Here is a 535,311-nt window from a genome sequence, read left to right as displayed (position 1 = left end):
ATTCACGCACCCATCCATCGGTTCATATACTTACTCATCTCTCCACTTATTCAACAATCCTTCCCCTCATATGTGCCCATCCTTCGACTCACTCACTCACCAGTTCCTCCATTCCCTTGTTCATTACTCTCTCATCACTTTGCTGTCCTAAACTAATCCATTCACCCTTCCTCTCACTCACTCCTATGGACTTAGTGGTATGTTCCACGTTCCCTCCAGATAGTGACAACATCATTCTCAAGTTGAAATCTTAAGAATCAATTTATTCTCTGGGACATGTGAACAGAAAGATGAGCAAGCAACCCTGCAAAATTAACTTTGCACAGTAACTCTCTTACCATGGAGTATGTTTCAAGCAAAAACAAAATGCTCTCTTAAGCAACACGAAGCTGATCTGAAATTAAAGGTAACACTGCTCCAGCCACATCAGCAAATAGTGCAATGGGAGAATACTGAAGAGATGATTATTTTGTTTCTTCCCTCAGTAATGAAAATGCTACAAATTAAAAAATCAATTAAGATTCCCTTTATCAACTGCATAAGCGACAGTGCGGGTTCATTGTGTGTCTAGCAAAAGGAGAATTATGTATTTATCAAGTAAAAAGAGTGATGATTCTCTGGTGGCCATCATGAACATGCTCCTAGCAATCTGCAAGAAGGTCACATGAGACAGACCCAGATTCTAGAAGGATTTTCAAGGATGTTGGCTTTTTAATTGTCTTTTAGATCTTCAGGGTCTTTAAAGTTGCCTTGATCCTTGATACATCAGTCATCTATGCACCTGTTCTTGTTGTTTCTCCCATCTTCCTCCTTGCTACAATTTTTCCATAAGGAATTCTTTGAGTTAAAGTGTTTAGATTAAGGGAAGATTGACATGGATGTCAAGCAAGTTGGATGGTTTGAAGAGCATCTTGTCACTCCCAGCCAGTATACACATATCTTTGGTGAGGGAATAAATGAATCAATTGTATTCAAACTTTCTCCACAGGTGTTCCAATCATAGCATGTAGTAAATCACAAAAATCTGTAGACACCATGATTGAAGTAAAAACACAAAATGCTGGGGAAGCTCAGCTGGTCAAACAGTGTCCTTTATGAAGCAACAGGCAAGCATGTCATGTGTCGACTGGACTTGAAACTTCCTTTTATAGAAAATACATCAACCAGATTGCAACACAGCAAGTTTCAGCAAATATCAATGCAATAACAAGACAAACTTTTTGAATGATGTTAGGTGAGGCTTAAATGCATGACACTGAAAGCATTCAGTTGGTTGTAGTGGTGCCAGAGGCAGAGGGCAAAATGTACGGAAGATCACATGCCAGGATGATTAAAAGCCAGCTTGCAAATTTAGCCACATTTGCCAAGACTACCTAATGCCCATGCAAGCCTGGCAAGGCTACTTGGGTAAACCCACTGGGTCCTTTTATGATACATCATGGATATTTAGAAGAGCAAATACCAAGTTGTGCCATCTCCTGTGAATCAACTGCTGCAGGTTCAAACAGGAAAGCTGCAATTGACAGTGGATTGACAGGAAGGACAGTTTTTCAGCACCCATGAACAGGATTGGTCATGGGTTACACCATTCCCTTTTGTAGAATTAAGGCTGCAGCTTGCTTCTTTCCTCTTTTCTTGATCTGCATCTTTTTCATCTATTGTCCTTCACTATCCAAATGGTGGCTGATTGAGTTCAGATCTTGTACATGGCATGACCCAAAAAAAGGTTGATTTTGGTTTCCTATTTCTTACTTTAATGGTCCCAGGTCCTTCCAATGATATCATTCATGAACCATGTTCTCCTAATAGTGACATTATCTTTTAATGCTCATTTAGTTTCGCATCTGGCCTTTCTAAGTAAACAAGCAAATTCAGATCAGTCATAACCAAAGTCAAAATGACCAATAACTAGAAAATAAATCTGTTGCTTTCTCTTTGGTATACAATGTGACAACTCAAAAAGTTTGATCAATCTTTCAGCATTACCCAGATCATTCAACTCATACACTGCTTATATATCTGTTCTGTTTTATAAAGCGTTAGGTTTTACAGAGATGATGCTAAATTATGGTATTTATTTTTTTTTAATTGAGCATTGTTGGGCAAGCTAACTTTGAATGCCCATCACTAATTTGAGACACGTTATAAGCAATTACAACAACTTAAGTCTGAACCACATTGCAAAAGGTTGAGGGTTACCTAGAAGCAAGACCAAGAATGGTAGATTTCCTTCCACGCAGAACAGCTGAGTTAAGTTTTTTTCAATATAATAATCCTACTTTTCTTATTACTATTATTGATGCAAGCTTTTAATTCCATATTTGTTGAATTACTTGAGTTTAAGTTCCCCAACTGCCATGAAACCTTTGATGAGAAAGTAGATCTGAGTTTAATAGTCAGACTTTTCTAGTTCAATGATAATAAGTAGACTACCATATCCTATCATTTTTCACATCCCTCCCCTATTTTGGAACACTGATGTGGCATTTGCAACCTGGATATCTATTTTTGAATGATGTGCCAATTGAGCTGTCCTCTACTCAGATTACCCCAGACTTATGCTCAGCCAAGAGACTGAGATCTACTGGGCCTTGGATTCCAGTCAGAGGTGAGCTTAAGTCAGGGTTGACTGGGCACACAGGAAGGAGCTCCCTTCATTTGAATGGGGTTCCCAGCACTCTTGGGAGGAGAGCAGGTGGAGGAGGTCGAGGTAAGTGTTTGAATAATTATACTGTATTTCAAGTTTTTTAATATGAGCATTTTTGAGTGCTTTGCATTTTTAAATAATTTAAAAGAGACTATCAGAGATATTTAAAAACACTTCCAAAAATATTTGAGAATCATGTAGCAGCAAAAAGCTCTCATGGCATTCTGGAGATGGAGCAGCAGAGGTACCTATCCTGAGGCTTTTTGACTCTACACAGAGATACCTCCTGGTGGCAGAGAGTCATTTTGTGCAGCCTCTTGTGTGCAGGCAAGCTTACAGCAAGTTCAAGTTAACCTGTGAATATCGCCTCTGCTGTTTCATTTCCCCCTCCCCCACCCCATGCAACTCCGCACTATTCTGTACAGGTATTCCTCAATTTATGACCTATGCAAGTTATGTCCACCCACACATATGACCAATTTTTTTCTAAAAATACTGGACATATGCTGAAAATCTTCATTAAAGGTTCATTTATTTATTTTTTTAAAATTGCTTAAAAAAATTAAAACATACAAATCTGACTTACGACCAATCCGAGTTATAACCAATCCTTCAGTCCCAATTACGGTCATAAGATGAGGACTACCTGTACAGGAAAGGGGCAGGATGTTGGGTGGTTGTGGGGAATAACTGTCGAGTGAGCAATGAACACCAAGTTCATAGTCAACTGTGGTGCCAGTCGATGTACTTCCCATAAGGAAAACCTTTTATTGATGCATCATTCAAATTCTTTCTTTTTAAAATATTTTTATTGAGTTTAACAAAAACCCTTTACACAAGGTAAACTAATGATAACATAAATCATGTACATACCACAAATCAATTGTAAATTAGAGGTATAACCATAATTATTACATTAATTTATTTCATTCAGGGCATCAAATTCTATAATTATAATTAAACAATTAAATGATAACTCATACTATGTCCAAAATAATATTGAATATCAAAATTATACAAATACACATGAAATTCCCTTACATAAGATTTTATACTTCTCTGATCTGATCATGTTCTGTGATATGATTCGTAATCTGTAGTTAACCCCCCCCCCCCTTTACTTATTTGTCGATAATAAAAAGGAAGAATATATTTTCCCTACACCCTCCCTCTAAACAAGATTATCTGTATATATTGTAAATATTAATTGAATAATGGCCCCCAGACACCTGACAGGGAATCCCCGGAGCGTCCACACCACTTAAATCTTCAGATTATGATAATAATCCATGAATGTGTCCCACATCTTATCAAATTCAGACTTTGCATCTAATATTTTTTTTCCAAATTTAAATATGATATCATGTAACCATTGAATCTGAGTAGGTGAAACATTATCTTTCCACTTCATCAAAATTGCTCATCTAGCAAAAGACTAAAAGGAATGGGGGATTATTACTACCAAAAAAAAATAGGACTCTTCTGGGTTGAGGAGAAAAACCAAATAAAGCAATCAAAGGGCATAGTTCAAATTTAGTCTTTAAAATCGTTAATAAAGTTTGGAAAATCTCTTTCCAAAAATGCTCTAATTTCAGGCACTCCCAAAACATGAATCGTTAAAGCTTCAAAACTTTTATACTTATCACATAATTGATCCATATCAGGATTAAAAATGAGATAATTTAACTTTAGACATATGTATCCTGTGCACTACCTTTAATTGCAACAAACAATGTTGTACACAAAATGAAGTCTCATTGATCAAATTAAGAGTTGTGTCCTAATCCTCATCTGAAAATGCTACGTTACTTAAAACCTGTACCTAACAAAGAGGGTTGGAAAAAATGATTATTTACAATAGGAATGGCAAGAGAAAAAGTATGATAACCAAAATATTTCCTAAATTGTGTCCATAACCTCAATCTATGCCTTGTTATTGGGTTCTTGGTCAAGTTAGAGAAACATAAAAGGTAAAACTGAACTTAAATAGCTATTGTAGATGTCTTTTTTAGAAAATTTCAATTCCATTTCTACCCATGAAGGGCCATTAACTAACATAAAAATGTAATGATAACAGTAAATTACATACATTGGCTGCCCAATAATAGAATCTAAGGTTTGGTAGTAATAATCCCCCCCATTCCTTTTAGTCTTTTGAAGATGGGCCCTATTTAAACAAGGTTGTTTTCTTTGGCATATATACGACAAGATAATCGAATCCAGTGAATCAAAGAAGGATTTAGGATTAAAATTTGGTAACAATTCAAAAAGATACAAAAGTTTAGGTTAAAAAAAATTATTTTAGTTGAATTGATGCATCTGATCATTGTAATAGATAAAGGTGACCATTTCCAATAATAATACTTTGATATGATTAAGTAATAACCAAAAAAATTTTCAATATATTTTTGTAACTCTTAGCAATTGTAATCCCCAAATATATAAATTGGTCTTTCACTATCTTGAAAGGATAATTAGAGTATCTTGAAAATGACCCCTTCAGGGGTAATAGTTCACTCTTATGCAAATTTAATTTATAGCTTGAGAACTGACTAAATTGAGAAAATAAAGTTAATATATTTTGTGTAGAAACCTCAGGATTTAATGCATTTTTCAAATTCTAATAGCCATAGCCATGTTGTGCTCCATGAGCATCAAATTGTGTCAGGACCAGTTTAAGTGGTGCACAACCTGTGCTAACTTGTATGCAGATTTTTCAGGCATCATTTGTTTACCCAAGGATTCTGACGCTATGAGTAAATATTTAAAGTTACTCATTAACTGAGACTTTCTGGAGTTTGATTGTGTTTGGTGTTTTAAATGCAAGAGACTACCAAATAGCCGTTTGATGAAAAGTATTGCATCTGGATTTGTGGACAAATTACATTTTAAGGTACAGCTCAATTCAATTGTCCAGCTTTGTTTTCAATTTCTATTTTTCAAAAGCAGTGTTTCTTTTGTTGATGTTTACCCCTGGTCTCCGTGTTTGGTCAGTGCTGATACTAGCCTCTGGAGGGGGGTCAGTGCTGACCCCTGGCTTCTGGAGGGGTTACTGCTGATCTCTACCTTCAGCGGTGGGTCCGTTTTTCCTCAATTGGACAGTGGATTGGCTCTGATTTCTAAGTTCTATATTGATCTGTGTTGGTTTCCAGGTTCTGCAGTGAGGCAGTGTTGGTCTCTGAGTTCTACAGTGGGTCTGCGCTGGTTCTTGGGTTCTGCAGTGGATGTTCAGTGCCCATTCCCATATTCTGTTGATGGTCAATACCTGTTCCCATGTTCTGTTGATGCCCGGTGCCAACTCCCACGTTCTGTTGAAGCTCACTGCATGTTAACGACCTCTGTTGATGCTCAATGCCTGTTCCTGTACTCTGTTGATGCTCAGTGCCTATTCCCTCATTCTGTTGATGCTCAGTGCCCATTCCCTCATTCTGTCGTTGCTCAGTGCCCGTTCCCTCATTCTGTTGATGCTCAGTGCCCATTCCCTCATTCTGTTGTTGCTCAGTGCCCGTTCCCTCATTCTGTTGATGCTCAGTGCCCATTCCCTCGATCTGTTGATGCTTAGTGCCCGTTCACACCTTCTGTTGATGCTCAGTGCCTGTTCCCTCATTCTGTTGTTGCTCAGTGCCCGTTCCCTCATTCTGTTGATGCTCAGTGCCCGTTCACACCTTCTGTTGATGCTCAGTACCCATTCCCTCATTCTGTTGATGCTCAGTGCCCATTCCCTCGTTCTGTTGATGCTCAGTGCCCGTTCCCTCATTCTGTTGAAGCTCAGTGCCCGTTCCCTCCATCTGATGATGCTCAGTTCCCGTTCCTTCATTCTGTTGATGCTCAGTGCCCGTTCCCTCGTTCTGTTGATGCTCAGTGCCCGTTCCCTCATTCTGTTGATGCTCTGCCCATTCCCTCGTTCTGTTGATGCTCAGTGCCCATTCCCTCCTTCTGTTGATGCTCAGTGCCCATTCCCTCCTTCTGTTGATGCTCAGTGCCCGTTCCATCCTTCTGATGATGCTCAGTGCCCGATCCCTCATTCTGTTGATGCTCAGTGCCCGTTCACACATTCTGTTGATGCTCAGTGCCCATTCCCTCGTTCTGTTGATGCTCAGTGCCCATTCCCTCGTTCTGTTGATGCTCAGTGCCCATTCCCTCGTTCTGTTGATGCTCAGTGCCCATTTGCTCATTCTATTGATGCTCAGTGCCCATTCCCTTCTTCTGATGATGCTCAGTGCCTGTTCCCTCGTTCTGTTGATGCTCAGTGCCCGTTCCCTCCTTCTGTGATGCTCAGTGCCCATTCCCTCCTTCTGTTGATGCTCAGTGCCCTTTCCCTCATTCTGTTGATGCTCAGTGCCCGTTCCCTCATTCTGTTGATGCTCAGTGCCCGTTCACACCTTCAGTTGATGCTCAGTACCCATTCCCTCATTCTGTTGATGCTCAGTGCCCATTCCCTCGTTCTGTTGATGCTCAGTGCCCGTTCACACATTCTGTTGATGCTCAGTGCCCGTTCCCTCATTCTGTTGATGCTCAGTGCCCGTTCCCTCCATCTGATGATGCTCAGTTCCCGTTCCCTCATTCTGTTGATGCTCAGTGCCCGTTCCCTCGTTCTGTTGATGCTCAGTGCCCGTTCCCTCATTCTGTTGATGCTCTGCCCATTCCCTCGTTCTGTTGATGCTCAGTGCCCATTCCCTCCTTCTGTTGATGCTCAGTGCCCATTCCCTCCTTCTGTTGATGCTCAGTGCCCGTTCCCTCCTTCTGATGATGCTCAGTGCCCGTTCCCTCATTCTGTTGATGCTCAGTGCCCGTTCACACATTCTGTTGATGCTCAGTGCCCATTCCCTCGTTCTGTTGATGCTCAGTGCCCATTCCCTCGTTCTGTTGATGCTCAGTGCCCGTTCCATCCTTCTGATGATGCTCAGTGCCCGTTCCCTCATTCTGTTGATGCTCAGTGCCCGTTCACACATTCTGTTGATGCTCAGTGCCCATTCCCTCGTTCTGTTGATGCTCAGTGCCCATTCCCTCGTTCTGTTGATGCTCAGTGCCCATTTGCTCATTCTATTGATGCTCAGTGCCCATTCCCTTCTTCTGATGATGCTCAGTGCTCGTTCCCTCGTTCTGTTGATGCTCAGTGCCCGTTCCCTCCTTCTGTGATGCTCAGTGCCCATTCCCTCCTTCTGTGGATGCTCAGTGCCCTTTCCCTCATTCTGTTGATGCTCAGTGCCCGTTCCCTCATTCTGTTGATGCTCAGTTCCCGTTCACACCTTCTGTTGATGCTCAGTGCCCGTTCACACCTTCTGTTGATGCTCAGTGCCCGTTCACACCTTCTGTTGATGCTCAGTACCCATTCCCTCATTCTGTTGATGCTCAGTGCCCATTCCCTCGTTCTGTTGATGCTCAGTGCCCGTTCCCTCATTCTGTTGAAGCTCAGTGCCCGTTCCCTCCATCTGATGATGCTCAGTTCCCGTTCCTTCATTCTGTTGATGCTCAGTGCCCGTTTCCTCGTTCTGTTGATGCTCAGTGCCCGTTCCCTCATTCTGTTGATGCTCTGCCCATTCCCTCGTTCTGTTGATGCTCAGTGCCCATTCCCTCCTTCTGTTGATGCTCAGTGCCCATTCCCTCCTTCTGTTGATGCTCAGTGCCCGTTCCATCCTTCTGATGATGCTCAGTGCCCGATCCCTCATTCTGTTGATGCTCAGTGCCCGTTCACACATTCTGTTGATGCTCAGTGCCCATTCCCTCGTTCTGTTGATGCTCAGTGCCCATTCTCTCGTTCTGTTGATGCTCAGTGCCCATTTGTTCATTCTATTGATGCTCAGTGCCCATTCCCTTCTTCTGATGATGCTCAGTGCCCGTTCCCTCGTTCTGTTGATGCTCAGTGCCCGTTCCCTCCTTCTGTGATGCTCAGTGCCCATTCCCTCCTTCTGTTGATGCTCAGTGCCCTTTCCCTCGTTCTGTTGATGCTCAGAGCCCATTCCCTCGTTCTGTTGATGCTCAGTGCCCATTCCCTCGTTCTATTGATGCTCAGTGCCCATTCCATCGTTCTGTTGATGCTCAGTGCCAATTCCCTCGTTCTGTTGATGCTCAGTGCCAATTCCCTCGTTCTGTTGATGCTCAGTGCCTGTTCCCTCGTTCTGTTGATGCTCAGTGCCCGTTTCCTCATTCTGTTGATGCTCAGTGCCCATTCCCTCATTCTGTTGATGCTCAGTGCCCATTCCCTCGTTCTTTTGATGCTCAGTGCCCATTCCCTCGTTCCGCTGATGCTCAGTGCCCATTCCCTCGTTCCGTTGATGCTCAGTGCCCAATCCCTCGTTCGGTTGATGCTCAGTGTCCATTCCCTCGTTCTGATGATGCTCAGTGCCCTCCCTCCTTCTGATGATGCTCAGTTCCCATTGCCTCGTTCTGTTGATGCTCAGTGCCCGTTCCCTCATTCTGTTGATCCCCAGTGCCCATTCCCTCATTCTGTTAATGCTCAGTGCCCATTCCCTCATTCTGTTGATGCTCAGTGCCCTTTCCCTCGTTCTTTTGATGCTCAATGCCCATTTCCTCGTTCTGTTGATGCACAGTGCCCATTCTCTCCTTCTGTCGATGCTCAGTGCCCATTCCCTCATTCTGTTGATGCTCAGTGTCCATTCCCTCGTTCTGTTGATGCTCAGTGTCCATTCCCTCGTTCTGTTGATGCTCAGTGCTCATTCCCTCGTTCTGTTGATGCTCAGTGCCCATCCCCTCTTTCTGTTGATGCTCAGGCCCGTTCCCACCTTCTGTTGATGCTCAGTGCCCATTCCCTCGTTCTGTTGATGCTCAGTGCCCGTTCCCTCGTTCTGTTGATGCTCAGTGCCCGTTCCCTCATTCTGTTGATGCTCAGTGCCCGTTCCCTCATTCTGTTGATGCTCAGTACCCGTTCCCTCATTCTGTTGATGCTCAGTACCCATTCACACCTTCTGATGATGCTCAGTGCCCATTCCCTCATTCTGTTGATGCTCAGTGCCCGTTCACACCTTCTGATGATGCTTAGTGCCCATTCCCTCATTCTGTTGATGCTCAGTGCCCATTCCCTCATTCTGTTGATGCTCAGTGCCCATTCCCTCGTTCTGTTGATGCTCAGTGCCCATTCCCTCGTTCTGTTGATGCTCAGTGCCCATTCCCTCGTTCTGTTGATGCTCAGTGCCCATTCCCTCGTTCTGTTGATGCTCAGTGCCCATTCCCTCGTTCTGTTGATGCTCAGTGCCCATTCCCTCGTTCTGTTGATGCTCAGTGCCCATTTGCTCATTCTATTGATGCTCAGTGCCCATTCCCTTCTTCTGATGATGCTCAGTGCCTGTTCCCTCGTTCTGTTGATGCTCAGTGCCCGTTCCCTCCTTCTGTGATGCTCAGTGCCCATTCCCTCCTTCTGTTGATGCTCAGTGCCCTTTCCCTCATTCTGTTGATGCTCAGTGCCCGTTCCCTCATTCTGTTGATGCTCAGTGCCCGTTCACACCTTCAGTTGATGCTCAGTACCCATTCCCTCATTCTGTTGATGCTCAGTGCCCATTCCCTCGTTCTGTTGATGCTCAGTGCCCGTTCACACATTCTGTTGATGCTCAGTGCCCGTTCCCTCATTCTGTTGATGCTCAGTGCCCGTTCCCTCCATCTGATGATGCTCAGTTCCCGTTCCCTCATTCTGTTGATGCTCAGTGCCCGTTCCCTCGTTCTGTTGATGCTCAGTGCCCGTTCCCTCATTCTGTTGATGCTCTGCCCATTCCCTCGTTCTGTTGATGCTCAGTGCCCATTCCCTCCTTCTGTTGATGCTCAGTGCCCATTCCCTCCTTCTGTTGATGCTCAGTGCCCGTTCCCTCCTTCTGATGATGCTCAGTGCCCGTTCCCTCATTCTGTTGATGCTCAGTGCCCGTTCACACATTCTGTTGATGCTCAGTGCCCATTCCCTCGTTCTGTTGATGCTCAGTGCCCATTCCCTCGTTCTGTTGATGCACAGTGCCCGTTCCATCCTTCTGATGATGCTCAGTGCCCGTTCCCTCATTCTGTTGATGCTCAGTGCCCGTTCACACATTCTGTTGATGCTCAGTGCCCATTCCCTCGTTCTGTTGATGCTCAGTGCCCATTCCCTCGTTCTGTTGATGCTCAGTGCCCATTTGCTCATTCTATTGATGCTCAGTGCCCATTCCCTTCTTCTGATGATGCTCAGTGCTCGTTCCCTCGTTCTGTTGATGCTCAGTGCCCGTTCCCTCCTTCTGTGATGCTCAGTGCCCATTCCCTCCTTCTGTGGATGCTCAGTGCCCTTTCCCTCATTCTGTTGATGCTCAGTGCCCGTTCCCTCATTCTGTTGATGCTCAGTTCCCGTTCACACCTTCTGTTGATGCTCAGTGCCCGTTCACACCTTCTGTTGATGCTCAGTGCCCGTTCACACCTTCTGTTGATGCTCAGTACCCATTCCCTCATTCTGTTGATGCTCAGTGCCCATTCCCTCGTTCTGTTGATGCTCAGTGCCCGTTCCCTCATTCTGTTGAAGCTCAGTGCCCGTTCCCTCCATCTGTTGATGCTCAGTTCCCGTTCCTTCATTCTGTTGATGCTCAGTGCCCGTTCCCTCGTTCTGTTGATGCTTAGTGCCCGTTCCCTCATTCTGTTGATGCTCTGCCCATTCCCTCGTTCTGTTGATGCTCAGTGCCCATTCCCTCCTTCTGTTGATGCTCAGTGCCCGTTGCATCCTTCTGATGATGCTCAGTGCCCGATCCCTCATTCTGTTGATGCTCAGTGCCCGTTCACACATTCTGTTGATGCTCAGTGCCCATTCCCTCGTTCTGTTGATGCTCAGTGCCCATTCCCTCGTTCTGTTGATGCTCAGTGCCCATTCCCTCGTTCTGTTGATGCTCAGTGCCCATTTGCTCATTCTATTGATGCTCAGTGCCCATTCCCTTCTTCTGATGATGCTCAGTGCCTGTTCCCTCGTTCTGTTGATGCTCAGTGCCCGTTCCCTCCTTCTGTGATGCTCAGTGCCCATTCCCTCCTTCTGTTGATTCTCAGTGCCCTTTCCCTCATTCTGTTGATGCTCAGTGCCCGTTCCCTCATTCTGTTGATGCTCAGTGCCCGTTCACACCTTCAGTTGATGCTCAGTACCCATTCCCTCATTCTGTTGATGCTCAGTGCCCATTCCCTCGTTCTGTTGATGCTCAGTGCCCGTTCACACATTCTGTTGATGCTCAGTGCCCGTTCCCTCATTCTGTTGATGCTCAGTGCCCGTTCCCTCCATCTGATGATGCTCAGTTCCCGTTCCCTCATTCTGTTGATGCTCAGTGCCCGTTCCCTCGTTCTGTTGATGCTCAGTGCCCGTTCCCTCATTCTGTTGATGCTCTGCCCATTCCCTCGTTCTGTTGATGCTCAGTGCCCATTCCCTCCTTCTGTTGATGCTCAGTGCCCATTCCCTCCTTCTGTTGATGCTCAGTGCCCGTTCCCTCCTTCTGATGATGCTCAGTGCCCGTTCCCTCATTCTGTTGATGCTCAGTGCCCGTTCACACATTCTGTTGATGCTCAGTGCCCATTCCCTCGTTCTGTTGATGCTCAGTGCCCATTCCCTCGTTCTGTTGATGCTCAGTGCCCGTTCCATCCTTCTGATGATGCTCAGTGCCCGTTCCCTCATTCTGTTGATGCTCAGTGCCCGTTCACACATTCTGTTGATGCTCAGTGCCCATTCCCTCGTTCTGTTGATGCTCAGTGCCCATTCCCTCGTTCTGTTGATGCTCAGTGCCCATTTGCTCATTCTATTGATGCTCAGTGCCCATTCCCTTCTTCTGATGATGCTCAGTGCTCGTTCCCTCGTTCTGTTGATGCTCAGTGCCCGTTCCCTCCTTCTGTGATGCTCAGTGCCCATTCCCTCCTTCTGTGGATGCTCAGTGCCCTTTCCCTCATTCTGTTGATGCTCAGTGCCCGTTCCCTCATTCTGTTGATGCTCAGTTCCCGTTCACACCTTCTGTTGATGCTCAGTGCCCGTTCACACCTTCTGTTGATGCTCAGTGCCCGTTCACACCTTCTGTTGATGCTCAGTACCCATTCCCTCATTCTGTTGATGCTCAGTGCCCATTCCCTCGTTCTGTTGATGCTCAGTGCCCGTTCCCTCATTCTGTTGAAGCTCAGTGCCCGTTCCCTCCATCTGATGATGCTCAGTTCCCGTTCCTTCATTCTGTTGATGCTCAGTGCCCGTTTCCTCGTTCTGTTGATGCTCAGTGCCCGTTCCCTCATTCTGTTGATGCTCTGCCCATTCCCTCGTTCTGTTGATGCTCAGTGCCCATTCCCTCCTTCTGTTGATGCTCAGTGCCCATTCCCTCCTTCTGTTGATGCTCAGTGCCCGTTCCATCCTTCTGATGATGCTCAGTGCCCGATCCCTCATTCTGTTGATGCTCAGTGCCCGTTCACACATTCTGTTGATGCTCAGTGCCCATTCCCTCGTTCTGTTGATGCTCAGTGCCCATTCTCTCGTTCTGTTGATGCTCAGTGCCCATTTGTTCATTCTATTGATGCTCAGTGCCCATTCCCTTCTTCTGATGATGCTCAGTGCCCGTTCCCTCGTTCTGTTGATGCTCAGTGCCCGTTCCCTCCTTCTGTGATGCTCAGTGCCCATTCCCTCCTTCTGTTGATGCTCAGTGCCCTTTCCCTCGTTCTGTTGATGCTCAGAGCCCATTCCCTCGTTCTGTTGATGCTCAGTGCCCATTCCCTCGTTCTATTGATGCTCAGTGCCCATTCCATCGTTCTGTTGATGCTCAGTGCCAATTCCCTCGTTCTGTTGATGCTCAGTGCCAATTCCCTCGTTCTGTTGATGCTCAGTGCCTGTTCCCTCGTTCTGTTGATGCTCAGTGCCCGTTTCCTCATTCTGTTGATGCTCAGTGCCCATTCCCTCATTCTGTTGATGCTCAGTGCCCATTCCCTCGTTCTTTTGATGCTCAGTGCCCATTCCCTCGTTCCGCTGATGCTCAGTGCCCATTCCCTCGTTCCGTTGATGCTCAGTGCCCAATCCCTCGTTCGGTTGATGCTCAGTGTCCATTCCCTCGTTCTGATGATGCTCAGTGCCCTCCCTCCTTCTGATGATGCTCAGTTCCCATTGCCTCGTTCTGTTGATGCTCAGTGCCCGTTCCCTCATTCTGTTGATCCACAGTGCCCATTCCCTCATTCTGTTAATGCTCAGTGCCCATTCCCTCATTCTGTTGATGCTCAGTGCCCTTTCCCTCGTTCTTTTGATGCTCAATGCCCATTTCCTCGTTCTGTTGATGCACAGTGCCCATTCTCTCCTTCTGTCGATGCTCAGTGCCCATTCCCTCATTCTGTTGATGCTCAGTGTCCATTCCCTCGTTCTGTTGATGCTCAGTGTCCATTCCCTCGTTCTGTTGATGCTCAGTGCTCATTCCCTCGTTCTGTTGATGCTCAGTGCCCATCCCCTCTTTCTGTTGATGCTCAGGCCCGTTCCCACCTTCTGTTGATGCTCAGTGCCCATTCCCTCGTTCTGTTGATGCTCAGTGCCCGTTCCCTCGTTCTGTTGATGCTCAGTGCCCGTTCCCTCATTCTGTTGATGCTCAGTGCCCGTTCCCTCATTCTGTTGATGCTCAGTACCCGTTCCCTCATTCTGTTGATGCTCAGTACCCATTCACACCTTCTGATGATGCTCAGTGCCCATTCCCTCATTCTGTTGATGCTCAGTGCCCGTTCACACCTTCTGATGATGCTTAGTGCCCATTCCCTCATTCTGTTGATGCTCAGTGCCCATTCCCTCATTCTGTTGATGCTCAGTGCCCATTCCCTCGTTCTGTTGATGCTCAGTTCCCATTCCCTCGTTCTGTTGATGCTCAGTGCCCATTCCCTCGTTCTGTTGATGCTCAGTGCCCATTCCCTCGTTCTATTGATGCTCAGTGCCCATTCCCTCGTTCTGTTGATGCTCAGTGCCCGTTCCCTCCTTCTGTGATGCTCAGTGCCCATTCCCTCCTGTGGATGCTCAGTGCCCTTTCCCTCATTCTGTTGATGCTCAGTGCCCGTTCCCTCATTCTGTTGATGCTCAGTGCCCTTTCCCTCATTCTGTTGATGCTCAGTGCCCATTCCCTCCTTCTGTTGATGCTCAGTGCCCGTTCCCTCGTTCTGTTGATGCTCAGTGCTCATTCCTACGTTCTTGTTAATGTTCAATGCTGATTCTCGCTTTCTGTTGATGCTTACTGCTTGAGCTTTGGCACTGCTGATGCTCAGTCCTGGTGTTTGAGTTCTGCTGTGGTTCATCACAGTCTATTCATGCCATGTATAATCATTTGATAGTGTAATACCTAGCAAATGCATGCAGATGGGATTGGTTCAGCAATATGTTCAGCGCAGAAATCACATGCTGAAGGTTCTGTTCCTGTGTTCTCTTGTTTTATGCTCTATTACTGTCTGGATACCATGCCATTATTGAATCGTACCTCATTGCAGTGGTGTAAAACACCATGCTCCATGCACAATAACATACAGTCAATTATAATGATTATTGTAGCTCACAGGAAACCAAGCTGACAATATAACATCTCACATAATATTGGGCTATAATGATGCCTATAACGTATTCTGCTTTGTCTTCGAGCATTGATCTCTTCTGGAATCTTACTGACCTTCAGTGTAAAACAAACTGCTAAAGGAATTCAGCGAGTCAGGTCTTATCTGTCGAGGAGAATGGAAATTTGGCATTTCTGGACTGTAAGAGTAGAGGGGAGATGGATAATACAACATGACGAGGGGGAGGGGTGGAACAACAGCTGGCGAACTACAGGTGGATCCTGGTGAGAAGGAATAGAAGGATCTAGAAAATCAGGCAAACACAAGTCAAGCTAAAGGTGAAGATTGATTAACGATAAATGAACAGGTGAGATTACAAGGTGTGCACACTGAGAAGTTAGTAAAGTAGTTTAATTTCTGACATAAATTATGTAAATATTTTTCTTCAGGGATAATTATTGAATGAAAATGAATACCAGACAGTAAGTACAACAGGTAAAAGTCTACTCGAGCAAGCAGGCTGCCTGGACAGATAAGGGTTTTCACATTTTAGTAATATTGAAGAAATTGTAAAGAGGTAAATTACTAACAACCACATAACATTCAAGAAACTGCAGACATTGGAATCAGGAACAAAAAAAAACACTACTGAAGGAGCCCAGTGGGTTGACCAGGTTCTGAAGAGGGAAATGAATTGTTGACACTTCAGGTTGAGAGCCTTCAGCGGGGCTGAGAGTGGAGAATGATGGTTGCTTGTATAAAGAGGAGATGGAAGAGGGACAGTGGGTGATGGACTGAGGAAGGGGGGTGAGGAATGATGAGCAGGTGAGAAAGGGAGCGAGGTGGTTGGGAAACAAGAGAGAGGGCAGTTGTATCTTGTTGGGTGGGTAAAAGTGGAGACAGATGCTGGAGGATGATGAACAAAGATAAAAAGGCAAAGTTGTGGAATCTAAGGAAAGGATGGTAATAATGGAAATAATATAAGGGAGAGATGAAGGGCTGATAAAACGAGATGGGAGAGGGGATTCAGTGGATATGGGTAGCAGGTGAACAGAATCAGGAGTGGGAGGATTTCAACAATAGGTGATAGGTGCTGGAGTGGGGTTACAGGAACGGGAATTAAATTGGTAGGTCTGGGGTGAATCATAGGGAGAAAGAGAAAGGTTATGTGACATTGAGGCCAAACTGAGAGAAGTTGTATTCCACCTGGGCAGGCTACAACCAAACGGTATGAAGGTTGAATTTTCCAATTCTTCATCTGCCCATCATTAATCATCCCTTCTCAGTCCACTTATTATCTGCTGACCCCTGTCTTGCCCTTCCTCTTTCTATATCTGCTATCTTTCCTCACCACTCTCAGTCTTGATGCAAGATCTCGACCTGAAATGTTGACAGTTCTTCTCCCTCCACAGTTGTTGCTCAAACTGCTGAGTTCTTCCAACAGTTTGTTTTTCTATTCAACATAATGTTCAACACTTACAGTCCTTATTTATTCAGAAATTGCAGTCTGTGCACAGTCTGTCGGCTAATCCATGTTCTCTAAACACTAGTTTTTTCACAGCCATTGATGACTTTCTTGTCGTATAGGGCAACATTTTGAGGAAAAAGACCATCCTTTGAAGAGTACTGACTACAAATCATAAGAAGGATCAGAGGAGAACTGTTCCTTGAGGTTGCTTCATATCTCATCCTCTTTATCCCGTCTGACTTCCCTCTCATCCCAAGATCTCAACATGACATTACGTTACTACTGACACCCACGTGTTTGCTTTCCCTTACCATACTCCAACCCTTCTCCCCTTCTAACTGCTCAAAATACTAATATATACTGAGTAAAACTCTGGGCAGCAAGCATTAAGGCGTGCCTCCATTGAATTTCTCACAAACAGCAACTGGGATTCTGAGATGTATCCTCAATGAGCAATTTTCACATGATTACTCACCAGGAACAAGATCACCTAAGCCAAGCCAGAAGAATGCCAATGCAGCCGAGTGTAAGACTACAAATCAGTTCTGCTGCAGTCCACTCAGATGCTGACTTATGAGGATTCCGTCTGCTGAAGAATGTTCAAAAGTGTCAACCACTTATTACATCGCAGACTATAGCAATAGAAATTCACCAAGAAATTGTTATTGTTTTTCTTTTAAAATAATATATTAATTAACAACTACTTTTGGCATCTGCAATTACCAACTGCAGGAGTCACAATAACTGAAGTCCACACAGTAAATGCCAGTAACAGAAAAAGTTTACTCAAAACACCCACTTAATATTTAACAGTCCCAACGCTCTTCCAGGTTCCCAAAACCCACCCCTTGAGCTCTGGCTGCCCATCACCACTCCCAGAGTCTTGATGGGCAGATCTCTGGAAGTCCCGCCTTCCACCTGCAGCCTGCATTCCTGCAGAGGTGTGCTTCTATGCAACGACGCTGACTCCCTAGCGCCATTACCCATCCCTGTCTATTCTGCCCACTAACTTGTGCAGAGTGATCCGCTACACCACCCACACCCCCTACCCCCTGCCAGAATTGGCACCGAGTTCATGAAGGGTGCCAAGCAGATCCGGAACTTTGGGTGTTTGGCCACAAGGCTTCTTGCTTGGCATGGGGTAATCACTGGTTATATCCACATGCACCTGTTTCAGACAGTCCATGGTGTAAAGGTCCTGTCGGCTTCCAACATCCAATGTGTAAACCATGCCTTCTCTTTTAATGACACAGAAAGGTCCTTCGTAGGGGCACTCCAAAGGTGTGCCAGGTGGTCCTCTCCGGATAAAAACATAATCAGTCATTTGTAGCACAGAAGGAACATGAGTAGGAGGATTACCATGTTGGGCTGGTTGAGGAGTGGGCACAGATGAGCACAGGCGTTTTATAAGGTCAAGCTGTTCCGCTGTCATGGCTGCCAGATCAAAATTTACATCCCCGTACGATCTCCGTTGAAGATGCTGCGAGATCCTCTTTTGGTGCAGTACGGATAACAAGCAGCACCCATGGTAGCTTGTTGAGCCATTTAGGACCCTGAAGACATGCTTTCAACACAGTCTTAAGATGCTGATGGAAATGCTCCACCAAGCCATTCTCCTGAGAATAGTAGGCAGTAGTATGGTGCAGCAGACCACAAGGTGGAAGTAACTTGCACACCCCTGTTGGAAGTAATATGCATTGGAACTCCAAACCGAGCAATCCAAGATGTAATGAAAGCCCACATGCAGGACTCTGTATCACAAAATTCTATGGACTGCCAACGCGTCAACCTATCCACCATTGTGAACAGATACCTCATGCTTTTACAAACTGGCAGAGGTCCCACAATATCCACATGTACATGTTGAGATTGTCAGTGAGCCATAGGGAACTGTTGCAAAGGAGGCTTGGTGTGGCATTGTACCTTGGCCAATTGGCACCAGAGACATGTCCTGGCCCACTGCAAAACCGTGTTGGAGGCTATGCCAAACGTAGTGAGCAGCAACAAACTTCACCGTAGTCCATTTTGATGGGTGTGACAACCCATGTATATCATAAAAAATTTTACAGCACCAACTTTTGGGAAGTACAGGTCAAGGCACTCTAGTAGAGATGTTTCAGAGTACTGCAGGGGAAACAAGCGTAAGCAAAAAGTCTTGGAAATTGAGACTGGTGACAACAGTTCTATAAGCCTGGATCGATGGGTCTTCAGCCTGATTCCAGGCTAGCTGTACAATGTCCAAACCTCCTGTTGGACAGGACAATACATCCACTAAGACATTGAGCTTGCCCGTCAAGTGATGGACATCAGTCTTATACTCAGATACATAAGACAATTGATGTTGTTCCCTGGCTGACCAAGGGTCGGATGACTTTGCCAGCACCTGTTACAAGGGCTTGTGGTCTGTAAAGAATGTAAAAGGACGTCCTTCCAGTGTATATTTGAAATGACCTATCACTAGGTACAGAGCCAACAACTCCCTATCAAACATGCTGTAATGAAGTTCAGGCTCCTTTTAACGGCAGCTAAAAAATGCTAGCGGAGACCAATTTCCATCTGTCCATTGTTCCAGGACCACTCCCATGGCAACACTCGATGCATCCATTGTGAGGGCAAGGGCCGCTGTAGGATTTGGATGAGTCAATAGCACAGCCTCTGCCAACGCATCCTTAGCCCTTTGTAAAGCCTGTTCCTTAATCGAGTCCCAACACGTCTTTTTCATCACCCGTTAACATATGGAAAAGTGGGTGCATAGTCTTGGCAGCTGTTGGAATAAATCAGCAGTAAAAATTTATCATGCCTAGGAGTTTTTGTAAGCCTTTGTCATGACTAGGCTTAAGGAAAGTTCATATCACCTCTACCTTATCTAGGAGGGGGCGCACCACTCTACTGTCAATACAGTGCCCTAAAAAGTCGATCACTTCCAGACTGAAATGGCATTTCTCCTGATTTACAGTTAGATCGACGTTCGAACAATTCCTCCAGGTGATTCCGGTGTGAATGCGAGTCAGGGCTGAAAATGAGAATGTCATCCAGATAGACAAAGGCAACGTTCATTCCCTGACTTATGATGTCCATTAAACGTTGGATCATCTGGGCCGCAATCTTAAGCCTGAATGCCATTCTTAGGAATTCCCACAAACCAAAGGGCATAATAATGGCCATCTTATACACGTCAGATGGTCGTACCGGAATCTGGTGGTAACCTTTTACCAAGTCCACCTCGGAAAATACTGTGCTGCCCTTTATCTGCGCCACTAAGTTCTGTACGTGTGGAACAGGTCTGGTACAGTGATGTTCTTCAAGGACCGATAGTCGCCACAGGGCGGCCAACTTCCATTGCTCTTAGGAACAACGTGAAGTGGCAATGCCCATGGACTATTGGAACGGCGAATAATACCCATGTCCTCCATGGCCTTAAACTTGGCTTTGGCTAGCTGCAGCTTTGCTTGTGGAAGACATTTGCCTTGGCATAGACCAGAGCACCAGTGGTGGTATGAAATGCTCCAGTCCTGTGCTATATGGAAGATAAGCATCAACAAGGAGAGGTATTGTGCCAGTACTGCATATTCACTGAGGTTGGCAGGATGCACACCTAAAGTGCTAAAGGAGCGCTGATGGAGTACTAAGGGGTGGGTCTGAAAAGACCCTGCATCAATTAGGGGGCTTCGTGCTAAGTCCACCTAAAGCCCATAAGCCTACAAGAAATCCACTCCCAGCAACGGCTGACCTACTGCAGCCATCGTACAACGCCATTGGAAGACGGCTTTGTCCATGTGAATTGTCACCCACCAGATACATAGTAGGCTATCATGGAACCATTGGCTGCTTCCGAGGGGTGGGTGGGGGGGTGGGGGGGAGGGACCATTTTCAATGTGACGTTTCTCAAAGTCATTTGGTTGAACCAGACTAAACTGGGCACCAGTGTCACTAAGAAAGTACCGCCGAGTGCGAACATACACAATTCATGGCAGGCCCTTTGGTATGCCAACCGCTGAGACCACTAACGACAGTCGGCCTGGTCATTTCCCGAGTTCTTTAAGATGACGCCTCCAGAAAATGAACACGGTGGAATGCAACAGTGGGCATCATTTCCCCAATGCTGATGATAAAAGCAGTACTACTTCTTAGTCTTTGTGTCCTTCTGCTGCACTCCAGCCATGGCTCCTTGCTTGGATGAAGAGGACGATTCAGGTGCCTCATTGTAAATAACAAATACTGGTTGCGGCTGTAATGACCCTGGCTGCAGAGGGTGGAATAACCGGTCAGCTTCCCTAGCCACCAAGTGAGGGGCAGAGAAATCCATGTGAGAGATGGCTGACGAAACATGCATTGACAATTTACAGAGAAAAAGGCCTCCAACAGAAAGCAATCTGTGTGACCATCTGCCAGAGCTATCATCTCATGCATTCAGTCTGATGGAATACGATTTCCAATGCCCGGCAGATTTAAAAGACGAATGGCTCACTCATGTTTACTGAGCTCTAATGACTCCAGAAGATGGCGACGAAACATGGTATACTTATGCTTCAAAGGTGGATTTTGAACAAAAGAACTGACCTTTGCAGCTGTCACCAGATCCAGAACACTGACCACATGCCAGAACTTGGTATCCTCCAAAGTAATACCTCTCAGACTAAACTGAGCTTCAGGCAGACTCAGCCAATTATGAAGTTGATTAGCCCAGAACGGTGGGAGGTGGATTCTAACTGCGTGGACAGACTCTGATCAACCAGCCACTGACCCAGAACTGGCAGTTGCTGACTGTTCCTCCATACTGCTGATGAAGAAAAAATAAATATGAGTCCTAAAAATGTTAGAACTCTGTCGGGGTCACCAATTTTGGCATCTGTAATTACCAACCACAGGAGCCACAATAACTGAAGTCCACACAGTAAATGCCAGTAACAGAAAAAGTTTACTCAAAATGCCCATGTGATATTTAAGAGTCCCAATGCTCTTCTGGGTTCCCAAAACCCACCCCTTGAGCTCTGGCTGCCCATCAGCATTCCCAGAATCTTGATGGGCAGATTCCCCGGAAGTCCCGCCTTCTGCCTGCCTTCCTGCAGGCACGTGCTTCTACGTAGTGATGCTGACACCCCAGCATTATTACTGCCCTGTCCCTGCCGATTTGCCCACTAACTTGTGCGGAGCGATCCGCTACATACTAGTAATATAACTTATCAAAACTTAACCCCCCCAACTACGTGTGAATTCTCAAACCATTGCAGCTTAGGCACAATTCTGGAAAGTCAGTTCACAGTTCAGTCTGAGAAATCCTTTGTTGAAACTTAGCCTGTTAAACTAATACCCAGAAGTAATTATGAAAGAATTGGGAGAGATTGACTGATCGGACAGCTGAAAACTCACAAATCCTGGTCGAGTTTCTTCTCGCGAAATGTCCTTTCATATGAATGGTCGTCACAACTTCCCTTTTCCTTGCGTAGGGGAAACTAAGCCTGTGACTTCCACTATGCTTCCAAAACCCAGACACGGGTCAGTCGAAGAGACTTTTCTTTTGGTCATGGTGTGGTCAATAATTCCCCTTCAGAATGACCTTTCCTTTTTCATGGTGTGGTTCAATAATTTTCCTTCAAAATAAGCTTTCCTTTGGTCACGGCGTGGTTCAATAATCCCCTGACAGGGAAAATCAGCCAAATTGTCCATTTCACACAGTCACTTCAGCACTGTGTTCATTATACGACTGGTGGTCAAATCTGCTCTTCCTTTAAGTGTCCCACTCATGTACCTCTCTCCCTACCTATTCCTGGATAAAGCAACAAACTGTTCTTTCTCTTCCTGACGAGTATCAACTTTTGGGCACAATCAGTACCTGATTGATGCTACTCAGTTCTCTCCACAGTTGTAAATGGTCACAGTCAATACTAGCCCTTAAAGTGACTCACTAAATGAAATGGGAACTTGTAATACCTCCCCCCAACAAAGAAAGTTTGGAGTTTGTAACAGCAAAATTTTAACTGCAGCCTACAATGTTTGAAATAATGTGTTCACTATTGTTACATGATCCAACCATTTTCAGCAATGTTGCAAACTTGCATCTTTGAAAGGCAATCAACATTATCCTTGCCTTTAATATGAGTTATCATAACATAATATTTCTGCAGAATTAGACTGCAGTTTAACAATTGTCTATTTTTGTTTTTCATTTTACTTATGAACACTAAAGGATTATGGTCCCTGAGCTGTGCCGATGTAAACATCGAAATGCTGCCAAGCCAGTACAAGTGACAATAATTCTTTCTCTGTAATAGAATAATTATTCTGCTGTTCATTGAATTTCTTGGGATAAGTAAGCCACTGGATGGTCAATATCATCACAAACATTCTTTTGTAACAGCACCACGCCCACAGTTTCATTCACTAGCATCTACTGCTAAAGAAAATGGCTTTTCAAAGTCAGGTGATTTAAACACCAGTAGGTGACATAAAATGACTTTCATTTTATTAAATGCTTCCTGACAAAGTTTTGTCCAAACAAGCTTTTCACTTTTCTTCAGGAAGTTAGCCAAAGCCAAAGGAAGGGTGAGATCAGCAAAGTTTTTACAGAACTTTCAATAATGCCCCACTATTCCCAAAAACCTGGAACGGGAAACTCAGAAATTGCCTGAACGAGTGCCAACTTGCCTTGACCAACAACTTAGTCAAGATAAGTCACAGTAGCATGGCCAAATGCACTTTTAGCAAAATTAACAGTAATGTTTGCTTTTGAAAGTTTGTCAAACAATTTCTCAAACGCAGATAGATGTGCTTCCTAGGTGTCATTCCCCATAACAAAATCATCAATATAAGCATCCGTATGCTCTAAACATGTAGTTGTCAAACTTTTTCTTACCACTCACATAGCACTTTAAGCCATCCCTTACTAATTACAGATCACTGATGGCATAGGGATGACTTAAAGTGGTATGTGAGTGGAAAGAAAAAGGTTGAGAACCACGGCTCTAAACCTTGAATCACAAAATTAACCATTCTTTGGAATGTCCCTGGAGTATTTTTCATTCTAAATGGTAAAACATTGTATTTATATAATCAGCGAGGTCAGAATTCCCTACCCCTTTCTGTTAAGGAAACACACCAGTAACCTTTTAATAAGTCATTTTTCATAAGAAACATAGCCTTTTAAACCTTGCCCACACAATCTTCCACCCTAGGGATAGTATAAGCATCTGTCTTTGTTAACGCATTAACTTTTCTATAATCAGTCCAAAATCTAACCGTCCCATCTGGTTTCGGCACTAGGACCCAAGGTGAAGGCCAATCTGAGGTAGAAAGTCTAATAATATCATTCCATTTCTTGATCTACCCGTCTGCACTTTGTTATGGATGTGGTTTGATAGGATCAACCTCATGACAAGCTATTGGGGTTCTATTAAGCACATCTAGAAACAAGTTCCTAAATTTTATAAGTGCCTGTTTCATTTGCTCCTTTTCATGGGGTTGAAGATGAGCCAAATTATCATTCAAATTATCATTCAAATTATGTAAAAAAAAATCAAATTAGACAGACAAACTGGGACAATGTTTTATTTGAAGTGACCCTCACAAGAGTTAGCTTGTATCATCTCATGGTCCCTCGACTCCTTAGTTATGTCTGCTGGTGAAAGCTGTTACTTGCTAAAAGAACAAGTTCTCCAAATAAGGTTTAAAATGTTGACGTGGCAATTCTCTATTTTATGTCTCCGATCAGGGGGTCTAACTACATAGCTGATTTCATCACCTTTGACTCTAACTCAGACAAGCTGGAAAATTTAGCCATAAGGGGATTGGAATTTGTTGGGAAATGGATTAACTCTTTATTCCCTGGTGTAATAGTTCTCATCCTAGCCTTTTTATCACATCAGACCTTCATTTTGCTTTGAGCAGTTTTCAAATTCTCGAACTAGTTTACAGACTTTCTAAAAACAATTTGTAAACTTTCAAACATAATCTAACAAATTCAACTGCACATCCCTATTAATCCATTGTTCCTTGAAATAATAGCTAATGGACAGTTTCTTAAGTTCATCATCAGAGAGAGCCTTGTATCTCACTTCAGTAAGAGCAGGTTCTCTGTTCTGACCCGCAATAAACACTTTTCAGGATAACGACAAATACTTACACTTGGGTTTAAAATTGAACTCTGGTCCAATAAAGAAGAGGTAAAGGCTTTGGCAGGTCATTACCACCTGAGTGCTGGTTTGTACTATCAAAGATTACAGTCTCTGTGAAATCAGTCTGCACAAGACCATCTGCACTGGCAAGCTTTTTAGCCATAGCTCGAGTCACTGCGCAGGCATATCCAAACCTGTCTTTGTCTCATCAGTGACTGGCTTAGCTGTCAGCCACACCACAAGGAAAACTTTACCCTCTGCAAGGTCATTTCATAATAATAACGAAACCCCCTCCACTGGCAAACTTAATCAGATCCCTATTGTAACAGGTCCATCAATTAATTCTGATTTCATCATTATCCCGTGCTGAGGTATCAACTCCACATCACCCCCACCAATCTCAAATTTATTTTCGCCTGTGGCAGTCTCATCGCCAAACTCCAAAATACTGTCCAACATGAGTGATTGGGCAGCCCAATATATCAAAGGATTTTCACTGTCACTTGTGCTGACCCTTCTTTTATTGATACTAAACCCTCTGACACAAAATATTTGAATTCATCCCTAATATTACTAGCAGGTTTGGATCCCTTTTGACTTCTATGTTTCCATCTCTTTGAATACAGGCATCTGGTGCTGCATCCTTTTCTCAGCACCAAACAATCTGCTATTATATGACTAGGTTTCTTCCAATAGTGGCAAAGGGGACCTGAAGATTTTTTTTGTTTCCCTTCATCTTTACCCGTAGTATTCCTTTATGATTTAGTTTCTAACTTACTTGGGTAATCAATATTTTTGGAAGGTTCTACTTAGAACCATAGAATGCTGCAGCACAGAAAACAGGCTATTCGGCCCTTAAAGACTGTGATGACCATTATTTCACTAGTCCCATTGACTTAACCCAATTTCCATAACCCTCCAGACATCTCCCATTTATTCTTAAAACTTAAGATCGAGTCCACATTTAACACAACAATTGGCAGCTCATCCCACACTCCTGCTCTTTGAATGAATAACTTTCACCTAATGTTCCCCAAAAACAGTTCCCCTTTCAGCTTAAAACTACACGGTACAAATTTAACATTGTGGTTTAAAGCATATTCATCCACTAATTTAGTAGATTCTGGCCAAGTTAATCAATCCATTTTCATCTAAATATGCATTTATGCCATTTGGAACACACCTTTTAATTTCCCCATCCAATGCCAGCTTTCTCAGTCTGTTATTATCATCATTTATATGTTTTGGTCAAAGTACACTGCTTTGTCATGTGGAAAATCCATATGAGACTGGTTCACTGATTTTCTTTGATTTTTTGCCTATAAGCTTCTGGAACCAATTCATAAGCCTCGAGCACAACTTGCTTTACAGTCTCATTATCAGCATCTTGTTGGATTGTAAGTTTGTTGGACTTTCCCTTGAATCATGCTCTGTGACATGAGGGACTAGTAATCTTTTGGCCACTTTAAGCTCTCAGCAAATTTCTTGAAATACTAGAAGTATTTATCAATCTCAGCCTCATCAGATGGAGGAACTAACCTAGCCTCCCTACTGTTCATAAACCTCTCACTAGGACCAGAAGGTGGAACACCTCTTTCTCAAACTGCCCTTGCTTCTCTGCTTTCTCCTTTGCTTCTGTGTTTTCTCCAATCTACATTTTTCTAACTCTAACTCAAGTACATGTAGTTCAAACTGCCTTTGCTTCTCCCCTATCTCAAATCTAAGTTTTTCTAATTCAATTTGTTCCACTGGTGACTGCTGTTCAAGGGATTTACTCTCGGTAAATTGTTTTAATTCCCTCTCTCCAAACTTCTCCACTGCTATATAGTGTTTAACTATAACTCTCTGGACTTCTGCCTTTAACATTGACAGTTTTCCTGCCATAAGTTTAAACTTTTGGGTGATAGCCCCACCACCTCATTCCTTTTTGCCTTCTGCAAACCTACAGAGTATGGCGATTCCAAAAACTCATCAATATCCATTGCTGCTGTTTTTCCACACACACAAGCCTTTTAATTGGCTTTCATAAAGGAATTTAACCAATCAAATCGAAATCGATCAATAAGCTCCGAATTTTGGTCAAATCTCAGATGACCGCCCAATTTGTTATGTCACAAACCAGCAGTAGTAGAAATTCACCAAGAGACTTACTGTTTTATTTTCTTTTAAAACAATATATTACTGATAATATAACAACTTACCAAACCTTAACCCCCAACTATGCGGGAATATACGTGTGTGTGTGTGGGGAATACCCAAACCATTACAGCTTAGACACCTGTTCCTGGATAAAGCAACAAACTCTTTTTTCACTTCCTGCCGAGTATCAACTTCGGGCACAGTCAGGACCTGATTGTTGCCACTCGGTTCTCTTCACAGTTTGTACTAACGCTTAAAGTGACAGTAACTAAATGAAACTTGAGCTCATAACACATTCCACACACTGCCAGAAAGTAATACCATGTGGGATGATGAAGATCTAGATATTGCTGAAGTTTCATCCAAGAAGCATAGCCTTGATTCCATGGGATACACTCCTTCAGATATCTCCCAGGACCAGTATATGCATAGTGTTGAGATGCTACATTCTGACAGCTTCGGATGAAATCTAACCAAGATCTTCCTGTATTCAATCTTTAAACTTTCAGTTAGCCACTGGGACAGGAGCATCAGGAATTTTTTTATAATCTTTAATTTTTTTTTAAATTTAGATAAACAGCACACTAATAGGCCCTTCCGGCCCATGAGCCTCTGTCACCCATAAAGCCCAATTGACCATCAACCCCTGCACGCCCTGAAGGGTGAGAGCAAACCTAAGTGCCCAAGGAAACCCAGGGAGACACGGGGAGAATGTACAAACTCCTTATATAGACGACACTTTCCTTATTCTAATATATCCTAATTTCGAAGTATCATCTTCCAAAAGTGTGAGCCTCAATATTCTGCATTTTGATCTCTTTAATCCAATAAATCAAACTCTGTGACTGCTGCTTTATATAGCTTTAATTCATTGATAAAACAGATAAACATTTAGCATAACTTTGCATTAAGACTTTCATAATAATGAATAACAAAGTTTTTACTGTATAATAGATATAAAATGCTTTTAAAAAGATACACAAATTTTTTAATGAGTCATAATTTATTTAAAGAGATTTAAAAAATTCTAAGAAATATTTCTCATGCTCACGCTTCCTTTACGTGTTGTTGAATAATAAGCAAGCCATTAGTCTGGGCGAATATTACAACATACTACATCATGGTCACTATGGTCATACTACAAACAATAGTTCTTCGTAAAGAGACAGGCACAAAATTAACAAAGAGCTAAAACACCTTAATATCGACTTGGCTGGTTTCTCCTCACCTCCTCTCCATCCTCTTTCCCTCAGGTCTCCAGTTACCACCCCCTTTCCTCTCTATTCGGAGAGCCCCACTCCTCCCCTTGTTTGCTGCTGTGCCCTGCCTCCCTTATCCACCTATTCGGCCTTTGAGACTGTGCTCCTCGCCTTGCCCCTCCCTCCCGTTTTGTTTGGACAACTGCAACCATTCTCCCATACCTTTTTGAAGGGCTCAGGTCCAAAACATCGGTTATGTATTTTTACCTTTGCTACATCAGGGACGCTGTTTGACCTGCTGAGTTTCTCCAGCATTGTGTTTTTACTTCAATCACAGTGTCTGCAAACTTTTGTGATTTACTACCTTACCGAGAGCGTCAGATTCAAACCCTGTAATAGCTTCCGCGAACCATCCCAATAACCATGTCTCATAATCATGAAAGGAAGCTCATGAAACTAGCTTTGTATAAGAGTAATTTATTTGATTGCTGCTGTCATTATATGTTTGGTGGATTTGACTTGATCTGAATTTGATGTTATTTGTCTTTGCAGTGAAGTGAGGGAAAAATCCATCAGGGTGAAGTGAAGAATCCTCAAGTAAGCTTGTCAAGATAATGATTACCTCATGTTGAGAATTTTTTCTTATGTAAAGTGTTGGAGGCCTAGAAAGTACTGGCTTCAAAAGTAATTAGGGATGGGGAATAAATGTACCCATATACAAGGAATTAATTTTAAAAAGCAAAGAATTAATTTGCCATAAGATTGAATAATAAGTATTGAAACCTTCTGGTTAGTTTCTATCTCAATGAAGATCGGGAGAGAATTAGAATTTCCTTTCCCTTTGCAGGTGAGGGCTGGAATAACGTGGCTGCACAATGGCGAAGGCTTGCTGTTGCTTCATGTTCCTCATGGTTGCTTTTATAGAGGTGAAAAGTTACTCAGGTCAGTAATTTTGCTGGGGTAATGTAGTGAAAGTACTTAACCCGGAGGTGGATGTCAACGTGGCCTATTATGCATCCCCCTGATACAGAAGCAGGCTTTCTTAGTGCAAATGGTTCGCCATTCTGGTACAAATTATCTACATTCCAGGATACAGGCTGTATCTTGTCCTGTTGCACATGAGTTTCCAGCCATCTATCTGCTTCATCACAAAAATCTGCTTCTTTTAGCTTTGTAAAATCTGCTCTGACTTTGTTTCATCTTGTTTTCTGTTGAAATCTCCTTTGTTAATTCTAAACTTGACTATTCTGACCCTATCCTGGCCAACTTCCCATCTTCTGCTGAAAACCCTGCTGCCCATATCTAAGCTTACACAGAGTAGTGTTCATCCATCTTCTGTTTATGTTGATTTACTGTCTGGTAATACCTGTATAGTAAAATTCTCAAACTTGTTTTCAAACCTTGCCAAGGGTTACTCCTTTATATCTTCACAGCCTTCTCCAGACCTCCAATATACTTGAGTTCTCTTGTGCGTTCCCAATTCTGTCATTTTCTAAATTGCCAGTTTTAATTGCTATTATTTGCAGGAGTGGCTTCATTTACTTTGAATCTACTGTCTGTCCTGGTGTAGATTGTACACTGTATTGAAGGTGCAACATTCCCTGGTGCAGATATTATATTGTCCTGGTAAAGATAACTCAGTTGCCTTGTACAGATCACTTTTTCTGGTGCAGATGGTATACCAATCATTGTGCGGACAATTTTTATGGTCCAAATCATATCCTTTGCTGGCATTGATCCATCATAACACTGGTTCAGAATGATGGATTGTTCTGAAATATAAGGTACACTTTTCTTGTTCAGGTAAAAAGCTATATTGCTATTAATATATACTGTCTTGGGACTGACTCCACACTTTATGGCATTCAAGATTATTTTATTGTCATGTAATAAAGCAGATGTAATATTACATGAAACTGCATTTAGTCTGCCGTAAGTTTGAAATTCTTGATTGGAAGAAAGCAAAATTCAAGGGGATGAGAAAAGATTTGGAGTGTGTGGACTGGGATGAGATATCTTCAGGAAAGAATGTAGCAAATAAATGGAGGATATTCAAAGGAGAAATTTTTGAGAGTACAGGATTGATATGTCCCCAAGAGGATTAAAGGAAAGGTTAGAAACTGTAGAGAGCCTTGGTTTTCAAAAGGTATTGGGAACTTGGTTCTGAGGAAGAGGGATGTGTACAAGAGGTATAAACAGCAGGGACTAGGTGAATTGCTTGAGGAATTTAACAAGTGTAAAAAAAATCTTAAGAAAGGAATTAGAAAAGCTAAAATGAGATATGAAGCTGCTTTGGCAGGCAAAGTAAAAATAAATCCAAAGGGTTTCTATTGCTACATTAAAAGTAAAAGAATAGTGAAGGATAATATTGGACCCCTTGAAGATCAGGGAGTAGATGGGAGAAATTTTAAATGATTTTTTTTCTTCAGAATTCACTAAGGAAAAGAATATTGAGCCAGAAGAAGTGAAGAAATATGGTAGGGAGGTCATGGATAATTTAAGGATTAACGAGGAGATAGTGTTGGCTATATTAAAAAAGATCAACGTGGATAAATCTCCAAGACCTGACAAAATATTCCCTAAGACCCTGAAGGTGGGGAGGGGGGGGGGAGATTAGTGAATAGTGGGGGGTTGATAGAAATATTTAAAATGTCACTGGCCACAGGGGAGGTGCCAGAGGACTGGAAGGTGGCTCATGGTGTTCTGCTGTTCAAAAAAAGTAAACCTGGTAATTATAGGCCTGTAAGTCTGATGTCAGTGGTAGGTAAATTAATGGAAATTGTTCTTCGAGATGGTATATACAACTATTTGGAAAGACAGGGATTGATTTGGAATGGTCAGCATGGTTTTGTACATGGTAGATCATGTCTAACAAATCTTATAATTTTTTGAGGAGGTTACTAAAAAGGTTGATGAGGGGAAGGGGGTGGATGTTGTCTATTTGGACTTCAGTAAGGCTTTTGACAAGGTTTCCCATAAGAGGTTAGTAAGAAAGGTGGAAACATTAGGTATTAACGAAGTAGTGAAATGGATTCAGCAATAGTTGGATGGGAGATGCCAGAGAGTAGTGGTGGAAAATTGTTTGTCAAATTGGAGGCTGGTGACAAGTGGAGTGCATCAGGGATCGGTATTGGGTCCACCGTTGTTTGTCATATATATTAACAATCTCGATGATAGGGTGGTGGCAAATTGGATTAGTAAATTTGCAGATGATACAAAGGTTGGCAGTGTTGCTTGCGGACAGCAAGAAAGATTATCAAAGCCTACAGGGTGATTTAGGACAGTTAAGAGTGGGCTGAAAGATGGCAAATGGAGTTTAATACTGATAAATGTGAGGTGCTACATTTTGGTTGGACTAAGCAAAACAGGTCATACATGTTAAATGGTAGACAATTGAGGAGTGCAGTGGAACAAAGGGATTTAGGAGTCATGGTACATAATTCCCTGAAAGTTGAATCACATGTGGATAGGGTGGTGAAGAAGGCATTTGGTATATTGGCTTTCATGTATTGAATGCAGGAGTTTTGAAATTGTATAAGGTACTGGTGAGGCCAAATTTGGAATACTGTGTGCAGTTTTGGTGGCTGAATTGCAGGAAGGATATAAACAGAATAGAGAGAGTGCAGAGGAGGTTTACAAGAATGTTGCCAAGGTTTCAGGGTTTGAGTTACAGGGAAAGGTTTAGCAGGCTGGGACTTTATTCCCTGGAGCGAAGAAGGTTAAGGGGAATTTGATAGAGGTATTCATAGTTATAAGGGGGAAAGATAGAGTCAATGTGGAAAGGCTTTTTCCATTGAGAGTGAGGGAGATTCAAACAAGAGGGCATGGATTGAGAGTAAAAGGGGAAAAGTTTAGGGGAAACTTGAAGGGGAATTTCTTCACGCAGAGGGTGGTGGGAGTGTGGAATGAACTTCCAGCAGAGGTGGTAGAAGCGAGATAGATGTTAATATTCAAGGAAAAGTTGGATAGATATATGGATGGGAAAAGTGTGGAAGGTTATAGGCCAAATACGTTTCAGGGGGACAAGGAGGGAGAAGATGTTCGGCATGGACTAGTAGGGCCAAAATGGCCTGTTTCTGTGTTGTAAATGGTTAAGTTTGTCAATGATGAGAAACTGTCCTGTAGAGAGCAATAATAATAATTATTCCATACTTTACATTTCAGTATTTCTACCAGAAAAAGAAGCTACCAAAGTCTTGAACATTAGGAAACGCGATAATTCCCTTTTTGAAGAATTCAAAGCTGGAAATTTAGAAAGAGAGTGCTATGAAGAAACTTGTGAATTTGAGGAGGTAAAGGAGATTTTCCCGTCAACAGATGTTGCTGTAAGTACCCTGCAGTCAATCAGATCAGCATGCTGTTTCCTTCAATACACCTATCATAATTTTATTAGCACAGTGGGAAAATTTCCAGATCTTAACTATCTTTGATCCCCATTTAATATGTACAGAATGATTGTGTAACACCAAAGCACTAAAAATAGATGGTGGTGTCATTGTGAGTGGTATTGCCAAGCCGAGCAGTGATATCTAAACTTGTAATGCACACCCCCTCTGTCCAGCCCACACCTCTGCTAGGTAAAAAGTTACATCATCTTAATTTCCCATAGCTGTGCCACAATTGGCCTCAGCTTCACAAGTTACCTGAGTTTCTGCTGTTGATCGTCTAGTGGCATCTGCTAGGAATTGTTTGGTTACTGGGGATCACCTTCAGTGTCTTATCTGTGGAACAGCCTTGCAACACATTCTCTTGGGCCGAAAATCCAAACCTTACTAAACTTGTGAGTTAAAGTAAGTGGGCACTTTGGAGACTGAGCATATATCATGGAGCCTGCATGTGGTGGTAAACCTTTGACATGCAAACCCTGTCACAATAAAATTTCTCATCATTTTGTTCTCAACTTAAAAATCCAGACAGCATCAGTTACAAGAGTCCTCACAGTTGCTTGAAAATAGTTTAAATTGTTCTAAGATTTAGACTAAATTTTGAGAAATATGGTTTTGGAAAATGGGTAAAAAGTGTTCTTGAGGATTCAATCAATACCTTCAACATTATGAGGTGAATAAAAAATGTCTTCAATATGGTGAGCAGTCCCAATTTTCTTGAACAGAATAATTGATAATCTTTTCAGCAGGCTTTTAAAACTCTATCACACTGGTATGGACTGCGAGTGGAGTCACATAGAGACCATTAAAGGATATCTGGTGACCCACTTAGGTTTCAACAATAATTCAAGAACTTTGTAATTATATTCACTACTTTGAGCCCTTGAATTCCATTTCATTAAAACTGAATCCTGACCTGCTTTCCAAACAAATGGGAACTCATGTTCTTTGTATATTACCTCGAAGAAACATCTGAGGGCTATTGAGAAAAGGTCAGCTTGATGACCTTGGCAATTGAATGGGTTAGTGGGAAGGAGCAATTTGCAGAGGAAGTGTGATTGAGAAAAACGATGATATATCCAGTGAGCAAGATGTAAAGGATGAATAATGTAAACAAATATTTGTGCTTCAGATGGGATTTTCTATCCACCATATATTCTCGTGTAATAGCTGATACCATGAAAAAGTCAAGCCCCCCAATTTTTAGCCCAAAAATCTAGTGTTTTCCATATATCGCGTGTAAAAGTCAATTTACCCCCATTTTTGGCCCTGGCCACCTGCCCACTGGAGCTCCTGCCACCTCGACCATGGACTCTCACATAGGCCCCACCTACCTGACCATCTGAGCTCCCGACATCCTGTACTAGTCCCAGCCAGCCACCCACACGTCGGAGCTCCCAACACCTCGAAGATAGTATGTGTGTAATAGGTGATCCCCTAAACTTTACCCTAAAAATTGGTCCACAAAATTTGACTATTACACGAGTATATTGTATACAGTAATTGTTTTGATCCATTATAAGGTATACAGTATAGAAATGTTCAATTTAATTGTTTAGCACAGGATCTGAAATGACAGTATTTCGTATTTTATGTAGGCATCTAATCAACTGTATACTTTTTTCACAGTTAATATTTTGGAACAAGCATATTGGTGAGTAAACTGTCATGAGTAGATGAAAAATTAAATTATAAACTAAACAGTAAGACATTATAACTAACAGTGGCTATTTTCTTTAAGATGGCTAAAAGATTTACTGTTGGCTTTATCATTAGATGTTCTTTCAAATTTCAGCCACAGTAATGTGTGTATCAGTAACAATTATAAATAGAATAGAATTCTTTTCTGACATGGAAACAATCTATTGCATATTTAATTTCCATGTCATTTCATGTGAGATACCTGCTACAATCCAATTTTTATGCCCACATACTATTTGGGTAGCATGGTATTGCAAAGATTAGCACAACACTATTACAGCACCAGTTCAAATCCAGTGCTGACTGAAAGGAGTTTGTATGTTCTCCCTGTGTACCGCATGGATTTCTTCAGGGTTCTCTGGTTTCCTCCTACATTCCAAAGATATAGGTTAATTTGTTAAATGGATGTAGCGGAAATTACATATTGCAGACTCGGGGGGTGGGGGGGGGGGGGGGTGGCCAGAAGGATGTGTAACCGTGCTGTATCTCTAAATTAAACTAAAAATGTGTTTTTTTAATTTTAATAATATTAAATTAAATCAATTTGTATACAAATGTTTAACAATGCATCAAAGACTTTCCACACCACATTGTTTCCAGCAGACGGTCCCCATTATGAAGAGCAGCGTCTATAAAACAAGTGGCCCAGTGTTAACGCTATATCCGTGTTGAAAACTTAATTGTCAGAGAATTTAATTATTTTATGTTTTTTAAAAATTACACTACCATTTGATGATGACATCGAATGTTAAGTCTTTTTGGATTAAAGTAAAAGAGTAATTTCAGTAATTGGTATCATAAATTATGTTATGAATTGTAAATGACATCAATTGAAAATATGTTAAAATAGCAAAGAGCTTTCTTAAAAGGTTTTACATTCATGTTTCTGCTTTGATTCAACTCCACCTTCCTCCAATATACCTAAAGCTATTGAGTCCCTCAGTATCCAAAAATGTACCAAACTCCATTGTGAATGTATTGATAAATCACCATCTATTTTCCTTTGATCAATTAATTTCAAAACTTTCAAATGTTTTAGTAAAATATTCTCTTCCCATTCCTTAACAGCCAATCCTTTACCGTGTTTTACCCCATTATTGATATTTCCCAGTATCTCCCTTGTCAAGCCCAGACCAAGTCAAACTCTGAAATAGTATAAGCTTAGCCCTCAACCGCTCTTCACAGAACAATCTCTTCATTGCAGAAATCACACTAATGGCCCTGGTATTATTCCAGGGAGCCAAGTGGATGGATGATCCCATTACAGCCTCTTCCTCACCATATTGGAAGCCTGTCTTGAGCCAAAACAATTCCTTCCATCAACTGACAAAGATCCAGCTCAGAGAACCCTCCTGGTTGTGACACTGAAGACCAGTGTGTTAGGTCCAGGCACTCCTCCAGTCCATCTGTTAAATTGTCACTGGCAGAGTGAAAGATTCCCACAATGTGTTTTGTCTGAAAAAGTAAGACAAATTCAATCCACCTGATTCCTGCCCTAATTGTCTACTCTCAGCAAACTGGGAGAAAATTTTGTCAACAGTGTTCTCAAGCAGAACATAATCATAAATTATCATGTTGATTTTACCTGGAGCACAGGGCTTCAAATTTGATTAGCCCATTGATCTAAAAGAGCTGAATTCTGGTAAGAGAGCTTGCCTGCCTTTGATGTGAAAGAAGCATTTATCCAAATCTAGCATTAATAACCCCTGGCAGAATAAAGGTTAATGAGATGTGTAAATTTCAGTACTGACTGGAGTCATGTCAGGCACGAATGCCAGATGGTTATGATTGAAGGTCAGTTACCTCAGCTCAAGAATGAGGCAGTACTGCAGAAGTTTCACAGGGCAGTCAGTTAGGCTCAACCATTTTCAACTGCTTCATCAGGATCTCTGTTCATGGTGATCTTAGAAGAGAGAATATTCACTAAAAGCCCCACAACATTTAATACCATTTGCAACCCAAGTAATGACAGCCATTTGCTTTTGGGATTTAATGGAACTACTTTTGCCAATTCACCGACTGACAACATTCTGGGATTCACAGTTGACGAGAATGAAAAAGCAGACACAATCCTGTACTTACCAATCAGTGATATTTTAATAATAGTATTAGCCAGTTTCGTGCTTGCGTTGAAGTTACAGTAAGACTTGTCAAAATGTTCAATCTCCCATTTTCTTTATTTCTCACCCATAAATATTGTTGCTTCACTTTTTTCTCTCTTCTTAAATCCGCTCTTCTATTTCTTCTACATGGCTAAAACTCCCTCAATTGATCAATTTCTCTTTTGTGCTGAATCTAAACTCTGCTCTTTTATTTTAAGGAAAATCTTGCACAGTACTACTCGCTTATCCAAAATCCTAATTTATCCCAAATATTTTTGGACCCGGACATGACGTCTTTTTGCCTCTGAAATTTTTTGGATAATTGAGGATATCCAAAACAATCAGAAATCCTCATTTATCCAAAATTTTTTCAGAGCTGAACTCACTTCACAGGTTGAATAAAAAAATTCACCTGTCATGAAAATGGAACAAGGATTGTCCTCATTTCAGGTAACTCCCTCCCCTCTCTTTTTCCATTTCTTCTTTACCTACCCCGATTTACCTTTCTCTCCAACTCTCCCTCTCAAACTGCGTGCCACTAACTCCCAGCTGCAAGCAGTCGGAAAAATCCCTTCTCCTGGCATCATCAAAGAGCAGGGACCTCGGGCTTCCGGGCAGGAGTGGGTCCTCGGTGGGGAGGCATTAGTGATTGGTGGCGGCAGTTGGAAGGGGGAGTGTGCAAGTGAAGACTGGGTCTCTATTGGGCTCTTACATCAAGAACCAGGACGCGAAGCCAGAAGAGCCCCTGCAGGATTGAGCCGACGGGGAGACAGGAGCCCGTTGTTACCTGAGAGTTAAGACTAATACTCTTTGGATTACTCCTTGACATTACCCTTTTCAAGTGAAACATAAAATCTCAGATCTAGATAAATATTGAGTGCTTTTCATCCCAAAGTCTTAATTTGGCTTTTTGTGGAGATAAGAGAGAAAATTGGAGTAATCAGTGCTAACACATCATCCCTAATGGTGCATTATTTTTCAGAATTGAGGTATTAGTTGAAAAATCTTTTTCAGTTTAACATTTAGTGCCAAAGTTGTACCTAAACATAGATTAATCTATATAATAATGTTTACACATTTTTATTACAAAAAATGTCAGCACATTCTATTATTATGGATTGTCCTTTATCAGTGTTGTATGTGAATTTAAGAGAGTGGCCCTTCTTATTTCATCAGATTTGTATATTTGTCCACTTATGAATCCAAATATCACCCCTGAGAAAGGACTTTCTGAGAATGGTTCATGAAGTCTATTAGAATGGAAATTCACATCTGTCAAGAGTCTTTGTGATTCATTCAATATGTCTATCTTAGATGGCGACCAGTGTGAGCCTAATCCATGTGCCAATAATGCAACTTGCCAGGATCTGATTGGAAGCTACTATTGTCACTGTCCTGAACACTTAGATGGACATCATTGTCAATATGGTAACTTTTTTTTAGTTGAAATAAAATCCTTGTTCAACATTTGCATGCAATATTATCTAAGGTTCTTGTGCTCAACAAAATTAAAGGGCTCTAATTCTAACCTGAATGAGACCATCAATGTAAGAACAGTCAGAATCTGGAATTACCAGCAGTGTTCTACCAGTTCACCTTGTATTTGATGTAATGAGGACTGGCTCTACAATGGAGCTATTACATTATCGAGAAAGGAGGTGGGAGAGGATCGAGTCTGTGAACATCAAGACTATGGAGGCATAAGAGAATGCAGATGCTGGTATAGTCAGGAAAAGATCTGTGATATCTTAATGAAGGGTTTCAACCCAAATATCAACAATTGTTTCTCCACAAATGCTGCCCAACCTTCTGGCTTCCTCCAGCAGGATTTTTTTTTGATCAAGAAAATGGGATTACGGGGATGGAAGGATATTTTCTTATTGCCTCATTGAGAAAGCATTCCTGCTCCGCTTGATCCATGAGTGTTGGTCTAAAGGCATTAAGTGACACACGAGAGACTGTAGATGCTAGAATTCTGAGCCAGAATCCCTTCTGATGATGAGCTCCAGCCTGAAATGTCAACAATTCTTTTTCTCCCAGTGATACTGCTCTCAACCCGCTAAGGTGCTCCAGAAATTTGTTTGTTGCAAAAGGCACCAAATGATGGATTCTTCCTTCTTGTCATCATTTCAATTACCTGACCGGGAAATCCACCTCATCTGTGTTCCATTTATGGAATGTTTTATGGCAGCATACTGTTAACCAAAAAGGGCAAAACATATTACTAAACTAATGTACAACAGAAAAAGTACATTTTCTCTTAAGTGAGTAGCTGGTTAAAAAGCAAAGCAAACACAACCTACAGAAACTTATCACAATAAAAAAGGGTTATTTTACCAGTAAAAATATAGTGACTTTTGAGATTGACAGCCTCATTGAACTAATTTAGTGATGGAAATCAAAAATTGTAGCCACTGGACCTCTGATATAAAATCAGAAAAGTCTGCAACACTCAGTCAGGCAGTATTTGTGGAAAAAAAAGGAGTTAACTTTTTGGGTCAAAGATCTTTTGTTAAAAATAAATCATTTAACAATGGAGTTCCCTCAAGCAGGATTGAGCCACACACTTATATAAACTAAAAGTAGGCATGCTTGTATGGGGATTCACATTCTTTTTAAATGTTTAACTCTTCTATCTGGGGTCATTTACATTTATTAAAATCATACACGAAAATGGTCTGAACACATTCATGATTGTCGGTTGCTCAAAAGTCTGGAGCAAGTTTGCCTTAACTTATTAATAATATTTGAAGTGTAAACCTCAGTTATGCGAAACTCCAGCATAATTCTGCAGTCCCAGAACCACCTGGTCATCCCAGTAAACCCAAATCCCCAATTTTCTCCTTGGGCTGCTAAATGTCAGAGCTTAGAAAACCCAACAGTGCCTTCCTACACCAATATGGTATGCCAATCACCGTGAATCCATCTCAAAATTTGAAGTAGCGTATAACATATAACAATTTACAGATGGAAACAGGCCATATCGGCTCTTCTAGTCCACGCCGATTTACGTGAAACTCCATTAGTTCCACCTACCCACTCCCATGCCCATAACCCTCCAACCCCCTCACATCCATGTACTCATCTGGCCTCCTCTTAAATCACAGAATTGACCCTGCCACAATGACTTCTTCCGGTAGATCATTCCACTCAGCCACCACTCTCTGAATGAAGTAGCATCCTCTTATATTACTCCTAAAGTTTTGCCCCCTAACCCTTAACTTATGACCCCTTGTACCAATCTCCCCTACTCTCATGGGAAAGAGCCTACTCAAATATATATTAAGCATGACCTCCTCCAGTACATTGCCCTATTGAGGCTCTTGTCCAATAAATCCAACAATATTTTTAATGATCCAGTCAAAGATATGAGATTGTGTACCCTACTCTTCTCTTACCAACAGATATACCTCACTTTACAAAACTAGAGTGTTCCTGCAGAACTTTTCATCCCAGAATGGTGTAAAGCAAAGAAGTGATTATCATTGAATTCTACTGGACAATTTTATGAGCATTCCCAGACCCAAAAAAGAACCCACCCAATCATGCCAAATAACATTAACATTTATTATAACCAGGAATGATATGATAAATACACAGCCTATAAATTAGAAATAATGTATGTACAGTATAGTTAGGCTGAGTCTTTAGAGGTTGGGGTGGTGGGAGGTACCAGAGACTGGGATGTAGGAGAAAGGAAGAGCTGCTCAGGGTACCTGTAATGGGTCCTTTGTATGAGGCTGCACTTTTTCTTCATGCTGGAATATTTGCTATTGGGAGTGAGGAATCCAATTTTTACTCAAAGAATTGATTTAAGCACCTCTTGTATTTCACAACTGTGGACATTCTTTCAGGTGGAAAAAAGGGAATTTTATAAAATTATTCATTTAAAACAGAGTTACTTGTAGCAGTATTCTTTGGAACTGGAATTAATAAAATATAGATAGATTCATAGTGCAGAGTTGTTTTTCATGTGTGTTTTTGTTGCTTAACTTAAAAACATATCTTTGCATTATATACTTGAAAGAAAAAAAGAGGGTTTTGTTAAAATAAAGTGCTCCAGTTTCACTCTGCAGTTTTTTGTAAACTCTTCAGAATAAGGCACATGATGCATGGTTTAACCTTGTCATATAATCGGAGTTTCCTTTGCTTAGACTGTTTTTCCGTTTGTTTGTCACCATTGTTATTTAGTCAAATGAATCCAGATCATCCATGGATGTTTAAAAAAAAATTAAACATTTTAATGGTTTCAGAGCTGGTAGCAACAAACTGCTCTGACAGTTATGGTCACTGTGCCCATTTCTGCAAAGAAATTCCAATGAGAAATAGACGCGAATGCTCATGTGCGAATGGCTACAAACTAAGTGACAATGGATACTCCTGCATTCCCAAAGGTGAGGTCATTTTTGATTTGTTTCTAGCTTCAGAGATAACATTAAGTTGTATCAATCAATAATGTAAAGTGTATGGTTCCTGGGTTGACTAATGTAAAGCACCCCTCATGTAGATGAGTTATTTATCTCTGTGTCCCTGTCATCTTCTCCAGCTCCACATCTTTGACAGCTCTGATTTTCCATTCATTTCCATTTGTGACGAAAGATGGGTTCAAGTATCACTCCGCTCTATAATCCAGGTTGATGCTCTAGTGTAAGACTGAGGGAGTTCTGACTTGGGATAAGAGCCCCAAGCCCCACATCTACTTTCTACTGTCGTGAAGCTCAGATACTGGCACCTTCAGGATTTTGGTGGTGCCAGACTGGCACATTTTCCAGTCTCTTGGATGCTATTTCTATTAGATCCTGAACACACTTTCTTAAAGTTGACAGCATAATAGATTTTCCAGTGAACCAAGGGAGTTTAAAGTGAGCATGGTAAAAAAGAACCTCTGAACCTCAGAGATGTTAGGGGCCTGATAAATTTAAGAGGAGTGCAGGAAACTAGGCCCCAGTGAATTTGAATTCAGCATGGAAAGCAGGGCACAGGTGAGTTTAAAGGGAATGCAGGGATTAGCTAGATTGCCAAGTCTTTGGGACCTCTGAACAATGGGATAGTGGATTATCAGAGAAAAACAGTGAATTCTTCCCAGTGTCTTGACCAAAGTTGCTTCAAACAGATTTCATGTTCATTAATAGATTTCATGTTCGTTATCAGCTAGAGATGCTTGTGGGAGTTGCTGTGCTTAAGCTGTACAAAAATACCTGCTGACTTTTGTGTCTACTCCGCACTTAAGTTGAAACCTGTTTCCTACATTGCAAGTGTTTATACTATAAGGTATTTATTGGCTTTGATGTGTTTTCAATTGCCCTGATAGGATCATATGAAACATTTTTTTTTGTGTTCTTACTGCTTGTAAATTCTTACTTTACATCCCTGCATTATAAGCATTAATCTTCCTGGGCCAGATGCTCTAGCATCTCCACCCTAAACCTCTCCAACTCTCTACCCTCCTCAATTATACTCCTTAAAGCTTGCCTCTTTGAGCAAGTTTCAGACACTCTCCTTAACTTCTCGTTTGGCTTGGTATCAATTTTTTAATGTTTGGTAACATTAGAACATAGAACATTACTGAATAGTACAAGCCCTTCGGCCCACAATGTTGTGCCAACCTATATCTACCTTCCCAAATGAACTAAACCCTCCCTACCTCAAAGCCCTTTATTTTACTTTCATCCATGTGCCTGTCTAAAAGTCTCTTAAATCCCCCTATTGTTCCAGCCTCCACCACCACTCCTGGCAATGCATTCAGGCACCCTCAATTCTGTGTATAAAAAAAACTGGCCTCTAATGTCTCCCCTAAATTTTCCTCCCTCCAATTTGTACAGATGTCCTCTGGTGTTCTCTGGGGAAAAAGGTGCTGACTGTCTACCTTATCTATGCCTCTCATAATCTGGTAGACCTGTACATATTTTTTGTTGTTATTAGGTTGTGTGTAGTTGCTGAATCTCTTGGATTATCTGTTGCTGGGTAGGTTAGTGAAATATCTTGTTTTTGTGGTGACTGAGATTTCCAAGATCTGAATGGCTTTCTGGAATTGTGCCTTAGTCTCTGAGTGCAAGAATAAAGACACATTCAAGGTGCAGTGTCTTTGATGTTAACGTCTTCGTAAATAAACATTTATATTTGCCGCTTTGAGAAAAGTGTGGAAATCAGTTTGACCCGCATTCTAGGGACTGGTGCTGGGCTCTATGATACCTTCCGACAGAATCCGCCTCACATCTGCCTTAATGAAGGCTCTCTCCGCCGTGCAATAGCGCCTGCTCTTGGCAACTATGGGCTTGCAGTCTGACGAAAAGTAGTTGAAGAGGGCGGAGGAGTTACCCATAGTGTGGAGAGGCCCCAGGTGGATTGGGGGCAGTCGCTGGGCTAGGTGCTGTGAAGTGTGAGCTGGGGGAGGGGCCCGCCGAGGGTAAGGCTTTGGAGGTGGCACTGGAAGTCCAGCCCTAAGAGGACTGGGGCACAGAGCTGAGGCATAATCAGGAGCCTGAACTCTTGGTATGATCCCCCCCTACTGTCAATTCCACCGAGCAGCGCCCGAGGGACATGATGGAGTGGTCCTGGGCAGTGAAGGTGATGGAAAAGTTCGTGGGATAGATTTTGAGTTTTAGTGTCCAGGCCACATTCGGGTGCAAAAAGCTCTCAGTACTACCGCTATCGAACAGGCATTTTGTTTCCTTCACATTGACAGCAATGTCCATCATTGAGCGCCCGAGTGCATGGGGAATGTCCCTTTTTAAGATGGTGGGTGCCAGGACCATCTTGGGGCCTGAATCACTGCTCCCCAATGGATCAGGCAAGTAGTGGCCAGTAGTTACCTTCTGGAGTGTGGAGTGTGGAGGGTGTCGGGTGAGCGATCGGGTATGCAGTCATGTTGACAATGTTGTCTTGTCGATGTGGTGCAGTCAGGGCCCAGCTGGCCCAAGATGGCGGCGCCCGGTGGACGCACATGGTGTCGGTGCGGTCAGGCGACCCAACTAGCAGTGAAGCTGGAGGTGATGTCATCTGAGCGAGCGGAAGTGACATCTTTGGTGCGGGTGGAAGTTGTCCGGAGGAAGATGGTGGCGTCTGGGGTGAGCACAGGTTGGTGGCTGGGCCGGAAGTGATGTTGGAGGTGAGGGCAGAAGTGGCGGAGCAAGTAATAGCGTAGCCTGGTCCTCGCACATGGAGGTGTTCGGGAGGGCTCCCATCTGCTCACAGAGGGCCACCGCACTCCCGACAGGCCTGGAAAGGCACACCTTAGCGGAGTGGCCTTTCTTCCCACATCAGGAGCAATGTGAGTTCTTCACCAGGCAGCCTTTGTGGAATCACCTGTCTGACCCACACTGAGACCTGCAATACTTACGGGGGCGAGCTGCGCTGGTGGCTGCGATCATCTCCTCCACATAGGGCCCTTCAGCAATGGCGGTCGTTTGCATCTGCCAGGCCGGGGTTTGGGGAGTCGGGCATCGAAGACCTCTGCATGATGAGCTGCAGTCTCCAGGGAGCAGACTGCCTCCATTGTCCTGTTAAGTGAGGCAATGTTTTCCTTCAGCAGTTTGTGTCGCTCCTTGAGCACAGCCCTCGCACACAGGCATCCCGGATCAATTGCTCCACTTTCCCTTCGGTCACCCCGGTCTCGTCCAGGCACGGGTGAGATAGCTCATGCAGGGCCCCCAGATAAACATCTGCTGTCTCACCTGACTGCTGGGACCTGATGGTGAGCAAGTACCGGCGTAGGCCAAGTTTGTTGGGGGCTTGTACGTGCTCTCCAGGACGGCCATTGTAGGTTCGTAGTCTGTGCAGTCCTTGATGGCCTGGAAAGCTCATGGGCCCAGCTTTGTGTGGAGCACCATGAGCCATTTCTGCTTGGTGTTGATCACCTCAGCCTGTGTTAGGATGATTGCCTCAATCACGTGCTTCCAGATCTTGAAGCTTGCTTGGGCGTCCAGGTGTTGGGGGTTGACCTCCAGGCTCCCAATTGTCAGAAACATCTCCAGGGTCTCTTTATAAAATTTTTACTGGAATAAATTGTGGTGCGCTGAGATAACAGCAAGCAAGCACAAAACTCAAAAGACTGTACAACAGACTTTATTCCAGTAAAAGTCTGAAGACCAGTTCAAGCCTTGGTGGCTCCCCGTGTGACTGGCACAGGAGGGGCCAGCACAGGTTCATATTCAGGTCAGCTGACCAGGTGGAATCAGCCCCTTAGGTGGTCTTCCTACAGGTTCAGAGATTTCCCCCTGCAGTAGGCTGGTGATCATATCAGCACAAAGTGCATCAAAGGTACCTCATCATTGTGTCAGGAAAAAGTATTCAGACTGCAAGCGTAAACTTTAATTCAGGGAAGTGCAGAGATGTGGAGTGGGTGAAATGTCAGGGAGACAGAGTTGTCAGAAGTTTCTGAGATACCACAGAAAGGGAAGAGGTGAGGTCACAGAGGGGTTTGAACATGAAAAACTGAAAACTGAGTGAATGTAAATCAAAAGCTATAATTAAACAAAATTGTGGGTTCAGATGATGCTATTTGTCACTATGTGCCCTATTGTATTAGGGGTAACTCCCCAAATCATGAGAAGAATGGTGGTTTATGCTTAGATCGAGATGAGGTGACAATCACTCTGCATTACATTAATGTGAATAATTACAATATACTGCACATTGCAGGAGACTATGGTTGCGGACAACTTAGAACAATGATCAGGTCACGGAACCCTCACGATAAGAAAGATCGTCAAGACCCTCGAATCAAAGGAGGGAAGGTCATGAAAAAAGGAAGCAGTCCCTGGCAGGTGAGCTGCTTTATTGTGACCGAAGAAGGTATTCTGCAGAGACCTAAATACTGGAGCTGCTTCTCTGTTTCAGCTAATATTTCTTTCACTGCAGTTTTCAGATCTTTATACAAGGTGCAAATATAATATTTGAAACTAAAGCAAGTGATTATTTCCTGTCAAGCCAAAACTACTGATTTACAAGTGATCAGAGTAACTTTGCTGTTTTTGTGAGATTATGTTGAAGTTGCTCAAGCCATGCAATCTTCCTCCATTTTTAAGTACTTCTCAACTTATCCTTGCTGACTTTAAAAGTTATGTAAATAGGACCGCAGGCTCCATATTCCTGAACATCTTTTAATACCAAAACAAAATATGTTATATGATGGAGAGGTAGTGAGCCAACATTGCTGAAGTAAAACATTGAAGATCAGCGATCCATAGGATTAACATTGAATCCTATAGCATGTAAGGAAGGCACTTAGTTTGTGCTGGTGCTTGGAAAGAACTACCCCTTTATCAAATAACAAGTGAATTGCCTTTTGAAAATTGCAATGAAATCTGTTTTCAACACTCTTCTGGGCTGTGAATTTCAGAATTTCAGATAACTCAAATTCCTCCTCCTCAATAAATTCCTGCAACCCTAAAATCCAGGATTTTAAATCATTATGCTCAGTATTGGTTGTAAGTGCATACCCGTGTGCAAGCAGTAATAATCATGAAGACTCAAGTCACCTCACTCCTCTTTGCCTTGCTCTGTCAGGGTGTATAATGTTGGGAAATGCAAGTTCATATACTTAGGAAGGAAAAATAGATCAGATTATTATTTAATGGTGAAAGATTGCAGCATGCTGTTGTGTAGAGTGACTTGAGAATGCTTGTGCATGCAAAACTAAAGGTTGATCTGTTAATGCAATCAGTATTCAAGAAGATAAATGAAATGTTGGTCAAGGGATTAAATCAAAAAGCAGGAAGATCTTGCTGCAACCATAAAGCATACTGGTGAGGCTGCACCTGGAATACTGCATGCAGTTCAGGTCTCCTTGATTTAGGAAGGCCAGATACCCTCCTGAATCTAGCAGCATGGTGAGGTTCAAGAAGGTTGAGGGAAGTTCTTTTTTCAGTGAACGGCCAGATCAAGCTTTAATGCAAGAGATGTCCTTTCCACACTTCACGGCACGTTTCACAGATGACCATTAACTCTGTGAGAGGGTTCGACCGCTCTTTGACATATCTTGTTTTTCATCCTGCAGGGTGTCTAGTCACCCTCCGCACCAGGCAAGCCTGTGGAGGAGCTAGTTTAGTCGCCGACTACCCGACCATGGCGGCAGGTCGTACTGGGTTACATAGTACCAAAAGCACTTAGATGGATGACCTGACAAGGTACCACCAAGTTAGACACAATGGAAAGGTGGTTGTTACTCCTTTTTCTCAATAGAAGAAACCAGAAGAAAAATAGTGTCTTAATAGTTTTGAAATTTATATTGAGTTGCTCTAGTTTATCTGTCCAACAGTTAAAAGCCTCATAGTCCTCTAGCTCACACACAGAACCAGCACATTCCAGTTATCAACCAGCGTGCTTGCCCCTATTCCTAGGTGCTATGATCACCAAAGGAGTTTTACCTATAGCTTGAAAATAAAACCCTGCTCACATCCCAAATGAAAACACAATGATTCTTAGACAACTTTAATATAAGTGGTGGAAAAGATCTATGACAATGAGCAAGAAGGGCAAAAAGAACATTAGTGAAACACAAAAGTCTGCAGCCACTGTGATTGTAGGAAAATGCACAGAAATGCTGGAGGAACTCAGCCAGTCTCACAACATCCATGGGAGGTAAAGATATCTTACCGTCAATTTGGGCCTGAGTCCTTCTTCAAGGTACAAACAAAAAAACAGGAAAGCATCTGGATAAACACTGGAGAGAGAGAAGGGGGAAGAACAGGAAGGGGAGGAGTCTAGACCAAAGGCTAAACAGGAAGGGGAGGAGTCTAGACCAAAGGCTAAAAGTGTTAATTGGATACAATAAGAGGAGAGATGAGAATTGATTTTGGCTCTGTGAAAGGAGACAGAGGGCAAAGGAAAGAGACAGAGAGATGGAGTTGGGGCAAGAGGATGGGAGAAGAAGCATTTAACGGAAACCTTGAGAAGTCGATATTAATGCCATCCAGTTAGAGGGTGCCAGGTGAAAGGTGAGGTGTTGTTTCTCTAATTTGCGAGTGGTCTCAGTCTGGCAGTGCATGAGACCATGGGCAGACATGTCAGGAAGGGAGGGAGACATGGAAATGAAATGGGTGGCCACTGGGAGATCCACACCAATGCAGCCAAGGTGCTCAATGAAGTGATCTCCTCATCTGCGATGTGGAGTAGATCAGAATGGGAGAACAATATTTATTTGTATTGATAAAATACTTGCCCAGCATATGTATTCTTTGTCTGTATGTGTGTTATGTCTGGTTGTGGATCTGCATGTTTTGCACCAAGGAGCGGAGAATGCTGTTTCGTCGAGTTGTTCTTGTACAATCAAGTGACAATAACTTGACTTGAAAAACTGAGATGAATTGGCCAGTTATGGCAAAGGCAAAACAAGCAAGTAATTTAAAGTTATGGAACTTGATTTTGAGGTGGTCATAGAGGGGATGGAGTGCTGTTCCTCATTAGATCTCATGATAACAGTGCAAAAAGCCACAGAGTGAAAGTGGAAAGGAGAATGAGGTGACAGGAAATTCAGGTTCACCTCTACAGGTGTTCCACAATGCAGAATTGATTAAGGCAGCCATTGTTGCAATAATGAGGGCCACGGAAGGTTCTTCAAATGAGACCAGAGATGAGATTAAAAATTTAAAAAGAAGCAATCATTTTGCTGGGGTATACCATAGCCTTCCAAACAATCAGCAGGAAATTGAGTAGATATCCAAGCAAATCAAAGAGATGTATGAGGAATTGCATTCTTGTAGCAGGGGAATTCATTTGATTTGTTGGTGAGCACAACATGATTGAGATTTTAAAAGAAATAACAAAATATATTGGTAAAGATCATGTGGTTAATTTAGTTTTTGACAGGGCCTTCATGGAAGCTGACTCAAAGGATTAGAGCCATGATTACAAATTTGATCCAAAACTATCTTGGTAATAGGAGACAGAGGGTGACATTGAGGGTTGCTTTTGTGATTGGAAGCTTATGACCAATGGTGTGCTATAGCAATTGATGCTGGGATCAAGGGTCAAGAATCCTTTCATCGTCATGTAATAATACTGTACTTAAAAATGTAATATACATGATATACCTCAACTTTTGTCTGCCATAAGGCAAAGGGTTGCCATGAGCATACCCTGGCATCCCTAACAGTAAGAGAAAGAGAAGCAAAAGAGAGTCCCCTCAGAGACACCTCCAGTGCTCCCGCAGCCCCTGCAGCCACACAGACCCCTTGTATGAACCATCGGCAACCTGGGCTCCAGATCCAAACTTCTAATTCAATCTGGAAGCCTTCAGCACCCGAGGCCCTTTGGGAGCCCTTCTTGCCCTTGGCACCTTCTCAAAACCTGGATCTTTGCTGTTTACGCATTAATAATATGGATATGAATTTATAAAGTATGATTAGTTAGTTTAAAAATGAAGCAAAAGTTGGCAGTGCCATAGATAGCTAGAATATTACAGGAGAATATTTATTGGTCATCTTGTAAATTGAACAGAGCAATGGCGAATGGAATAGAGTAAGATAATATATTTTAACTGGCCTTTTAAGTGGTTAGACATATACTATAAATGGCAGGGCCCAAGAAAGTACTGAGAAACATGGGGAACTTATTCTATAATCCATTGATCCCTAAAGGTAGTGGCATGGGTAAGTGTTGAAAAAGGCATATGGTCTGTTGTCCTTCATTGACTGGGGCATAGAATGTATGCACATGGAGGTCATGGTTAGACCACAGCTTGAAGTACTGCATGCCAAACCACAGGAAGTTGTCCTTGGAGTGGAGAAGCTGATGGGTGATCTGACAGAGGAATACAAAATAGGAGCATAATTAAAATATATTTGGCCAAGTATTTAAATCACCAAGGCAAATAAGATGCAGACTAATTGCTTGATAGTTGGCGTGAACATGGTTGGCTGAAAAGCTGCTCCTTTGCTGCATGACTCTAGTTTATCTGTCTGGCAACGGATGCAGATGGACAAAATCAGCCTTTTTATTTTCCCGAGATACACGAGAGGCTGCAGGTACTGGAATCTGGTGTAAAAACAGCCTGCTGGATGAACTCAACCGATTGTAGCATCAATGAGAGAAAATGAGTGGTCAACATTTTGTGTCAGAACCCATCATCAGTCTTAATGAATGGTTCCAATCTAAAGTACCAACCATTCTTTTTCTCCCCCTGATTCTGCTAATCTCTCCAGTAGATTGTTATTGGCTTTTTTTTTAATCCTTCCCTCTGACCTATAAACAAAATTTTGATATCACCAACATTCTTTACATCAGTGATAAGACCTTTAAAAATCAACCCATTCTTGGAATAGTCTTCTTTCACTTGACCCTACAGTTTTAGTAGCTTTTAGGGGGCTTGGAGTGAAGTGATCTTACTGTGTTGTGGGTGAAGATTTCATTTTATGAACCTTGTGAATGACTCTTGCTTGTGGAGTTGGATTTAATGTTCATGAGGCCACTAAATCTTTTGCTGACAGGTCCTTCTCATGAATATACGTGGACAGTTCATCTGTGGAGGGGTTCTAATTCATCGATTTTGGATCTTGACTGCTGCTCATTGCGTGGATGGAGGAGGACGATTTAAAGTCACACTTGGTATGGGAAACTTGATCGTGCTTGCTTGTACCTCACAGCTACTACAGCTTCCTGGACTCTAACGTGAAGTGTGCACCTCACTGAGTAAAGCTCACAATTTCTAGATCCAACAGGAAATTGCATCAAATAACTCTTTGGTGCCCAGAGTGGTCTTATTTGGATTCTATTCCTCTTCAACTTGTTCTTTGTAGTCAATATCATCCAAAGGCAAGGATGAGTTTTTACCTGTATGCCCATCAACACCACGTGGCATCACCTTCACCCTCGTGACAATGCTTTCAGTAGCTGAAGTGCACACACTGAACTACCTCTTCAATTCCCTCTTCTTGATTAAGTCCACTATTGAAACTATGACAACATCTTTAACAAACAAGTCATTATTTTCTCACTGAATAGGATTTTAAATTTTGGTTTCTGGAGGCATGTATTTTTTTTTTAACTGGTGAAATGCCAGACCTGATCTTTGATGGTGAGTGTTCAGTTTGATTCTTCTCCACGAAATACTTTTTTTTAATTTCAAGGCACACCTGAGAAGGAATGGGAGCACAGGCCCACTACCTCGGGTATGCCCTCCCCCCCCCCAAGTCATTTTTGGGCCTCCCTGGGCTCATGTCTCAGAATATAGGTCAAGCATATAAATGGACATTGGATTTTCCAAAGTCCCACTTCACTCACTTCATCATTCACCTATCAATATAGGAAGATTGGGACAGTCCATAAAATCTCTCCTTGGACTGCAGTGAGCCTCTCTGCAGGTTCCATTTCCTGACGGCATCCCAAAAGAAGTCAGGAAACACATCAGAACAGATAGTCATGCCTGAGAACCCTGGTGCCTTGGAACTGTTCCTAACCCAGCACAAGGTCTTGCTGATATTTCAGATAATGAATACACCAGGTTAGGTGAGGCAAAAGCATACTCCTCTTTTCAAACGATTGCTTGGTTGTGGGGATCAGTGGAGGGAATCAGTCCTACAGCAGAGTTGTTCTGTTCATTTCCATTGATAGTTCGTGAGAGATGCAGACTGACTCTTAAAGGATAATAACTGCTAAAATGATTATATCCATCTATGTTTCAGGTGAGCATAACAGAACAAACCATGAGAAAACCGAGGATACTATTCTAATCAGTGTCGTCCATATCCATCCCAACTTCAGTCGTGCCACCATGGATAGTGACATTGCACTCCTCCGATTAGCCGAGGCTGCCATCTTCACTGATTTCATCCTACCAGTATGCTTGCCCATTCAAATAATGGCAGAGGAAAAACTTCTTATTCCAGGAACTAAAGTTGTAGTTACTGGTTGGGGAGCTATGGATGAAAATAATGACAAAATCCGCCCCAGTACTCTTTTATTCATCAATATTGAATTGGTTTCCCAGATGGAGTGCAGGAATAAACTTGGCAACCGTATTACGGGTAACATGATCTGCGCAGGAGAACCGAGTTTCCGTAAGGATGCTTGTAAAGGTGATAGTGGTGGACCTATGGTCATAGTATCCAATGGCACGTGGTTTCTGGTGGGACTGGTCAGCTGGGGAGAAGGATGTGGCCGGTTCCAAAAATTTGGTGTTTACACAAAAGTGGCCAATTACCTTGAGTGGATATATTCAGTAACTAAAAGCTAATTATTTTCTGATCTATTCTGCTCAGATCTACAGGCTATAGTGATCTTTCTAATCTCTCAAATTCATCCACAATTGTGTTAAATAATAATGGACAAATATGTCAAGCTGTATTGATAGAAGTTGTTAAACATATAGTGCATTACTTTGGCCTCAATCTTCCACGGTGAAAAGTTAATGTGACCAATATTCAAATAACTATTTTGCATTATGAATTATGCTAATAGTTTAAATAGACTAGTAATTCAGCATCACCAAAAAAAATTAGTTAATACCAATCTCTCTCTTGTTTTGCTTCATAACCAACATTATAAATGTGTTCCATGAAGATTTGTTTGTCCCATGTTCCAAACTGGATATGTTGAATATGATGATTGAATCATTTTACATGGATTACACCTCCCAAGGTGGTCAATATGGTACATTTTTCATTTGTGCACAATATAATATTCAATTGGACAAAACGTTTATGTTTCTGATTATCCATTACTGAACTCTCAATTCTAAATCTGCCTTTGGTAGAATCTTCCAAATAGACAATTGGAGACCTGGGTTCAATCTTGACCCCTGTGCTGGTTCGATGGAGTTTGCTCATTCTCCCTGTGACAGCATGGTGCTACAGTTTCCTACCATGCTCCCAAGAGGTAGGTTCATTGGTCACTCTGGATTGTAGTGGTAGAACCTGAGGTGAGTTGATGGGAAGGCGGGATTGATGCTGACGGATAATTGAAGGTCAGTGCAGATGCAGTGAAGGGCTGAAGGGCCAGTTCCTTTCTGAATCTGCCTCTCACTGTATGACTAACTTTCTTCATGCATCCGATTTAGTAGTGAGCGAAAGATAAATTTACAAACAAATAATTTCCACACTTTCCGGTGGAATTTGCTGAATAGTAATCAAGAGCAAGAACTCTAGATATGTTCTCTCATGCCCAAGGTGAAATTCAGCTCTATAGTGTTCAGTATAGGATATGGGTTAGGGTGAAAGGGGGAATTTCTTCACCCAGAGAGTGGTGGGAGTGTGGAATGAGCTTCCAGCTGAAGTGGTGAATGCGGGCTCAATTTTAACATTTAAGAAGAATTTGGGTAGGTACCCAAGATGGGAGAGGTATGGAGGGCTATGAGCTGGGTGCAGGTCATTGGGACTAGGCAAAATAAATATGGTTCGGCACAGACTAGAGAGACCAAGGTGGCCTGTTTCAGTGCTGTAATTGTTCTATGGTTCTTCATCAAGGCTAGTGAGGTCTAAGACAATGGAAGGAAAGGCACAAACTCACAATTTGCCTCCTTCATCACACCACCAAGAAAAAAGTTGCTATATCAGGAAGAATGTGTATTTAAAGAGGAAAAAAAATTGTATAAAATGGAAAAGTAAAGAATCTGAAAATTATACAGAGTTGGATATAGAGATTAAACTGGGTTGAACATGTAATGATTAAACATTATATAAATGGACTGGGCTGTCATTTAGAGGAACTTCTGAAAACATCATGAAATATTAACTCTGATCCTATTTAAGTTCTACATAATAAAGGTTTCTTTCAAGATTCAGCATTGATTTGTTTGGTGCATTTTCAGTTTAGCCCACATTGCAATGTAATTCCTGAAGAGAATAAAATATTTTGAATGGACAGAGCCAAAAATGTTGAAAAGAGCAATGTTAAGGCAAAAAAAAAAAAATCTTTTCATATCTCTCACTGTAGGAAATTACACTTATTCACTCACCAATTGTTTCTGCAGAATTTACTTTATATTGAACCTATATGGCATTCAATAGCTATCTTACCCCAAAAAAATCTAATTAACAGGTATTTTATGTACAATTTGTATTATTTAGCCATTCTTCTGTAGAAATTATTTTGCCTTTTACAGGAGGATCTGAAGTAGATCTAGCTGTAAGCAATGGATGCTCCATTTAAGCATGATTGCTTGCTAGATAAATGGACTGCTATGTGACTTGGCCATCCTCAAACCTCTTAGCTGATGTGGCTATCTCAAAGTCATGTTTCATGAATCACTTAATTTTATAGTAAAGGACTTAATTCATCCAAAAACAAAAACAGTTGGATGCTGTGCTTTGCAAATATCTGCTGTGTTATGGGCCCAGAGGACCCCAAAATCCACCAGCAATAGAAATTCACCAAGACAAATGGTTACTTAAACAAAAGTTGCTTTTAATTATCTTTAAACATAAAAACAGGATCAAACTTTAACTTATTACTATTAACTTAACCCCCTCTTAATTCTAAGCACAGGTAAGTAATGTGTGTGTAAGTTCAGAAAAGTTCTTTGATTCACAGTTCAATCTCACCTCTCACTCCTCCAAGTTCATTGGTTGCAGGTAATTCTTATACTGTGCACAGAATTTAACATTTATGAATTTCACCAGGTTTTGGTGCTTGAAAGGTAAATGGTTATTGCTCAGAAAGGTTCTTGTTGGTTTTCAGAGAGAGATTTGTTACTCATTGGACACAAATTGATTCCTTCCGATCAGCCACGTCAGTGTCTTGCTGAAGAAACTTGCCCCATCAGGGTTTTCCAGATGATAATCTCTTTCTTTCAGGTTATCACAGAGTTCCTTTTCTGTTTCCCTTATTTCAAATGAAACATTATACAGCCAGCCATCTTCTCCAGTATGGACCACAAGGGCTTTGACCAGACTGAACTAAGAACACACAACCCATCTTCCAAATGGGGTTTTCCACAAGCTTTCCAGCTTGTCCTGTTCCAGTCCCAGATGCTGCTGCTGAACTGTATAACTGAATTCTCTCTCTCTCTCTCTCATAAAAATCACATGACCCTCTTAGAACAGCCAATTGCACTCAGACAGACTGTGGCTCTGGACCTAATCTTCTGAGTTTGTTCATCTGTTCCTTTCCAAAACAATAATCCATTTCTCCACAGCGTGTCCAATTAACAACTACTTGTGAAGTCCTTATAGGCATTCTTCAAAGTTTTTGCAAAGGCACCCAGAGCCTGGACTGTCTAGTTTGAGCAGAGCTCTGGCATTTTAAATGAGATCTGTTTTGAAGTGTTTGTAGCTGATCTACACTAAAAATAACCTGCCACAATTTATCTCCTTTAAAACATATCTATATACAATATAAAATATAACAATCTGTCACAGCAGCTTTTGATTAAAGATGGACTCTTCTGGTTTGAGTATTGTGGAGAAAGGCAACAATCTTTGGTTGCCCCTTGGTGTTACTTGATAAGGCATTTGACAAGATCCTCAATGGTAGATTAATTCAGAAAGATATGAGGCATGGGATCGATGAAACCTTGGCTGCATGGATTCAGAACTTACCTGCAGAAAGCAAAGGGTGGTAGTAGTAGATGGCATTTATTCTGACTGGATGTTGGCATTCCACAGGGATCTGTTCTGGGACCCCCTGCTCTTTGTGATTTGGATGAAATGAAAGGGTGGGTCAGTAAGTTTGCAGATAACAAAAAAGTTTAGAAGTGTTGTGGGTAGTGTAGAAGATTGTTATTACAGGATACAGACAGGAGGAAGAGTTAGGTGAAGAGATGAAAGATGGAGTTCAGTCTGGATAAGTGAGATGATGCACTTTGGAAGGTCAAATTTGAAGGCGGAGTACATGATTAATGGCAGGATTCCTATCAGTGTGGAGGAACAAAGGGATCTAGAAATTGAAAGGTATAGATCCTTTAAGTTGTTACGGGTGGTTGAGAAAGTGTATATTGTGTTGGCCTTCATTATTCAAAGGATTGAGTTCAACTAGATAATGTTGCAGCTCTGTAAAAATTTGGTTAGACTACATGGAGTATTGTGCGTAGATCTGATTGCCTCATTTCAGGAAGGATGTAGAAGCTTCAGAGAGGATGCCGAGGAGATTTGCCAGAATGTTGCATGGAATGGAGAACATGTCCTTAAGAAGCAATGTTGACCGAGCTGGGGCTTTTTACTTTGGAGTGACAAAGGATGAGAGTGTGGCAGCCCATCGCAGCTCCCCCAAGGGACCTCACAAAATGAAGGACGAACACGTCGATCTAGCAAGCTGCACGAGGCCCGCAGGGCTGCCTTCCAGTTGGCCACAACCAAAAGAGCTTAACTGGCTTATCAGGGAAAGCAGATCAGAAACACACCAATCAGTGCGGAGATGGTTTTGACCACACCCCTCAGCTTGAGAATAAAATCAGGGCTGTGAGCCCAATAAAGCTGAATGTGTTAACAACACCCAACTGGGGTTCATGTCGTTCTTTCTGGGAACAGCATGTTCTTTCTAATCTAACCTGCGTACAGCTATAACCTCTCCTGTGCTCTAGGCTCCGTAGAGCCATAGCTCGTAGCAGCTCACTACAAGAGGAGACTCATGGAGGTCTATAAGATTATGAGAGTGGAGGGCCAGCACCATTTTCCTGGGGCAACAATAGCAAGTACTAAAGGACATCTGTTTAAGAGAGTGGAGAAATATTTAGGGGAGACATCAAAGGTAAGCTTTTTTTTTACACATACAGTGTTAGGTGTCTGGAATGCATTGCCAGAGGTGGTAGTTGAGGCTGATACAAGAAGATCATTTGAAAGACCTTAGATAGGCACAAGATAAATAAAGGGTTGGGGGGTGTGTTTGAAAAAGTTGTTGTGGAGTCGATTTATATACAGTACCCTCCATAATGTTTTGGACAAAGACACTTGTTTTTCTTTATTTGCCCCTGTGCTCCACTGTTTTAAATTTGTAATCAAACAATTCACATGTCATTAAAGTGCACATTACTGATTTTATTCAACGTTATTTGTATACACTATGGTTTGACCATATAGAAATGACAACACTTTTTGTACATAGTCCCCTCATTTCAGGGCACCATAGCATTTGGGACATTTGGCTTTACAAGTGTTTGTGAGTACTCAGATATGTTTAATTAGTTCCTTGGTACAGGTATAAGAACTTTGCTTCTAAGTTTTGATTACCTTTGGAGTCTGTAGTTGCCATTTTTCAACATGGAAACCAGTGTGTCCATGAAAGTCAAAGGAGCCATTATGAGGCTGAAAAATAGAATAAAACAGTAAGAAATATTGCCCACACATTAAGATAACCAAAATCAGCAATTTGGGATATCATTAAGAAGAAAGAGTATAGTGGTAAACTCAAAAATCGCAAAGGGATTGGTGTACCATAGAAGATCTCGACTGCTGACGATGGAAGAATTCTCATCTTAATGAAGAAAAAAATCCCCAAACATATGTCAGAAACAATCTTCAGGAGGAAGATGACGACTGTCCGCAGAAGACATCATGAACAGAAATATAGAGGCAAACCATGAGTTGGCTGCAGAAACAGAATGACCAGATTACAGTTTGCGAAGAAGTTTTCTAAAAAGCCTGCAAGATGCAAACCATGGCAAAGGTGGTACATTTTGGATCTTAGGCAGTTCCCTTACACCTCCACACTTTGCTCTTGCCATCACTCAGACACAGATTAAGCTTGGTCTCATCTGTCCACAAGACCATATCCCAGAATTCTGCAGGCTCTTTTAAATACTTCTTGGCAAACTGTAACCTGGCTAGCCTTTCTGTGATTGACAAATGGTTTGCATCTTGCAGGGTAGCCTCTGTTTTTCTGTGCATGAAGTCTTCTATGGACAATGATCATTGATACATCCACAACTGCCTCCTGAAGAGTGTTTCTGATCTGTCAGACGTGCATTTGGGGATTTTTCTTCATTGTGATGAGAATTCTTCTGTCTTCAGCAGTGGAGATCTTCCTTGGAATATCAATCCCTTTGTGATTACTGAGCTCACTTGTACGCTCTTTCTTCTTAATTATGTTCTGAACTCCTGTTTTTGTCACCCTAAGGTTTGGGTAATCTCTCTTACTGTTTTATTCTTTTTTTTCAGCCTCATAATGGCTAATTTGACTTTCATTGGCACAACACTAGTCCCATGTTCAAAAATGGCAACGACTCCAAAGGTGATCAAAAACTTAGAAGCAATGAAGCTCACTTATGCCTGCTCCAATGAAGCAAATGAACACATCTGAGTTATCACAAACACCTGTGAAGCCAAATGTCCCACACATTATGGTGCCTGGAAATAAGGGGACTCTGCATAAAAAGTGCTGTAATTCCCACATGGCCAAACCAAAATGTATACAAATAACTTTGAATAAAATCAGGAATGTGCATTTTAATTTTATGTGAATTGTTTGATTATAAATTTTAAAATGTAGACCATTGAGGCACATAAAGGAAAAAAGTGTATTTGTCCCAAATGCTATGGAGGGCACTGGAGGTTGGCACAACATCGTGGGCCAAGAAGTGCTATAATGTTTTATGTTCTGCTTCAGGTCAAGGAAGAAATCTTTTCATGTAAGTATGGTTGCAATGGTAGCTATGTCTTTAAAGAATGAAAGAAAAGATACAAGCCATATTCAGTAATAACTTGAAACCCAAAACAAAGTGAACCACAGCTAAAATAACAAGACCAGCTTTGGCATCTTAAAACGTGGAGGACATCAAGATATTGGAAAGGACATGGAAGAAATTCACTAAAATATTGCCACCTGTGGAGAAGGCTTTGAATAACGCAGAGATGCAGGAAACTTAGGACCAAATTTGAAAAGGAAAAAGTATGTATCATGGTTAATGTGGTGTATGGTGTGAAAAATAAAAAAAATTTAAAAAATTTAAAAAAAGATAAAGGTTAGTAAGAGTTCAAAATTGCGGGTGGGCTTTAACCGTGTAAATGGAGAAACGATTTCCATTGGTTAGTAGACCAGTAATCAGAGGACAAAGTCTTCTCACTGAAAGGGAAAGGTTATGACAATTATTTTATGTAGAGTTCTGTTGAATAGGAAATGCCCTTAGATTTTCGAAGTGGCAAAAAAAGGAAGTTTAACTGAGGTACATAAAATTATAAGTTGAACAGAGGAGCATTTAAGAATGTAAATGTGCACGCAGCATTTCATTACAATATTTGAAAATAAATGATCTATTCATATTCTGCTTGCTGTTTACAGGAGATCTCCATTTACAAATTGACTAATACATTTCCTGCATTGCAATGGTGACTATATTTAATTGACTGTGAATTACCAAGAGCAATTTGTAAAGGAAATAAAAATGCCAGCGTAGTACACCTTTCCTCTGAATTAGATATTCATAGTCCACTATGGTAGCTGAGAGGCTTTGCACTGGAAATTGATTTTGGAGTTTTCTCCTGCGCCTTCTTCAAAACCATGTGAAACGGCAAGAACTAAACTCCAAATGAGTATGTGGTGGGATGAAATATTATGATCATCACAGAAGCAATGTTCTTTGTATATAAACTCAACGTCCTACTTGAAAAAGAAATGGTGGAGCTGCTGCAACAGCTGGAACCTGAGAGAGCGGGGAGTGGAGACACAGCGCTGTTCAGCCGGGACATACTGCCCAGTCCTGACACCCTCAGCTCAGTACAGGTTTTAAGTGGCCTGTTAAAGGAGCCGACGGTGTATTTTTTTGAAACCACGGAGGTCCGTGCCCAAGATGGTGGTGTTCAGCAGATCACGAGGGGTTTGCAGACTCTGCAGGGGGAGCAGCCGACCAGTGCAGGGCACTAGAAACAGGGAGAACACCCACCCCCCTCCACCACCATTAAGAAGGAACAGCATAGGAGATGACCCTAAAATGAAGATGACCACAGCAGTGGAGGAACGAAGGTTTCAGCAGCTGGAAGATCCACGCACATGCCGCGGGCTTCTGGAGACTGGCTCGTGGGAACCAGGATTTGAGATGCTGAGGACAAGAATGGCTCCCAAAGGGCCTTGGATGCTGAAGTCTTTCTGATCCTATCAGAGGTTTGGATCTGGAGTTCAGGTTGCTGATAGCTTGGACTGGAGTCTGTGCATGTACGGAGGCTGTGGAAGCACTGGAAGCGAATTCCTGAGCATGCACTGCCTCTAAAGAGACTTTCTTTTGCTTCTCTTTCTCTCCTATTAGGAGCGTCATGCAATGCTCATGGCAACATTTTGCCTTACGACAGATAAAAGTTGAAGTGTATAATGTATGTTGCATTTTTAATGTATTATTACGTAATTTCAAAGGTTCCTTTTAAAGATCAAAGGAATCTTTGAATCTTTGAAATAAAACTGGGAATACTCAACAGGTCAGACAGGATCTATGAAAAGGGAAAGTGAGTCAGTGCTTCGGTTCCGTAACCTTTTATTAGTACTAGATATTGTCAATAGTGTTATCGTGAGGTATTTACTCACCAGTACCCATTTCGAATTTCACTAGATTCCCTCAGATCCAGACCTTATCATATCTTTGGTCAAAATGCAAACACAAGAATCACATTGCAGAGGTGAAGTGGGAGTGATATCAACTGAGCATTTAGATAAAACCGAAATAAATTAACAGTGAATGGAAAGCATTCCTGTGATTCATTCTTATTTCACTCGAGGGGAGGGGGAGGTTATTGATCTGTGGAAATCAATCATTCTCATCGCAGGAAAACACTGCGGTCCCATACTATTTATTCACACTATAATTTTCTGCGACCCTAATGATCCTCTCCACATTTTACTTGTTTCCACAGAGCTCTCCCTAATGTTTGGCACAAAGACATTTTTTTCCTTTATTTAAACGATGCACTCCACAGTTTTAAATTTGTAATCAAAAAATTCACAGGTGATTAAAGTGCACATTCCAGACTTTATTCAAGGTTATTTTATACATTTTGGTTTCACCACATAGAAATTACAGAACTTTTTGTACATTGTTTCCCAATTTCAGGGCTTCATAATGTTGGGACATTTGGCTTCTCAGGTGTTTGTGATTACTCAGCTATGTTTAATTGCTTCATTGGTTCAGGGATAAAAGAACTGTGGTGCTATGACCACCAGCCTTCTGCTCTGTACCTGCAGTAAAACCACCTAAGGGGCTGACTCCACCTGGCCAGCTGTCAATCAGCCAATCTGAATATAGACCTGAACTGGCCCCTCCTGTCACACAGGGAGCCACCAAGGCAATGAAATGGTGTTCAGACTTTTACTGGAATAAAGCCTGTTGTACAGTCTTTCAAGTTTTGTGCTTGCTCGCTGCGACCTCAGTGCACCACAAGAACTAGGCTTACCTCTAATCATATGATCATCTTTGGAGTCTATAGTTGCTATCTTTCAACATGAGGATCAGGGCTGTGCCCATGAAAGGCAAAGAAGCCATTATGAGGCTGAAAAGCAAGAATAAAACAGTAAGAGATATCACACAAACCTTAGTATTACCAAAGAGTTTGGAATATCATTAAGAAGGAAGAGTGTACTGGTGACTCGTACAGCTAATCAAAAAGGGACTGGTAGGCCAAGGAAGGCCTCCATTGAATGACACAAGAATTCTCATCATAATGAAGAAAAATCCCCAAACGCTTGTCCAACAGATCAGAAACACTAGATGCGTCATTGACTTCTGTCCACAGAAGACTTTATGAACAGAAATACAGGCGCTGCACTGCAAGATGCAAACCACTAGTTAGTAATAGAAACAGGATGGCCAGATTACAGTTTGCCAAAAAGTATTTAAAAGAGCCTGGGAGAATTCTGGAAAAGGGTCTTATGGATAGATGAGACCAAAATTTACCAAGAGCAAAGTGTGGAGGCATAAAGGAACTGCCCAAGATCCAAAGACACCCACCCCATCTGTGAAACATGGTGGTGGGGGTTTTAGGGCCTGAGCATATACAGCCACCACAAGGTATTGGTGCAGTTATCTTCATTGATGATGTAACTGCTGATGGCAGGAGCAAAATGAATTCTAAAGTGTAAGAAAGATCTTATCTTTAGAAAAGATCAGGTGTTCCATATTGTACACTAATTTTCATAAAATTTGGAGTCCTTTTATGGACTCATTAATTCTGTTTGTTTTGCTCATTGAATGTATTTATGTACATGGTTTTTCCTTCACCTAGTGATGTTTTATCGATACAGCAGAACAGTACTCCCTTTAATTTTATGGCAAAACATCCCAGGTTTTCTTTTTCATTTGGGGATTAGAGTTCTTTTCTTTGTTTCCTTTTTAGTATGGGCAAGGGGTACATCGTTATGGTTTTATTTCTGGAAATGTACTTCTATTCTTCATATTTGATGACCTTTTCTCTACACAATGTGTGCTTGTTCTCGAAAACTGAAAGAGAATCATCTGCTCAACTTCGAGGAAACTCATTTGATTGCACTTCATCCCACAGCAAGACAATGATCCCAGACTTTCCTCTAAAGCAGTGATTCCCACCCTTTTACTTTCCACTCACATACCACTTTAAGTATTCCCTATGCCATAAGGGTTCAGTGATTAATAAGGGATTGCTTAAGGTGGTATGTGAGTGGAAAGAAAAAGGTTTTTATCCTTCCAAATTGACTCGTTACGTGCACGGTTTCATCACTCCAAAGGAAATGGGCCAATGACAATGTTTCTCAAGCAAAATATTTCAGTAATAATTGGGCCTAGAGCAGTGATTCTCAACCTACCCTTTCTACTCACGTCCCACCTTAAGCAATCCCTTACTAATCACAGAACACTTATGGCATAGGGAATACTTAAAGTGGTATGCGAGTGGAAAGTAAAAGATTGGGAACCACTGCTCTAAAGCAACAAAGGAGTTTTTCAAAGCTAAAAACTAGAAGGTTCTTGAATGGCCAAGTCAGTTTAAATCCAATTGAGCATGCCTTCCATATGCTGTAGAGAGAACATAAGAGGCCTGGCAGAGCATCACCAGAGAAGAGACTCAACACTTGGTCATGTCTACGAATCACTGACTCCAAGCAGTCATTGAATGCAAGGGATATGCAACAAAGTACTGATCATGATGACTTTCATATACTTTTATGCTACGGCCCCCTATGTATTAAAGTGCTATAATTTCAATGTGGTGAAACCAAAATGAATACAAATAATCTTGAATAAAATCTGAAATGTGCACTATAAATGCATGAGAATTGTTTGATTACAAATTTAAAACTATGGAACACAAAGGCAAGTAAAGGAAAAAAAATGTCTTTGTTATTGATGATGTAATTGCTGATGGTACCTTCATTTTCAAGATTTTACACCCAATGGGAATGAAAGTGCTGGCCGTAGCTTGCATGAAAGTTCTCTAATTTCTCAGAAGCTTGTTAGATATCACCCAGCACAGCCAGTTTATTTTCAAGTTCTTAACTCATCTGCTGCCATATAAGTAATTTGATTAAATAACTCTATCCGAGTGTATATTGCCAAGAATTGAAAACATGTCCAAAATATTTATTTCATATGTATCCTTTACTTGAACTTTCTTTCAGAAGCGAACACACGGCTTACCAAATACAAAGCAAGGAACTATTTTTCTTTCTTTATGGCTGTTTATATTTTTATTTCTTTTTATTTGAACAACGATATTGCTTCACTTGTCCTGTCAGTGAATTTGGAGGATTTTAGTGGGAGATGTTGATGCTATAGTTTCACCTCTCCTGGCAGAAGTTTGGTGGATGTTAAGTGCAGTAATATGGTCAGACAGGTTGAAAGAAAAAGTATTTGGGTGATGATGTAGTTTACCTGCATACCAGTATTTGCTAAGATTGAATTTGTTGTTTGAGTTCACAGCTTGGATGCCATCATGAAGCAGGTGTAAGGTGCAGACAAATTTCTGTGGGTTGGCAAAGTTCAGATTATTCATGGCTTTCTCTGGATAAATGGAAATAAAGAGACATACCCTGTGACAAGTTAAAATAGGCCATTGGTAATGCTCCCTGCATTTCTCTGTGTTGAAATGTGGTGAAGATTATGTCCAAAATGGAAATAAAGAGACATACCCTGTAACAAGTTAAAATAGGCCATTGGTAATGCTCCCTGCATTTCTCTTAGTGTTGAAATGTGGTGAAGGTTATGTCCATTATACCATTTAGAAAGATGGAATTTACCATAAGATTCTTGGAGCAGCCTTTCCAACACTGGGGAAGGTTTATGTAGGATCCTGACATTACTTGTTGCAGATAGCCTTTGTAGTTACTACAATCAGATTTACTTCATTTTTTTTAAAGGTGATCTTGCAACTAATGCTAAGTAAATATGCCTAAACATTGTGTTAAATGGTGAGTAAATGTGGGGCCTACAGTAAAGGTTGTTTTGTGGCGATTGCAAATTGCCTCCTCTAGTGGTATATGTTTCAATATAAAATCTCCAGTAACTTTTTTGACAAAAATATGGATTCACAGTTTTCCCTATCAGTGCCCACCAAAACCAAGTTCATAGACTGTTCAGTTATCTGATAAATTGTTGCTTAATCAAACAGGTCGCAAGATGATAATTAACTTATTACAAATATTGACTGATACTATCTAATATGTACAGACTGTTAGAATGTTTTCAATTAATGAATGTTACCTTTTTTTCCAGGACAAAAGTTTGCTGATATTTTACTAACTATTCCTTCTCCTCCAATTCCATCTCCTCTGCCCCTCCCCCCACCCCCCCAAAAACTAATCTGCAGACATCATTTCCTTTTGTTGAATCTCATACATGACACCATACCCAAAATTTCCTCACAAAATACCGTCATCAACATCTCCTTTCTACCAAAGTCCTTGAACATGATTTTGCTTTCTAATTCTGTGTGTGTCTGCAAGCAGTTTGCAGGCCCATCCAATCAGGTTTCCATCTGCCACGACACTGAACAGCCCCTGAACAAAGACATGAAGGACAATGGTGAATCATTTTCTTTATTATCCTTGACTTCACTGCAGTCTTTGATACTTTAGGCCGTACTATCCTTCATGATCCTTCAGCGCTACTCACTGTATAAGACTTCCTCAAGTATGGCACTTTCTGCTTAGAACTTATTGCCCCAATAGTCCTTTATCAATCATCCACTGACCAAGCAACACAGTCTTGGTTATTTAAAATTTAGCTAATTCATTTCAAGTAAAGGCAAAATACTGTCAATTACTGACCGTAATTGCATCAAAAGTTCCCAGCTGGTATAACGTAAACACTCATGACGTCACTTTGGTGTCAGTTCTTTTACAGGAACAAACATGGTGTCGAGAATAATTTTATGTTTGCTATGCTGTTATTTTAAGGTATGTTGGATAGGTTTATAACACATTTTTATTGTTTAACTATAGCATTGCTATTAATCCAATGACAATAGTTTCAGTAGAAAAATATTTAATGGCAGGACCGTAGGAGTTATGTGAGTTTTTTATCCTGTTCTCCATTCCCATGGGGGACACTATAAACCACAGGATATTAAGGTTCAGATTTTCTACTTGCCATACAAGATGACCGTTGGTTTTGGGGTGACATTTTTAAGGTTCAAATTCTGTGTTATATGCTGACATATCCGGTATTTTCATCTCTAAGCTTGTATGGAATGTTTCACCATTGCTTCCCATTCATGACCCCTGTAGTGGCCAAAGACCACTACAGATCGACAAAGATCGACGTCCAATTAAGTAATAATTTAAAAGTTCCAAATAAGAATGGGTCTTCATCAGCCAGTGGCAGACCCCATGTTTTCTGCAATATGTTTCACACGTTATTCCTGTCCAGGGCATCCAAACGCCAAAAGGCCTCAAGTTAGTATTTGTATTCTCTTCAGCTAGGTATCAAGTTAATGAATGCATGATGTTCTTATATTACCACTAACCATCATTCTCCCCATTCTTTCAACTGATTATATACTCATCTGACTTCACTGATTTTCTTGTACTCATTACCATTTTCGAAAATAAAAAAAATGATGGTGGGGGACTGTGCTAAAGAGTCATACATAGACTTACATCACTGAACAGACTTTTCAGCTCAACTTGTCTATGCCAACCATGATGTCGACCTTCGCCAATCCCATTTGCTTGCATTAGTTCTATAGTCTCTCTGAATGCCTTTCCTATCCATGAATGCCTTCTAAATTGTGTTGCATTTGCCTCCACCAGCTTCTCTGACTTGCCTTTCCAGATATGTAGCACCCTTAGTGTGAAAAACACCCCGCAGACATTTATCCCCTTAACCCTTAAGCTGTGCTCCTAGATTGAGAGTCTCCTCCTGCCCTCTGAAGAAGATTATGGCTACCTATGCTACCTTTTTGTGGTATATGCAAGTGATTTGGATCAATAGGCTAATTAATAAGTTTGTATATTTGGTAGAGTTGCGGACACCAAAGAAGATTGCCAAAGGATGCAGCAGGATTTAGATCAGTTGGAGATAGGGATAGAGAAATAGAATTTAATCCAGACCAGTGTGAGGTGCTGCACTTTGAGAGGCCAAATGTAAGAGGAAATTACACAGTAAATGGAATGACCCTTTGGCATGTTGATGCACAGAGGGATCTTGGGGTGCAAGTTCATAGCTTCCTGAAAGTGACAACTCGGTGGATAGAGTAGTAAAGAAGGTGTATGGTATATTTGCCCTCTTCGAATGGAGCATTGAATAAAAAGATCGGGATGTCATGTTATAGCTATATAAACCTTTGGCATCCATGTCTGCAGATTGAGGGATAGTTGAGGTTCTTAAGAACACATGAAGAAGCTGTTTATAACGCTTACCTTCAGGGAATAATGCACAGCAGCTGGGATGTCATCATTGATAAGTGTACATTTGGAGATGAAGGAACGTTACAAGAAAGATTTCATTAAAGCTGGGTTGGGTGCTGAAAAGATTCACATGATGTTATCAGGACTGGCAGCTTGGACCTCTCCCTACAGCATAGGATGCTGAGAGATAACCTTATAAAGAAATATGAAATCATGGAGAGCACAGAGAAGGTAAATAGTTGCCGTCTTAACACTGGAGGGCGTAGACTTAATGTGAGAAGGGTAAAAAAATTTAAAAATCTAAAAGGCAACTTTTTCATGCAAAGAGTGTGGGGGATGCCGGATGAAATAACTGATGTGGGTGCAATTGCAATTTTAAAAGATATTTAGATGCAAACATAGATATCAAATATTTTGAAGGAAATAGGCTAAATGCAGAAAAATGGTACCAGCCCAGATAGACACCAGATCATCATGAATGAGTTGGCCAAAGGGCCTGTTTCTGTGCTGTAAAACTCTGACTTGGGTTACATTTCCTGATTTACAAAGGCATAAAATAAAAGGCAATCTGGTCGCCATGTTACAGAATGAATACGGCTGCACGAGAGGGTGCAGACGATATTGGCAGGAATAGAAAATATTAGGCATGAGGAAAGACTGAATATGCTGAGAATGTTTTCTGAAGAACAAAAGAAGCTAAAGGTAATATATTTGAATGGTGTAATGTTATTAGAGGCTAAGAAATAGTTTATAAGGAAGACCTCTTTTCCTGAGTAGGTCAATCAATGTTGGGATGTCGATTTTTAAATTAACTGTAAATTGAGGTGAGTGAAAAATATGTTTTCAACAAAGTTGTCAATTAAGGATTTAGTACTTTTATGATTCTGAAATATCCCATAACCTACAAAGACCAGGAAGAGGAAACGGGTTCTTTCCACTATCCAAAAAGCAACAGCAGTGGCAGATTAACCATTAGGCTGAGTAGGCTTAAACCCAGGGGCTCAGAATGGAGGGGGCCCGGCAACAGCGGAGACGTCAGGCTCCCTGCTGCAGAGGGGATGTCTGGCTTCTGATAGGAGCAAGGACATCAGGCTCCCAGCATCAGCAGGGATGTCAGACTCCCAGCAGGGGTCGATGTTGACCACTTTGGAGACCCCAATAAAAGTTATTTAATGTAACTTAACATCACTTCATTCTATTCAAGTAAGGGTGGGCGGGGGAGGGGGGAATCAAGGTCAAGGGAGGCTTACTGAAGTTCAGCCTAAGGGTCCAGTGGTAGTTAATCCACCACTGAGCAATATCTCCTGTTCCACGACTATAGCTCTAATCTGTCACAGGAAATAAAACAGAAGGCATCTCAACCCATCAGTTAAATTAGTCATCAGCCATATCGTAGTTTCATGTCAGCTAGGATCTGCTGTCCAGTCACAGGGAAAAAACAGGAATTCCAAATGACTGATTAACTGAGTCAATATTTGGAATAAGTTAGTTAACAACCAGAGTAGCGTTTCGAAAAAACTGAAATTTAGCAAAAGGACAAGGATACGGTAAGTGAATAATATCTTAAACTTGAACAAACCAGCTACAATATTATTAATTGAAGAATTTGATTCTAATTTTATATGAATTATACATGACATTTTTTTTTTAAGCATACATTTTAACAATTTTTTTTACATCATGCAAGTGTATGAAGTAAACTTGGGGGATTTTTTTTCCTATTCTTTGAGTCACTTGACTATAGTTTGTGGCAAATAGGAAGCATTAAAAAAAATTCCCATTTTCCTAAGTGGTCAAAGGACACTTCAAATATGAATATTTATGGGTCTTAGTTCAGCATTTGACCAGTTACTGTCCCGATGGTGGTGTAACACAGGAATTAATCTCAGGAAATTGCCGGTGTCTTGTTTGATCCTTCTATTTAACAACAAATCCTACTCTTCAATGTCATGAAGTTTATGAAGATTAATTTCTTCCTTTATATTTTGCCTATCATTCCTTCAATTTTTAAATTGTTTTTTTCTCTCTCTCTGGGTGGCCACTCCCTCTGAGTTTAATTTCCTTGGAACAACAAGAGCAGAGCCTGGTGTACCATTTGCTGGTTGGTACCATGGGTTAATGGCCCAGTATGGGTGGGTGCAATTAGAAGGTTCCATTTTGTCAAGCGTTTGGGAAGTAGTGTGCATTTCCAGATACCAAGCGCTCTCTTTACTCATGAATAGTCTTGGTTTGTACTTTTAATGAAATTGAATAATATATTTGCTTCCTGACTCATGCCAATGCTTCTCAAAAGTGTACTCGGAGAGAAAAAAATAAAACATTTGGATGTTGGGCAGGTTTTATTATTTTGCAGCTGAGAAGTACGTTAATCATATTTTTAGATTGCCTTTCAGAAATACAATAAACAAGTGGAATAGATGGTACAAAATATCTGATAGGCCCGTGAAATGTTTAAAAAACAGCAGAAAGTCTCTGAGTGAATTGCCGGCATCTCTTTGAGAGCATTGCAGAATTCATTAAATCTAATTTTCCTTAGAACATAAAAGGACACTATTCAGTACATTACATGTTCATGCTTATCTCAGTACAATCACATTCATCACACTGCCCCTCCTATTTCTCTCTAATAATTCTCTCACATTAGCCCTAGCCCCTACTACTCAATATCTTTGGGGTACTTTATAGTGACCGATAAACTACCAACCAGCACATGTTTTGGATCTGAAAGGAAATAGGCATGCCCATATATTTAAATGGAGAACATGCATACTCACCACAGACAGCACAGTGAAGCTAGGTCACTAAAGCTGAGATAGCAACACCAACCATTACTGCTTATTGGTTTCTTTAGAATATACAATGGAGCTCTTCTTCTGAAAAGATGCCCAATTTACTGCAGATGACATGTTAGTCACTTCTGTCTAGATATCCTGAGTATTAAAGACTGTGTAATTTAACGTGTGATTTAACTTGCACAAAGTTTATCTAGAAATCTCCTAATAATGTTACCTTAACCAAACAGATGGCATACAGGAATTAATTTCCAGTCACATTACACCAGACCAAATTTAAATTCTGAACTCCAGAACTCCACATTAAATCGCCAACAATAAATGCCACAGTTTTACAACATTTAGATTTCATAAGCTGACTTTGGGTCAGGAAGGTTAGATGTTGTTGAAACACTGAGCTCCAAGATTTGTGACATATTAGTGTAATCCAGGAGTTTTATATGGTGTCAGAAGACTGAAAAGGTCATTTGAATTTTTCTTTCATATTCTAAATAGAGAAAACTTCAGATTGAAAATTATTTGTCAGGTCATATCAGTTAAAGCAAGTTAACTTGCAGATATGGGTAAAACTTGTCCAGCAAGTGCAATTTTGGAGGTTGAAATTTGTTCTTGAGTGTAGACACAGGCCAGTCTGATATCCACTAGGATGGGACAAATGTTAAACATGGGGGTGAGTCTTATGGGAGGATCTGGCCAGAATTTGGGGAACAGCCACCACTGGTCTAGAAAATAGTTTGAAAGCTGCATTTACTAAACAGATGGGGAAGGGGAGGGGAGAAATTTAAAGAGAGGATTCGACATTTAATAATAAAAAATTGTAATGTTATACTTGTGCTGGAACTGTTCCATATGCCAAGAGGTGGTATTAAAATATCAAAGATAATTTGTATGGAAAATTGGAATGCAAAAGACAGATTTCTTTCCAGGAACTAGTTCAATGTTTCTGTAGCCCTGCAAAATTTATCACAGAATTGAATCATCGGCTGATAAATGCATTGATCTTTTTTTTTACCTGTAGTATAAATGTCTTTGACTGTTTACCAGTTTATATTTTAAAGCATCAATGTAACTAAATATCAGAAAAAGGGTCATATTCTGCTCCAATGGAAAACAACAGGTGCTTCACAGTCACCATTTGCAGTTCAGAGAAATGAATCGGCATATGGGGGTTCATTAAAAACTTGATTCTGTTCCCTGACCATGTTTTCTATTAGCCAGACAGACCGGGTTTGCTTTCCATCAGTGAAAATGCGAGAATTTCATTGGAGTTTAGCATCACTAATACTGGTCAGCTGTGCTGAGCGGGTTGTGAGTTCAGGTGAGTGCCAAGATCATATTGACCATGCTTTAATATTCCATGTTAATATATTTTGTTGAGAAATAGAACTGACTGCACTGTTGCTTCAAGAAGGGAAAATTGCAAGGAATTGTTAATGAATCTTGCTTGTCACCCATGACCTGATACTGCCTGATCCTCATGCTCATTTTGTTGTGGTTTCTTGAAGGGTCCTTTGAACAAGAGTGATCTTACCCATAGAAGAACCCAATCATTAATCCTTCTAAATTAAGAGCTGTTTGCTTAGTTTTCAGCTGCTGGTGACCTAAAAATTAGCTGCCACCAAGACGGCTGGCAGTATCTTTCAAAGTTTCTGAAAAGATGTGAGATTTTTGAACCAAGCCTTTCACCTTATTTATTATCATCCTCTTGTTTTCCTTCATCTGCCTTTAACTAAAAATTAATATCCTTGTTATTCAACTTCATTCCAGTATATGTCTACTTTTCATTTGAATTTTCCACATTATCTACATTCCATTGCCTTCCAGGAAGCCCATTCTCACTGCAAAGGCTAAAACTAGGCTTGAAAAGCTCAAGAGAGTGGAAGGTGGGTTTCCAGACTGATGCAGTGAAACACACCGAAATGCTGGAAGAACTCAACCAGTCTTTCAGCGTTCATAAAAGACAAGGATATATTGCTGATGTTTCGGGCCTGAGGCCTGCTTCAAGGAATAAGCGAATGAGCCAGAAGCAGGAAATCTCAAAAGCCTCTCAGAATTTAGACAGTGCTGGCTGGGGGATGAATCCAGACCAAAAAAGGGTGTTGATTGGATATGATCAAGGGAGAGGTGAGAATTTTTTGAGTCTGTGCGAAAGGAGACATTTAAGGGAAAGATAGACCTCCTCCCTCACCACCATTTGGGGCCCCAAAAAGTCCTTCCAAGTGAAGCAACATTTCACTTGTGAATCTGCAGGGGTCATCAACTGCATCCAGTATTCCCATTGTAGTCTCCGCTACATTAGAAAGACTGGGCGCAGATTGAGAGATTGCTCTGTTGAGTAAAGGCTATGTGGAACATAGCCTACATAAGCAAGGCCTCTCAACTCTTCCTCCACTACATCGATGACTACTTTGATTCTGCCTCTTGCACCCATGATGAGCTCGTTGACTTCATCCGCTTTGCTGCCAAATTTACTTGGTCCATCTCTAGCAGGACTCACCCTTTTCTCGGTCTCTCTGTCTCCATCTCAGGAGACAAACTCTCGATATCTTCTACAAACCTACCAATTCCCACAGCTACCTCACCCACACCTCTGTCCCCTGTAAGGATTCCATTTTATTTTCTCAATTCCTCCATCACTGATGCATCTGCACCCAGGATGAGGACTTCCATGCCAGATCAACATCTTCAAACAAAATGCTTTCCCTCTACCACCACCAACTCGGTGCTTACCCGCATATCCTTCATTACTCACACATCTGCCCTGGCCCCCTCTGCCCCCACATGAAACAAGGACAGGATTTCTCTTGTCCTCACCTACCACCCTGGCAGCCTCCACATCCAACACATCCTCTGCCATTCCTGTCACCTACTATATGATCCCACCACTAAACATATATTCCCCTCTCCTTTTCTCTATGCCTTCTGCAGAGACAATTCCCTCCTTGACTTCCTTGTCCACTCCACTCTCCCCATCAATTGTCCCTTTGGTTCCTACCTCTGTGACCTCAAGAGATGCTCCACTTGCACCCACACCTTCTCTCTAAGCACCATTCAGGGCCCCAAACAGTCCTTCCAAGTGAAGCTACACTTTGCTTTTGAATCTACAGGGATCATCTACTGCATCCAGTGCTCCTGTTATGGTCTCCTCACCATCAGAATGACCGAGCGCAGACAAGGAGATCACTCTGTTGAGCACTTTGGCTCTGTCTGCTGCAATAGTGTGGATCTCCCCATGGGCCCCAATTTCAATTCCCCATCCCTTACTGATATGATTGTCCTGTCCATGGTCTAATGCACTGTCAGACTGAGACCACCGCAACTTGGAGGAACAACACCCAATCTTCTGACTGGGCACCCTCCAACCTGATGACATTAATATCAACTTCTCTGGCTTTCTTTGGCTTCCCCCCCCCCCCCGTCTCTGCCCCCATTTCTCTCCCCCCACCCCATTGCCTTTCCCCAGCTCTGTCTCTCCTTTCCCTATCTCCTTTCGCATAGACATGATAAATTCTCACCTCTCCCCTTAACACCTTTTGTTGGTCTGGATTCCTCCCCCAGCCAGCATTGAATGAATTCTGAGATTTCCTGCTTCTGGCTCATTCTGCCTATTTCATGAAGAAGGGGCTCAGACCCAAAATATCAGCAATATATCTTTGACTTTTATGGACGCTGAAAGACCAGCTGAGTTCCTCCAGCGTTTTGGTGTGTTTTTATTCCAGACAGAATCTGAGACATAACATCACCTTCTCACTGATAATGGAATTTACTTGAGAACCCTCCTCATGTTGGATGAACAGCAAGTCAAAAATTAAAATGAAAGATAATTTTTAAATCTTTTTTTGAGGCATCAGTCCTGGAGTTTTCCAGGCTGTTATTCTCCAAGCCCAATGCTCAGTGTATGTGCCTCCAGTGATGATGAAGTGAGAATGAAGCGAGCGACTGGCTTTCAGACACTGGATGTTAAAATTTCCATAAGCAAATATGGAGAAAGTTTCCACAGTAAACTCTGATTTTAGCAGAAAAATTCCATCAGCCCGATATAAAAAAAAAAAGCATAACTTACCTTAAGGACAACAGAGCTTAGAAACACATCCTCTTGGCCAGGAGCTGAGAGGCAGACAGACACAAATGAGATTAGTGACAATATGCTGGGCACATTGAAGAATAGTTTGAAACGAACAGAAGAAATATGGGGAGCTCTGTGAATTGTACGAACACTTCATGGGAAGGAGGCACTAGCGAGATTTTATTCTCCTCTGTTAGTTTTCGTCCTTCATTTGGAGATTGAGCACACTGGATACAACTTGCATCATACCGTGATCCTTGGTCTGTGTTTATTAAAGATTTTAATTCTGAGCAGTCCGGGAACCAGTCTGGATTTGTGATTGCAATCATAACCTTGCGATTTCAACTTCTCTCCACGCTCCACTCTAATCCCCATCATTTCCACTCTACTCTCCACAATCTCTGCAGTGTTTTTCCAGAAGAGTGAAGCAACAAGGGTGCTGAAAATTCAGAAACGTGCAAACTGGTTCTGGGAAGAGATTAAACCAGGATCTCTAGAGAGAGAATGCTATGAGGAATCCTGTTCATTTGAGGAAGCAGAAGAAATTTATAAATCCAGAGAGAGAACAGTAAGCATACATACTGTAATAGGCATTGATGGTGAGCACGTCCATGAACATATATGTCTGTGTGCTTGTGTTGGCCTACGTCATGAATGTCTAAATGTGCTAGCCTGATTTTAGCTTTAATTGTATTTCTGAAATGTGCCTGCAGAATAAAGTTATGCATTCCAAGTTCCTAAATAATTTCAATTAGTCTTTGCATACCAATCACCATTCTAAGTTCTGGCCACATCCACATGCTAACATTCCACAATTTCTAGTTGGAGACACTCATAGTCTTCTGAACACAATCATTTCCTAATTTCTCACCTTTTAATAGCTGGCTTGAACTTATAGAACACTACAGCCCAGTGCAGGCCCTTTGATGCATGATGTTCTGCTGTCCCACATAAACCCACTTCCTATCAATCCATCCTTCCCTACCTCACAGATCATGACCCTCTATTTTTTTTTCTTGCATTCATGTGCCTTGAGTTTTTTTAAGTGTCCCTTTTGTACCAGCTTCTATCACCACCCCCAGCAACGCATTCCAGGTACCCACCACTTTGTATAGAAAAAAAAAACCTACCTATGACAACTCACCTAAATTTTTCTTCACTCATTAAACAAGTGTCCTTTACTATTTGCAATCATCACTCTAAGGAAAAGATGCTGACTGTTTACCCCTCATGATCCTATATGCTGTATTAAGTCACCACTCATCCTTTGTCAAACAAAAGAGAAGACTTAGCTTTATCAACCTTGCTTCATATGAGATAAGACTTGATGGGCTGAAATACGCTATGACTCCCATGGCTACGCTGTTCAAACTTGTGATCTTGGTTTTAACTTTAAAACACTCTCAAAGTCAATATTCTATCCCATCACGTGAAGATACTCCTTCCAAAAATATTCTTTATTGCAAGGTTGTGCGATGCTAAATTTAAATCGCCTGCTGTCCCATTATTTCCTTGGAAAACTGATTTTAAAATCTACCTTAAATGCATTTCATAAGTCCATCTTCATAACAATTCTGCAACTTTGATTGGTTCAACAACTCTAAGAATGAAAGTCCACCCCTTTCCCTGTACATCTCTAATTTCCTGATATAGAGTCTTGATCCATTCTTTTACCTCCATGGATGCTGTCTGACCTGCTGAGTCCTCAATCAATTTTTTTTTTTGCTTTAGATTACAGTATATCTTGTGTCTCTAATATTCTCCACTCAAAAATCCAAATACAGCTATGGCACCTATGAACATATCCCTGAAACCATGGAAACATAGCAATTAATGCATTCAGCCTCCAATGCACCATCCACCACTCATCGTAGCTCCATCGGACTGATTCTACTTTGTGATTTTCTTGTCTATGATCCTTCTCTCTTTCCCATTATTATCAGGATCATTCCAACCCACCTTTCCTTCATATTTTTATTTATATTTTCTTGGTGTCTCCCTTTTCTCCATTGATGACATTCACCCGGAGCATTGATTAAATAGAACTCTAAGAATTATTGAGGATACCTACCCTCCAGCTCACAGTACCTTTGACCTACTGCTATCAGAAAGGAGGAACAGGAGGATCAAAATCTGGACTGTCCATCTGGGAAGTGGCTTTTCCTCCCACAGGCTGTGAAATCGAGTAATGATATTCCATAACTTTGGATCTGAGTAAATTATTCAAAATATTTATACACATTTATTTTTCAATATATTTAATGTGTATGGGTGCTCCGTGGTCCAGAGAAACTCTGTTTTGTCTGGTTTACACGAAAAGTCAGATGATGATAATAAAGTTGAATTTTGGAATATTTATCTCCCACCTCTGGACACGTGGTTGAATTTCAGAATTTCATCAGAAATGAATGAAGTTATGACTGGTTGATTAATCAATCAAATAATTCTCAATGTTTTTCTTTGTTTTAACAGATGGAGTTTTGGTTTTCCTACAAAAGTAAGTGATGTTATATCACTTGGAGTAAAGCGATTATGTTCTGTGAGAGTTAGGATCAATGATTTCAACAATTTGTGCTCTTGCTCAGTTTCCAAATTTATCAGACTTTGCTGGCAAACAAACCTCGCAACAGAACATTTCATTCCATGATGTTGTGCTGACTATATAAACCAATTCAACAAGCTAAACTTTCCCTACCTCACACCCATAACCCTCTATTTTTCTTGCATCTGTGTGCATGTCCAAGTGTCTCTTAAATGTACCAGCCTCCACCACCACACCTGATACTGCACTGAAGGCACCAACTACGCTGTGTAAAAACACTTAGACCTGACGTCTCACCTAAACTTTCCTCCCCTCATCTTGTCCAGATGTCCTCTGGTGTTGGCTATCTGCCCTATCTATGCCTCTCATAATCTTGAGGACATCTATTAAGTCACCTCTCATCCTTCTTCACTCCAAAGAGAAAAGCCGTTGCTCCATTAACCTTGCCTCGTAAGACACATTCTCCAATACAAATAAAATGTACTCTGCATGTTCCCCATAGCTTCTACATCTTTCCTGTAATGAGACAACCAAAACTGAACACATTCCAATTGTGGTCTAACCAAAGTTTTATTGGACCCACACAAGTAGTTTAGTTTATTTATATGGCACATTTAAAGCAATTCATGTTGACCAAAGTGCTGTACAGGTTAAAAAGACATTGCAATTAGGCAACTAAAGTACAGTATAAAACAAAATCCAGAGGTTAGAACACAAGGTAACAATCAGGTGCATGTGGAGGACTCAAAACGCTAGTGAATAAAAGTACATCTTCAATCTAGATGTAAAAAAGTTGATGGAAGGAGGAATGTCATTCCACAGTTTGAGGGGCTGCAGTAGTGAAGGCACGATCTCCTCTGAGTTTACAATTTGAGCGGGAAACAGCCAAGCACCCCAAGTTTAGTCCCCAAACATCCTCCACATTACTTTTGTGATTTTATTTGTGATCATATACTCTCCCCAGTACCTGCCTAATCCCATCGTAATGACTCCTTTCTCAGTTAAATACTTTACCATTTAAGTGACATGAGCCTCTTTGGCAGATCTGCAGGAACAGAAGCTAAATGCTATATCTTTCATCAATACAATACACTGGACAGTTAGAAATTTAACATATCGATCTTCACCTGTTAAAGAATCAATGCTTCAATCTATTTTGATTGCAGCTTTCATTGAATGTGAATGGATAGTTATTCAATGGGAAATCATTTGTTTGTTCAATGTTCAAAGTTCAGATTCATTGTCAGAGTACATGCATAACATCACATATAACCCTGAGATTCTTTTCCCTGCGAGCCAGTCAGAATTTCTACTTATTGGTAGCGCAAAAAAACCGAACGCAAGAAGATACATATGCAAAAGGGAGAAATGTAAACAAACTGAGTGTTCAATGCAGAAAAATATTGATATTCAATAATAAATAATGTGCAAAGTAAAAGTCCTTATAAATGAGTCAGATTTATGTGTCGGACCCAGGTAAAGTTCTCCGAGATAGTGACTCCCAAAAATTTAAATTTGTTCACCCTCTCCATCTCTGACCTCCAAATGATCAATGGATCATTCTGAACGTCCACCACCAGCTCCTTGTAGTGATATCATTGAGCGTGAGGTTGCTGTTATACACCATTCAGCGAAGTTTTCGATCTCCCTCCTGCATGTTTGTAAAGTGGCTGCATGCTACTTCTAGCAGTAGAAAATGAAAGCTAAGAATTAACATCGTGTGGCGGCTCACCACTAGGCAGACGAACCAGCCCCGCTTGTAAGCAATGCAGCGGGGCAGCTGGCCAAAATGGCGCCGTCGGGGGTTTTCCCTTCCTCCCAGCATGGGGCTCAGAAGCCCGCACTGGGGGAACCACATGACGCCCCAGTGATGTCAGCGCCCTCCACAGCCAGGTCCAGGCTGGGAGTATAAGTGCAGCCCAGTAGCTTGCAATAAACCAGTCTGCTCACTGAGCTCAACCCATCTGGTTGTGTGTGTTATTGCAGGAGCAGTGTAGCTGCCGCTACAATTGGTGACCCTGACTGGTTCAAACGTCTTTGAACCCATCATGAACGAGCCTGGGATCAATGCTATAGCTGTGAAACTGCCTGAATTCTGGGTTCAGGAGCCAGAGACCTGGTTCGGCCACATGGAGGCTCAGTTTCACCTCCTCCAGATTTTGTCCGACACAACCAAATTCTACCGTGTGGTCACTGCCCTGGACCAGGCCACTGCCAGACGCATGCTGCACCTTGTTCAGCACCCACCCGCCGAAGACAAATACAAGACCATCAAGCAAGTGCTTACCGGATCCTTCGGACTATCCAGACACTGGCGTGCTGCTCGGATGCTGCACCTCAACGCCCTGGCGGACAGGTCCCTGATGGAGCTGATGGACGAGATGCTCATGCTCATGGGTGAGCACACCAACTGCCCACTCTTCGAGCGCATCTTCCTCGACCGTATGCCCGGGGACATCCAACCGCTGCTTGTCCAGGAGAGCTTCACTGACCCAAGGAAGGTCGCCCACAAAGCCCAAGAGCTATGGCTCGCACAATTCCCAGAGGGATCAGCAGTCCAGCAGGTCATCAGGCACGGGCACGACCAAGCCAAGCCCGCCCCAGCGCTGCGGTAGAGCATCTGGCCCCTGCAGGGCCCCCAAGAGCATAACCAAGGCCACAGCATCCGCTTCAAGCTTCTGCTTCTACCACCAGCACTGGGGAGCCAAGGCTCTGAAGTGTTGTCAGCCTTGCTTGTTCCAGGGAAACGACCAGGCTGGCCACTCTTAAGTGACATAGGCTCCTCTACCTGCGGACTCAGTCAGAGGTCAGCGGTTCCTCATTGACACTGGAGCCCAGATCAGCATCATCCCAGCCACGGACTTCGAGTCCAGGAACCGATCTCATGGACCCCCCCCCCCCCCTCTGTGCGGCCAATGCAACAGAAATCCGGATGTATGGAGACAAGACAGTCCACTTCCAGATCGGCCAACAAAATTTTGCATGGTGGTTCACCGTCTTGTCCCTCCTGACCGCCATTCTGGGTGCAGACTTCCTCCTCGCACACGGGCTTCTGGTGGACATTCAAGGTAGCCACCTGGTGGATCCCATAACTTCCAGGCCATTTGCCTTGATGCCTCCCGCTCGGAGCAACCGCAGATGTCCATGATCAGCAAACCCAGAGATGAGTTCCAGTGTATCCTGGATGAGTTCCTGACACTCCTCAAGCCACAGTTCTCCGCTGCCTTGCCGCACCATGGGGTATTCCACCACATCCCCACCCAGGGCCCACCGGTTCACGCCAAGGCACACCAGCTCCCACCTGACAAGCTCCAGGTGGTGAAGGAGGAGTTTTTGCACCTGTTGGAACTGGGGATCATTCGGTAGTCAGACAGCCCATGGGCCTCACTGCTCCACCTGGTCCCAAAAGCCTCCGGAGGCTGGCAACCCTGTGGAGTCTATTGACGGCTCAATGAGGCAACAGTTCCTGACCGTTACCCCATCCCTCACATCCAAGACTTTACAGCCAAACTGCACGGTGTGAGGGTTTTCTTCAAGGTTGACCTGGTGCGAGGATATCACCAGAACCCAGTGCACCCTGAGGACATACCCAAGATGGCCATCATCACCCCCTTTGGCTTGTTCAAATTCCTGTGCATGGTGTTCGGGCTTAAGAACACCTCTCAGACCTTCCAGTGCCTCATGGACTCTGTGGGCAGGGACTTGGATTTTGTCTTTATTTATTTAGAAGACATCCTCGTCACCAGCAAGGACCGGGCGCAACACAAGGCCCACCTACGCGCCCTTTTCTCCCGGCTGGCCGATTTTGGCCTTACCATCAACCCAGCCAAGTGCCAGTTCAGGAAAGAGTCCATCCAATTCCTGGGTCATACCATCATGGCCGATTGAGCCATACCCACTACTGCGAAGGTCGCCGCTATCAGGGTGTTCCCACACCTGGACAGCCTCAAGGGGCTGCAGGAGTTCGTGGGTATGGTCAACTTTGATAACCGCCTCATCCCGGGAGTTGCACGCATCATGCAGCTGGTATTCACCCTCATCACAGCCAATCATAAAAAGGCTCGCTTAGAACCCAGAAGCCTGCACCACATTCGAGGCCACCAAGGATGCCCTACAAAGACCTCCATGCTTGCCCACCCACACACCGACCTGCATATGGCACTCTCGGTCGATGCCTCTGCCACAGGCGTCAGTGCCGTCCTGGAGCAGCAGGTGAATGGACATTGGAAGCCGCTGGCATTCTTCAACCGCCTGCTCCACCCCTTGGAACGCAAGTATAGTGCCTTCGATCGCGAGTTACTCGGCATGTACCTAGCGGTGCGGCATTTCCACTATTATTTGGAGGGGAGAACTTTTATCATCTTCACCGACCACAAACCCCTCACCCTGGCGCTCACGATGGCAAAGGATCCCTGATCAGCCTGCCAGCAGTGTCACCTCTCCTTCGTGTCGGAGTTTACCACCGACATTCAGCACAAGGCGGGGAAGGACAATATGGTTGCCGATGCACTCTTGTGACCGGCCATCTGCGCGGTGATGCCTGGCCTCGACTTTGACCAGCTCGCCCGGGACCAGAAGTCTGATGAGGAGATGTGGGTCTTCAAGACCACCATCACGGGCCTTTGGTTCCGAGACCTCCCAACCTTGAGCGATGAAGGCACCATCCTGTGCGATATCTCCATGGACACCCTGTGACTAGTGGTTCCCCAGCAGTGGCACAGGCAGGTCTTCCATCACATCCACTACCTTTCACATCCATCCATCAGGTCCACGGTCCGGATGGTGGCAAAACGGTTTGTATGGCATGCGCTGCAGAAGCAAATCGCGGGCTGTGCCAGAACATACACCCATTGCCAGTCGTTCAAGGTGCACAAGCACACCAGGGTGCCCATACAGGAGTTCGAGCACATCCGGGAATGGTTCAGCCATATTCATGTGGACATAATTGGGCCCTTATCCATTTCCCAGGGCAACCATTACCTGTTTACAATGGTGGACCGCACCACTCGCTGGCCCGAGGTGATCCCGATGACAGACGGCTCACCGACTCCTGCTTCCCTGCACTGTTGCATGGTTGGGTCACCTGGTTCGGCATCCCAGGTCACCTCACCAGCGATTGGGGCACCCAGTTCACATCTGCGCTCTGGGCACAGCTCGCCAACAGGTTGGGGATCCAGCTGCACTGCACCACAGCCTACCACCTGCAGGCTAAAGGACTGGTTGAATGTCTGCACCGCCACCTTAAGTCGGCACCCATGGCCCGCCTCACCGGTCCCAACTGGGCGGATGAACTGCCTTGGGTGCTCCTGGGCATCTGCTCCATGCCCAAGGAAGATCTGCAGGCATCATCTGCTGAGCTGGTCGATGGTACACCGCTGGCACTACCTAGTGAGTTCGTCAATGCACCTCACAATCCCCAGCAGTTGCCGCATGAACTACTTCCTCACCTCAGGGCACGCTTGAACTCGTTTGAACCCCCACCGCTGCCCAGGCATGGCACCTACCTGTCTCATGTTCCTGGGGAACTGCTTTCCGCAGAGTATGTTTTAGTACGGCAGGGCCCAACCACGGCCCAACCGCAGCACCTCTGCAGCGACCGTACAAGGGGCCGTACAGGGTTGTACAGCATTCCGGCTCCATGTTCATGCTGGACATTGGCGGCAGGTGGGAGCTGTTTACCGTGGACAGGCTGAAGCCAGCGCACCTTGATCCCACTGAGCCCATGGTTGTAGCCCAGCCCAAGAAGCGAGGCCGCCCGGTGAAAAAGGACATTGGCGCCAGTTCTGGGGGGGGGGGGGGGGGGAGCTGTGTGGTGGCTCATCACAAGGCAGGCGAACCAGTCCATCTTGTAAGCCATGTGGCGGGGCAGCCAACCAAAATGGCACCATTGGGGGTTTTCCCTTCCTCCCAGCACGGGGCTCAGAAGCCCACGCTGGGGGACCACGTGATGCCTGGGTGATGTCAACATCCTCCAGCGCGGTTCTCAGCCAGATCTGGGCTGGGAGCATAAGTGCAGCCCAGCAGCCTGCAATAAACCAGTCTCCTCACTGAGCTCAACCCGTCTGGTTGTGTGTGTTCTTTCAGGAACAGTGTCACTGCCACTACAATTGCAACATTATGAATTGGAGGGAGGAAATTAAATTTTTTGTAAGAATGAGAGGAATGAGTGAATGCAGATTTGAACTAAGGGACATTTATTTAATTCTTCCCATCAAATTCCATTATTGATTCCTGGGATGTTACTATTCTGAAAGAGGGCGTCACAGTGGTGCCAACTGGTGCAGCATCTCTTTCCAGAGATTCAGATTCAGTCCTAATATCAGGTGCTGTTTGCACATTCTCCCTGTGACCATGAGGGTTTCCTCTGGGTGTTTCAGTTTGCTCCCGTATCTCAAAGACCTGAGTAATTGCCCACTGTAATTTCCCCCTGGTGTGAGTGGTAGCATCTTGGGAGAGTTAATGACAAGGTGTGAGTATAAAAAATGGGATTCATCTCGGCTGCTCAGTTCGGATTGTGAGCCAAAGGGCCTGTTTCCATGCTATACGGATCTACAAGAGGCGGTGTCTCAAGAAATCTGCCGATATCCTCAAGGTCCCTCACCGCCCAGGCCATGCCCTTTGCTACCATCAGGAAAGGTACAGGAGCCTGAAGGTACAAAAACAGCTTCTTCCCCTTTGCCATCAGATTTCTGAATGGACAATGAACCACAGACACTACTTCACTTTTTCCCTTCTTTTGCATTAATTTATGTTTTATAATGTAAACAAAGAAAGAAATGTAAAAATAAAGCAATACAGAAACATATAAATGTTCAATAATCAAGAATGTACAAGTAATATTTGCACTTGTGGAACAAATCTCATCATACATTCTGATTCTACGGGATGTGTTTAGCTACATTGCAGATCTCTGGTGAAATGATTCTTCAACTGCTTTTCTCTCTCTCTCACACCCAGATTTGAATTCTTGCTCATCGAACCCTTGCCTAAATGGCGGTTTGTGCAAGTTCAACAACTACAGATATACGTGTCTCTGCCCACCCTTGTGGAAAGGAGAGCATTGTGAGATAGGTTGGTGGTTACGATACTTTTGATATGTTCCAATCCTAAGCATGAAGTGGGTTTCACTGGTTATGCATAGTATATGTGATCATACATGTGTTTGTTTGGCTTTATTGCTCTCTATTCTTTCATATGGGTTGTGGAAACTTTTTCTGGGCAAGGTGGTCAGCAGCGAATTGGTGAATATTGTAATACTACATTCAAAGGTTATGTGCTGAATTGTTTGTGCCAGATGACCACAGTCAAATACACCTACTGATCAATGTACAGTACTTTCTGTCAAGGTGATGGAATGCTGTTTTAAAGTTATAAGATCGAAATTGTACAGAACCACATGGCAGAGTACACTGAATTCAGCACGATGACTGCTAAAGCTGTTTATTTCAGCCTAAAGAAATATCAACGTTATAAAAATATGCAGTGACCTCCATAATGTTTGAGACAAAGACACATTTTCCCTTTATTTGCCCATTCCCTACAGATTTAAATTTGCACACAAACAACTTACATGTGATTAAAGGACACATTCCAGATTTTATTTTTTATTTGTTTACATTTTGGTTTGACCATGTAGTAATTGTAGCAATTTTTATGCATAGTTCCCCAATTCAGGGCACCATAATGTTTGGGGCATATGGCTTCACGGGTGTTTGTGAGGACTCAGGTATGCTTAACTACTTCATTGGTGCAGATTTGTGAGCTACGGTTGCTTCTAAGGTTTTAGAAGCTACTGACACGGGTGGGAGTGGGGTGGGTCTGACAGCCACGGGTGAATGGCGGGTGGTCGCAGCACCTTGTTTGGGGAGTAATGCCCGTGGATAACACCTCACCCCCCCCCCCCCTCCACCTTTGGCCCTGCCTGGCTAGATTAGTTTGCTGAGAATTATTGAAAAGAGCCTGCAAAATTCTTGATAAAGGTCTTGTGGACAGATGAGACCAAGATTAACCTCTGTCAGAGTGAAGGCAAGAGCAGAGTGTGGAGATGAAAAGGAACACCCAAAGCATACCACCTCATCTGTGAAACATAGTAGTGGGGGTGTAATGGACAGGTCACGCATGGCTGCCACAAATACTGGCGAACTTATCCTCATCGATGATGTAACTGCTGATGGCAGGAGCAAAATTAATTCTTAGGTGTATCCAAACATCTTATCTGCTCAAGTTCGAACAAATGCTTCCAAACCCATTGGACGACACTTCATCCTTCAGCAAGATAACAATCCCAAACATACTACGAAAGCAACAAAGGAGTTTTTCAAAGCTAAACACTGGAAGGTTCTTGAATGGCCAAGTCAGTCTAAATACAATTGAACATGCCTTCCATATGCTGTAGAGAGAACTTAAAGGGACAAACCCCCAAAAAAAGCAGGATCTGAAGATGGCTGCAGTAGGGGCCTATCAGAGCATCACCAGAGAAAATACTCAGCTCCTGGTGATGTCTATTAATCACAGATATCAAGCAGGCATTGCATGCAAGGGATATGCAACAAAGTGCTAAACAATATTATGGTGCCCTGAAATGTGTTAAAAAAGTGCTGTAATTTCTATAGAGTCAAACCAAAAAAGTATACAAATAACCTTGAATAAAATCTGGAATGTAATCATATGTAAATTGTTTAATTACAAATTTAAAACTGTGGAGCACGGGAAAAGAAAAGAAAAGTGTCTTTGCCTCAAACATCATGGAGGGCACTGCGTATATTTGCACAACAAGAATTAAAGAAAAGCCCTCATTATGCAATGTTTGCTCGTGCATCTGTGCCCTAACTTATAAAACAATGAAGTTCAGATTAATGATAATGCAGATACCAAATATCTCAATGACCAATGAGGTTCACAACTTGTGGTGAATCTGCAACATGACTTAACACATCCTTTAGAATGGAAACCACCCTCTTCACTCAAATCCATCCCAACCTGTGCACATTGGATCCCCTGCTCCCCAAGAACACCCAGCTATCAAGCAGTAGGCTGGGCAATACTTTTTGTCTCACTCAGATTCTTGGAACTTCCTGAACATCTCAATTCATCCTTGGAAGGACAGAGCAAGGATAGTTGCAATAGTTCTATAATGCAATATCTCACAGTTCTCATTCCTGCTGCCATTGCTCTGATTGAATGAGAGTAGGAGGATGAGTGGGAATGATTTTAACCAATGTCTCCACCTCTATCTGGTATCCCATTCCTTTTTTTTAAAAAAAGAGTAATGAATAGGTAATGAGGATTTCCAAATCATTGTACATGATATGGGATATCATTATCTCAAATCTGTATGTGGGGGTGTCTCAAGAACACAAGGGAGACACCAGTACAGTTCGCACACCTTATTCTGCTCCTTTCTCCACTGCCATGTTTCCTCTTATTTCAAGTTAATGCAGACTCTACTATTTATTTGAAAATAATCATTTTCATTTTAACAATTATTTATACGTACTGTGTATAGGTATCATGTGTCTGCATGTGGTTATGTGTGCTTGCGGTGTTTTGCACCAAGGACCCAAGAACGCTGTTTCTTTGGGTGGTACTGGGATGATAAATACATTTGAACTTGAAGGTATCGCATAAATCTGTTCTTATTATTGGACCATATTTCAGAAAGAATGAAGTTTGCTGACATTCCGTAAATGATCATTCTTCAAATCATGCAGATGCTCCAAATCTGAAATAAATACAAAATGTTTAAAAAAAAAACAGGTCAAGCAGCATCCATTAAATTGCCTCAAACTTTTCTGCTTCATATACAATAACCACAGCTTTATTTTCTACATATAATAAATTCCCATAGCCTTGGTACCATTCTACCTGCCATCCAACACCTTGGTAAGTTCCAGTATTTAAATGTTGGCATAATGGTTCATAATACTAGTCCAAGGAAGTTTAACACTATATTTTTGAGTTCTATGCTTTATGAAGCCTTCTTAACATATATTGCTGCTTTCATAGATGCACATACCGTCAAATCTGTTTCTGTGCCCTATTAAAATTATACCATTTTATCCCCTCTTCTTCCTTTTGAAATGTAGCATTTCACTCTAGACATTAAGTTTAATTTGCTTAACAGATTGTTTCATGAGTTAATCCATTTTCTTCTTGCACTTATAACTATCTTTTCAGTGTCTTCCATCTCCAAGTTGTGTTTAAGTACAAATATTGTAATTCTGTACTGTATGATAATGTTTTAAAAAGGAACAGGTGTTCTAAAATTATCTGGTCCGAGGGACAACTGCACGCTTCCTTTTAATCTGGAAAAGATAGCCATGGTTCTACATTCTCCCCCATTGTCAGCTTTGCCTAGTTAATTACTGGGCTTCTCTGACTCAGTCGTCACAGCAGAATCCCAGTAAGACAGAACATGTTTTGTTTTTATGTGTGTTGTTCTTTAATTCAGAGAACCTGGATTGTGAATATAAGAATGGCTACTGTCAGCAGTACTGCAGCCTCAACAGGACCACACAGATGGCAAAGTGCTCCTGCGCTGAAGGTTATCAATTAAATGAAGATCAACAGACCTGTTCTTCAAACAGTACGGATTAGACTCTATTTCATATTCATATTTTTAAAAATGATTTTATTTATTGTTGCTGGCAGGACCAATATAGTCATCTATTTCCAAATTCCCTTTGACTGACTGCTTGCTCAGCCATTTCAAAGCCAGTCAAATGAATTGGTGGATATAGAGTTTATATTGAGCAGTTGTATACCCTGAGTGACACTTACAATCCAAATGGACTAGATGGATGTTTGCATTACTTAATATGTTCCTTTCTACCTATCCTGGGCCACCTTAACAACAGCAGTTTACATTCCTTCTATGAATGAGGAGGAAAGCAACAAAAGAGTTTTACAGGGCCACCTGTGAAGCCAAAATGACATATGTGGATAGTTGTATGATCATTGATGGTGACTTTCACCACTCTAGCCTGAAAATAGTCCTGCCACAGTTCCAACAGTATGTCAACTTTCCAACCAGTGGAGAGAATGTCTTAGATAGGGTGTACACAAACATCCCTGGAGCACACTCCCCCCAGCTCAGAAATTCAGATCACATTTCCATTCTGCTGACAGACCAATGGTGAGAGAAGTCAAACCAGTTTTCAGGAAGATTAGAACTTGGCTGGGAGGCTGCCACCTACAATCAATATCAATGAGTATGCAAGCACAATTACCAGCTACATAGGCAACTGTTTAGAGGATGTCACTGTGACTAAAAACTACATAGCCAGGGCAAACCAGAAACTATTAGAAGCAGAAATAGGCTATTCAACCCATTGAGTCATGAGCTGATCCACTTTCCCCCTCAGCCCCACTGCCCAGCCTTCTCCCCCTAAGCTTTGATGCTCTTTGATCAAGAGCATATCTCTGTCTTAAAATCACTCAATTACCTGGCCTCCAGAACCACCTGTAGCAACAATTTCCAACCTCTGACTGAGGAAATTGCTACACATTTCAGATGCCCTTCAATCCTGAAGTTGTGGCCTCTTGTCCTAGACTTCCCCATCATGGGGAACAACCTTTTTACATCTACTCTCAATGCCTTTCAACATTCAAAATGTTTCAATGAGATCCCCCCTCATTTTCCTAAATTCCAGCAAAAACAGGCCAAGAGCTGTCAAACATTCCTTGCATAACCCTTTAATTCCTGGAATAATCTTAGTGAACCTCCCTTGAACCCTCTCCAAAGTCAGCATATCTTTTCTTAAATGAGGAGCCCCAAACTGCTCACAATACACCAAGTGAGGTCTCACTAGTGCCTTATAAAGCCTCCACATCACATCCCTGCTCTTATATTCTAATCATCTTGAAATGAACGCCAGCATTGGGTTTTCCGCCTTCATCACCATCTCAACCGCGTATCCTTGAGACTCGACTTTCAAAGAAGAGGCACGGCAGCATAAAAATGAGGACTGCCTGGCTAGAAAACAACTTCTTCCCACAGCCGGTGAGACTGTTGAACAATTCTAGAAACCTATTTTGTATTGCTGACTACATGTTGTTTTTGTGTAGGGTGTGTGTGCGCACTATGGTCTGGAACTAGCAGTTTCGTCAGGTTGTACATTCAGACGTTGAAAAATGTGAACTTGCCAGCAGCCAGCAGCATTTTAACTTAAAATTATTTGAATTCCATGGTGAAAGGATGTTTCCAGATCAATTGTTCGATCCTTTACTGTAGGACACAAGATTAGAACTGATTCAAGACCATGATCTGCACTTCAGTTAAATGTCATTTACAGAGCCAATGTTGAGATTTGGATGTGACCCTTTGTTTAAAAAACTCCAGCCTAACAACTTGATTATAATAAAACACATCTAAAAACATGCACAAATCATCCAGCAAACTAACATTTCAGTTTTCCAGCATTAGTCTCATTCAGTGGGAAATTGGATCAGGCTCTGCTTAATTCATCTAAGGATATATTCTATTGCCACATTGTATTTCATGCATGTTTATATAATTATCAACATGTGATGCAAAATTCTCTAATTTATGGTCAAAATGTATGTAAAAGATCATGACCATTCTTCACGCATAGTAAACAAAGAGTGAAATAGGAATCATAAAGGGTCCCATTGGAACATCAATTTTATTGTTAGTGAGTCCCCACATCGATTTCCCTGTGCTAGGCTTTACTAATTAAGTGTTCAGTGCTTGTGTGTCTGACTGCAGGCTCCCTGAATCGATGGCCTCAATGGCTTGATCGGAGACAAAATGGACTGCTACACAACACTGATTGCCCTTTCTGATTTTCCTTGCCACCATTTCCACCATCTTAATTTTCCCCCTTCTTCATTGTAACTGCCATCTGCAAATATATCCAAGTTGGGTTCCACTGGTAATAAATGGGAGAAGCCGCATTGACGATATTCCAATCTCTCTATTTTATTTCTGGCATCAAAGAAAACAACACAGGCACTTAGAGCAGCAAAATGTAAGTGAAATCTAAATTTTAGACACCCATAGACATGCCTAGGATAGAAACAGAATGGAATATATTAAAGTGCGGACCACATTGATGTGCAGTTCCAAAGGGTTGGAAGAACCAATTGCAATTTTCATGTTGGTGGGAAAGAGGATCTGATGAGGAAATTATTCTGATGGTCATCTCAATGCCAAACTTCCACTTTTAAAGCAGGGCGAGTACTGTGGTCCCCCATTATTTACTTTCTGAGGTTTCAGTTTCCCGCAGTCCCAAAATAATTGTGGAAAATTCCAGAAATAAATAATTTGTAAGTTTTAAATTGAGCACTGTTTCTGAGTAGTGTGATGAAATTGCACAATGTCCCACCTGGGATGTGAATCATCTCTTTGTCCAGCGTATCCATGCTGTATACGCTACCCACCTGTTAAGTCACTTAATAGCTGCCTTGGTTATCAGATCGACATAGTATACAGTATATAGGGTTCGTGGTTTCAGGCATCCGCTGGGGTCTTGGAACATATTTATATACGAAATGGGTTGTTCTAACCTTTATATATGATTAATCAAATGTGCTTCATGCAATATGAAAACTGGAAATAGCAAATTCAGAAAGCCTGTTGCTCTACCTATGCCTGTAGCTGCAAGTTTTTATTCACAGCCTGAGTGCTGCTGTAGTATTTCTTCCTTGTTTGCTTACTACTTCCAGGTGAATAGCCAAGAGATCTTAATATTCAGCCACTCGCAATTGATCGACTATGACCCATCTCTTCTCATTTATGTGGATTAACCTGGATAATACTTAACTAATGAGTTTCCTTGTGCATTCTTCCCATTGAATTTGTTACTTTCCTGTTAAAATCCAGAAAAATACCCATGTGGGAGGATACCTCTGTATGGATTACAAACTCGCTCAATGAGTGAGGAAGAACAACTTTCCCTCAATGATACATCTACAGACTTTGAGTACTTAGCAAACTTGAATTATAGTGAAGCAGCAGCTCGAATACGGATTGTTGGTGGACATCTTTGCAGACGAGGTCTTTGTCCTTGGCAGGTGTGCTTACACTTTTCTTACACAAGTCCTGGGGCTGTAGAAATGTGTTTAATAGCACCGGGTTGTTGAGCTGAAATTTCAATACATAAATTTTTAATGTTTTACAATACAGGTATACCCAACTTTACAAAACTAGAGCAAAATTAGTAAATTAGAGTAGGAAGTCTTTCATAAGCCAAAATGGTGCAAAGCGAATTCTCATTCACTACTAGTGGAGGCTATTTTTGTAAAAGCAAAAACCCATTCAAATCCTTTCGTAAAAGCAAATTTTCTTAACTTGAGTATTCATAAAGTAGGATATACCTGTATTTATGAAAGTGATATTATTTTCCTGAAATTGGCACTCAGAAGAACACTACAATTGCCTCTGTCATGGGCCTGTGGTGTGGCCAGATTTCAAAATGGTACAGGGAGGGGCTGGGGGACAAGTACAAAAACATTACTACACCAGAAGGTCTCTCATTTTGCATAGGTCATGGGTGAAATGTCCAGAGGTTTAAAAAAAAAGCTTATCCTACGGTACAATTCATTGGAAAAAGACAGACTGCACAACACTAATTGGAAATCAAATGGAAAATATTTCAAATCTCATTTTGTGGTTGCCTTCCCTAACTTTGTCTTGGGAGTTGTTATTCAAGGATGAGCCTATGTTGAGTGCCTGATAACAATATTTGATTACATCAAGTTAGGCCATTGAAAAACAGGTTCAGAAAGACTGCGCTGTGAGGGAAGAATTTGTGTAAAGCCCTCTTAGTCTAATCCTATACTCTGCTTACTTCAATATTCCTCCTCTTCAAAGCAGTTAACAAATTTTAATTTATATGAATATTTTTAAATGATGAGATTAAAAATTTGACATTTTATCCATCCCCCTATATATTCTCTGCAGTTATTTTTAACTTAGGACACCTCATTTGCATGTTGCTGTGCAATAGGAACATCATGTAAAATTGAACAAATCAGCCTTAACCTTCACAGGCGTAATGCAAATGTCCCTAAACTGGTAATTATATTTTACAGTAACATAGATATGAATTGTATTGCTCTTTCTGTCCTTAGGTATTGATACATAATAAGAATGGTTATGGATTCTGTGGTGGGACTTTGATTCACAGACGTTGGGTTGTGAGTGCTGCTCATTGCTTTGATGTAATTCGACCACATTCAGTTACAGTAGGTAAGATGCAGAAATCGTTTTAAAATGTAGCTTTATCCATCAAGAAAAAAAAAATTACTACAACTATTAGTCACACTTCCCCATTAAGAAATATTAATTTGTGGAAAACATCTTTCTTCAGGTTTAGAATAATTTGGTTTTCCTTTCCAAAACCTATAGGTCAATAATGGAATAAAATAATTTTGAAATCTTGTTTATGAACAAATATGCCTAGAAATTGTGCTACTCTTGCTTTGATGTGCTAAATGGTGAGGTTCGTAGAGCACGAGTTCAGTTGAAAAATCTGTAAAATTTGTTGAGACTGCATTCGAAGCAGTGTTAGAACTTGAGCTAAAATGAGATCTGTCTGGTTCCCATTGGTAACTGCTTAATCTCTACATAGAATGCAATGTGCCAATCCACACTCTCAACTTGCCTGCCTTTCCTACAATACTTCTTGCATTGAAATAGACGCAACTCAGATCATTATTCCCACTATGCACTACCTTTTGCTTCCTGTCTTTGTTATACAGGCTTTACATCTTTTTCCACTATCTTTTCTGGCACTCTGTAGTTTACATTCTCCTGTAAATCTAGTTTGAAGCCTTCCCCGAGAGCCATATGAGCAAACCTTCCTGCAAGGTGCAAATCATCCCACCAGTACAGGTCTTACCTTTCCTGGAAGAGAGCTCAAGCCAGAGATCTGAAGCTCTCCTTCCTGTACCATCTTTTTATCCCCATATTATACTGCATTATCCTCCCATTTCTAACCTCACTAGCATGTGGCATGGGTTAATCACAACTTTGGAGGCCTTGTCCTTTAACTTTGCACCCATTTCCCTGAACTCACTTTGCAGGATCTCAGCACCCTTCCTAACTATGTCATTGGTCCATACATGGACTATGACATCTGGTTACTCACACTGCCTCTTGAGAATGCTGTTGTCCCGATCCAAGAAGTTCTGGGCTGTGGAATCTGGGAGGTAACGCACCATCCAGGATTCTCAATTTCTTCCATAGATTCTCTCATCTGTCCCCGTTGAATTCCCCTGTCACTGCAGCTCACATCTTCTCCTTCCTTCCCTTCTGGGCCACAGGACTAGACTGTGGCAGAAATGTGACCACCATGTCATCCCCCTCAACAGTATCCAAAACAGGATATGTGTAATTGAACAGAATACTCACGGGGTACCCTGCACTGATTGCCTTTCCTTCATCTGACTTGTCACCCAGCTACCTTCCTCCTGCATCTTAGGTATAAGTTCCTCCCTGTAATTCCCTCAGCCACCTGAATGATCCGGAGTTCATCCTCCTCTGGCTCTAGTTCCCTAACATAGTCTGAAAGGAACTGCAGCTGGATGCACTTCTCTCAGATTAAATAATCAGGAACTCTGGTGATTTCCCTGCTTATCCCAATTTAATTATCTCCCTTTGCTTGAAAAGATATAGGAGGAGTTAAAGATAGAGAGACCTGTCTCTTACTTTAATTCGAAGGGTTAATTATATGAAAATGACTGCAATATCTCTTTCAATCATTGCTGATTTCTTTGGAATAACAAAGTGCCTAGGATTGCGAAGGAAAAATTGATGAGGGAATATAGTTTGGGAAGATTAAGATTACCAGATTTTTAAAACAATATTATTTAGCAGCCCAGGTGAGGTTCCTCTCATTCTTTTTTTGAAGAAGGGAACTCTCCCTTATGGATGCAAATGGGACTACATAGAATGAGAAAGAATACAGTGAAGGATTTCATTTATAAATGGAATGTCAAATTGATAACCAAAAAAAAAGCTAACCCCATTCTAATACATGTGATTAAAATGTGGTATGAGATTAATGAGTATTGGAAAAAAAAAGTGGGTAGGTCAATAAAAGCACCATTGTGCCAGAACAAACTATTGCCCATGAACTTGGGAAAAATAATTTTAGATATTTGGCATGAGAAAGGAATTAAACATATTGAAGGGCTACTCATGTCCTTTGAACAACTAAAACAGAAATACAATCCATCAAATGGAACCTTCTTCTGCTTTATTCAGTTGAGGTCCTTCTTGCGAGAGAGATGGGGTCCCACAATGACCATCCCTCAAGTAAGGAAGTGCTTCAACTGGGAAATGCACCTACATTTAAAACTAAGATGTATTCTGCTCTCCAAAGGTCAAGGGAGAGGTGGGAGTTGGATCTAGATGTTACAACACCAAAGGAATGCTGGTCTGATTGATGTTTGGACTGTGATGCGAGATTGGGATTGGTTCAATATAATTTTCTACATCAATTATATCTTATGCCACAAAAACCACATAAATCAAATTTTGAAATATTCTCTAGATGTGACATTGAAATTGGAACCTTAAATTAAGACCATTCTGGTATGATATCACTGAAACACCAACAAAAATAACAGGAGTAACCTTCGCATTCGACCCAAAGCTATACCTTCTAGGCAATCTTATGGACGTGAACATCAAACTGACTAAATTTCCTATTTAAGGTGGCCCTGGCTGTGGCCAAGAAGTGTATAGCAATCACTTGGATGTTTGCCTCTCCCCTACTTATTACTCAATGGGCCAGGGAGATGCATAGTTTTATACCCATGGAGAAAATCAGATAACTTAAAAAATAAATATGACACTTTCATTAAGATATGGCAACCATACTTAGATTATGTAGAGGTCCAATTGTAAGCCTTCAAGGTATGTAAAGATGAAAAAAAAAGAAAATTATGAAAGAAATGAGAGTTCTGATGGTTCAGTTATATTCTGATATTGGTGGGTTAGGAGAGGAACAAAAGGAGGGGTGGGTTTGACTTTTTCTAAACATTTAATATATATTTGAAATGTATAAAAGTTTAAAGATTTTATGAATATAATTATGGAATTTTTTTTTTTAAAAAAAGCACATCCCCGCCCTGACTGCTATTCCCACTGCTCTCATCAAACTAATTTTGTAAGAACCTTAACTGACCTCACCTGCTCATTCTTACCGAATCCTTTCATTGTCTCAATGGAGCTGTTGCCGCTAACTCCCTGTGCCTACACTGTATTTCCTCAGTCTCTGCTCACCAAAACGCCTCTACAATGGCCTCTCCACTTAAGCTCCCTTTCCTTTTATTGCCTACAGTTAATTAGCCAATCTCACTCCATGCACCTCCCTTTACTGGTGTTTTTAATCGCTCCATCTCTTACTGCTGCTTAAAAGAAAATCACTTAAAAAAAATTAATTCTATCATGTCTCACACAAATCCTACATACTGTAGAAATCCAAATGCCAGAAATCTGGACCACCTGAGAATCTGGGCTTGTCTAAGGGCTGCAGATGCACAGCGGCAACAAGCAGCCACTTTATTTTTCATTAAAGTTGCTCATTTTGATAAATGATGCATGCTGTATTTGCTTATGAAAATTTACCTGTTCATCTCTTCTTTATTCCTCCTTAAATTTGAATTTTAAAAGTATTGCCTGAGAATCCGGAAAATCCAAACTGACCCAATCTCTGAGCAGTCCAGATTTTCGGACTTCCACTGTATGTTGTAAAGCTGAAAATGGTCGACACATTCGACGGAGAGAGACAAAAACAGAGTAAATGTTCAACTCTACATCCTTTCATCAGTGTTTGGAAAAGTTAGAGAAAACAAAAACCTTCAATGTATTTTAAATATTCTCTCTCTCTCTCAGTAGGATGTTGCTTCTATTTCAGCATTTTCTGTTATCGGTTTCATTTTTAAGATAATGACTTGAATCATAATTTGTATTCTGGGGTTTTGCAAGATCTATCTAATTAGCCCTATTCATCTGGTCTTTCTTCTTGGTATATTTCAGAAAAGAATCATACCCGTTTTACTCTGTTTCTATTAACCATTCAGCGCATTGCAAATTATAAATGCAGAAATGAAAATGACAAGCTGGTTCTGACCTTGTTTTCTTCATCCTCGTAGGTGAATTTGATAAACTTAAAACAGAGCTCGAGGAGCAGAATGTTTTAGTGAAGAAGATTCTGGTACATCCTCAATATGACCCAATAATATATGACAATGACATCGCACTTTTGTATTTGAATCAATCTGTCAATTTTAGTGCTGCTGTTGCTCCAATTTGCCTTCCCAATCACAACCTTGGCCAGCTCCTACTGCAAAGTGGGAAAGTGGGAATGGTAAGTGGCTGGGGCTTAACCCAAGACAAAGGTAGGGCAGCCCGGTTCTTGAGAAGAGTCCAGCTTCCTTACATTGAACAGATGACATGCATAAAATCAACAAAACTGACAGTTACAGACAACATGTTTTGTGCTGGATACAGTGATGAGTACAAGGATTCCTGTAGAGGAGACAGTGGGGGACCATATGCAGTTTTGTACCGAAATACATGGTATCTGATTGGTGTGGTTAGTTGGGGTGAGGGCTGTGGCAAGTCTGGAAAATATGGAATATACACCAGGGTATCAGTTTACCTCCCATGGATATATGATTCATTTTTGGAGCACAGTGAATGAAACAATTTTTAACCACCACCATGAATGTGGTAGCATCAAAGCTGATACGTTGCAAGTTCTGGTTATGTAAAATAATTGGACAGCAGGTCTTTGAACCATAAGTTAATAAATTAGCAAATTCAGAAGTTTTGAACTGGAGCTAAACTAGCAGTTTCACTTGACAGAACCTTCAGTTGGTAATACACGAGTTTGGAACTTACTTCTCGTGTGTAGCAATGGAATTTTCTGATGATCAGTAGATTAAAACAACATGTAACCATTTAGTTGTTTAAAGATTAAAACAGTAATTATCAATCATCACCTTTGAACTGTTTTTAAAGGATAGTTATAGAGATTACATTCTGATTAAAAACTACCCTTTTAGGACAAGATAGTCTTCAGTGCCACTGTGAGTAAAAACCTGATTTAATCATGGATACAAAATTTATGTGGCAGTGCTCTAATATACATAATCACACAATTTTTTCCCCCCCCAATAATTTTGTGCAGTCTGGATATTTAACAAATAAATTTGTAAATGCTGTTTACTGAATTTTCCTGTATTAAAAATCCAGCATTTTCATTACACAAAAGTCATGAAATAGGCAAAAACTACCAAACATTGCCTCAAGTTAAGTAACTTATAAGTCGTGAATATTTTGGCTACCTGAGTTTTTGTGTGTTCTAACATTTTTTCAGCTTTATCAGTTGAATCTTCCCTAACCTACTGTTGACGGGGCAAGAACCAGGATGATACATATCAACAATTTTGCTTAGTCATGGGCTCAGCAATTAATTCAAATTGAGTCACAAAGCACATGTTGCAAGTGTCATATTTACTCTACTTGCTCTAAGATGGGATTGCTAGGCAGCTGCGCCTAAAATTTCTTGCATTGGATACCAGTACTTCACTTCTAAAGCATCTGTGAAATGGGCTTCACCTTGTTACAATAATTAACTTCCCAAACAAAACAAAATCTTGGAACTTTTTAAATCAGTGAGAGAATAAACTTGATTCCAGTACAAATTGTGTTTGTCATCTATTTATACATTTGAGATTTACTACTTTACCTTGACTATGAATCAACCTACCCGTATCCTTACATCTGCTCCATTAGCATTTGTTGCCTTTTGAATCAGTTGGGCACAAGTCCAGAGTCAATTCCTTCCCCTCTAATCCACTGCCTTCACACAATGTCTTTCAAAAATTAAAATGATTTCTTTTCCAATTTGACTTTTAGTTAGGCAAGAATTATTTTCTCCTCTTGCAGAATTTATTTCACATTATTCCTGCCCTAGTTTGCAACTTTCTACAAAGGACAGCATTCTCTGAGTGACACTAGAAAAGAATTAAAATTAGTTAACTGTAACAAACAATCAAGGATATTTCCACAATTCTCCAGCTTCTGCCCAAAGATAATGGGATCATTTGATAAGATGCCGTGAAGACAATTTTTTGATTAGGTCATTTTCAATGACTGTAAACAAAATGAGCAAGGATGTACAGGAAGTGATATCTACAACTAATCACTAACTCCTGTGAAGCACAAACCTTTAAAAAGAGGGGTTTATTTGTTTAAAAAATACAGCATGTATCTACAGTCACAATCTATTTTTGATCAAGGCAATCAGCCCAACCTTGAACAAAGATATCCACTTACAGACCTACCCAGTTAATGAGAGCTTACTGAAAGATTTAAAGACCAGAACAATGCGAGATGTGTGCTGATCTCGCAGACAGCACACGCTTCAAGCCATAAATCCAAACACACATCTATATTTAATGAAGTCCTTTTGACCCCTGCTTTTCACTTAACTGGACAACTTGGCTTAATACCAGACAGCTGAGTTCATCCTCTACTGGGTGCCAATGTAAACTTGCAAATGAAGTTTATTCAACCTCCATGTATGCAGTCTTCAGTGTAGCAAACTTCATCCGTTCAGTTTGTAGACTGGATTCATCCAATATGTCACAATTTTAGTTCACCATTTCAAGACTTAAGAAAAACACTTAAAAGAATGTTTGAAAACAGAAGAGAGCAGAGGAGGTATATCAATTCCACTGGGCCAGATGGTCGGAGCATACAAATGTGGATGCAAGATGTTGCTCAACATTCACCAGCTCCAGGTTACAGATAAACAAGCTTTACAGAGGCATGCGATTGCCTTCAATGCTGATTTTTACTGCCCGAGATGATTTGGTCATTTTCTTGATGTCTTGAAATCGACGCATTTGTTTGTCAAGACGATTCAATGTTTTCTTTACTGCTCCCTGAGAGGGAAAAGACAGAAGATTAGTATGAACTACACAAGTACGGTATCTGCCTATATAATCTGATAACTCCTTACCGGCTCTTCTCCCACAGCCTCAAGTTGTTTGCAGTGCCGCAACTGGAAATTTAACAGCATGGTAATAGGCCCTTCTGGCTTACAGGCTCATGCTTTCCAATCACACCTATGTGACTAATTAACTTTCTTACATCTTGGAACCTGGGAGCAAACCGGAGTACCCAAAAGAAACTCATGCAGACGCGGGGAGAATGTACAAACTCCTTACAGACAGCACCAGATATGAACCTGGGTCGCTGACACTCTAAAATTACATTAACTGCTGTACTAACTTTGCCACCCTGATATTCAGGGGAAAAAAAAAATCAGATCCAATGATAACACAACATTCCAATTCACACAAAGAAAAATGTCACTTGTATTGAAAAGTAGTGCATCAAAAGCAGATTTAAGAACTCGTAACAGAAAACAGTCTAGTTGGCCGCCAACCTCATAGAAGTGCCACAAGGATGCACTTATTATAATACCTCATACATCCTGCACATCCTCTGTATATCATGTAATAACCGATAAGAGGATAAGCCCAGATCAAAATTGCAGACACATTTTAGAGGAAAAGAATTCTGGGAATTTCTCCTTCCGCCAACTGCAATCAAAACCAGTTCCCATCATTCAAGCTCTGAATGCTCTGCCTCAACCAGAAATGAATTTAATTTCCATGAAGGAATCTTGCAATCTAGTGACAATATCTATTAGAGGTATATCATTCTCTGGGGACAGAAATCTCCCACGGGTCTTCTTGCCCAAATCCAGGCTCATGCAATTTATTCCCTCGATCATTTGGTTGGCTGAGTGAATGCATTGCTCAACATGGTATGGAACAATACAGAACTGTAAAGTTCTAAATTTAACTCCAAATTTGGATCGAGTTTCCTGATCTCATTTGCTAGAAACAGTAGGCTGCAGCCCATCCACACAAAGTTCATTCAGCCAAGTTGTCCCCTCACTAACTCGTCACATTTCAATAGCATGACAACACTCCCAAAATAAAAGAGAATGGTCATTGCAACAGCTTCAGTTCAATCAGTCGAAGAAATGACACAAATAGTCCATGTGAATTTGAGGCAGAAAGTTGTCTTCATTAAGGCCTGGAATTAAGTGGCAAGTACAGATGAACAAAAAGTTGGCCAAGTTATCTTTTTCTTCGTGCCTTTTCCACTCTGACTTGGTTTTACTGAATAGCCAATCAAAATCCCTACCCTCACCTTCATTCATATAAAGAACAGAAATGAATGTAGCTTCTTTTCATCCTGTTGAGAAGTTAAAAACCAAATTCATTGTTGATCCATTTTAGTTTGTATGGCATCAAAACTCCACTATCTGCTGGAAGTTTTTTTAATGAAAAATGTACCAAGCTCAATCTTCCTTACTCACCCTGCTTGTCTCTATTTCTACGTTCCACTTTGGTCTGACAACATAGTCCCGGTTTGATGGCAATGGCACTCTGGCTCTTGCACAGAATCCTGGATCACCAGGTCGAAGGGCTCTAATTTCAAAAAGTACAAGTGAGAGGTTCATGGAAGATTGTGAAGATCTGAGTATTTGAGAATGATTTGTATTGAATTCTGTAATTTTTAAAAATCTATGTTGTTTCCCCATCTTAAGGACAATTATTTAAAAAACAACAATGGAATGATAGGTTATGTGATAGCCCCTTATTTTGCATATTCTGCATAATTACTTAAGCTGCAATAGTTGGTTTCCTTCAATTTTCCCCTTAAATCTGTTTATCACTCACTTTTCCTCTCCTGTCAGCACCTTCTCCAGATCTCTGCGAGGTGTCTGTCCACCTGAACTACAAAAGGGCAAAAATAATTTAATTACTTTCAGTATGCCAAGTTATTTACAACCAAGTCATAGATTCATGTGCTGCATTCGGGAAAACCAACATAATTCAGCTGTTGTATCAAACCTCTGCCTACACCTATAGGATTTTGAGACTGCCATCTTATGTACTAGAAGTTATACCACATCAAAACAACAGTTTGGAATAATGTATGATACCTAGACATTTCCCAGGGACTGGAGTTGAAGGTTTGTGGAAAATGCCCATTTTAATAAGGAAACAAAGTAGATGCTTGCATTCCCATTCTCCAAGATTCTTAGTAGTTTTCTGTAGCATGGCTTCTCATTCAGCATCCCTATTCCAGTTGGTAGACTTGCACATACAATGACCTACATCATGTCATTAATATTTTCACAATTCTTTACTAAACACATTCCTTTTTCCTGGAGAAAGAAATGTGCAAAAACAATTGCTAGAGGAACTCAGCAGGTTAAGCAACATTTGTTAGGTGTGGGGGAAAAGGGATTGTCAGTCTTTTGGGTACAGATCTTGCATCAGAATTGAGAGTGAAGACAGTCAATATAAAGAGGAAAGAGGAGAGGCATTCAGCACCAAGGAGGGATTAGCAGATGGAAGGGGCAGAATCAGATAGATGGAGGATAGGTGGAAGCTAAAGGAAAATAATGGAGCTGGATAGAGCCAGGTTAAAGATGGGGAGGACTAAGGTGGGGTTTGATAAACAGAGTTACAAAGGCGACCAGTGCTGAAAAGTCACATCATATTATTTGATTAGCAAATAACAGTGGATGCGGGAATATCAAAGCTATTTTATTGCGATGGTTAGAGTTTGTTTGGAAAAATTAACTTGGAAGTTTGAATTAGGAGGCTTACAACTTGCACATTTTCAAATTTATTATAAAGCTGCTCAACTGAAATGCATTAATAGAATGTTTGATTTAGACAAATCTTTAACATGAGCTAAAATAGAATTAAGTAAAATAGATGAAAAATTTAAACAATATTTTATTTATAAATGGAATTTAAAATTATTAATTGGTACTTAAGATCCACCTATATTGAAACATTTAATTGAATTGTGGAATAAAAATATATTATGAGATAGGTGGGAAAGGTTTGATTTCACATAAAATGCCTTTATATCAAAATAAACTCTTTAACTATTAATAATCAAGTTTTGAAGATTTGGGATCAAATAGGGTTTAAAACAACAGAAGACGGTTTTGAAGCTGGTAAATTTATTTATTTTCAACAAATGAAGGAAAAATTTACTGTCCCAAATAATACTTTTTTTTGTTATCAGGTTAAAGCATTTTTAATTAATAAACTAGGTCAAAATTTAAGATTACCTGGACAGAATGAACTAGAAATATTGATTACTAAAGGAAATACAAATAAATATATTTCAGAAATGTATAAATTACTTCAAAGAAAAGCACCTAAATTAGATATTCATAAATCAAGATTGAGATGGGAAATTGATTTAGATAGGAAGTCAAAAATGATTGGAAAATGTTAAGTAAAGATAATATGACCAAAATTATTAATAATAGATTGGTACATTATAATTTTTTTACATCAATTATATTCAAATCCTCAAAAGTTAAAAAGATTTAATTTAATATTATCATATTCATGTTTTAGATGTGGTTGAGAGATGGGTTCATTTCTTCATTCTACTTATCTTTTTGGATAAAAGTCAAAATATTTTTGGAGAAAACATTAAAGGTAAAACTCTCACTGGATCCGGTTATTTTTATAATAATCTTTAAAAAAATTTTTTAAATACAATATATTAAAAAAAATATTTTATTGTGTTTCATAGCCAGGCCAATATTAGAGTGCAAATAGTTTCATGGTGAACTGAAGACAGGTTGACTTTGGGGCAGAAATTAGATTTGAGTGTTTAGTTACAAGAATACCTTGCACAACAAAGAGGAAGAAAGAAAGGGAACCTGATGTTGTTCAACGTTCATTTTAAAAAATATATTAGAGTAACTGTGAATAATCATTTTTGATAAAGCAGTAAACCCATAAAATTTTGAATTCATTAAATGAAATCATTAAATTGGAAAACTGGGTAGCATCATTGATCAAAGGTGAAGGCATTAGTTTCATTGTCTTCATACCTTGTATCTCTTTATAAATTAAATGAATGAAGCGTAGTTTAAGGGACAGAGTACACAGCCACACTGGAGAAAACAAACTCATTGTAAATGTTATGAAAATTCTGCAATATAGCTCTTGACATACTCTGGCAAGGGAGAGTGGAGAAAGACCAACCAGAATTAGGTAATAAGGCGATGGAAAGAAAGAGTGCAAGAATGAATACAAACTCTAAACATCACAGGATGCATTTAGTAAAATGACATGGAGTGGGATTTGACGTGAACCTGCATTCCTCATTACTCCTACTGCAGTTCAGTGAAACATGGAAGTCTGCAGATGCTGTGATTACAGTAAAAATAGAATTGCTGGAGGAACCTAGCAGCATCCATAGGAAGTAAAGATAAATATATATCAGGTCTGAGCCCTTCAAGGTACATTCCTCATTATTTCTACAGTAGTTCAGGGCTGTTTTACTCACTTCATCTGAGGTCTGGTTGTAATACAGTACATTTCCAATTATCCAGAAATCGATCTACTGAAATTCTTGAATATCTGAATTTTTTTTCAGCTGAGACATGACATCACAATTTGAAAAAAAGTTGAATTTTTAAAAAATTCACCATGCTTGTGGGGGTCCGATGCATGGTTTGCATCATTTTGAATTAACGGAGCTCTCGTGTACTGGTCAAAGATACAGCTGCAAGGACAAGATTTCACCCAACTGCTCAAGTGGGCCTCTGACCCCTTTGGAATCAATGGAGCTCTTGTGTACTGTTCAAAGATACAGCTCAGGTCTGTCGCGTGGTTAGCGCCATTGGAATCAACGGTGCTCTCGTGTACTGTTCAAAGTTTTAGCTGCAATGGCAAAATGGTGTGCAGATAACACTGCTAATGTTAGGGAGAAGAGGAGGAGGAAGCGTTTATGTCTATCTACAGAACTGAAGGTCAAGCTACTGTCAAAACTGGACAGTGGTGTAAGTGTGAAAAGTCTAATAGTGTTGGAATGACCAGCAAACAAGGATAAAATGTTGAAGTTCTATTCTAAAAGTGAAGAACAGAAGTTAATGAAAGATTGAAAAACACTGAGTAGAGGTAAAAATGAAGAGCTGCAGTGAGTATTTATGGAGTGGACCCGACTGTGTCGCAGTGAACACAAGCCACTTAATGGTTTATTGATCATGAGACAAGCAAAGCTTTATCATGATGAACTGAAATTGAAGGGAACTGTGAATATTCAGTAGGCTGGTTGAGCAGATTTAAGACATGCTATTAAAATGTTAAGGATGAGTGGCAAAAAAGCACCTGCTGATCATGAAGCAGCGGAGAGATTCATGACAAATTTGTCAAGATCATCACGGATGAAACCTGATGCTGTCAGAACAAGTCTATAATGCTGACGAAACATCTCTGTTTTGGCATTTTTGCCCCAGAACAACACTGGCAACAGCTGATAAAGACAACCCCTACAAGAATTAAGGATGCCAAGGATGGAATAACTGTGCTGGGATGTGTTAATGCAGTAGGCACGCATATGTGTGAACTGACTGTGATAGGCAAAAGCTTGCATCCTCAATGTTTTAAAGAAGTGAATTTCCTACCAGTCCATTACTATGCCAACAGAAAGGCATGGGACCCCAAGATATCTTTTCTGATTGGTTTAACAAACATTTTGTGCCAGCCGGTCGTGGTCCCTGCAGGGAAGCTGAAAGTCTCAACAAACAATGTTCATGTCATGTACCTTCCCCCAAATGTGACTTCCTTAATTCAGCCATGTGACCAAGGTATCCTTAGATCACTGAAAAGTGAATATAGAAACATTTTCTTGAACAACATGCTGTCAGCAGTGAACAGAGGCTTGGGTGTGGTGGGTTTCCAAAAGGAGTTTACCATAAAGGATGCCATTTATGCAGCTGCCAATGCTTGGAGCAAAGTGACTAAAGACACAGTGGTATATGCCTGGCACAATCTCTGGCTTGCAATTATGTTCCTTAATGATGAATAAGACCATAGCGATTTTGAAGGATAGTGTGTCAGGGGAGAAAAAAAATGATGTCTGATCTCCTTGAATATACAAAAAAATACCTTCAGAATCCATCAGTAAGCTGGAACAAAAGGATATTGAAGTTTTTAAACATTGATAATGATGTTCCAGTTCATTCACTGACCGATGGTGAAATAACTGAACTTGTTCTGCATCCCATATGAGTGCAATGAAGAGGACTTAGTTGACACTGCAGAAAAAGTGCCGATAGACGACATTGTGATGGACCTATTGATGCACTAGGGCAGCATGCATTCATAACAGAGCAAGAAATCAGTGTAGAGAATCAAAGACAGACTGCTAAGACAAAAATGATTGTTAATGAGGCAGATGACACTGGAGGAAACGTTGGAAAAAAATCAGTGCAGAATTTCTAGAGTTTGTTGCTGCATTTTGTAAGCAGAGATCACGTTTCTTTGGTAAGAATTAAACATTATTTCATTTTTGAAAAACCTATTGTTATTTGTTGTTGTTTAACTGCAGATACAAGTGCTACTGGTCAGTTTAAAGAAATTTCTCAATTATCTGAAAAATCCAGATAACTGAGGTCCCAAACATTTTGGATAATTGGAAACATAATGTAGCAAGTTAGTCTTCCTATTGTAACAACTGTATTGGTGGTCTTCTTCAGAATAAAATTGTAAGAAATTTGGTTCTTAAAAACATGAATCCATGATGATAATATGATATAGAAAAGCAGAAAGTGCTCACTATTCCCAACACTAGAATCTTGTGCAGTATGTATCCTTTAACTTGCTGTGAAGGTGAGTTAACCCACCTAACCACCAGTATTTCTACTGAAAATATAACCACAGTAGTGATGTTACCTACCAAGGTGAAATAATGCAAAACGTTGCAACTTCCTGCAGCAAAAATGTCTACAAGTGTTATACCAGGAAATACCAAGTTACATACACATGGTAGATACTTCTCCGTTCTTTAAAATATAATTTCTCCTCATATTAATTGGATTATTGAAACAGAGGAAGCAATGGAGATATAAAAGGTTCTGTGCTTTTAATGGGAGTAGGAAGACTGTTTGACCTGCTGAGTTTCTCCAGCAAGGTGTTTACTTCAACCACAGTGTCCACAGATTTTTGTGTTTTACTTATGCAAACCCTTTTCTTTTTGGCCATGATGCCTCAGATACGATGATAATTTTATAACATTTTCAAGATCCAAACTAACAATCACATTTTGACTTCTGGCTTATTGCTTGGCAAGGGTTGGAAGGCCAGTCAATCCAAAATGAGATTATAAATGAGAAGATTGATGAGGAACAATCTTCAGTTACGGAGAGAACCCATAACAAGATAGTCTTTGAACAATGAACCTTGTTTAACTGTAACATACTATGAGGAAATACTATACTTCAGTCCTGCTCTCTTAACTGTTTGCAAGAAGGAACAAACAGGGAAGGAAAAAAAGGCAGTGGGATTAGCATTGGTTTCATACTGACACTAACTGCTATATTAGTTTGTTAGTTTCAATGGGTTTATGATACCATAGAAGTGTAGTACATGCTGGTGTTTAGGTTTGGCATTTGAAGCATTTTAACTTGAAATGTTCACCTCTAAGCAGACAACTGAAGGTGGGGTTCTAAATTTGCTAAATAATAGGTTAATGAAAACTTACTGTTTATTGGAAAAAGAAAGATTAGTCAATTTGACAATAGGGTGTCACAAGATGACTGGGAAGGCCATAGCAGAAAAATCTTTTGATGAGATTTTGCTGGATAATTTCACCCGACCTTGTCAGCATTTCCTATTTTTTGAGGATCTTGAAAACGCAGAAGTTTAACATATAATATACCCAACTCTTAGTGCAATTGACACACTGACCAGGTCAGATAAATCAATGCAGCAGTTTCCCCCGACTCTGTCTTTGAATCCAGACAAGGTCCCTGAAAGTTGCCATCTCATCAATCTGTCCTGGAAACAAAATACTATGTTGGACCAGGGAATACCAAGTGCATTTGACTAAATATCACCTTGCAAACACAAGTCGAATTAGGCTTTATGTTCCTATTGCCATGTGATCCCTGCACCAGTCTGCAGCGCATCAAAGTTAATAAAAGTCATGTGTACTGATATGTAATCATACATTTTTAAAAAAGGTAAATTATCCAGCAGATAATTGAGAACAAGAACAGTTTCTGAAAATACACTATCGAGTCGACATCAAGACTTCAACTTTCATTTCCATTTTGGACAGCATCCTTTTTTTTTTGAAACCACTGAATGGGTAAATCCTGGAGAGTTCAAAGTTGATTCCAAAGGTAAAATACTTCTTTCACATTGACTCTAAACTCTTCCTGTCAACTCCACCAACTGTAATCAATTTTTTCCAGCACATTTTGACACAAGTCACTTTTGGATGATTAAACATTGTCTGGAGTGAGAACAGTGGAGGAAGCTCTCATCAGGAAAATATACAATTGATGCATGGTACATTTAAATTAGAATTCATGGTGAAGTACCTGCTCAGACGCCGTCGTGTTGGCATCTGATCAAGGTCTCTCTGCTCTCGTTCTTCCCGAGTCATCCCTTTATAATTTGACGTCAGACCAAAAATGGGTCGCGACCACTCATCTGCACAATTGTATAATAACAAAAATGGAAAAGTAAGAACTTGCTCAGTTTACAATAATCCTCAAAGTGATGCTTGCTGGAAAAAGTACAATAGTACTGAGCAAGCACACTTTATGCCTCAATGTTAATTCAACCTGGTGCCACCTCAGAAGGCGGATTCCTGATGGGAATTGAGCAGCAGCGGGAACAAAACAACAGTGAAACCTAGAGACACTAGAATCTGGACCAATAAACAACATGCAAGAGGAACTCCAGAGGAGGTTTTGTGGGGGAGGGGAGGAACGAAGAATTGAAGGAGAGCCTTGACGAAGGCTTTTGACCCGACACATTGACAATTCCTTCCCCACCAACGTTCCTCTGGCAGATATTTTAATTGCTCAGCAAAATCTAGACATTTTGGTGCAAGTAATAATCCTTGCAAATAAAACATGGGCTTCAGCATGGACAATAACACTGAATATTCAACCTGAAAGGACCCGAGATAACATCATTCGATAACATACGTGCAGAGTTCAGAGTCAATACCTTCAAAAGTACATATGGACTTTACTATGTGGCAGTACTTTCACCAGAAGAATTACAAAGGAACTTTGGATGAATAGTGTAGCCATTCAAACTTTTCTTTGAAAAACAGTATTGATTGAATACCAGTTCCCATGTATAAAATCTCCCAACAAATGTAGCTTAAAAAAGTAAAAAGAGTTAAGGCAAACGTACTGATGAGTTTTCCAGCAAGTTCCTTGTTGCTTCTATTTTCCTTGGGATGTTTGTACAAGTACATCACACAACGTCCAATCCCACTATGCTTCAGGGTCTCCTGGCTGACACTAGGCAACTGTAAGCAAAAATATAGTCCATTACTTTCAAAGTCACAAAAGCACATGAAGGAAGTAAATTGAGTTAAATCACAGAGAACTGTATTTAGTACTGGTCACCAAAATTCATGAGGAAAGGCTGGGAAGTTATGAGGAAAGATTGACGTGGTTCTGATTTCTTTATTTCAAAGAAGTTTGAACTATATCAGAGTAAGAGAGAAGTTAAGTGTGTTTAATTTATTTTTTATTATGTGATTATTGCTGGCAATGTAAGCATTTATTGAACATGGGAAGATGGTGATGAACCACTGAATTGAAATGCTGGTGTGTCTGATCTAGAGAGGACCTGCACGTGATGGCGTTCTCATGATCTTGCTGCTCTTTCCCTTGGTAGTAGCTGTTATGTGCATACAACCTTTGACTTGCTCTTGTGGTCACGATATTTATGTGGCTGATTCACTCAAATTTCTGATCAATGGTGCCCTCTAGGTTGTCGATGGTCAGCACTCAGTGATATTACCATTGAATATCACTGGTTGGGGTTAAATTTGCTCCTGCTGCAGATGATAATTACTTGCACAAAAGCTGTTTAACAGTCCACTAACCTTAACACTGTCTAGATCTTGCTGCTTTGACCTGTTTCTGTGCTGTAATTTTTATATGGTTATATTTAGAGGAGGGTACTTGGATCAGTGCGGACAAGAAGGGCCAAATTGGCCTGTTTCCGTGCTGTAATTGTTATATGTTTGTTATATGTTTAAGAGGAGAGAAAGGCACCAAAACATGAAACCTGCAACCAGAGAGAAAAACAGCTGCCACGAAGGCGGGGCTGTGCATCTGCATAAATAGGACAAGTATACTAATGTCTTCATAGTAAAAGCCCACTGCTCACTAGATATAGAGTTCGTAATAGTGAAGTTCAGGTCTTTCTACCTTCCGAGGGAATTCACGGCCAAGCTGCTCACAGTGATTTTATTCCTCCTCCTGCAAATGAGGTGGAAGCAAAGAAAGAGCTTTATGGGACTGCTGTGAAGCCCAAGATGGTGACTTCAATCACGAAAATCTGAAAAGAGTCCTGCCAAAGTTCCAAAACAGCATATCAACTTTCAAACTAGAGGAGAGGATATCTTAGGGTGAGCACAAATGTCCCTGAAGTGTACAAGGCTGTACCCCATCCCCAGATCGGAAACTCAGACCAAATTTACATTCTGCTAAGCACCTCATACAAACCTATGATAAGACGTGACAAACCAGTTTGCATTGAGATCAGAACTTGGCCAGGGGAAGCCCTAGCAGAGCTGCAGGACTGCTTTGGAACCCCATACTGGAGATTCAGGGAGGTGGCTGAAAAATAATGGTGGTGCTGCCAGACTAGCTGTGATGATAGCGCTGGTGCAGACACACAGAGAGCAGGGAGACACAGCTCTCCCCCGTGGGGTCCAACCACCGACGGCTCCATACAGGCATTGGATGGCCTCTTAAAGGATCTGACAGTGCTACATTTTTAAATTTAATTTTTAATTTAGACATTCGGCCCACGAGACAGAGCTGCCTAATTATACCCAAATGACCTACAACCCCCTAGTATACTTTTAATCAGTGGGAGGAAACTCAAGCCCCCAGGGAAAACCCATGCAGACACTGAGAGAATGTACAAACTCCTTACAGACAGTGCAGGATTCAAACCCCAATCATGATTGTTGGTGCTGTAACAACATTGAGCTAACTGCTACGCTAACCGTACCGCCCTGTGACCCCGGAGTCTGGGGCCAAGATGGCGGAGCCTATGTACGGCAGCAGCCACAAAGGTTGCAGACTCTGAGGAAGCAGAGGATTGGCACCGGGCACCAGAAAACAGGAAGACCACCCCTGTTTGAGAGGAGATGACCCATGGGACAGTGACCACAGCAGTGGAACAGCGAGGGGCACTGAGGCTGAAGAACACACAGGTGGGGATCTGTTGGGACTCAAGATGAGGAACACATGGTGGCTGTGGACTGCTGGTGACTATGGTCAAGGAACTTGCACCAGGCTGAGAACTATTGGAAACTGGCTGAAGAGATACCAGGTATTGGAACGGAGAGGAGAGAAGGTGCCAAGGGCATTGAAGGTTTCCTAATCGTTGGACATTTGAATCTAGAGCTCAGGTTGTCGATGATTTGGAGCCAAATCCAAGGACACTCAGTGACTCTGGGGTGGTGAGGGGGGAAATCTCTCTTTTGCTTCTCCTTCTCTGATTGCAAGGACCGCTGGGCAATTTCTGCTGATAACTGATTTTTGTCTACCTTATGATTGACTAAAGGAAATTTTGTGTGACATTACACTTTCTGTTTTATTATATGACAATAAAAGAATCTTGAACATACAATGACCACATCAACAGAAATGCATAAACAAGCACAGTGACAGCTACAGAGAGACAAATGTATAGAGGATGTCACTGATAAAGTACAGCCCACTGCTCTGCTCATTATACACCCACGAATATGTGGCCAGGCATAATTCCAATGCTATCTACAAGTTTGCCGATGACACCACAGTTGTCAGCAGAATTACAAATGGAGGGAGATAGACCAGTGTCACAGCAACAACCTTGAGTGCAATGTGTACAAAACCATGGAGGGAGTCAGGAGAACACGACCCAGTCCTCATCTAGGGCTCAATCGTGGAGAAGGTCAAGAACTTCAAATTCCTGGGTGTAAACATCTCCGTCCTGGAGCCTCCATGTTGCTACAATCAGGAAGAAGGCCTGTCAGCAGCTAGACTTGTGAGATGCATGAGGAGATTAGACTCTTGAAAGCTTCTGTAAGTGTACTGTAGAGAGAATACTGGCTGGTTGGATCACTATCTAGTATTGAGGTGCCAACTCTTAGGACAAGTAAAAATTCCAGAGGGTTGTTAACTCGGCCTGCGACATCACAGGCACCAGACTTCATTCCATCGAGGACATCTACATGAGGTGGTATCTTATAAAAGCAGCCTCTATCCTCAAAGACCCCCACCACCCAGGCCACACCCTCTTCACTGCTACCATCGGGAAAAAGGTGCAGGAGCCTAAAGACGAGCACTCAGCAGCACAAGGTCAGCTTCTTCCCCGCTGCCCTCAGATTCCTGGATAATCAATGAACAAAAGACACTGCGTCACTTTTTGAGCACTACTCTTTTATTTTTTATATTATTGTTTTAAGATGGGTGATAATATTTATATGTTTGCACAATGACACTGCCACAAAACACTGAATTTCCTGATTTGTTCATGACAATAAATTCTGTTTCTGATAGTACACAGTGGACCAAAGCCATGGCTAACTGCAGAGGATATTGCGCTACTCAAAGCTTAGGCCTCTGTTTTCAGGTTAGGCGACAAGATGGCACTAAGAACAGCAAGAGCTGAATTTTCCCAGACAAACCAGGGGTATGCATAGAAGATCCAAAGACAATGGTGCAACATTGGTGTCATGAGACACATGTGGTAAGGAATTAAAAACCATAATGGATCACAAGTTAACCTTGCGGGTCTGTAATAATGGCACCTCCTCTCCTGACAGGCTGAATACTTATTTTGAACACCTTTAATGCACGATTCAATGCGGAAAACAATACGTTACCAAAGGAAGCTCTATCCTTCCCGGAGGAACAGGAACCCTGCAAAACAACAGCTGAAGTGAGGAAGATCCTATCCAAGATGAATCCGCACAAAGCATCAGTCCCTGGTCAGGTGGCGATGATCATCTTCAATACCTCACTCCAGCAGTTCACTGACTTCACGATTCAAGGCAGCCACCATCATCCTGATGCCCAAGAGAGCAAAATGTAACTATACTAAATGACTTCCATCCAGTGGTACTGACCTCCATGATCAAGAAGTGCTTTGATTGACTGGTAGTGGAGCACATCAAAGCACACTTATCAGTGACAATGGACCCATTCCAGTTTCCCTATTGGCCAAGCCGACTCGCAAACGATGCAATAGCCCTGACTCTCCAGCCTCATACTCCAGGCTGTCGTTCATAGACTTCAGCTCAATGTTCAACACAATCATACCTCAGAGACTGGTGGATAAGCTGTTCTCACAGAGACTCAGTACTCCTCTTGCAACTGGATCCTGGACTTGAAGGAAAGAGCACAGTCTCTCTGGGCTGGCAGCAAAGCATCAAGCCCCACCACACTGAGCACTGACACACCTCAGGGCTGTGTGCTCAGCCCACTAACTCACAACTGTACTGCCAAGATGAGCTCCAACAGAATGAGCAAATTTGCACATGACACACGGCAGTTGGCCTCATCGGCAAATAATGACAAGACTGCTTACAAGATGGAGGTAGAAAGGCTTGTACAGTAGTGCAAGAGCAACAACTTGAGTTTCAACATGGACAAGGCATAGGAGATGATTGTAGACTTCAGGACAAATGACCACTCCCCATTGCATAGAAAGAGTCATAGAAAGAGTGGGGACCACAAAGTTCCTTGGCTAAAGGACAATCTATCCTGGACCCACAACACCTCCTCATTAGTCTTGAAGGTGCAGCAGTGCCTACACATCCCAAGGAGGTTGAGGAGGGCAAGGTTATCAGCCATCATCCAAACAAAGTTCTGCAGGACCACAACACAGTGTCCTGGCGGGCTGCATCATAGTGAGGTATGGTAGCTGCAAATCATGAGTTTGGAGGTCAGTACAGAGGGCGAAGAAAACAGCTGAAAAGATCACCGAGGACTCTGTTCTCTCTATCGAAGAGTTCTCCAGGGAGTGGTGCTTAAAGAGCGGTGAAAGAATTATTGAGGACCCTTCCCATCCAGCCTGCAGTATCTTTGAGAGACTACCTTCAAGGAAGAGGCACGGGAGCATAAATATCATGACTGCCAGGCTGGGAAACAGCTTCTTCCTGCAGGTGGTGAGACTGCTGGACAATTCTAGAAACCCGAAAATTGTTTTTACACATAATTTTATTGTGTGTGTGTGTGTGTGTGTGTGTGTGTGTGTGTGTGTGTGTGTGTGTGTGTGTGTGTGTGTGTGTGTGTGTGTGTGTGTGTGCGCACGCACTGTGGTCCAGAAATACACTGTTTGTTGGGTTGTATACGTACAATAGATGACAATAAATTTGAATCATACAATGCTATCAGAGAGGAATGATGGGGAAATTGTTCATGCATTTCATTTTTGCATATGGTTAAGAATGCAATTGGCACTATATTTCACAGTAGCAAAAGCATGTTGTCCACCTGATAAAATTTTGTTAAGTGCTTGGGCAAAGATCAGGCACTTTGAGGCCGTCGTCTACTTGACTTGGATTAATGGATTTCTTTACCAATAAGGAGAATTGAGGCTTACCACATGCTACACATTTTGTTCTGCAAGTTTGAGTAATTAAAACAAAAATATAAATGAACAAAGCTTTCAAGTTTAAATTTAGACATACAGCAAGTTAACAGGCCTTTTAGGCCCATGGTCCATGCCACCCAATTGACCAAAAACCCCTGGTTTTGGAGGGTGGGAAGAAACTGGAACACCTGGAGAAAACCCACAGACATGGGGAGAATGTACAAACTCCTTACAGACAGCATGGGACTAGAATCCCAGCCCCAGTTGCTGGCACTGTAACAGCATTGCGCTAACCGTGTTGCCCCAACATGTGCAATTTTTGATAAAAGCTATTTTCATAAAACTCCCTCAGTATATCTTAAAAGAACAAAAGTTATGAGTGGTGGAGGAAAAATAATGTTGAATTACAAATATTAAACCAGGCCATTACAATCCTATTCTCTTATTTAGGATTAGGCACTCATGCGTACCTCCTGTAGTATCTTTAACAACTCCTCGCGGATCTTGAGATGTGGCAAACTCTTGTCTGGCAATGGGGTGAGCCATTCCTTAATAGCAGACATCACTCCACTGTCAATAAAAGTGTCCTTCAAATCCTGTCTGCAAGGATCAATAGTAAAATCAGCATCAAAAAGAAACAAGACAATTTTGTCATGATCATCAACAATTATTCCTCTCAAACTATCTGAGTTCTTCTCAGTTAGGAGCTTTTCACAATCCTTTAAACCTGCTGCTATTTTATTCATGCCTTATTTGTCATAACTGAGCTCCAGCAATCATTTGTTTTAGCTCTGCACATCATTCATCAGTGATGCATGCAAGTTTTCCTTTTATTGGGCATTTTCTAAATCCTAAATGCAGGATTATAAGAAAACTCAGTAACCTGGAATTCAAACTGCTACAGTGACCTGGGCTCATTCTTGCCCTTGCGTGCTGGTATTTTTGAGTTTATGTCTTCTTCCCATCACTGTGAGGGTTTTACCGGATATTTAAGTCTCCTCACTCAAGCAAAAATCATGCTGGTTGATAGATTGTCTTTTCCAAAGTGGGGGAGGGGAAAAAAATGACAGGGGTGCGAGGGGAAATGGCTTTAGTACAGTTGGCTGCTTGATGATCAGGATTACGGTGGGCTGTTAGGGTTTGTTTCCGTGCTGTATGATTCATAATTATCATAAAATTGTGTTCTAAATTACAATCTCAGAGTAACATTTAAAAGATGTTCCTTAAAAGCTTTTTAAAGATATTTTTCATGTCAAATGGAATTTGGATTGACAAAGTACAGATGGATTCAGGATTTTCAAGCACACACAATTTTTTTTTACAGTTCAAGAAAATGGATCTGTAACTTTGGAGAACTTGTCTCCGGTCGACGTGACAAGAAGTATTAATTCCTTTCTACATTGATTATAAAATCTCCTCAATGCCATGGGTAGCCCTAAAATTAAGAATCTGTGGAACTCAAGTCACCGAGGAGAGGCAACTCATTTCAACACAATTTTCTCTGTTTTTCCTAAAAATGGTAAAATTCAACTCAGTTAACATTTTAGGTAGGCTGATATTAAGTATATGTAGATTAGGCATGCAGGTAAAATATTAGAATGCATCTATCCAATTTGCAGGGGTTGGATAGCAGTGGATTCACTACATGGGAATTAATACAAGAAAGTTAGCACTTTACTGAAATCTCAAAGAGGAACACGGGTGAATCACAACCTACTTTTTCAAATGCATTACGACTGTGGGAAGAAGGGTCAGTTTCTTCAAAGCTGGCTTCTTTTGGCCGTTGAGTTGTCTATCTTCCTACCAAGAAGAAAAAAAAATTACAGGGCCTGGAAAGATATTAATGCTTGGATCTGGTCCACAATGATCATGTCATAAAGTCCTACAGCAAAAAACATCCATGTAGCCACTTGCATCTATTTGCACTAAGTGCATTTACACACACTGAATCTGTAGACTTCTGTGCTTTGGCTAATCACGAACATGTCTTGATGTTTCTTAAATGTCCTGAGAGTTTCTGCTTCTAGCTCTTCTTCAGTCAGCACATTCCAGACTCCCATCTCCCTATCTGTTTGAAAGTTACCCTTCAGATCCTCGCTAAATTTCCGACCTCTCACCATAAACATATACCTTAATCTTATACATCCATACCATGGAAAAAAGACATTTTACTATTGACCTCCTTCATAGTTTTGTATATCTTTATCAGCTCACCCCTCTACTAGTTTTATTTAGTTAATTTTTGTTTTTGCACACCTGAAACCACTGAAGTGATTTTCAAGGTTTCTAATTTGCTTCATGTTCTTTTCTCAATTCAGACCTCTCCCTTCAAATGATGAAAATAAATCACAAAACAATAATCTATTAATTCCATCCACTATATTCTTTCGTTCTTCGGCACTGTTATTGGCAAATGATCCTGTAACAAAAACAGAAGATCCAGAAACGTTCCAACAAAGGATCATGGAACTGAAACATTAATGCTTCCCTTTCCCCAGATGCTGACCTGCTGAATGTTTCCAGTGTTTTCTGTATTTGTTTTAATTCTTCACCATTTGCAAACATTTTCATTTAGTATCATTCTGTTCCCCATTCTTCCTTCAGAAGCAGACTGTTTTGAGCATCAGATTTTGTGATATATTCAATTCACATTCCACCCACTCCAATTTGCCTTGTTCCTGCTGATCACTCCCGATCAACCAAGACATCCAAAATCCAATAATCTGCCCAAAACAATGGCCTGCCGATCAACTACTTAGCTCATGTAAATTAATTATATTGAAAAATCTAATCCTCAAAATATCTTATTCTTCTGAAGAATAGTGAACAGGATGACAGTGGTACCCTTATCTCCAATGATGGAATTCTAGTCACAATTTTTATTCCCAACCAGCTGGTCATTTGTATTCACATTAATTTTTACTCCCAGATTGTCCATTTTTCACAATCCAAAAGAGTGAAGGAAACAAACCCTACAGAAAATTTAGAAAGGGAATGAGAGAGAATCAACTGGACAGTTCTTTCATAGGGCAATAAGATAAATAGCTTCCTTTTGAAGCTAAGATTTCATAATTTTATGTTTTCAGGTGTCCTTGGGAGTTATTTTTTAACTAATATCCTTAGTCCCAATTTAATTTGACTCCTTCTTAACAGTAAAAGATAGGATTGGATCTCGTTCAGTGCCCAACCATAATGGACTTTTTTTTCACTACTGCAAATACTTCAACTCCTGCACTGAATGTGCTGTTCTTTAGAGGACTAAAGCATATTGGATTTTATTGAAAAGGGATTAGAGTTTAGAAATGAGGAAGTCAGTTTTGGGGACTGTTGGTGAGACCACACATGGCCTAGAACACACAGTTTTCCTTCCTTAATCTGAGAAAGCGAATAGTGGCATGGAAATCAGTTGAAAACAGGTTCATCGGGTTAATTTCTTGGATGAAGGGAAAGCTCAATCAGGATAGCTAAATAGGAAGTACTCTTTGGAGGAGATAAGAATAATGGATGATTTTAGTGAAATACACTAACAGGGCAATACATTATAGATGTCAATACATTTCCACAGCTAACAGGAGAATGCTGGAAGAGGGGACAAAGTTTCAAGATAAGAGGTAAGTCATTTAATACTGAGGTACTTGGAAATTTCTTCCAGCAGAAGGTAGGAATCTTTGGAATTTTCTCCCCCTGAAAGTTCAGAAATATTTAAAGTAGAAGTAAATGTATATTTGAAAGAACATGAACTGAGAGCTGACACAGAGAAGCTGATGTCTGAGGAAGAGCACCATTATTATGTTGAACTGCATGACAGACTTGAGGGGCCAGGTGGCCTACTTCTGTTCATATTTTCTTGTGATCATGACCGAATGCCCAAACTCCATCTTGCCTTACTATCAACAACCAGTTAACTCACCTCAGCTGCTTCATTCATCTTGGTAATCATGGCACTAACCACATCATCCGCATCACTGATGAAGGTGCCACCATCCCGATTTCGCCGCCGCTTCCGATTTTGATCTTTCTTTTTCTGTAGCATCATCTCAAAATCAGAAACAAAGTCTAAACTGCAACAGAAACAAAAACATCAGCACATAGGATATTATCTCACACAGGATAAATAGACAACACTTTTCAGCAACCAATTTCTATTCAGTTAAAATTCTAGTCATACGAAGATGGGCCAGTATATCACCTAACCACATGGAACTTCCCAAAGGAAGGTGCAGCTTGTAACCTTACATTTCTGTTCTTTGTGAAACCCCAAGCCAAGTGGTTCAGGCCATCTGAAACTTCTTGTAGGGAATTCACGGAATGTGATTTTTAACATCTGATTTTGTTGTTAATTTATGTTTTTTTTTTAAATTGTTTCACTGTCTGAGAATAATTCATTCATTCTGGAGTGCTGGCATTCTATTTGGTATTTTCTACTAATACTGCAAATTCTGGATCAACAACTGTTTTTTTTTCCAATAACTCCAACATTTGCATCCCAGTATAAGCTGATTGTGTACAAACGTAAATTTGAGACCATGCTTCTACTTACTCTAGCCCTTTTCGTCTGACTTCACTGTCTGAGTCCGATTCTTCAGCAACCATTTTCTTTCTCTCTGCTTCCTGTGCAGCTTTTTCACCATCAAGGTCCTCTTGGTTAAAACCCTGAGCAGAAGGATACAGTTCAGAATAATGGATAACATCTCCAAAATATAGCCTGAAGTGAAGCTTTCTAATACAGCTATACTCTTTCCAATAAACCCAACCTGATCTAAAGGCACGGTATTCCCAAGTGTATGACACTGTGTAACTAAAGAATTATGAGGCCATCGAAATGATCCTACAGACACAAGCAGAAAGCTTGCCCAATGAACAATTCAAGTTTGATCTTAAAATTTACTTGAGAAACACAGCTTAAAGTGCATGCCAACTTTGAATGGGAGTATAGTTAATATTTGATCTTCTCAGAGCCTCAACAAATCAAGATGGTCTACTAGTGGATCTATTTCAGTGTAAATATAGCACTGCCTGCATCAAAACTCCTGGTTTAAGTTTGTGTTACCAAGTATAGCCTGCCATACACCACCCATAAGATATTTCTAAGTCAGAGAAGGAACAGGGTATCAACTGCTGCCTTTCAACCATTTCATTACCATACCTGCCCAAAAAGTTTATACCACAGAGCTTCTTTTGGCCCAATAAGTTCATCATTAAACTACAAACAGAACTTGAACAACAATTCGATGGGACTTTATTTTCTCACTGTGGGTTAGACAAAAGAAAACTTTCCTTGGAGTGAACTGTAGTGGTTGAACACAAGTATAATAACTTGATTAAAAAGTTTTTTTTGAACATTGGTCAATGCACTGTAACAAATCTTGGAAAGTTTATTTATTTTCTTGGGTCCAGTAATGGTAATAAATCTTATATTATGATCCCTATGTGCTTTCCTTTGTCATGCATTGCCACCTAGCAATTTTGCAATGGTGTAACTCATGCATTTAAGCATTGATGCTATCCCCTTCAAAGAGAGCATTTTATATATGTCAAGACACATTTTTAACATTTTAAGAGATGAGGGTGGAAACTAAACAAAATGATCGTTTTACAATAAAATCCCTGGTATCCGGCACCTACAGGGATTGGTAGATGCCAGAGAAGCGAGTTTTCCAGTTGCTTGAGACTCATTCTTACAATGCCTAATACACCTATATTAAGAATAAACATTTGAAAAAAAAACAAAACTATGATACTGAACAAACTTTACTTACATGAATATATAAACCTTAAGGCATTTTACTTTATTTTCAGTCACATTCTTTGAAAACATCTAACTGTCACTGCATCTGCAGGTTCCTCCCCTCCATGGAACCACCCAAAAGACAAACAATAGCATCATAATTTAACTCTCCCCTTACCCAAATTTACAGATAAAGCCTTACTAATATACTTAATATACTAGTAAGGATAAAGACTCTCACTAAGCAAGGATAAGGAGACACTTTAAGAGTCACCCCAACGGCCAACAGCATCAACCAGCTGCTTGTCCTGGGTGATGCTCCATTTTATTCCAACAGCTTTATACAAACAGCTGCCTCATGGAACTCCGCAATATTTGCTCCCATCTTCAACAAAGGTTTGTATGTTACCTCAGAGAACATTTACCTTTACAATTTTAAACTTTTATTTTTTTTAATTTATTCTTATTTATTTCAATGTAATTATTTGTTGTTTTTCTCAATGTTTTGACAGTTGCTTGGGGTTGTGGTTATTTGAATTCCGGATAACATGGATTTTACTGTATTTAAATCTCACTTTAATCCAACTAGCTAGAATTATTTTATAATACAAAAAAATACACATTTTCTCTTTTGATAGACTTGCTTCATGTTTATCATTTTGCCTTATCAATAATACTGGCTTCCCTTCTGGATTTAACTGGCACACTTGAATCAGTGAGTCAAACTATTCCACCTCTCCATTACTACGTAAATATGTATTTCTCTGTTAATAATATCTACTCCTGTGCTGAGAGCAGAAAGGCAAGGGCATGGGGTTGGGGCAGGAATTCAGCAACTCCTTAATTGCTACCCAGTTATGAGATTCAGGTCAACAAAATAAACTGCACTCGTACGCTCCTCACTTCCCAAGAGTGGAATGTTGGCAGTTACCTCATGGCGAGCTTAAATGAATAGGGCCATCCCAATAATAGATGTAGATGCCTGTGGGAATTTTGAAAACTGATAATTAGCCATTGTCCGCAGTCATTGTGGAACACAACTCCAATGCCAGGCTTGTAATCGTTTAAAAAGTTCTGCCATGCGGCTGTGAAGAGAATTTTAAAGGTACTTGAATTTGCCATAGCTTACAAATACACCACAAAGAAATGTATTTCTAAATTCCCTCTGCCTGTAATAATCCTGATGTATGCAGGATTATTATTCATTTCCAATGCCATATTCATATTCCAGTTTGCATGGAATGAGGACTGACCTAGCGGAGTGGTCTTTATTGTTTTACTGAGATGGTGCTGCATGGTCAAGAGTGAAATCTATTTCTCTTTCAGACGGGGATCTCCCCCACTCTCCCAGACAACTTGTGTTTCTCAACCAACACTTTAAAATTCCCGATACTGCTTTTTCTAGAACACGGTGGGAAAAAATCACGTATATGCCCACAAAGCAGCAGCGGATTTAAAATGTGATTGTGAAGCACTGTGAGGGCAGTAAAAATGCTAGATTCAGTTTATTAGAGATTCAAGAGTAGGTCAATGGGATATGAGAACTTAATCTCAGGGTTGGAATGAAATCCTGAAAGGATTAAGAATATAACAACTCAAAATAAATTTGAACACAATAGAGTTATTGAATCTACAGGACAGAGAATTTATTTTAGATCTTTCTAGTTTAAAATTAACATAGGTAATGGGTCAAATGGCTTCCTGGTGCATTGTGAACATGCACAAACCTGATGAGAACAAAATAAAGTCTTCAACCAGAAAGACATGGTGATGTCTGAACTGAGAAACAATCAGTGAAGTACAAAATGAACACAAGTTGAATGTCAGATCATCCATATCTCCCAAAATGTGTAATTTGCAGCCCTGAAGTAATGGCTAACCATACTGAAATTCCTGATCATCTACTTTTGGTTGTACCAATGCCAAATTATTGGCACTGAGAACAGCAGACCTCTGCCCATTTGCTAGATTGGCAATATAATAAATATTACAAGGGTTAAGCAGATAAACTTACAGGTCCAGAAAAAGAATATATGCCAGGCAATTAAAAGAAGCAAGGGGATTAACAGTGGAAGCATTGATCTGGGTTGATTATATGTCTGGAGAACAGTCCAAAAGTCCTGAAAAAACACCGACTGTGGGACTTGTGTTCAAACAGGATCAGACAGTATGAGTATTTGCAGACTCATTTGCCCAATTCCCCAGGAAGAATGTTATTGGAAAAACTCTCAGGGATAGGATAAATAGTTAAACAGAAAGACACAGATTGATCAAAACAGTTGATATAGTTTTGTTTAGGGAAGAACAAATTGATTTTTTTGAGGAGTTATCAAGGAAGGATGTTGATGATAGTATTGAATTTGATGTAGTCCACATGATAAATGAAAGAATGATCAAAAACAAAGTTCATGGTATGCTAAGGATCAAATTAGGTTCTATGATGGGAAGCAGAAGTCAATAGTTCAAAATATTTAAACAAGGTGAATAGAATGATAAAATGCTTGAGAAAGGAAGTAAATAACAAATGCATTTCTTTGAATTATTGCTTGGAATTACAGGGAATAAACGGTAAATCGGTGGTAACCAACCAATACTATACGTACTGTAAACTCTTCCCCTTCATCATCCGATTCACCAAAAATGTCAGCTATCAAGTTTCCAACTCCAGTCCTGTGTAGAGGAATCAGAGGAAATTGTTACCAGGCACATAATGACTAGTCTTACATTCTAATGCAGTGCCGCTAAGGATGCAACATCACTAAAAATTGGCATCTAACCTGACTTGCCAATAGACATCTCTTAATACAGGGTAACTCCGATAGAAATTAATTTACCAGTATACAAAAATTTAAGACAATTGACAATTCAGCACTCAAATTTGGTCAAATAGGTGGAAACTTTTTTGCTCCTGATCCCTATATTTTCACATACAAAAGCTGCAATCAAGCAAGCTAGTACCAGAAACTAATATTGTCCACTAACATCTGGTGACAATAAATTGATCTTTTGAATCCCGTTGACTATGTTGGAGTTTAGGTGGCAACAAGGTCTGGGAAGCCTGGCTTAAACAGAGTTCCAGTGTGATTTTATGACCAGTCATTAAACAGCGAATGGATTTGGCAGTTCAGATTGACTGACAACCACCAAAGGCTCTGAAGAAAATTAATTGACCATTTACTCACTTTTGGTTGTAGTACCTGTTACTCAGATTACACAATAACACAAGAAATAGGAGGAAGTGTAACCAATCCGGCCTGTAGGACATGCGCTGCCATTCAGTGAGATCACGGCTGATCTGAATATCGGCCAATCTTCACCGATCTGCCTTTTCTCCATATGCCTTTATTCCCCTACTGTATAAGAATCTATCCAACCTTGTGTGAAATATATTTACTGAGGTAACCTCCTCCGCTTCAATGAGCAGCGAATTCCACAGATTCATCACTCTTTAATGAGTTCCTCCTCATCTCTGTCCTAAATTTACTACCGTGAATCTTGAGGCTATGTCCCCTAGTTCTAGTCTCCTCCACCAATGGAAACAACCTACCTAGCTCAATCTTATCTATGCCTTTCATAACTTTAGATGTTTCTTCAAGATCTACTCTCATTTTTCAAAATTCCAGCAAGTACAGTCCTAGACGACTCAATCTCTCCTCAAAGGCCAATCCTTTCATCCCTGGAATCAACCTGGCTAATCTTCTCTGCATCGCCTCCAAAGCCAGTATATCCTTCCTCAAGTAAGGAGACCAGAACTGCACAGTACTCCAAATGCAGCCTCACCAGTATCTTATACAGTTGCAGCATAACCTCCCAGCTCCTAAATTATTTCTCTCTAGCAATGAAGGTCAACATTCCATTTGTATTCTTTATAGCCTGCTGCACTGCAAACCAACCTTTTGCGATTCATGCACAAGCACTCCGAAGACCTTCTACACGGCAGCATGTTGCAATCGCTTGCTATTTAAATAATAATGTTACCTTCCATTTTTCCTTCCAATACTGTACTCCATTTGCCAGACCCTTGCCGACTCACATAACCTATCTATACATCTCTGCAGACACTCTATATCCTCTGCACAATTTGCTTTTCCACTCAATTTAGTGTCAACAGCAAACGTAGATACACTACAATGTCTATTTTTCCAGATCGTTAATGTACATCATAAACAGTTATGGGCCTAGCACAGACCCCTGCAGCATTCCACTCACCACTGATTGCCAACCAGAAAAATGCCCCTGTATCCCAACACTCTTCTTTCTATTGGGTAATAGAAATTCTCTATCCATGTTACTACATCACTTCCAACTCTATGCACCCTGACCTTCTGTACAAGCCTTTTATGTGGCACCTTATCGAGCGCCTCTGGAAATCCAAGTAAACAATGTCCATCTGCTCCCCTCGATCCTCAAAGAATTCCAATACGTTTGTCAAACAGAACTCGCCTTTGTTCAATCCATGCTGCATCTGCCTGATGGATCCATTTTACTCCAGATGCCTTGCTATTTTTTCTTTAATGATAGCTTCAAGCATTTTCCCCCCAACTACAGATGTTAAAATAACTGGTCTCTTGTTCTCTGCCTTTTTTGAATAGTAGTATGACAATCACTGTCTTCCAAACTGCCAGGACCTTCCCAGAGTCCAGAGAATTTTGGTAAACTTTGCCATTTCTTCCTGGGTTGTATTCCATCAGAACATAAGATATAAATCATTGTGAAAAGCTAGAACAGAAGTTCTCAATCCTTTTCTTTCTGCTCTGGATCCAATTGTTCTGGAAATATTTTGCTTAAGAAAAATTGTCATTGGCCCATTTCCTTTGAGTTATGAAACCATACACATAACGAGTCAATGAGGTACGATTAAAACAGTGGTTTTCAAACTTTTTCTTTCCACCCACATACCACCTTAAGCAATCTCTTACTGATGCTTTAAGATCTGGAGATTTCTTTTTCCTTATTGACAGTGAAGTAATTTTGACATCTAAACGTAAAATTCCTTCAATTATCTATTAAAAGACCCCTCAAAGTCCTCCCCCCACCATATCATTGTACACCATCATAAATCCTATTCCAAATTACAGTACGTTTCCCCATATCTGAAAAGCTTGGGACCAGATTTTTCGGTTAACTGGATTTTTTTGAAAACTGAATAATGATTTAAGCAGCCCTGTAGCATCAGTAGAATACTTGCATCAGTTAATGGAACAAAACAGAAGATTAGTCCCAACACTTCCCCACCAATGATTCCCAATACCTTCCCACTGAGGTTCCTGATCAGGAGCCCAAGGTCCTTGCTCCTGCCCGGGAGGCCGCTTTCTTTGATGACGACGGGACAGCAGAGAACCAAGTAGAGGATCAAGAAGAAATGGAAAGAGAGGGGAGGGAGTTACCTAAAACAAAGACAATCTCTCCATGCGATGCCTGACCTGCCAACTTCCTCCAGTTGCTCACTGATGGCTTGAGATTCCAGCCTGCTTCTCCTAGCCAGCATCCAGCCGTTCAGGATCTGTCTTCCCAGCTGGTTCTGAGCTCTGTTGTTACCAAACTGTCACTAACAGCACATCAGAGCTGTTAGGTGAAAAAATGTTTCCAACTTGTGACATCATGTCGGCGCCAAAAGAAGGTCGGCTAATTCAACTTTTCGGTTAACCGAATTTTCGGATACAGGGAAATGTACTGAATAGAAACTGGACATTTCCTGCCTATTTTCCAGACAAAGTTGGAAATTAATTGCCTCAGATAACACAGAGTATATAAGCTAATTCTACAAAGGGAGATCCACTGTCCACCATATTAGTTGGGTTCCTTCCTACACCTTATGATTGAGGACTTCAAAGTTCTACAGCCTCTCTGCACAGCAGGTATGCTTGAGCTCATAACCAAAATGGTACCAAGTACTTAAGTTCAGTCTAATGACTGGAAGAAATTGTTTGTGGTAGGTTTACAACCTCTGGATAAAACAGGCACTGTAGATCATTTAAGTAAAAAAACAATGCTGGAGAAAATCAGCAGGTCAAACAGTGTCCTTTATACACAGCAAAGATAAAGATACAGAACCAATGTTTTGGGCTTGAGCCCTTCATCAAGGTATGAGCAAAATGTGAGCAGGTGCAAAGAAATGCCAACCAATTAGCCATCAAAGAGCAACCAATGTCCTGTAAACATTACACAGATGTGAACTGAAGGGTGGCATGATGTAGTAAATTAAGGAAATGTGTGTGTGTATATATATATGGAATAATTCATATCTCAAATTGGTAGCATTATAATGTAAGGGTTCACACTGAATTATAAAAGCAGTATTCACACTAGTGTTTCAGATGATTTAGTACAGATAATGAGTTAATTTATAGAGATCAAGGAAACAAAATCCTGTTACAGACTAAACATCTTGGTGTATGATCTATTTCTCTGGTGATAGCTCACTTCAATTTCTCATTCTCTACACAGGTTTATCAATACAGAGAAGTACGTCTGGTGGTGTTATACAAATGGCTCTGCTACCTTATCATCGAGGCATACTGGAGTACACTCTAGCTGGGTGTTATTTCTCAATACTGTAGCCTAGTGTTATATGGCATAGCTTAAAAGGTCTGAGAACTGGATTAGTGCACTGAGTGCTCTTTGTGCTGGAACACAACATACAGTCAAATCCCCATTATCTGGCACTCAATTAACCGGAAACTGAAACAACCAGCAAAACAAAAAGAGGAATTAAATTTAGAAAATAAAATAAAGAATAAATAAAGTTTTAAATAAGTTTAAATAAAATGATTCAAATTGTAAAAGTAAATGTTCTCCGAAGCAACAGAGAACTCCCGGGTGCAAATATTCAGCCAATGAAGGTCCCCTGTCATGCCCCACCTGCAGCCACTGATCGAATAAAGTTGTTTTAAAATAAAATGGCAGCACCCAGGTTGATCCAGCTTGCCGCTGGGGTGACTTTCCCTGTCCCTGCCTGTTAAGTGTCTTTATCTTTATTAGTATATTAGACAAAAGAGTCTGGAAAAACAACCAACTGAAAAACCTCACAAAGATAAGCGTATACAGAGCCGTTGTCATACCCACACTCCTGTTCGGCTCCGAATCATGGGTCATCTACCGGCACCACCTACGGCTCCTAGAACGCTTCCACCAGCGTTGTCTCCGCTCCATCCTCAACATCCATTGGAGCGCTTACACCCCTAACGTCGAAGTACTCGAGATGGCAGAGGTCGACAGCATCGAGTCCACGCTGCTGAAGATCCAGCTGCGCTGGATGGGTCACGTCTCCAGAATGGAGGACCATCGCCTTCCCAAGATCCTGTTATATGGCGAGCTCACCACTGGCCACCGTAACAGAGGTGCACCAAAGAAAAGGTACAAGGACTGCCTAAAGAAATCTCTTGGTGCCTGCCACATTGACCACCGCCAGTGGGCTGATAACGCCTCAAACCGTGCATCTTGGTGCCTCACAGTTTGGCGGGCAGCAACCTCCTTTGAAGAAGACCGCAGAGCCCACCTCACTGACAAAAGGCAAAGGAGGAAAAACCCAACACCCAACCCCAACAAACCAATTTTCCCTTGCAACCGCTGCAATCGTGTCTGCCTGTCCCGCATCGGACTTGTCAGCCACAAACGAGCCTGCAGCTGACGTGGACTTTTTACCCCCTCCATAAATCTTCGTCCGCGAAGCCAAGCCAAAGAAAAAATATTATTAAGTATATTAGTAAGACTTTATCTGTAAACTTGGGGGAGGGAAGGGGTTAATTATGACGTGGGCACAGCGGCTAGAGGAACACTTACAGCACCAGCGACTGAGTTCAAATTTAAAGTTAAAATTTGTAAGTTACGGGAATTACTTAATTAAAGTGAACTTTAATACTTTAAGACAACAATACTGATTTTTTTTTTCAAATTACTTAATATTTTGCACTAACTCTCGTCTTTTAAACAGAGTATTCTTAATGCAGGTGTACCAGTGAGGCAATGGAACTATGAGCCTCAGTCAACCGGAAAATTTGCATTTCCAGCACCCTTGTAGGTGCCAGACAGTGGGAATTTTACTGTATTATGAAAAGACCATCAGAATTCACTGAAACAATCTAGGATTGGAAGTTGGGGAAATATGGCCATGCACCTAGAATACTCACACCCTGTCTTTAGGAGCACTGACTCTCGTCTTTTAAACAGAGTATTCTTAATGCAGGTGTACCAGTGAGGCATTGGAACTATGAGCCTCAGTCAACCGGAAAATTTGCATTTCCAGCACCCGTGTAGGTGCCAGACAGTGGGAATTTTACTGTATTATGAAAAGACCATCAGAATTCACTGAAACAATCTAGGATTGGAAGGTGGGGAAATATGGCCATGCACCTAGAATACTCACACCCTGTCTTTAGGAGCACTGACTCTCGTCTTTTAAACAGAGTATTCTTAATGCAGGTGTACCAGTGAGGCATTGGAACTATGAGCCTCAGTCAACCGGAAAATTTGCATTTCCAGCACCCGTGTAGGTGCCAGACAGTGGAAATTTTACTGTATTATGAAAAGACCATCAGAATTCACTGAAACAATCTAGGATTGGAAGTTGGGGAAATATGGCCATGCACCTAGAATACTCACACCCTGTCTTTAGGAGCACTGACTCTCGTCTTTTAAACAGAGTATTCTTAATGCAGGTGTACCAGTGAGGCATTGGAACAATGAGCCTCAGTCAACCGGAAAATTTGCATTTCCAGCACCCGTGTAGGTGCCAGACAGTGGGAATTTTACTGTATTATGAAAAGACCATCAGAATTCACTGAAACAATCTAGGATTGGAAGTTGGGGAAATATGGCCATGCACCTAGAATACTCACACCCTGTCTTTAGGAGCACTGACTCTCGTCTTTTAAACAGAGTATTCTTAATGCAGGTGTACCAGTGAGGCATTGGAACTATGAGCCTCAGTCAACCGGAAAATTTGCATTTCCAGCACCCGTGTAGGTGCCAGACAGTGGGAATTTTACTGTATTATGAAAAGACCATCAGAATTCACTGAAACAATCTAGGAGTGCAAGTTGGGGAAATATGGCCATGCACCTAGAATACTCACACCCTGTCTTTAGGAGCACTGACTCTCGTCTTTTAAACAGAGTATTCTTAATTCATCAGGTGTACCAATGAGGTATTGGAACTATGAGCCTCAGTCAACCGGAAAATTTGCATTTCCAGCACCCGTGTAGGTGCCAGACAGTGGGAATTTTACTGTATTATGAAAAGACCATCAGAATTCACTGAAACAATCTAGGATTGGAAGGTGGGGAAATATGGCCATGCACCTAGAATACTCACACCCTGTCTTCTGGAGCACTGACTCTCGTCTTTTAAACAGAGTATTCTTAATGCAGGTGTACCAGTGAGGCATTGGAACAATGAGCCTCAGTCAACCGGTAAATTTGCATTTCCAGCACCCGTGTAGGTGCCAGACAGTGGGAATTTTACTGTATTATGAAAAGACCATCAGAATTCACTGAAACAATCTAGGATTGGAAGTTGGGGAAATATGGCCATGCACCTAGAATACTCACACCCTGTCTTTAGGAGCACTGACTCTCGTCTTTTAAACAGAGTATTCTTAATGCAGGTGTACCAGTGAGGCATTGGAACTATGAGCCTCAGTCAACTGGAAAATTTGTATTTCCAGCACCCGTGTAGGTGCCAGACAGTGGGAATTTTACTGTATTATGAAAAGACCATCAGAATTCACTGAAACAATCTAGGATTGGTGTTGGGGAAATATGGCCATGCACCTAGAATACTCATACCCTGTCTTTAGGAGCACTGACTCTCGTCTTTTAAACAGAGTATTCTTAATGCAGGTGTACCAGTGAGGCATTGGAACTATGAGCCTCAGTCAACCGGAAAATTTGTATTTCCAGCACCCGTGTAGGTGCCAGACAGTGGGAATTTTACTGTATTATGAAAAGACCATCAGAATTCACTGAAACAATCTAGGATTGGAAGTTGGGGAAATATGGCCATGCACCTAGAATACTCACACCCTGTCTTTAGGAGCACTGACTCTCGTCTTTTAAACAGAGTATTCTTAATGCAGGTGTACCAGTGAGGCATTGGAACTATGAGCCTCAGTCAACCGGAAAATTTGCATTTCCAGCACCCGTGTAGGTGCCAGACAATGGGAATTTTACTGTATTATGAAAAGACCATCAGAATTCACTGAAACAATCTAGGATTGGAAGTTGGGGAAATATGACCATGCACCTAGAATACTCACACCCTGCCTTTAGGAGCACTGACTCTCGTCTTTGAAACAGAGTATTCTTAATGCAGGTGTACCAGTGAGGCATTGGAACTATGAGCCTCAGTCAACCGGAAAATTTGCATTTCCAGCACCCTTGTAGGTGCCAGACGGTGGGAATTTTACTGTATTATGAAAAGACCATCAGAATTCACTGAAACAATCTAGGATTGGAAGGTGGGGAAATATGGCCATGCACCTAGAATACTCACACCCTGTCATTAGGAGCACTGACTCTCGTCTTTTAAACAGAGTATTCTTAATGCAGGTGTACCAGTGAGGCATTGGAACTATGAGCCTCAGTCAACCGGAAAATTTGCATTTCCAGCACCCGTGTAGGTGCCAGACAGTGGGAATTTTACTGTATTATGAAAAGACCATCAGAATTCACTGAAACAATCTAGGATTGGAAGGTGGGGAAATATGGCCATGCACCTAGAATACTCACACCCTGTCTTTAGGAGCACTGACTCTCGTCTTTTAAACAGAGTATTCTTAATGCAGGTGTACCAGTGAGGCATTGGAACTATGAGCCTCAGTCAACCGGAAAATTTGCATTTCCAGCACCCGTGTAGGTGCCAGACAGTGGGAATTTTACTGTATTATGAAAAGACCATCAGAATTCAATGAAACAATCTAGGATTGGAAGTTGGGGAAATATGGCCATGCACCTAGAATACTCACACCCTGTCTTTAGGAGCACTGACTCTCGTCTTTTAAACAGAGTATTCTTAATGCAGGTGTACCAGTGAGGCATTGGAACTATGAGCCTCAGTCAACCGGAAAATTTGCATTTCCAGCACCCATGTAGGTGCCAGACAGTGGGAATTTTACTGTATTATGGAAAGACCATCAGAATTCACTGAAACAATCTAGGATTGGAAGTTGGGGAAATATGGCCATGCACCTAGAATACTCACACCCTGTCTTTAGGAGCACTGACTCTCGTCTTTTAAACAGAGTATTCTTAATGCAGGTGTACCAGTGAGGCATTGGAACTATGAGCCTCAGTCAACCGGAAAATTTGCATTTCCAGCACCCGTGTAGGTGCCAGACAGTGGGAATTTTACAGTATTATGAAAAGACCATCAGAATTCACTGAAACAATCTAGGAGTGCAAGTTGGGGAAATATGGCCATGCACCTAGAATACTCACACCCTGTCTTATGGAGCACTGACTCTCGTCTTTTAAACAGAGTATTCTTAATGCAGGTGTACCAGTGAGGCATTGGAACTATGAGCCTCAGTCAACCGGAAAATTTGCATTTCCAGCACCCGTGTAGGTGCCAGACAGTGGGAATTTTACTGTATTATGAAAAGACCATCAGAATTCACTGAAACAATCTAGGATTGGAAGTTGGGGAAATATGGCCATGCACCTTGAATACTCACACCCTGTCTTCTGGAGCACTGTCTCTCGTCTTTTAAACAGAGTATTCTTAATGCAGGTGTACCAGTGAGGCATTGGAACAATGAGCCTCAGTCAACCGGAAAATTTGCATTTCCAGCACCCGTGTCGGTGCCAGACAGTGGGAATTTTACTGTATTATGAAAAGACCATCAGAATTCACTGAAACAATCTAGGATTGGAAGGTGGGGAAATATGGCCATGCACCTAGAATACTCACACCCTGTCTTTAGGAGCACTGACTCTCGTCTTTTAAACAGAGTATTCTTAATGCAGGTGTACCAGTGAGGCATTGGAACTATGAGCCTCAGTCAACAGGAAAATTTGTATTTCCAGCACCCGTGTAGGTGCCAGACAGTGGGAATTTTACTGTATTATGAAAAGACCATCAGAATTCACTGAAACAATCTAGGATTGGAAGGTGGGGAAATATGGCCATGCACCTAGAATACTCACACCCTGTCTTTAGGAGCACTGACTCTCGTCTTTTAAACAGAGTATTCTTAATGCAGGTGTACCAGTGAGGCATTGGAACAATGAGCCTCAGTCAACCGGAAAATTTGCATTTCCAGCACCCGTGTAGGTGCCAGACAGTGGGAATTTTACTGTATTATGAAAAGACCATCAGAATTCAATGAAACAATCTAGGATTGGAAGTTGGGGAAATATGGCCATGCACCTAGAATACTCACACCCTGTCTTTAGGAGCACTGACTCTCGTCTTTTAAACAGAGTATTCTTAATGCAGGTGTACCAGTGAGGCATTGGAACTATGAGCCTCAGTCAACCAGAAAATTTGCATTTCCAGCACCCGTGTAGGTGCCAGACAGTGGGAATTTTACTGTATTATGAAAAGACCATCAGAATTCAATGAAACAATCTAGGATTGGAAGTTGGGGAAATATGGCCATGCACCTAGAATACTCACACCCTGTCTTTAGGAGCACTGACTCTCGTCTTTTAAACAGAGTATTCTAAATGCAGGTGTACCAGTGAGGCATTAGAACTATGAGCCTCAGTCAACCGGAAAATTTGCATTTCCAGCACCCGTGTAGGTGCCAGACAGTGGGAATTTTACTGTATTATGAAAAGACCATCAGAATTCACTGAAACAATCTAGGATTGGAAGGTGGGGAAATATGGCCATGCACCTAGAATACTCACACCCTGTCTTTATGAGCACTGACCCTCGTCTTTTAAACAGAGTATTCTTAATGCAGGTGTACCAGTGAGGCATTGGACCTCTGAGCCTCAGTCAACCGGAAAATTTGCATTCCCAGCACCCGTGTAGGTGCCAGACAGTGGGAATTTTACTGTATTATGAAAAGACCATCAGAATTCACTGAAACAATCTAGGATTGGAAGGTGGGGAAATATGGCCATGCACCTAGAATACTCACACCCTGTCTTTAGGAGCACTGTCTCTCGTCTTTTAAACAGAGTATTCTTAAGCAGGTGTACCAGTGAGGCATTGGAACAATGAGCCTCAGTCAACCGGCAAATTTGCATTTCCAGCACCCGTGTAGGTGCCAGACAGTGGGAATTTTACTGTATTATGAAAAGACCATCAGAATTCACTGAAACAATCTAGGATTGGAAGTTGGGGAAATATGGCCATGCACCTAGAATACTCACACCCTGTCTTTAGGAGCACTGACTCTCGTCTTTTAAACAGAGTATTCTTAATGCAGGTGTACCAGTGAGGCATTGGAACTATGTGCCTCAGTCAACCGGAAAATTTGTATTTCCAGCACCCGTGTAGGTGCCAGACAGTGGGAATTTTACTGTATTATGAAAAGACCATCAGAATTCACTGAAACAATCTAGGATTGGAAGGTGGGGAAATATGGCCATGCACCTAGAATACTCACACCCTGTCTTTAGGAGCACTGACTCTCGTCTTTTAAACAGAGTATTCTTAATGCAGGTGTACCAGTGAGGCATTGGAACTATGAGCCTCAGTCAACAGGAAAATTTGTATTTCCAGCACCCGTGTAGGTGCCAGACAGTGGGAATTTTACTGTATTATGAAAAGACCATCAGAATTCACTGAAACAATCTAGGATTGGAAGGTGGGGAAATATGGCCATGCACCTAGAATACTCACACCCTGTCTTTAGGAGCACTGACTCTCGTCTTTTAAACAGAGTATTCTTAATGCAGGTGTACCAGTGAGGCATTGGAACAATGAGCCTCAGTCAACCGGAAAATTTGCATTTCCAGCACCCGTGTAGGTGCCAGACAGTGGGAATTTTACTGTATTATGAAAAGACCATCAGAATTCAATGAAACAATCTAGGATTGGAAGTTGGGGAAATATGGCCATGCACCTAGAATACTCACACCCTGTCTTTAGGAGCACTGACTCTCGTCTTTTAAACAGAGTATTCTTAATGCAGGTGTACCAGTGAGGCATTGGAACTATGAGCCTCAGTCAACCAGAAAATTTGCATTTCCAGCACCCGTGTCGGTGCCAGACAGTGGGAATTTTACTGTATTGTGAAAAGACCATCAGAATTCAATGAAACAATCTAGGATTGGAAGTTGGGGAAATATGGCCATGCACCTAGAATACTCACACCCTGTCTTTAGGAGCACTGACTCTCGTCTTTTAAACAGAGTATTCTAAATGCAGGTGTACCAGTGAGGCATTAGAACTATGAGCCTCAGTCAACCGGAAAATTTGCATTTCCAGCACCCGTGTAGGTGCCAGACAGTGGGAATTTTACTGTATTATGAAAAGACCATCAGAATTCACTGAAACAATCTAGGATTGGAAGGTGGGGAAATATGGCCATGCACCTAGAATACTCACACCCTGTCTTTATGAGCACTGACCCTCGTCTTTTAAACAGAGTATTCTTAATGCAGGTGTACCAGTGAGGCATTGGACCTCTGAGCCTCAGTCAACCGGAAAATTTGCATTCCCAGCACCCGTGTAGGTGCCAGACAGTGGGAATTTTACTGTATTATGAAAAGACCATCAGAATTCACTGAAACAATCTAGGATTGGAAGGTGGGGAAATATGGCCATGCACCTAGAATACTCACACCCTGTCTTTAGGAGCACTGACTCTCGTCTTTTAAACAGAGTATTCTTAAGCAGGTGTACCAGTGAGGCATTGGAACAATGAGCCTCAGTCAACCGGAAAATTTGCATTTCCAGCACCCGTGTAGGTGCCAGACAGTGGGAATTTTACTGTATTATGAAAAGACCATCAGAATTCACTGAAACAATCTAGGATTGGAAATTGGGGAAATATGGCCATGCACCTAGAATACTCACACCCTGTCTTTAGGAGCACTGACTCTCGTCTTTTAAACAGAGTATTCTTAATGCAGGTGTACCAGTGAGGCATTGGAACTATGTGCCTCAGTCAACCGGAAAATTTGTATTTCCAGCACCCGTGTAGGTGCCAGACAGTGGGAATTTTACTGTATTATGAAAAGACCATCAGAATTCACTGAAACAATCTAGGATTGGAAGGTGGGGAAATATGGCCATGCACCTAGAATAGTCACACCCTGTCTTTAGGAGCACTGACTCTCGTCTTTTAAACAGAGTATTCTTAATGCAGGTGTACCAGTGAGGCATTGGAACTATGAGCCTCAGTCAACCGGAAAATTTGCATTTCCAGCACCCTTGTAGGTGCCAGACAGTGGGAATTTTACTGTATTATGAAAAGACCATCAGAATTCACTGAAACAATCTAGGATTGGAAGGTGGGGAAATATGGCCATGCACCTAGAATACTCGCACCCTGTCTTTAGGAGCAATGACTCTCGTCTTTTAAACAGAGTATTCTTAATGCAGGTGTAACAGTGAGGCATTGGAACTATGAGCCTCAGTCAACCGGAAAATTTGCATTTCGAGCACCCATGTAGGTGCCAGACAGTGGGAATTTTACTGTATTATGAAAAGACCATCAGAATTCACTGAAACAATCTAGGATTGGAAGGTGGGGAAATATGGCCATGCACCTAGAATACTCACACCCTGTCTTCAGGAGCACTGTCTCTCGTCTTTTAAACAGGGTATTCTTAATGCAGGTGTACCAGTGAGGCATTGGAACTATGAGCCTCAGTCAACCGGAAAATTTGCATTTCCAGCACCCGTGTAGGTGCCAGACAGTGGGAATTTTACTGTATTATGAAAAGACCATCAGAATTCACTGAAACAATCTAGGATTGGAAGGTGGGGAAATATGGCCATGCACCTAGAATACTCACACCCTGTCTTTAGGAGCACTGACTCTCGTCTTTTAAACAGAGTATTCTTAATGCAGGTGTACCAGTGAGGCATTGGAACTATGAGCCTCAGTCAACCGGAAAATTTGCATTTCCAGCACCCGTGTAGGTGCCAGACAGTGGGAATTTTACTGTATTATGAAAAGACCATCAGAATTCACTGAAACAATCTAGGATTGGAAGTTGGGGAAATATGGCCATGCACCTAGAATACTCACACCCTGTCTTTAGGAGCACTGACTCTCGTCTTTTAAACAGAGTATTCTTAATGCAGGTGTACCAGTGAGGCATTGGAACTATGAGCCTCAGTCAACCGGAAAATTTGCATTTCCAGCACCCGTGTAGGTGCCAGACAGTGGGAATTTTACTGTATTATGAAAAGACCATCAGAATTCACTGAAACAATCTAGGATTGGAAGGTGGGAAATATGGCCATGCACCTAGAATACTCACACCCTGTCTTTAGGAGCACTGACTCTCGTCTTTTAAACAGAGTATTCTTAATGCAGGTGTACCAGTGAGGCATTGGAACTATGAGCCTCAGTCAACCGGAAAATTTGCATTTCCAGCACCCGTGTAGGTGCCAGACAGTGGGAATTTTACTGTATTATGAAAAGACCATCAGAATTCACTGAAACAATCTAGGATTGGAAGTTGGGGAAATATGGCCATGCACCTAGAATACTCACACCCTGTCTTTAGGAGCACTGACTCTCGTCTTTTAAACAGAGTATTCTTAATGCAGGTGTACTAGTGAGGCATTGGAACTATGAGCCTCAGTCAACCGGAAAATTTGCATTTCCAGCACCCGTGTAGGTGCCAGACAGTGGGAATTTTACTGTATTATGAAAAGACCATCAGAATTCACTGAAACAATCTAGGATTGGAAGGTGGGGAAATATGGCCATGCACCTAGAATATTCACACCCTGTCTTTAGGAGCACTGTCTCTCGTCTTTTAAACAGAGTATTCTTAATGCAGGTGTACCAGTGAGGCATTGGAACTATGAGCCTCAGTCAACCGGAAAATTTGCATTTCCAGCACCCGTGTAGGTGCCAGACAGTGGGAATTTTACTGTATTATGAAAAGACCATCAGAATTCACTGAAACAATCTAGGATTGGAAGGTGGGGAAATATGGCCATGCACCTAGAATACTCACACCCTGTCTTTAGGAGCACTGACTCTCGTCTTTTAAACAGAGTATTCTTAATGCAGGTGTACCAGTGAGGCATTGGAACTATGACCCTCAGTCAACCGGAAAATTTGCATTTCCAGCACCCGTGTAGGTGCCAGACAGTGGGAATTTTACTGTATTATGAAAAGACCATCAGAATTCACTGAAACAATCTAGGAGTGCAAGTTGGGGAAATATGGCCATGCACCTAGAATACTCACACCCTGTCTTTAGGAGCACTGACTCTCGTCTTTTAAACAGAGTATTCTTAATTCATCAGGTGTACCAGTGAGGTATTGGAACTATGAGCCTCAGTCAACCGGAAAATTTGCATTTCCAGCACCCGTGTAGGTGCCAGACAGTGGGAATTTTACTGTATTATGAAAAGACCATCAGAATTCACTGAAACAATCTAGGATTGGAAGGTGGGGAAATATGGCCATGCACCTAGAATACTCACACCCTGTCTTCTGGAGCACTGACTCTCGTCTTTTAAACAGAGTATTCTTAATGCAGGTGTACCAGTGAGGCATTGGAACTATGAGCCTCAGTCAACCGGTAAATTTGCATTTCCAGCACCCGTGTAGGTGCCAGACAGTGGGAATTTTACTGTATTATGAAAAGACCATCAGAATTCACTGAAACAATCTAGGATTGGAAGTTGGGGAAATATGGCCATGCACCTAGAATACTCACACCCTGTCTTTAGGAGCACTGACTCTCGTCTTTTAAACAGAGTATTCTTAATGCAGGTGTACCAGTGAGGCATTGGAACTATGAGCCTCAGTCAACTGGAAAATTTGTATTTCCAGCACCCGTGTAGGTGCCAGACAGTGGGAATTTTACTGTATTATGAAAAGACCATCAGAATTCACTGAAACAATCTAGGATTGGTGTTGGGGAAATATGGCCATGCACCTAGAATACTCATACCCTGTCTTTAGGAGCACTGACTCTCGTCTTTTAAACAGAGTATTCTTAATGCAGGTGTACCAGTGAGGCATTGGAACTATGAGCCTCAGTCAACCGGAAAATTTGTATTTCCAGCACCCGTGTAGGTGCCAGACAGTGGGAATTTTACTGTATTATGAAAAGACCATCAGAATTCACTGAAACAATCTAGGATTGGAAGTTGGGGAAATATGGCCATGCACCTAGAATACTCACACCCTGTCTTTAGGAGCACTGACTCTCGTCTTTTAAACAGAGTATTCTTAATGCAGGTGTACCAGTGAGGCATTGGAACTATGAGCCTCAGTCAACCGGAAAATTTGTATTTCCAGCACCCGTGTAGGTGCCAGACAGTGGGAATTTTACTGTATTATGAAAAGACCATCAGAATTCACTGAAACAATCTAGGATTGGAAGTTGGGGAAATATGGCCATGCACCTAGAATACTCACACCCTGTCTTTAGGAGCACTGACTCTCGTCTTTTAAACAGAGTATTCTTAATGCAGGTGTACCAGTGAGGCATTGGAACTATGAGCCTCAGTCAACCGGAAAATTTGCATTTCCAGCACCCGTGTAGGTGCCAGACAATGGGAATTTTACTGTATTATGAAAAGACCATCAGAATTCACTGAAACAATTTAGGATTGGAAGTTGGGGAAATATGACCATGCACCTAGAATACTCACACCCTGCCTTTAGGAGCACTGACTCTCGTCTTTGAAACAGAGTATTCTTAATGCAGGTGTACCAGTGAGGCATTGGAACTATGAGCCTCAGTCAACCGGAAAATTTGCATTTCCAGCACCCTTGTAGGTGCCAGACGGTGGGAATTTTACTGTATTATGAAAAGACCATCAGAATTCACTGAAACAATCTAGGATTGGAAGGTGGGGAAATATGGCCATGCACCTAGAATACTCACACCCTGTCTTTAGGAGCACTGACTCTCGTCTTTTAAACAGAGTATTCTTAATGCAGGTGTACCAGTGAGGCATTGGAACTATGAGCCTCAGTCAACAGGAAAATTTGTATTTCCAGCACCCGTGTAGGTCCCAGACAGTGGGAATTTTACTGTATTATGAAAAGACCATCAGAATTCACTGAAACAATCTAGGATTGGAAGGTGGGGAAATATGGCCATGCACCTAGAATACTCACACCCTGTCTTTAGGAGCACTGACTCTCGTCTTTTAAACAGAGTATTCTTAATGCAGGTGTACCAGTGAGGCATTGGAACAATGAGCCTCAGTCAACCGGAAAATTTGCATTTCCAGCACCCGTGTAGGTGCCAGACAGTGGGAATTTTACTGTATTATGAAAAGACCATCAGAATTCAATGAAACAATCTAGGATTGGAAGTTGGGGAAATATGGCCATGTACCTAGAATACTCACACCCTGTCTTTAGGAGCACTGACTCTCGTCTTTTAAACAGAGTATTCTTAATGCAGGTGTACCAGTGAGGCATTGGAACTATGAGCCTCAGTCAACCAGAAAATTTGCATTTCCAGCACCCGTGTAGGTGCCAGACAGTGGGAATTTTACTGTATTATGAAAAGACCATCAGAATTCAATGAAACAATCTAGGATTGGAAGTTGGGGAAATATGGCCATGCACCTAGAATACTCACACCCTGTCTTTAGGAGCACTGACTCTCGTCTTTTAAACAGAGTATTCTAAATGCAGGTGTACCAGTGAGGCATTAGAACTATGAGCCTCAGTCAACCGGAAAATTTGCATTTCCAGCACCCGTGTAGGTGCCAGACAGTGGGAATTTTACTGTATTATGAAAAGACCATCAGAATTCACTGAAACAATCTAGGATTGGAAGGTGGGGAAATATGGCCATGCACCTAGAATACTCACACCCTGTCTTTATGAGCACTGACCCTCGTCTTTTAAACAGAGTATTCTTAATGCAGGTGTACCAGTGAGGCATTGGACCTCTGAGCCTCAGTCAACCGGAAAATTTGCATTCCCAGCACCCATGTAGGTGCCAGACAGTGGGAATTTTACTGTATTATGAAAAGACCATCAGAATTCACTGAAACAATCTAGGATTGGAAGGTGGGGAAATATGGCCATGCACCTAGAATACTCACACCCTGTCTTTAGGAGCACTGTCTCTCGTCTTTTAAACAGTGTATTCTTAAGCAGGTGTACCAGTGAGGCATTGGAACATTGAGCCTCAGTCAACCGGCAAATGTGCATTTCCAGCACCCGTGTAGGTGCCAGACAGTGGGAATTTTACTGTATTATGAAAAGACCATCAGAATTCACTGAAACAATCTAGGATTGGAAGTTGGGGAAATATGGCCATGCACCTAGAATACTCACACCCTGTCTTTAGGAGCACTGACTCTCGTCTTTTAAACAGAGTATTCTTAATGCAGGTGTACCAGTGAGGCATTGGAACTATGTGCCTCAGTCAACCGGAAAATTTGTATTTCCAGCACCCGTGTAGGTGCCAGACAGTGGGAATTTTACTGTATTATGAAAAGACCATCAGAATTCACTGAAACAATCTAGAATTGGAAGTTGGGGAAATATGGCCATGCACCTAGAATACTCACACCCTGTCTTTAGGAGCACTGACTCTCGTCTTTTAAACAGAGTATTCTTAATGCAGGTGTACCAGTGAGGCATTGGAACTATGAGCCTCAGTCAACCGGAAAATTTGCATTTCCAGCACCCGTGTAGGTGCCAGACAGTGGGAATTTTACTGTATTATGAAAAGACCATCAGAATTCACTGAAACAATCTAGGATTGGAAGGTGGGGAAATATGGCCATGCACCTAGAATAGTCACACCCTGTCTTTAGGAGCACTGACTCTCGTCTTTTAAACAGAGTATTCTTAATGCAGGTGTACCAGTGAGGCATTGGAACTATGACCCTCAGTCAACCGGAAAATTTGCATTTCCAGCACCCTTGTAGGTGCCAGACAGTGGGAATTTTACTGTATTATGAAAAGACCATCAGAATTCACTGAAACAATCTAGGATTGGAAGGTGGGGAAATATGGCCATGCACCTAGAATACTCACACCCTGTCTTTAGGAGCACTGACTCTCGTCTTTTAAACAGAGTATTCTTAATGCAGGTGTAACAGTGAGGCATTGGAACTATGAGCCTCAGTCAACCGGAAAATTTGCATTTCGAGCACCCATGTAGGTGCCAGACAGTGGGAATTTTACTGTATTATGAAAAGACCATCAGAATTCACTGAAACAATCTAGGATTGGAAGGTGGGGAAATATGGCCATGCACCTAGAATACTCACACCCTGTCTTTAGGAGCACTGACTCTCGTCTTTTAAACAGAGTATTCTTAATGCAGGTGTACCAGTGAGGCATTGGAACAATGAGCCTCAGTCAACCGGAAAATTTGCATTTCCAGCACCCGTGTAGGTGCCAGACAGTGGGAATTTTACTGTATTATGAAAAGACCATCAGAATTCAATGAAACAATCTAGGATTGGAAGTTGGGGAAATATGGCCATGCACCTAGAATACTCACACCCTGTCTTTAGGAGCACTGACTCTCGTCTTTTAAACAGAGTATTCTTAATGCAGGTGTACCAGTGAGGCATTGGAACTATGAGCCTCAGTCAACCAGAAAATTTGCATTTCCAGCACCCGTGTAGGTGCCAGACAGTGGGAATTTTACTGTATTGTGAAAAGACCATCAGAATTCAATGAAACAATCTAGGATTGGAAGTTGGGGAAATATGGCCATGCACCTAGAATACTCACACCCTGTCTTTAGGAGCACTGACTCTCGTCTTTTAAACAGAGTATTCTAAATGCAGGTGTACCAGTGAGGCATTAGAACTATGAGCCTCAGTCAACCGGAAAATTTGCATTTCCAGCACCCGTGTAGGTGCCAGACAGTGGGAATTTTACTGTATTATGAAAAGACCATCAGAATTCACTGAAACAATCTAGGATTGGAAGGTGGGGAAATATGGCCATGCACCTAGAATACTCACACCCTGTCTTTATGAGCACTGACCCTCGTCTTTTAAACAGAGTATTCTTAATGCAGGTGTACCAGTGAGGCATTGGACCTCTGAGCCTCAGTCAACCGGAAAATTTGCATTCCCAGCACCCGTGTAGGTGCCAGACAGTGGGAATTTTACTGTATTATGAAAAGACCATCAGAATTCACTGAAACAATCTAGGATTGGAAGGTGGGGAAATATGGCCATGCACCTAGAATACTCACACCCTGTCTTTAGGAGCACTGACTCTCGTCTTTTAAACAGAGTATTCTTAAGCAGGTGTACCAGTGAGGCATTGGAACAATGAGCCTCAGTCAACCGGAAAATTTGCATTTCCAGCACCCGTGTAGGTGCCAGACAGTGGGAATTTTACTGTATTATGAAAAGACCATCAGAATTCACTGAAACAATCTAGGATTGGAAATTGGGGAAATATGGCCATGCACCTAGAATACTCACACCCTGTCTTTAGGAGCACTGACTCTCGTCTTTTAAACAGAGTATTCTTAATGCAGGTGTACCAGTGAGGCATTGGAACTATGTGCCTCAGTCAACCGGAAAATTTGTATTTCCAGCACCCGTGTAGGTGCCAGACAGTGGGAATTTTACTGTATTATGAAAAGACCATCAGAATTCACTGAAACAATCTAGGATTGGAAGGTGGGGAAATATGGCCATGCACCTAGAATAGTCACACCCTGTCTTTAGGAGCACTGACTCTCGTCTTTTAAACAGAGTATTCTTAATGCAGGTGTACCAGTGAGGCATTGGAACTATGAGCCTCAGTCAACCGGAAAATTTGCATTTCCAGCACCCTTGTAGGTGCCAGACAGTGGGAATTTTACTGTATTATGAAAAGACCATCAGAATTCACTGAAACAATCTAGGATTGGAAGGTGGGGAAATATGGCCATGCACCTAGAATACTCGCACCCTGTCTTTAGGAGCAATGACTCTCGTCTTTTAAACAGAGTATTCTTAATGCAGGTGTAACAGTGAGGCATTGGAACTATGAGCCTCAGTCAACCGGAAAATTTGCATTTCGAGCACCCATGTAGGTGCCAGACAGTGGGAATTTTACTGTATTATGAAAAGACCATCAGAATTCACTGAAACAATCTAGGATTGGAAGGTGGGGAAATATGGCCATGCACCTAGAATACTCACACCCTGTCTTCAGGAGCACTGTCTCTCGTCTTTTAAACAGAGTATTCTTAATGCAGGTGTACCAGTGAGGCATTGGAACTATGAGCCTCAGTCAACCGGAAAATTTGCATTTCCAGCACCCGTGTAGGTGCCAGACAGTGGGAATTTTACTGTATTATGAAAAGACCATCAGAATTCACTGAAACAATCTAGGATTGGAAGGTGGGGAAATATGGCCATGCACCTAGAATACTCACACCCTGTCTTTAGGAGCACTGACTCTCGTCTTTTAAACAGAGTATTCTTAATGCAGGTGTACCAGTGAGGCATTGGAACTATGAGCCTCAGTCAACCGGAAAATTTGCATTTCCAGCACCCGTGTAGGTGCCAGACAGTGGGAATTTTACTGTATTATGAAAAGACCATCAGAATTCACTGAAACAATCTAGGATTGGAAGTTGGGGAAATATGGCCATGCACCTAGAATACTCACACCCTGTCTTTAGGAGCACTGACTCTCGTCTTTTAAACAGAGTATTCTTAATGCAGGTGTACCAGTGAGGCATTGGAACTATGAGCCTCAGTCAACCGGAAAATTTGCATTTCCAGCACCCGTGTAGGTGCCAGACAGTGGGAATTTTACTGTATTATGAAAAGACCATCAGAATTCACTGAAACAATCTAGGATTGGAAGGTGGGAAATATGGCCATGCACCTAGAATACTCACACCCTGTCTTTAGGAGCACTGACTCTCGTCTTTTAAACAGAGTATTCTTAATGCAGGTGTACCAGTGAGGCATTGGAACTATGAGCCTCAGTCAACCGGAAAATTTGCATTTCCAGCACCCGTGTAGGTGCCAGACAGTGGGAATTTTACTGTATTATGAAAAGACCATCAGAATTCACTGAAACAATCTAGGATTGGAAGTTGGGGAAATATGGCCATGCACCTAGAATACTCACACCCTGTCTTTAGGAGCACTGACTCTCGTCTTTTAAACAGAGTATTCTTAATGCAGGTGTACTAGTGAGGCATTGGAACTATGAGCCTCAGTCAACCGGAAAATTTGCATTTCCAGCACCCGTGTAGGTGCCAGACAGTGGGAATTTTACTGTATTATGAAAAGACCATCAGAATTCACTGAAACAATCTAGGATTGGAAGGTGGGGAAATATGGCCATGCACCTAGAATATTCACACCCTGTCTTTAGGAGCACTGTCTCTCGTCTTTTAAACAGAGTATTCTTAATGCAGGTGTACCAGTGAGGCATTGGAACTATGAGCCTCAGTCAACCGGAAAATTTGCATTTCCAGCACCCGTGTAGGTGCCAGACAGTGGGAATTTGACTGTATTATGAAAAGACCATCAGAATTCAATGAAACAATCTAGGATTGGAAGTTGGGGAAATATGGCCATGCACCTAGAATACTCACACCCTGTCTTTAGGAGCACTGACTCTCGTCTTTTAAACAGAGTATTCTTAATGCAGGTGTACCAGTGAGGCATTGGAACTATGAGCCTCAGTCAACCGGAAAATTTGCATTTCCAGCACCCGTGTAGGTGCCAGACAGTTGGAATTTTACTGTATTATGAAAAGACCATCAGAATTCCCTGAAACAATCTAGGATTGGAAGGTGGGGAAATATGGCCATGCACCTAGAATACTCACACCCTGTCTTTAGGAGCACTGACTCTCGTCTTTTAAACAGAGTATTCTTAATGCAGGTGTACCAGTGAGGCATTGGAACTATGACCCTCAGTCAACCGGAAAATTTGCATTTCCAGCACCCGTGTAGGTGCCAGACAGTGGGAATTTTACTGTATTATGAAAAGACCATCAGAATTCACTGAAACAATCTAGGATTGGAAGTTGGGGAAATATGGCCATGCACCTAGAATACTCACACCCTGTCTTTAGGAGCACTGACTCTCGTCTTTTAAACAGAGTATTCTTAATGCAGGTGTACCAGTGAGGCATTGGAACTATGAGCCTCAGTCAACCGGAAAATTTGCATTTCCAGCACCCGTGTAGGTGCCAGACAGTGGGAATTTTACTGTATTATGAAAAGACCATCAGAATTCACTGAAACAATCTAGGATTGGAAGGTGGGGAAATATGGCCATGCACCTAGAATACTCACACCCTGTCTTTAGGAGCACTGACTCTCGTCTTTTAAACAGAGTATTCTTAATGCAGGTGTACCAGTGAGGCATTGGAACTATGAGCCTCAGTCAACCGGAACGTTTGCATTTCCAGCACACGTGTAGGTGCCAGACAGTGCGAATTTTACTGTATTATGAAAAGACCATCAGAATTCACTGAAACAATCTAGGATTGGAAGTTGGGGAAATATGGCCATGCACCTAGAATACTCACACCCTGTCTTTAGGAGCACTGACTCTCGTCTTTTAAACAGAGTATTCTTAATGCAGGTGTACCAGTTAGGCATTGGAACTATGAGCCTCAGTCAACCGGAAAATTTGCATTTCCAGCACCCGTGTAGGTGCCAGACAGTGGGAATTTTACTGTATTATGAAAAGACCATCAGAATTCACTGAAACAATCTAGGATTGGAAGGTGGGGAAATATGGCCATGCACCTAGAATACTCACACCCTGTCTTTAGGAGCACTGACTCTCGTCTTTTAAACAGAGTATTCTTAATGCAGGTGTACCAGTGAGGCATTGGAACTATGAGCCTCAGTCAACCGGAACATTTGCATTTCCAGCACACGTGTAGGTGCCAGACAGTGCGAATTTTACTGTATTATGAAAAGACCATCAGAATTCACTGAAACAATCTAGGATTGGAAGTTGGGGAAATATGGCCATGCACCTAGAATACTCACACCCTGTCTTTAGGAGCACTTTTCACTTACTCATCCTCAGATTCACTGTCACTGCCGAATAGGCCAGATTCAGCCTTTTCAGAGGTCTGCTTATTCTCCTCCTCGCTGTCAGATAAAATGGCCTTAGACTCCTGTTTCCCTGGTGCAGCATCACTATCGGAATCCTCACCAGCGGAGAGAATGTGTTTTTTCTTCGCAACTGTATCGCTGTCTGAGGTGGAGTCCTCGTCCTCAGATTCAACAAGCTTTTCCTTCGGAACAGTGTCACTATCTGAACCATCAGAGAAGACCCGATTTTTCCTAATACCCATATTGCTATCAGAATCTTCAGCATCAGAAATAACCTGCTTTCTCGCATGAGTGTTTGAGTTACTGTCTGAGTCATCATCATCGGAGGCTGTGTGCTTGACTTTTGAGATGTCAACACTGCTATCAGAATCATCGTCCGAAACCACACGTTTCACTGGGGCGACATCAGCTTCACTGTCCGATTCCTGGCCTCCTGGGGCACACTGCTTTCTCTTCAATTCACCAGCTTCACTACCAGATTCCTCCCTATCAGAGTCAACAGCACTTTTTTTGGTGGGAGCAAAGTCACTGTCCGAATCCTCACTGTCCGACATCATGCGGGTCTTCTTGGCTGCTGTGAAAATAAAAAATCTCATTTGAACCCATCCTATCCATTGCATTAGTTTGTTAAGGCTTTTATTTATTTGTTTTAGGAATTAGGAATGCAATTTGGTGGCCAAACCACACATCCTTCACAATGACAGGCTAGTTTTTCATTTTTATTTGTAGCAGTTACCACCTTTTGATGAATGATTATTTAAAATAATTATAAATATCAATATTGCTGGTGTGGAGTTGAGAGGAGTAGAAAGCGGAGATGCGACTTAAGTGCTCCTCCACAGTGTCCTACTGCCTGGCCATTCCACTCAAAGGTCCTGTGCAGATTTAACCTGCCTGTACAATGGGTCTGGCAGTGCTTTATCTTACAATCGAAAGCTCACAAAGGTCCATGCCAAAAATGGCAGTGAACATGCTCATCAGCCCAGACCACTGGGTTGTGGACGCCATGAAGAAGCAGACTGGTACAGGGCACCAGAGTGGGAGAACACATCTCATTGAGGAGGAGGAGCCTGGAAGAGGACCAGCATGGGGCTTGGTGGCCAAAGGCTTCATAGCAGACCACAGGCAGCTGGGGAGTGGCCTGTGGGAGCCAGGTACTGGAATTGGGATTTGCAACAGTCCCAATTGTAAGCGGGGCACCTAAAGGGCCTTGGACTAGGCAACTTTCTAATCATCACAGGGATTCAAAAACCAACAATCAAGGAAGGTGAATTAGATGTCCAACACTCTGGTTCCCCACTTGACCAGACTGCAGGCTGTGCAGCTACAGAGGTAATGGGAACGCAGGAGGCGGCAGCATTGGAGGTGGTGGCGGGATCCACGGACAACTGATTTCTCTGAATTGACTCTCTTTTGTTTCTCTTGCTCATCTTTATCGAGGTGCTGAACATCTTTTTGCATGTCTTTACAGTGCAAAAAAAAGGAAACAAATTTGTATATTTGTTTACAGAACAATAAAGGAATCTGGAATCTTGAATGAAAGCTGCCCTGATTCACTGTTGGATACTTACATTTATTCTGTACTTCTTTCTCATCCTCACTGTCAGAAAGGACAGGCTTTTTCCTCTTCACTGAAATACAAGAGCACTGTATTAGGAATTAGATTCAGACATGGAATTGGTTTGTATTCAGACCATTCACACCAACACACCTTTGCCAACTTCTTGGATGCAAGTTGCAAAATCCGATTCCCTCTGTCCATCCTTCTAGTCTGCTATAAATCTCTTGGTTCAGGTTTCAATGATAACCTCACATAGGTGTGGGCAGCACCTACATTCACATAACAAGATTCTACTAATGTAATGGGAATCAGACAGTCACTGGAATCAGGAGTTTGCAGAGGTTTGGTATGACACTGGAAACCCCAGAAAATTTCTACAGAGGTGGAAAGTGTGCTGCTATGGCTGCATCATGGTCTGGTATGGGGACAGCAATAACCGAGTGTAAAGTTCTGCCAAAGGTTGTGGACACAACTCAGGACATTACAGGCAAAACCCTTCCCAGCATTGAGAGCATCTACAGGGAACAATGCCATCAGAGAACAGCAGCAATCATCAAGGATTCTCATCATCCAGGACACGCTCTGTTCCCACTGCTACCATCAGGAAAGAGGTCTAGGTGCCACAAGACTCGTACCACCTGGTTCAGGAACAGCTGCTATCCCTCCACCATCAGACTCCTCAACAACAAACTCAATCAGGGGCACATTTTGCACTTAATTGATTTTCTCCCCCCCCTCCTCTCTGTATTTCTTTATTTGTTTACATGTTTACATTGAGTAGGTTTTTTTGTACTACCAATAAGTGGTAATTTTGGCCTGTCAACAGGAAAAAAATTCTCAGGGTTGTATACGATTTTAAAATTTAAATTTGAAATTTAAATGTAGACATACAACATGGTAAAAGGCCATTTCAGCTCATGCTTTCCAATTTACACCCCATTAACCTATACCTTTGTTGGTACATTTTAAATGGTGGGAGGAAACCAGAGCTCCCAGAGAAAACCCAAGCAGACATGGGGGGAAAACATACAAACTCCTTACAAACAGCATAGGATTCGAACCCTGGTTCAGTCCCAATCGCTGGCGCTCTAAAGGTGTTGCATTAACTGCTACGCCAACCATGGTGTATGTACTCTGACAATAAATCTGAATCGAAGAGGAAAAATAAAACAGTTGAAAAGTGTTGACCTTAAGCATAATTCTATTGGGTAGTACAATAATGCAACTGGTAGACCTGCTGCCACTCAGTTCCTGAAATTGCAATTAATCCTAACATCCAGTGCTGTTATGTGGAGTTTCCACAATCTCTGTTACCAAGCGAGTTTCCCCATGGATTTTCCAGTTTTCTCCTGAATCCCAAAGATGTCTTGGTTGGTTACGGCAAATTACTCGGTGTAGTTTGCCACTCAGAGAATCAGGGTGCAGTTGATGGGCATGTGAAAGAGAGTACGTGACAGAAGAAAATGATGGAAGAAATGTGATAGATGTGAATTTTTGGAGAGCTTGCATGGACTTCATAGGCATAATGGTCTTTAACATCATTCAGAAGTATGAGAATACTTGCTAGAGCTTGCATATCAGTCATCTGACATCCACATATGTGCAATAGGATGCAAAGCAAAGTGATGAAGAACAAGAATGCCTGGACCCTTTAATAATTCTAATGTAATTATTCCTTTCCTATCTGAGATCTGCTAGCACAGAGTGAATATTGATTTAAGATTATTCTGGTCTGCAAACCCCAATGTTCATTTCAAAGAATAACCTGTACTCCTTACATTATTCTAGTTATTGATTGACCTGCCTAAAAATGGGAAAAAGCAAACTCCTTAGGGAAATGTGGCTCCAATACATGGGGTATGCAAGAGGAAATCAGGGGACAAATCAAATATAAATTATACCCTCCTTTGCACTTCAAACATTCAAGAGCAAACATCTCCAATTAACCAAGAACTTCAAACTCCAAAGTAACCGAGGGAGCTCATGAACCAAGAAACTAGAGGAAATATATATTCTCCCCAAAAGTTGAGTTAGACCACATCATGCCTAAAAATCACAGGTAACACTGCACCCAGACCTTCATCTGTGTTGCTATATTTCAAACTCAGCACCAAACTCCTGAACCATTGGCTAGACCACGGAACATGAGAGAACAAAAACAGGCCATTCGGCCATTCTAGTCTTTGCCAAGCTATTTTTCAGTCTAGCCCCTCTGACCTGCACCCAGACCATATCACTCCATTCCCCCTCCCACACCATACCTATCCAAATTTTTCTTAAATGTCAAAATTGAGCCTGAATTTACCAATTCAGCCGGCAGCTCATTCCACACTCCCACCACTCTCTGTGTGAGAAGCTCCTCCTAATGTTCCCTGTACATTTTTCTTTCACCCTTAACCCCATCCTCTTATTTTTAATCTCATCCAACCTCAGTAGAAAAAGTCTGCTTGCATTTATCCCATCTATTCCCAACATAATTTTGTATACCTCTATCAAATCTTTCCCGTTCTTCTGCACTCCAGGGAATAAAGACCTAACCAGTTTAAGGCAATTCTTCAAGTCTGGGCATCATCTTTTTAAAAATCTCCTCTATACTCTTTCAAATGAATTGATAGCTTTCCTGCACACATTACTCCAAATTTGGCCGCACCCATGTGCTGTACAACTTCATCATACCATCCAAACTCCTATACTCAAATGTTTTGAATTATGAAGGTCAATATGTCAAAAGCTCTCTTATGACCCTATCTACTTGTGACACCACTTTCAGGGAATTGTGAATCTGTATTCCCAGATCCCTCTGTTCTACTGCATTCCTCATTGCCCTACCTTTTACAGTGTATGACCTACTTGGTTTGTTCTTCCAAATTGCAACCATTCACATTTGTCTACATTAAGTTCCAGCTGCCATTTTGCAGTCCATTTTTCCAGCTGGTCCAGACCCCTCTGCAAGCTTTAAAAGCTTTCCTCACTGTCTACTACACCCCTAATCCTTGTGTCATCTGCAAACTTACTGATCCAATTTATATTATTATCCAGATCATTGATATAGATCAGCTATTCTCAACAGGGGTCTCAAGGTCCCCTGGAGACCACAGCACATTTAAGTGACAGCCTTCCTTTCTTTTCACTTGTCGTAAAAAAAACAATTGTGTTATGCAGTCAGTAGGTGAAAATGCGGAAGAAACCAAAACTTGACTGCATCACCATAAACTTTGATCAGAGTCCTAGCTGAAAAAAGGTTGAGAATGGCTGTTAAAGATGACACACAACAGTGGACCCAGCACCACTAATTACAGGCCTCCAGTCATAGAAGCAATTATCCACTATCACTCTCTGGCTTCTCCTGGAAAGCCAATGTCTAATCCAATTTACTACCTCACCTTCCTGACTAAACCCCCATACAAGACCTTGTCAAAGGCCTTACTAAAGTCCATGTAGATAGCATCCACAGCATTTCCTTCATCAACTTTTCAGGTAACCTCCTTGAAAAACTCTAATATCATGGCATGAACTCTTCCAAGCAGCATTTCATCCCGGCTAATTACAAGAAAGATCTTACCTTGAATTTCAAATTAGCTGTGAAAATGCTATCATGTTCCAAACTAAATAAGCTGAAAGCTACAGCAAAACTGCTGGTAATTAAAAATAAAAAGGCAAAAGACAGTTCCTCAGGTGGGGACAAATACTCAAGCATTGAGCATATCACAGTAGAGCTCAATACTAATCTCCACTGAACTAACATGAAGCCTTTAAGAAGATATCTATAGGATTGGTAATGAGCATTTTTATTCTTCACTAATGCAGAGGTGTAGATCAGTTATTATGCCTTATCAAAGCCACTCATCAGTGCACAACTACCTTAGCCACAGAGACCAAGGGACAAATAAAATATTCAAACATAACCTGTGATCACATGAATTCCCTTGAGATTTGTTGTAGTATGCCCTGCTTTTCCAAAGTGCATAAATATTCAAGATTCAGAGTTACTCGTCATATCAAATGATGATACTATTGGGGAGCGGGGGGGGGTGGGGGGGGGGGGGAATCAAGATGTAGAAATGAAGGAATCAGTTTTGTGCAGCATCAGCTGAGCACAGAAGTACAATACTGACAAATATTGGGGGCAAGGGGAAAAGCAGAACACACTGAGAGACACAGAGTAAAAATAAATTCTGCATGTGTTGCTTATGTGATAGATTTTGAGCATGACAACTGTATTCATTAATTTTACATGTTTTCTGTTAAAACAAGATGACAAATTTAATAGAATATTAAATAAAATCACTGATTCAGACAAGTTCCAACAATAAATGACTGGTGAACATGTTCAAATCTGCTCAGGATGCATGATATGATTTATCATGAAACAAAGGAAACATCCAGTTCTGAGGCTGCCTGCTGTCGAAATTAATTGTCCTCTTGTGTAAATTTTCAGCAATAATTTAAACAATGGCAACAAGTACCTGCTTTCTCATGCTCCTCCTGCGCATCATCACTGGGGGAAGACCTGCGAGGGCCTGGACTGTCATTGTCACTGGCTCTTCTGCTCTCATGATGTTCTGGTGACATTCTTGCATCTTTTTCACTGTCTGTATCATGGCTCCCTTCACGCTCTCCAGTACTTCCTTCATTGATGAAGTGATTTTCTTTATCACTACCTTCTTCTTCATCATCTGATGGTTCAACACTGCAAACTTTCTTGGTTTTTTCACTCTCAGAATCAGTGCTAATGTTATTTTCCTCTCCACTTTGTGGGCGGCCAGGACCATCACTGTCTTCTGCATCGCTTTGACCTTCCTTTTGGCTTTCATCCTAAAACATGAGCAAAATGAAAACATGACTCACTAGGGGTTCTTAAAATTCCAATAATGCTATCCGCAGGGTGAGGAAAAACAACAAATAGAAGTAGCTGTAGAGAGAGAAGAGAAATCAGAAGAAATATAAAGAACAATGTCAAAGCTTTATTGAATCAATTAACTTTGGAAAGGGTGTACAGTTAGAAACAGAGGGATTTGGTTATGGAGTTTCAGAGACTCATATGCTGCAAAATTGGTGAGGGAAAAAGAGAGATGGAAATTCACAAGAACAGAGCTGGGGGCTTATGGAATGTAGAAGGGCAAGGGTAAAAGGATGAAAGTAACCAAAGATGCAGTGGTGAACATCGTGAATAGGAATACAATAATTAGAAAAGAGAAACAGGCCATTCAGTCTTCAGGCTTGTTCTCTCACAGGACCAGGGCTAATTATCCGCCTTGCTCACTTTCCTCTCAAATACTTGGATTCCTCCAATGCTTAAAATTGTGTTAAGTATACTTAAAAACTCAACATATATTGTTCTCAGATATAGAAAATTCTAAGGATTTTATTCTCTAAAGGAAATTAATACTGTCTTAACAAGTCAACCCTCACACTGAGATAACATTCAGCTTAGTACCACAGCCCCACAAGGATGAAGCAGTCTCTCAGCATCGAACTTGTCAATGGCTTTCAGCATCTTGTATATTTTACGAAAGTCACTTTTTTCCCCATAAACAAAAAAATAACCCAATCAGTCCTATGCATACCATTCAAAGCAAGTATGTACTACCCTTCATACCAAACTGTAATCAGAAATGCAGGTTTAATTTCACTAAAACTCCAGAGAACTGTACCAATACTTTCTTCTTTAGTTTCATACGTCAAAATTGACAAAAAAAATCAGTAAAAGAGTGAGTTAAGCATGGTTAATACATCTAGCAATTCCATAACCAAAGAAAACTTATTCTAAATTTATACTTCTTATGCTTACAGCTTTATTTTGTAATTTTTAACCCAATTAATTGCAGAATAAATTCCTATTCAAAAGGATAGGCTTTCCAAAAAGTGGCAGTATAAACATCCTAATCGAGGATCTTCATTGAGTGCTCAGTAGTGGAGTGGCTATATGTTGTAAGCCTCTGAGGAGTTTTGGTATGTCACAGGAGAGTCTCGTCAACTTCTCCAAGTGTATCGTGGAGAGTATTCTGCTGGTTGCACCAGGTACGGAGGCGCCAACTCTCAGGTCAAGAATAAACTCCAAAGGATTGATAACGCATCCTACGAAATCACAGGCACCAGACTTCACTCCATCAAGGACATCGACATGAGGTAGTGTCTTAAAAAAAGAAGCCTCTATCCTCAAAGACTCCCTCAACCCAGGCCATGCCCTCTTCACTCTACCACCATTGAGAAAAAGGTACAGGAGCCTAAAGACAAGCACTCAATGGTGTAAGGACAGCTTCTTCCCTCTGCCATCAGATTCCTGAATAATCAATGAACCAAAGACACTGCCTTACTTTTTGTGCACTATTATTTTAATTTTTTATAGTAATTTTGTAAGTTAGTTATAATATGAATGTTTACACTGTCATGCTGTTGCAAAACACTGAATTTCAAGACTTGTTCATGACAATAAATTCTAATTCTGATTCCAAAGCAATGCTCAAATGTCTAATAAAACAAAAATAGATACAGTGCCTGGAAAGATAGTATTAGGAGACATAACCAAAACCTAGTCAAATCATTTTTAAGGTGTGCCCTTAAAAAAAAAAGAGGTAGCTCGAGAGTAGATAAGGGTTAGATTTCGAGAAGCTTAAGGATTACAATGAGAGGATGGAAAAATGAAAGTTCTTGAGATTAGACAGACAAGTAGAAAGAAATTCATTATCCAAAGCCATCAGCCTCTCAAAACTGATCTGTAAACTCCAAAGCCTGGGCCTCAATACCCCACTGTGTAATTGGATCCTGATTTCCTCACCTCCAGACCACAATCATTGAGGATTAGTAAGAACATCTCCACAATCTCTATCAGTACCTGAGCACCACAGGGCTGTATTCTTAACCTGTTACTGTACTCGCTTTTCACCTATTACAAAAACAACACCATCAAAAATTTACTGACGATATTATGGTAATAGGCTGTATAAAAATAGGTGATGAGTCAACATACAGGAAGGAGATTGAAAACTGCTGAAGAACTTCACACTCAATATTACCAAAAGCAAGGACCTGATTGTAGACATTAGGAAAGGAAAACCAGAGGTGTATGATCCACAGATCATTAGGAGATGAGAAGTGGAGATGGTGAACAAATTTAAATTTCTCAGAGTCACTATCTTGGAGGATCTTTCCTGGACCCAACAGACTAAATAGTGTCATGAAGAAAGCACATCAGCGACTCTACTTCCTCAGGAGTTTGTGGAGGTTTGGCAAACTTCTACAGACATGTAGAGGAAAGTGTGCTAATTGGCTGCATCATGGTCTGGTATGGGGGCATCAATACATCTGAGCAGAAAGCTCTGAAAAAGGTACTGGGCTGTGTCCACTACATCACAGGTAAAACTCTTTACACCTTCTACATGAAATGCTGCTGTTGGAGAGCAGCAGCAATTGTCAATGATTCACACCATCCAGGAGAGCCTCTGTTCCCACTGCCGCCATCAAGAAAGAGGAGTAGGTGCTAAAAGGCCCACACCACCATGTTCAGGAACAGCTGCTACCCCTCCACCATCAGACTCCTAAGTAACAAACTCAATCAGAGACTCCATATAACCACTTACAGCACAGAACAGGCCAGTTCGGCCCTACTAGTCCATGCCGTAGCAAATCCCCACCTTCCTAGTCCCACTGACCAGCACCCGGTCCATACCCCTCCAGTCCCCTCCTATCCATGTAACGATCCAGTCTTTCCTTAAAGACTGCCGGAAGCTCATTCCACATTCCCACCACCCTCTGCGTAAAGAAATTTCCCCTCATGTTCCCCTTATTTTCCCCCTTCAATCTTAAACCATGTCCTCTAGTTTGAATCTCCCCCTTTCTTAATTGAAAAAGCCTATCCACGTTTACTCTGTCTGACTCATTTAAGGACTCTTACTTTCTCATTAATTATCATTGTATGCTTTGTTTCCTCTTTATATTGCACAGTTTGTTTAAATTTCTTTCTTTTGGATATCTATCTTTTCTTTTTGCACAACCAAAAAGGAGAAATTCTGCCTGGCTCACAGGAAAAAGTAGCTAAGGGTTCGATAAATCTGAACTTAGAGGAGAATTTAAAATCAGGATGGCACTTGTGCAATGATAGGGATTTAAAGTGGCACTGTGATGGAGCTAGCAGAGTCATTGCCTCACAATGCCAGGGACCCTGGTTCAATCGTCATCTTAATTTCAGAGTAGAGTTTGCATGTTTTTTTACTGTGATTGTGGGTTTCACCTGGGAGCTCCAATTTCCTCCCACATCTTCAAGATGTACAGTTTGGCAGATTTATTGATCACTCTAAAATGTCCTAGTGTGTTGAATCTGGAGATTCTACCACTCTGTTTTGGGGGGGGTGGGGGGCGAGAGAATAAAAGAACATGTCAATGATTGGCATGGACTTGATGGGCAGAAGGACCAGTTTCCATGCTGTATTTCTCTATGACATGGCCAGGATGTGCAATAGAAATTGATGATATCAAAGTGTTTTTTTCAAATATTAAAAGTTTATGCTTGAACAGGAGATTGCCTAAAGATGGGCAATGCCATGAATGTGATAATAGATTCATCTGGATTAAATGAATATGAATAGCCTGAATGTGGGGCACGGTTTAAGATGATAGAATTAGAGACAATTAAGGCCACCCTTTCCAATGATTAACTGGAGAAAAATGTGGTTCATCCATTGCAAACAAACTCACATTGCTACACCAGTTTAACCCGCTTAAACACCAGTTTAACAGGAACAGGATGAGACTTGTGAGCAAGATCAATTAAAAATTATGTGGAGTTGAGAGAGAAAATGGAGAAAAATATAAATAGAAGGCTGGGGAAGTACCAGGAGAAGCTGGCTTGACATAATGCACAAGGAGGAGGCAGTGATACATATACAAAATATCTTTAGCTGCACACAAGTTCATGAGATCCCCTCATACATTTGTAAAAACGATTGGAAAATAAACCATGTTATCCTTATTCCTCAGAGGTATTGTTGAAGAAGTTGCATTAGATGTACTCAAATCTGTGTTCAGTGTAATCTCTGTGCCAGTTACCATGATCTTATTGAGTGACAGAACTGGCTTGAAGGGTCAAGTAGTCTTTACAAACAACTAATTCATGCTTTTATAAGTTCAAAGATAATGACAATGCTGGACCAGGAGTGATAGGGACCAGGAAGGGAAGTCGCTCACCTCAGTATGATGCCCTACACTGCTGCCTTCGGATGCTGCACAGTGTTCAGTTGAGTCTTCCTGATCATCTGAGCCTGAATTATGTTCATCCTGTACTGGCGTTGCTCCACCATCATCTAGTGAAAGTAAAACAGTTACTACTGCTATAGCACACTATCAGCCAACTGCATATTGCCAAAGGACTTTGTTGGCTGCATAGCTATTTTGGGATGCCCTGAGTTACAATCTTGCCTGTGATCTGTTGAACATGTGAAGGGATGAACCAACCCTTGCTAAACCTAATGTACCAATTGCCCATGAATTTACTGTAGTCATAGTTTACAAAACAAATAAAAAAATCCTTCCTGCCCTCTGAATAATGTCAGCATCATTTATGTAGACAAACGAGGATGGTTGTTTAATGGAGCATTGTTACCAGGATCTTGCTGGCAAGGGCCTAAGATTTTGAAGTAAACAGCACACTGCATCTCCTGCAACCTCCAAGATATTGATAAGCTCAGCGCTGTTTAGCAAGAAGCTCTACCCATGATTTTGCCCTTGCAATAATTAAGCACTTGCAGTACATTTCCAAATCAGAACACAACCATTCAATAAAAATAATGTTTACTGTGAACCTCGGCCTCAATCCCACTTCCCTGTCTGATTGCCAAAAGCATCAATTGCATGTAATCCAAAAAAAAAGTCAAACTTGAATATACTTAAATAACTCAGCATCCACATTCTTCTCATGATAAAATTTTTAGTTTCACAAAACTCAGAAAATATTCATCAACTTAGTTTTAAATGATTGGCCCCTTACTCTGAGACTTTGGCCTGACTAAATTCACCCACCAGGTAAAATGTCCTTATAACATCCAACAGGCCAAGTCATCTCAAGAGTCTGTCTTTCAGTGAGATTATTTTTTCATTGCTCTAAAATTCAGAGAATATTTCCAGTTTCCACAACCTAGTAAACCATCACTGCATTATTTTCAAGGCAAGTAGGCTCTTCTCTGAGTTAAGAAGCTTAAAAATGCATGCAATTATCCAAATATGGTCTTAATAAAATCCTGTAAAATTGCTTGTACTTGTACGCTAACCCAATATTACATTTGCCTTACTAATTAATCGCTTATATTTACAAGCTAATTTTGTACTACCCAGACAAGAAATCCCAGATAAATCTGAACACTTAAAACAAACTCTAAATGTTTGTTTTTCTATTGTACCAAAATAAATGTTTACCTTTATAATTCATTTGTCATAAGAGCAAAATATGGCAATTTAACCCATCAAGTCTGGTCCACCATTCCAATTATGGCAAATGTATTTTTCCTTTCAACCCCATTTTTCCTGCCTTCTTTCTATAAACTTTGACAGCCTATCTAATCAGGAACCTATCAACCACTGCTTTAAATATACCCAATGTCTTTGGCTCCATAGCCATTTGTGGCAATGGATTCCATTGAGTTACAACGCTTTGGCTAGAAAAAAACATCTCATCTCTGTTCTAAGGGGGACATCCTTTTATTCTAAGGGTGTGCCCTCTGGTCCTAGTCTACCACTACTGGAAAATCTTCTCCATGTCCAATTTATCTAGCCCATTCAATAGTCATATGTCTCAACAAGATTTCATGACCCTGCCCCCCCCTCCTCCACCAATGCTTTGAAACATAGTAAATACAGGCCAAAGTTATCAAACATTCCTCTTGACCAACAAGTATAGACTGAAACAACAAAAGACACGTGAGAAAGTGTATGAGAATGAGATGCAGAGGGATATGATCACTGTAATATTGAAACAAATAACCAAATTGGTGACTTACAGGATATCCATTTGCATTAACAAATAACCCTTTGGCTACCGATAACAAGAAACTGAATCACAATCATTCAAACTAGAGTTATTCATTTCAAAGGAAGTTAAAGTAATAATTCTCAGCAAAGATTTGGCAATACAACCAAAAGAGATTTCCCACAAGTGTATCCTCAGGTTGCATATACCCAACTCAAGGACACAGCACATGGAAATGAGCTGCTATAGCAAAGTATTCTATGCTGAGCTACTATAAACATCGGTGCACATGTTCTGGAATCACTGTACAAGTTGTCAAGTTGAATTATTCTGTGGAGTCTAGTGCAATACTGACACCTCCAGGCTTGCATGCTGGGCTTGTATACATCACTGCTTCTGTCACATGGGCAGGGAGTGATATGATCAGTGATATCAACATCTCAGATAACAACCTGTGATATCAACATCTCAGATAACCATCTGCAGATCAATTTCCTGCGTTTCCACAGCACATCCGCCATTTTGGGAGCTGGTTCACTTGCTGTTAAGTGGGTTGCCACGTTACCATCCCCTTCCACCTCGAGAACTGGCAATCCCACTGCAAACCCCCAAAGTCTGTTTTTTTTTGTTTGGGCAGCCTTCCTCTCCCCTGAGGCACCTAAGCCATGACTGGTCCATCCAGAAGCAGATGGGCAGGTTTGAGGTGGTCAATTGCAAAAGCTTCCTCTTTACCTCCGATGTCCAAAACCATTGTCAAACCATTGTGTCTTAGTACCTCGAAGGGACCCTCATATGGATGCTGGAATGGTGCTTGGCGTGCTCCTTTCTGTACGAAAAAATGCTTGCAGTCTTGTAAGTTCTGGGGCATATAGGACCTGATGACTGTGTTGAGATTTGGTATGGGTGCTAAAGAAACAAGGTTCTCTTGGAGCTTGCTTAGGACCTCTGCGGGCGTCTCCTTCCATCCTCGTGAGACTGATACAAATTCTCCTGGAACCGTCAGGCACCTCCCATCCTCGTGAGTCTGATACAAATTCACCTGGAACCATCAGGGGCGCGCTGTAAGTCAGCTCAAAAGATTGTAGTGGGTTTTTCGTGTGTTGCTGGACTTTGGATGTTTGTCAACGAATGAATGTCTTCACCTAATTGCTGACCTGTTTTTGAAAGTCATGCCACACAAATCTGTTGGCTACCTTCTGTACAGCCGTTCTGATCGATGGATGTGCCAACCTGTGTACCGCGGCCGCCTCCAGGCCACCAGAACAATTGGGCAAGGATGACCTGTAGATACTTCACACAGGAATTGAAGCTCCACCAGGCCTACTGGAATTTCTTCCATTTGCCTGTTGCGCTTTCGCGAGCACAACATAGTCCACCCCTTGGGCTAAGGTTGGCACAAATTGACTGGTCGGGTGAGATAGCACATTTGCCACAACGTTGGCCTTTCCTGAGAGGTGTTCAATGGTGTCACGAACTCAGAAATATATGATAAATCTCTTGCTGACAAGCCGACCATGGCTCTGATACCTCAGTGAAGGCAAATGTAAGCAGCTTGTAACCCGTAAAAGCCGTGAAATGCCTGCCTTCAGGAAAGAACCTGAAATGACTGATAGCTTGGTATAGTGACAACAATTCTCGATCAAAAACTGTACTTGAGTTCTGGTGGTCTTAGGTGCTTGCTAAAGAAAGCCAATGGTTTCCAATGCCCATTGACATACTGTTCAAGAACCCTCCTACTGCTGTACTGGATGCATCCACTGTCAGGGCTGTCAGGACATCCATTCTTGGGTGGACCAGCAATGCAGCAGTAGCCAGTGTTTCCTTGGCGTTCTTGAATGTTGCTGACAATTCTTGGTTCCCAAGTGACATCCCTTGCCTTGCCTGACACCAGGGCGAAGAGGGGGGCACATGATGTGAGCCACTGATGGTAGAAACCGACGATAAAAGTTCACCATTCCAACAAACTCCAAGAGGCCTTTAACAGTGCTGGGCTCAGCGAATCCCCAGATTGCCTCGACCTTTACCGGTAGTGGCTTTATTCCGTGTTTGTCAATTCTATGGCCCAGAAAGTTGATGGTCGCTAAACCGACTTGACACTTGGCCGACTTGATAGTCAGCCCAAACACATTCAAACAAGTGAAAAACTTGTGCAGGTGGGACAGAGGGTCCTGATGACAGCGGCTAGCAATAATCATGTCCTTTAGGTATATGAAAGTAAAGTTGAGATCGCATCCCACTCTGTCCATTAAATGTTGGAAAGTCTGCGCGGCATTCTTCAGCCCAAAAGACATCTTTCTGAACTCAAAGGCCAAAGGAATGTTAACCAGGTGGACTGGGATCTAATGATATCCCTGGACCACGTCCTCCATGGAAAAGATGAAGGTTCCCTGTAGGTTGGACGCAAAGTCCTGTAAATGCGGTACTGAGTAGCAATCGGATGCAGTAACCTCATTCAATCTGTGGTAATCATCACAGGGTCTCCATCCACCTGCAGCCTAGTGTACTATGTGGAACTATCGGACCGTTGTGCAATACCCACGTCCTCCATCCTTTCAAACTCCTCTTTGTCCAAACAAAGTTTATCTGGAGGGAACCTGCAAGCTCAGGCATGCAGCGGTGGCCCTGCCGTTGGTATGTGGTGCTGCACCCCATGTTTCGGCATCACCGAGTTGAATTGCGACGTAATTGTTGTGGGAAGTTCCGTGAGCTACCTGGCAAATTCATTATGCGAAGGAGTAACGGAGTCTAAATGCAGGGCTGGCAACTTGGCCTCACCTGGGGCAAAATCTGAAAAGTGTTGGTAGGAAGGAGTTTTCGTCCCTTTAGATCAACCAGCAGGCCACATGCTCTGAGAAAATCCCCTTCCAGTAGCAGTTGTTCAACCTCCACCAATGTGATGTCCATGTGAACTTAATATTCCCAAACTGAAGCAGGATCCTACGCGTGCCAAATGTCTGAAAGGTTCTGCAGTTTACTCTTTTCAATGATGGCCCAAGTTTTCTGTTATGTGTGTCACACCCCGAAGGGGGAAGCACTCTAATCTCAGCTCCTGTATCCACCAAGAAACGCCGGCCAAAATGCCTACTGCAGACATACAAAAGGCTGTCTCGATGGCCAACTGCCACAGCCATTAGTGATGGCTGACCCTGGCATTTTCCCTGAAAGGTACAAGAAGTTCAGCAGCGGTGAGCTTCTGCGCCCCCTCGTTGATGGTAGAAACACCAATGATTGCCATCTTTGACCCATTGTCTCCTGGCTGACTGGTGGTCTGACAACGGATTTGATTGATCCTGCTGCTGGTCTAATGTTGGAGTTGCACGATCCTGCTGCTGTGAGCGGGATCTGGTGACCGGTCCTACAGATTTTATTGCTTAGTCCACCACAGAATGTCAGCATGGACCGCAACTCTCCGTAGGTCACTGAAATCCTCATCAGCCAGTCGCACGTGGATATCTTCTGGCAACTGCTCCAAGAAAGCCTGCCCAAACATGAGGCAGGGCCCATGCCCTTCCACTAGTGCCAGCCTTTCATTCATGAGCGTGGAAGGGATCCTGTCTCCTCAGCCATCCAAGTGAAGTAAACATTGTGAGAGGCTAAAGGTAAGGATGAGCAGACTCTTATGTGCCAAGTACTTGCCCTACTCTGGAGGTTGCTGAAGAAAATTGAAAATTCGGCATCCCTTCTCTTAATCCAGGGCACTTACTACATAGTGGTGCTGCGTGGAATCCAATGTTATCTGCTCCCAACTGGAATTAGGCTTCTACTTGGTCAAACCATACACATTGGCAGTTTCAGAGCCATGGCATGCATCGAAGAAAAATTTTCCATGTTGGCCTATTGGGGTCACCAATATTGTGAAGTATTCTATTCTAAGCTATTATAGAAGTTGGTGTACACATTGTGGAGTCACTATAAACATTGTCAAGTGATGTATTCATTGTGGAGTCTAGTGCACGACTGACATCTCCAAGCTTGCAAGCTGGGCTTATATCCATCACTGCTTCTGTTACATGGATAGGAAGTGACAATATAATTGATGTCATCAGCTCAGATCAATTTCCCGCGTTTTGCACAGCACGTCCGCCACTTTGGGAGCCAGTTCGCTTGCTGGTAAGTGGGTTGCCACACCATTATTTATTAAAATCAAGACTGATGTATGTACATAGGTTTATTCCTACAAATGCCAAAACTCGTTCTCTTCTCCACGCATCCCCCCCCCCCCCCCCGCCCCCAAGTTCCCCATTGGTCTTAAGTGTTTTCAATGCAATTCGTGTACAGACAAAATTGACTGTAAAAAAATTGAACTCTTCAGTTATCCAGGGAAAGCCTATACATAATGATATTTTAAACTAGAAAGTCTGGTTAGTATATATTCTATTGCTTCAAGTTTCTCCTTAAAAGTTACCATGTCAGCAATAGGATTCAATATTGCTTTCAATGTTGGAATTCTAAAATAAAAACACAACATGCTGGAAATACTAAGTAGGCCAGGCAGTGGGAAGAGAAAGAGTCAACAGCAGAAGTTGAAAATAGATACATCAAAGGACATACAGCATTATTTCATTCTGATGAAGGATCTTCGACTTGAAACATTCACTCTGTTTCTCTTTCCATGATATGCTGGCCTAACCCACTGAATATTTTGAGCATTTTCCATTTTTATTTTTACATTGCATAATGACTCTACTACTCAAGTCTGATCAGAGTGTGTTTAGATGTCATATTATGTAAATATATATATCTTTCTCTCTTTCTCTTTGGCTTAGCTTCGCGGACGAAGATTAATGGAGGGGTAATGTCCACGTCAGCTGCAGGCTCGTTTGTGGCTGACAAGTCTATATATATATATATATATATATATATATATACATGTATATGTATAATTGCAAATTGTTTTGAATTTCATTAAATATTGGCAATCCAAACCTTTCTATCTACATCCTAAGTTACATCTAGTCCTGTTCATTCATTGTTTCACAAAGTCATCAAGGAGGACAAGACCCAATACTACACCAGGCTCAAGCCCCATGGAAACATTGTGAGCATCTGACGACGGTGGCAGGGCACGTATGTATTCTCGAAGTACAAAGCAAAGTCGGGCAGCATTACAGGTAACAATGCAAAAAGCTAAATGCATTCTAGGCTCACTTCGAACAAGCCTGCAGGAGGGTGACATCCACATCAACTACTATAGTGCTCCTGCACCCATAGTCTCTGTATCTAAAATCAGCTCAACTTTCCAGAGGGCGAACTCACGGAAAGCAACCGGGCCAGCCAGACTCCTACGATGTGTCCTGAAAGTCTGCTCAGAACAACTAGTGGGCTTATTTACAGACTGGCTGTAATTCCCACATTTCAAGAAGGTCATCATCATCCCAAAAGCAAATTAAAAAAGCCCAGTAATGGGCTTGAATGACATGGCTGCCATTGCCATGTAGCTCTTTGACAGGCTGCTAATGGCTCACATCAATTTTAACCTCCCAGCCAGCTTTGATTCAGTAATATTTGCCCATTGCCCAAACAGGTCTAAGGCAGAAGTCATCTCCCTAGCTCTCCACTTGGCCCTGAAAAACCTAGAGACCAAGAACACCCATGTTAGCCTATTTATCATCAATTACAACTCCACCTTCAATACTAGTCTCGAGCACACTCATTCCCAAACCGTGGGATCTTGACCTCAGCACCCCACTCCACACCTTTGCAGCCGGATCCTTGACTTCCAATCCAAGAGACCACAATCGGAGAAAGCAGGTAGCATCATCACCTCCATGATCACACTTAATACCAGAGCTCCTTAAGGATGTATACTCAGGCCACTAATATACTCACAAATTTCCAGAGATCGGTACTGGGCCTACTGCTGTTTGTCATATATATTAATGATCTAGATGGCAAATTGGATGAGTAAATTTGCAGATGATACAAAGGTCGGCAGTGTTGTGGGCAGTGAGGAAGATTATCAAAGCTTACAGGGTGTTGAGTATCAAGCGTGAGTTCTATCAGATCATTCATCTTTAATTTTGTCAATTTTGTTGGAAGAACAACAAAAGATAGGTTAAATACAACATTATTGAAGAAAAAAAGAATTTTGTGATTTCACGAGACAAGAGATAAAATTTTTTCTTGAAACTAATAATGATTCAGTAACGAGAAAGTTTACAATATGGGATTCTATGAAGGCATATTTAACAGGTCAAATAATGTTATTCTTCAAACGTAAAGAAAGAATATATGAAAGAGGTGGATCAGTTAGAAAAATAATGAAATTGGAAAAGGAAAAACAAATGCAAAAAATGAGGAGAAAAGAATATTGTTAGAATTTTAAAAAATAAGATTTAATACAATCTTATAGAATGGAGAGGGATATAATGAGATTGTGACAAAAATATGAATTAGGTGAAAAGGCTCAAAGTATTAGCAAGGCAATTAAAGACAGACAAGTTTCTGGAACAATAAATGCTACTAAAATATGTACAGGTCAGGTTACTTATAAAATTCAGGAGATAAATTATAATTTTAAGGAATTTTATGCTAATCTTTATCATTCAGAATCCTTGAGCGATGATAATAAAATAGAAGAGTATTTGAGACAAGTTAAAATTACCTGTGTTAAATGAAGATGAAAAGTTAAGATTGTCTAATATTTTTTTCTGAAATAGAAGTTTATGAGACCCTAATGCCATTATAGAATAATAACCACAAGGTGAAGATGGTTTTCCACTAGAATTTTATAAAGAGTTTAAGGAATTAGTAGACCAAATGAGAGAGGTACATGACCTAACAGTAATTCCAAAGAAAGGAAAAGATTATTTACAACCTTCCTCATGTAGACCTATATCATTATTGAATACAGATTAAAAAATTGTATCAAAATTATTAACTAATCGGTTAGTTAAATTTTTGCCAAAATTAATAAATATGGATCAAACTGGCTTTATTAAAAATAGAAGAGTGGCAGATAATAGTTAAATTTTTGTTTGATAAATATAGGGCATAATAAAGATTCCAGTGGTAGCGGTTGCGCAAGACACAGAGAAAGCATTTGATAGATTGAAATGGGAGTTTTAGCTTAAAACAATGTTTTTTGGGATTCCAAATACTTTTATAAATTGGATAAAAGCATTGTATGATCAGCCAAAAGCAAAAGTGATTATGAATAAATATCAAAATCTTTTTTTGTTAGAATGGTGTTCTAGACAAGGTTGCCCATTGTCACCATTTTTATTTGCATTAGCAATAAAGCCATTAGCAGAAATAATTAGAATTGATATGGTAGACAATTGAGGAGTTCAGTGAAACAAAAGGATTTGGGAGTCATGGTACATAATTCCCTTAAAGATGAATCACATGTAGATAGGGTGGTGAAGAAGGCATTTGTTATGTTGACTTTCATAAATCAGAGAAATGAATACAAGAGTTGGGATGTTATGTTGGCATTGGTGAGGCCAAATTTGGAATAATGTGTGCAGTTTTGGTCACTGAATTATAGAAAGGACATAAACAGATTAGAAAGAGTACAGAGGAGGTTTATGAGATTGTTGTCAGGTTTCAGGGTTTGAGTTACAGGGAAAGGTTGAGCAGTCTGGGACTTTATTCCCTGGAGTGTAGAAAATTGAGGGGTGATTTGATAGAGGTATTCAAAATTATAAGAGAGACAGACAGAGCCAATGTGGATAGGCTTTTTTCCCATTGAGAATGGGGGAGATTCAAACAAGAGGGCGTGGATTGAGTAAAAGGGGAAAAGTTTAGGGGAAACATGAGGGGGAATTTCTTCTCGCAGAGGGTGGTGGGGGTGTGCAATGAATTTCCAGCAGAGGTGGTAGAAGCTAGATACATGTTAATATTTAAGGAAAAGTTGGGATAGGTATATGGACGGGAGAGATATGGAGGGTTATGGGCTGAATGCGGGCCAGTGGGACTAGGTGGGAAAAGTTGTTTGGCATGGCCGGTTTCTAGCACTTCCTTTTGTATATACTAACCAGCCTCAGTATGAAGAAGGTGCCCATCAAGTCCATTCTATATTTTTCCCTGCTGATTTGAATCTATGTCTTCCTGTTTTAGGTGCTCCCACCCTGGGAAAGACAATGACTATTTATCTTGTCAATGCCCCTCATGATTTTAGAAACCTCTTTAAGATTCGCCTTGGTCTCCTTTGCTCCATGGAGAAAAATGTCTGTCTATACAGTCTCTCCTTACAATTCAAGCACATTAGTTCTGGCATCTTTGTGGTGAACCTTTTCTGTACCATTTCCAGCTTAATGATATCTTCTTAAACATAGGTAACTAAAACTGCACATAATACGTAAAGTGCTGTCTCACCAATGTCTTGTAATGTAGCATGAAATCTCTGCTCCTGCACTCAAAGCAAGCTTGCCAAACACCTTCTTCATCACCCTGTCCATCTGACTCATAGAACAATGCTCTTGTACCTCCAAGTCTCTTGTTCTATAACTCTCTCCACGGGCTTACCATTCACCGTGTTAGTCCTACCCTGGTTTAACCTACCAAAGTGCAACTCCTCTCACTTGTTTGAGTTAAATTTCAGCTGCAATTCTGTAGTCCACTTTTCCAATTCCTCTAGATCCTTAGATAACTATCTTACTGTCCACTATGCCACCAATTCTGGTGCAATCGCAAACATACTAACGATGTTAGCTATGTTGTCATCTATGTTGCTAATATTATAAATAAAAACAACAATGAACCAGGCACCGATTCCTTCCACGCAACATTGGTTACAGACAAACAATAGAAGTAACAACCCTCCACTACCATCCTCTCTATCTCACACTATCACTAACAATTCAGTACCAATTGGCCAGCTGACCCTGTTTCCAAGCAATCTGAGCTGCCAGACTAGACTGCAATGTGAAACCTTGTTAAAGTCCACGTAGACACCATCTGCTGCCCTGCCGCAATTCATCTGAAAGCCTAGTGGCATGGTGGCAAGATAACTTAAATCAGATGATCAGATACTTCATGAGAGATGGTAAAGAACAGAGAATGGGAGAGAAAAGAGATCAAAAGAATAGAAAATTGTTTTTCGGGAAATAAATTATTATCCTTTGAACAAATGAAGGATAAATATAACTCACGATACAATGTTTGCATACTACCAACTGAAAACCTATTTGAAGGACAAATTGGGAAACAGTCTGAGGTTACCAGAAGGAAGCAATTTTGAATATGTGATTACAGACACAATGATAATTAAAAAATTTGTAACAAACATGTACATCAAACTGCAAGAAAAGGAGAACGAGGAAACAAACAGTAAACCTAAACAAGAATGGGAACAAGATCTAAACATAAAGATAAAGAATGAAACATGGGAGAAGCTATGCTCTGGAACGATGAGAAATACAATAAACACGAGGTTACGCATGAAACAATATAATTGGTTACACAGGCTATACATCACACCCCAAAAGTTAAATAAATGGGACCCAACAGTATCAGACAGATGTTTTCGCTGTAAAAAGGAAACGAGAGATGGTAAAGAACATACTCCCGTTAACCACAAAAGAGCTGATTGTGGACTTTAGGAAGGGAAAACCAGAGATGAATGGTCCGGTGATCAATTGGGAATCAGAGCTGGAGAGGGTGAGCAAATTTAAATTCCTGGGAGTCACTATCTTGATAGGAGTTTTCCTGGACCCAACACACTAATCTCAGTGAAGAGAGCACATCACTGCTTCTACTCCTCAGGAGTTTGTGAAGGTTTGGTATGACATCGGAAAACAGCAAAATTCTGTAGCTGGCCTGGTATGGGGTCACCACCATCCAGTACATTTTCCCCTCCCCTCTTTCCATAGCGAGTGGTCCCTCTGAAACTTCCTTGTCCATTCAACCATTCCCAACAATTACCTTCCTGGTAACCAACTTGGTGACCACAAGAGGTGCTACACTTGCACTGACATCTCCTCCTCATGGCTAATGGAGCAACAAACAATTCTTCCAAGTGAAGCAACAATTCACTCGTGATTCTGTAGGAGTTATTTACTGCATCCTGTACTCATCTACATTGGGGAAACAGAATGCAGATTGGGAGATGGCTTCACTGAGCAGCTTTGCTGTAACTATACATGGCCAACCACTTCAATGAAACATTGATATTTATATAGTAAAACACTAAAGTCTGCAGATACTTTGGTTAAAGTAAAAACATAATGCTGGAGAAACTCAGCAGGTCAAAAGTGTACTTTATATAGCAAAAGATAAAGATACATAACCAACATTTCTGGCTTGAGCTCTTCATCAAGGTATGGAAAAATGTTGGCAGGCATCCAAACAAAATGGTGGGGGGGAGGGGTAGGGGAGGAGCATGATCCCAAAGGCAGGAGGCAATGGGGGGATAAGGGAGGGAGGGCACATCAGCAGGCAGGGGAAAGAGGAATGGCTCTGTGAATAGAGAGGGAAGTGGGTAGAGAGCTATGGGGGGAAAAAGACAAGGGGAAAGGGGATGGAGGAAGAATAAAGAGTAGGTTAGCAGAAACTGGAGGCTGATGTTAATGCCATCTAGTTGGAGAATGCGCAGATGAAAAATCAAATGGTGTTCCTCCAATTTATAGGTGGTCTTTGTGGAATAGTATATAAGGTCATGGAAAAACATATGAGTATGGGAGTGGTATACGGAAGTGAAATGGTTGGCCACTGATGAGGACAGAGCAAAGGAGCTCAGTGAAGCAAGCTCCAAGCCTGCACCCAGCTTCTCCAATGTAGAGAAGGACACAAAGGGAGCACTCCTGCGAATACACATGAAATATTGCTTCATTTGAAAGGCCTGTTTGGGGCCACAAATTGTGATGAGGGGGAGGTATGGGCGCAAGCATGGCACTTCCTGCAGCCACAGTGGAAGGTGCTGGGGTGGGGCAATTGCCATTTGGTTGGAGACTGCCAAGATGGAATATAAGGTGTTCCTCCAATAAGTGCATGAGTGAGTCACAGAGGGAACAGTCCCTATGGAAGGTAGGAGAGGGGAAGATGTATCTAGTTGTGGAATCATGTTGTAGGTGGTGGAAATTACGGAGATACAGCACCTAACAGCCCGAAAAGCCTGGGATTGTCTGATCTCAGAAGCTAAGCAGGCACAGGACTAGTCAATAGTTGGAGGGGAACCACATGGTGCTGTAGGCTTCTATGAGAGGCGATGGATAAAATGGCGACTCTCTGATGCCTTACGGTAGACAAAAGTTAAAGGATTTCATGCAGGTTACATTCAAAATGTAGTATTATATGACAATAATGAAACCATTACCTTTTTACCATTAATGTGTTGGATGCAGAAGCTGGTAGGGTGGTAGGGGAATCTGTGTTTGTTGTGTCGGGGCAGAGGGAGTCAGGGCAGATGAGCGGGAAATGGAGGAGATGCACACAAGGACTGAATTAATGGTGGTAGAGGAGAAGCCATGTTTGTAGAAGAAAGTGGACATTTCAGATGATCTGGACTAGAAGTGTAAATGTTCTTATTGTCCTGACCAGGTCACTGATATTTGTCAGATGAAAAATTCGTGGTGGAGACGGAGAAATTGTGAGAAGAGAATAGAATCCTTTCAGGGTAATGGGTGTGAGGAAGTGTAGTTGAGGTAGTTATAGGAGTTAGTAGGTTTGTAAAATATGATGGTAGAAAGCTGGTCTTCTGAGATGGAGACAGAGATCAAGAAAGGTGAGACTTCTGTTGGAGATGGACCAAGTGAATCTGAGATTGGGGTGGAAATTGGTAGCGAAGTGAATGAAGTTGACGAGCTCATCGCGGGTACACGTCCACAGCCTCATGTACTGCCAGGTTGAGGCCACCCATAAATTGAAGGAACACCTTATATTCCATCATGGCAGTCTCCAACCCAGACAGCATCAATGTCAACTTCTCCAATTTCTATTAACAAGTTCTATCTCTTTGCCCCATCCCACTGTGTCCATTTCTCCAGCACTCCTGAGGAAAGGCTCAGACTCAAAATGGCAAATGCCTTTTGCTTTCTATGGAGGCTGCATGATCTACTGAGTTTCTCTAATCCTTTTATGTATTGCTCTGCAAACCACTCACTGGCTACAATTGTTGTTCAGAATTTTTTGCATGTACCTCTTTTAGGATTTCTTGCCTGATTCTGTTTAAATAACATGATCTTGAATGATTCCTTAGTTCCAGATAATTTAATAAACATTGACTACACTAAACAAAGCTTAATCTCTTATTTTCTATAATTCCTTTTAAAGAGTTAATTTTGTACCATAAAATTACTTTAATTCAAACAAAGCACTGAGATCACTCAGGACAGTTTTCATCTTTTTAACCAAGCCATGATTTAGTCGGTCAAAACCAATTTGGAAGATGGGCCGTTTACCACTACAAAGTAAGTAAAGTCTTACACGAGAACTTGTCAGTGTTTAACAACAAATGCTCATTGCTGAATCAATTATCTTTTGAACACTGAACTAAAATGACATATCGTTGATGGATAAATTAAACTCAATTCCTCACTGATCTTCTATGCCTTTCTGCAGTTACTAACCCAGAATGACTGTCAAATGAAGAATATAGGAAATATGGGATTTCTCAATAAAGGGAATGCTTCAGTTCAGCCTCAAACTAATAGTTTGGTTCACATTGAAGTTTTTTTTAAAATGGACTAGAAGAAATAAAAATTATTTACAAAAAATCATTTTTCATGAATTTAGTACCACCGAGATCACCTCATTAACTACTTTTTTTAAGTTAAGAAACACAATAGACGAATTTTTCATCTGCCAAACATCAGTGACCTGGTCAAGACAATAAGAACGTTTACACTCAGCTTGTAAATTATGAAAATCTGTAAACAATGTGGTTGAAGTAAAAACACAAAATACTGGGGAAGCTCAGCAGGCCAAACAGTCTCCTCTATGTAGCAAAGGTAAAAATACATAACTGACATTTCAGGCTTGAGCCCTTCATCAAGGTATGGGAGAATCCCAGCAGGCATCCAAACAAAAGTGGGGGAGCGGGGGGGGGGGTGTTGGCAAAAGCAGGAAAGGATAGGCGGAGAGAGGAGGGAGGGGACATCATCAATGAGGGAGAGGAGAGATGGCTGCGTGGGTAAGGGGGAAGGGACGAGAGAAAACTGTAAAGACTAGATAAGGCTAGGGGAAAGAAAAGGCAAGCAAGTTTAGGAAAAAGCAGAGAAGTCAATATTAAGGCCATCTGGCTGGAGAGTGCCAGATGGAAAATTAGGCATTGTTCCTCCAATCTGTAGGTGGTCAGGGTGGGATAGTACATAAGGCCATGGGCAGACATGTGAGCTTGGGAGTGTGGCTCAGAATTTAAATGATTGGCTACTGGGAGGTTGCTGATGTTGCAGACAAAGTGACCTCTCAATCTGAGAATGGTTTCTCTGACGTAGAGAAGGCCTCAAAGGGAGCACCGGATGCAGTAAATAAGTCCTGTGGATATACAAATGAAGAGTAGCTTCACTTGAAAGGCCTGTTTGGGGCCCTGAACTGTGGTGAGGGAGGAGGTGTGGGCTCAAGTGTTGCACCTCTTACAGCCACAAACCAGTCCAGATCTTCCAAAATTTCTGCCTTCTTCCACAAACATGGCTTTCCCTCCACCACTATCAACTCAGCCCTCACCTCCTCTATTTCCCATTCATCTGCCCTGGCTCCCTATGCCCTCAGACACAACAAACATAGGATCTCCCTCATCCACACCTACTACCCTACCAGCCTGAGGATCCAACAAAAAAATCTGCTGGAATTTCTGGCACTTGCCACCAGACACATTTTTCCTTCTCCTCCCCTCTCAGCCTTCCGTAGAAACTGCTCCCTCCATGATTCCTTCATGCACTCATCCCTCCCCACCTATCGACCACTGACTTTCTACTGTGGCCGCAGGAGCTGCAATATTTACACCCACACCTCCTCCCTCATCATGGTCCGGGGCTCCAAACTGGCCTTTCAAGACAGACAACACTACATTTGTATATTCACAGGACTGATTTACTACATCTGGTGCTTCCTTTGCTGCCTTCTCCACATTGGAGAGACCAGTTGCAGATTGGGAGATCACTTCAGTCAGCACCTCCTCTCTGTCCGCAACATCAGTGACCTCCCAGTAGCCAATCATTTAAATTCTGAAACCCACTCCTGTGCTCTCATGTTTGTCCATAGCCTTATGTACTATCCCACCCTGACCACCTACAGATTGGACGAACACCTTATTTTCTGTCTGGGCACTCTCCAGCCAGATGGCATTAACATTGACCTCCGCTTTCCCCTAGCCTTATCCAGTCTTTCCAGTTCTCCCCTCCCTTCCCCCTTTCCCACCCAGCCATCCCTCCTCCCCCTCATTGCTGATGTTCCTTCCCTCCTCTCTCCACCTATCATCTCCTGCCTTTATAACACCCCCCCACCCCCCAATCTTTTTGTTTGGATGCCTGCTTGCATTCTCTCATTCCTTGATGAAGGGCTCAAGCCTGAAATGTCATTTAAGTATTTTTACTGTTTGACATGCTGAGCTCCTCCAGCATTTTATGTTTTTACTTTCCACTCAGTTTTGCACAGTACCACAAAATATTTTACATTCAGGTAGTTACTGATGACCTTCTGTTCCATAACACCATTTGCCTGTTGAGCAAATTTACTCATTTTTCTAACAACAGTTTAACATTTTCATTTATTTTAAACAGAAAGAAGATTTTGCAAATCTTAAACCACATCAGATCATTAATTTCCAAAGTTTCTAACTTTAGAACACTGTAAAGCAGCCCATTTAATGGAGATCAGGAAATCACTAACAGCTTCTTAATTTCTGTGCTTAACCTGCACCCTTGAAGTCGATGTTGCAACCTGGAAGATTTTCCAAGTTTGCATACTCTAACACTTTCAATAATCACCAAAATGTATTTGTATAGTCCTCCTCTTCCTGATATAACACCTGATGTTCTATCACTTGACATCAATCAATTAGAGTGTGCAACGAAAGGGCCAGTTCACTCAAATGCACATAAGCCCAAGTTTTCAACCAAGCAACTCATGTAAACTCATGTTTACAAAAAATGCAATTGTCAGGTCCCCATTGCCAGGCATTAATGGCAAACACTGACGTTTATTGTCAATCCAACTCCTTTAATCTAACATTTAGTTCTGACCGAAAGACATTAACCTAAAACCGAGAGAAACACAAAACTCTGCAGATGCTGTGATTGTAGTAAAAATACTGGATCAACTCAGCCGGTCGCATAGCATCCATAGGAGTTGATGAATGTGAGACCAGCTGAGTTCCCGCACCATTTCTGTGTCTTTTTACATTAACCTAAAACCTACTAGTTTTATTTGGTGCATTAACTCTATCGGGCCAACATGGTCAGAATTTCCAGGTTGCTTTTGTTTTAGAAACACATCCACTCTTTTGGTTTTGGCTTGTTGTTTTCTGCTAGGTAGTCAGACACAGCTACAACAAAGCAATTCATTTAAAAGACCTCATTCTACTCCAGTCTGGAATACATTAAGTGCCTAGATCAATCATTTTAACCTACAACCATCTGATCCTGAAGCAGGAGCCCTGACAACTTGATGATTACCTAGAGTTTGGGAGGGACGAGATCGTTAACGAGTTGAACTTCACCAGTGCACCCTTCAGCCTAGAAAATCCTTCCCATTCCTTAAATGGGGTAGTAAAACCGCACACTCCCAACAGTCAGTTCTGTATCTTTCACTTTGAAGTTCAGGGATATCTTTTCGGTAATCTGGATATCAGGCTCCAAGCCCATCCCCTAAATATCTTTTTTTTTCCTTATTCGACTCTTCTTAAAGCTAGGTACTTTAAATCATGGTTCATTTATGTGGCTTTGCTAATTTCAGTTATTAGTGCATTCTAACATCATAAATACACGTTGCTGAAGACTGAAGCACAAATTAAACTGCTGGAAGAACTCAGGAGGTGAAACAGCATCAGTTAGGTTGGCGAGTGGGGTCGAGTTCTTCCCGCAGGTGTTCTCTTTCTTTTGCTCCAGTTGCCAACATCTGCAGTCTCCTGTGTCTCCATTGCTGGTGACTTTGTTTGCGGCCTCGAGGGAACAGTGAGGACGCCATCGGGCCAACACCAACTGTGGTTGCGGGGATCTCAGAGAAGATCAAAAGTCCCAGGGCCCTGGAACCAGGTTCCGCGTCCCCCCAGTGATCCAGACTGGATCAAGGATATCTCCCCGAGCCCAACCAGCTCTTACCCTCTCCATCTGGATAGAACTCATCCTCCAAATCCATGACCACGGGCAGATGTCAGCCCACTGATCGGGATTCAATCCCGACCCAACACACCCTTAGCCCGGTGGATACTGTATTTGCAAAATGGTAACCGCTGCTCCGGCCTACAGACTCCGACATACTGCGCATGCGTGCAGCTTCCGCAGTCACGTGGTCAAGGCGGGTTGCAGGCATGCGCAGACCCCTAAACTGGAGAGTGCAGCTGGGAGTGTGGGGCTTCTCTTCTCCCATTTGGCCCTATTGTTCTTTCAGGTGAATTAGTAAAGTATAGAAGTTCTGCAGAAGGAAATATAGAAACCAATATAGGGGAAATACTCGGTGTGTTGGCAACGTCTCTGGGGAGAGAGAAATAGCATTGAAATAATGAGAAGAGAAGGAATAACAGGTTTTTGAACAAGGAGAGAAGAGGAACATTTTCAATGGAAGAGGGTTTAAGTGGCAAAAAGGATGGAGGTGACCAGATTTTCTTAGAGTACTAAGAGGCAAGATGCACAATAAATATGATTTGTAAACTTATGAGTTCAATCAGTGTTTCATCAGACCAGCAAAATTCTGTAGGCATGTAATATGTATAGCAATAAGAGTTCATTCTTGGGTTTAAAAAAAATTGAGCATGGTGTTAATCTGACATGGCTGAACCCAATTTCAGTGGCCACTCAATGGAATTAAACAGGTATTAAAGCAGATAGAATTTATACAAGTTGAATTATCTTCCCTTGGTTTGGAAAATTGAGGATGATCTTAATAAATGGGTAACTTTTCCAATAACTTTGAAAAGGTTGACTGTATTAAAATGAATGCACTGCCTAGAGGACAATTTTTAAAAAAAGTTTGCCTGTTCCTGTACCTCAGAGAATCTTTCAAAACCGTAATAAATCTGTCAGGATGTTTCTGTGGAAAGATATGCCTTCCAGAGTCTTTCTTGATAAATTCACTTGGATTTATGAATTGGGAGGATAAATACTCCTGGATATCAAAAAATATTTTTGGGCCACCCAACTGAAGCTTGTCACTTCCCTCTTGGATGGAGGAGTCAAGTTTCCATGGGGAAAATTGGAGTTGCATAAGGTTGGTGAGAGGATAGCAGAAAACTTAATATATATAAATGGAATTCTAAATTATTATCTGTACCTTTTTGTTTAAAAAATCCCCCTTATTAAAGCATAGAATTAAAATATGGAATAAAATTTGTGGTCAAATTGCGGACAACGGGAGGTGCTCTTTCACCTAAAATACTCTGGCTCAAATTATGTTAATTCCATTAATGATTGATAATAAAATCTTGGATCCTTGGTTCCAGAGAGGGGTCAAGTGTATTGTTATGAGCAGGGACAATTTATGATATTTGAGAAAATGAGGGTGCAGAATATTCTTAAGGAAGAGGGTTAGCAGCCAAATGTTGTAGTACATATTGGTATCAATAACATAGGCAGAAGTAGGGTTGAGGTCCTGCAAAGTAAGTTTAGGGAGTTAGGAAAGAGGCTGAAGAGCAGAATTCTCCAAGGAGGTCATCTCTGGACTACTCCCAGAGCCACGAGCTAGGTAAGATCAGTATAGGAAGATAGTACAGACAAATGTGTGACTGAAGAGATGGGATCGATGCCAGAATGAATGTTAGAGGGGGACGTTGGAATATAAGAGGTGGGCACATTTCAGTGCTCAAAAATTTTCTTGACAGGGTGGGGAGTCCTCGACTAAAATTGTGCCAAAAATGGATATGGGGTGGGGGAGGGAGCATGTTGTTGGATGCGTGGGACCTACCTTTGCTGACAGCCATGGGCGGGTGGAGAGTCGCTAGAATGTGTCAATCTAGATGCTAGTGACATTTGACGCACGCTAGTGTCACAGCCGGGGCCGGGGCTTACAGCACGCTATGGGCGCAAGTGGGGGGCACAGCACCTTATTAGGTGGGCTCATGCCTGTCAATGCCCCCAAGGCACCAACTCTGTTGGAACCTTTTCTGGGGAAGGGGTAGCCTGTACAAGTGGAGCAAGTTGGACCTGAACTGGAGGGGAATAAATATCCTGATAGGGAGGTTTGCCAATGCATTTTGTTTGGGGGGTGGTGGGGGGAAGGAACAGAGGAGAAGCAGAGGAAGAAGTGATTGCTGCAAAGAAGGGACACCTGGTAGGGAGTTTGTGTGGAAGGACAAGCAGATAGGGCAAAATTGCAGCCATTGTGATGTGTTGCAATGCAACAGGGACACCATCAAAAGTGACAAAGGGTTAAAGGTTTTGTATTCAAATGCAATGCACAGAGCATAAGAAATAAAGTGGATGATGCCATAGTACAGCTACACATTGGCAGGTGTAATGTTGTGGCCATACAGATGATATGGAGATATAGAATCATTGTGGGTTGAGTTAAGAAATGGCAAGGGTAGAAACAGACTGTTGGCAGTGGTATACTGAACAAATAACAACAGCAAATAGAAATGTTAGAAGGGCAAAGTTATGATAGTCATGTGGGTTTTAACATGCAAGTAGATTGGAAAAACCAGGTTGGGACTTGATTGCAAGAGAGAGAATTTGTAGAATTTTTTGAATATGCGACAAGCAGGCTAATTAAAAGAGAGCCAGTGGGTGTTGTGTACTTGAATTTTCAGAAGGCCTTTAACTGGGTGCCGTTCATGAGGCTACTTAACAAGATAAGAGCCCGTGGTATAACAGAAAATATACGTGTGGGTAGATCATTGGATAATTGGCAGGAAGCAGAGAGTTGGAAGATAGGGATCATATTCTGGTTGGCTGCCAGTTGCTAGTTGTGTTGGGGGCACTTCTTTTTATGTTGGTCTTCATAAAATTATTGAGATAATGGCTTTGTGACCAAGTTTGCAGATAGTCCAAAGGTAGGTGCAGGAGCAGGTAGTGTTGAGGAAACAGGGAGGTTGCAGAAGGACCTAGACAGGTTAAGAGACTGGGCAGAGAAGTGGCAGATGAGATACAATGTTGGAAGATGTGTGATCATGCACTTCAGTCGTAAAAAAAATAAACAGGCAGTCTTTTTCCAATGGGGAGAAAATTGAAAATACCCAGATGCAAAGGGACCTTGGAGTCCTCACGCAGGATAGATTGAAGGCAAACTTGAATGTTAAGTCTGTGGTAAAGAAGGCAAATGCAATGCTGACATTCATTTTAAGAGGAATGGAATATAAGAGCAGGGATTTGATGTTGAGGCTTTATAAGACTGTGGTGAAATCTCACTTGTAGTAGTGTGAGCAGTTCAGGGCTCCTCTTAAAAAATGGATGTGCTGACATTGAAGAAGGTTCAGAGAAGATTCACAAGGATGATTCTGGGAATAAAAGGATTATCATACGAGTTGTGTTTGACAGCCTGTACTCATTGGAATTTAAGAGAATGAGGGAAGGTCTCCTTGACATTTTGAGTGCTGAAAGGCATGGATAGAGTAGACGTAGAAAGGTTGTACCCCTGGTGGGAGAATCTAGAACAAGAGGACATAACTTCAGGGTTGAGAGGTGTCTGTTAGAACAGAGATGCAGAGGAATTTCTTCAGCCAGAGGGTGGTACATCTGTGGAATTTGTTGCCACAGGCATTTGTGGAGGCCAGGTCATGGGGTGGATTAAGGGAAAGATTGATAGGTTCTTAATTAGCCAGAGCATCAAAGGTTGGGCTGTGGGGCTAGTAGGAAAATGGATCAGCTCATGATTAAATGGCAGGGCAGACTCGATGGGCTGAATAGTCTATTTCTGCTCATCTGTCTTATGACACCAGTGGAGTTGGGAGGAATTCAACCATAACATCAGAAAAAGATATATAATGTTGGAACAAACAGTGAAATGTGATCTGTGCAAGTTTAATTGTTTTATTATGGGATACTGTAAAAGCTTTGTTTTGCACTCATTCCAGGCAAGTCAACTCATACAACAGGTTGTGCAATAATAAATAAATAAGATGTTTGTGTCGAGAATAGTTTTACAGTAAGTCAAGTAGTTCAAGGTTTATAGAAAAATATAGTAAAAAGCAGTGAATGTTTTTCATATTTTGCCAGTTGGAGATCTGGAAGATTCCTGTCACTGTTCTGGGAAATGGAAACCCCCATGAGAACAGGGTATGGTTGGGGGGGATAGTATAGCTTGAGTACCTTGTAAGTCGTGATGAAAAACAACCTTCAATTGAGGAAACAAGATCTTTTGGAAGCAGTAGAATGAAGGATGACATTGACTGGACCTTCTAATAGAAATGCAGGTCAATGCACAAAAATGCTGGAGAAACTCAGCAGATCACACTGTGTTCCTTATAGAGTAAAGATGTGTAAGAAATGATTTGGGCCTGAGCCCTTCATCAAGGTATGAGCAAAAACCAGGCAGGTACCTGAATAAAATGATGGGGATAGGGGCAGGGGAAGAAGCATAGGTAAGAGTAAATATGGGTAGGAGGGCAGAAGAGAAAAAAGCTGGGAAGAGATATGGGAGAGGGGATAGCTCTCTAAATGCAGGACCTGAAGAATGGGATAGATTTTTACAAGTTTGTTGCCAATGAGGTGAGGAGAAATGTAGCCAAGGTGTTTTTCGGAGTTGGTGGGTTTATACTGGACGTTAATTAAGCACATCCATGGGAATGGAAGTGCAGATGTCGAGGAATGGAAGGAAACAATTGGATGTAGACCTAATTAACTGGAATATTTGAAATCTAAAATTCATAAGTTTTCCATTTACACTGAAAAAATTGGAGGATGGAGAAGAGGAAGGCTAGAATAAACATTCAAATATATCCCCATTGTACTTGTAGAAATCCCCATACCTGCACCTGATAGTTGAGCAAAGTTGATGAATTTCTGCTGCGAGTTAGAATTTAGATTAGATGCTATTTATTCTCTTATAATAAAACAGAAATGTAATATTACACTAAAGAGCCTTTAGTCTGCCATAAGGCAGACCAAGATTTCCCATTGGCATTGCCTGGTGCCCCTTACGGTCAGAGAAAGAGAAGCAAAAGAGAGTCCCCACCCACAGTCACCAAGTGTCTGTGGATTCACCTCCAGTGCTCCCACACAAGACTCCAGTTCAGTTCCAGCCATGAGCAACCCAAGCCCAGATCCAAACTTTCAACACAATGAGGAAGCTGTCAGTTCCAGGGCCCTTTGGGAGCCATTCTTGCCCTCAGCACCCTCTCGAATCGCAGTTCCGAAACCTGGTTCTCATGAGCCACTCTCCAGCAGTCCACAGTCAGGTGCGTGTCCTTTGACCTCAATTAATCAGCAGCTCGGTGCCTGTCTGTGTCCTTCAGCCACCATTGTCACTGTCCTTGGGGTTGGTTCTTCTACTTCTTCTCAGCAAGATGTCTTCTTCACATTACTGTTGCCCTGCACCATTCTGCTGCTTCCCTGGAGTCTGCAATTCCCCTTGACTGCTGCTATATATTCACAGGTACTGTAATCTTGAGCTTAAACACTGGTTGCAGGATTTAAAATAAAACACCATCAACCTTTAACAGGCAGTTTAAAGCCTGCATGGAGCCGTCAGCAGGACTAGGCTGTAGGACTCCATGATGGACCATCTCGCGCTCTCCCAGCTCTACACCAGTGATGGCACTGCCATTATGACAGTTCTGGCAGTGCTGCCATTTTTTTCTTATAGTAATGCTATCAATTATCTTTAGTTCTAATTTAATACAGCAATGACAGAACTGAAGCTTTCATAATGTGTGTAAAAAGGTTATGTAGTCATTGGAAGACTACTGTCAGTATGATTTGGAAACGACGTCTCGTCCTCATTGATTATCAACACAGGTGCACCCCAAGGATGCGTGCTTAGCTCACTGTTCAACTCAATATACACCCATGACTGTGTGGACACACACAATTCCAAAACTATCTACAAATTTGCTGACGACACCACAGTTGTCAACAGAATCACAAATGACAATGAGGAATTGTATAGTTAGGAGATAGATCAGCTCGTTGAGTGGTATCATGGCCAATAATCTTGCGCTCAATGTTAGCAAAACTAAGGAGATGATGGTGGACTTCAGGAAGACCTCGAGGAACATAACCCATTCCTCATCGAGGGCTCAGTAGTGGAGAGGGTCAAGAACTGCAAATTCCTGGATGCTAACATCTTCAAAGATCTGTCCTGGAGCCTCCATGTTGATGCAACCACGAAGAAGGATCCCCAGCGGCTAGACTTTGTGAGGTGCTTGAGGAGATTCAGTATGTCACCGAGACTCTCGAAAGCTTCTACAGGTGTACGATGGAGAACATTCTGGCTGGTTGCATCACTGTCTGGGATCGAGGTGCCAACTCTCAGGTTAAGAAAAAACTCCAGAGGGTTGTTAACTCAGCCTGGAATATCACAGGCACCAGAGCACTCCATCGAGGAGATCTACAATAGGCAGTGTCTTAATAAAGCAACCTTTATCCTCAAAGACCCCCACCACCCAGGCCATGCCCTCTTCACTCTGCTACCATCGGGAAAAAGGTACAGGAGCCTAAAGACGAGCACTCAGCGGCGTAAGGACAGCTTCTTCCCCGCTGCCATCAGATCCTGAGTAATCAATGAACCAAATACACTGCTTTACTTTTCATGCTCTATTTTGTTTTTCTTTAATTTATTTTTGCAAAAATGGTTATAGGAATGTGACGCTGCTGCAAAACACCAAATTTCGTGACTTATTCATGACAATAAATTCTGATTCTATGGTCACGTTGCCAAAGTTTGAACTATATCAGAGCAAGAGAGAAGTTAAGTGTGTTTAATTTATTTTTTATTATGTGATTATTGCTGGCATTGTAAGCATTTATTGAACATGGGAAGATGGTGATGAACCACTGAATTGAAATGCTGGTGTGTCTGATCTAGAGAGGACCTGCACGTGATGGCGTTCTCATGATCTTGCTGCTCTTTCCCTTGGTGGTAGCTGTTATGTGCATACAACCTTTGACTTGCTCTTGTGGTCACGATATTTATGTGGCTGATTCACTCAAATTTCTGATCAATGGTGCCCTCCAGGTTGTCGATGGTCAGCACTCAGTGATATTACCATTGAATATCACTGGTTGGGGTTAAATTTGCTCTTGCTGAAGATGATAATTACTTGCACAAAAGCTGTTTAACAGTCACTAACCTTAACACTGTCTAGATCTTGCTGCTTTGACCTGTTTCTGTGCTGTAATTTTTATATGGTTATATTTAGAGGAGGGTACTTGGATCAGTGCGGACTAGAAGGGCCAAATTGGCTTGTTTCCGTGTTGTAATTGTTATATGGTTATATGGAAAAGACTGCTTTATTTGTTGACCTAAACTTTACAGTTGTTGGTTTCTTAATTCTTAATGCACAGAATGTAATTGATGAAACAGGTGAAGGTGGTTGGGCCAAGCATTCTTCCCAATGGCCTCCTACATTATATTACTAGGGTTGAGATTGACTTCGTGGAACAACCATCTTTCATTTGTATAAAATATCAACCTCATAACATTCAGCTTCTTGTTGCCAACTTCATGAAATGCTGCTTTTCTGTCAAAAGCAATCAATTTTGCATAATCCAGAGAATGTAGTTCCTCGAACTGTGTTTGATAGTGCTATTGACATTGAGACTGGACTGTTTGGGTGATAATCAGTTGGATTGGTTTGTCCTAATTTCTGTAAACAGGAGATAGCCAGCCAAACTTTCATTTAGTTGGGTAAATGCCAGTTTTGTAACTATCTGGTTCAAGTGTTCACCGCACCAGATGGGATGTTCTGGAGACCCACAGTGAGAAGGAAAGGGATCTGAATGGTACTTTTATCGTATAGAGCAGTGGTTCTCAACCTTTTACTTTTCACTCACATACCACTTTTAGTATTCCCTATGTCATAGGTGCTCTGTGATTAGTAAGGGATTTGCTTAAGATGCGATGTGGGTGGAAAGAGAAAGGTTGAAAACCACTGTTTTAATTGTACCCAATTGACTCATTATGCACATGGTTTCATCACTCCAAAGGAAATGGGCCAATGACAATATACCTTCACTTATTCTTGCTGCAGATTGTGTGCCTGCCATTAAATTAAACTATGGAAATATAAAGCTTTTCTTCTTACTCTCTACATTAACTGCCATTTTCTTGGCAATACTGGGCTGTCTGAAAGGAGTTTGTACATTCTCCTTCTGCCTGCTTGGGTTTCCTCCAGGGACTCCGGTTTCTTCCCACCGTTCCAAACATATCGGGGTTGTACATTAATTGGGTGTAATTGGGAGGCATGGGCTCATGGGTCAAAATAGTTTGTTACCATGCTGTATGTCCAAATTTAATTTAAATTTAAATTCAATTTAAATTTACCTCCATTTCTTCTGCTATTTGTTCAGTTTGAGCTCACAAAATCGATATAGAAATTTGTTGTTTACATCAACAAGATGACTTCCTTGCAACATCACCAATCTTTCTCACTAGTACAGGTGCATATCCATCCTTTCTACTGAAGCTTTAGAGCCATTAACACCCAAACAAAGATCATGGCAGAATTAAAACCACAAAGACCCCTCCCTGAATTTATAGGGACAGGATTAATGAAATTAAGCCTCATTGTCTCATTTTCAAGTCCTGAAATTTCTTTAAATATTTTCTGTGCTAAAAATGAATGTTTGATTAATAAGGGGAATTATTTTTCCTTGGTAATAGTAAAGTATAATGAATAATGTAGATATTAATGTTAATTGACCAAAGATTAATGATGTCTGTGTCTTCTCAGGGTTCCTCTGACCCTAGCATTTCAGAATTGTCAGGAACAATATCAGCTGTTTGCTTCAAACATGAGCCCAGTGTAGCTTCCCTTTTTAAGGACTGTTAAGAGATAGTAAACTGGAAATACAGTGCAATTATAGCTTTTTGTCTTCGATCAAGAGCTGGATTAATTTCCCACACCAGTTGAACGATTTTGTTTTGTTCCATTTCAATATAGATACACCTATGCCAGGCCAAAGAAAAAGGTGAAAGTTAGAATATAACTTTCTCAAGTTACAATCGCAATTTTAATTCAAGCTAATTAAGGAAATGAGAGAGACTAAAAAAAATTTTCTGACCTATGCATTTTCATTATTTTCTATTTTATTCTATATTTTTGCATCTTTGCAGTATTTTGCTTCTGAAATTTTCAAGCAGTCAATCAAAATACTATCCCTTCACATATTAAGATTGGATGGTACAGAGGGTCAAGCTCCATCCTTTAACACCATGGCACTGGCTGCCACAGATTATCCCACTCCAAAAATGGATAGAAGAGCAGGATAGATAACTATCCTATTCAGGAAGGACTCAAATTATATTTAAATCAAATACCAAACTAATGTATAAATCTCACCTCTGCTTCAATTTACCTGCAACTGAAACCTTCATCAAATTTATTCTTGGCTATTCTTTTGCATCAGTGGCTGTCCACTTTTGCTCTGCTCTCCCTAATTTTGTATCCATAAGCCCATTGCTCATGGTTTAAATGTTCAGTCCTCTGTGCCAGTTCTGCCATTAAGCTTACAGCTGAACTTTGACCTCAATTCCACATTCTTGCATTGACCCAATACACTTGATTTCTTTAATATCCCAGTTCAACAAGGCCCCAGTTCAACAAGGCCTCAGTTCTGAAATGTGCGTTCAAATCATTTCATGATTTCATAATCTGCTCATTCACTGGCCATTTTTACCTATGAACACTATCTGATCTGCTGAATTCTTCCAACGAATCTTTAACATCTAAGTTTGATTGTGTCTGTATTCTCTGTTGAAAGATGGTAAGTAAGATGGAAGTCAGGGAAATTTGATCTTACCATCTTTAGTATCTTTTGCAATGTCAGTGTTCAGAGGTTTGGGGGGCTCTATTTTTTTGCTGGTTTGTGACACAATATCAGATCCACTACCTGCTATGCTTAACTATTGTTAAACCTGCGAGATTTTGTACACCGCACCTTTCTGCTTGAGTTAGATCAGCTTCTCTACGGAAGAAGGCCTCCATTAATGATTAAGGCCAGGGCTCTCAGACAAGGGCTGGGGGATATTTTGCAGAGCCCACTGCAAGATGCCATCAATCGAGCCCTGTGACAAAATCAAAGAACAAGGTTACAAATATAAATTTGGGAGTTGACACACTGATCCATGTGATGATGACAGGTCAGCATTAGGGAAAAGCCAGCCCAGTGTCCAAACAAGGAAAAGACAAATGCTTGGGCAAGATGGTGGCAGGAGGACATGTACAAGATAAAATTCCAACAGACAGCATTGGGTACAATCAACGCTGCTCAAAATATGGTCTTGTGCCAGGCAGGTAAATTTTGAGGGGTGAAACATATTCTCTGTTGTAAATGTTTTTTGAGACATCTTCCAGTTTGCTCAAACCAAGATGGCAGTTATGAGAAGAATACATAGAATAAAAATGTATCATGCTACTGAGGGATATTACTGATCGTGTGACTGCATAGAAAATCCTCAGTAGAAATGGAGGTGCTTCATGAAAGAGAATACAAATTTTTTTTTAAATTGAAAAGAACCTCCGTGCACTGAATTTGTGCCCATATCTCTCCAATGACAATTGACATTAGTCACAGACCCAACCTTCCTGTCCCTGTCATTTGCTTTGAGCAACACCACTTTGAAAACCTCATTCCCATATTATTCACCCTCTCTATCAATTAGTATCCAATGAGATATTATTTGTACTGTTGTTCCCACAAAGAGGGCCCTCTAATTAAACAAAATTCACTTTCAAATTCAATCTTAGAATGTGAAAGGATAGTGTTTATCCATCCAGTCCTACAATGTGAAGGGATAGATTGTTATACTATCATCCAGTCTCAGAATGTGAAAGCCTTGGTCCATCATATGACCCTGACCAAAATTGTAAATACACATTGCGGAATTACCTGCCTGTCTTGCATAATTTGCATTTGTTGAGGAATTACTTTTGTTGCTCTTGGAGTTGTTTCTAAGCTCACCTCTCTGAGAATTGAGTCCAATTCATCCTTGTTGAGAAGGTGCTCATTGACAAATGAATCCATTTCTGGCTCATGCTCAACAACCATCTGAATTTAAAAAAATAGAAATTATGAGACTGAATGTTAAACAATGGCCAAAAATACCTGTTTCAGTGTGTGCAATTGCAGCACTGACCTGGGCACAAGTAGAGGTCAAAATTATGCTTCTCTCAACATTTTGATTATATCAGATATAAAATATTAAAAGAGCCAATGCAATTCAACAGCACTTCAGATTCTAAATACTTTAATAAAATGTTTGAAGTAATTAAAAATGGAAATGGTACAGTTTAATTAAACTAGCAGAAAGTGAGTTCATTGCAAAAATAAACTTTTTAATCAGAATGTGTGTTCACTATGTTTGAATAAACTGATTTTTGAAAACTGAAAATTACTTGTTCAAAGAATCATTTACTGGATTGTTGATCTTTGTTAATTTAAATATTTAAAAGGATGTCTTATGACATCCATGTATCTCTTAATTTAAATTTTTATTGCTGATTTTTCAATCATGATTCCAGATTGTGCTGGAAAATGCTTTTGACCCTCTTTGCACTTGTTTGGTCGATTTCATGTGAATTATTTTATAAAACCTGTGCAGCCAAATTGAAATGTTGAATTAATAGTTTGGTAATAAAATGTTACTGACTTACTGTTGAGGTTCTTGCATCTTGTGGGAGTGAGAACCAATCTACAGATATTGATTAGCTGACCCAATGTTTTGATACCCAAGGGCTCTCAGGTGTGACCTAGTTACGTTATCAGGATAAGTCCATGCTGTTCATTTATTGTTTTGAAACGAGTACATCTCCCAGACAGTCATTATTCAAACAACTCGAAATAACCATTTCCTTCTCTCTTATCAATTTGGGATGCAGACATTGAAAATTGGCTTCTTTAATCTTTGTTAAATAATTATTGTGAGATCTTTGAAATTGTAACTTGCTAGTGAGGTAGCTAAGGTTCTATTGGTGGTCAATTGATTTGCTACCTCTTTGGTTTTTTTAAATGTTCTAAATTTTTTCCCCTCTCACTTAAAGATGGTGCTGACTCTTGCCAATTAATTCTACAGCTATAGACAACTACCCCATTCAACAGGTTATTCTTCAGCTTTGGATATAGACAGTGAGTATCAATGCAATATGTATCTGTTGGATCTTCAGAGCTACTCCAATATTGTTGCTACCCATCAAATGCATTCCTGAATCCCTCATTGGACAGGTAACAAAACAATCATATTTTATCTCCTTATTGATGACATCAATTTCTAACCTGCCATTAGCCAAAGCGACATCAGCAAATTCAACACAAACAACTGCATTCCTGTCAAGAATAGTTCTGATGTAACTGATACCTCAACATGTCTGTAAATGTGTGATATCTGTACATGGTTTGAAAGTGGCTACAAGTGCTTTTTATGTCTGAAAATCGGCCTGATGTGAAGCAGGAAAACACTTATACCACAATCAAAAAACATCTATTACAATGTTTCTCATCGTCCCTTTGTAAGGAAAATTACGTTCTAGTTAGGCATTATTGCAATGTAAGATATAACTCAATTAAAAAAACTAACAGTAACAAGTAAAACACGAAAACCTTCCCTCTTTGCCTTCCATAGGGACTGCACCTTTCGTGACTCCCTCACACTCATCCCTCCCCACCAAATTGTCCCCCGACACCTTCCCCTATGGCTGCAGGAGGTGCCACATTTGTAACCATACCTCCTCCCTCACCACATGTGGGGCCCCAAACAGGCTGATGCACCATCAATAACTCCAAAAGACTAGAAGTTTTGTAAAACTTGTAGGTTTTTATTCGCAATAGAATGGAGCCATGTCCAAGCTAGTCAACTGTCCTGATCTGTGGAGGGGGCTGTACAACAGTCACCTTTATTCAGGAGTCTGTGGGAGGAGCCAAAGGTACAGTCGGCCAATGGGCATGACCAGACACTGTCCAGCCAGATGACATCAACATTGACTTTTCCAGTTTCTGGTAACCTGCTCTTCTCTCCCCTCCTCCTTCCTCCCTTCACTTTCCCCTTCCAGCTCTCGACCCCCTCCTTCTTCTCTATTCACCCTGCCATCCCTCCTCCCCTTGCTGCTGTCCCCTCCCTCTTCTCTACCTATTACCTCCTGCCTTTGCAACCACACTTCCCTCCCACTCTTTTATTTGAACGCCTGCTGATATTTTTCCGTACCTTGATAAAGGGCTCAAGCGTGAAATGTGTTAGGTCTGCTTTGTTCATGAATGAGTGAGACAAACACCAGGCTGAGTCGAAATCAGGGTTCTTTGTTCTTTATTACCGGATTGTAACACTTGCGACTAACAAAGTTAGTCGGAGAATGCATTCTGCCGTTATCAGCAAAATGGTGATTTTTTATACCCTTGGATACATGCTTAGAACATCATCATATCATTACTTGTCCAATGACTAAAACTGTTGCTATCCTTTCCCTGCTAGCTTCCTGCCTCTCAATCCATCAATGTCTCTCTTATCTTGTAAGTACAAGGATGCATTCTGTTACTCCTTAGTACTGGGTGACTCCTTCTCCGGTCCCATCTCATGATGTTTTACCTAACAGGAGTACAAGGACACCTCCCCTTCTTGTTACTGCCCTGTACAGGGTAACTCCCTACACATTCCCATCTCATGATGTTTTACCTTACAAATGTCAGTTATGTATTTTTACCTTTGCTATATAAAGGACACTGTTTGACCTGATGAGTTTCTCCAGAATTATATTTTTACTAACAGCAACAGTTTGTGTCACTTATGATGCAACAACCTGAGTTAATTTATTAAGAGATATAACTGCAGATACCTGTAATAATGGTTCATAAAGTATCAACTCACCAAGGATGTTTGTGTCATTGGATGTTTTGGTTGCACTTCAGGCTCAGTTGATACGTTTAGTACCGCCATGTTTGCGCATGAGTTACATCTGCCTGACCTGCAACAGAATTAAAAGTTAAAGATTTGGTAAAGGTCTCAATTTTTTTTTAATTGAATGTCAGATTGTATGGTAAATTTAGTGCTTGACCTTCTCCCTTTCATTCCACCAATCTAAATTTGTATCACATTGGCTATCTCATCCTGGAACCCTTCTGGTGACCTTGTCAAACACTCTGCTGAAGTTAGCATAGACAATGTCTACCACCCTGCCTTTGTCAATTGTCTTTTCAAAAAAACAAATCAAATTTGTGAGAAATTATTTCTGATGCACAAAGCCATATTGGCTATCCCTAATTACTCTTTGCCTTTTGAAATGCAGATAAACCTGTCAGAAACTCCTTGTGTAAGACACCAGCCTGTAATTCCCTGGCTTGTCCTTGCAGCCCTTCTTTAAAAAGCACAATTTTAGCCATCTTCTGATCTTCTGGTTCCTCACCTGTGGCTAAGGAATGTGAAAATTCTCTGCCAGTGTCCTTGAAATTTCTTTCCTTGCTTTCCACAAAGTTCCAGAATACACTTGGTCAGGATGCATCTATCTTTAGACACCAAAGCCATCAGCAATTCTTCTTTTGTAGTGTTGAGATATTTCAAGACATCACTGTCCTCTTTCCTGAATACCATAACTTCCATGACCACCTCCACAATCAATATGTTTAGGATCTTGCCAATCTCCTGCGGTCCTTTTCTCTCCCCAGTTACCCTCTTGCTCTAGATATACTGTACTGAGAGAATCTGTTAGGTTTTTCCTTTGCATTATGTCCCCTTTTTGCCTACTGATTTCTTTCTGAAGTGTATTCCCACATTGCCATGTTTATCAAAGGACTTGACAGTTTGCCACTGCCCAAACCTGACATATACCTCTTTCTTTTTCTTGACAAGAACCTCAATATCCCTTGACAGCCAGAGTTCCCTAATCCTGCCAAGCTTGCCCTTTAATAGGAATGTGTTGGCCTTGAACTCTCTTGATCTCACTGATAAACATCTCCCACTTGCTTGGTGTCCTATTACCTGCTAACAGTCTCCCCTTTTTTGTCTAAGGCCATCTAAATTATCCATGGATTTTTAAAGAATTTGTGGTACTTTGTAGGTGGCACACATTTCAGCCACAGTACACTGGTGTAGAAGGTTTAAGATGGTAGATAAGATGCCAATCACGCAGGCTGCATCTTTCTGATTAGTGATGAGCTTCTTGACTGTCATTGGACCTGAAATCCTCCAAACAAGTGGAATGTTTTCTATCATACTCTATTAATCTCATCTATGATCGCCCTGCAACCCCCTCCAGCCCCCATTTCACCCCCCCCCCACTTCCAAGATGCTAATGGTTAGTGCTGCCGACCCATCCTTGATGCTATACACTGAAGTCCTCCCCTGAAGTACATTCTTCAGCCCTACTACTTTAAGTGCTTCTTGTCAATGTCCTCCAAAGTGGAGGATTCATCCACTGAATGAAGATTGCAGGTGGGATCCTGTGAAATATTATGGGTTCTAAAGTCAATGTTAAGGACTGCCAGGGCTTCTCCCTATCAGTGGGACAAAATGTGACGGACAGATTCAGGTACATTGTCAACAAGATATGATTCTGTGAGCAAGACCAGAACAAACTATTGATGAGTCTGTGGAGGATCTCTTCCAATTTAGACACCTGCCCCCAGATATTATTGAGGAGCACTTACCTTGTATTCTCTGGGGTAGGGGAGAAATGACAGTAGGAGTGGAACGTTCCTTGGCACTGACTACAGCGTTTGAGATCTCCGCTAGCTTTGCACACCCCACAACTCGGGTTGGATGTCTCATTTTCAGTAGACTGGAGCAACACCTGAGAGTATGAGGAGAAAACATGCAGAGAAGCCAACACATTCCTATTACAGGGGTAGTTACAGGAATGAGTATAATATGGAGAAATTGGACTACGTTGGGGAAGATGATCAAGAAAGGAGAGGGAGAGAGAATAGGAGGAAGAATAGCTGCAATAAATAGAAAGAGAGGAGGGAAAAGAATAGCAATGTTGAGTTGAATAAAGAAGGGAACAGTCAAGACAAAGGGATAAAACAGAGCAGAAATTAAAGGACCCGCTACCTGTGGTATGAAGGAGAAGAAAAAAGCTGAGATGATAACTGGGAAGAGGGAGGATGGAGAATGCTACTTCACTGCAGAAGTGGAGATAGAAAGGCAGCAAAAAAAAGGAGGGAGATCATGACCATGGTAATCTGATTCCGTGAACAGGAACAAATTCTGATGATGGCAGGGTATACAAGGGGGAAAGGAGGAATCATATAACATATAACAATTACAGCATGGAAACAGGCCAATTTGGCCCTTCTAGTCTGCACTGATCCAAGTACCCTCTAAATATAACCATATAACAATTACAGCACAGAAACAGGTCAAAGCAGCAAGATCTAGACAGTGTTAAGGTTAGTGACTGTTAAACAGCTTCAAAATTTTAAATTCCATTATAATGAGAGTGTGAATGGGTTCTCAAATTGATGTTGCTGGACAAGATGTGGAGTCGATGGATGAAACATAGTCCCTGGATAATGATGGTAGTAGAGAGTCAACAGCTGAGGCATGGAGGTGAGAGACTTTCTCAAGGTGAGTGAGGAAAGTGGATAATTCTTGTATTGGACCATGATTTTATGTAGAACAGATTCCAGGCTGTGACCAAGAGCTGTTTATACACAGAGAATGAAGAGCTGTGTCCAGGATGACTGGAAGGGTAGGAAATGCTGACCAGATGATCTAACATTCATAATGTGTTACCTGCTGCTTCTTGTTGCCACTAAAAAGGGTTGAAGTGGAAGATGAGGCTGAGGAGGATGTTGAAGATGGTGGCGTGGTTATTGCTGTAGAGGGGATTCCAGAGCTAGAAGGATGCTGCTCCCTGTTAGCAAATGATGTTGATTTCAGCAACTGCTCCAACTCTCCCACCAGTCTCTGCTGGTACAAAACCACCTAGTGCATAAAAAACAGTCACTGAATTGAAAAGTGAGGGAATTGGGATCTGGTATCGATAAAGTGAGCTGCCATCAACAAGTAAGTAAGAGCAGGGTAAAAATAAATATTGCAAAAGTCAGATGCTATTTGGGATTGGTATGAATGGTACTACAAGAAATGATTGCTAATAGGATTCAGCTGCGAGCTCGTGAAGAATATAGATGTAACTAAAAAGGGATTTTCCCCCACCTCTTTTTCACAGCAGAGTACACAGCTTACAGTAGAGGCATATATTTGGGTGACCTTAGGTGTTTTGTGTTTTCCACAAATTAATTTTGTATACAAGAGCAAACATTTTTTTTGCTCTTGAGTCACAAGTGATTGATGCGACGTACTTTGAATCTCCATCATGTAAAACAGATGACAACAATCTGCCAGGTGACTTACTTGGACACCAGCTGCGCTTTGTGATTGCTGACTCTTCTCAGACACACTGGTTAACGTGGCTTGAGATTCACCATCTTTATTTGTGCAGGACAAACATCTCCAGGTACCACTGAATAGATAAAGAAACAAAAACCAATAGGAGGCGATATGAAAGACTGTAGATGCTGTCATCAAAAGCAAAAAAAAAACAAACTGCAGAAGGAATTCAGCAGGTCAAGAAACATTGATGAAGGCAAAGTGACGGCTGATATTTCAACCCTGCATCAGGGAATACAATAGGTGATATTTTAGATCAGGCAAAATGTAGAGAGATGGTGAAGTAAGAAGATTTGTTCAAATCTATTCCAAATCCATCATTATTAACCTATGGCAGTTTTAAGATGCAAGTATAAGAATCTTGTACAATGGGCAAACTGTTCAACATTGAAAATTATAATGAGTATTTTATGATGAGGTGTCTTCAGGACATGATCTGTAACTGAGGATATTTTAACTGAGAATGCTCATTAGCTAAAATTTAATACAATTGCTGTAAAACCCATGGTATCCAGAATTCAAGCAGCTGGTAGCCTTAAGCAACCGGCAAAAAAATTCGAGAGGAAAAAAGAAAAATATATAATAGGCAAAATATATGTGTTTATAATTATAAAAATAAATGTTCTCTGAAGTAACACATAAAGCTTTGGTGAAGATGGTAGAAAATATTCAACCAGCGGAGTGCCTTGTTTGTGCTTTGCTCATAGCAGCTGTTTGAATAAAGTTGTGCTGTGCTGTTCATTTTCCTTGTTTGGGCTGATGACAAACAAATAGAATTGACCTTTAATCCAGACCAGGGAGAATAAACAAGTCAGAACTCCTGCTGCTGATCTCAATCCATTTGAAATACTTGTGGGGATATTAAATGGGGATTGGGTTCTGAATGTTCTTAACTTTTCAATCCAAGCTGAAAGTACTTCTGCTTTAATCACAACTGAAGCTGAAGGTTGGGTGAGATACTGGAACTATCTAGTACTTGTGAGAGATGAGTAAAACTAATATGAAAATATGAAAGATGAAGAAAACTAGTATAGATATATGTGTTATGAATAAAGCCAGTATAAATAGGATAAGGATAGATAATAGAATGTAGGAAGTAAAGTTAGTCTGAATAAGATAAAGGTCTTCTAGCCTTTTAAACAGAATTAGCAAGTTCTGCATATCTTCTTTGGCTTGGCTTCGCGGACGAAGATTTATGGAGGTGTAATGTCCACGTCAGCTGCAGCCTCGTTTGTGGCTGACAAGTCCGTTGCGGGACAGGCAGACATAGTTGCAGCGGTTGCAGGGGAAAATTGGTTGGTTGGGGTTGGGTATTGGGTTTTTCCTCCTTTGCCTTTTGTCAGTGAGGTGGGCTCTGCGGTCTTCTTCAAAGGAGGTTGCTGCCCGCCGAACTGTGAGGCGCCAAGATGCACAGATTGAGGTGATATCAGCCCACTGGCGGTGGTCAATGTGGCAGGCACCAAGAGATTTCTTTAGGCAGTCCTTGTACCTCTTCTTTGGTGCACCTCTGTCTCGGTGGCCAGTGGAGAGCTTGCCATATAACACGATCTTGGGAAGGCGATGGACCTCCATTCTGGAGACGCGACCTGCCCAGCGCAGTTGGATCTTCAGCAGCGTGGATTCGATGCTGTCGGCCTCTGCCATCTCGAGTACTTCGATGTTAGGGATGAAGTCGCTCCAATGAATGTTGAGGATGGAGCGGAGACAACGCTGGTGGAAGCGTTCTAGGAGCCGTAGGTGATGCCAGTAGGGGACCCATGATTCGGAGCCGAACAGGAGTGTGGGTATGACAACGGCTCTGTATACGCTAATCTTTGTGAGGTTTTTCAGTTGGTTGTTTTTCCAGACTCTTTTGTGTAGTCTTCCAAAGGCCTTGGCGAGTCTGTTGCCTATCTCGTTGTCGATTCTTGCATCCGATGAAATGGTGCAGCCGAGATAGGTAAATTGGTTGACCGTTTTGAATTTTGTGTGCCCGATGGAGATGTGGGGGGGCTGGTAGTCATGGTGGGGAGCTGGCTGATGGAGGCTGCATATAAGAAGTTAGTAAGTCCTGAGAGTCGGGAAGGTGTGAATAAGGACAATGACATGATGGGACACCGACAGGATACCCCCTGGTCCTCCAAGTTCACAGAAACAGCACGTAGGCAGACAGGATTGCCTAATGCCAAACTCATCCAGGAGGCAGAAGAATGTAAGGGGGAGGGTAATTCTTTCCTGAAATAAACTGTATAAAAGTTGGGTGAGCCCCAGTGTATGTGTGTATTCCCAGGGTAAGGGGAAGCACCCAACTTTGCATTGTTGTATAATTAATGTTCTTTGTTCTCAATTTTTGTCTCGAGCAAATTCTGTGAAGGTACTTCTGTTTCTCACATACTGAAACGCTAGAACTTCAAAAATTATTTAAGCTGGCACTTATTCCCGATTCTCTCTTGAGTCCCATCTTTTGAATGAGACAAAAGTGAGATCTTGCCTGCCTCACAAATGGATGTAGATGATATCAGTGCACAGCTCAGATTAGAGGAGAGGAGTTCTCACAAGAACCTAACCACTAATTATATTTCATGCCAAATGGACATAAATAGTCAAACTGAGTCCTTTGCATTATTTATGTTTATGAGATCTAACAGAAAGAACATCTCATTCAGAGGTGCTGATGATCAGAGCCTTGGCACCAATTGAAGCAAGTGATTTATTTGTTTGCCCTCACTGGAATGAGCACAATTGGCAGAGTGGCCTTGACTGTTGCTTTATTACTTTGCAAGTCTATAGTGATGCTTCTTCCAAAATCCTACCACTTACGTGGGTATTTCTGTAAGAGGAGGGACGAGGCAACTTAAGTGAAAGGCTCTTGGACAGCCATCACAGCAGATCAGTTCACCTCCATCTCTGCATATCGCACACTCATCGTCGTTCTTTGGCTTGGAGGGAAAACAATGATCATACTTCATTAAGTCACAAAATTAGACTGAGCTGAAGACAAACAAAAATCTTTCTCAGGCATTAAAGTTTGTGAAATATGCCCCTGCCCAGTATCCATTCCATCACGTGTAACGTCCCAACAACTTTATGTATCATACAATCACAATACACTTGAATTACATGCAAACTATATGAAGAAAGAAAGGCATGGAGGGGAACCATATGATCACATAAATTCCCTTAGATTCTCAACCCTGAGATATAATGCTTTTGCCTTTCTCAAGATATTTATCTACTTAATTGTCTGGGAAAGATTAAAAGCCAGGTTAACATCCATTTGGGGAGAATGTGGAAAATTCTCTTTGGAACTCTCCAAGAAAAATTAGGCAGAAATATATTTGTTATTGGCTTATGCTATGTTGATGCATCTAGCATAACACAAGTTCTACCCTGTCTACAATTTTTTGAAAAGATGTAACGTTTTTCCAGAAATCTACTTATTTTTGGGAAAAGAAAAACTATTCCAGATCAGATTAATTTCTAACCTTGCATTATTCTTCAGTGTGGTCTGTTTCAATAAACCTGATTAATTAATATGGGTAAAATCTATTCTCTTCACTAATTAATTGACCAAATTGCTTTTGATCTATATCTTTAAAGTTTACACTCAAAGCTTTTTCAGCCTTCATGCATACCTATAATCCTTTAATTTTTTTTACATTCTTAATAGTTAACAACACCATCCAGTATTAGTTATGATTAGCTTTGTCTTCAAATATCCTGGAAAAGAAAGGCAGAATTTGTTGAACCAATAACCCTTTTGGTAATACAATGGGTTTGTGTCATTTAATATCTTACTGTGACACCTCCATAGAATCGTTCTTTGCAATATACCATCAATCCTCAATGTACCCTCAGTTGATGCCATAATTTTGTTGGCCTCAAAGCCGTCACAAATAGTATGACTGAGACTCTGGTATGCTTTCGTTCCTCACCATCCTACATCATATTAATTGTCTCATTTCTCTCTGGTCTACTCGCACCACCCTCTGATTCCTGTATTTTGTAACACCATTTGTGGCTATATTCACTCCCATTCCTCCAAAGGACTTGAGCTTGCCCACCTCTTTCTCTTCACTTTAGATGTAAGGTTATCATTTTGAAACCTTAACTCTGTTTCTCTCTCCACAAGTGGTGCACCCATGCTGAACATTTACAGTATTCTCTGTTCTTATTTCTAATGCCTTTTTGTCTCAACATCCATTTTTGCCTGTTTGGTGCCTTGTGATGGTTTTTGCAATATTAAAGATTAAATAAATGTACCTAGTTGTCACAATCTTTCTGCAATACTTGACTCACCCCAATGAGTTGTGCCAAAGGTATTCCTTTGTAGCGTGCTGTCATCTTCAAGGTTTTGCTTTTACTTTTCCCTCCAAAGTCCTCGGGTTTATTGTGCACGTATGCCTCCCCACCAATTTTAATTCCTTTTTTTGACATTCCTGAATGAAATATAATTTACTACATTATCTTTGAAGGTAATCAGGTTCATTGTGATTATCCTGGTTCTTTAAAATAGCTATCAAGTAATCATGGCACAGTAGTGCATCAGTTAAGGTTGCTGCCTCACAGCTTCATTGACCCCCATTTAATCCTGACCTTAAGTTCTACCTGTATGGAGTTTGTATATTCTCTCGTTGTCCTCGCGTGCTCCGGTTTCATTCCACATCGCAAAATTGCACTGGTAGATTAATTCATGACTGCAAATACTCCGAGTGCAATTAAGTGGCAAAAGGTTAAAGGTGGGTTGATGGGCATGTGAGATAGAATAAGTTGCAGGACTTATGAGAATTAAGGATAGGAATATAATTGATGGGATTGCTCTACTGGGTTGAGTAATGTTTTTTTTCTCTCTCTATTTCATACACCATTCCATAATCTGCCCTACCCAATGGCCTTGGAAATGATTTTCTCTTAAAATTGATGTCCATATGTTTTGTAAACATGAGTAAAGTATTGTCTTCCATTATATGTTAAGGCATTTCTAATGATAAATATTCTTTCTCTTGCCTTCATTAATCACCTTAAGTCTGTGATCCCTGGTTACCTATTGCACCTGCAAATTATTTTGCCCAACTATTAATGGTTTAAGAGAGAACAATCCTGCTTTTCATTTCAAAGGTTTAAAGGTTCCTATATTGTCACGTAATAATACATCAAAGATGTAATATACATGATACATTTCAATGTGTCTGCCATAAGGCAGACAAAGAGTTGCCATGGGAATTATATGGTACCCCTAACAATAGAAGAAAGAGAAAAAGAGAGTCTCTTCAGAGACAATAAACTCCACATAATTGTACTAATACATTTGTGATAACTTTCCAATAAATCTCTTCTGTTCTCTAAGTCTTTGATATCTTACCTAAAGCAAGGTATGTAGGATTGGATAGAACATTGTGACTGAAGCTTAAACAATGATTTTTAAATTTTTTTGTGTGATATTCTTGCTCTTTGATTCATTGGCTTTATTAAGAAACCAACCAAAATTCCATATTTTTCTCAGTTTTCTTGCCTTGCCACTTTTAAACATTTTTGAAAATTGCAGAGTTTACTTTTTAAATTTTATAATTTTTTTTCAACCAAACTGTATTATTTGTCACTTCTTTGTGTTCAATTTCATCATCTATGTTTTCTAATCCATCAATATAAATCTCAAGTCTTTTACTCTCCTTGCTTCTTTCTACATTTCTCTTTTGTACAATTTGCAAACTATTGGAGGTTTTGAAGTTTTGGATAAAGGGCAAGGTAAATTTATTATTTTCATGCTTTCTGCCTGCATTTACATGCCCAAGGATCCCATCTGCTTTTTAATCATCCGCCTTCAACATGTTCTGTAATTCTCAGATCTTAGAATACTTGAAGACCAGGTCTCTCTGTTTCTCAATCCACCAAGATTTTACCAATTAATTTGTATTACATCTCCAAATTCTTCCCTTCAAGATTTATAATTTCATACTCTTCATTGAATTCTTTCCTGTTTCTGTCCATGTAACAAAATATTTGCATATTTCATTCAGAGTATTACATGCCTTCTCATTACTTGATACATTTTCAAGGTTCATCCCACCACAAAGCTTTGAAGTCGTATCCCATCCAGATCATTAATGTCCAATATAAGAGAACTTTCCTCATATTTTTTCAGATTTTCTCACATTATACACCTTTATCCAGATCTTTGACCAATTATTTAACCTATCTTTATTACTTGCTAGTCTTCTTTGTGTAGTGATAGAGTGCTACCACCAGGGAGAGCCTGAGATGGAGTGTGAGGCATCTGGGGAATGTTGCAGCTTGGGAATGCTGTTGCATCTTGGTTAGATTCAAGGTGGAAGTCTTCACATGAGGTCTAGTCTGTGTGCTCGTTGTCTTTGTGCTGTTTGCTTTAGTTAATAAATCTAGTTGTTTAAAAAGAACACTTTTTTGTATGGTAGCAGGAGTGGAAGAAACAATCACGTGTGGGGAAAAAAATACAAGGAGTGTGCTGCTGTGCAGAGGAGTGAAATAAACACCACAGTGTGCCTAGTGAGTATCAGTTGATATCAGCAGAGAAAATATGAAGAATTTAGAAGTTCCTGATGCTGTAAAATGGACTGGAAATGTCAATTATGAGTGGAGGCCATTTAAACAAAGATTTATGTTGTACCTGCAAAGTGATTGGAATTGATAGTGAACCGGATACAAGGAAAATTGCAGTGCTACTTACCATGGTGGGACCTTAGCTCTAGAGGTTTTCAACACATTAATTTTTGCGAAGGCAGAAGACCAGAGCAAATTTGATAAAGTTATTGAAATGTTTGAACACTGTTCACCAAAGAAAAATGAAACCTTCGAGTTTCGTCTTTCACTTGTGCACATAGCTGTAGGGAGAGAGCTTTAATACTTTTTAAAGAGACTTAAAATTAAATGCAAGAAAATGGAATGTTGGATCGCTGCAAGATTCATTAATATGTGATCAAACTGTGTTTGGAAGTAATGATAAGAAAGTGAGAAAGAGGTTTCTGTGAGAAGGACAGTTTACCTTAACTGGAGCTGTGAAGTTACGCCACACCAGAGAAATAGCTCTGCAGCACACGAAAAAGTTCAGTGAGAGTATAAAAGCCAGTGAAATCGTAAGCATAGCCATAACCACAGTGCCTGGACCCTCACACAAACAAAATATGAGACATAGGAAACAACAAAAAGATGGAGAGACATTCATTTGTAAATGATGTGGTGCTAAACATACATCCAAACAATCCTCAGCCTGTGGAAAAGTCTGTAATAAGTGCAAAGGGCAGAATCACTATATAAGAGAGCAATGTTTTTCCAAAAAGAAACAAGACAAAAGTAAGTGTACCGTAGAAAAAGCTGCTCTCAGTGATACACTTTAGTGCCTGAAGTGAACAGTGTCATTGCATACAAATGGAATAAATATTTCTTTCAAGCTGGACACAGGGGCAAAGGTCAATTTGATCTGTGAGTGTGACATCAGGGCAATGAAGATAAAGCCATACATCCATGGAAATCCTGTACTGCTCAAAGCCTACAATAGACAGAGCATCGACACAAAAGGTACCTGTAAACTCAAGGTGAAAGTTAAAGATAAAGAGCACTACCTCAGGTTCACAATAGTTCAAGATGAACATTATTCACTGCTTGGTGACAGAACGTGAAAACTTAAAGCCTAGTCAAAAGGGTGTACCACATTAACAATGACCATGCACAGAACAGTGTAGAGGAAATACTGGATCAATTTCCAGACATCTTCAAGGGAAGGGTTGTAGTCTGCCAGATCAGTGCTCTGACATCTCTTTATTTTAAAAAAAAAAGGCAAAATAAATAAGTGGGAATTTAAACTACTCAGAATTAACAGTGGCTGCATATTAAATACAGAAGCGATTTTATGGAAATGGGTGTTGGGGTGGGAGATGGGGAGTTTAATGGGAAAGTGCATGTGCGAGTCATGTGTGCAGGATGTCAGATACATGGAGTTACATTCTACAGTGAGTGTGACATCATCTTGAAATGAATTCTTCTGAGTCTTGAGAGACCAACAGTGATATTTCCAAAGGGGACAACGTGGCAACGAAGATTTTTAAAAAAATCCACACTCTGGATGACAGGATCCACAGGATTTCTAAAAAAAGAAGGACGTTGGAGGTGAAAATTTGGTGAAAAACGAACGACAAAAGGAACGATGTCAGGCGAAAAAAGCACATGCTCGACAGAGGGAAAAAGAAAAGGAAAAAACCTGAGAGGAAAACAGCAAAAAAAGTGAGTAAGAAAAACAGTAAAGTGAAAGCCAGAAAGTGAGATGCCAAACTCAAGAACTGGGGTCCGAACAGCTGGAGAAACTGGGGCTGGGACAAACTCAAGAACCACGACCAGAAAAGTTGGGGAAAACGGGGACAGGATTTGTGGAAGTGTTGAACCAACAGTGCTTTAAGTTCTTACAAAATAAGAATTAGGTGGGATGGGAGAGTAAACAAAGTCCTAAGAAACAAAGGAACAGTTCATTTGCTTCATTTCATGAAGAGTGGAAATCAGCAAGGTGGAACTGTCAATGGAAGATAGAGAAACCATTCTGAATACATTGATATATGATGGGAAGGTAGAGATGGCTATTACAGCTGCAAAAGAAGGCCCTGTTGGTGGGGTGCATGGGCAAATGAAGCTGTATAGAGCAGTCAGTCCAATCATCCAACCCACTGGCCAAATGAGGACACTGTGTGGGATGTGCCCAGTATTTGACAATTTCTCAAAGGTGGACACATTTCTCCAGCAACTTGTCAATACACGACAGAGTGACTAAAACTTCCGGAGAAGTTGAGGGGTCATGCTCGGGTTCAGTGTTCTTCATCTCTGACGGGATACAGGAAAGGGGGGCACATTCCAGTACATTTAGAAGACTAGGTGCAGTGACTTGCAGACTTTATTCAGTCCACCTGAAAGACTATGGTCTGCTTACTTAAAGACGTGGTATGTGTCCAGTTAATACATTTTAAGTTAATATATAGTTTCTGTGATTAGTGGAAGTTATAGTCAAATTCTCTGTAGTGCTAAAATCGAATGAATGCACCTGTGCAATACTTCAACATCATATAATTAAATTATACAACGCCAGATACAACAAGGTGGCCACCAAGGCCACATCTTGCAAGACCTCCTTGTTGCTGTTTTTGGTGAGCTCCGGCACCTAAAATATTAGCACTGCACCCCTGTTCAAGGGATTTGGAGTTCTACCATTCACCTATAAGATACAGTTAAAGGAGGACACACAGCCAGTAGTGCATTCCCTGAGGTGGGTTCCAGCACCACTAAAAGAAAAGTTCAAGCAGTAATTCAATTAAATGATGGCACTAGGGGTCATAAAGGAAGTGGAGGAGCCCACAGAATGTGTGTGACAAAAAGAACGGGGCATGTGCATGGACACAAAAGACCTGAATCCCAATATAAAGAGGGAATATTATCAGATTCCAACCAGGGATGAAATTGCAAGTGAAATGGCTGGTGTAAAGTTTTAAAGGCATCCCAGGGCTTCTTGCAAATAAAACTGCATGATAATAGCACAAGTGCACATTTAATACACTGCTTGGCTGATACTCCTGTTTGAGGATGCCTTTTGGAATTTCCTCAGCTCTGGATGTGTTCCACAGGACAATGGAGCACATCATAAATGTGTACATGGATGACATGATCCTATGGGGATTCACACAAAAGCAACACAATGAGAGGCTCATTAAAGTGCTACAATGCATCCAGAAGTATGGATTAAAGTTAAACAGAAAATAAATGTCAGCTTGGTGTGAGAGAAATCACCTTTTTTGGAGATAAACTGTCAGAGGCAGGTGTGAAGCCAGACAGGAGCAAAGTGAAAGTAATTTGAGAGATGCTCAGACCCACTGACAAAAAAGGCACATTGAGAGTGCTGGGAATTATCAATTTCATTGGTAAATTCATACCAAGCCTGTCTTCCAAAACAATGTACATAACGAAGTTGTTACAGGATAAATGTACATAACAAAATTGTTAAGGGACAAGTGTGAATTCAGGTGGACAGACAACCAGAAGAATGTGGATGACTGAAGACCATTCTAACCACAGAGCTAGTGCTTTTGACACTCTTTGATGCATCCAGAAGGACAAAAATATCTACAAATGCTTCAGAAAGATGGAATAGCTGCTGTACTACTTCAGCCTATAGAAGATTGGAGGCAGTAGTATACGCATCAAGGTTGATCACAATATCTGAATGTCGATATGCACAGATCGAGAAAGAGTGTCTAGGTCTGGTCTATGGATTTGAGAAATTCCATATTTATGTGTATAATCTACTAACATTCATGGCAGAGACAGACCACAAGCTATTAATAGCGATAATCAAGAAAAATCTCAGTGAAATGTCGCCGCGAATCCAAAGACTGATGATGAAACTACAACTTGAAATTACTTCGAATTGGTGTACACACCAGGGAAACTTATTGTGTTAGCTGATGCATTACCCAAGACATAAAATGAAGCACACATTGAGAGCTCCACAGAGGCAGATGTGAATCTCCACATGAATTTGATCACTGAATCTGACATGAAATCCAAGTAGATCGCTACTGAAATAGAAAAGGACACAGTTCTACAGAAGGTCATAAAGAATCTGAATGAAGCATGGGCTAGAGCTGTGCTGAGTGTTGTCGATGGGCTTCTCCTCAGACAGAGCAGTATTATCATTCCTCAATCACAGCAACAAGAGATGCTGAAAAGGGTGCATGAGGGCCAAAACTGCTGTTTATTGGCCAGGGATAAATGCTGACATTGACAGGATGGTTTCAGGCTGTGAGACCTGTTTGAAACATTGCACAAAGCCGGCAAATAACCCATGATAATAACTGTCATACCAGCAGAACCATGGCAGAAAGTTGGGATTGATCTGTTCCACATGGATGGAAATAATTACTTGCCGGTTATTGATTATCTATCAGACTATCTGGAGATTGCACTGCTTCCTAGCATGTCTGCTGTTTGTGCGATCAAATACATGAAATCGATCTTTGCAAGACATGGAATTCCTCAAATTATCTTCAGTGACAATGGACCATGCTACAGTTGCAGAGAATTCCAGAATTTTGCAGAAGAGTATGATTTTCGGCGTGCGACTTCAAGTCCTCTGCATCCACCGTCAAATGGCAAAGCAGAGAAAAGAGTTCACATAGTTAAACAGTTGCCCAAGAAAACACTAGAGAGTGACTCAGATCTGGTCTATTGAATTACAGAGCTTCCCCACATGAACATGGCATGTCACACGCTGAGCTTTTGATGGGACGTAGACTACGCACCACACTTTCCTACTCTGCAGACCCAAACAAGAATTGAGACGTTGAACAGAAAGGGAGACAAAAAGCAAACTATGAGAAGTCAGCAAGAAGCTTAGGGTCACTGGCACAACATGACCCAGTGAGACTCAAAGATTCCAACACTTGGGGCAAAAAGACCACTATTCTGGAAGAGATAAATCCAAGATTCTACACTGTCAGAATAGAGGAGGGTCAAACACTGAGGGGGAATGAAAGAAGCCTGCTGAAAATTCCAGAGATAGTACAGGAACAGACAGATGCAGAGGATTCAGTCCACACAGCCATAGAGGAGTTGACCAGTTGCTTGGCACCGCTGCAATTGTGTTGCAGCCACTGTACTCATGGTAACAGTTGCACATGTGGGAGCTCCGGTTTAGTGGGCTGGAGTTCAGTGGAGTCCACCCGCATGGTACGGCCACTACGTACAGAGCTCCCACTTAGCTGTAGATAGTAGTAAATAGTGATTGTTATAACCTCTCCTCTGGAGTCGTATCGTTACTACCACTTCGACAAACATGGTGTCAGAAGTCGGGTGGTAAGTGTCCCAAGGTTGAGGCTTCCTGGTTCACTTGCAAGTGATGAATCAGCACCACGTTAAACTACAGGGGAATCACGTTGCTCTCCATTGCAGGCAAAATCTTCGCTAGGATTCTACTAAATAGAATAATACCTAGTGTCGCCGAGAATATTCTCCCAGAATCACAGTGCGGCTTTCGCGCAAACAGAGGAACCACTGACATGGTCTTTGCCCTCAGACAGCTCCAAGAAAAGTGCAGAGAACAAAACAAAGGACTCTACATCACCTTTGTTGACCTCACCAAAGCCTTCGACACCGTGAGCAGGAAAGGGCTTTGGCAAATACTAGAGCGCATCGGATGTCCCCCAAAGTTCCTCAACATGATTATCCAACTGCACGAAAACCAACAAGGTCGGGTCAGATACAGCAATGAGCTCTCTGAACCCTTCTCCATTAACAATGGCGTGAAGCAAGGCTGTGTTCTGGCACCAACCCTCTTTTCAATCTTCTTCAGCATGATGCTGAACCAAGCCATGAAAGACCCCAACAATGAAGACGCTGTTTACATCCGGTACCGCACGGATGGCAGTCTCTTCAATCTGAGGCGCCTGCAAGCTCACACCAAGACACAAGAGAAACTTGTCCGTGAACTACTCTTTGCAGACGATGCCGCTTTAGTTGCCCATTCAGAGCCAGCTCTTCAGCGCTTGACGTCCTGCTTTGCGGAAACTGCCAAAATGTTTGGCCTGGAAGTCAGCCTGAAGAAAACTGAGGTCCTCCATCAGCCAGCTCCCCACCATGACTACCAGCCCCCCCACATCTCCATCGGGCACACAAAACTCAAAACGGTCAACCAGTTTACCTATCTCGGCTGCACCATTTCATCAGATGCAAGGATCGACAATGAGATAGACAACAGACTCGCCAAGGCAAATAGCGCCTTTGGAAGACTACACAAAAGAGTCTGGAAAAACAACCAACTGAAAAACCTCACAAAGATAAGCGTATACAGAGCCGTTGTCATACCCACACTCCTGTTCGGCTCCGAATCATGGGTCCTCTACCGGCACCACCTACGGCTCCTAGAACGCTTCCACCAGCGTTGTCTCCGCTCCATCCTCAACATCCATTGGAGCGCTTTCATCCCTAACGTCGAAGTACTCGAGATGGCAGAGGTCGACAGCATCGAGTCCACGCTGCTGAAGATCCAGCTGCGCTGGGTGGGTCACGTCTCCAGAATGGAGGACCATCGCCTTCCCAAGATCGTGTTATATGGCGAGCTCTCCACTGGCCACCGTGACAGAGGTGCACCAAAGAAAAGGTACAAGGACTGCCTAAAGAAATCTCTTGGTGCCTGCCACATTGACCACCGCCAGTGGGCTGATAACGCCTCAAACCGTGCATCTTGGCGCCTCACAGTTTGGCGGGCAGCAACCTCCTTTGAAGAAGACCGCAGAGCCCACCTCACTGACAAAAGGCAAAGGAGGAAAAACCCAACACCCAACCCCAACCAACCAATTTTCCCTTGCAACCGCTGCAATCGTGTCTGCCTGTCCCGCATCGGACTTGTCAGCCACAAACGAGCCTGCAGCTGACGTGGACTTTTTACCCCCTCCATAAATCTTCGTCCGCGAAGCCAAGCCAAAGAAGACAGTAGTCACCATGGCAGATGGATTCAGACCCACTCATCCTTGAGAGTAATGTTGTCGAGAACTGGCATATTTTCGAATGAGAGTATGATATATTTATCATGGTGGCACATAGTGACAAGCCTGCCCATACTAGAGCGAACATTTTATTAATGTTGGCGGGTCTGGAAGCCATAGAGAGGGAGAAATCATTCATTTATGCAAGTGAAGTGCGTGAAGGGGAGCTGATTCTCAGTTTGGCAGAATCAAGAGAGGACCCTAAATACTTGGAAAATAAATTTAGAGTAATATGCAATCTACAGAGGAATATCGCAATGCAAAGGGACAAATTTGATGCAAGAGATCAAAAGCCTGGCAAATTGATCAGTTCATACATCAACGATTTAAAGATAAGAGCAAAGACCTGCAACTTTGGAACGCTCTGCGAGGAACTAAAGAGAGTCAGGCTGGTCTGTGGCATTTATAATAACAGCATGAGGAAGATGCTTTGGCACGACAGTGACTTAATGCTAGCAAAGGCCATCTCTACCTGTATGATTTATGAAATTATTGAGGAGAATAACAAGAAGTTAGCCTCTCCTCAGAAGCCTACCATGAACGTTGATGCAATCCAGGTGGGATCTGCAAAGTAACAATGGCTGGAGACCAGGAGGAAGAGCTAGCCATACCAAACCACATCATTATCCATTATAAAGTGCAACAACTGCGGAGGTGACTATGTAGTGATAAAGGAAATGTGTCCAACTTTTGGACAGCAGTGTCGAGCCTGCAGAAAATGGAACAATTTCAAAAGATGCTGTAGATCCAGACAGCAGATCAATACTAGGTCCAGATCTAGATTGACCAACTAGAGCCTGAACAGCATGAAAGAAACATAGAAGAAACATTTTGTAGATTGGCTTAAATTACGGATGGCAGTGGACTTAACAGATTAGGGGAAACATTGAAGCTTTCGTAACCATAAAGGGCAATGGCAAGGCAGCAGAAATGAAGGTCGACACAGGAGCCAAATGCAATGTCATGTCGTAGAAGACATGCAGTTGACTAAAAGGGGAACAGATTAAGCCATGCATCAAGTCAACAAGTATAGTGGCATACTGGGGTAGCAAGATCAAAACCATTGGCATGGCGAAGCTGCGGTGCTACCTACAAGGACAGTTACATTTACAGATGTTCTTCATTATCCACAAAGATGTTCTGCCTCTGTTTGGCCTAAGTGCATGTATGGACATGAGACTCATCTCGTTTAGTAGAGGTGTTCACCAAGTATGCCCCCTCGAAGATGATTTGTCACAGAAATCTTCTCAGAATACAGGGATCTCTTCTCAGATGACCTTGGAGGCTGCCAGTAACATATTCCATGAGGTTCGACCCGGAAGTAAAACGTGGTTCATCTGGCACATCGCATACCAGTGGCCATTCAAGGATGGCTGGATAGAATGCGGGAGTTGGGTGTAATTACTCCGGTTTTGGAGCCGAGCAAATGGGTGTCCTGTATGGTAGCTGCCAACAAGAAGGACGAGCAAGACATCTGAAATCCCACGGGATTCAACACTGCCCTGAAGAGACCTCACCATCTGATGTGCACTGTGGAAGAGGTTGCTGCACAAATGGCTGGCACAACTCTATTGTCAGTCCTAGATACCAAGAACTCTTTTTGGCAGATCACACTCGACCACAAATCATCATTACTGATCACATTCAGCATTTGTTTCGGTCAGTACAGTTATCTGCAAATGTCATTTGGAATTAATTCACCCAGTGAAGTGTTCCAGAAATCATGGAACAGATATTTTGTCAGGTACCCCTGCGCCATCGTAGTTGATGACCTACTCGTGGGTGACAAGAACGTAGAGGAACACAATGTCAATTTAAAGAAAGTGTTCAGTCATGCCAGAAAGGTGAACCTGAGGCTCAAACCCCCCCCACCAAGTGCAGGTTCTGGCTGAACCAGGTCAGCTACATTGACCACATTTTTACCAGTGAAGGCCTGAAAGCAGACCACTCGAAAATGAAGGCAATCAGCAAGATGCTGGTACCAGTGGACAATGCAGTCCTACAGAAGTTTCTCAGTATGGTTAACTACCTGGGCAAGTTCATCCTGACCTCAAGTGAACTCACAGACCCATTGAGAAAGCTTACACATGAGGACATGGAATGGACTTGGCACAAGCAGCAACAGAATGCTTATGTCACTAAAGAAGCACATGTCATGTCCACCAGTTTTGTTGTATTACGACGTCCAAAAGCCAGTAATGCTAACCTGTGGAACCATGCTGTATGGGCTTGGTGTGGCATGCTTGGAAGATGGAAAGCCAGTGGCTTATGCTTTGAGGTCACTCACCGATATGGAGACCAGGTACACACAAATCGAAAAAGAAAAAGGTTTTTGCCTGTTCCAAGTTTAATGACTGTATCTATGGTAAGTCAGTGACCATAGAGACTGATCACCGATGCCAGACACAATATTGAAGAAAGCCATACATGCAGCATCAGCGAGGTTACAGAGGATGATGCTCAGACTTCAGAAATACAATATCACCCTGGTATACAAGTGCAGAAAAGAGATGCACCTAGCTGACATGCTGTCTCGTGCCCCCAGAGTCTCCACTGTCCAACAGGTTGAGGAAGAGGACAATTTTGACATAATGATAGTCACTCACATATCCTCGTCTCGCCTGGAGGAGCTAAGGAAACACACGGCAGAGGACACTACTTTAAAAATCCTTGGCACTTTCATCAAGGATAGTTGGCTGAACAAGCAGTCCAGTCTGTCCCCAGCAGGGCACCCCTAGCTCCCATTCTGTGATGAACTGCTCATTGAGGAAGGGATCATAATGAAAGGCCAGAGAGCTGTTATTCCCAACTCCTTGCAGAAGATCTGTCAACATGCTGCACAGAGGGCATCCCAGTGCAGAAGCAACAAAACGGACATTGTTTTTTGGCCTGGAATGACCGAGAACATCAACCAGGAGGTGCAAGCTTGCTCAGTGTGCAACAGCACTAAGCTACACCAGCAGAAGAAACCATTACAGCTTTATCCGGTTCCAGAATTACCTTGGTCAACTGTGGCAACTGACATTTTCAAGTGGCGATGTCAGCAATACCTAGTGTTGGTTGATTCGTATTCAGGGATGGTACAAAATAGATCTGTTACATGATGCTACTTCCACAAGAGTCATCACCAAGTTGAAAAGAAACTTCTCAGTGCATGGAGCACCACACATCCTGTTATCAGAAAATGGCAGACAGTTTATGAGCCAAAAATGGAAGTACTTCACAGCAGAGTGGGACTTCACGCACATTACTAGCAACCTGGAATATCCACTATCTAATGGGTTGGCTGAGAGAGCTGTAAGAAGTGCGAAACAGCTCATGGAAAAGGCCTACAAGGAGAAAATGGATGTATTCCTCATTCTGCTTAACATGAGGAACATCCCTCGTGAGGGCACGCTTGGGTCTCTGGCGCAGATATTGATGTCAAGATAGATGCGCATGACCTTACCTGTAGCAAGGAAGTTTCTGGACCCGCAGGTGGTAAATCCACAGGGGAATAAGGCCCAACTGTTGAGCAAAAGACTGTCGCAGAAGGAGTGTTATGACAAGGTGAGCCAACCGCTTGAGCCTTTGACAGAGGGACAAGTTGTCAGGATGCAAACTCCACAGGGCTATGACTGGACTAGCATTCTAGAAGAAAGCTGCCAGGAACTGAGGTCATACCTGGTCCAATTGGAATCAAAAGTGCGCAGGAGAAACCAACAACACACCCTTCCTGTAAGGGAGTCGGTCCCAGTTCAACGCGATCCTGACAAGATTGTGTACCAGAACATGGGACTTGAGCCTAAAGATGGTGGTATTCCCTCAGTAGCCACACCTGAGATAATGGACAGTGCACATTCTCAGGTTGAGATACCACAGTCCTCTACCTCCACAGAGGGCTATTACAAGATGTGCTCTGGGTGCATACGTAAACCAAACCCCAAGTACAAAGACTGTTGTACAAAGTCAGTTGTATTTGTTGTGTAATGTTAACTTGCAAATTGTGTTACGTTGGGGTTTACTAAAGAAAGGGAATGTAGACCAGGCTCTCGGTACCCCTGCAATCACACTACAGCCACTGTACTTGCAGTAGCGGTATGCGCATGCAGGACCTCTGGATTGGCGGCCTGGAGTTCAGCGGAGTCAAGGCACAGTACACCCACCATGTACAGAGCTTCCACTTACCTGTAGATATTAGTAAATAGTTATTATAACCTCTCCTCTAGAGTTGTGTCATTACTACCACATCAACAAATAAAAGGAAATACCAACAGTGCAAGACAGTAGTGGACCAGCAGAATTGACACAAACACCTGTGTTAAGAAAATCCACATGAGCTGTCAAAGCACCTGACAGACTGAATCTCTAAAAGAAAAAGAACTGCATACTTAAATGTTTGCGCTGCTGATGTTCATATTGTTTGTGTTTAACTTTAAATTGAAAGAATACTGTATTAATGTGTCATGTTAGATGAAACATTTCAAGGAAAGGGGATGTAGTGATAGAGTGCTACCACCAGGAGGAGTCGGAGTGTGTCGCCTCTGGGGAATGTCGCATCCTAAGATGAAAGCCTCCACATGAGGTCTGGTCTATGTGTGATCTGTCTTAGTGCTGTTTGCTTTAATTAATACATCTAGTTGTTTAAAAAGAATCCAAGTTTCTTTTTTTCAAAAAAATAAATATCACACTTGGGCTTTATTTTCAACTTGTTTTCTTACTTATCTTTGTGCCATTAGTAAATTTAGAAAATTTGCTATGTTTTGATCCAAGTAATTCATGTGCATTGTAAAGTGAGGTTTCAGCTCCTAATCCTTGTCGCTCACCACTTGTTGCTTGACACCAAATGGACTCGTATATTCTAATTCCTGTTAAATATTATATTCTACACAAAAAGTATTCATTTTCCCAATAACTCTTGATGCAGGGCCTTCTTAAATGCCATCTGGAAATCTTGGTAAAGTATATTCATTATTCTGCTCCAGCCTTGGCATATGTTGCCTTTTCAGATTAATATATTGGTTGGATGTGATTTCTTTTTCACAATATGCCACCTTGGCTTAATACATTGTATTTTATTAAGACTCCTGAATAATTGTTTTTAACAACTTTCTTATAACAGATATTGAGCTAAGTAGACTGTAGCTTCCTGCTTTCTGTCTTCCCTTTTGAATAAAGGTGTTAAAAATTCATTGTATTTCAAGAGTAATTCAGTCAAAGGAAGATGCACCACAGAAACAGGCCCTTTGACCCACAAAATCCACACAGTCCGTCAACTATTTAGGTATCACAGGACCGTCGCTGTGCAAAAAGAGTAAAGAAGCTAAATTGTTTCAGAGCAGAGAAGGTTAAGTGAAGATTTGGTAGTGTTTAAAATATTGAAGAAGTTTATTGGAATTAATAAAGAAAAACTTTATATTTGTAGGAGCATCAGTCACCCAAGGTCATAATTGAAAAAGAAACTAAGACAAGATAAAGGAATCATCTTTTACCCCACAAGTTCTTATAATCTGAATTTCAGTGTGTCTTAAGATATTAACTTGCAAAAGGGAACTTGATAATTATTGGAAACAAAATTATGTAGCTAAGGGAAAACTTTGGACTGTGAGGAAGTAGCAGGGAAATGATTGTTAGAATTCCTTTGGAATTCCTCCTCATTCTCTGCTGAATAATTCTTTGATTCCATGAATTGAAAGTTTGCAGTTCCTCCTCACCCCAAGATATGCTTCTTTCAACAAACTACTTAAGTTGCAAATTTGTCAAGTTTGATTAGTTTATAACCTGACTCAAAGACTTGCTTGATGAGAATCCCTTTGGCACTGGAGGCAGGAGGATCATTTGTTGAAAGGTTGTTTTCTTTCTGAACTGATGCTGTGATTGACTGTGCTCCTTATAAAAATGCAAAATACAATTAAAAAAACATGCATGTATCAAAAGGCCTCATTCACAATACACTGTAAAAAGTCAGATCAATCTTACACTGATACAAGCAAATAACCTTTCACTGATGTTGAGAAAAATATCTCAGTAATGCACAGAGTACCAACTTGCTAATACTGTCTAATATTTTTGTTGATCAAGAGTAGTATTTTACTACTAGAAGAGTAGATATGAAATTAAGACACAAGATCAAGAGCAACTTGTATGGTCCAACAAGCTTGCTCAGAAATTCAAAGCAGCATTTAACAATCACCTTGAGGCTTATCTTAAAGGCTAAAGGCACTGTCTCACTGGCAAAGTAATGTTTTTTTTAAACTCTTAAAATCTTGCTGACGATGCATGCCTTCATAGTTAGGGGCATATATAAAGTTTGAGAACTCACTAAATTCTAATTATCCAATTTTCCTGTATCCCTCTTTCTCCATATGGTTGTGTTGGAAATCGGTCTCTTACCACTTCGTTGTGGCTGTCTATGAATGTTTGTGTTTTCTCCTTTTCTTGCTATTCTTCCTTTTGCTGGAATCCCTGAAAAACAAATTTAATGTGATACTACTGGAAAGGGTTACACTCAACATCCAGATTATTCTTAGATGCTCTCCTTGTAGCACTATCAATTAGACCTGACAGACCAGAAGTTGAAATTAACAGGCTTTAATTACTATAAATTCACAGATATCTCTTACATGCTGTTGGTCAATTTGAAGGCAGAACTGAGAGAGGGGATTGGGCGTTACTGCCTTTATTAGGAATCCTGAGGGTGAAGAGAGGTGGGTGAATTAGTACAATGCATATATTACAGTGTTCCACATGGGTTCGCATGAAGGAGATGGACCTTCTCAACCAGTGGGTCTGCATTATGGCTTCTGGTGTGGCTCCATGGTAGCACAGCCCCTGGGGTCATCAGCTAGACTGGTAGCATGATTCCAGAAGGAAAATAACTTTTCATGCGGGGCTGCATTTGTTGCAACATAGAGGAAGGACCTGGTGGCGTGGAGTGCCTCTAGTACTTTTGACTTGAGGCCCAGGAGGACTGCCCTCTAAATGGTGCTATTCTCCCTTGGGGTTGTAGCTGGTAGTCCTGCTCATGGTTATGCCTTTGGCCAGCAGGTATTGGTGCAACTCCTCACTCATGAATGAGGACCCCATCACTGTGGATGTAACTGAGGTATCTGAAGTGCGTGAAGAGGTTACGCAGGAACTTAATAACTGTGGCTGTGGTCATATCTGGGCAGGGGATGGAGAACAGGAATTGAGAGTATTCATCAACAATGTTGAGAAAATACATGTTCTGGTTTGTGGAGGGAAGGGGGCCCTTTAGACGTTCAAAGGTACAGGTGGCCTTGATCAGGTGAGCTTTCTCCGGTTGGTAGAAGTGTGGCTTGCAATCTGTGGAGTCTGGGCAGTTGTGGGTCAGCTCCCTGATATCCTCAACCGAGTATGGGAGGTTGCAGGCTCTCATAAAGTGATAGAGCCTGGTGACCCCGAGGTGGCAGAGGCTGTTGTGAAGGGGTTGAAGCCAGCCTGGTTGCGCTTTGGCACAGGTCCCCTGGGACAGGGCATCAGGAGGCTCATTGAGCTTCTCAGGCTGGAACAAGATCTCATAGTTGTAGGAGGACGGTTCCATTCTCCATCTTAGGATTATGTCATTCGTAATTTTTCCCTGCTGTTTGTTGTTAAACATGAATGCGGCTGCACGTTGGTCAGTTAGCAGGGTGAACGGTTTTCCAGCCAGATAATGCCTTCAGTGGCGCATAGCTTCCACTATGGCCTAGCATTCTTTTTCAATGGCTGAGTGCCGGAGTTTGGGACCCTGAAGGGTACAGGAGAAAAATGCCACCGGCCAGGGCAAAGTCAGACTCAACACTCTCCACCTGTATGGGATGGACTTGTCTATGACATGCATTTCTGCCTTGGCAATGGTGCCTTTGATGTCAGTGAAGGTCGCTTGGGCTTGAGCTGACGGGGGATAGATGGTAGTTTTTACCAGAGGGTTGGCTTTGTCCACATAATTAGGCACCCATTATGCATAATATGAAAAAGATCCCGGGCACCTTTTCAGATTCTTGAAGCTATGGGGGAGTGGGAGCTCCAGCAGGGGCTACATACACTCAGGGTAGGGTCCATTGGCTCATTCTCCACCACACACCCTAGTATAGCAAGTGTGAAGTGTAGAATGCTCATTTCTTTTGGTTAGATGTGAGGTTTAGGGCTTTAGCTGCCTGGAGGAATTTTTGCAGGTTAGCATCGTGATCCTACAGATAGTAACATTGTCCAGGTAAGGAAACGTATCTTTCAGTTGGTGGTTGCCAACCTCCCTTTGGAAGACCGAAACCCTATTCATGACTCCAAAGGGGACCCTGAGGCAGCCATCTGCTTTGAACGCCATGTATGGGCTGTTCGGATCGCTGATTGGGAGCTGGTGGTAGGCCAACTTGAGGTCGATAGTGTTGAAGATCTGGTACTGGGGAATCTCGTTCACCATGTAGTCTATGCGGGGAGTGGGAAGGTGTCTAAGAGGGTGAACCGGTTGATGGTCTGGCTGTAGTCTGTGACCATCCTGTGCTTCTCTCTGCACTTTACTACCACCACCTGCACTCTCCAAGAGGGGTGCTGGGATCTATGATGCCCTCGGCCAGGAGTTGTTTAACTTCAGCCTTGATAAAGGCTTTGACCCTGAGGCTGTTTTGCCTGTATTGCCACAGGCTTACAGTTGGGAGCGAGGTTTTTGAACAGAGTGGGGAGAGTCGGTGGGATCTGGAGGGTGGACAGACTGCAGGTTGTGAGCAGTGGGTGGTGTTCGGATCGCTGATTGGCTCTGTTCGGGGAGACGGGTAGGGGGCTTAAAAGTTGGTTATTACGGACAGTGAGGGAGGGATGGGGGGGCCGTCATATTCCTTCAGAACACTTTTAAGTTGGAACTGAAAGTCCAGCCCCAATATGACTGGTGTACAGGGTGAGGCATAATGAGCAATTTAAAATTCTTGCACTTGGTGCCACCCACGGTTAGCATTACTGTGCAGCTACCTTGGATTTCAGTTGAATGGGACATGGAGACCAACAAGATTTTACACAGGACTGGGGTCACTGTGAAGGAGCAGTGCTGAATAGTGCCCAGGTATATAAAACTTTCGGTGCTTCTCGTGTTAAACAAGCAGTTTGTAATGCAGCCATTTACCTTGATGTCCATGGTGGACCTTACTTATTGATGTTGGTTGCTCTGGTCCAGAACAATAGATGCCAGTGTCAGCTCATTGTCCAACTCATGGCTACTGTATGTGTGCATTGGCAACCTCCAAGATATCCGCCCCAAAGATGGCTACCCCCATGGTTCTTACACGGTCACCGCCAGAAGTGAAGTGATTCCAAGGCAGTACTGAGGAGGGGATTGGGCATTATCATCTTCATTAGGAATCATGAGGAGGAGGATTTACAATATCAGTAGCGGGCCAACTTGTACAATGCAAGTATTACAGTGTTCCATCACACTCCTGTTCCCTTTCCTTTCTAGTTCACATTTCCTATAGTGTCTGATTAAAAGCTCCATCTGCTTCAACAATATGTTAGGCTACATAATTTGGGTTGACCTTTCAGTTCAACGGTTCATTGTTGGGGAAACTATATTTAAGATATGAAATTTACTGACCATCTACTCAAGTCAATTAAAGAAAATCATTATATTTTTCAAATATCAGTGGGTATCACAATAATTTAATTATCACAGCTACATCCTCTAAACCAAGATTTTGGAGCAAATTTCATTTGCTGTTTTGAGTAATTGGTGTGGTACAACATCACAGACTGCACTTCAAAAGTCCTTTATTGGGCATCAGGTTCTTTGTTACATCCAGATTTGGGAGGTATGGGGGTTGAGGAGAGACGAAGTGATGCATAAATGCAGCATTATTGTAGTATATGGATGTGGCCCAATGCCTAGGTGGCCAGTCTTCATGTGAATACATGGAGGCAGGCTTGGCTGATATCTCAGTTGTACAGGTCAGAGCTAAGAGAATGTTTTTCAATACTTGGTGTGTGAGCGACTCAACACCTATAATGTATTTCAGTTTCTGGAGTTTAGGACTATGTAAGTTTAATTTGACCCAGACATCTTTTAAACTGTGTAGTCTGTTTATTCCCGACTGTCCCTCTTGTACATTCTCTTACCTGCTGTCATCTTATTGCTGGAATACTTTGCATTTGTAATTATTGCATTCTCTGTGAGCTCCTCAGGCGACTTTCGCTTTAGTAGTGGTCTTGCTGTTACCTGATCAGCAGGCACTTTGAGGTTCTTCCTTCCTCGTCTCAGTTTGCTTAGCTCTAAATCTGTAAATTCCAATTAATGAAGCTTTTATTTTTTAATAAAAAGGGGAGGGGTTGGAGGAAGGGTTGGGTGGGGCCACTTAATAAGGATACTGGACAAAAGAAAATAGAGTTTGTTTATTTGTTATCTGATTGTACCAGTACAACCTGACGAAACACCTTTCCCTGGTCCAAGGTGCAGAACAGTGAAAAACACTTGTACAGGCATAATACACATACAGACAAATGATACATATACAGAATACATATGTATATATATTAAACTAAAAATTATTAATGTAGTAAAGTCACGGTGAGTTGTTTTAGCAGGTATTCAGCATTCTCACTGCCCTTTGGAAGAAGTTTTCCTCACCCTAGTGGTTCTTATGTCTTTTTCCCACTGAAATTAGGTGAAAGATTCTGGGTGGTAAGGGTCCTCACTGATTTCGCAAGCCCTTTTTAAACAATGATCCCGGCTAATTACATTGATTTTGAGGGGTGGGGGTGGGTGCAGAAGTCCCCAGGGATCCTCTCTGCTTCTTTTATAGTCTGATGTATTGATCTCTGATCTGCTGCACTACAGCAACTTTATCACACTGTGATGGAACCAGCCAGGATGCACTTAATAGAGCTCCTGTAGAAAGGCAACAGAATGGTGACCTGTAACCATGCCCATCTCAGTCTTGTCAGGAAGTGCAGTTGCTGTTGTGTCTTTTGTGAGGAGGTGTTGCGTGTCCAGGATAGGTCACTTTTTAAATGGACTCCCAGAAACTTGATGCTCTCTATTCTCTGCACTAGCGAGCTAGCTGGCCATCCCTGATCCTTCTGAAGTCCACAGTCATCTCCTTTTTTTCTGTCCACATTGTGACTCAGGTTGTTATTCTCAAGATTACAAGATTTTCCACCCCTTCCCTGTATTTTGACTCATCGTTTTTGCTGATGAGGCCAACTTCTGTCATATCATCTGCAAACTTGATGGCTCTGTTTGAGCTGGATTTGGCTTTGCAGTCGTGGGTCAGAAGAGGGAACAGGAGCAGATTAAGCACATAACCCTGAGGTGCGCCAGTTCTCAGTGTAATGTGCTTGACATTCTGCTGCCAATCTGGACAGACTGCTGTCTTTCCACCATCATGTGCAGGATCTCTAACAATGATGTGTCAGACTACAGAGGGAGATAAAGGTATTAGTGGTTTGGTGTCAGGACAACACCCTTTCTCCTAATGCAACTAAGACCAAGGAGTTAGAAACAGACTTCCAGAAGAGGAAGCTCATTCTCCAGCCCACATTAATAATGCTGAGGTGGAAATAGGAGACAGCTTTAAGTTATTCAGAGACTTGACCTGGTCCATCCACTTTGACCCAATGGCCAAGAAAGTGCACCAGCATCTTCACTTTCTCAGAAGTTTGAGGAGATTTAGCATGTCACCTGCATCCCTTAATAACTTTTACAGATGCACTATAGAATCCTATCAAGGTGCATCACTGCGTCATACAGGAACTGCTCCTCCCAAGACCACAAGAAACTGCAGTGCATAGTGAACACACCTCAACCCATCACACAAACCTTCCTCCTCGTTATCAACTCTAACTGCTTTGGAAAAGCAAACAATATCTCAAAAAGCTCTTCCCTCCGTGACCACACTCTAATTCAACTTCACCCCTACCCCAAAATGGGAAAAAGATTCACCAGTATGAACATACACCACCAAATTCAAACAATTTCCTTCTTGTGGTCATCAGACTTCTGAATGAAAAGTAAAATTCTATTTATCACTGCATCTTGGTACATGTGATAGTAAACTTGAAATTTCAGCTTCATGAGATCCAGAAATTAATCATGGAGATATGAGTAGTTAAGAAAATGGTGGTTAAAAAATGGTTACGTTTGAGGCTATCATTGGTAGAATTGAAAAATAAAGAAATCTTGCTGAAAGTACAAGTTTTAGTGAGACCTCATTTGGAGTTCTCTGTGAAGCTCTGGACTCCCTTCCTGAATGAGGGTTCAGTATATTTTATTTAGGAGTCAATAGAATTGAGGTTGATTCCTGATGTGAATCAGTTGTCTTATGAGAAGACATTAAAAGAGGATGGCCTTTGCTCATTGGAATTTGGAGGATTAAAATGACCTCGGCAGCAGAGGAGGTGGATGGATCCATAGGCAACTCAATGTCTCTGAAGGGACTCTGTTTTGCTTCTACTTTTAATCATGATAGAGATGTTTTTGTGTGAATTTACAGAGTAAACAAATGAAAGTTTTTGTGTATTTTGCATACATGAAAATAAATTGAATCCTGAATCTTGAGGATCGGAGTTGTTTAGAGTTGTGATGAATAGAAATTTCATTGTGCATGGTGTCTTACATCTTTGGAATTCTTGACCACAAAGTGTTCTGGATGCTTAGTCATTAATTAGGTCTATTCAGTGCGTCAGAGCATGATTCAGATGAACTTGGAGTGTCTAGGAGAGAGTACAGGAAGTAACAATTGGGTCTGACGAAGAGATGAGACCATATCTTAAAGTGGAGACACTTCTCAGGAATTGACATGCAAAGTGAAGTTAACTGATTTGTGAAAATCAACCAGATAGATATTTTCTATCATTGTTTCTTTCAAGGAATTTAGATTGTAGTAGTTTGCATTTAAAATAAAATAAAATATTTATTTTAACCAAGTACAGTACTCAAAGGGGTTAATTAAATATGGAATTCAAAGGTCCGGCAGGAAAAATTCTGAATTGTAGAATGCTCTTTCTGCAAAATGTGGGACATCGAGGAAACTTCCAGTGTCTCCAGTAATCACACATGTAGGAAGTGAGTCCAGGTTCCTCTCCTGTCCATGTGCAGTAGGACCCACTAGGGAGCATTAGCAATGCTGATAACAATGTGGAGAGCACATTTAATGAATTGATCTCACCACCAGCAATGGCTCTCTCAGCAGAAAAGCAGTGTGCAATTAGCAAGAGGAGTTATCAGTTTAGGCAAGTGGTTCATGAGTCCTCTATAGCCATCTCCCACCTACAAATCTACTCATGGCCTCTCAGGGAAAAGCAGCAAGAGCCTACTTTGTGGCATCAGGGTTGGCTTAGGTTCATAGGTTAGAGGAAAAAATACTTAGAATGCTATAGTGATGTGGGTTTTGATCTGTGGCTGAGAACGAATTTTGAATGGTAAATTTCCATCCTGGTGTCGAAGTCAGAGTTGTTGTAGGGTATTCTAAAGGGGCAGAGTTTTCATGGTACATTTGGAAGGAAAGTGAGCTCCTGCAACACGAATTCAGGAACATGTGTATCAGATTAAAAAGCAAGGCTTCCAAGGTTATAATCTCTGGGTAGAAATCAAAATAAGGGCTTTAGAAATGATCTTATAGTCTGTATTCAATAATGATATGGGGCTATGAGATGACAGTTTCAATGGGTCCATATCTTTTTTGGGAATCACTATAATAATTGCTACTCAGAAGGACTCCAAGAGAGTATAGATTGCCACTGCTTGATCTAGTACCTCCATAAATGGATGTATCAATAAATCTTTAAATTCTTTATAACATTCATCTGGGAATCTGTCTTCTCCCAGGGATTTATTAACTTGCAAGGATAACAATGCTTCCCCTTTCTCAACTTGATTAAATAGAGCGTTTTAAACTACCCACCCCTCCCCCATTCTTCTAGATTCAAATTTGAAAGGTCCAATTGTGACAGAAAACACTATTTTATTCAAATCCCCCGCAGATTGAAATTCATATAAATTCATATAAATTTTTTTAAAAAGCTTCATTTATGTCATTTGGTTTATATGAGATCCTAATTTAATTGGATTTATAATTCTTGAGGCTTGCTCTAATTTCGATTGCCAGAAGAGGACCTTGTGGGTTCTTTCCCCTAGTTTACAGTACCTTTTCTTAGATTTGTTATATTTTTTCAATTCTCTATGTATTTATTGTATCATACTTGAGCTTCTTACTCATTAGTCCTCTATGTTTATCCATAGAGCCTCTTTGTTGAAGGTCCTTTTATAAAATTGTGATCTCCTTTTCCAATTTGTCCACCTTCCTCATACATTCTTTTTAAATCCCAGAGGCATAATTGATCATTTGACCCCTTAAATTAGTAAATGTAGATCAGACAGGTTTTGTACAGAAGAGGCAGTCTGCAGACAATGTTAGCAGGCTTCTCAGTATTATCCATCTGGCACAAACGAGATGAATTGAGTGTCGTTCTGACCCTAGATGTGGAGAAAGCTTTTGACAGACTGGAATGGACTATTTATTAAAAGTTTTTGAAAAATTAGACTAGGAGAGATATTTATTAATTTGGTTAAAGCTCTATATTATAAGCTTAAAGTGAAACTAATCATTAATGGCCAAATCTCATCAGTGAGATTTATCCAAATCTACTAGACAAGGTTGTCCATTATCTCCAGCCTTTTCAGTTAGCAGAATTTCTCTGCCAACATTCAGACATAAAAGGCTTCAGGGTTAACTGGGAAGGACATAAAATCAGTCTATTTGCAGACAATGTTCTGATATATCTGACAGATCTAGAGAGTTTGTTCCAAAAATTACAGTCTAAATTAAATTTTTTTGGAACTTTCTTGGGCCTTAAAGTTAATTGGGATAAAAGTGAAGATATGCCACTTACAAGTAACATAACATAATAACATAACAATTACAGCACGGAAACAGGCCATTAGGCCCTTCTAGTCCGCACCGAACCAAACACCCCTTTTTAGTCCCACCTCCCTGCACAATGCCCATAACCCTCCATCTTCTTCTCATCCATATACCTGTCCAACCTTTTCTTAAAGAATACAATTGACTCCGCCGCCACTATTTCTCCCGGAAGATCATTCCACACGGCTACCACTCTCTGAGTAAAGAAGTTCCCCCTCATGTTACCTCTAAACCTCTGCCCCTTAATTCTTAACTCATGTCCTCTTGTTTTAATCTTTCCTCCTCTTAACGGAAATAGTCTATTCACATCCACTCTGTCTATCCCTTTCATAATCTTAAATACTTCTATCAAATCCCCTCTCAACCTTCTACGCTCCAAAGAATAAAGACCTAATCTGTCCAATCTCTCCCTATACTCTAGATGCTTAAACCCAGGTAACATTCTGGTAAATCTTCTCTGCACTCTCTCCATTCTGTTTATATCCTTCCTATAATTAGGCGACCAGAACTGCACACAGAACTCCAAATTAGGCCGCACCAACGTCTTATACAATCTCAACATCACCTCCCAACTCCTATATTCCATGCAATGATTGATAAAGGCCAGCATACTAAAAGCCTTCTTCACCACCCTATTCACGTGAGTTTCTACCTTCAGGGAACGATGTACCGTTACTCCTAAATCTTTCTGCTCTTCTGTATTCCTCAGTGCTCTCCCATTTACCACGTATGTCCTATTCTGATTCTTCTTACCAAAATGAAGCACCTCACACTTATCAGCATTAAATTCCATCTGCCATTTTTCAGCCCACTTTTCTAAGCAGCCCAAATCCCTCTGCAATCCTTGAAAACCTTCTTCATTATCCACTATTCCACCTATCTTAGTATCGTCTGCATATTTACTAATCCAATTCACCACCCCATCATCTAGATCATTAATGTATATAACAAACAACAATGGGCCCAATACAGATCCTTGAGGCACACCACTGGTCACCGGCCTCCAACCTGACAGACAATTATCCACTACCACTCTCTGGCCTCTCCCTTTCAGCCAATGTTCAATCCATTTGACTATCTCAAAATTTATACCTAAAGACTGCACCTTCCAAACTAACCTTCCATGTGGTACCTTATCGAAGGCCTTACTGAAGTCCATATAGACAACATCCACTGCGCTACCCTCATCCACATTCCTAGTCACCTCTTCAAAAAATTCAATCAGATTGGTCAAACATGACCTTCCTCCCACAAATCCATGTTGAGTGCTCCTGATCAGACCCTGTGTATCCAGATGTTTATAAGTACTATCTCTAAGAATTTTCTCCATTAATTTACCTACCACAGACGTCAAACTTACAGGCCGATAGTTGCCAGGCTTCCTCCTTGAACCCTTTTTAAATAACGGAACCACATGCGCAATGCGCCAATCCTCCGGCACTATCCCCATATCTAATTATGATCATGTTAAAAGAGATTCTTAATTTAAGTGGGATAAAATATTTAGGTATTAAGAAAGATAATAACTTTGAGTATTTATATAAGTTGAATTATCTTCCCTTGCTTCGGAAAATTGAGGAAGATTTAAATGAATGGATAATTCTTCCAATTACTTTGATTGGAAGGGTCAATTGTATTAAAATGAATATATTGCCTAAATTACAATATCTTTTCCAAAACTTACGTATTTTACTACCAGAGGTAAAACACAGAATTCCGTTGAAACCGTGGTTAAGTGAAAAAACACACAAATGTTGGAGAACTCAGCAGGTCAAACAGTGCCTTTATGAAGCAAAGCTGAAGATAGATCACCATCATTTTAGGCTTGACACTTTGATGAACGGCTCAAGCCCAAAAAGTTGGTGATGTATCTTCACCTTTGCTACATGAAGGCACTGTTTGACTTGCTGAGTTTCTCCAGCATGTGTGTATTTTAGTACCACAATACTTTCAGAATTTAAATAAATATATTATGAAGTTTCTGTGGAAGGGTAAGTTTCCCAGAGACTGTATCAATAAATTAACCTATAATTTGAAGCTCCCAGAAAAAAATATTATTGTGCAACCCTAATGAAGTTCATCACTTCCCTCTTTGATGGAGGAGACAAGTCATCTTGCGTAAAATTGGAACTGCTTTAGTATGGTGAGAAGATAGCAGAAAATTTTATATCTAAATGGATTTTTAAAGTACTATTTGGTTCTAAGGAAGCCCCATTACTAAAACATATTTTAACAATTTGGAATAAGCTCAATGGTCAAATTAATATTAGGGAGGCCTCTCATCCAAAAAATACCTTGGCTCAAAATAAATTAATTCCATTAACAGTTGATAATAAAATTCTAGAAACTTGGTCTCAGAGTGTGATCATATATATCAAAGATGTTGCCTTTACTCCATTTGAACTTGTCTTTCACTGGAACTCAACTTTCTGTATTGTGTTTTATTCTGTTGTTCTATTAGACTTGTTGGATAGCGGGCAAAAAAAACCCCAACTCTTCATTGTGCCTCAGCTCACATGACAAATGAAAACTTGAACTTGAATGTAAAAGAATGGGAAGGTGTTACATTATTAATCAAGGAGGCCATTTCTGCAAGGCTCTTTACAAGGGTAGAAATTAAAAGGAACATTCACCTTAATGGGATTATCATTCCGGCCTCTGTAGAATGTGGATTGTGGAGGAACACATAGTCTCTCTGTCTGGAAGATTGTGGAGGGTCACATGACCTCCCGATCTGAAATTTGGACTACGGCCACCTATTAGTGCACACCTTATCGCTGGCTCATCGAAATTACTCGATGTCATCATTTCAATATCATCTGAAGAACTGGAAAATGTAGTCCAGGAGAAGATATATCCAGGTAACTCTACATCAGGAAGGAGGAGTATTTTGAAAGTAGTGAGAGTTGAAGGTCAATTTCTTCCCATAAGGGTGAAATGTAAGGTGGGCCATTGACGTCATGCACGTGGACCCTTCCTGCTTGTTATGTATATTAACAAATTAGATGTGAATGACAAATTTGCAGCTAGCACAAGAATCCATGGTTTTGTTGAGAGTGAAGAGGGTCATTTTGTGTTGGGGTGATCAGTATTATTCTGTATGTTGGACAAAGCAATGGCAGATAGGATTTAATCCTGCTCAGTGTGAGGCAATGTATTTGGGGCAGAGTAGGGGGTATCTGATAAGAGTAGGATGTATACCATGAAGGGTAAAGCCCCAGGGATTAGTGAGCAAAAAAGGGAGCTTGGTATACAATTCCAAAGATTCCTAAAGGTGGCAAGATAGATAAGTGGAAGGTGAAAAATGTAAGAGCAGGGGGATCTTGGTAAGAGTTTATAAAACATTGATTAAGCTTCATTTAGAATAATGTGTGGTGTTCTGATTCAGAGGGTCAGGTTAGTGGAATCATCAGAATTGCCTGAAATGGGTTGTTCTGTTCGTGAGGAGAGACAAAATACAATAGGATTGTTTTCTTTGTAGTTGAGGGGGATCTGATAAAGGTATACAAAATTATGAGAGGCATAGCTAGTAAGGTAGAGATGTCCAAGACTAGTGTGCCCAGGTTTAAGCGGAGGAGTAAAAAATTTAGATGGAATTTCAGGAAGATTTTTTCAGCCAGAGTATAGTTGAAACTTGTAGTTGAAACTTGTAATCTCTGCCTGAGATGATTGAGAGGGCAAGTACTCTCATTTTTTTAAGTAAAATTTTGATGAGCATTTATATCACCAAGGCGTAGTAGTCTATGAGCAAGTGCTACTAAATGGGGTCAGTAAAGCCTCTCCAGAATTATGTACATGTTACATTAGCAGAAGCAGCATGTCAAAACCAGAGCCAAACTATCACATAACCAACAGATCAGGTCAAAGTCTTGCAGTCCTTTCATGTCCAAGCTTGGATGGTCGCACACAACCAAATTAGTAACTGGAGGAAGATACTCCACATGTATTGTTATCGGTGACAATACTTTGTACATGAGTGAGGAAGACATGGATTAAATATTTGCAGCCATGTTCATTTCAACATTGAATGATCCATCTCAGCCACTTCTGTTCATTCCTACTTCTTAGACAGTTCTTCCGGATCAAAGACAACTTGTTTCTATTTCTGTTCAAAGTTAATGCCAGTTGAGAACAAAATTGGGACAGTGTTCAGATCTCCAATGACGAGTGGGTACATAATCCATGCCAGACATTCAGTAAGATCAAGAAAATAAGGACTTTCAATGAATAAGGACTTTCAATAAGGACTTTGAACGAATTCATCACCATTAAAATGCTGATGGTCACCAGGACAGAAATTTAAATACTACAATTGTAAGAGTAGGTCAGAGTTATGATGCTCTGCAGTGAGACACACTGAATTCTATCAACAAGGTACAGTTCAGGAGTGTAATGGGATACCCTCCATATTCTCGGATGTGCAGTTCCGACATTGCCCAGAGAGCATGGCCATCCCAGACAACTTTTTAAATTATTTCTTCCCCCAATCGTTGGCACACCATCCCAGTAATGTACTCCATCAATATGAAGGCTTTTTCAACAAATACATGACTTCTACTATTTGGTAAGAGAAAGGTCATAAACACATGAGACACCATCATGACATCCGACCCTGTAATCTCTGAATATGTGATATTGGATTACCACAAATAATTATCACATTCCCTTTGGAATAATGTTTTAGTCTCTGCCTCAGTAGTGTGTATAATGTAAGATCCCAAGGTCTGTTTCTCCAGCAAACTTTCCTCCTTCCTCCCCTCTTATTTCTTCCAATGAGAATGTCTAGTTTCAGTAAGCAATCTTTTACTGTTTAACATGCACGCTTTTTTTGGCCTTGTTTTGCGCTTTGATTGTGCTTCTGGGTTTGGAGGGGACACCAATGCTCACTTGTACCCATTTCTCATAAAACATTAGTCCATTCGAGTATTTCACTTATTCCTCAACATCTCATCAGTCTCCCTATCCCTCTCCTTGACTTTATTGTTCACTCTTCCCTCATATCGCACTCTACTATCATCTGGAATCCCATTCTCCCAGTCTGTACTTTGAGTTTCCACTTTGCAATCTTTCTCTCTCACTCCAATTCCTCAGTTTCTCTGAACCCAGATTCTCAACTCCACCCTAATCCCCAATTTCCATTTCCTGATTACCATAATCCAGTCACTTGTTCTCACATTTTTTTCTCCTCATCACCATCAATACAAAGCCGCCTATCTTGAACTCTCATTCCTCACCACCTTGCCTCTTTCAACATGACTCCCACATCATATTGAACATCTTTCCTGGTTTCAGCTCTGAGCAGACAAGCTTCATGATAAAGGTTAGTAAAGATTCTATTTAAATGAGCATGTTTTAATGTTCCACCACCTCCCAATGTCAGTCTAACAACTGCTCATCATTTACAGTGCTTGTTCATCTTGACTGATGCTGTTGGGAAATTTAAATTGTTCATCTGCCAACTTGCTGGAAAAGTACTCTGGATACAAACCTCTCCCTGCGGAAATAATGAGACATTCTGTGAGATCTGGAGCTCTCAGTGGGGAGCCAGAGCAACAAAGTGAAACGCAAAATTCTGCTCCTAGTAAGAGCAACAAATCAACAGGCAACCACAACGGGGGCAGCAGAGTTACTGATTTCCCAGCATACTCATTTGGTGGGAAATGGGCTAATAAAAAATCCTGCTCAAAAACCTTTGTGGGAAAGGCAGACTGACCTGAATGAACCAAACATTGACTGTAATAAACAGAGTCAAATCCAAATGTGGTAAAGACTGAGCCCCAGACTGTAGTGTTTACAGTCTAAGCATTCCCTTAAGAACATAAATGTATTATATTGAGAGTTTCTGTCTTCAGTCCAAATGTTCCATTGGACATGTGCCTCTGTTTCTTGCCTTTGCAAGCAGCCACATTAAAAAACAGCACAAACACTACACTGCTGTTTGAGAACTGGCAAAAAGAAAATAGAGGACTGGGTTTTCTAAGTTGAGCAATAACGATGGCAGAAAATGAGCCTGGCAGAATGCCAGAGAACTTGAGTTATAATTAGACTGGGCTATTTTCCCTGCATATGAAATGTGGAAGCATTTCTGAGAATGAATGATATACTTGAAGTTGAGGGGGAAGGACATAGTACCCATATAGTAATAGAAAGAGGGGCATTATTGCTAGTGATGGAGACAGACATGTAAGCAACTGTTACTGCTGAAATTTACAGAAAAGGTCTTGTAAGAAGATGTAATAAAAACTTCGAAGGAATATTTTACTCTCGTGCTATCAGAGATTCCTGGTTAAAGATAGGCAAACAGTCGCTTGCATTATTGCTTGGTGTATTTGTTAGAAAACACTAGCAAAGGGGGAATTTCTAGTCTTTTCTTCAACCAGGTATGTGTGCAGAGATTTCAAGAAGAGAAAATCCTGTAGGGCTATTTTATATGCAAGACTTTAGATTTGAAGGAGCAAGCAGAATAGAACCAGTATGGCAAGATGGCAAAGAAGAAGGACGTGTATTCCACCTTTCCCCAGCTGGATTACTAAATACCCGGTTTTAAAAAAGCATAAAAGTGGTTAAAAACAATATTTACAGTTGTTTAAATAACAGTGACTTATTATGGCAACTAATGTGAAAAAATCTGAAACTCAACTTCAGAAAAAATTACCATACAAAAGTGTGGAAGAACTGAGGCCGACCTGTAGAGCTGAATCCATGGAATCGTCGTTGGGAGCCTCCAAGCCTCAGAGGATTCCAGCCCGTTCGAGTTTGAACTTGGCGCCGATCCTGCCTCCGCAAGATGGCGCTGATACTTTGGTGAGTTCGGCCGTTGCCGACCCGTGTTCACGTGAAGCCATGTGCGTGGGCGGCACGGCCGACGAGGGAACCTGTGATGTTGCTGGGCATCCCAGGGACGCACAGTGTAGCGTCAGAGGATGCTCCTGCACGTCCGGCGGCTTTGCCTGGCTTACATGGGGCATTCCCAGGTCCGAGAATTGCTGGACAAAGTATGGGCTGTGGGGGAGCCCGAACGCCGGCGTCCCGAAGCAGTCGGGGTGCCAGTGTTGAGTGTCCAGACCCGCAGCCATTCAGCTAAATGATTTACGATGACTGAGGAAGAAGAGGAACTTACCTTATTGGAATTTGTCCAGGAGGAGGAGTCCGTAGTTAAAGAAAATAGACCTCAAAAAGTGGTGGTGGATTCTGGAATTGATTCAGTGTTCACTGTTTTGGAAGGGATTGCTTGTCAAATGGACAATATGTCAAAACAAATATCAATTCAGATGAACCAAGGATTTAAGGAGATTAAAATAAAAATGAATACCTTGTGTGATGAAATGTTAACTATGAAACAGGAAATGATTGTAGTTAAGAGTGATATTAATAGATGTATAAGATCAATTGATACTGTGCAAGATAATTTTAAGAAAATTGAAAGAGACATTTCTGAGTGTCAAAATCAGGAGAAATGTTATAGAGAAAAAGTGGAAGGTTCTTTTGTAAATTGGGGGATTCAAAGAAGAGACTTATTGAAGAAGATTGATTCGTTTGAAAATCAAAGCCGAAGGAATAATGTGAAAATAGTTGGTCTTCCAGAAGACATTGAAGGTTCCGATCCTATAAAAATTTTTAAGCATTGGATCCCAGAGGTGCTGGGTAAAGAGCTTTTTCCTGAAGGCTTGGAATTGGATCGAGAAGAAAACCACTTCCAGGACAAACACCGAGGGCAGTCTTGGTTTGTTGTTTAAAATACCAAGACAGAGAAATGATTCTACGTATGGCGAAACAGAAAGCATGGCAAAGTCAGTCTCCATTAATGGTTCAAAATGACAGAGTGTTTTTTATGCCAATTTGAGCAAGAGGTTATTAGAAGATGACGAGAATTTAATACGGCTAAAGATGTTTTGTGGCAAAAGGGCTACAAGTTTACTTTTCATTATCCTGCAATTTTGAAGATTTTTTTATGGAAATTTTCAATCTCGACCACGTCTGTTGGAAGCTCATTCCACATCCCTACCAAAACCTTGAAATTCTGTCAACATTCTCGTGAACCTTCTCTGTACTCTCTCTATTTTGTTTATATCTTTCCTATAATTTGGTGACCAAAACTGTACACAGTACTCCAAATTTGGCCTCACCAATGCCTTGTACAATTTCATCATAACCTCCCTACTCTTGAATTCAAAACTCCGATTTATGAAGGCCAACATTCCAAATGCCTTCTTCACCACACCATCTACCTGAGTATCAGCCTTGAGGGTACTATTTACCACAACTCCTAAATCCCTTTGTTGCTCTGCACATCTCAATAGCCTACCATTTAATGCATATGACCTATTTAGATTTGCCTTTCCAAAATGTAACACCTCACACTTATCTGTATTAAATTCCATCAGCCATTTCTCAGCCCACACCTCCAGTCTTCCTAAATCACCTTTTAATCTATGGTAATCTTCCTCACTGTCCACAACACCACCAATCTTTGTATCATCCGCAAACTTGCTTATCCAATTCTCCACCCCTACTTCCAGATCGTTAATATATATAACAAACAATAGTGGACCAAGGACCAATCCCTGAGGAACTCCACTAGTCACCGGCCTCCAATTGGACAAACAATTTTCTACCACTACTCTCTGACACCTTCTATCCACCCATTGCTGTATCCATTTCACTACCTCCTCATTTATACCTAATGCCTCCACCTTCTTTCCTAACCTCTTGTGGGGAACTTTGTCAAAAGCTTTACTAAAGTCTAAATAGACAACATCCACAGCTTTCCCTTCATCAACCATTTTTGTAACCCCCTCGAAAAACTCAATCAGGTTTGTCAAGCATGATCTACCCCTGACAAAACCATGCTGATTACTTCCTAGCAATCCCTGTGCCTCCAAATATTTGTAAATACCATCCCTCAGAACACTTTCCATCAACTTGCCCACCACAGTTGTCGAACTCACGGGCCTATAATTCCCAGGTTTACATTTAGACCCTTTCTTAAACAGCGGAACCACATGCGCCACCCTCCAATCCTTTGGTACTGCCCCCGGGGCCAGTGACATCCTAAATATCTCTGTTAATGATCATGATGCTTTGGGTTTTGCTAATTCTTTGCTGGAACTGTGAAGAAATGGGTGTTCTCCTCTGTTGTCTCCCAAGAGGAGGATAAATGAAAATGGAAATGGACATGGGTATGGAAAGAATGGAAAGTATGGAAAGAAAGAAGAGTTGGCACAAAGTCTTCTTGATGTTGAAGATCCGGAGCAGTCGTTGGGTTTGGAATCATTGAGTTGAATATATGGACTATATTTGATTGTGTTTAATTAAATAATAAATATGTATCTGGCTGAGGCGGGGTGGGGGGGGGGTGGATGACACTGAAAACTTTGATAGACATCTGCCGCTAGTTGGCTTACCACACCCAGATTTTTAGGGTATTACTACCTTTGGGTGTTTTTTTTTAATGTTTTTGTGTTTTTTTAATTGTGTTTTTTTTAAGGGTTTTTTTTCTTTTCCCTTGTTTTGAAGAATTTTAAAGGGGAGCATTATTTTATAGTGTGTAAATATATTAGTAGTTAAAAAGTAGTTAAAATGAATTTTTCAACTTTTAATGTTCAGGGATTAAATAATCTAATTAAGAGAAAGATTACTGGCTTATATTAAAAAAATGAAAATTGACATTGCTTTTTTACAAGAAACACATCTGCCTGAAAAAGAACATTTGAAATTGAAAAGAGATTGGGTTGGTCATGTTTGTTCTTCTTTTAATTCTAAGGCAAGAGGAGTAGCGATTTTGATTCATAAAAATTTACCATTTGAATTGGAATCTTCAGAGGGGTATGCTGGCAGAGTATTAAGAGTGAACTGTAAAGTTTTTGCTGAATCTTGGACTTTGTTGAATATTTATGCCCCTAATATAGACAATGAGCAGTTTATTTCAGAAGCTTTTTTACTGTTAACTCAAGCTAATGAAAATGTCTTAGTTGGTGGTGATTTTAATTGTGTTCTGGACCCCTTGTTGGACAGAAATCCAAAAAGTATAAGTAAATCAAAGATGGCAACACAAATTAATGCATTAATGAAAGATTTAAATTTGGTGGATATTTGGAGAAAAGTTAATCCTACAGAGAAAGATTTTTATTTTTACTCTTCACGACATGATTCATTTTCTAGAATTGATTTTTTTGTTTCAGCACATTTACAAGGTAGAGTATTACGAGGTGAATATAAAAGTAGAGTTATATCAGATCATTCATTATTACTTTTTTCTTGTGAAAGTTTGGAGGTAGTACGTCCGTCATTTAGATAGAGGTTTAACACAATGTTATTGAAAAAAAAACCAGTTTGTTACTTTTGTTAAAGAGCATATCTCTTTATCTCTCTTCAGAATGTTAATTCTGTGTATAGTCATTTTGTAATATGGGATGCTTTAAAAGCTTATTTGAGGGGGAAGCTTATTAGTTATTCTACGAACATTAAGAAACAATATATGGCAGAAAGTTTAGAGTTAGAAAATCAGATTGCTGAGTTAGAGAAAGATTTTCAAAAAGATGTAACAGAAGATTTTAAAAAAACCACATTAGCAAGGTTAAAATGACTTTATAATACTTTACAAACTTATCACTTTGAGCACTTAATTAATCAATCTAAACAACATTATTATGAGTTGGGGGAAAGAGCTCATAAGGTACTTGCTTAGCAATTGAAAGCTGAACAGGCATCTCGGACTATTAATGCTGTTAAGAAAAATTCAAAAGTTACTTATAAACCTCAGGAAATTAATGACCAGTTTTATTCATTTTATTTAAAATTATATACTTCTGAGGGTAAACAGGATAATGGTTCTATTGATTCTTACTTATCTAAATTAAAGTTACCGGTATTAGATGGGAATGATGTTAAGGAATTGGAATCTCCATTTACAGATTTTAAAATTAAGGAAGCTATTCAGGAAATGCCTAATGGAAAGTCCCCAGGGGATGATGGATTCCCTGTGGAATTTTATAAACTCTTTTATGATGATTTTTCTAATGTTTTTGGAGAAGTGTTCAATCAAGTAACTGAAGATCAGAAGTTACCAGAATCATGTTCAAGTGCTTTAGTAACTGTTATTAAAAAAAGATAGAGATCCATTAAAAGTGTCTTCATATAGACCTATTTCTTTATTAAATGTAGATTATAAAATTATAGCAAAAGTATTAGCTAATAGACTTGCTAAATATTTACCCAAATTGGTATATACTGATCAAATAAGTTTTATTAAGAATAGAAACACATCAGACAATATATTTCGATTAATTACTTTGGTCAACGCATACCGAAATGCAGAAAAAGCTTTTGATAGGGTTGAGTGGGATTTTTTTATTTAAAGTGTTAGAGAAATTTAAATTTGGCCCTCTTTTTATTGGTTGGGTTAAGGCTTTGTATACGAACCCGATTGCTAGAGTGGTGACAAATGGACAGATTTCTTTACCATTTAAATTGACTCGTTCGACTCGGCAGGGCTGCCCATTGTTACCAGCCTTATTTGCATTGAGTATTGAACCGTTAGCTCAGGCTATGAGACAAAATGAAGAAATTAGAGGGATGAGGGTTAAGAATGAAGAATATAAAATTAACTTATTTGCGGACGATGTGTTGATATACTTGATGGTTGAAACAATTGCAAGAGTGTCTGTCAAAATTTGAAGAATTATCGGGATATAAAGTTAATTGGGTTAAAAGTGAAATTTTACCAGTTGGAGTAGGAGATTATTCTGAATTTAAAATTATTACAAAATTAAGGTGGACAAGTAAAATTAAATATTTAGGTATGTTTATGGATACTAATTATCAATCATTATATCAATTAAATTATGTGCCTATATTAAGACGGATTAAAGCAGATTTGATTAAGTGGAAAGATTTTCCATTAACATTGTTTGGTCGGGTTAATTGTATTAAAATGAATATTTTTTTCCTCGAATTTAATATTTATTTCAGTCAATACTTTGTTTACTTCCAAAAGGTTTTTTTCAAGATTTGAATAAAGCAGTGCGAGAGTTTTTATGGGAAGGTAAATGAGCTTGAGTGGTTTTGCATGGAAGTATGCATTGGGCAGACTACACTTACCACATTTTCAAAATTATTATGAAGTGGCCCAGTTGAAGTTTGTTGGTAGATTGATGGATTTAGATCAGCCTCCTAGCTGGGCTAAAGTGGAGATGGCGTGTATTTCTAGGGTTGAGATACATGAATTTATATTTCATTGGAATTTGATTTTATTACAGGGATATGATATGCCGATATTGAAACATTTGTTAAAGATTTGGATTTATAAAACCAGAGTGTTAGGGTTGAAAGATAAATTATCAATTCTAACTCCATTATATAATAATCAGCTTATTCCTTTTTCAATGTTTAATAATCATTTAAAGATTTGGGACTCTAAAGGTATAAAGACAATACAGGATTGTTTTAAAGAGGGACAATTTCTTTCTTTTAATCAATTGAGAGAAAGATTTGATATACCTGTAAATTCTTTGTTTGTATTATCAACTTAGAGCTTTGATAAATGATAATTGTAGTAGAGATATGACTTTACCTACTTTGTCGAGATTTGAATCTTTGATTTCCTCTATACCAAAAAAGGGTTATATTTCAGTTATGTATAATTTGTTACAAGATAGTATGGATAAGTCAAATTGGGAGAAATCTAAACTTAAATGGGAGAGTGATTTAGTATTTATTTTTCCTGAAGATGATTGGGCGACTGTGGCAGGATAATGTAATTAAATTAACTAATGTAAGATATGGAATGGTTAATTATAATTTTTTACATCAATTATATTTGACCCCGGAAAAGCTAAAAAAAAAAGGGTTTAGTAATTCGGATTCTTGTTTTAGATGTGGCTCATGTATTGGAACTTTTTTACATGCCGTTTGGACTTGTGTTAAAGTTTTACCATTTTGGAAAGGAATTAAAGTAGTTTTGGAAAAATTATATAATTTTATATTACCATTAGATTCAATGATTTTTTTTGTTGGGAAATTTGTATTAGTTAAGGAGAATGGTATTGGATAAAATTCAAATTGCTTTTGTATGTTTGGTGTTAGTAGCGCGTAAATGTGTTGCTAGTACTTGGAAAGATGATACTGAGATTAATATATCACGTTGGCACAATGAATTGAAAGTATGTGTTGTCATGGAAAAAATTACCTATAATTTACATGATAATTTTTCTTCTTTTGTTAGTAAGTGGTCTCCTATTTGAAATATAAGCACTTAGATATACTTTGAAATGTTATTAACATTTATAATATTTTCTTTTTAAATATATATAATCTATTTTTTTTGTTGCTCCCCTTAAGGGAGCTGCCTGAGGGGTGGGAGGGTGGGGTGGGTTTTTATGGGGGGTTTTAAAAAATATATATATTTTTTTATTATTTGTTTTTTGTCTTTTTTTGTATATATCTTTGTAAAAATAATTTTTTGGTTATTACTATACTGTATATTATGTTTGTTTTCTATCTTTTAAATAAAGTTTGAAAAAAACACAAATAACTGCACATTGGGTGCGAATAAATTACGACTAAACATTCCCAACTCCCGATTGTTAAACACATAATACCATCAACTCTCTCTCTCTCTCTCTCTCTCTCTCTCTCTCTCTCTCTCTCTCTCTCTCTCTCTCTCTCTCTCTCTCTCTCTCTCTCTCTCTCTCTTTCCCCCTCTGGCAGGCACAGCACGATAGCAAACAGTAAATTAATTACAACTAACAAATATATCAAATGAACCTGGTCTCCAGTATTGCCCACAACTCAGGATTTGAAACAGACCCATTGTATTTGGCTTTCCGGAGCTGTCCATGGCCTGCAGACTCTAGTTCAGTAATGGTCTCCATGCAGCAGCAGAAAACAGAGAGAGAGAGTGCAGAGCCTGCACATACTCAACTTTTTCAATGCACGACCCATCCACATGACTGGCAAGAATGAATTGTGCATCAGCCTCACCTGTGGGCAGATCTAACCCTTGAATTGTAGGTAAGGTGACTAGGCTCCAGCCAGAGATGTCACGTGACACTCTCCAATCCATATTCCAACAAGGTTCCAGACAGAGGGGCCACATTATCCTCACAATCTACACTCCCACCAGGTTCCAGGCAGAGAGGCCACTTGACCCTCCACAATCCACAGTACAGATAACAAGCACTCCAAGGGTGGGGGAAAGCCATGGTGGAAAGTGGAATGGACTAGGGTGCTACAAGCAGTTGGTAGTTCTGAAAATATACAGTAGGGCAATGCTATCATAAAGTTACAATAAATAATTGAAATGGAACATGAAAATCCGTCGACACTGCAAGACCAGCTGAGTTCCTCCAGCATTTTTCTTTGTTTTTACGACAATAAATGGTTGTGCAATGAAGATGGTGATTGACAGAGGTTTGGATTGCTTGTTAATGGGTCACAGCGTCCATTCATTTCCATCCACGGTCTTGCAGACTCTAAGGATAAAGCTAGACAACAGTGTGGTGCAATTATATGGAGAAAAGACAGCCAAGGATCATGGACAGTTGAATGAGACAGCAAACCTGTAAAGTGGCAATAATCAAGTAAGAATTTCTCACTTGTTCCCTATTTATTTGTTTGTTCTCTGTTTGCTCTGAATGTCACAGACAGGAGTCTCTGCACCCACCTTTTGAAAAGCTCTGATAAACTGGTTGGAGTTTAGGGTACCGCTCCAAATTATAATCTTTGAACAGATTCCTCCAGAACTCATTGATGGAGCTATTGCTCTTCTCCAGAAGCCAAGTGAGGACAGCATACACAGCCTTGTTGCTACCCTTTTGCTCCTTCAGTTGTAAAGTTTCCTGTGGACGAAGGATCATTAACCTGACAGCAACATGACACCATTCAGGGTACTTTAGTCATAAGAATTTAGGCTATTGGCATAGAAATAAAAACTGTCAATCACATATAATGGCAAATTATTCTGGAGAGTTATGACCCTCAGAAGTTTTTTTCTCTTTTCTCTCTCTCTCTCTCTCTCTCTCACACACACACACACACACACACACACACACACACACACACACACACACACACACACACACACACACACACACACAATACATTTCCTGTATTCACATCCTGTTTGGAGATAAAGGTATGAAGATGACTGCTAGTAAACATATAAGACAGTTGCAGGGATCTATTTAAATTGAGACCACCCGCAAATTGGAGGAACAACACCTCATCTTCCACCTGGGCACCCTCCAACCGGATGGCATTAATATTCACTTCTCCAGTTTCCGTCAACCTACCACCCCGCCCCCCCCCTCACCCTTTCCCCTGACACCTTTCCCTGAACTCTCTATCTCCCTTTGTTCTCTGTCTCCTTTCACAGAGCCAAAATCGATCCTCATCTCTCCTCTTATCATATCCAATTAACACCTTTTGTTGGTCTGGACTCCTCCCCTGATCCTTCTTCAATCTTTATTCTGATGCCTTCCTGTTCTTTGCTGATGTCTTGAAGAAGAGTTCGGGCCCAAAATATTGGTAATATATCTTTACTTCCTTTGGATGCTGCGAGACTAGCTGAGTTCCTCCAGCATTCCTGTGTGTTTTTATCAACTATTGACAGTCAATGAAATCATTCACACTAATAATGTTGCATCCACAAGAGCCATGCCCAAGAACATGGATTTAGCATCTGTTGATAAGTGGACAAGGCTTGTAGCACAGGATGGGAAATGGTTCTCATTTGCCGTTTGCTCATGTTCTTCTCAGATGGACTTGCTGTATTATCCATTAAGGATTCCTAATAACAGCCATGTAAGTGAGATCTCAAACCCATTTTTATGTTTTCTCACAGCTACCCAACTACCATTCATGGAACATTTCTGTGGGGTTAAATTGGCTCAAAGGTGACAGCTCTATTGCCCCTCTCTCATAAAGAATCAAAATTGTGATCGCTTAGGTAGCTGGAACATGGAAGACAGACACTGTTAATCATTGACCAACTAGGCTAAATGTAGGATGTTCATACATTTGGATTTTCTAGCTATCATTTCTACAAAGGTTGAAAGGGAAACATCAGTTCTATGAGAGTCACTTACTCAAACTGAAAATTGTATCAATAATGTCCACTATCATGAATGCATCACTGGGTGGAGCTAATGAACATTTTGGTACCTTGAATACTTGCTCTGTGATGATGTCATGATCCACCAGTCCATGGAGAAATGGGAAGAGATCGTCAATGGCCATTGAAATCTCTGTTCTGTTCAACTTCAGTATCTGCCTGAGATCCAACTCAGGAGTTTTATCACAGCCTGACATTCTGTGGATAAAGGAGAGGAAGGTAAGTATTCTCAGGTGATTAATCCAAAATCAGCAATGAAAGGAAGTAGAACCTCAGTGAGAAGGAAAAACTGTTCTCCAAACAGGAACAATGTCTGAACCAGGTCTCCAAACTGAATGGAATTGTTTATTGTCATGCATACATTACAGTGAAAATCTTGGTTTTGTGTGGCAAATCAACCCGTACTTGAGCATGACGGGTATTGTAAAAATGAAACAAAAGTGCATAGTGTTACAGAGAGAAGCACAGTTAAAACAGTGCAAAGGACATAATGAGGTAAGGATTGTGAGAACAAGAGATAATCTTTTGAGAGGTCTGTTCAAGAGTCTGATAATAGCAGGAAAGAAACTTTTAAGTTCATGAAACTTTTATGAACCATAAACATGAGAATATGAACTTAAGAAATAGGAGCAGGAGAATTGGCCTTTCAAGCCAGCTCTGTGATCTTGACTGATATTGCTGTGGACTCAGCTCCAGCTTCCTGTCTTTTCCTCATAAACCTTAATTCCCCTACCATGAAAAAATATATCTAACTCTGTCTTAAATATACTTAATGAGGCAGCCTCTACTGCTTCCTTGGGCATAGAATTCCACAGATTCCTAGTCTCTGGGAAAGGCAGTTCAAAATCAGAATTTATTGTCATGAAGAAGTAATGAAATTCATTTTTTGCGGTAGCATCATAGTGCAAACATTCATAGAAACCACCCAACAACAATAAATAAAAATAGTCCGCGGTTCATTAATCATTCAGGAATCTGATGGCAGTGGAGAGGAGCTGTCCTTGTGCCGCTGAGTGCTCAGCTTTCAGCTACTGTACCTTTTTCCCAATGGTAGAGAGTGAAGAGATCATGGCTTGGATGGTGGGAGTCGTTTCGTCTCTCGTAAATGTCCTTAATGGAGTGAAGTCTGGTGCCTGTCATGTCACAGTTAACAACCTTCTGGAGTTTTTTCTTGTTCTGAGCATTGGCACCTCCATATCAGACAGTGATGCAACCAGCCAGAATACTCTCCATGGTATAACTGAAGAATTTTTTGAGGGTCTTCGATGACATACTGAATCTTAAAAACCTCACGCGAGATTTCTTTGTGATTGCATCAACATGGAGGTTCCAGGACAGATCCTCGAAAATGTTGACACCCATGAATTTGAAGTTCTTCACCCTCTCCACTACTGAGCCCTTGATGAGGACTGGATTGTGTTCTCTTGACTTCCTCCTGAAATCCACAATCATCTCCTTGGTTTTGCTAATGTTGAGCGTAACATTGTTGGTGTGATACCCCTCAACGAGCTGATCCATCTCCTGTATGCATCCTCAATGTCGTTTGGGATTCTGCTGACGACTGTGGTACCATTGGCAAATTTGCAGAAAGTATTGGAACTGTGTCTGGCTGCATAGTCATGGGTGTATAGTGAGTAGAACAGTGGGTTAAGCATGCATACTGGAGGTACACCTGTGTTGCTAGTCAGTAAGGAGGAGACATTGTTTCCAATCGTACTGACTGTGGTCTTCCGTTGAGGAAGTCAAGGATCCAGTTGCAGAGTGGGGTGCCCAGGGTTTCCTTGATCAGCACTGAGGGAGTAATGGTGTTGAAGGCTGAGCTGTAGTCTATGAGTAGCAACTGTATGTATGAGTTGCTGTTTTTAAGGTGATCCAGAGATGAGTGGAGAGCTGGTGATATTGCGTTTGGTGTGGAGCAATTGCAATGATAGGCAAATTCCAGTGGGTCCAGACCTTTGCTTAAGTATATGTTAAATCTGGCCATGACTAAACTCTAAAAGCATTTCAACACAGAAGATGTTTATGCTATTGGGTGATAGTCATTGAGTCAGCTCACGTAGCTCTTTTTGGGTACTGGGATGACTGATGCCCTTTTGAAGAGGGGGGAACCTTTGACTGCAGCATTGAGCAGTTGAAAATGTCCCTGAACAGTCCAGCTCGTTGGTTGGCACAGGTTTTCAATACCCTGCCAGGTACATCATCAGGGCCTGCCATCTTGCAAGGATTCACCCTCATGAATGATGTTCTGATGTTAACCTCAGAGCTAGATATCACAGGGTCTTCAGCCTTTGCAGGGATTCTCCCTCTCAAAGCAGGCATAGAAGGTGTTCAACTCATTGGGCAAAGGAGCATCACAGCCACCTATGGCGTTCGCCCTTGCTTTGTAGGACTGTAATGGCCTGCACTCCCTGCCATAGCTGGCACGTACGTCTCTGTTTCTAGCTTTCTCCGGAATTGACACTTTGCTTCAGAGATAGCCTTCCACATATTGTAACTGGACTTCTTGTAGATCTGGATCCCCACCCTTTCTCTGAGTAAAAGCTACTCTTGTCCTTGCCTTTGATCTTAATTATCAACACTGATTATAGTCAAAACTGGCCTGCAGTTTCAGGGTTTAACTCTCATCCTATTTTTGAACCTAAATGCACAATTGTTTTCCAAGTGGAAAAAAATGGTGAAAGAGGAGTCCATCAGAGTTCAATTACAGCCGTTAAAAATGTCAGATAAAGTATGCAGAGATCTGAGAGAGCAGATAGAGGGTTTCTTCATGTGCACTACTATTTCCCTATTTTCACTATTTACTCCAAATTCAGTTGGCTCCAAAGAATAATCTGCATTTATCCATGGTCTTTAACTTGCCTGTCATGGATGAATTCTGCACAGTCAAGCCATTTTTAGAGGATTTCATCCTTTGGTATCTCGGGGAGTAATTATCACTTTTTGCACTGTCTTGAAGCCATGATACACAATTTCAAGTGAAATATGTTTGTAATCAAGAAGCTTCATGGAGGTGGTTTGGAAAGCATCTATGAATGCAATTATATTGTCCTTGCCACTTCTCAAATTTTCTGGATAAGATTGCAATAGCTTGCCTCGACAGTTTTTTTTCACTGCAACTTTTATGCGCAAGGATAATTTCTATTACACCAGCAGGCAAAGTCCTTAATAAATACATAAACATACATATCTGCTGTTGATAATAATGAATTACAGAGATAGACCTTTATTTCAGTGTTTTGATATACATTAGATTAACAAAATTTATTGCTGTATATTTCATGCTTTATACAAATGCACCATCATTTAAACTGATTATTGTACAAAAAGCTACTGTCTTTTTTAAAAAAAAGTTTCAATGCATTGAATTAAAGTATTATTATCAGAATTATGAACATACCTTTATTACAATGGAATAATCCCCTGAGAAGTATCTGGAATGGAAGCAAGAGGATAATAAACTCTTTCTTATAGAGCATCTACAAATAAGCACAGCTGGAATTTTATAAAAATCTGGGGTAATCAGCAACAATAACAGGGCTGGAACAGATCAATCTGGATTCTCAGTCAGTATCCTTGTAAGTGCCTCTCAATATTCCCTAACACCTGACACCACTGTCCCTCACAGATGGTCTGGATTGGACGGGTCTTGAAATGTCAAAGGTGTTGAACTGTGAACATAATTAATCCAATACACAGATCTCTTTGGCTTCTCTTTAAATGTGTCCTTGATATCCATGAAATTGTGACCTTTACATAGGGCTCAATATCTTTGGATTATATCCTTGGGGGAAGAGGAAATAAACCACTCATTCTGAGCATCATCGATTAAATGAATAGGTCATCTTAAAGTGTCTAAATAAATCAATTTGTTTGGTGGTGCATGTGTGCCCAAAATTAAAGTGCTGCAGTATTTTATCAGGCATATGGGTTGTTATTCATATAGCTTTTTTCATAACCAGTTCCTAATTACTTTTTCATGGTAGTGTCTTAAGAAAGCAGCCACTCTCCTCAAGGACTCCCACCACTCTCCTCAAGGACTCCCACCACTCTCCTCAAGGACTCCCACCACCCTCTTCACTCTACTTCTATTGGGGAAGAAGGTACAGGAGCCTAAAGACGAGCACTCAGCAGCACAAGGACAGCATCTTCCCCGCTGCCATCAGATTCTTGAATGAACCACAGACACTCCCTCACTTTGTCGTTTTCTTTTTCTTGCACTACTTTTACTTATTTTGTAATGTGGTTTACGTAACTGATACTGCCTCAAAACAACAGATTTTGTGACATACTCATGACAATAAATTCTGATTCTGATATGGAAAAGGTGAGCTGTTCTCTGAAACTCTAAAATGACCTGTGTGACAGGGGATTACTCCTTGACTTGTTTGGAAGTGCATTCCAGGCTTTTGACCTAGAAACAAAGAGGGATCAGGAATATTTCCCAAACAGAATGGGGTACTCTGAGAACTCTATTCTTAATCTACAGAAGCTGAAGCATAGCACATCTAACTGCTTCGTCTGGGGCTGTTCTCATAATCTTTTTTTGTTCTCTCAATAGTTTTCGTTAGAGGATGTAGTAGAATAAAAATTTGAAAAAGCAGAAATAAAAAAATCCCCATGAGCATCCCATGAAAATGCACCTACTTGTTCTTTTGTTTCCTTACACCATTCTTCATCTTTATTTACAATGCACCTCCCATGGAGCTGCTTCCTGTTGCATAATTTTTCCCAATAACCTTCTCTATCTTCAAAGGTAACATTGCTGTTCCTGTTTTACTTCATAAGGTGTAGAAAATGTAAGATAGTGCAGAGTTACAGAGCTTCAGAGAGAGGTCAGCTGGTGTAAAACAAAGGCAATTTAATTTTACTTTCACGAGGATCATTCAGGAATCTAATAACACCAGAAAAGAAACTGTTCTTGAATCTTGATGGCCCATGATCTCACACTTGTAAATCTTTTATCTGACAAGAAGGAGTGAAGAGAGTGCAACGAGATGGAATGAGCTTTTTAATGTGTTGGCCGCTTTTTCCAAGGCAGTGGGAGATGCAGATGAAGTTAATGGAGAGGAGGCGGGTTTGTGTGATGGAGTGAGCAACGTTTACAGCGCTCTGCAGTTTTTTGTGGTCTTCAGCAGAACAATGCCAAAACCCTGACAGGATGCTTTTAATGGCGCATCTGTATAATTTGGCATGCTAAATTTGCTCAGGCTTTTGAGGAAGTGGAAGTGTTGGTGCACTTGGCCATTGTGCCGATAAGGGTGGTCCAGGTCATGTCACTCTGAGGAATTTAAAGTTGTCTAATATGTCCACTTCAGCACCATTAATACAGATTGGATAGTGAATTCCACCTCTTCTGAAGGTCTATGACCTTGCTGACATTTAAGGAGAAGTTGTTGTCTGGGCACCACCCAACAGTCCCTCTATCTCCCTTCTATACTCTGACTCAGAGTTGTGAGAGATCCTGCCTATAATGGTGGTGTCATCTGCAAATTTATAGATGGAATTGGAGCAGTGTTTGTCCAGGCAGACATGGGCATACAGGGAGTACAGGAGGGGACTGAGGCCATTGGCTTTCATGGCCTTGGTGTTGAGGATGTTCATGAAAGAGGTGCTGTCACTGATGCTCACTGTTTGTGGAATGCAGGTTAGGAAGTTATGGATCCACTTGAAGAAAGGCATGCTGAAGTGAAAGTCATGCCATTTGGGGATGTGTTTGTTTCGTAATATTGTGATAAAGCCAGAGCTATAGTCAATGAATAATGATCCGTGTATGTATCCTTGTGGTTCAAGTGTTCTAAAGGGGTGTGTAGGGACAGGGAGTTGTTATTTGTTATGGACTTATTGTGCCAGGAGGTGATTTGGAGTGGGTTGAGAGTGGCTGGGAAGTGAGAGTCAATGTGAGCTGTAACTAATTTCTTGAAGCACTTCATTATGGTTGATGTCAGAGCCTCTGGCTGGTAAACATTTAGAACGTAGAATATAGAACATTTTGGCACAGAACTGGCCCTTTGGCCACTATGCTGTGCCAACTCTATATTCTTCTTCAACACTGAATTGTTTATGGCCTTCTTGAACCAGGTGGAGAAAGATGAAATGTATGACTACTTCCCCCCAGCTGGCCTGTGTAGGCTTGATGGGCAGAGACTCTGGGTCAGTCATTTTCCACATGTTCCCTCTCTGGAAGGCTGATCTGACATCTGTGATGGTGACCATGGGTGCAGGTGTTGCCTGAAGTTGAAGAAGTGTACCACTGATTCACTGGCCACCTCTTCAAAGTGAGCAGGGAATGCCAAGAGCAGCATTAACAGTATTGTGAACCTATATTTAAAATTCATGAGATTCAGAGTACTCAACATCATAAATTTAAATTTAGACATACAGCATGGTAAAAGGCCTTGGCCCACGAGTTCATGGTGGCCAATTTATGCCCAATTAACCTCCATCCCCTGTATGTTTCAAACGGTGGGAGGTAACTGGAGCCCTGGAGGAAAACCCACGGGAAGAACATACAAACTGCTTACAGACAGAAGGATTTGAAGCCTGGCCCCAAAAGCTTGCGCTGTAAAGGTGTTATGCTAACCACTACTCCAACCGTGCTGCCCTAATGTTTGGTTGGCTAAGCTTAGGGCATTGCACAGTCGCCCATCAACATTTTTCTTCAACACTTTTATGGACAGGGCTAGTTCCTGCCAACTATGTGACACCACTTATGTTAGCTATATGATTGATCCACTGAAGGTAATTGTGCATTTAGTCGAAGGCTGAGGCCAGTTTGCTACTGGGGGAAGCAAGCTGATAAATTCTACTTAATTTATTCTGGATGAGTAGGGGTTACTTATGCAACCATATCACTTTCAGACTGCAGGGTAATGGTGATCTGCCACTTAAAATAAACCTGAACATTAGTTCAGGAAATTTTCGAAAAATATTTTTTATGTTCCTAACTCCAGAGGGATTTTTTTTTAATTGTTAATATGATCTGTGAATATTCTTGGCAACGATCCACATTGAATCAAAATTAATTAGGGAACTTCCAGCTGTACCCAGCGTTAACCTGGATCCATTGTTTCAACTTGACAAGTGTCAGTTACCACATCTCAAAATGGTTTTCAACGTAAAATGCTTTCGATTGTCAATGGGACGTGGTCTGAGATGGCAATATTCCATGTATTACAATAGGTCTGTTTAAAGAAATAACCCTGTGATTGCTGATGTTCAAAGATCAGTCAGAGGTTGTTGAACATATTGATAACATTGACATTGGTGGAAAAAGAGATGAGGTTCTGCAGAGGTGATCTGTACAAAGGGGGTGGTTTGCACCTGAACTAGAGGGGGAGGGGGGGCGGGTAGGGTGGAATATATGTGCAGGGAGATTTGCTGAAGCTACTCAGGAGGTAAATTCATCTGACAGGGTTGGGACCCAAATAACATGAATCAATGATGAATTTGAAACAAATATAATTAAATTGAGCAATTCAAGGAAGCTGAACATTCAGGGAACGAGGAAGGTCTGATAAGCGGCATTTATTTTTAATGCAAGTGGTCTGATAGTTAAAGCTGATGAACTCAGGGCATGGATAGACACATAAGAAATGGGAGCAGGAGCAAGCCATCTGGCCCATCTAAACTGAACCATAGAAAAAAAACCATAGAACAATTAGAGCACAGAAACAGGCTGAACCATTTTTTTTTGCCTAGTCCCACTGACCTGCACTCAGCCCGATAGAACCAAAGAACAATTACAGCAATGAAACAAATTATATATCATCATGGCTGATCTGGTTGTGGACTCAGTTCCACTTACCTGCCTGTTTTCTGTAACCCTTAATTCCCTAACTATTCAAAAATCTGCATCTTAAATACATTTACTGAGGCACATGTGATTGTGATATTACACAGAAACATGGTTGTGGGATGGAAACAAAAGGTTGCTCAATGTTCCAGAGTACAAATGCTGTAGGCATTATCGAGGTGAAAGTAAGAGAAGAGGGGGAGTTGCAAAATTGATTAGGGAATATATCTTGGTAATACTTAAAGAAGATATTGCTGGGGGCACTGCTGGTCCTGTTGTAACGGCAGCACAGCTCCTGGTGTGGACCTGGGGAGCAGAGAAGGAAAATACAGAATTGCTCTCCAGGGTCCAACCACCCAGTCTTAATGTTGGCGGTGCCATACAGGCTTTAAATGGTCTGGTAAAGGAGCTAACTGCGGGGTCTGTGCCCAAAATGGCAGTGCCTATGCTTGACAGTGGTCACAATGGATTGCAGATTCTGAGGGAGTAATAGTGGGGCACCAGAAATGGGGAGAACAACCCCCCCCCCCCCACTCTTTTAACGAGAAGCAGAGGAACTGGCCTGACAAGATGGTGACCAGCGAGGGGTTCAGTGGCTGAAGGACCCATAGGTGCTGCAGCCGGTCAGTGGTATGCAGTCGAGGGACTTATGAAACAGGAATTTATGAGGGTGCTGAGAGCAAGGAGGGCTCCGAAAGTGCCTTGGACAGTGAAGGCTTCCTGATTGTATCGGAGCTTTGGATCTGGAGCCTGGGTTGCCAATGCATTGAACAGGGGTCTGTGCAGTTGCAGAGACTGTTGGAGCACTGGAGGTAAATCCATGGACACTCATTGAATCTGAAAGGACACTCTTTTGCTATTCTTTCTTACTGTTAGAGGTGCTGGCAATACTCTTAGTCTGCCTTATGGCAGGCAGAAGGAAATTTTGTGAAATATTATTATTACATAACAATAAAGGGATCTTGGAATCTTGGTAATTTCCTGTTACACCACATGGGTGGAAAAACATAAAAGGGGCTAATTCCCTCCATACCCCCAATAGTCTGCAGTAATTAGAGGAGCAGATAGGCAGAGAGATCATAGATAGATGTAGGAGTAATAGATTTGGATGATATTAATATTCCCTGTTATTGACATGACTTTAGGGTATTAGATGGAGCTGAATTTGTGAAGTGTATCCAGGAAAGTTTTCTCAAGCATTATGTAGAATATCCCACTGCAGAGGGCCTGTTGCCATGCAGTATAACTCTTTGACTATCTCTCTCTATTTCCTGATATTAACGTTAACTTCTCAAGAACCAATGCATTACAACAATTTCTGATCTGAAGACCTAGTCCTACTCGCAGGTAATATATTCCTTATTCTTAAACCCCTGTAGCATTTTTCTGGGTCATCATTCTTCAGGTTATCCCCACAATTATAACCTTTGAAATCCTGGAAAGTTTCCTGAAGAAGATTTAGCTCTTTCTGTTGATTTCCTACACAATTCATTAATAACGCTGGACAACAAAGGTTTTGCTTCCTGAATACCCTTGGGTGTTTATGGATTTGGGGCTGCTGATCATGAAAACCATAATTTTCCTATCATGTATCATTTTTTAATCCTATTTTTGTGATTTCCTGTCCTATTTTAAATCTACTAGCATATTGCACACAAAAACAGTTTTGGTCAGTTCAAGCATGCCTGGGCGTGCACTCAATGCATGTCCTATGCAAGTGTTGTTACCCCTGGGCATGCTTAGGATGGATGCAGACAGGCTATAAAAGCAGCTCATATTTACGGATTGAGTGCATTACATTGATATAGATTGAATGCATGTTGATGCATGTGTTCTTCAGGCAATAGTACAGTGGGTGGACTTAACAATAGCACTTATTGTCTTCAGGAAGATTCAATACAACAGAAGTGTCTCATCAATGTTGCAATATCTGCGGTACATTCTGTTACATTTGTGATGAGTATTCACTTAAGGCTTAAAGATGTAGCATGACTGCACTTATTAAGAAAGTCTTTGAGCACTACTTAAGTTGCAAAATTAGTGGCCAGGACAAACCCTAGGCTCCTCACATTTGTTGTGTAACAAGTGCAATCAACCTGAGAGTTTGGCTCAGAGGTATCAGAAATCAATGCCATTTGCCATCTCAATGATATGGCGAGAACAGAAGGATCACATGACTGACTTTTACTTGTCTTACCAATTTATCTGGCTTCTCTGCTAAAAATAAGAAATCTGCTGAATAGCCCAATCTTCCTTCAGCCACGAGACCAGTGACACATGATAACAGTTTGTTAGTTCTGAAGCCACCAGAACCTAGATGAGGTTCCTAGAGAGATGCCACAATGCATGAACCAGATGTGGAAAATGACTGATCCAGATGCTGAACTGTCTATGCCTGGTTATCTTCATCTAATAACACTGCCAGAATTAAATGACCTGGTCAGGAACTTAGGTTGGCAAAAACAAAAGCAGAACTACTTGGTTCAAGACTGTAAGGATGGGGTTTGCAGTCACCAGGTATGAACATTTCTGTCTTCGAGCCGTCGAGAACATTTAACAAACTAGGCATGTTGATAACCTCTGTTTCTGTACAGACACTGATGAGTTATTCAAGGCTCTGGGTGGTGTGCATGACCCATAACAATGACATTTTTTAATAGATTTATCAAAGTTAAACCTAAAAGTTCTCCTATTCCACAAAGGCAATATCCACTCTTCAGTACCCATGAGCTATGCAGTACTCATGAAAGAAACCTACGATAACATGGAACTGTTGTTGAAACACATACAGTACAACTGAAAGATCTGTGGTGATCTAAAACTATTGGCACTGCTATGAGGAATGCAGTTCGGATATAACAAACACTTGTGGCGGTACACCATTAGGCAGGTGAACCGGCCCTGCTTGTCACACATGTGGCGGGTCAGCCGGCCAAAATGGCGCCATCGGCGGTTTCCTCCCAACCTCGGGAACGGGCTCAGAAGCCCACGCTTGGTGACCCACGTGATGCCCCCGTGACATCGGGGCTCCCGCAGCGCGGTTCTTAGCTAGGTCCTGGCTGGGAGTATAAGACCAGCCAGGCAGCCTGCAATAAATCAGTTTTGCTCACTGAACTCAACTCCTCTGGTTGTGCAATCCTTCAGTTAGCAGTGTAGCTGCCACTACAATTGGTGACCCCAACAGGTTCAAACGTCATTGAACCCGACATGAATGACCCTTCGATCAACGCTATAGCCATCAAGCTTCCTGACTTCTGGGTTCAGGAGCCAGAGACCTGGTTCAGCCACGCAGAGGCTCAGTTTCACCTCCGCCAGATTTCATTGGATTCAACCAAGTTTTACCATGTGGTCGCCACCCTGGACCAGGACACTGCCAAACGAGTGCTGCACCACATTCAGCACCCATCCATGGAAGATAAGTATGGGACTACCAAGCGGTTGCTCACCGGCTCCCTTGGCCTCTCCAGGCGCCAGTGCGTCGCTCGGATGCTGCGCTTCGATGCCTTGGGGGACAGAACTCCAATCGAGTTGATGGACGAGATGCTCATGCTCATGGGCGAACACACTAACTAACTTCGAGCGCATCTTCCTCGACAATCTGCCTGAAGACATTCAGCCATTACTGTCCCAGGAGAGCTTCGTCGTCCCTAGGTAGGTCGCTCAAAAGGCTCAGGAGCTATGGCTCGAATGATTCCTGGAGGGCTCAGCAGTCCAGCAGGTTATGAGTCACGGGCATGACCATGCCAAGCCTTCCTCTAGCGCTGTGATGGAACACCCAGGCACTGCAGGGGACTCAAAGAGTATAGCCAGAGGCAAGCCATCCACTTCAGGCCTCTGCCTCTTCCACCAGCGCAGGGGAGCCATGGCGCGGAAGTGTCATCAGCCCTGCTCGTTCCAGGGAAATGAGCAGGCCGGCCACTGTTAATGGCTGTGGCAGCTGGCCAAGAACACAGCCTTCTCTACCTGCGGGATTCAGTCAGTCTCATCGACACCGGGGCCCAGATCAGCATCATCCTGGCCACAGCTATCGAGTCCCAGAACCGACCTTGAGGACCTCCCCTCCATGCAGCCAATTCGATGAAGATCCAAACGTATGGAGACAAGACCGAGCACTTCCAGATCAGCCAGCAGAAGTTCACATGGAGGTTTACTGTTTCGTCCCTCCCAGCCGCCAACCTGGGTGTCGACTTCCTCCTCACCCACGGACTTCTGGTTGACATTTGAGGTGGGTGACTGGTAGATGTCCGTACCTTCCAATCAGTTCACCTCAACGCCTCCCGCACAGCGCAGCCACAGATGCCCACGGTCAGCATGCCCAAGGACGAATTCCAGCGTATCCTGGATGAGCTCCCATCCCTCCTCAAGCTGCAGTTCTCCACTGCCTCACCATGCCACGGGGTGTTTCATTACATCCCTGCCCAAGGCCCACCGGTTCATGCCAAGGCACGCCGGCTCCCGCCGGATAAGCTCCAGATAGCGAAGGAAGAGTTCTCACATCTGCAGGAGCTGGGGATCATTCGACACTCCGACAGTCCTTGGGCCTCACCACTCCACCTGGTCCCGAAAGCCTCCAATGGTTGATGCCCTTGCAGAGATTATCGATGGCTTAATGACGCGACAGTACCTGACCGTTACCCAGTCCCTCACATCCAGGACATTACGGCCAACCTGCATGGCACGAGAGTATTCTCCAAAGTCGACCTGGTGCGCGGGTATCACCAAATCCTGGTGCACCAAAATGCCCATCATCACCCCCATTGGCTTGTTCGAGTTCCTACGCATGCTGTTCGGGCTCAAGAATTCCACCCAGACCTTCCAGCACCTTATGGACACAGTGGGCAGGGATTTGAATTTCGTATTCATTTACCTGGACAACTCACCAGCTGAGACTGGGCACAACACAAGTCTCACCTGTGCACCTTCTTCTCCCAGCTGGGCGACTTCAGCCTAACAATCAATCCGGCCAATGCCAGTTCGGGAAAGAGTCCATGCAGTTCCTGGGCCATACCATCACGGCTGAAGGAGCTACACCTGCCGCCTCGAAGGTCACTGCAGTCAGGGAGTTCCCTCTCCCGGACAACCTCAAGGGCTACAGGAGTTCGTGGGTATGGACAATTTCTTTAACCGCTTCATTCCAGGCTCTGCGTGCATCATGCAGCCGTTCTTCGCCCTCATCTTGAGCAAAGACAAGATAAATGCCTAGACTCCAGAGGCCAGTAGGGCATTCAAAACCACGAAAGGTGCCCTCACGAAGGCTATCCTGCTCGTCCACCCATGCACCGACCTGCATATGCCTCTGTCACGGCCATCGGCGCCGTCCTGGAGCAGCAGGTGAACGGACAGTGGAAACCACTGGCATTCTTTAGCCGAATTCTTCACCCGCCAGAGTGCAACTATAGCACTTTCAATCATGAGTTGCTGGGCATTTACCTGGTAGTGCATCATTTCCGCTATTTCTTGGAGACCTTTCACCATTTTTACCGACCACAAACCCCTCACTCAGGCGCTCGCTATGGCAAGAGATCCCTGGTCGGCCCGCCAACAGCATCACCTCTCCTTCGTGTCAGAGATCACCACTGACATTCAGCACAAGGTGGGGACAGACAACGTGATCACTGACGCACTCTCACGACTGGACATTTGCGTGCTGACACCCGGCCTAAACTTTGACCAGCTCGTCTGGGACCAGAAGCCTGACAAGGAGACGCAAGCCTTTAGGACTACCATCATGGGCCTGCGGTTCCAGGACCTCCTGACTCCTCATGGTGAGGGCACCATCCTGTGCGATGTCTCCATGGGCACCCCGTGACCAGTGGTTCCCCAGCAGTGGCGCAGGCAAGTCTTCCACCATATCCCTGAACTTTTCCATCCTTCCATTAGCTCCACCGTCCACATGGTGGCAGAACGTTTCGTCTGGCATGGGCTTTGGAAGCAGATTGTGGACTGGGCCAAAACTTGAACCAATTACCAGCTTTCCAAGGTACACAGGCACACCAGAGCGCCAGTACAAGATTTTGAACATGTCCGGGAACAGTTCAGCCACATACATGTGGACATCGTCGGACCCTTACCCTTTTCCCGAGGTAACCATTACCTTTTCACGGTGGTAGATCGTATCTCTCGTTGGCCTGAGGTGATCCCGATGCCAGATGCCTCCACGGACTCCTGCTCCTGAGCGCTTTTGAATGTTTGGGTTGCCCGGTTCGCCGTCCCGAGCCACCTCAATAGTGATTGGGGCACCCAGTTCACCTCTGCGCTCTGAGCACAGCTCGCCAACAGGCTGTGGATCAAGCTACATCACACCACGGCCTATCACCCACAGGCCAATGCACAGTCAAGTGATTGCACCGCCACCTTAAGTTGGCACTTATAGTCCGCCTCACCTGCCCTGACTGGGTGGACGAGCTGCCTTGGGTGCTCCTGGGCATCCACTCGACACCCAAAGAAGACCTACTGGCGTCATCAGCTGAGCTGGTCTACAGTGCACCGCTAGCCCTACCTGATGAATTCGTCAATGCACCTCACAACCCCATCAGTCACCGCACGGTCTACTTCCCCCATCTCTGGGCCCAGCTGGACTCCTTCACACCCCCACCGCCGCCCAGACACGGCACATGGGCCTCTTATATCCCCAGCAAGCTGTACTCCACAGAGTACATTTTTATCAGGCAGGGCCCATCCACAGCACCTTTACAAAGACCATACGAAGGGCCGTACAAAGTCATCCAGCGTTCAGGATTCACTTTCATGCTGGACCTCGGGGGTAAGAGGGAACTGTTTACGGTGGACAGATTAAAGCCAGCCCACCTCAACCCCACCGAGCTTGTTGTGGCCCAACCCAAGAAGCGAGGCCGCCCGGCAAAAAAGGACATTGGCGCCGGTTCTGGGGGGGGCTGTATGGCAGTACACCATTAGGCAGGTGAACTGGCCCCGCTTGTCATGCACGCGGCGGGGCAGCCGGCCAAAATGGCGCCGTCGGGGGGTTTCCTCCCGACCTCGGCACCGGGCTTAGAAGCCCGCACTTGGCGACCCACGTGACGCCCCGATGTCATTGGGACCCACCCTAGTGCGGTTCTCAGCCAGGTCCAGGCTGGGAATATAAGACCAGCCAGTCAGCCTGCAATAAATCAGTTTTGCTCACTGAACTCAACCCGTCTGGTTGTGTGATCCTTCAGTTAGCAATTTAGCCGCCGCTACACACTGTTGTTTCATTTATGAATAGGATAGTCATGCTAAAGAGCCACATTGCATTAAAAAGAGCTGTCGGCTCTGAAAGCATTTTGTTGTCTGGAGTGTGGCCCCAGAAACCACTTGTCAAACCCTCAAAGGTATTTCTGCTTCCTCTTTCAAAGAAAACTCAGAATGATGAAAACTTTTGTGGAAGAAATGAACAAGGAAGATGATGGATTTCACTATTTAAGACAGATGTTTCCAAGAATAACTGATACCAAGAATAAGGAAGACATTGTTGGTCCACAAATCCAACACGTTATCAATGATATGTGGTTCAAAGATCTGCTAGTGATGTCAGAGAAAATAGCATAGAAGACATTTAAAGCTGTCGTTGAGAATTTTATTGGCAACTACAGAGCTGATTGAGGCTTCAAGCCTACAAAACCACTAAGTGCAACATGCCATTGAAAATTCATTTTCTGCATTTGCCCTTGGACTTCTTCCCTGCTGATCTTGGTGCAGTCAGTGACGAACATGGTGAAAGGTTTCACGGTGATATTGCATCCATGGAAAAGTGGTATCAATTCTGGCTGATTATTGTTGGACACTGACACGAGAGGCATCAGATGCTGATTTCAAGTGAAAATCTGCGACAAAACATTTTTAGGTCAGTTGAACCAGTGCAATGTGTCAACATCATTATGCTATTAAACAGGCTAAATTCAATTAAAGTTAATTTAATATTTCTCCAACTTCCTATGAGATACAGTAGAAAAATCAGACCAAAACTGAGAAAGAAACATTGAAGTGAAACCAAAACTGGAAAGGCTGGGAACACTCAACAGGCCAGGGTACATCTGTTGGAAGAGAAAATGAGTTCATGTTTCAGGTTGATAACTGAGAGAGATTGAACAGAGCTGTATATGGATCTGTGAAAGGACAGTCTGTAAGCGCATAGGTCTGTGTACGATTCTGGACATTCTCTCTGTGATTGTGTGGGTGTCTTCTACATCTACATGATTGAGTTTCCTCCTCCATCTCAAATGTGCATGTTGGCAGGTTATTTGACCACTGTAAGTTGCCCTGAGTGTAAATGTAAGTGGTGGTGCGAGGGGGGGTAGGGAAGAGGGAAATGTTTGAAACAAAAAACATAAAATGCACCAGATTAGAATTAATGTAAAAAATTAGTGTTTGATGGTTATCATGGGCTGAAGGGCCCATTTCCATGTTATATATCTGTATGACTAAACCACCATTTCCTGGTAAAAAGTCTTTTTCACCAGCCGCCAACAGTATTTTCATTAAATATTTGATCTTTTCAAACATTCTTGAGGTATATACTCAAAATATATGGTCTTACTTTCTAAGAGTATTTACATTTAAAAATGTCTTTTTGGGCATTATGTATCCCACTCCAATAATCTTTGATAAGAGGGCAGCCCCAAAAAAATATGGTAATGGTTTGCATTTTGATTTCCGCAATGGTTTCTAGCATAATGGGATTTCTAAAAGGGTGTAATAAAATATCAGGTTTTTCCTCCCAAGCTCCCTCCATTTCTGTGAACTAGTACACTTCCATTGATACCATCATATTATTGTCCATTCTTCGTCAGATATAGTTATCCCTCTTTCCTTTTCTTATTTTGTTTTAATGTATGAAGTCAAGTATGTTTTAAGATTTGACAGACCCTTATGTACACTTGAAATGCTTTTACTACCATTTTCTGAATTATATGCTTTTCCAAACTGTTCTATCAAACATGTACTTGCCTTGGTTAAATTTTTAACTCTCCTATTAACATAATGTTGCATTTGCAAATACTGATAAATGTCTTGTTTTTCTAATAAGTATTTCTTTTTCAGCATTTCAAAGCTGATTAGTCTTTCTTTCATTATATTACAAAGAACTGTTATTCCTTTAGTTATCCTGTCAATGATCAGGTCAGCCATGATCTTATTGAATGATGGAGCATGCTCAACGGGCTGGATGACCTACTCCTGCTCCTATTTTCTTGTGTCCTGTTAGGTCTGCTTTGTTCATGAATGAGTGAGACAAACACCAGGCTGAGTCGAAATCAGGGTTCTTTGTTCTTTATTACCGGATTGTAACACTTGCGACTAACAAAGTTAGCCGGAGAATGCATTCTGCCGTTATCAGCAAAATGGTGATTTTTTATACCCTTGGATACATGCTTAGAACATCATCATATCATTACTTGTCCAATGACTAAAACTGTTGCTATCCTTTCCCTGCTAGCTTCCTGCCTCTCAATCCATCAATGTCTCTCTTATCTTGTAAGTACAAGGATGCATTCTGTTACTCCTTAGTACTGGGTGACTCCTTCTCCGGTCCCATCTCATGATGTTTTACCTAACAGGAGTACAAGGACACCTCCCCTTCTTGTTACTGCCCTGTACAGGGTAACTCCCTACACATTCCCATCTCATGATGTTTTACCTTACAATCCCTCCTTTGTCCTCTTTAGAGGACAATCTCGCCCTGACTATGCTACCACCGCGTTACATTAGTTCGCCTATTATTGCCAAGCTCTATACGGGTTCTGTTCACAGGGTAGTTCGGCTGGTGGGCGAGGGCTCCCCCAACCCTCCTTTGCGTACACCCCCCATCCGTCACCCCGATCCCATTGCCCGTTTACAAGTTTCATCCCATTTGCCCCCAAGCAAAAAACTAGCTAACCCCCCGTACATTAGTAAATACCCAAGTTAACATATGGTCTACAATCTGATTAATAATGTTTGTGTTACAATCAATGTTATAATATTTGGGTTACAAGCAAGGTTAAAATTATATGTGTAACAATCTAATTCACAATCCCTCCTTCCCATCACATTCCCCTTCAGACTCCAGATCGATCTCAGCAACTTTCTCCGTCTCCTGTAATGTGAGATAGTCTTGCTCCACAGCCTGCACAGCTTGATATTTCGGAGGCAGTTCATCACGGTCAGCAAGGGCTGTCTCTATGGTCCTCGTGACCAGCGTTCGAATGCATGGAATACAACAACAGCCACAAGTGATAAAAATTGATACAGAAATGAACAAACCCAGCAAAAGTTGTCCTAACAATGTGCTCCATCTCCCAAACACTCCCTGTAACCAGGATAAAACAGGATTGGAGACTCCAGACTGGGCTTTTAATTCTTTCGCCAATGCCCTAAGTTTCGTTAACCCCTTAGTGAGTGATCCATCTGGCCCTGTGTTATTAGAGATAGAAGTGCAGCATAGATCTCCAAACATAGCACACACTCCACCTTTCTCTGCCAGGACCATATCAATCGCTATCCTATTCTGAAGTGTCATAAGGGAAGTTTCTGACAGTTGTTGATGTATTGCCTCAACAACGTCCCTGGTCAAATTTGCAAGGCGCTGGACATTATAGTGAATAAGGTTAATCCTATTAACATTTTTATTTACAGTGATGGGAAAAATTGCACTAAAAACAGGAAAGCTTTCAAACCCAGCTGCAATCTCATCGGCTAATTTAAATTCGTCCGGAATATTCCGGGCTTGGCCAATGGCATCAATCCATACCCCATCAGGGTTCCTTCCTCCCGGCCCCAAGAGTCCAACACTCCTCCTTTTTCTCCACAGCCAACTCTCTGTGTGGCGCAATTCTAGGGAATCCTCGTCTCCCTCCTGCCTTTTGACAATCAGCACTGGCGCATTAAGGGTTACTAGAGCACACCGACCATCCCAGTTAGCGGGGAGCCAGTTGTACAGCACTCTTCCTCCACAAAACTCATCTGTGTAGTCATTCAATCTGCTACAAGTCTCCTTAGTTTCAGATTCATTTTTTTTGTTATGGGACCTCAAAATCATCCCCTGTATATGTTCATGATAACCAGTAACCTGTTTGGCTGCCCTGTCAGGCACCCATGTGGCGTTTTCCCTGCTAATAGTAGGTCGTCTACATACTGAATCAGTGTAACATCTTCCGGGAGCTTTAATTTCATTAGGATTTCGCTAAGGGCCTGATTGAACAGTCCTGGACTGTCCTTGTAACCCTGAGGTAATCTAGTGTATGTGTACCAATGTGCTTGGTAAGTGAAAGTTAACCAGTCTTGCCATTCCTCAGCTAAATTCAAGCAGAAGAATGCGTTTGCCAGATCAATGACAGTATAGTATTCGTGCTCCGGACTCAGAGCCCTAAGTGCTACATATGGGTCTGGGACTGGTCTCCCGATGGTCTTGGTAGCCAAGTTAATCTCCCGGAGGTCGTGTACCATCCTCCAGTCTTTTCTACCCTGTTTGGGAACCGGCATAATGGGCGTGTTCCACATACTGTCAGGTGCCGCCCTTAAAACCCCTGACTCCATTAACCCTTCTATCGTTCCTTTAATACCCTCCTCCTGACTGGGCGACAAGCGGTATTGTTTTCTCCATATTGGTTTCTGCCCGGGGTTGGCCAATTCTAGAAATACCTCTCCTTTTATTACTCCCACATCATTGGGCCCCGTTGTCCATATATGTGGACTCAGATTAGAAAGATATTTGTCTGAGTCTCTGTGATCAATATTTTCTCCTTCTATGGCTCGGTCTCTTTCTACTTTCTCATTCACAACCTGGTCCCATGCTTCAATATTCAGTCTGACAAATTTTCCTCCCTCCGAGGTGGAATATCCCGGGATTTCTGTCTGCCTGTATTCACACCCTATCGCTTCCTTTACCATCGGACCCAGCTGTCGAGCGTGATGATCTTTGGCAATACCCAAGGTCACATGAGGCACACTTTCTACTCCTAAGCAGAACCACTCCATTTGTTCTTCTGTCATGACAACCATAGCAGCTATTCCCTCCTTACCTACAAAGATAAATGGACAATGTATCGTTTCTGTCTTCCCTTCTTTTAGAGAGTCCCACCTCTCCTCATATTCCTGGTCCGGGTGGATGGTGTAGTTTAATGTAACATGCATAGGATCTAGTGGATAATGGTAATCCCCATACCGAGGAATACTGGCCCTCCACTCAAAAAAGCCCTGGGCCTGGTTCATCATACAGTAGCCGACTCCAGAAAATACTTCTGAAGCGTTAGATGGGGTCATTACTATAAACTGTCCTCCCCTTCTTATTGTATCCCCTGGGTATGTTAACCGAAGGCCCTTCTCAGAACATTGTATGGTTATTCCTAGTTTGGTAAGAATGTCCCTTGCTAATAAATTAATGGGGCAACTTGGCACAACCAGGACAGGCGTTTTAACCCTTTGTCGTCCAAATGTCATGTCGATGTTATCTGTATAGGGCTGTGTTTCCCTTATTCCGGAGAATCCTATTGTAGATAATGTTTTGCCCGAAAATGTGCTCCCTGGGGGTTTTTTAATCACTGTCGTAACTGCTGCCCCTGTGTCAACCATAAATTCAATTTTTTCTCCATTTACCGTCCCCCAAATTTTTGGTGGCTCCCAGGGAGGCGTGATTTTTGATTCTCCTGGGCACCTTCAATAATCAAATTCAGCACCTTCCTCAATATAGTCATTACACTGAGGTGCCTGGACTTGTTGATCACTCTGCCACCCCCCGATTCTCTGGGGCCCATCAATGTGTCCATCCCTACCCCTTGCTTGTCCTCTTAAGTTTCCTCCTCTTCCCCGATAGCCTCTAATAGAGGGTAATCTTTTTCCCCTTGCTCTCCCAGCCTCCGGACAGTTCCGCTGGTAGTGTCCAGGATTTTGGCAGTACCAGCATACTGCATGTTCCCCTCTATACATTGTACCTAGCTGTCTTTCCCAACCATTTCTTACTTGGGGTCCCGGATTTATCACTGGCCCCATGACCTGTGGGACTATCTGTTGGGCCGCTAATTTAACCCCTATATGTTCTATGGCTCTCACCAATTTATCGGTTGTTTTGTCCACCTCCTTCTGGGACGCACTTTCTGACTTAGCATGCTCTGATTGACGATGTCGTTTGATTGCATGTGTCAGGTGTCTTTTCCACAAATCCTCTGACATTGTCTCTACTCCCACAATGTCCCTTAATTTTGCTTGAACCGTAGCAGGTAGTCCGTTTATTATCCCATTACGAAAGTGAGCCCTTCCTAAGGGGCTGTGGTCGGGTCTTTCTCCAGTCCCTGTTTCCCATAAGTCCCATGCTCGAGTGAAATACTCGTGTGCAGTCTCTCCTTCCTTTAGTTGAAGGGTTACCAAGGCATCCAAACTATAGGGTGTAGGAAATGTTTCTCTAAGTGCTTCCCAAAATTTATTCCGAAGTGGGTTAAATTCTATTTCATCCCCCAATTTACTGCTTCTTACAATTTTCTCTATTTGCTTCAGGGCCCCTTCTGCCTTTAATTTTATCATGATAGTTCTGACATCTGTGAGTGCTAATTGTTCTTGGCAGGTTTCTCGCTCAAAACAAGAAATCCATGGACTAGCCCCATTACTCAACGGAGGTAGTTTTTTCATTAAACTCTCTAAGTCCATTCGTGACCAGGGTACATATTTTTGAGTTCCCCGTCCCGTGATCAGTAATGGGCATTGATATCTCAATTTTGGGGATTTCTGCTCCTTCTTTACTCTTGTAATGCATTTATTTATCCCACCTTGTTCTGACTCTTCTTCGTCACTGTCACTGTCCCTATCAGCTTCCAATGTCTCAGGGTCAAAGGTATATTGGTCACGTTCATCTCTAAGATAATCTTTTCGGCCATAGTTTAGTTGTTTCACATCTTTCTCTTTTGTCCTAACTATGTCCAGGTAGGCATGTCTATTTTTCTCCCTCCCGAGTCTTTTCCTTCTACTTTCCTCCCATGGTGGATCGTATCTCGTTTCCTCTTCTGTACTACACTTTTCGTCCTTTACTCCTATTACCATTCCTTCAGCTTTAATTTCTCCTGACAGTGTTGTAGTTATCTTTTCCACTTCCTTCAATACACCTACCATTAAATCTTTTTGATCCTCACTGATCTGCCCCAGCACATTAATATCTCTGTTTAAGTTTTTAATGTTATCCTGAACCTTTTTCATGTTCCATTTCTGTATCTCTAACTCCTTTTCTATTGTCTTGGACTCCAGAGGGGTCTCTACATCTATTACTCCCCCTTCTATTTTTATTAAAGGGGCCTGTACCTCGTCTGATGTATCCCTATTCCCGTGGTTCTTGTCACACCCCAGTGTTTCAATATCTGAATATAAGGGACGTGACTCCAGTGTCCCATCTGGGGTGCCAGAGAGAGAGAGAGAGAGAGAGAGAGAGAGAGAGAGCATAGCGAGAGAAAGAGATAGAGAGGCAGATACACAGAGCACAAGAGATAGAGAGAGAAAATGCCTTGCACTGGCCCCACTGGGAGAAAAGTCTTCAGATTAACACTTTCGTTTCAAAGGTTTTAAAAGGTTCTCATCCTGTGATCACTGGTCTGGATCAGATTGGGTCTCCCACCACTGGGAACTATCACTCCTTCCTTCCCTCCCACCTCGAGTGAGCTACACGTCAGCCCACAATGTCTGCCCTGATCCCGCAATGGTGGGGGTGCGGGAAAGAGGGAGGGAGAGAGGATAAAACAGGATCCCATTTGATGCGGAGCTGGAATTGTGGGCACAAAATTAAAACCAAATTGTATTTCTCTGCCCTGCCCAACCTGGGGATTTCAGGGCAGCACCACCACAGATTGGGATTGGGAGGGGGAGTGGGTGAGAGAGGAGGGGGGGGAGAAGAGAGAGAGGGGGAGAGAAGAGAGAGGGGGGGAGAGAAGAGAGAGGGGGGAGGGTGAAAGGAGGGAGGGAGAGAGCAAACCCGGACACTTCATGGCTGGAAACTGGAAACAGGCACTTTTCCTTTCCCTTCTGTGTTTTGTTTCTTCCAGCTTATCTAAGCCTCTACGTTTTAAAATTTTTGTTTCCCTCACCTGTCAAGAACATCTCAGTGCCCCCGGGTAACCAACCCCTCTTCCTCCAGCGGTCTACACATTTTCGGAGCATTTTTTGTTTTTCCAATGCCGCATTACTGGTATTTCGCTCCTCTAATTCCTGATTAATTTCCTTAATAACTTGGTCAAAAGTCTTAGCAGGCAACTGTACAGCCATAGCTGCGGGACCGCTTTCTAATGCCTGTTTTAATTTAGGTTCTTGTCCGTTTAGGGGATCTATGTCAACGAAAATTGCTTTTAAAAATGTCTCCTTGCAAGCTGGATGACTAATATCTTTTAAAAGAACAGTCTCTAAGTCTTGTCCTCCAATTGACTTCAGACTGTCCTGTATACTCTGATTTCTCGTTTTCCACTCTCTGTTTTCCCAAAGGGGTCTGAAAGTTAAATTACAACTAGAAAACCAAATATTTGGGCTATACTTTTGTCCTGTTTCCCTGTACCAATCTATGAATTTACGTAACTTTATCTCCTTGGTGATGTTGGGAATACCCTCATTTAACTTATCAAAAGTATTTCGAATAAACTGGGTGTCTCTTAGGAGTTTGTCAACTTTTTCATTAATATCTCCTACCTGATCCGGACACAGCTGTCGCAGCCTTCTGTCGTCGTTCTTGTTCACCAGGCAGGCGTCCCTGAGTACTTTTTTTTGTTGTCTCAAGGTCTCTAGTGTCTGCTGTGGTATTCCACCACGGCGAATTGGGGAAATAAATTCTTAACTTCTCAAGTGTACAGACATTATCATACCTACCGGACATTTATAAGTCAGTCTCTCAGATACAATTGAGGCCAATAAGCCTGAACCTTTGTTTTCTTTCAAAGCCCAACCTTCACGTGGGAGATTTCTCCTCTTAATAACCAGTTTAGGGCAGAAAACTCAGGTCCTCAATTGTTTATAGACCACCTTCTCACTCTATTGGACTTTGCAACGACACAATAAAGACTTTTAAACTCTAGTAGTTTCTTGCGAAGCACTTAATAAATGTCATTCAAACACCTTAAGGACTTTTATCTTGTCTGTAATCACTTACGTGTTACAATCCTGGCATGCGACCTTCAATTGTGGTCGTCTAATTTGTCCGATCTCCAGTTCTTACTGACAATCATAAAGATTTTTAAAAAAAAAAGAGAATTTTGTTAAAACAGGCTTCTCTGGACCTTTTTATCAGCCGGCTGAGATGATTGTCAGAAAAAACAGAAACCGTCGTCCAGTGTTCACTCACCCATCACGTCGGGGTCACCAAATTGTTAGGTCTGCTTTGTTCATGAATGAGTGAGACAAACACCAGGCTGAGTCGAAATCAGGGTTCTTTGTTCTTTATTACCGGATTGTAACACTTGCGACTAACAAAGTTAGCCGGAGAATGCATTCTGCCGTTATCAGCAAAATGGTGATTTTTTATACCCTTGGATACATGCTTAGAACATCATCATATCATTACTTGTCCAATGACTAAAACTGTTGCTATCCTTTCCCTGCTAGCTTCCTGCCTCTCAATCCATCAATGTCTCTCTTATCTTGTAAGTACAAGGATGCATTCTGTTACTCCTTAGTACTGGGTGACTCCTTCTCCGGTCCCATCTCATGATGTTTTACCTAACAGGAGTACAAGGACACCTCCCCTTCTTGTTACTGCCCTGTACAGGGTAACTCCCTACACATTCCCATCTCATGATGTTTTACCTTACAGTCCTTATGTTCTTAAATCTAGCATCCAATTCATTCGGCATGAAATCTAAGTCATATTCACACCATTTAAGAATTGCAATATCTCCCTCTAGTGTATATTCTTTTATAATAGTTTTCCATTTTTAAGAGTCCATTTCACCCATGGGTTATCAATGACATTCATACATCTTTGTAGGTTGTTATCAGCCAAAATTGCCTGTATGGGGATGGAAAGTATCTTCTCCTCCACATTTTCCATATCACAGTTCTCAACTGTGCTCCAGAATAATAATCTTTAAGAAAAGGTAGGCCCCATTCTCCCTTTTCCTTGACTAATTACAAAGTTTTGAGATGAACTTTAGATCTTTTGCCTTGCCATATATATATCTTGATATCATTTCATCCCATTCATTGAATCGATTTTGGTTAATCCCTGTTGGTAGGGTCCAAAAAAGGTATAATAGTCTGGGAAATATATTCATTTTAATGGATTCAATCCTTGAACAGAGATTTTCTTAAAGGAATTAGATTCCATCTTATATTACAGAAGAGTCCTTCTTTGTACTAAGTGAAAGGATTCTGAAAAAGTGATGGCATCTTCAGGAGCAGAATTTGAATTCCAACTGCTGAAATCTCATTCCGTTAATGAATTAGATATGACAGAACTTTCCATGAATTTCATCCCGATTTTCCTTATACTTGGACTGAGGTTTCCACTGAGATAATCCTTATCTTGCTATCTAACTTGTTCACCTTCTTCCTCTTCCTCCTCCCCTCTTCTTTGTGCTGTTTATTAGTAAGCAAAGGCTTTGTCTGGATTGCAGGAAGCTACGTATGACATGGGAAACCTTCTTTGGTATTAATGCAATAAATCTTGAGGACCTTAAAGTAGTCTCCAGGATGTTTCTGGTAGCCCTGTAGATGTAGTTGTAATTGCATTCTCCAGCCCTCACAGGTACCCAAACAAGAATGATGAACTATGCATTCAAACAATAGCACTCTTCTCCCAGGAATCATGCCATGATCCAGCTCTTGGGCTGTAGTGTAATGGCACTATTATTTGGCTCTAAGCTGAATAAGTCAAGTAGGTTGTGTCCCTCCATTCTGATGAAGGGTTCTGGCCCACAATATCGACAACTCTTCGTTTTTGCACTGATGCTCTGTGACCGACTTAGTACCTCCAGCAGATTGTGTTTGGAGCCCTTTGCATTGATAGGCTTCACATGCAAAATGTTTTGCACACCACTGATATAGCCAAGAACACTCTGAACATTCTGGATGCCCTTTTCTGAGCAATTCCATGCGCCTACACTGTTTGCTGATCAAATATGAAGGAGTCTATTTCCCCTCTATGTTAATGGAGAGCCTCCAGGAAGTTGCAAATGCAGCAAAATGACATATGGATAGATCTGCTACCACTGCCTGGAATGATCAGGAGCCTGAATTTTGCGACCTATGTGACTTTCATCTCCATGTGCACACTAGCCAGGCACTAATAGGCAGCTGGAGATGCAGCATGCAGATCTCTATTACAAATGCCCTGAAAAATCTTACCCTCTGGATAAATCACCCCTTGGGGATGCAGAATTTTAAATTCATATGGCTATGTTGCATTTGGGAAGGAGGCCATTTGGTTTGTTGAGCTTGCACCAGGTAGGAGCAATCCAACCACTCTTATTCCCAGCTCATTTCACATGTCCCTGAATCTTCCTCAAATAGTCATTCAATTCTCATTTGATTGACCTGCTTTAGGCATTGAATTCCAGATTATGAATGCTCATGGAAGCCCATCAAGAAATGAAAGGCTCAAGCCTGAAAATTTGGCCTATATCCTTGCCTCCTCTAGAGGCTGCAGGATCTGCTGAATTTTCTCCAGCACTTTTGTGCATTTAATACAACCATAGCATCTGAAGACTTTCTTGTTTTACAAATAAAATGTGATTGCATATGTTGTTTTATGCACTAAGGGTTAATTGATAATTTTGTAGTAAAATGGCTTTTAAGAAGAGAAAATCATCACATGAAAGAATTTTAAATCATTGAAAAGTACTGTTCTCATATCTGAAATCTATGTCTCAAATCTCAACAAAGGAAATTATCAAGGTCTAAGTAGAGAATTGCCTATGATTTGAAAGCTAGTTGTAGCAATTAAAGAAATGATGCATGAATTCCAAAATAGAAATCCCTTTAGGTATAATTCTCGAAAGGCAGGTCAAAGTTCAGTTTCAGAAATTCGACGTTGGTACATCGGCTTCAAATTGATGTGAGATGCAGACTTTATTTGGATGCAAAGAAGTTCACGAGAGCCCAGGGTGACAGTCTTTTTATTAACTCACAAAATCCTTGTCGAGATTTTTCCAGAGAAATTTCCTTTTTATTTAGCCATGGTGGGGTTCAACAATTTTTTCCCACAAGGAAATAAAAGATCCATTCAAGGCTGATAAGAGAAAATAAAGATAACAAAATTAAAGAAAAAAGCTTGTATTACGTACTCCCATTTTTAGTTCATTTTCCATTTGTGTAGGACTGTCACTTTAAGAGAACAAATTTAACAAAACCCTGCAGGCTTTTGAGTTTGACTGTGAGCTAACAGATAGGCTAAGGACAGCATGTTCCTAACTTGCATACTTCTGAAGAAAGAGGGAGAGCCTGGAGGCACAGGTGCAAAGACCATGAGACTAGCGTGTTGAAGACACAGTGCACAGTTTGCTCAGGTGCCATTTTAAGGAAGCAGTGCTGTGGAGCATAGCTCTTGGAAGTAATACAGGAATGAAGTGGCCTCATGTGTGGTGATAGACAATCTGTCTGATTTCACCATGCTAAAGGGAATGAGTAGTGGCCATTTTAAGGAGACAGCACTTGGAGTAGCATCCTTTGAAGGGATACTGAGCTGAATGTGTCCTTGTATGGTGATAGACAATTTGTCTGATTTCTCTGTGTTATAGAGGAATGAGAATACCACTCTGTGACCAAAAAAGGAAAAGACACTTTAAAATGGGACTTGTTGAATCCAATCGTAGCAAAGGAAAAGACACTTCTGAAGGAAATTGTTGAACCCCGCCATGGCTAAATAAAAAGGAAATTTCTCTGGAAAAATCTCGACAAGGATTTTGTAAGTTAATAAAAAGACTGTCACCCTGGGCTCTCGTGAACTTCTTTGCATCCAAATAAAGTCTGCGTCTCACATCAATTTGAAGCCGATGTATCAACATCGAATTTCTGAAACTGAACTTTGGCCTGCCTTTCGAGAATTATACCTAAACTGTAGTGGCTTGGCCACGCGCGCGCACACACACACACACGCACACACACATACACACACACACACACACACACACACACACACACACACACACACACACACACACACACACACGTGCATAGTTGGGAGTGAAGTAGATAGTTGTAGATAAGATTAGATAAAGTGTTATATCATTGATAATTAATAATAAAAATATTATTTTTAAATATAACACTGTTTGGGTTAATTTCTTTTGCTGCTGTCTCATACATAACACTTGTCTATTTGCCAGAGATGGAGTCTTAAAAAAGCAGCCTCTATCCTCAAAGACCCCTTCCACCCAGGCCATGTCCTCTTCACTCTGCTACCATTAGGAAAAAGGTACAGGAGCCGAAAGACAAGGACTCAATGGCACAAGGACAGCATCTTCCCCGCTGCCATCAAATTCCTGAATAATCAATGAACCAAAGACACTGCCTTACCTTTCATGCACTATTTAAAAAATTTTTGTTGTACGGTGGTTTATATGAATGTTTGCACTGTAATTCTGTCGCAAAACACTGAATTTCGTGACTTATTCATAACAATAAATTCTGATTCTGATTCTAAAGATTGGGATCATTTCAGAATTCAATAATCGATTTAACAAGGGTGATAGGCTCTATCAATAACTCCAAAGCCGTAGAGTGAGGAACGATAGACTTTATTATAGTTTAGACTTGCATCTGGCTCGATTGCATGTGCTCGACTGAGGACAGGGAGAGGGAGGTCGACCTTTATTCCAGGGTCACAAGGGGAGAAGTTACCAGGGAGCGAGTCACTTGTGGGGTACGGGCCAGCTATCCATTGACAGTCACATATTCACATATTTGTACTACCCCAAAGGGAAAATAGAATATGAGAGTAAACCGAAGAGAAATGTAAAGATAGATTGTAAGAGCTTCCAAACCGATGGAAGAAGGAAAATACTAACAAGGACAAATGTGAACCTCTTTTAAATAGAGCAAAATGTATAATAGGGTATAAGGAAATGACAGAGGACTTAAGCAACCTGCTTGTGTCTGGCTGCAATGACAAAGACACAGAAAATCTGTCCAGTAAATAAGTATTACTCAAATATATATGCAGTAGATGAGGTAATTTGCAAGTTACTAAATCATAAGAACGTGATCATCTGTATCCAAGTGTCTTGAAAGAGGTGGCTTTAGATGATGGTTACAATTTTCCAAAGTTCTAGATTTTGGGTTTATACCTATGGATTGGAGGGTAGAATGAAAGAATGGAGAAAACAAGGAACTACTATCCTGCTTGCCTAATGTCCTCGCTTAGAAAAGTGCTGAAATATATAAGAAGAGAACTCCATGGATTTATGAAAGAAATAAGAATTTTAATCAATCTGCTAGAATTTTCTGAGGCTATGACCAGCCACACAAATAAAGGAGAGGCAATAAATGTGGGATTTTTGGATTTCCAGAGTTTTCAATAAAGTCACACACAATTGGTTGGTCAATAATGTTGGGAACATGAAGTTGGAGGTAGTGTGGTGGCACGGATTTAAGAATTGGTTGTCAAACAAAGAGCAAAAATGGTAAAAATGGTGGCATGGTTGATGTAACAGTTAGCGCAATGCCTTTACAGTGCCAGTGAATGGGACTGGACTTGGGTTTGAGTCCTGCGCTGTCTGTAAGGAGTTTGTCTGTGTGGGTTTTCTACAGGGGCTCTGGTTTCCTCCCACCATTCAAAATGTACCGGGTGTGTAGGTTAATTGGGTGTAAATTGGGTGACACGGACTCATGGGCTGAAATGGCCTGTTACTGTGTTGTATGTCTTTTTTTTAAACTTTATTTATGTCGTTCAAAAAACAATTAGTACATAACATATTCAACAATTAACCCTGAACATGAATGTTATTTTTTTATATATATAGAGAGAGAAAAAAAAAGAAAAAAAAAGAAAAGAACCCCCCCCCCTTCAGCCAACTCTCCTAAGGAGAGCCATAAAGAAAGAAAAAAAAGAAAAAAAATTAAAAAAAATATTAAGCATACATATTAAGATCTAATCAATTTAAATTGAAATGTAAATATTCTGAATATAACAACCACTTATATATTATGAATATAAAAAACTATAATTATCACACGAAACATATGTAATTTTTTTCCATTATTAAACAATATTTCATCTCATTATGCCATCTATTAATATCAATCATATTTGTATCTTTCCACATACTAGCAATACATTTTTTCACTACAAATAAAGCTAAATATACAAAAGCAAGTTGAAACTTATCTAATCCCAAACTTTTCAAAGGTTGCAAACTACCCAGTAAAAACACTGTCGGATCTAAAAGTATTTTAATCTTATACAGGTATTCTAAAAACAAATGAATTTTCTTCCAAAAAGATTGTATATGTATACATGACCAAACAGCATGAAAAAAAGTTCCAACAAAATTACATCTAAAACAAAAATCTGATTCATGAAAACATACTTTTTTAATTTTTCAGGTGTTAAGTATAATTGATGTAAAAAATTATAGTTAATCATTGCATAACGTGCATTTATCAATCTAGTTACACTATCATAACAAATATCTAACCAATCATCCTCGGAAAAAATAAAACCAATGTCCGCTTCCCATTTCTGTTTAGACCTATCCTAACCCTTTTTATCCATACCATCCTGTAATATTTGATACAGAGATGAAATATAACCCTTCTCTGATACCTTCATAAGAAAAATCTCAAATTTAGTCATTTCAGGTAAAATCATATCTCTACCAAATGTACGTTTTACCAAAGATCGAATTTGGTAATACAGAATCAAAGAGTTCTTATCAACATGAAAACTGTCCCTCATCTGATTAAAAGATAAAAATTTACCCTCTTTAAAACAATCTCCTAAATTCTTCACACCTTTAAATCTCCAATGCAATAAACTTCGATTATGTATTGAAAAAGAAATAGGTTGATTATTATACAACGGAGTCAAAGCTGATAATTCAGCCCTAGAGCCTATCATTTTATTTTTCTTTATCCATAGCTTCATTAAATGTTTTCGTATAGGCACATTATATTGCTATAACAAATTTATATTCCATCTAAACAAAAATTGATGTATTTCAAATTAGAAATATTTGCCATCTCAATTTTGGCCCAACTAGGAGGCCGTTCAAAATCCATCAAGGAACTAATAAATTTAAGTTGGGCTGCTTCATAATAATTTTGAAAATGTGGTAAACGTAATCCCCCGAACTCAAATTTCCAAGTTAATTTATTCAAAGCTACTCTCGAAAATTTACCTCTCCATAAAAAATCCATAACTATTTTATTCAAATCTCAAAAAAAATATTATCAAGTAAATACAGAATAGATTGAAACAAATATTGCATATGCGGAAAAATATTCATCTTAATTGTATTTATCTGACCCAATAAATTAATAGGTAAATCTTTCCATTTGATCAAATCAGTTTTAATTTTTTTTATTAACGGAACGTAATTTAATTTATATAGAGATTGATAATCAACATTCAGAATTATACCCAAATATTTAATTCAATCAGTCCATTTCAAATTAATAATATTCTTATAAATGGAATAATCTCGACTTACCGGTAATATTTCACTTTTTTCCCAATTAACTTTATATCCAGAAAGACATCCATATTGTACTTTTGCACTCCTTCAAGGGCAAAAGTGACTGAGCTGGGTTTATTAAATACACCAATACATCATCAGCAAATAAATTAATTTTATACTCCTCATCTAAAACTTTCATACCTTGTATCTGTATATTTTGTCTTATCAGCTGTGCTAAAGGTTCAATCACTAACGCAAACATCTCTTTGGCTTGGCTTCGCGGACGAAGATTTATGGAAGGGGTAAATGTCCACGTCAGCTGCAGGCTCGTTTGTGGCTGACAAGTCCGATGCGGGACAGGCAGACACGGTTGTAGCGGTTGCAGGGGAAAATTGGTTGGTTGGGGTTGGGTGTTGGGTTTTTCCTCCTTTTTCTTTTGTCAGTGAGGTGGGCTCTGCGGTCTTCTTCAAAGGAGGTTGCTGCCCGCCGAACTGTGAGGTGCCAAGATGTACGGTTTGAGGCGATATCAGCCCACTGGCGGTGGTCAATGTGGCAGGCACCAAGAGATTTCTTTAGGCAGTCCACGTACCTCTTCTTTGGTGCACCTCTGTCACGGTGGCCAGTGGAGAGCTCGCCATATAACACGATCTTGGGAAGGCGATGGCAAACAAAGCTGGTGATAAAGGACAACCTTGATGAGTTGATCGAGTCAATTTAAAAGGTTCCGAAATCAAGCCATTCGTCAATACTCTAGCTACCGGTTTACTATATAAAGCCTTAATCCAACCAATAAAAAAAGGACCAAACTTAAATTTATCCAGAACTTTAAACAAAAAATTCCACTCAACTCTATCAAATGCTTTTTCTGCATCTAAAGATATCACCATCGGGTGGTCTGAAGATTGTCGAAATCTATTAATCAAACTAATCACGAGGAAATATTATCTCAAGCATATCTATTCTTTATAAAACCTGTTTGATCCATATGAATCAACTTAGGTAAAAATTGTGCCAATCTATTCGCTAACATTTTAGCTATTATTTTATAATCTACATTTAACAACGAAATTGGTCTATATGAAAAAACAAATTTTTTTTTAAAGAAAATTCTAATTCTGTTCAAAGTAAGTTTGTATTATGGGATGCTATGAAAGCTTATTTGAGAGGACAAATAATTAGTTGTACTTCTAAAATGAAAAAGAATCGATTAAATCAGAGTCTTAACTTAGAGAAACAGATTGCTGAGTTAGAATAGGAATTTCAGAAAGATGCTACAGAAGATCAAAGGATCTCTATCTTTCTTTGGAATTACTGTGATTAAAGTACTAGAACAAGACTCAGGTAATTCATAATGTTCTCCAACTTGACGTAATACATCCCCAAACACTGTAGAGAAATCATCATAAAAGATTTTATAAAATTCAACCGAAAATCCATCATCACCAGGCAATTTACCATTCGGCATTTCCATCATAGCATTTTAATTTCTGAATCAGTAAATGGTTCCTCTAACTCCTGTATATCTGCATCCTCTAATATCGGTAAATTTAACTGTGATGAAAAAGATCAATCGATCCAATTTCTTGTTTTTCTTCAGATGTATATAACTTTTTATAAAATGAACAAAATTCATCATTAATCTCACAAGGTTTATAATTAATAAGAGAATTCAGTCTAACAGCATTAATAGTCCTCGAAACCTGTTCTTTCTTTAATTGCCATGCCAATACCTTATGTGCTTTCTCTCCCCATTCGTAATACCATTGTTTAGTCCTATTAATCACACATTCAAATTGTTAAGGTTGCAAAGTATTATATTTCAATTTCAACCTAGATAATTCTATTTTCTGATCTTCTGTAGCATCTTTCTGAAATTCCTATTCTAACTCAGCAATCTGTTTCTCTAAGTTAAGACTCTGATTTAATCGATTCTTTTTCATTTTAGAAGTACAACTAATTATTTGTCCTCTCAAATAAGCTTTCATAGCATCCCATAATACAAACTTACTTTGAACAGAATTAGAATTTTCTTTAAAAAAAAATTTGTTTTTTCAAAAAAATCAATAAATTCCATATTTTTAAACAACATAGTATTAAACCTCCAACGATAGGCCACTTGAATTGCACTTGAGGTTTAATCTTTTTACCATTAATGGCCATAGTAGTTCCTCAATACTTTAAACTAAACTTTAAAAAAAGTTTAAACTTGAAAACAAAGGGTTAAAAAACAGGTACTTAAAAGTCTGGCCAGAGGTCGAGATTACACGTCTAGACTCTACGCCATCTTGCCATGCCCCCTTCGTGCCACGCCCCCTTCATGTTGTATGTCTAAATTAAATGTGGTTCATTCACTGATTGTCAGTCCGTTTCTAGTGGGATGTTCCAGGAATTTACACTTGGGTCCCATCTGTCGTGCCTTATATCATTACTTTACCTGATAACGTCGTATTTAATTTTTGTGGATGATGTTGAGTATTAAAGAGAAAAAAAAAAGACTTTTGTGGGAATATGGACAGGCTATGTGGCTGAGCAAGGAAATGGCAAATGGAATGTAATGTAGAAAAATGTCAAGTTAGTGGACATACCAGGAAATAGTGAAAGATTGTATCATGTTGATGTTCAGAAAGACCTAGATAAGAAACAAATTTCTTACAGGGCCCAACAGGGCAGCACAGTTGGTGTAGTGGTTAGTGCAACTCCTTTACAGCGCCATTGATCGGGACCAGACCTGGGTTTGAATCCTGCGCTGTCTGTAAGGAGTTTGTATGTTCTCCCTGTGTCTGCATGGGTTTTCTCCTGGGTCTCTGGTTTCCTCCCATTGTTCAAAATGTACTGGGGTGCAGGTAAATTGGGTGTAAAATTAGTGGCCCAGACTCTGAGGGCTGAATTGGTCTGTTACTGTGCTGTATGTCTAAGTGAAAATTTAAAAAACCACGGGATGCAGTGAGGGGTTTTCCCCTGTCTGATAGGTTGAGAAGCAGGGATCACGGGCTTGGAGTAAGGTGTGTCCTCTTTAGGACTCAGACAAAGAAATGTTCATTCAAGGGCTGAACCTGTGAATTCACTTCCCCAAGGTTTTGTGAAGGCACTAGTTACTGAGTTCATTCAAAATCAAGATCAATATATTTCTGGATATTAAGGACTTAAAGCTAAATGGAGAAGAAAAATTGCACTGAGATGAAAGATTAGCCATGATCTTGTTGAACAGCAAATCAGGCTTGAAAGATGAGATGGTCAATCCCTGCTCCTCTATCATGTTCTTATGTTCTCAGTAGGAATGAACTGACTTTGCTTATGAAATCCATATTCTATAAACATCTTAAAAATGTCCCTCTCTTTGAAAAATGCCCGTAAACAAATTTGTTTTTCTTAACCTGCCATCTGAAGCACAATATAAACACATTGCTTAGTGTCTCACAGGTCTCTTCCCCAAGGAGAGTTAAATGGAACAGAGCAGAGTGAACAAACTATATAATCATTGGTGAAGTTTTTCCACCAGATGTCACTATAATTACATGGCATTCTTTACACCCTGACTTGGGGCATAGTACCTGCATCGAAAGGACACATTCGGCAAACCAAGTAAAGGAGGATTACCCACGTGAGTGGAAAACTGGAATTAACATAAGTAGTTGTTGGCATAGATGTGGTGTGTGTGTGTGTGTGTGTGTGTGTGTGTGTGTGTGTGTGTGTGTGTGTGTGTGTGTGTGTGTGTGTGTGTGTGTGTGTGTGTGTGTATGTATATATATATATATATATATATATATACACTGCAAACCTGATTGATTTCACACTATATGTATTGTAATCTCGTGATAATGACTAATGATCTGTGCCTTACTGGAACCTTTATAATACAAGACAGAAATCTATAAGCCATAGTTGATATCGATGAGAAAGAAATTACATTGAATCAGAATTTATCGTCATTAACAAGTCACGAAATTCATTGTTTTGTGGTGGTATCACAATGCAAACATCCACATTAACCACTTAACAAAATAAATTTAAAAAGTGCAGGAAAAAGTCAAAGAAGGGCAGTGTCTTTGGTTCATTGAGCATTGAAGCAGACCATTTGGCCCACCGCATGCTCACCAGTCGATAGACACCATACATATTAAACCCATGTTTCAGCATTTGGCCCCTAGCTTTTTATACCTTGGTGTTTAAGTGCTCCGCTTGCATCACTCTCTCAGGCGTGTACTTCAGGAACTCATCACTTTCTGGTTGAGAAAGGTCCCTTGCGGGTCTCTTCTAAATCTCTCGTTCCTTATCTTACATCTGTTGTCTAAGTTTTTTTCACCTATGAAAAACAGAAAAATTATCCTAAAGGAAACATTAGATATTTCAATTATGTACTCTCACAAACTCCTCTGGTCCAGCTAACCTCTTCACAGTTGAAATATTCTAAATCTCTCACAGCATCCTGGTATCCCTTCTTGAGATCCTCTTCAGTGCAATCAATCACATCCTTCCTGTAGCATGGTGACCAGAAGTATACACAATATTTCAGTTGTAGCCAAACCAAAGTTTATAAGTTGTGTCATAACCTCACTACTTATATTCTATGCCTCAGCTAATGAAGACAATCATTCATTTCCTTTCCAATAATCTTTTCCACCTGTTTTGACACCTTTAGGGATCTAAGGATATGACTGCCAAGGTTTCCCTGTTCTTCCATCTTCCCTGAGGCCCCACCATTCATTGTATATGACATACCTTTGTTAGATTTCTGAAAATGCATCATCCTTCTGCCCCCCCCACCTCTCCCTCAATCCCCTTTTCTTGCTTTTTCTTTTTCATTCATATTAAATTCCATCTTCCATTGAGCTATCCACCTTACCAATTGATCAGTACATTTTGTAGCCTTGTTTGGATAATATTTTATGAGGGGTTTCAGAAGCCAAATTTAACATTTGTTAATGTCTGCTCCAGTGCAATTTAAATACAGAAGCTTGTGGGTTTCAAGATTTTTTTTTTAAATGTCCAATCTCCTTAAACATGTAAACAAAGGCAATGAGCAAATTATATTTTTGTGGTGAAGCAAATGGCTATTCAGCCCAACTGGACTGTGCTAACAATAATGTTTACATAAGCATCTTTTTCCCTCACTACAAAATGCTTCATTAAAATAATCCTTTTGCTCGTGCTTATCCAATTTTCCCTTAAATACATTTGCACTTTCTGCCACAATTCCTCTTTTAATGAGTGCCACGCACTGTTTCAAGAACTTGGAGCTGAACTGCTTTTAATCTTGTATTCCTATTTGTATTCCTTTGCTGTTCAAAAAAAGTACCACAACCGAAGACTGGGAGCAGTTCAAGATGCATCAAAGGAGGACAAAGGGATTAATCAAGAGAGCAAAAATAAATTATGAAAGTAAGCTTGTGGCAAATATAAAAACCGACTGCAAAAGCTTTTATAAATATGTCCAAGAGGAAAAGATTGGTGAAATCCAAAGTAGGTCCTTTGCAGTTGGAATCAGGGGAATAAATAATGGGGAATAAGGAAATGGCAGACCAATTAAATTCTTACTTTAGTTCTGTTTTTACAAGAGAGGATACAAATAACCTCCCAAGGATGTTGGGAAACATAGAGACTAATGCAAGGGAGGAACTGAAAGAAATCAGTATCTCTAAGGACGTGGTCTTGGGGAAATTGATGGGATTGAAGGCAGATAAATCCCAAGGGCCTGATAATCTACATCCTAGGGTACTGAAGGAAGTGGCCATTCAGATAGCAAATGCTTTAAGAATTATTTTCCAGAACTCGATAGACTCAGGATCAGTACCCATGGATTGGAGGGTAGCTAATGTTACCCCACTATTTAAAAAGGGGGTTAGAGAAAAAGCAGGGAATTATAGGCCGGTGAGCCTTATATCAGTAGTGGGCAAAATGATGGAATCCATTATTAAGGATGTAACAGAGGAGCATATGACTAGCAGAGAAGGGATCGGACAGAGTCAACATGGATTTACAAAAGGTAAATGGTGCTTGACAAATCTATTGGAATTCTTTGAGATGGTGACAGGTAAAATAGATGGGGGAGAGCCAGTGGATGTGGTGTACCTGGACTTCCAAAAGGCCTTCGATAAGGTCCCACATAAATGACTGGCTTCCAAAATCAAGGCTCATGGGATTGGGGGCAAAATATTGATGTGGATTGAGAACTGGCTGGCAGGTAGAAGACAGAGAGTTTGGATAAATGGCTCATTTTCTGAGTGGCAGGCGGTGACCAGAGGGGTGCCACAGGGATCTGTACTGGGATCCCAGCTGTTCACAATTTACATTAATGATCTGGATGAGGGGATTGGATGTAATATCTCCAAATTTGCAGATGACACTAAGCTAGGAGGGGTTGTGTGCACGGAAGAGGGGGTCAGGAAGCTCCAGTGTGATTTGGATAAATTGAGGGACTGGGCAGATACATGGCAAATGCACTACAATGTGGATAAATGTGAGGTTATCCACTTTGGTAATACAAACCGGAGGGCAGATTACTATTTGAATGGCAATAGATTAAGAGATGGGGAAGTGCAGAGAGACCTAGGGGTACTTGTACACCAGTCTCTGAAGGCGAGCATGCAGGTACAGCAGGCGGTTAAAAAGGCAAATGGTATGTTGGCCTTCATATCAAGAGGGTTTGAGTATAGGAACAAGGATACCTTACTGCAGCTGTACAGGGCCTTGGTGAGATCCCACCTGGAGTATTGTGTGCAATTTTGGTCACCTTATCTAAGGAAGGATGTTCTTGCAATGGAGTGAGTGCAGAGGCGATTCACCAGGCTGATACCTGGAATGGCGGGAACGACTTATGAGGAAAGATTGCGCAAATTGGGATTGTACTTGCTGGAGTTTAGAAGATTGAGAGGGAATCTCATAGAGACATATAAAATTCTGGCAGGGCTGGACAGAATGGATGCAGATGGGATGTTTCCAATGATGGGAAAATCCAGAACCCGGGGCCATGGTTTGAGGATAATAGGCAAACCATTTAGGACCGAGATGAGGAGGAATTTCTTTACCCAGAGGGTGGTGAATCTGTGGAATTCATTGCCACAGAGGGCAGTAGAGGCAGGTTCATTAAATATATTTAAGAGGGAATTAGATCTATTTCTTCAGTATAAGGGTATTAAAGGTTACGGAGAGAAGGCGGGGACGGGGTACTGAACTTTAAGATCAGTCATGATCTCGTTGAATGGCGGAGCAGGCTCGAAGGGTCGAATGACCTACTCCTGCTCCTATCTTCTATGTTTCTATGTTTGGTAATTATGATGGTCAGATAATTATATTGTAAAAATAAAATTTCCTCCATAAATTTATAACTAAAACTACAGAAATGTACCTTTACTGCCTCTGTGGATGAAAACACTGAGCGAGGACAGAGATTTTGCAACCTTGTGAATAAATGAGAACACCAAACAAACAATGACACAGGTTAATTATTTATTTGCTCTGGCACAGTACCACAAATGGGGAATCTCGAGTTGGTAATACTCAGAAAAGAAACTCTATCAGAAAAGCTTTCCTCCAATTCAAAGAACAGCTACTTATAGAAGAATTCAGTAACCTCAGGAACAATTTGGAATGGTTCGAAGAAGAGCACAACGCCAATCCAACCGTTCTTATCAGATTAAAGCAGCATTGTACATATTTTACAAATTAATCCGATTCCTTGACCTGCCTGAAAGTTCTCCTATTCCACTTCTCTCCCCCCACCTCCACCACCTTATTCCATCTGCCCATCATGCCCCTCCTCACCTGGTTCTACCTATCACTTGACCCCTCCTTTTCTCCTCTTTATATGGCCCATTTCCCCACTGCCCTCTCAGTCCTGACGCAGGTCTTGACCCGAAATATCAACCATCCCTCAGCCTCCACAGAAACTACTTCACCTGCTGAGTTTCTCCAGCTGTTTGTTTTTTTTGGCATTGATTTTTAAAAAAATCAGTATATTCTATTAGCTATTGCCTTGTTTCATGTAAATGTCCCCCAGCTTTCTATGCACTATCACTGTAAATATAGAGAATATGTATGAATATATGCTTGGAAAAGTTGGAGACTAGACTAGATAAGATGCATCTATTTTCATTGTTCGCCATGTTCTTTGTTGATTCCTAACATTGTATACTATTACAGTAAGATCTTATACTTAAATTAGAATTGGTGGTAAGAATGTAAAGTTCATGAATGCAGTTTAAAAAGATCTAGTCAAATAAAGAGAAAGAAGCAAATAATGAAATGATGGAGGAACTCTGAGTCACACAACATCCATGGATAAAAATAGCAAGTCATTGTTTTGGCTTGGGAAGATTATCAAGACTAAGCATGATATCTAATTCAAGATGGAATAAATCTGGGGAGGGGCTAAGAAGTGATATAATATTGGACAGCCGATGGGAGAGTAGCATTGGTGATGGTATGGCAGCTTACCTGAGTGGGATTCAGGACACAACACTGGCCAAACTCTACATATGATGAGGGAAGTGGATGACTCGAGAGCCTTTTGAATGACAACTGGCGCAATTCTTGAGACATTTTACATAATAGAATGGTCGTGAGAGCTGGAGTTCCATGGCAGATTCTAATGCACCTGAATGAGAGTGAAATGAATTGTGGCTGCAAATATAACACAGCTATCTATGGCCAATAAGGTAGTTCAAATTGCAAAATATTTTAACCCTAGAGAATAAGGAACAACAAATCCCAAGATACTTAATTAAAGCAGCTTCAGTGGTGTGAAAAAACACACAAATGTTGGAGAAACTCAGCTAGTCCAACAGTGCCTTTATGTAGCAAAAGTAAAAATATGTCACCAACGTTTTGGGCCTGAGCCCTTCATCAAGGTGTGGGGAACATGAGAGATGTCTGAACACAGAAGGGGGAAGGGGGGGGGGGGTTTGGTGAGGGTGGGAGATGATAGGTGGGGGGGGTGGTTGGAGGAGTCTTCAAGGTGGGTTTTCCTAAGACCTCCTCATGTAGATGTCCTCGATGAAGTGGTCTAGTGCCTATGATGTCATAGGCTGAGTTAACAACCCTCTGGAGTTTATTTTTGTCCTGAGAGTTGGCGCTTCCATACCAGGCATTGATGTAACCAGCCAGAATGATCTCCATGGTACACCTGTAGATGTTTGCAATCTCCCCAAAAATCTCGCTAAGTATAGCTGCTGGTGAGCCTTCTTGGTGAGTGCATCAACGTGGAGGCTGCAGGACAAATCATCTGAGATGTTGTCACCCAGGAATTTGAAATTTTTGACCCCTTCCTCTACTGAGCCCTTGATGACAGCGTGGGATTCTCCTTACAGACAGCGTGGGATTCGAACCCTGGTCTGGTCTCAATTGCTGGTGCTGTAAAGGTGTTGCGCTATCCACTATGAGAACTGATTGGACTACTCCAAATTATTTGAGGAGAACCATTTTGTGTCCTTTCCTACAACAGAGAATAAATACTATGTAAAAATGAGATCCATTATATTATGTCATTAACTAGACATAACTAGACAAAGAACTAGCCTCAGATTATTTTCATTAATTTCTTCATGCTTATGAAATAGGTATTAAGAACAATTTATTTAAGGGGAAGATCAAGGTTATTTTTTTGTCACATACACAAAATAAACACAATTTGTTTTCACTTGTTCGCCCATTAAAAGCACCCAAAAAGGCACTACTATAATCCAGTAGCCCCGTCATGACCAGAAAGAGAAGCAAATGAGAGTCATCGATTGTCTGTGGATTCTGCCACCTCCTTCAAGGCCACCACCTCCTGGGCTCCCAAAACCTCCATATCTGCACAGCCTCTTGTCTGGTCCAGTGATGAACCCGAGCTCGAGGTCACCCTCCTCAGCCCCTGGTTCCAAACCCCAAAATGATTAGGAAGTTGTCAGTGCCTAAAGCTCTTCGGAAGCACTGCACATCATCATCATCGACTACCTCACAAAACCCACCACCAATACATGGTTCCCGGAAGCTGCCCTTAGTTTTTGGCCACCGAGTCCCATGTGCTGTTGTCCCCTTTCATTGAGAATAAAGTGGTATAGAGATCAGTGACATTGTCAGAGATAAAAGAATTACACAAATAGAACATGGAAACCGTTAACATAAGGACACTCAATGAGACATGGATCACAAATCTTTCACTAAGCTTCAACGCACAACTGCGTTCTGTGACATGTTGTGCTCCTGTTGAGTTATTAATATGTAGCAAACAGGACAATATCTTGCTGGCACACAAACAGCTATTAGTTTCTGCAATGGCCAGGAGGGACAGAGAGGAGAGGAAAATCAAAAGCTTAAGTTCCAGATGGCTAACTATGCATCATTATTCTGTAAAACTGATAAGAGTTAGGTCAACATGATTTGTGCAAGCTCAGCCAGCTCACCCACATTCCACAGATAAAACAATCTTGCCAGGATTTTTGAACTATGTTGTTAATTATAACCTTCAAGTAATTCAGAACCAGATTAATTTAGTTCGATGTCAGGATGTTAATCAACATTACATCTGTGGAATTTGAAGGTATCTTGCTCCACACACCCATTGAACAATAGTAGATAAATTCTTTTAATTTTCTAACCTTTCCTGAGGCGTTCATATCTGTGTTACCGTGCTACCTGCTACCCAGTCACCACTGAATAAATAGAATGAATAGATGTGCCAGCTATATTCTATGTTGCAGAGAGCAGAAAAACATGAATGGAACAGTCAAGCTGTGGAAAATATTCACATTACTGTGCTTTGCAAATTCCTTAAATCTGACTAAAAGAGGAGATTGACTGAATTTGGATGTTTTCAGGCTTATTCAAATGGATTTCAAATGACCTTGGTCATTAGCCAATTCCAGTCAACTCATTGCAATTCTTACTGATGGAGCATAGAATAGAAAAGCCGGACATATGGCATTAGTATGAAAAGCTAGCAGACATAGTCACATTGCCTCATTCAAGTGCAATTACATTCTGTGAATCTGATAAATACTATTTTGCAGTTAAAAGAAAACTAGCCATATCTGAAGCAAGAACACATTAAACTGAACCTACATTAAAGGAGTCATTGTAAAGGCAGTCTTGTTACCTTCACACATAAAAACATGATCAAATTTAACTTCCATGATGCTGCAAAGAATCAAGAGATTCTATAATGAACAATGAAAAAAAAATAGCCATTGAACTGGAAGAAATATTGAAGGAGCTAACATGCATTGTTGAACTTTTTTTATTAACTATTTCCTGAACCCTGTGCTGTCAATAAGGTTTACCAGTTAATACATCTTTAACACCTGCAGTTCCACTGTCCAAGATTTGTACATTCACCCATCAAAAGGTTGAGAAAGGATGCTATTTTCTGAATTATAATTGACTGGTTAATGAAGCTAACCAATTCATTGACTTGGACGTGTTAAAGATGGCACTGTATAGAATGGGCAGAATCACCCTGGATCTCATCTAAGCTAACCTTCCAGATCAATCTACCATGCGAACATAGTCAAAGGCTTTGCTAAAGTCTATTCCAACAGTGTCTTATGTTCTGGCCTGGTCAATCCTCTTTGATATTTATTAAAAAAATCAAATTTGTGAGAGAAGATTTCCCATGAACGAATTTATACTGACTATCGCTAATCAATCTTGAAGATAAAGCATAACTTCATTGTAAATTTGTGACCTCTTGAAATTGTATTTGGGCAGGTATAAGATAAACATTACTTAGGAAATTCAAGCTGACTTTTTGTGTGGTCATGGTCAGGTGGTTTGGAAACAACATGCAAGGTTTGCAGCTGATGCCTAAACAGGTCATGTGAGCTATCTTTCCTCAGTCACATAATAAGTAGGACTTGTTTTCTTTCCTGGTTTTCTCCTTTAAAGGCATTGATCTTGGCATGGATCATTACCATTATTACTGGATAATTATCCTGGAATTTCATACCTACCACTCACTACAAAAGTCACAACACATCATGGATTCCAGTCATTCAAGTTGAAGATCCAGGCTCTCAAGACAGCATGCCATTATATGCAAATATAAAGATTAATTTGAATAAATTAGCAAAAGGAATCAAACTTGAAGATGACTAATTTTGAGATAATCAAAATGAAATCATTTTGAGACACCACCTTCAAGCCTTCCTGTCAGGAGCAAGGTTCTCAAATGTGAAATGACACAACACCAGATTCTTTTTTTAAATATTTTTTTATTTTTCACACTATGAACCATAACAACCAAAATAGGTACAAACATTTCTCATTAAATTAACACAGTGGTCTTTTCTCCCTTTTTTCCCCCTTTCCCTCCCTCCCCTATACCCACCCCTCCAAAATCCATAAATATTCAACATATACAATATAATAAAACCATAAAACAATATCTTCACTCAAAGGAAAATAAACAAGAAAAATGTGTCATCTATTTATTACATACTGAATCTAGTCGTTTTGTCTTATCATTTTCATTCTCATTCTAGGGAATGCAGGTCATAGGCAAGCTCTCTCTGATATGTTCCAAGTATGATTCCCAAATTTGTTCAAACTTTGTGACTTTATTTTTTAAATTATATGCTATTTTTTCCAATGGAATACATTTATTCATTTCCATGTACCATTCCTGTATACTCAGGCTCTCTTCCATTTTCCAAGTTGACATTATACATTTTTTTGCTATCGCTAAGGCTATCATAATGAATTTTTTTGCACTTTATCCAATTTGAGGCCTAATTCTCTACTTCGTATGTTAATTAAAAGAAATATCTATGGGTTTTTTTTGGCATGTTATTTTTTGTAATTTTATTTAGTATCTGATTTAGTTCTTCCCAAAACGTATTCACTTTCATACATGCCCAAGTTGCATGTAATGTTGTTCCCATTTCCTTTTTACAGCGGAAACATCTATCCGATAATGTTGAATCCCATTTTTTTTAATTTTTGAGGAGTAATATATACCCTGTGTAGCTAATTATACTGTATCATGCGTAACCTTGTGTTTATTGTATTCTTCATAGTTCCATAACATAACTTTTCCCATACTTCATTTTTTACCTTTATGTTAAGATCCTTTTCACACTTCTGCTAAGGTTTGTAATTTATTTCATTTTCCTTATCTTGCTGCTTAATGTACGTGTTGGTTATAAATCTTTTAATTTTCATTGTGTCTGTAATCACATATTCAAAGCTACTTCCTTCAGGTAATCTCAAGCTGTTTCCCAATTTATCCTTTAATTTAGATAAATAGATGATATGCAAACATTGTACAATGAGTTATTCGATATTTGTACTTCAACTGTTCAAATATTAATAAATTATTTCCCAAAAAACTATTTTCTATTCTTTTGATTCCTTTTCTCCCCCATTCTCTAAAGGAAAGGTTGTCTATTGTAAAAGGGATTATTGGATTTTGTGTCAATAATAATTTTGGTATTTGATCATTCATTTTGTTTTTCCTTTTTAAGTGAATCTTCTTCCATGTATTAAGTAAATGATGGAGTACTGGTGAGTTTTTATATTGCACCAGCATTTCATCCCACTTATAAAGATATGTTCCGGTACCTTCACCCCTATTTTATCTAGTTCTATCTTAGACAAGTCTAGTTTTTCCCTTGTCTGGTAAAAATCTGATGAATACCTTAATTGTGCAGCTCTATAAGAATTTCTAAAATTTGATAACTCCAAACCACCTTGATTATACCTTTCTGCTAATTTATCTAACGCTACCCTTGCTTTCCTCCCTTTCCACAAGAATTTCCTTATTATTCTCTTTAGTTCATTTAAAAAAAAATCTGTTAAAGGAATTGGTAACATTTGAAATAAGTATTGTATCCTTGGGAACACGTTCATTTTAATGCAGTTTACCCTCCCTATCAACGTTAGCGGTAATTCTTTCCAATGTTCTAAGTCTTCCTGCAATTTCTTTATTAGTGGCTGATAATTTAGTTTGTACAAGTGGCTTAAGTTATTATCTAACCTGATCCCTAGATATCGGATTGCTTGTGCTTGCCATTTAAATGGTGATTCTTTTTTTAAATTCTGTACAATCCGGTTACTCATTGGCATCACTTCACTTTTATTTGCGTTGATCTTGTACCCCAATATTTCTCCATATTCCTTCAATTTCTTATGTAATTCTTTTACTGATAACTCTGGTACCTGTTAGGTATACTATGATGTCATCTGCAAATAAGCTGATTTTATACTCCTTCTCCTTTATTTTTATTCCTTTTATTTTATTTTCTATTCTTATCAGTTCTGCCAAAGGTTCTATTGCTAAGGCGAACAATGAGGGGGATAGTGGACATCCCTGTCTAGTTGACCTACTTAATTTAAAGTGACTTGATACATATCCATTTACTGCTACCTTCGCCAACGGTCCATTATACAATGCTTTAATCCAATTTATGTATTTTTATGGTAGATTGAACTTCTGTAATACTTTAAATAAGTAGTTCCACTCTACTCCGTTAAAGGCTTTTTCTGCGTCTAGAGCAACAGCCACTGTTGTTTTTTTATTTCCTTGAACTGCGTGGATTAGATTAATAAGTTTACAGACATTGTTTGTCTTTTCTTAATAAATCCAGTTTGATCTTGTTTTATTATTTTAGGTACACAATCAGCCAATCTGTTAGCTAATAATTTCACTATTATCTTATAGTCTGAGTTAAGTTGAGGTATTGGTCTATATGATGCTGGTGTTAATGCGTCCTTCTCCATCTTTGGTATTGCTGTCTTACATGAATCTGGCAAGTTTTGTGTTTCTTCTACCTGGTTCATTACTTCCAGGAGAGGAGGAATTAATAACTCTTTAAATGTTTTATAAAATTCTATTGGAAATCCATCCTCTCCTGGTGTTTTATTGATCGGCTGCTTTTTTAATATATCCTGTACTTCCTCTATTTCAAATGGTTTTATTAGTTTGCTTTGTTCCTCTTCTTGCAATTTCGGCAGTTCAATTTTAGCTAAAAATTCCTCTATTTTATCATCTTTCCCCTTGTTCTTAGTTTGATACAATTGTTCATAAAATTCCTTAAAATTATCATTAATCTCTGTTGGGTTATATGTAATTTATTTGTCCTTTTTCCTTGATGCCAGTATCGTTCTTTTAGCTTGTTGTGTTTTAAGTTGCCAGGCTAATATTTTGTGTTTTTTCTCCCAGTTCGTAATACTTTTGCTTTGTTTTCATTATGTTCTTCTCCACCTTGTACATTTGTAATGTTTTGTATTTAATTTTTTTATCTGCCAATTCTCTCCTTTTCATTACATCATCCCTTTTTACTAATTCCTTTTCTGTACTTACTATCTCCTTTTCCAACTCCTCTATTTCCCGATTGTAATCCTTTTCATCTTAGTCACATAACTTATTATCTGCCCTCTAATGAAGGCTTTCATTGCATCCCATAATATAATTTTGTCTTTCACCGATCCTGTGTTTATTTCAAAATATGTTTTAATTTGGCATTCTTCCTAAATTCATGTCTTCTAAGTAGCACGGTGTTTAATCTCCATCTATATGCTCTTGGTGGGATGACAACACCAGATTCAAGGACAATTTCTTTCCTGCCATTAATGAGCTCCCAAATGAACCATAAAATAGTAAAATTATGCTGTCTTTACTCTGTACTAACTGAGCTTTTATGTATTTTATACTTTTTGTATTGTGTCTCATTTGTTGTACTGGTCTGCTCCAAAAATCAGCTCTATCACTGCATTTTTGACATGTGTCTATAAATTTGAGCTTGACACTTGAACTTTGGGAAGAAATTTCAGTGGGCATAGTTGGAAAGAAGAAGGGAGAAAATATTGAATACAAGTTCAACTGATCATTACAACCAGGCTTGATTCCACCCTCAGATGATGCCCAATTCATTCATTGTTCTGTTGAAGTTATTTGGATTATAGATAGGAGCAGGATTCCATTGATTTCATTGATACTTCCCTTTCCTACTGCTGGAACTGGGGACTCATTTTGGTGCCCCAAACGTGCAATCAGCTCAGGTATTCTGAGGTACGATTTCTTACTGATTCAATATGTACGACAAGAATGGTGCCAATAATATGGTGTTGAATGTTGAGATGCAATCAATGAACAACACCCTGACCGAGATTTCCCTGTGGTCGAGGTTATCTAATGCAGAGTGGAATGCCAGTGAGATGGCATCTTCCATTGATCTGTTGTAGCAATAGGCAAATTGAATTGGGTCCACATCCTTCCTGAGATAGTTGATTTACTCCATAACCAGTCTTTCAAAGAACTTCACAAGGTAAAGCCCGAAGTCTGACACTTCTATGTTCAAGAAATGCTGGAGGAACTCGCAGTGTTCAATAGGAGGTAAAGATATATTACTGACCTTTTGGGCCTGAACCCATTCTCAAAGCATGAGAAAGGACTCAGGCCTCAAATGTTTATGGAGACCGGCTGAGTTCTTTCAGCATTTCTGTGTATTTTTACTACAATCACAGCACCTGCAAATTGTAGTTTCACTTCAATAGTTTTGTTCCAAACAGCTTTCAGGCTTCCTCATAATACTCCAACCCGAACATGACTCCAGGACCATTAAAAATCTGTCTACACCATTGTAGCATCACTGACTGCAACTGTGAATATTTATTCTTTTATATTTATTATCTTGTTTTGCTCATATGCTAATTTAGTTTCTAGTTATTGCATGTTGGTGTATCTGGTGTGCCAATGGAGCTGCAGCAAGCAAGAATTACAGTGCCTTGGCACATTGTACTTCTTCTTTCTTCTTTGGCTTGGCTTCGTGGACGAAGATTTATGGAGGGGTATGTCCACGTCTGCTGCAGGCAGGACGTGGTGACTGACAAGTCCGATGCGAGACAGGCAAACACGGTTGCAGTGGTTGCAAGGGAAAATTGGTTGGTTGGGGTTGGGTTTTTCCTCCTTTGTCTTTTGTCAGTGAGGTGGGCTCTGTGGTCTTCTTCAAAGGAGGTTGCTGCCCGCCGAACTGTGAGGCACCAAGATGCATGGTTGGAGGCGATATCAGCCCACTGGCAGTGCTCAATGTGGCAGGCACCAAGAGATTTCTTTAAGCAGTCCTTGTACCTCTTCTTTGGTGCACCTCTGTCTCGGTGGCCAGTGGAGAGCTTGCCATAGAACACGATCTTGGGAAGGCGATGGTCCTCCATTCTGGAGACATATATAGCAATAAACTCATCAATAGATTGAAAGAACATTTTGCAAATTCTGTAGAGGAATGAGAGTGAAATTAAAATAAAACACATATTTTCAGATTTAAAAAAAGGATTTGAATGCTTGATTAGAATGTAGTAGTAGTAGGCTTTATTTGTCACTTTAAGAAAAAAAACTAAATAATGTTTCCCCGAACCCACGGTGCTACATAAAAACAGCATAGGAACTGAAGCACCAGGTCCCAAAGAGGCCACTGCAAGCGACTGCTGCAACACCATCTTGGGCCTTAGATTAGTTCAAACAGTAAAGTGAGTTTACAAGATGGCATCAAATTTATGCTCAGGATATTTGTGGTCTAACAGTGCCAGTGCAAGCCTCCTCATGTTCCATTTCATCCCACCCTATCAACATATATCACTGTACTGCTATTGCTTTCACCTTCTTTTGTAGTTCATATCAATGACCTCCTTTTAGTAGCAAATTTCAATTTCTATCCATTGTCTGAATGAAGGAAGCTTCTCCTAAAGTCCCTATTTTTGGCTAAATCTTTTATATTTATGGCCTCCTAATTCTGCTCTTCCCACTCATCATCTCGACATGAACTCTTTCATTATCTGAGAATTCAAGTCACCTCTCAGTCTCATCTTCGGAGAAGAAAGCCTCAGTCTTTATCCACTATCCTGATCATAATCTCCTGGTTCACATAATCATCCTTATGAAACTTTTATACACCTTCTCCAGCCCTTCTTCTTTCTATTGTGAAGACCAGAGCACTGGACTATATTCCAATTCAATAAAATAAGACACTATTACCCTGCTTTTGAATTCTATTCTTGTAAATATGAATCCCAGTGGTTTGTCAACCCTTTTAAGGCTTTGTTAACTAAGTAGGCTTTGTGACCTACTTTTAAGGATTTTTCATTCTGTAATCTTATATCCCTTTGGGCCTCTACACTATTTTCTAAAAATTATTAGTTCTTTATTCATCAAACCAAATGCATTATCTCAAATTTTAATCTGTTTACTTCTTAAATTCTTGTCATGTATGTTTGCCAGCCTCTTTGATATATTATCAGTCATTCTCTTTTTTTCTCTATGGCATTTACTGTATTCATTCTTAACTTAAAATAATGTCTTTTAATTTTCAAACAATGAATGTAAAAAGTGAATAACAATTCCAAGAACTGACACTACTTCCCCACTTCTGCCAGCCTTGTTTTTTTTTTTATTATCTTTGATCATGCATTTACCATTTTAGAGAATTTGTATCCCTTTTATTTTCATCCAAGTTGCTTCATTGAATAGAAACATTCAGATTGAAAATATGGCATTAAAAAAGTGTATGGCAAAATTAGAGTGAATAATCCAAAATAAACTCACTTTCCATGAGATACAAGAAAGACAAACAAGTATGGATTTCTTGAAGAATAGAGAAAGACACCAAATTACATCAATAGGAAACAGTAAAGACTTTTATAGATACATGTGTTAAATACGTACAGGTAGTCCCCAACTTTCGACCTGGGTAACTTACAACCATCCACACATAAGACCAAATTTTAAAAAAATATACCATATATTTCGGAGTACAAGTGATGAAATCCCAAAAAAATCTCTCAAAGAAAGGGGGTTGACTTATACGCCTGATATACTTTTGAATCCCTTAATTCAACTCAAAATTCAATCCATGCTGATCCGACAAATAAATCGATCCTTGAAAAACTAAAAAAATCCAACTGCAACAGATTTTCATTGAGATTTTTATTGAAAACAACAACACAATTAGCACCCTTCAAAATCGCTATTGTCTGAAAACAACAACACATTTGAAACCCTTCAGAATCATCGTCTGGAGCAAAGATCTTGGCAAGCCCCAGTCATTATAAGGGTCCTAGTCTGTATTTGATAAGGCGGTTTCAGCTTCGTCGTCAGTGTCCCACAATAAATTATCTTCCATGCCATCAATTGCACAAGAGATACCGCACTTTTTAAATGATTTTAATCACAGTCTCTACTTTAACTTTGCCCCATGCCTTGAGCATGAAGTGACATAGCACATTGAGTGATGCAGCACGCATTGGCCTGCCATTTGTAAATGACGTTTCTGCACGTGACATCCATGTACTCCATTCCTCACACACATGCTCTTTGAATGGCTTGTTCAAGTGGACATCGAGAGATGGCAATATAGATGACAAACCACCTGAGATAACCACCATGGAGGTATTACATAGTGCTAATCTACTTTTAGTGATCTTAGTTAAGTGGATATGAAACATATCCCAGACCAGCAGACTCCACTCTTTGCGTAAACCGCCTGGCCACCTGTTCCATAGTGTTACACCATTTCCATCCATCCATCCTTTTTCATGAAAATATGCAAAAATACCTGCAGGGAATTTCATTTTCGGTTTAATTGGTTTGCACAGTTTTAACACTTTTCTATTCCACTGTTCTAATGCCTATCATGTCAAAATTCATGAGGGCTTTGTCCATGTTTCCAGTATTTGCCAATGCAAACTGGTGTTTCTGCCGGTTATGTATAATAAACTGCCTAAAACTTACAACTTTATGATTAAGATCTTTTAGTAGTTTCTGTGCAAATTTTGTTTTTTGTTTTAATACCAAACTTTTCCTGTTCAGCCTCAAAATCATCACTGAGGACTGGGTGTGACTTGGCCCACTGCAGTGCAAATGTTCTTAATTTATTTTGGGTGACTACGTAGCAATCTTGCCTCTGTTCACATACCCATTCTGCAACGTGATTTTCCAACTCTGGCCAACGAGTGATTCTTTTCTCAAAGAACATTGCCTTTTTGGTATTTTTCTTAATGTCTCTTCTTTCTTCCTCCAATCTCTTATCAACTTCTCAAGCACATCAAATTTTCTTATAGCAGCACTCTTTTTGGTTTTCATGGCCATCAACTTAAAGCTCACCATACTTTCATCATGTTCTGTGTTGTGTCAATGGACCCTCCATGATACCAATCACCAGCCAATGCCCAGCAGATCAATCCATGCGATCTATGGGGGCCGACTTAATACACTGGTCAATGGAGCACCTCAGGCAGCCACAAGGAAACTGAATTTTTTCTTCTGTCTTGTTACACTGGGGGTGGAGTAACGGTCCTTGATGATCATGAATTATGCTGGTGCATTATTAATAAAAAGGGAGAGGGACCTCCAGTTTGACCTCCCCGACTGATACTGTAAGGGGCTTATTCTCATCATTATCCATTTTAATCTAGAAGGTGCCATGAACCCACTGGGTCACCATTTGTAACTCCAGTACTTTACCCAGTTTACACACAATTAAAGAATACACTCACTCGTTTCTTTCAACACAAAATGGAGTCGACTCTTTATTCCCTTCAGACACAACACTGCCTTCTTCATCTTTCCAAATACCACCATTCAAATCTCTGATATTTTCACTGGGTCACCGCCACAGATGATCTTGATGCCCTCACTCGCCTCCTCTTTCTGCTTCCAAGATCTATCTAAGCATGCATTCTGCTTATCCAACCTGCGCATGCACGCTATTACTCCTGCGCATCGCCTCGGATACGTCATCAGTGGCACCAGCACCGCTCCGATGCAGGTAAGTATGTGACCATGATGAGAGAAAATTGCCCCACTGCTCATGTGCAACATTCTCTTTCTACAGCACGTGGTCAATTGTCTGTCTGAGTGATCAACGCAAGAGAAGGGTGGCACAGTTAGCGTAGCCAATAAAAATATCTGATGGACTATTGTGGGTTCGCATTTCAGCAATATTTGAATTATTCCTGACCTACATTAAATGAAAATGAAAATCTGAAAGAATATCAAATGCACAAATAGGAAACTTGAACAGGAGCAAGCAAAACACTGCTAAAAATGCCATTAGCAGGAATGGACTGGAACCAATAAATCCATGACACAGCTTTGCAGACCCAAAACATCAGTCATTTCTTTTTCCACAGATGCTGCCTTACCTGCTGAGTTTTTTTGCAGCATTACCTATTTTTGTCTCAGATTTCCATTTTCTTGTTTTGAATGTCTTGCAACACTGCTTCAACAATTGTGCTGAAGATTCTGTAATGACACTTCAAGTGATGTTGTGATTTATCAGTTATTTGGAATATCCCATTGAATAAATCACAAGAATTCAGGAAGCCGTAGCTGGGGTTAAGTGTATATCTTACTGTACAGTATGTTAACAATTTGATTTGGTGCAACCAATAGGGTTACCAATTATTGACTAAATTCAACTTACTCAACTTCCAAGCATGTCCCTAAGTACACTACATCTGAAAAAAATAACAATTTTGAAGCAGACAATATCTCTGCTGAAATCCAAAAACTCAATTGTGAAGAGCTTCTATCACAGATCCACAGTTTCACTATCCACATCCAGAGGAGGAGGTCTTGCCAGGAGACCTTGGAGATGATTTGATCACCACCATATTGCTCAAAAGGGGTCTCTTTGCTGCCTTTCACAGGCAAAGACATCATAGGTGCCTGCGAATTCCCACCTGATGCTGGCTGAAGAGCTGAACCCAAAATTGTGATCAGATTTAGTCTATCTAAAAGCTTCGAATGCATGTACTATTTCCAGATGGCAGGCACCTCAAGTCATAGAACAGATGCCATATACATTGCTTCTACAGAATCCTTTTAGTTCATTGGAAGAATGAGTAAACAAATGCCTGTCTCTTCTCTCAGGACAATGTTTAAGTTTTAGTGACAATCAATCCATTACACTCCAGGGACTTTATTTTTTGGGATGTAAAAGGTAAACATTCAGAAACATGAGCTATGTTTTTTCTCCTATCTCTTGGAAAATATCCACTCATTTCCCAGTCTTCCTTAACAAATGTAACAAGTGACACGGTTGGTGTAGCGGTTAGCGCCACACTGTTACAGCGCCAGTGATCGGACCGCACTATCTGTCGGGAGCTTATACGTTCTCCCTGTATCTGTGTGGGTTTTCCCTGGGGACTCTGGTTTCCTTCCACCGTTCGAAACGTAATGTAGATTAATTGGGCAGCATGGACTTGTGGACTGAAATGGCCTGTTACTGTGCTGAATGTCTAAATAAATAAATAAAATTAAAATAAAAACTCTTTTATTTTATGACATTTCCCACTTTCCATACAGGCATCCACCAGTCTCTCTTACTGAGACTGACAAGGAATGATAGCACACTCTCTTGCCTTCATGTCTTTCTTAATATTATTCAAATATTTGTTTTAACTATATTACTTAATTCTCCTTTGAATATTTTGAATCTTCTTCCAACATCCTTTAAGTGAAGTAGCAATCAGTATTAATTAGCTGTGAAATGCTGGTAATTTGGTACTAGAAACTTGAATCCACTAACATGAGGATTATAGGTGTCAGGATATGCTTCTCTGGCCCCATTCTTATTGCAACAGGAATACGAAGGACAATTTGATCCCATCATTCTGGATTGGAGTTCAGAGACAAATAATCAGTGTTCTTTCATCCACTCATTTGAAAATTCTTCTGCATGCATCCATTGTTTGATTCTTTTCCCTATTTGTCAACTCCTTTTCTACCAAAATAATCTGACTGGTCTTAATTTACAGGTATTACAGCACTCAGATTGAGCTGTGTCACTCCTAAACCCCTCCCAGAGTTTCAAAAAGTCCTTCCTTTATTTTCAGTTCACACACTCGCCCACAATATCTGTATGAATAGGAAGTCTAAGTGATTATTGAAAGGCACAAGACTGCAGGAATTCTTACAAAGACTGTCAACATGTGGCTGGCAAACAGGGATAGTTCAGGCTGGTATCAGAGATATTTATTAGGGATAAAAGCCCACAAAGACATGAAGATAATTGAAATGCAGAAATGTGAAGATATTCTCTTTACAATACTTGACAGAGTTCACCATCAGGACAACCGATTCCAGGTGGACTATTCCAGGGAGCTTGCCTGCTTTGAATATACTCTCAGGACAGAGTTTGATGAACTGGATGTGGAGGTGCCTCTGTGGTTCAATGATTTGTCCTTGAGAATTGAAGAGAGCTGCGACGCCTCTTATAATGTGGGAGGAATCACTAATCAATCCCTTGCAAGAAAGGGGACAGTTTATTTGGCCGTTCCAAAGGAAAGTGAAAGCAGATGGCTTGATAGTGACATATTCCACCGACTTTCCCAATCTTCCAAGTGCAGTGGGCATATTGTTCCAGGTAGAGTGATAAATATCTTGAAAGAGCTTCTTAAAGGAGCCATTGTTTACTGTGAACAGAACTTCCTTCTTAAACCAGGTAAGAAAGCCTACTTTAAATTGAACTGCTAGCTCAGTGGCTGAATCGTTAGCTTGCAGTATTGTTAAAAAGATTGGTAAATAAAGGCCAAGAATTCAGGTCAGCAAAGGTAATTGGCTCAGACATACCAATGGATTGGACAATGTACACATGGGCTAGTAGATACTATTGGATCAGTGGATTGTCGAGCAATAATCCTCACTTGGGTCTTATAAATTCAAGGTAATGTATATTTCCCAGTGTGTTGTAAAATGTTAACTTATTTATGTTAGGTCCCCAATGTTTACTTTCCTTATTTAATTTTATGATATCCTTTCACCATCCGAGTGCAGATATGTTGGGGTAATTAAAAAGAAGTAAATATTCCTCCTTTTGTGCAGCACGATTGTAGCAATCAAATACATAAAATAACAGTGCGGCTGCAGGAGGTAAGTATTTTTAATCCATAACTATAAGTTAGTATTCTAACTTACACATTACTGAAACAACTTTAAGGTTTTAATAGAGTCATCCTTTTTCTCCTGTTCTTTAATCTGGAAGTTAAATTCCAAGCTGTGGCTGTTACCTACAAGGAAATGTATTGAAGGAGGCAACAAAAAGGAAAAGGTACTCTATATTACTCCACGGTCTTCCAGGTATATCTGATCCTTGCCATTTCAGGAATGCCTCCCGTATTTGCTTTTGTAACCAGGAGCTGGTTAAGGAGGTTCACTAATTTTGGAGTCCTTTTTCTCAGATAGTCCCTCAAGATCAAGGATGACATGCTTCTATTGCAAATATATGGGTTCTGTGGGAACCATAGATTTTTCGCAGTATGAAGGTGGTACACGCCTTCTACTGTTTATACAGGGCTTTGGTGTGCTCAAAATATATGGATCAGAATTCACAATACCACCAGAAGGCTCCTTCTCCATTTTGACCTCGGTTATTCATTCAGGGAAGCCATGTGAACATTCTTGATTTTATTTTCCTCTGGTGATGGAGCATAAACAGAATGTTTCTGTTTTGAGAGTCTGGAGTAAGACATTGGATCAACATTATATAGTCCATTTAGGCCTTCTGTACAGGCAATGTTAGCCTTCATATTTGTTCATTTGTCCTTCCATTGAATTTGGAAGATTTTACAGAGACAATATCCACAGTATCTTTCAAGTACTTTACCGTAATGTGTCACCAGTAGACATGTAAATACTATTGCCTGATAGACCATGACTTTTGAGCCAGATCTGAGATTCTGATCTTTAAACATCCTTTCCTTCCATCATTTAAAGGTTGTGTTGCCATTTTACAGTCAGGCATTAGGAAAAGATATGTCAAAATGGAACAAATACGTAAGTTTACAATTGAACATTTGACCATCCTTACAGTACAGTCTCTTTGCTTCAACAATCCAGAATGAACTGGATTTTATTGTCCCCATTTTTCAAATATTGTTTATTTAATTATTGCAAAAATAAAGTGCTGCAAATAGGAAATTTTAAAAAATAGATAATCGTAGAAATACTAGCAGACCAGGCAGCATCTGGGTGAGAAAGAGCATCCAAGTTTCAAGTTAATGATTTTTCTTTCAATTTTGATTTTAAAAATCTCTTTCTTGTCTGACCTGACTTGCTGAGTCCTAAGGCAGCTTCTGGGATGGCAAGGTTGGCATAGGAGTTAGCACAAAGCCTTTGTGGCATCAGCGATAAGGATGGGGTTCGAATCCCGTGCTGTCTGTCAGGAGTTTGCACTTTCTCCCTGTGTCTCTGTGGGTTTTCCCCGAGGGCTTAGATTTCCTCCCACTGTTCGAAACATTAGGTTAATTGGGTGTAAATTGGGCGGCACGAACTCAAGGGCCGAAATGGCCTGGTGCCGTGCTGCATATCTAAATTTAATTTAAATTTCAAAAAACTTTCTTCCATGCTTTCTGTCATTCAAAATATTTATTTGTGTGACTTCAAAAAATATCTTGGCAAAGCAATAAATCCTTGAATATCTCTTAAAGCAAAGAAATTTCCCTTTTCCCCTCCTCGTTCTTCATAGTAATCTTATTTGTAAATTGGAAACTTCGTGTTCATGGATTTGTCTGATCAAAACCATTTGTATTTTTAAAAAATACTATATCTCCTCTTAACCATTTGTGCCACTGTGGAAAAGGTCAACAGGTAGTTAATTTACAATCACCAACATGAGTCGGCCCTTCATAGCAACCATGACAAAATTCTCTGTTGTAATGGGACATTGCTCTAACTATATGTATAATGTTTGTTCCTTTTAGTTTTGGACTCTATGATTCATATCATGAAAAAGATTCCTGGCCTTTTTTTTAAAACAGCTGTAAACACAAAAGGAGGATGTGTCTATAATATCCTCCAGCATTTTGTTGTGATTTTAATATAATATTAAGTCCTTTTTTTGCTTTTAGTCTTTCGGTGAAGTTACATTTCTTGTTATTTTGCAGTAAATTGCCCTCACCCACTTGCTCCTTCCATTGACCTGTTTCAGTTCTTTTCACTGTTCCCCAATCGTTCTGCATTTTTGGTTTCAGGAACCTGTGCTGCAATGCCATAAAACTGGTTTAGCTGCTGAGGCACGTTTGGACAATGTGTGAGACTTGTTTTATTCAGCATTCTGATCCCTTAAGTTCCAACCCAACAATAGAGTCGATCTTACTTAAAACAAATAACCCAAAGTCGAGTTTCTTTCAACTCATTTGTATCTGACCTCCACATTTTGTGCAATAAAGCTCAAGCTAAGCCCAAGGATTGATTTATGATCTTAATACTGAGTTTAACAACTTTAAATTGTAACTGGTTCTCCCACTTTTTAGTGAATATTTTGCAATATTTCCTCTGAATTGATGATTTTTTTTTCCCCATGCTTGTCCCTTCAATGCCTTTCTGGTGCTGAACTAAATTAAATGAGAAAAGACTTTGACAACATATCCCTTTTGTACTCCATGGCAGACTTTTCATCTTTGTCCCTCCACTTAAAATCTTTTCTCCTTGTATCTTCCAGTTCTCATCTCGTACCTTTCTCCTCCTCCCACAATGACTCTCCTGACAGCAGCTCAGAAATACTTCCAAATTCAGTTCTCAGCTCCACAAATGATTACATTCGTTCCGAGCAGCCATCGCATTTTCAGGGTACAATTAAAAAAAGATAGAGGATGCTTTTCACTTTGCTCACAAGGTACTTTTGTCCTCTTTCCAATTTAACAAATTCCATGTAATGAAACTCTTCTCCATCGGCTGCACTGAATTTCATACAGGTGCAGTACAGGGATTACGCAGTATAATGGGTGGGTTTAATGAGTGAGTCAATGTAATACATTCACAAAATACATAGACGCCATCCCTGCTACCTCCCAAAAAGAATTATAAGACTAAATCAGGGATCTTGGCCCTGAAATTATGTCACTAGTACACAAATCTAGAGTTCAGGAATACTATTAGTTTGCTAATAAAGATCTTGTGTGACAGGCACAGAAGTTTTGCATTGATGCTCAAGGCAAACTTCTGGTCAGTGCCTATTGTCTTGGATGGCTCCACTGAAGTGGCAGTATACTGTTTTTAGTTAGCTAATGCTAGTCTGTGCTGGAGTTTTTATTGGGTGATTTTATGGTTCTAAAAAATGTCACAAAGATTAGCGTATACAGAGCCGTTGTCATACCCATACTCCTGTTCGGCTCCGAATCATGGGTCCTCTACCGGCATCACCTACGGCTCCTAGAACGCTTCCACCAGCGTTGTCTCCGCTCCATCCTCAACATTCATTGGAGCGACTTCATCTCCAACATCGAAGTACTCGAGATGGCAGAGGCCGACAGCATCGAATCCACGCTGCTGAATATCCAACTGTGCTGGGTAGGTCACGTCTCCAGAATGGAGGACCATCGCCTTCCCAAGATCGTGTTATATGGCGAGCTCTCCACTGGCCACCGAAACAGAGGTGCACCAAAGAAGAGGTACAAGGACTGCCTAAAGAAATCTCTTGGTGCCTGCCACATTGACCACCGCCAGTGGGCTGATATCGCCTCAAACCGTGCATCTTGGCGCCTCACAGTTCGGCGGGCAGCAACCTCCTTTGAAGAAGACCGCAGAGCTCACCTCACTGACAAAAGACAAAGGAGGAAAAACCCAATACCCAACCCCATCCAACCAATTTTCCCTTGCAACCGCTGCAACCGTGTCTGCCTGTCCCGCATCGGACTTGTCAGCCACAAACGAGCCTGCAGCTGACGTGGACATTACCCCTCCATAAATCTTCGTCTGTGAAGCCAAGCTAAAAGAATGTCTTAAGGGCTCATTTAATTTAGCAGATCGTAATGACACAAATAATGCAATAATGGGTCACAAGCCCAAAACCTTTTCTGCAAAATATCAATTGTTCCTCTTTTCACAGATGCTTTCTGACTTGCTGAGTTTTACCAGCATTTTCAGATTTTATTAGCGATCTACAGTTCTGTTTTTGTTAAAATATAACTCTATTATCCTGCATTGTATGACCTAACAAGAGATCTACAAATCTAACAGGCAATAGGGTGGTGGAAGACTAGTGTAGACTCAAAAGAAATGGTCCTAGGAAATTAGGTCATGAGAAGGATCAAGACAGAATTAGCATTCGAGATGGAGAGAAGTAGATGAACCCAAAATTTTATCATGTCCTCCCTGAGGACCTCCCCTGCTCAATATTGGAAAACAATTAAATAACAAAAAAATAACATTTACTCTCCCTTTTAAGTATCTTCTGGTTCAAATTTCTTTTTCCAATTGAAGTAAATGCTTTCAATCTATTCAGTCCTGGTTACATTGGCAAAGACTATTCTGCCATGTGGCTAGAAATTAGAAACTGGACTGCAATGCATTGGTTTTCTTAGTGTTATTGAGTCAAAATCAATTTAACTCAGTAAATAGCATTAAAAATCAGCACAGGAGAAAACATATCAAATGCAAACTTGGACTGCATATTTTTGTTTAGGATTATGTCCTGTGCTAGATGTGCATCTGATACATTCTTGGCATAAACTAGAATTCTCAGCTCCAGAAAACAATTTCTGTTTGGCAGACTCAATAAAAAAAAGGAAAGTCACCCCACACCTTTTAAAGAGTTACTCTGCCAGCAACTAGATGCCTTTGAGCAGCATGGTCAGCTTAGAGGTATTATTACAGTGCCAGTGACCCAGGTTCATACCTGGCACTGTCTGTAAGGAGTTTGTATGTTCTTCCTGTGACCTGGGTGGATTTCCCCTGGTGCTCTGGTCTCCACCTAACCTCCAAAAACATATGGGGTCATAGATTAATTGGGGGCAATTGAGTGGTACAGGTCAGCTTCTACCGTATTGAAAATAATTTTAAATTTTTAAAAAAAGGACTCCAAAGCTCTTTTGACACCATTCACACACTTCTGAAATTGTTCAGCAGATCCTGATAATCCATTGTGCTTGCAGGAGAACTGAACTCCAAAGCAATTGGGACTTTTTAAATGGATCCTTTGAGCTAGATGTTGCTGACAACTTGTGAGACCTCAGAACACAGAGGACCTGAATATGGATAGGCAAGGATCTCATACACAAGATTTCTGGGATCCAGGATTCTATCAGCCTCTCCAATAAGCAATGAATTTGTAAGCTTAGGTTGTCAATGGTTGTAATTACTGAGGTATTCTATGGGATGACCATGAACCATGCACTTAGGCCTTGTCACTCCTGTCTTTACATGGATATCACTGTCTCTATGTCAGTGAACTAGATTCTGGTTCATTCCATCTATAACTGCGGACATCTGCTACATTTGTTGCTCACAGCAGCATTAATGAGGCCATCCAAAAGAAACAGAGTTAACTCTGACAAAGGTTTTTTAACCTGAAAAATGAACTCTATTTCTCTTTCCACCAATATTGTCTGATCTGTTGAACGTTTCCAGAATTTCTTGCATTACATCATAGTTATCAAAATAAAAATCTATTTGCCTCAGATATATTTGTTCGCTAAAGCTTTAATGCTTAGATGTGATAAACACTAGTCCTTGCATTCAAGTAAAGTGAATTCCCAGACATTGGTCTTTGTTAATAGTGACTCTACTTCAAGAAAGTGCAAAAATGAAACTGCTGAAAGAATCCAGCATATTGGGCAATGTCTGTGGGGGATGGGGAGGGGGTTGGAGGGGGTGGAGGGGGGAGTGAGATCTGGACCAAAAATATCAACAGTTCCTGAAGCTGTTTGATCCAAAAACCTCAAGTAGATTGTATTTTTATTCCAACGCCTTACTTAGGAGTATAACTTCTCACCTCAGAGCTCCTCTTGTTTCTCCAGGAGATGTGAATGCCTCTTCGCTAAATTTTGATGGTCCCAGGATAATGCTGGTTCTGAGGAATTTGATGAAGCCCTTACGAGTTAATATCATTCCAGTATTTCGGATCGACATGGAGAATTATTTGAGGAAAGGAGATCAGAATGAGAAGATCTTTCCAGAGTCAATTGAGCAGACATTGTTCACCAGGATTGACATCAGCAATGGGACTTATTATCAGTGGAGGTAAATGTGACTATAATTGGACCAAATCTATCATTATGTAAGACCTTGGAACTTTGGTGAGTTTTTGCTGGTTGAAATTCAGTGTTTCTGCAATAATATATGTTGTTTCTTGGCAAATCGAATGATGGAAATAGATTAATCCTTGCTTTCAAACATAGCCTTTCAGCATCCACTGTGTTAGTTTGATTTGAAGTGAGATGCTGAGGATAAAGGAACATAAAGATATCAATGATGATAACATTATTATTCACCTCAGGCTTTTGACATCGTGTTTAACTTAATAGGCAGGATGTCTCACATTGAATAATCGGCCTTCTGTCCTCCTTGGTTATTTACACATGCGAGGATCAGATTACATCTCCTGATATAGTTAATCCAGGAAAATGACAAAGAAGTAAATTGAAAATAATCTCGGAATTGACCTGGTGGTCAACCTTTCAGACTGATAAACTATTGCCATGGTAACAGATAGACAATCTGTCATTTAAGACAGTTTGTTTGAAGTCCAATAGTGGAGTGTGTAACAGTAGTGTTGCTGTCCAAAGCAATAACAACATTTGCTGTCCATTATTACAGCGAATAACAATGGAGCAGCTGACCAGTACTGCGGAGTGTAACAGTTAAACGAAGGGAGTATTTTTGCATTAAATGACAGTGATGGCAGTATTGATGTAAATGTATAATTAATGACCACAATTAATGGTCATAGCCTTAATGCCCAATTCTATAGTAACAGCAAGTTTCACAATAACATTAAACATGATGCCCAGTATCACTGTGAGTAATGGTGGTGTTGATATCCAAAACTGCATTGAATAATTGTCTTGGTCTAATATGATGATGAGTGTCGATGTAAGCCCTGAAATCCAATGATCTAATTCTACAACGAGTAATTCAAGTACTAAGGTTGAATACCACAAACAGTAATGTTGATGCCCAATGCCACTGAAAGTAAAACTCATACAATTCATAAACAGGCCCTTTAGCCTGCATTGATAAAGGGGTTTGGCTTGAAACATCGGCCATTCCTTTTCTCCTGCTGATGCTGCTTGACCCACTGAGTTCCTCCAGCAGATTGTGTTTAGCTTCAGCTTCCAGCGTCAGCAGTTTCCTGTGTGTTTTTTGCCCATCAAGTCTATGCTGACCATCAAATATCTATCTGTATAAATCCAGATTATCAACTCTTGGTCGACAGTTGACTATAGTTTGGGGATTCACATGCTCTCAAATTCTTCTTAAACTTTGTTAAAAAGTAAAGTCTAAAATAAGTCTCGATGTATAATGTTGTAGCCAGTTTCAGCAGGCTGATGCCAAGCTACAGAGGTGTATTGTCTTCCTCTCCAATACCATAAAATAACATTAATGATTATATCCAATTCCATAATGAATGAAAGCAGGGATAATATCCAATGCCACAATGTGAAACATTTTTGATCTTCCACTTCTCAGTGAATAGCAGTGACAGTAATGTTGAAATATACTCTATATATAACCGTTGTGGTCATTTCCAACATTGCATTTAGTAAAAGTAGTGTGATGTCCAACACCATTATAAATATCAATATTGAATGTCCACAACCATACTGAGTAACCATGGGATGCACCACCTGTATGCCTGTACAGGCCCAATCAACTTGGTCAGTCTCTGCTACCTTGGAAGAAGTGTGCTGTTTCCACAACAATTATCTATATTTCAATTTTAGATTTTGCTTCGAGCGACCAATAAAGAAGTTGCTTGAGAAAGCAGATGTTGACGGTGGCCATCGCCTTGACAGCCTGTGCATTTTGGACAGAATTAAGTTGAACCATTGGCTTCCAGAGAAAGACAAGCGAGGACTCACATTTAAGCAGCTTCAGGTGAGTGCTCTCCTTCAATATTGCAGCACATATTGATTACGTGATAAGAATGTTTTGAATGAAATTATCACAGTCATCCAAGGTTTAAATCAAACCTTGATTAAATACAGAATTACACATGTAATTCCAATGTATCTCTCATATTTTTCTTTAAAATTATTCAATATTTTTGATTGCACATACCCATCTGATAAGTTGTGTGGAGATGTGGATGTGTTTGCTGTATCTAAAAGATAGATTGAACAAGATGGGGAACTGATGGGCTTGCATGCATTTATTTTCTGCTTGTAAAGATGCGTTTCCCATTCAAATACTTGGGACCACTACGTAATTCATGTGGTTATCTCCTTTGGATGGCATTCTGTCACTTCCTGCACCACTGGATGCCGGTGAAGAAACCAGCAGGTTTCTATCCATGGAGGAGGATGTAAGCCAGTGTATCTTTTGAATAATATTACACTTTGATAATCATTTCATCCTTTGATTTTGTGCCTCAGTTAGCCTCTCAATTGCATTCTACCCCATCATCAGATGTGCTGGCTGAAGGGAGTCCAATGGAATCCTGACTCAAAACTTTCATGCACATCCTGAGCAGAGCTCTAACAATTGGATAAAATATTGATATATTTACTCAAGTTAGTATTTCCAGGAGGAGCTGGGTTCTGATCGCTTGACTATCTATAAAGAATATTGGATGAGCCATCCATCATACTAATTACTCCTTTAAATATTTTTATTGTGTTAGACATTAGAACTACTTTACATGATTAATGATTCTTCATTTTGTGCAAGTCATTGCTTATTAAAATTTAAGGTGGCACATAGAATACATATGTCCAAACTTAAATTATCTTGTTTTTATGCAGATATTGATCCACTTTGTGAGAAGTGTAAACATTTTGAAGATTCACTGTTCCATATGTTTTGAGTGCCCAAATTTAGAGAGATTTTGAAAAGACTTTTTTCAAACATTATCAACAATTTTTAAGATCAAAATAGAACCATGTTCATTAATTGCTTTGTTTGGTTTTTCCTCTGTCTCCAACTCAGGAGAAAGTTTTAGCCTTTACCACACTGGTAGCCAGACCAGCAGTTTTATTGAAATGGAAAGATAACTCTTCACCTACCCACACACAGTGCTTATATGATATAATGTCCTATTTAAGCTTGGAGAAAATAAGATACAACATGAAAGATAGAAAGTTTCAATTTCTGAAGATGTGGGGCTCAATCATAGAATACTACCATGATTGGAAGAATTAAGAATTTTGAGTCTGGAGGTTGCAATCCGATCTATAATTTCTCTTTTCTTTTACAAAGGTTATCTTGATTAGAGGATGGGGGAAGATTAGATTTAGTTTTGTTTTTTTTTTTGTTTGTTTTCTTTTTGTCAATTTTTATTTGGATTAGTTTAGCAAATACAGGTTTCAAGATGTACTAATTACTGAGGTACGAACGGGCAACCAGGGACAAAGTCAAAAATATACTCAAATTGATGAATGGACTGAGTAAGTATTATTTGACTCTAAACAGTTGGAGAACTCAGGAGATAGACAAAGCTCTCAGAAGCATCACAATGACTGGGACCAGATGGTCCCATGTTGGTTCTACTCCCAATCAAGAATCTGAAATTGTGGGCTCTGACCATAAGGCAGTCAGTGGAAAAGGCTGAGAGAAGAACTGCTGAGTCTGCTGGCAATGCCAATGAGAGGAAGTGTTCATACTATTAGGTCTCTTTCTAAACATGGACCATATAAATGAGGGAATTCTGCAGCTACTCATCAAAGCTTCTCTGTGTAAAGAGCAGGAAACCTATAGGAACGCAATGCTTGTCAATGACTGATTCTAGATTCAGTAAATGTTAGAAATTCGTGAATCACTTTCTGGTTATTATTTACATGTTTGATTTCATCAGATGGTGTTACTCTGGGCCATTAAGTTTTTTCCATCTTCAGAAGACTGGGTTGACCTGGAATCATCTGTTTATCGGATGTTGGTTGTGTTGTTACGGTGCCTTGTCCTCAGGAATCTCCCCAACTACTTCGTACCTGAGATCAATGTTTTCCACGATGATTTTCAGCCACAATTTGATTTTCAAACCATTTACAACAAGGTAGAGGAGTTTGCTAGCTTCCCTGAGAAGAGCCTCCAGATACATTTGACCCACCTCCTGCCCAAGCCACACCGACACATTGACAGTTATGTGAAGATGCTGGTGCAAATCCAGGATACCGAGGGTCTTTATTGGAACACAGCTTATTTTGACATTATTCTAAACAAGGTAAGCTTCTGAAAAAAAAAACAATTGAGGAGAAAATATGGCAGATTGACTAATCAATATACATGTTTTATGAAAGTTCTTGCAGACCAGAGGCAGCAAAGCTCGGTAAAGAATAAAATTCCCACCCCTCAATCCCATCATACTTTTCACGGGCAGGTATAGCACAGCTTTACATAAGATATGGTGCCATCTCTAGTGTTCCATCTTGCATTCCCCAGGCAAATAATGCGGAGGCGTGGTGTGGAAAACCAGCACATTTAATTTGCTTCTCTAAATTTTACTGGGAATAATTTGAATAGCATTTTTTTTAGGTGCTAAAGAATGGTTAAATAATGTATATTATATAAATGCACTTTCTAGGCCCAGGAATATTCTTTAAAACACAGAGTCCTTTTTATTTACACAAAAAAAATTGTCATTTGGAATCTCATTATGCATTGATGAGCAGAGGGGTCCAGGTCCATAGCTCATTGAATGTGGCCACAAAATTAGGTGGGGAGGTAAAGATGAGTATTGCCACTTGCATTGGTGGTGAATAGAGTACAATAAAAGGAAGCACATTGTAAATATATTTTAAAAATAGGTTAGGCTACTCTTGGAATATTGTATTTCTGGTCATCCCATGACAGGAAGGATGCGTAGACTTTGGAAAGGCTGCAGAAGAGATTCACCAGGATGTTGCCTGGTTCTGAGAGTATGGGCTATGGGGTGAGGTTGAACAAACTCGGGTTGTTTTCTCTGGAGTGTCGGAGGCTGAGAGGTAACCTGACAGTTTTAAAAAATCTTGAGAGGCTTTGATAGAATGGGCAGTTAAGGTGAGGGGGAGGAACTTTAATAGCGATGTATGGGACATATTTTTAACGCAGGGAGTGGTGGGAAGCTGGAATGGGCTGTCAAGAAACGTGATGGAAGCAGAAACAGCAGAAGCATTTAAGTCCTCTCAATAGACTCATGGACATGAATAGAATGGAGGAATATCTATTGCGCAAGTAGAAAGTTTTAGTTTGATTTGGACATCATGTTTGGGACAGGCATGTCAGTTGAAGGGCCTGTTTCTGTGGTGCACTGTTCTATTTTAAAATAGGACTTGGATTTCTGTTTGTTGTCAGCCTCAACTTTTCATCACACTTGTCAATGGCATGAAAGAATAGTGAGTTAATATATCTTGGTTCGTTGGTCAAATAAGTGCATAAAGATGTGGCAGATGAATATTAATGTGAGTTATTTTCCATCTTGGATTCAGATATATTGGAGTAGATGCTGATGAATTAGGAAGTGAAGGGGAGCAAAATGGTTTTGGAGTTAAAGCACAAAACAATTAATGTAATAGTCAGGTATAAAATATAATGAAAACATTAATGGAATGTGGCCTTAAATGGAAAGGAAATAGTCAGACTGAGCATTTAGATTAGGGATCTGAAAATTAGGAAGGATATAATTTCTAGTTTATATTCCTTTTTCTAGATTGAAAATAGAATGTACTGCCTGAAGGATGTTGGAAATAGGTTCTATTAATACTACTAAAAGTAGAAAGATAAGCAGGGCTGTGGGGAATAGGCATTTTCCTTCAATTCTTCAGTGATCATTCGAGGAACTGGTACAGCACAAGGTCTGAATACCCTTCTCTTCACTTTATCATCCGGTAATCCCATAAGATAAATTTTTAAATACTTCATGCCTTCCAGGACATGACATCATTTGGAAAATCTTTGTGAGAGATGCCCATAATGAAACCAATGATATAGACAGAAATATTCTTGAATACTTACGGGTGGTATTTAAGTGCTACTCACTTTTGAATTCACATTTGTTTAAAGATGTGTATGGATGGTTTGAACTTCCCAACTAAGCCCTAAATTGAAACTATAGTTAGGTTCACGTGACAATATTAGACATGCACATGTGAAAATGAACCCCACCAGAGTTGGGCAGGTGATATTTCTGATGATAGTGAAAATCAAGTTGAGAATACAGATTGTGAAAGCCTGTTAAGAAACTAACCTTGGCAATTTTAAATGTCAATCTATTTAAACTGTTAACCAGAAACAATTACAATTGTTTTCTCCCAGCCATATCTTTTTCTTTTACACTTCTCTGCCACTCAATTGGCTACAGTGACAAATAAGATCCTGATATCTCACTGTATCTTGCAACAAAAATTGTAATATTAATAACAGCAATTATGGGAAGATCCAGAAAGGAATTAGTATGTCATTTAAATAAAACACTCAGCGGGTCACGCTGTTTCAGAGAAGGTAAAGATATATAAGCAACGTCCTTCCTCAAGATATATAATTTGTCCGCTGGCTGCTCTGCGAGATACAGGCAGTGAAATCTATTGTTACAAAATTGATGAGTTTTGGGTGAATAGTTTTGAATTCTGAGATTCATTGGATTCCACCTTAGGGCTTTTCAGTTCTGATATTCCTCATCTACACCTTATTGATGGAGTTACAATAACCATGCTTTCTTGGCCATATCTCTCATCCTCCACTCCTCATTCAACATTTGCTAATTCTGCACTAAAATCCATTCACCCATCACTTGTCCATAACACAGAATGCTTTGCTACATACTGTACCTTAAATGTCAAATTCACATATTTGTAGTGTTTAGCTCCTGTTCTTTCCTCCCTGCCACTGGAACCCTTTGCTCTGATTCAGCCTGTTATATTCCCCCCCCCCATCTCCTTTTACATCACCACCCGTATCTTTGCCTTCAGCTACTCAGCTACTATCCTTCCCTAACATACTCCTGCTTCCAATTCTTTCTCCTTTAAGACCCATTTACCTGTTACCTATTTGATCAATTCATTCCATCCTTGAAAATAACTTTGTCTTTAGCCACATGATTATTTTGCCATATTCAGGAGACCATATAAATATTTGGGGCTTTTTTTTGGTAATAACATGGCATTTCTCCAAAGAACTTAAACAAATGCATGCCAAAGGAAGACTGTGGACACTCACCCCACCATCCAAATGATAGTTCACAGGCCTTCTGGCCATCAACCAAAATCAACTGTTGTAAATATTCTTTGTATTTGCTCTCACTTTCACAGGATGAGGCAGGAGGTTATCACGAGTGTTCATCTTCTTCCACTATCTCCAGTTTCAGGTTTACCATGTCCAGGATCCTGACAGAATTGGGTCTATGCAGCTCACCTGGTTCAAAACCACCAAACTAGTGACTGATGAAGGATGCTCATCATAGGTATTGATACTCAACGCCGAAGAAAAATATTTATTGTGATCCAAGAAGTGGCTCAGCTGAACTCACGACAGAAAGGGCCACACCGCCACATCCTCCTCTGCAGATCGGATGAAAAATAAAACCCTTCTGCAACAACACCCCACAACTGTACCTCAGATTTAGATTCTCAGATTTCAGATTTATTGTCAGAGTACATACATGACATCACATTCAACCCTGAGATTCCTTTTACTACCGACTACAGAATCCATGTCCACATCTGAAGTAGAATGCACCACGACCATAAGGCAACACCTACTATTGGTTGGATCATTAATCTCTAAAAAGAAATGTTCACTGAATTGGAACAGAAAACTAAACTGTTCTAATCCATCTCACTTTACTGCACAATTTGGACTTCCTGGGTGCAGACAAGTTGGGTCTAAGTTATCATAATCATAGGACCATCTCATTCTGTCATTGGCTTGCTTGTATGTACATAACACTTTACAGAAAAAAAGTCACCTTACAAAACATCCCAGCATACCTTATAAACAAATCAATGACTTGAATAATTGAGACAGATTAGTATTTTCCAAACAGGTGCTCTGAGAAATCTTTCTCCATCCTGAACTATGGCTATCCATCTCTAGACAGAAGTTTCAACCGCATTTCACCTGCTCTCCTTTTCTCTCCTCTGGACAAACCAAGGAAAGAGTTGCCTTCGTGGTAACCTTCCATTGTGCTAGCCACCACTACAAACAGAGTATCTTTTGCCATTTCACCCAGCTCCAATGTGACATTTCCATATGCATTTCAAAGGGACAGGTCCCTTTCTCACTCCTTGGTCAACTTTGCTTTCTCCACTAACTTTGTCTTACAGCACATTCCCACACTACTGCAAGAGATGCATTTTGCTATTTTTTTCATCTCTTCCCTTCCCATCATTAAGGGACCAGACAATCTGGACAGATCAACTAGTGACTTATTTGTATCTCTTCAAAATATAGTGTTCTGCTTTTGGTATTCACAGTGTGGTCTCCTCTGTGACGCAGAAACCAAGCAGATTGCATTATCTCTTTGAAGAACACCTGCTCTCAATCTCGTGGAGTGACAAGGAGCCTATGGTTCTCAGCCACTTTAGTTCTCCATCTCGCTCCCAGTCTGACCTGTTTACCTATGGCCTCCTACACTGTTACAAGGTCCTTGAGAAACAACACCTCAGCTATCATCTAGTTGCTTTGCACCTACAGGACCCGATATCACATTTTCTAACTTGAGGTCACTTGCTTTCTCTGCCTGAATCGAGACTGGTCATTTCTGCTATATGCAGAAATGCTTAGATTTTTATCTTTTCTCCATTATCTGATGGGCATAACTTACGACACACAACTCAGACAAAGAAGTGTAACACCATCTAACAGTCCCCATCAACCTGCCTCAATTAACTACAGATGCTCCCTTTGTCCTATCCATTGCTCTATTTTTCTGTTTCCTTGTTCTTATAAAGAGTCTTTGACCTGAGATATTAAATCTATTTCTCTTTCCTTATGAGCTATTTAATTTGGCATTTCCAACAGTTTTTTTTTTCAATATTTCTTTCAGATTTCCAGCATCCATAGTTATTTTGGATTCTTAGTACAGTATTTTGAATGTGCTTTGAATGTAAATATACAGGAACTTGCAGACAGGCACAAGATACAGTATATATTACCATGCAAACTTAAATCATTCCTTTTCTTTGCAAACTGTACACATGCAGGAATAGTCATATAAGCTATTTAGTATCTCCTTTATTCTCTATATATTGTGCATGTCCAAGAACTGCCATCAAGTCACCACAAGGGTTGTTTCCTTTAAGCTGGAGCACTGTACATGCAGAAAAGTCATCAATGTGGCTCTAACAATCCATACAACAATCTCTTTGGATTTTTTCTGTCCTTCGATAAATATGTATGTTATATTTGACACGGCTGTGCTTTGAGACTTGAAGTCATATGCAAATAGCTTTGAGAATGAAGATGACTGTTCCAACTGGAATCTGTTGGCTGAAGCTGGGAAAAAAAAAATTAGCCTCAAAGCATCTTAGGTGGGCCACTAGAAGAACATCAATTTTATCACAGTATTAACACCATGAGGGTTTCATGAATAATCAACAATTAAGGCTTCAGCCTGCAATTAGAGGTGCCTAGATTGATCCCAGTTTATACCTTGGAACAACTTACGATTGTTGCAATCAGATTCAGAAGCTATCATATGTAATGTGTGTGACTCAGAAATAACAAGTCATATTGGCAGGACTTTATCTGACTTGCTGCATGTTCTTTGCAATTATTAGTTTTCTTTTTATTTATGCAATATTATGCATCAAGAAAAAAATATACCAAAATCAGCACTTGTGACCAATAGAGGAACTGTTTAAATGTGATAAACTGGAAATTGCAAGAACCTTTGTAGAGTAGGCTGTGTAGATCCTCTGGCCTGCTCATTAATGCCTCACCACTGATGGCACTATACTATCCATCTTATCCCTTGATTTCCTTGACAGATGAGAGACATAATCTCATCAAATGTCAATTTTAAATCAATATTTTGGTCAGCCATATTTCTAGCACCTATCTCAGCAAGTTCATAGCTTTCTTAGATGAGTTCCTTGTTATGTTATGTGCATGAGTGGAGATGGGTGTAGGGAAAGTGGGATATATTGCCACCATGCTAAAGAATTCACATTTATTTCATTAACTGGAGGTGAATGTGTTAGTTCTGGATACTTGGGTGCTGGAGTGCCACAATCACCAGAAAGCCATGTTGAAATCATATACAAAGTGTCTCTCTGATGAATCCATAACACAATTTCCCCTGCCTTCTATAAGCCAATCAATGTTTTGCAGAAGCTAGCAGTATATAGAGTGCCCTGTTTCTTGGCTTTGCATGGTGGATTTGTTGTTGCTTGCCACTCGTTTTCCAGTCCAACCTTGACAGTCGGTGTTTAGTGTTGCAATGTGTTCCAGTTAACTGGATGTTTTGTTTCGGGAATCCAGCTATATCACTGTCACAATTAAAGATTTTTTTAAAAAATCCAGCTGATTCAAGTGATTGAATTTTAGTTTTCTGATTGTTCCTGATGGAATATGAACTACTAGGCCCACTGCACCTTCAGCATAACCAAAATGGGAGGACCAGAAAGGGAAGGAGGACAGGAACAGATAAAAGTTTTGGACAGAAGTGCCTATCCCCCCCCAAATTCTTCAGTCCTCTCTCCACATGGAGGAGTAATGCATCTGCAGTGTGACACAATGACACAACTGGCCACTAAGATTTACCAGCTACTCCACATAAAGCTTTTGCCACATGCAGAGCACATCCGTACTGGTTTGTTTTGTAGGCATGAACATTATCATGCTTCTGAACTTCTTGGTCCCAGCATCACTGCAGGCAGCAAGTGATCTAACACATTATGTAGACTGCAGTTCACAGTAACACTGGTAACCCAAAGGAAGAGATAATACGCACCCCCCCCCCCCCTCACTCGAGGTGTTTATCTGAAATAAGAAAGGCCCCAGTTTGATGGTGAAAGGAGAGATCATGATGAGAGCTGCTGTTAAACCACCCAAATTGTGCAATTCTGAAGAGACTGTAGCGCAGCATGTCAGCAAAATGGAATTAGACAAGGGAGATCACTTTCTGTCATCATAATCCCTGAGCAAATACTGACCCATGATTGCCACATTGTAAAAGTGGACCTTTGCTTGTTTGAAAACAGACTTCTAAACACTTTGCAAAGTGTGATAACTCCATTACAGCAAGAAACACTAGGCCATTTCATGCCAGCCCTCTCCCTGGAGGCTGGCTGCAAGTGTGGAGGTAAAACTTAAAACTTGCCTTTCATAGAGCAGCCCTAAAAGGCTGCTCCAGCGTTGCATTCATATTGAGTGGCACCTCCTAACACCCTCCGGATCTGATGGAGGTGGGGCAACTGGTGCCGTAGCGTCACCCGTCATAATTATGCGGCAGAGCAATGGCCGTCTTCCCTCCCCATAATCCCCCCATGCAGCTGGAACCGCTCTGTGTTTCGCAGAACAGTTCCAGCTGCATGGAGGATTATGGGTGGGGAAGATAGCCATTGCCCAGCTGCGTTTTGACGTGCAGAGAGCAGTCCCGAAGGCCGAAGCGGCCCGGTGAGGTGGTGACAGCCCGCACCAGCTACACCCGACAGCTCCTGCCGGCACCCCATGTCGACGGCGACCACCGGCCCCTGATGCCTCCCGCTCTGACAGCTCCCGCTGCCCAATGGCTCCAGCCCGCCACCCCTGCCTTGAGGGGGTCAAGTAAGTGAGGAGATGGGTCGCGGGCTAACGGCATCAACAGTCTGCCCCTAACCAGCCGCTTGCAAGCACCTGTACATTCAAGCCAGGTGACGAAGCATAGCGCTCCACCATTTATCCTTCCCCGAGGAGGGTTGGATTCGGCGCCTCGGAGCTGGCCACGGCAAACTCAGAAAGGCAAGTGTCTAAACATAAGGGCAGAGAACCTCCACCTTTACAGTCAAGCCTTTTCCTTGCTTGAAAAGGCCTATTGCAATGAGCAGCTAGTCTTGCTTCCAAGAGAGTCTCTTCATGGCTTACAAATCATATTTTTTAAACCTTCAGACGCCTTGGTCTCTCAAACATTCGAACATACTGTTCCATATAAGTACTGTATGTACTCGTGTAATAGTCGAGTATTTTGGACCAACTTTTCAGGTTAAATTTGTGGCGGGGGGGGGTGTCAATTTTTGCACAGGTTATACTTTTGACCGTGTTAAGTACCTACATCCTTCAAGGTATCAGGAGCTTAGATGGTAAGTCCACGCTCGGGGTGTTGGGAGCTCCGGTGGGCGGGCAGGCAGCCAGGGGGAAGATCCATGGTCAAGGCGTCAGGAGCTTGGGAGGGTGGGCAGTTGTAGCCAAAAATAGCAGGTTCGACTTTTACACTGATCAAACGGAAAACGTGATTTTTGGGCAAAAATAATGGGGGCTCAACTATTACGTGGGATCAGCTATTGCAGAGTATATATAGTACATATTCCTTAGAATTCTCTTGAGATTCGTTAATCAGGATTATGTGCCTTAACCAATGGTTAATAGTCTTTTACTACCTTACCAAATAAGGAAGCTCCAGTTGACAAGAAAGAATGGAATGCAGATATCATCTGAATTTTAAAACTTACATTCTCAACATCTCAATTCTCGTCACTCTATGGGCATGGTATGCCTGTTCTGCATCTCCAACCCAGAGAAGATGTTGCAATGTGGTTCTGAGTTGTGCTGAAGCTGAGAGATACATGCGTGACTGTTCTTGGAGAATAAGGTGGGGTTGGGAGCGGCATTGAATGGATTGCTCAGTTGATTGCAGATAAGGCTTGGGAATGTATTCGCAAACCTGGACCTACTGTCAGCAGTTAGATTATTGGTCTTGACATTAATTTCCTTGGCAGTTACCTCCAGCACCCACTTCAAAACTGGAGAGTCATCCTGGACATTTGAACATGTGGTTGTCAATGAGTGTGAATTTTCTCTGGAAATACTTTGAAGTGGGGGTACGTACGCCAGTCACTGCCTGGCTCTCACTGATTTCCAGCACTCCCAACTGTGTGGTTATTTCCAAGAGCGGTCACAGACAATAGGTGCTTTCAAATTGCATCTCCCAGGTAGCCCTCCTGGGATGCAGGTGCACCTTTCAAAGTGCAGCCAGACCTACCTGATAAATCTCCAACCCAGTGATTTAAGGGAGATCCCACCCCCGCGATTACACGGTGAGTGACAAGTCATGCACTCAATGAAAGTATCAGCTGTCAGTCGCCCCACCAGCCATCACTAGCCACCCCCAGTCAATCACCAACCCCACCATCAAACGCCACCCCCATCAGTACCCCCCCCCCCCCCATCATTGGCCCCTTCCCTGGACGTATTGCTACCGTAAACAGGGGAGAGGAATGGTTGCTATTGCTGCCAGGACATGCCGCAACAGCTCAATGTGGGAGTGCGGGAGCAATGGCCGTCTTCCTTGCCTATAATCCCCCACTCTGTTGGAACCCCTCTGCAACGCCAGGGGTATGGGAGATTATGGGTAAGGAAGATGGCCATATTGCTCCCGCACTCCTGCATTGAGCCATCAGCATGAACTGGAGAGGCGTTTGCAGCAGTGGTACATCATGGGTCCCCCCCCCCCCTGCCCCGATCGTGGCAGAAATCACCAACCCCACTTCACAGCAGCGACTTCTTCCCACCCCCCCCCCACCACTCTCCCCAACACCACTCTCTTCCCCCCCCCCCCCACCCCCACGAATGTGGCAGCAGCACTTCAGCCAGAGATTTCCCTGTGAGACACACACACACAAGCAGTGATGTCACCTGAGTAACTGGGTCGGCCAGTTCCCCTTTCAAATCGCTGGAGCAGGATGCCTGGGTAAGTTTTATTGGGTTCCCTGATCACTTCTGAGGTAGGTCAGCGACCCAGTTGGGTTCTGACCGGATTTGACCTGGTTGGACCCTTTCAAATCACCATGTTCCTAGGTCACTAACTGTGCAATTGCCCGGTTAACCCCATTTTACATGGCAATTTAAAAGGGCCTAGAAAGGACCTCATTTAAGAGGTAAAATAACTCTGTAGATGTGCTCAAGGGTGTCAGGAGCATGGGCAAATTCTGTCGTCCTTGAACAGGTGTAGGTCCTCAAAGCATCACTCACTGCCAAAGTTTTCAGACTGAACATCCCACTGGATCCACATGCAGTAACGTTATCTCATTTCACTGAGCCCAAGTGCTTCGGATTTCCCAGGTGTAGTTGAGATGACTGTCCAGTCACCAACTTCCTTGGGCTGCCGACGAAACACCTCCAGCGATTGCCTCCGACCTGCTGCCAGGAGCAGGCTTGTTGAAGGAAGGTGGGAGGCGGAGAAATGTGATGCAAAGCGGTACAAAGAAACAGGTTATCCATTTGATGCGCCATCAATAACTTCAAAGACGAGAAGTTTGTAGAAAAACTGATAGACTTTTATTCGCAACAGAATGGAGGTATGTCCATACTGGTCGACTGCCCTGGACTGAGGAGGGGCCTGTGACACAATTGCCTTTATTCAGGGTCAGTGGGAGGAGCTTCAAGCACAGGAGCGTGACCTAACATATCTACAGTGTTTTACCCCAGCCTTCTGTTCCCAATAAACCCGCGTATTTGCTCACCCCAGCCGTTTGGCAGAGAAGGCGAAGGAGTCAACTTCAGTGTAATTAAACAACTGCTGGAGGACCTCTGCAGGTCAGGCAGCATCCGTGGTAGAAAAATCCAATCAACATACCAGTCTGAGCACAGACATCACAGTCCCTTTGGCCCACGACGTTAGGCTGACCAACATTAACCTAACCCACATCAGTCTAATCCAGTGGTTCTCAACTTTTCACTTGCATACCACTTTAGGTGTCCCCTATGCCAATAAGTGCTTTGTGGGATTGCTTAAGGTGGGATGTGGGTGGCAAACCACTGGTCTACCCCCTTCCTTCACCCACAGTCCATAGCCTTCCATGGTCATCTTGAATCAGTTGACTGCTGCCTGGCCCGCTGGGTTCCTCATCTGCTCAAGATTGTGTCTCTCTTCACTGTAATTAGCTTTATTGCGGGCTGAACATGGCGCTATACTTTGAACCTGCCTGCATGAGTACACCCGATCCGGTAACTGAACCCTGTTGTGACAGTCAAGCGCTGACAGAAGCCAGCACTGACCAAGAGACAGGAGCCGGCAGGAGGGCCAATGGTTCGGTGTCGCAGTCCGCCATGGCCCCTCACCCAGGGCTTCTTGCCGCCAGGGACGGAGACCTGGAAACCCTCAGGAGCCTGGATGCCAATGGCAGGCTGAATGGGGACATCGAGGATCACCTGGGCGCCTCCCCGGTCCATCACGCGGCCAGGGCCGGCAGGCTGGACTGTTTGAAGTTTCTCGTCACCCAGGTGAAGTTGTCGGCGAACAAAAGGGCCCGAAACGGAGCCACTCCCACCCACGACGCTGCGGCCACCGGCAACCTCACGGCACTCGAGTGGCTGACCAGCGTCGCTGGCGGCGGCGACCTTCAGGTAGGTGAGCTCGGCCTGGCCACACCGACAGCAGCGGATGAGGACAGGGGACGCTGATGTCCCAGCGATGAAGCTGCAGTCCTGCGGACCGCTGTGAACGTCCTCAAGCGCGACTCACCGCACGGCAGGTAGCAAAAGGGGTAACGCATGTAGTATGTGGAGGGAGTTGGACGGCGACGTACATGAAGTATGCATGGACTTTAGGGAGGGGAAGGATAACCTTTGCCAGGTCAGAATTGCAAGGAATATGCAGGGATGTCTAACAGTAATTATAGATTATACACATGCCAGGACAAATATGCATGAGATAAGTATGGATTGCATATTACCATTACAGGCTGAAGTGTACAGGACTAAACAAACCTAGGGTCAGTAAAATATACACAGGAAACAAACAGGAACTATTTGTCTGATACCGGTGGTATAATGTAACAAAAGTTATAACAGGGTCTGTTCAATATCTTCACAAGCTACAAAATTATATAATAGATATGAGAGGTACACAATGTCCATATTGGATGCATAACAGGACTGGACAGTATTATTTTGAAAATATACATAATATTTCAGGAGCTAATCAATGACCAGTTGTATACAAGGATTATGGATTATATGCAGGTGTTGAAAGTGGAGCCATGCCTGGTGCACCAGTGATATCTATAACCTATGTACAGTATAGATATCTACATTCTTTACAATGTCTAGGAATGGGCACTGAGCCTATAGACTATAGAAAAAGGAATGTGACAGAAATCTATAAATAGTTAAGTTTATTGCCATCTGATTGCACATGTTCAACCCAACAAAGCAGCTTGATGCAAAATCCGCAGACACACAACCAGGACATAACACACATATAGACAAACAATACATTTGCAGGACAAATATTCATATATACAAATAAATGAATAAATATCGTTTCATCCATACTGAGAATCTTGAATGGTTAATATAAGCAGTTCCTTTGGTTGTTCAGCATTCTTACTGCCCTGGGTAAGAGGCTGTTTCTCAGCCTGGTGGTGCTGGCTCTGATACTCCTGTATCACATTCCTGAAGGGAGCCATTTATAGTAGATGCAAGTTTTGATATCATGGCTAGCTCAGCACCTTAGAAGGAATAAGTAGAATATATCTGAAGTTATGAAAAGAGGCGGCATTTGGGATCTGTCATAAATGAATGAAATTTATTGCTGTACACAAAAGCACAATGTCTTTTACTTGCAGCAGCTTTCCAAACCCACAACACATTGGGGGCGGCACAGTTGGCATAGTGCAATGCCTTTACACCAGCAATTGGGATCAGACCGGGGTTTGAAACCTGCCCTGTCTGTAAGGAGCTTGTACGTTCTCCCTGTGTCTGCGTGTGTTTTCTCCAGATGCTCTGGTTTTCTTCCACTGTTCAAAAACGTATCAGGGGTGAAGGTTAATGGGGTGTAAATTGGACAGTATGAACTCATGGGCCGGAATGGACTGTTACTGTGCTGTATTGTCTAAAAAAAATAAATTTAAAATTACAATATGGATCAGTAGTATGGTCAATGTTTATACATTTTATAAACAGGCAGGATTTGAAATACTAAAAAAATGTACGTGTGTATAGACTGTAGGGAGAGATATGTTGGAGAATGATAATGTTATAGGTAAGTGGAAAATTATAAAGTTGGGGGAAAGGCTAAGCTTTCGGGTTCACAGGAAAGAAATTTGGGGAATGCTGGCAGATAAGTCGGTGAAGCCAGCTAAATATTGCAGGCTTTTTGCACTGAGCGTTGTTCAGGCCTACTTAAAGTATTGTGCACTGCTCTGGCTGTTATGAGAAGTACAGTGGCATTGAAAAGGATGTAATAAAGAATAACTGGGACATGAGGGGAAGTTGCAAATAATGGAAATATTCACACTAAAAGGAAGGGTTGGTGACGATTCAAAGTTTAAAGCAGTGTAGTGAAGCTATTAAAGCTGAACAGTGGTACAACTTCAGTGACCCAGCAGAAACATCAGAGCTTCATTGTTGTCATGTTATCAAGAGGTTCTTATGGTTATTTAGTAATGGGTAAAAAAAATGTTTTTTTTTCCAATGATACACATATCTTGAGACAAAAACTACAAAATCATAACAATTTCAAGCACAGCTACAAGGTACGAATAGTTCATGACAATTGATTAAATTGTTGAGCATATCTTATTCACTGTTTATAAATTACTGAAGGTTTTGGCAAAGAAAGGCTATTGTTCATTCAAGGCAACAGTGAATACAATGTCTATCTTGTGTTGCTCTACAGAGCATAGCAAGAACAAGATTGAAGTTATCCAAACCCATTTTTAACAGGAATCTTAACCAGCGGGTATAATATGTATCCACAAATTTGTAGAATGGTTAGTTTTATTTGTTCACTGATGGGCTTTTTAAAAATAAAATATTGCATCTTTAGGACCGGGATGACCACGGAGCAAATGTGCTGCACCTAGCGGCTCGATTTGGCCGATCGGAAACGGTGCGGTGGCTGCTGCAGGCAGGGTGTGATCCCATGTTGGAGACAGACAGTGGGGCAGTGCCTGCCCACTATGCAGCTGCTAAAGGAGACCTCACCAGTTTGAAAATGATTCTTACACAGACCCCAAGGTAAGTGGCACACAAAGGGGAAAAAAAGTTCATATGACAGATTTTAAAATTAAATAAAAAAGGATTTGATTCACATTCTAAACATTTGCCCCTGGTCTAGATGAAAGAATCAACCAGGGCGACTGCACCTGACTGGCGTCCAGTGAGGTTCAAGGTGAACAGAATGTAAACAATGCATTAGCACTGTTGCAGCAAAGAATGGAGGTTAACAAGGTGCTGGAATTTATTCCACAACCTACAAGGCTGAAACAAATAAGCCCCTTGCTCTTGTGGAGTTGGCTGCCTCCTTCCCTCAGTACAGTGGTGGCCTTATTGTGCTTTGCCTGCATTGGACAGATATCCAGCAGAAATTACATTACAAGTTGATGAGTAAATAGAAGTTAATGGTTTGGAGATAGCACAATGTTTTGGATGGAAATTTGCCTTGTTCACAGGGTACAGAAGGTAGACATAAATATGACTTGTCATCAAGACAGAACAAGTGGAATTCCTCAAGGATTGGTGATGGGGCTTCAACTTCTTACAGATTATGTAAATGACTTAGATGATAGGACCTGAGTGCGTTGCACTTACTGTCACAAGAGGGAAGGTAATTTATGAAGAGGGCATAAGGAGACAACGTTAACAGGTTTAAAATATGGCCAGAGACCAGCAGATAGAGTATAATGTGGGAAAATGTAAAATTGTCCGCTTTGGCCGAGATAATAAACAATATAACTGGTGAAGGTGTAGAGCTGTGAGATCTAGAGGGATTCAGTGACCTTGTGCATGATTCAGATAAGGCTATCGTGCAGATTTAGCAAGGAATGAGTAAAGCTAATAAAAAGTTAGTGTTTTTTGTTTGGGGAAATTGGTTACAAAAGCAAAGCGGCATGCTTCTGTTGTATAAGGATGTTTGAGAATTGGTCTTCTTGTTTAAGGAAGGCTGTACTGTAAATGTATTGTAATCGGGTCAGAAGGGGTTTTCAAAATTGATACTAGAAATGAATGAGTTGTCATAAGAGGGCCAATTGTATTCGCTGAAGTTTAGAAGAGTGAGAAGTACTTGATTGGAGATTCTATTGGGCTTTGATCAATTAATGTTGACAGTTATCTCCAGTGTCCTTGACAGAAACTTATTTCACTAACCTCATTGAAAACTGATTGCCTGGTTATTATCACATTGCTCTTTGTTGGAGGTTGTTGTGTGCAGATAGACTGTTGCATCCTGCATTACATTTCAAATAGTCTTCATTTTCTGTAAAGCTCATTGGCACAACTTAAGGTAATGAAAGATGCTATATTTCTAATTGTATTTCTTTTTAATCTGCCCTTTTTTATTCAATTCAGAATGACATATGTCTTTACAGTATTGCCAAAACTGAAATTCAAAACTATTGACTTTGATAAGGAGATGTGAAGAGCCTGCTGATTGAAGGCCCAAACTCTGACAGCTGTAGAACATTAATTGAATCATTCAATTACCAGGCATCTCTAAATTGCCATTGTGTGGTGCAGCCTCCCACCTGTTTAGGAGATTAACTATGCATGGAACAACTGTTGTCTTTCAAAGAGCTGATCCCAACATTCAAGTGCAGTCTGTTTAAGGATCAATCAATACTTCATATCTAATGTAGTATTTCCCCGACAGCACCTGATGAAGTGACCCAGCTCTTTTTCATTAGTTCCCTGTATGGCTTCACGTCTGCATTTTGTCCTCATGTTCTTTCAAGCCACAGAAATATCACTCTCTCTGTCACTATTTTGTGGAAACTCTTCAATCTATTTTTGTACACTCTTGTAGGAAACACCACAATATTGCCACGGTTCCCCCAGGATTAATGGGATTACCGCTGACTTCCTCTTGCATCTTTTGGGAGCACCGACCTCTGGTTGCTATGCAATTTCTATTGGAAGGCGCTGAAAGTTCCCAAGTGGGTCAGTTCTAGCACTTGCTCTGCTTGTTTGGATGCTGTTTTCCAGGATAATCTGGAAGAGGGGACAGAGTGTAGTCCATCTAGGTTTGCTGATTACATTAAACTGAGTGGAAAATCAAAGTCTGCAGAGAGATAGGTTAAGTGAGTGGACAAGGGTCAGGCAGATGGGGTACAATGTTGGTGAAAGTGAGGTTATCCACTTGGAAGATCAGATTATTATTTGAATGGCAAGCAATTGCAGCATGCTGTCACTCAGAATGACTTGGGATTGCTTGTTCATGAATTGAAAAAGGTTAGTTAGCAGGTACAGCAGGCTATCAAGGAGGCAAATGGAATATTGGCCTACATTGCTAGAGGAATTGAATTTAAGAGCAGGAAAGTTATGCTGAAACTGTACAAGGTACTGGTGAGGTCACACCTGCACACAGTTCTGGTCTCCTTACTTGAGGAAGGTTGTACTAGTTTTGGAGGTGGTGCAGAGGAGGTTCACCAGACTGATTCCAGACATGGGGGAGTTAGCCTATGAGTCTGGGACTGTACTTGCTGAAATTAATAAGAATGAGAGAGGATCTCATAGAAGTGTATAAAATTATGAAAGGCATAAATAAGATAGAGGTAGGAAAGCTGTTTCCATTGGTGGGGGAGAAGAGCACTAAGGGACATAACCTCAGGATTTGGGGTAGTAGATTTAGGATGGTGAGGAGGAGGAACTGCTTTTCCTAGAGGGTGGTGAATCTATTGAATTTGCTGCCCATTGAAGCAATGGAGAGTACCTCAGTAAATATATTTTAGACAAGGTTGGATGGATTTTTACATATTAGAGGAATTAAAGGATATGGGGAGAAAAGGGAGGTCGATGGAGATGACCCTATTATCAAATCAGGCATGATGGTGGAGCAGGCTCAATGGGCTGGATGGCCTGCCTAATCCTGCTTCGATTTCTTAAGAGCAGTGAAGAGAGATAAGCCCTCAAAGAACAATGGATCTTATTATTCAGTAAGATATGTAATTATTGCTTGAGACAGATGCCCAATGAAGGAAATGCATGACACACATTGATTTCAACAACAGTCCAAACATTATTACATATCACTGCTAATATCAGCCCGATCACAGCTATTTTAGATTTATTCAATAACTGTTAGGCACTTCAGTTCCTACCCTAATGAGTGTAGGTAAACTCTTTAACACCAGCAAATCTTAGTCCTATCTCAAGGCCACATGCTATGGATGTTCTTCTCCTGATCAATGCTTATGTTCTAACATTCAAATCCATTTCCGTTTCTTTTTTTCCAAGAGTCTTGCATGTTTGTGGCGATCAGGATGATAATCCAAGCAAGTTCGAGATGAAGTGAAACCGTGACATTGATCTAGGTTTCATCCATTTATATTCACTTTTGCCTGCTTGTGTTTCAAGCCAGCCTTTAGATTACTTGTTTTGTGGACTGGCATTCGCAAAGATTTTATTTCAGTGTGAGTTTTGCAAACTATATGGTTGAATCATTGAAAAATATTGTAGTCAAAGAGTCCATTTCACATGATGTACTGTCTTGGTTCTTTGGAAAACTTTTTAAATTAATCCCCTCCCCTGTTGTTTCTCCACAGCCTTGAAAATTTTACCCTTTCAGTTATTTAACCAATTACCTTGATGAATGGCTCAGGCCTGAAACATTGGTGATACAGTGTATCTTTGCCTCGTATGGACATTGTGTGACCTGCTGAGTTTCTCCAGTATTTTTGTATATTTACTGCAATCACAGCATCTTGTTTCACACTTATTAAAATATATTGTTGAACCTTCTTTCAGGTTAAGATTTTCAGATTATTGTTTATTTGTCATGAAATACTGAGTACAGTGAAAAGTGTTCTTCTCCAACATTCATACAGCTGTGTAAAAGAGAACACTTGCAGAGTAGAAGATACAGTGAAAATGAAGATCAATTATCACCACATTCAGGAGCCTGAGGGCTGCAGGGTAGCATGTCTTTTATCCAGTTGATGCGTGCTTACACATTCCTAAGGCTTTTCCCTGATGGAAGGAGGAAGAAGGGAGTGTGTTAAGGGTATGATGGGTCTTTCAGTAAGTTGGCTGCCTTTCCTTGTTTGCAGGAGATGTTGATGAAGTCCATGGAGGGGAGGAAAGTTTGGTTATGTTTGAGCTGCATTTGCTAGCTTCTGTCACTTCCTGTCTTCAGTAGAGCAGCTCCCATGCCATGATGTAATCAATGCAGTAAGATGCACCTGCAGAAGTTGTTGAGGGACAAGCCAAACTTCCTTATTCTTCTAGGAAAGTAGAGGCATTAGTGAACTTTCTTTACTGTTGCATCAACTTGCTTATCCCAGGTCAGTTCATTGGAGTTACACTATCTAATTCCATCTCCGTTCTTTTGTGCGCTCTGTTTACTGGATCCATCTTTTAGAAGTGGTTTCTCCCTATTTATACTATCAAACTGTTCATAATTTCACACATCTTCATCAAGATGTTGAATGGTGTAATGACAAAACACTTGCACTCAACATTAGCAAAACCAAGGAGATGATTGTGGACTTCAGAAGGAAGTCAGGAGAACACGACCAAGTCCTCATTGAGGACTCAGTAGTGGAGAGGGTCAAGAACTTCAAATTAGTGGATGTCAGCATCTCCAAGGATCTGTCCTGGATCCTCCATGTTGATGCAATCACAAAGAAGGCTCGCCAGTGGCTATACTTTGCAAAGTGTCTGAGAAGATTCGGCACGTCACCGAAAACTTCTATAGGTTTACCTTTAAAAGCATTCTGGCTAGTTGCATCACTGCCTGGTATGGAGGCGCCAACTCTCAGGACAAGAATAAACTCCAGAGGATTGTTATCTTGGCTGCGACATCACAGACGCCAGACTTCACTCCATCGAGGACATCTACATATGGCAGTGTCTTAAAAAAAGCAGCTTCTATCCTCAAAGAATCCCTCAACCCAGGCCATGTCCACTTCACTCTGCTACCATCAGGGAAAAAGGCATAAAGGCAAGCACTCAATGGCACAAGCTGCCATCAGATTCTTGAATGAACAAAAGACACTGCCTTACTTTTCCTGCACTATTATTTTCATTTTTTTATTGATAGTAATAAACACTTATTCATGACAAATTCTGATTCTGAAACCTTGTCAACCTTCTCAGGTCTAAGGGATATCACCCTTGCTTTTCTTTGCTTCCCACATAACTGCTATGGCTGCTATTAATGAAACATTAACCTCTTTTGGCTTAATTAAGCCAAATAAGCAACTCTCTTCTTTGTATTCAGTACCACCCTTGTTTGTTGGTGTACATCCTGGAACTTCCTCGAATATCTTGATCAGAAGGAATGAATACATTTCAACTGTATTCACTGAGGTGAAAGACACTTCACTCTGAGATTTTATTTGGGAATAGTGGAAAGAGTTTAAAAAAAAAAGAGGAGGTATTAGATATTTAGTGGGCTTAAAGATGGATAAATCTCCAAGTTCTGATGAGATATATCCTACGGAGGGGAGATTGTTGGGGCCCTGACAGAAAGATTTAAATCTTCCGGCCAGAGATGAGGAAGACTGTAGAACCTTTATTCAAGCAGGGCATCAGAGATAAGCTAGATAAATAATAGACCTGTTAGTTTAATGTAAGTGATAGGAAATTATTTGAAAAAAAAATCTGAGGGACAGGGTTAACCTTAATTTGGAAAGACAGGAATTAATCAGGGATAGTCAGTGCAGATTTATTAGTGCCAGATCACTATCTGAGTAACTTCATTGAGTTTTTTTTTCCAAAGTAGTTTAGGGGAGATCTTTAATGAGAAAAGAGAGATGGAGGGCAATCAGAGTCATACAGGGCCATTTCTTGCTCCAGGAAATATGGTAGTCTATATTTTTGCTGGATTGAATTCCCAGTTCCATTACAGTAAATCTTTAAGTAGCTCAGCATGTGGGTGGGTCCACACAGAATCAGATATTCAGGTATATGTAAGAAATTGCTACTGAACCCATTAGTTCCTGGGTAGGCACCACACTCTTCAACTGGACAGGCAATGAAATGTTTTTTTTGGCTTTTGTCCTTTAAGTTTAGTTTAGGTCCTTTAAACTTTCACCCATCTTCTTTAAACTATAAATCCACAAAGTATGCACAACATCCCTCCCCACCCACCACCCCCAAACTCTGTAATCTCCAATGTTCAGAATTTTTCCCTGCCTCAGTGACATGATAGAATTCAAAGGTCAGTGAATCTCTTCAACAAACAGTGGCGAAGTCCTGGCCTGCTGTCAAGTGAACACCCAATCCCTAAATTCCTCTAAAACTTAATCAAAATTAAACTTTATTCATAGGTGCAATACACAGCAATGTTGAGGATATTTTTTCTTCATCTGGAGGTTACTGCTGCAGAAGCTTATACAAGCGAAAGGGACACAGGCCATTTTATTGAATTTGTGACTTATTCATTTGCTTACAGGAACTTAGTAAGTAAGTAGTAAGTTGAAATATACACTGGTTCATATTTCATGCAGCAATTTGACTTTTTAAAAGCAATTTGTGCGGCATACCGTCATGTGCCTTGTAGCAATAAATAATATACGTGACAGATCGTCTAAGTGGTTGGTGAAAACTTCATTTACATATTGAATATAAATTCCTTAAATTTCTTGCTAAGGTAAGGAATGTTGTGGAGGATCCTGCTGTATCTCAAAGAGCCTTGGACTGCCACAAATAACACTAAATGTGACAGGTAACGTGCCAAAGATTAACATTAAGGAAGTGAGGCCCCTTGACACAATCATTACCTCTAAGGCAAATCTGGGTAAACTCGTGAGCCCGTGGATAGATAAATCCCTTTGTCCCAGGGTGCTGAAAGAAATGGTGGAAGTTACAGCAGATGTATTTGTGGTAATTTACCAAAATTCTGTTGATTCAGGGCAGGTCTTGGCAGATTGAAAGACAGCAAATGTAACTCCACTTTCCTTGAAGAAGAGCTTAGGTCCAAAATGTTGGCAATATTATCTTTGTCTCCCATAGGTGCTGAAAAGACCTCCAGTATTTTGGTCAGCATCTGCAGACTTTTGTGCTGCATACAATGAATGGCACCTTATCCTGTAAAGATACTGTCAGGATCTGTGGTTTTCATCTTGCTGAATAACAATTAACTTCCTAACTTTGTTTCTTTCAAAACTACATTTTATGTTTCATTTATTATTTGCACTTTTGCAAATTAAAACGCTCATTGAATGCTCTAACCCTCATGCTAATTGTTAAGAATTCTGTGGCAAGTATTGCTATGACCTGAGTTCCTTGCTTCAGCATAATTTTCCTTTGAATTTTTCAATCTTCTTTTGTTTCTAATATCTCTTGATCAGTGTTGTGACCCATCTTTGCCTATTCCAAAAGCCATATTTCAATACCTTGTTCCCAGTAGATTTAATGTACTGTAAAGGCTTTGTCACAGGCTATCTCTACTGCCAAACACAGAACCACAGTCCCACAGCCTAAATTAACACCATGTATTTCACATTTAAAGTTGTGAATTTTAACCATAATTCTGTGTCAGCACATGTTTTGAAATTTGCATTATTTTTGATTTTAAAAACCATCGTGCCATAAACAATTTTAGTTTCACTGGTGAAATGGACTAAAATTTATTTCAGTGGCTCCTTTACAAATATTTCCATCCTGCAGATCATTGCAAAGCATTATCTTTACGTCAATCCAGACTTTCCAATCCCAACTTTGATTTTTAACCCATATGTTTTGACAAACTAATACTTCAAAATCAATTTCCTTGTCAGATTTGTGCCAGTGCCATGTGTCCAGGGCCATAATAACCATTAGTAGGCTATGGACTAAGAGTAAATGTGATTATATAGACAGATGAACTCAGCGCTTGAGCAGCATCAGTTGGAGAAAAGGATTGGTTGACATTTTGGGCTGGAGCCCTTCATTGAGAGTTGTGATTTTAACTTTAGACATGCAGTATGGTAACAGACCCTTTCGGCCCAGGAGCCCACACTGCCCAATGACACTGAATTGCCCTACACCTGCTGGTACGTCTTGAATGGTAGGAGGAAATCGGAGCCCACAGGGAAAACCTATGCAGATACGAGGAGAATGTGCAAACTCCTTACAGACAATGCGGGATTCGAACTCTTGTCCCGATCACTGGCGCTGTAACAGGGTCGGCGGCAGAACGAGTGTTAGAGGAGGGCATTAGGGTAACTGGGTGGGGCACAGTCCAACAGTCGTAAACTTGCTCAGTGTGGAGGGGGTGCTGGTGGTGGCCTACCTGCTGAGCGGACATAAACCCTCTCCGTCCCTCTGACGCAGCAGCCGAATGCACTGCTTTTATTGCATTGAGAGTCACTAGCGTGCATCAAGCTGGATACTAGTGACTCTTGATGCACGCTTGTGATGTGGGCGGGGGCAGGTCTGACAGCAAGCTATGGCTGTGAGTGTATGGGGGGACAACCCCTTGTAAGGGAGGAGGCCTGTTGGACAAGTGTAAGTGGGCACAGCACTTCACAAGAAGAGGCCATGCCTGCGAATGCTCCCCCTTGCCGCCATCCCTGAGCTATCACAGTGTTGCATTAATCGCTATGCTAACCATTTTTCTTCAACTGGTTTTGCTTGACCTGCTGAGTTTCTCCAGAAGTTTATGTTTAGCTTAAGATTCCACCATCTGCAGTTACCTATGTGTCTCTAGTTTAGATAGATACTTGATTTATAAATGGAAAATTTGCATTTGCAAAGGGAAAGACTGATTTAAGATAGTCAGCATAGCTTCTGTGGGAAATCATGTCTCATGAATCTGATTGAATTTTGAAAAGATGACAAAGAGTATTGATGAGGACAGGCCGATAAACATTGATTACCATTGTCTTAATGGTGTTTTAGCAAGCCTATTAATATGGTCGTGCATTGTTGATGGGTCAAAGTTAGAACACATGGGATCTAAGGTCAGCTAGCAACTGGATACAAAATTGGCTTGGTAGTCAAATCAGAGGATTGTTTTTCTGATGGGAAACCTGTAATTAGTGGTGCATCTCAAATATTGGCACTGTGTCCACTGATGTTTATCCTAAATATTAATAATCAGTCTTGATAAAGGGTCCAGACCTATTGACTGAACATTTCCACCCATGGATGCTGTCTGACACTGAGTTGCTCAAGCAATTCCTTGTTTCTGCAACACTCCATTGTGGCTTGGCTTAAGAGCCCTGGTATCTTCTATTACCTTGCGATAACTGTCTTGCTTGAAATCATTCATATTCGCAGTGAATGCATTTATTTTGCTGCCAATTGTTTCGGGGATTGATTGAAACCTTATACTGTTTTATTTGTGCCTCTTTTAACTATGAGCTGTTCTGCTACCTGGGAATCATAATGCACCCTATATGCCAAGGCAGGTAAACATTGCTTACAATAATAGATGGGAATTTTTCCAAGAAGCCAACTAGAGGCTTCAGGTTACATATCAATCGGATTCTCTGCCTTCTGAGCCACTGAAAATCGATGTCTAGCATGCTCATGCAGGATGAATCTGGAGTTTGCAAAGAAGAGTGATTGTGTCTATTCCAGACAGATGAGGACTATGCAGCTAATGCAGGCACAGTTCACAGCCTTTCAGGGTTTAGCACTTCAGCTGCATGTTCAGCTAAATGAGATGAGGGCTTCTACTTTCCCAGACCTCTGGACACTTTCCAGTCCAAACTTCACTCTCAATCAGTATCAGAATTTATTGTCACGAACAAGTCACGTAATTCATTGTTTTAGCGGCAGCGTCACAGTGCAAACATTCATATAAACCACCTTACAAAAATAAAGAAAAATAGTGCACGATAAGTCAAAGTAAGGCAGTGTTTTTGATTCATTAATTATTCAGGAATCTGATGGCAGTGGAGAAGAAGCTGTCCTTGTGCCATTGAGTGCTCGTCCTTAGGCTCCTGGACCTTTTTTCCCGATGGTAGCAGAGTGAAGAGGGCATGGCCTGGGTGGTGGGGGTCTTGGAGGATAGAGGCTACTTTTTTAAATCACCGCCTCATGTAGATGTCCTCAATGGAGTGAAGTCTGGTACCTGTGATGTCACAGGCTGAGTTAACAATCCTCTGGAGTTTATTCTTGTCCTGAGAGTTGGTGCTTCCATACCACACAGTGATGCAACCAGCCAGAATGATCTCCATGATATGCCTGTAGAAGTTTACAAGAGTCTCCAGGACAGATCCTCAGAGATGATGACACCCAGGAATTTGAAGTTCTTGACCCTCTCCACATTTAACATCCAAATTCTAACATACAATTATTTATAATCTGTGCCCTCTGGTATTGACCTCCCTACATAAGGAAATAGTTTCTTTCTGAATGAATCCCTTATTTTATCAGTCAAAATCACTCTTGTGATTCTTGGGTCACCTTAAATGCTGTTAGCATGGGTGATTCTCTAGTAGAGTAATCACGTGGCATCTATCTCCATTCTGGGTACACAATGTAATGCACGTGATAATCCCTATTAGTTTCTCATTCAGATGCTAACTAAGTAGCCTTCAGGACTATGAGGTCCAATTGGCTCAGGTGCTTCTAGTGTCTATGGCATCTTACTGCGGATCCTTGCCCCGAATGTCCACCCATCCAAATTCCCGACCGCGGATCCTTGCCCCAACCTACTGACCATCCGAGCTCCTGACATCATGACCACCAGTTCTGGACATCCCAGCTCCTGATGTCTGAATGGTGCAGGTACTTCACAAGGTCAAAAGATTGAACCGAGTAAAAGTCGAATTCCTCCTTTTTTTTTGGCCCAATAAAGTGGTACGTACACACACACACACACACACACACACACACACACACACACACACACACACACACACACACACACACACACACACACACACACACACACACGTACGTACGTGCAGTTATACATTTATTCTCTCTGGCTTGCCGGATTAGGGCTCCACTGTGATTTTCAGGCTCTGATTCCCACTGATATACAGTTACATTGACACAGACTCTGACCTGGATAAAGCTTCCTTGGGCATTAACTATCTTCCATACAATTTCACCTATACTGATGTATCCTAAGATGGACTTTGGATATTTTTGGAATGCTTGTGTGATCTATTCATAATAAGTATTACAGAACACTGGGACCTCAGACAAGGGTACTTACTTTATTGTAATTGCAACATCAACTATTCCCTCCAAGAGGTGCTCACGTCGAATGGTATCACTTTGACCAAGATTATTTGCATAATTATAGATAATTACATGATACATCTTTCCCCTGAAGAAAATGTGTCCAAAACCTTTGAATCTGCACAAACTCTTTACAACTAGATAATCTGTTGTCTGGCTTCTTTGGTTGCCTCGTCTCCTTTACTATATGGTCATCAGAGATGTTGTACTGATTTTTCCTTCTTTTTCCAGAGCTTCTTGATTTCATGCACTAGGCCCTGTGACCTGTAGTTGACTTTGGATCAGTAATGAGAACAAGATCCGATTCTTCATGATGCATCAGCCTAGTGTCCATTGGTATATCTCGGGCTGAGATCATCTGATTTCTGATTGGAAGAAAATGCTTTTTGGGTTTATCCACCTCCCACTCTCTCTCTTTCCCACCTCCCCACCTCTTGGACAACCTCCTGGGATCGTGCATGACTGGGGTTTTGTGAGTTCTGAGGAGGTTGATGAGGCCAGTGTGGGAGCTGCCAACTATTCCACAGATGAGATGATAAAGGCAGGTTGTGGTCATACTTTTAGGTATAATACACAAATGCATTGTGTATTTCTGTGTCTGCACAGGCACATAAAATACACAAATAAACAATAAATTAGATTATCACAAAGTGTGAAAAAAATGTATAAATGGGGCAGATAGTGGTTAATTTTGGGTGGATAGCTTGAAGTGGTGTGTTCCTTCCAACGTATACATAGAAGTTACAGATGTTGGAATATTGAACAAATAAATGCTGGACGCACTTTGCAGGTCAGCCAACATCTATGGGTATAAATAGCCTTGATAAGGGTTCCAACCCAAAATGTTGACTGCCCTTTTCAGTCTGATGCTGTCTGACCAACTGAGTTCATTCAGCAATTCTTTGTTTGCTCACATACGTAGGACTTCTGTCTTCAAAATTCTTTTTTAAAAAAAAAAATCCTAAATGCTCCTTCTCTTTGAACTGACACATGACAGGAATCACCACATGTAATGGGGATGCTACATGTTGCTGAACAACTTTAAATATTTTCCCTTGTCTGCCTGGTAATCTCTCCCTGTGAAATAATTCAAAATGGAATTATCTGGAGCAAGGCCTTGACCTGAACTGCCACCAGTTCCTTTCCTCCACAGATGCTGTTTGACCTGAGTTCCTCCAGGTTTGTATCTTTGTATCAGGAGAGAGTGTCTGTTTTGGAGTCTGATGTTGAACGTTAAAACAACGTGACTTGACCAACATATTTGTCATCAGGGCCTTGATACTGAGAATGTTGGCCTTGGTGAGGTCACTGACATTAGTTCACCTATATTTCTAGTATATTTCAAGCCTGTTGTGCAGACTGTGTTAGTGGTATACTTCCAGTTCCTTAAGATGTCTGCTGTAGGTAGTCCAGGTTTCAGAGTTGTGTGGGACAGATGGTGAGATTGTGAAGGGGTGGAACGGATGGTAAAGGAACGGGACATGGTCAGATGGTATGGGATCAGTCAGTCAATGAGGAAGTGGGCCAGACACTCAGATGGTACAGAGTGGAATAGAAAATGAGGAGAGGGATAGAAGTCACATGGTGAAAGTGTAGGGTGGGACACTCTGTGAAAGGGTGGAACACACAGTTAGACCCTGCAGGGATGGGATAGACTGCACAGAGGGCAGTGGGTCTCATGGTATATCTTGGAAAGAGCTGTGCATCAATTTTTTGATTATGCATACTATAGCTGGTAAGGCCAGAGTTCAGGTGGGAGTGGCATAATGAAGTAAATTTTTTAATTTAGACATACAGCATGGTAACAAGCCCTTTTGGCCCATGAGTCAGTGCTGCCCAATTTACACCCAATTAACCGGTACCCTTCAGTATGTTTCGAATGGTGGAAGGAAACTGAAACCTCCAAGAAAAACCTACGCAGACACAGTGATAACGTACGAACTTTTTACAGACGGTGAAGGATTCGAGCCCCAATCTCGATCACTGGTGCTGTAATGGTGTTGTGCCAACTGTTGCGCCCCTAAATTTGAATACACTGCCCAACAACAGAGGAATCTGACATAAAGTCTGGCATTTCTAGCTTGGTGTGTTTTCACTTTTCCTGGTTACCTTTTCTGTAATTGTACTGAAGTTTCTCCTTGTCTCTGCAGGGCTCTGAACAAGCAGACTCAGAATGGTGCCACTCCACTCTACTTGGCCTGTCAGGAAGGACACCTTCACATTGTCGAATACCTCATCAAAGACTGCAAGGCGAACTTGAACCTGAGGACACATGACGGGATGACAGTTTTTCATGCAGCCTCACAGATGGGGCACTGTGGCCTGGTGCTGTGGCTGGTACGTCAATGTCATCATCACAACTCCCTCTGCTTATGCCAGAGGTGACACAGGCAATTACTTCTTGGAATATGGCAATCTCTGAATGGATGCAGGATATTCTTTTCACAGCATTGTTTCAGTAGACGTGAGGCATTGCTCCATGAAATGCAAGTCTTGTTCATAGGATACTGGAAATGACTGAGATACGTTGCTCATTTTCATGTAGTATCATATCAAAATAGGAGTTTGTATGTATGTATGTTTGTGTGTGTGAGATTTTCTGTGCATGTGGTATTCAGGCAGGCGTTTCAATAAAGACTGGGAGAGAGAAAGGGGGAATAATCGGAGAGGGAGGAGTCCAGGCCAACAAGCAAAAGATGTTAATAATAAAACAAAGCTGGAGAAACTCAGCTGGTCAAAGAGCGCTTTTTATATAGCAAAGGTAAAAATACATATCTGACGTTTCTTATGTATTTTTACCTCCGTTATGTATTTTTACCTTTGCTATATAAAGGACACTGCTTGACCAGCTGAGTTTCTTTTACTTCAAACAAATAGTGTTAATTGAATATGTTAAGAGGAGAGATGAGAATTGAGTGGAAAGGAAAGAGACAGAGATAGAATTAAAGGAAAGGAGATACAGGGCAAAGATGGGGGGGGGGGGAGTTTAGCTGAACTGGAGGTCAGTGTTAATGTCATCTGGTTGGAGGGGCCCTATCCTCCAATTTGCGGACCATCTCAGTCTGGCAGTGCATGAGACCATGGACAAATATGGCAGCAAAGGAGTGACCACAGGAGATGCTCCACTTGCACCAACACCTCCTCCCTCTCCATGATTCAGGGTCCCAAACAGTCCTACCAAGTGAAGCAGCACTTCACTTGTGAATCTGCAGGGGTCCTCTACTGCATCCTGTGCTCCTGTTGTGATCTCCTCGAGATTTGGCGCAGACGGGGAGATTGCTTCTTTGATCACCTCCATTCTGTCCACCGCAATAGTGTGGATATTCCAGTGGCCACCCATTTCAATTCCTCATCCCATTCCCTTCCTGACATGTCTGTCCATGGACTCGTGCATCGCCAGACTGAGACCACCTGCAAATTGGAGGATCAACACCTCAGCTTCTCTCTGGGGACTCTCCAACCGGATGGCATTAACATCGATTCTCTGGTTTCCTTTAAACCACCCCACCCACCCCCCATCTTTATCCCACTTTCCTATAGTTGTGTGCATCTCTCTCCCTCCCTCTCTCTCTCTCTCTCTCTCTCCTTCTCCCTCTCTCCCTCCCCCCCCTTCTCCCTCTGTCTCCTTTTACAGAGCCAAAATTAATTCTCACCTTTCCTGTTAGCAAATCCAATTAACACCTTTAGATTTTGGGCTCTGCTCCTCCACTTCCCAGTCTTCATTGAGATGTCTGCCTTCTTTTTGCTTATATGGCACTGTTGGCAAGTTGTTGTTCTGATAGAGTGCTAGTGTGAATGCTAACCCTGACCACTAGAGGGAGTCGGGAGATGAACTGTTGCAGCTTTCGTATATTCAAATTAGATGTCTTGTCTGTGCATACTTTAGCTAATATAGTTGTTTTAAAAGAACCCAAGTTTCTTTATTACAATAAAAGAAACATCACATGGTACCAGGACTGGAAGAAACACTAAGAGTACGCAGAATGTTTATCAGTCATTATCAGCAGAGATATGGAGAGTATAAAGGCACCTGATGCTGTGAAGCTATGGCATGCTAGTGAATTAGCTCTGCAGCATGCAAAAAATATTTGGTGAGAGTGCAAAAACCAGTGAAAATGAAAAAAAATTGTCATAGACACAGTGTGGAAACAACAAAAAGATTGAGAGACATTCAAGTGCAAATGATGTGCACCAAAACAATGCCCTGCCTATGGAAAAGCCTGTAATAGGTGCAAAACGCAGAATCACTATGCAAGACACTGATTTTCCAAAGGGAAATACACACTATAGAAGAAACTGCTCTCAGTGATGCACTCTTCATTGGCATGGTAGCGCATAAAGATTATAAAACAACAGACACTGAACAGCCAATATGAACAGAGTCAAATAGGATAAGTGGATTATGTCATTGCAAACAAATGGAGCAAATATTCCTTTCAAGCTAGACAAAGGGGCAAAGGTCAATTTGATCTGAGAGCATGACATCAGGGCAATGAAGATAAAGCCATACATCCATGAAAATCCCCTACAGCTTAAAACCTACAATGAACAGAGCATTGACACGAAAGGAACATGTAAACTCAAGGTGAAAGTTAAAGAGCAGCACCTCAGGTTCACAGTAATCCCAGATGGACATGAATCACTTCTGGGTGACAAAGCATTTGAAACTTAAGCCTAGTAAAGAGGGTATACACACCAGGGAAACCTATTATGTTATCTGATGCTTTATCCAGGGCAACCATGCAGAGTGAAGACCACAGTGAAAGTTTCACAGAGACAGATGTGAATCTCCATGTGAACCTGATCACTGAATCTCTTCCTGTATCTGACATGAAATCCAAGTAGATCACAACTGAAACAGAAAAGGACACAGTTCTACAGGGGGTCATGAAGAATCTGAATGAAGGATGGTCTAGAGGTGAATGTCAGCCATACTACATCAGAGCTGAGCTGAGTGTTGTCAATGGTCTTCTCCTCAGACAGAGAAGATTTATCATTCCTCAATCACTGTGACAAGAGATGCAGAAAAGGGTGCACGAGGGGTACCTTGGAAAGGAAAATGCAGGAGGAGGGCCAGAACTGCAGTTTCTTGGCAGGGATAAATACTGTCCTTGACAGGATGGTTTCAGGCTGTGGGACCTATTTGAAGCATCACGCGAAGCAGGCAAAGGAACCCATGATAATAACTGATGTACCAGCAGAACCATGGCAGAAAGTTGGGATTGATCTGTTCCCCATGGATGGAAATATTTAGTTGCTGGTTATTGATTATCCATTGAACTATCTGGAGATTACACTGCTTCCTAATGTCTGCTGCTTGTACCATCAAATATATGAAAACAATCTTTGCAAGAAATGGAATTCCTCAAATGGTCTACAGTGACAATGGACCATGCTACAGCTGTAGAGAATTCCAGAACTTTGCAGAAGAGAATGATTTTCAACATGTGACTTCAAGTCCTCTCCATCCACCGTCAAATGGCAAAGCAGAGAAAAGAGTTCACATAGTTAAACAGTTGCCCAAGAAAACACTAGACAGTGACTCAGATCTGTATCTCGGTCTATTGAATTACAGAGCTTCCCCACGTGAACATGGCACGTCACCCACTTAGCTTTTGATGGGACGTAGACTACGCACCACATTTTCCTACTCGGCAGATCCAAACAAGAACAGTGATGTCAAAAATATTCAATGGAAACAAAAACATTTTCTATGGAGACATAAAAGCAAATCAACAAGAAACCTCGGGACACAGTGAGACTCAGAGATTCCAACAGTGGGGTCAAAAAGGTTACAGTTCTAGAGGAGGTAAATCCAAGATCCTACACTGTTAGAACAGAGGACGGTCAAATACTAAGAGGGAATTGAAAGAGCCTGCTGAAAATACAAGAGATGCCACAGGAACAGACAAATGCAGGAGATCTAGCCTACACAGAAACAGAGGAAACACCACCAGTGCAAGACAGTAGTGGACCAGCAGAGCTGATACAAGCTGGTTTGTGTTTGCATTTGTGTTGAACTTTAAATTGAAATAAATACTGTATTAGTGTGCCATGTTGCTAATCTTGACCACTAGAGGGAGTCAGGAGATGAGCTGTTGCAGCTTGGGTAGATTCAAAATGGATGTCTCCACATGGTCTTGTCTGTATGTACTTTAGCTAATAAATTATAGTTGTTATAAAAGAATGCAAGTTTCTTTATTACAATAAAAGAAACATCATAGCAATTAGCGCAATGATTTTAAAGCGCCAGATCGGGGCTGGGGTTCACATCCCGTGGTGTCTGTAAAGATATATTGCTGACATTTCAGGCATGAGCCCTTCTTCAAGGAAAAATCAGAAAGGCAGAATCAGGATATTTCCCGGGAGCTCCGGTTTCCTCCCACCTTTCAAAACATATTGGGGTTGGAGGTCAATTAGGTGTAATTGGGCAGCACGGATTTGTGGGCCAAAATGGCCTGTAATCCTGCTGTATGACTAAATTAAATAAATTAAATTAAACTTCACCTTGAAGAAGTGCTCAGGCCTGAAATGTCAGTAATCTATCTTTACCTCCTATGGTCGTTGTGAGACTGGCTAAGTTCCTCCAGCATTTATTGTGTATTTTTACTGTATTCTCTGGAGTTTGGAGAACCTAGAGGAAATGTTATTGAAACTTACAAACTTCTTACAGGGTGTGACTGGCTGGATACTGGGAGAATATTTACTCTGGTTAAGGAGTTAGATCATTTAAGATGAAGATGAAAGTTTTGGAGAGTGGGAGTTTTTGGAATTCTCCATCCTGGAGGACAGCAGAAGTTCAGACTCTAGCCCCTTTTGTACAAAGCTGTACGCGCCTTTCGAACTCTGTGTTTTTATATAAAAAAAAAATTGAAGGAGGATTGGGTGGTCCAGACTTACCCATCTTCGATCTTCTAAGGGAGGTACTCTCAGCGGTGCACTGTGGCACTGTGGGACCTATCTAAAACGGTCGACCCGTGTTGCCTGGTTGGAACAGCAAGGGAAGATGATGTCGCAGTGTTGGGTCCAGGAAAGGTTTATAGTCAGTAGCGAGTAGAACAGTGGACACCATTAGACGCATAGTCTGCAAATGTAGGCGATGCATGTGTGAATCAGATTCTGTGAGTCTGGACACGAGGGTTTGCCATCACACGTGGCTTTAATTAACACACAACAAATTGTGTGGGAAAATGTTAAACAGTACACAGTTACTGCTCCAATGTCTTATGGTCTTATAAAAGATAGATAAAGGGGTGCCGAATACAGTTAGCCTTATCCCGCCCATGTAACTGCCGATTGAAGTTGCAGGAAAAGCATATCTCATGCATTAGTTGAGATTACAATTTGATTACCTATAATATCAACAATGGAAAATTTATAGATATTTAATGCACTGGCACACATTTGTTGGGAGATAGCTACAGTTGCTATAATGCAAAACCATTCTATAACCTTAATGTCGGCAGCAATAACAATTGTATTTTTTAGGTTTGAATGTCTGTCTGTGAAAATAGCTAAAATTGCTAAAATCAACAGAAATAGTCAACCGTTTATAAACTATGCATAGCATTATAACAATTTCCCACACTCCTTTATAAACTGTGCACGTGTGTGCTTTATTCCCATAACATTTTTTGAAGAGGTGACTAGGAATGTTGATGAGGGTAGAGCAGTGGATGTTGTCTATATGGCCTTCAGTAAGGCTTTCGATAAGGTTCTGCATGGAAGGTTAGTTAGGAAGGTTCAGTCGTTAGGTATTAATTTTGAAATAGTCAAATGGATTCAACAGTGGTTGGAAGGGAGATGCCAGAGAGTTGTAGTGGATAACTGTTTGTCAGGCTGAAGGCCGGTGACAAGCGGTGTGCCTCAGAAATCTGCATTGGGTCCTTTGCTGTTTGTCATATATATTAATGGTCTGAATGATGGGGTGGTAAATTAGATTAGTAAATATGCAGATGATACTAAAATAGGTGAAATTGTGGATAATGAAGAAGGTCTTCAAAGATTGCAGAAGGATTTGGACAGCTTAGAAGAGTGGGCTGAAAAATGGCAGATGGAGTTTAATGCTGATGTGTGAAGTGCTTCATTTTGGTAGGAATAATCAAAGCAGGACAGATATAGTAAATGGGAGGACACTGAGGAATGCAGTGAAGCAGAAAGATTTAGGAATAACAGTGCATTGTTCCCTGAAGGTAGAATCATGTGTGGATAGTGTGGTGAAGAAGGCTTTGGTGTGCTGGCCTTTATAAATCAAAGCATAGAGTACAGGAGTTGGGAAGTGATGTTGAGACTGTTCAAGGCATTTGTGAGATCAAATTTAGAGTACTGTGTGCAGTTCTGGTCACCAAATTGTAGGAAGGATATCAACAAGCTAGAGAGTGCAGAGAAGATTTCTGAAAATGTTACCTGGGTTTCAGAATCTAGATTACAAAGAAAGATGGAGCAAATTAGGTCTTTATTCTTTGGAGAGTAGAAGGTTGAGAGGGGATTTGATAGAGGTATTTAAGATTATGAGAGGGATAGATAGAGTTGATGTGGACAGGCTTTTTCCATTGAGAGGAGGAGAGATTAAAACAAGAGGTCATGAATTGAGTTAAGGGGCAAAAGTTTAGAAGTAACATGAGGGGGAACTTCTTCACTTAGAGAGTGGTGGCTGTGTGGAATAAGCTTCTGGGGGAAGTAGTGACGGGAGGGTCCATTTTGTCATTTAAGGAAAAATTGGATAGATGTATGGATGGGAGGGGAATGGAGGGTCATGGGCAGGGTGCAGGTAGGTGGGACTAGAGAAAGGTACAGTTCAGTGAGGATGAGAATGGTCAAAATGGCCTGTTTCTGTGCTGTAATTGTTATATGGTTATATTTTCCCATGCTCCTTTGATTCTATTTTCAACACAATGTCGGACTAGGCACCGATGCTGCTGTGCTACACATCCCGCCTCTTTTGCTTCAGGAAGCCAGCTTGCTGTGTAAAAGGACTCACAAAGCTGGCTTTTTTCTGTTATGTGTGAAAAAGCAAGCTAGCTTCCAAAGACGGGTAATGTATGTGGCAAAAATGCGGCTTTTCAGTGTGAAAAAGGGCTAGAGTTCATTCAAAGACCAATCTTGATGATCAGAGCAGAGTAGGCTGGACAACCTCTGAATGTTTGTGTGTCTCGCTCATTTCCCTCAACCAACCTCTTGTTTTTCTTAACTTCACTGTAGGTGATGACATTTTTCATTCCAGCGCTAAAAGGCCAACCCCTTATTTTAAGTCTGAGACCCATGGGCTCTAGCCTTCCCAGCCACAGGAAACATCAACTCTGTATCTACCTGTCAGGCTCCATAAGAATTTTATGTTTTAAATGAGATCATCCTCCTATTTTTCTCGCTCAAGATTAAATAGGTCCAGTCTGTTTAATCTGTCCTTGTTTGACAAACTGACTATCTTGAGAACCAATCTGAGTATACCCTTCCTTAGGAAGAAACCTTAGAAGCATGTGTAACTGCATTCTGTTGTCATACATCTGTACTGAATCTATCCTGTGCAATATTTAACGTTTTCTCTTCCTGTGTGTAATGCAGATGTCATTCACCGAGACTGATGTCTCTGTACAGGACAACGAGGGAGCAACTGCAATGCATTTTGCTGCCAGCGGAGGGCATGCAAAGGTCTTGGATCAATTACTAAGGATGGGGGCCGAGATGCTGAAGGATAACTGGGGCGGCACGCCCCTGCATGATGCAGCAGAGAATGGGGAGCTGGAGGTGGGAACAACACCATGGTAATGCAGTAGCTGGATGTGACATATTGCCAATAATGCCCAGAACAAAGAGAGGTTTGGGGAATGAGGGGAAGAGTAGAGAATGCAAATTAAGCTGTTGTTTGGGGGGCAGCAAATGTAAACATTGGATGTAGTTTTAAAGGAGTTTTCTTAAGATTGGTAGGATTTTGTGGGGGCATTCGGGTGGGGGGGAGGAGTTTGGGATATGCCTGATGAATTCTACATCTTGATTGTTTACCACCTACATGGTTCATGCGCTATTCTAAAGAGCCATTATCATGTCATAAAGGACCAGCATGCTCAGCCGAAGCCTAAACAAATAAAAACTCTGGATAAATTGGATCACTTACACTGTCTCAATTGAGGGGAGGGGTATTTGAGGAAGTGAAGCAGCAAGATGAGGGTTGGGAAAGGAAGCATGCATTAGGGAGAGAGGATGGGGATGATGATCTGGATGATGGAGAGAGTGTCAGCTGGATGATGAGAGAAGATGTATCAGGAGGGGAAAGGCAAGTCTCATCTTTGTTAGGAGAATTATTTCTAATATGTCACATTTTCACTTTTTGGAATTTATATATGATACATACTATGTAGACTTAGGCTTACCATTGTAATTGTGTTATTTCTATTCTCCCTATGCTGTTTATATTATGAAATATTAATAAAATGATTGAAAAAAGGAAGAAAGGCATGTCTCAGAATTGAGAAGCAGATACATCAGGGAGGGAGAGAAAGCAGTTTAGGAGAAACAGATACGTTAGAAATGGAATGACAGATGTTTCAGGGGAGAAAACTTATTTGGAAGGAGAGCTGGATTTATCTGAGATGGAGGGATGGTTATTTGGAAGAAGAAACTTGTATCAAGGCAAGAGAGACATAAATATCAGGATGAAGAGGTAGGTATATTGGGGCAAAAATATGAGGTTTCAGTGGGTGAGGCTGGTGTATTAGGGAGTGAGAATTATGTATCAGAAAGGAGGGTGAGACATCTGTAAGGTTGTGAAAGACAACTCGACTGGGGTGGGACCGACTGTTCCCTGAAGTAGCGCCTGCTGATTAGTTGTATTTTTCCATTTGACAGTGAAGGCAAAATTAGACACTCATTGACAATGTGACTTATTTCTGCAGAGATGCCAAAAACCTTTCTCTTTCCACCACATCACATACTTCCTTGAATTTCAGTGCTGTCAGATCCTTGTCATGAATCATATGGACCCAACCATTCAAGATGAAGATGGCTATACTGCTGCGGAGCTGGCAGACTACAATGGAAACGTGGAGTGTGCCATGTACTTGCGGCATGTTGAGAAAATGGTAAGGAGCATCCAGATGTTTGCTAGAATAGGCATGCTTTTAGATTCTAGTTTTAGATGGTAGGAATCAGAATTGCAGGAACCATGTTCTTGGATGCAAATTGCTAAAGGCACTGTGTATCCGATGAACAAAAGATCTAGTCTCCGTTTTTGCAGATAGATTGCTTCAAATTCCCTCGAGTTAAAATAGAAAGGATTTGGCCCATGTCAATACCCAGGGACAGTGTTGGATATGGCAGTAATCTTATAATGGTGATAATACTGGTGATTACAGTAATGTTGGAATTTACTACACTGACTACTGGCTGAGCCATGTGCACTGATTGAGAAGGTGGGCAATATTAGTTTTATTGAAAAATCCTTGTGAAAATGCTTGACTGGTAGAACAGAGTCCTGATAATAGACAGCAACAATAATATCACTGCATTTATTCAGCACAGGAAAACATCCTGATCCACCATCCACAGACATTATTAATGACTCATCATGTCATGTTGAATAAATGGGACAAAAATGGAGCAGAAACAGCGAGACCTTGGGTAAACCTACTCTTTGAACCTGGCCAAATCATTTCTGAAGACAGTATATCTTTGGTTTTATAATGAGAAGTCAAAAACAACATTTAGGACCATCTTTGTAAATCATAATCTAAGTCAGAGTATTGTGTCCAATGCAAAACATCCCATTAGGCTGTAGGAAGGAGTTCAAAATGTTATAGTGGAAATTATAGAGGGTATAAAAAAGGACCCTGAGTTAAGGCAATTGGAAAATGAATCAGAGAATCAGGGTGGAAAGATATTTCACAAGCACGTTAAGATCCACAATGCATTTCCTGAACTAATAACACTAAAGGATTTGTTCGATACTTGGGAACTTTTGCTGGGTGCTGAAAGAGTCCATGCTTGCAACTCCCCTCATATACACCACTTAAGGCTTCTGACCAACAGCCCGCATTGCATGGTGGGAATTGTAGTTATTATTTACTTGTACAATAACACACTTGGTCATAGAGATTGGCTTTCAAGAATATCTTTCAAGAGTAAAAAATGCTGTAATAGTGGAAAGATATGGAGAACGCATTTCAGAACCTTAGATCTAGTCAGCTGAAGACAGCCACTTGTGAAGCCAAAGGAGTGAAAAATGCACAACATTGGCAGGGTTGGATGGCTGCAGAGTTGGATGGTTGCAGAGATCTTGGAGGGTCATTGGCATGATGGAAAAGAGTAATTGAAATAAAGTAAGTACTCACAATGGCTCTAAAAACATGGCTATCACTACAGCAACTGGCATTTTCTATAATGTGTAGAAGAAAGGCGGATTAGGAAATTGGATACCAAAACATTTACCTTATAAAAGTACAGCATTTGATCCAAGCTGACAGATCTGAGGTCTTGTCTACTAAAACACACAGCAATTAATTTGTATTGGAAGGAGATGGATGAGTTCTAATTGACAGACTTCAAAGAAACAGCTACTTTTCATGTTCTACTTGCAACAGTCACATATCAAGAGAAAGTTGTGTTCAATCTGTATTGTTCAGGGTCTCCACTGGACTGCTGCCATACCATTTGATTTGTCTGTTCTACTTGTTAATATTTCACTAAAGCACCTGTTAGTATTTTTATTTTGCAGACCCAATCAATAGGCCGCATGATATATTCAGTTTTGTTTATTGACTAAATTTAGGTTGTCACAATTTGTGGCATGCACTGCAAGACAGGAGGTCAGATTTTTCCCTTAATTATACTGGAAGCTGTACCCTTGCCTAGCTCCTTGCCACCCTGCTCCACTTCTATGGTGTCCTGTTACAAATAATAATGTTTGTTTCTGGGGAACAGAGAGAGGGTGTAAAGAGTGGTGGTGGAAATAAGTCTTTCAATATATTGGTGCATGTAACAAGAAACAGTTCAGTCTTCAATTAAACAGTATATAAAGGAATAGCAAGAGGCCATGCAGGCAATCAAGGCTGTTTTACCATCGAATTATAATATAGCTGGTCTGCATCTTAATTCCATTTATTTGCCTCAGTTCCTTTAAAGACCTTCTGAAATCAATTTCAATTCTCATGTTTTCAATTGACTGCTTATGGAAAGTTGTTTCCTGGTAGAACTGCCCATTCATCCAAGTTTAATTGTTTGTCATTATTGTTCTCACACTGGAAAGAAGAATATTTCCAACCGTCCCATCAAACCAAATGAGATCCTCCCTCAATCTTCCTGTCGAGGTGGATCACCTTTGGGTATTCAACAAATAAATGCAAAATAACCCACAATTCATTTAATGCAGACTAAGATTTCTCCAATCTGGGAATGGAGATTATGAACTGGTATGGGATAATGGCCAATTTCATCAGTGCAAAGGCATTAAATCAATAAGGTTAGCAATACCACTACACTGGGAAGAAATGCAAATTACTTTCACCTTGAATAGTGATTAGATGTCCTCTCGGGGGCGGCACGGTTGGAGTAGTGGTTAGCGCAACACCTTTATGGTGTCTGCAATCGGGACAGGGGTTTGTACGTTCTCCCTGTGTCTGTATGGAATGGCCTTTTACCGAGCTGTATGTCTAAATTCAAGAAGACAGTAAGGGTAAATCTAACCATATCTACAGTTTGTGTCAGTTGAATTAAAACAGTGAATGAAAATGATTTCTAAACCCAAATGGAAGAAAGATACCATTAACAGAAAGCACTGCACAAAAAATCAATTTAAAATGGCAACGGAGGTAAAGTTGAAAATCCATGGCAATGACATTAGAATCAGATTGTAGTCATAGGCACAGCAAGGACAGATGTCCTCTTATGACTTCTATAGCTATGTTGATCTCTGAGCTTTTGAGAGCTTGGAAGATAAAGAACAGGTGGATAACTCAATGGTTTAAGCAAGATCAAGTAGGTAATGATGAGTCACTGCAGAGCCCTATGATCAAAATGAGCCACAATGTTGTAGTGGCTGCCTGAGGAATTAAATGGGCATTGATCTCTATCACCAATATCAGTGCTTTCAGTCAGTACAAAATATAGAAAAGCGAAGAACTGCTCTAATTACAGTCTTGTGGTTGTTGTGAATGAAGGAGCATGACGATTGAAAGAAATGTGCTGCTGAGTTCGATATTAACATACTCCAAGCCTGCACATATTTCAGGAGTTACACTTTCTGTCAATGTGAGGTATTAGGTTTCAGTTTCAGGACCAGTTAAATAGCTTTTTAATGATCTTTAAGAAAATAAGAAGCAGAAGTTGGCCAACTGGCCTATCAAGACTGTTCTGTCGTTCGACAATATCATGACTGATCTAGCAGGGGCTCAGCTCCACCTACCCACCTTTTCCTCATAATTTCTATGATGCAAAAACCTATCAATCTGTATCTTAAATACTGTATATTTAATGAAGAAATTCTTCCTCAGGAAGAGAATTCTATGGATTCACCACTCGCTGGAAACAGTCCCTCCTCACTCGATCTTAAACCTACTTCCCCTTTCCTTGAGGCTAGGTCCCCTAGTTCGAGTCTCACCTACCAGTGAAAATAACTTTCCTACCTCTAGCTTATTTATTCCTTTCATCATGCAAGATCCCCTCTCATTCTTCTAAACTCCAGCAAGTATAGTACCAGGCAAGTCTCCTCATCTCTGGAATCTGTGGTAAATCCCATGTGCACTGCCTTCAAGGCCAGTCTATCCCTTCTCAGGTATGGAGACCAGACTGCACTCCAGGCGCGGCCTCAACGGTCCCTGCTCAGTGGCAGCAGGACATCCCCGATTTAAAATTCAATCCATTCAGGCAATGGAGGACAGCATTCCATTTGTTGTCTTGATAGCCTGCTGCACCCTCTTGTCACGGAGCAGATGGGTGGTGTGAAATTGTTCAAATTGATTTAATAATGGTGGCATCCAAAAGAAAGAAATTGGTGGAACTTTGACAATGATGTTGTATTCCAAAATCTTCACTGATGATGGCTTCCAAATATATGAAAGTAGTCCAGATTTCCCAAGACTTACTGAAAAGATTTATTGCTGGAAGACAATGTTACACAACAATGTTAAACTAGTAGAGGACTTTTGTCTTGTGTGTGTTGAATATAATGTCCATCTTCTCATATGCTTTAGTGAAACGGAAGGCTTGGAGTCTGGCCTCTGAGAGTATGCAAATGCAGTGTCATCTCAATGTTTTAGCTTGATTTCTGAGAATTAGGTCGCCTTGATTCTGGTGTGTAGTCATGATCGGTTTAACAGCTTCCCATTGGTTGTGAAGATTAGGTTTACTTCTGCAGGAAGTTTGTTGGTTTTGGTATATATCATTGATGAAATACACCATCCACTTCAATGTGCCAACACTTCATTGAGGAAAAGGGTGGTTGAAGATCAGGATCTCAGATATGGAGCAAAATGAGGTCTAGGTGGACAGAGGAGAAGATGCGCTCACAGTCTCCTTGAAAAAATGCAAGATCGCCACAGACATCTGTCCCATGACTATTAAAATAGAGTAGGAGAAATTTGAATCGTCTTGAAAATGCCAAGTCATTGATTTGGAGTTGCAAAGAGACCTAGCATAAGTGAAAGAAAGAGCACCCCATCTCACCAACTGACATCAGAGACCACCTGCTCCATCTGTGGGAGATCCTATTGTCTCCCAATTGACCTCAGAATCAACAGAATCAAAAATGCCATTCACAACCTCACAGGAAGTGTCTGAGAATGTTTCTTGTGGTAAGGATGAAAGCCTGGCAGACATAAGTGATGTCATAGTTGCAGTGATGGCAATATGGAAGGCCATTTGTGCTCAGCAAGATCCCAGTTATGGCAACAAGAGAATGACCAGAATATTTGTTTCAAGTGAGTAACAAATATTTTCCAGCACACTGGGATGAACATTGTTTTACTTTGAGAAGATGAGGGTTCCAGATTAACCTCTCATCTCAGAGATAAAAGTGACAATGCAGTATGCCTGCAGTGCGTGCTTCACTGCCAGCCAAGAGGTTGTGCTGAAGATTTACCCTTGAATTTGAACCCATTTACCATTGGACTCAGAGTCAGATCTGCTGCATTGACATTTGCTAAGTTTGGTGTTTTGATGAGAGTGGAGTGATGCTATGAGGCCCTACCTAATCTTCCTCATGAGCTAGGGAAGCATTTACTGGAACTTTTACCTTATGGATCTGCCAGGAGTGAGTCAAGTAAGCCCATTGGCAGAAGCACCTCTCGATGTCTGTTAATGAGATGGGCTCCATGCTTGCTTGAAGGCATGATAAGGTGTGAGGAGAATGCCAATTTTCATGATGCTCAACCATCACTGTTGTCCTCGACGAAGTTCTGTATTTACTAAATAACTACACAAGGGAACAGGATGTAACAAGCAGATCACATTCCTCATTAAACATAGAATACCTATTCAGTTACAGTGCTCAGACATTGTGACTACGGAAACTGCTACAGTCATAGTTGTTTGCTGCATCTGATCCTTTTAACCACTGTGTAACACGTTGGGACAATGTCATTCTAAGATAAGAGAATGAAGGAGTTGGCTTCCTATGGAAATGAATTTATTCCAATCCAAGCATTCTGTTTGAAAGGAATAGGAATGTCTCACTTTGGGTCATACCAGTTTGGAATGAGTGAAAAGAATGTACAGGTGAGTAACCTAGAGTCATTTTATCAACCTGGTCACTTAAAAAAAAAAAAAAAAAAAATATATATATATATATATATATATATATACACACACACACGGACTTGGTTCATGACTAAATATCTCAGTGCATGCACAAAATTTGTCTGATCAATAAGAATGGATAATTTCTTAGTTTGAATGCAATTATAGAGGAAAGAGGTAATCATTTATAAGCACAGAAGGGTGATTTATGGAAAGTTTTAATTTCTGTGACCAGAGACTAAGTACTAATACTAATATCTGGCTGCTGTAGGGGAGGAATAGCCTCTCAGGAGAAAATAACAGAAGTCAGAGCAGTGCCACCACACTTAACTTTGCTGTACAACAAGGTACGACCTGGATGTGCAGAACAATAATGACAAGGGACTCATTAGTTTGGCACAGACAAATGTTGCCTCTCTGGTGCTTGGGTTATTGATGTCTCAAAGTGGGCTCTGGACATTCTGAAAAGGGAGGATGAGCAGTCAGAAGCTGTGGTCCACTTTGGTACCAATGAAATAGGCAGGAAGGGCAATTAAGTCCTGCAAAGAGAATTTAAGGAGTTGGGTCGTAAGTGAAATGACAGGACCTCTAGAGTTGGAATCTCAGGATTATTCCCTGTGCTACAAGCTCACAAGGCAAGGAATAGGAAGAATGCACAATTAAATACATGGCAAATAGACTGGTGCAGGAAGAAATGCTTGAAATTTGGCTCATTATTGGGATCTCCTGTTGGGAGGATGAACCTGTACAAGAGAGGGAAGTTTCACCTGAACTGAGGGAGCAAGTTCTATATGGGGAAGTTTAAACTTGTCCGAATCAGCATCAGAATTAGAAATTATTGTCATAAAAGTCACAAAATTTGTTGTTTAATGGCAGCATTACAAGTGCAAATGTTACCACAAATTACATCTTAATAGATAAATAAATTAGTACAAGATAAGAAAAAGTGAGGTAGTGTCTGTGGTCCATTGACCATTCAGAAATCTGATGGCTGAGTGGAAGAAGCTGTTTTTATACTGTTGGGTGTTTGTCTTCAGGCTCCTGTATCTCCTTCCCAATGGTAGCAGTGTGAAGAGGGTGGTGGGGGTCCTTGAGGATAGAGGCTTCTTTCTTAAGACACCGCCTCTTATAGATATCCTCGATGGAGAGAAGACTGATGCCCGTGATGGTGCTGGCTGAGTTCAGTCTTTTCCTGTCCTGTGCATTGCCACCTGTATACTCGACAGTGATGCACTATGCAGAATGTTTACCATAGTATGCCTGCAGAAATTTACTGACATACTAAATCTCTTCAAACTCTTCATGACATATATCTGCTGACGAGTCTCCTTCATGATTGCATTGATACAGAGAGCCCAAGATCTTCAGACATGTTGACACCTAGGAATTTGAAATTCTTAACCCTTTACACTGTTGACCTCTCGATGAGGACTGGTTCATGTTCTCCAGATTTCTTCCTTCTGAAGTCCTCAATCAGTTCTGCTAATTAATTTTGCTAATGTTGTTGTTGTGAACCCATTCAACTAGATGATCTACTGTATATGCTGTTGATTAGGACAATCCAAAACTTAAAAATGTCACATTAAAATCATGGTCATCCTATACAAAGACTATAAAATTCTTACCTTGATGATGAAGTCACAACACCGCCGCCATCTTCCCGCCAGCTCTGATGCAATTTCGCGCATGCCCCATTAGTTATTAGTGAAATCTCAGCGTTCCTCCGCAGGGCCCACCTGCCCGGTCCAACTGCTGTTTGCTTTGTTCAGGCTTTAAGTGGCCTGTTACGGGAGTTGACAGTGGTTTATTTTAAAATAATCAAATAAAATTAAAACCTTGAAAAGATCATTAGCTATTAAGATATTGTGATTTAGCTTTTAACAGCATTCATTGGTCAGCAGTAAGTGCCAGATTTTGAGGGGGGGGGGGAAATCTTGTTCAAAACCAACATTTTAGGTGGAAATTCCAGGGGTTGTCCTATGCACGAGCCAACCTATACAATGGCATATACTGTATCTCACTTCTGTTCACTTCCTCATTGCCATCTGTGATTCTGCCAACAACTGTGGTGCCATTGGCAAATTTGTAGATGGCAATTGAATTGTGCCTGGCCACACTGTCATGCATCCTTGAGGTATGCCTGTGTTGATTGTCAGTGAGGAGGAGACATTGTTTTTGTTTCTTATTGGCCGTAGTCATCCAACAAAGAAGTCAAGAATCCAGTTTCAGAGGTGGGTGCAGAGACCCAGGGTTTGAAGCTTGTTGATTAGTACTGAGGGTATGATGGTGTTGAAAGCTGAGCTGCAGTCGATTTAAAAAGTAGCCTGATGTACATGTTGCTGTCGTTGAGGTAATCTAGGGCTGAGTGGAGAACCAGTGAGAATGTATCTGCTATGGAGTCATTGTGGCTATGGGCGAATTGCAGTGGGTCCAGATCTTTACTTGGGTACGAGTTAATTTTGGCCATGGCCAAACTCTCAAAGCATTTCATCACAGTAGATGCGAGTGCTACTGGGCAATAGTCATTGAGGCAGCTCATTCTGCTCTTCATGGGCTGGTAGGATTGATGCCCTTTTGAAGCAGATAGGAACCTCCAATTGTAGCAATGAGAGATTGAAAATGTCCATGAATACTCCAGCTAGTTGGTTGGCACAGATTTTCAATACCCTACCAGGTATACGAGCAAGAGTTCACCCTCGAGAAAGATATTCTGACATTTGCCTCAGAGATAGATATGACAGGGTCATCAACTTCTGCAGAGATTCTCATTAGTTCTGTTGAGTTCTCCTTTTCAAAGTGAGCATAAAAGGTAGTGAAGTGTGACAGCCATTTTTGATGCTCAAGCTTCATCTTATAGGATGTAATGGCGTGTCATCCTGCCATAGCTGGCGAGTGTCTGACTGTCTCGTTTTCCTCGGAATTGTCTTTCTGCTGCTGAGATCACCTTCAGTAGAGATCTGGATCACTGGTCTTAAATGCCATTGATCTTGCCCTCAGCAGGTTCCAAATCTTTTGATTCATCTGTGATTCCTTGTTGGGATACTCACAGATGTGCATAATCGTATCAACTCATCCATGAAGGTCTTGGTGAAGTCGATGACAGCTGCAGCATATTCATTCAAGTTTGAAGGTGTGCCCTTGAATATGGTCCAGTTCACCAATTCAAAGCAGTCTTGCAGGTGCTCCTCCACCTCCTTCGACCATACTTTCACTGTCTTCACCACTGGTGCTGTAGTCCTTGGTCTCTGCTTTAACACCAGGAGAAGTACAGCAAGTTGATCAGACTTACTGAAGTGCGGTCATGGGATGGCTCGGTAGGCATTCCTCATGGTTGTGCAGCTGAGGCAAAGTGTGGTAATGTGTTGTTGATAGTTTGTTAGAGATCTCTTGAAGTTGGCCTGGTTGAATTCTCCTACAATGATCGGGAAGGCTTCAGGGTGTAATGTCTCATGCCTGCTGATCACAGTGTTCAGCCCTTCCGTTACTAGCCTGGGTCTACCAAGATGATAGTGGTAAACTTCCTCGGCAGATAGAATGGATGATACTTGATCAGGGTGTGGGAGGGCGGGGCGGGGAGTGACTGGGAATGACCATCACATTTGTGCACCATGATGAATTGATGAGGACATAAATGCCACCTCCTCTGGTGTTTCTTGATACCAGTGTCCTGTGTTCAGGAAAGTTTTCTCAAATAATCTGCAGCTGGCCCTCCTCTTTGGAAATGAGGCAGCAAAGTGACTGAGGTGTCAATTGGAGAGTATTTTGGGACCAGTGAACTTCGTGAGAGGTTGAGACAAAGTGAATAATAGCAGTCTCTTCTTCAGTGTAGTAGTGTCTAAAACAAGAGGGCAGAGGTTTAAGATGAAGGGGGAAAGATTTAAAAAGGGCATAAAGAGCAACTTTTCCTCATGGAGGGTAGTGCATATATGGAATGAACTGGCAGGTACAATTATGGCACAAAAAGTACATTCAGACAGGTACATGGATAGGAATAATTTTGAAGGATATGGGCCAAATGCTCACAAATAGATCCAACTGAAGTAAGCACCTTGATCTGCATGGAAGTAAAACACGAAAATCTGCTGACACAGTGGTTGAAGTAAAAAAAACACGAAGATGGAGAAACTCAGCAGGTCAAGCAGTGTGCTTTATATAGCAAAGGTAAAAATGGATAACTGATATTTCAGCCTTGAGCCCTTCATCAAGGTATGGAAATATGTCGGCAGGCATTCAAACAAAAGAGTAGGGGGGAGGGGTTGTCACAAAGGTAGGAGGTGATAGATGGAGAAGGGAGGGAGAGGACACCTGCCAACATTTTTCCATACCTTGATGAAGGGAAATGTCGGTTATGTATTTTTACCTTTCTACATAAAGGACATTGCTTGACCTGCTGAGTTTCCAGCTTTGTGTTTTTTTTTTTTCCTCGATCTGCATGGACTAGTCGGTCTGAAAGGCCTGTTTCAGTACTATGTATCTTTATGACACCAAAAGAGATATTGGATCAGAACTATTTGCTCTGGTTTGCACCGTTTCATCTTGGTTCCCAGTGCATCCTCCTCTGGTGGCCCGATTGTCATGGCTCAATGCAGTGAGGGTAGCAGGAGGGTGGAAACAGTGCCTCAATTTAGACCGCATTCACAAAACACTGTGACCTTCTGACTGGTTGCAGCATTGTCTGGTATGGAGGTGCCAATGCAAAGGACAGGAAAAGACTACAGAGAGTTATGAACTCACCCAGCGCCATCACGGGCATCATTCTCCACTCCATCAAGGACTTCTACAAACTTTAATAAAGAAAAGCAGACTTGACCTTCAAAGGCCCCCATCACCACCCAGGCTGCGCCCTCTTCACACTGCTACCATCAGGAAGGAAGTACAGGAGTCTGAAGACAAACACCCAACAGTACAACAACAACTTCTTCCCCTCTGCCATCAGATATCTGAATAGACAATGATCCTCAGACACTATACCTCACTTTTGCATTAATTTATTTAGTTTTTAAAGTGTAATTTATACCCTTATTTGCACCTGAAACGCTGCTGCTGAACACTTAATTGCGTGTCATGTTCATGGCAATAACTTCTCATTCCAATTTGGATTCTGACATTGAGGCCTCATTCTTGGAATCATCACTGGAGGACTAGGCCTCATATGGTCAGAATCAGAAGTAGAATGAATGTTTGAGAACCATTTTGACATTCAAAGGCATTCAATATCATTCAGGAAATGTAAAATATTCAAAATATATTCCAAATTAAAAGCACACAAACATTCCAAAAATCAATTAAAATGATCAAAACTAAGATAAATTAAAAAAAAACACATTTTTCTCAAGATTTATTTCAGAAGGGACTGCCAAACCTGCGCTGGGTTTGAACTGGTAGTTGGAGGCTCTCCTGCTGGGAGGTTCTGCTGCCCCATTGGATCTCAGGAACAGTCTGACAGATCAGGTGAGGGATAGCCAGAGGAAGGCTCCGCCAGCAGATTGGCGCCACCATTGCTGGAAACTCGGTCATCCACAAGGATAACTGGTAATCTCTGGTATTAGTGCTGGCTTTAGCTTGGTAGATCTGTCCCATCAAGGCATGTGTCAACAACCTAGTCAACAGGGTGGCTTTGCAGTGGGGTGCAAGTTTTGAGATAAACGTGATGAGATGTGGGGTTGTAAAGGTAGGTGTTCCACTCCTTGTCTGAGGCAGCTGAAAATGTAGATGTAAATGGAAGTTCAATTAAAACAGTTAATATAATAACGACCAGTATTGGAGAAGTTCAATGACAACCCATTTAAAAATAGAGTCTTTAAACCCAAGATGGACAGATAGTAATCTGACTGACCAGGCAATATTATTGAACTAAGTGATTGTGAAGAAATCTATTTCTAATAAACTATTCTAATCCCTCATCTGATCCATGCTTTAGTAGGTTGTCCTAGGTCTGTATGCAGGATTATAGGAACATCACTTAAGTGGAAAACAGGTTCCTATATCTTAAAACCCTTGCATTGTCTTAGATTGACAGAAGAGAAGAGGAGACCAGTGAAGCAGATCAGAGAAACTGCTGCCCACCACAACAGTTTCAGTATCTCGCTCCTGGCTGGCTCTTGACTGATTATTTAATTAGATACCTGATCGCACCATTAAATAATTGAGTGGCTACTAATTACAGCTCCATAATCCGGTGCTATAGTCTTTATAACTCAGAGCATTTCAGGACATAGAAGATATGGGAGTCTAATCAGCTGCTCCAACAGATCAAGTATCAAGCCTGGAACAGGGAACAAATTTTCTTGTTGTTTAAGCTTGATTTAGCATTCATTTTGTCTGTAATACTTACTAAATCAAAAAGCTGAGTGAGCCAAAGTCCATCAGAGAGTTCACAGGTGGACAGGTGGTGCACAGGTGGAGAATATAAGATGATAGGCTAATAGATTTAAAATTGACATGCTGAGTAAAATCCCTTCAGGTAATGTGGAAAGCCTGTTAGTTTAAACCCTGTGATCTATTCCTGAAATTGTGTGACATCAAGGAAAGCACATGATGAGATTGATTAGTTGGTTGAGAAAATTAATCCACCAGGTGGCTGTTTAACCTTATAATAACCGAGCCCTGGTTGTTTGACAAGCACTGTGTAACTGATTAGAGCACTGACCAAGCACTTGGTAATGAATAAGCGCTGAATGTGATCTATACATTGATGAAATGCTTCTGATGAGCAGTTGCTGAATAACTGAGGAAGTTGTAAACAGGAAAATGTTCTGAATCAAATGAATGCTGTAAAATGAGTGCCATGTAACTAAAAAAATTGCTTGTAGGAAGAAAGCAGGGAGTAGAAGTCGATGGAAAGTATTCTGCCTGGAGGTTGGTGACTAGTGGAGTGCTGCAGGGCTCTGTTCGGAGACCCCTGCTCTTAATATGACCTGGATGAAGAGATGGATGGGTCAGTAAGTTTGTGGATGATATGAAGGTTGGAGTGGTTGTGGATAGAGCTCAAGAGAGTCAAAAGTTACAAGATGATATAGAGAGGATGCAGAGTTGGGCAGAAAAATGGCAGATGGATTTTGATCCGGATAAGTGTGAAGTGATGCATTTTGGAAGGACAAACCGGAAGGCTGAATACAGGGTTAAAAAATTGATTACTTAAGAGTGTGGATGAACAGAGGGACTTTGGAGTACAAATTCATACATCGCTCCTGTTTGCCACACAGGTTGATAGGATAGTTAAGAAAGCCTATGGGATGCTGGGATTCATTAATGGGGGATTGAATTCAGGAGTAGAAAGGTCATGTTACATCTGAAAATCTTTGATAAGACCATGTTTAATGTATTGTGTTCAGTCTGGTCATCTCATTATAGGAAGGATGTGGAAGCTATGGAGAGGGTGCAGAGGAGATTTACCAGGATGTTGCCTGGATTGGGAAATGTCTTGTGAGGCAAGGTTAGCAGAGCTGGATTTTTCTCTTTGGATTGTAGAAGGATGAGAGGAGACTTGATAGAGATCTACAAGATTATGAGAGGCCTAGTGCAGAATCAGCAAACACCAGAGGACATGTGTGTGATAGTGTATATGTACAGATGGTAGTGTAGGATAACTGATTGGCTGAGATATAGCCACACCTACTGGCAGGTCTTAAAGGATTGCTCCTAGCCAGACCAGGTCATTCTGGACTGGTCGACTTACTTGTGATATGCTCCAGTCTTTTAGTTAATAAAAGCCTTGGTTTGGATCAACAAGTCTTTGGTTCTTTCGACGTGCTCTATAATTTTATTAACTAAAAAGTTTTGAAGGGATGGAGCGTATGCTACGGCCGAAATGCCTCAACATTGACCCACAATCAGCTACAGCCTCGAATGACTTTAAGCACTGGGTGAGATGCTTCGAAACATACTTACAGCTCTCTGACCTTGCTGTGATAGAGGACAACCATCAACTACTAATATTGATGACTATGGTGTCCCCAAAGTGTCCAGGCCTCGACCACTTATGCCACACCCATGAAGGTGCTGAAAGGGCACTCCGAGTGACAGGTGAACAGGGTCTATGCTTGGTACAAACTTGCTACAAGGAGGCAACAGCCCAGTGAGTCCTGTAAAGCTTATATTCAGGCACTAAGGGAAATGGGCAGGGACTGTGCCTGCACCAACACCACAGATGATTTCATTCGGGATGTCTATGTGGCCAAGGTTCGATCGAATGATGTGAGGCAGTGCCCTCTAGAGCACGGGGGAGAAAACCTAGAGGACGTGATCCGGATCGCAGAGACGATGGAGGCTGCGGTCTTAAGTATGGACATGTATTCTCGGGGCTGGACCCCACAACATGATGTGAGTAGGATGCCCTCCCTCTACCCTACTACTGTCGCCATGCTGCCCGATGCAACCACAAAGTATTATTTCTGCGGGAGGAATAAGCACAGCAGGTCTCAGTGCCCAGTGAGAAAAGCTAGATGTCAGAAGTGCATTAAAACCGGTCACTTTGAGTAAATGGACATGTATCAAAGCAATTTAACTTAAGCAGGTCAACGCGGCAGGGATGCCCACTATCACCATTATTGTTTGCGCTAGCTATAGAACCACTAGCAGAATCGATAAGAAGAGATAATAATATAAAAGAAATAAAAATAAAAGACAGGGAATATAAAATCAGTCTGTTTGCGGATGATGTGATAGTGTACTTAACAGAACCAGAACTATCAATAAAAGAACTATATAAGAAATTGAAGGAATATGGAGAAGTGTCGGGATACAAGATAAACGTAAATAAAAGTGAAGCAATGCCTATGAATAACGCGGATTTCTCAAAATTTAAGGAGGAATCCCCATTCAGATGGCAAACGCAGGCAATAAGATACCTAGGTGTGCAAATAAACAAAAATCTAGGCCAATTATATAAACTCAATTACAATCCACTAATGAAAAAATTACAGGACGATTTAGAGCATTGGAAAGAGCTACCACTAACACTGATAGGAAGGATAAACTGTATTAAAATGAACATTTTTCCAAGGATACTATACTTATTTCAGGCATTGCCAATACAACTGACAGAAAAATTCTTCAAAGAGTTAAAGAAAATAATAAGGAGATTTTTATGGAGAGGGGGGAAACCGAGGATAGCACTAGATAAATTAACAGAATGGTATAAACAAGGAGGCTTACAATTGCCAAACTTCAAAAATTATTATAGAGCCGCACAATTAAGGTACCTATCAGATTTTTATCAAACAAGGGAAAAACCAGACTGGACGAGACTAGAATTAGATAAAATAGGGGAAAAGATACCTGAACACATATTATATAAATGGGACGAAAAATTGGTACAACATAGAACTTCTCCAGTATTACACCATCTCCTCAATATATGGAAGAAGATTCATGTAGAAAGAAATAAAATAAATTACCAAATACCAAAACTAATATTGACGCAAAATAAGCTACTCCCTTTTACAATAGACAACCTTGCCTTTAGAAAATGGGAAAAAAAAGGGATTAAAAGAATAGAAAATTGTTTTTCAGGAAGTAGATTCTTATCCTTTGAACAAATGAGAGATAAGTACAATATAACTGGAGATACAGCGCTGGCATATTACCAACTGAGATCCTACTTGAAAGATAAATTAGGAAGCAACTTGAGTTTACCAGAGGGAAGTAACCTTGAATATGTGATTACAGATACAATGTTAATCAAAAGATTTATAAAAAATATGTATATTAAACTGCAAGAAAAGGAGAATGAGGAAACAAATGGTAAAACTAAACAAAAATGGGAACAAGATTTAAATATAAAGATAAAAAAGGAAACATGGGAGAAGTTATGCTCTGGAACGATGAGAAATACAATAAATACGAGGCTGCGTATGATACAATATAATTGGTTACACAGACTATACATTACACCGCAAAAGTTAAATAAATGGGACCCAACAGTATCTGATAGATGTTTTCGATGTAAAAAAGAAAGGGGAACAACAATTCATGCAATCTGGACATGTGAGAGAGTAGAAAAATTTTGGGATGATCTCAATCAGATATTAAATAAAATAACAGAAAACAATATACCAAAGAATCCAGAGATCTTTCTCCTAAGTAACATAAAAAATAAAGAATTTGGAATTGACTTGGAAGATGCACAAAAAAGATTTGTCAAGATAGCCCTAGCCGTAGCAAAAAAATGTATTATGTCAACCTGGAAAATGGAAGATCATTTGAAAATACAACAATGGTATATAGAAATGAATAAATGTATTCCATTAGAAAAAATAACATATAGTTTAAGAAATAATATTGAAATATTCGAACAAGTATGGGAGCCGTACATTAAATACAATAGCGAAAACCTACCGGGAACAAACATTACCTAAGTTGATGGAAGGAGAAGAAAAGAAAAGAATGGACTCAGTAGAATTTCTGGTGTATTTTTGTTGAATGACAACATTGTCTAACTGAATTAATGCAACCTAGATTGTATACCTAAAATGGATGAGGGGGGGGGGGGTGGGGGGGTGGCTTGGGAGGAGGGAGGGGGGAGGGAGAAAAAGTCACTGTAAATGTGTGGAAAAGAAAAAGTGTATATCATGGCTATTGTGATTTATGGTGTGAAAAATAAAAAATTTAAAAAAAAAAAAAAAAAAACCGGTCACTTTGCTGTAATTTGTCACTCCAAAATGGCCACCATCAAACACAGTGCCTCGTGTGAAGCCCAATTGCCACTCTCCATTTCAAACACTTCTTCTTCAGAGCTCTCATCCAATGAGAGCCAGGGCTCTACCGTGCGGTAGCGCCTGACGTCACGGTGCAGACACTGAGCTCAGAAGGTACAACCCACCCTCGCCGTAATGATGTTCACCCTACCTCGCATGGCAACGTCTGACCAGGCCCCAGCTGACCTCAACGGCCGCCTCCGCCCAGGGACCCACCACCAACGAGGCAGCTGACCAGGTACCTGCAACTGCAACTGATGCTGCCGACCGCCCGACTGATCGCCCCACCGCCAACAGCAAGCAGTGACCCCCAACACTTACCATTGGCTGGCCAACACCTAGAGCAGACTGAAGGCAACAACATCAACTCCTTGACGCTGTCTCTTCAGGCCCAACTGTTTGCATGATGTCATCACGCACGACTCCACTGTCCCAATTACAAGTCACTGCATCAATAACCCTCGACCAGGACCCCCCCCCTCCAACCACTCACAAAAGCTATGGAACTGACTAAAGTGCATGGACACGATACCAACTGTCAACTGACAGTTTTATCCGCCCAGACCTGGCCCACCGTTGCAGACTGGCTATTCTCTAATTTCATTGGCGACCAGATTGCATTTGACTGGGGTAAAGAGGTACTGCGTGGTGTCCCTGAAAGTCCAGGGCATCATGTTCACAGACTTCAAACTATTAGTCCTTCCCCAATTGTGTGCCCCTGCACTGCTGGGATTTTCTGTGCCAGTTTCAAATCATTTCCCTGCACTTTGTGGGGTGGGGTGGGGGGGTGGGGTGGGGTGGGGTGGGGGGGTCCTCACACTCCACTCTCCGTCTGTAACTACTCCACCCGGGAAGCTTCCTGCCCCTGCGTCCCGGGGCCTCCCTCTCTCCACCCTCCGAGTTGTTCCACCAGCGCTTTTCGCAAGTATCACCCCTGGCTGGAAGCCTGTGGCCACCAAAAGCCGGCAATATGGTTATGAACACAGGAAATTCATCACAAGTGAGGTGCGCAGACTGTTGGACGAGGGCATTATCGAACCTAGCTTGAGTCCATGGAGGGCCCAGGTGCTGGTTGTTAAAAACGGGGAGAAGCCACAGATGGTGGTTGACTACAGCCAGACTATCAACCACTTCGCACTCCTGGATGCGTACCCCCTTCCACAGATCACAGATGTGGTGAAGCAGATCACCCATTACTGTGTATTTTCCACCATTGACTTGCGTTCAGCCTATCATCAGCTCCCGATCCGCCAAGAAGACCAACCTTTCATGGCCTTCGAAGCGAATGGGCAGCTGTATCAATTCCTCAGGGTACCCTTTTGGTGTCACAAATGGCGTCGCGGTCTTCCAGTGGGAAATGGACCAGATGGTGGACCAAAATGGGCTGACTGCCTCTTTCCCGTATCTGGACAATGTCACCATCTGTGGCCATGACACAGAGGATCATGATGCCAACCTTGAGAATTTTTTTCAGACTGCAGCTCGACTGCACCTGGCCTACAATTTCGACAAGTGTGTCTTCTGGACCACTCGGCTCGCAATTTTGAGTTGTGTGGTGGAGAACGGGGTGGTCATGCTGGACCCTGACTGCATGAGTCCCCTCATGGACTTTCCCCTCCCCCACACCCAGAAGGCACTCAGACGCTGCCTGGGCTTTTTCTCTTACTATGCCCAATGGGTTCCACACTATGCCGATAAGGCATGGCCACTCATCAAGACCACCTCTTTTCCCCTGTCAACTGAAGCCAGAGCGGCCTTCGACCGCATCAAGTGGGACATCGCTGCTGCACGCCATCGACGAGTCCATTCCGTTCCAAGTCGAGAGCAATGCATCCGACTTTGCACTGGCAGCCACTTTGAACCAGGCTGGCCGGCTGTAGCCTTCTTCTCCAGAACCCTCCAGGGACCCGAGAGCTGACACTCCTCTGTCGAGAAGGAGGCCCAGGCCATAGTCGAAGCAGTACGTCGTTGGAGACACTACTTCACTGGCAGGCGCTTCACATTACTGACTCCTTCATGTTTAGCAATACCCAACGAGGTAAGATCAAGAATGACAAAATCGCCAGGTGGAGAATCGAGCTCTCCACCTTTAATTATGACATACTGTATTGGCCTGGTAAACTCAACGACCCACCAGATGTGCTCTCCAGGGGGACTTGCCCCAACATACAACTGGACAGGCTGCAGAAACTCCACGAGGAGCTCTGTCATCCAGGGGTCACTCGGTTCATGCAATTTGTCAAAGCTCGCAACCTGCCCTATACGGTCGAGGAGATTTGCTCCATGACCCAAGCCTGCCCGGTGTGCGCTGAGTGCAAGCTCCACTTCTTCCATCCGGAGAACGCCCATGTCATCAAAGCCACCCGCCCCTTTGAGCGTCTCAGCGGAGACTTCAAGGGGCCCCTACCGTCGACCAACTGTAACACCTACATCCTTACAGCCATCGACGAGTACTCCCGCTTCCCGTTCGCTGTGCCCTGCTCAGACATGACTGCCTCCTCAGTTATAGAGGCCATGCACAGCATCTTCGCCTTCTTCGGGTACCCCAATTACATCCACGGTGACAGGGGGTCCTCGTTTATGAGCGCAGAGCTGCAGCAGTACCTTCTGGAGAGTGGTATTGCTTCAAGCAGGACCACCAGCTATAACCCACGCGCTAATGGGCAAGTAGAAAGAGAGAATGCCACCGTCTGGAAAGCAGTTACGCTTGGTCTCTGGTCCAAAGGTCTCCCCACCTCTCGCTGGCAGGATGTGCTCACTCGTGCCCTACACTCCATCTGCTCCCTCTTATGCACTGCAACCAATGCCACCTCCCATGAAAGGATGTTCTCTTTCCCGAGGGAATCTGAGTCGGGAACGACCATACTGGCATGGCTCACAGTTCCCGGTCCGGTCCTCTTACGACGCCACGTCCGGTACTCAAAGAATGACTCCTTGGTTGACTGAGTCATTCTGCTCCATGTGAACCCACATTATGCCTATATTGAGTACCCGGACAGGGGGGAGGACACAGTCTCGGTAAAGGACCTAGCCCAAGCCGAATCAGGCACAGCAGTGCCTTTAACCCAACCTCCCCCTATTCCTTCTCCCCCAGGTCATGTGCTTGAACAGAGGGACCACCACCACCCAACCAGCTCAGGCCAGATTGTTGACAATGCTATTGGGGAATTGAGCAAAGCAGTGGCCGCACCCTACGGGCCTGCCGGCGACGCTACGGTGACCCCAATCCAGGCACCATGGCGGTCATGCCAGACGGTCAGGCCCCATGACCGGTACAGCCCCTAACTTCCATCCACCCTGGGGTCAGTTCTCAAAGAAGGGGTGAATGTGAAAGTACAGATTCTATCACCAATGTGTATATGTACAGATTGTAGTGTAAGATGACTGTGATTGGCTGAGAGTATAGCCACACCTACTGGCAGGTCTTAAAGGATTGCTTCTAGCCAGACCAGTTCATTCTGGTCTGGTCGACCTACTTATGATATGCTCCAGTCTTTTAGTTAATAAAAGCCTTGGTTTGGATCAACAAGTCTTTGGTTCTTTCGACACACACTACAACATGTACAAAGGGAAGGGTTGGAAGTTTAGGGGGAGACATTAGGGTAATTACTTTAAATAGAGTTAGGGATGGTGGTGGAGGCTGAAATATTGGGGGAATTTAAGAGACACATGGATGAAAGAAAGAGGGTTAAGGGGTAGGGAGAATTTAGTACTTTTATTTAAGGAAGGATATGTGGGTCAATACCACGTCGAGGGCCGAAGAGCCTGTACTGTGGTGTATTGTTCTATGATAAGCGTAATTTAAGGACCAAGCATATAACTAGGATGCACTGTGAGAGGCAGGTTCCACATAGCTAAACATCAACGCGAGTCAACTAGCATAGCATCACTTGTGGATTGCTGTGTAAGGAATGAATGCCGTGGAACTAAAGAACTTAATGGAAAAGGGTGCGATAATTTTTGCTGCACCTCCCTGAATGTTTTACAAAATGTCCCCCTACCCTATTACTTTACTGATTGAAAATCTCTTCACCCTATTTTGAAAGCAATGGTCCTTTTCACAGTGCTTAGTCGTACCATGGTTTTCCATATCCCTTCCTAGCCATTCCCTGCAATAGATTTTAAAGTTGTCCAGATAATGGGCCCACACTTCCACTCTCTTTTTTGACTGGTGTGATACATTTGATGCTTTCCAATCTCAAATCTTAGACTCTGTCTTGTGCTTCTGACTGATTAACCTTGCACCCTGCTTTCTCTTTCCAGCTCCCACTGGAGGAGCCTCCTGTATCAAAGCAAAGGCAAGAATCTATTCGGAAATCCAAAAGCACCGTGATACACCAGAGCCGAGGTGACTATTACCAGGCAATTAACGAGGGCCACAAGGAGTGGCGCGGCTCTCAGCAAGAAATGGAGGATACCAAGGTAATGAAAGTCCTTCCATATGGATGGTGAAATGCCCTGTGTTGAAAAGGGTACCCAGACTGCCTCAATATCTTAGCAACCTCTTTTATCTGTACCATTGGCTGGTTTTGCATTTGTGATTTGTTTTCCACACTCATTGATGGTACACCTTGACCGCATCTTACTTGATTCACATCCAGAAGTTAAGTCCTCAATAGCTAGGCCCTACTGGGATACGTAGCCTTGCTTCTGCAGTCAGGCCCTTCTGAGACTGCTGAGAAAAACATTGACTTTTGCCAAAACCTCATCCCTTTGCCCTGCTCCTTAAAGCTGTTCATTGTTTCTCAATATTCAGGCCATGCAGAAGCTTCAGAAAAGATTAAAAAGAAATAAGATATTAAAATTGAAAAATGTTCGCTTAACACTAATTAAAAAATATATTACTGCAAAATCAAATAATTAAATAAAACATGTGCTACTTTATTCTCACCTTTTCTTCACTGTACTCTGTCTGGCGCTGTGTGTGATGTGTAAGTGTGTGCTCATCTGCAATGACACATTGTCATTTTCATTCAGGTTCCTATTACCATTGCCAATGTGGGGCATTATTGTATGTTCACAGTTTCTGCAGTGGTATATTCAGTGTACCATTCATTCAGTGTTGCTGGGCCTGGCACTGCTGTACCTGCTTCTGAATACTGACCACTTCTCATTTAATCCTTTCTGAAATGGCATTGAACCACTGCCAACTGTGCCCAGCAAAGACTGAACACACTGCTGATTGCCCACTATTCTTGGCACTGATAGTTTACTGTAAATAATACTGAATGTTCATTGCATTTGTTCCTGAATACATGCTGCATTTAAATATTCAATTATATCTTTGACTAAAGACTTGATGTGCAGGGAAAAAAATATTGCTCACGTTGCATGGCAGTTAAGATTATTGTACCTGGCACTGGATTCTCACTGTGACGCTGAATACTCTCTGTACTGGCACTGGTTGTTTACTGTACCTGTCAATGCATTTTTATGGTGCAGAATGCATGCTGTACCTGGCACCAAATGCTCTATGTATTCTATACCTGAAATTGAATGTTCATTGCACTAATCATTGATTGCTACCTCTATAAGGCTATGAATTTGTTATATTTGGCCTGGAACCCTGGCAGTACCAAGCAATAAATATTCACTGCTCCAGCAGCTGAAAACTTGCATCTGTCTTCTCTCTTTATGTGGCATTGAATCTGCTACTGAATGCTCACTATATACTCATTGTATCTGCTAAATAATTCTTGGTGCACTCTCTCTCCCTGGCCATGTGTGGTCGTTGCATCTGGAAGAGTATGCTTGGTGTAGTGTAGCTGATCTGGCCATGTGTGGTCATGACCTGGCCATGTGTGGTCGTTGCATCTGGAAGAGTATGCTTGGTGTAGTGTAGCTGATCTGGCCATGTGTGGTCATGACCTGGCCATGTGTGGTCGTTGCATCTGGAAGAGTATGCTTGGTGTAGTGTAGCTGATCTGGCCATGTGTGGTCATGACCTGGCCATGTGTGGTCGTTGCATCTGGAAGAGTATGCTTGGTGTAGTGTAGCTGATCTGGCCATGTGTGGTCATGACCTGGCCATGTGTGGTCGTTGCATCTGGAAGAGTATGCTTGGTGTAGTGTAGCTGATCTGGCCATGTGTGGTCATGACCTGGCCATGTGTGGTCGTTGCATCTGGAAGAGTATGCTTGGTGTAGTGTAGCTGATCTGGCCATGTGTGGTCATGACCTGGCCATGTGTGGTCGTTGCATCTGGAAGAGTATGCTTGGTGTAGTGTAGCTGATCTGGCCATGTGTGGTCATGACCTGACCATGTGTGGTCGTTGCATCTGGAAGAGTATGCTTGGTGTAGTGTAGCTGATCTGGCCATGTGTGGTCATGACCTGGCCATGTGTGGTCGTTGCATCTGGAAGAGTATGCTTGGTGTAGTGTAGCTGATCTGGCCATGTGTGGTCATGACCTGGCCATGTGTGGTCATTGCATCTGGAAGAGTATGCTTGGTGTAGTGTAGCTGATCTGGCCATGTGTGGTCATGACCTGGCCATGTGTGGTCGTTGCATCTGGAAGAGTATGCTTGGTGTAGTGTAGCTGATCTGGCCATGTGTGGTCTTGACCTGGCCATGTGTGGTCGTTGCATCTGGAAGAGTATGCTTGGTGTAGTGTAGCTGATCTGGCCATGTGTGGTCATGACCTGGCCATGTGTGGTCGTTGCATCTGGAAGAGTATGCTTGGTGTAGTGTAGCTGATCTGGCCATGTGTGGTCATGACCTGGCCATGTGTGGTCGTTGCATCTGGAAGAGTATGCTTGGTGTAGTGTAGCTGATCTGGCCATGTGTGGTCATGACCTGGCCATGTGTGGTCGTTGCATCTGGAAGAGTATGCTTGGTGTAGTGTAGCTGATCTGGCCATGTGTGGTCATGACCTGGCCATGTGTGGTTGTTGCATATGGAAGAGTATGCTTGGTGTAGTGTAGCTGATCTGGCCATGTGTGGTCATGACCTGGCCATGTGTGGTCGTTGCATCTGGAAGAGTATGCTTGGTGTAGTGTAGCTGATCTGGACATGTGTGGTCATGACCTGGCCATGTGTGGTCGTTGCATCTGGAAGAGTATGCTTGGTGTAGTGTATCTGATCTGGCCATGTGTGGTCATGACCTGGCCATGTGTGGTCGTTGCATCTGGAAGAGTATGCTTGGTGTAGTGTAGCTGATCTGGCCATGTGTGGTCATGACCTGGCCATGTGTGGTCGTTGCATCTGGAAGAGTATGCTTGGTGAAGTGTAGCTGATCTGGCCATGTGTGGTCATGACCTGGCCATGTGTGGTCGTTGCATCTGGAAGAGTATGCTTGGTGTAGTGTAGCTGATCTGGCCATGTGTGGTCATGACCTGGCCATGTGTGGTCGTTGCATCTGGAAGAGTATGCTTGGTGTAGTGTAGCTGATCTGGCCATGTGTGGTCATGACCTGGCCATGTGTTGTCGTTGCATCTGGAAGAGTATGCTTGGTGTAGTGTAGCTGATCTGTCCATGTGTGGTCATGACCTGGCCATGTGTGGTCGTTGCATCTGGAAGAGTATGCTTGGTGTAGTGTAGCTGATCTGGCCATGTGTGGTCATGACCTGGCCATGTGTGGTCGTTGCATCTGGAAGAGTATGCTTGGTGTAGTGTAGCTGATCTGGCCATGTGTGGTCATGACCTGGCCATGTGTGGTCGTTGCATCTGGAAGAGTATGCTTGGTGTAGTGTAGCTGATCTGGCCATGTGTGGTCGTTGCATTTGGAAGAGTATGCTTGGTGTAGTGTAGCTGATCTGGCCATGTGTGTCATGACCTGGCCATGTGTGGTCGTTGCATCTGGAGGAGTATGCTTGGTGTAGTGTAGCTGATCTGGCCATGTGTGGTCATGACCTGGCCATGTGTGGTCGTTGCATTTGGAAGAGTATGCTTTGTGTAGTGTAGCTGATCTGGCCGTGTGTGGTCATGACCTGGCCATGTGTGGTCGTTGCATCTGGAAGAGTATGCTTGGTGTAGTGTAGCTAATCTGGCCATGTGTGGTCATGACCTGGCCATGTGTGGTCATTGCATCTGCAAGAGTATGCTTGGTGTAGTGTAGCTGATCTGGCCATGTGTAGTCATGACCTGGCCATGTGTGGACGTTGCATTTGGAAGAGTATGCTTGGTGTAGTGTAGCTGATCTGGCCATGTGTGTCATGACCTGGCCATGTGTGGTCGTTGCATCTGGAATAGTATGCTTGGTGTAGTGTAGCTGATCTGGCCATGTGTGGTCATGACCTGGCCATGTGTGGTCGTTGCATCTGGAAGAGTATGCTTGGTGTAGTGTAGCTGATCTGGCCATGTGTGGCCATGACCTGGCCATGTGTGGTCATTGCATCTGGAAGAGTATGCTTGGTGTAGTGTAGCTGATCTGGCCATGTGTGGTCATGACCTGGCCATGTGTGGTCGTTGCATTTGGAAGAGTGTGCTTGGTGTTGTGTAGCTGATCTGGCCATGTGTGTCATGACCTGGCCATGTGTGGTCGTTGCATCTGGAAGAGTATGCTTGGTGTAGTGTAGCTGATCTGGCCATGTGTGGTCATGACCTGGCCATGTGTGGACGTTGCATTTGGAAGAGTATGCTTGGTGTAGTGTAGCTGATCTGGCCATGTGTGTCATGACCTGTCAATGTGTGGTCGTTGCATCTGGAAAAGTATGCTTGGTGTAGTGTAGCTGATCTGGCCATGTGTGGTCATGACCTGGCCATGTGTGGTCGTTGCATCTGGAAGAGTATGCTGGTGTAGTGTTGCTGATCTGGCCATGTGTGGTCATGACCTGGCCATGTGTGGTCATTGCATCTGGAAGAGTATGCTTGGTGTAGTGTAGCTGATCTGGCCATGTGTGGTCATGACCTGGCCATGTGTGGTCGTTGCATCTGGAAGAGTATGCTTGGTGTAGTGTAGCTGATCTGGCCATGTGTGGTCATGACCTGGCCATGTGTGGTCGTTGCATGTGGAAAAGTATGCTTGGTGTAGTGTAGCTGATCTGGCCATGTGTGGTCATGACCTGGCCATGTGTGGTCGTTGCATCTGGAAGAGTATGCTTGGTGTAGTGTAGCTGGTCTGGCCATGTGTGGTCATGACCTGGCCATGTGTGGTCATTGCATCTGGAAGAGTATGCTTGGTGTAGTGTAGCTGATCTGGCCATGTGTGGTCATGACCTGGCCATGTGTGGTCGTTGCATTTGGAAAAGTATGCTTGGTGTAGTGTAGCTGATCTGGCCATGTGTGGTCATGACCTGGCCATGTGTGGTCATTGCATTTGGAAGAGTATGCTTGGTGTATTGTAGCTGATCTGGCCATGTGTGTCATGACCTGGCCATGTGTGGTCGTTGCATGTGGAAAAGTATGCTTGGTGTAGTGTAGCTGATCTGGCCATGTGTGGTCATGACCTGGCAATGTGTGGTCGTTGCATCTGGAAGAGTATGCTTGGTGTAGTGTAGCTGATCTGGCCATGTGTGGTCATGACCTGGCCATGTGTGGTCATTGCATCTGGAAGAGTATGCTTGGTGTAGTGTAGCTGATCTGGCCATGTGTGGTCATGACCTGGCCATGTGTGGTCGTTGCATTTGGAAGAGTATGCTTGGTGTAGTGTAGCTGATCTGGCCATGTGTGTCATGACCTGGCCATGTGTGGTCGTTGCATCTGGAAGAGTATGCTTGGTGTAGTGTAGCTGATCTGGCCATGTGTGGTCATGACCTGGCCATGTGTGGTCGTTGCATCTGGAAGAGTATGCTTGGCGTAGTGTAGCTGATCTGGCCATGTGTGGTCATGACCTGGCCATGTGTGGTCATTGCATCTGGAAGAGTATGCTTGGTGTAGTGTAGCTGATCTGGCCATGTGTGGTCATGACCTGGCCATGTGTGGTCGTTGCATCTGGAAGAGTATGCTTGGTGTAGTGTAGCTGATCAGGCCATGTGTGGTCATGACCTGGCCATGTGTGGTCGTTGCATCTGGAAGAGTATGCTTGGTGTCGTGTAGCTGATCTGGCCATGTGTGGTCATGACCTGGCCATGTGTGGTCGTTGCATTTGGAAGAGTATGCTTGGTGTAGTGTAGCTGATCTGGCCATGTGTGTCATGACCTGGCCATGTGTGGTCGTTGCATCTGGAAGAGTATGCTTGGTGTAGTGTAGCTGATCTGGCCATGTGTGGTCATGACCTGGCCATGTGTGGTCGTTGCATCTGGAAGAGTATGCTGGTGTAGTGTAGCTGATCTGGTCATGTGTGGTCATGACCTGGCCATGTGTGGTCGTTGCATTTGGAAGAGTATGCTTGGTGTAGTGTAGCTGATCTGGCCATGTGTGTCATGACCTGGCCATGTGTGGTCATTGTATCTGGAAAAGTATGCTTGGTGTAGTGTAGCTGATCTGGCCATGTGTGGTCATGACCTGGCCATGTGTGGTCGTTGCATCTGGAAGAGTATGCTTGGTGTAGTGTAGCTGACCTGGCCATATGTGGTCATGACCTGGCCATGTGTTGTCATTGCATCTGGAAGAGTATGCTTGGTGTAGTGTAGCTGATCTGCCCATGTGTGGTCATGACCTGGCCATGTGTGGACGTTGCATTTGGAAGAGTATGCTTGGTGTAGTGTAGCTGATCTGGCCATGTGTGTCATGACCTGGCCATGTGTGGTCGTTGCATCTGAAAGAGCATGCTTGGTGTTGTGTAGCTGATCTGGCCATGTGTGGTCATGACCTGGCCATGTGTGCTCGTTGCATCTGGAAGAGTATGCTTGGTGTAGTGTAGCTGATCTGGCCATGTGTGGTCATGACCTGGCCATGTGTGGTCATTGCATCTGGAAGAGTATGCTTGGTGTAGTTTAGCTGATCTGGCCATGTGTGGCCATGACCTGGCCATGTGTGGTCGTTGCATCTGGAAGAGTATGCTTGGTGTAGTGAAGTTGATCTGGCCATGTGTGGTCATGACCTGGCCATGTGTGGTCGTTGCATCTGGAAGAGTATGCTTGGTGTAGTGTAGCTGATCTGGCCATGTGTGGTCATGACCTGGCCATGTGTGGTCGTTGCATATGGAAGAGTATGCTTGGTGTAGTGTAGCTGATCTGGCCATGTGTGGTCATGACCTGGCCATGTGTGGTCGTTGCATCTGGAAGAGTATGCTTGGTGTAGTGTAGCTGATCTGGACATGTGTGGTCATGACCTGGCCATGTGTGGTCGTTGCATCTGGAAGAGTATGCTTGGTGTAGTGTAGCTGATCTGGCCATGTGTGGTCATGACCTGGCCATGTGTGGTCCTTGCATCTGGAAGAGTATGCTTGGTGTAGTGTAGCTGATCTGGCCATGTGTGGTCATGACCTGGCCATGTGTGGTCGTTGCATCTGGAAGAGTATGCTTGGTGTAGTGTAGCTGATCTGGCCATGTGTGGTCATGACCTGGCCATGTGTGGTCATTGCATCTGGAAGAGTATGCTTGGTGTAGTGTAGCTGATCTGGCCATGTGTGGTCATGACCTGGCCATGTGTGGTTGTTGCATCTGGAAGAGTATGCTTGGTGTAGTGTAGCTGATCTGGCCATGTGTGGTCATGACATGGCCATGTGTGGTCGTTGCATCTGGAAGAGTATGCTTGGTGTAGTGTAGCTGATCTGGCCATGTGTGGTCATGACCTAGCCATGTGTGGTCGTTGCATCTGGAAGAGTATGCTTGGTGTAGTGTAGCTGATCTGGCCATGTGTGGTCATGACCTGGCCATGTGTGGTCGTTGCATTTGGAAGAGTATGCTTGGTGTAGTGTAGCTGATCTGGCCATGTGTGGTCATGACCTGGCCATGTGTTGTCGTTGCATCTGGAAGAGTATGCTTGGTGTAGTGTAGCTGATCTGGCCATGTGTGGTCATGACCTGGCCATGTGTGGTCGTTGCATCTGGAAGTGTATGCTTGGTGTGGTGTAGCTGATCTGGCCATGTGTGGTCATGACCTGGCCATGTGTGGTCGTTGCATCTGGAAGAGTATGCTTGGTGTAGTGTAGCTGATCTGGCCATGTGTGGTCATGACTTGGCCATGTGTGGTCGTTGCATCTGGAAGAGTATGCTTGGTGTAGTGTAGCTGATCTGGCCATGTGTGGTCGTTCCATTTGGAAGAGTATGCTTGGTGTAGTGTAGCTGATCTGGCCATGTGTGTCATGACCTGGCCATGTGTGGTCGTTGCATCTGGAAGAGTATGCTTGGTGTAGTGTAGCTGATCTGGCCATGTGTGGTCATGACCTGGCCATGTGTGGTCGTTGCATCTGGAAGTGTATGCTTGGTGTAGTGTAGCTGATCTGGCCATGTGTGGTCATAACCTGGCCATGTGTGGTCGTTGCATCTGGAAGAGTATGCTTGGTGTAGTGTAGCTGATCTGGCCATGTGTGGTCATGACCTGGCCATGTGTGGTCGTTGCATTTGGAAGAGTATGCTTGCTGAAGTGTAGCTGATCTGGCATTGTGTGTAATGACCTGGCCATGTGTGGTCGTTGCATCTGGAAAAGTATGCTTGATGTAGTGTAGCTGATCTGGCCATGTGTGGTCATGACCTGGCATTGTGTGGTCGTTGCATCTGGAAGAGTATGCTTGGTGTAGTGTAGCTAATCTGGCCATGTGTGGTCATGACCTGGCCATGTGTGGTCATTGCATCTGCAAGAGTATGCTTGGTGTAGTGTAGCTGATCTGGCCATGTGTAGTCATGAACTGGCCATGTGTGGACGTTGCATTTGGAAGAGTATGCTTGGTGTAGTGTAGCTGATCTGGCCATGTGTGTCATGACCTGGCCATGTGTGGTCGTTGCATCTGGAATAGTATGCTTGGTGTAGTGTAGCTGATCTGGCCATGTGTGGTCATGACCTGGCCATGTGTGGTCGTTGCATCTGGAAGAGTATGCTTGGTGTAGTGTAGCTGATCTGGCCATGTGTGGTCATGACCTGGCCATGTGTGGTCATTGCATCTGGAAGAGTATGCTTGGTGTAGTGTAGCTGTTCGGGCCATGTGTGGACATGACCTGGCCATGTGTGGTCGTTGCATTTGGAAGAGTGTGCTTGGTGTTGTGTAGCTGATCTGGCCATGTGTGTCATGACCTGGCCATGTGTGGTCGTTGCATCTGGAAGAGTATGCTTGGTGTAGTGTAGATGATCTGGCCATGTGTGGTCATGACCTGGCCATGTGTGGACGTTGCATTTGGAAGAGTATGCTTGGTTTAGTGTAGCTGATCTGGCCATGTGTGTCATGACCTGTCCATGTGTGGTCGTTGCATCTGGAAAAGTATGCTTGGTGTAGTGTAGCTGATCTGGCCATGTGTGGTCATGACCTGGCCATGTGTAGTCGTTGCATCTGGAAGAGTATGCTGGTGTAGTGTAGCTGATCTGGCCATGTGTGGTCATGACCTGGCCATGTGTGGTCATTGCATCTGGAAGAGTATGCTTGGTGTAGTGTAGCTGATCTGGCCATGTGTGGTCATGACCTGGCCATGTGTGGTCGTTGCATCTGGAAGAGTATGCTTGGTGTAGTGTAGCTGATCTGGCCATGTGTGGTCATGACCTGGCCATGTGTGGTCGTTGCATGTGGAATAGTATGCTTGGTGTAGTGTAGCTGATCTGGCCATGTGTGGTCATGACCTGGCCATGTGTGGTCGTTGCATCTGGAAGAGTATGCTTGGTGTAGTGTAGCTGATCTGGCCATGTGTGGTCATGACCTGGCCATGTGTGATCATTGCATCTGGAAGAGTATGCTTGGTGTAGTGTAGCTGATCTGGCCATGTGTGGTCATGACCTGGCCATGTGTGGTCGTTGCCTTTGGAAAAGTATGCTTGGTGTAGTGTAGCTGATCTGGCCATGTGTGGTCATGACCTGGCCATGTGTGGTCATTGCATTTGGAAGAGTATGCTTGGTGTATTGTAGCTGATCTGGCCATGTGTGTCATGACCTGGCCATGTGTGGTCGTTGCATGTGGAAAAGTATGCTTGGTGTAGTGTAGCTGATCTGGCCATGTGTGGTCATGACCTGGCCATGTGTGGTCGTTGCATCTGGAAGAGTATGCTTGGTGTAGTGTAGCTGATCTGGCCATGTGTGGTCATGACCTGGCCATGTGTGGTCATTGCATCTGGAAGAGTTTGCTTGGTGTAGTGTAGCTGATCTGGCCATGTGTGGTCATGACCTGGCCATGTGTGGTCGTTGCATTTGGAAGAGTATGCTTGGTGTAGTGTAGCTGATCTGGCCATGTGTGTCATGACCTGGCCATGTGTGGTCGTTGCATCTGGAAGAGTATGCTTGGTGTAGTGTAGCTGATCTGGCCATGTGTGGTCATGACCTGGCCATGTGTGGTCGTTGCATCTGGAAGAGTATGCTTGGCGTAGTGTAGCTGATCTGGCCATGTGTGGTCATGACCTGGCCATGTGTGGTCATTGCATCTGGAAGAGTATGCTTGGTGTAGTGTAGCTGATCTGGCCATGTGTGATCATGACCTGGCCATGTGTGGTCGTTGCATCTGGAAGAGTATGCTTGGTGTAGTGTAGCTGATCAGGCCATGTGTGGTCATGACCTGGCCATGTGTGGTCGTTGCATCTGGAAGAGTATGCTTGGTGTAGTGTAGCTGATCTGGCCATGTGTGGTCATGACCTGGCCATGTGTGGTCGTTGCATTTGGAAGAGTATGCTTGGTGTAGTGTAGCTGATCTGGCCATGTGTGTCATGACCTGGCCATGTGTGGTCGTTGCATCTGGAAGAGTATGCTTTGTGTAGTGTAGCTGATCTGGCCATGTGTGGTCATGACCTGGCCATGTGTGGTCGTTGCATCTGGAAGAGTATGCTGGTGTAGTGTAGCTGATCTGGCCATGTGTGGTCATGACCTGGCCATGTGTGGTCGTTGCATTTGGAAGAGTATGCTTGGTGTAGTGTAGCTGATCTGGCCATGTGTGTCATGACCTGGCCATGTGTGGTCTTTGCATCTGGAAAAGTATGCTTGGTGTAGTGTAGCTGATCTGGCCATGTGTGGTCATGACCTGGCCATGTGTGGTCGTTGCATCTGGAAGAGTATGCTTGGTGTAGTGTAGCTGATCTGGCCATATGTGGTCATGACCTGGCCATGTGTGGTCATTGCATCTGGAAGAGTATGCTTGGTGTAGTGTAGCTGATCTGCCCATGTGTGGTCATGACCTGGCCATGTGTGGACGTTGCATTTGGAAGATTATGCTTGGTGTAGTGTAGCTGATCTGGCCATGTGTGTCATGACCTGGCCATGTGTGGTCGTTGCATCTGGAAGAGCATGCTTGGTGTTGTGTAGCTGATCTGGCCATGTGTGGTCATGACCTGGCCATGTGTGCTCGTTGCATCTGGAAGAGTATGCTTGGTGTAGTGTAGCTGATCTGGCCATGTGTGGTCATGACCTGGCCATGTGTGCTCATTGCATCTGGAAGAGTATGCTTGGTGTGGTGTAGCTGATCTGGCCATGTGTGGCCATGACCTGGCCATGTGTGGTCGTTGCATCTGGAAGAGTATGCTTGGTGTAGTGTAGTTGATCTGGCCATGTGTGGTCATGACCTGGCCATGTGTGGTCGTTGCATCTGGAAGAGTATGCTTGGTGTAGTGTAGCTGATCTGGCCATGTGTGGTCATGACCTGGCCATGTGTGATCATTGCATCTGGAAGAGTATGCTTGGTGTAGTGTAGCTGATCTGGCCATGTGTGGTCATGACCTGGCCATGTGTGGTCGTTGCCTTTGGAAAAGTGTGCTTGGTGTAGTGTAGCTGATCTGGCCATGTGTGGTCATGACCTGGCCATGTGTGGTCATTGCATTTGGAAGAGTATGCTTGGTGTATTGTAGCTGATCTGGCCATGTGTGTCATGACCTGGCCATGTGTGGTCGTAGCATGTGGAAAAGTATGCTTGGTGTAGTGTAGCTGATCTGGCCATGTGTGGTCATGACCTGGCCATGTGTGGTCGTTGCATCTGGAAGAGTATGCTTGGTGTAGTGTAGCTGATCTGGCCATGTGTGGTCATGACCTGGCCATGTGTGGTCATTGCATCTGGAAGAGTATGCTTGGTGTAGTGTAGCTGATCTGGCCATGTGTGGTCATGACCTGGCCATGTTTGGTCGTTGCATTTGGAAGAGTATGCTTGGTGTAGTGTAGCTGATCTGGCCATGTGTGTCATGACCTGGCCATGTGTGGTCGTTGCATCTGGAAGAGTATGCTTGGTGTAGTGTAGCTGATCTGGCCATGTGTGGTCATGACCTGGCCATGTGTGGTCGTTGCATCTGGAAGAGTATGCTTGGCGTAGTGTAGCTGATCTGGCCATGTGTGGTCATGACCTGGCCATGTGTGATCGTTGCATCTGGAAGAGTATGCTTGGTGTAGTGTAGCTGATCTGGCCATATGTGGTCATGACCTGGCCATGTGTGGACGTTGCATTTGGGAGAGTATGCTTGGTGTAGTGTAGCTGATCTGGCCGTGTGTGTCATGACCTGGCCATGTGTGGTCGTTGCATCTGGAAGAGCATGCTTGGTGTTGTGTAGCTGATCTGGCCATGTGTGGTCATGACCTGGCCATGTGTGCTGGTTGCATCTGGAAGAGTATGCTTGGTGTAGTGTAGCTGACCTGGTCATGTGTGGTCATGACCTGGCCATGTGTGGTCATTGCATCTGTAAGAGTATGCTTGGTGTAGTGTAGCTGATCTGGCCATGTGTGGTCATGACCTGGCCATGTGTGGTCGTTGCATCTGGAAGAGTATGCTTGGTGTAGTGTAGTTGATCTGGCCATGTGTGGTCATGACCTGGCCATGTGTGGTCGTTGCATCTGGAAGAGTATGCTTGGTGTAGTGTAGCTGATCTGGCCATGTGTGTCATGACTTGGCCATGTGTGGTCGTTGCATCTGGAAGAGTATGCTTGGTGTAGTGTAGCTGATCTGGCCATGTGTGGTCATGACTTGGCCATGTGTGGTCGTTGCATCTGGGAAAGTATGCTTGGTGTAGTGTAGCTGATCTGGCCATGTGTGGTCATGACCTGGCCATGTGTGGTCACTGCATCTGGAAGAGTATGCTTGGTGTAGTGTAGCTGATCTGGCCATGTGTGGTCATGACCTGGCCATGTCTGGACGTTGCATTTGGAAGAGTATGCTTGGTGTAGTGTAGCTGATCTGGCCGTGTGTGGTCATGACCTGGCCATGTGTGGTCGTTGCATCTGGAAGAGTATGCTTGGTGTAGTGTAGCTGATCTGGCCATGTGTGGTCATGACCTGGCCATGTGTGGTCGTTGCATTTGGAAGAGTATGCTTGGTGTAGTGTAGCTGATCTGGCCATGTGTGTCATGCCCTGGCCATGTGTGGTCATTGCATCTGGAAGAGTATGCTTGGTGTAGTGTAGCTGATCTGGCCATGTGTGGTCATGACCTTGCCATGTGTGTTCGTTGCATCTGGAAGAGTATGCTTGGTGAAGTGTAGCTGATCTGACCATGTGTGGTCATGACCTGGCCATGTGTGGTCGATGCATCTGGAAGAGTATGCTTGGTGTAGTGTAGCTGATCTGGCTATCTGTGATCATGACCTGGCCATGTGTGGTCGTTGCATCTGGAGGAGTATGCTTGGTGTAGTGTAGCTGATCTGGCCATGTGTGGTCATGACCTGGCCATGTGTGTTCGCTGCATGTGGAAGAGTATGCTTGGTGTAGTCTAGCTGATCTGGCCATGTGTGGACATGACCTGGCCATGTGTGGTCGTTGCATCTGGAAGAGTATGCTTGGTGTAGTGTACCTGATCTGGCCATGTGTGGACATGACCTGGCCATGTGTGGTCGTTGCATCTGGAAGAGTATGCTTGGTGTAGTGTAGCTGATCTGGCCATGTGTGGCCATGACCTGGCCATGTGTGGTCGTTGCAACTGGAAGAGTATGCTTTGTGTAGTGTAGCTGATCTGGCCTTCTGTGGTCATGACCTGGCCATGTGTGGTCGTTGCATCTGGAAGAGTATGCTTGGTGTAGTGTAGCTGATCTGGCCATGTGTGGTCATGACCTGGCCATGTGTGGTCATTGCATCTGGAAGAGTATGCTTGGTGTCGTGTAGCTGATCTGGCCATGTGTGGTCATGACCTGGCCATGTGTGGTCGTTGCATTTGGAAGAGTATGCTTGGTGTAGTGTAGCTGATCTGGCCATGGGTGTCATGACCTGGCCATGTGTGGTCGTTGCATCTGGAAGAGTATGCTTGGCGTAGTGTAGCTGATCTGGCCATGTGTGGTCATGACCTGGCCATGTGTGGTCGTTGCATCTGGAAGAGTATGCTTGGCGTAGTGTAGCTGATCTGGCCATGTGTGGTCATGACCTGGCCATGTGTGGTCATTGCATCTGGAAGAGTATGCTTGGTGTAGTGTAGCTGATCTGGCCATGTGTGATCATGACCTGACCATGTGTGGTCGTTGCATCTGGAAGAGTATGCTTGGTGTATTGTAGCTGATCAGGCCATGTGTGGTCATGACCTGGCCATGTGTGGTCGTTGCATCTGGAAGATTATGCTTGGTGTAGTGTAGCTGATCTGGCCATGTGTGGTCATGACCTGGCCATGTGTGGTCGTTGCATTTGGAAGAGTATGCTTGGTGTAGTGTAGCTGATCTGGCCATGTGTGTCATGACCTGGCCATGTGTGGTCGTTGCATCTGGAAGAGTATGCTTTGTGTAGTGTAGCTGATCTGGCCATGTGTGGTCATGACCTGGCCATGTGTGGTCGTTGCATCTGGAAGAGTATGCTGGTGTAGTGTAGCTGATCTGGCCATGTGTGGTCATGACCTGGCCATGTGTTGTCGTTGCATTTGGAAGAGTATGCTTGGTGTAGTGTAGCTGATCTGGCCATGTGTGTCATGACCTGGCCATGTGTGGTCTTTGCATCTGGAAAAGTATGCTTGGTATAGTGTAGCTGATCTGGCCATGTGTGGTCATGACCTGGCCATGTGTGGTCGTTGCATCTGGAAGAGTATGCTTGGTGTAGTGTAGCTGATCTGGCCATATGTGGTCATGACCTGGCCATGTGTGGTCATTGCATCTGGAAGAGTATGCTTGGTGTAGTGTAGCTGATCTGCCCATGTGTGGTCATGACCTGGCCATGTGTGGACGTTGCATTTGGAAGAGTATGCTTGGTGTAGTGTAGCTGATCTGGCCATGTGTGTCATGTCCTGGCCATGTGTGGGCGTTGCATCTGGAAGAGCATGCTTGGTGTTGTGTAGCTGATCTGGCCATGTGTGGTCATGACCTGGCCATGTGTGCTCGTTGCATCTGGAAGAGTATGCTTGGTGTAGTGTAGCTGATCTGGCCATGTGTGGTCATGACCTGGCCATGTGTGGTCATTGCATCTGGAAGAGTATGCTTGGTGTGGTGTAGCTGATCTGGCCATGTGTGGCCATGACCTGGCCATGTGTGGTCGTTGCATCTGGAAGAGTATGCTTGGTGTAGTGTAGTTGATCTGGCCATGTGTGGTCATGACCTGGCCATGTGTGGTCGTTGCATCTGGAAGAGTATGCTTGGTGTAGTGTAGCTGATCTGGCCATGTGTGGTCATGACCTGGCCATGTGTGATCATTGCATCTGGAAGAGTATGCTTGGTGTAGTGTAGCTGATCTGGCCATGTGTGGTCAGGACCTGGCCATGTGTGGTCGTTGCCTTTGGAAAAGTATGCTTGGTGTAGTGTAGCTGATCTGGCCATGTGTGGTCATGACCTGGCCATGTGTGGTCATTGCATTTGGAAGAGTATGCTTGGTGTATTGTAGCTGATCTGGCCATGTGTGTCATGACCTGGCCATGTGTGGTCGTTGCATGTGGAAAAGTATGCTTGGTGTAGTGTAGCTGATCTGGCCATGTGTGGTCATGACCTGGCCATGTGTTGTCGTTGCATTTGGAAGAGTATGCTTGGTGTAGTGTAGCTGATCTGGCCATGTGTGTCATGACCTGGCCATGTGTGGTCTTTGCATCTGGAAAAGTATGCTTGGTATAGTGTAGCTGATCTGGCCATGTGTGGTCATGACCTGGCCATGTGTGGTCGTTGCATCTGGAAGAGTATGCTTGGTGTAGTGTAGCTGATCTGGCCATATGTGGTCATGACCTGGCCATGTGTGGTCATTGCATCTGGAAGAGTATGCTTGGTGTAGTGTAGCTGATCTGCCCATGTGTGGTCATGACCTGGCCATGTGTGTACGTTGCATTTGGAAGAGTATGCTTGGTGTAGTGTAGCTGATCTGGCCATGTGTGTCATGACCTGGCCATGTGTGGGCGTTGCATCTGGAAGAGCATGCTTGGTGTTGTGTAGCTGATCTGGCCATGTGTGGTCATGACCTGGCCATGTGTGCTCGTTGCATCTGGAAGAGTATGCTTGGTGTAGTGTAGATGATCTGGCCATGTGTGGTCATGACCTGGCCATGTGTGGTCATTGCATCTGGAAGAGTATGCTTGGTGTGGTGTAGCTGATCTGGCCATGTGTGGCCATGACCTGGCCATGTGTGGTCGTTGCATCTGGAAGAGTATGCTTGGTGTAGTGTAGTTGATCTGGCCATGTGTGGTCATGACCTGGCCATGTGTGGTCGTTGCATCTGGAAGAGTATGCTTGGTGTAGTGTAGCTGATCTGGCCATGTGTGGTCATGACCTGGCCATGTGTGATCATTGCATCTGGAAGAGTATGCTTGGTGTAGTGTAGCTGATCTGGCCATGTGTGGTCATGACCTGGCCATGTGTGGTCGTTGCCTTTGGAAAAGTATGCTTGGTGTAGTGTAGCTGATCTGGCCATGTGTGGTCATGACCTGGCCATGTGTGGTCGTTGCATCTGGAAGTGTATGCTTGGTGTAGTGTAGCTGATCTGGCCATGTGTGGTCATGACCTGGCCATGTGTGGTCGTTGCATCTGGAAGAGTATGCTTGGTGTAGTGTAGCTGATCTGGCCATGTGTGGTCATGACTTGGCCATGTGTGGTCGTTGCATCTGGAAGAGTATGCTTGGTGTAGTGTAGCTGATCTGGCCATGTGTGGTCGTTCCATTTGGAAGAGTATGCTTGGTGTAGTGTAGCTGATCTGGCCATGTGTGTCATGACCTGGCCATGTGTGGTCGTTGCATCTGGAAGAGTATGCTTGGTGTAGTGTAGCTGATCTGGCCATGTTTGGTCATGACCTGGCCATGTGTGGTCGTTGCATCTGGAAGAGTATGCTTGGTGTAGTGTAGCTGATCTGGCCATGTGTGGTCATAACCTGGCCATGTGTGGTCGTTGCATCTGGAAGAGTATGCTTGGTGTAGTGTAGCTGATCTGGCCATGTGTGGTCATGACCTGGCCATGTGTGGTCGTTGCATTTGGAAGAGTATGCTTGGTGAAGTGTAGCTGATCTGGCATTGTGTGTAATGACCTGGCCATGTGTGGTCGTTGCATCTGGAAAAGTATGCTTGATGTAGTGTAGCTGATCTGGCCATGTGTGGTCATGACCTGGCATTGTGTGGTCGTTGCATCTGGAAGAGTATGCTTGGTGTAGTGTAGCTAATCTGGCCATGTGTGGTCATGACCTGGCCATGTGTGGTCATTGCATCTGCAAGAGTATGCTTGGTGTAGTGTAGCTGATCTGGCCATGTGTAGTCATGAACTGGCCATGTGTGGACGTTGCATTTGGAAGAGTATGCTTGGTGTAGTGTAGCTGATCTGGCCATGTGTGTCATGACCTGGCCATGTGTGGTCGTTGCATCTGGAATAGTATGCTTGGTGTAGTGTAGCTGATCTGGCCATGTGTGGTCATGACCTGGCCATGTGTGGTCGTTGCATCTGGAAGAGTATGCTTGGTGTAGTGTAGCTGATCTGGCCATGTGTGGTCATGACCTGGCCATGTGTGGTCATTGCATATGGAAGAGTATGCTTGGTGTAGTGTAGCTGTTCGGGCCATGTGTGGACATGACCTGGCCATGTGTGGTCGTTGCATTTGGAAGAGTGTGCTTGGTGTTGTGTAGCTGATCTGGCCATGTGTGTCATGACCTGGCCATGTGTGGTCGTTGCATCTGGAAGAGTATGCTTGGTGTAGTGTAGATGATCTGGCCATGTGTGGTCATGACCTGGCCATGTGTGGACGTTGCATTTGGAAGAGTATGCTTGGTTTAGTGTAGCTGATCTGGCCATGTGTGTCATGACCTGTCCATGTGTGGTCGTTGCATCTGGAAAAGTATGCTTGGTGTAGTGTAGCTGATCTGGCCATGTGTGGTCATGACCTGGCCATGTGTAGTCGTTGCATCTGGAAGAGTATGCTGGTGTAGTGTAGCTGATCTGGTCATGTGTGGTCATGACCTGGCCATGTGTGGTCATTGCATCTGGAAGAGTATGCTTGGTGTAGTGTAGCTGATCTGGCCATGTGTGGTCATGACCTGGCCATGTGTGGTCGTTGCATCTGGAAGAGTATGCTTGGTGTAGTGTAGCTGATCTGGCCATGTGTGGTCATGACCTGGCCATGTGTGGTCGTTGCATGTGGAAAAGTATGCTTGGTGTAGTGTAGCTGATCTGGCCATGTGTGGTCATGACCTGGCCATGTGTGGTCGTTGCATCTGGAAGAGTATGCTTGGTGTAGTGAAGCTGATCTGGCCATGTGTGGTCATGACCTGGCCATGTGTGATCATTGCATCTGGAAGAGTATGCTTGGTGTAGTGTAGCTGATCTGGCCATGTGTGGTCATGACCTGGCCATGTGTGGTCGTTGCCTTTGGAAAAGTATGCTTGGTGTAGTGTAGCTGATCTGGCCATGTGTGGTCATGACCTGGCCATGTGTGGTCATTGCATTTGGAAGAGTATGCTTGGTGTATTGTAGCTGATCTGGCCATGTGTGTCATGACCTGGCCATGTGTGGTCGTTGCATGTGGAAAAGTATGCTTGGTGTAGTGTAGCTGATCTGGCCATGTGTGGTCATGACCTGGCCATGTGTGGTCGTTGCATCTGGAAGAGTATGCTTGGTGTAGTGTAGCTGATCTGGCCATGTGTGGTCATGACCTGGCCATGTGTGGTCATTGCATCTGGAAGAGTATGCTTGGTGTAGTGTAGCTGATCTGGCCATGTGTGGTCATGACCTGGCCATGTGTGGTCGTTGCATTTGGAAGAGTATGCTTGGTGTAGTGTAGCTGATCTGGCCATGTGTGTCATGACCTGGCCATGTGTGGTCGTTGCATCTGGAAGAGTATGCTTGGTGTAGTGTAGCTGATCTGGCCATGTGTGGTCATGACCTGGCCATGTGTGGTCGTTGCATCTGGAAGAGTATGCTTGGCGTAGTGTAGCTGATCTGGCCATGTGTGGTCATGACCTGGCCATGTGTGGTCATTGCATCTGGAAGAGTATGCTTGGTGTAGTGTAGCTGATCTGGCCATGTGTGATCATGACCTGGCCATGTGTGGTCGTTGCATCTGGAAGAGTATGCTTGGTGTAGTGTAGCTGATCAGGCCATGTGTGGTCATGACCTGGCCATGTGTGGTCGTTGCATCTGGAAGAGTATGCTTGGTGTAGTGTAGCTGATCTGGCCATGTGTGGTCATGACCTGGCCATGTGTGGTCGTTGCATTTGGAAGAGTATGCTTGGTGTAGTGTAGCTGATCTGGCCATGTGTGTCATGACCTGGCCATGTGTGGTCGTTGCATCTGGAAGAGTATGCTTTGTGTAGTGTAGCTGATCTGGCCATGTGTGGTCATGACCTGGCCATGTGTGGTCGCTGCATCTGGAAGAGTATGCTGGTGTAGTGTAGCTGATCTGGCCATGTGTGGTCATGACCTGGCCATGTGTGGTCGTTGCATTTGGAAGAGTATGCTTGGTGTAGTGTAGCTGATCTGGCCATGTGTGTCATGACCTGGCCATGTGTGGTCTTTGCATCTGGAAAAGTATGCTTGGTGTAGTGTAGCTGATCTGGCCATGTGTGGTCATGACCTGGCCATGTGTGGTCGTTGCATCTGGAAGAGTATGCTTGGTGTAGTGTAGCTGATCTGGCCATATGTGGTCATGACCTGGCCATGTGTGGTCATTGCATCTGGAAGAGTATGCTTGGTGTAGTGTAGCTGATCTGCCCATGTGTGGTCATGACCTGGCCATGTGTGGACGTTGCATTTGGAAGAGTATGCTTGGTGTAGTGTAGCTGATCTGGCCATGTGTGTCATGACCTGGCCATGTGTGGTCGTTGCATCTGGAAGAGCATGCTTGGTGTTGTGTAGCTGATCTGGCCATGTGTGGTCATGACCTGGCCATGTGTGCTCGTTGCATCTGGAAGAGTATGCTTGGTGTAGTGTAGCTGATCTGGCCATGTGTGGTCATGACCTGGCCATGTGTGGTCATTGCATCTGGAAGAGTATGCTTGGTGTGGTGTAGCTGATCTGGCCATGTGTGGCCATGACCTGGCCATGTGTGGTCGTTGCATCTGGAAGAGTATGCTTGGTGTAGTGTAGTTGATCTGGCCATGTGTGGTCATGACCTGGCCATGTGTGGTCGTTGCATCTGGAAGAGTATGCTTGGTGTAGTGTAGCTGATCTGGCCATGTGTCGTCATGACCTGGCCATGTGTGATCATTGCATCTGGAAGAGTATGCTTGGTGTAGTGTAGCTGATCAGGCCATGTGTGGTCATGACCTGGCCATGTGTGGTCGTTGCCTTTGGAAAAGTGTGCTTGGTGTAGTGTAGCTGATCTGGCCATGTGTGGTCATGACCTGGCCATGTGTGGTCATTGCATTTGGAAGAGTATGCTTGGTGTATTGTAGCTGATCTGGCCATGTGTGTCATGACCTGGCCATGTGTGGTCGTTGCATGTGGAAAAGTATGCTTGGTGTAGTGTAGCTGATCTGGCCATGTGTGGTCAAGACCTGGCCATGTGTGGTCGTTGCATCTGGAAGAGTATGCTTGGTGTAGTGTAGCTGATCTGGCCATGTGTGGTCATGACCTGGCCATGTGTGGTCATTGCATTTGGAAGAGTATGCTTGGTGTAGTGTAGCTGATCTGGCCATGTGTGGTCATGACCTGGCCATGTTTGGTCGTTGCATTTGGAAGAGTATGCTTGGTGTAGTGTAGCTGATCTGGCCATGTGTGTCATGACCTGGCCATGTGTGGTCGTTGCATCTGGAAGAGTATGCTTGGTGTAGTGTAGCTGATCTGGCCATGTGTGGTCATGACCTGGCCATGTGTGGTCGTTGCATCTGGAAGAGTATGCTTGGCGTAGTGTAGCTGATCTGGCCATGTGTGGTCATGACCTGGCCATGTGTGATCGTTGCATCTGGAAGAGTATGCTTGGTGTAGTGTAGCTGATCTGGCCATATGTGGTCATGACCTGGCCATGTGTGGACGTTGCATTTGGAAGAGTATGCTTGGTGTAGTGTAGCTGATCTGGCCGTGTGTGTCATGACCTGGCCATGTGTGGTCGTTGCATCTGGAAGAGCATGCTTGGTGTTGTGTAGCTGATCTGGCCATGTGTGGTCATGACCTGGCCATGTGTGCTGGTTGCATCTGGAAGAGTATGCTTGGTGTAGTGTAGCTGACCTGGTCATGTGTGGTCATGACCTGGCCATGTGTGGTCATTGCATCTGTAAGAGTATGCTTGGTGGAGTGTAGCTGATCTGGCCATGTGTGGTCATGACCTGGCCATGTGTGGTCGTTGCATCTGGAAGAGTATGCTTGGTGTAGTGTAGTTGATCTGGCCATGTGTGGTCATGACCTGGCCATGTGTGGTCGTTGCATCTGGAAGAGTATGCTTGGTGTAGTGTAGCTGATCTGGCCATGTGTGTCATGACTTGGCCATGTGTGGTCGTTGCATCTGGAAGAGTATGCTTGGTGTAGTGTAGCTGATCTGGCCATGTGTGGTCATGACTTGGCCATGTGTGGTCGTTGCATCTGGGAAAGTATGCTTGGTGTAGTGTAGCTGATCTGGCCATGTGTGGTCATGACCTGGCCATGTGTGGTCACTGCATCTGGAAGAGTATGCTTGGTGTAGTGTAGCTGATCTCTCCATGTGTGGTCATGACCTGGCCATGTCTGGACGTTGCATTTGGAAGAGTATGCTTGGTGTAGTGTAGCTGATCTGGCCATGTGTGGTCATGACCTGGCCATGTGTGGTCGTTGCATCTGGAAGAGTATGCTTGGTGTAGTGTAGCTGATCTGGCCATGTGTGGTCATGACCTGGCCATGTGTGGTCGTTGCATTTGGAAGAGTATGCTTGGTGTAGTGTAGCTGATCTGGCCATGTGTGTCATGCCCTGGCCATGTGTGGTCATTGCATCTGGAAGAGTATGCTTGGTGTAGTGTAGCTGATCTGGCCATGTGTGGTCATGACCTTGCCATTTGTGGTCGTTGCATCTGGAAGAGTATGCTTGGTGAAGTGTAGCTGATCTGACCATGTGTGGTCATGACCTGGCCATGTGTGGTCGATGCATCTGGAAGAGTATGCTTGGTGTAGTGTAGCTGATCTGGCCATCTGTGATCATGACCTGGCCATGTGTGGTCGTTGCATCTGGAGGAGTATGCTTGGTGTAGTGTAGCTGATCTGGCCATGTGTGGTCATGACCTGGCCATGTGTGTTCGTTGCATGTGGAAGAGTATGCTTGGTGTAGTCTAGCTGATCTGGCCATGTGTGGACATGACCTGGCCATGTGTGGTCGTTGCATCTGGAAGAGTATGCTTGGTGTAGTGTACCTGATCTGGCCATGTGTGGACATGACCTGGCCATGTGTGGTCGTTGCATCTGGAAGAGTATGCTTGGTGTAGTGTAGCTGATCTGGCCATGTGTGGCCATGACCTGGCCATGTGTGGTCGTTGCATCTGGAAGAGTATGCTTTGTGTAGTGTAGCTGATCTGGCCTTCTGTGGTCATGACCTGGCCATGTGTGGTCGTTGCATCTGGAAGAGTATGCTTGGTGTAGTGTAGCTGATCTGGCCATGTGTGGTCATGACCTGGCCATGTGTGGTCATTGCATCTGGAAGAGTATGCTTGGTGTAGTGTAGCTGATCTGGCCATGTGTGTCATGACCTGGCCATGTGTGGTCGTTGCATCTGGAAGAGTATGCTTTGTGTAGTGTAGCTGATCTGGCCATGTGTGGTCATGACCTGGCCATGTGTGGTCGTTGCATCTGGAAGAGTATGCTGGTGTAGTGTAGCTGATCTGGCCATGTGTGGTCATGACCTGGCCATGTGTGGTCGTTGCATTTGGAAGAGTATGCTTGGTGTAGTGTAGCTGATCTGGCCATGTGTGTCATGACCTGGCCATGTGTGGTCTTTGCATCTGGAAAAGTATGCTTGGTGTAGTGTAGCTGATCTGGCCATGTGTGGTCATGACCTGGCCATGTGTGGTCGTTGCATCTGGAAGAGTATGCTTGGTGTAGTGTAGCTGATCTGGCCATATGTGGTCATGACCTGGCCATGTGTGGTCATTGCATCTGGAAGAGTATGCTTGGTGTAGTGTAGCTGATCTGCCCATGTGTGGTCATGACCTGGCCATGTGTGGACGTTGCATTTGGAAGAGTATGCTTGGTGTAGTGTAGCTGATCTGGCCATGTGTGTCATGACCTGGCCATGTGTGGTCGTTGCATCTGGAAGAGCATGCTTGGTGTTGTGTAGCTGATCTGGCCATGTGTGGTCATGACCTGGCCATGTGTGCTCGTTGCATCTGGAAGAGTATGCTTGGTGTAGTGTAGCTGATCTGGCCATGTGTGGTCATGACCTGGCCATGTGTGGTCATTGCATCTGGAAGAGTATGCTTGGTGTGGTGTAGCTGATCTGGCCATGTGTGGCCATGACCTGGCCATGTGTGGTCGTTGCATCTGGAAGAGTATGCTTGGTGTAGTGTAGTTGATCTGGCCATGTGTGGTCATGACCTGGCCATGTGTGGTCGTTGCATCTGGAAGAGTATGCTTGGTGTAGTGTAGCTGATCTGGCCATGTGTCGTCATGACCTGGCCATGTGTGATCATTGCATCTGGAAGAGTATGCTTGGTGTAGTGTAGCTGATCTGGCCATGTGTGGTCATGACCTGGCCATGTGTGGTCGTTGCCTTTGGAAAAGTGTGCTTGGTGTAGTGTAGCTGATCTGGCCATGTGTGGTCATGACCCGGCCATGTGTGGTCATTGCATTTGGAAGAGTATGCTTGGTGTATTGTAGCTGATCTGGCCATGTGTGTCATGACCTGGCCATGTGTGGTCGTTGCATGTGGAAAAGTATGCTTGGTGTAGTGTAGCTGATCTGGCCATGTGTGGTCAAGACCTGGCCATGTGTGGTCGTTGCATCTGGAAGAGTATGCTTGGTGTAGTGTAGCTGATCTGGCCATGTGTGGTCATGACCTGGCCATGTGTGGTCATTGCATTTGGAAGAGTATGCTTGGTGTAGTGTAGCTGATCTGGCCATGTGTGGTCATGACCTGGCCATGTGTGGTCGTTGCATCTGGAAGAGTATGCTTGGCGTAGTGTAGCTGATCTGGCCATGTGTGGTCATGACCTGGCCATGTGTGATCGTTGCATCTGGAAGAGTATGCTTGGTGTAGTGTAGCTGATCTGGCCATATGTGGTCATGACCTGGCCATGTGTGGACGTTGCATTTGGAAGAGTATGCTTGGTGTAGTGTAGCTGATCTGGCCGTGTGTGTCATGACCTGGCCATGTGTGGTCGTTGCATCTGGAAGAGCATGCTTGGTGTTGTGTAGCTGATCTGGCCATGTGTGGTCATGACCTGGCCATGTGTGCTGGTTGCATCTGGAAGAGTATGCTTGGTGTAGTGTAGCTGACCTGGTCATGTGTGGTCATGACCTGGCCATGTGTGGTCATTGCATCTGTAAGAGTATGCTTGGTGTAGTGTAGCTGATCTGGCCATGTGTGGTCATGACCTGGCCATGTGTGGTCGTTGCATCTGGAAGAGTATGCTTGGTGTAGTGTAGTTGATCTGGCCATGTGTGGTCATGACCTGGCCATGTGTGGTCGTTGCATCTGGAAGAGTATGCTTGGTGTAGTGTAGCTGATCTGGCCATGTGTGTCATGACTTGGCCATGTGTGGTCGTTGCATCTGGAAGAGTATGCTTGGTGTAGTGTAGCTGATCTGGCCATGTGTGGTCATGACTTGGCCATGTGTGGTCGTTGCATCTGGGAGAGTATGCTTGGTGTAGTGTAGCTGATCTGGCCATGTGTGGTCATGACCTGGCCATGTGTGGTCACTGCATCTGGAAGAGTATGCTTGGTGTAGTGTAGCTGATCTGGCCATGTGTGGTCATGACCTGGCCATGTCTGGACGTTGCATTTGGAAGAGTATGCTTGGTGTAGTGTAGCTGATCTGGCCATGTGTGGTCATGACCTGGCCATGTGTGGTCGTTGCATCTGGAAGAGTATGCTTGGTGTAGTGTAGCTGATCTGGCCATGTGTGGTCATGACCTGGCCATGTGTGGTCGTTGCATTTGGAAGAGTATGCTTGGTGTAGTGTAGCTGATCTGGCCATGTGTGTCATGCCCTGGCCATGTGTGGTCATTGCATCTGGAAGAGTATGCTTGGTGTAGTGTAGCTGATCTGGCCATGTGTGGTCATGACCTTGCCATTTGTGGTCGTTGCATCTGGAAGAGTATGCTTGGTGAAGTGTAGCTGATCTGACCATGTGTGGTCATGACCTGGCCATGTGTGGTCGATGCATCTGGAAGAGTATGCTTGGTGTAGTGTAGCTGATCTGGCCATCTGTGATCATGACCTGGCCATGTGTGGTCGTTGCATCTGGAGGAGTATGCTTGGTGTAGTGTAGCTGATCTGGCCATGTGTGGTCATGACCTGGCCATGTGTGTTCGTTGCATGTGGAAGAGTATGCTTGGTGTAGTCTAGCTGATCTGGCCATGTGTGGACATGACCTGGCCATGTGTGGTCGTTGCATCTGGAAGAGTATGCTTGGTGTAGTGTACCTGATCTGGCCATGTGTGGACATGACCTGGCCATGTGTGGTCGTTGCATCTGGAAGAGTATGCTTGGTGTAGTGTAGCTGATCTGGCCATGTGTGGCCATGACCTGGCCATGTGTGGTCGTTGCATCTGGAAGAGTATGCTTTGTGTAGTGTAGCTGATCTGGCCTTCTGTGGTCATGAGCTGGCCATGTGTGGTCGTTGCATCTGGAAGAGTATGCTTGGTGTAGTGTAGCTGATCTGGCCATGTGTGGTCATGACCTGGCCATGTGTGGTCATTGCATCTGGAAGAGTATGCTTGGTGTAGTGTAGCTGATCTGGCCATGTGTGGTCCTGACCTGGCCATGTGTGGTCGTTGCATTTGGAAGAGTATGCTTGGTGTAGTGTAGCTGATCTGGCCATGTGTGTCATGACCTGGCCATGTGTGGTCGTTGCATCTGGAAGAGTATGCTTGGTGTAGTGTAGCTGATCTGGCCATGTGTGGTCATGACCTGGCCATGTGTGGTCGTTGCATCTGGAAGAGTATGCTTGGCGTAGTGTAGCTGATCTGGCCATGTGTGGTCATGACCTGGCCATGTGTGGTCATTGCATCTGGAAGAGTATGCTTGGTGTAGTGTAGCTGATCTGGCCATGTGTGATCATGACCTGACCATGTGTGGTCGTTGCATCTGGAAGAGTATGCTTGGTGTATTGTAGCTGATCAGGCCATGTGTGGTCATGACCTGGCCATGTGTGGTCGTTGCATCTGGAAGAGTATGCTTGGTGTAGTGTAGCTGATCTGGCCATGTGTGGTCATGACCTGGCCATGTGTGGTCGTTGCATTTGGAAGAGTATGCTTGGTGTAGTGTAGCTGATCTGGCCATGTGTGTCATGACCTGGCCATGTGTGGTCGTTGCATCTGGAAGAGTATGCTTTGTGTAGTGTAGCTGATCTGGCCATGTGTGGTCATGACCTGGCCATGTGTGGTCGTTGCATCTGGAAGAGTATGCTGGTGTAGTGTAGCTGATCTGGCCATGTGTGGTCATGACCTGGCCATGTGTTGTCGTTGCATTTGGAAGAGTATGCTTGGTGTAGTGTAGCTGATCTGGCCATGTGTGTCATGACCTGGCCATGTGTGGTCTTTGCATCTGGAAAAGTATGCTTGGTATAGTGTAGCTGATCTGGCCATGTGTGGTCATGACCTGGCCATGTGTGGTCGTTGCATCTGGAAGAGTATGCTTGGTGTAGTGTAGCTGATCTGGCCATATGTGGTCATGACCTGGCCATGTGTGGTCATTGCATCTGGAAGAGTATGCTTGGTGTTGTGTAGCTGATCTGCCCATGTGTGGTCATGACCTGGCCATGTGTGGACGTTGCATTTGGAAGAGTATGCTTGGTGTAGTGTAGCTGATCTGGCCATGTGTGTCATGACCTGGCCATGTGTGGGCGTTGCATCTGGAAGAGCATGCTTGGTGTTGTGTAGCTGATCTGGCCATGTGTGGTCATGACCTGGCCATGTGTGCTCGTTGCATCTGGAAGAGTATGCTTGGTGTAGTGTAGCTGATCTGGCCATGTGTGGTCATGACCTGGCCATGTGTGGTCATTGCATCTGGAAGAGTATGCTTGGTGTGGTGTAGCTGATCTGGCCATGTGTGGCCATGACCTGGCCATGTGTGGTCGTTGCATCTGGAAGAGTATGCTTGGTGTAGTGTAGTTGATCTGGCCATGTGTGGTCATGACCTGGCCATGTGTGGTCGTTGCATCTGGAAGAGTATGCTGGTGTAGTGTAGCTGATCTGGCCATGTGTGGTCATGACCTGGCCATGTGTGATCATTGCATCTGGAAGAGTATGCTTGGTGTAGTGTAGCTGATCTGGCCATGTGTGGTCAGGACCTGGCCATGTGTGGTCGTTGCCTTTGGAAAAGTATGCTTGGTGTAGTGTAGCTGATCTGGCCATGTGTGGTCATGACCTGGCCATGTGTGGTCATTGCATTTGGAAGAGTATGCTTGGTGTATTGTAGCTGATCTGGCCATGTGTGTCATGACCTGGCCATGTGTGGTCGTTGCATGTGGAAAAGTATGCTTGGTGTAGTGTAGCTGATCTGGCCATGTGTGGTCATGACCTGGCCATGTGTGGTCGTTGCATCTGGAAGAGTATGCTTGGTGTAGTGTAGCTGATCTGGCCATGTGTGGTCATGACCTGGCCATGTGTGGTCATTGCATCTGGAAGAGTATGCTTGGTGTAGTGTAGCTGATCTGGCCATGTGTGGTCATGACCTGGCCATGTTTGGTCGTTGCATTTGGAAGAGTATGCTTGGTGTAGTGTAGCTGATCTGGCCATGTGTGTCATGACCTGGCCATGTGTGGTCGTTGCATCTGGAAGAGTATGCTTGGTGTAGTGTAGCTGATCTGGCCATGTGTGGTCATGACCTGGCCATGTGTGGTCGTTGCATCTGGAAGAGTATGCTTGGCGTAGTGTAGCTGATCTGGCCATGTGTGGTCATGACCTGGCCATGTGTGATCGTTGCATCTGGAAGAGTATGCTTGGTGTAGTGTAGCTGATCTGGCCATATGTGGTCATGACCTGGCCATGTGTGGACGTTGCATTTGGAAGAGTATGCTTGGTGTAGTGTAGCTGATCTGGCCGTGTGTGTCATGACCTGGCCATGTGTGGTCGTTGCATCTGGAAGAGCATGCTTGGTGTTGTGTAGCTGATCTGGCCATGTGTGGTCATGACCGGGCCATGTGTGCTGGTTGCATCTGGAAGAGTATGCTTGGTGTAGTGTAGCTGACCTGGCCATGTGTGGTCATGACCTGGCCATGTGTGGTCATTGCATCTGGAAGAGTATGCTTGGTGTAGTGTAGCTGATCTGGCCATGTGTGGTCATGACCTGGCCATGTGTGGTCGTTGCATCTGGAAGAGTATGCTTGGTGTAGTGTAGTTGATCTGGCCATGTGTGGTCATGACCTGGCCATGTGTGGTCGTTGCATCTGGAAGAGTATGCTTGGTGTAGTGTAGCTGATCTGGCCATGTGTGTCATGACTTGGCCATGTGTGGTCGTTGCATCTGGAAGAGTATGCTTGGTGTAGTGTAGCTGATCTGGCCATGTGTGGTCATGACTTGGCCATGTGTGGTCGTTGCATCTGGGAAAGTATGCTTGGTGTAGTGTAGCTGATCTGGCCATGTGTGGTCATGACCTGGCCATGTGTGGTCACTGCATCTGGAAGAGTATGCTTGGTGTAGTGTAGCTGATCTGGCCATGTGTGGTCATGACCTGGCCATGTCTGGACGTTGCATTTGGAAGAGTATGCTTGGTGTAGTGTAGCTGATCTGGCCATGTATGGTCATGACCTGGCCATGTGTGGTCGTTGCATCTGGAAGAGTATGCTTGGTGTAGTGTAGCTGATCTGGCCATGTGTGGTCATGACCTGGCCATGTGTGGTCGTTGCATTTGGAAGAGTATGCTTGGTGTAGTGTAGCTGATCTGGCCATGTGTGTCATGACCTTGCCATGTGTGGTCGTTGCATCTGGAAGAGTATGCTTGGTGAAGTGTAGCTGATCTGACCATGTGTGGTCATGACCTGGCCATGTGTGGTCGATGCATCTGGAAGAGTATGCTTGGTGTAGTGTAGCTGATCTGGCCATCTGTGATCATGACCTGGCCATGTGTGGTCGTTGCATCTGGAGGAGTATGCTTGGTGTAGTGTAGCTGATCTGGCCATGTGTGGTCATGACCTGGCCATGTGTGTTCGTTGCATGTGGAAGAGTATGCTTGGTGTAGTCTAGCTGATCTGGCCATGTGTGGACATGACCTGGCCATGTGTGGTCGTTGCATCTGGAAGAGTATGCTTGGTGTAGTGTAGCTGATCTGGCCATGTGTGGTCATGACCTGGCCATGTGTGGTCGTTGCATCTGGAGGAGTATGCTTGGTGTAGTGTAGCTGATCTGGCCATGTGTGGTCATGACCTGGCCATGTGTGTTCGTTGCATCTGGAAGAGTATGCTTGGTGTCGTGTAGCTGATCTGGCCATGTGTGGACATGACCTGGCCATGTGTGGTCGTTGCATCTGGAAGAGTATGCTTGGTGTAGTGTAGCTGATCTGGCCATGTGTGGCCATGACCTGGCCATGTGTGGTCGTTGCATCTGGAAGAGTATGCTTTGTTTAGTGTAGCTGATCTGGCCTTCTGTGGTTATGACCTGGCCATGTGTGGTCGTTGCATCTGGAAGAGTATGCTTGGTGTAGTGTAGCTGATCTGGCCATGTGTGGTCATGACCTGGCCATGTGTGGTCGTTGCATCTGGAAGAGTTTGCTTGGTGTAGTGTAGCTGATCTGGCCATGTGTGGTCATGACCTGGCCATGTGTGGTCACTGCATCTGGAAGAGTATGCTTGGTGTAGTGTAGCTGATCTGGCCATGTGTGGTCATGACCTGGCCATGTCTGGACGTTGCATTTGGAAGAGTATGCTTGGTGTAGTGTAGCTGATCTGGCCTTGTGTGTCATGACCTGGCCATGTGTGGTCGTTGCATCTGGAAGAGTATGCTTGGTGTAGTGTAGCTGATCTGGCCATGTGTGGTCATGACCTGGCCATGTGTGGTCGTTGCATCTGGAAGAGTATGCTTGGTGTAGTGTAGCTGATCTGGCCATGTGTGGTCATGACCTGGCCATGTGTGGTCATTGCATCTGGAAGAGTATGCTTGGTGTAGTGTAGCTGATCTGGCCATGTGTGGTCATGACCTGGCCATGTGTGGTCGTTGCATCTGGAAGAGTATGCTTGGTGTAGTGTAGCTGATCTGGCCATGTGTGGTCATGACCTGGCCATGTGTGGTCGTTGCATCTGGAAGATTATGCTTGGAGTAGTGTAGCTGATCTGGCCATGTGTGGTCATGACCTGGCCATGTGTGGTCATTGCATCTGGAAGAGTATGCTTGGTGTAGTGTAGCTGATCTGGCCATGTGTGGTCATGACCTGGCCATGTGTGTACGTTGCATTTGGAAGAGTATGCTTGGTGTAGTGTAGCTGATCTGGCCATGTGTGGTCATGACCTGGCCATGTGTGGTCGTTGCATCTGGAAGGGTATGCTTGGTGTAGTGTAGCTTATCTGGCCATGTGTGGTCATGACCTGGCCATGTGTGGTCGTTGCATCTGGAAGAGTATGCTTGGTGCAGTGTAGCTGATCTGGCCATGTGTGGTCATGACCTGGCCATGTGTGGTCGTTGCATTTGGAAGAGTATGCTTGGTGTAGTGTAGCTGATCTGGCCATGTGTGTCATGACCTGGCCATGTGTGGTCGTTGCATCTGGAAGAGTATTCATGGTGTAGTGTAGCTGATCTGGCCATGTGTGATCATGACCTGGCCATGTGTGGTCGTTGCATCTGGAAGAGTATGCTTGGTGTAGTGTAGCTGATCTGGCCATGTGTGGTCATGACCTGGCCATGTGTGGTCGTTGCATTTGGAATAGTATGCTTGGTGTAGTGTAGCTGATCTGGCAATGTGTGTCATGACCTGGCCATGTGTGGTCGTTGCATCTGGAAAAGTATGCTTGGTGTAGTGTAGCTGATCTGGCCATGTGTGGTCATGACCTGGCCATGTGTGATCGTTGCATCTGGAAGAGTATGCTTGGTGTAGTGTAGCTGATCTGGCCATATGTGGTCATGACCTGGCCATGTGTGGACGTTGCATTTGGAAGAGTATGCTTGGTGTAGTGTAGCTGATCTGGCCGTGTGTGTCATGACCTGGCCATGTGTGGTCGTTGCATCTGGAAGAGCATGCTTGGTGTTGTGTAGCTGATCTGGCCATTTGTGGTCATGACCTGGCCATGTGTGCTGGTTGCATCTGGAAGAGTATGCTTGGTGTAGTGTAGCTGACCTGGCCATGTGTGGTCATGACCTGGCCATGTGTGGTCATTGCATCTGGAAGAGTATGCTTGGTGTAGTGTAGCTCATCTGGCCCTGTGTGGTCATGACCTGGCCATGTGTGGTCGTTGCATCTGGAAGAGTATGCTTGGTGTAGTGTAGTTGATCTGGCCATGTGTGGTCATGACCTGGCCATGTGTGGTCGTTGCATCTGGAAGAGTATGCTTGGTGTAGTGTAGCTGATCTGGCCATGTGTGTCATGACTTGGCCATGTGTGGTCGTTGCATATGGAAAAGTATGCTTGGTGTAGTGTAGCTGATCTGGCCATGTGTGGTCATGACCTGGCCATGTGTGGTCACTGCATCTGGAAGAGTATGCTTGGTGTAGTGTAGCTGATCTGGCCATGTGTGGTCATGACCTGGCCATGTGTGGTCGTTGCATCTGGAAGAGTATGCTTGGTGTAGTGTAGCTGATCTGGCCATGTGTGGTCATGACTTGGCCATGTGTGGTCGTTGCATCTGGGAAAGTATGCTTGGTGTAGTGTAGCTGATCTGGCAATGTGTGGTCATGACCTGGCCATGTGTGGTCACTGCATCTGGAAGAGTATGCTTGGTGTAGTGTAGCTGATCTGGCCATGTGTGGTCATGACCTGGCCATGTCTGGACGTTGCATTTGGAAGAGTATGCTTGGTGTAGTGTAGCTGATCTGGCCATGTGTGGTCATGACCTGGCCATGTGTGGTCGTTGCATCTGGAAGAGTATGCTTGGTGTAGTGTAGCTGATCTGGCCATGTGTGGTCATGACCTGGCCATGTGTGGTCGTTGCATTTGGAAGAGTATGCTTGGTGTAGTGTAGCTGATCTGGCCATGTGTGTCATGCCCTGGCCATGTGTGGTCATTGCATCTGGAAGAGTATGCTTGGTGTAGTGAAGCTGATCTGGCCATGTGTGGTCATGACCTTGCCATGTGTGGTCGTTGCATCTGGAAGAGTATGCTTGGTGAAGTGTAGCTGATCTGACCATGTGTGGTCATGACCTGGCCATGTGTGGTCGATGCATCTGGAAGAGTATGCTTGGTGTAGTGTAGCTGATCTGGCCATCTGTGATCATGACCTGGCCATGTGTGGTCGTTGCATCTGGAGGAGTATGCTTGGTGTAGTGTAGCTGATCTGGCCATGTGTGGTCATGACCTGGCCATGTGTGTTCGTTGCATCTGGAAGAGTATGCTTGGTGTAGTGTAGCTGATCTGGCCATGTGTGGACATGACCTGGCCATGTGTGGTCGTTCCATCTGGAAGAGTATGCTTGGTGTAGTGTAGCTGATCTGGCCATGTGTGGTCATGACCTGGCCATGTGTGGTCGTTGCATCTGCAGGAGTATGCTTGGTGTAGTGTAGCTGATCTGGCCATGTGTGGTCATGACCTGGCCATGTGTGTTCGTTGCATCTGGAAGAGTATTCTTGGTGTAGTGTAGCTGATCTGGCCATGTGTGGACATGACCTGGCCATGTGTGGTCGTTGCATCTGGAAGAGTATGCTTGGTGTAGTGTAGCTGATCTGGCCATGTGTGGCCATGACCTGGCCATGTGTGGTCGTTGCATCTGGAAGAGTATGCTTTGTGTAGTGTAGCTGATCTGGCCTTCTGTGGTTATGCCCTGGCCATGTGTGGTCGTTGCATCTGGAAGAGTATGCTTGGTGTAGTGTAGCTGATCTGGCCATGTGTGGTCATGACCTGGCCATGTGTGGTCGTTGCATCTGGAAGAGTATGCTTGGTGTAGTGTAGTTGATCTGGCCATGTGTGGTCATGACCTGGCCATGTGTGGTCGTTGCATCTGGAAGAGTATGCTTGGTGTAGTGTAGCTGATCTGGCCATGTGTGTCATGACTTGGCCATGTGTGGTCGTTGCATCTGGAAGAGTATGCTTGGTGTAGTGTAGCTGATCTGGCCATGTGTGGTCATGACTTGGCCATGTGTGGTCGTTGCATCTGGGAAAGTATGCTTGGTGTAGTGTAGCTGATCTGGCCATGTGTGGTCATGACCTGGCCATGTGTGGTCACTGCATCTGGAAGAGTATGCTTGGTGTAGTGTAGCTGATCTGGCCATGTGTGGTCATGACCTGGCCATGTCTGGACGTTGCATTTGGAAGAGTATGCTTGGTGTAGTGTAGCTGATCTGGCCGTGTGTGGTCATGACCTGGCCATGTGTGGTCGTTGCATCTGGAAGAGTATGCTTGGTGTAGTGTAGCTGATCTGGCCATGTGTGGTCATGACCTGGCCATGTGTGGTCGTTGCATTTGGAAGAGTATGCTTGGTGTAGTGTAGCTGATCTGGCCATGTGTGTCATGCCCTGGCCATGTGTGGTCATTGCATCTGGAAGAGTATGCTTGGTGTAGTGTAGCTGATCTGGCCATGTGTGGTCATGACCTTGCCATGTGTGTTCGTTGCATCTGGAAGAGTATGCTTGGTGAAGTGTAGCTGATCTGACCATGTGTGGTCATGACCTGGCCATGTGTGGTCGATGCATCTGGAAGAGTATGCTTGGTGTAGTGTAGCTGATCTGGCTATCTGTGATCATGACCTGGCCATGTGTGGTCGTTGCATCTGGAGGAGTATGCTTGGTGTAGTGTAGCTGATCTGGCCATGTGTGGTCATGACCTGGCCATGTGTGTTCGTTGCATGTGGAAGAGTATGCTTGGTGTAGTCTAGCTGATCTGGCCATGTGTGGACATGACCTGGCCATGTGTGGTCGTTGCATCTGGAAGAGTATGCTTGGTGTAGTGTACCTGATCTGGCCATGTGTGGACATGACCTGGCCATGTGTGGTCGTTGCATCTGGAAGAGTATGCTTGGTGTAGTGTAGCTGATCTGGCCTTCTGTGGTCATGACCTGGCCATGTGTGGTCGTTGCATCTGGAAGAGTATGCTTGGTGTAGTGTAGCTGATCTGGCCATGTGTGGTCATGACCTGGCCATGTGTGGTCATTGCATCTGGAAGAGTATGCTTGGTGTCGTGTAGCTGATCTGGCCATGTGTGGTCATGACCTGGCCATGTGTGGTCGTTGCATTTGGAAGAGTATGCTTGGTGTAGTGTAGCTGATCTGGCCATGTGTGTCATGACCTGGCCATGTGTGGTCGTTGCATCTGGAAGAGTATGCTTGGCGTAGTGTAGCTGATCTGGCCATGTGTGGTCATGACCTGGCCATGTGTGGTCGTTGCATCTGGAAGAGTATGCTTGGCGTAGTGTAGCTGATCTGGCCATGTGTGGTCATGACCTGGCCATGTGTGGTCATTGCATCTGGAAGAGTATGCTTGGTGTAGTGTAGCTGATCTGGCCATGTGTGATCATGACCTGACCATGTGTGGTCGTTGCATCTGGAAGAGTATGCTTGGTGTATTGTAGCTGATCAGGCCATGTGTGGTCATGACCTGGCCATGTGTGGTCGTTGCATCTGGAAGATTATGCTTGGTGTAGTGTAGCTGATCTGGCCATGTGTGGTCATGACCTGGCCATGTGTGGTCGTTGCATTTGGAAGAGTATGCTTGGTGTAGTGTAGCTGATCTGGCTATCTGTGATCATGACCTGGCCATGTGTGGTCGTTGCATCTGGAGGAGTATGCTTGGTGTAGTGTAGCTGATCTGGCCATGTGTGGTCATGACCTGGCCATGTGTGTTCGTTGCATGTGGAAGAGTATGCTTGGTGTAGTCTAGCTGATCTGGCCATGTGTGGACATGACCTGGCCATGTGTGGTCGTTGCATCTGGAAGAGTATGCTTGGTGTAGTGTACCTGATCTGGCCATGTGTGGACATGACCTGGCCATGTGTGGTCGTTGCATCTGGAAGAGTATGCTTTGTGTAGTGTAGCTGATCTGGCCTTCTGTGGTCATGACCTGGCCATGTGTGGTCGTTGCATCTGGAAGAGTATGCTTGGTGTAGTGTAGCTGATCTGGCCATGTGTGGTCATGACCTAGCCATGTGTGGTCATTGCATCTGGAAGAGTATGCTTGGTGTCGTGTAGCTGATCTGGCCATGTGTGGTCATGACCTGGCCATGTGTGGTCGTTGCATTTGGAAGAGTATGCTTGGTGTAGTGTAGCTGATCTGGCCATGTGTGTCATGACCTGGCCATGTGTGGTCGTTGCATCTGGAAGAGTATGCTTGGCGTAGTGTAGCTGATCTGGCCATGTGTGGTCATGACCTGGCCATGTGTGGTCGTTGCATCTGGAAGAGTATGCTTGGCGTAGTGTAGCTGATCTGGCCATGTGTGGTCATGACCTGGCCATGTGTGGTCATTGCATCTGGAAGAGTATGCTTGGTGTAGTGTAGCTGATCTGGCCATGTGTGATCATGACCTGACCATGTGTGGTCGTTGCATCTGGAAGAGTATGCTTGGTGTATTGTAGCTGATCAGGCCATGTGTGGTCATGACCTGGCCATGTGTGGTCGTTGCATCTGGAAGATTATGCTTGGTGTAGTGTAGCTGATCTGGCCATGTGTGGTCATGACCTGGCCATGTGTGGTCGTTGCATTTGGAAGAGTATGCTTGGTGTAGTGTAGCTGATCTGGCCATGTGTGTCATGACCTGGCCATGTGTGGTCGTTGCATCTGGAAGAGTATGCTTTGTGTAGTGTAGCTGATCTGGCCATGTGTGGTCATGACCTGGCCATGTGTGGTCGTTGCATCTGGAAGAGTATGCTGGTGTAGTGTAGCTGATCTGGCCATGTGTGGTCATGACCTGGCCATGTGTTGTCGTTGCATTTGGAAGAGTATGCTTGGTGTAGTGTAGCTGATCTGGCCATGTGTGTCATGACCTGGCCATGTGTGGTCTTTGCATCTGGAAAAGTATGCTTGGTATAGTGTAGCTGATCTGGCCATGTGTGGTCATGACCTGGCCATGTGTGGTCGTTGCATCTGGAAGAGTATGCTTGGTGTAGTGTAGCTGATCTGGCCATATGTGGTCATGACCTGGCCATGTGTGGTCATTGCATCTGGAAGAGTATGCTTGGTGTAGTGTAGCTGATCTGCCCATGTGTGGTCATGACCTGGCCATGTGTGGACGTTGCATTTGGAAGAGTATGCTTGGTGTAGTGTAGCTGATCTGGCCATGTGTGTCATGTCCTGGCCATGTGTGGGCGTTGCATCTGGAAGAGCATGCTTGGTGTTGTGTAGCTGATCTGGCCATGTGTGGTCATGACCTGGCCATGTGTGCTCGTTGCATCTGGAAGAGTATGCTTGGTGTAGTGTAGCTGATCTGGCCATGTGTGGTCATGACCTGGCCATGTGTGGTCATTGCATCTGGAAGAGTATGCTTGGTGTGGTGTAGCTGATCTGGCCATGTGTGGCCATGACCTGGCCATGTGTGGTCGTTGCATCTGGAAGAGTATGCTTGGTGTAGTGTAGTTGATCTGGCCATGTGTGGTCATGACCTGGCCATGTGTGGTCGTTGCATCTGGAAGAGTATGCTTGGTGTAGTGTAGCTGATCTGGCCATGTGTGGTCATGACCTGGCCATGTGTGATCATTGCATCTGGAAGAGTATGCTTGGTGTAGTGTAGCTGATCTGGCCATGTGTGGTCAGGACCTGGCCATGTGTGGTCGTTGCCTTTGGAAAAGTATGCTTGGTGTAGTGTAGCTGATCTGGCCATGTGTGGTCATGACCTGGCCATGTGTGGTCATTGCATTTGGAAGAGTATGCTTGGTGTATTGTAGCTGATCTGGCCATGTGTGTCATGACCTGGCCATGTGTGGTCGTTGCATGTGGAAAAGTATGCTTGGTGTAGTGTAGCTGATCTGGCCATGTGTGGTCATGACCTGGCCATGTGTTGTCGTTGCATTTGGAAGAGTATGCTTGGTGTAGTGTAGCTGATCTGGCCATGTGTGTCATGACCTGGCCATGTGTGGTCTTTGCATCTGGAAAAGTATGCTTGGTATAGTGTAGCTGATCTGGCCATGTGTGGTCATGACCTGGCCATGTGTGGTCGTTGCATCTGGAAGAGTATGCTTGGTGTAGTGTAGCTGATCTGGCCATATGTGGTCATGACCTGGCCATGTGTGGTCATTGCATCTGGAAGAGTATGCTTGGTGTAGTGTAGCTGATCTGCCCATGTGTGGTCATGACCTGGCCATGTGTGTACGTTGCATTTGGAAGAGTATGCTTGGTGTAGTGTAGCTGATCTGGCCATGTGTGTCATGACCTGGCCATGTGTGGGCGTTGCATCTGGAAGAGCATGCTTGGTGTTGTGTAGCTGATCTGGCCATGTGTGGTCATGACCTGGCCATGTGTGCTCGTTGCATCTGGAAGAGTATGCTTGGTGTAGTGTAGCTGATCTGGCCATGTGTGGTCATGACCTGGCCATGTGTGGTCATTGCATCTGGAAGAGTATGCTTGGTGTGGTGTAGCTGATCTGGCCATGTGTGGCCATGACCTGGCCATGTGTGGTCGTTGCATCTGGAAGAGTATGCTTGGTGTAGTGTAGTTGATCTGGCCATGTGTGGTCATGACCTGGCCATGTGTGGTCGTTGCATCTGGAAGAGTATGCTTGGTGTAGTGTAGCTGATCTGGCCATGTGTGGTCATGACCTGGCCATGTGTGATCATTGCATCTGGAAGAGTATGCTTGGTGTAGTGTAGCTGATCTGGCCATGTGTGGTCATGACCTGGCCATGTGTGGTCGTTGCCTTTGGAAAAGTATGCTTGGTGTAGTGTAGCTGATCTGGCCATGTGTGGTCATGACCTGGCCATGTGTGGTCGTTGCATCTGGAAGTGTATGCTTGGTGTAGTGTAGCTGATCTGGCCATGTGTGGTCATGACCTGGCCATGTGTGGTCGTTGCATCTGGAAGAGTATGCTTGGTGTAGTGTAGCTGATCTGGCCATGTGTGGTCATGACTTGGCCATGTGTGGTCGTTGCATCTGGAAGAGTATGCTTGGTGTAGTGTAGCTGATCTGGCCATGTGTGGTCGTTCCATTTGGAAGAGTATGCTTGGTGTAGTGTAGCTGATCTGGCCATGTGTGTCATGACCTGGCCATGTGTGGTCGTTGCATCTGGAAGAGTATGCTTGGTGTAGTGTAGCTGATCTGGCCATGTTTGGTCATGACCTGGCCATGTGTGGTCGTTGCATCTGGAAGAGTATGCTTGGTGTAGTGTAGCTGATCTGGCCATGTGTGGTCATAACCTGGCCATGTGTGGTCGTTGCATCTGGAAGAGTATGCTTGGTGTAGTGTAGCTGATCTGGCCATGTGTGGTCATGACCTGGCCATGTGTGGTCGTTGCATTTGGAAGAGTATGCTTGGTGAAGTGTAGCTGATCTGGCATTGTGTGTAATGACCTGGCCATGTGTGGTCGTTGCATCTGGAAAAGTATGCTTGATGTAGTGTAGCTGATCTGGCCATGTGTGGTCATGACCTGGCATTGTGTGGTCGTTGCATCTGGAAGAGTATGCTTGGTGTAGTGTAGCTAATCTGGCCATGTGTGGTCATGACCTGGCCATGTGTGGTCATTGCATCTGCAAGAGTATGCTTGGTGTAGTGTAGCTGATCTGGCCATGTGTAGTCATGAACTGGCCATGTGTGGACGTTGCATTTGGAAGAGTATGCTTGGTGTAGTGTAGCTGATCTGGCCATGTGTGTCATGACCTGGCCATGTGTGGTCGTTGCATCTGGAATAGTATGCTTGGTGTAGTGTAGCTGATCTGGCCATGTGTGGTCATGACCTGGCCATGTGTGGTCGTTGCATCTGGAAGAGTATGCTTGGTGTAGTGTAGCTGATCTGGCCATGTGTGGTCATGACCTGGCCATGTGTGGTCATTGCATATGGAAGAGTATGCTTGGTGTAGTGTAGCTGTTCAGGCCATGTGTGGACATGACCTGGCCATGTGTGGTCGTTGCATTTGGAAGAGTGTGCTTGGTGTTGTGTAGCTGATCTGGCCATGTGTGTCATGACCTGGCCATGTGTGGTCGTTGCATCTGGAAGAGTATGCTTGGTGTAGTGTAGATGATCTGGCCATGTGTGGTCATGACCTGGCCATGTGTGGACGTTGCATTTGGAAGAGTATGCTTGGTTTAGTGTAGCTGATCTGGCCATGTGTGTCATGACCTGTCCATGTGTGGTCGTTGCATCTGGAAAAGTATGCTTGGTGTAGTGTAGCTGATCTGGCCATGTGTGGTCATGACCTGGCCATGTGTAGTCGTTGCATCTGGAAGAGTATGCTGGTGTAGTGTAGCTGATCTGGTCATGTGTGGTCATGACCTGGCCATGTGTGGTCATTGCATCTGGAAGAGTATGCTTGGTGTAGTGTAGCTGATCTGGCCATGTGTGGTCATGACCTGGCCATGTGTGGTCGTTGCATCTGGAAGAGTATGCTTGGTGTAGTGTAGCTGATCTGGCCATGTGTGGTCATGACCTGGCCATGTGTGGTCGTTGCATGTGGAAAAGTATGCTTGGTGTAGTGTAGCTGATCTGGCCATGTGTGGTCATGACCTGGCCATGTGTGGTCGTTGCATCTGGAAGAGTATGCTTGGTGTAGTGTAGCTGATCTGGCCATGTGTGGTCATGACCTGGCCATGTGTGATCATTGCATCTGGAAGAGTATGCTTGGTGTAGTGTAGCTGATCTGGCCATGTGTGGTCATGACCTGGCCATGTGTGGTCGTTGCCTTTGGAAAAGTATGCTTGGTGTAGTGTAGCTGATCTGGCCATGTGTGGTCATGACCTGGCCATGTGTGGTCATTGCATTTGGAAGAGTATGCTTGGTGTATTGTAGCTGATCTGGCCATGTGTGTCATGACCTGGCCATGTGTGGTCGTTGCATGTGGAAAAGTATGCTTGGTGTAGTGTAGCTGATCTGGCCATGTGTGGTCATGACCTGGCCATGTGTGGTCGTTGCATCTGGAAGAGTATGCTTGGTGTAGTGTAGCTGATCTGGCCATGTGTGGTCATGACCTGGCCATGTGTGGTCATTGCATCTGGAAGAGTATGCTTGGTGTAGTGTAGCTGATCTGGCCATGTGTGGTCATGACCTGGCCATGTGTGGTCGTTGCATTTGGAAGAGTATGCTTGGTGTAGTGTAGCTGATCTGGCCATGTGTGTCATGACCTGGCCATGTGTGGTCGTTGCATCTGGAAGAGTATGCTTGGTGTAGTGTAGCTGATCTGGCCATGTGTGGTCATGACCTGGCCATGTGTGGTCGTTGCATCTGGAAGAGTATGCTTGGCGTAGTGTAGCTGATCTGGCCATGTGTGGTCATGACCTGGCCATGTGTGGTCATTGCATCTGGAAGAGTATGCTTGGTGTAGTGTAGCTGATCTGGCCATTTTTGATCATGACCTGGCCATGTGTGGTCGTTGCATCTGGAAGAGTATGCTTGGTGTAGTGTAGCTGATCAGGCCATGTGTGGTCATGACCTGGCCATGTGTGGTCGTTGCATCTGGAAGAGTATGCTTGGTGTAGTGTAGCTGATCTGGCCATGTGTGGTCATGACCTGGCCATGTGTGGTCGTTGCATTTGGAAGAGTATGCTTGGTGTAGTGTAGCTGATCTGGCCATGTGTGTCATGACCTGGCCATGTGTGGTCGTTGCATCTGGAAGAGTATGCTTTGTGTAGTGTAGCTGATCTGGCCATGTGTGGTCATGACCTGGCCATGTGTGGTCGCTGCATCTGGAAGAGTATGCTGGTGTAGTGTAGCTGATCTGGCCATGTGTGGTCATGACCTGGCCATGTGTGGTCGTTGCATTTGGAAGAGTATGCTTGGTGTAGTGTAGCTGATCTGGCCATGTGTGTCATGACCTGGCCATGTGTGGTCTTTGCATCTGGAAAAGTATGCTTGGTGTAGTGTAGCTGATCTGGCCATGTGTGGTCATGACCTGGCCATGTGTGGTCGTTGCATCTGGAAGAGTATGCTTGGTGTAGTGTAGCTGATCTGGCCATATGTGGTCATGACCTGGCCATGTGTGGTCATTGCATCTGGAAGAGTATGCTTGGTGTAGTGTAGCTGATCTGCCCATGTGTGGTCATGACCTGGCCATGTGTGGACGTTGCATTTGGAAGAGTATGCTTGGTGTAGTGTAGCTGATCTGGCCATGTGTGTCATGACCTGGCCATGTGTGGTCGTTGCATCTGGAAGAGCATGCTTGGTGTTGTGTAGCTGATCTGGCCATGTGTGGTCATGACCTGGCCATGTGTGCTCGTTGCATCTGGAAGAGTATGCTTGGTGTAGTGTAGCTGATCTGGCCATGTGTGGTCATGACCTGGCCATGTGTGGTCATTGCATCTGGAAGAGTATGCTTGGTGTGGTGTAGCTGATCTGGCCATGTGTGGCCATGACCTGGCCATGTGTGGTCGTTGCATCTGGAAGAGTATGCTTGGTGTAGTGTAGTTGATCTGGCCATGTGTGGTCATGACCTGGCCATGTGTGGTCGTTGCATCTGGAAGAGTATGCTTGGTGTAGTGTAGCTGATCTGGCCATGTGTCGTCATGACCTGGCCATGTGTGATCATTGCATCTGGAAGAGTATGCTTGGTGTAGTGTAGCTGATCTGGCCATGTGTGGTCATGACCTGGCCATGTGTGGTCGTTGCCTTTGGAAAAGTGTGCTTGGTGTAGTGTAGCTGATCTGGCCATGTGTGGTCATGACCTGGCCATGTGTGGTCATTGCATTTGGAAGAGTATGCTTGGTGTATTGTAGCTGATCTGGCCATGTGTGTCATGACCTGGCCATGTGTGGTCGTTGCATGTGGAAAAGTATGCTTGGTGTAGTGTAGCTGATCTGGCCATGTGTGGTCAAGACCTGGCCATGTGTGGTCGTTGCATCTGGAAGAGTATGCTTGGTGTAGTGTAGCTGATCTGGCCATGTGTGGTCATGACCTGGCCATGTGTGGTCATTGCATTTGGAAGAGTATGCTTGGTGTAGTGTAGCTGATCTGGCCATGTGTGGTCATGACCTGGCCATGTTTGGTCGTTGCATTTGGAAGAGTATGCTTGGTGTAGTGTAGCTGATCTGGCCATGTGTGTCATGACCTGGCCATGTGTGGTCGTTGCATCTGGAAGAGTATGCTTGGTGTAGTGTAGCTGATCTGGCCATGTGTGGTCATGACCTGGCCATGTGTGGTCGTTGCATCTGGAAGAGTATGCTTGGCGTAGTGTAGCTGATCTGGCCATGTGTGGTCATGACCTGGCCATGTGTGATCGTTGCATCTGGAAGAGTATGCTTGGTGTAGTGTAGCTGATCTGGCCATATGTGGTCATGACCTGGCCATGTGTGGACGTTGCATTTGGAAGAGTATGCTTGGTGTAGTGTAGCTGATCTGGCCGTGTGTGTCATGACCTGGCCATGTGTGGTCGTTGCATCTGGAAGAGCATGCTTGGTGTTGTGTAGCTGATCTGGCCATGTGTGGTCATGACCTGGCCATGTGTGCTGGTTGCATCTGGAAGAGTATGCTTGGTGTAGTGTAGCTGACCTGGTCATGTGTGGTCATGACCTGGCCATGTGTGGTCATTGCATCTGTAAGAGTATGCTTGGTGTAGTGTAGCTGATCTGGCCATGTGTGGTCATGACCTGGCCATGTGTGGTCGTTGCATCTGGAAGAGTATGCTTGGTGTAGTGTAGTTGATCTGGCCATGTGTGGTCATGACCTGGCCATGTGTGGTCGTTGCATCTGGAAGAGTATGCTTGGTGTAGTGTAGCTGATCTGGCCATGTGTGTCATGACTTGGCCATGTGTGGTCGTTGCATCTGGAAGAGTATGCTTGGTGTAGTGTAGCTGATCTGGCCATGTGTGGTCATGACTTGGCCATGTGTGGTCGTTGCATCTGGGAAAGTATGCTTGGTGTAGTGTAGCTGATCTGGCCATGTGTGGTCATGACCTGGCCATGTGTGGTCACTGCATCTGGAAGAGTATGCTTGGTGTAGTGTAGCTGATCTCTCCATGTGTGGTCATGACCTGGCCATGTCTGGACGTTGCATTTGGAAGAGTATGCTTGGTGTAGTGTAGCTGATCTGGCCATGTGTGGTCATGACCTGGCCATGTGTGGTCGTTGCATCTGGAAGAGTATGCTTGGTGTAGTGTAGCTGATCTGGCCATGTGTGGTCATGACCTGGCCATGTGTGGTCGTTGCATTTGGAAGAGTATGCTTGGTGTAGTGTAGCTGATCTGGCCATGTGTGTCATGCCCTGGCCATGTGTGGTCATTGCATCTGGAAGAGTATGCTTGGTGTAGTGTAGCTGATCTGGCCATGTGTGGTCATGACCTTGCCATTTGTGGTCGTTGCATCTGGAAGAGTATGCTTGGTGAAGTGTAGCTGATCTGACCATGTGTGGTCATGACCTGGCCATGTGTGGTCGATGCATCTGGAAGAGTATGCTTGGTGTAGTGTAGCTGATCTGGCCATCTGTGATCATGACCTGGCCATGAGTGGTCGTTGCATCTGGAGGAGTATGCTTGGTGTAGTGTAGCTGATCTGGCCATGTGTGGTCATGACCTGGCCATGTGTGTTCGTTGCATGTGGAAGAGTATGCTTGGTGTAGTCTAGCTGATCTGGCCATGTGTGGACATGACCTGGCCATGTGTGGTCGTTGCATCTGGAAGAGTATGCTTGGTGTAGTGTACCTGATCTGGCCATGTGTGGACATGACCTGGCCATGTGTGGTCGTTGCATCTGGAAGAGTATGCTTGGTGTAGTGTAGCTGATCTGGCCATGTGTGGCCATGACCTGGCCATGTGTGGTCGTTGCATCTGGAAGAGTATGCTTTGTGTAGTGTAGCTGATCTGGCCTTCTGTGGTCATGACCTGGCCATGTGTGGTCGTTGCATCTGGAAGAGTATGCTTGGTGTAGTGTAGCTGATCTGGCCATGTGTGGTCATGACCTGGCCATGTGTGGTCATTGCATCTGGAAGAGTATGCTTGGTGTAGTGTAGCTGATCTGGCCATGTGTGTCATGACCTGGCCATGTGTGGTCGTTGCATCTGGAAGAGTATGCTTTGTGTAGTGTAGCTGATCTGGCCATGTGTGGTCATGACCTGGCCATGTGTGGTCGTTGCATCTGGAAGAGTATGCTGGTGTAGTGTAGCTGATCTGGCCATGTGTGGTCATGACCTGGCCATGTGTGGTCGTTGCATTTGGAAGAGTATGCTTGGTGTAGTGTAGCTGATCTGGCCATGTGTGTCATGACCTGGCCATGTGTGGTCTTTGCATCTGGAAAAGTATGCTTGGTGTAGTGTAGCTGATCTGGCCATGTGTGGTCATGACCTGGCCATGTGTGGTCGTTGCATCTGGAAGAGTATGCTTGGTGTATTGTAGCTGATCAGGCCATGTGTGGTCATGACCTGGCCATGTGTGGTCGTTGCATCTGGAAGAGTATGCTTGGTGTAGTGTAGCTGATCTGGCCATGTGTGGTCATGACCTGGCCATGTGTGGTCGTTGCATTTGGAAGAGTATGCTTGGTGTAGTGTAGCTGATCTGGCCATGTGTGTCATGACCTGGCCATGTGTGGTCGTTGCATCTGGAAGAGTATGCTTTGTGTAGTGTAGCTGATCTGGCCATGTGTGGTCATGACCTGGCCATGTGTGGTCGTTGCATCTGGAAGAGTATGCTGGTGTAGTGTAGCTGATCTGGCCATGTGTGGTCATGACCTGGCCATGTGTTGTCGTTGCATTTGGAAGAGTATGCTTGGTGTAATGTAGCTGATCTGGCCATGTGTGTCATGACCTGGCCATGTGTGGTCTTTGCATCTGGAAAAGTATGCTTGGTATAGTGTAGCTGATCTGGCCATGTGTGGTCATGACCTGGCCATGTGTGGTCGTTGCATCTGGAAGAGTATGCTTGGTGTAGTGTAGCTGATCTGGCCATATGTGGTCATGACCTGGCCATGTGTGGTCATTGCATCTGGAAGAGTATGCTTGGTGTTGTGTAGCTGATCTGCCCATGTGTGGTCATGACCTGGCCATGTGTGGACGTTGCATTTGGAAGAGTATGCTTGGTGTAGTGTAGCTGATCTGGCCATGTGTGTCATGACCTGGCCATGTGTGGGCGTTGCATCTGGAAGAGCATGCTTGGTGTTGTGTAGCTGATCTGGCCATGTGTGGTCATGACCTGGCCATGTGTGCTCGTTGCATCTGGAAGAGTATGCTTGGTGTAGTGTAGCTGATCTGGCCATGTGTGGTCATGACCTGGCCATGTGTGGTCATTGCATCTGGAAGAGTATGCTTGGTGTGGTGTAGCTGATCTGGCCATGTGTGGCCATGACCTGGCCATGTGTGGTCGTTGCATCTGGAAGAGTATGCTTGGTGTAGTGTAGTTGATCTGGCCATGTGTGGTCATGACCTGGCCATGTGTGGTCGTTGCATCTGGAAGAGTATGCTGGTGTAGTGTAGCTGATCTGGCCATGTGTGGTCATGACCTGGCCATGTGTGATCATTGCATCTGGAAGAGTATGCTTGGTGTAGTGTAGCTGATCTGGCCATGTGTGGTCAGGACCTGGCCATGTGTGGTCGTTGCCTTTGGAAAAGTATGCTTGGTGTAGTGTAGCTGATCTGGCCATGTGTGGTCATGACCTGGCCATGTGTGGTCATTGCATTTGGAAGAGTATGCTTGGTGTATTGTAGCTGATCTGGCCATGTGTGTCATGACCTGGCCATGTGTGGTCGTTGCATGTGGAAAAGTATGCTTGGTGTAGTGTAGCTGATCTGGCCATGTGTGGTCATGACCTGGCCATGTGTGGTCGTTGCATCTGGAAGAGTATGCTTGGTGTAGTGTAGCTGATCTGGCCATGTGTGGTCATGACCTGGCCATGTGTGGTCATTGCATCTGGAAGAGTATGCTTGGTGTAGTGTAGCTGATCTGGCCATGTGTGGTCATGACCTGGCCATGTTTGGTCGTTGCATTTGGAAGAGTATGCTTGGTGTAGTGTAGCTGATCTGGCCATGTGTGTCATGACCTGGCCATGTGTGGTCGTTGCATCTGGAAGAGTATGCTTGGTGTAGTGTAGCTGATCTGGCCATGTGTGGTCATGACCTGGCCATGTGTGGTCGTTGCATCTGGAAGAGTATGCTTGGCGTAGTGTAGCTGATCTGGCCATGTGTGGTCATGACCTGGCCATGTGTGATCGTTGCATCTGGAAGAGTATGCTGGGTGTAGTGTAGCTGATCTGGCCATATGTGGTCATGACCTGGCCATGTGTGGACGTTGCATTTGGAAGAGTATGCTTGGTGTAGTGTAGCTGATCTGGCCGTGTGTGTCATGACCTGGCCATGTGTGGTCGTTGCATCTGGAAGAGCATGCTTGGTGTTGTGTAGCTGATCTGGCCATGTGTGGTCATGACCGGGCCATGTGTGCTGGTTGCATCTGGAAGAGTATGCTTGGTGTAGTGTAGCTGACCTGGCCATGTGTGGTCATGACCTGGCCATGTGTGGTCATTGCATCTGGAAGAGTATGCTTGGTGTAGTGTAGCTGATCTGGCCATGTGTGGTCATGACCTGGCCATGTGTGGTCGTTGCATCTGGAAGAGTATGCTTGGTGTAGTGTAGTTGATCTGGCCATGTGTGGTCATGACCTGGCCATGTGTGGTCGTTGCATCTGGAAGAGTATGCTTGGTGTAGTGTAGCTGATCTGGCCATGTGTGTCATGACTTGGCCATGTGTGGTCGTTGCATCTGGAAGAGTATGCTTGGTGTAGTGTAGCTGATCTGACCATGTGTGGTCATGACTTGGCCATGTGTGGTCGTTGCATCTGGGAAAGTATGCTTGGTGTAGTGTAGCTGATCTGGCCATGTGTGGTCATGACCTGGCCATGTGTGGTCACTGCATCTGGAAGAGTATGCTTGGTGTAGTGTAGCTGATCTGGCCATGTGTGGTCATGACCTGGCCATGTCTGGACGTTGCATTTGGAAGAGTATGCTTGGTGTAGTGTAGCTGATCTGGCCATGTATGGTCATGACCTGGCCATGTGTGGTCGTTGCATCTGGAAGAGTATGCTTGGTGTAGTGTAGCTGATCTGGCCATGTGTGGTCATGACCTGGCCATGTGTGGTCGTTGCATTTGGAAGAGTATGCTTGGTGTAGTGTAGCTGATCTGGCCATGTGTGTCATGACCTTGCCATGTGTGGTCGTTGCATCTGGAAGAGTATGCTTGGTGAAGTGTAGCTGATCTGACCATGTGTGGTCATGACCTGGCCATGTGTGGTCGATGCATCTGGAAGAGTATGCTTGGTGTAGTGTAGCTGATCTGGCCATCTGTGATCATGACCTGGCCATGTGTGGTCGTTGCATCTGGAGGAGTATGCTTGGTGTAGTGTAGCTGATCTGGCCATGTGTGGTCATGACCTGGCCCTGTGTGTTCGTTGCATGTGGAAGAGTATGCTTGGTGTAGTCTAGCTGATCTGGCCATGTGTGGACATGACCTGGCCATGTGTGGTCGTTGCATCTGGAAGAGTATGCTTGGTGTAGTGTAGCTGATCTGGCCATGTGTGTCATGACCTGGCCATGTGTGGTCGTTGCATGTGGAAAAGTATGCTTGGTGTAGTGTAGCTGATCTGGCCATGTGTGGTCAAGACCTGGCCATGTGTGGTCGTTGCATCTGGAAGAGTATGCTTGGTGTAGTGTAGCTGATCTGGCCATGTGTGGTCATGACCTGGCCATGTGTGGTCATTGCATTTGGAAGAGTATGCTTGGTGTAGTGTAGCTGATCTGGCCATGTGTGGTCATGACCTGGCCATGTTTGGTCGTTGCATTTGGAAGAGTATGCTTGGTGTAGTGTAGCTGATCTGGCCATGTGTGTCATGACCTGGCCATGTGTGGTCGTTGCATCTGGAAGAGTATGCTTGGTGTAGTGTAGCTGATCTGGCCATGTGTGGTCATGACCTGGCCATGTGTGGTCGTTGCATCTGGAAGAGTATGCTTGGCGTAGTGTAGCTGATCTGGCCATGTGTGGTCATGACCTGGCCATGTGTGATCGTTGCATCTGGAAGAGTATGCTTGGTGTAGTGTAGCTGATCTGGCCATATGTGGTCATGACCTGGCCATGTGTGGACGTTGCATTTGGAAGAGTATGCTTGGTGTAGTGTAGCTGATCTGGCCGTGTGTGTCATGACCTGGCCATGTGTGGTCGTTGCATCTGGAAGAGCATGCTTGGTGTTGTGTAGCTGATCTGGCCATGTGTGGTCATGACCTGGCCATGTGTGCTGGTTGCATCTGGAAGAGTATGCTTGGTGTAGTGTAGCTGACCTGGTCATGTGTGGTCATGACCTGGCCATGTGTGGTCATTGCATCTGTAAGAGTATGCTTGGTGTAGTGTAGCTGATCTGGCCATGTGTGGTCATGACCTGGCCATGTGTGGTCGTTGCATCTGGAAGAGTATGCTTGGTGTAGTGTAGTTGATCTGGCCATGTGTGGTCATGACCTGGCCATGTGTGGTCGTTGCATCTGGAAGAGTATGCTTGGTGTAGTGTAGCTGATCTGGCCATGTGTGTCATGACTTGGCCATGTGTGGTCGTTGCATCTGGAAGAGTATGCTTGGTGTAGTGTAGCTGATCTGGCCATGTGTGGTCATGACTTGGCCATGTGTGGTCGTTGCATCTGGGAAAGTATGCTTGGTGTAGTGTAGCTGATCTGGCCATGTGTGGTCATGACCTGGCCATGTGTGGTCACTGCATCTGGAAGAGTATGCTTGGTGTAGTGTAGCTGATCTGGCCATGTGTGGTCATGACCTGGCCATGTCTGGACGTTGCATTTGGAAGAGTATGCTTGGTGTAGTGTAGCTGATCTGGCCATGTGTGGTCATGACCTGGCCATGTGTGGTCGTTGCATCTGGAAGAGTATGCTTGGTGTAGTGTAGCTGATCTGGCCATGTGTGGTCATGACCTGGCCATGTGTGGTCGTTGCATTTGGAAGAGTATGCTTGGTGTAGTGTAGCTGATCTGGCCATGTGTGTCATGCCCTGGCCATGTGTGGTCATTGCATCTGGAAGAGTATGCTTGGTGTAGTGTAGCTGATCTGGCCATGTGTGGTCATGACCTTGCCATTTGTGGTCGTTGCATCTGGAAGAGTATGCTTGGTGAAGTGTAGCTGATCTGACCATGTGTGGTCATGACCTGGCCATGTGTGGTCGATGCATCTGGAAGAGTATGCTTGGTGTAGTGTAGCTGATCTGGCCATCTGTGATCATGACCTGGCCATGTGTGGTCGTTGCATCTGGAGGAGTATGCTTGGTGTAGTGTAGCTGATCTGGCCATGTGTGGTCATGACCTGGCCATGTGTGTTCGTTGCATGTGGAAGAGTATGCTTGGTGTAGTCTAGCTGATCTAGCCATGTGTGGACATGACCTGGCCATGTGTGGTCGTTGCATCTGGAAGAGTATGCTTGGTGTAGTGTACCTGATCTGGCCATGTGTGGACATGACCTGGCCATGTGTGGTCGTTGCATCTGGAAGAGTATGCTTGGTGTAGTGTAGCTGATCTGGCCATGTGTGGCCATGACCTGGCCATGTGTGGTCGTTGCATCTGGAAGAGTATGCTTTGTGTAGTGTAGCTGATCTGGCCTTCTGTGGTCATGAGCTGGCCATGTGTGGTCGTTGCATCTGGAAGAGTATGCTTGGTGTAGTGTAGCTGATCTGGCCATGTGTGGTCATGACCTGGCCATGTGTGGTCATTGCATCTGGAAGAGTATGCTTGGTGTAGTGTAGCTGATCTGGCCATGTGTGGTCCTGACCTGGCCATGTGTGGTCGTTGCATTTGGAAGAGTATGCTTGGTGTAGTGTAGCTGATCTGGCCATGTGTGTCATGACCTGGCCATGTGTGGTCGTTGCATCTGGAAGAGTATGCTTGGTGTAGTGTAGCTGATCTGGCCATGTGTGGTCATGACCTGGCCATGTGTGGTCGTTGCATCTGGAAGAGTATGCTTGGCGTAGTGTAGCTGATCTGGCCATGTGTGGTCATGACCTGGCCATGTGTGGTCATTGCATCTGGAAGAGTATGCTTGGTGTAGTGTAGCTGATCTGGCCATGTGTGATCATGACCTGACCATGTGTGGTCGTTGCATCTGGAAGAGTATGCTTGGTGTATTGTAGCTGATCAGGCCATGTGTGGTCATGACCTGGCCATGTGTGGTCGTTGCATCTGGAAGAGTATGCTTGGTGTAGTGTAGCTGATCTGGCCATGTGTGGTCATGACCTGGCCATGTGTGGTCGTTGCATTTGGAAGAGTATGCTTGGTGTAGTGTAGCTGATCTGGCCATGTGTGTCATGACCTGGCCATGTGTGGTCGTTGCATCTGGAAGAGTATGCTTTGTGTAGTGTAGCTGATCTGGCCATGTGTGGTCATGACCTGGCCATGTGTGGTCGTTGCATCTGGAAGAGTATGCTGGTGTAGTGTAGCTGATCTGGCCATGTGTGGTCATGACCTGGCCATGTGTTGTCGTTGCATTTGGAAGAGTATGCTTGGTGTAGTGTAGCTGATCTGGCCATGTGTGTCATGACCTGGCCATGTGTGGTCTTTGCATCTGGAAAAGTATGCTTGGTATAGTGTAGCTGATCTGGCCATGTGTGGTCATGACCTGGCCATGTGTGGTCGTTGCATCTGGAAGAGTATGCTTGGTGTAGTGTAGCTGATCTGGCCATATGTGGTCATGACCTGGCCATGTGTGGTCATTGCATCTGGAAGAGTATGCTTGGTGTTGTGTAGCTGATCTGCCCATGTGTGGTCATGACCTGGCCATGTGTGGACGTTGCATTTGGAAGAGTATGCTTGGTGTAGTGTAGCTGATCTGGCCATGTGTGTCATGACCTGGCCATGTGTGGGCGTTGCATCTGGAAGAGCATGCTTGGTGTTGTGTAGCTGATCTGGCCATGTGTGGTCATGACCTGGCCATGTGTGCTCGTTGCATCTGGAAGAGTATGCTTGGTGTAGTGTAGCTGATCTGGCCATGTGTGGTCATGACCTGGCCATGTGTGGTCATTGCATCTGGAAGAGTATGCTTGGTGTGGTGTAGCTGATCTGGCCATGTGTGGCCATGACCTGGCCATGTGTGGTCGTTGCATCTGGAAGAGTATGCTTGGTGTAGTGTAGTTGATCTGGCCATGTGTGGTCATGACCTGGCCATGTGTGGTCGTTGCATCTGGAAGAGTATGCTGGTGTAGTGTAGCTGATCTGGCCATGTGTGGTCATGACCTGGCCATGTGTGATCATTGCATCTGGAAGAGTATGCTTGGTGTAGTGTAGCTGATCTGGCCATGTGTGGTCAGGACCTGGCCATGTGTGGTCGTTGCCTTTGGAAAAGTATGCTTGGTGTAGTGTAGCTGATCTGGCCATGTGTGGTCATGACCTGGCCATGTGTGGTCATTGCATTTGGAAGAGTATGCTTGGTGTATTGTAGCTGATCTGGCCATGTGTGTCATGACCTGGCCATGTGTGGTCGTTGCATGTGGAAAAGTATGCTTGGTGTAGTGTAGCTGATCTGGCCATGTGTGGTCATGACCTGGCCATGTGTGGTCGTTGCATCTGGAAGAGTATGCTTGGTGTAGTGTAGCTGATCTGGCCATGTGTGGTCATGACCTGGCCATGTGTGGTCATTGCATCTGGAAGAGTATGCTTGGTGTAGTGTAGCTGATCTGGCCATGTGTGGTCATGACCTGGCCATGTTTGGTCGTTGCATTTGGAAGAGTATGCTTGGTGTAGTGTAGCTGATCTGGCCATGTGTGTCATGACCTGGCCATGTGTGGTCGTTGCATCTGGAAGAGTATGCTTGGTGTAGTGTAGCTGATCTGGCCATGTGTGGTCATGACCTGGCCATGTGTGGTCGTTGCATCTGGAAGAGTATGCTTGGCGTAGTGTAGCTGATCTGGCCATGTGTGGTCATGACCTGGCCATGTGTGATCGTTGCATCTGGAAGAGTATGCTTGGTGTAGTGTAGCTGATCTGGCCATATGTGGTCATGACCTGGCCATGTGTGGACGTTGCAGTTGGAAGAGTATGCTTGGTGTAGTGTAGCTGATCTGGCCGTGTGTGTCATGACCTGGCCATGTGTGGTCGTTGCATCTGGAAGAGCATGCTTGGTGTTGTGTAGCTGATCTGGCCATGTGTGGTCATGACCGGGCCATGTGTGCTGGTTGCATCTGGAAGAGTATGCTTGGTGTAGTGTAGCTGACCTGGCCATGTGTGGTCATGACCTGGCCATGTGTGGTCATTGCATCTGGAAGAGTATGCTTGGTGTAGTGTAGCTGATCTGGCCATGTGTGGTCATGACCTGGCCATGTGTGGTCGTTGCATCTGGAAGAGTATGCTTGGTGTAGTGTAGTTGATCTGGCCATGTGTGGTCATGACCTGGCCATGTGTGGTCGTTGCATCTGGAAGAGTATGCTTGGTGTAGTGTAGCTGATCTGGCCATGTGTGTCATGACTTGGCCATGTGTGGTCGTTGCATCTGGAAGAGTATGCTTGGTGTAGTGTAGCTGATCTGGCCATGTGTGGTCATGACTTGGCCATGTGTGGTCGTTGCATCTGGGAAAGTATGCTTGGTGTAGTGTAGCTGATCTGGCCATGTGTGGTCATGACCTGGCCATGTGTGGTCACTGCATCTGGAAGAGTATGCTTGGTGTAGTGTAGCTGATCTGGCCATGTGTGGTCATGACCTGGCCATGTCTGGACGTTGCATTTGGAAGAGTATGCTTGGTGTAGTGTAGCTGATCTGGCCATGTATGGTCATGACCTGGCCATGTGTGGTCGTTGCATCTGGAAGAGTATGCTTGGTGTAGTGTAGCTGATCTGGCCATGTGTGGTCATGACCTGGCCATGTGTGGTCGTTGCATTTGGAAGAGTATGCTTGGTGTAGTGTAGCTGATCTGGCCATGTGTGTCATGACCTTGCCATGTGTGGTCGTTGCATCTGGAAGAGTATGCTTGGTGAAGTGTAGCTGATCTGACCATGTGTGGTCATGACCTGGCCATGTGTGGTCGATGCATCTGGAAGAGTATGCTTGGTGTAGTGTAGCTGATCTGGCCATCTGTGATCATGACCTGGCCATGTGTGGTCGTTGCATCTGGAGGAGTATGCTTGGTGTAGTGTAGCTGATCTGGCCATGTGTGGTCATGACCTGGCCATGTGTGTTCGTTGCATGTGGAAGAGTATGCTTGGTGTAGTCTAGCTGATCTGGCCATGTGTGGACATGACCTGGCCATGTGTGGTCGTTGCATCTGGAAGAGTATGCTTGGTGTAGTGTAGCTGATCTGGCCATGTGTGGTCATGACCTGGCCATGTGTGGTCGTTGCATCTGGAGGAGTATGCTTGGTGTAGTGTAGCTGATCTGGCCATGTGTGGTCATGACCTGGCCATGTGTGTTCGTTGCATCTGGAAGAGTATGCTTGGTGTCGTGTAGCTGATCTGGCCATGTGTGGACATGACCTGGCCATGTGTGGTCGTTGCATCTGGAAGAGTATGCTTGGTGTAGTGTAGCTGATCTGGCCATGTGTGGCCATGACCTGGCCATGTGTGGTCGTTGCATCTGGAAGAGTATGCTTTGTTTAGTGTAGCTGATCTGGCCTTCTGTGGTTATGACCTGGCCATGTGTGGTCGTTGCATCTGGAAGAGTATGCTTGGTGTAGTGTAGCTGATCTGGCCATGTGTGGTCATGACCTGGCCATGTGTGGTCGTTGCATCTGGAAGAGTTTGCTTGGTGTAGTGTAGCTGATCTGGCCATGTGTGGTCATGACCTGGCCATGTGTGGTCACTGCATCTGGAAGAGTATGCTTGGTGTAGTGTAGCTGATCTGGCCATGTGTGGTCATGACCTGGCCATGTCTGGACGTTGCATTTGGAAGAGTATGCTTGGTGTAGTGTAGCTGATCTGGCCTTGTGTGTCATGACCTGGCCATGTGTGGTCGTTGCATCTGGAAGAGTATGCTTGGTGTAGTGTAGCTGATCTGGCCATGTGTGGTCATGACCTGGCCATGTGTGGTCGTTGCATCTGGAAGAGTATGCTTGGTGTAGTGTAGCTGATCTGGCCATGTGTGGTCATGACCTGGCCATGTGTGGTCATTGCATCTGGAAGAGTATGCTTGGTGTAGTGTAGCTGATCTGGCCATGTGTGGTCATGACCTGGCCATGTGTGGTCGTTGCATCTGGAAGAGTATGCTTGGTGTAGTGTAGCTGATCTGGCCATGTGTGGTCATGACCTGGCCATGTGTGGTCGTTGCATCTGGAAGATTATGCTTGGAGTAGTGTAGCTGATCTGGCCATGTGTGGTCATGACCTGGCCATGTGTGGTCATTGCATCTGGAAGAGTATGCTTGGTGTAGTGTAGCTGATCTGGCCATGTGTGGTCATGACCTGGCCATGTGTGTACGTTGCATTTGGAAGAGTATGCTTGGTGTAGTGTAGCTGATCTGGCCATGTGTGGTCATGACCTGGCCATGTGTGGTCGTTGCATCTGGAAGGGTATGCTTGGTGTAGTGTAGCTTATCTGGCCATGTGTGGTCATGACCTGGCCATGTGTGGTCGTTGCATCTGGAAGAGTATGCTTGGTGCAGTGTAGCTGATCTGGCCATGTGTGGTCATGACCTGGCCATGTGTGGTCGTTGCATTTGGAAGAGTATGCTTGGTGTAGTGTAGCTGATCTGGCCATGTGTGTCATGACCTGGCCATGTGTGGTCGTTGCATCTGGAAGAGTATTCATGGTGTAGTGTAGCTGATCTGGCCATGTGTGATCATGACCTGGCCATGTGTGGTCGTTGCATCTGGAAGAGTATGCTTGGTGTAGTGTAGCTGATCTGGCCATGTGTGGTCATGACCTGGCCATGTGTGGTCGTTGCATTTGGAATAGTATGCTTGGTGTAGTGTAGCTGATCTGGCAATGTGTGTCATGACCTGGCCATGTGTGGTCGTTGCATCTGGAAAAGTATGCTTGGTGTAGTGTAGCTGATCTGGCCATGTGTGGTCATGACCTGGCCATGTGTGATCGTTGCATCTGGAAGAGTATGCTTGGTGTAGTGTAGCTGATCTGGCCATATGTGGTCATGACCTGGCCATGTGTGGACGTTGCATTTGGAAGAGTATGCTTGGTGTAGTGTAGCTGATCTGGCCGTGTGTGTCATGACCTGGCCATGTGTGGTCGTTGCATCTGGAAGAGCATGCTTGGTGTTGTGTAGCTGATCTGGCCATTTGTGGTCATGACCTGGCCATGTGTGCTGGTTGCATCTGGAAGAGTATGCTTGGTGTAGTGTAGCTGACCTGGCCATGTGTGGTCATGACCTGGCCATGTGTGGTCATTGCATCTGGAAGAGTATGCTTGGTGTAGTGTAGCTCATCTGGCCCTGTGTGGTCATGACCTGGCCATGTGTGGTCGTTGCATCTGGAAGAGTATGCTTGGTGTAGTGTAGTTGATCTGGCCATGTGTGGTCATGACCTGGCCATGTGTGGTCGTTGCATCTGGAAGAGTATGCTTGGTGTAGTGTAGCTGATCTGGCCATGTGTGTCATGACTTGGCCATGTGTGGTCGTTGCATATGGAAAAGTATGCTTGGTGTAGTGTAGCTGATCTGGCCATGTGTGGTCATGACCTGGCCATGTGTGGTCACTGCATCTGGAAGAGTATGCTTGGTGTAGTGTAGCTGATCTGGCCATGTGTGGTCATGACCTGGCCATGTGTGGTCGTTGCATCTGGAAGAGTATGCTTGGTGTAGTGTAGCTGATCTGGCCATGTGTGGTCATGACTTGGCCATGTGTGGTCGTTGCATCTGGGAAAGTATGCTTGGTGTAGTGTAGCTGATCTGGCAATGTGTGGTCATGACCTGGCCATGTGTGGTCACTGCATCTGGAAGAGTATGCTTGGTGTAGTGTAGCTGATCTGGCCATGTGTGGTCATGACCTGGCCATGTCTGGACGTTGCATTTGGAAGAGTATGCTTGGTGTAGTGTAGCTGATCTGGCCATGTGTGGTCATGACCTGGCCATGTGTGGTCGTTGCATCTGGAAGAGTATGCTTGGTGTAGTGTAGCTGATCTGGCCATGTGTGGTCATGACCTGGCCATGTGTGGTCGTTGCATTTGGAAGAGTATGCTTGGTGTAGTGTAGCTGATCTGGCCATGTGTGTCATGCCCTGGCCATGTGTGGTCATTGCATCTGGAAGAGTATGCTTGGTGTAGTGAAGCTGATCTGGCCATGTGTGGTCATGACCTTGCCATGTGTGGTCGTTGCATCTGGAAGAGTATGCTTGGTGAAGTGTAGCTGATCTGACCATGTGTGGTCATGACCTGGCCATGTGTGGTCGATGCATCTGGAAGAGTATGCTTGGTGTAGTGTAGCTGATCTGGCCATCTGTGATCATGACCTGGCCATGTGTGGTCGTTGCATCTGGAGGAGTATGCTTGGTGTAGTGTAGCTGATCTGGCCATGTGTGGTCATGACCTGGCCATGTGTGTTCGTTGCATCTGGAAGAGTATGCTTGGTGTAGTGTAGCTGATCTGGCCATGTGTGGACATGACCTGGCCATGTGTGGTCGTTCCATCTGGAAGAGTATGCTTGGTGTAGTGTAGCTGATCTGGCCATGTGTGGTCATGACCTGGCCATGTGTGGTCGTTGCATCTGCAGGAGTATGCTTGGTGTAGTGTAGCTGATCTGGCCATGTGTGGTCATGACCTGGCCATGTGTGTTCGTTGCATCTGGAAGAGTATTCTTGGTGTAGTGTAGCTGATCTGGCCATGTGTGGACATGACCTGGCCATGTGTGGTCGTTGCATCTGGAAGAGTATGCTTGGTGTAGTGTAGCTGATCTGGCCATGTGTGGCCATGACCTGGCCATGTGTGGTCGTTGCATCTGGAAGAGTATGCTTTGTGTAGTGTAGCTGATCTGGCCTTCTGTGGTTATGCCCTGGCCATGTGTGGTCGTTGCATCTGGAAGAGTATGCTTGGTGTAGTGTAGCTGATCTGGCCATGTGTGGTCATGACCTGGCCATGTGTGGTCGTTGCATCTGGAAGAGTATGCTTGGTGTAGTGTAGCTGATCTGGCCATGTGTGGTCATGACCTGGCCATGTGTGGTCGTTGCATTTGGAAGAGTATACTTGGTGTAGTGTAGCTGATCTGGCCATGTGTGTCATGAGCTGGCCATGTGTGGTCGTTGCATCTGGAAAAGTATGCTTGGTGTAGTGTCGCTGATCTGGCCATGTGTGGTCATGACCTGGCCATGTGTGGTCGTTGCATCTGGAAGAGTATGCTTGGTGTAGTGTAGCTGACCTGGCCATGTGTCATCATGACCTGGACATGTGTGGTCATTGCATCTGGAAGAGTATGCTTGGTGTAGTGTAGCTGATCTGGCCATGTGTGGTCATGACCTTGCCATGTGTGGACGTTGCATTTGGAAGAGTATGCTTGGTGTAGTGTAGCTGATCTGGCCATGTGTGTCATGACCTGGCCATGTGTGGTCGTTGCATCTGGAAGAGTATGCTTGGTGTAGTGTAGCTGATCTGGCCATGTGTGGTCATGACCTGGCCATGTGTGGTCGTTGCATCTGGAAGAGTATGCTGGTGTAGTGTAGCTGATCTGGCCATGTGTGGTCATGACCTGGCCATGTGTGGTCATTGCATCTGGAAGAGTATGCTTGGTGTAGGGTAGCTGATCTGGCCATGTGTGGCCATGACCTGGCCATGTGTGGTCGTTGCATCTGGAAGTGTATGCTTGGTGTAGTGTAGCTGATCTGGCCATGTGTGGTCATGACCTGGCCATGTGTGGTCATTGCATCTGGAAGAGTATGCTTGGTGTAGTGTAGCTGATCTGGCCATGTGTGGTCATGACCTGGCCATGTGTGGTCGTTGCATCTGGAAGAGTATGCTTGGTGTAGTGTAGCTGATCTGGCCATGTGTGGTCATGACCTGGCCATGTGTGGTCGTTGCATCTGGAAGAGTATGCTTGGTGTAGTGTAGCTGATCTAGCCATGTGTGGTCATGACCTGGCCATGTGTGTTCGTTGCATCTGGAAGAGTATGCTTGGTGTAGTGTAGCTGATCTGGCCATGTGTGGTCATGACCTGGCCATGTGTGGTCGTTGCATTTGGAAGAGTATGCTTGGTGTAGTGTAGCTGATCTGGCCATGTGTGTCATGACCTGGCCATGTGTGGTCGTTGCATCTGGAAGAGTATGCTTGGTGTAGTGTAGCTGATCTGGCCATGTGTTGTCATGACCTGGCCATGTGTGGTCGTTGCATTTGGAAGAGTATGCTTGGTGTAGTGTAGCTGATCTGGCCATGTGTGGTCATGACTTGGCCATGTGTGGTCGTTGCATCTGGAAGTGTATGCTTGGTGTAGTGTAGCTGATCTGACCATGTGTGGTCATGACCTGGCCATGTGTGGTCACTGCATCTGGAAGAGTATGCTTGGTGTAGTGTAGCTGATCTGGCCATGTGTGGTCATGACCTGGCCATGTGTGGTCGTTGCATTTGGAAGAGTATGCTTGGTGTAGTGTAGCTGATCTGGCCATGTGTGGTCATGACCTGGCCATGTGTAGTCGTTGCATCTGGAAGAGTATGCTTGGTGTAGTGTAGCTGATCTGGCCATGTGTGGTCATGACCTGGCCATGTGTGGTCGTTGCATCTGGAAGAGTATGCTTGGTGTAGTGTAGCTGATCTGGCCATGTGTGGTCATGACCTGGCCATGTGTGCTCGTTGCATCTGGAAGAGTATGCTTGGTGTAGTGTAGCTGATCTGGCCATGTGTGGTCATGACCTGGCCATGTGTGGTCGTTGCATTTGGAAGAGTATGCTTGGTGTAGTGTAACTGATCTTGCCATGTGTGTCATGAGCTGGCCATGTGTTGTCGTTGCATCTGGAAATGTATGCTTGGTGTAGTGTAGCTGATCTGGCCATGTGTGGTCATGACCTGGCCATGTGTGGTCGTTGCATCTGGAAGAGTATGCTTGGTGTAGTGTAGCTGATCTGGCCATGTGTGGTCATGACCTGGCCATGTGCGGTCGTTGCATCTGGAAGAGTATGCTTGGTGTAGTGTAGCTGATCTGGCCATGTGTGGTCATGACCTTGCCATGTGTGGTCGTTGCATCTGGAATAGTATGCTTGGTGTAGTGTAGCTGATCTGGCCATGTGTGGTCATGACCTGGCCATGTGTGGTCATTGCATCTGGAAGAGTATGCTGGTGTAGTGTAGCAGATCTGGCCGTGTGTGGTCATGACCTGGCCATGTGTGGTCATTGCATCTGGATGAGTATGCTTGGTGTAGTGTAGCTGATCTGGCCATGTGTGGTCATGACCTGGCCATGTGTGGTCGTTGCATGTGGAAGAGTATGCTTGGTGTAGTGTAGCTGAACTGGCCATGTGTGGTCATGACCTGGCCATGTGTGGTCATTGCATCTGGAAGAGTATGCTTGGTGTAGTGTAGCAGATCTGGCCATGTGTGGTCATGAGCTGGCCATGTGTTGTCATTGCATCTGGAAGAGTATGCTTGGTGTAGTGTAGCTGATCTGGCCATGTGTGGTCATGACCTGGCCATGTGTGGTGGTTGCATCTGGAAGAGTATGCTTGGTGTAGTGTAGCTGATTTAGCCATGTGTGGTCATGACCTGGCCATGTGTGGTCGTTGCATCTGGAAGAGTATGCCTGGTGTAGTGTAGCTTATCTGGCCATGTGTGGTCATGACCTGGCTATGTGTGGTCATTGCATCTGGAAGAGTATGCTTGGTGTAGTGTAGCTGATCTGGCCATGTGTGGTCATGACCTGGCCATGTGTGGTCGTTGCATCTGGAAGAGTATGCTTGGTGTAGTGTAGCTGATCTGGCCATGTGTGTCATGACGTGGCCATGTGTGGTCGTTGCATATGGAAAAGTATGCTTGGTGTAGTGTAGCTGATCTGGCCATGTGTGGTCATGACCTGGCCATGTGTGGTCACTGCATCTGGAAGAGTATGCTTGGTGTAGTGTAGCTGATCTGGCCATGTGTGGTCATGACCTGGCCATGTGTGGTCGTTGCATCTGGAAGAGTATGCTTGGTGTAGTGTAGCTGATCTGGCCATGTGTGGTCATGACTTGGCCATGTGTGCTCGTTGCATCTGGGAAAGTATGCTTGGTGTAGTGTAGCTGATCTGGCCATGTGTGGTCATGACCTGGCCATGTGTGGTCACTGCATCTGGAAGAGTATGCTTGGTGTAGTGTAGCTGATCTGGCCATGTGTGGTCATGACCTGGCCATGTCTGGACGTTGCATTTGGAAGAGTATGCTTGGTGTAGTGTAGCTGATCTGGCCATGTGTGGTCATGACCTGGCCATGTGTGGTCGTTGCATCTGGAAGAGTATGCTTGGTGTAGTGTAGCTGATCTGGCCATGTGTGGTCATGACCTGGCCATGTGTGGTCGTTGCATTTGGAAGAGTATGCTTGGTGTAGTGTAGCTGATCTGGCCATGTGTGGTCATGACCTGGCCATGTGTGTTCGTTGCATCTGGAAGAGTATGCTTGGTGTAGTGTAGCTGATATGGCCATGTGTGGACATGACCTGGCCATGTGTGGTCGTTGCATCTGGAAGAGTATGCTTGGTGTAGTGTAGCTGATCTGGCCATGTGTGGTCATGACCTGGCCATGTGTGGTCATTGCATCTGGAGGAGTATGCTTGGTGTAGTGTAGCTGATCTGGCCATGTGTGGTCATGACCCGGCCATGTGTGTTCGTTGCATCTGGAAGAGTATGCTTGGTGTAGTGTAGCTGATCTGGCCATGTGTGGACATGACCTGGCCATGTGTGGTCGTTGCATCTGGAAGAGTATGCTTGGTGTAGTGTAGCTGATCTGGCCATGTGTGGCCATGACCTGGCCATGTGTGGTCGTTGCATCTGGAAGAGTATGGTTTGTGTAGTGTAGCTGATCTGGCCTTCTGTGGTTATGACCTGGCCATGTGTGGTCGTTGCATCTGGAAGAGTATGCTTGGTGTAGTGTAGCTGATCTGGCCATGTGTGGTCATGACCTGGCCATGTGTGGTCGTTGCATCTGGAAGAGTATGCTTGGTGTAGTGTAGCTGATCTGGCCATGTGTGGTCATGACCTGGCCATGTGTGGTCGTTGCATTTGGAAGAGTATACTTGGTGTAGTGTAGCTGATCTGGCCATGTGTGTCATGAGCTGGCCATGTGTGGTCGTTGCATCTGGAAAAGTATGCTTGGTGTAGTGTCGCTGATCTGGCCATGTGTGGTCATGACCTGGCCATGTGTGGTCGTTGCATCTGGAAGAGTATGCTTGGTGTAGTGTAGCTGACCTGGCCATGTGTGGTCATGACCTGGACATGTGTGGTCATTGCATCTGGAAGAGTATGCTTGGTGTAGTGTAGCTGATCTGGCCATGTGTGGTCATGACCTTGCCATGTGTGGACGTTGCATTTGGAAGAGTATGCTTGGTGTAGTGTAGCTGATCTGGCCATGTGTGTCATGACCTGGCCATGTGTGGTCGTTGCATCTGGAAGAGTATGCTTGGTGTAGTGTAGCTGATCTGGCCATGTGTGGTCATGACCTGGCCATGTGTGGTCGTTGCATCTGGAAGAGTGTGCTTGGTGTAGTGTAGCTGATCTGGCCATGTGTGGTCATGACCTGGCCATGTGTGGTCATTGCATCTGGAAGAGTATGCTTGGTGTAGTGTAGCTGATCTGGCCATGTGTGGTCATGACCTGGCCATGTGTGGTCGTTGCATCTGGAAGAGTATGCTTGTGTAGTGTAGCTGATCTGGCCATGTGTGGTCATGACCTGGCCATGTGTGGTCATTGCATCTGGAAGAGTATGCTTGGTGTAGTGTAGCTGATCTGGCCATGTGTGGTCATGACCTGGCCATGTGTGGTCGTTGCATCTGGAAGCGTATGCTTGGTGTAGTGTAGCTGATCTGGCCATGTGTGGTCATGACCTGGCCATGTGTGGTCATTGCATCTGGAAGAGTATGCTTGGTGTAGTGTAGCTGATCTGGCCATGTGTGGTCATGACCTGGCCATGTGTGGTCGTTGCATCTGGAAGAGTATGCTTGGTGTAGTGTAGCTGATCTGGCCATGTGTGGTCATGACCTGGCCATGTGTGGTCGTTGCATCTGGAAGAGTATGCTTGGTGTAGTGTAGCTGATCTAGCCATGTGTGGTCATGACCTGGCCATGTGTGTTCGTTGCATCTGGAAGAGTATGCTTGGTGTAGTGTAGCTGATCTGGCCATGTGTGGTCATGACCTGGCCATGTGTGGTCGTTGCATTTGGAAGAGTATGCTTGGTGTAGTGTAGCTGATCTGGCCATGTGTGTCATGACCTGGCCATGTGTGGTCGTTGCATCTGGAAGAGTATGCTTGGTGTAGTGTAGCTGATCTGGCCATGTGTGGTCATGACCTGGCCATGTGTGGTCGTTGCATTTGGAAGAGTATGATTGGTGTAGTGTAGCTGATCTGGCCATGTGTGGTCATGACTTGGCCATGTGTGGTCGTTGCATCTGGAAGTGTATGCTTGGTGTAGTGTAGCTGATCTGACCATGTGTGGTCATGACCTGGCCATGTGTGGTCACTGCATCTGGAAGAGTATGCTTGGTGTAGTGTAGCTGATCTGGCCATGTGTGGTCATGACCTGGCCATGTGTGGTCGTTGCATTTGGAAGAGTATGCTTGGTGTAGTGTAGCTGATCTGGCCATGTGTGGTCATGACCTGGCCATGTGTAGTCGTTGCATCTGGAAGAGTATGCTTGGTGTAGTGTAGCTGATCTGGCCATGTGTGGTCATGACCTGGCGATGTGTGGTCGTTGCATCTGGAAGAGTATGCTTGGTGTAGTGTAGCTGATCTGGCCATGTGTGGTCATGACCTGGCCATGTGTGGTCGTTGCATTTGGAAGAGTATGCTTGGTGTAGTGTAGCTGATCTTGCCATGTGTGTCATGAGCTGGCCATGTGTTTTCGTTGCATCTGGAAGAGTATGCTTGGTGTAGTGTAGCTGATCTGGCCATGTGTGGTCATGACCTGGCCATGTGCGGTCGTTGCATCTGGAAGAGTATGCTTGGTGTAGTGTAGCTGATCTGGCCATGTGTGGTCATGACCTTGCCATGTGTGGTCGTTGCATCTGGAATAGTATGCTTGGTGTAGTGTAGCTGATCTGGCCATGTGTGGTCATGACCTGGCCATGTGTGGTCATTGCATCTGGAAGAGTATGCTGGTGTAGTGTAGCTGATCTGGCCGTGTGTGGTCATGACCTGGCCATGTGTGGTCATTGCATCTGGATGAGTATGCTTGGTGTAGTGTAGCTGATCTGGCCATGTGTGTTCATGACCTGGCCATGTGTGGTCGTTGCATGTGGAAGAGTATGCTTGGTGTAGTGTAGCTGATCTGGCCATGTGTGGTCATGACCTGGCCATGTGTGGTCATTGCATCTGGAAGAGTATGCTTGGTATAGTGTAGCAGATCTGGCCATGTGTGGTCATGAGCTGGCCATGTGTGGTCATTGCATCTGGAAGAGTATGCTTGGTGTAGTGTAGCTGATCTGGCCATGTGTGGTCATGACCTGGCCATGTGTGGTCGTTGCATCTGGAAGAGTATGCTTGGTGTAGTGTAGCTGATCTAGCCATGTGTGGTCATGACCTGGCCATGTGTGGTCGTTGCATCTGGAAGAGTATGCCTGGTGTAGTGTAGCTTATCTGGCCATGTGTGGTCATGACCTGGCTATGTGTGGTCATTGCATCTGGAAGAGTATGCTTGGTGTAGTGTAGCTGATCTGGCCATGTGTGGTCATGACCTGGCCATGTGTGGTCGTTGCATCTGGAAGAGTATGCTTGGTGTAGTGTAGCTGATCTGGCCATGTGTGGTCATGACCTGGCCATGTGTGGTCGTTGCATCTGGAAGAGTATGCTTGGTGTAGTGTAGCTGATCTGGCCATGTGTGGTCATGACCTGGCCATGTGTGGTCATTGCATCTGGAAGAGTATGCTTCGTGTAGTGTAGCTTATCTGGCCATGTGTGGTCATGACATGGCCATGTGTGGTCGTTGCATCTGGATGAGTATGCTTGGTGTAGTGTAGCTGATCTGGCCATGTGTGGTCATGACCTGGCCATGTGTGGTCATGACCTGGACATGTGTGGTCGTTGCATTTGGAAGAGTATGCTTGGTGTAGTGTAGCTGATCTGGCCATGTGTGTCATGACCTGGCCATGTGTGGTCGTTGCATCTGGAAGAGTATGCTTGGTGTAGTGTAGCTGATCTGGCCATGTGTGGTCATGACCTGGCCATGTGTGGTCGTTGCATTTGGAAGAGTATGCTTGGTGTAGTGTAGCTGATCTGGCCATGTGTGGTCATGACTTGGCCATGTGTGGTCGTTGCATCTGGAAGTGTATGCTTGGTGTAGTGTAGCTGATCTGACCATGTGTGGTCATGACCTGGCCATGTGTGGTCACTGCATCTGGAAGAGTATGCTTGGTGTAGTGTAGCTGATCTGGCCATGTGTGGTCATGACCTGGCCATGTGTGGTCGTTGCATTTGGAAGAGTATGCTTGGTGTAGTGTAGCTGATCTGGCCATGTGTGGTCATGACCTGGCCATGTGTAGTCGTTGCATCTGGAAGAGTATGCTTGGTGTAGTGTAGCTGATCTGGCCATGTGTGGTCATGACCTGGCGATGTGTGGTCGTTGCATCTGGAAGAGTATGCTTGGTGTAGTGTAGCTGATCTGGCCATGTGTGGTCATGACCTGGCCATGTGTGGTCGTTGCATCTGGAAGAGTATGCTTGGTGTAGTGTAGCTGATCTGGCCATGTGTGGTCATGACCTGGCCATGTGTGGTCGTTGCATCTGGAAGAGTATGCTTGGTGTAGTGTAGCTGATCTAGCCATGTGTGGTCATGACCTGGCCATGTGTGTTCGTTGCATCTGGAAGAGTATGCTTGGTGTAGTGTAGCTGATCTGGCCATGTGTGGTCATGACCTGGCCATGTGTGGTCGTTGCATTTGGAAGAGTATGCTTGGTGTAGTGTAGCTGATCTGGCCATGTGTGTCATGACCTGGCCATGTGTGGTCGTTGCATCTGGAAGAGTATGCTTGGTGTAGTGTAGCTGATCTGGCCATGTGTGGTCATGACCTGGCCATGTGTGGTCGTTGCATTTGGAAGAGTATGTTTGGTGTAGTGTAGCTGATCTGGCCATGTGTGGTCATGACCTGGCCATGTGTGGTCGTTGCATCTGGAAGTGTATGCTTGGTGTAGTGTAGCTGATCTGACCATGTGTGGTCATGACCTGGCCATGTGTGGTCACTGCATCTGGAAGAGTATGCTTGGTGTAGTGTAGCTGATCTGGCCATGTGTGGTCATGACCTGGCCATGTGTGGTCGTTGCATTTGGAAGAGTATGCTTGGTGTAGTGTAGCTGATCTGGCCATGTGTGGTCATGACCTGGCCATGTGTAGTCGTTGCATCTGGAAGAGTATGCTTGGTGTAGTGTAGCTGATCTGGCCATGTGTGGTCATGACCTGGCGATGTGTGGTCGTTGCATCTGGAAGAGTATGCTTGGTGTAGTGTAGCTGATCTGGCCATGTGTGGTCATGACCTGGCCATGTGTGGTCGTTGCATTTGGAAGAGTATGCTTGGTGTAGTGTAGCTGATCTTGCCATGTGTGTCATGAGCTGGCCATGTGTTGTCGTTGCATCTGGAAGAGTATGCTTGGTGTAGTGTAGCTGATCTGGCCATGTGTGGTCATGACCTGGCCATGTGCGGTCGTTGCATCTGGAAGAGTATGCTTGGTGTAGTGTAGCTGATCTGGCCATGTGTGGTCATGACCTTGCCATGTGTGGTCGTTGCATCTGGAATAGTATGCTTGGTGTAGTGTAGCTGATCTGGCCATGTGTGGTCATGACCTGGCCATGTGTGGTCATTGCATCTGGAAGAGTATGCTGGTTTAGTGTAGCTGATCTGGCCGTGTGTGGTCATGACCTGGCCATGTGTGGTCATTGCATCTGGATGAGTATGCTTGGTGTAGTGTAGCTGATCTGGCCATGTGTGTTCATGACCTGGCCATGTGTGGTCGTTGCATGTGGAAGAGTATGCTTGGTGTAGTGTAGCTGATCTGGCCATGTGTGGTCATGACCTGGCCATGTGTGGTCATTGCATCTGGAAGAGTATGCTTGGTGTAGTGTAGCAGATCTGGCTATGTGTGGTCATGACCTGGCCATGTGTGGTCATTGCATCTGGAAGAGTATGCTTGGTGTAGTGTAGCTGATCTGGCCATGTGTGGTCATGACCTGGCCATGTGTGGTCGTTGCATCTGGAAGAGTATGCTTGGTGTAGTGTAGCTGATCTGGCCATGTGTGGTCATGACCTGGCCATGTGTGGTCGTTGCATCTGGAAGAGTATGCTTGGTGTAGTGTAGCTGATCTAGCCATGTGTGGTCATGACCTGGCCATGTGTGTTCGTTGCATCTGGAAGAGTATGCTTGGTGTAGTGTAGCTGATCTGGCCATGTGTGGTCATGACCTGGCCATGTGTGGTCGTTGCATTTGGAAGAGTATGCTTGGTGTAGTGTAGCTGATCTGGCCATGTGTGTCATGACCTGGCCATGTGTGGTCGTTGCATCTGGAAGAGTATGCTTGGTGTAGTGTAGCTAATCTGGCCATGTGTGGTCATGGCCTGGCCATGTGTGGTCGTTGCATTTGGAAGAGTATGCTTGGTGTAGTGTAGCTGATCTGGCCATGTGTGGTCATGACTTGGCCATGTGTGGTCGTTGCATCTGGAAGTGTATGCTTGGTGTAGTGTAGCTGATCTGACCATGTGTGGTCATGACCTGGCCATGTGTGGTCACTGCATCTGGAAGAGTATGCTTGGTGTAGTGTAGCTGATCTGGCCATGTGTGGTCATGACCTGGCCATGTGTGGTCGTTGCATTTGGAAGAGTATGCTTGGTGTAGTGTAGCTGATCTGGCCATGTGTGGTCATGACCTGGCCATGTGTAGTCGTTGCATCTGGAAGAGTATGCTTGGTGTAGTGTAGCTGATCTGGCCATGTGTGGTCATGACCTGGCGATGTGTGGTCGTTGCATCTGGAAGAGTATGCTTGGTGTAGTGTAGCTGATCTGGCCATGTGTGGTCATGACCTGGCCATGTGTGGTCGTTGCATTTGGAAGAGTATGCTTGGTGTAGTGTAGCTGATCTTGCCATGTGTGTCATGAGCTGGCCATGTGTTGTCGTTGCATCTGGAAGAGTATGCTTGGTGTAGTGTAGCTGATCTGGCCATGTGTGGTCATGACCTGGCCATGTGCGGTCGTTGCATCTGGAAGAGTATGCTTGGTGTAGTGTAGCTGATCTGGCCATGTGTGGTCATGACCTTGCCATGTGTGGTCGTTGCATCTGGAATAGTATGCTTGGTGTAGTGTAGCTGATCTGGCCATGTGTGGTCATGACCTGGCCATGTGTGGTCATTGCATCTGGAAGAGTATGCTGGTGTAGTGTAGCTGATCTGGCCGTGTGTGGTCATGACCTGGCCATGTGTGGTCATTGCATCTGGATGAGTATGCTTGGTGTAGTGTAGCTGATCTGGCCATGTGTGTTCATGACCTGGCCATGTGTGGTCGTTGCATGTGGAAGAGTATGCTTGGTGTAGTGTAGCTGATCTGGCCATGTGTGGTCATGACCTGGCCATGTGTGGTCATTGCATCTGGAAGAGTATGCTTGGTGTAGTGTAGCAGATCTGGCCATGTGTGGTCATGAGCTGGCCATGTGTGGTCATTGCATCTGGAAGAGTATGCTTGGTGTAGTGTAGCTGATCTGGCCATGTGTGGTCATGACCTGGCCATGTGTGGTCGTTGCATCTGGAAGAGTATGCTTGGTGTAGTGTAGCTGATCTAGCCATGTGTGGTCATGACCTGGCCATGTGTGGTCGTTGCATCTGGAAGAGTATGCCTGGTGTAGTGTAGCTTATCTGGCCATGTGTGGTCATGACCTGGCCATGTGTGGTCATTGCATCTGGAAGAGTATGCTTGGTGTAGTGTAGCTGATCTGGCCATGTGTGGTCATGACCTGGCCATGTGTGGTCGTTGCATCTGGAAGAGTATGCTTGGTGTAGAGTAGCTGATCTGGCCATGTGTGTTCATGACCTGGCCATGTGTGGTCGTTGCATCTGGAAGAGTATGCTTGGTGTAGTGTAGCTGATCTGGCCATGTGTGGTCATGACCTGGCCATGTGTGGTCATTGCATCTGGAAGAGTATGCTTCGTGTAGTGTAGCTGATCTGGCCATGTGTGGTCATGACCTGGCCATGTGTGGTCGTTGCATCTGGATGAGTATGCTTGGTGTAGTGTAGCTGATATGGCCATGTGTGGTCATGACCTGGCCATGTGTGGTCGTTGCATCTGGAAGAGTATGCTTGGTGTAGTGTAGCTGATCTGGCCATGTGTGGTCATGACCTGGCCATGTTTGGTCGTTGCATCTGGAAGAGTATGCTTGGTGTAGTGTAGCTGATCTGGCCATGTGTGGTCATGACCTGGCCATGTGTGGTCGTTGCATCTGGAAGAGTATGCTTGGTGTAGTGTAGCTGATCTGGCCATGTGTGGTCATGACCTGGCCATGTGTGGTCGTTGCATTTGGAAGAGTATGCTTGGTGTAGTGTAGCTGATCTGGCCATGTGTGGTCATGACCTGGCCATGTGTGTTCGTTGCATCTGGAAGAGTATGCTTGGTGTAGTGTAGCTGATCCGGCCATGTGTGGTCATGACCTGGCCATGTGTGGTCGTTGCATTTGGAAGAGTATGCTTGGTGTAGTGTAGCTGATCTGGCCATGTGTGTCATGACCTGGCCATGTGTGGTCGTTGCATCTCGAAGACTATGCTTGGTGTAGTGTAGCTGATCTGGCCATGTGTGGTCATGACCTGGCCATGTGTGGTCGTTGCATTTGGAAGAGTATGCTTGGTGTAGTGTAGCTGATCTGGCCATGTGTGGTCATGACTTGGCCATGTGTGGTCGTTGCATCTGGAAGAGTATGCTTGGTGTAGTGTAGCTGATCTGACCATGTGTGGTCATGACATGGCCATGTGTGGTCGTTGCATCTGGAAGAGTATGCTTGGTGTAGTGTAGCTGATCTGGCCATGTGTGGTCATGACCTGGCCATGTGTGGTCGTTGCATTTGGAAGAGTATGCTTGGTGTAGTGTAGCTGATCTGGCCATGTGTGGTCATGACCTGGCCATGTGTAGTCGTTGCATCTGGAAGAGTATGCTTGGTGTAGTGTAGCTGATCTGGCCATGTGTGGTCATGACCTGGCCATGTGTGCTCATTGCATCTGGAAGAGTATGCTTGGTGTAGTGTAGCTGATCTGGCCATGTGTGGTCATGACCTGGCCATGTGTGGTCGTTGCATTTGGAAGAGTATGCTTGGTGTAGTGTAGCTGATCTGGCCATGTGTGTCATGAGCTGGCCATGTGTTGTCGTTGCATCTGGAAATGTATGCTTGGTGTAGTGTAGCTGATCTGGCCATGTGTGGTCATGACCTGGCCATGTGTGGTCGTTGCATCTGGAAGAGTATGCTTGGTGTAGTGTAGCTGATCTGGCCATGTGTGGTCATGACCTGGCCATGTGTGGTTGTTGCATCTGGAAGAGTATGCTTGGTGTAGTGTAGCTGATCTGGCCATGTGTGGTCGTTGCATCTGGAATAGTATGCTTGGTGTAGTGTAGCTGATCTGGCCATGTGTGGTCATGACCTGGCCATGTGTGGTCGTTGCATGTGGAAGAGTATGCTTGGTATAGTGTAGCTGATCTGGCCATGTGTGGTCATGACCTGGCCATGTGTGGTCATTGCATCTGGAAGAGTATGCTTGGTGTAGTGTAGCTGATCTGGCCATGTGTGGTCATGAGCTGGCCATGTGTGGTCATTGCATCTGGAAGAGTATGCTTGGTGTAGTGTAGCTGATCTGGCCATGTGTGGTCATGACCTGGCCATGTGTGGTCGTTGCATCTGGAAGAGTATGCTTGGTGTAGTGTAGCTGATCTAGCCATGTGTGGTCATGACCTGGCCATGTGTGGTCGTTGCATCTGGAAGAGTATGCTTGGTGTAGTGTAGCTGATCTGGCCATGTGTGGTCATGACCTGGCTATGTGTGGTCATTGCATCTGGAAGAGTATGCTTGGTGTAGTGTAGCTGATCTGGCCATGTGTGGTCATGACCTGCCCATGTGTGGTCATTGCATCTGGAAGAGTATGCTTGGTGTAGTGTAGCTGATCTGGCCATGTGTGGTCATGACCTGGCCATGTGTGGTCGTTGCATCTGGAAGAGTATGCTTGGTGTAGTGTAGCTGATCTGGCCATGTGTGGTCATGACCTGGCCATGTGTGGTCATTGCATCTGGAAGAGTATGCTTCGTGTAGTGTAGCTGATCTGGCCATGTGTGGTCATGACCTGGCCATGTGTGGTCGTTGCATCTGGATGAGTATGCTTGGTGTAGTGTAGCTGATCTGGCCATGTGTGGTCATTACCTGGCCATGTGTGGTCGTTGCATCTGGAAGAGTATGCTTGGTGTAGTGTAGCTGATCTGGCCATGTGTGGTCATGACCTGGCCATGTGTTGTCGTTGCATCTGGAAGAGTATGCTTGGTGTAGTGTAGCTGATCTGGCCATGTGTGGTCATGACCTGGCCATGTGTGGTCGTTGCATCTGGAAGAGTATGCTTGGTGTAGTGTAGCTGATCTGGCCATGTGTGGTCATGACCTGGCCATGTGTGGTCGTTGCATCTGGAAGAGTACGCTTGTTGTAGTGTAGCTGATCTGGCCATGTGTGTCATGACCTGGCCATGTGTGGTTGTTGCATCTGGAAAAGTATGCTTGGTGTAGTGTAGCTGATCTGGCCATGTGTGGTCATGACCTTGCCATGTGTGGTCGTTGCATCTGGAAGAGTATGCTTGGTGTAGTGTAGCTAATCTGGCCATGTGTGGTCATGACCTGGCCATGTGTGGTCATTGCATCTGCAAGAGTATGCTTGGTGTAGTGTAGCTGATCTAGCCATGTGTGGTCATGACCTGGCCATGTGTGGTCGTTGCATCTGGAAGAGTATGCCTGGTGTAGTGTAGCTTATCTGGCCATGTGTGGTCATGACCTGGCCACGTGTGGTCATTGCATCTGGAAGAGTATGCTTGGTGTAGTGTAGCTGATCTGGCCATGTGTGGTCATGACCTGGCCATGTGTGGTCGTTGCATCTGGAAGAGTATGCTTGGTGTAGAGTAGCTGATCTGGCCATGTGTGGTCATGACCTGGCCATGTGTGGTCGTTGCATCTGGAAGAGTATGCTTGGTGTAGTGTAGCTGATCTGGCCATGTGTGGTCATGACCTGGCCATGTGTGGTCATTGCATCTGGAAGAGTATGCTTCGTGTAGTGTAGCTGATCTGGCCATGTGTGGTCATGACCTGGCCATGTGTGGTCGTTGCATCTGGATGAGTATGCTTGGTGTAGTGTAGCTGATCTGGCCATGTGTGGTCATGACCTGGCCATGTGTGGTCGTTGCATCTGGAAGAGTATGCTTGGTGTAGTGTAGCTGATCTGGCCATGTGTGGTCATGACCTGGCCATGTTTGGTCGTTGCATCTGGAAGAGTATGCTTGGTGTAGTGTAGCTGATCTGGCCATGTGTGGTCATGACCTGGCCATGTGTGGTCGTTGCATCTGGAAGAGTATGCTTGGTGTAGTGTAGCTGATCTGGCCATGTGTGGTCATGACCTGGCCATGTGTGGTCGTTGCATTTGGAAGAGTATGCTTGGTGTAGTGTAGCTGATCTGGCCATGTGTGGTCATGACCTGGCCATGTGTGTTCGTTGCATCTGGACGAGTATGCTTGGTGTAGTGTAGCTGATCCGGCCATGTGTGGTCATGACCTGGCCATGTGTGGTCGTTGCATTTGGAAGAGTATGCTTGGTGTAGTGTAGCTGATCTGGCCATGTGTGTCATGACCTGGCCATGTGTGGTCGTTGCATCTCGAAGACTATGCTTGGTGTAGTGTAGCTGATCTGGCCATGTGTGGTCATGACCTGGCCATGTGTGGTCGTTGCATTTGGAAGAGTATGCTTGGTGTAGTGTAGCTGATCTGGCCATGTGTGGTCATGACTTGGCCATGTGTGGTCGTTGCATCTGGAAGAGTATGCTTGGTGTAGTGTAGCTGATCTGACCATGTGTGGTCATGACATGGCCATGTGTGGTCGTTGCATCTGGAAGAGTATGCTTGGTGTAGTGTAGCTGATCTGGCCATGTGTGGTCATGACCTGGCCATGTGTGGTCGTTGCATTTGGAAGAGTATGCTTGGTGTAGTGTAGCTGATCTGGCCATGTGTGGTCATGACCTGGCCATGTGTAGTCGTTGCATCTGGAAGAGTATGCTTGGTGTAGTGTAGCTGATCTGGCCATGTGTGGTCATGACCTGGCCATGTGTGCTCATTGCATCTGGAAGAGTATGCTTGGTGTAGTGTAGCTGATCTGGCCATGTGTGGTCATGACCTGGCCATGTGTGGTCGTTGCATTTGGAAGAGTATGCTTGGTGTAGTGTAGCTGATCTGGCCATGTGTGTCATGAGCTGGCCATGTGTTGTCGTTGCATCTGGAAATGTATGCTTGGTGTAGTGTAGCTGATCTGGCCATGTGTGGTCATGACCTGGCCATGTGTGGTCGTTGCATCTGGAAGAGTATGCTTGGTGTAGTGTAGCTGATCTGGCCATGTGTGGTCATGACCTGGCCATGTGTGGTTGTTGCATCTGGAAGAGTATGCTTGGTGTAGTGTAGCTGATCTGGCCATGTGTGGTCGTTGCATCTGGAATAGTATGCTTGGTGTAGTGTAGCTGATCTGGCCATGTGTGGTCATGACCTGGCCATGTGTGGTCGTTGCATGTGGAAGAGTATGCTTGGTATAGTGTAGCTGATCTGGCCATGTGTGGTCATGACCTGGCCATGTGTGGTCATTGCATCTGGAAGAGTATGCTTGGTGTAGTGTAGCTGATCTGGCCATGTGTGGTCATGAGCTGGCCATGTGTGGTCATTGCATCTGGAAGAGTATGCTTGGTGTAGTGTAGCTGATCTGGCCATGTGTGGTCATGACCTGGCCATGTGTGGTCGTTGCATCTGGAAGAGTATGCTTGGTGTAGTGTAGCTGATCTAGCCATGTGTGGTCATGACCTGGCCATGTGTGGTCGTTGCATCTGGAAGAGTATGCTTGGTGTAGTGTAGCTGATCTGGCCATGTGTGGTCATGACCTGGCTATGTGTGGTCATTGCATCTGGAAGAGTATGCTTGGTGTAGTGTAGCTGATCTGGCCATGTGTGGTCATGACCTGCCCATGTGTGGTCATTGCATCTGGAAGAGTATGCTTGGTGTAGTGTAGCTGATCTGGCCATGTGTGGTCATGACCTGGCCATGTGTGGTCGTTGCATCTGGAAGAGTATGCTTGGTGTAGTGTAGCTGATCTGGCCATGTGTGGTCATGACCTGGCCATGTGTGGTCATTGCATCTGGAAGAGTATGCTTCGTGTAGTGTAGCTGATCTGGCCATGTGTGGTCATGACCTGGCCATGTGTGGTCGTTGCATCTGGATGAGTATGCTTGGTGTAGTGTAGCTGATCTGGCCATGTGTGGTCATGACCTGGCCATGTGTGGTCGTTGCATCTGGAAGAGTATGCTTGGTGTAGTGTAGCTGATCTGGCCATGTGTGGTCATGACCTGGCCATGTGTTGTCGTTGCATCTGGAAGAGTATGCTTGGTGTAGTGTAGCTGATCTGGCCATGTGTGGTCATGACCTGGCCATGTGTGGTCGTTGCATCTGGAAGAGTATGCTTGGTGTAGTGTAGCTGATCTGGCCATGTGTGGTCATGACCTGGCCATGTGTGGTCGTTGCATCTGGAAGAGTACGCTTGTTGTAGTGTAGCTGATCTGGCCATGTGTGTCATGACCTGGCCATGTGTGGTTGTTGCATCTGGAAAAGTATGCTTGGTGTAGTGTAGCTGATCTGGCCATGTGTGGTCATGACCTTGCCATGTGTGGTCGTTGCATCTGGAAGAGTATGCTTGGTGTAGTGTAGCTAATCTGGCCATGTGTGGTCATGACCTGGCCATGTGTGGTCATTGCATCTGCAAGAGTATGCTTGGTGTAGTGTAGCTGATCTGGCCATGTGTAGGCATGACCTGGCCATGTGTGGACGTTGCATTTGGAAGAGTATGCTTGGTGTAGTGTAGCTGATCTGGCCATGTGTGTCATGACCTGGCCATGTGTGGTCTTTGCATCTGGAATAGTATGCTTGGTGTAGTGTAGCTGATCTGGCCATGTGTGGTCATGACCTGGCCATGTGTGGTCGTTGCATTTGGAAGAGTGTGCTTGGTGTTGTGTAGCTGATCTGGCCATGTGTGGTCATGACCTGGCCATGTGTTGTCGTTGCATCTGGAAGAGTATGCTTGGTGTAGTGTAGCTGATCTGGCCATGTGTGGTCATGACCTGGCCATGTGTGGACGTTGCATTTGGAAGAGTATGCTTGGTGTAGTGTAGCTGATCTGGCCATGTGTGTCATGACCTGTCCATGTGTGGTCGTTGCATCTGGAAAAGTATGCTTGGTGTAGTGTAGCTGATCTGGCCATGTGTGGTCATGACCTGGCCATGTGTGGTCGTTGCATCTGGAAGAGTATGCTGGTGTCATGTAGCTGATCTGGCCATGTGTGGTCATGACCTGGCCATGTGTGGTCATTGCATCTGGAAGAGTATGCTTGGTGTAGTGTAGCTGATCTGGCCATGTGTGGTCATGACCTGGCCATGTGTGATCGTTGCATCTGGAAGAGTATGCTTGGTGTAGTGTAGCTGATCTGGCCATGTGTGGTCATGACCTGGCCATGTGTGGTCGTTGCATGTGGAAAAGTATGCTTGGTGTAGTGTAGCTGATCTGGCCATGTGTGGTCATGACCTGGCCATGTGTGGTCGTTGCATCTGGAAGAGTATGCTTGGTGTAGTGTAGCTGATCTGGCCATGTGTGGTCATGACCTGGCCATGTGTTGTCATTGCATCTGGAAGAGTATGCTTGGTGTAGTGTAGCTGATCTGGCCATGTGTGGTCATGACCTGGCCATGTGTGGTCGTTGCATTTGGAAAAGTATGCTTGGTGTAGTGTAGCTGATCTGGCCATGTGTGGTCATGACCTGGCCGTGTGTGGTCATTGCATTTGGAAGAGTATGCTTGGTGTATTGTAGCTGATCTGGCCATGTGTGTCATGACCTGGCCATGTGTGGTCGTTGCATGTGGAAAAGTATGCTTGGTGTAGTGTAGCTGATCTGGCCATGTGTGGTCATGACCTGGCCATGTGTGGTCGTTGCATCTGGAAGAGTATGCTTGGTGTAGTGTAGCTGATCTGGCCATGTGTGGTCATGACCTTGCCATGTGTGGTCATTGCATCTGGAAGAGTATGCTTGGTGTAGTGTAGCTGATCTGGCCATGTGTGGTCATGACCTGGCCATGTGTGGTCATGACCTGGCCATGTGTGGTCGTAGCATTCGGAAGAGTATGCTTGGTGTAGTGTAGCTGATCTGGCCATGTGTGGTCATGACCTGGCCATGTGTGGTCGTTGCATCTGGAAGAGTATGCTTGGTGTAGTGTAGCTGATCTGGCCATGTGTGGTCATGACCTGGCCATGTGTGGTCGTTGCATCTGGAAGAGTATGCTTGGCGTAGTGTAGCTGATCTGGCCATGTGTGGTCATGACCTGGCCATGTGTGGTCATTGCATCTGGAAGAGTATGCTTGGTGTAGTGTAGTTGATCTGGCCATGTGTGGTCATGACCTGGCCATGTGTGGTCGTTGCATCTGGAAGAGTATGCTTGGTGTAGTGTAGCTGATCAGGCCATGTGTGGTTATGACCTGGCCATGTGTGGTCGTTGCATCTGGAAGAGTATGCTTGGTGTAGTGTAGCTGATCTGGCCATGTGTGGTCATGACCTGGCCATGTGTGGTCGTTGCATTTGGAAGAGTATGCTTGGTGTAGTGTAGCTGATCTGGCCATGTGTGGTCATGACCTGGCCATGTGTGGTCGTTGCATCTGGAAGAGTATGCTTGGTGTAGTGTAGCTGATCTGGCCATGTGTGTCATGACCTGGCCATGTGTGGTCGTTGCATCTGGAAGAGTATGCTTGGTGTAGTGTAGCTGATCTGGCCATGTGTGGCCATGACGTGGCCATGTGTGGTCGTTGCATCTGGAAGAGTATGCTGGTGTAGTGTAGCTGATCTGGCCATGTGTGGTCATGACCTGGCCATGTGTGGTCGTTGCATTTGGAAGAGTATGCTTGGTGTAGTGTAGCTGATCTGGCCATGTGTGTCATGACCTGGCCATGTGTGGTCGTTGCATCTGGAAAAGTATGCTTGGTGTAGTGTAGCTGATCTGGCCATGTTTGGTCATGACCTGGCCATGTGTGGTCGTTGCATCTGGAAGAGTATGCTTGGTGTAGTGTAGCTGATCTGGCCATATGTGATCATGACCTGGCCATGTGTGGTCATTGCATCTGGAAGAGTATGCTTGGTGTAGTGTAGCTGATCTGCCCATGTGTGGTCATGACCTGGCCATGTGTGGACGTTGCATTTGGAAGAGTATGCTTGGTGTAGTGTAGCTGATCTGGCCATGTGTGTCATGACCTGGCCATGTGTGGTCGTTGCATCTGGAAGAGCATGCTTGGTGTTGTGTAGCTGATCTGGCCATGTGTGGTCATGACCTGGCCATGTGTGCTCGTTGCATCTGGAAGAGTATGCTTGATGTAGTGTAGCTGATCTGGCCATGTGTGGTCATGACCTGGCCATGTGTGGTCATTGCATCTGGAAGAGTATGCTTGGTGTAGTGTAGCTGATCTGGCCATGTGTGGCCACGACCTGGCCATGTGTGGTCGTTGCATCTGGAAGAGTATGCTTGGTGTAGTGTAGTTGATCTGGCCATGTGTGGTCATGACCTGGCCATGTGTGGTCGTTGCATCTGGAAGAGTATGCTTGGTGTAGTGTAGCTGATCTGGCCATGTGTGTCATGACTTGGCCATGTGTGGTCGTTGCATCTGGAAAAGTATGCTTGGTGTAGTGTAGCTGATCTGGCCAAGTGTGGTCATGACCTGGCCATGTGTGGTCGTTGCATCTGGAAGAGTATGCTTGGTGTAGTGTAGCTGATCTGGCCATGTGTGGTCATGACCTGGCCATGTGTGGTCGTTGCATCTGGAAGAGTATGCTTGGTGTAGTGTAGCTGATCTGGCCATGTGTGGTCATGACCTGGCCATGTGTGATCGTTGCATCTGGAAGAGTATGCTTGGCGTAGTGTAGCTGATCTGGCCATGTGTGGTCATGACCTGGCCATGTGTGGTCATTGCATCTGGAAGAGTATGCTTGGTGTAGTGTAGTTGATCTGGCCATGTGTGGTCATGACCTGGCCATGTGTGGTCGTTGCATCTGGAAGAGTATGCTTGGTGTAGTGTAGCTGATCAGGCCATGTGTGGTTATGACCTGGCCATGTGTGGTCGTTGCATCTGGAAGAGTATGCTTGGTGTAGTGTAGCTGATCTGGCCATGTGTGGTCATGACCTGGCCATGTGTGGTCGTTGCATTTGGAAGAGTATGCTTGGTGTAGTGTAGCTGATCTGGCCATGTGTGGTCATGACCTGGCCATGTGTGGTCGTTGCATCTGGAAGAGTATGCTTGGTGTAGTGTAGCTGATCTGGCCATGTGTGTCATGACCTGGCCATGTGTGGTCGTTGCATCTGGAAGAGTATGCTTGGTGTAGTGTAGCTGATCTGGCCATGTGTGGCCATGACCTGGCCATGTGTGGTCGTTGCATCTGGAAGAGTATGCTGGTGTAGTGTAGCTGATCTGGCCATGTGTGGTCATGACCTGGCCATGTGTGGTCGTTGCATTTGGAAGAGTATGCTTGGTGTAGTGTAGCTGATCTGGCCATGTGTGTCATGACCTGGCCATGTGTGGTCGTTGCATCTGGAAAAGTATGCTTGGTGTAGTGTAGCTGATCTGGCCATGTTTGGTCATGACCTGGCCATGTGTGGTCGTTGCATCTGGAAGAGTATGCTTGGTGTAGTGTAGCTGATCTGGCCATATGTGATCATGACCTGGCCATGTGTGGTCATTGCATCTGGAAGAGTATGCTTGGTGTAGTGTAGCTGATCTGCCCATGTGTGGTCATGACCTGGCCATGTGTGGACGTTGCATTTGGAAGAGTATGCTTGGTGTAGTGTAGCTGATCTGGCCATGTGTGTCATGACCTGGCCATGTGTGGTCGTTGCATCTGGAAGAGCATGCTTGGTGTTGTGTAGCTGATCTGGCCATGTGTGGTCATGACCTGGCCATGTGTGCTCGTTGCATCTGGAAGAGTATGCTTGATGTAGTGTAGCTGATCTGGCCATGTGTGGTCATGACCTGGACATGTGTGGTCATTGCATCTGGAAGAGTATGCTTGGTGTAGTGTAGCTGATCTGGCCATGTGTGGCCACGACCTGGCCATGTGTGGTCGTTGCATCTGGAAGAGTATGCTTGGTGTAGTGTAGTTGATCTGGCCATGTGTGGTCATGACCTGGCCATGTGTGGTCGTTGCATCTGGAAGAGTATGCTTGGTGTAGTGTAGCTGATCTGGCCATGTGTGTCATGACTTGGCCATGTGTGGTCGTTGCATCTGGAAAAGTATGCTTGGTGTAGTGTAGCTGATCTGGCCAAGTGTGGTCATGACCTGGCCATGTGTGGTCGTTGCATCTGGAAGAGTATGCTTGGTGTAGTGTAGCTGATCTGGCCATGTGTGGTCATGACCTGGCCATGTGTGGTCACTGCATCTGGAAGAGTATGCTTGGTGTAGTGTAGCTGATGTGGCCATGTGTGGTCATGACCTGGCCATGTCTGGACGTTGCATTTGGAAGAGTATGCTTGGTGTAGTGTAGCTGATCTGGCCTTGTGTGTCATGACCTGGCCATGTGTGGTCGTTGCATCTGGAAGAGTATGCTTGGTGTAGTGTAGCTGATCTGGCCATGTGTGGTCATGACCTGGCCATGTGTGGTCGTTGCATCTGGAAGAGTATGCTTGGTGTAGTGTAGCTGATCTGGCCATGTGTGGTCATGACCTGGCCCTGTGTGGTCATTGCATCTGGAAGAGTATGCTTGGTGTAGTGTAGCTGATCTGGCCATGTGTGGTCATGACCTGGCCATGTGTGGTCGTTGCATCTGGAAGAGTATGCTTGGTGTAGTGTAGCTGATCTGGCCATGTGTGGTCATGACCTGGCCATGTGTGGTCGTTGCATCTGGAAGATTAGGCTTGGAGTAGTGTAGCTGATCTGGCCATGTGTGGTCATGACCTGGCCATGTGTGGTCATTGCATCTGGAAGAGTATGCTTGGTGTAGTGTAGCTGATCTGGCCATGTGTGGTCATGACCTGGCCATGTGTGGTTGTTGCATTTGGAAGAGTATGCTTGGTGTAGTGTAGCTGATCTGGCCATGTGTGTCATGACCTGGCCATGTGTGGTCGTTGCATCTGGAAGAGTATGCTTGGTGTAGTGTAGCTGATCTGGCCACGTGTGGTCATGACCTGGCCATGTGTGGTCGTTGCATCTGGAAGAGTATGCTTGGTGTAGTGTAGCTGATCTGGCCATGTGTGGTCATGACCTGGCCATGTGTGGTCGTTGCATTTGGAAGAGTATGCTTGGTGTAGTGTAGCTGATCTGGCCATGTGTGTCATGACCTGGCCATGTGTGGTCATTGCATCTGGAAGAGTATGCATGGTGTAGTGTACCTGATCTGGCCATGTGTGGTCATGACCTGGCCATGTGTGGTCGTTGCATCTGGAAGAGTATGCTTGGTGTAGTGTAGCTGATCTGGCCATGTGTGGTCATGACCTGGCCATGTGTGGTCGTTGCATTTGGAATAGTATGCTTGGTGTAGTGTAGCTGATCTGGCAATGTGTGTCATGACCTGGCCATGTTTGGTCGTTGCATCTGGAAAAGTATGCTTGGTGTAGTGTAGCTGATCTGGCCATGTGTGGTCATGACCTGGCCATGTGTGATCGTTGCATTTGGAAGAGTATGCTTGTTGTAGTGTAGCTGATCTGGCCATATGTGGTCATGACCTGGCCATGTGTGGACGTTGCATTTGGAAGAGTATGCTTGGTGTAGTGTAGCTGATCTGGCCATGTGTGTCATGACCTGGCCATGTGTGGTTGTTGCATCTGGAAGAGCATGCTTGGTGTTGTGTAGCTGATCTGGCCATGTGTGGTCATGACTTGGCCATGTGTGCTCGTTGCATCTGGAAGAGTATGCTTGGTGTAGTGTAGCTGATCTGGCCATGTGTGGTCATGACCTGGCCATGTGTGGTCGTTGCATCTGGAAGAGTATGCTTAGTGTAGTGTAGTTGATCTGGCCATGTGTGGTCATGACCTGGCCATGTGTGGTCATTGCATCTGGAAGAGTATGCTTGGTGTAGTGTAGCTGATCTGGCCATGTGTGTCATGACTTGGCCATGTGTGGTCGTTGCATATGGAAAAGTATGCTTGGTGTAGTGTAGCTGATTTGGCCATGTGTGGTCATGACCTGGCCATGTGTGGTCACTGCATCTGGAAGAGTATGCTTGGTGTAGTGTAGCTTGTCTGGCCATGTGTCGTCATGACCTGGCCATGTGTGGTCGTTGCATCTGGAAGAGTATGCTTGGTGTAGTGTAGCTGATCTGGCCATGTGTGGTCATGACTTGGCCATGTGTGGTCGTTGCATCTGGGAAAGTATGCTTGGTGTATTGTAGCTGATCTGGCCATGTGTGGTCATGACCTGGCCATGTGTGGTCACTGCATCTGGAAGAGTATGCTTGGTGTAGTGTAGCTGATCTGGCCATGTGTGGTCATGACCTGGCCATGTCTGGACGTTGCATTTGGAAGAGTATGCTTGGTGTAGTGTAGCTGATCTGGCCATGTGTGGTCATGACCTGGCCATGTGTGGTCGTTGCATCTGGAAGAGTATGCTTGGTGTAGTGTAGCTGATCTGGCCATGTGTGGTCATGACCTGGCCATGTGTGGTCGTTGCATTTGGAAGAGTATGCTTGGTGTAGTGTAGCTGATCTGGCCATGTGTGTCATGCCCTGGCCATGTGTGGTCATTGCATCTTGAAGAGTATGCTTGGTGTAGTGTAGCTGATCTGGCCATGTGTGGTCATGACCTTGCCATGTGTGGTCGTTGCATCTGGAAGAGTATGCTTGGTGTAGTGTAGCTGATCTGACCATGTGTGGTCATGACCTGGCCATGTGTGGTCGATGCATCTGGAAGAGTATGCTTGGTGTAGTGTAGCTGATCTGGCCATCTGTGATCATGACCTGGCCATGTGTGGTCGTTGCATCTGGAGGAGTATGCTTGGTGTAGTGTAGCTGATCTGGCCATGTGTGGTCATGACCTGGCCATGTGTGATCGTTGCATCTGGAAGAGTATGCTTGGTGTAGTGTAGCTGATCTGGCCATGTGTGGACATGACCTGGCCATGTGTGGTCGTTGCATCTGGAAGAGTATGCTTTGTGTAGTGTCGCTGATCTGGCCATGTGTGGTCATGACCTGGCCATGTGTGGTCGTTGCATCTGGAAGAGTATGCTTTGTGTAGTGTAGCTGATCTGGCCTTCTGTGGTTATGACCTGGCCATGTGTGGTCGTTGCATCTGGAAGAGTATGCTTGATGTAGTGTAGCTGAGCTGGCCATGTGTGGTCATGACCTGGCCATGTGTGGTCGTTGCATCTGGAAGAGTATGCTTGGTGTAGTGTTGCTGATCTGGCCATGTGTGGTCATGACCTGGCCATGTGTGGTCGTTGCATTTGGAAGAGTATGCTTGGTGTAGTGTAGCTGATCTGGCCATGTGTGTCATGAGCTGGCCTTGTGTGGTCGTTGCATCTGGAAATGTATGCTTGGTGTAGTGTCGCTGATCTGGCCATGTGTGGTCATGTCCTGGCCATGTGTGGTCGTTGCATCTGGAAGAGTATGCTTGGTGTAGTGTAGCTGACCTGTCCATGTGTGGTCATGACCTGGACATGTGTGGTCATTGCATCTGGAAGAGTATGCTTAGTGTAGTGTAGCTGATCTGGCCATGTGTGGTCATGACCTGGCCATGTGTGGACGTTGCATTTGGAAGAGTATGCTTGGTGTAGTGTAGCTGATCTTGGCCATGTGTGTCATGACCTGGCCATGTGTGGTCGTTGCATCTGGAAGAGTATGCTTGGTGTAGTGTAGCTGATCTGGCCATGTGTGGTCATGACCTGGCCATGTGTGGTCGTTGCATCTGGAAGAGTGTGCTTGGTGTAGTGTAGCTGATCTGGCCATGTGTGGTCATGACCTGGCCATGTGTGGTCATTGCATCTGGAAGAGTATGCTTGGTGTAGTGTAGCTGATCTGGCCATGTGTGGTCATGACCTGGCCATGTGTGGTCGTTGCATCTGGAAGAGTATGCTGGTGTAGTGTAGATGATCTGGCCATGTGTGGTCATGACCTGGCCATGTGTGGTCATTGCATCTGGAAGAGTATGCTTGGTGTAGTGTAGCTGATCTGGCCATGTGTGGTCATGACCTGGCCATGTGTGGTCGTTGCATCTGGAAGCGTATGCTTGGTGTAGTGTAGCTGATCTGGCCATGTGTGGTCATGACCTGGCCATGTGTGGTCATTGCATCTGGAAGAGTATGCTTGGTGTAGTGTAGCTGATCTGGCCATGTGTGGTCATGACCTGGCCATGTGTGGTCGTTGCATCTGGAAGAGTATGCTTGGTGTAGTGTAGCTGATCTGGCCATGTGTGGTCATGACCTGGCCATGTGTGGTCGTTGCATCTGGAAGAGTATGCTTGGTGTAGTGTAGCTGATCTGGCCATGTGTGGTCATGACCTGGCCATGTGTGTTCGTTGCATCTGGAAGAGTATGCTTGGTGTAGTGTAGCTGATCTGGCCATGTGTGGTCATGACCTGGCCATGTGTGGTTGTTGCATTTGGAAGAGTATGCTTGGTGTAGTGTAGCTGATCTGGCCATGTGTGTCATGACCTGGCCATGTGTGGTAGTTGCATCTGGAAGAGTATGCTTGGTGTCGTGTAGCTGATCTGGCCATGTGTGGTCATGACCTGGCCATGTGTGATCGTTGCATTTGGAAGAGTATGCTTGGTCTAGTGTAGCTGATCTGGCCATGTGTGGTCATGACCTGGCCATGTGTAGTCGTTGCATCTGGAAGAGTATGCTTGGTGTAGTGTAGCTGATCTGGCCATGTGTGGTCATGACCTGGCCATGTGTGGTCGTTGCATCTGGAAGAGTATGCTTGGTGTAGTGTAGCTGATCTGGCCATGTGTGCTCGTTGCATCTGGAAGAGTATGCTTGGTGTAGTGTAGCTGATCTGGCCATGTGTGTTCATGACCTGGCCATGTGTGGTCGTTGCATTTGGAAGAGTATGCTTGGTGTAGTGTAGCTGATCTGGCCATGTGTGTCATGAGCTGGCCATGTGTTGTCGTTGCATCTGGAAATGTATGCTTGGTGTAGTGTAGCTGATCTGGCCATGTGTGGTCATGACCTGGCCATGTGTGGTCGTTGCATCTGGAAGAGTATGCTTGGTGTAGTGTAGCTGATCTGGCCATGTGTGGTCATGACCTGGCCATGTGTGGTCGTTGCATCTGGAAGAGTATGCTTGGTGTAGTGTTGCTGATCTGGCCATGTGTGGTCATGACCTTGCCATGTGTGGTCGTTGCATCTGGAATAGTATGCTTGGTGTAGTGTAGCTGATCTGGCCATGTGTGGTCATGACCTGGCCATGTGTGGTCGTTGCATCTGGAAGAGTATGCTTAGTGTAGTGTAGTTGATCTGGCCATGTGTGGTCATGACCTGGCCATGTGTGGTCATTGCATCTGGAAGAGTATGCTTGGTGTAGTGTAGCTGATCTGGCCATGTGTGTCATGACTTGGCCATGTGTGGTCGTTGCATATGGAAAAGTATGCTTGGTGTAGTGTAGCTGATTTGGCCATGTGTGGTCATGACCTGGCCATGTGTGGTCACTGCATCTGGAAGAGTATGCTTGGTGTAGTGTAGCTGATCTGGCCATGTGTCGTCATGACCTGGCCATGTGTGGTCGTTGCATCTGGAAGAGTATGCTTGGTGTAGTGTAGCTGATCTGGCCATGTGTGGTCATGACTTGGCCATGTGTGGTCGTTGCATCTGGGAAAGTATGCTTGGTGTATTGTAGCTGATCTGGCCATGTGTGGTCATGACCTGGCCATGTGTGGTCACTGCATCTGGAAGAGTATGCTTGGTGTAGTGTAGCTGATCTGGCCATGTGTGGTCATGACCTGGCCATGTCTGGACGTTGCATTTGGAAGAGTATGCTTGGTGTAGTGTAGCTGATCTGGCCATGTGTGGTCATGACCTGGCCATGTGTGGTCGTTGCATCTGGAAGAGTATGCTTGGTGTAGTGTAGCTGATCGGGCCATGTGTGGTCATGACCTGGCCATGTGTGGTCGTTGCATTTGGAAGAGTATGCTTGGTGTAGTGTAGCTGATCTGGCCATGTGTGTCATGCCCTGGCCATGTGTGGTCATTGCATCTTGAAGAGTATGCTTGGTGTAGTGTAGCTGATCTGGCCATGTGTGGTCATGACCTTGCCATGTGTGGTCGTTGCATCTGGAAGAGTATGCTTGGTGTAGTGTAGCTGATCTGACCATGTGTGGTCATGACCTGGCCATGTGTGGTCGATGCATCTGGAAGAGTATGCTTGGTGTAGTGTAGCTGATCTGGCCATCTGTGATCATGACCTGGCCATGTGTGGTCGTTGCATCTGGAGGAGTATGCTTGGTGTAGTGTAGCTGATCTGGCCATGTGTGGTCATGACCTGGCCATGTGTGATCGTTGCATCTGGAAGAGTATGCTTGGTGTAGTGTAGCTGATCTGGCCATGTGTGGACATGACCTGGCCATGTGTGGTCGTTGCATCTGGAAGAGTATGCTTTGTGTAGTGTCGCTGATCTGGCCATGTGTGGTCATGACCTGGCCATGTTTGGTCGTTGCATCTGGAAGAGTATGCTTTGTGTAGTGTAGCTGATCTGGCCTTCTGTGGTTATGACCTGGCCATGTGTGGTCGTTGCATCTGGAAGAGTATGCTTGATGTAGTGTAGCTGAGCTGGCCATGTGTGGTCATGACCTGGCCATGTGTGGTCGTTGCATCTGGAAGAGTATGCTTGGTGTAGTGTAGCTGATCTGGCCATGTGTGGTCATGACCTGGCCATGTGTGGTCGTTGCATTTGGAAGAGTATGCTTGGTGTAGTGTAGCTGATCTGGCCATGTGTGTCATGAGCTGGCCTTGTGTGGTCGTTGCATCTGGAAATGTATGCTTGGTGTAGTGTCGCTGATCTGGCCATGTGTGGTCATGACCTGGCCATGTGTGGTCGTTGCATCTGGAAGAGTATGCTTGGTGTAGTGTAGCTGACCTGTCCATGTGTGGTCATGACCTGGACATGTGTGGTCATTGCATCTGGAAGAGTATGCTTAGTGTAGTGTAGCTGATCTGGCCATGTGTGGTCATGACCTGGCCATGTGTGGACGTTGCATTTGGAAGAGTATGCTTGGTGTAGTGTAGCTGATCTTGGCCATGTGTGTCATGACCTGGCCATGTGTGGTCGTTGCATCTGGAAGAGTATGCTTGGTGTAGTGTAGCTGATCTGGCCATGTGTGGTCATGACCTGGCCATGTGTGGTCGTTGCATCTGGAAGAGTGTGCTTGGTGTAGTGTAGCTGATCTGGCCATGTGTGGTCATGACCTGGCCATGTGTGGTCATTGCATCTGGAAGAGTATGCTTGGTGTAGTGTAGCTGATCTGGCCATGTGTGGTCATGACCTGGCCATGTGTGGTCGTTGCATCTGGAAGAGTATGCTGGTGTAGTGTAGCTGATCTGGCCATGTGTGGTCATGACCTGGCCATGTGTGGTCATTGCATCTGGAAGAGTATGCTTGGTGTAGTGTAGCTGATCTGGCCATGTGTGGTCATGACCTGGCCATGTGTGGTCGTTGCATCTGGAAGCGTATGCTTGGTGTAGTGTAGCTGATCTGGCCATGTGTGGTCATGACCTGGCCATGTGTGGTCATTGCATCTGGAAGAGTATGCTTGGTGTAGTGTAGCTGATCTGGCCATGTGTGGTCATGACCTGGCCATGTGTGGTCGTTGCATCTGGAAGAGTATGCTTGGTGTAGTGTAGCTGATCTGGCCATGTGTGGTCATGACCTGGCCATGTGTGGTCGTTGCATCTGGAAGAGTATGCTTGGTGTAGTGTAGCTGATCTGGCCATGTGTGTCATGACCTGGCCATGTGTGGTCATTGCATCTGGAAGAGTATGCATGGTGTAGTGTACCTGATCTGGCCATGTGTGGTCATGACCTGGCCATGTGTGGTCGTTGCATCTGGAAGAGTATGCTTGGTGTAGTGTAGCTGATCTGGCCATGTGTGGTCATGACCTGGCCATGTGTGGTCGTTGCATTTGGAATAGTATGCTTGGTGTAGTGTAGCTGATCTGGCAATGTGTGTCATGACCTGGCCATGTTTGGTCGTTGCATCTGGAAAAGTATGCTTGGTGTAGTGTAGCTGATCTGGCCATGTGTGGTCATGACCTGGCCATGTGTGATCGTTGCATTTGGAAGAGTATGCTTGTTGTAGTGTAGCTGATCTGGCCATATGTGGTCATGACCTGGCCATGTGTGGACGTTGCATTTGGAAGAGTATGCTTGGTGTAGTGTAGCTGATCTGGCCATGTGTGTCATGACCTGGCCATGTGTGGTTGTTGCATCTGGAAGAGCATGCTTGGTGTTGTGTAGCTGATCTGGCCATGTGTGGTCATGACTTGGCCATGTGTGCTCGTTGCATCTGGAAGAGTATGCTTGGTGTAGTGTAGCTGATCTGGCCATGTGTGGTCATGACCTGGCCATGTGTGGTCGTTGCATCTGGAAGAGTATGCTTAGTGTAGTGTAGTTGATCTGGCCATGTGTGGTCATGACCTGGCCATGTGTGGTCATTGCATCTGGAAGAGTATGCTTGGTGTAGTGTAGCTGATCTGGCCATGTGTGTCATGACTTGGCCATGTGTGGTCGTTGCATATGGAAAAGTATGCTTGGTGTAGTGTAGCTGATTTGGCCATGTGTGGTCATGACCTGGCCATGTGTGGTCACTGCATCTGGAAGAGTATGCTTGGTGTAGTGTAGCTGATCTGGCCATGTGTCGTCATGACCTGGCCATGTGTGGTCGTTGCATCTGGAAGAGTATGCTTGGTGTAGTGTAGCTGATCTGGCCATGTGTGGTCATGACTTGGCCATGTGTGGTCGTTGCATCTGGGAAAGTATGCTTGGTGTATTGTAGCTGATCTGGCCATGTGTGGTCATGACCTGGCCATGTGTGGTCACTGCATCTGGAAGAGTATGCTTGGTGTAGTGTAGCTGATCTGGCCATGTGTGGTCATGACCTGGCCATGTCTGGACGTTGCATTTGGAAGAGTATGCTTGGTGTAGTGTAGCTGATCTGGCCATGTGTGGTCATGACCTGGCCATGTGTGGTCGTTGCATCTGGAAGAGTATGCTTGGTGTAGTGTAGCTGATCTGGCCATGTGTGGTCATGACCTGGCCATGTGTGGTCGTTGCATTTGGAAGAGTATGCTTGGTGTAGTGTAGCTGATCTGGCCATGTGTGTCATGCCCTGGCCATGTGTGGTCATTGCATCTTGAAGAGTATGCTTGGTGTAGTGTAGCTGATCTGGCCATGTGTGGTCATGACCTTGCCATGTGTGGTCGTTGCATCTGGAAGAGTATGCTTGGTGTAGTGTAGCTGATCTGACCATGTGTGGTCATGACCTGGCCATGTGTGGTCGATGCATCTGGAAGAGTATGCTTGGTGTAGTGTAGCTGATCTGGCCATCTGTGATCATGACCTGGCCATGTGTGGTCGTTGCATCTGGAGGAGTATGCTTGGTGTAGTGTAGCTGATCTGGCCATGTGTGGTCATGACCTGGCCATGTGTGATCGTTGCATCTGGAAGAGTATGCTTGGTGTAGTGTAGCTGATCTGGCCATGTGTGGACATGACCTGGCCATGTGTGGTCGTTGCATCTGGAAGAGTATGCTTTGTGTAGTGTCGCTGATCTGGCCATGTGTGGTCATGACCTGGCCATGTGTGGTCGTTGCATCTGGAAGAGTATGCTTTGTGTAGTGTAGCTGATCTGGCCTTCTGTGGTTATGACCTGGCCATGTGTGGTCGTTGCATCTGGAAGAGTATGCTTGATGTAGTGTAGCTGAGCTGGCCATGTGTGGTCATGACCTGGCCATGTGTGGTCGTTGCATCTGGAAGAGTATGCTTGGTGTAGTGTTGCTGATCTGGCCATGTGTGGTCATGACCTGGCCATGTGTGGTCGTTGCATTTGGAAGAGTATGCTTGGTGTAGTGTAGCTGATCTGGCCATGTGTGTCATGAGCTGGCCTTGTGTGGTCGTTGCATCTGGAAATGTATGCTTGGTGTAGTGTCGCTGATCTGGCCATGTGTGGTCATGACCTGGCCATGTGTGGTCGTTGCATCTGGAAGAGTATGCTTGGTGTAGTGTAGCTGACCTGTCCATGTGTGGTCATGACCTGGACATGTGTGGTCATTGCATCTGGAAGAGTATGCTTAGTGTAGTGTAGCTGATCTGGCCATGTGTGGTCATGACCTGGCCATGTGTGGACGTTGCATTTGGAAGAGTATGCTTGGTGTAGTGTAGCTGATCTTGGCCATGTGTGTCATGACCTGGCCATGTGTGGTCGTTGCATCTGGAAGAGTATGCTTGGTGTAGTGTAGCTGATCTGGCCATGTGTGGTCATGACCTGGCCATGTGTGGTCGTTGCATCTGGAAGAGTGTGCTTGGTGTAGTGTAGCTGATCTGGCCATGTGTGGTCATGACCTGGCCATGTGTGGTCATTGCATCTGGAAGAGTATGCTTGGTGTAGTGTAGCTGATCTGGCCATGTGTGGTCATGACCTGGCCATGTGTGGTCGTTGCATCTGGAAGAGTATGCTGGTGTAGTGTAGATGATCTGGCCATGTGTGGTCATGACCTGGCCATGTGTGGTCATTGCATCTGGAAGAGTATGCTTGGTGTAGTGTAGCTGATCTGGCCATGTGTGGTCATGACCTGGCCATGTGTGGTCGTTGCATCTGGAAGCGTATGCTTGGTGTAGTGTAGCTGATCTGGCCATGTGTGGTCATGACCTGGCCATGTGTGGTCATTGCATCTGGAAGAGTATGCTTGGTGTAGTGTAGCTGATCTGGCCATGTGTGGTCATGACCTGGCCATGTGTGGTCGTTGCATCTGGAAGAGTATGCTTGGTGTAGTGTAGCTGATCTGGCCATGTGTGGTCATGACCTGGCCATGTGTGGTCGTTGCATCTGGAAGAGTATGCTTGGTGTAGTGTAGCTGATCTGGCCATGTGTGGTCATGACCTGGCCATGTGTGTTCGTTGCATCTGGAAGAGTATGCTTGGTGTAGTGTAGCTGATCTGGCCATGTGTGGTCATGACCTGGCCATGTGTGGTTGTTGCATTTGGAAGAGTATGCTTGGTGTAGTGTAGCTGATCTGGCCATGTGTGTCATGACCTGGCCATGTGTGGTAGTTGCATCTGGAAGAGTATGCTTGGTGTCGTGTAGCTGATCTGGCCATGTGTGGTCATGACCTGGCCATGTGTGATCGTTGCATTTGGAAGAGTATGCTTGGTCTAGTGTAGCTGATCTGGCCATGTGTGGTCATGACCTGGCCATGTGTAGTCGTTGCATCTGGAAGAGTATGCTTGGTGTAGTGTAGCTGATCTGGCCATGTGTGGTCATGACCTGGCCATGTGTGGTCGTTGCATCTGGAAGAGTATGCTTGGTGTAGTGTAGCTGATCTGGCCATGTGTGCTCGTTGCATCTGGAAGAGTATGCTTGGTGTAGTGTAGCTGATCTGGCCATGTGTGTTCATGACCTGGCCATGTGTGGTCGTTGCATTTGGAAGAGTATGCTTGGTGTAGTGTAGCTGATCTGGCCATGTGTGTCATGAGCTGGCCATGTGTTGTCGTTGCATCTGGAAATGTATGCTTGGTGTAGTGTAGCTGATCTGGCCATGTGTGGTCATGACCTGGCCATGTGTGGTCGTTGCATCTGGAAGAGTATGCTTGGTGTAGTGTAGCTGATCTGGCCATGTGTGGTCATGACCTGGCCATGTGTGGTCGTTGCATCTGGAAGAGTATGCTTGGTGTAGTGTTGCTGATCTGGCCATGTGTGGTCATGACCTTGCCATGTGTGGTCGTTGCATCTGGAATAGTATGCTTGGTGTAGTGTAGCTGATCTGGCCATGTGTGGTCATGACCTGGCCATGTGTGGTCGTTGCATCTGGAAGAGTATGCTTAGTGTAGTGTAGTTGATCTGGCCATGTGTGGTCATGACCTGGCCATGTGTGGTCATTGCATCTGGAAGAGTATGCTTGGTGTAGTGTAGCTGATCTGGCCATGTGTGTCATGACTTGGCCATGTGTGGTCGTTGCATATGGAAAAGTATGCTTGGTGTAGTGTAGCTGATTTGGCCATGTGTGGTCATGACCTGGCCATGTGTGGTCACTGCATCTGGAAGAGTATGCTTGGTGTAGTGTAGCTGATCTGGCCATGTGTCGTCATGACCTGGCCATGTGTGGTCGTTGCATCTGGAAGAGTATGCTTGGTGTAGTGTAGCTGATCTGGCCATGTGTGGTCATGACTTGGCCATGTGTGGTCGTTGCATCTGGGAAAGTATGCTTGGTGTATTGTAGCTGATCTGGCCATGTGTGGTCATGACCTGGCCATGTGTGGTCACTGCATCTGGAAGAGTATGCTTGGTGTAGTGTAGCTGATCTGGCCATGTGTGGTCATGACCTGGCCATGTCTGGACGTTGCATTTGGAAGAGTATGCTTGGTGTAGTGTAGCTGATCTGGCCATGTGTGGTCATGACCTGGCCATGTGTGGTCGTTGCATCTGGAAGAGTATGCTTGGTGTAGTGTAGCTGATCGGGCCATGTGTGGTCATGACCTGGCCATGTGTGGTCGTTGCATTTGGAAGAGTATGCTTGGTGTAGTGTAGCTGATCTGGCCATGTGTGTCATGCCCTGGCCATGTGTGGTCATTGCATCTTGAAGAGTATGCTTGGTGTAGTGTAGCTGATCTGGCCATGTGTGGTCATGACCTTGCCATGTGTGGTCGTTGCATCTGGAAGAGTATGCTTGGTGTAGTGTAGCTGATCTGACCATGTGTGGTCATGACCTGGCCATGTGTGGTCGATGCATCTGGAAGAGTATGCTTGGTGTAGTGTAGCTGATCTGGCCATCTGTGATCATGACCTGGCCATGTGTGGTCGTTGCATCTGGAGGAGTATGCTTGGTGTAGTGTAGCTGATCTGGCCATGTGTGGTCATGACCTGGCCATGTGTGATCGTTGCATCTGGAAGAGTATGCTTGGTGTAGTGTAGCTGATCTGGCCATGTGTGGACATGACCTGGCCATGTGTGGTCGTTGCATCTGGAAGAGTATGCTTTGTGTAGTGTCGCTGATCTGGCCATGTGTGGTCATGACCTGGCCATGTTTGGTCGTTGCATCTGGAAGAGTATGCTTTGTGTAGTGTAGCTGATCTGGCCTTCTGTGGTTATGACCTGGCCATGTGTGGTCGTTGCATCTGGAAGAGTATGCTTGATGTAGTGTAGCTGAGCTGGCCATGTGTGGTCATGACCTGGCCATGTGTGGTCGTTGCATCTGGAAGAGTATGCTTGGTGTAGTGTAGCTGATCTGGCCATGTGTGGTCATGACCTGGCCATGTGTGGTCGTTGCATTTGGAAGAGTATGCTTGGTGTAGTGTAGCTGATCTGGCCATGTGTGTCATGAGCTGGCCTTGTGTGGTCGTTGCATCTGGAAATGTATGCTTGGTGTAGTGTCGCTGATCTGGCCATGTGTGGTCATGACCTGGCCATGTGTGGTCGTTGCATCTGGAAGAGTATGCTTGGTGTAGTGTAGCTGACCTGTCCATGTGTGGTCATGACCTGGACATGTGTGGTCATTGCATCTGGAAGAGTATGCTTAGTGTAGTGTAGCTGATCTGGCCATGTGTGGTCATGACCTGGCCATGTGTGGACGTTGCATTTGGAAGAGTATGCTTGGTGTAGTGTAGCTGATCTTGGCCATGTGTGTCATGACCTGGCCATGTGTGGTCGTTGCATCTGGAAGAGTATGCTTGGTGTAGTGTAGCTGATCTGGCCATGTGTGGTCATGACCTGGCCATGTGTGGTCGTTGCATCTGGAAGAGTGTGCTTGGTGTAGTGTAGCTGATCTGGCCATGTGTGGTCATGACCTGGCCATGTGTGGTCATTGCATCTGGAAGAGTATGCTTGGTGTAGTGTAGCTGATCTGGCCATGTGTGGTCATGACCTGGCCATGTGTGGTCGTTGCATCTGGAAGAGTATGCTGGTGTAGTGTAGCTGATCTGGCCATGTGTGGTCATGACCTGGCCATGTGTGGTCATTGCATCTGGAAGAGTATGCTTGGTGTAGTGTAGCTGATCTGGCCATGTGTGGTCATGACCTGGCCATGTGTGGTCGTTGCATCTGGAAGCGTATGCTTGGTGTAGTGTAGCTGATCTGGCCATGTGTGGTCATGACCTGGCCATGTGTGGTCATTGCATCTGGAAGAGTATGCTTGGTGTAGTGTAGCTGATCTGGCCATGTGTGGTCATGACCTGGCCATGTGTGGTCGTTGCATCTGGAAGAGTATGCTTGGTGTAGTGTAGCTGATCTGGCCATGTGTGGTCATGACCTGGCCATGTGTGGTCGTTGCATCTGGAAGAGTATGCTTGGTGTAGTGTAGCTGATCTGGCCATGTGTGGTCATGACCTGGCCATGTGTGTTCGTTGCATCTGGAAGAGTATGCTTGGTGTAGTGTAGCTGATCTGGCCATGTGTGGTCATGACCTGGCCATGTGTGGTTGTTGCATTTGGAAGAGTATGCTTGGTGTAGTGTAGCTGATCTGGCCATGTGTGTCATGACCTGGCCATGTGTGGTAGTTGCATCTGGAAGAGTATGCTTGGTGTCGTGTAGCTGATCTGGCCATGTGTGGTCATGACCTGGCCATGTGTGATCGTTGCATTTGGAAGAGTATGCTTGGTCTAGTGTAGCTGATCTGGCCATGTGTGGTCATGACCTGGCCATGTGTAGTCGTTGCATCTGGAAGAGTATGCTTGGTGTAGTGTAGCTGATCTGGCCATGTGTGGTCATGACCTGGCCATGTGTGGTCGTTGCATCTGGAAGAGTATGCTTGGTGTAGTGTAGCTGATCTGGCCATGTGTGCTCGTTGCATCTGGAAGAGTATGCTTGGTGTAGTGTAGCTGATCTGGCCATGTGTGTTCATGACCTGGCCATGTGTGGTCGTTGCATTTGGAAGAGTATGCTTGGTGTAGTGTAGCTGATCTGGCCATGTGTGTCATGAGCTGGCCATGTGTTGTCGTTGCATCTGGAAATGTATGCTTGGTGTAGTGTAGCTGATCTGGCCATGTGTGGTCATGACCTGGCCATGTGTGGTCGTTGCATCTGGAAGAGTATGCTTGGTGTAGTGTAGCTGATCTGGCCATGTGTGGTCATGACCTGGCCATGTGTGGTCGTTGCATCTGGAAGAGTATGCTTGGTGTAGTGTTGCTGATCTGGCCATGTGTGGTCATGACCTTGCCATGTGTGGTCGTTGCATCTGGAATAGTATGCTTGGTGTAGTGTAGCTGATCTGGCCATGTGTGGTCATGACCTGGCCATGTGTGGTCATTGCATCTAGAAGAGTATGCTGGTGTAGTGTAGCTGATCTGGCCGTGTGTGGTCATGACCTGGCCATGTGTGGTCATTGCATCTGGATGAGTATGCTTGGTGTAGTGTAGCTGATCTGGCCATGTGTGGTCATGACCTGGCCATGTGTGGTCGTTGCATGTGGAAGAGTATGCTTGGTGTAGTGTAGCTGATCTGGCCATGTGTGGTCATGACCTGGCCATGTGTGGTCATTGCATCTGGAAGAGTATGCTTGGTGTAGTGTAGCTGATCTGGCCATGTGTGGTCATGAGCTGGCCATGTGTGGTCATTGCATCTGGAAGAGTATGCTTGGTGTAGTGTAGCTGATCTGGCCATGTGTGGTCATGAGCTGGCCATGTGTGGTCGTTGCATCTGGAAGAGTATGCTTGGTGTAGTGTAGCTGATCTAGCCATGTGTGGTCATGACCTGGCCATGTGTGGTCGTTGCATCTGGAAGAGTATGCTTGGTGTAGTGTAGCTGATCTGGCCATGTGTGGTCATGACCTGGCTATGTGTGGTCATTGCATCTGGAAGAGTATGCTTGGTGTAGTGTAGCTGATCTGGCCATGTGTCGTCATGACCTGGCCATGTGTGTTCGTTGCATCTGGAAGAGTATGCTTGGTGTAGTGTAGCTGATCTGGCCATGTGTGGTCATGACCTGGCCATGTGTGGTCGTTGCATCTGGAAGAGTATGCTTGGTGTAGTTTAGCTGATCTGGCCATGTGTGGTCATGACCTGGCCATGTGTGGTCATTGCATCTGGAAGAGTATGCTTCGTGTAGTGTAGCTGATCTGGCCATGTGTGGTCATGACCTGGCCATGTGTGGTCGTTGCATCTGGATGAGTATGCTTGGTGTAGTGTAGCTGATCTGGCCATGTGTGGTCATGACCTGGCCATGTGTGGTCGTTGCATCTGGAAGAGTATGCTTGGTGTAGTGTAGCTGATCTGGCCATGTGTGGTCATGACCTGGCCATGTGTGGTCGTTGCATCTGGAAGAGTATGCTTGGTGTAGTGTAGCTGATCTGGCCATGTGTGGTCATGACCTGGCCATGTGTGGTCGTTGCACCTGGAAGAGTATGCTTGGTGTAGTGTAGCTGATCTGGCCATGTGTGGTCATGACCTGGCCATGTGTGGTCGTTGCATTTGGAAGAGTATGCTTGGTGTAGTGTAGCTGATCTGGCCATGTGTGGTCATGAACTGGCCATGTGTTGTCGTTGCATCTGGAAGAGTATGCTTGGTGTAGTGTAGCTGATCTGGCCATGTGTGGTCATGACCTGGCCATGTGTGGTCGTTGCATCTGGAAGAGTATGCTTGGTGTAGTGTAGCTGATCTGGCCATGTGTGGTCATGACCTGGCCATGTGTGGTCGTTGCATCTGGAAGAGTATGCTTGGTGTAGTGTAGCTGATCTGGCCATGTGTGGTCATGACCTGGCCATGTGTGGTCGTTGCATCTGGAAGAGTATGCTTGGTGTAGTGTAGCTGATCTGGCCATGTGTGGTCGTTGCATTTGGAAGAGTATGCTTGGTGTAGTGTAGCTGATCTGACCATGTGTGTCATGACCTGGCCATGTGTGGTCGTTGCATCTGGAAGAGTATGCTGGGTGTAGTGTAGCTGATCTGGCCATGTGTGGTCATGACCTGGCCATGTGTGGTCGTTGCATTTGGAAGAGTATGCTTTGTGTAGTGTAGCTGATCTGGCCATGTGTAGTCATGACCTGGCCATGTGTGGACGTTGCATTTGGAAGAGTATGCTTTGTGTAGTGTAGCTGATCTGGCCATGTGTGTCATGACCTGGCCATGTGTGGTCGTTGCATCTGGAATAGTATGCTTGGTGTAGTGTAGCTGATCTGGCCATGTGTGGTCATGATCTGGCCATGTGTGGTCGTTGCATCTGGAAGAGTATGCTTGGTGTAGTGTAGCTGATCTGGCCATGTGTGGTCATGACCTGGCCATGTTTGGTCATTGCATCTGGAAGAGTATGCTTGGTGTAGTGTAGCTGATCTGGCCATGTGTGGTCATGACCTGGCCATGTGTGGTCGTTGCATTTGGAAGGGTGTGCTTGCTGTTGTGTAGCTGATCTGGCCATGTGTGTTATGACCTGGCCATGTGTGGTCGTTGCATCTGGAAGAGTATGCTTGGTGTAGTGTAGCTGATCTGGCCATATGTGGTCATGACCTGGCCATGTCTGGACGTTGCATTTGGAAGAGTATGCTTGGTGTAGTGTAGCTGATCTGGCCTTGTGTGTCATGACCTGGCCATGTGTGGTCGTTGCATCTGGAAGAGTATGCTTGGTGTAGTGTAGCTGATCTGGCCATGTGTGGTCATGACCTGGCCATGTGTGGTCGTTGCATCTGGAAGAGTATGCTTGGTGTAGTGTAGCTGATCTGGCCATTTGTGGTCATGACCTGGCCATGTGTGGTCATTGCATCTGGAAGAGTATGCTTGGTGTAGTGTAGCTGATCTGGCCATGTGTGGTCATGACCTGGCCATGTGTGGTCGTTGCATCTGGAAGAGTATGCTTGGTGTAGTGTAGCTGATCTGGCCATGTGTGGTCATGACCTGGCCATGTGTGGTCGTTGCATCTGGAAGATTATGCTTGGTGTAGTGTAGCTGATCTGGCCATGTGTGGTCATGACCTGGCCATTTGTGGTCATTGCATCTGGAAGAGTATGCTTGGTGTAGTGTAGCTGATCTGGCCATGTGTGGTCATGACCTGGCCATGTGTGGTCGTTGCATTTGGAAGAGTATGCTTGGTGTAGTGTAGCTGATCTGGCCATGTGTGTCATGACCTGGCCATGTGTGGTCGTTGCATCTGGAAGAGTATGCTTGGTGTAGTGTAGCTGATCTGGCCATGTGTGGTCATGACCTGGCCATGTGTGGTCGTTGCATCTGGAAGAGTATGCTTGGTATAGTGTAGCTGATCTGGCCATGTGTGGTCATGACCTGGCCATGTGTGGTCGTTGCATTTGAAAGAGTATGCTTGGTGTAGTGTAGCTGATCTGGCCATGTGTGTCATGACCTGGCCATGTGTGGTCGTTGCATCTGGAAGAGTATGCATGGTGTAGTGTAGCTGATCTGGCCATGTGTGGTCATGACCTGGCCATGTGTGGTCGTTGCATCTGGAAGAGTATGCTTGGTGTAGTGTAGCTGATCTGGTCATGTGTGGTCATGACCTGGCCATGTGTGCTCGTTGCATCTGGAAGAGTATTCTTGGTGTAGTGTAGCTGATCTGGCCATGTGTGGTCATGACCTGGCCATGTGTGATCGTTGCATCTGGAAGAGTATGCTTGGTGTAGTGTAGCTGATCTGGCCATATGTGGTCATGACCTGGCCATGTGTGGACGTTGCATTTGGAAGAGTATGCTTGGTGTAGTGTAGCTGATCTGGCCATGTGTGTCATGACCTGGCCATGTGTGGTCGTTGCATCTGGAAGAGCATGCTTGGTGTTGTGTAGCTGATCTGGCCATGTGTGGTCATGACCTGGCCATGTGTGCTCGTTGCATCTGGAAGAGTATTCTTGGTGTAGTGTAGCTGATCTGGCCATGTGTGGTCATGACCTGGCCATGTGTGGTCATTGCATCTGGAAAAGTATGCTTGGTGTAGTGTAGCTGATCTGGCCATGTGTGGTCATTACCTGGCCATGTGTGGTCATTGCATCTGGAAGAGTATGCTTGGTGTAGTGTAGTTGATCTGGCCATGTGTGGTCATGACCTGGCCATGTGTGGTCATTGCATCTGGAAGAGTATGCTTGGTGTAGTGTAGCTGATCTGGCCATGTGTGTCATGACTTGGCCATGTGTGGTCGTTGCATATGGAAAAGTATGCTTGGTGTAGTGTAGCTGATCTGGCCATGTGTGGTCATGACCTGGCCATGTGTGGTCACTGCATCTGGAAGAGTATGCTTGGTGTAGTGCAGCTGATCTGGCCATGTGTGGTCATGACCTGGCCATGTGTGGTCGTTGCATCTGGAAGAGTATGCTTGGTGTAGTGTAGCTGATCTGGCCATGTGTGGTCATGACTTGGCCATGTGTGGTCGTTGCATCTGGAAAAGTATGCTTGGTGTAGTGTAGCTGATCTGGCCATGTGTGGTTATGACCTGGCCATGTCTGGACGTTGCATTTGGAAGAGTATGCTTGGTGTAGTGTAGCTGATCTGGCCATGTGTGGTCATGACCTGGCCATGTGTGGTCGTTGGATCTGGAAGAGTATGCTTGGTGTAGTGTAGCTGATCTGGCCATGTGTGGTCATGACCTGGCCATGTGTGGTCGTTGCATCTGGAAGAGTATGCTTGGTGTAGTGTAGCTGATCTGGCCATGTGTGGTCATGACCTGGCCATGTGTGGTCGTTGCATTTGGAAGAGTATGCTTGGTGTAGTGTAGCTGATCTGGCCATGTGTGTCATGCCCTGGCCATGTGTGGTCATTGCATCTGGAAGAGTATGCTTGGTGTAGTGTAGCTGATCTGGCCATGTGTGGTCATGACCTTGCCATGTGTGGTCGTTGCATCTGGAAGAGTATGCTTGGTGTAGTGTAGCTGATCTGACCATGTGTGGTCATGACCTGGCCATGTGTGGTCGATGCATCTGGAAGAGTATGCTTGGTGTAGTGTAGCTGATCTGGCCATCTGTGATCATGACCTGGCCATGTGTGGTCGTTGCATCTGGAGGAGTATGCTTGGTGTAGTGTAGCTGATCTGGCCATGTGTGGTCATGACCTGGCCATGTGTGTTCGTTGCATCTGGAAGAGTATGCTTGGTGTAGTGTAGCTGATCTGGCCATGTGTGGACATGACCTGGCCATGTGTGGTCGTTGCATTTGGAAGAGTATGCTTGGTGTAGTGTAGCTGATCTCGCCATGTGTGGTCATGACCTGGCCATGTGTGGTCGTTGCATCTGGAAGAGTATGCTTTGTGTAGTGTAGCTGATCTGGCCTTCTGTGGTCATGACCTGGCCATGTGTGGTCGTTGCATCTGGAAGAGTATGCTTGGTGTAGTGTAGCTGATCTGGCCATGTGTGGTCATGACCTGGCCATGTGTGGTCATTGCATCTGGAAGAGTATGCTTGGTGTAGTGTAGCTGATCTGGCCATGTGTGGTCATGAGCTGGCCATGTGTGGTCATTGCATCTGGAAGAGTATGCTTGGTGTAGTGTATCTGATCTGGCCATGTGTGGTCATGACCTGGCCATGTGTGGTCGTTGCATCTGGAAGAGTATGCTTGGTGTAGTGTAACTGATCTAGCCATGTGTGGTCATGACCTGGCCATGTGTGGTCGTTGCATCTGGAAGAGTATGCTTGGTGTAGTGTAGCTGATCTGGCCATGTGTGGTCATGACCTGGCTATGTGTGGTCATTGCATCTGGAAGAGTATGCTTGGTGTAGTGTAGCTGATCTGGCCATGTGTGGTCATGACCTGGCCATGTGTGGTCATTGCAAAGGAAGAGTATGCTTGGTGTAGTGTAGCTGATCTGGCCATGTGTGGTCATGACCTGGCCATGTGTGGTCGTTGCATCTGGAAGAGTATGCTTGGTGTAGTGTAGCTGATCTTCATTAAGTAGCATTGCTAGTTCACTATAACTGAATTCATTTTCTTCCTGTAACTGGATTTCATGCTGATTTTTTTTTTTAACCTGGCACCGTATGGTCACTGGGTACTGGCACCAAATCCCCACTATGCCTACCTTGCCAGTTCATTAGCAAGCAAAGGGAAGTTAAAGAGATTTGGTGAGCCAGCAGCCAGGATAGAAGTTTCGGGTTGGAACAGTTTCTCAACACTGAAGTAGGAAGAGGGTGATATCAAATATGTTGTGTTTGGGGAGGGATGCAGAAATATCCTATCCCAAAGCCTTGAATAACTATTTCTTACTATTTATGTTGCCTGACCTGCTGAATCCCCCCAGCTTCTCTTTGTGGATTCTGCATCTTTTTTCATTGCAATTTGCATCTGCAATTTTTTTCATTTAATCTAATGATGACTACTCTCTGTTAGGGGCACTGAAGGCTTCCTCCTTCTGTTATTGAATGCCTTGCACTGATTGTTCATCATGTCTGCTGCTGAATGCTCACTGTACCTGCCTCTAAGAGCTTACTGTATAATGACAGTGAATATTAGCTGCACTGCCACTAATTATAATACACTGAAAGTCTCTGAATTCTTGCTGCACAAGCCATTGAATGCTTATTGCATACAGGTAGAAATGAGCTGAATTTTCATTTTATCGGGCACTGCATTCTTGATATATCTATGACCAAATGTTTGTAGATTGTTCACGTTTATTTGTCATCCTATTATAACAATACAACCTGACAAAACCACGTTCTTCAATCCATGGTGTAATAACAGTTTGAACAAACAATACATAGATGCAGAACCTACCATACATACGTCTTATATACATTTTAAAAATAAATATGATTAATAAATAGTTGAGTCACAGGGAGCTGTTTTAGCAGTTCAGCAATCTCATTGACTGCGGGAAGAAGCTGTTCCTCATTCTGGTGGATCTGGCTTTAATGCTCTTTCCTGACTGGAGTTGCTATGTGTAGGATGGAAGATGGAAGGGATCCTGCAGAATTTGTAGGCTCTCTTTAAACAAATGATCTTGGTAAATCCCATTGATTGGCGGGAGGGGGTGTGGTGGTGAAGGGAGATCCTGGTCTGCTGCTTTTATGTGGATTGATTTCCAATCTGATGCTTTACATCAACTGTACCACACTGTAATGCATTCGTCCAAGGCGCTCTTAATAGAGCTCCTGTAGAAAACTGATAGAATGGTGGCTGGTAGCCTTGACCACCTCCTCCTTCTAAGGAAGTACAGTCGCTGTTATGCCTGCCTGATGTGAGAAGATGCTATATATCCAGGATAGGTCACTTCTTAAGTGGACTCCGAGGAACTTTGTTTTCTCGACTACTGAGCTATTAGTCAAGTTTATTGCCATCTGATTGTACAAGTTCAACCCAACGAAACAGCATTCTCTGGTCCTCGGTGCCAAAACATGCAGACATATAACCAGACATGACACATGTACAAACAATATATATGCAGGACAAGGATTTTATCTATGGGAAAAAAAATATTGTTTTGTATATACGAGACTCAGATGGTTAGTTTAAGCGGTTCCTTTTGTCATTCAACATTCTCATTGCCTGTGGGAAAATGCTGTTCCTCAGCCTGGTGGTGCTGGTTGGATCTGATGTGTAGTGGAAGTTGGTTTTGTCTGGTCCTTCTGAAGTCCATCTCCTTGGCCTTGTCCCCAGTGAGATTCAGGTTGTTATTCTCGCACCATTTCACAATATTCATTGACTTCAACTCTGCGTTTATTAAATTAAATTTCACTGTATCTGGTATTGTATTTTAATTGCATCTCTTGTTGAAAGCTTGCCATATTTAACACTGTTTGCTTATTTTATCCATGACTAAATACAGTTCATATAAGTTACAGTGAACATTAAATGCAATTGACTGCCTGCTCTCCCTGGCAACAAATGCTCCCAATATCCAACATTAAATGTTCATTACAGTTGTCATATATTCACTTCACATTCTACTAAATGATCCCTGTACCTGGCATTGAATGCTCACTATAATTGTCAAAGATACTAGTACTGCACCTCCTACTTACTACATTTCATGCTACCTGGCATTGAATGCTCATTGTATTTTGATTGTCATCGTTTCTGCCACTAAATACTTGGCTCTCTGTATCTGAGTGGAATATATTTCAAAGTGCCAATTTAGGATTCCCAGAGTTGGAGATTTTGAACTTGATCCCTTTACAAATTTCTCAGAGCAAATGAAAATTGGGGTGAGGATACAAAGAGGTTATAGATGGGTTAAGTGAGTTGGCAAAGGTCAGGTAGATGGAGTACAATATGGGTAAATGTGAGGTTAACCACTTTGGAAGGAAATGTGGAAGAGCATAAGTAATATTTAAATGACAAGCGATTGTAGCACGCTGCTGTGCAGAAGGACTTGGGGATGCTTGTGCCTTCATTGTAAAAGGTTGGTTTGCAGGTGCAGCAGGTTATCAGGAAGGCAAATGTTGGCTTTCATTGCTAGAACGATTGAGCTTAGGAGCAGGGAGTTTACGCTGCAACTGCACAAGGCACTGGTGAGGCCCCATCTGGGGCACTTTTTCACAAGACCACACTGAATGCAAAAAAGTCCTATTTCTTTCACACATCAAAAACACTTATTTCAATAATTGGAATTAAGTCCATTTAGCTGATATGGAGTATAATACAATTGATGAAGAATATTATTGAACCATTTGATATTTAACATTTACTGTATTCGTTCCAATGAGTCACGGGGACTGGCCACCCAGATTCCTGCAATAACTAGAACTACATTGCCCCAGCGATGTTAGCAACCAACTGACACCAGTCTGTACTCACTCCCTGACCACCTTGGCTCCCTTTTAAAACAGTGATGTTCAATCCCCACCTCATAATAGCTTGATCTCTACCCTGCTAAACCTGAGTACCCGCCCCTCCTGCCCTGATCAGCTGCATGGCTTCCTGTTTCCCTGAGGAGTCTGTTATCTCTACCTCAGTCCCTCAACTCCTAGTCTGGTCTCTGACTGTTGGCCCATTCCCTGATCCTTGTATTATTCAATCAGCCCTTGGGAGCATTTAAAACAAGGGACCTACAGCTAAAGATTGCTGTATTATAATCCACAAATGTCCATTCATTTTAGTGATGTTTTTCTGGATTAGATTCACGACCAGAATGGTGAAGTTCTCCATGTGTAACTTGAGCAATATTCCATATGTACTAATACATATTTCACAACTTTTGTGCTCGTTACCTCGCGCAATTTTACACTCTTTATTTGTATGCTTTGTGGCTGTATCCATTTACGCCATGAAACTTTAACAATTTATGTATTTATATTCTAGGATCTCTTTGAGCTTCCATCCTCTTACTCTCTCTCCAGGGAACAGGTGGTGTTCTATTCTGCCCAATGAAATAGCCACCAATGCTTTCCCTGCTTTTTCATACAAAGATGTTCGAAGTAGAGGAGGTGATTTGGAGTCTAGTTTCTTTACTCTCAACCATTGAAATTCTGACTGAACGCTACCTCAGTATTTTATTAACCCCATATCTTAATCTCCTTGGTATCTTTAAAAAAATGTAGCTCTCTAAATTGAATACGATGAGTGACTGTGCCTCCACAGCTTCTTCTGGTAGAGAATGGTAAAAATATAGTACTCTCTCGGTGAAACAATTTATTATCTGTCTTGGATTGTTGGTGCCTTATTTTGAGACTGGACCTCTGGTTCCAGGCACTGCCACTTTGGTTTTTTTTTAAATTTTTTTGACATTTTTCTCTTGAATATATACAGTGTCATTTTCTCCCCTTTTTCCCCCCTCCCTTCCCTCCCTCCCTCTCCCCTCCTTCCCATTTATTCAAAGTTCAATCTATAAGATACATTAAATCCGTTAAACCATGTCGTCACTTAATAAAATAAACAAGAAATTTGTGTCTTTTACTTTTACATACTGAGTCAGTTCATTTCGTTGTCTTCTCCTTCTGTCATTTTAGGTGGTGGAGGTCCTTGGTAGGATTTCTCTATTGTGTTCCATGTATGGTTCCCATATTTGTTTGAATATTGTGATGTTATTTCTTAAATTATATGTTATTTTTTCCAATGGAATACATTTATTTATTTCTATGTACCATTGCTGTATTCTCAGGTTGTCTTCTAATTTCCAGGTTGACATAATACATTTTTTTTGCTACAGCTAGGGCTATCATAATAAATCTTTTTTGTGCTCCATCCAAATCGAGTCCAAGTTCTTTATTCCTTATATTACTTAGAAGGAAGATCTCTGGGTTTTTTGGTATGTTGCTTTTTGTGATTTTATTTAATACCTGGTTTAGATCTTCCCAAAACTTTTCCACTTTCTCACATGCCCAAATTGCATGTATTGTTGTTCCCGTTTCCTTCTTACAGCGAAAACATCTGTCTAATACTGTTGGGTCCCATTTATTTAACTTTTGGGGTGTGATGTATAGCCTGTGTAACCAATTATATTGTATCACGCGTAACCTCATGTTTATTGTATTTTTCATAGCTCCGGAGGATAGCTTTTCCCATGTTTCATTCTTTATCTTTATGTTTAGATCTTGTTCCCATTTTTGTTTAGGTTTACAGCTTGTTTCCTCGTTTTCTTTCTCTTGCAGTTTGATGTACATGTTTGTTATAATTTTTTTAATTATCATTGTGTCTGTAATCACATATTCAAAATTGCTTCCTTCTGGTAACCTCAGACTGTTTCCCAATTTGTCCTTCAAGTAGGTTTTCAGTTGGTGGTATGCAAACCTTGTCTCGTGAGTTATATTATATTTGTCCTTCATTTGTTCAAAAGATAATAATTTATTTCCCGAAAAATAATTTTCTATTCTTTTAATCCCTTTTCTCTCCCATTCTCTGAAGGAAAGGTTATCTATTGTGAAAGGGATTAGTTGATTTTGTGTCAATATTTATTTTGGTAGTTGATAATTTATTTTATTCCTTTCTACGTGAATCTTCTTCCAAATGTTGAGCAGATGGTGCAATACTGGTGAAGTCCTGTTGCACCAACTTTTCATCCCACTTTTCAGGTATCTTCTCCCCTATTTTATCTAGCTCTAATCTGGTCCAATCTGGTTTTTCCCTTGTTTGATAAAAATCTGATAGGTATCGTAATTGTGTTGCTCTATAATAATTCTTAAAGTTTGGTAGCTGTAAGCCTCCTTGTTTGTACCATTCTGTTACCATTGTGCTATCCTCGGTTTCCCCCCTTTCCATAAGAATTTCCTTATTATTTTCTTTAGCTCCTTGAAGAATTTCTCTGTTAGGTAAATTGGTAATGATTGAAATAGGTATTGTATCCTTGGGAAAATTTCATTTTAATACACTGCCACTTTGCTTTATGTGAACTTCACATCCACCCTGTCAAGTCGCTTTAATCTTCCTCAGTTCAATGAGATCATCTCTCATTCTTCTCAACTTTGAGCAAGTTAAGTTTCCTGTTATTCTTTATTCTTTATTGGACAGGATTAGTAATCCAGCAGTTGAATAGAAATAGGGTTACAAAGGGCTCAACCAGATTGGTATCTCACCATAGCATCTCAGGAAATAAAACCTAATTGCATTCCTTAATCTACATGGTCTGTTGTGTCTCCAGGTCAATTAATGTGGGTGACCCTTAATTGCCCTCTGAAATGACCATGCATGCTACTCATTTATCATGGAGCACAGGTACCAGATGACCAGTGATGTCCATAATCCATGAGAGAATTTTTAAAAAATGATCTGTTGGAATGATACATTTTTAAATGGGATGAAGTTCAAATGATCTGACTAAAAGGAGAGAGTTGCCAAGTGAATCCAATTTTTGCGTGTTAGATTGATGCACAGTAATTCAATGTCTGCAAAATGTGAAGAGGTTCAGAATGATGTTTTTGTAAATAATTTTATTTACCATAAAGCCTATCTTTGGTCTTTAAAAAATATTCATCTGTCCCATGTACAGGACATTCCAGGCTGCGGGTGTACGTGCTGAACGTTGCCCTGAGGCTTGGTACAGGATGCTGTAGAGAAGAACCACAGTCTAGAGTCCTTCTGTTACCAGGCTTGAGGGTCTGAGATTGAAGGAAAAGCCCCTTAAACAACAAAGGGGGGGGGGGAACTAACGACAAGGTGCCACAATGGTGGCAATGCTGCGAAAGATTAAATGAATGTCACTATATACAGTGATAGAAGTGTATGGTAATGACACTAAGGGTGTGAAGAGATTGAATAGTTTTCTTTTTATAAATAACTTATTGTGAATAAAGTCTATTTTTGAAAATAAAATCTTGGGTGTCATATTAATGCAGATAATCATTGAAACTCTAATACTGTAATAACAGGAGGTGGGAAGGAAAGTTGTGTATTATTGGTTTAGGCAAAGTCTCGTCCTTGAACCCATAGTCCTGGAAAGTTTGATTGCACTTTTATTTCAGAGTGAAAGATTAAAACTCAAAGGGAAGTCGAAAGAGAAAGCGTTGATCCCTCTCCCTGCTGAGGAGGTCCCTTCCGCTGATGTGGACTTGCTGGTGCCCACTCATGATGAGAAGGGGTGCCCCATTCCAGAGTGGAAACGTCAGGTCATGGTCCGGAAACTGCAGGCACGACTGCTAGATGAAGAAGAGCAGCGGAGAGAGGTAAGACAGTCTGCACAAGGAGCTTTCTGAGCTTATCGACCTTCATATTCACAGAGGTAGTAATAGCCGTCTGATTAAAATGCTCAGTAGTACAGCAAGTTATGAGGGAATTGGCAGAACTGAACCAGGCAAATGGTTTCCAGTACCGAATTGCTTCAAATCCCAAGAGATACAAGTTCAACATAAAGAATTTGTGAGGAAACTATTGCCATGTAAACTAAATGTGCTGCAGAATAAGTTTCCAAGAAAGGACAGAGAAGCCACATAAATAGTCAAGTTAATTAAATATACTTCTGGAGGGGAAAGGACACAAAGGGTATATGTTGGAGAATGTGGCTGAGGGAGAAAATGGAGAGCTTCTGCAGAAGCAATGATGAGGCTAGGTGATCGTAGTTCTGTGTGAAATGGATTTGCCCTCTTGAATTTTCTTTTATTCAGGTTTTTATGGTCTGATGAGAAGCAGAGACAAATCATTAAGCTGTATTGTAAAGTATATGAGTTGGATCTTGATGGATTCAGCCTGCTGCTCATGAGCCACAGCCCCTGGCTCTCTCCTCATTCCTGTACCTACCTTAGCCAGATGCTGACCAGTTCACAGTAGCTTCATTCAGTCTCCCAGTAATGTCTCAGGCAGCTGGCCAAGTAGGGATGGTGCATTGCCACCTGTTAACATTGAATTTTAAGAGCAGCGGCGAGAGGTAAGACAGTCTGCACAAGGAGCTTTCTGAGCTTATCGACAGAGATGCCTAGAATCAATGAAATATTAAGAAAATAATAAAAAAACAATAATATTTTACATTTTGGGTGCCTAATTGTGTAAGTACTGAACGCTAGCACATGTGCCTCAATCTGTGCTGCACTTCCATTCCAATGGCTGAATATGGTGGTTCCCTTCTGTACTGCCCATCACAGCCAACAATGTTCCAGCTAAAGGTGAAATGATGCCTAAATGAAAGGGTATGAATACATAACACAAGTTGGCAGTTATACAAACGTGAGAGATTTGTGCTGTTTTACAGCACCTCTGATAAATTCAGTGATCAGTTTAGTCGCGTGCATCTGAAGAAAGGACACATTAATTTTGGAATGGATACAATACAAATTTTCAGAATTCTGCCAGGATTTAAAAGGCTTGCAATACAAAGGCTTGAACCTCTTAGAAGGTTGAAGAGAGATCTTAGTACAACTTTAAACTAGTTGGGGGGGGGGGTGGGGAGGAATAGGAAGGGGGAAACAACTTCATCCAGTGGCAGAACTCAGAACAAATAAATACACTTAAATTTTGAAATATGCCGTATATGAGCAAAATTAGGAAGCACTTCCCCCAAAACAAAATCTGTAAATCATTTTGCAGTAATGTGTAGTTGTTTGAGCCAATAGTCAGATTCAACATTGGAGTGATAGATTTTTGCTGATTAAAGGTGTTGAAGCATATGAACTTAAGATGGAAACCATAGTTGAGGTACAGATTAACCATCAGCTAAATATATGAAAGACATAGAGAACTGACTACATAGCTAAGCAATCTTCAAATCCATAGTATATTGAGTTGCACTGCTGAGCATTTCAATTCTAATTCATTTGTTGTGCAAGTTACAAGTTTTCAGGACTTTTTGTGCATTTTTATGCCCATATTTTGAATGTTCTTTGCTGTGCAATTCTAAATATGCAGTCTTAATGAGTGTTGTGTGTGCTGCAAGCTTGTAGTCCTGGAATACCTTGTCATGTGTTTGTTACATCTGCAATGTTGTGTGGATTTCTCTTCGTGTGTTCCCTGCTGTTTTGTATGCCTGCAGCATCAACGCGGATTTGCCTGTGTAAAGCCTTTGAATATTTTGCTGTGCATCTTGAGAACCAACAGTACCAATGTGCATTGGTGTTGCATTAATGAGAAGTAAAATCCTGCAGATGCTGGACATCTGAAATAAATGCTCTGCAGGTTGGGCTGCATCTGTGGATTGAGAAACATTTATTTCCGTTTCAAGCAAATGACCTTTCATCAGAACCAATGATTAGATAGAAACCAAATAATAATGTTGCAGAGAAGAGGAAGGGCTGAAGTGGCTATCTGCTCTGAAAGATCAGCTGTGAAGGACAAGCATCTGCCATCTTCCCTCAATTGGCATCACCACTTGAAATGTTTCATCTTTTGCAGACTCCATTGCAACAAAGACCTCCCCTTTGTTTCCTCCACCCCTTTCTCTTTGTAACATAAAACATATTTATTACTGACGTTTTTTAGTTCCGATGAAAGGTCTTCCTCGCGAAACATAAATGCTGTTTTTCTCTCTATGGTCGCAACCTGACCTACTGAGTACTTCCATCATTTTCTGTTTCTATTGTTTTGCTTTGTGTCATAGTTTGTACCCTGTAAGGATAACACAGATTTTGCAAAAAAAAAATAATTGGTTTCTCCAGGCCTTGTAATGCATTGCCTTGAAACGGGATTTCAAGAGGGAATAGAACATTGATTGAGATGGTTTATATCGATGCTGGGAATTGAAGGCCCCCATCAGCTTCTTATTGACAGTGTCAATGTCAAATTCCTACAGGTTAGACAGCTCACAAATTAATGTTGTGTATACCCACATAAAATCAAAATAGTTCTGATTATAGAATAAAGCTATCAATATAGCTTTTCAAACTGAATGCATGTAAACTAACTTCAACAATAACCACAAGTTGGAGTATCTTCAAGAGTCTGGGTGTATGTACAGAGTTAAAATGTCCCATAAGTTAATGTGACTGGGGCTTGGCATGTTTGGTGAGATTGCCTCAAATTGTGAGGAAAAGCATGAGGTAGGGTGGGTGATGGTTTATTTTTTTATGTGACTCAAAGGTAGAATGGCTCAAGCAAAAGAGATTTAAAGCAAATTAAGGGGTTAAAGCAAGCTTTTGTGTAGTAGCAAGTGTAGATTAGATTGTGCATTGGGGTGGATTGGTGAATGCTCAGACCGACTTTGGGGGTCGAGTAGGGTGTATGGGTTAGAGCAGTGGTTTTCTATGGGATTACTTAAGGTAGCATGTGAGAGGAAAGAAAAAAATTGTTGAAAACCACTGTTTTAATCGTACCTCATTAACGTGTTATGTGCACGGTTTCATAACTCCAAAGGAAATGGGCCAATGACATTTTTTCTCAAGCAAAATATTTCGGTCACAATTGGGTCTAGAGCAATGGTTCTCAACCTTCCCTTTCCACTCACATACCACCTTAAGCAATCCCTTACTAATCACAGAGCACCTATGGGATTACTTAGTGGTATGTGAGTGGAAAGAAAAAAATTGAAAACCACTGGGTTGGAGTTATCCAAGGGTCAGAACATCCTTTTTGCTTGGAATCTCCCATAACAGAGGAAGGGGTAAGTGAAGTACTAGTTGAGGTTTTAAGGTACCCTGTGGTGGGAGCGAATTTTGGATTCGGGTTTCCCCCATTCTCTACTGTGATGTCCTTCAGCTTCAGGAGTAGAAACTAAAAAGAAAATGACCATTTAAGGACTGAATAAAACTTCTTGATTCTCTGAAGTCAGAGAAGTTCACCACTTGAAGCAATAAATGATACAATCTAGTGGAACTGAGCATATCAGAGAGACATCCAAATAAATTTTTAAAAACCTGATTTATAAATAAAAATGAGTTTTCCTCTTTACAACGTTTGATTTGAAAGCCTGTCTTATCCTTAGTCAGGGATTGTGGTGCACACTGACTCTGCATTTCAAATGTTGTTTGTCCCAACAAGCACAAAGGAAGAGGTTACCTGCAGACAGAGATATGGAGGTATTCCCAGGAGCACAATGCCATATTGGGCCCATTTGGAGAGCTTCTTACTGAGGATGATCTTATCTATTTGGAGAAGCAGATTGAAAATGTTCAAATGATGAAGAGGTGCCAGGAATATGGAGGTGAGCTGAACCGATTGGCAGTTCAACTGCGAACTATTCTCCCAGCGCCTATCGTTAACATTACTGTCAATACTCAGCTTTTGAATCAGGATTCGGGCAGAGAAGAGGACACACCTTTACCTGTGTGGTGCAACAGGATATCTGGGATAGTGAGGACTATGTCACTTCTCTTGTCAAATGTTAATGAGAAAGATCGGTCGGATTATGAGAGCAAGGAAATTACTAAAATACCAAACACTGAATTGGCAGCTGTCTTCACTCCAAGACTTGATCAAACATCTTCAAGAAAGAGCAGGAACAAGGTAGAAAAAGAGATCCAGCAATTTGGTGTGTCAGTACGCTCCCTTAGGGCCAATTTTGAAAAGCAATATGTGCCTAGAGAGAAGACGATTGCAAGCACAAAACCACTGGAAAATCAGGAATATATCTCTGAGAACAAGAATAATAATCAATTTTATCCAGTGAGCCCTGAACATAGAGTTGAAGTTCAAAGTGCCGAAGATGTTTATCATGGCACGAACACTTGTGAAGATGAATCTTGGCAAAAGTATATCGCCGGAGTTCAAGGGGGTGGGTTGAGTGAAGAACAGATGCATGAACTCCGACAGTCAGGCCACATGGGGGACACAAGTGAATTGGGAATTAACTCAAAGGGTGATGTGGTGGAAGACCATGCTCCCCGTTCCCCTGTGACAGAGTCGACTAGCCTGAGGAAAGAAAGGATAGTTGTGTTATTCCTGGGTCACTGGAAAAAGTCAACTTACACCATGTCTTTGAAAATGAAACTCAAAAACCTGTGTACATCTTCCACTGTGGAAAATAGCAATGAACCACTTGAAGATGGAAAGATGATGGAAAAAGAGGAGAGCAGTGGAAAGCCAGATTTGGAAACCCATCTTGAGCCCCAGCCTAAACAATCCATTTCAAATGAAAAACTTAGACATCTCTTCCTGCAGCAAAGGACCATCACCAAACTCATTGGGAACTGGAGAAACATCATCTCCCATGTTCCATCCAGACAGATTAGACGATTGAATCGACAGAGGATCACCTACTCGCCTGAACAGTTTCTCCCTCGTGTCAACGGTCTTCCTGCTGACTACGATAGTCTGACCCTTGACCTCTTCATGCTGGGATACTTTCACATCCTTGAACTTGACCTGCCGCCAGATGAAAGAAAGATGAGGCATCTTCTGTGCTTCGAGGTGTTTGACCACCTGGGGACGTTCAGTTGGGACTTGGTCCGTGCTTTCCATAAGGCTGTCATTGAGGAGATTGATGCTGGCAAAAGGGAATGGAAGAATGGATTTGAAGACATTAAGCAAAGGTTCTTCAGTAACCCTGAAAGCATGGTAGCCATGCCCAGCCAGTCTGAGCCGACTATAAGACAGGTGCCCAAAGTCATTGTGCAAAGTGCCACACCTGAAGAGGAGGAAATGCCCACAGGTCATGGCCACTCTGACCTTGGAGCCTTTACGAATGATGACATTTGCAAGTACATTGACAGAAGCTTTGCTTTCTGGAAGGACAAGGAAGCTGAAATTTTTGATTTCGAAGAATAGATTCTTACCTATCCATTCTACAATGACTGAAATGGATTCAAAGAATTTGTGATCTCAAATACAGAGAACAGATGTTTTGTTGTTTGTAAATTTCTTTAGGAGCTTAGTAAAGTTGATTCTGCCTGGTCTATATTTCAGGCCTTCCCAAAAGTAATCAAACAGTATAAAATCACTATGTAAACACTGATCAGCAGAATCTAAACAAAAGTGAAGTGCAATAACGCAATTCGTCACAATAACTTTATTAGTCAAAAGATCCTGCATTTAGTTAGCACTACATATACCCTTTGACCTGATCAAATTTCCATTTCCTGAGGTGGAAAATAGGCAAGACCATGATAACATTAAAACAAGAGCAGATTAATTGTGGACTTTTAACAGATTAATCCAAATATATTTAGTTCAGTTGGTTGGATTTTTGTCTCTACAGATTAGTAATCAGGCAAAACTACCTTATTATGATGTTGATGGGCAAGCTAGGAAGTGGAGATCTTTTCTGTCTGCCCAGGTGGATGTAATAGATCCAGAGCCTGACTCAAAGAGCAAGGTATTTTCATGATCAGCATCCTTTCTTGAACCAATAACACAAGAAATAGATCAGTCATTTATGGGTCCTTCAAAGAATATTAATTTTTTTAATGGTGATTTTTTTTTAAAGGAAAATGCTGGAAACAATCAACATCGTCTTTTAGAAAGAAAAGCAATTTTTGTGATCCAGGACCATGGCTCCAATGATGTTCTTTGAGTTCCCCTCCCCAGCTTCTTTCCCTTTTATATGTGTAATTCATTTACTAAACTTTATTTTTATCCTAATCTTGATGAAGGGTTCCGACCTGAAATGGTGACTATTTCCGCCCATGGATGCAGTCTGAGTTCCTCCAGTAGTTCTCTGTTTGCTCAAGTTCCTTAAAATATCTTGGACAGCAGAGGGTGCTGTCCGTATTTCAATCACTAATTGGCAGAACCCGGTGATTCTGCTTTCAAAATTTTTCTTCAGAACAATACTATTCCAGGCATAGTAAAAGAAATGAGAAAAGCTTGGCCTCCAGGGTTGGCAATACTCACAGGGGTTTCAAGAAAGTAAAGAGAAACGGTTTCTTCTTGGAGGAATAAAAGAAGGTTAAAATAATTTTTTTTAAAACCAGAAAAGGCAAAGCCTTGTCTTGGTCTGCAGCTCACTAATAATGGGACTGGATTCAGTACCACATCAAAATATTAATTGTGGAGTAAATCATTCCTGGGCTTTGGGAGAGGAAAAGTGGGACGATTTGGATAGCTTTTTCAATGGGTAATATGGGTTGAATGGCCTCCTTTATGCTGCTTAACTTTGATTCTTTGATCTAAGCTTTACTCACCTGAAAATGGTGAGGTGACATTGTAGAGGAAACTTTGAGTTTCGAGTATCCAGAGGTACTCTTCATGCTTAAATAACAAATGTATAAATTAAAGTTAGCTTCAGCTACCTGACTGATATCATCAATTTGAAAAGAAAATAAGGAAGAAAATATGTAGTTTAATCTTGATTTGTTCTGACAAAGTATCTTCTATCTGAAACATTAACTGTTTCTCTTGCCGGTGTCACTGCCTGACCTACTGAGTGTTTTCAGTACTTTCTGCTTTTATTGTAGAATTCCAGAATCTGTAACTTTTCCGTTTTTAATTTGTTTCTTCTTTGCCCACTGGTGACTTGGCTCATTCCTTTCAATGCAGGAATTTGGCCAACACATTTTTGTCATAATAATAGAAGCTTATCACTTAAATGAGACCTTTCATGACCTAATCCAAAAGCGGTGAGCATCTGATGAAGCTATATTCTGTTTATTCCTTGAAAAAAGGCTCATGCCCAAAATGTCATCAATATATTTTTGTCTCCTATGGACACTGAAAGACCATCTGACTTCTTCCAGCATTTCAGAATGATTTTTGAAGTTTATGCTATAATGTTGGCAAGTTTTGTTTTAGACATACAGGTAAAAGGCCATTTCAGCCCACTAATCCATTTTGCCCAATTTTCACCCAATTAACCCACACCGCTGCTTTGTTTCAAACGATGGGTGGAAACTCAAGCCCCTGAGGGAAAACCCATGCAGACACGAGGAGAACTTACAAACTCCTTACAGACAGCGAGGGATTCGAACCCCTGTCGCGATTGCTGGCACTGTAAAGGCATTTCACTAACTGCTGCGCCAACCGTGCTGCAGAAAGATATGACATACGACAACGTACTGATTGATAGGATAACCTGACGTCACTGTGGGTGCAGACCACCGGAGCCCTGTCCACAAAGGCCATCTGAAGCTTTCGGTTGTCTGAAAGCACTCTTCCTGACTTCCCTCACCGATCTTTGTGCCCTCACCCTTCTTCATTGCTACAGAGAGGACAAACGGAAATATGGAGAACAGTGGCATTGTCTTGAATTTTCCAGGGTCAGGTAACCTGCATTGTGTTTTCCTCTCACTAATACTCACCTGTCCACTTAGTTTGAAAAAACGCACATGCTGGAGAAACTCAGCAGGTCAAACAGTGCCTTTATATAGCAAAGGTAAAGATAGATCACCGTGTCGGGCTTGAGTCCTTCATCAAGGTGTGGGGGAACATGAGAGATGTCTAAACAGAAGGGGCGGGGGGGTGTTTGTGATTGTGGGAGATGATAGGTTGGGGGGGGAGGAGGTTAAGCTCGGTGGAGAGAGGAAGGAAGTAGGAACTGGAATAACTTGTTAAATTTGGTGGGGGGGGGGTGGGAAAGGAAAGCTGATTATTGGAATGTAGTGAACTCAGTTCATGCCCTGGGGTTGGAGAGTGCCTAGATGAAAAATGAGGCGTTGTTCCTCCAATCTTGTCAGGGTGGGGTAGGGTGAAAGGCCATGGACAGACATGTGAGCTTGAGAGTGTGACTCCAAATAGAAATGGTTAGCTATGGGGAGGTTGAACTTCTCCCATCCAGTTCCATCTTCCCATCATTCCCTCCCCATTTGCATTCACTCTGGACCCTTAACCTGTATATTGGCTGTTAATTATGAGCGGTGCCAGTGTGGAAGGGACTGATGATGCAGCGAAAAAGTGCACGTTCCACCACACATCTGCAGAAGTTTGCCAAGGTTTCCGATGTCATACCAGCCTCTGCAAACTCCTGAGGAAGTAAAAGGGACTGATGTGCTTTCTTCATGATGCTATTTGTGTGTGTGTCCAGGAAAGATCCTCTGAGATAGTGACTCCCAAATTCTTCAATTTGCTCACCCTTTCCACCTATGATCTCCCAATGATCACTGGAATGTACACCTCTTGTTTTCCCTTCCTGAAGTCAACAATCAGCTTGGTTTTGATGGCATTGAATGTGGTGGTTCTTGGTGCACCATATAGCCAAGTTTTCAATCTTCCCTTTTTATTCACCCCACAAGCATGATATCATCAGCGAATTTGTAGATAGTGGTGTTGTCATGCAAAGCCACATTGTCCTAGGTGTATAGCGAGTAGAGCAGGGGATTAAGAATGCAACCCTACTGGAGATTGTGAAGGAGATATTCTTACTAATCCTCACTGATTGTGGTCTGGAGATGAGGAAATCCATGATCCAGTTACACAGTGAGGTGTTGAGTTCTGGTCTTCAATTTTGAGGGGATTATGGTGTTAAATGCCGAACTGTAGTCGATAAAGAACATCCTGATGAATGCATCTTTGCTGCCAGGTGTTATTGGGCTTTGCTTAGAGCCAGTGAAATGGCATCCACTGTAAACCTTCTGTTATGATAGGCAAATTGGAACCGATCAATGTCATTGCTCAGACAGAGGCTGATTTGCTTTATACCAGCCTTTCAATGCACTTCATCACTGTTAATGTGAGTCTCACCGGTCAAAAGTCATTTAAATAGACACCAAAATGGGATATCCTTAGGTTCTGAGCAAACCTGACCATATTTGAGTGGATGAATCTTCAAAATTGTCCATTGGGGTAGCTGGATATGTCTTAGCCCACTTCTGAGTCTGGAAGTTTAAGCTCAGGCAATTGAAAGAATTGAACACGTTTGACACCATTTTGTAGAAACTAGGACTTGCATTTATCCTCTTGGATTTGATCAGCTCTATTTAGGGCTTTTGAAAATTGTGCTCATCGTGGGGTAAGGTTTTGCCTGAGTGAATGGAAGTACAGGATCAATGTCCTGGAGGAACCTGTCCATTCTTCTGTATTTGCCTGCAGGTGTTAACAGCCAAGTCTGTCTTCTAGAAAACCCACACAGCATTTAGTTTGGAAGAAAATTAATCCTTCAAAATAAACATGGCTTCCTTCTTTCACAGACTCCCCTTCACCTTGGCAGCGTGAACACTCACAGGTCATTATGAGCTCATTTCTTCCGGTTATTTTGTTGCCTCAAAATTAGTTTAAGTAGATGTTTTGCTGAGAAAGTGATAAAAGATCTCATAAATTGTCGATACTTGTGCATTGTGTGACTTTAATCAGCAGAATAATTAAATGAAAATGTAAATGATTTTAAATGCATTCCTCTTGATTTAGATTAAAGGATGATACTTTGAGAATGGAGTTTATCTGCTGCTTTTCAATGCACCGATTGGAATCTAGCCCATATGATCATGGAACCTGCTTCTGTGATTTAATGACCTGAAGTTGTTGGTGAATACTGTATATAAAAAGCCTGATGTTTTACATTACAAGTTTTAGCTAGTCATATTATAGCTTTCACATTTACGACAGCCCATATGTTTGTTAGCCAAACTGGTTCATCAATTTGTATGATTGGTGGATTTCTGTCCTAGGAGGAATTCTTTTCACTCGAGGTGCAGGTAATCTTGCCATCCAGTATTCTCATGAACTGTGCAGTCCCTGTACAAAATGTGCCCTAGCAGAGCTTTCCAATCCATCTTGCTCTCATATTTCCCCATAATCTATTTTATCACATGTCCATTAACTCAAACTTCATTCTCCTGTCTCCCATCTGGTGTAGGGGCAATTAACAATGATTGAGTATAGGATATTGGAGAATATTAGAGAAGTTGAGGAGTAGAGACTACGTGCAAAGAGCAATGAAGCGATATTCAATTAATTTAACAGGTTTAATTGCTGGTCTCTACTAACCTATGTATTAGTTCTCTGATTATGTAATTATCTTGTGGCTTCACAGAGAGGAGGGTGTGGGAAGAGAGAGTGAAAGAATAGAAAAGGAGAATGAGAGTATGTGATCTGTATTGAGTTACTTTATTTAGACCAGTGGTTTTCAAACTGCCTTGGTAAACTTACATTCCTCCTTCAGCAATCCCTATGCCATAAGTGCTCTGTGATTAGTAAGGGATTGCTGAAGGTGGTATGAGAGTGGAAAGAAAAAGTGTGAAAACCACGGTTTTAATCGTACCTAATTGACTCGTTTATGTGCACGGTTTCATAACTCCAAAGGAAATGGGCCAATGACAATTTTTCTCAAGCAAAATATTTCAGTAACAATTGGGTCTAAAGCAGTGATTCTCAACCTTCCCTTCCCACTCACATACCACTTTAACCAATCCCTTACCAATCACAGCACTTATGACATAGGAATTACTTAAGGTGGAATGTGAGTTCAGGGGGGCAGTTTGAAAATCATTGATTTGGACTAATACATACTACATTGGAAATTTTTAAGTTTGGTGACAAGTACATCCATTTTGGATATTACATGAATAAAGTAATAGTTAAATTCGGTGGCTTTATTTTTATGCGATTCTGCCTCTTGCTCTCTGCAACCATATGCACTCGCTGGGCAGAAACCATTGACATGTTGATGGTAAGATGATACAGCTGAGGAAGTTCTGTTATCTCGAGTTGGTGGGAAGTTGTTCAGAGGGCAGAGCTTGAAGGTTGGAGGTGAGATTAGAGGACCTGGTTATTGTCAGCAGGAGGATGGAAGTTGAAGAGCTGCCACTGAGTCAGGAGTTTAGGGGGATGGGATGGTGGGGGCAGTGATGGAATAAGTCAACTTGAGAAGTGAGTCAGGCTGGCTATGGAATACCCAGGATTTGGTTATGGATGGGGTTGGGCAGTGATGGAGGTGCTCTTAAAGCAATTGAATCCCTTAAATTGGAAGAACCAAGTTGGGACAAATTAATAATGGTTTTTCTAAACGATTAGACACTGTCCGGCAGATTTATTTCAGTTTGGTGAAACTGAAAGGCATTGTATATACAGCTCAGCTAGTGAAGATGTTCTGCAATTTGGGAAAAGTTTTTAAATCAATGGCTGTGCTCACTCTTTACAGAAAAAGGAAATAATTTTCACTGCCATGCCTTGAAGGAGGAAATAGTGAATTCTGAATAATGAAAGTGAATGACATCTGATAACATTGAGTCAAGCGTTACAGCTGGAGATGTAAATATTAACTGATAACAGAAAGTGGCCAAACCAGGGTTGGAAACATACCTCTCAGCTTAGTGGTTGGGATCAAAGTATGCAGTGTGTAATCAAAGAATCTGATTTCTAATATGTGTATACACCAGGCAATCTCTGCAGCATATTGCATTGATCCACACCTTTCAGGGACTCCAGTTAGAGCAACTCAGCCATTCATTCCCTGATCCAAGGTACCTAGAGTGATTTGCACAAGGGAGGCTTTCATATGGTGCAGTCTACCCCCAGATTGAGTTAGACTCTGAATAAGTGATTGGATTAATGATTTATAGAGAGTGGTTAGTCAATTGTTTTGCAGATGCAAAAGGATCCACATTAAGGACAGTGCTCAGTCTGTTGAGGTGTGCATAAAATGAACTAATCCAGGCAAATTTGGGAATTAATAAACTAAATTCCCACTTGGTCATTGATACACAGCCCTGAGACATTGCCAATATCCTGTCATATCACCTCTACTCATTTGCTTTTGGGGTTTTACTCCTTGGGCACCAACCTGCCCCTCTCCCACCAATCACCTTGCCTTGTTTTGCCATGTCCTGGATAATAATTTTACTTGTTTGTCATCAGGAGGAGGAAGCTGAAGAGCTGCCATCAACTGTTATCAATCCAGCCATTAGATGCATCACAACACAGCTCATTTCTGGCTATTGAAGTGTGTTGTTATTATAATGAGGATTAAGATGGGGGGTATCCTGACTTTGAATAGTAACTCCACCATCCTAGTCCAAAAACACTGAGATCAGCAGGGACGACCTGGCCCATGGTTGCTAAGCATTAGATCTTGAACCATTTCAGCACTTACCTCTACACTAAAGTCCTCGGTGATTTAAATTTAAAATTTAGAGAAAAAAATGGTAATAGGCCCTTCTGGCCCACAAACCCATGCCACCAATTAACTTACTGGAACGTGGGAGGAGAATGTAGCACCCAGGGGAAATGCATGTAGGTGTGGGGAAAATATATGGACTTGTTACAGATAGCAGTGGATTTGGACCCAGGCCTCTGGCACTGCAGTAGTTTTATGCTAACCACTACACTGACTGTGTATAATATGTAGTCACCAATGTGCCTACAGCTTACTGAATCTACTTCCGTTTCCCCAGTGAGGTTCTGCTCACATTTCAGTGGTGATTTAGATCAATTCTGTGATAATTTTTAATACTCTTTCTTATTTTGATTCTCAACAGGAAGAAGCAAAGGTGACTATTGCCTTTGAAGTGAAAATCAATGAAACTTCTCCTAGTCCTGACTAATATTTATCACTCAGTCAACACTTCAGAAACAGATTATGCAGACTTACACCATTGATCTGGCCATGCAGAGCTCAGTCAGAGCTTCTGCTACGTTACCAGCAGTGTCCAGACTTCAAAATTTAATTGGCAAGGGGACTTCGCAAAGTTTTGAAAAAGAAGTTGTAAAAATGCATGTCTTTATATATGTTTTTTTTTCCCGAAATTTATTTATAGTATCTCCATACATTCATTTCAAATTGACTTAGTATAATATTACATAATAGATACTAAATAATTTTCAAATTTTCACCCCCCCACCTCCCCTAACCCCTTAGGAAACCACCTTGTGGTGGTTAATTCCCAAAAACCCAAATGGGTGTGGTATAAACCACAAGTGGCATATGACTTTCGGGAGCAGAAATACCACCCCCCCCCCCCCAGGCAGACAAAATACACGTATAAACCGAAAAATCATCATTTTTTATATCCATAAAACCCCGGTCCATCAATTTAACCAATCTTATTCATAAACTCTTTTTTTTGAAAATCCGAACTTGATATTAAATTTTGCACCCTTTCCACCCTCCCAACAATGAGTTAAACATTGTTTACAATCAATAAAAGTTTTTTTTTAATTTTTTTTTTCAAGTCTTCCTGAATTTCATCCACTGAATTAAAACACCTCTGAACATCGCAGTTCAACACCGAATCTTCCATTCTTCTCAGTCTCAAGTTGAATTTGTAGCTTACTTTCAAACAAAGTTTTTTTCAAATCTTTTAAAATTTTCTTGAACATAATTCCTTCGGTCTTGATCTTCTAAAGCATCAATGTTATTCATAAGTTCTTTCTTCTGTGTTTCCCAATTTAATACCAAATTTTCCACTTTGTCAATCTTCTCAATGTTAAGTTGAAATTATTGTTTATTTTCAAGAAAAACTTATTCAAAATTTTTAACTCTTCTTGGACATTGTTCATTCGACTTTAATTTTATAAATCATCAATCTTGTTCATAGTTTCTTTCTACTGAATTTCCAAATTTAATAATAAAGTTTCCGTTTTTTCCAATTTTCTCAATATTAAACTGATCTTGTTTAGTTTAAAAAAAAACCTTTTCAAAACTATTAAAATCTGTTTGCAATGTATGCATACTCACAGATAATAAATTCACTCTTCCAATATTCCATCCAAAAAAAATCACTAATAAACCTTATTGCAAGTCAAGGAGTTCCATATATATGTTTATCTTCAGAAAATATTTCAAATATTTCAAATCAACATTCGTCGCCATCTTTCAAAAAGTTCTGTTCTTGAGAAAATTCCAGCACCAACTCCAGCTCTGTCTGGGCAAATAGGTCAAATTTCTTCCAAAGTCAAAGAATGTAATTTTATTCTGTATTTATAGATAATAAATTCATCCTTCCGATATTCCATCCAAAAAAAATCACTAATAAACTTTAATGTTATCTGGATTTTTAAAACTCACGGGCAACCAATGCCAATTACTGCAATTTATCTTCATAAAACATTTCAAATCAATATTCATCACCATCTTTCAGAGGGGTGTCCAAGGCCAGCTTATCCGACAGTCCAATTAATGAGCTCCGTTCTTAAGAAAATTCCAGCCTTGACTCCGTGGTTCTGTCTGGGCAAGTAGGCCGAGTTTCTTCCAAAGTCGGAGAGTGTAGTTTTGTTCTGTATTTGAACTCTATTTTCCTTAATCTTTGTTGCCATTTTAAACATCTTTCAGAGGGGTGTCCAAGGCCAGCTTATCCGACAGTCCAATTAATGAGCTCCGTTCTTAAGAAAATTCCAGCCTTGACTCCGTGGTTCTGTCTGGGCAAGTAGGCCGAGTTTCTTCCAAAGTCGGAGAGTGTAGTTTTGTTCTGTATTTGAACTCTATTTTCCTTAATTTTTGTTGCCATTTTAAACATCTTTCAGAGGGGTGTCCAAGGCCAGCTTATCCGACAGTCCAATTAATGAGCTCCGTTCTTAAGAAAATTCCAGCCTTGACTCCGTGGTTCTGTCTGGGCAAGTAGGCCGAGTTTCTTCCAAAGTCGGAGAGTGTAGTTTTGTTCTGTATTTGAACTCTATTTTCCTTAATTTTTGTTGCCATTTTAAACATCTTTCAGAGGAGTGTCCAAGACCAGCTTATCTGACAGTCCAATTAATGAGCTCCGTTCTTAAGAAAATTCCAGCCTTGACTCCGTGGTTCTGTCTGGGCAAGTAGGCCGAGTTTCTTCCAAAGTCGGAGAGTGTAGTTTTGTTCTGTATTTGAACTCTATTTTCCTTAATCTTTGTTGCCATTTTAAACTAAAAACAATTGATAAACAAAACAAAAACTTTTAACAGAAAAGAAATATTCTTAAAACGGGTATTTATATAACTGCCTGGGGGAGACCGGGAATGCACGTCCGCTCCCTACGCCATCTTGCCACGCCCCCCTGTCTTTACATATGTAATGGGATAATACAGCAGGGATTTCAGTTTCCGATTAATTCAGGAAGTGTCAGGGCCCAATCTAGATCCATAGAAGAAACCTAGTCTTCATGACGTAGGGGTCTCCTGGCACTGGACTCTGTTCTTGCATGTGGTTCAATCATTTTGCAACTGCACAAGGGAGATTGGTCTAAAACCAGATTAAGAAATGCAAAGGGTCCATTGTATGTCAGCTGTATCTTAATGAGAAATTATTCCATGTCTTCTGCACAGAGGCCAGCAATCTGACCCATGATGCCACATAGCAGGCAGCACAAACTGTTATCACCTGTTCAAATGTAGCATGTGACATCATAAAGTTCTAAGGTCCCTATCGTTTTCACGTAACAATAAACATGTAACATGATGTGCTTCAACTTTTCTCTGCTGTAAGGCAAAGAGTCAACATGAACATTGTCCAGCGGCTCTAACAATAGGAGAAAGAGGGGCAAATGAGAGCCCCTTCAGAGTCACTGAGTGTCTGGATTTGCCTCCGGTGCTCCCACAGCTTCTGCAACCGCACAGACTCTGTGCTCCGCCTTCTTCCCTCTCTATTCACAAAGACATCCTTCCTCTCCCTGTTTGCTGGTGTGAACTCCCTCCATTATCTGCCATATTACCTCCTGTCCTTGGGTCCATTCTCCTCCCCCTACTATTTTCTTCAGGCACTTGCTGACATTTTCTCATACCTTGATGAAGGGCTCAAGCCCAAAACATTGGTTCTGTATCTTTATCTTGTCTGTATGAAGTACACTATTTGATCTGCTGAGTTTCTCCAACGCTTTTACTTAAGGAGAGTGAGAAAGATTTTGCATTCCCTCTGGGTGACAAAGTACATTCGTCTTCGGATCACCTCTAGACCTTTTACTCCTCATGAACATAAATTCTCTGGTCTACTTTGGGAGGAAAAGTATCACGATGACCGTCACTCTCACAGCTTTGTACACCTCTATCAGGTTCTCCTTCAGTCTTTTCTACTCCAAGCAAAACCCTTCCTGTCCAAAATCTCCTCCATAGCTTGTCCTGTGCCATCACACTGTTCCTATAATGTGGTGACGAGAAAAACACAATTAATTTGGCAAAATTAGATCCAAAATAGCTTTGAATCGCATGGGTTCTAATCTTTTGGACCAGCCTTCCATGTGGGACCTTGTCTAAGACTTTGCTAAGGTTGTACGCACCACATCAACCACACTGACTTTTGCATACTTTGTTAACCCTTCAACAAACTCAATTAACTTAGTCAAACATGATCCTTCACATCAAATCCACGTTGACTATCCATGACCCTAACCCTATCTTTCCAAGTGTAGATTAATCCTTGCCCTCAATATTTTTTTCTTACCACTGACACAGTTAATGGGAACACAAAAGGAAAAATAGGATTTGATTCATGAAGATCGGTGTTTGATGGTTGCCTTGGGTACAGTGGGATGATGGCTTATTTCTATGCTATTTGTCTCTGTGAGGTTCATCCAGTCAATCCCTAGCACCTCACCCCTCATCTGGCTTAAGGCAGATTCCAGTGAGGAACAGAGTGGGGTGGGGGGGGGGTGGGGGTAGTACCTGATATCACTGACACTGTCATACACCAACTCAGAATCAGCCACTTAGTGAAATATAACACACATGCGCACGTGTATTTGGTACTAATAGATTTCCTGCTATTTCAGGGCACCTGTAGCATGGTTATAGCCTGAGTATTTTTTAAATTTATATTTAAGACTTCCTACATATGCAGATTTTTTTAAAATCATCCTCTCCACATCGATCCTGTCAAAGTCCCCAGAATGTTGTTTCAGGAAAGTCCTCTCTCACTTCTTCAAATTCTAGCTGATACAAGCTTAGCCTTTTCAGTCTTTTCACATAAAACAATCTACCCCCTCCAGGTGTGTTGGTCCAGTAAAAGTAAAACATCTGTGATAGAGTTATTCTATGATCACAATTAATTTTAAATACAAATCCATTGTTTGAATTTGGAATGTTAATTTTCTAATGTATCGATAATAAATTTTTTGTTTCTTTGTCACCATTTGTGAATTAAGATTCGTAAGGAGAGGGGCTAATTTTAGCATTCACGCTATGCGAGTGTGGAGAAGACGACACGCACACCAAAGCCTTGAAGTCGAGACTGGTTTATTGTACTGGCCGTCATGTTTATATGGGCCCCTGGTGCTGACATCAGGGCCCTGCGTCATCTGAGCGCCAGCCTGGGATTGGCTGGCATTCCTGCCGTAGTTCCCCATCTTCCCACCATGCAGAAGGTCACCTGGGGCGACAGCTGGTGTCACCTCCAGGTCCGCACGATCACCACGTTCGTCGGCCATTTTATGGGCCGGTCCACGTCTCCGTGCATGGGCTGCTACATAACTACAATAAAAATGAATTGCAAGGTCACGTAGAATCAGTTTGCACCTTTTTGCATCTATAAAGTGCATGTGACAGAAGAAATCAGAACTGTGTATTCGGCAGCAGACAATGAGATGCAAGGTGAAAGGAAATACAAGTATTCTCACTCTTTATAGAAGCATGGGGAAAGTTAAGACACTAGTACAGTTCAGACAGTTGGTGCATCCTTTCCAAATGATTTAGTCAGTTCCAGTTTGCTTCCACTTGGAATGAAGTGTGTGGACTTGTTATATTGAGCAGCTCCAAAGGTGAGAGTGTAAATTACCTTCCATCCATGATAAGGGCCCATGAAATATTCTGCTGCTAAACTCATTCTGCTAAAGGAACTTAGCAGGTCAAGGAACATCAGCAGGGGGAAAAAAATGGTCAACATTTTGAGCTGAAATTCTTTATTGAGAACTTTTATCAAGCTTAGCTTACAGCATCTGTAGACTCCTGTGATAATAAAACAATGCAGGCCGATATTGGGGCGTCACAGTGCAGCTGTTAGTACCGTGGTGTTACGATGCCAGTGACCCGGGTTCACAACCAATGCATAACCTGTTACTGTAAGTGTTCTCATGTCTGAGAGGGTTTCTTCTGGATGCTCTGGTTTCCACCAAAAATGTACCAGGATTGTAGGTTAATTGGTGTATTTGGGGATGGGGCACAGACTCGTGGCAGAATGATCTGTTACTGTGCTGTATATCTAAATTTATACAGATGCCATGGGAGGCTACATCCTCCATCTCGGATAACATTCCCTATGCTGCTTTTGAATATTAAAGGCAAAATTAATTGGGCATCTTTTTGATAAATCATAGCCTAGGGAAGGCTGGGCCATTTATAATGTTGATATTAGCAGCTTGGTTTCAATCAACTAATCTAGCACAGTGGGATCTGAGCCTTTCCTGGTCTGTGTCAGTATCTCACAAAGGAGATTTTAAAGAAGCAGCTCATTTGAATATTTCTGACAGACCCATTAAAAAGTGGGCATATGTTCTATTTTGTCTTGATGGCTGTCACTCGGAGTTCCTGTTAACTCCTGTGTCAGTGAGTCTGACACCCTTACTGGAAATCTCCTGGTGATAGGGATTTCTCCTTTTATACTGTGGCAAATTTAATGAGTGTGTGGATGCATTAATTTGGGGTACCAGTGGGGAGGGTGGGAGGAGAAATGCCAGGATCTCCCAGTTTCTCAAAGATCGAGCCTTGATGAAGCATCTTTATCTCTCCTGACCTGCTGAGTTCCTCCAGCTTCTCTGTTTGCTCAATATTTCCAGTTTCTGCAGTTCTGTGTTTCCCAGTGATTGTTGCTGAGCTTCCCAGCAATGACGTTCAGTCTTTCTTCCGTTTATTCTTTCAGATGATCACCTCAATGAAAGCTTGTTTATTTCTGCAAGACAATACCTTTGCTTTCTATCACTGACAGTTGTCACCCCTTGCTCTCTGCCAGATCAACCATGTGCATGTGTGTGAAGTAAGTGTCATGGGAATCCTGGTCAGCCTTTTGACAGGGTGAACTGCCAGTCTATTCTGTCATAGAGCCATCACAGTTGAGCCCAGTACTGTCCAAACCAGCGTGCTTCAGTGTTGGAGTCCCTGAGGGCAATGAATCTAATTTTAGCCCCAATTCTGAGCCTGAATGAACAGAGGACAGAGCAGCGATGGCAGTGTATCTGCTTTTGGATGTGCAATCTCTCGGTCCAATTGGTGATGAGGAGGTGATGAGCTGGCAAGTATGACACTTGTAAGGCTGGCTGTAAATAAGGAATGTGTCATCACCGGGATTGTGGCATTTTTAGCTGAAATTTGAACCACTTATTTCTTATTACAGCATTGCCAAAAATTCACTGGTCCCCAATTCAGAATCAGAATTTGTCATGAACAAGTTGGGAAATTTGGTATTTTGTGGCAGTATCATCGTGTAAACATCTTACAGCATTACTCTATATATTTTTTTTTTAAGTGCACAAAAAGTAAGGCAGTGTCTTTGGTTCATTGATAATTCAGGAATCTGATGGCAGCAGGGAAGAAGCTGTCCTTGTGCTGTTGAGTGCTTGTCTTTCGGCTCCTGTACCTTTTTCCTGATGGTAGCAGAGTGAAGAGGGCATGGGGTGGGTGGTGGGGATCTTTGAGGATAGAGGCTGCTTTTGTAAGACACTGCCTCATATAGATGTCTTCGATGGAGTGGTCTGGTGCCTGTGATGTGGCAGGCCGAGTTAACAACCCTCTGGAGTTTATTCTTGTTCTGAGAGTTGGTGCCTCCATACCAGACAGTGATGCAACCAGCCAGAATGATCTCCACAGTACACTTGTAGAGGTTTACGAGAGTCTTTGGTGACATGCCAAATCTCCTCAGACACCTCACAAAGTACAGCTGTTGGCTTTGTGATTGCAGTTGAAATCCTGTTTCAGTTCTTGTATCTTCAGGTTCACTTTCCCACCACCCCCACCCCATCCCCTCCTACCCTGCACCAACCCTCTAAGTCCTCCTCCCAGCCTACACCCCATGCAGATTAAATGGCCACTGTAAATTGACCCTGGTGTGTAAGTGGGTGGTGGGATCTGGGGACTGTTGAGAATGTAGGGAGAAGAAAAAAATAGGATTCATGTGGGATGAATATAAATGGGTGAGTGATGGTCAACACGTCGATAGGCTAAAGGGCCTGTTTCTCATTTGTATCCCTCAGTGAGCCTGACTTTATTGAGAACAGCCCGAGAATCGGCACGGATTGTCTGTGATGCCCTTATCATTCAATAATACCAATGCCAGACCTTGCATGCGGAGCAGTTGTCCAACCAGTGGCTATTTATGGATCTATCAACCACAATATTAATTGAACTGAATGGCTGGGAGATGTTGCTGGTAGAAATTCTTTCACTGTAGTGTTGCTTTAAGAACAGGTGGTTGGACAGGAAGCCTGATACACCAAACAGTGTCGTGTCCCCAGAGAGGATAAATATAACAGCAGGATCATGACTGAGCAAATGAAGATACGACGCCCGCACAGCTTTGATAGTCCAGCTCCTGTCCTGTACAAGTCCTCTGTGTTGTTTAAGTGAAGCCTGCGGTTGGTGGAGAAACTGCCAAAAAGCATTTTAAAACATCTACACAGCCACTAGAAGAGTTGGGGTGAGTTTGACTATGTGTGTGGAGTGTGCCATGGGAATCCTGTGCCTGATCTTGTGATAGGAGAGACACCTCAGAGAGCTGCCCATTTATCGAGCAGGGCCTTCAAGAAGTCACTCACCCCAGACTGTGGTGTGATGCCCCCCCAGACCCCACCCCTGACTTTCAAGATTCGCTTTCCATTAACTGTTTTCTAATTTGTTTTGTGCCACATGCCTCTGCAATTTGAAAGTTGCTCTGTATTTCACAGGTTGTTTCGTGTTGTGGACTGCTCTGTGTCAATGATCTCCCCGAATCCGAGGCCTCTCCGTGTCACACTTCACTGAGTGACAGGCAGCCAAATGTTAGAGGCTGCTCTGTGCTAAACAGGGTGCTCTGTATCAGAGATCCCTCAGAGTTACAAGCCTCTCCATGCTACAAGTTGCCCCATGTTTCACCCCAGTTTTGCTTTGACATGGTCCCATTGGATCTTCTGTGCCTAACTGGGAAATTGCCAGTTTAGACCTTCCTCATTGCCACAGTTCTGTCAGCCCACTGATGGATCGTTCCTGAATTCAATCTCAGAGGTGGCCTGTGAGGCTGAAGTCAGCTGCCTTGGCCAACCAGAGAGGGCTCCTGAACCCAAAAGCGGCTTGATAAGCAGCCCCAAAAGTTGCAAGGTGATGTTCACTCCTCTGCCTTTGTCTGATTTTTGCAGATGATGCCTGCCACCTATCTCTAGAAGCATCTAACTTTATGCAAAGTCCCACGATGGTTCGAAATGTCGATGACTTTGACTTCTGCCTGCCCTCCCACCCTCAGAGCCTCCTGGAAGGGTTGAGAAGCCTGAGGTCCAACCCCAAACTCTCAGATGTTACCCTCTTGGTGCGCGACCATGAGTTCCCTTGTCACCGGAGTGTGCTGGCGCTCTGCAGCGTATACTTCCATGCCATGTTCACAGGGGACTTTGTGGAGAGCATTTCAGCCCGGGTGGAGCTCAAGGAAGTGGATCCTTCTGTGATGGAAAACCTTATAGACTTTGCCTACACTGGGAAACTGACCATAAACCAGCAGAACGTGGAGTCCCTGACCCAGGCTGCCAACCTGCTGCAGTTCAGCACAGTGCAGAAGGTGTGCAGCCGTTATCTCCAGCAACAGATCGACCCCACCAACTGCCTGGGCATCTATGAGTTTGGAGAAATCTATGGATGTCCGGAGGTCATCGCTAAGGCGCGTTCCTTCCTCTTGGAGAACTTTGAGGCAGTGTCCCAGAGTGAGGAGTTTCTGCTGCTGGGCAGTGAAAGGCTTCTGGCCTACCTGGGGGCTGAGCTTCTGCAAGTCCAAGAGGAGCAAAGCTTAATCCAAGCTCTTCTCCGGTGGATTCGGTACAATGAAGCAGAGCGGAGATGTTTCCTTCCCAAGCTCTTTGAGCTTGTTCATCTCCCACTGCTGTCCGTGGAATATCTGAGAGACCAGCTCTTGCCCGACAAACTCATTCAGGAGTGTGAACACTGCAGAAAGCGAATCGAGAGATTTCACAGCAAGGTATGGGTTCATCCTAATAGTGGTCCAAAAAATTATTAAATAATTAGTAATTACACCTTGAGAGATCATGAGCTCCAGGACCAATTGCTTTGCATATAAATAATTTCTATATTTCTTTACAACATAGAAGGAGATGTTTTGGACCATTAAATCTACATTAACTCATTGTGCTATTGTATTCCTAGAATTTAAATTGTCAAGAAATCTACTCTCCCTACATTCCCATTAACCACTCTAACCAGAGGTAGTTTACAGTGGTCAATTATCCTTCAAACCTTCATGGCTTCGGAGTAAAGGAGGAAATTGGGGTGTGAGAGAGAAACCCACAGCATAGGGAGAACACACAAGCTCCTCACAGACAGCACCTGAGGTCGGATTTAACATGAGTTGCTGGAGCTGCGATCAGCGGTTCCACTAGCTGCAGCACTGTGCCACCTATCTTTAAGTGTTTCCTACCTCACTTCAACTCCCATTGATCATTTTTATGTATTTACCCTCCTAATGCTCCCTATCCTTCTGCTTGCAGATCAGCAAATTGTTCTCAGACTCATCCTTAGCTATTCCCCTCCCTACCACTATAACTATTCTGCTCCTCCATTTCCAACCATGAATGATAACTGTGCCTTTCAGCTGCTGAGGTCTGAGGCCGGAATGCCTTCTTACACCTCTCCACTTCCACGTCTTTTGATGTACCTTAAAACCTGCATCTTTTGGACCAATATTTTTATACTTACCCTAACTTATCCTTTTGTGAGCCAGCATCAAATTTTGTTTTTAATATCATTCCTTGGAGACACGATGAGAAGTTTTGATGTGTGAAAGATGCAAAAGAAATGGGAGATGAATATCTGGGAGTGAGTTACAAGTTGGAATCTCATCAAGGTTTAGAACGTCTTTGAGATAAAGGATAGCCAACACATATTTATAGGTCGTATAATCAAATTGAGGGGTTTAGTTTGACATGTGACACAGAGATGCCTGGAATTTATTCCAAGCTGTAACGTTATCTCTGAGTGTCAGTGGTTTATGTACAAAGAACAGACCACTGGAGGTTAATTCTGGACTGAAATTAAATCAAGCCATCTTCTTGGCAGTTCTAGATTGTTTCTGTTTTACTCTGCTAGATTTTGATGTCACGACAGCATTTGTTTTCTTTCTCCAATGACACCTTTTGCTAATTTTATTGCTGAGTAACTTGATATTGTTTTGAGAGTCCTCTGAGAAAGAGGAAAGAACAGTTTGTGCATATAGCATGCAGAGTGCATTTAGCACCTTATGACGGGTATTGGGTAACAAGATTGAAATTTCTTGAGATCATGAGTGTATATAGCACATATTACTGGCTCAAAAATTGCGTGGACTAATTATTAGACACAGCAAGGTGCAGCACGAAATCCGCTCTCAGAATTCAGCTGAAGAAAGTCTTTTAGTTCCTTTCGATGGATTTTCTATCCCATCAAATGATTAGAAAAGTGAAAGTTCAACACACCCTCATCTTTCTCTCCAAACCTATGGTCCCCATCTTCTCCCTTTCATTGGAATTTTTTTTTGGTTACTTGTGGAAAAAGTTCATATTACCACAAGAAAACTTGTATCTGTCTCCAAGCCATACCCCAACATCATGAAAATACTCCTTAAAAGGGATAGGATGATTTTCACAGGCATCCCTGCTGGAGGTAGAAGGCCCAATAGTAGCCTCTGAGGGTAACTTGCTGCTGGAAGGAAGGGAGAGGCCAGAATGATAACTTAAAGACTTTGGCCCCAGAGATTTTGGCGAGCAGAGGCTGAGAGTGATGGGACAGGTAAAGTCAGGTCTTTTCAAAGTAACCTGGGGTAGGTAGTGGAGGTGGCAGTGAGGGCAGTGTTATGCTCCAGTTGCAGAATGTGGGAAATCTGGGGCAACACGTGTCCCTGATGACTATACCTGCAAGAGATGCGTACCACGTTAGGAAACTGCAGCTGTAGTTGGTGAACACCGGATCATTCGGAGGCAGAAGAGGTGATAGATGGAAGCTATTAGGAGACAGTCATAAGCAGGAGGCAGGTAACTGGAGTTGAAGGGGAATAGGCAGTCAGTAGACAATCTATCATGGACAAGTTGTAATGGACAGGTCTCTGGCACAGAGACTTAAGAGGGAAGGAAGAGAAGAACTATCGTGATATGGGATTCAATCGATAGAACAAGATTGAAACTCGCACATAGCATGCTGCCTCCCAGGAGCTTAGCTCACGGATGTCTCAGATCGAGCCAGCAGCATTCTCTTGCAGCAGTACGACCAGCCAGAAGTCATGATTCATGTTAGTACCTGTGGTGGTACACCACCGGCCTACTGCAGGGGGCAACCTCTGTAAAGGGACAGGAAACACCTGGTCGGCTGTCAGTCAGTCAGCCTGAATGGATTAAGCCCCACCCGGTCGGGTGTCAATCACCCTGTGGGATATAAGCCTGCGCCGGCCTCCCAAGGCCTCACTCAGTTACTGCAGCCACAGCCAGCCTAGCTCTGTGGAAGTCTTTGTGGATTAAAGCTTGTTGTACAGTCTTTATCTTTGTGTGTATCTGATTCTGGCTAACAATGCACCATAATTTAATCCACAAAATATTCCCACGGCGGCTATGGAAAAACTCCTGTGCGTAGGGAGCGTTGAGGTCGATTCACGCCTCCCAAAAGCCCAGACACTCTTTGAGATCTGGCAGCACAAGGTCGAGGCAATCATCGAGGCACATGAGGGCGACATCCTGGAATCCGATCGGAAGAGGTTGGTCCTACTCGGGTCAAAGCTGGGTCCCCACACCTTCCAGGTAACCAAAGGCTGCTCCACGTACAAGAGTGCAATGGACACTCTCGAAAACTTGTACAAGCCCCCCATAAATGCGGTTTGTGCAAGGTACCTCCTCAACACCCGAGCCTAGCAATCCAGGGAGACGGCTGAGTCTTACCTGGGACACTTGCGAGAGTTGGCCTGACCGTATCTGGCTGAACCCGGGGTAGATACAGAGGAGGTCGGGAGGCTGATTCGGGATGCCTTCGTCCGAGGGCCATGCTCGAGGGCCATCCGGCAGAAGCTGCTGGAATACAACATCTATGCCCTAACCAGGACTGTGGAAGTAGTCCAAACCCTGGAAGTAGCAGCCCTGGTCGTCGAAGGCTTTGATTCCAGGCTCCATCATGCCTTCTCAGACTGCAGCTGCAGCGCAGCCAGGCTGAGCTGGGGAGGAGAACGTCGCTGCGGCAGGTGCCCGGCGCCCCTATATGTACTGTGGGTCCTGGTGTGGGTCAGATCGATGATCGCACCAAAACTGCCCAGCTAGGAACCAGTATTGTTCCCAAAGCGGAAAGAAAAGCCACTTTGCAAAAGTGTGCCTCTCTAAACCTGCCGGCAGCTCAGCAGCTCTCTATGACCTCCCCCACGGACCCCCCCCATGTGCTGGATGGCGCCATTGTCCCTGCGACGACTTCCGCCTTCCCCGACTTCAACCGGGCAACATCTGGCCCTACCAGCGACCGTCACAGAGTGTGCCCTGAACATCTGCACCAGTCCCCGCTTTTGCTGGTGCTGCTCGCTGAGAACTAGAGCGAAGCCACTTCTAGCTCACGGCGTGACGTCACTTCTGACTGATGTAACGACATCACTGCTGCCAGCCCTGATGATGTCACTTTCCCCGGTGCAGCGGACACGGCTGGGGAAGGAGACCAGCCACACAGCAGCCCCACACGTGCTGCCGCTATCTTGGGTCAGGCAGTGCCCGACATGGAGGGCCCCCGACGACGTTGAGAACGATGTGGTCAACACTGGAGATGACCAGGCTGCCCTAGTGACGTTCACCACACCTCCAGGTGCCATCAGCTGCTACACGTCGCACCCAGTGACCGACGGCAACGTGGTCAATATGGGTGATGACCAGGCCACCCTATCGACGCTCCCCATCCCTCTGGATAGCGATGACTCCAAGACAGTCCTGGCCGCCACCACGCTGACCAGGGACATCCCCCCACGTCCTCGGGTGCTCGATGATGGATGTGCGAGTCAACAGGCAGGTAACAAAATGTCTGTTCAACAGTGGCAGCACTGAGAGCTTCATTCACCTGAGCATGGCCCACTCCCTAAGGTTAAAGGTTCACTCCACCACCTGCTCGATTGCCCTCGCCACCAAGGATAAGACTGTTGGTACCCTTGGGGGCTGCTCAGTTGATATAACGGTGGGAGGGGAGACTTGCACAGGATTCAGGCTCCTGGTCATGCCTAAACTTTGCACATCACTCCTCCTGGGCCTGGATTTACAGTGCCACCTGCAGAGTGTCACCCTTGCCTTCGGGGGGCCCCAACCTCCACTCACATTGCACAGCACGCCAACCTACCAGACCCGGCCAACCTGTGGCCTCTCCACACTGTGCATCACCCCACTGGTGCTCTTCCCACATCTTGTGCTAGGCTGCAAGCCGATCGCTGCCAGAAGTAGGTGCTATTGCATCGCAGACATGGACTTCATCAAGGCGGAGCTGTGGTGACTCCTGGCGGAAGGCATTATAGAGCCCAGTAACAGCCCTTGGAGACTCCAAGTCCTGGTGGTCAAAGGGGGAAGTAAGCTGAGGATGCTCGTGGATTACAGCCAGACCATTAATCGGTACATCCAGGTGGATGCCTACCCCCTGCCGAGGATTGCCGACATGGTCAATGAGATAGCCCGCTACCAGGTTTTCTCCACGATTGACCTGAAGTCGGCGTATCACCAAATCCCTTTCCAACTGAAGGACGAGCCCTACACCGCCTTTGAGGTGGACAGGCGCCTGTATCAGTTCCACTGGGTTCATTTTGTGGTCACGAACGGGGTCTCCGTCTTCCAGCAGGAGATGGATCGCATGGTAAACCGGCACAAGCTGAAGGTGATGTTCCCATATCTGGATACCGTCACTATCTGCGGCTGTGACCAGCAGGACCATGACGCTAACCTGGAAAAATTCCTCCAGATGGCCACGGAGCTGAACCTTACAACAAGGAGAAGTGTGTGCTCAGCACCACCCGCCTCGCCATCCTGGGGTACATCGAGGCCCATGGAGTTGTCGGCCCAGATCCAGAAAGGATGTGCCCATTAATGGAGTTACCCCCACACCCCCCCCCCACGCTAAAGGGCCTCCACAGGAGCCTGGGCCTGTTCTCTTATTACTCGCAGTGGGTCCCTCGCTTCTCGGACAAGGTCTGCCCACTGGCCCAAGCCACAACTTTTCCCCTCCCACCCTGAGGCACAGGCAGCCTTCACCCGCATCAGGCAAGACATCACGGATGCCATAATGCAGGCTGTGGATGAGGACTTCCCCCTTCCAGGTGGAGAATGATGGCTCTGAGGTGGCCCTCGCTCCTACCATCAACCAAGAGGGGTGCCCCATCACCTTCTTCTCCAGGACCCTCCAAGGCTCCAAGCTAGGGCACTCCATGATTGTGGAGGCCCTGGCGATTGTGGAAGTGGTCTGCCATTGGCGCCACTACCTGGCCGGCAGGAGATTCACGGTCCTCACAGACCATCAGGCCATGGTGTTAATGTTTAACACTACCCACAAGAGCAAGATCAAGAATGACAAGATCCTGCACTGGAGAGTCGAGCTGGCAACCTACAGCTATGACATCCAGTACCGCCCCGGCAAGTTTAAAGACTCCCTCGATACCCTCTCTCGCACCTGCACGTCTATGCATGATGACAGTTTGCAGGCATTGCATGAGTCCCTCTGCCATCCGGGCGTCACCTGGTTGTACCATTTTGTTGTCCCAAAATCTGCCGTACACCATCAGAGACGTCAGGGACATGACCGAGGCCTGTCGGGTCTGCGCGGAGTGTAAACCTCGCTTCTTCTTCCCACCCCCCCCAGCCCATGCTGTAAAGGCTACTCGGCCTTTCAAGCGTCTTGGCATGGACTTCAAAGGGCCCATGCCTTCTACGAACCGAAACATCTACTTCCTCACGGTAGTGGACGAGTACTCAAGCTTCTCTTTTCGCCATCCCTTGCCCAGACACCTCCACGGCCACCATCATCAGGGTCTTGGGGCAGATTTTCACCATGTTTGGCTACCCCGCCTTCATCCATAGCGACCGGAGGGTCTAGTTTCTTGAGCGACGAGCTGCGCCAGTACCTGACGGCGAGGGGCATTGCGACCAGTCGAACGACAAGTTATAACCCGAGAGGCAACAGGCAAGTGGAATGCAAGAATGGGGTGGTCTGGAAGGCAGTCTTCCTGGCTCTCAGGTAAAAAGGGTGGGCTGTTGAGTACTGGCAGGATGCCCTGCCCAAGGCACTCCATGCCATTCGGTCACTGCTGTGCACGGCTACCAACGAGACCCCTCACGAACGTCTCTTCTCATTCCCCAGGAGGTTGGCGACTGGAATGTCATTCCCAGCATGACTCACGTCCCCGGGACCGGGGCTTCTGCGTAAGCATGTACAGACACACAAGGCCGAAGCCCTGGTCGAACAGGTTTTCCTCCTTCATGCAAACCATAACTACGCTTATGTTAGGTTCAGCAGTGGGAGGGAGGACACCGTCTCAACCAGGGACCTGGCACCAGCAGGAGTACCCACCACACCATGCCACCCTCCAACCCAGGACGATGCTGACTGAGCATACATTCTCGTCCCCAGGCAACTATGGGACCACCAGATACCCGCTTCAGCCTTAGGAGACGAACCCGCCCCCCCCTACCCATCCAATACGACCTGCATAAGTCAACCCCGGCCATCCCTCCGCGCAGCACCACACCAGTGCTGCCACCAGTCCCCCGACTTCCCCTCTGACCAGTGACCAGGAGCCAGTGCTACAATGGTCACAGAGAACCCAGCAGCCGCCGAATTGTCTCAACTTGTAAATATTGTTTGTACATAGTGGGTGCGATTCCTTGTTACTGCCCCCACCCCGGGACAATTTTAAAGGAGGGGGTGAATGTGGTGGTACACCACCGGCCTACTGCAGGGGGAATCCTCTGTACCTGCAGGAGTGTAAGGGGACAGGACAACACCTGGCCGGCTGTCAATCAGTCGGCCTGAATGGATTAAGCCCTATCCGGTCAGGTGTCAATCACCCTCCGGAATATGAGCCTGCGCCGGCCTCCTGAGGCCTCACTCAGAGTTGCTGCAGCCACAGCCAGCCTGGCTCTGTGAAAGTCTTTGTGGATTAAAGCCTGTTGTACAGTCTTTACCTTGGGTGTGTCTGATTCTGTCTAACAGCACACCACAATACCAATAACGTAGATAGGAAACTGGATGGGGTCCTGTAGAGGATATTAGAAAGGAAGCTAAAAAGTGGGACCTCAAGGGTGGTAATCTCTGGATTGCTGCTTGTCCTGCATGCCAGTGAGGGCAGGAATAGTAAGTCATGGCAGATGAATCCATGACTTAAGAGTTTGGGGCAGATTTGTTGATCATTGGGATCTCTTTTGGGGAAGGTATGACCTGCACAAAAAGGATGGGTTGGATTTGAAGCGGAGGGGGACCAATATCCTGGAGGGCAGGTTTGCTGGTGCTGTTGGGGCAGGTTTAAACTATTTTGGTGGGGGGGGCATTAATTTTCTGGAATGTGAGGGCACAGAATAGAGCAGATGGTGGAAAGGTTGAGGTATGTATTGTGAATTTGTGAGGAAGGACAGGCAGTGGAGGAAGCATGGATGTAGTTAGTAGGAGGGTTTGAAATGTGTTTATTTCAATGCAAGAAGTATTAGGAATAAGGGAGATGAACTTGGGGCATGTGTAATTACGATGTTGTGGCCATTACAGAGATGTGGCTAGTGCAAGGACAGGATTTGCTACTGCAGGTACTGGGGTTTAGATGTTTCAAAATGGATTGGAAGGGAGGTAAAAGATGGAGGAGGGGGGGTGGAATAGCATTACTGATCAGAGATAGTCTCTTAGCCTCAGAAAGGGAGGACCAATGGATTGTCTATTGAGTCAACATGAATGGAAGTCACAAACAGGAATGCTGCGATCACAGTATTCGGAGTAAAACACAGGATTCTGTTGACACTATGGTTAAGTGAAAAAAACAGCAGATCAAACAGTGCCTTTATGTAGCAAAGGTAAAGATACATCACCAACATTTCAGGCTTGAGCCCTTCATCAAGGTGTGGGGAACATGAGAGATGTCTGAACAGAAGGGGGGGAGGGATTGGTGAAAGTAGGAGATGATAGGTGGGGGAGGTAGAAGGACTGCAGGAAAGGGAGGGGGGAAGAGTCTAGAGAGAAAGAAGCTAGGAACCCATCATCTCCCACCCACCTTCCCCCTTTTGTTCAGACATCTCTCATGTTTTCCCCCACACCTTGATGAAGGGCTCAAGCCCAAAACGTTGGTGATGTATCATTACCTTTGCTACATGAAGGCACTATTTGACCTGTTGAGTTTCTCCAGCATTTGTGTGTTCTTTCACTGTATTAAGAGTAGTCTATAGGCCCTCAAATAACCCACAGGACACTGAGGAGCAGATAGAAGGGCAGATTGTGGAATGGTGCAGAAATAACAGGGCTGTTGGTATGGGAGACTTCAACCTCCCAAATATTGACTAGCACCTCCTATTGCAAGGGGGATAAATGAGGCAGAATTTGTCAGGGGTTTCTAAGGATTCCTTAGTCACACTTCATGGACCAGCTGACTCGAGGAGAGGTCATACTGGATCTAGTACTCTGTAATAAACTTGGTCAGGTGACAGACCTCTCAGTGGGGGATAATTTCAGTAAAAGTGACCACAACTCCCTGACCTTGAGCATACAATAAGAGCTGATAAAATGGTAAAGTGATTAAGCAGGGAAGGGCAGAAACTTGGGAGAGTAAATTGGGATCTGATGTTCTTGTGAAAAAGCACAGAAGTAATGTGGAGGATGTTCTGGAAAGGTTTGTCCCACTGATGCCCCACTGAAACAGGGAATTGATGGTAGGATAAGGGAACTGTGGATGACAAACAGGTGAGGCAGCTAGTTAAGAGGAAGAAGGAAGCAGACAGAAGATGTAGGAAGCAAAAGACAGAAAGGGCTGATGAGAATTATGTGGTAGCCAGGAAGGAACTTAAAATAGGACTTTGGAGATCCAGAAGGAGGCACAAGAAGGCCTTGGCAAGTAGGATTAAGAAAAACCCTAAGGTGTTCTATGCATAAGTCAAGAGTGAAGGTGGGGGTGCTTAAGGATACAGGAAGCAACAAGTGCCTGGAGGCGGAGGAGGCAAGGGAGATCTTGGGGTCCAAATCCATAGATCTCTCAAGGATGCTGCGCAGGTTGCTAGGGTAATTAAGAAGGCTTGTGGTAAGATGGACTTCCTTAGTCTGGGGATTGAGTTCAGCAGGTGATGTGGTAGCTGTATAAAACTCTGGTTAGACCACACTTGGAATATTTTGTTCAGTTTCTGGTCACCTCACTACAGGAAGGATTTGGAAGCTATGGAGAGGGCGCAGAGGAGATTTACCAGGATGTTGCCTGGAGTGGAGAACATGTCTTATGAGGCAAGGTTTGCCGAGCAAGGGCTTTTCTTTGAAGTGAAGAAGGATGAGCGATGACTTCATAGAGGTCTACAAGATTGAGAGGCTTAAATAGGGTGGACAGCCAGCACCTTTTTCCTGGGGTGATAGAAACAAGCACCAGAGGACATCTGTTCAAAGTAAGGGGAGGAAAGTTTTGGGGAAATGTAAGGGGGTAGACTTTTACCCAGAGAATAGTGGGTGCCTGGAATGTGTTGCCAGAGGGTGTGGTGGAGGCTGGTACAATAGGGTCATTTAAAAGACAGGAACATGGATGAAAGAAAAATAGAGACTTATGGGGTAGGGAAGGTTCCATTTTTTTGAGGAGATTTATAAAGGTCAGCAGAGCATTATGGGCCAAAGGGCCTATACTGTGCTGAAATTCTCCATGAAAGACCTTGTAGCCTCTTTAATGCTGTTTTCCTTGCTTCATGTGAGGGAGAACTCCTGTAACTGTACAAGTATCCAGAATGTCAGGCTCAGGTTATTGGACAAATTGGGTAGATATTTTATCCTAACATTGGGAAAGTCTAAAAATCAGCATCGTAAGAATGTTAAAAATCCAATTCCATTTCCAACTAATTTCCATATTATTTAAAGCATAGGAACAGGACATATGTTTCAAATAATAAAGACATGTTCATGGTCATTTCTTACCACCTAACTTCAAAACCTGCTGTTCCCTTCTCCCTCTCAAATCTATCAAATGTTAAAATGCATAGACAGAGCAGATGCAGAAAGGGAGAGTCTGGGACAAGAGGGCAGAATTCAGAATTGCAGGGCATCTGCTCAGAACTGAGATGTGTTGGAATCTCTTTAGCCAGAGGGTGGTAAATCTGTGGAATTTGTTGCCACAGGCCATTGTGGAGGCCAAGCCATTGGGTGTATTTAAAGCAGAAATTGATAGGTTCTTAATTAGTCAGAGCATCAAACGTTATGGGGAGAAGGCCGGGCAGTGGAGTTGAGAGGAAAACAAAATGATCAGCTCATGATTAAATAGCAGGGAAGACCTGATGGGCTGAATAGCCTGTTTCTGCTCTTATGGTCATATAATAGCTACACACTTTCCAGTAGGACCTCTTGAGCAGAGATAGAAACACAATTGCTGATATTTTTGCCTCCTTCCTCGTTCTAAGATACTTTATACAAATTTTGAAGTTGCACGTACTGCCCAATTGATGTCGGCTAACTCAGGAGAGGCCAGTGCTTGAGGCTCAACACTTTTCTATCAGGCCTGGTGGAACAGAAACGGATACTCGATTACATTTCCAACTTCACCAGCATATGTCGTAGGAGCTTTCACAATGATGGATGTTGTTTTCTTTCATTTTAGGAATTTATTGTAGAACATTTTCACTTGAAAAATGTGGGGAAAAAATAAAGATGAAACAGCTCAAATATTCAGGAGGGAATCCTAACTTTCTCACCAGCATTTGTAACTCAGTCAGGCTAGTGATTTTATTAAGAGTTCAGCAGAAGATTGTCAGAAACACTGGATAAACCAGAGTTATGCCAATATTGGAATTCCAGTCACTGGAAGGATTCTGAAATCAGTGTGCAGATGTCAGTGATAAGTCAAGAGGGCCACATATCTGTGGATCTTCAAGATCTCTCGTGTATCCTTCAATTCTTTGCATCTGCTGTTGGTGGCTTTGTCTTCAGGTAATGGAATGCCTTGGAACCTCAAACTTCACTCTGCTCTTACAAATTTTCTTAATGTTCTCTGATAAAACTTTTGGTCATCTGATATTGCACTTTCCTTTATTCTTGTGTGTTGTCCATACATGTACAGAATTCTCCAACAGACAGCTGACATACAAAGTTCTGACCAATAATTTGTTTCTTCAATTAACTTCATGTTCTGAACAAAATGCAATATCAAGTGATGTTCTGCCATTATTGAAAAGTGTAGTAAAATCATATAAAAGCATGAGCTAGGATGAGAGATTTGCTAGTGAGAGGAACAGACAGGCCTTTCTCTGGCGAACAGCGAGACTCCAGAATGAATTGAGAAAAACACGAAAGTCTGCAGACACTGTGATTGAAATTAAAAACACAATGCTGGATAAACTCAGCAGGTCAAACAGTGTACTTCATATAGCAAAGTTAAAAATACAAAACAAATGTTTCAGACTTGAGCCCTTCATCGAGGTATGACAAAATGTAGATGGGCACCTGAACAAATGATGTGGAGGATGTCAGTCCCACAGACCAGAGATAATCGGTGGATAAGGGTTTAAACAGCAGGGCAGACCCAATGGGCTGAATAGCCTGTTTCTGCTCTTATGGTCATATAATAGCTACACACTTTCCAGTAGGACCCTTTAAGCAGAGATAGAAACGCAATTGCTGATATTTTTTCCTCCTTCCTCGTTCTAAGATGCTTTATACAATTTTTGAAGTTGCACGTACTGCCCAATTGATGTCGGCTAACTCAGGAGAGGCCAGTGCTTGAGGCTCAACACTTTTCTATCAGGATACTGGGGGAGGAGGGATGGTTCTGTGAATGGAGAGAGAATGAGGTGGAGAGCTGGAGGAAAGAAAACGGAGGAATGGGGAAAGGAAGGAGAACAGAAAGTAAATTTTCAGAAAATGGAGAAGTCGAAGTTAATGCCATCCGGTTGGAGAGTGCCCAGATAGAAAATTAGGTGTTGCTCCTCCAATTTACTGGTGGTCTTGGTTTGATATGCATATACATATATATATATATATATATATATATATATATATATATATATATATCATATACAGACATGTCAGCATGGGAGTGGGGTGCAGAATTGAAAAGGTTGGCCACTGGGAGATCCCTGTCACTGAGGCAGACAAAGCAAAGGTGGTCAACAAAGCAATCTCCCAGAGTGCGTCCAGTCTCTCTGATGTAGAGGAGGCCACAACGGAAGCACAGGATACAGAAGATGATTCCTGTGGATACATTAGTGGTGTTGTTTCACTTGTTTGGGGCCTCGAATGGTGGTGAGGGAGGAAGTGTGGGTGCATATGTGGCACTTGCTGCAGTGAAAGATAGCAAGGGAGTAAATAATGCAAAGGGTTGAGTGGACGAGGGAATCATGGATGAGCAGACCCAACAGAAGGCAGAGAGATGAAGATGTGTCAGGTTATGGGCTCATGTTGAAGGTTGCAGAAATTCTGAAGGATAATGTGTTGGATGCGGAGGTTGGTAGGGTGGAAGGTAAGAACAAGGGGACTCCTGGGTTTTTTTTTTGCATCAGGGGGAAAGGGCAGATGAGCAGGAAATGGAGGAAATGTAGGTAGGAGCTGAGGGGAAGCAACATTTTTGGATGAAGGAGGACATTTTAGATGATCTGGACTGGAAGACCTCATCTCAGGGACAGATATGTCAGAGATGGAGAAATTGAGAGAAAGGAATAGAATCCTTGCATTGGACTAGGATTAATGAAGTGTAATTGTGGTGGTTGGTAGATTTATAACAAATGTCCATGGAAAGCTTGTCTTCTGAAATGGATCAAGAAAGGGGAGAGTGTCGCCGGAGATAGACCAAGTGAATTTGAGGTCAGGGTGAAAGTTGGCTTCAAAGTGAATGAAGTTGTTAATCTGACATATTCCCCTCAGTGCTAAGGGAAGGGATGTCTCAGAGGACCTACAAAAATTCTGAAAGGGAAGGGCCAGAGACAGTAATACATGTTGGTGCTCATGACATTGGTAGAGAAAGGGTTGAAATCCTGCAAAGTGAATTTAGGAAGTTAAGAAAAGGTTAAAAAGCATGACATCCAGGATTATAATCTCAGGATTAATCCATGTTCCACATACTCATTTGAGAAAGAGGAGAAGAGAACTCATAAGTGTGTGAGTAAAGTGCTGATGAAAGGAGGAGGTGCTTAGACACTTGGATTATTGTGATTGCTTTTGGGGAGATGAGACCTGCCCCTAAACTAGAAAGGGGCCAATGTCCTTGTGGAATGGTTTGCTCTGTCAAAATACTCAGAAAGGCTTGTTAATCTGACAGAGGGTTGGGAAACAGAGTAGCAGGGCAGCTGGTGGGAGACAGACTCACAATACAGGAAAAATCAAACCAAATCAGTGTGGAAAGTGGACAGACTCCAATGGGAGAATTGGAAGACTGACACATTCCACTGCATTTACCTCAGTGCAAGAACTTCACAGATAGCAGATAAGAGAGTATAGATCACTTCTTGGAATTGTGATATTATTGCAATTCCAGAAGCTTGGTTGAGGGAAGGGGAGAACTGGCATCTTAATAATAATTTGATTTTGAAGACATGATCTTGACTTGGGAAATAAAATCCAACAGATGGTGGAAGCGTAATTGGGAGAAACCTTGACAACAGTGACCACAGTTTTGAGTTTCATGATGGTTATTAAAAGGGATAAAGTTGATCCTCAAACTAAGATCCTATATTAAGGGAAAGCTGATTTCAATGGATGAAGTGAGAACATGATGTAAGTACATTGGAAGCAGATGCTTGTTAGTAAGATGACATCTGACTAGTCAGAGTCTTTTAAAAGACCATCAGAATTCAGGGCCTGCACATTCTGGTAAGCATGAAAGGCAAAGATAGAATGTTTGGGGAAACTTGGATGACAAAGGAAATTGAACATTTGATCAGGGAAAAATAGGAAGCATATGACAGGTAGGATCAACTAGAATTGAAGAATATTTAGTGTGTAGGAGCAAACTTAAAGAAATTACAAATCATTAAATCATTAAATATCTTTGGCAAGTAAGATTAATGAAAATCCTATCAAGAGCAAGAGGGTAGAAAGGGAAAGGTGCATCCCCTTCAGGGCCAAAAAGATTACCTACCTGTGCATCCAGGTGATGTGTGCATAGTCCTAAATGAACACTTCCCATCTGTATTCACCAAAGAGAGCAAGTTTTGTGGGGGAGCAGAGTAGGGGTAAACATGATAGTCTAGAAATTTCAATATTAATAAAATGGAGGTGTTAGAATGCATAAGTGTTGTCTTGGAATGCATAAGGGTTGATAATTCATAGTCCAGGTGAGATCCATCCCGGGAGGCAAGGGACACTGATGGAGATTTTTGCATCGTTTTTTTTAAAGGAGGTCAAATGCTGGCTCACTGACAGATAACTGAAGCTGGTCCTCAATGTAAGACCGGCAACAAAGATAAGCCAAATAACTACAAGCAAATGAACTCTACGTCGAAAGTTCTAAGGGATAGGGTTTATGTTCAACAACAAAGGGAAGGTCAATAAGGCTTTGTGTGAGGGAAAATTCTATCACACAAATTTGAACTTTTTGAGGATGTAACTAAGAAGATTGATAAGGGAAGGGCAGTTGATGTTGTCTATCTGGACTTTAGTAAGGTATTTGATAAGGATTCACATGGTATTCTGGTCCAGAAAGATAAGATGCATGGGATCAAAGATGAAAAGGCTAATTGAATTCAAAATCAGTTTGGTCATAGTATGCAGAGACAGATGGTGGAAGAGTGTGGTAAATAGCTGGGTGCTAAAGAATATGGATGAACAGAGGGATCTTGGATTTCAAGTCCAGGATTCCCTAAAAGTGGCCACAGGTATATGTGTAATGAAGAAGGCAGATGGCATAATACCTTCATAGACTGGTGCATAGAATATAAATGTAGGGATGTATGTGGCAACTTTACACAGCACTGGCAAGACTACACTTGGAGAATTGTGTTCTATACTATTGGATATGACACCATTACGTGTACGCAATGATGTGAGGAACTGACTTATACTGAACGCTTCGTAGTAATGCTTGTAGTACGTAATTAGTAAAGCATTGAGTTAGTCTGCACTGACATTGCGGCTGTCGTTATTTACAATGGGGGACCCTCAAACATAATATACAAGTCGCCACTCTATATAAACTGAGATTAAGATGATTAAGGACAATTATGAGGAATTCAAAGAAAAGTATCTCAAGCTTACATTTCTGTCATGATTCTTCAAAGAATGAGATACAAGTACCCCGTCCTCTCGGATATTACGACAAATGGCATCATAGTAACTAATGTAACACTATAAACAATACTTCCTTAAAGGGATTAGGCACAAAATTAACAAAAATCAAAAACCACAAGGTTTTAACCTTTACACTCTTTAGGAAGGATGTGATTACACAGAAGAGAAGATCCACCAGGGTTTTCCCTGGATGGAGGATTTTAGTCATGGAGAAATGGACTGTTTGTTCCCCCTGAAGCAAAGGAGGCTGTGAGGTGACCTGAGAGAAGTTTATACAGTCTTCAGGAGAATAGATAAGCTTGATGGTCACAATTTATTTTCCTTTGGTAGGGGTGCCAAAAACAAGAAGGCATAGGTTTAAGGTGAGAGAGAAAGAGGGAATTTGGAGGAAAAGCTATTCACACAGAGTGATTGATATCTGAAATTCACTGCCAGTGAAGGTGGTAGAATGAGTTACAATCACTATGGATTAGTGTTGATGGACAAAAATGTACTGGGGTCGATGGTTAATTGGGGTCTTTGTGCATCATGGGCCTAAAGGACCTGTTGCCATGCTGTATGTCTAATTTTTTTTAACATTTAAAAAAAAATTTGGATTTGTGCATGGTAGGTCATGATTAACGAATCTTGTAGAGTTTTTCAAGGAGGTTACCAAGAAGATAGATGAAGGAAAGGCTGTGGCTGTTGTCTACCTGAACTTTACTAAAGCCTTTGACAAGGTCCCACATGGGACGTTGGTTCAGAAGGTTAAGACATCAGATATCCATGGAGAGGTTGTAAACTGGATTTGAAATTGGCTGTATGGGAGTGGTAGTGGATAGTTTGACTGGAGGCCTGTTACTAGTGGTGTGTCTCAGGGATCTGTATTGGGTCCATTGTTTGTTGTCTATATCAGTGATCTGAATGATAATGTGGTAAATTGGATCAACAAGTTTGCTGATGACACAAAGATAGGAGGTGTTGTGGACAGCAAGGAAGATTTTCAAAGCTTGCAGAGGGATCTGGACCAACTGGAAGAATGGGCCAAAAAATGGCAGATGGAGTTTAATGCAGGCAAGAATGAGGTGTTACATTTTGGAAGGGCAAACCAAGGTAGGACATATACAGTAAATTGTAGGTCACTGAGGAGTGCTGAGAAGCAAAGAGATCTGGGAATACAGATACATTGTTTCCCGAAGGTGGCGTCGCCAGTGGACAGGGTTGTAAAGAAAGCTTTTGTCATTTTAGCCTTTATAAATTAAAGTACTGAGTATATGAGTTGGGATATTATGTTGAAGTAGTTTAGGACATTGGTGAGGCCAAATTTGGAATATTGTGTGAAGTTCTGGTCACCTAACTACAGGAAGGATATCAATAAAATTGAAAGAGTGCAGAGAAGATTTATTAGGATGTTGCCGGGTCTTCAGGAGTTGAGTTACAGGGAAAGATGAAACAGGTTAGGACTTTATTCCTTGGAGCGAAGAAGAAGGAGGGAAGATTTGATAGAGGTTTACAAGATTGAGAGGCATAGATAGAATGAATACAAGTAGACTTTCCACTTATATTGGGGGAGATAAATATGCGAGGTCATAGTTTTAAGCTAAAAGAGGAAAGGTATAGGGAGAACACTGGGGGAAAATTCTTCACTCAGAGTGGTGGGAGCTTGGAATAAGCTGCCATCTGATATAGTGAATGTGGGTTCAATCTTAAGTTTTGAGAATAAATTGGATAATACATGGATGAGAGCGGTTTAGAGGGTTATGGAATGGGAGCAGGTCAATGGGACTAGTGGAATAATGGTTGGGGAAGACTAGAAGGGCCGAATGGGCTGTTTTCTATGCTGTAGTGTTTTATGGTTCTAACAAGGGAAATACTAAATGGCATTGAGTTCATTGCTGAGTTTACCCAGGTACCCTGGAGATTTCTGATAGAGAATAACGCTTTTGGCAAATGGAACTCGGCCGTTATTGAACTTTAGCCAAAATCTAAAACAGTACAAAATAGAAATGGTAGAAGTGATTTTTTTTTTTTTAAATGGACGCGTGAATGGATGAAATTGTCTCTGCTCTATATCCCTCATTTTTAGGCTGAAGCTCAGCAAAGACATGAACCTAGTCTCAAGAAATTTCAGGAGGTCCTGGTGATCGTTGGAGGCCGAGCATTGGAGGACTCAGATGAAGATTCTGAAGATAATCAGATTTTGTCAAGAAATTGTGCATTTTATAATATTCGGACCAGTGAGTGATAGCTTGATGAGCTGAACAGAATTCTCTGTGGACGGAGAGCTGTCAATTATCTATCGTGATATATGTCACAATTTTTTTTTAATGTAACAGTTTGATTGCACCTGTTCATAATTTATCAGCTTATCACCAATTCATCAAGGTTCAAGGTTCCTTTTATTGTCATGTAATAATACTTCAACCTTCGTCCACTGTAAGGCAATCAGAGTTGCTGTGAGCATTGGCAAGTTTCCCGAACAATAAGAGAATGAGAAGCAAAAGAGAGCTACTCCAGAGGCACCAATTGTCCGCAGAATCACTTCCACTGCTTCGTTAGCCTCTGCACCCGCAAGACTCCTTTTCAAATTATCAGTAACCAGAGCTGCACATCCAAACTAATATGATCAGGAAACCTTCAATGCCGAGGCCCATCAAAGTCCTTTTTCCCTCAGCACCCTCGTGAATCCCAGTTCTTAGTTCTCATGAGCCAGTCTCTAGCAATCCGTAGACTGTGTGGGTCTTTGACCGCAAGTCGCCAACCGCCCGCAGCCCATGTGGTCCTTTAGCCACTGAGCCCCTCACTGGTCTGGTGGTCACCTTCTCTCTAGGGTCTTCTCCCGTGTTTCTCCTCCTCAGCGGGGGTGTTCTCCCCTTTTCTGGTGCCCTGCTCCAGTCTGCTGTTCCCCTAGTCTGCCTAGCACGGAGTCTGCCATCTTGGGTACAGACCATTGTGGTGGCCAGATTTTTAAAAATAAAAATTACCATCAACTCCTTTAACAGGCCATTTAAAACCTGCACAGAGCCACCCAGTGGAGCAGTGCTATTTCTCTGCTCTCCCGGGTCCACACCACTGTTAGAACTGCTAATAGCGCTTCAGCAGCACCACCTTTTATTTAAACTGGGATTATCCCTGTTTTGTTTCAAATTATTTATGGCCAATTTGATGCATTTTGCAAACCATTTGAACCCTGTCAGTACTGGTTCTGAAAATTTAATTGTGTTAGGGCCAACTTTGCCCAGAGCCCTGTGAATAGGTCACTTCAAAGGTACGATTGCCTCCCTCTGTTTCAGTTATGCATCCCAAGGATTACTTGTTATTGCATAAAAAGATATCTCCTCAAGGACCATGCATATTGTTCATAGCATGTCCCAAATTTAAAACAATTTTATATCCATTTATTTAATGTAGGAGTGTTCCTTGCAGACAGGTTGGAATCCTAGGTCTCTAGAGAACAATGTATTTGTTTTAAGGTGTTACCAAGTGATACATAGTTTGTGCACAATCCCACCTCCCCACCTTTCTTGTAGTTTCCAGGAAACTGGGAGCTTCTGGGATTTGAAATGAAGTTTCCAGCAGTCTGTTTGATGCAGATGATCATGTTTCTGCTAATCTGTTGCCCTTGCATCTACAGAGCAGTGGTCTCTTCTGCCAGACTTCCCAGATTACAACAAATGGGGATTTGCTATCACAGCATTGAACAATGATGTTTACATCACAGGTGAGTTGTTAAAATCACTCAGAAGAAACTTCTCAAAGAGCTTGCCTTTGCTCACTGCCATTCATCTCAGAATACTCCAGGCACTTTCACAGCAAATAAATTGATTTTATAACAAAAGCAGCATGCATGGAAGTGATGTAGGGGGTGCCAGTAACAGCAAGAACTGAACTAAAAAGTCTATTTGCACATAGTATTTTGCTCACTGGATGAACCCTCTGAAAGGCTCTCGAATGTCGAGTTTTCTCCAAAACCAGCCTTTCTTAACGGGGGTCATATGACCCCTCCTGAAGGCCAGAGCACATTTAAGTTTTTTTTTGCTTATATGTAGTTGGTAGGAGAGAAGTATAGATAAAAAAACTAACTAAACTTGACTGCTTCACAAGGAAGGGGGCTCATAAACTTTGAGCATTGTCCTAAGGGGGCCACAGCCAAAATAAATGTTGAGAATGGCTGCTCCAAATGGTAAGTTGGAATTTGACAAAATTTCACCTGAAAATAATGGAACTTGATTTAAAATATCTGCTGAAAATATCAACTCTGGCAGCGAATGTTCATTTAGTTCATATGATTAAACCTTGCCAGAGGCTTAACAGTCCGCAACCTGAACCAGAGAGTGCATGCCTTAGTAATGAAAGTCTTCCATTCTTTTGGAATGATTTATCAAAATCTGGTCAAAAAATATCTTTATTTTAAATGGTTGTAGTGAAATTCCAATACTCAGACCAATTGTAACTTGCTACTACCCTGACACCATGAATCAAATCTGGACTCCTCCTAGGCTTTATGAATTGGGGGAGTCCAATGGTGTAGTCTGCGATGTAACTGTCTCACAGTACCAGTTTGAATATGGTCTGTGTGTGGAGTTTGCATGTTCCCTCTATGATTGTGGGTTTGGCCCAGGAGGTCCAGGTTTCTCCCACACAGAAATAGACTCTAGGTGTGGGGTTAATTTACCACTGTGTAGGTACCGGATGGAAGAATTGAGCATGGGTGAGGGTTGTTGATGGGCATGTTTGAGAAAATAAATTACATAGTTGGCTTAGCAGTTACAGTGCCAGCGATTGGGACTTGGGTTTGAATCCCATGCTGTCTGTAAGGAGTTGGTACGTTCTCTCCGTGTGTGCATGGGTTTTCCCCAGGGACTCCAGTTTCCTCCCACCGTTTGAAACATACTAAGAGTTGTAGGTTAATCAAGTGTAAACTGGGCAGCACAGTCTTGTGGGCTGAAAGGGCCTGTTACCATGCTGTATGTCTAAATTAAAATTAAATAGAAGTAGGAGGGCGAAGGGAATTGATGGGATTCTTCTGGGAGTCCTCAATGAATGTGGTGGACCAAATGGCTTTATTTTTCATTAACAAATATGACATGGTTCTGTGAATTTTAAAGCATTTACATAGTGAGACATTAAGACTGAATTGGCTGCTTGACTCATGAATGAACTTTATTAGGAAGTTCCTGCTCAGTTATATTGGTTATTAAATGTAACCCCCCACAGATTATTGTCAGCTATGGTTTCTGTAAATTTCTGTCATCTTTGGCATTGGTTTAAGAAGCACAGGGCAAGAAGTAAACAGAACCCACAAGTCTGGCCACATCCCTGGGATGGATTAAATAGCATTGGGAATTTCTGGGATTTGCACTCATTTACCACCCTTTAACAAAGTTGGTTATGTTTGATTCAAGGACATTAACTGGTATATTTTAAAAACTTATAAACATAGTTCTTTTACTTCACTAAGATACTGATTTCTGTGTCCTAATTCAAACTGCAAAAGTTTTATATACATGTTAAAAATCATTTTATTCACAGTTAGTGGATTGAGACTTTGGTGGATTTATTCTTTGGTAATAAATCTATTTTTACCAAACTCCACCATTATCACATGCCAAAATAGTTTAAAACAGGTGTGTTAAATTGGAAGGTTATTTTACAGCTCTTTGGGATGCTGTACGTTACGTTCATCCTAATATATCTTCCCACATATGTTCCAAGATTTTTAGCACTTCCTCCTTCTTGATACAGATGGGCTCCAGAAAATCAATGTACCCCTCATATAAAATTTACCAAGCCACAATGCTTTGCAGCTTGGGAAATGAAGTCACATTATTTGTACACTCTTGCAGCAATGAAATTTTAATAGCACTACCTTCAAGTTCCACCCCTAGCCCTAACCTACTTCCTCTCCTTCAGACACTCCACAGTACAAATTCTCCCCACTCACCATTCCACCGAGCAAATAAAATCAGACTCCCCTATGAGCACCCTATCTAAGTTTGGATTTCCATTTGTCCTAAGTTGAATAACCATCCTTCAATGTTGACATTTAACTGCACCAAGACCCTAATTTGTTTTCTTAGTTTTAAATTGGACATGTTTTTTTTTTCCCAAATATTAGCTTATATATCTGTCTGAACTTAAAGGATAAAAATAGGGTTTTAAAAATTTGTTATCCAAATCTCATTTGACCAACAGTTCTATTTTTGCCATTCCAGGGGGCTCCAGAGGCAGCAAGACAGATACTTGGTCAACAACCCAGGCTTATAAGTTTGATTCTAAAGAAGGGCTCTGGAAATCCATTGCTCCAATGCTAAAACCCAGAACCAACCACACAACAGCTTCTCTAAATGGAGAAATCTACGCCATTGGAGGTAACATAGCTGGGAGAAGCAAAAAATTGTTGATGATGGAAACTGATGTTATGGCTATGCTGTTATATTCCAGTATATGCCGTTGGATAAGACAATCAGAAACTTAACATTTTCACCTTAAAATCGGGGCCATCCTATACAAAGATACCAAAATTCTTACCTTGATGACAAAGTCGCAACACCGCCACCATCTTCCTGCCAGCTCTGACTCAATCTTGCACATGCCCCATTAGTAATTTGCGAAGTATCAGCGCTCTTCTGTGGGGTCATCCACCAGTCTGACTGATGTAGGTTTTCAATAGCCTGTTAGAGGAGCTGACAGTGGTTTAATTTTAAACCACTTGTTTCACATGGTTTATTTTTAAATATCCAAATAAAATTTAAACCTTTAAAGGATTATTTGTTGTTAAAATATTGTGATTTTTTTTTTCTTTTAACAGCATCCACTGGTTAGCAGTAAGTGCCAGATTTAAGAGCTTGTCTTATTCAAAGGGCATCTCTCAAAACCAACATTCCTGGGATTGTCTTATACACGTCATCCTATACAACAGCATAAACGATACTAATAATTTTTGCACTATTATTGTGGCATGGAAATATTAATATCCTAATTTAAACACATCCTATTCTAAGAGTCCAATATTGCCCTGGAGATGGGTTTCTACAGCTGTCTAGGCTACTCAAACTGCGAATAAAGAAAGATCATTGAGGATTTATAGATACTGTATATGTTAAGCATGGCCATAAAAGTAAGAGGTTTTCAGTTAGTGTTATTGAGCAATGCAAATCATGTGCAGATCCTCTTTACCAGATAGGAGAAAAAGGACATCTGCCAATAACACAATTTGGAACACCGGAGGAATAAAGAGCAGAGGAAAATAAAAGAACAATGATTTTCCAGTCCATATAAAGAGCAGGGACTGACCAACAGGACAAAATAACTGGCGTGGCTCCAATGTAGGATACTTCTGGGGCACATGGTCCAAACTGGTTACAAAAGAGCAACCCAAATGAATCCCACCTTTGGGTACTTTTACAATAGCCCTTTGTCATGACTCTTCCAGTACACATCCAAGTACTTTGTCAATAAGATGATGGTTTCTTGCTCTACTCACTCTTCAGGAAATGACCTCCAGACTAAAAGCCAGATCAGACTCATGGACCTAGTGTTTGGACGGTGATTATGCATCTGAAGACATTTGGGGATCAAACCAAACTTTATCTTCCCTCTAGATTAAAAAAAAATGTTCTCTTAATCTCTCTAATCCAGTGGTTTTCAAACTGTGCCCGCCCCACCCCCCCAAACTCACAGTCCACTTTAAGCAATCCCTTTGCTATATGCCCTGTGATTAGTAAGGGATTGCTTAAGGTGGGAAGGGAAGGTTGAGAACCATTGCTCTAGACCCAATTGTTACTGAAATATTTTGCTTGAAAAAAATTGTCATTGGCTCATTTCCTTTGGAGTTATGAAACTGTGCACATAAGGAGTCAATTAGGTATGATTAAAACAGTGGTTTTCAAACCTTTTTCTTTCCACTCACATGCCACCTTAAGCAATTCCTTACTAATCACCGCCTATGGCATAGGGATTACTTAAAGTGGAATATGAGTTTGAGGGGCAGTTTGAAAACCACTGCTCTAATCCTTCAATTAATACCTCAAATTGATGCTCCTCTCATTTTACCCTCTGATAAGAACATCAGGCACTTTTAACTAAATTTATCCAGGGCCTTCATAAACCCCAATTAATTATCCTACCTGTCTCTTTTACTGTAAAGGAAACAACTTTGGCGTCCTCTTCATCTCTCCAATTCAAATGCATCTTTGCTGGATGCAGTATTCAAGTTGTGACCTTGAGAAGCATTATATTCAATTGTAACCTCCTTGCTCTTGTATTCCATGCCTAGTTTGTGGACATACACTCCAGATCTCCATTTTCTTGATATCTTTTCATTTATTTTGTATTCAGTCATAGATGGAAACAGATGTTTCAGCCCAAGTCTACACCAATCATCCACACCTCACTCATTTCAATTAATTCTACATCATCCATTTTATTATTCTCCCCTTGTTCAAGATAAAATTTATTTATCATCTGATTACACAAGTATAACCTGACAAAATAGCATTTTTCATTTCTCGGTTAAAAACATGCAGGCACACAACCAGACGTAAGACATGCACACAAGCAAATACATATGCAGGACAAATATACATATATAAAAATAAATATGTATTGCTTAATACATGGTAGAATCTCGGATGATTAGAGCAAGCAGTTCATTCAGTCATTTGGCATTCTATTGCCCATGGGAAGAAGCCATTTTTCAGCCTGGTGGTACTGGCTCTGATACTCCAGTATTTTTTTCCCTATGGAAGTAGCTGTAAAATGCTGTGGGCAGGGTGGTACAGGTCCATCATTATTTTACTCGCCCTCTTCAGACAATCATCCCAGTAAATCACATTGATGGGAAGTAGGGGGGGGGGGGGGGAGAGATGAGGGAGGTCCCAGTGATCCTCTCTGCTACTCTTGTAGTTCTCTGGATTGACTTCCGATACAATTCTCTAACCATTCTGCGATGCAGCCTACCAGGACTCTCTTGATAGCACTCCTGTGGAAGGTTGACATGAAGATGGCCAGTAGCCTTGCCCACTTTAGTCTTCTCAGGAGGTTCAATCGCTGTTGTGCCTTCCTGACAAGTGAAGAGATTTTGTGTGTCTAGGATAGATCACTTGTTAAGTTGTCTCTGAGGAATTTGGTGCACTTTACTCTCTCCACTACTGAGTTATTAATGTGTAGTGGAGAGTGATCGTTCCTCATCATCTCCTTCATCTTGTCCGTGTTGCGACTCAGGTTTTTATTCTCACACCATGTCACCAGATTTTCCATCTCTTCTCCGTAGTGCGACTCGTCATTGTAGCTGATGAAGCCAACTGCTGTTGAGTCATCTGCAAACTTGATGCATCCCCTCAGATTCTATTATTCATATTTACTCGGTACAATTTGCAGTCATCAATTGACCAACCAACTCAAAATCTTCGGGATGTGGAAGGAAATCAGAGCACTAGTGAAAATCCACATGGGTACAAGGAGAGCATGCAAACTTCCCACAGATAGCACCTGCAGTCAAGATGAAGCTGGGGTCATGCATGCCGTTAAACAGTGGCTCTACCAGCTGCCTCACTGTGTTACCCATTCTTTGCTTCATTGAACTTCCACAATTTTTTTTCAGTAAGTAATCCTTTTCAAGATTCCCCTGTTAACTAATACCCAGGGTGTCCACAATTCCTACTGCATTTGGATGCCACAATCTTTTTTTCTATTTTCTTTCTGACAGTTCTGAAGCTTATGAATAAAGCAGTTATCCCTGCAAGAAAACTGCTTTTCCTGGCAATGAACTCCAGAATATTTCTGACTGCAGCGAGGATTTTGTTCATGTGTGTTATCCTTACAACAAATGCAAAGAAAAGGATTTGTAGAGAAAACAGCAAGCAAGGAGAATTAAAAACAAAATTCCAAAGGTTCATTTCTCACCTTACTCCCTGCTGTCCTAGAGATGCAAGGCAGGAGTGTTTAAGATAATAGAAAATGTCCTAATACAGCAGAAGGAAATCAAATGTGAACTGTGCTGTAATGAGATCTGTCACTTTCTGAATTGCAGGAACGACATTAGATGTTGTAGAGGTGGAACACTATGATCCCTACGTTGATAGCTGGACTCTGATTGGTCCCACAGTGAAGTACGTCACTAACTTCACAGCTACAGGTTGTGGGGGAAAGCTCTACGTGATTGGCTCGTGTGCAGCCAAGTACAACGTACTCACTTTACAGTGTTACAATCCTGTCATAGGTAAGTGCCAGTTTAACTGTCAGGAAACGGAAGTGTATGTACTGCATTTGATGAACCTAATTTCCCAGTAAATATTATCCTATATTGTATGATCTGCAATCCATTCTCAGCCCTTTTGTTCTCTCCCGGTTTTGTTCATTGGTGGTCTTAATAGTGCTTAAGAATGGAATGTCCCAGGATTTTTTCTAAAGACAAAAATTGTATTTATTCACAAGAGTGTGATGTGTGAAATGGACTTGTATCTTGTGACATCAGGTAACAGGCTGACCTTGCTCTTCTGGTAGCCAGTCTTAATTATTTGACTCTTATCTATAATAACATCCAAGCATGTAATTGCCATGCATTTTGTGCATTGTACACAGTGAGCCCATGCTGGATTAATGGTGAATGCTTAAAGTGGCGAAGAGCTGATCCTCAGGTAGTCTACAATATCTTGGATATTGTTTATTGCTTTGGACTGAATGAGTGCAGCACCTGTGACACTCAAATTATGAGTATATCAACAGATTCCCAATCTATTTAGTAGATGGTCAAGAGGTCGGTCACTCATCGCAGAGTACATGGCCTCTGGCCTACTTTAAGTAGCACAGTATTTCTGTGGCTGGTCCAGTTGTTTCTGGTTACTCATGACCACCATCATGTATTGATTGCCAAAGGACGCTGGCTGGTTTCTCTCAGCTGGAGGTGGTCTTTGCCTCACTTGCATGAGCCAAGCCTTAATGTTGTCTTAGTCTTGTGGGCGTAAGGGTGGGAATTGATCATCATTATTCGAGCAGCTGCAAATATACCTGACTGGAATCATTCGTAATTCTTTCACATGCAATATTGTGAGTATATGGAAGACTCTGGCAAATATAAACGGTACTCTTCATTTCAGCATGCCTTTCTATTAATGGCAGCACACCTGTAATGAGGAATGACCTGATCTAACCTCCATATAGTCAGGGCTTAGACACTTCCCATTGCTCCCACAATCACAATCTCCACCTTCTTTCTAATTCTCTTCCTTGCAACAATTTATTTTCCTTTTCTGACCTTAAAGTGGCTGGTATTTAAACATTTTGCATGTTTAATTTTGCTTCTGCAGATAACTGGAGTGTCATTGCATCTCCTTTCATACCAAAGTACCTCTCATCTCCTCGATGTGCAGCAGTGGATGGAGTGATTTATTTAATTGGAGACAACACAAAAAAAGTCTACTCATATGATCCTGAGGTCAACATGTGGCAGAAAGTAAGTCTCATCATCTTCTTCGCCTCCCCTCAAAATCCACTCTGGGTCAGTGGGTCAGGGATTACTGATGAGGCTAATGCGGGACCACAGATTGTTCCACAGATAGGGAAGAGATTCCTGACAAGAGGTGTCTGACATGACACTCCTTCATGTGGTCCTTCTGTGTCCTCCCAAGATTCAAGGTTCTCATTACCATCACAAATACTCCTTCAATTTTGTAGGCTAGATATTCCAAGGAACCAGTGGGAATATCGCATTTTTTTTTAAAGGAAACTTTGAGCAACTTTAATCTTTTATTTTGTAAGGAACTGATAATCTCTTCCCATTACAGAGTTGGGAATAGATTATTTCAAGAATCTGGTGTTAGCGAGGTCAGTTAAAGCCAGCAGTCCAGTGAGTGGAATCAGAGGCTGATGGAGGGAATAATCTAATGTTGCTTTGCTTATCTTTTGTTGAAATTGGAAGATATTGCTGAGTCAACATTGAAGGTATTTTGCCAGTGCCTTGAAGTAGCCTAAGTCTTGGAAACATAATGGAGGGAAGGAATTATTTCTACATGGTAGATCATGAGTTTTGTGGCAGGTTGAAGGTCTTGCTTTTCCCTTTTCCTTAAATGACTAAAAGCTGTATTGGCACATTGTGGGCAATGGTGAATCTCATCTTCATTGTCATAGAGCGGTGAATCCCAATATTTGGAAAGGGGTTTATGTTTCCCAAGGTCTCACCATAAACTTTCATTGACAGAGGATGGTATTGTATATGACAGAAAGTTTGATTGTTGACCTTTTGTCTGGTTGTGAGGAGGAGGGGAATTTGGAGGAAAACGTGAGAATGTCTTGGTCTGAGCATTTAATTGGTGGAGAGTTGGAGAGCCAACAGAGAAAAGATGTGTGAAGAGGTTGCTCATCCAGGGACCTTTGTGCCTGAACCAGAGACAACTCTAAATCCAGTGATGGCCTACATTAAAACTACACCAGAGTACCAACTGTAATTTTGAGTTCATTAACATTTCCATGCCACTTACAACCTCGAGGGAAAGTGGAGAAATTTGCTAAGGGTGACCTATATCATGAGTACGTGGGAAATGGAATATGAAAAGTAATGAGGCCATGCACTTTGGTGAATGCTACAGAAAAGTTGTTTCACGAGAGACAGAGTACCATTGATGTTCAAAGGGACCTAGATGTATTTGTTCATGTCACTAAAGTCAAATATACAGATGCACCTTATGATGAGAGGGCAAATATTATGTTAGCCGTTAGTATGAGAAGGTTTGATTATAGGAGGAAGGAGATCTTCTTGCAACTATATAGGGCTTTGGTAAGATGCATACACCTGTTTTATCGTTTAATTGTAGTCTTGTTACTAGAGAAATGGAGTTCTTGCTCATAATCAGGCAGAGGGACAGTGAAATTCTGGAACACGTCAACATTAAAAATGAGAGGTATTAGAGGAGTAACGAGATGGAGTAGTGGCTGGTCGGGAAAACCAGCCCTCTCTAGGAAAATAGGAAAAAAGTTTGGAAAAAGCAAACCATAACAAAGATAAAATATAAGAAATAGAAGATAAAGATACAGAGAAGAGAAAGAAGATGGCTTCCAAGAAGGAGAAAGTAAGAACAAATGGAAAAAAAAAAGTAGAAAAGTCACCAGAGAAGAAAGAAGAAGGACTTACTTGCAAGAAGGAACAGGGCGATGTGGTGGCGAGGAGTGCCCAACCCTCGAGGTCAGTGCCTGACCTGCAGAGTCATGACTCACCAGCCGGTGGACTGCAAAAATGGCTCTCGAAGCCAAACAAAGTGCGCAATCAAAGGAGAAAGAGGACACCGGCAGGAGGGGGGAGCTCAGCAGAGGAGTGGGCTGCCACAGCGCAAACAGCTGAGGGATGCCCGACACCAGGGTGCTCAGCTGGAAGACGAGGAAGGCAGCAGAGAGGGAGCAATGAAACAGACGTGGGAGATAGACGGAGGGATGACCAACAAGAAGATCAACGTCAGGAAGCACAACAGATGAGGAGCCCAGAAGGGGAGCACCAGCAACAAGATGACCGACAAAGAGATACAAGCAACTCATCAGGAAAAACAGAAGAGACACAGGCACAAAAAAGAGAAGAAGACACAAACACAGGTACAGACACAGAAGAAGAGGAAGAAGAAGACTAAGATCTTCACAGAGAAATAGAAGGTAAAACTGATGGACAAAGAGAAATAAAAGGTAAAACTGATAACAGAATAGAGATAAAGTTTTTATTGAAGAACAAACGAGATCACTAAAAGAATGGTTATCATTAGAATTTAATGCAATTAAAAGGAAAATGAAAAGAACAGAAGATAAAATGCAAAGGTTAGAACTGGTCATGACAGAAATAGGGAAAAGAGTAGAGAATGTAGAAGAGCAGGAAACGGCTTTAGAAATGGAAGTAAATGACTTAAGAGAAAAATTGGAAGAAAGTGACAAAAAAATTAAAGAGACACAAGAGTTATTATCTCAGAAAATTGATATGTTGGAAAATTATAGTAGGCGAAACAACATAAAAAATAGTGGCCTGAAGGAGGGTGAAGAGGGCACATACATGAAGGAGTTTATAAAAGGATGGATCCCGAAGGTCCTGGGAATGACAGAAATGCAGGAAGAAATGGAAATAGAAAGGGTACACATAGCATTAGTTCAGAAACCACAGGCACATCAAAAACCAAGATCCATCTTAGTAAAATTTTTGAGATACACGACAAGAGAAAATATACTGGAACGGGCAAGGAATAAAGTTAGAGAAGATAATAAACCATTGGAATACAAGGGTCAAAAAATATTTTTTTATCCAGACATAAGTTTTGAACTCTTAAAGAGAAGGAAGGAGTTTAATGCAATGAAATCGATTTTATGGAAAAAAGGTTACAAATTCATGTTAAGACATCCAGCTGTGCTTAAAATATTTATCCTTGGGGATCAAAACTGACTGTTCTCGGATCCAGAGAAAGCACAAGAATTTGCAGAACGTTTGCAGGACAGAAGGAGAGATGAAGAGATGTAACAAGAATGAAGAGCGGCGATAAAGTATATATAAAGATGTAAAAATTTTTTCTTTAGCTTGGCTTCGCGGACGAAGATTTATGGAGGGGTAAATGTCCACGTCAGCTGCAGGCTCGTTTGTGGCTGACAAGTCCGATGCGGGACAGGCAGACATGGTTGCAGCGGTTGCAGGGGAAAATTGGTTGGTTGGGGTTGGGTGTTGGGTTTTTTCTCCTTTGTCAGTGAGGTGGGCTCTGCGGTCTTCTTCAAAGGAGGTTGCTGCCCGCCGAAGATGTAAAAATAATGTATATGTAAAGAACTAAAAAGGGAAAAGAGAAGGGAAGGAAGGGAATAAGAGGGAAAAAAAGGAGAGAGAGAGAGCTTTGTTATAAGTGTTTAAAAAAAAGTGTTTTCTGGAGAGGGCTGGATGGAGGGGGAATAACTGTCACTCCAAAATCAGTTGACGCTGCGAACAAGATCGCAATCCAAATGAAAAGGGGAGTTGTGGTTGCCCGGCAAGGGATATGGGGCAACTCAGAGAGGGGAGAACTTTTGGGATTAAGGTATTAGTGGATGTGGAAACTGTGGGGGTACTTAATGTTTTAAATGTGTTGTTGTACATTAAGTGTTATAAGAGAAAATTAAGAGATGAAAATGGGGTAAAGGGGGAGGAGGTGGCAAAGAGGTGTAAGCAAGATATGATGGCCATGTTGAACTATATGACTATAAATGTTAATGGAATACATAACCAAATTTATTGAAGAAGGAAAAAATAGATATAGTATTTATGCAGGAAATACATCTAACTGAAGTGGAACATAAACTAAAGAGAGACAGGGTAGGACACATAATGGCAGCATCCTATAATTCAAAAGCTAGAGGTGTAGCCATACTAGTTAGCAAAAATGTACCTATCAAAATAGAGGAGGAAATAATAGATCCAGCAGGGAGGTATGTAATGATAAAGTGTCAGATATACACAGAATTTTGGAATTTGCTCAATATATATGCGCCTAACGAGGAAGATCAAAAGTTTATGCAGGATGTTGTTTTGAAGATTGCAGACACACAAGGAAATATATTGATAGGAGGGGATTTTAACCTTAATTTGGATCCAATGTTGGATAAAACTGGACAAAAGACAAGTAAAAAGAATAAAGTAGCCAAATTTATGGTTAAATCAATGCAGGAAATGAAATTTATGGATAAATGGAGGAAGCAACACTCAAGAGAGAAGGAATTTTCATATTATTTGAGTAGGCACAAAACTTACTCAAGGATTGATATGTTTTTGTTGTCGGCCCATATTCAAGGGAGAGTTAGGAAAAAGCTATAAAGCTAGACTACTATCAGATCATTCACCCCTATTATTAGCAATAGATCTGGAGGACATCCCACCAAGAACAAATAGATGGAGGTTAAACTCCATGCTACTTAAAGACAGGAATTTAGGGAGTTTATTGAATGCCAAATTAAAACATATTTTGAAATAAACACAGGATCAGTGAAAGACAAATTTATATTATGGGATACAATGAAAGCCTCCATTAGAGGGTAGATAATAAGTTATGCGACTAAGATGAAAAAGGATTACAATTGGGAAATAGAGCAGTTGGAAAGGGAGATAGTAAGTAAGGAAAAGGAATTAGTAAAAAGGGATGATATAACAAAAGGGAGAGAATTGGAGGATAAAAAAATTAAATACGAAACATTACAAATGTATAAGGTGGATAAGAACATAATGAAAACAAAGCAAAAGTATTATGAACTGGGAGAAAAAACACATAAAATATTAGCCTGGCAACTTAAAACACAACAAGCTAAAAGAACAATACTGGCATCAAGGAAAAAGGACAAACATATTACATATAACCCAATGGAGATTAATGAAAATTTTAAGGAATTTTATTATCAATTGTATCAAACTGAGAATGAGGGGAAAGATGATAAAATAGAGGAATTTTTATCTAAAATTGAACTGCTGAAATTGCAAGAACAAAACAAACTAATAAAACAATTTGAAATAGAGGAAATACAGGATATATTAAAAAAAGCTGGCGAACAATATCGATTTCCAATAGAAGATGGAGTTCCAATAGAATTTTATAAAACATTTAAAGAATTATTAATTTTTCCTCTCCTGGAAGTAATGAACCAGGTAGAAGAAACACTAAACTTGCCAGATTCATTTAAGACAGCAATAATTACAGTAATACCAAAGATGGGGAAGGATCCATTATCACCAGCATCATATAGACCAATATCCCTACTTAACTCAGACTATAAGATAATAGCGAAATTATTAGCTAACAGATTGACTGATTGTGTACCTAAAATAGTAAAACAAGATCAAACTGGATTTATTAAGAAAAGACGAACAGCAGACAATGTCTGTAAACTTATTAATCTAATCCAAGCAGTTCAAGGAAATAAGATGCAGAAAAAGCCTTTGACAGAGTAAAGTGGAACTACTTATTTAAAGTATTACAGAAGTTCAATCTACCATAAAAATACATAAATTGGATTAAAACCATTTGCGAAGGTAGCAGTAAATGGATATGTATCAAGTCACTTTAAATTAAGTAGGTCAACTAGACAGGGATGTCCACTATCCCCCTCATTGTTTGCTTTAGCAATAGAACCTTTGGCAGAACTGATAAGAATAGAAAATAAAATAAAAGGAATAAAAATAAAGGAGAATGAGTATAAAATCAGCTTATTTGCAGATGACGTCATAGTATACCTAAAAGAACCAGAGGTATCAGTAAAAGAATTACATAAGAAATTGAAGGAATATGGAGAAATATCAGGATACAAGATCAATGCAAAGATAAGTGAAGCAATGCCAATGAGTAATGTGGATTATACAGAATTTTAAAAAGAATCACCATTTAAATGGCAAGCACAAGCAATCCGATACCTCGGGATCAGGTTAGATAATAACTTAAGCCACTGTACAAACTAAATTATCAGCCACTAATAAAGAAATGGCTGGAAGGCTTAGAACATTGGAAAGAATTACCGCTAACGTTGATAGGGAGGGTAAACTGCATTAAAATGAACGTGTTCCCAAGGATACAATACTTATTTCAAACGTTACCTAATCCTTTAACAGAATTTTTAAAAGGTCAACTAAAGAGATAAGGAAATTCTTGTGGAAAGGGAGGAATCCAAGGGTAGCATTAGATAAATTAGCAGAGAGGTATAACCAAGGTCGTTAGCAGTTACCAAATTTTAGAAATTATTATAGAGCCGCACAATTAAGGTATTTATCAGATTTTTACCAGACAAGGGAAAATCCAGACTAGACTAAGATAGAACTAGATAAAATAGGGGAGAAGCTACCAGAACATATACTTTATAAGTGGGATGAAAAGCTGGTGCAATATAAAAACTTACCAGTACTGCATCATTTATTTAATACACGGAAGAAGATCCACTTAGAAAGGAAAAAAACGAATGATCAAATACCAAAATTATTAATGACGCAAAATCCGCTAATCCCTTTTACAATAGACAACCTTTCCTTTAGAGAATGGGAGAGAAAAGGAATCAAAAGAATAGAAAATAGTTTTTTGGGAAATAATTTATTAACATTTGAACAGTTGAAGTACAAATATGGAATAACTCATGGTACAATGTTTGCATATCATTTATTGAAAGCTTCCATCAGCCAGCTCCCCACCATGACTACCAGCCCCCCCACATCTCCATCGGGCACACAAAACTCAAAACGGTCAACCAGTTTACCTATCTCGGCTGCACCATTTCATCAGATGCAAGGATCGACAATGAGATAGACAACAGACTCGCCAAGGCAAATAGCGCCTTTGGAAGACTACACAAAAGAGTCTGGAAAAACAACCAACTGAAAAACCTCACAAAGATAAGCGTATACAGAGCCGTTGTCATACCCACACTCCTGTTCGGCTCCGAATCATGGGTCCTCTACCGGCACCACCTACGGCTCCTAGAACGCTTCCACCAGCGTTGTCTCCGCTCCATCCTCAACATCCATTGGAGCGCTCACACCCCTAACGTCGAGGTACTCGAGATGGCAGAGGTCGACAGCATCGAGTCCACGCTGCTGAAGATCCAGCTGCGCTGGATGGGTCACGTCTCCAGAATGGAGGACCATCGCCTTCCCAAGATCGTATTATATGGCGAGCTCTCCACTGGCCACCGTGACAGAGGTGCACCAAAGAAAAGGTACAAGGACTGCCTAAAGAAATCTCTTGGTGCCTGCCACATTGACCACCGCCAGTGGGCTGATAACGCCTCAAACCGTGCATCTTGGCGCCTCACAGTTTGGCGGGCAGCAGCCTCCTTTGAAGAAGACCGCAGAGCCCACCTCACTGACAAAAGGCAAAGGAGGAAAAACCCAACACCCAACCCCAACCAACCAATTTTCCCTTGCAACCGCTGCAATCGTGTCTGCCTGTCCCGCATCGGACTGGTCAGCCACAAACGAGCCTGCAGCTGACGTGGACTTTTTACCCCCTCCATAAATCTTCGTCCGCGAAGCCAAGCCAAAGATTTAAAGGATAAATTGGGAAACAGCTTGAGATAACCTGAAGGAAGCAGCTTTGAATATGTGATTATAGACACAATGATAAATAAAAGATTTATAACCAACATGTAGATTAAGCTGCAAGATAAGGAAAATGAAATAAACTATAAACCTAAGCAGAAGTGGGAAAAGGATCAAAACATAAAGATAAAAAATGAAGTATGGGAAAAGTTATGCTCTGGAACTATGAAGAATACAATAAACACAAGGTTACGCATGATACAGTATAATTGGTTACACAGGGTATATATTACTCCTCAAAAATTAAAAAAATGGGATTCAAAATTATCGGATAGATGCTTTTGCTGTAAGAAGGAAATGGGAACAACAGTACATGCAACTTTGGCATGTACAAAAATGAATACGTTCTGGGAAGAACTAAATTTGATACTAAATAAAATTACAAAAAATAACATACCAAAAAAACCAGAGATATTTCTTTTAAGTAACGTAAAAAGTAGAGAATTAGGCCTCAAATTGGATAAAGTGCAAAAAAATTCATTATGATAGCCTTAGCGATAGCAAAAAAAATGTATAATGTCAACTTGGAAAATGGAAGAGAGCATGAGTATACAGCAATGGTACATGGAAATGAATAAATGTATTCCATTGGAAAAAATAACATATAATTTAAAAAATAAAGTCACAATGTTTGAACAAATTTGGGAACCATACATGGAACATATCAGAGAGAGCTTGCCTACGACCTCCATCCCCTAAAATGAGAATGAAAATGATAAGAAGACAAAACGACTAGATTCAGTGTGTAATTAATAGATGACGCATTTTTCTTGTTTATTTTCCTTTGTGTGAAAATATTGTTTCATGGTTTTATTATATCATATATGTTGAATGTTTATGGGTTTTGGAGGGGGTAGGTGGAGGGGAGGGAGGGAGGGAAAGGGGGAAAAAAGGGAGAAAAGATCACTGTGTCAATAATAATTTTGGTTGATATGGTTCATAGTGTGAAAAATTTTTTAAAAATTAAAAAATAAATGGACAGAACAGTAACAGTTGGAATTTAATCCTGATAAGTGTGAAGGTATCTACTTTGGAAGTCTTAATAAGGGAAGAACATTAACAGCGAAAGGAGAGCCTTAGTATGTACTGAGGAATCAATATCTCTGTGGTATACAAGGATCCCTGAAGATCCCTGTATTCTTGCTGGTCAACTGTATTAAAGCCATCTTTCAGCCCTTGCCTGGAGTTGGACAATCAATTTTCATCACCATGAAAAAGACACAGAGGGAGAAGATCAGTCAGACATAGGTGATCAGACCATAGGATAATTGGCCTATTCTTGTTTCTAAATCTTAAATCCTTACACCTGTTTGCTTCTCTCAGATTATTCTTGGCCCAATCCATCAGTTCTCCTCACATTTTGGCAAATGAGCGCCCTTTTCCAATGAAGCTCCTTTTTCTGATCAGCACTGCCATTAAACCAGGTCTTTTCATTGATGGGGCCATGTGCTCTGAAAATTTTAGCTGCAACATTCAGATATTCAGCTGCTTCCTCCTGTTCCTCTGCTGGTTTTTTGCAACAACAATTCATCGTTCCCTTCTTACACACGATGCTCAATATTCTCTCTTCCATTTGTTTCTTTAACATTCAATAACTCCAACATCAATTTTCAAGTTAAGTGCAAGTAATCTTTATTTTTTAGGATGGAACAGTGATGCAGCTGGTAGAGTACTGCCTCGTAGCTCCAGAGGCCCAGGTCAATCTTGCTACTTTGAAGGATCTCCAGGAATTGTACCCAGGGTTTAATAAAGGAACATCAATGTATTTTTAAAGTCTGGATAATGTGCAGCTTGGAGGACAACCAGCAAAGAACATTGTTACTTTGCACCTGCAGCCATGTCTTTCGAGACAGTGGAGGTTGTGGGTTTGGGACAAGCTAGTGGATAATATTCCCTTTAATTTTTAGTAGTCAATGTGTGCAAAAACCTTAAGTTGTGTCATTTTTTTCCTGTGACAGAAGTACGTGCTCACTGAAGGCTTCTGCAAATGTAAACTTGAAACTGTTTCAAGATAATTTTGGCACATCCTATCTCTTATGGCTAATAAAACTGTCTTGGCAGGTTTTAATATAATACAAATGCAAATGTGGTGTTTGAAAAACTGACTAACTAGTTAACGGAAACAGTTAGCTAAGAGATTATTTTCAATAAGTTTAATTATTACCGTATATTTTGGCATTTAAGTCGATCTCCCCCCCCACCCTCATTTTAAGGGTTTTATGGTATATCTGGTGTATAGGTTGACCCCCATTTTCTTGCTGCCTGAGGTGCCCCATTGCCCAGCGTACAACCTCGCAATGCCTGAGATGGGCCATTGACTGACATATATGTCGACCCCCCCCCCCCTATAGATCGTGGATTGAACTCCTGGGCACTGGCTGGGAAGTGATGGCTATCATCAACACAATGTGGCACACGATGAAAATATGAAGCGAGCTTTAAGCTGAAAGTGATAGAAATGGCCCATGAAAACCAGCAGCTGCAAGAATATTTGATGTGCATGTGAAGTTGGTACTTTAAGAAAAATTCCAAAAAGCCAATGTTCTTTGAGAAAAGGAATCACTTGTTGACCAGAGTTGTAAAATCACGTTACAGAATGAATACGTGAACAGAGGCAAGATTGCTAATAGTCACCCAAAATCAATGAACATTTGCACTGCAGTGGGCCAATGTGATAGTACAGATCTATCACCAATGTACATAGTGTATATAGTTACTGTATCTAGACTGTGCTTACAGCGATTGGCTGAGAGCTAAGCCACACCTATTGTTTGGGCCTTAAAGGGTTGTGTCCCTAGCCAGGTCGGATCATTCCGGACTGGTCGGCCACCTGTGAAGAGCTCCGGTCTTTTGCTAATAAAAGCCTTGGTTTGGATCAACAAGTCTTTGGTTCTTTCGACGAGCTCTACAATTTTATTAGCAAAAAGAATTTTTTTTGAAAGGGATGGAGCGTTTAACTCGGCCAGAAAAACTTGATATCGACCCACAGTCAGCTACAGCCTTCAAAGCCTGTAACTTCTGGCTGCTGAACTTTGAAAACTTCCTGAGATTCATTCAGGTAGAGGAGGATAACCAGCGTCTAACAGCATTGCTGTCTATGGTGTCCTTGAGAGTCTACGAGAACATCCAGGATGAGACCACTTACACCGCAGCCATAAAGGTACTGAAGGAACTGTATGATCAACCGGTGAACAGAGTTCATGCCCGGCTCATGCTTGCGTCGAGGAAGCAACAGCCCGGCGAGTCCAGCAGGGCATATTTACAAGTATTAAAGGCATTGGGCAAGGACTGTAACTGTGTGGACAAAACTGCTGCCGAGATCACTAGCGACCTCGTCCGGGATGCCTATGTGGCCGGGCTCCGATCGAACGAAGTGAGGCTGCGTTTGCTCGAGCAAGGGGTAGAAAAACTAGAGGACGTGGCCCGGATTGCAATCACAATGGAGGATGCAGCCTTAAAGTCCACCGAGCTCTCTAGGGACTGGACCCCTCGTTCTGATGTGAGTAGAGTGCCCTTCTACCCTACCCCTGACGGCCTGTCGGCTGCTGCTACCCTGCCCCGTGCGAACCCGAAATGTTATTTCTGCGGGAGGGACAAGCACAGCAGATCCCAGTGCCCAGCAAGAAAAGCCAGGTGCCAGAAGTGCCTTAAAAAGGGCCACTTTGCTGCAGTCTGTAGGTATAAAATGGCCGCCAGCAAACACAGTGCCTCGTGTGAAGCTCAACCGCCACTATCCCATTCAAACTCTTCTTCCCCAGAGCTCTCGTCCAATGAGAGCGAGGGCTCCCCTGCACGGCAACGCCTGACGTCACGGAGACGCCGAACCCGGAAGGGGCAACCCACCGTCGCAACCATGGTGATGGCCTGCCTCTCGCCCCCGTGCGGAACACTTGACACTACCGCCGCTGCTGCCGCCGCCACAGCCACCCCCGGGGCCGACGCTACCGCCGCTGCTGCCGCCGCCACAGACACCCCCGGGGCCGACGCTACCGCCGCCGCAGCCACCCCCGCGGCCAACCAGGTGCTCACCCTAGCGTCCATCGCTGACGACCGCCAGGGCCCGACCGCCGATCGCGAGCAACTACAAACCCCACTACTTACCATTCACCCGCCACAACAGCACTTCCGGGAGGTTCTCCAACCTGCTCCTCGAGCGTTGACTACGTCATCCCGTTGCGTGACGTCATCCCGTTGCGTGACGTCATCGCGCAAAACTCGCCTGTCAACTGCTTCAATAACATTAAACCAGCAATGCTCTCATCCCCTCACCAGAGCAATGGAACTGATTAAAGTGCATGGACACTACACCAATTGCTTATTTGACTCTGGGTCAACTGACAGTTTTATCCAGCCAGATCTGGCCCTCCGTTGGGGACTTGACATTATCCCCACTACCCAGAGGATCTCATTAGCGACGAGGTCGCACTCGACTGGGATAAAGGGGTATTGCATCGCCACGCTGGAAGTACAGGGCGTGACGGTCACCCACTTTAAATTATTCGTCCTTCCCCAATTGTGCGCCCCAGTGTTGCTGGGATTAGACTTCCAGTGTCAGTTCCAAACGGTGTCCCTACACTTTGGGGGACCCCACGCCCCCCTCTCGGTCTGCCATCGCCCCACTCCCGAAGCACCCGAGCAACCCGCCCCCGTGCCCCGGGGCCAATCCTGCGGCCTTTCCACACTCCGGATTGCCCCGCCAGCACTCTTCGCAAACCTTACCCCTGGCTGGAAGCCTGTGGCCACCAAAAGTCGGCAATATAGTTACGAAAACAGGCAATTCATTAGGAGTGAGGTGCGTAGATTGCTGGATGAGGGCATCATCGAACCCAGTTCAAGCCCCTGGAGAGCCCAGGTGGTGGTTGTCAAGAATGGGGAAAAACTACGGATGGTGGTCGACTATAGCCAGACCATTAACCGCTTCACACTCCTGGATGCGTACCCCCTGCCACGCATCACGGATGTGGTGAACCAGATCGCCCAGTACCGCATTTTCTCCACTATTGACCTACGTTCGGCCTACCACCAGCTCCCGATCCGCTGCGAGGACCGACCATTCACGGCCTTTGAAGCGAATGGGCGGCTATATCAATTTCTCAGGGTACCATTCGGGGTCACAAATGGTGTCGCGGTCTTCCAGCGGGAAATGGACAGGATGGTGGACCAGAACGGGCTAACCGCTACCTTCCCGTATCTGGACAATATCACCATCTGCGGCCACGACATGCAGGACCATGACGCCAACCTAGACAAATTTCTTCAAACTGCCCGTCAGCTAAACCTGACTTACAATTTGGACAAGTGTGTTTTCCGGACCACACGACTCGCTATTCTTGGTTGTGTGGTGGAAAACGGGATAGTCATGCCAGATCCTGACCGCATGCGTCCCTTAATGGACTTACCCCCCCCACATACCCAGAAAGCTCTCAAACGCTGCCTGGGCCTTTTCTCGTATTACGCCCAATGGGTTCCAAACTACGCCGACAAGGCACGTCCTCTTATCAAGACCACCTCTTTTCCCCTCTCGACCGAAGCCACAGCGGCTTTCGATCGAATCAAATCTGACATCGCTGCTGCGACGCTGCACGCGATCGATGAGTCTGTCCCGTTTCAAGTCGAGAGCGATGCATCCGACTTCGCCCTGGCAGCCACCTTGAACCAGGCCGGTCGGCCTGTAGCCTTCTTCTCCAGAACCCTCCAGGGTCCGGAGAGTAGACACTCCTCGATCGAGAAGGAGGCCCAGGCCATAGTTGAAGCGGTACGTCGTTGGAGACATTACCTCGCTGGGAGGCGCTTTACACTGTTGACTGATCAACGCGCGGTCTCCTTCATGTTCAGCAACACCCAGCGTGGTAAGATAAAAAACGACAAAATCGCCAGATGGAGAATCGAACTCTCCACCTTTAACTATGACATCCTGTACCGGCCTGGTAAGCTCAACGACCCGCCTGACGCGCTCTCCAGGGGGACGTGCGCCAGCATACAGATGGACAGACTACGGAAACTCCATGAGGCGCTCTGTCATCCAGGGGTCACTAGGTTTGCTCACTTTGTCAAGGCGCGCAACTTACCCTACACAGTTGAGGAGATCCGCTCCATGACCCGAGCCTGTTCGGTGTGCGCCGAATGCAAGCCCCACTTCTTCCGTCCGGATAACTCCCACGTCATCAAAGCCACCCGCCCCTTCGAGCGTCTTAGCGTAGACTTTAAGGGACCCCTACCGTCGACCAACCGTAATACCTACATCCTTACGGCCATCGACGAATACTCCCGCTTCCCATTCGCTGTGGCCTGCCCAGACACCACTGCCAACTCAGTGATACAGGCCCTTCACAGTATTTTCACCATCTTCGGGTACCCCAATTCCATCCACAGTGATAGGGGGTCCTCATTCATGAGTGCAGAGCTGCAACAGTACCTTCTGGAGTGTGGTATTTCTTCAAGCAGGACCACGAGCTATAACCCACGCGGTAATGGCCAGGTCGAGAGGGAGAATGCCACCATATGGAGAGCGGTTACACTGGCTCTCCGGTCTAAAGGTCTCCCCACCTCTCACTGGCAGGAGGTTCTCACTAGTGCCTTACACTCCATCCGCTCTCTCCTATGTACTGCAACAAATGCCACCCCCCACGAAAGGATGTTCCTTTTCCCGAGGAAATCCGAATCGGGAACCACTGTACCGGCATGGCTCACCGTCCCTGGCCCCGTCCTTTTGCGACGCCACGTCCGGCACTCAAAGAACGACCCCTTGGTCGACCGAGTGACTCTACTCCACGCGAACCCACATTACGCATACGTGGAGTTCCCAGACGGGCGGGAGGACACTGTTTCGGTGCGGGACCTAGCTCAGGACGCGGTAGACCCAGTAAACCCCCCAACTCCTTATGCTCCAGGCCCCGTGCCGCAACAGAAGGACCAACAGCACCCCAATGACTCAGGCCACCCTGCCGACAAAACGACTGGGGAATTGAGCGACGGAGCAGTCGCACCCGATGAGCCCGCTGGCGACACCACTCCAGCGACCCCAATCCCGGCACCACTGCGGTCACGCCGGATGGTCAGACCCCCTGACCGCTACAGTCCTTGACCTACCCCTTCCTTTTCATTCTCTCCCTCGTTTTTGTTTTTTTTTCCCAGGGTCAATTCTCCAAGAAGGGGTGAATGTGATAGTACAGATCTATCACCAATGTACATAGTGTATATAGTTACTGTATCTAGACTGTGCTTACAGCGATTGGCTGAGAGCTAAGCCACACCTATTGTTTGGGCCTTAAAGGGTTGTGTCCCTAGCCAGGTCGGATCATTCCGGACTGGTCGGCCACCTGTGAAGAGCTCCGGTCTTTTGCTAATAAAAGCCTTGGTTTGGATCAACAAGTCTTTGGTTCTTTCGACGAGCTCTACAGCCAAGTCGCACCCAGACCTCAGTCCTGATTCTTGAGGCTGATGCAATTGTTTCATGAACAGGAAAAATCTGGTATAATGCCAAAAAACAAAAATTGCACAGGAACTACTAAATGATCTTGATCATAAAGTTATAAGTTTCCACCAGTTTTTGGATAGAACCGGCAGAAACACCAGTTTGCATTGGCAAATACCAGAAACATGGACAAAACCCTCATGAATTTTGACATGATAGGCATGAGAACAGTGGAATGGAAAGGTGTTAAAACTTTGCAAACCAGAAGTACAGGCCACAAAAGGTTAACCATGGTGTAATCATGTATGGCCGACGGGACAAAGTTAAGACTCATGTTAATCTTCAAATGCAAAATAAAACTGAAAATAAAATTCCCTGCAGGTGTTTTTGTACATTTTCATGAAAAAGGATGGATGAATGAAAATGGTGTAAAAATATGGATAGACAATGTGTGGAACAGGTGGCTAGGCAGTTTATGCAAAGAACTGAGTTTGGTGATCTGGGATATGTTTCATATCCACTTAACTGAGAACACTAAAAGTAGATTAGCACTACATAATACTTGGTGGTTATCCTGGGTAGTTTGACATCTATATTGCAACTCTCAATGTCTGCTTGAACAAGCCATTCAAAGACCATGTGTGCACGAAATGGAATACTTGGATGTCAAGTGCAGAAACGTGGTTTACAAAAGGCGGGGCAATGTGTGCTGCATCACTTGATGTGCTGTGTAACTTCATGCTCAAGGTATAGGTCAAAGTTAAAGTAGAGACTGTGATAAGATAATTTAAAAAGTGCAATTGATGGCATGGAAGATGATTTATTGTGAGTCACTGACGATGAAGCTGAAACCACCTCATCAGATACAGACTGAGACCCAAATGATGACTGTTTAAACAGTGAGAGTACAGATGTGCTGGCCACCATCTTTGCTTCAGATGATGACAGCGAGAGGGATTTTGAAGGGTTCTAAACATGTTGTTGTTTTCAGACAATGATAGCAATTTTGAAGGGTGTTAGTTGTGTTGTTTTCAATGAAAATCTGTCACAGTCGGATTTTTTGGTTTTTCAAGGGTTAACTTGACCACCCAATTGATTTTTCAAGGCTTAACTTCTACAGCGGATCAATAAAATTGGATTTTGAGCTGAATTTAAAGTCTCAAAAGTATATCTGGAGTACAAGTCGACCCCCATTTTTAAAGAGATTTTTTTGGGTTTCAGACCCGACTTAATCGCTGAAATATACGGTAATTACTATATTATTTTAGGTAACTAACCCTTTGAGCGCACATTAATTTTCTTTGTGCGCTGGTTGCAAAACATGTACATGTGCACAGCTTAGAGGGAATAGTGCTGGTGGAGTAATTTGGGGGAGTAACTCCAGTGGATTTTATAGAAGGTGAACTCTGCATCCACGGTGCATCAGTGCTGAATGAATTGAATGCCCAGGGTGTCAATCAAGAAGGCTATTTTTTTAAATCTCAGATGATTTCTTGAACATTGTTGGATGAGTATTCATTGAAGCAGATGGGAGTATTTCATCCCACTCTCGACTTGTGCCTTGTTGATCCTGAAAATGCTTTGGGGAGTCAGGAGGTGAGTCACTCACTGTCGTATACCCAACCTCTCACCTGCCATCATGGACTCAATATTTATGTGGCTGCTTCAGTGCACTTTCTGTTCAGTGAAGATACACACAGAGAGTTCAAAGCAATATGTGGGAAATGTAGAGTGTTCAAAAAGGCATTTCTAGTGTGCACAATGACACATAAACCTCAAATACATCATAGAGTGAAACCTCTTTTTTTAATACTTGCTTTGTTTTTATCTTGCAGGTTCAGCTGCTCCATAAGTTGCATGAAAATGGAGGTATGGTGGCGATAGCTGGGAAGATCTATGTTACTGGTGGCCATTGGAAAGGAATGGAAGGGGATTACAGCGTGGAGTTGGAGGTGTATGATTGTGCTAAGGATGTCTGGACTATAGACAGTTTCCTGCCACGTCTCTGGTTTTATCATGGGTCTTGCTCCATTTTCATTGACACATCCAGGTGGACTGAACTGTTTCCTGTCAACAACCCCTAAAGAACATCACCATCACACCATAGCTGCACACTAGCAGAGGGCGCAGCTCCCACAATGGACAGTGGTTTACGAGTGCAGTTTGGAATCCTCCCTCCTGAGGCATTTTGTCTGTTGAACATGCTCTCTTTTGGTAGCTTTAGTCTGAAGCAATTTTCTCTGAAAACCTGCTCTGGAGGTTTGGTGTTCAGTGAAGGCAATAGACTAGTTTCAGTTATGTCATGTCAATCGCGCAACATTGCCAACCAGTTTCCCTTCTTATTTGTAGTTTCCCAGTCCAACTAAGGAAATTATGATTTAATATTAATAATTCCCTCGCATCTTAAAAACAAGCCTCAGTGAGTACCTATCAATTGCTGGTAGAGGTGTAACTCACTGGCTTTAGTGCACTCCTGTCTTCTCCAATCCATGCATCCACATAGAGATACTCCCACAGGCTCTTCCAACTTTGAACACAATGGTGAGCCAATAATTAATATTAGCCCCCATTGGTTTTATATCTCTCCAAGTACTTTAAAATGAATTTGTATTAAAGACTTCTACCTAAACATCAGGGATCCATACTTGAATGGAACATAAAACAGTATGGCACAGGAACAGCCTCTTTGACCCATGATGTCTGCTCTGACAAATTATACTAGATTTCTGCTGCTTGTACATAATGCGTAGCCCTCTATTTTGTGCATCTACATTTATATAATCTAACAATCTTCCACCAATGCCCATGGCTGCCCATTCCAGGTACCCACCACTCTACATATAAAAAAAATGATTCTGCATTTCTGCTTTAAATTCTCCCCTCACCTTAGGTGCATGCCCTCTAGTATGTTATCAGGGTTAAATATTCTGATTGCCTACCCTACTTATAGCTCCCAAGATTTTTTTGTTTATAAATCTCTATCAGGGTCTCCCTTTAGTTTCCAACACTCCAGAGAAAACAATGCAAGTTTGTCTCCTTCTGTCTGAAAATCTCTAATCCAGGCAGCAGCTTGGTAAATTTTTTATGTACCCTTTTTAAAGCCTCCCTTCCTCTCTGTAATGGGGGCAAGTTCACTGGGGGGGGGGGGGGGCGTGTTGGGCAGTGAGAGGACAGAATTGCACACAATTCTTTGTGTGGCCTTACCAAAGTTTAATCTAGCCCCAACATCCCAACATGACCTCCCCCCCCCCCCAAAATTCCCAATACCCTGGCCAATTAATGCAAGCAAACCATACATCTTCCTTTCCATCCTATCAACTTGTGTGACCATTTTAAGGAGCTATGGACCTAGTCCTCCAGGTTCACATCAATGATATTGAGAGCCCTGCCATTAACTGCATACTTTTGCCTGACACCTGACCTTTCCAAGGGCAACGTGCCCAGATTAAATCATCTGTGTCATATCTGTTATCAGGGGTATGTAGTGCTGCTGAGGCTCACCAGAGCGCCGCTCCAGCACCTCATCGGATGGCTCTGGCACCTCCTCATTACCGTTTTTGGTGAGCTCTGGAAGTGCCACACTGAACTGTATCCTGGTGTATGATTCTCTACACTGCCCACAATTCCACCTTTTTTTGTGTCACCAGCAAATGTTATAAGCCACCCACCAACCTACCTTTTGATCCAAGTCATTTATATACACCACAAACTTCAGGGGTTCCAGCACCGATATCTAAGGAGGATCATTGGTCATAGACCTCCATCCGAATAACATCCTTCCACCACTATACTTTGCTGTTTATGGGCCAATCAATTCCGAATCCAATCCGACAATTTGCCGTGGATCGCATGCCTTTTTATCTTTTGGACCAACCTACCAAGAAGGAACAAAATTGGTAGGAAATTGGACAAATGTTTAAAGGGATAAAGTTCCAATATGTAAGCTGAGCAGAAGATGAATGATTATTTTTCATCTTTACTTGTGTTTGGGATGGGGCTATTGTGGGAGAGTGATAACATTTACTTTGTTGACCATTCAGGAGAAGTAACATTGCAAACATTTTTATCTCTGGTAACAGATACTGAAAACCAGCACCATCTCTTGACCAAAACTAGAACAGCAGCAATAAAAACAAAATCAATTTGGAACTTCAAAAAGAAACTGCAGTGTTCAGGAACAGGAGGCCATTCGTTCAGGTCTCCTTGTAAGCCAGATGTTTGGGGGAGGGCTAGATGATTCTGGGGGTCTTTTGCAGATGAAGGAGGCTAACGTGTTATGTTTATCAATCTAACATTTCCACCATTTCTGGCTTTGTTGATTTGTCCTTCTGCTGGACTTCCTGACTTGACTCCCGGTTACTATCCCCAACCTTGATCATCAGTAGACAATCCCTTTGTGCCAATGTTGCTGCAGGTAACTCCTGTAGGGTTTAGGAGATGTCAGTGCAGCACTTCTGGGAATACCCCTCTGTACAGATATATAGGAGGAGCCACAGGTGGAAGATATTTTCCAACTCTGATCTGTTTTCCCCCTTCTCTCCACCCAGCACTCCCATTTTCATATATATATTTCTCAGTTAATACATGTGTTAAAAGATGATAGAAACATGTTCTCATTTAAGACCCTTTTTTATTCCCAATGACTATCCAGTAGATTAATGTTTAATTCATTGACAGTTCTGGAGATTGGCAACACTATGTTAATTGGAAAGTGTGGTGATAGAATAGGTTTTTAGGTCTAAAGTATTTGAGACCAAATCAGCCAGGGTTAAATCTTCAGAGAGAATCCAGATAAGGAAATCAGCTAGGGATTGAGTTGGTTCTGTATTGATGAGAGTGAGATGGCTGAATATTGTACCAACCAATATCTAGAGGACAAGAAACTAGAAAGAAACCGAGGAGGAATTTGGTCAATTAATGAAGATGTAGATGTTTTTATACAGGTACTTCTCTCAGAAAACCAAACAGTTGAGGGACAGTGTGACCTGCTGGGCTGCATATGACTTGTGAAAGGAATAAATGAATAGGATAGGATTTCCTGTAGCAGAGATTGAACAGGTTAATGGAAGTGATTGAGTGGACTGAACAAGGACCATGGGGAATGTATCAAGTTGAGGCCTTAGTTGTTATTTTTTTGTTGTTGAGGAACCATTTTCACTTTACTATCCAAACATTACTGGAAATACTGCTCAGCTTTTCTTCCAAGTCCTAAAAAAAAATCATTTGCCCCTTTCCCCCTGAAATTGCAAAGACAATTTGAGCTTGATAAACTAAAATCACTGGAAATACTCAGCAGGAAAGACAGCACATGTGAAGAAAGAAAAACAGAACTAATCTTTCAAATTTTTGGCTTTATATTCAACAAGGAAAGAGTAATTACAATTGTAATGCATCTTAAGCAAAGTTTGGAGGGAGGGGGTGAGAAGAGGAAGACACACTTTCTGCCACCCCATCTCTGTTCCATCCTCTCAGTTCATTCTTCCATTACTACCATTTTACAATGCCAATTGCATTCTAAGGCTTCTGACATAGTTTCCTTTGTCCTCAATTGTATTCACTGCCACTCAGATTTAAAGTGCCTTTGGCAGAGTCCACCCATTCCAGCTTATTTCTTATCATCTCTGCAAGGACACCAACAAATGCATCTTTATCACTTAGTTCATCACTTCAAAGTGAGTGATTCTTCTGTAACACTTGTTCAACTCTCAAAACACCCTTCAGAGAGGAGTTGAAAAGGAACCTTTTTTGTCTTTGGGTGTTAATATTACAATAGAGGACTTGAATTATACTGTAAGATCATAAACTTTAAGGGTTATCTACCATGAGACTGAAATTGTGATTATACTTTCTTGCCCTCTAATGACATGATGGGCCAAATAGCCCTCTCCTCCTCCTCTCTGCACCTTTCCAGACAATTGCTAGAATGGAACATAATTCATCTTCCTAGCTCCCAGGTGAAGTGACAATTTGTTTCAACTTGTGACAGTCTAGAGTTCATGATGTGATCCTGTCACTGGAGAGACCTGAAGTTAATTGAGTGACCACTGTGTGCTAAGCTTCTGATTAATCCACAGATTTGAACTGAGTTTCCGTACAACTGTAACTTTGTTTCTCTATTCCTTGAATCTTCCCAGTGATTCAATGATCAAGACCTCCCTTTCCTACCTGATTTCCATCACCTCTTATCCCCTAAATCAAAATGTTTGATAATTAACAAGGTGAAATATTATCAGGGTTAAGTGGTTCTGATTTCACAATCATAATTTTATTGAATAATGGAGTAGATTTCATTCATTCCAAAGATTCACAGCAAAGGAGCTATTGAGCAATTTGTTGGATATACCTAGTACCTGGAAAAACTCCATTCATCTGATTTAGACTCTCCTCAAGTTCGCCAGTCAGTTCCATAAATCCTCCTTAATATCTTGTATTTTAATGGCATCATCTCTCATTCTTCTAAACCTAGCACTGTCTCTAAGGAGTCTGTACCTTCTCCCCATGTTTGCAAGGGGTTTCCTCTGGGTGTTCCAGTTTCTACCCACCGTCAAAAAGGTACAAGGTTTGTATTGGTGTATTTGAGCAGTACGAGCTAGTGGGCCAGAAAGGCCTGTTAGCATGCTGTATGTCTAAAGTTAAAATTTAAAAAAATGGGATGGCATGAATACTGCAGTGGTTAGCGCAATACAATTACAGAGTCAGCTACCCGTATTCAAATCTGCTGCTGTCTGTGAGGAGTTAGCAAGTTTGTCCTGTGTCCGCTTGGGTTTCCTTTGGGGTGCTCCAGTTTCTTCCTAACTTCCAAAAATAACATATGGGGTTAGTAGGTTAATTGGTCACATGGGTGTAATTGGCTGGCGCAGGCTCATGGGCTGGAAGGACCTGTTACCATTCTATAATCTTTAAATTAATTTTTTTTTAAATATTAAACTCTAGAGATTCTGGATTTTTCCAATCAAACACTCCTCTTGGGACTCCCCTTTCATCAAAAGAAACAATGTCGTGCATCTAGATGGTTGTGATAGTACAGACCTATCACCAATGTATATAGTTACAGTATCTCGAGTATGTAATAACTGTGCTTACAGCGATTGGCTGAGAGCTTAGCCACACCTACTGTCTGGGCCTTAAAGGGTTGTGTCCCTAGCCAGGTCGGATCATTCCGGACTGGTTGGCCAACTGTGAAGAGCTCCTGTCTTTTATTAATAAAAGCCTTGGTTTGGATCAACAAGTCTTTGGTTCTTTCGACAAGCTCTACAATTTTATTAGCAAAAATAATTTTTTTAAAAAGGGATGGAGCGTCTGACTCGGCCAGAAAAACTTGACATCGACCCACAGTCAGCTACAGCCTTCAAAACCTTTAAATTCTGGCTGTTGAACTTTGAAAACTTCCTAAGGCTCATTGAGGTGGAGGAGGATAACCAGCGTCTAACAGCATTGCTGTCTATGGTGTCCTTGAGAGTCTACGAGAACATCCAGGATGAGACCACTTACACCGCAGCCATAAAGGTACTGAAAGAACTGTACGATCAACCAATGAACAGAGTTCATGCCCAGCTCGTGCTTGCGTCGAGGAAGCAACAGCCCGGCGAGTCCAGCAGGGCATATTTACAAGTAGTCAAGGCGTTGGGCAAGGACTGTAACTGTGTGGACAAAACTGCTGCCGAGATCACAAACGATCTCGTCCGGGATGCCTATGTGGCCGGGCTCCGATTGAACAAAGTGAGGCTGCGCTTACTCGAACAAGGGGTAGAAAAACTAGAGGACGTGGACCGGATTGCAATCATAATGGAGGATTCAAGATCATAAACTTTAAGGGTTATCTACCATGAGACTGAAATTGTGATTATACTTTCTTGCCCTCTAATGACATGATGGGCCAAATAGCCCCCTCTGGTACACCCTCCTCCTCTCTGCACCTTTCCAGACAAGCAAGTTCTCTAGGGACTGGACCCCACGTTCTGATGTGAGTAGAGTGCCCTTCTACCCTACCACCCCCCGATATACTGACAGCCTGTCGACTGCTGCTACACTGCCC

The 535,311-nt window shown here is 43.2% G+C and overlaps 5 protein-coding genes and 1 long non-coding RNA gene across 13 annotated transcripts; 4 read left to right on the top strand and 2 right to left on the bottom strand.

Annotated features, from left to right (window-relative positions):
* Positions 1-5,415: 5,415 nt before the first annotated feature.
* Positions 5,416-52,949, top strand: LOC138742302 (vitamin K-dependent protein C-like). Its single transcript, XM_069896543.1, has 10 exons — positions 5,416-5,540; positions 28,597-28,641; positions 28,892-28,986; positions 32,209-32,369; positions 34,059-34,083; positions 37,547-37,660; positions 40,486-40,626; positions 44,873-44,997; positions 49,660-49,777; positions 50,854-52,949. Exons 3-10 carry the CDS (start codon positions 28,920-28,922, stop codon positions 51,402-51,404), a joined length of 1,302 nt encoding a protein of 433 aa, XP_069752644.1. The 5' UTR covers positions 5,416-5,540; positions 28,597-28,641; positions 28,892-28,919; the 3' UTR covers positions 51,405-52,949.
* Positions 52,950-64,384: 11,435 nt separating this feature from the next.
* Positions 64,385-95,978, top strand: LOC138742301 (coagulation factor X). Of its 3 annotated transcripts, none has more exons than XM_069896540.1 (9): positions 64,385-64,444; positions 69,907-70,006; positions 73,162-73,322; positions 75,227-75,251; positions 82,254-82,367; positions 85,747-85,881; positions 89,140-89,330; positions 90,390-90,507; positions 94,422-95,978. In XM_069896540.1, the coding sequence occupies exons 1-9, from the start codon at positions 64,400-64,402 to the stop codon at positions 94,970-94,972; spliced, it is 1,440 nt and encodes a 479-aa protein (XP_069752641.1). In that variant the 5' UTR covers positions 64,385-64,399; the 3' UTR covers positions 94,973-95,978. The 3 variants fall into 3 exon arrangements, with proteins under 3 accessions (XP_069752641.1, XP_069752642.1, XP_069752643.1); XM_069896541.1 differs by lacking the exon at positions 64,385-64,444 and adding an exon at positions 67,293-67,443; XM_069896542.1 differs by lacking the exon at positions 64,385-64,444 and adding an exon at positions 67,293-67,443 and having other exon boundaries at positions 69,903-70,006.
* A 522-nt stretch (positions 95,979-96,500) lies between these two features.
* On the bottom strand, positions 96,501-172,718 carry LOC138742300 (protein IWS1 homolog). The gene is made up of 15 exons (XM_069896539.1): positions 172,558-172,718; positions 154,585-154,700; positions 149,868-150,216; positions 145,412-145,471; positions 143,802-144,414; positions 120,312-120,378; positions 116,521-116,633; positions 115,891-116,041; positions 113,698-113,780; positions 112,451-112,580; positions 106,563-106,680; positions 105,734-105,845; positions 99,039-99,095; positions 98,675-98,786; positions 96,501-97,223 (listed from the first exon to the last, which is right to left on the bottom strand). The coding sequence occupies exons 1-15, from the start codon at positions 172,592-172,594 to the stop codon at positions 97,098-97,100; spliced, it is 2,244 nt and encodes a 747-aa protein (XP_069752640.1). The 5' UTR covers positions 172,595-172,718; the 3' UTR covers positions 96,501-97,097.
* A 9,772-nt stretch (positions 172,719-182,490) lies between these two features.
* Positions 182,491-186,215, bottom strand: LOC138742299 (uncharacterized). Its single transcript, XR_011344043.1, has 3 exons — positions 185,747-186,215; positions 183,511-183,597; positions 182,491-182,614 (listed from the first exon to the last, which is right to left on the bottom strand). It is a non-coding gene; the product is annotated as an uncharacterized lncRNA (long non-coding RNA).
* On the top strand, positions 184,626-468,676 carry espnla (espin like a). 5 transcript variants are annotated; one of them, XM_069896532.1, is made up of 11 exons: positions 288,602-289,190; positions 290,462-290,521; positions 295,483-295,705; positions 297,409-297,562; positions 313,563-313,753; positions 327,007-327,193; positions 334,418-334,600; positions 335,800-335,931; positions 356,539-356,697; positions 462,591-462,791; positions 466,528-468,676. In XM_069896532.1, exons 1-11 carry the CDS (start codon positions 288,677-288,679, stop codon positions 468,250-468,252), a joined length of 3,729 nt encoding a protein of 1,242 aa, XP_069752633.1. In that variant the 5' UTR covers positions 288,602-288,676; the 3' UTR covers positions 468,253-468,676. The 5 variants fall into 5 exon arrangements, with proteins under 5 accessions (XP_069752637.1, XP_069752633.1, XP_069752635.1 ...); XM_069896536.1 differs by lacking the exons at positions 288,602-289,190; positions 290,462-290,521 and adding an exon at positions 184,626-184,674; XM_069896534.1 differs by lacking the exon at positions 290,462-290,521 and having other exon boundaries at positions 288,602-289,112.
* Positions 468,677-480,400: 11,724 nt separating this feature from the next.
* Positions 480,401-534,504, top strand: klhl30 (kelch-like family member 30). Of its 2 annotated transcripts, XM_069896537.1 has the most exons (10): positions 480,401-481,007; positions 482,105-482,218; positions 483,432-483,874; positions 484,569-485,395; positions 502,895-503,045; positions 504,443-504,529; positions 507,024-507,179; positions 510,842-511,030; positions 512,118-512,263; positions 529,112-534,504. In XM_069896537.1, exons 4-10 carry the CDS (start codon positions 484,607-484,609, stop codon positions 529,358-529,360), a joined length of 1,767 nt encoding a protein of 588 aa, XP_069752638.1. In that variant the 5' UTR covers positions 480,401-481,007; positions 482,105-482,218; positions 483,432-483,874; positions 484,569-484,606; the 3' UTR covers positions 529,361-534,504. The 2 variants fall into 2 exon arrangements, with proteins under 2 accessions (XP_069752638.1, XP_069752639.1); XM_069896538.1 differs by lacking the exon at positions 482,105-482,218 and having other exon boundaries at positions 480,401-480,840.
* Positions 534,505-535,311: the final 807 nt, after the last annotated feature.

The sequence above is a fragment of the Narcine bancroftii genome, chromosome 9, assembly GCF_036971445.1.
Source record: "Narcine bancroftii isolate sNarBan1 chromosome 9, sNarBan1.hap1, whole genome shotgun sequence".
Taxonomy (NCBI): Eukaryota; Metazoa; Chordata; class Chondrichthyes; order Torpediniformes; family Narcinidae; genus Narcine; species Narcine bancroftii.
This window is presented reverse-complemented; position numbering and strand designations above follow the sequence as displayed.

Coding starts and splice junctions, on each gene's coding strand:
- LOC138742302 (XM_069896543.1), top strand. CDS start 28,920: ATGGCGAAGGCTTGCTGTTGCTTCATGTTCCTCATGGTTGCTTTTATA. Junction 32,370..34,058: donor TCCCGTCAACAGATGTTGCT/GTAAGTACCCTG, acceptor CTTTTTTCACAG/TTAATATTTTGGAACAAGCA. Junction 34,084..37,546: donor ATTTTGGAACAAGCATATTG/GTGAGTAAACTG, acceptor TGTCTATCTTAG/ATGGCGACCAGTGTGAGCCT.
- LOC138742301 (XM_069896540.1), top strand. CDS start 64,400: ATGGTGTCGAGAATAATTTTATGTTTGCTATGCTGTTATTTTAAG. Junction 70,007..73,161: donor TGAGCGGGTTGTGAGTTCAG/GTGAGTGCCAAG, acceptor CAATCTCTGCAG/TGTTTTTCCAGAAGAGTGAA. Junction 85,882..89,139: donor ACAGACCTGTTCTTCAAACA/GTACGGATTAGA, acceptor GTTAAAATCCAG/AAAAATACCCATGTGGGAGG.
- LOC138742300 (XM_069896539.1), bottom strand. CDS start 172,594: ATGGATTTGGAGGATGAGTTCTATCCAGATGGAGAGG. Junction 112,581..113,697: donor GTCGTAATGCATTTGAAAAA/GTAGGTTGTGAT, acceptor TGATCCTTGCAG/ACAGGATTTGAAGGACACTT. Junction 98,787..99,038: donor GTGCTGACAGGAGAGGAAAA/GTGAGTGATAAA, acceptor TTTTGAAATTAG/AGCCCTTCGACCTGGTGATC.
- espnla (XM_069896532.1), top strand. CDS start 288,677: ATGTGGCTGGCAAACAGGGATAGTTCAGGCTGGTATCAGAGATATTTA. Junction 289,191..290,461: donor GAACTTCCTTCTTAAACCAG/GTAAGAAAGCCT, acceptor CATCATTTAAAG/GTTGTGTTGCCATTTTACAG. Junction 295,706..297,408: donor GGGACTTATTATCAGTGGAG/GTAAATGTGACT, acceptor TTTCAATTTTAG/ATTTTGCTTCGAGCGACCAA.
- klhl30 (XM_069896538.1), top strand. CDS start 484,607: ATGCAAAGTCCCACGATGGTTCGAAATGTCGATGACTTTGACTTCTGC. Junction 504,530..507,023: donor CAATGATGTTTACATCACAG/GTGAGTTGTTAA, acceptor TTGCCATTCCAG/GGGGCTCCAGAGGCAGCAAG. Junction 511,031..512,117: donor GTGTTACAATCCTGTCATAG/GTAAGTGCCAGT, acceptor TTGCTTCTGCAG/ATAACTGGAGTGTCATTGCA.